Source organism: Erpetoichthys calabaricus, chromosome 3, assembly GCF_900747795.2.
Source record: "Erpetoichthys calabaricus chromosome 3, fErpCal1.3, whole genome shotgun sequence".
Classification (NCBI taxonomy): Eukaryota; Metazoa; Chordata; class Cladistia; order Polypteriformes; family Polypteridae; genus Erpetoichthys; species Erpetoichthys calabaricus.
Window position 1 is genome coordinate 52504526 of NC_041396.2, and position 494855 is coordinate 52999380.

A 494855-nucleotide genomic window follows, 5' to 3' on the forward strand; every position below is an offset into this window, starting at 1 on the left:
AGTCACGTGGACAGAGAGGGCGAAACACTTCTGGGTCAAGGACTATAAAAAGGACTTTGAGAGACCAGAGCGTTGAGCTGAGCTGGGTGGAAGGGTGGCAATGCGTCTGGGAGTGGAGGATTGTTTATTGTATTGATTGATTATTGATTTATTATATAAGTATTGTGGAGTGTAGGTGCTTTGTGCACATTATTAGTGTCCAAATAAATAATAATTGGACTTTTACCTGGTGTCTGGAGTGGTCAGAGGGTTCAAGAGGACGACAGCGACCTCAAACTGTCACACTGGACTGTAACTTATAAAATACATGATGATGAGAGATTTTGTGTAAACCAATGCAGGGCAACATGTAATCTTATACCTCTCACACTTTCTTCCTTCCTTTGTTCCTTCCTTTGATTAGTTCGATGGATCATTACATCAATTCACTTCCACACACTAGACTCAATTTTCTAATGAGCCTTAAACCACCTTCTAGGGTAACTTCCAGCCGACCCCAATCATTACTTTAAGAGACAGGTGCGACTCAGTTTTCACTCCAGAAACAGCAGACTGGATCTCTCCCTAGTGGCCACTGCTATACCCTTACCTTATTTTGATTACAAAAACCTGCTGCTCTTTTCTCTTGACCTCAGCATCTCCCCAAGTTTAGAGTCAGGTGGCCCACGTGTCTGAATTGTCACCTACCCTCTAATGTTCCAGTGGAACCTTAGGTACTTTCACCCAGGCTGCAATTCCTTCTCATTTGTATATTTCTATCTCAGAGGATGGCGTGCACATACAGGATGTGCCTTTCACGTACAAGTGGTACAAGTACCACTCCCAGAGCTTTGGTCTGAGGAACCTTATCAGAATTTGGTGGCTTTCAGGTCTAAGTGTTTGAGATGCTGCTATTTTTAATCTTTATAAATAATTTGGATGGGAATATAAATAACAAGCTGGTTCAGTTTGCACGATACCATGCTAGGTGGATCAGCAGATAATCTGGAATCCATTCAGTCATTACAGAGGGACTTAGACAGCATGCAGGCTTGGGTAGATTTGTGGCAGATTAAATTTAATGTTAATGAATGTGAAGTATTACATATAGGAAGTAAAAATGTTAGGTTTGAATACACAATGGGAGGTCTGAAAATCGAAAATACATATTAAGAGAAGGATTTAGGAGTTGCAGTGGATTCATCACTATCAACTTCCAGACAGTGTTCAGAAGCCTCTTCTGGAGTACTGTGTGCAGTTTTGGTCTCCAGGCTACAAAATGGACATAGCAGCACTTGAAAAGGTCCAGAGAAGAGCAATTTAGCTGATTCCAGGCCTACAGGGGATGAATTATGAGGATAAATTAGACAATCTACAAGTCTCCGACTTAATGTTTAAAGCCGAACAATAACTACATACTTCTGTCATATCACCTATGTCCATTTTCGCTGTTCTGTTATTTCACCAACTAATAATTTCCTTTTGTTAGCGATAACGCAATCTTTATTATCATTTTTTTGAGACTTTCGAATTTTAGTACTTTCATTATTTCTAACCTGCTCTGCATGTGTATCATGCAAACGTTTTTGAACCTCTTTACGAAGTTCTACTTTGTCTTCTACTCTTTGTCTTTTATTTCCGACCCCGCTTGGAGCTGAGAGCGCAGGAACTGCGTCTGACAGTAGCATTCACAGGAATGAGAAGAAAAGACCATGGGTGTGGTTGTAAATGTTTGAGAGGAGGGCGGGACTTGGCAAAATCTCTTGGCCAAGAGAAACCTTGGGACCTGAAATTAACTGTCGTGGGAGTTCTCCGAGAAAGTCTTGTTCCAGGATTTCCTTTTATAATAGAGAGACTTAAGTGGATAGGACTGGTGAGCTTTGTTGGACTGAATGGCCTGTTCTTGTCTAGATTGTTCTGATGTTTGCCTTCCCTTTGCCAATATAGTGGGGTTTCTGCTCCCAACAATCTCACACCATTCATGCACCTTGATTTATACCTTCTTTGTATACATGTCAGCCTTCTCCAAAAAAGTCTGCATATTTGATGTTGTCACTGTTAAGGACACATTGAAGTGTCCAGAAATTATGTTTAGCTCTGAAAAGAGAACAAAAGGTCAGACAAAGCAAGGATTAGAACAAACTAGGACTGTCAAAAACAAAAGGACAAGATGATACTCAAATCTCAGAGACAGAGCAAAGACACAACCAAAAACAAAACCTTAGGGCCTACCTGGGAAATAAGCCAAATAGTGCTAAAGATTACTTGAGGTAGTTTTATTCACTAAGGGATAAAGTGAGTAGAAGATGTCATGGATATAAATAAAAATCAAATTAGAATTCTCTTAAGTCAAAACCCCAGAATACACAGAGTAACAGGTATAAAATTAACAATTACTACAGTCATTGAAGTCAGTTATGTGGGAATGCACCTAATAAAATGGCCATTGAGTGAAAATAAACATCAAATGTATTTTAAGAGGGTGGCACAGGTGCAGAGTGGTTATTACTGCTCTCTCACGCTCCAGGGTTAGATTTCCAATGCTGTTATTACTGAATAAAGCTTGTACAGTATAATTTACTGATGTCCATGACTGTTCTTTGGCTACACAAGGGTCCTCCTGCATCCAAATATGTGGATGTTTTCTTAACTGGCCACTCAAAGCAGCTTGACATGAATAAGTGTGATGTTCTTGGTAAGTATGTGTTCGAAAATGGACTGTTACCCCTTGTAGAGATGGTAAAAGCACCACACCAGATTCTGACATGACAGAACTCTGAACATTGTTACAAATAAAGCTGATTCAGGTAATAGAAGGTGTGACCATGAATACTGCTGCATAATGTTTGATAAAGAAATTCAATGTAACACATTCTTCTTTAAGTAATTTCTGTCAGAGCCTCCTTTTGTATTTATCACAATTAAAATTGCCTTACATTTTATATGTATTTTAAGTCCAAGTAAGTGAGATTGGAAAGATAAATAAAGAGGTTTCCTTTGAAAAATATCAGTCTTTTATCTTATAGCAGGCAAAAGGGGATAGTGAGTTGGGCATTAAAAGACATGGTTACCCTTTTCATTGCAGGATGTTTAGTAACACTCAGCAAGGATCTAAACTTGCCTAAAAACATACACATAAATAACAGTAATTTACTATGTGAATTTCCCCTTGGGATTAATAAAGTATCTATCTATCTATCTACTATAGTTAGGGGTCAGGTCAGGTTTAGAATGGCAGTTAAAAGGGAACGTTACGGAGGTGAGGCAGGGCCCCAAAAATCTCTAATTATATGAACATTAAAATGGCAGCACTACTGACTTTGGCACATAATAAATCCTCCTAAAATAATTATTTCTTGGACTACTGTATGACACAATGGCAAAGGGGTTCAAAGTAATGATTTCTGAAAGGGGAAACAGGGAGGCTTATTACAGTGTATGTGGTTCCCAGTAGGGTATTTTTGCCTTTGGCTGTGCTGGGGTGTAGGAGTGGTGGGACACCTGCAGGGATGAGGTGGGTTCCTAGGTGGATTGTTCCATGTGTTAGAATGCAGTCCATACCCAAGAAGTCATTAGGGGATTTGCCCTGTTTGGTAAAAACACCTTGTGTCCATTGCTACAGTAAATGAGGAAGAAAGACAAGATAGTGAGAGAGAGGATAACTTAGGAGGAGGAAGGTGAAAAGAAGTTTTGTGATAGGCTGCACCATGAGTTTTAATTTTTGTTGGGAAACATATAACAATTTATAGTTTTTCTTTTTTATAAATAGTTACAGTGTACTTATGTGGGTCAAATGTACTGATGCAGAGCAAAGATCCAGGAAGAAATGGCTGTGCAGTGGCACAAGGTTGAGCTTTGGATGAAGGTGCACTCTGGAGGAGGCCTGCAGAACTACAAAGAAAAGCACTGACATTTCAACATTACTCTGTTTGATACAGATAAAGATACCAGAGTAGCTGCAAGGTAGAACAATGCCCATATGCTGTTTTTAAAAGCCGTAAGTAAGTTAAGGGCCCTGGGAAAGTTACCTGAGTGAAAGATTTGTTTGCACGCTTGAGTCTGAACCCTAAGATATAGAGAGTTCCTTCCAGAGTGAAACACGCAGTGAAGTGAGCATGGTGACACATGATCTCATTGGCATTGACGTTTTCTTCCTCTTTTTTATCGTTTCCCATTTCTGTGTGGGGTCGATGTGCTTGATCAACCTTCTTCAAACAGCTCGGCCCTACATCTCATCACCAGTTAAGTCCTTTTCCATTCCCATCACACTTTTGCCCACATATTCATTGTCTCTCCTCATCACATGTCCATACCACTTCAACTTTCTTTGTTATACTTTCTTAAATACCTCTCTCACTTTTGTTGTACCTCTGATTGTCTCATTTCTTATTCTATCCTTTTTTGTAACTCCGCACATCCATCTCAGCATTCTCATTTCTGCCGCATCTAACTTCTTCTCCTGTGCTCCCTTTACTGCCCATGGCACAAATATAAATCCCGCGGTGTATAAAATGGTGTTGCAGACACTAAAGGTTGTCATTTCGTCTATGACTTTTTTTTACCTCCGTCTTGACTTTTAATCCTAATGCACCAAGTTTATTTCTAATAACTTCATTATATCCATTTTTGCCAATCACTAAAATTTCTGTTTTCTCTTTACTTAGTTTGAGAAAATTAGTACTCATCCATTCAGAAACACAAGTGAGACATTGTGTCAGTGAATCAAGAGAGTCGGGGTCATCAGGCGCTATTGATGAATATAGTTGTGTGTCATCAGCATAGCTGTGGTAGCTCACGTTATGCCCTGAGATAATCTGACCTAACGAAAGCATCTAAATCGAAAAGAGCAGCGGACCCAGGATAGAGCCTTGTGGAACACCATATAGAATATCATGATAAAGAATTTAGGGGTAACTATTGACTCTGACCTGAATTTTAAATCACATATTAATCAGATTACTAGGGCAGCATTTTTTCACTTAAGAAATACAGTAATCCCTCACCTATCACGGGGGTTACGTTCCAGAGCCCCCCATGATAGGTGAAAATCCATGAAGTAGCGACCTTATATTTATTTTATTATTTATATATATTTTAAGGCTTTATAAACCCTTAACACACTCTTATAAACCTTACCGCCTTATTATGTCCACTTACAACTTGTTTTGCACCCTGGGTAAAGGACACTACGGCCGTAGATCTTATATTCTTTTCCTCCTTTTTAAATAAAAAGAATCATGGACTCATTGATCCTGTAATGGCATCCTACAGCAGTGTAGCTGTTCCCTTCCTTCAACATATCTAAACCTTTTACCTTTTCGGCAATCGTTAGCATCTTCCGTTGGCACTTGGGCACGGCCCCTAAAGCAGTAGCAAGAGCAGATCGTTTTGGAGCCATAACGAAGGGGTTGACTGTGCACAAAGATAAACACAAAAGAGCACAAAAGTTAACTCTTTACACAGCGAAACACATTGATGCTGAATGAGCGAGACAAGACTTCCTGGTTAACGTAGCGGAATAGAATTCGGCGCACTGTCGCTGAGCCAATCAGCACACAGGAACTTAACTGCGTGCTCTGATTGGGTAGCTTCTCAGCCATCCACCAATAGCGTCCCTTGTATGAAATCAACTGGGCAAACCAACTGAGGAAGCATGTACCAGAAGTAAAAAAGACCCATTGTCCGCAGAAACCCGCAAAGCAGCGAAAAATCCGCGTTATACATTTAGATATGCTTACATATAAAATCCACGATAGAGTGAAGCTGCGAAAGTCAAAGCGTGATATCGTGAGGGATTACTGTACAGCAAAAGTTAGACCCCTTATAACATTGCAAGTTGCTGAGAAATCCACGCTTTTGTTTTCAGTCGACTAGATTACTGTAACGCACTCCTCTCAGGACTACCCAAAAAAGACATCAATCAATTTACAACTAGTGCAGAATGCAGCTGCTAGAATCTTAACTAGGAAAAGAAAATCTGAGCACATTTCTCCAGTTTTGAAGTCACTACATTGGTTACCTGTGTCATTCAGAATTGACTTTAAAATCCTGCTTATGGTCTAGAAAGCCTTAAATAATCTCACTCCATCTTATATTTCGGAATGTCTTACATCTTACACTCCAAATCGTGACCTTAGATCTTCAAATGAGTGTCTGCTTAGAATTCCAAGAGCTAAACTTAGAAGTGGTGAGGCTGCCTTCTGCTGTTATGCACCTAAAATCTGGAATAGCTTGCCAATAGGAATTCGCCAGGCTAATACAGTGGAGCACTTTAAAATACTGCTGAAAACACATTACTTTAACATGACTTTCTCATAGCTTCATTTTAGTTTAATCCTGATGCTCTGTATATTCAATTAATTATCATTATTATTCATGGTGGCTCCAAAATCCGTACTAACCCCTACTCTCTCTTCTCTTCTTTTCTGGTTTTCTGTGGTGGCGATCTGCACCACCACCAGCTAATCAAAGCACCATGATGTCCTTACACTGATGGATCACACGGCCAGAAGTCCACATGACCGTCATCGTCAAGTTCTTCCACGAGAACCCTGAATATAATGAGGACTGATTGTGGTCATTTATGTTAGGTAGAATGCCTAGAGGGGGCTGGGTGGTCTCGTGGCCTGGAAACCTCGGGAATTTTTTTTTTTTTTTCTCCAGCCGTCTGGTGTTTTTTTTGTTTTTTCTGACCTCCCTGGCCATCAGACCTTACTTTTATTCTATGTTAATTAGTGTTCCCTTATTTTAATTTTTATTTACTTTGTCTTTTTTCTCTTTCTTCATCATGTAAAGCACTTTGAGCGACATTGTTTGTAAGAAAATGTGCTATATAAATAAATGTTGTTGTTGTTGTTGTTGTCTATGACTTCTGATAGCTGAGTTGGAGAGAAGGGAGTGAAGAGCATGCAGTTCACACATTCAGTGAAAAGTCTAAAGTGGAGGCAGACTTTGGGGTTGATTGGTAAGATAGCCATTGGCTTATTTCTTTTGTGCTTAGTTTTTTCCTTTTCCTTGAACAATATTTTTAAAACGAAAGAGGACATGGGTTTGGATTTGTTTTTCCATCTCATTTTTCTGCTCTATTTCTTTGTTTCACACTCATTATTTAGATATGTGTCATTGCACACAAACTGTTTTATTTTTGCTATAATTGATTGCATGCCACTGGACTTTGATGGTTGTCACTGACACTTGCTAATAAAGATCATTTGGTTTTACAGCATAATTTCTGCCTGTGTCTCAGTTCTCTCATCCACTGATCCATTCAGTTACAACTCCTGAATCCTAGAGTCTGAGACTGTGCAAGGGTGGCTTTGCACGGGGCATCACTTTGGCAGGCAAGTGAATGAGGAACCTCACCTGCTAAATATGTGTGCAGATCTGTATAGAGAAGGCTGCAAGATGCAGCAGTGTTTGTTTGGTTGTTTTTTTGTCTAATCTGTGCTTTACATTTTCCCATTATTGATTTCTCCATTGTGTTTATTTTTGTATTAAATAAGCCTTTATTTCTTCAGAGTTAAAGTTGTTATTCTGGATTCACAGAAAATCTTGAGGGCATCTTCTAAAGTAACCTGATTTTGCAAGTCACCTTGGGTAAGGATCTGCTAAATATATAAATAAAAATTTACAAAAAGTATCCATTCTTGTGTTATCACTTAAAATAATTAACTATATAACTTCTGGTACTTTATTAAACCTAAAAATATATAGTATGACACACTTTCTACAGATGTCATATTTACCTTTTAGTTTTTAAGCACATAATATATATGACAAAGCTCATAATTTCAAACTAACAACATTAAGCAGTTTCATAATGTGCAGGTAATTGTAATGAGCAGATTCATCTGTTTAAGCTGCTATGAACTGCCAAAGCTAAAATGCTTCACAATGACAGCATGTGACAAGGAAGATTAATGAATGAAATTAACGTGGATTTTCCGGTCTAGTGATGTTGGCATTGCAGTAGTATCAACAACTGTGCAGAAATTCACATTGTCCATTGTAGAATTGCCAAGGAAACAGAAGCACTGATATGCATACAAATGTTTTAGTGAAATGATGCATATTTTAAACCAGCGCGGTGCCCCTGAGATTACTGTAACAGAAGACGTCGGTAAAGTGGTGTATTTGTGCGTTCATGTAAACAGCACACTGAAGAAATCCTTTGAAAGTTTGGTTTCAGGAGTAGAATTTTCATAATAAATCTCTTCTTTATCCAACAGCAATGACAATCTAGTTGCACACATTTATTTTTGAAAGTTACTTTTTCCATTAAGTACGTTTGATACCTGATTTAAAGACTCACTATCAAGTCGACATTATTGAAGTGTAAAACCTAGTGGGTGTAATGATTCACAATGGTGAATTTCTATTGTGCATTTTATCATTTGCAGTCCAGATAATATGAAAGTTGTTCTGATACATACCACACTGTTTAAGCCATAGTTAACTGGGAAAGCTGACAAATTCAACTACTCAGCTTCTGGCACATAACATCACTGGTCTACCTTTCTCTTAAATGCAATATAAGCTTAAAAAGTCATATAACAAATCCATCTAGCTATTTTATCACCCAATTGTCCATTCATTTTCTATAACAGATGATAATCATTCATGTGTTCATAAAGCATTACCAGTATTGCATACTTTTTAATCATTCATACTAACTGTAAAAAAATACCATGCTGTCTGGGGTATTAGATGTCTATGCCTTCCCATGCATTGGAAAATAATGATTGAGATATATTTTATGTGAGTTGCTTCACACATAAAGACATAATTTAATAGATTGAATGGTTTGATATGCTTTTCACATTTCTTTCCATTTTTATTTTTAGTATGTATCATTTCAAAAGCTCTTCAATCTTAATCTGTTCTTTGTATTCCTCCATATTGCCTTGTTCAATCTACCTCTTTCCTTCAAATCATAATTCATATCGCTCAGGTATCCCTTCTGTCTCATGACATGGTCTGCTGAGATGCAATATTACACTTTTTGGCTTCATTTCATTTTCTCATTTCACTGACAGCTTTGGAAATATTCTAAAATTATTCAGTATTTTCAGGTCATTTTTGGATTTTTTTTTTCATATCCACATCTTAAACATTTGTTATTGAATGGTAACAAGAGAGAGTAAAACTAACTGCTCATTTACACAGATTTGCCAGTCTTCACCAGTACCACTCATAATGCTACTTTTTTGTACTCCCATGATATTTCATTCCGTGGCTAAACAGCATAACAGCATTTACAATCATTTCATCACAGGGCCCATTCATACGCACACATACTATACATATGAGGGCCGATTTAGAATCAGACAACCTACATATCCTTTGAGATATGAAGGAGAAATCAGAAATGCCTGAAGAGTATTTAATTTCGTCATATATTTTTTGCCCTAATTACATTACTTCATTAATAATTTCTAAGTGAAACCATTATGTTTTGTAGCTCAGGTAAATAAATTTTGTATGTGGAAGAAAAAAGAACTGTAACATGATTTCAGCACTGTGTTACTTCATACTTTATTGTATCTAACTGGCATTAGAACAGTGGCAAACTAAATGGTTTAGATACGAAACAGAGCACTGTGCCTATATTTATCTTGTGTCTTGGAATTACTTAGAATTACTCCTAGAAAACGCAACACAAGTCTGAAGGACATGAGAAGTATTTATGAAGCATCCTACACCTACTCTTTTGTAGGAGTAAGAGTTCATGTTTGACTATGAATAAAACCGTGATTTTCTAGCAGTTTCAGTTGTAACCTGGCAATAATGAAGGCATTCTGTAGTTTCTTTGGAAAACATGATGACACTTCATAATTGTCTTATGCGTAACGCTTAGATTTCACCACAAAGACAATAATAATAATAATAATAATAATAATCAAAGTACTAGGAGCAGAAGAGAAAGGACGATTTAATAAGCTAGGATATGGTCCTAAGCTGTATGTAATAGTTGCAACTCTGCAGCAACATCTAGAGCAGGGGTCTCCAACACGTCGCTTGTGAGCTATTGATGGCTCGCAAACCCTTTCCAAGCAGTTCGCCAAAGGGTTAATGAATCCTACATAAATTTGAAAACTTGATCAGTCAAATTTGATTAGTCACTCGGTATACCAACTTGCATGTATATCCAATCAAATTCATAGGTGCCACATCCCTTTCTTACATAAAATGATTATTTGCCAATTAGTTGTCAATCAAACAGTTGCACTGCTGTCAAGCTTGAGGAGTTAGTGGTGATGTGAGATGCGCTGGAACCATGGCCGCAGCAGCTACCTATACCAATAAGAGGCTAACAACATACGATTTTCATGAACAGTGGGAAACAGAGTTTCGTTTCATAAATGTAAATGATAAGTGTGTGTGTCTGATGTGCGGTGCAAGCATGTCAATTGCCAGAAGTTGTAAAGTGGAGCGCCATTTCATCAAGGTCCACAGCAACTTTTCACGGGACTTTCCTGCGGGTAGCAGTCTATGAAAAGAGAAGATAAAGGAGCTGAAGACAACACTTCAAAGACAACAGTCTCTGTTCACCAAACCTATGAAGAAGGCCAATGCAGCGACAGAGGCCTTGCTTAAAGTGGCGCACAGCTTAATGAGGCACAAAAAGCCCTTCACCAATGGCAGGATTGTATAAACGTTGTAAAAAAGGTGGCTGAAATGTTACAGTAATCCCTCCTCCATCGCGGGGGTTGCGTTCCAGAGCCACCCGCGAAATAAGAAAATCCGCGAAGTAGAAACCATATGTTTATATGGTTATTTTTATATTGTCATGCTTGGGTCACAGATTTGCGCAGAAGCACAGGTTGTAGAGAGACAGGAACGTTATTCAAACACTGCAAACAAACATTTGTCTCTTTTTCAAAAGTTTAAACTGTGCTCCATGACAAGACAGAGATGACAGTTCTGTCTCACAATTAAAAGAATGCAAACATATGTTCCTCTTCAAAGGAAACAGAGAGGAAAGCAAACAAATCAATAGGGCTGTTTGGCTTTTAAGTATGCGAAGCACCGCCGGTACAAAGCTGTTGAAGGCGGCAGCTCACACCCCCTCCGTCAGGAGCAGGGAGAGAGAGAGAGAGAGAGAGAGAGAAAAACAAACAGTCAAAAAGCAATACATGCCCTTTGAGCTTTTAAGTATGCGAAGCACCGTGCAGTATGTCGCTTCACGAAGCAGCTGCACACAGAAGGTAGCAACGTGAAGATAATCTTTCAGTATTTTTAGACGAGCGTCCGTATCGTCTAGGTGTGCGAACAGCCCCCCTGCTCACACCCCCTACGTCAGGATCAGAGAAAGTCAGCGCAAGAGAGAGAGAGAGAAAGTAAGTTGGGTAGTTTCTCAGCCATCTGCCAATAGCGTCCCTTGTATGAAATCAACTGGGCAAACCAACTGAGGAAGCATGTACCAGAAATTAAAAGACCCATTGTCCTCAGAAATCCGCGAACCAGCAAAAAATCCGCGATATATATTTAAATATGCTTACATATAAAATCCGCGATAGAGTGAAGCCGCGAAAGGCGAAGCGCGATATAGCGAGGGATCACTGTATTCAAGGACTATAAAATTAAGACAGAAATTTTGTCTCCTATTGGCAATGTACAACTTGGTGCAAACACTGTGGCAAGGAGAGTGTCTGCACTGTCTGCGGATGCGGTAAAACAGCTGGAATCGGACATGCAGAGTTGCAAATGGTTTTCAATTTAGTGTGATGAGTTGGTTGACTCCAGTGATACAGCGCAGCTGGCTGTTTTCATTTGGATGGTGTTTGGTGACTTTTCCACCAAAGAAGAGTTTTGACCTTACAGCACTTCCACTGAAAACTACAAGCAGGGGAGTTGATATTTATTTTAGTGTGAGATACACTAGAAAGAAATGCATACAGACATACAAAATGCAATTGCAGGTGAACTAAATATTGTTTATGATGTTTTAATGCTAAATGTGAATTGTGGACACCAACATTTTGTAAATGTTCAGGCAAAACACGCTCATTCAGTTTGTTTGGGTTGAAATAAGCTATGAGAATAAACGTTAGAAAACATGAGTAGCTCTCAGCCATTTTCATTTTGTAAAAGTAGCTCTCAGGGGAAAAAAGGTTGGAGACCCCTGATCTAGAGTAGTACTATACCAAGCATTGAGATGTAAAGACTGAGGCACACACACTGAGTGGGAGTAAAGCCCAATTATAGGCCTATTAATTTAACAATGAATGATCCAGAGTTGTACTTTCAGAAGAATCACGTGCCCTCTGTTATAGCCATGAGAAATGCCCCTTAACTCTTGAGAGGCTCTGTTTATATAGTGTTGGAAGAGTGTGTAATGGAAATATTCCAGGGGTTCATGGAATGCAGAACACTGCGTACCTGAGTGACATTTTGCAGTCGTCACCTATTCAGTCACACATATCTTTAAGGTAAAATGCTGGCATACAAATTTGCATTCATGACCACCTGTGTGTTGACACTGTGGTATCGCTTGCAATTTACATATGTGAGCCCATCTACACTTGGGTCAAATATCTTTATGGGTGTGCTATCAACCACAAAAATAGCTCCAGGAAAACTAGCATTTTGCATGAATGCAGCTTACTTTAATACGACCTCACATGGAGTGATGGGGAAATGTATTAATCTGTGTGTTACCTCATATGTTGTAAGATTGTTCAAAGTTTCTTTCATTCCTTAGAAAAATAAAACAATCAGCCAATGAGGCAGCAGCTGTATTTTTAGCTCAATTTAATCATGACCTAGCTCAAGGCAAAATTCCTGCATGTTTCAATATTACTACAATTGTTGAAGTCCCCCAAAATCTGGACCTTTCGTACTTTTATGTTTATGCATCAGTGGAATGTACCCCTGTAATAATATTACAGCCCCTTGTTTTCATTTATTGTGTTTCACATTATTGTACCTGGGCTCCATACATGCATCCTTCTATTTATAAGTTCTCAGACATCTGAATGCACCATCTAACCTAAACTGCACATCCTTGGGTGGTAGCGGGAAAACTGGAGTATATTGTTATGTTTTAACATATTTATGTGTTTTATTGATGCTTTTGTAATATTATTTTTATATTTTCAATTTATTTCCATCAATGTTACTTATTCTTGGTTTATTGTGTACTGTCTCGTTACTTTTACTTATGTTCCCTGTGGGTGGAACCCCAGGAGGCGAGGCCACCCTGACTTCTCTTTTTCTGTTTAAGTCAGCTAAGAAGCCATAGGAGCAACAGTCATTCATTTTATAGTTCTGTGAGTGTTGATATTTCTATTTGGAATTTTTTTTTCTTGCCTTATTTTATTGGATTATTCTTTTGAATGGTGTATTGAAACTTGTTTGTTGTAGATTTCCTTGCCTTTTTTTTGCTCTATTGAACATTTTGCTGGTATTTGCTATATTTGTATATTTCTAAAGATTCTTTTTTGTCCTTTTTGTTCACAGGCCAGGTGTTAATGGTTATCCTCCTTCTTGTGGGGCTTCTTGATATATTTGTGAACATTCCATGGTGTTTTGCCAGCTATCCATGTTTGTGGCCTGCTCTGGCTGAACAAGCAGGTAGTATTTGGGGTCTTGGCTAAGCTTATGTGAGCTTCTTCTGGGCAGGTTATCAAAGTCCTGGCCTGCTTCTTGCTTTATGTTTGGCAGCATCACACCTATTCTGCCTTTGTGAAGACTTCATTTCATGACATATACAGAGAAAAGTTCAAGTAGACAGATAGAGAATGAGAAAATAAAACAGAGACAAATGCACAACTGATATTCAATTGCAGTCTCATGATGATGTGAGGATGTAATTCTTTCTACTGCACAATCATGCTGCTCTTGAAATAGAACATGCAGATGTGGTTAAGTGACTGTCTGTCAGACTTACTGGCCATGAGTAAGGACTCATTACAAAGGTGTGGTTTGTTCTTGCTCTTTTTTTTTCTTTTCTTAGCAAAACTATGTCGGTAAACACATCTCTAAAATGGTGAAAATTTGTACATGAAAACCTTATTTCAGAAGTGGGTGATGTGCTCATATTGGAGGCAATTGAATTAACTGGTTAGATAGCGTACCCAAAACCAATTTAGAGCTAAAAGTAGTCAAACTAGTATTGAATTTCAGAAGAGACTCCTGTAATCCTGGAAGCCTGCTTATGGATGGTGACACTGTCAGTAGATTGGAATCATTTAAATTCCTGAGCACCACCATTTATCACAGCCTGCACTGGGACAAATACATCACTTCACTTACAAAGAAATCTCAAAAATTAAAGTTTTTTCTATGACAGCTTAAAATGTTTCATATGCCTCAATCAATGTTAATCCAGTTTTATACATCTAATACTGAAAGTATTATTACATCTTCAATAACCAACCAGGGAAAAGAAGGACAGAACAGGGCAAATGTGGAGTATTGCAGAACACTAGAAGAATTAACAAGAATGTCAACAGCATAAATATATAAAAATTCAAAGAAAGAAATAACACAATTGAATAATTAACTGTACATTGTCAAAACTGCAACAGTGAATACACTTCAAGGGCTATGAGATATAAAGGAGATTTTTCTATTCCCTTATTGAAGTGAACACTTCCAAGGCATACGTGATAGTCCCTCATTGGCAAACACGTACAACTTTCCTTTCAACCCGTCACCAAGAACATCAAGAGAACAAGCAAAGAATTTAAAAACTCGGTTTATTTAAACAGCTGTTTTTGTCTGAACACAAAGACTGAGCTAGTGCTTTTATAGTGGGTAGCTTTTAATGCCTTTTTAATTTCAACTGATAATAACATGTGCTTGAAATTTAAAAAGTAAGTCTCATCCAGTGTTCTAAAATCTATATATTTCTAACACTTTGAGAAACTAAGTTACATTTAATACAGTTCAGTCATTTTTATGTTTTTATATCCATTTTTTTCATCCAAAATTACTTTGGATTAGGGTGGAAAGCTACTGGATCCTGATTATTAAATGGAAAAATTTTAGAAAAAAAGCTGGAGAAAAATTATCAGTACTATTGTCATTAATGTATTAGGGAATTCTACGTCAAAACGTATTAACAAAAGCATTTTGGTAGGCTTCCGTACCTGTATTCTCAAAAAAAAAAAGTGAATCTTATAGATAGACCGATTTTGCTCTTAAACACTGACAACAAATCCCATTATCACCGTTAAAAAAAAAAACATTAAAAAACTATTGCCTTGTTCTTTTAGTGTGGGCTTGTCAAATGCAGATGCTAATTTTTATATCTATTTATTTTAACTCATGTTATATCACTGAATGTGCACATAGAAGTATTATAATCTGTTACTCTCTACAAAAAGCTTTTCATAGAATTAAAGTAACTTTCTTCTGCATAACACGGTTTTAGGTTTGAGTAAGAATATGGATTAAATTGTTGTCTTAGAGCCTCCACTCACACAAATTATACAAAGTGACATTTTTTTTTTATTCTAAGATGTCACCAAAATTTTGTGCAACACACTGATAAACCCATAAAGGAAAATAAATAATTAAATTTATGTTTACTAAGGGTACTTCTGTGACTTTCTGAATTACAGGATGTCATTAGCCTTTTTGTAAAAAGCTAATTTTTCTTTCACTTGTTTTCATTATAATATATATATATATATATATATATATATATATATATATATATATATATATACAGTATACACACACACACACACACACACACACACACACACACACACACTTGGTAAAGGCATAAAGGTATATCTAAAATGTAAAATATATAGGAAAACCTACACTAAAGCATGTAGGCTTTTATTTGAAATATTAAATATATGTGGGCAGCCCTAAGTTATACAGCTCCAAATACAGAGCCAGTATACCTTAAGGCTTCCAACCGTGCAGATGCAGTAGATTGCAGTCACTGCTCTGTTGTCCCAAAGGGAGTCTATTTGGACAAATTATATAACAAGCTGGTTTCCTGGAGTATACTTTGTATCTAGTCAATAGATTATATATATTTTTTATATGAATTATCATGGCATTCACAAAATGCTTCACTTCGCTTTCTGTACAGATACACCCTGTACTCCTTGATTAAGCTCATTACAATTCACCCTAGCTAGTCTAAAGTTTGTGTTCCATTTCTAATTTAAAAAGAATTTGTGGCATTTTTATATTTGGATAATATTTCTCTTTCACAAGCTGCAGGGTGTTTTAGGTATGTAGGAGTACCATGTGTAGAAAAAGGATTTGCTTTTAATGTGTACACTATATATATTATCAAATGTGACAATGTCAACAAAATCAAGTAACCCTTACAGTTTTTGTTTAAATATTATTTACAGTTTTCATTCTTCAATTATTAGCTATATTGTTCTATTCATCTATTTTTTTTTTCTCCACTGAGATGTTACTAATATAATAAAGACACAAATTCATGCTTCAAGCATCGGCTCTGAGGATGTGCTTGTACTGTTAATGCAGTGGCATAATGCAGCAGCCTGGCAGTGCTGAGGGAGATGCTGCTGCAAGCTGATTTGCACGCTACAGAACTCACTTCTCCACTACCACAGAAACCATGTAGAGACTTGCTTTGATTAACAGCCGCAATCTGTTTATATACTGGAATTCTACTTTCAACCTTGAACTTGCATTGATTATTTTTATTTATAATTTTAAATATTGCAGTGCATATTAACCACTCCCCTGTTTTAAATAAATTTCCCTGGGGCACCATTACTGTTTGGCAGAAATATATCATAATCTCTTTATAGTCCCAGTTATTTGTAAATGCCCACAATTGATTCATGACAACAAAAGAATGTCATAAATATTCTGGACAAAAAAAAGGCTTACTGCATAAAGGAGCTGTTCATTATTTTTTTTATTTGAAATACACCGTCTTTAATGTATTTACAACGACATACTATGACAAACAGAGGTATTAGAGGTTTTACTATCGAACATAATATATCTTCTTGAAAAAATACTGCAAAACAGTTTTTCTTTAAAACATGGTTTTAAAAAAATGAAGTAATTTATTTATAAATTTGCAAAAGTCCACTTTCTGCTGTAAATACATGTGTAGTGCAGAAATATTGGCCTGTGATGGATTGACATCTTCTCCACAGTTACATCCTGATTTTACACCTTGTACAGATGCTGCTTGTATGATTGCAACAACCCAGAGTCATATAATGGACTAAGCAGGTACAGAAATTGGATGGATGGATGTTTTGTATGGAATACAGTAAAATGTGCAACACTAATTGATTTTGGGGTTCCAAGTTGATCTGTAATGTGCAACGTAGTCACTAAACTGGGGATGTCTCATGGATTCTGTTGTTTTCCTCGGGTGTTATTGGCCTGCTTTGTGGTCGCTTTCATTGTGTCTTGTAAGTAAATACTTAGGGTTAGAAGAAACTTCTGCTGTTTTCTACTACTGTAGCAGATGTGGAATTACAGGTATACCCTTTGCCAGATTGTGGACAACTCTTTATGTTTGCACCGCAATTAATAATGATAATTTAATTTCAGGGAATCTTTCTCTTTGCTTATACTGTACAGTTCAGATCCAATGTTTTAAAAATGTTGATTTTAGTTAAATTTCATAAACATAAACAACTGAGATAAACTTAGAATCCAAACCTGAAGTATTAGTAGTCCCTCTCTGATATTTTCTCTAAAAATTTTGAGCTGTACGTCCGTCTTTCAGGTGACCTTTTGTTTCAGCTCACCTAGTGACTCGTTCCTTCCAGAGTTCATGCCAGCCCAACACATTCTGGGTCCCCAGGTCACAGAAAACCTAAGCAACTCCTACTCCTGCCTTTCAGCAGTCCAGTTGTCTGTTTTGCATTCACCTGGCAGACATTTTTTTCAGATACAGTTGCAGCCGGATGTGGCTCTCATGCATTCTTGCCATCCTTGCTCATAGCTGGGCCTTCTGCTTGCCATTGTTTAGTTTATTTAAAGGTGATTCAAGTTTATTGTCTCATGAGGGATGTTTCAGATGTCAGCAGGTATTTACAGAGACACCAAGGCTGTACATTCAAAGCACATCAAACAAGATCTCAATTATTGAACATAAACTTATTGTACAAATAAACAATAAAGAACATAAGCATTACAGGCAGTTATTTGTCCTTTATATCATCCTTGTTACTTGCTATATTTAAATTCTGTTATTTGGCTTTACTCCGTAAATGAATCATTATTCCAGTTCTTGAGATGCTTGGATATTTCCACATTTTAATCATTTGCTTTGACTTTCATTTTTTTAAATACTTTTTAGTTTAATGGTTTTTGGCTTATTCATGTTTTGATCCTTTGCCTGCTCCCTTTGGCTTTTGATGTTGCCTGCACTGCTGACTGACCATTGTTCATCCAATCATATTTATGTATCCACCAACTGCCTGTCTCAGTAATTGGAATCAACTGTCAGCTCCTCATTAATAAATCTAATCCACCTTGCTGAGCTGACCAATCAACAGGTGGTATCTCACCAGGGAAACAGGCAGGAGATTGTCAACATTACAATTCACCATCCACATGACATGTTTAACAACTTCATTTACAACTTCAGGTTTGCAGCTGAATATTTATGATTTATATGCTCTCATATTTTCTTTCATGACAGGCCAATTTTTTAGATCCAATTGTACTTAAGACCAACAGTTCACCAACCTGTATGAGTTAAATATTTAACTAATGTTTTTCTATAAACTCTTATGATTTATAACATTATTTTTCCACAAATGATCAGCTGCTGTTTGTTTCCCAGTTTTTAATTACCATCTTTTTTCATTTATCTGTCATTTGTTGCACCTAATAAATCAATATGTTTTTTGTAGAAGTGAATCTTGTAAAGTTCGAGATGATTACAAAAAGAAGTAACTAATAATAATAAATATTACTAAATGTTTTGTTCCTATATGCTATTTTCTGGTATTTAATGACTTACATGATAATAATTAAGTTGTATAATTTACACAGTTCTTCTATAGTGTTAGACATTGAATCATTCTGCTTTTTTCTGAGGGAAGCTGGACATTTTATTACTTTTGTATTCTCATCAACTTGTTCCATTTTCTGCCTGCACAGTTAATGGAAATGTTCAGTTTAATATTAGTCAGCTCCTTTTTATATTGACTGTAGCTCTGTTATAAATGGTGTTCTTTTCAGACCAATAAAGACCATCACACTTTCTCAGTAAACATTAAGCAAAAGAACTGCCTCTGTAGAATTGCTTTCCCAACAAGAGCCATTTTACGTTTTTAATCTGTTAATGAATAAGAAGGTTTATGAATCCCTTTTCCATAACCATTTCTTGTTTTAATAGCTTCAAAATTATTTTTGTAAAGTGTAAAACTAATGGTTTTGCTTCGTAGTAATGAAAAATGTATGCTGACTAGTTTGTAGTACTCTGAAGCTGTGCATTTTCTGGCTTAAAACATAAGAATTGTTTTGTTCCTCTCGTTTTCAGACAAATAAAATGTGTGCCGCCCCAGGCAACATGATCGTCTTATGGTGCGTACACAATGATAAACGTGCAGAAAAAATGTATTTAAAGGTGAAAGCAGAGAATGTCAAACTGCATTGCTTGAAATAACTGAAATATAAAGGTAATTTGTCTTCAAGCCTACTGGTCCTAGAGATAATCTGTTACTCCTGATTTATTATACTTTTAAAGATGTTTCGTTCACTGTGTTATCAACTATACATTTTAGCAAAAAGAACTGCATATTGTATCCATCTCTGTGTCTGTCTGTGTGTCTGTCCAGTTGCTATATCTCTGTCATTCCAAAAGATGGAGCACCACAAACATGAACAGTGCTATTATGAATCTGATATCATATGACATATAACACAAATATATGCATTGCATAATGCACTGCAGACATTAAAGCTGAAGTCTACTTTGATTACTTAGATTTCAGCACATCCTAGTCAGGATGCATAGCTAGTACTTTATAAGATATCAATCCATCATTCCTCTTTGTGAACCCACTTTTTCATTAAGTAAGAATGTAAGCCCTTCAAGCCTATTTGTATTGTTTGGCTAGTAAGTTATCTCTTTAAAACCTGTTAGGTTTTCTATTTCAGCTACACAACTCAGTCATTTATTTCAGATCCCACAACCCTTTGAGTGAAGAAATGTTTCCTGCCGTCCATCGTGAATAAACTTTCACATTGTTGTCAAGTGTATTTGATCATGTGTTCTGCTGCCTCACAATTACCTGGACCTTTCAGAATTTTAAAGTCATCAATTATGCCCCAACATAGTTTCCTCATATCAATCATGGAGTTTTAATTTTCTTAGATTCTTACTATTGGGTAAACCCTTTAGTCCAGGGATGATACTACTGTCACTGAACTTGTGAGGAAACATGAATAACTGTAGGAAAAAACAAAGACAATGGAGTCCATTGGATGTTTAAATGTAAAGCAGATCCAAATCAAAATGACAAGGCAACAATAACCAATCATCTGCTTTGCTGTCCTCAATCACCACTTTCTCAATAACTCTGAATTCTATACAGCAAAGACCAGAAAATATTGTTTGCATATTAAATTTAGTGCACTGGAATGTAAAAGGTTTCTATCATGAACTGAAAAAAATGTGCTCTCACTTCTTAATTCCTTGAGGCCAGATATTTTATTACTAGGGATTTGTTTTGGTTAAAAAACGATTGGATTAGTCAAGTGTTTCACTTTATAACACAAGACGAAGGAGTGAGAATACAAACTCACAGGACAGTACTCTTTGTAGCTACTAAGATAATATTAGACTGGTACCATAATTTTGGTCAACGTATATGCAGTGAAATCAGATGATAAAGAATTCATAACCTTTATAAAGTTTGTGAATTCATTCCTACTATGACTTTTTCTCAAGCTTAAATTAGAAGTAAAATTTTATTGTGTATCAAACCCTGTTGTAGGCAACAACATCTGTGATCACATTTGCAACTACTGCAATAATCTTACATTTCATTAAAGATCACAAAGTTTACACCCCATGCAGATTTCCATCTTTCCATCCAATCTTTATTTGAGGTAATTTTTTTTTCTCTATTGTTTCATAACCATTCAATAAATTGGTAAGTCTTTTGGAACTTAAATTACTGTCCTCTATTGTAAAAATTCTTTATAAACAATTAAACCTTTTACTTTTAGGAGATTAAGTCTTTATTAAATTAATTTCTTTTCGTAAAAATCAATGAACTCCAGAAATATCCATGGGAATTCGCTGGGCAAACACTCAAAGCATATTTTAAATGTCAAATTATTATGTTTTTCATAAAAAATATTGGCAAACCTAGAAGGATATCAAAATTCATTACTGAAACCTATAAGACTGATAAAAATATGCACATTTCTTTACTGTTATGCTACACAAAAAACTGCCATTAAAACAAAATTGTATGACAAAATAAATAGAGCAACTAATATTTTAGTTACTTACAAAGAAAAGGCTAGGTTAACCAATACATAAAACTGAAATGTGGAACAGAATTACAGAGATTAACAACATAGCAGGAACTAAACTCAATGAACATAAAGAAAAAATATATTTCTGGAATATTTTAAGTATACACATCAGTATGTAATAAAGGAGAAGCCAACATTAACAATTTCATTGATAAATTAGAACTGCTAAAACTTGTCATACAGCTTAAGAGAAACTGGACAAACCATTGAGGCTTATCGACATTCAAGACAAATTCTGTACAAAGCCATGGGATGCAGATAGTTATCCTGTGGAATTTTATAAAAAGCTATATTTTAAAGTAGACTGATAATGCCAGCTATATTTGAGAAAGCTACAGAGGATAGTATGCTACACACACTTTCCTTAAGGGAGTGTCTTACCAAACAAAAATAAAGACCTTCTGAAATCTTATAGACCAATCTCAATACTAAATAATGATGTAAAGATATTGACAAAGGATATAGTGAATAGAATTGAAAAGGTGTTTTTTCAATAATACCACAAATCAGACTGGACTCATTGAAGGTAGATATCATTCTCAAACCTTTGACAATTATTTGATATACTATACACCCTTAATCATCTGAGTTTCACATCTTGCTGTATCTGGGTGCAGATATACTAGACTTGGAATATCTGTTTGAAAATTAGAATTTGGACTTTGTGTTTGTGCTTGGATTAAGTTACATTACAAAACTCAGAAGTCTTTTTTTGGATAAACAATATAAGTTCTGATTACTTCACATTAGAATGTGAAACCAGACAGGGCCATTGACTGAGCTGTTGACACCAGTTCTTTAAAATTGGTATTGAATTATAAGGGAAGGAATAGAGCAAAAGTATCCTTCTGTGTAGATACTATACTCCTCTTTAATACTGATTCAAAGCAATTGTTGTCAATCTCCATCCATCCATCCATTATCCAACCCGTTATATCCTAACTACAGGGTCACGGGGGTCTGCTGGAGCCAATCCCAGCCAACACAGGGCGCAAGGCAGGAAACAAACCCCGGGCAGGGTACCAGCCCACCACAGTGTTGTCAATCTCACTAAATGATTTTTAAAAGATGTACTGTTTCCAGTTAAATTACCCATCTGCCACACTACATAAGAGCACTTTCCTTTGACTCTGTCATAACAATATAGATATTTGGGAATCACAGTTACAAAGAACTTTAAATATCTTTTAGACTCAGTTTCTGCAACATGCTTGAAAGCATTAAGAAAGATGTTAATAGCCAAATTATCAGCTCTGTCTAACAGGCAGAATTAACATTGGTAAAATGAATATCTTTCAAACACTCTTATTTCTTTTCAGAGTGTATGAATATATATTAACAAATTATTTTTTAAAATGTTTGACCCAATTGTACACTCATTTATATGAAAAGCAAAAACTCCTTATGTTAAATGGATGACACTGCAAACATCAAAAACAGAGAGTGATCTGACATTACTTGATGTTGAAATTACTGGGTAGTAAATATTCACATCTGGGACAATGAAAGAAAAGGTATTTGTATGCTGTTCTGTGCCGGTTACTAAAACAGACTGAAGTGCCACTTATATACTATTAAGGCAATGTAGTTATATGTTTGTCTTTTTATTGAATTATAAATAATTTGTATATTTTCAGTATAAGACATTCTAGAATTGGTTCTTGCCTTATGCTGCAGCAATAGACACAGCCACCCCAAACTTGAAATTCATTTAAACATGAATGAATGAATGAATTTTATTTTTCACGGAAATAACATTTTTTCCATTTGCTTTGAGAACCTGCCTTTTTGTATTACTGGACACAGTGTCTGTTCCTCCTCTAAACAATGTGGAAAAAACTACACACGACATGATGATACATCTGTTGTCACACACACACACTTACACCTTTCAGCTGAATAATTAAATGTAAGTTAGAAGATAACCTACCAGGTATGTACTGGGCATATGGAAAGAAACCAGAGACCATGGAGAAAACCTTCTAAAATGCAGTGTTAAGTTGACACAGCCACCAGGTTGGGATTTGAACCTAGACCTCTGGAGCTGCAGCATGAAGCCGTAATACTGCACACTGCGGCAGAACAACCGAAAAAGGTTTTTAAAAATATATCACTCGGAGCACAACAAGACAGGGCTATTCTTTGTTAGCACTTTAGAATATGAGACATACTGTGGGTTTTTTATTATTATTTTGTTGTTGGAGGTTTCAGCACAAAGGATCTAAATGAGACTTTCAGCAAAGCTTGGATTTGAGCCCAGAAGGTGTTTTTTCCACTTTGAATGCCTATAAAGGACACTGACCAGCTGCTTCTTAGTTGCAAGAAAAAACCCAGGAGACATTCCCAACAAAACGCAGTTAAACATGTTAGGAAAGGAAGAAGGTATTTAATAAAACAGCAGAATTGGCTCAAACACTGCTGGAGGATAAAAAGCTAGAGGACACAGAGAGGGGACAGCATACAGCTGACACAGCAGGCAGTTTTCTATCAAGATGAGCAAGATGCCCTGGCAAACAGAAAAGGTGCCCTACATTATCGTGGTCTCACTATATAACTTACGTTCTGACTTTGAAAAGCGTTTGTTTCCTTTTGTGCCTGCTTCTTTGAAAAAAAATAGAAAAGACACAAGAATTACTTTAGGAAAGGAATAAATTGATACCAGATATATTTTGATAGCTTACTGGAGTTCTCCAGAAATTCTTAACCAGTTAACTTACAAATCATGGCCCAGGGCAGTCAAATTATGGATATATGTAGTAAAAATATTATCAATAAAAATATTGTGACCATATAGGAAAAAAAACAATAACTTCAAAGATTTCAACAGAAACAAAGTGAAGAACTTCTGTTGAATAACTTAAATTCAGAGATAGAATAAAAGTCATTTCATAGCAGTGTTGTGGCCCAACGATGCAACGATTGTTGATGGATGTGCTATTGACAGAACAATATACGGTGATGTCAACATTTACCTCAGAGAAACACTTTAAAGTCAAAATCTGAAAAACAAAGCTATAAAGCTTTAAGGAATTTAACCATAACTATAAATCCTTTGAATAATAATGACTAATTTATGTTAATAATTTAACATCTGTCCATCCATTTTCTTAACCCAGCAAGCATTTGGTACAAGACAAGAACAAACCAACACGGGACCAGCTCACCCCAGGGTGATTTAGCATACTTTAGTTTATCAGTGTTAGTCATTGACCAATTAACTCATTTTAAAAAAGAAAAGAATTAATACATTATTACTAGAACATAAACAAAAATTTTTACAAATAAAACATTTAATTAGCTCTAAATAAAATATTAGATAAACACAAGAAATAACAACAAAAAAACTTTCATAAAGAAAAACATAAAAAAAAAAAGAAAAAAATTTAAGAATTAATGAGAGTCAAAGCCACAGATATAAATTCATGAAAATTGGTTGTAATTATAAACTTTGAACAAGGCTAATTTTAAAAACCTGAATCCAAAATAATCCACACATTTATTTAAAAAGTCAAAGACTGAAAAATTCCAAATCAGGAGGCTAAAAAGCAAGAAATCATGAGGCACCAAGAAAGGTTTAAATTAAATCCAAGATGGCCAATACTTAAGCAGCTCTACTGTTTAAGACTCCCTCTTTAATGCCCACTACCTACAGTCATGTGACTGACGCATAGTCAAAAAGGTGCTGTGGGGGGAAAGGGCAGGGTGAGTGATAAGAAACCAAATGAATCCTAATTAGCTAACAATATGTTTTGCTGGTTTAAGCTTGCTTATGCTGCCAGGTGAGATTTTGCCGCAGCTTTTCTTGCGAGTCTTAGCTCACCCGGCTGAGGCTTCTTTGAAGGTCTGTCCAGTGAGAAATTCAGTCATCCCAGTAACACAGCCCTGAAGCACATAGATGTCAATGTTATACTCACAGAAGCATCGAGGCAGCCTCCTGAGAGTTCCCCTTAACTGCTCCAGAGTTCTGTGATGGCGCTGTGTGTTCAAAATACATGTCAGGCAATCCTACAGAAGTCCAGAATGGAGAAGCCATTTAGGTGTGACTCCTCCTCAGTAGCTGAGCAAATTTGTTGTCCCTGTGTGCTGTTCTCAGCTGCCCTGCCATTACCTCGGCTTTCATCTGGGACAACAGACTTGGTGTAACCTCTACTACAACATATGTGTGCAATTTACCACAAACCAGAACAGGTTAAATAATTTTCAAAGAAATGTAAAGGCTCAGAAATATTTTAGGGCTGTATTCATTATGACATTCAACAACTCACTGGCTTGACCTATTTACCGATTGGGAGTGTAGGGCAATTTGTCACATGTCAGAAGCTCTCTCTCTCTGTAGTACAAGTTCTTTGTCGCAGAGAAACTAAACAAATTTTTTACACAGTTACCTCAGAATATACAGCTATGTTGTATCGTTATTATGTATAGTGAACATAGCCAGTTATATTGTTTTTGTCATTTCTTTGTACTTTTTTTTTTACACCAACAGTAGCATGGTGGTGCAGTGATTAGTGCTGCTGCCTCACAGCTCAAGCATAGTCACTGCTAGTGTGGCATTTGTATGTTCTCTCCTCATGTCTGAAAGTTTTGTTTTCCTCCCACAACAAAAGAACATACAGGCAGTCCCCGGGTTACGTACAAGATAGGGACTGTAGGTTTGTACTTAAGTTGAATTTGTATGTAAGTCGGAACAGGTACATTATTTTAATAGATGCTATTGTTGACCGACTGTAACCAAGTGCTCTGCCAATGAATGATGGAGTTTCACCTCTCTCTGACCTTTTTATTATTTCTACTTTATTTTCAATGGTGATGGTTTTTCTCTTCTTTACTGTGTCACCAGCACTTGCATCAGATTTGTGTTTCAGAGACATTCTTGAAGGGTGAAGACAAAAGGTTAAGATGAGCTCTTCTGCACAGCACTGTACACGTTATCACAGCAGGAAGGCACCTGTCATCAACACGTCTGATATACTGACAAGAGACAACTTCCTGCTATGTGCATAACAGTACAAGCAGGCTTGCTATTGAGAATGAATGGGGTGGCGAGGGGCGGTTCATCACCAGCCCACCTCACAGTCACCTCTGCTACAGTATGCTGCCTGCAGCGTCCACCTACCGATAACAAACATGGTGCGGCCAAAGGCAGGTAGTGAATTGCCCAACCCCAATTCAACAGGCAGCCATCCGAGGCACACTACAATGCTACCCCCGCCACCCTGTTCAGCCACAACCGGGTCACCGCTTGCAGCATTACCAGCCGTGTGTGCTGGGCGGACAGTGAAACACCCCCCTCCGCTCCTTCCAGCCTGCGTTCAGTCAGGAGCAGTAGCTGAGGCGGCATAGTGGGCGGGCAGCAAACCATCGACCTGCACACGAGCGATAGCTGTGGCCCCGGTGACTATGGACCATGGGTCACTGCTTGCTGCCAGGAGCCGCCCGAGGGACACTACACTGCACGAGCAGTGAAATCGCCCCCCTCCAGCCACCGCTTGCATCATCCCCAGGCCGAAGATGACAGACTGGCAGTTACTATGGCGTCACAGCTATGTCCTCGTTCGTAAGTCGTAGGTCGGATGTCCGTAACCTGGGGACTACCTGTACTTGTTAGTTTAACTGGCCCCCTGCATTGGTTCAATGTGGGTGTGTGCCCTACAATGGACTGGCATTTTGAGCTGAGTTGTTTCCCACCATGGCTGCCAACATAGAAACTGAATGATGGGTGTATTATGTCAACATAGACAGCAGTATTTTACTGTTTATTTCTATTTTGACTTTGATATTGTGGCAAATTATTAGCATTACTGTTATTAGTATTCCAAAAATGTAATGACCTTTATCAAGCTGTCGAGCTGTCCTGGTGTAAAGCTACCTCCCCTTTTCATCCCATTCAAAGTTGGTAATAGGAAGTTGTCAAGCATAAGTAAGGTTGACTTATAATCAGTTATTAAATTGGTATAAGCAACCAACTTAAATGCAATTAATGTAGAAGAGTCCTCAAGAAATCACTAAGTAATTGGCGTTACCATATTAAGACAAGCAGAAACCATGAAAGAGTGAAGTTAGTTACTGAACTTCACACTTACTTACTGCACACATTGCGGGTTCATGCATAATAGTAAGAGTCAGGAGCGTTCAGAGGATCGACACCATTGTGACCCCTTGTAATTGAGCATGGGTATTAAAACGGCAGTTTACTGAAAGGTGTGCTGCCACTTTTAGTAAGAGTATTGTCATGTACCTTACAGAGAGTACAATGAAATTTTTACTTGTGTGCCCAACCAACTTGCAACACATCACTACTAGTGGCGCCACAATAATCAAGAATGTATTAGAATACATAACTTAATTTTATTCAATAGAAAATAAAAATCAGCTGATGTGATGTACTCTTAACCCCCTGTTCTCATATAACAATAACTTGAGTGATTAAATACGTTTACCACATTCAGAATAAAAACAGATAGCTTTGCCTTTTTTTTAGCCTAAATTAAGGACAATTTCTATAAAAAGCAGGAGAGGTCAGTATTGGATATTAAATTGATACCTTTAAATATTGAGAAGGCTTGCCTTCCAAGTACTATTAAGTTATAATAACCTCCTAAAGAGTCCTGCAGATACAGTTTTGGTAAATGTAATAAAACTATGCAAAGCAAACAGTACAGCACAGTGCATTGTTATTGTTGATGCAGGGCAGTGAAGGTGACACCCTCATGGTTTTGTTGTCATCTGCTTAAAGTCAAGTTTGTTCTGCCATAAGGCAGAGTTTGACAGGCCACTAGAACCATGGTTAAGATAAGAGCTGAACCAAAATGTATGAAGGGTCAACACTTGTTAACTAAACATTAGCAAGACTGAAACCAATGTTAGGTAGAGTTTATTATCCCAGAGGGAAATTTGTGAATAGAACTTGAAGCTCAAAGCAAACAAACAATAAGTCCAAACTAAAACTCCTTTTTTTTTAAGAAAAGTACTTATAAAAGATTTTAAGAATCATATCAGAAGCTTAGACATTGATTCATACATAGATATGGTTTAAATAATGTTGCCTTCATGACATGATGTGAGTTCCGGTTACAATGCAGGCAAAGTTCAAATTTATTCTGCTTCAAATACGTATTTTCAAATGTGTTTATCATTAAAATTTGATTTTTGAATATCACTGAGTAATTGGCCATAATTATTTTTGCCTTATTAAGCTTCTGGATTTTTTCAATTAGTTATGTTTTACCTTGGCACCTTTATTTTTTGTGAGTAATTGCTAACTTTTCAGCTGACAGATTTCAGGTAAGTGACAGTGGTCTGAAGGACTTATGCTTGACAGAAGTGAAGTGTATTCTGGGAAAGGTGAAAGGCTAAGCACTACCTTAGAATGTTTTGTATACAGTGCAGCTTTTGATTCTGATCGGAATCAACCTTGACCTGCACTGCAATGCTCAGTAATCCGAACACTCTGGGGTCCATCCTGAAAAGGAGCCCCTTTGCCTCACTAAGGAAAGTTGCAATTAGGGCTGGAATAGGATGCAGCATGTCTGAAGAAAAAGAGGAAATTTGAAAGTAGTTACTGTTTTCTTGGCAAAAAAAATATTAGGAGTACTTTAACCTGTGGCTCTTAAAGGGATTGGCCACCTATAAAATAGAGTTCTGGAGACTTGAACCTTTGTTTTGTGTGGATGTGTCTGGGGTCTGGGATCAGAGACGTTCCCTATAGTCTACAATTGGAACACAGACATCCTTGGAATCACTAATGTATTACCTGATATAGCACATATAAAGTGAAAAGCCATTCTAAATTATTTATAGAGTTTTGAGATTTCAGTGCTGACCATTGGCCATCTCATTTTCGATAAGGAATGGCCAATAGTCTGACAGGCGGCAGTGATTAATGAATGCACTAAAGACCATGGTTATACTACTCAAGATGGGGGGCATAAGGTCTTGTTACATAAGATTAAATGCAGATGCATTTTTACAGTACATAAACTAAAGTGTTATTAGTTATTTTTTATTTTAAACGCATTGTAATTTTGGTTTCTTGTTTTTGTTAAGGGCATCGCCGTTTTCAAATATTCTGCCATGGACTCATTTGTGTTGTTTGTAGCAGGGACACCCACTGACAGTCTGATGTCACCAGGGCATGGCATATGACCTCATCAAGAGGTGCCTATTTAAGATGGATCTTTAGACTGAACTGTAAAATAATGTTTTGTTTTGTAATTAATTTAGACCACTTCACATAGATCTCTTTTCACTTTTACACATTAGTGTAATCCACTTTGATTCAACGTTGTATAATAATAAATTGTAAAAACTTCCAAGGGAATAATTATTTTTATAAGCACTGTATAGATGTTGGGCGCAACAATGTCATCAACATATTAAAGCTTGAACCCCATAAGAATTAAAAAAAAAATGCTAAAATGCAGTCAAACGGTAAGATATCAATAAAGTAACTGAAAGAATGTTAAAGTTTACACTGCTCTGCCCACTAATAGCTTTCTACAGCTGTAGCAGTAATCAGTTTGCTCTACAATAGCAGTGGGGGGGGCACCATTTTTTGAGAAACCCTCCTAAGTATGGAGAAGGGGCATTGCCTAGGTTGCTTTTAGATAAAATAAATAGAAGTTGAGTAGGACCTTCAGGCCTACATGATACTTGCTGATCTTGCTGATGTATCCAAATGCTGCTTTTGGGCAGCTGTGTAGAAACCATCTCCTAATAATAGCAGAAACCAAGTCTCAATCATGCTCACCATCAGAGCTCACTCAGAGACACCAGTCGATTTGCCTTCCAATCGTCTGTAGTCTCTTGGGGAAAAATCAGTAAAACATTCAGGAGTGAGTCGTCCAGTGCCAGCAATATATGTCAACCATTACGTTTCTTTTCAGCCATGTCCAAAGTAAAGGAAAGCTGCTTAAACTATGTCAATAAATGATCCAGGATTACTTTTTTTATTTGGAGACTGGAAGGAGCACTTTTGGAAGGATGTTATTGAATCTTAGTGCACTGTTCATCATCTCTGTTGGTCAGTGTTACCAGCCTTGCTTCATAAGACTAATTCCTTTTGTAGTGTCTGCTTCAACATTGCTAAGACATCCATTCTTCTCACCTGACAGTAATCGAACCATGGGAAAAGAAAATCAATGGAAAAAGACACTGAGCAATTCTTTTGATAAATGCCACTCGTCAAGAATCATTAAATAGATATCTCTTTTATAATGGCTCCATGTATGCACAAATGTCCAAGAAGATATTCAATCATGATGCCACCAAGTCAAAGATTTAAAAACAAGAAGACATGCATGCAGTACACAAATTACGTAACTCCTCCACAATTAAAAAACCCACAAATGAAGTGTGCGCGTCAACGTAAAACAGCCTAAAGGTAATGTGTCCTGCTTTTCCAAAAATTCCTTGTGTGAGCAAAAATGTTCCTTTATACAATCTTTATAATAAAAACATCTTTTAAGAAAAGGAAACGAAGATGTTAATTATAACAGAGTGAAATAACAAGATCACATGCAGAAAAGAGAATTTTTATTAAAACACATCCTTTTGACAGCTTCTTTGAAAATGTCTACATTAGGAGATTGCTCAGTAACTTTGCAATATTGAAGGGGCATGCACAATTAGCCAATCAAGATCTTTTATAAGATGGGTGTCAAATTCCGTTCTTGAAAGGTCATGATGGCTCCAGATTTTCATTCCAGCCAGCTGCATTAATTTTTGCTTCAGATTGAACTTTTTTTTACTTTCTTTTATTTCATTAATTTGTTAAATTTCTGGCCGCTTAATTGCTTCTTTTACTCTCCAACAGCTGCATTAAAAGCCCTAAATCACTTCTTTTTTTCTTACACAGCTCCAAATTAATAATGAATTACAAATAACAAGAAAATCAACAGCTTACCAGTTCATTTGGTAGTCTTCGCACTTGTGCATGTTCATGATAAAATAAGAGAGAGAAAAAAACAGAAAACTGAAATATGAGAAAGAATTGGCCACCCTAGTGGATTCATCACTGCACATATGCTGTTAGTGTATAGAGAGGACTAAAATGGCTAATGGTATATTGAGTTACATAAGGCAGATCTGGAATGCAAGTCAACTAAGGTTCAACACGTTTAGTCTCCATATTTCAAAAACAGTTATGAGAGCACTAGAAAAAGCTCACAGAACAACTAGATACTGTATTTATTCCAGTACTATAGGATATGTGTTATGAGAAAACACAGAAGGAGCCGAATCTTTACTAAGATAAAAAACAGATTAAGAGGAGATGTCACAGAAATGCTTAAAAGTTTGGAAGAGAGGAGTGTTATGCACAGTGTGCTAGGTGTTCTTTTAAAATGAAGTTCTTGAACTACAACATGGGTAGAGATGGAAGATAGTTAATGATAAACTTCATACTAGGATCAGAAAGCGTTTTGCAGAGAACCATGGGTACAAAGAATATGTGTTCAATAGTATTGATCAGTGAAATTTGCCAAAGTGCTTTTTGCAGCAAATTGACTGCTTTCACTGGTGACGTTGTTCTCTAAATTTTTCCCTGAAAATTGATATGCAGGCGGCTTAGGCCAACTTTTTTTCCCCAGTGTTCCATGATGCTTTGTAAGGCCAGCATGACATCACAGAGCAGTAGCAGCCAATGTTGGATTGGACAGCCCACAACAGTATATAATGATGATCCCTTGTATCACCAGCTCAGAGTCTGCCAGTGCAAGCCAGTCCTCAATGACAGAATGGAGGACAGAGACTCACATGCAGAGGTTGCCTGTGCGTAGCTCTTCCTCTTCCTGCCCCTCTTGTTAGCGTAGAGCAGTGGTTCTCAAACTTAGTTGGCAGATTATTCCCCAGCCCTCAGGAACACCTAAAAGACCATTGCACCATTATACTTGGCTCAAAACTAGTTACGTTTTTCCTTCTCTATCGACTTTAATGCATTCGGTCAAGTTTGCTGAAGTTCTTGAACTGTTCGATTTTTTCAACAAATTTGATGGGGTTGGTTCATTACTATTACCCAAGCATTGTCAAATCAAAGTTAAGTAATAGATGTGCAATCATCATTAACCTTTACTATTCTCCATTTTGTTTTTGCTTTTTGTTTTTGACCCACTACATTGAATCTTCTAAAACAAAACAAAAAACCAATATGGATTTACTTAAAAGAACATTCATGTTTGGTAGAATTCATAGTAGGGACTGGGTGGTCATTTGGAACCCCTGTTGATTTATTTTCTCTAGCTTTAGAATCTGGAAAAGTAAGATTAGTTGTATTAGTTGCATCTTATTAACATAGTTCTGTTATCATAATGCATCTGACTGCAGCATTAGACTTATCAATATATTCATTAGAAACCTATAAAATAATTTAGCAGTTTAATTCAGTTGTAACAGCTCTAGTCAAGGTCAAGTCAAACTTTATTTATAAAACACATTTTAAAACAGCCTAAACTGAACAAAAGTGCTGTACAAGATAAGCTAAAAGAAACAATAACTATATAATATATATATATATATATATATATATTCTAGGGGAGTGTGCCACTCTGACCAACTTGGCCCAACCACCCCTCAATAGCTTGCTTTGCTCGCAATTGGTCCAAAGGTATATTCCAACACGGTCAAAACTCAGGCCCTGAGATTTATTTATAGTTTTAGCAAATGCTAAAACTATTAGAAATTGTGGTCCATGCAAGATGAACAGTAATCTTGCTGAAGTATTGCCAGTATCTAACTTAATATGCAGAATGAATATGACAACTTCTCCTTTATGATCAGCAGTCTTGATTTTGCCAGTAATTGAATGTTTATGCAGTTTCGCAATTTGTAAGCATGTGCAATTTCATAGGCTTTATTTTGTCGACTGGTAACACACAACTGAACTACTACTGATCTTAGCAGAACAGGTGTATATAATTTATTATGTTCGACATTTGAACGTTAAATTGGTGGTGCTGACATGAGAGTGTCATTGTTAGACTTCTCCTAATGAAGATGGAAAAAAATGATATATAGATGTATACTATATGACGTACGGTTTTGAACAAAAATGAGAGCTGCATTTCATGAAAACATCACAAGAAAATGATTTTGCTACTCTTTTTATATTTCTCTCTCTATATATATAATCCAATGTCTGTCTGTCTGTATGTCTGTCCGCTTTTCACGAGAGAACTACTTAATGGATTTAGATTGGGCTTTTTTCTATAACTTCCTTGAACATTCCAGTTGATTTTGCAACCTCTCTCATCACACTAAGCATCTTAGTTCACTTGCAGTACTGATTTGTTTGCAGGATTCTGAGAGAGATGCAGTGGGCCGAGGGGAGTACGGTGGGGCCCTTCTCACTCAAGCGGCAGCCTCGGGTTGTATCTTACATCCGCTTAGCTAGCGAACAAGAGAACTACTTAACGGATTTAGATCAGGTTTTTTTCTGTAATTTGCTTGAACATTCCGGTTGATTTTAAGACTTCTGTCATCGTGCTAAGAATCACAGTTTGCTTGCAGAAGCGATATATTCGCGCTAATCCAAGACAAAGGCTGCGGGGCGAGGGGAGGGGAAAGCATTACATCAGGAGTGGGGAGTCGGTCTACCTCGTTTTGGAGTGCACCCTGCCTCGCTTACCTAGCAATACCTTTTTGTTTATTGATTTTTAAAGTTTGTCCTGTTTCACTACTATGTGTGTGGTGCCATGGGGAACTGCTAGTATAGAATATATATATATAGATATATATTATATAATATAATAATTAAGCACCTCCTTCTATTTTTGTCATCCAGCTTCTTCCTGATTCTGACTCACTACATGATATGAGAACCTTCTTTTAAGTTGAACCCAAGAGTATTTCCACTGTCATGGCATTGCATACTGCAAACATTGCCATGTCATACGGAAGCTCTCCAGGAGGGCCGTTCTTCATAGTGTCCCCCTGCAGCACCCCAACAGTGTCGCCCTCCATATAACAATTAACAGGCAACCCTGTGCATGGCCAGACTGGACTCCAACTGGGGGAGTACTAACATATCTTGTGCTGGGGGCTGAACTGTTAAAAATATCTATTTATTCCCTCATCCATCCATCCATTATCTGGGCACTAATTGAGGACCATCTTGGCCAAGTTAAACCTCCTTTCCTGTGCTCCATCTTTCCTCAACCCTAGTCAGAATGCCCATCCATTCAGTACGGAACTTAACAAAACTGTACATGAAGGATATACTTAAATTACCCCCACACATGCATACACACTTATAAAAATGAATGTACATGAACCAACATATACTAGCCTAGTATTTAACCTCTTATGGGGCCAAAGGCCAGCAAAAAGGAATGCCTTTAATGATGACCTAAAAGTAGCTAATGCCGGGACAGACCTAATATAATAAGGTAAGCGGATCCAAAGAGAGTGAGTGGCTCCTGCAAAAGCCTGATTCTCCCCTTTGCTTCAAACGCTAATATAATATGGCTAGTAGACTGCAGTCTCATTGGCATGTAAATGTGAAGGAGTTCCAAAAGGAAAGAGGGGGCTATTTCTTTCAAACATTTAAAAACAAGTAACAAGATTTTAAATTAAATTCTGTAGTGGAACAGAAGGCAATGGAGCAAGGACAATAGTGGTAAGATGTGGTCACGCTTGCAAGAGCCTATCAATAGGCAAGCTGTAGTATTCTGGACTAGTTTCAGGCCTCATAATAATGTTGCAGTAGCAGCAGCCATAGCACATGTACTTCAGAACAGGTAATCCACATGAAGGTAAGCATGCTCGGGCCCAGTCAGTATTTGGTACCAACCAGGAAAAGATTGGATTGCTGCTTGAAGAGGTGTTGGTGAGGCCAGCAGGGGGGCATTTACCCTGTGGTCTGAATTTGGATCCCACTGGCCCAGGGCAGTGATGGGGACACTGCTGCAAAAATGGTGTCATCCTTCGGATGAGACGTAAAACCGAGATCCAGACTCTCTGTGGTCATAAAAGATCTCTGGGCATCCTTTGTAAAGAGTAGGGTGTATCCTAATTTCCTGGCTAAATTGCCCCCCACAGCCTAGTCATTCTGGCCACCTAATCATCCCCTGTCTCTAACTGGCTAACTATCTCTTTCACTCCTTCACCACCTAACAACACAACAGAAGGCAAACAGAATGTTATGTTATATAGCACGATGTGTAGAGTACAAATCCAAGGAGGTTATGCTCAAGCTTTATACTGCACTGGTGAAGCTTCTTTTGGAGTACTGTGTGCAGTTTTGGTCTCCAGGCTACAAAAAGGACATAGCAGCCTAGAAAAGGTCCAGAGAAAAGAGACTTGGCTCATTCCAGGGCTAAAGGGGATGAATTATGAAGAAAGATTAAACCTTTTCATTTTAAGCAAAGAAGATTAAGAGGTGACATGACTGAAGTGTTTAAAATTATGAAGGGAATTAGTACAGTGCCCAATTAAGTATTAACTGGATAGGACTAGTGAGCTTTGTTGGGCTGAATGGTCTGTTCTCATCTAGATTGTTCTAATGTTCTAACTAATGTGTAGTGAGTGTACTGATGCAAAAATGGCTGCCATCACATCATCCAAGTGGATGCTACACATTTAAAGTGGCTCCCCACTAACTATGTAAAAAGCTTTGAGTAGTGAGAAAAGCACTAAAAAATGTAATGAATTATTATTATTAAAAATCACTAAAGGAAAGGAAGGCCTTTACCCTAGCTAAAAGTCTCAGCTGAAAAAAACTACATTTAACCACAGAACTCTACTTGATTTTCTGTATTATGTAAGTGCATATTGATTTCTTCTGATTATTTTTTTACTTACAACTATTTGTTCATTTATACACTTAATTCTTTCTAATTTATTATTTTTCTTTTTTAGTTGCAGTTTTTTTCTGTGGCATTTTGCTAAGCACCTTGAGCTACATGTTTTATATAAATATGTACATTACAAATAAATATCGTTGAGTTAAATTGGGCTTTTTCTCATCAAAAATTTTCTTATGTTCTGAAATTATTACGCATTCATCTTCTCAGGTTAGATGATGGTTGAAGCAAAGAAAAATCTACAATGCTAGAAATATCTGAAGTGGTAGAATGAAAGCAATATAAATAAGTGGTTTGTCTGATTAAGAGGTAGAATTAATCAATTAATTAGAGCTAAAACCTACAGCCACTGTGGTTGTCCAGGCACTGAATTTCAAAGCCCCTTTTTACATTATGGTTGTGAAGCTTACTCACTAATTAAGCAGACTCTTCCAATAATAATCAGGCAGTTTTTCTGTGTAAGTATTCACTGCAGAAGACACATACACTAATGTAACTGTTTTCCAATTTGGGAGAGCAAGTCTTGCCAGCATTGTGTATAATATCTGATGGCCATACATAGAATGTTTGCAATTTACACAGTGCCTCTGCTCCTGCATATTATAACATAACATAATCGATAATATGCTTGCATTTAAAGTTGTATGAAGGTTTCCAGAGGATTGCAGGCATAGCTACCATAACAGAGACATGAAAATTCAAAGAGTGTAAGGGCATGAGGTGAGCTGGGAGAGCTGAACTTGTGTGTATGAGTGGATAATTGCATAGTGATGTTCCACTCACAACCAGATGTTTTTTTCTGAATGGCTGTGAACTGAGAGAAAGGAATGAGAGAGAACAGTTCAATTCAATTTTACATCACTAGCTCCAGCTTTTGAGAGTGACTATACTTATCAAGAATTTTTTGTTTCTGCATTTCACAAATACATAATTTAATTTGAGAAAAAAATAATGAAATGTACAACAATTAAAAGCTGTTAAAGTTTACATTTTGTATATAAAGTAAATGACATATCACTACTATTTCAAAATAGTAAATATGTGTATTATTTGTACATGTTACAAGGTCATGGGTAGAAGCACAGCAGTACTGAGCACAAAATGAGAGGAAACCCAGGACTGGAGCGCCAGTTTATCATTGGGCACAGTCAAGCACACCGACGCAATCATTTACTCATTGCCAACATAGAGTTCCCAGTCCACCTAATATGCACATCTTGGACAACCTGTGGAAAAAAAGAGTCTGATATCTTTGACCCAAGTACATGGAGTTGACTTAATGGACAGTTGTCATTATTTGAGTCAGATAGTCCTCCCACAATCCATAGTGTAACCGGGCAGAGCTCTGTCTATTTGAGTCGTCTCCACCTACTTGGAGGTCCACGGTGGAGGCTCCAAGCTGCAGAGATATAAACACGAAACACGTTTTTTGCAGTGAATATGCTGTGTTCACTGGTGACCTTATTCGCTAAATATTTTCCTCGAAACTCGCAATGTGGCTGGCTTAGCTGTACATTTTTTTCCAAGAGCCTCATGATGTTTTATGAAGCAATTGTGACATCACAGTGCTGTTACAACCATGCGCAGAACTTTTACTTATTCTTAACGTAAGATCATTGACAATGTGGCAGTCATTGGATCACAAGCACAAGAGGGGTAAGAAAAATGCTGTTTCAGTGTTCCCTTTTCCATTTAAAAAAATAAACAAAAAACCTGCAGTATTTTCATTTAAGGGGTGCATTAGCTGACCAGAATTAGAATATTACAATTACTGCCTACGGATGTATAACACTGATCCCTGTGCACTGGTACTGCACCACATGGCTAAGTATGCATGGAATTTAGTCATATGCGGAGCCATGATCCCAAAACAAGCCTTAAAAGGGCACACACATCCCCATCAGAAATAAAAGATGTTATGAAAAAATAAAAACAAAATACTACCATTTACAAGGCAATTCGATCTTCTTGATTGAAAAAGGAATTGCAAAACATCTGCACAGTCACATGGGAAACAAGCCATTCCCACTGTGCTCAGAGCTGCAACTTCAAACAGTGGAACAAGCCAGTCCCATGACAGCACTTCGTTGCACGGCCCAGGCATGTCTCAAGAGTGGAACTCTGTGAGTGCAATGATCTATATTTTAATTACTTATTATTAGTTTGTGGCCCTATGTTATAGTTTGTTTGTAGTATTCGTTAAGTCTGCTACTTTTGTTGTTTGAAATATGGTGGCACAGTGGTGAGTGCCACTGCCACTGCCTTACAGCTCAGATCACATTTTTGCCTACAATTACTGGTCCAGTATAGCTGGAATAATTATCCCTAGCTCCAAAGGCACTTAAAAGGCCACTGCACCATTTTAATCTAATAAAAATTAATTCAGTTCCTCCTTCTCCTTTGAAACCAATGCATTTTGAGAAGTTTGTCGAAGTTCACAAACATTTCCATGTTTATGCTTTTCAAAGCAAACCAAAATCTGCAGGGTTCGCTCATCACTAATTACCACTATGCCTCCCATTCTAAACTTGTCAGTTTTAATTATTCCATATTTTATACTGCATGAATAAATTATATCACGAAAATATTAGTGCCCTGTAATAAAATGTGTGAATGTTACCCATCACTTGCCAGCAGCAGGAGTTACTATCAGAGAGAAACATGGTCTATGAAGACATTGAAGCAAATATGCTAAAACAGTGGGGAACGCCTATTCAGTTACTAGGGAATGGTCTCTCATATCAACTTAGGAAATGCAGGTGATTTTTACCGTGCATGTTGACTCCTGCAATGAAGGGAACGCCTTGGGATCCCACAGTACAAGTTGGCAAGGGTGGCTGAAGAAAGGGATGTTTGGGCCTCAAAAACGCAGTGCATGGAATTCATAGTAAAACATGGCATATAGACAAAAATAGAAATGTGTGTACACACAAAAAAATCCAGATGCAGTACACTAACTTCCACGTTCTTCCCCTACGTAAATCCCAGTCAGCATGAAATGTAGCGCACATGCACCTGCCTGCCGCCCCACCCCAACTCCTCCCAGAATTATGCCTCTTTGAATATGCAAACCAATATAAATAGCCCCTTAAGGTTAGTGTTCTATGAAAAGACAACGGCAAAAGCACAGGGAAAAGAGAAGAATTTCAGCGAATACCAATTGGAGGAAAGGAAAAACATAGTATTCGTTGGTTTAAGCAGTGGTATAAACAACAAAAGGAAGTTGATCGAGTAATATAGAGTGGCAGAGAAACTTGAAAGTTGAAGTTCAGAAAGTCACACAGTGCCCGAAATAAAAAAGAAGTTGTCACATATCAAAGATGCCATGAAAAGGAGAGGCGTAGCCCACAGTCTGAGTGTCATATGGAAGCGTATTAGGGTTCTGAGAAAAGAAAAAAAATAGGGACACAGTCAAAAAAAAAAGTCAACTTATTCTCGAAATTTCCACTTTAATCATGTAGTTTATTTTGTCATTAATGTAGAAAATCAAAAAATTAATCTTAAAATCGTTTAATTCACTAGTTACTCAAACCCCATCGTAACTAAAGTAGCACATTAAATGCTTTGTATTCTATGCATTCTTCTATGTACTCTATGTGTGTGAATCACAAAGTGCTTCTTAAATGGCCGTGCCACTTACGCCAACAGGACACAGAATACATTACATTCACAATATTACAGCTCTCTGAACAATTTAAATACTAAGATGTATAATTGATGTCATTTTCATGATGATAGGAATTAAAGCATGTATTAAGCATGGGGGCACAGTGGCGCAGTGGTACAGACGAGCTGGTGCCCCGTCCAGAGATTGTTCCTGCCATCCGCAAGATGCTTGCAGCAGTACTGTCTCCTTCAAACGTACTAGCCCCCAATTCCTGTCCTTCCTTTTCTTTCTCCAAGTAACCAATCGCCACAAAATCAGCTCTATAATAAATGTCAAGCCATCTGTAAGCTTAGAACACCGATTCTTCAAAACTTTTAAGGAGTGTTGAAATATCTTCATAGTACATGTTTAATTATTCCATCCATCTATCAATCTAGGGTCGTCCCAGTCCCAGCAACCATACAGAACGAAGCAGGAACAATCCCTGAACAAGGCGCCAGCTCATCACTACCACTGTGCCACCGTGCCCACACGTTTAATTATTAACAGTATACATTATTTAAATGAAGGTAAAAATGTATCTGTATAATGTAATATACATTCTTGAATGCATTTCATCTTAAAAATGATATCAAAATCTCCAAGAAGATAGCGCTTGGAAATCTAAATCAACTTACAAGTCAGTCATCATCATATGTATATATGTACTTTCTTCTATTGAATTGAATTCCTTTATTGTTATTGTATGATACAATTGAGATTCAATATGCAAATCCTCCATAAACTTATTTTCCTATAAAATGATAAAATAACAATAATAATAATATTACGATAAAAACAATGAAAAACATACAACATGAATCCATTAGTACAATATACATGTACATATATAGTGCACATAGTGCAAATGGTTCATAAAGTGGCTCAGGTTGTGCAATATTACAACTGTACTGCAAGTTTACAGTGAGGTAATAGTACTTATAATACAAACAGTTCTAAGAGGAGCACTTTATGGACTATTGAGTGTGTTTAGAGCTCTTGAATGAAATTGTTTCTGAACCGCGAGATCCCTACAGGAAAGGGTCTGAAGCATTTGCCAAATGGGAGAAGTTCAAATAGACTGCGCATGGTTGAGGCAGCAAGTGGTGCAGTGAGAGTAACAACGCTAAAGCAGCTGTGGTATTTGGAATAGTTTGGCCATTCCGTGGACCATTATATTTTTACAGGATGACTACAATCAGATGCCTTAAATTTATAAACGGTATGCGGTTATTTTCAGTGTATTTGATAAAGCTGCTTCAGGGATGTGAATCTGAAAAATAAAGGGTAAATACACAGGAGCTGCAGCACCTCTTTGGCGCTTGGTGCCACAAGTTTGCAAAACTGAGCTGAAGATTTGCTTGTGCAATGGATTCAGCTGGCGTGAGAATGTGCGTGACTTTACGGCAATTTTAGTTTTTTATATATCACGATGTGAGCGTGGAAACAGGCATACGCAACATTTTTGTGTGTACGCACTGTTTATACATGAGGCTCTGGTCTGGTTAGCAGCAGAGCTTCTACACATCCCCTGGGACCCTGCAACTTATCTCAAGGCCTATCCAGAAGGACTCACTGTCCAGGCCTTAAAAGGAACTTGAAGTTGGAAGGTATGTTAGATGAGAGCTCTTCTGACAAAAGACAGGAGTAGTCAAAGGAGAGTGCATTTGAAAAGGTATTTGAGGGATTGCCTGTTACATATGGAAGGAGGGGAGTGGGGGGGGGGGGGGGGTGGTAAACAAACCAGCCACCCCATGGGTTAAATTGTGTAAATAAACCTGAGGGCTTAGAAGTTTGTTGTTTTTACCATTTTATGGTATCTTTGATTCCTTCGGTTGTAACTGAAATTTTATAGACAAAAGTTTCCTGTTTTGATACTTGTGGCTCCTGTTGAGTATTATTTGGACACAAACACAGCTCCAGATGTTCCCCTATAGTCCATAATTCCCTTAGATAGATAGATAGATAGATAGATAGATAGATAGATAGATAGATAGATAGATAGATAGATAGATAGATAGATACTTTATTAATCCCAATGGGAAATTCACCCTTTGATTCATTATTAAATGTTGCCTATTCTCCCCATTGAAATTACTGTATTTTTGATGAAAGATGGTAAGAAATGCTGTCTTGCAAAGGACTAATGGCCTGCCCAGGGTTGGTTCTTTCCTTTTACCCATTGCTTTCATGTAGGCTATTGGATAAAGCAGATTCAGAGAATGGAAGTAATGATAAATAAAATGTACTGTGCAGCTGATAATTATTTAGGTGTTGTGTCTTTTTAAACTGCTGGTGTTTTTCCAGTGAGGTCATTTCTATCAGAAGGCAAAAGAAGATTAATGAGAAAAGAACAAATCAAAGGAAGAAATCCCTTTTCTGTTGCTTTGAAACACAAGGTTGTTTTTTATTTTCAGCCATGAAATATAATTTTATAAATGTAATGTCAAAATGTTGCACAGAACAAAAATGAATTTCTATATTTATCTATTTATTTATCTATTTACGTGCCAGTCTAAGGGATGCTAAAATCAATACTTTGGCTGATACTAAATGACTGATGACCAGATCAAAGAAGACTCCCAAAGGCAATGTATGCTGGAAATAAGGCATCATGTGGCATGCGCATACACCCCAGAAGCTATTTATTGCCTTTACAGAATGGACAAAAATCTGAGATGAAGATAAATAATTGATAGAGAAGCAGGATTTATATGGGACTCACAATTTTATGGCCATGATGTCTCCTATGCCTTGTCCAAAGTGATTAATATGATGCTTTGATAAAATCACAGGGCAATTTTATGTGGTTATACTCTGGTCATAATGCAAAGACCTCCATAATTTTATACACTAATATTCTGGGCTAACAATATCTGAAGTATGTGCAATATTTATAGAAACAGATACAAGATATATATACTTAAACAAGCAAGGAAAGGAAGACAAGTGTTTAAAAAAAAGTGTTTTTTAAAATATTTTATGGTTGTTGTAGTTAAACAGAAATATATTCAAGTTGTAGCCTCACTATCTCTCAACAATTTTAAAACATCACATAACAGTAAAAAGGAAAATTGGAAAACCCTGCTTTTTTTCAGCTACAATTTTCGAAATGTCAAATTCAAGTCTTTCTCTTGACTGCTGGGAAACCCCATGCTCCAGAAAAGGCCTGATAATGAGTGTTGACCTTTTACTGCCCTGCAGAAATACAACTGGGATTTAAAACACAGTTCTGCTCCAAAGTGCTACTCTTTCCTGACAAAAATTACACTCTCAGTTTTATAGTTCAGTTTCATACAGTTTTTCAATAGGCTAATGAAACAGACAGCATACACCCATCAGTTTCAGGTACTCATCATAGAAATCTGCATCATTCAAAACATAATATTATAGATAGCATATGTAAACACTCTACTTTCGTATTAAAGCTGCATGGCAATGTATTTAAAGCTCCTCTGTCTACCAAGAACAACTGAAAACAAAGTAAGCAGCCGCTTCAGTCAATCTAATAGAAAAACCAATTGCCGTAATGGAAGGCGTAATGGAGAAACTGATATAAAGTCAATCACTGTCAGTCTAGTGCAAGCAGAAAGAATGAATGAACCTTGAAAGGAATCTGTCAGAACTGAAAACAATCTAAATCACTCTTTCCACTCAGTGCTCAAACACAGGCAGTTGCTTGGAGTTCAGGATTACTGATAGCAAATCACACAAAAAAACATGCACACTGCAAAATAAAATTATAAAGTAGTTAGATTAAATAATTCTTGTCCAAATAAAATATTGAATAATTAAAATACCTTCTACTACACCTGCTCATGAAAATGATTTAATATCAAAATACATTAGCATGGAACTTAAACATTGCTGGCTCACATCACTTGGGATCTGCGTTCTAAGTTAGATGTTGATGTCTTTCCTTTGGCCCAAACACCTTCGCCCACTTTTTCTACAGGCCTTTCCAGTTTTATTTCTCTAGCTGCTTAAAGGCATCCTATCAGGTTACAAATGGCATTGAATTGCCTGAGCATGACAGGGTGAGCTCACTTCCTGGGACTAGCATTTAATCATTCTGGGCAGAGCTCTGCCTTACATCCATTACTACTGAGGTTCTTGCTCTTCTATGACTGAGGGCAGCACACTAAAATAAATGGATGAGTATTACCTAAAAGAGACCATTATGGTGTAGGGTTCAGTAGGGACTAAGATTGAAAGCACAAGATAGGACCAGGGCATTACATGCACTGACCATATCTAAGAGATGATATGGGCACCACTGGGAGTACCCCAATAAAGCTACAAGCAGGGACATCAGCATAAAGGAGAGAAGGTCAAGGAGACAAAGATAGGCGATTTCTGTAAGAAATACTGTACATATGGTGTGGGAAGAAGGATTGATTGATTGATGGTAATCAATCAGTTAATTATCAATGATGCCTCTGGCATTGCAGTTAATTAATTAACAATAAAAATAGTAAGATGCTGCCTTAGGGACACCAGATTAATAAAGTGTGTGTGAAGATTTTAATTTTTGCCCACCCAAGGACCTCTGTTTCACCTTCCAACTGGGACACCAGAAATATGAAGAGATCTATACAATTGATTAACAAGGAGCCAAGAAGCAAAGTCTACATTAAATAACACTTTTTTTACACTTTCTCTGTTGTGGTTCAGACATGGTGGCAGACTATTTTTGAACAAATAACCCATGCACACTTGTTGCAATAAATCAAACAATACTGTTTATTCATAACATTAGGGTAATAGAAGATGGATTTACGCATGTATATATACAGTGTCATGAATGGGTGCATTGGGGACAGGGGTGGAATAAGTGTCCTGATGCATTTTCTCTTCCTCTCTCTGCAGACTGGAAGATTGGTGACAGTAACATCACTGATGTCACATTCTGGTGTCCATCTACCTGGACCAGGCTCTTCCTGCCAGAAGGACTTAAAACCAGAAGATCAGCCATTTTGAAACTGTTCTGTTATGAACTCATGTCCGTGAAGACGTCTCCGCAATTGCTGCATGTTTTATTTTGTTTTCCAGCTATTCAATTATGTGGGGTTACCAGGGTGGTTCCCCAGTTCTTCACCATGGACTTGTTTTTCCCTTACAACAGATAATAATAAGGAAAATAACAAACAATACAAAACATAAAATTTCAATAGCTTAGTTGAACTTGTCCTGCGGTGGGTTGGCACCCTGCCCAGGATTGTTTCCTGCCTTGTGCCCTGTGTTGGCTGGGATTGGCTCCAGCAGACCCCCGTGACCCTGTGTTCGGATTCAGCGGGTTGGAAAATGGATGGATGGATGGATAGTTGAACTTGTTCTCTCATATAGAAAAAGGCTCATAACTTATGAATTCTGATCTTTCAAATAATGTGGTCAAGATGGATACATTCTTTAGCTAGTTAATAAGCTTCTAGTGTCTATACCATGGTGTTTGTTTGGTCACAATTCCCCTACACAATTTCTGCTGCTCCTTCTGGTTGCAGGCAGTAGTGCAGTTTTCTCTTTAAGGTTTTTATACACAGTGACCCCTTTGGGCTTTGTTGTTTATTTGTAAGTGACACAACAGCTCCTGTCACAACCCACAGTGCCTGGTGAGGAATGTGTCCCTCCTCTGAGAAGTAAGCTGCGGATGAGAATTTTGCATAGGGTAGGTGGTTTGCAAAAGGAGATTTCTTTTTTTTTTGTAAATTTTTAAATTTTTATTTGACAAAAATAACATTCCATATAATTAAGTGTGACTTATACAAGTGAAGAAGGTAAAATTATATACAATCAAGTTAAACTTAACTAAACAGAATTCTACCTCTAACCAAGAGAAAGAACAAACATTTAAAAACCAGCAAAGGAGGAAGAATGTCCTTTCCCAAAATTTATTCTAAAATATTATTAATTAGATCGTGCCATATTTTTAAAAAGTTTTGAAGATAATATTTTTAATAGAACATGCTTGGTTAAATTGAACTTTCTTGCAAGTAAGGAATGACCTGATTCAGAATGGGACAGTCATGATTCAGTTAAAAAAAGTAATGTTTTCTTCTTTTGTTTTTATTTTTTCGTATTTTTCATCCTTTTTATTTTTTCACTTTTTCTTTATTTGTTTATGACATTAAAGTGCTCAAATTTGGGTTACTATGATGCCATTGTTTGTTGGGAATCTACCTTATGTGTGTATATGCATGTGATGTCCAGATAACTCTTTAAAAGAGTGAGGAACACACTTACCAAATTCTAAAGAAAGGAAGCATTTGCCCCTAATAATAGCAGTTTCTTAGTTAGTTGCATGTTGTCTGCCTATTTAGAGTATAGAACCCTACTACTCCCGATTATTCTTTTCATTCTTCCTTTAAAAGTCTCTGTCACATGCTACCTTAAAATTATAAAAATTCATTTTTTGTTTAAGGAGAAAATTATCCAATCAGTGCCCACATTGTGCCATTATTAGTACAAAAGAAGCAATGTGTCATCAATCATATTTACTGAGAATTAAATATAATTAATAATGAAAAGCACAGTGATGTTTGCTTTAAATGTTTATTCAGTCATACATAAGCTGCACGTTTGCTGTAATAGCTGTGTTACTTTATTTCTCCCGGAAATTTCATAAGACAATAGGCCTCTGTTATAGTGTCATCGGTTAATCAGATGTATCAAAAGTACTGTGTAGTTAAATAAGTGCTTTTCTTATACAATATTTGTAGTTTGTTTTTTTTTCCCAGTGGCTAATATTACTGGCAGACAGTGTGGTTAGTGGTTAAGGCTTTGTTCCTCAAACACCAAGGTTGCTAGTTCAGATCCTGGTAATGGCACCATGTGACCATCACCAAGTCTCTTTACCTGCCTGTGCTCCAATTGGAAAACCAAAAGAAATTTAACAAGTTCTACCTCAGATGTTGTAAAGGCATTTGTTGATTAAAGGCTTCAGTCAAGTAATAATAATAATAGCATAGGTCATTGGAGCTGCTTACTCTTGAACATGTTGTCCATGAGCAAAACATTCCTTCATCAGATTAATTCCTTCTTTTCTTAGTGACGTCTTTTCTTGATGATCATAGCACAATACAATTGTAAAGGAAAGTGTATTTTTTAATTGAAATGGGTAATAAGTAGAATAATTTAACATTTGATTATATTTTGTAATGAACTACCTTACTGGGGGAAAAGGAAATGAACATAGCATAAAGATTTATTGGACGTTGACCCAATGGCCTGTGTATTATAAATCAGAACACTTGAAAAACTGTAATGGGCTGAGAACTATTTACATCAAGTTGTTACTTTCCATTAGGATGAGGAAGGTTATCAGTTAGAAGCTCCAATGTTTTAACCTTGGACCACACTGAACATGATTCTGTCACTTGCTCTGGTGTGCCTGAAATGCCTCTTCTCCACTGTTCTGATCATGGAGCATACCGCAGGCCCTGCACTGCTGACCAGAGTCTTATAATTGCATGGCAGGTTTACCAATTATCATTATTAAATGTTTACAATTTCATTGGTTTACGCTGTTCATTCAAGCACAGTATTTCTTTTCTTGTTTTTCATCAGTTGTACATAGTTCCCTGTAAACTCCACAGATGTGAATGAATATGCAAAGCAGTGCCTGAAGTAGATATACATAAGTGCTGATACCTTATGTGTTACACTGAAGTATTAACATAAAGAGTGAGGTCAGAACATTTCCCAATTGGAAAGTCAAACGCCACTATCTAAGACTAACGTTTCTCCCTTGGAGTTTGCAGCACTGTGATCAAAGAGCAGGGGGATGGAGGGGGGATTGTCAGTTTTCAGCACCGTGACCAGAGGGGCTAGAGGTCAACAGGGTGTAATGGATAATCAAAATGAAAACTTTTAGTCAACAGCAAAATAGCAGCAATTGCTAAAAATTGAGTTTTGCTTCTTCCTTGAGCTTCGCTGAACTTTCTCTTTCCATTTCATAATGTGATCACTTCTCCAGGACACTGTCATCTTCAGTCTTTTGTCCAAACTGTTGGCTAATAGTGGTATTCACATGACCCATCAATAAGTTCTGTTGTGTGCTTTGTTTGCATAAAGCCCGATCTCGGCACAGTGAAAGCATTTGCATAGCATAATATTAATACATAGCAAAAATAAAAAAACATTGATTTTCTTTTTTCTGTAATGTCAACAAATTTTAATCAAGTCCATCAAAGCAAGTATGAGATTATTTAGGATGGAGAGTTTACCCCTAAATATTGATATTTCAAAATGTCCTTTCTTAGCAAATACCTAGTGACCTAGATGTGCCATCCTGCCAAATTTTAGCTTTATAACTAATTGGAAATAGTTCTTTTGTTGATGAGTGAGTAAGTCAGTTAGTCAACTTTGCATTATATAAATCTATAGATTTACAGTATATACAGATGTAGCTATCATTTATATATAGTTATGGAGTATAATACAGTCAGAGATGAGGCTAATGGTTGTTTCAAGTATTAAAGGACAGGAGTCAGGCCATTGAAAGTTACTTGTTTAACAACACTTGTGTAGTGATAAATAAGGAACACTAGTTTCTTCAAGGAGAGACCTTCAGTAAAGTTAGGGGCAACAGGAAAGCCCATTGTCTCATAAGTGGCTTCTGCAGTACATTTAAACATACAAATAAGGGGAAGTGGCAGTTAATTTGGCCCTTCAAAGGAAGCCTGGGGTGCAGGAGAATGCCTGATACCACTATGAGAGTTCTAGGAGAATAATGCCAGGATTTCTAATCCTGGAATCGACCTACTGGATGCCCTTGTAAGTAGTTTTTAATCCAGAGCTTAAAAAAATGCTCAAGTTATAGCTCTGATGAACTTCGAGTTGGTCTCGTCTGTTACGGGAGATGGACGTCTGAAGCAGAGCTCTGTTAGCAGCGGCTTTAGTTTCTCTCTATTTCTTATTATCCCGAGGTATCCTGTATTTACCCAACCCGAGGAGTTTCTACTACAGTATATAAACAGTATATAAACGAGTAACAAGAAAGGGGGTCAGAAAGAAATGGAAAGGAAACATAAAGCTGTACCCAAGTCTAGACAGGCATCAGGCCCAAGTGCAAGGTACGGCCTTTCAGAGACTGACCTGGAAAAGGCAGGCGAAAGCACAGACTTCCCAGGACCCCGTTCCACTGCGTCATTGCTAGTCAAGAGCAAAAATGGGAGCGAAGTTGCAAGTGATGCAGGTCATGATAGCTCGCCAATTCCAGAAGAACACTTGAAACTAGAAATGGCCTTGCAGTCCGTGCTTTCATCTACTCCTCGCGAGCCGGAGGCATTGGCTATAACCGGGGTTGCCACTTCACCCGTGGAGCATGAAAACCGAAGCAATTTGTCCGAACTGAGGGAAATGATCACAACATTGGCCACAGCCATGGCCATAAGTGAGCTTAAGAAAGACATTCAGAAAAATATGAAGAAAGAAATAAATGGCTTGCTCAAGACAAATGAGAAGCTGCAAAACGAGACAAATGTGAAGCTGTGGCTGGAGGTGCGGCAGGATAATAAAGACTTGGAAAAACTTAGATATAATCGTTTTAATGCAACCTTTAAAGGTATGCTGGGAAAAATTGAGGAACACATTCAGGAAAATGCGCCTAAACTGAGAGAACTTGCCGATCAGCTGGAAAATGTTAAGCAGACATTCACGATTCGAATTGAAACAGCGGAACATATGGCATCTACCACCGATGGAAAAGCTACAGCTGAGAATTCCGAATGCAAAAAACTCAAAGACAGACTTGCGGCTTTGGAAGATGGATGCAGAAGGAATAATATTAGATTCAAAGGTCTACCTGAGAATCGTGAAAGTCCAAACCCAGTGAAATTTGTAGCTGAATTATTCTCAAAAATAATTGGAGAGGACTTTAAATCAGATACCGAGATGGCGGCAGGTTATCGCATACGTGGATCAAATACCTCTAAACCTAGGACTTTAATTGCCCGCTTTGAGAGATTGCAATTTAAGCTTAATGTAATGGCACTTCTCAGACAGAAACAAGGGATTATATTTGAAAATACCCACATTCGTATTTTCCCTCATTTCTCGCCCTCAACAGCTGCTAAACATGCAACTTTTTACAACATTAAACAGCGGTTACGGAAAGCCGATATCAGATACAGCCTCTTGTATCCTGCCAAATTGAAAGTGGATATTCAAGACAAATATTACATCTTCTGCAGCACAGAGGAAGCAGAAAAGGAATTAAGAAAGTTGATCCTGACAATTTTTTTTTTAAATACGATAGTGAGTTGCATCCTGTCATGGCATGGCAAGAAGATATTACCTGCTGTCTGATCTGCTTGCAATGATATGGGTACCATAATTATACATTCTTCTCTCTTCTCAGACACTTTTTGTTTATGTTTAAATTTTAATTACAATTATAGGCATATATGCGGAAGAAATCAAAGTGTTTTTTTTTTTTTTTTTTTTTAAAGGAGACTGTTTAACATCATACCCTTGGTTTATTGTTATTGTTATTATTGCATTAGGGTTTACTATGCTTATCCAGGACCACTCTTTAACACCATTCCCCAGGTTTACTGTCTTAATATTTCAAGACTGTTGAAGATTATACTGTATTTTATGCTTATAGTGTTTAGACTTTATCGGCAATAGATATCTCTACTTTTTAATCCTCAAACACCGCTGCTGGGGGGCTTGTTTTGTTTTGGACGTGCTCTTTCTCTAGGTATGTCAGAGGACTGGGACTTTGTGAAGTGGGGTCCAGCCTCATGTGGGGAGGCAAAATGGGGGGGTGGGGGGATAAGGGGGGGAGAAAAAGAGAGCAAGCTATATCTAATCTATCCTTTTAACCCTTATTATTATAACTACCAACGTAACAATAGGCTGCATGGCAATAACGTGGGAAAAATTGGAAATTAAGGTTAAAACTGTCTCACTTCCAGTTAAGACTACAAAATGACATCAAAAATTCAGAATCAATGTCTCCATGATGGGACAGTTAAGTTTGTGAGCTGGAATGTTAAAGGCTTAATCATGAATTAAAGAGAAAGAAAGTATTCTCTCACGTAACAGGTTTAAACGCTAAAATAGTATTTTTACAGGAGACCCACTTACTAAGCAAGGATCAGTTCCAGCTGCAAAAAGACTGGACTGGCCAAATGTTCCACTCCAGCTTTACAAAGAAATCTAGAGGTGTGGGAATTCTCATATATAGAACAATCTCATTTGTAGCATCAGATGTAGTATCTGATCCTGAAGGGAGATATGTGATTGTCATGGGCAATTTATTTAACTATAAAGTGATTTTGAAAAATGTTTATGCACCCAATGTGGATGATAGGGAATTCATGCAAAATGTATTTGCATCCATTCCCAATGTGAACACTCATAAAACTATAATGGCTGGGGACTTCAATTGTGTTTTAAACCCACTCTTAGATAGGTCTCCTTTCACAGGGGGGATGACATCTAACACTGCAAATTACAGTTTACAACTGACCACAACCTATCAGACCCCTGGAGGTTTCTAAACCCAAACTCAAGAACATATTCCTTCTACTCACCAGTGCATCATTGCTACTCAAGAATTGATTATTTCTTTATAGATAATAATTTCTTGCCTATGATTAAATCTTGCAAGTACAATGCTATTGTTATTTCCGACAATGCCCTTCTGATCTTGGAGCTAAAATCATTATGCCACACACACTCATCTTGCAGATGGCGTCTTAACCCACTTCTATTAGTAGACGAGAACTGTACAAAGTATATATCCAAACAAATCTGTTTCTTCTTAGAGACAAATACATCCTCAGAGATCTCTGCAGGAATACTTTGGGAAACTCTAAAGGCCTTCTTAAAAGGACAGATTATTTCATATCTTTCCCACAGAAATAAATTAGAAACCAAGAAGGTATCAGAGCTAACCAGCAAAATTACTAGAATAGATGAAGAACATGCCAGGTGTCCAAGTGAGGCTCTTCATAGGAAAAGGCAGGTTCTGCATTCAGAGCTCAACCTCTTAACAACCAAAGAAACTGAACAACTCATTTTTAAATCAAGACATCATTACTATGAACACGGAGAGAAAGCTAATAGGCTCTTAGCTCAACAAATCCACAAGCAAGAAATTCGCAATGCAATCTCAGCAATCACCAACACGAACAGAGAAAAAATCATTGACCATAAAAATATAATGCACACATTTACAGACTACTATAAATCCTTATATTCTACTGAGTTTAAAGAAGACAACACCCAATCTAATGCATTTCTGGATACATTACAGATACCACAAATATACTGTATACCAATCCAGAAGCTTCAGTTTGTATTAACAACATTTGTTCAGACTACTTTAGACTAGAACGTGGTACCAGACAAGGATGCCGCTTGTCACCACTGCTATTTGCAATCGCCATTAAACCACTGGCAGTTCACTGTTGAAATGCTTACCAGATAAAGGAGATTATCAGAAAAGGACTTGAACAGAAAATTTCTCTACATGCAGATCATATGGTACTGTATATGTCAGACCCACAAAATACCGTGCCTGCAGTCCTAACAGCACTAACAGAATTTCAAAAGATCTCTGGTCTCAGAATTAATTTAAATACAAGTGTGCTCTTTCCAGTGAATTCTCAAGCATACAATATTAGATTGGACATCTTCCCTTTTATCATTGCAGATCAGCTTAAATACCTAGGGGTAAATATCACAAGTAAACGTAAAGCTCTTTATCAACAAAATTTCGCCGTCTGTATGGAAAAAATTAAGCAAGACTTGCATACTGTAGAAGGTCAACCCTTCATCTCACTCTAGCTGGAAGAATTAACATTGTTAAGATGATTATCCTTCCTAAGCTTCTATTTTTATTTCACAATATTCCAATATACATCAATAAATCATTTGTTAAGCAATTAGATCCAAACATAACCTCATTTATTTGGAACTCAAAACATCCACGTATCCAAAGAGCGACCCTACAAAGACCTAAGGCAGAAGGTGGCATGGCTGTACCTTTCGGTTTTATTACTGGGCAGCAAACATACAAGCTTTAAAAACCTGGACACAAATAGATGAACATACACAGGCTTGGTCCGCAATAGAAATAAAATCCTGCAGTACTTCTTTATATTCCCTGCTTTGTGCCCCAATTAATTCAAGTTATTGCCAATATACTAACAATCCAATTGTGCTTTACTCACTCAGAATATGGAACCAATGTAGGAAGTATTTTAAGATGGAGAATCTTTTATCTATGGCACCTCTGCACAAGAACCACCTTTTTCAACCCTCGCAAACATATGCAGTTTTTAATATCTGAAACACTTGGGATTAAATCACTTAGAGATCTTTATATAGACAACATCTTTGCATCCTATGAACAATTACATTCCAAGTTTAACTTTCCAGCAACTCATTTCTTTCACAATCTTCAAATTAGAAACTTTGTTAAACAGAACCTGCCCGATTTTCCTCATCTTGCACCCTCTACTATGCTGGAAAAAATATTGCTCAGTTTCGAGGACTCAGAAAGCATTACTGCAATATAAAAAAAAATATTTATAAAGTTCCTTCCTTTCAAAGATCCAAGAGGATAATGGGAAAAAGATCTCTCACTCAACATATCAGAAAGGGAGTGGAAGGTAACAACAACAACATTTATTTTTATAGCACATTTTCATACAAACAATGTAGCTCAAAGTGCTTTACATGATGAAAAAAGACAAAATAAATAATTAAAATTAGGGAACACTAATTAACATAGAAGAAAAGTACGGTCCGATGGCCAAGAAGGACAGAAAAAACAAAAAAAACAAAAACTCCAGACTGTACATTTCTTAGATGATTAAAGTTTTGTGTCAACATAAATTCCTAAATCCTTTTCAGATGTTGTATAATTGATACTCCTTTTGCTCACGAGTATCTGACACTCTAGATATAAATGAATGAAGGCTACACAGAAAGACTGCAAATCAACAGCCTGTGTATTACGGCATTTACTACTATCATACTCTAAATGATGTTAAATTGCGAGAACATATTTCAGCAAATGATGGGAAAATTGATCACCTGCCAACCATTTGTTTGAGACTGTCATTAATTAGATGAACTGCTTAATGAAATTTAACATGTGAAAGTTCCTCATATTAGTAGCAATGCAGAGAATTCACTCGAGCTCCATATGCGCAAAGTATACAATTATTCAACTCAAAATTATATATCAAGCACATCTGTCTTGCTTAAAACTGTCCAAAATGTTTCCAGGGCAAGATCCAACCTGCGAACACTGCAATCAAGTCCCAGCCTCACTGGGTCACATGTTTTGTGCCTGCACCAAATTAACATAATTCTGGGCAAAAAATTTTAAGTGCCTTTCAGACATCCTTGGTGTCACAATCCCTCCTAATCCATTAACAGCTGTGTTTGGTGTCCTTCCAGATGGGCTTAAAGTGGAGAAGGACAAACAAACTGTGATGGCCTTCACTACACAATTGGCACACAGACTTATTTTGCTAAACAGTAAGAATCCTAACTCTCCTCTTTTAAGTCAGTAGGTAACTGATGTTTTATACTATTTGAAATTGGGGAAAAATCAAATTCTCAGTCAGAGAATCTGTGCAGAACTTTTTCAAAACCTGGCAGGATCTAATCAATAATATTTTAGAATAAGCTCTTAAAGCACTGAGAAAGTAACTCTCTTCCCATTTCTTTTTCTTCTCCATTTATCTTTATCCGCCTATTAAACTCATCAATTTATGTATTTTGACAAGCTTTAAATTTTAATCCGTTGGCCATGCTCCCTTTCTCAGGGGTGGGGGTTGATTTGTTTTCAATCCTATTTTTTGTAAAAATTGATCTATTTGTATGGAATGATTAAAATGAAATCAATAAAATTATAAATAAATAAAAACAAAAAAAAAACTTTTATATATAGATTTAGCTATCATTTATATATAGTTATGGAGTATAATACAGTCGGAGATGAGGCTAAAGATTGTTTCAAGTATTAAAGGACAGGAGTCAGGCCATTGAAAGTTACTTGTTTAACAACACTTACTTGTGTAGTGATAAATAAGGAACACTAGCTTCTTCAACGAGAGACCTTCAGTAAAGTCAGGGGCAACAGGGAAGCCCATTGTCTCATAAGTGGCTTCTGCAGTACATTTAAACTTACAAATAAGGGGAAATGGCAGTTAATTTGGCCCTTCAAATGAAGCCTGGGGTGCAGGAGAATGCCTGATACCACTGAGAGTTCTAGGAGAATAATTTGAGGATTTCTAACCCTGGAATCATTTTACTGGATGCCCTTGTAAGTAGTTTTTAATCCAGAGCTTAAAAAAATGCTCATGTTATAGCTCAGATAAACTTCGATTTAGAAAGAAAGTAGAACAAAGATTCAACTGGCGGCATAAAGAATTGTCAAAATGAGAAAGGCATGGAAGGTGTGTTAGAAATGTAGGGTTGCCGTGTTGGGAAAGCATTGTACATTGTAAAATTGTGGGTAAACAACTAATTCATAGTTGACCAGGCTGTACAAGCCCACTGTAAATTCAACAGCAACAGTTGCTGGCAAAATGCTGTGAAATGAAATCCTACTTTCTACTAATCCTTCTTCTTTGAAATTCAATTTGAAAACAACCACATTCATATTTTCCCAGAATTCTTCCCTGCAACAGCTGCTAAACATGCCACAGTCAACAGCACTAAACAGTGCCTACATAGAGCTGAAATCATATACAGCCTCTTGTACCCTGCCAAACTGAAAGTGGTTATTGAAGACATTTTTAGTTCCCAGACAAAGAAAATAAAGACCTATAAAGACTGATCCTGACATCTTTTTGAAACACATGACCATGAGTCACACTGTGTTCCAGCAAGGAAAAGAAGATTCTAGTTGAAGCTTGCATTTTGGAACGTTTGTAATAGGACATTTTTTGCCGTAACTACATATTTTTTATTTTTGGCCATCCCTTTCCTTTTTTAAGCTGCTATTATTAAATTTATATTTTTTCATTAATTATATGCACATTCTGGCTACTTTTGGCTAATGGCTACATCTTGGCTAATTGGCTACCAAAAAGTAAACAGCTATTGGCAGTATGTTTAAGCTTCGGTTATTATATTGAAATTTCTTTCATTAATTATATGCACACTTTGGCTACCAAAAAGTAACAAGGTATTGAGTTGTTATTAAACTCTAATTATGTAACCAGCTTTTTACAGTGTATTTACAGTGTTATTTGTTAACATTATACCCTTGGATTATTATATTTGGACTGTTTTAAAAGCATATCTTTAGTTTATTGTTTTTGGACTGTATCTTCACAAGATATCTCAGTGTTAACCTTCTCTACACCATTACTGGGGGTTCGATTCACTCTAGACATGCTATGGCGTCTTGGCATGTCAGAAGACCGGAATTTCACGAAGTGTGGTTTGCTTCACCCATAGAGGCACAATGGAGGAAGTGGGGTTGTGGGGGAATAGAAGGAGAGCAAAACTTTTTTTTTTCTTTTACCCCTATATTCACTAGTGCCAACATAACAATATGCTCCATAGCTGTTTCACTTGGCAATAATATGAAATCTATGTCAAAGCTATCATATGTAACAAAGTAAACAAAGTACTACCTTAACCTAAGACTACAAAATGCCAACAAAAGTTCCAAAGCAATATTTCTATGACAAATTAGTGAACTTTGTGAGCTGAAATGTCAAGGGTCTCAATCATGAATTAAATAGAAAAAAATTACTTTTGCACTTAACAAGTCTAAATGCCAAGACAGAATTTTTAAAGGAGACCTACTTACTAAGTAAGGACCAGTTTCGGTTGCAAAGAGAGTGGTCTGGCCAAATTTTACACTCCAGCTATACAAAAAAAAAACAGGGGTGTGGAAATCTTAATACACAGAACAATTCAATTTGTAGTGTCAGATGCTGTATCAGAATCTGAAGGGTGATATGTCATGGTGACATGCAATCTATCCAATACTAAAATGATTTTGATTAATATTTATGCACCTAATGTGGATGACAGAGCTTTCTTCCAAAATGTATTATCATCTATCCCAAATTCAAACACTCATAAAATTATAATGGCCAGAGACTTTGTGTTTTAAATCAGACCTGGATGGATCCTCAGCTATAATGGTGACATCATCTAAAATTGCAGAAATAATTACACAGTTTGTAATTGTCAGTTTTTTGGAAGTTTTTTAAATCCTAACCTAAGAGCACCCTTTTTCTCACCCATACATCATTGTTACTCAAGAATTAATTATTTCTTAGTAGACAATAATTTTTTGCCCACTATCAAATCTTGCAAGTACAATGCTATTATTATCTCTGAGGACAGATTATTCAATATTTTTCTCACAAAAGTAAATTGGAAACCAAGATGGCATCTAAGTTAATCAGCAAAATTACAAGAATAGATCTAGCATAGATCTGGGTCTCCAAATGAGGTACTTTATAGGAAAAGACAGGTTTTGCATTCACAATTTAACCTTTTTAATACTAAAGAAATGGAACAGCTTATCTTTAAATCGTGACATCATTTTTATGAAAACTGAGAGGAGGCTAGCTCTTCACAGGAAAAGGCAGGCCCTGCATACAGAACTTAACATCTTAACAACTAAAGAAACTGAACAACTTATTTATAAGTCTAGACAGCATTACTATGAACACGGAGAAAAAGCTAATAAGCTTTTAGCTCAACAAATTCATAAACAAGAAGTTCACAATGCAATACCAGTAATCACCAACAAGAATGGAGAAGAAATCATCGACCATAATAAAATAATGCACACATTTAGAGATTACTATAAGTCTTTATATTCCACTGAGCCCAAAGAAGACAACACGCAATCTAATGCATTTCTGGATAATTCACAAATACCACAAATAGATGCTTTAAGTGCTGAGGAACTAGATAAACCTCTAACGCTAACAGAATTACTAGACGCTATAAAGTCACTACAAAGCGGGAAATCATCAGGCCCTGATGGTTACCCCATAGAGTTTTATAAGAAATTCTCCACTCAGCTAGCTCCACTCTTATTGGTAACATTTACAGAAGCTAAAGACCACCAAATACTACCTCAAACATTTCGACAAGCATTAATCACCGTCTTTCCTAAACAAAATAAGGACTTGTTACAATGTGCATCATATAGACCAATTTCACTCCTGAATAATGATGTTAAGATACTCTCAAAAATCCTAGCTAGAAGGCTGGAGAAAGTGCTGCCCTCGGTAATATCACAAGATCAAACTGGATTTATTAAAGGCCGACATCTATCTTCAAATCTCCGACGCTTGTTTAATGTTATATATTCACCAGCAAAATCAAACACCCCAGAGATATTACTATCATTAGACGCAGAAAAGGCATTTGACATGATCGAATGGAATTACCTTTTCACTGCATTGGAGAAATTTGGGTTTGGCCCGAATATTTGTGCTTGGATTAAACTACTGTATACCAGTCCAGAAGCTTCAGTTTGTATTAATAAAATTTGCTCAGACTACTTTAAACTAGAACGTGGTACCAGACAAGGATGTCCCTTGTCGCCACTGTTGTTTGCAATCGCTATTGAACCACTGGCGGTTCACTGCCGAAATTCTCATCAGATAAAGGGGATTGTCAGAGAAGGACTGGAACAGAAAATTTCTCTATATGCAGATGATATGGTCTTATATATATCGGACCCAGAAAACACTGTCCCTGCTGTTTTAACAGCACTAACAGAATTTCAAAAGATATCTGGTCTTAGAATTAATCTGAATAAAAGTATACTCTTTCCAGTGAACTCACAAGCATATAATATTAAATTAGACACCCTACCTTTTACCATAGCAGATCAGTTTAAATACCTAGGGGTAAATATCACAAGTAAACATAAAGCTCTTTATCAACAAAATTTTGGCATCTGTATGGAAAAAATTAAGCAAGACTTGCATAGATGGTCAACCCTTCATCTCACTCTAGCCGGAAGAATTAACATTGTTAAGATGAATATCCTTCCTAAACTTCTCTTTTTATTTCAAAACATTTCAATATATATCAATAAATCGTTTTTTAAACAGTTAGATTCAATAATAACCTCATTCATTTGGAACTCAAAACACCCACGTATCCGAAGAGCGACCCTACAAAGACCTCAGGCAGAAGGTGGCATGGCTTTACCTAATTTTCAGTTTTATTACTGGGCAGCAAACATACAAGCCATAAAAACCTGGACACAAATAAATGCACATACACAGGCTTGGTCTGCAATAGAAGTAAAATCCTGTAGTACTTCTTTATATTCCCTGCTCTGCTCTCCAATAAATGAAAGTTATCGCAAATATACTAATAACCCAATTGTGCTTTACTCACTCAGAATATGGAACCAAATTAGGAAGCATTTTAAGATGGAAAATCTTTTATCAGTGGCACCTCTGCAAGGGAACCACCTCTTTCAACCTTCGCAAGTATATCCAGTTTTTAATACCTGGAAAAGTTTTGGGATTAAAATGCTCAGAGATCTTTATATAGACAACATATTTACATCTTTTGAACAATTACGTTCAAAATTTAACCTCCCAGCTACACATTTCTTTTACTATCTTCAAATTAGAAATTTTGTTAAACAGAAATTGCCCGATTTCCCCCACCTTGCACCCTCCACAATGCTGGAAAAAATACTGCTCAATTCCGAGGAAACAAACACTATTTCCGCAATATATAAAATCTTATTAGAGTCCCTACCTTTCAAAGATCCAAGAGGACATTGGGAAGAAGATCTCTTAATCAATATATCAGAAAAGGAGTGGAAGGTAGCAAAGCAGAGAATTCACTCGAGTTCTATATGCGCAAAGCATAGAATTATTCAACTAAAAATTATATATCGAGCTCATCTGTCTCGCTTAAAACTGTCCAAAATGTTTCCAGGCCAGGATCCAACCTGCGAGCGCTGCAACCAAGCTCCTGCCTCACTGGGTCACATGTTCTGGGCCTGCACCAAACTAACATCATTTTGGACAAAAATTTTTAAGTGCCTCTCAGACAGCCTTAGTATCACAATCCCTCCTAACCCACTAACAGCTGTGTTTGGTGTCCTTCCAGATGGACTTGAATTGGAGAAGGACAAACAAATGGTGATTGCATTCACTACACTCTTGGCACGCAGACTTATTTTGTTAAATTGGAAGAATCCTAATTCTCCTCTTATAAGTCAGTGGGAAACTGATGTTTTATATTATTTGAAATTGGAAAAAAATTTTTTTCAAAACTTGGCAGGATTTAATCAATATTATTTTAGAATAAGAGAATTAACTATTATTGCATTTAACTCCCTTCTCCATCTCTTATTTATATAGATATTTACTTCTCCCCTTCTTTTGTCTAATGTTGCCTTATTAAAAAGTTTAAAGAAATTTTCCTTTAGCTAAGCTGTCCTTCTCAGGGGTGGGGTTTGATTTGTTTTCAAATTTGTTGGGTTATAAATTGATCTGTTTGTATGGAATGATTACAATGAAAATTAATAAAATAAAAATATTTAAAAAAAAAAAAAAAAAAAAAAAAAAACTGAGAGGAGGCCAATAAGATCTTAGCCCAACAAATCCACAAGCACAAAGCGTGTAATGCAATAGCAGCTATTAACAGCACAGACAGAGATAAATTTATTGGCCATCAAAATATTCCATTCAGTTTAAAGAAGATAAAACACAATCTAATGAGTTTCTTGATTCATTAAAGATACCACGGCTAGATATTCTTAGTTCTGTGTAACTGGATAAACCTCTGACATTTTCAGAATTACTAGATGCTATAAACTCACTTCAGAGTGGGAAAGCAGCCAGCTGCCCAATGGGATTTTATCAAAAAAATTTCAAATAAGTTAGCTCCACTATTATTAGTAACATTTATAGAAGCTAAAGACAACAAAATTCTACCTCAAACCTTTAGCCAAACATTAACTACCATCAATCCTAAGAAAAATAAGGACTTACTGCAATGTGAATCATGCATAATAATCTCTCTTCTGAATAACAATGTTAATATACTCTCCAAAGTTGCAGCCAGAGGGACTGAGAAAGTGCTTCCTTCTATAATATCACAAGACCAAACTGGGTTTATTAAAGCCAGACAGTTAACTTTTAACCTTCGACATTGGTTTAGTATAATATATTCACCCATTAAGTCTAACACACCAGAGATCTTATTATCTTTAGATGAAGAAAAAGCATTTGATATGGTTGAATGGGACTACTTATTTACCATATTGCACATATTTGGGATCAGCCCAAATATATGTGCATGGATCAAACTACTTTATACTAGTCCAGAAGCGTCAGTTTGTGTTAACAACATTATTTCAGACTATTTCAAACTAGAATGTGGTACTTGACAAGGATGCTTTTCACCACGTTGCTCTTTGTAATTGCCATTGAATCACTGACTGTATACTTTCAAAATCCATCAGAGGTAAAGGGGATTGTCAGAGAAGAACTTGAACAGAAAATATCACTATATGTAGATGATATGGTACTGTATGTATCTGACCCATATACTGTATATATCTGTGCTCTTTCCAGTGAATTTTCTAGCTCACAATGTCGGACTGGACACCTTCCCAATTATGTTAGCAGATCATCTTAAATATTTAGGGGTGAATTTCACAAGTAAATATAAAGCTCTTTATCAACAAAATTCTGCTGCCTGCATGGAAAAAAATTAAACAAAATTTTTATTGATGGTCTTCCCTCCATCTTACATTAGCAGGGAGAATTAACATCCTTCCCAAGGTTTTCTTGCTATTTCAATGATTTGGCTGATCATTTGGTGGGTCAGGATCAGGTTCATCATAGCACATTTCTTCTGGTACATGCATGCACAATGTGACACACTTTGTGTACTATAGAGCAACACATTAATAGAGTGGAAGTGCATTCTATTTACATAAGCAAATTCATTCTCTGAAGGTGCCTTTATAGTGTAGTGGCGGCACCGCACACCACAACGAGATCGATTCTCTGCTTTTTACATGGCTATCTGAGGTGATTCGCTATCTTTAAAAGAACTGCTTGCCTTTTGCTGCACTAGTTGGAAAAAGCACCTGCAACTGTACGGAGCTGCCGTTTTCATAGGTTCTCCAACTATATATGATGTATTGTCAGCTTATTCTTTCAGTGATTCATTCCTGGCTAATGTAACTTGTCCAGTACCATTGCAATAGCAATGTGAATGCTGACCACTCCGATTACATTTGGAAAACTGTACGTTATTGCGAATCGTACTTTAATGTTTCACAGTTCAAACACAGTGCAAGGAAATCTTATGTATCTTGATGACAAACTGATTATACCATCCTATACAGCTGGCATGGCGTGACTCTGTGATGTTTGTGAAATACCCGATTGGTCAGCAAGTTCACATTGAAAAGCTCCTGTGGTTGAAAACCTGAGAGTGGACAGAACTTGCAAAGTAGAAGGTAGAGCACAATTCCTCAAAGTCTGCCCTGCCAGTGTCAGTTCTGCACACAGCTCCAAGAGGATAGCTCTTAGAAATTGAAATCGACTTAGAAGCCAGACGTCATCATCATCTATAAATACGCTCTCTCTTCTAATTCTTACATTTGCAATGTCTTCTAACAACGCTAAAGCAGCTTTGGTAGTTGGAACAGTTTGGCCATTCCATGCACCATTATATTGTTACGGAATGATTACAATCAAGTAAATTAAATTTGTAAATGATATGCAATTAATTGTAGTGTATTTGACAAATCCTGCATTATTGATGTGAATATGAAAAAGAAAGGTACAGTAAATAACACAGAAACAGTAGCACTGATTTGATGCTGGGTGCCATCAGTTTGCAAAACTGACCAGAACCTGTGTAAGCTACCGTGAAAATGTGTGTGGCTTTATGCCAAGTTTAGTTTTTATACATCTCAAAGTGTGCGAGGAAAGAAGCGTACACAACATCACCCATTTATACGTGAGGCCCCTAGACATCGACACAAATCGAATTGTATAGAAATACAATCTTGCAGTACTTCTTTATATTCCCTGATCTGTGCCCCAGTTAATACAAACTACTGTCAAAACACTAATAATCCAATTGCCATTCATTCTCTTAGAATATGGAACCAATGTAGGAAGCACTTTAAGACTATATGACAACTACCTTTTTCCATCCTCTCAAACTTATACACTATTTAATGTCTGGAAAATGTCTGGGATTAAAACACTTAGAGACTTGTACATAGATAATGTCTTTGCATCCTGCAAACAATTACGCTTTGAATTCAACCTCTAATCAGCACAATTCTTCCACTACTTTCAAGCTAAAAACTTTGCTAAACAGAACCTGCCCAATTTTCCTTTCCTCCAATCTTGTTCTATTCCAGAAGAAATATCAATCACTGTCGAACAGTCAGATAACAACTCTAGAATTTATAAAAATATTGAAAGACTCTTCCTTTCAAAGACCTCAGAGTACATTGGGGAAAGGATCTGTCACTTAATATTTCAGAAAAGGAGTGTAAGGCATCCATTCACAGAATACACTCCAGCTCCATATGTGCAAAGCATTCAATCATTCAACTTAAAATCTTTTATTGAGCATATTTATCTAATTTAAAATTGTCCAAATTGTCCCGTGACCCTGTGTTCGGATTCAGCAGGTTGGAAAATGGATGGATGGATGAAATTATCACTTAGAGTTCTGTTCAAAACTTTTTTTTTTAAACATGGCAGGATCTAATCAATACTATTTTAGAATAAGCTTCCACTTTGGGGAAAAGGATACTCTTCCTTTCTTGTTCCTTTTATAGAGTAGCTCTGGATGCTGCCTCTCCTCTCTTTCTCTTGGGGTGGGGTGTTGAATTTTGTTTTTTTTTTGCTATGTTTAGTTTGACTTAATTTTATGAAATGTTATTTGCTTCTAATTAAAATCAATAAAAAAATTCTACTTCTTCAAGTGATTGATCTATTGCTTTATCTGGTAATTCACAGAGGTTGCTGCTTCACTGATAATGGTGGTAAGATTTGACAAAGATGCAGTCAGATGATCCACAAGTTCTTCTATGGTGGTATCCTATGGGCCTCACATATTCTATATCAATATAATTGTTCCTCTGTCACATTTACTTACACAATAAGTGGTATGAGAAACTGAAAAATAAGGATGGAGAAGTGTTCAACTGTTAAAAGCATTTCTCAACATTCTTGGTGCGTAGAAGTGGTAAGGCAAGCATTCCATGGTCTCCAAGATCTTACTCTGTTCACTAATCACCTTTTCACATGGACAGTAAAGCGCAGCCCTCATATGAGAACTCTCACACCTAACGGACGTATACATCTTATTTAATCTTATGTGGCCGTGCAAGCATCTCTTTGTGGATTTTCATAGAACCTTGATAATTGCTAATATGTCCAACTATTTTTGCCACATGATGTACAGTATAGTAAAGAAAAATATGAATATGAGGTTAGTAACATATACAGTGTATATAGTTAGAATGTAGCACTCATTTTTGTATCTTTTTAGCATCGTGCAATGGTGTTGCTTCTCAATGGCAGGGTTAGGCCGACTGATCTGACTGGTCTTTAAAGTCATATTTTTAATCAGTGTTGATTTATTAATTACTTTGGGAACTTCAGAAAGCCCATTTTTTAAAAAATAACTCATTCGGTGCCCAGGTACATATATTATTGTTTTTATTGATTTTTTAATTGTATTTATTAGGGGATGTGTTAACTGAAATAGATACTTTTGCATTCAATTTTTAGTTGGACTTTATCACTGTACTCGTTTTCAGATACTTTACTTATAAGTTACCTGGTTATGAGAACACTTTTCTAACAAAGGAGTCTGCAATGTTTTGCTGTGAATAAATAAGTAGGAGTACCCTACAAAAAAAACCCTGTGGACACTGGGAAATAAGCAGCGACATATCTGGGAAGCAGACCGTGGGCTCTGGGTTCTTAACCTATCAAACTAGGCAAAAGTGTATTCTTCAAGTGCTGCTGGATCATTTCTTATTTAGAGTTCCACTGTTAGGCAGCATATTTCCTAAAGAAACATGTTCATCAAAAACACAAAGCCAGGTTATGAATGTATATCAAAAGTAAAGTATTTCAACAAGCAGAACGAAGTTCACATTCTGAAACAGGCCAAGGTCAAAGCTCCCTGAAGCCCTGGATGCCGTGAGCCATCTGTGCTAACGAGTCGTGTCTCCTCGCAACACGTCTTCAATTAATTGCTGACTCTGAATGGGTGCGAATGAATGAACATGGATGTGTAATTGAGTGCGATGGATTGGATTTCCTTTCATGCTTGGTTCATGCTTTGTGCTTGTTGCTGCCAGTGATAAAACAAGCAGGCTTAGAAAATGGATGGCTGAATGATAAATGTTGAATGTGCATAAAAATGAAAAAATATTCTCATTACTGGCATAATTTAACATGGGTGTCCATATTGGTTACTCTACTCTTCAATCATTCATCAGATGAATTACCCTAAAAATGAATGCAATATCCTTCAGTCTCTATGTTATCATGAAAAGTACTTTTTCTCTGATTAATGTTACCTGTTTTGATCTTAATGAATTAAATGGTATATTTAATTAATATTTACTTAATTTCACAATTCCATGTCTTTCTTTATGTCAAATGAACACAGATTTTGTCAATCCTTATACAGTACAATCTACAGTAATTGGGTGAAGCCCAAAAAACAAAACATTGTTTGGATAAGCATGCGAAAGTGGATCAGTTTTGTTGAGGCGATGGCTTTACTGGTGAGAGAACGCTAAAGGAGAGCGAAACAAAGAGGGCAGTGTTATGGCTGAAGTTTAGGAGTGCAAAGGCACAAAGGCACCCCACCAGCCAAAAAGAATGCAGTCAGGATTTTGTTTCATACTAGTTTATTTTCTGATTGATTATTCTTCATGTTTATTCTCTTCTTTTTGATGCTAATGTTTTAGTAACACGCATTTTTTAACTTCATCCTCCTTAGCACTTATTCTGAGTTCAGAACAGCTAGAGAGTGCCTCTTTGCCATCCGTAACTTGCTAACTATCCTTGAGTAAGTGTTTGATACATGTCACAGTAATCATCTCGACATTTTTTCAATTGCATTTTTCCATTGCAGAGTTGTGGGAATTCAGAAAGTATCTTAATAGCAAAAGGCACATTATAGTCCATCACAGAAGTGAGTTAATCTTGAATGATTAAATAATACCTAACCAACCAGACGTGAACTTCTTTGACTTATGTGAGGAAAGTGGAATGCCAATAGCCACACAGAACATGCACAATTTACACAAACAAAGTCCACCAAGCATCGAACCTACTGTACTAAAAACATTTTGATTTACCTTGTGAATTTAATTGTTTTTTGAACCTACTGTACTAAAAACATTTTGATTTACCTTGTGAATTTAATTGTTTTTTGAAAATATGCATTTATGTCAAGTTTGATGACTGCAAAATGCTCCAGAAATATTGTAACAGTCAATTGTTTACCACTGTGTAACATCTGTGTTTCTTTTAATAACACTTAATAAGCATTTTGGCACTGAAGACACAAGTTGGTTAAGTTTAACAGGTGGAATTTTCCCCATTCATCCTTCATGCAGGTCTTTATCTGTTCAGTTGTACGAGGCCTTTATCGATGTATTTTGCACTTCATATTGTGCCACACATTCTCAATCAAAGACAGGTTAGGCCTGCAGGCAAGCCAGTCTAGTACCCACGCTGTCTGCTAAGGGAGCCATACACTGTAATCTGGGCTAAATGTGGTTTGGCACTGTCCTGCTTCAAAATACAGGGATGTACCTGGAATGCATGGCATCTATATATTTATATGTTGGACCAAAATTTTACCTATCTTTCTGCATTAATAGTGCCATCCCAGATAAGCAAGTTACCAATGCTAAGGCACTGTCACATCCCCATACAATGTCAGATGTTGCCTTTTGGACCTCAAGTTAATAACAGCTTGGATTGCCTTTTTCCTCTTTGCAAACTATTTTGGAAAGTAGAAAACCACAAAACACAATTTCACTGTGCCACTTTCCATCTTAGATGAGACTGAACCTGGAAAAGTCAATGATGCTTCTGCACATCATTGATATATGGCTTATTCTTTTCATAGTAATGTCTTAACTACATCTGTGGATGCAGCAGTGAATGGTGTTGAATAACAAAGGTTTACTGAATTATTCCTGAACCCATGTCATGATATCTATTACAGGAGCATGAAGGTTTTTAAAACAGTGGCATCTGAGGGATCGAAGAACATTCAGAAGTGTTTTCTGGCCTTGCCCTTTAGGTAATAAGGATCTTTTGAATCTTTTAATTACATTGTGGAATGTAGAGGGTAAAATGCCCCAAATCCTACTGATTTCTCAAAGTGCCAGAATAATTGATGATATTGATGGCAAATTGGTGAGTTTTGACCCATCCTTGCTCTTGAAGGAGAAGGTCTTTTTTGGACTCTCCTCAACACAATTGCCTCACCTTTTTCACATCATCTCATTATTTTAACTGCTCACATTGGTAATAGTCCTAAACTACCCCCGTCCCAACTTTTTGGAATGTGTGGCAGGCATCAATTTCATTATTAAAAAATAATGTTCTCATTTTTGGATACGTATCAATGAAAGATATATTTAATAAAACTTTGATTGCAAAAAAATCACAATAAATATACATCTTCAAAAACAAAGCGGGTGATTAGGATAACCATGAAATACCTGGGGCCTCATGTATAACATAGCGTATAATTCACTCTAAAACTTGCCATATGAGAAAAAATTGGAAATGTGCATATGCACAAAAAAATTCAGGTGCACAAAATCGTGCATAAACCAACTTCCACGCACGTCCGCTGCATGAATCCAGGTCAACATGAAATGTAACGCATATGCATGGATCTACCATCCCATAATTACACCTTTTTCAATATGCAAATCAATATAAATAGCCCCTTAAGTTCAGCGTTTTGTAAAAAACACAATAGCAAAAGCACAGAAAAAAAAAACTTCAGTGAATGCAAAGTGGAGGCAAGAAAAAATGTACTATTTGTTGGCTTAAGCAGTGGTATAAGCAACAAAAGGAAAGTGATGGAGTGATACAGCGTGGCAGGAGACCTTGAAAGTTCACGTTCAGAAAGTAGCACAGTGTCCAAAATAATAAAGAAGTAGTCAGATGTCAAAGTGAAAAGGCAAATATAAGCATATTAAAATAAATAAATAATTTATATATAATATAAATTAAACCACAAAATGTTAAGCAATATGTACTGTACATGGTATTGCACATACTGTACATATGCAGTTTTATAAATCATGTTCCAAATGCACACAAATATTGACTAAATTGATAAACAATTCAAAACATTTTAAGTTAAGACGAATTGTAAATAGAGAAGAGAAAAATAAAATTCCAGTCTGCACAGAACCCCTCTGTCCTTGTCTGGCTGGCCATCAGCCTCTTCCTGGACATTCCACCTGCACTGCAGGCTTCTCCAGTGGAGATTCTGTCTTTGCTGATGACTGCGGATTGTTTTCATGTATGCATGTTAAAAAGTCCAAAACACTAGCTTAAAGTACGTTGACCAATGCATTTTAAAATTTTTGTGACATTGTTTATAGAAATATTTAGGACATGTCTCCATTTAGACTGCTATTAATCTGTTCTAAATCACATAAATGATCAAACTAGAAAATTAAATTGTGGCAATTCTGTCCCCTTATTGGCTGAAGTCACAAATCAGCCAGGTGGAAAAAAACAAAAAACATTTTAGTCTTTTAGAACAGGTATTTCATTTTTGTGGTACATAGGAAGCACTTAATTACTTATCAAAATCAGAATCAAACATAGTGCCAGGGCTTTCAGAAATACAGACTATTAACTAGGGGGAGAAACAAAGTTGGTATGCAGAAGAGTTCAAGCGATAGATTCGGGCATCTTAAAGATGGGGAAACAGCTGCCATCTTTAGTGTGTAGGACAGCTGAACAGAAACAAGATGGTTGCCACTAGTCTAAATTTGAAGTAAGGTAGTATTTTCAGAAAGTAAGACAGACGTTTTAAGTTGAGGATGTTTAAATCACTGATCAGTGAGTGGTAAAATGTTGCATGTTGATTAATACATACAAGTAAAAATTTCACAGTACTCTGTTCATGTGATAGTAATGACCATATAAACTTAAGACTAAACATTTCGGACGTGAGCATCAGTAGGTTTTGAGCCAAAGGGAACGAAGTTACACAAACTATTCTGTAACATTTCAGTAATTATTTACCACTCTGATGCTGATGTTTCTGACCATAAAATAGGTCATTATGATAGTAATTGACAAGAAGAATTCATAATTAATTGCAGAATTACGATATTTGAGGGCTCCTCTAAAGTGTCTCTATCTCTTGAATGATTTAGCTGAAAACAAGCTTAAGTTTCGAGTATGGTATTTTTCCATTCAGCTTTTTTAGCTGTAGACCATCCTCAAGAAACTGTGAAACACAGACATACACACAGACAGTCACACACCTATCATCAAGATATCAGTGTTTTCAGTATCAGGGGACCCTAAAACATCGGGATCAGTCAAAAAACGGAGATCAAAATGTTTGATGAATCAGAAGCTTTCCACTTCTCCCCCATAGAAGATAGGTTATGGTGGGGGAGGGGCACAAAGCAGTTAAGCACAGAATAAAAATTTAACATCTGCCACCTAGCTGAGGGTTCCCTGGCATTGCAGAGAGAGCAGAAAGGATAGATACTGCCTTCTACTGTACCAGTGATCCATTACCAGCAAGACTTGCACCACATTAATGGATAAATGACTAGTTAGAGGTGACTACATTAGCAATAACCCAGCCACTGCTTTACTTGACAACTAGTGAGATTGAAAATGGAGCACCAGAGTCTTGCAAGAGGACATATACAGGATGACTACTGACTTGGTGTAATGGATAGCTGCTGCTTAGCATGATAAGGCCAGATGGACAGGAATAGGACCGCCAACCATTCAGCATGCGGTGGCCACCAAGACTTAAAGACCCCGGAATTCTTCTTCCTCTAAAATGAATAAAATGGTGTCATTGCTTTAAAACAAAGACAAGAATATATTTAGGAATTTTTTTCTAAGACTTTTGTTTCTGCTTTCTTGTTTGTTATAATCAGGGACAGTCAAAGCACCAATAACAATGATGCATGTGGTGTAAAGATTCAGAGCAGCTAATCTGTGATTGGCACAATCAGAACAAAGTCCACATCCAAAAGCAGAGAGAGCAATGCAGTGAAAGAGTCCTGCGACATTACAAAAGTGCAAGGCATTGGATTGTAGATTATTGCTAGGAGCTGTAAAGCTGTGCAACTGTGTACTGGTAAATAATAAAAAGCAAATTAGTAAATTTGACTATTAGAATGTTAATTCAATTTGTTTGAAATGACACATGATCATTGTAGAATTGGATTTTTTTTTATTTGTACTACTTCAGCTTATCAATACATACCTTACTTTGGCTCATATCACTCTCTCAAGGTTCTGATAAAATATATGAACTCTGGATGAGAAATTCTTAGCCTCAGCTGCAATATTATTATCTGGACATCCATGGCATTACATGTGTTTTCTATCATATTGGTGGAGCAGGAAATCATCTCTGAAGGTCTGTTTACTTCCCTTTATTTGTATTTTAACATTTCTTCAGACTTCTTATCTTATTGAAGCATATGGGCAGTTTTAAAATTTGCACTCAAGAAAACCTCCTTACAAGTAAACAATATCAGAAGTGCACTGGTTTGACCATTCAGATGGGAGTTTTCCTTTTTATAAAGCATAAGGGGACTTTTTGCTATTGTTGAAATGTTTTTCTCACATTTGTAATATATTCTCTGAGTAAAGCCTACGGCATTTTAAACAGGGAAAGCAGCCACAGAAATGTTCCTTGGTCCAGAATCTCAGTTTGGCGAATTGGCCAGGCTTACAGACAGTTTGCAGCAGCACAGAAATCCAAAGTGCTGAACAAAATGAAGGCAGCAAATATACAGTCTGTGCTGGCAAGATAAGGTTAAGCATGCAGTGACAGAGCCTCTGCCATCTAAAGCCCTTCTCGAAATATCACCAACAGCCCCCCAGTTCTACATTCATTATGATTATTTATTGTGCATGACACTATTATTCATTTTACAATGCATTATTCATATGACCATAAAAAAAGACTATTGCCATTGTGAATTGTAATATGCAGTCATTATATATGTATTATAAATTTATTTGAGGAGTTTCCTAGAAAGTTAAGTATACAAAGGAAATAACAGTTAATAATAGAAATAAACACATTTAACAGCCTAAAACATTTTTTTTCCAGAGATTACTGTCACAATTGAGTTTGGGTGTGCTTCTTATTGTTTCAGAGCGCTTATTATTTTAGATTATCCATGTTTAATAAAGAGCTGAAAAGCAGGGAGAAACATACTGTATGTAAAGAATACAATATGTGTATAGTGTAAAAAGAAAACAGAAGACCAATATTAAGGGTTGGGGATTCCGTCCCCATATACTGTAGTTTTCTCCGGAATTCAAAGTTATGGTCAGTTTTGTAAAACATACAACAGACAGTACAGTAGCGGCTACACGGACAATTTATGCGGTGGGAACAGAAATGGGGAAACAGTGCACTGAGGGTTGTGGGATGGTGATGTCATCACTGGTGGACCAGAGGAAGCAGAGGAACCCGGAAACGACCCGGATGTCTGGCAAAGGTATTGGAGATGAATTCATGGGGCTGTTTTCTCGTCTTTCCTGTCAAAATAAAGAGAGATCGGTTAGTACATCGTTGCAGTCCCCTGTCTTGCGGTTTTGTGTTACTCATCGGGTCTGTAAGCTTCTCCTTAATCACTCGTGTGTGACAATAGTTATTTATGTTTTCATACAATAGTTTTGTCTTTAAAATTGTGAGTGCGTGTGTATATATACCAATCAGCCACAACATTAAAACTTCCTGCCTAATATTGTGTAGGATCCCCTCATGCCACCAAAACAGCCGTGACTCACCAAGGCATGGACTACACAAGACATCTGAAGGAGTCCTGTGGTATCTGGCACCAAGACATTAGCCGCATATCCTTTAAGTGCTATATGTTGTTGTGATAGGTCCTCCATGGATTGGATTTGTTTTTCTAGCACATTCTACAGAAGCTGGATCTGGCGAATTTGGTAAACCAAGTCAATACCTTGAACTCTTTCACATGTTTCTAACACCATTCCTGAACAGTTTTTTCACTATAGTAGGTCGCATTATCCTTCTAAAAGAGGACACTACAATCATGATATATTGTTGACATTGATACACATGTGCACCTTTAGGACAGCTTAATGACTCTGGTGGTGATAATTCCATGCCAATCCACAGGGTGGCATTGTACAAACCAGGTGAATGATAACCGCACCACCTTTGACGTCACTTCCAGTGTCTACCCACCTGAACCTGCCTCTTCCTGCCTGGATGGCATTTAACAAAAAGTGTCACCATTGTGCATAATTTGCTGAAAAGCTGCACTGATTCTTTTGCCTTCAAAATATATGGGGCTGTGGTGTCACCCCAAGTCTTTATCTTTGTCTTGTTCTCTTTAACAGTGCCATAATCAGCAGGATCAACAAAGATTCGCAAGTTGAGCAAATCTCAGGATATTGCGACAACTTTGCATGCCATGGTACCAGAGTTACAGGCACTTTGAGTCCAGGAGGGAGAGCAGCAGAGTCAGCTTGATGAGGCGGAGGTGTGTAACCAGGCAAGTACAGATGGGACCATCCCAGGTATTGTTGCCTTTACGTCCTGATTACAATGTTGACACTTATTTCCTGATATCTGAGCATACTGCTACCTGTCCTCACTGGGAGCTGGCTGAATGGCAAGGGCCATTGTATGCACAAAAAAATTCCACTACATAAATCCAGGTCAGTGTGAAAAATAACACTCATGCACGTACCCGCTGCCCCACTCCGACTCCTCCCAGAATTTTGCATACTTTAATATGCAAATCAATATAAATAGCCCTTTCTGTTCAGTGTTCGGTTAAAAGAAAATGGAAAAAGCATGTGAGAAAAAGGATTTCAGTGAATGCAAATTTGAGGCTATGAAAAATGTACTATTTGTGGGCTTAAGCAGTGGTATAAACAACACAAGGAAATTGATCAAGTGATCCAGAGTGTTGAGAAACTCGAAAGTTCAAATTCAGAAAGTCGAACAGTGCCCGAAATAAAAAAGAATAGTCAGATATCAAAGTTGCCGTAAAAAGGCAAGTTGTTGCCCACCGTCTGAGTGTCATATGGAAGTGTATTAGGCTACAGAGAAAAGAGAAAAAATAGGGACACAGTGAGAAAAGGTCAAATTTCCACTTCAATCTCGTAGTTTATTTTGTCATTAAAGTAGAATGTCATAAACATTATCTTAAAATCAATGTTTTAATTTACTACAGTTTCTCAGATCTCATCGTAACTAAAGTGGCATGTTAAATGCTTCGTATTCTATGTGTTCTTCTATGTGCTCTATGTGTGTGAATCACTATGTGCTTCTTAAATGGGCTTTCTCTTACGCCAACAGGACACAGAATACATTACATTCATGATATTACAGCTGTCTGAACAATTTAAATGCTAAGATATATACTTGATATCATGTTCGTGTGAAATGAAGTAAAGCATGTATTAAACAAGTGGGCACAATGGCACAGTGATAGCGATGAGCTGGTTCCCTATCCAGAGATTGTTCCTGCCTCCCTCAAGATGCTCGCTGCACCATGTGTGACCCTCAATAAAATAATTTATTGCAGCAGTACTGTCTCTTTCAAACGTATTAATTCCCAATTCCTATCCTTCCTTTTCTTTTTCCAAGTAATTAATTGCCATACAATCAGCTCTTTAATAAATGTCAAGCCATCAGTAAGCTTAGAATGCCGATTCTTCAAAACATTTAAGGAAGATTGAAATATCTTTGTGTTTAATTATTCCATCCATCTGTCCATCCAGGGTCGCACCAGTCCCAGCAAGCATACAGCGCAAGGCAGGAACAATCCCTGAATGGGGCTTTTTATAGTTTAGTTTAGTTTTTATACATCGCAATGTGAGCTTGGAATCGGGTGTATGCAACATTTTTGTGCGTACACAACATTTATACATGAGGCCCATGATGTTTGGCAACCTCACCACCTTTGATGTCACTTCCGGTATCTGCCCATCTGGACCCACCTCTTCCTGTTTGGCTGGCATTTAATCATAAGTGTTACAATCTTGGATAGCCTAATTTGAGACTCACATCATTAGGGATGATCTTTTGCTGAAAAGCTGCATGTATTGTTTGCCTTTACAATATATGGGGACATGGTGTTGCCTCAAATATTTATGTTTGTCTTGTCCTCTTTAACACCATGAAGGGGTGTACGTGGTCTGCAACAGTCTTGAAGTAGGTGGTTTGTGTCAAAGTAACTTCCAAGTTAATACCATGACCCACGGTTTCCCAGCAGAACATTACTCAGCGTATCAAACTGCCTCCATCAGCTTGATTTCTTCTCATTGTGCATCCTACTGCCATCTCTTTCCCAGGTGAACGACCCATATGCACCCAACCATCAATGTGATCTAAAAGAAAATATGACTCATCAGACCAGACCACCTTCATGCATTGCACCGACACTGGACAGGGGGCAGCATGGGCACTCTGACAGGTCTGTGGCTACGCACTGTGTGTTCTTACATCTTTCTCTCATGGCCATCATTAAGCTTTTTTACCAATTTGTCCTACTGTAGCTCTTCTGTGAGATTGTACCAGACATGCAGGCCTTCATTCCCAACGCACATCAAAGAGCCTTGAGCTCCCATGACCCTGCTGCAGGTTCACTGATTGTCCTTTCCTGGACCACTGTTGACAAGTACTAACTACTGCATACCAGGAACACCCCACAAGACCTGCCATTTTGGAGATGCTCTGATCCATTCATCTAATCATCACAATCTGGCCATTGTCAAAGTAGCTCAAATCCTTATGCTTGTTCATTTTACTGCTTCCAACATATCACTTTCAAGAACTGACTGTTCACTTGCTGCCTTATATATCCCAACCCTTGACAGGTGCCACTGTAACGAGATAATCAATGTTATTCACTTCACCTGTCAGTGGCTTTAATGTTGTGGCTGATCGGTGTATATTTAAAAGGCCTGGAACCTTACAGTAGCTTGTCTACTATTCACATTTACATTTACTCATTTATCAAACACTGTCCAAAGACATGCAGGTTAGGTGAATTGGCAATGCTAAGCTGGGCTTAGCGTGTGTTTGGTGTGTGTGTTTGTCCTGCAATGGATTGGCATCTTGTCCAGGGTTTGTTCCTGCTTTACACTGTATGCTTTCTGGGATAGGCTCCTGCACCCCCCATGACCCTGGTCTGGATTAAGTGGATTAGAAAATGACACGCTATAAAGCTTATTAGGAAGCAACCAGTTAACCGATTAAAAACATAAGATTAGTTAACATTAGCTTAACTGCAAAAGAATGTTGCAGCAAAAACCTTGCAGCTTAAACACAATGAAGCAGTCAGTGGTTCAGATGAAGGTGAGCCACTCACTCTTGTCAACACGGAGCTACAGGTGAAAGGATTGTGGATTAAAAGTTGATGCTGTTTGAAGGTGTAATCACTAGATGCCATTCATTAGCCAATTTGAGCACATGGGAAGCAGCCTAGGACTTAATGAGCAAGCTCCATGTAAGAAAGTGCTGATCCACTGACAATTCTGTAGGCAAGTATCAATAATATAATATGTAGCTAGGTACCATGTATTTCTGCAGACCCAGCATCCCATAGAAATAGTTTCTCCATTATGCTGGCACAGCGACACATTTTTCCAATGCCTTCTAAGACATTTTAAGAAATATGCTGCAGTCGCACTCCCAAGGGGTCACACCTTCACAATAAGGAAACTCTCCTAAACCATGATAAAAAAATAGCATTTTCTGGCCAAAATAAAACAAAAAATGTCAGCTTTCACACAACAATAGGAGAAGTGGGCAACAAATTGCAGTAGTTCAATTAAAAAACCATATGGAGTGAATGAGTTGCCATGCGTACTAAACAAATACGCCTTGCTGATTATGTAGGGAGTTGAGAGAAGTAAAATACTTCTGAGAGAAGTAAAATAATACAATATTTTACAGATTTCTAAGTTCATATACTTTATGAATTGTAACTATATTAATGAATTATGTACGTGTCTAGTGGTGTATCATTATGACCGTTTACTTAAAGTTAGTTGCCCAAAGCAACTCCTAAGATCAGGATACATTATACTGTACCTGTTGTAACGGGGTGAATGATGAGGCAGAGTGAATTTCTAAAGACTGGAGATTGTTTAATTCCAATATAAAGTCAAAAATGTTCAAACAAAACATGTGCTTGGTGGCACTATATAATCGGGTAATTGGGATGATTCCCCTGTTAAATTAATTAATCTTTAGAGACAGGTGCTCTGTCTCTCTCTCTCTCTCTCTCTCGCTCTAGTGACAAAGGAGCGTCTCCATTTTATACTGAGCAAACCAGAAGGAGCGGGACTTCCTTGGCTTTTTTGCCCTCAAGGGGCAGGTTCTCATGGCTGTGAGGGAAAAAGGAGACAAGACTTTTAGCAGTGCCCCCTCTTGTCCAGGGGTGGTATCACATCTTCAATGAGCTTTTTACAGTTATCTTTACAGTTGGACAGGGCGGCTTAAGAGATGTGGTGAAGGTCACATAGTGAGGCAGAGGCAGGTATTTGACTGATAGCCTTGAGGTGTACAGGCAGGTGCCTTCACCACTACAGCATAACACCTGCCCAGTGACATTTTCACGGTCAAAGAATGAACCTAAGACAAAGATGAAGAAACAATATTGTTAATAAAGAATGACATTATACATGTAATTTTACTTTGACATATTCATGGTAGCAGGATTTCATCGATTAGGTTTGTGTAATTAGTGATGAATGTTTACGTCATTCACCTGGATTCATTTTTTGACATTCCATATTCATCAGGTTGTTTGTCTAGAAGGACACTCGGCACTGTTTAATCAAATGTTGCGTTGCTGCTTTAGGCAATGTCGTGAAATATGCAGGATGTAGGATATGTTTTATATATTTTTGGGCACACACAGCTTAGAATCAATCAATATATGGTTGATTAACTATTATTTTTTATCAGTGTTGGCTAAACTGAAAAGTAAGATGTCCTGCCTTTCTAAATATCCCACCTCTATGTTTCTCATCCATTAACATAAGTTTTGACTTTTTTTTCATCTGGTATTTCTTTATATGGTTGCCTATTGTTTCTGGAACGTTTTCTTGTTCATTTTTTGCCTCCAGATACACTGATGCCTCTGATGATTGAGACACTATATGGTGCATACATGATTCACCATCTCTTATGGCAGTCAGAGAAAACACAATATTTATGCAAAGTAGCCTGCATGCCGTATCAAATATAAATGGAAATTTGCAAAGAATCCTTGCAAGGTCCTCTCACAGGTATAGCACAATATGAAACCCCTTCTCATATCCAAACAGTAAAATGACATATGTACTATAGAATTCTGAGCTATACAACTGAATCTTTAACTACTGAAAATACTTAGACTTATCAACATACACAAACACTGATGTACCTTTATAAATGCTAATGTAGTTCTTGGTTTTATCTTAATATGCTGTAAAACAGCAGCTGTTATGGAGTAGTCCCACATAAGATTTCCTAGAAGTCATCTGCTTGTGATGCCCCAAGTGCCCGCAGCCTTGGCATCTTCCATTTCCTGGGACATCGATAGTCATACCTGAGAGGCACTAGCATAATGAGGACACAAACCACAATGTCTGGTGCAAAGTGCATATTGCATTTATTCACAACATTCAAACGTCAAATGTGTTCAAAAAGTGCAGTGCAAACCTCTTCCAATAAATAATCCTCTATAAAAACTGTGCCTTTGTGAAAGTTAAAAAAACAATAAGTAAATCTAATAGCTGTTCAAATCAAAAATAAAAGCAGAGTCAGAATTGGCCTAATTTTCTTCCCCTTGAGTCCCAGTATGTCTTGGTCTCTACTCTGTTTCCCCTGCTCACTGTCCTGGGGCCTCATGTATAAACGGTGCGTACGCACAGAAATGTTGCGTACGAACCTTTCCACGCTCAAATCGCGATGTATAAAACCTAAACTTGGCGTAAAGCCACGCACATTTCCACGGTAACTCATTCCTTGGCGTACGCAATTTATCCGCCCGGTTTTGCAGACTGGCGGCACCCAGCATCAAAGCAGTGCTACTGTTCCTGTGTGATCACCCTTTCATTCTTAAATCCACATTCCTGGCGCGGCTTTATAAATACACTGAAATTAACTGCATATTGTTTATTAGTGTAATGCATCTGATTGTAATTAACCTGTAGCAATATAATGGTCCAGGGAATAGCCATAGTATTCCAAATACCATAACTGCTTTAGCGTTGTAACTCTCACTGCATGTTCTTTCAGCTGATCCGTTAAGGGTTGCCACAGCAGATCATCTTTTCCCACATTACTCTCACTGCACCACTCGGAGTATTTATATCACTGTATCTGAGTGGGAAATCACAGCAGCAGCTGATTGGAAAGAGAATTATCGGTATACAGAATGAAGCAGACGCTGCCTGAGCCACAGCAAACGCTTTAGTCCCTGTACGGACTTCGCGGTTTAGAAACAGTTTCATCCCAAGAACTCTAAACGCACTAAATCAGTCCATCAAGTGTTCCTTGTAGAAATATTTGGACTTATAAGTACAATTACCCCACTGTAAACTTGCACTACAGTTATAATATTGCACAACCTGCGCCACTTTATAAAGCGCGTATTTACATGTGATGACGGTATTCATTTCTAAGACGAAATGCAGCAAAACATGTTGATTATATTATACAGATAAAACTAACTTCATTTAAATAATCTGTATTGTTAATAATTAAACATGTGAGGACACGGTGCCGCAGCGCTAGCTAGTTCAGTAATTGTTCCTGCCTTGCGCTGTATTCTTGCTGGTGCTGACGCGACACTGGAAAGATAGACGGATATAATAATTAAACACGTACTACTAAGATATTTCAATGTTCCTTAAAAGTTTTGAAGAATCGAAGTTCTAAGCTTACAGATGGCTTCACGTCTATTACAGAGCTGATTGTGTGGCGATTGAGTTTTTGGAGAAAGAAAAGTAAGGACAGGAATTGGAGGTTAGTATGTTTGAAAGAGACAGTACTGCTGTGATAAATTATTTAATTGAAGGTTGCGCATGGCGCAGCAAGCCTCTTGCATGAGACATGAACAAGCACTGCGCCACCGTGTTCCCATGTTTAATAACATGCTTTCATTCCTATCATCATGAAAAAGATATCACGTATACATCTCAGTATTTTAATTATTCAGAGAGCTGTAATATCAAGAATGTAATGGATTATGTGTCCTGTCGGAGAAAGAGAAAGCCCGTTTAAAAAGCAGGTAGTGATTCATACACATAGAGCACATAGAAGATCAAATACAGAACAAAGCATTTAACATGCCACTTTAGTTACAATAGGATTTGAGAAACTAGTAAATTAAACGATTTTAAGATGAAGTTTATGATGTTCTACTTTAATGGCAAAATAAACTACGAGATTAAAGTTGACATTTCGTGCTTTTTTCCCCACTGTGTGCCTTTTTTTTGTCTGTACCCTAATAAGCTTTCATATGACACTCAGACGGTGGGCTACGACTCGCTTTTTCACGGCGACTTTGATATGTGATTTCTTTTTTATTTCGGGCACTGTGCGACTTTGTGAAGTTGAGCCTTCGAGTTTCTCCGACACTCTGTCACTCGATCAGCTTCCTTTTGTTGATTATACCACTGTTTAAACCAACAAATAGTATGTTTTTTCTTTGCCTCCACTTGGTATTCTCTGAAATTCTTATATTTTCCCCCGTGCTTTTCCCATTGTCTTTTCTCAGAAGGCTATTTATATCGATTTGCATATTCAAAGAGGCGTAATTCTGGGAGGAGTTGGGGCGGGACAGAAGGCGCGTGCACGTGCGTTACTTTTCACGCAAATCGGAATTTATGTAGTAGAAGAACGTGAAAGTATGCGTGCGCACAGATTCCTGCATCTGGATTTTTCTGTGCGTACGCACAATCCCGCTTTTGTGCTTACGCCATGTTATAGTGTGAGTTCTACGCACGGCGTTATACATGAGGCCCCTGGTCTTCTCAGCAGCACTAAGATGCTGGTGTGCACGATCAACTATCTTCGGCTCTTATTCCCACCACTATCCTTCAACATATGAAAGACGATCCTGGGAGCAATTGGCTGCTGCAGCTCCTTTTAATGTTCAATAGGAGAGACTCCAACCCTGCAGCAGTATTTGTCTCACTCCCTTATGGGGCATCTCGACTTCCTCAACCCTCCTCCGCACTGGCTGTATCACCTGATTCTGCCATTCTCTGACTCTCTTCGTCGCTCTCTCACTCTCTTGATTTTTACCTCCACTCATTCTCAATCTTTTCTTTCTTTTTTTTTAAAATTTTATTGAATTTATTGTAATCATTCCATACAAATAGATACATTTTTACAGAAAATAGGATAGAAAACAAATCAATCCCCACCCCTGAGAAAGAGAGCATGGCCAACGGAGTAAAACTTAACGCTTGTAAAAATACTATAAATTGATGAGTTTAATAGGCAGATAAAGATAAATGGAGAAGAAAAAGAAATGGGAAGAGAGTTACTTCCTCAGTGCTTTAAGAACTTATTCTAAAATATTATTGATTAGATCCTGCCAGGTTTTGAAAAAGTTCTGCACAGATCCTCTGACGGAGAATTAGATTTTTTCCAATTTAAAATAGTATAAAACATCAGTTACCTACTAACTTAAAAGAGGAGAGTTAGGATTTTTCCAGTTTAGCAAAATAAGTCTGCGTGCCAAAAGTGTAGTGAAGGCCATCACAGTTTGTTTGTCCTTCTCCACTTTAAGCCTATCTGGAAGAACACCAAACACAGCTGTTAATGGATTAGGAGGGATTGTGACACCAAGGCTGTCTGAAAGGCACTTAAAAATTTTTGTCCAGAATGATGTTAGTTTGGCACAGGCCCCAAACATGTGACCCAGTGAGGCTGGGACTTGATTGCAGCGTTTGCAGGTTGGATCTTGCCCTGGAAACATTTTGGACAGTTTTAAGCGAGACAGATGTGCTCGATATATAATTTTGAGTTGAATAGTTGTATACTTTGCGCATATGGAGCTCGAGTGAATTGTCTGCATTGCTTCCTTCCACTCCTTTTCTGATATGTTGAGTGAGAGATCTTTTTCCCATTGTCCTCTTGGATCTTTGAAAAGGAGGGACTGTAAAATAATTTAATATATTGCAGAAATCCTCGAAAAGTCCTCGAAACTGAGCAATATTTTTTCCAGCATAGAGGAAGATGCGAGATGAGTAAAATCGGGCAGGTTCTGTTTAACAAAGTTTATAATTTGAAGATAGTGAAAGAAATGTATCGCTGGAAAGTTAAATTTGGAATGGAATTGTTCATAGGATGCAAAGATGTCTATGTAAAGATCTCTAAGCAATTTAATCCCAAATATTTTCCAGATATTAAAAACTGCATATGTTTGCGAGTGTTGAAGAAGGTGGTTCTCATGCAGAAGTGCCACAGATAAAAGATTCTCCATCTTAAAATGCTTTCTACATTGGTTCCATATTCTGAGTGAGTAAAGCACAATTGGATTGTTAGTATATTGGCGATAACTTGCATTTATTGGGGCACAAAGCAGGGAATATAAAGAAGTACTGCAAGATTTTATTTCTATTGCAAACCAAGCCTGTGTATGTTCATCTATTCGTGTCCACGTTTTTATAGCTTTTATGTTTGCTGCCCAGTAATAAAACTGAAAGTTAGGTAGAGCCATGCCACCTTCTGCCTTAGGTCTTTGTAGGGTTGCTCTTTTGATACGTGGATGTTTTGAGTTCCAAATAAATGAGGTTATGCCAATTTTTTCTTTCTTGATTTTTCTCCCCCTCTCCTCTTCATTCAGACCCTTTTTATCCCTGTGAGTGTCGATGCTTTCCTTAACAACCTACAGAGTGTCAATAAGGAATGGCTGAGCTGATCATTCTCATATGTGAATGAACATTCAGCCAATTTGCCTATTAAACATTCCGGGGTGGTATGGCTTTCCTCCAGCATGCAGCTACACCTATAAAGCCTGACCCTGCTGATATTCTTTAATTTACTTCAGAGCTACAGAGAGCTTGAGCCTGTCCCAGCAGGAATCACCCCAGTGCAGATATCCATCATACAACATGCACATCCATACTCACACAAACACAGTCTCCAGTCAACCCTGCCTGGATTGCATGTTTTAGTACATATGTTTTTCAAACTAAATACAACTGAGTGACAGTAACCCAAAAAAAGCATTATTGTCAAACTGTGAAGAAACACCATTCATCCAAAGAGATGATCGCCATACATCTATTCATCTGTTGAAAGTCATAAAGATCTTGTGACAATCATCTACTCAAAGCTGACTTTTATTTGAAACACAGAAGTATTCAGCAGGAATGGCCACCAACACCTCTACTATCTTGAGAAAATGTTAATGTTAGTATTAAACTTTGGTTTGAAACTGTCAAATCTTAAAAGGAACATACAGTATGTAAATGTGCCCCAACTTTAAAAGGTGTAGAATGTATTTTAAGATTGCAGCAGTCTTTATATTTAATTTTACAGTATCCTATGCATCATGCTCAATATTGCATGATTGGAAGTTAAGTATGTTTGATTTTACTCTGAATTAATGTTTTGTTAGGCTGTCCTTGCACCAAATTGCTTGCTCCTTTATGTTTTTCGAGGGTTTTTCCTTTTGCATTTGAAATTTTTTGTTTCATTTGTCTTTGTTTTAATTATTGTTCTGCTGATTTTAAACCATATCACCATCAAACATGAAAAAGGAAAGAACAACAACAACAACATTTATTCATATAGCACATTTTCATACAAATAATGCAGCTCAAAGTGCTTTACATGATGAAGAAAGAGAAAAAAGACTAAATAAATAAGAATTAAAATAAGGGAACACTAATTAACATAGAATAAAAGCATTGGCCAGGGAGGACAGAAAAAACAAAAAAACTGCAGATGGCTGCAGAAAAAAATAAAATCTGCAGGGGTTCCAGGCCACGAGACCACCCAGCCCCCTCTAGGCATTCTACCTAACATCAATGACCTCAATCAGTCCTCATTGTAGTCAGGGTTCTCATGGAAGAACTTGATGATGACGGTCGTGTGGACTTCTGGCCTTTAATCCGTCAATGTAGGGACATCATGGTGCTTTGATCAGGTGGTGGTGGCGCAGGTTGCCACCCCAGAAAACCGGAAAAAGAACAGAAGAGAAAGTAGGGGTTAGTATGGATTTTGAATATGAATACCATGAATAATAATGATAATTAATTGAATATACAGAGCATCAGGATTAAACTAAAATGAAGCTATGAGAAAGCCATGTTAAAGTAATGTGTTTTTAGCAGTTTTTTAAAGTGCTCCACTGTATTAGCCTGGCACCACTTCTTTTAAGTTTAGCTCTTAGAATTCTAAGTAGACACTCATTTGAAGATCAAAGGTTACGATTTGGAGTGTAAGACATTACGAAATATAAGATGGAGTGAGATTATTTAAGGCTTTGTAAACTATAAGCAGGATTTTAAATTCTAAATGACACAGGTAACCATTGTAATGACATCAGAACTGGAGAGATGTGCTCGGATTTTCTTTTCCTAGTTAAGATTCTAACAGCTGCATTCTGCACTCATTGTAATCGATTGATGTTTTTTTTGGGTAGTCCTGAGAGGAGAGCGTTGCAGTAATCTAGTCGATTGAAAACAAAAGCATGGATTAATTTCTCAGCATCTTGCAATGTTATAGGGGGTCTAACTTTTGCTACATTTCTTAAGTGGAAAAATGTTGTCCAAGTAATCTCATTAATATGTGATTTAAAATTCAGGTCAGAGTCAATAGTTACCCCTAAATTCTTTACCTCCATCTTGACTTTTAATCCTAATGCATCAAGTTTATTTCTAATAACCTCATTATATCCATTATTGCCAATCACTAAAATTTCTGTTTTCTATTTTATTTAGTTTGAGAAAATTACTACTCATCCATTCAGAAACACAAGTAAGACATGTTAGTGAATCAAGAGAGTCAGGATCATCAGGTGCTATTGATAAATACAGTTGTGTGTCATCAGCATAGCTGTGGTAGCTCACGTTATGCCCCGACCTAACGGAAGCATGTAAATCGAAAAGAGCAGCGGACCCAGGATAGAGCCTTGTGGAACACCATATAGAATAACATGTATCTTTAAAGTATAATTACCACAACTAACAAAGAATTTTCTACCTGCCAGTTAGGATTCAAACTAATTTAAGACCCTGCCAGAAAGGCCCACTCATTGAGTAAGGCAATTACTAAGAAAATTTTGCTCAATGGTATCGAATGCGGCACTCAGATCTAAGAGGATTAGAACAGATAAATGGCCTCTGTCTGCATTTACCCACAAGTTATTTACTACTTTAAACGAGTGCAGTTTCTGTACTGTGATTTGTTCTGAAACTCAACTGAAACTTATCAAGAATAGCATGTTTATTGAGGTGATCATTAAGCTGCATAATGACTGCCTTCTCTAGAATTTTACTTAAGAAAGACAGGTTAGAAATAGGTCTAAAATGTTCAAGAGCAGAGGAGTCAAGATTATTTTTCTTCGGCAGGAGTTTAACTACAGCATTCTTAAGACAGTCTGGGAAGACCCCCCGTATCTAATGACGAGTTTACTATGTCAAGAATACTATCAATTAGCACACTGGACACTTCTTTGAAAAAACTTGTTGGTATTGGGTCGAAGACACAGGTGGAGGGTCTCAGTTGAGAAATTATTTTATATAAATCAGGTAAATCTATCCTGGTGAAAGAATTTAATTTGTTTAAAATGGAGTACTGGGGTTTAAGTGGTTCAGTATTGGGGAGATGTACTATATTATTTCTAATATCATTCATTTTTTGATTAAAAAATACAGCAAAAGCCTCACAAGTTTCACTGGAAGTTTTTTGGAGGCATTCCATTGAGTTACCTGGATTTAGCAGACGATCAATCGTAGAGAATAAGACTCTGGGATTACTAACAGACGACTGTAATACTTGTTCGATCTTCTAACGAGAGGTAAGGGACCCGAGATGAAAATTCTTGCAGCTGGTGTCCTCTCCTTTGTGGCTTTAATTAGTGCTGCGAAGTCCGCCTTGAGAATCTCCAACTGTCGGAGTGTTGGAGTGTATCACAATGGATCCCACTGCCCTGTTCTTGTGCCTCTCGAAAGTCTGTCGGCGCACGTCTCATAACATCTTGGATACGAGCACAGGGAAAACAAGAGACAAAAGATTTCTGATTAGGGCATTCAATGTTTAGGTTTCATACAATTGAATCACCAATCACAAATGCATCACCCGGGATTGAAGGCACACTGGGGGCGCGGGGAGGGTCGAACCAGTTCTGGGTGGAGATGCTTGCCTGTGCCGATGGAGGTGTTCTAGCCTTAAACCCCGCCTGCATAGTTGAAACAGGCGAATTTTTCATCGTTGGCGTTGTTGCTCCGACGATGAAGTGTGGGGGTGAAGCTCATTTGGCCTTGAAAGTGAGCAGCACAGCGTGGAGTCGATGTTACCGAACCGTGATTTGCTGTGACGATTTCTGATGTCGGGGAGGATTTTTCCAGCAGATGAGCCTTCAAATCTCTCAGGTGCCTCCATCTGGACAGGAGTTTCTGTATCTGGATGTCGAGAGCCTGGAGTTCTTCGACGACGCGGTTCATCTCCCCGTTGGTCATTGTTTGCTTCCGCTTTGTGCCCTAGGAAAGAATGAAAGAGGGAATGTTAGAGCCAACCGAAGTGGAAATTCGGTTAAAGACAAGGTTTTGGCTTGAGCCTTCATCATGTACCATACAAATTTGACAACCAAAGCATTATGCCTTTAACCCTGTCTCCTTTTCAGGATAGAAATTACTTTTAACCCTCGTTTTCTATGCAGACACACACTGATGCAGCCATTCACTATCTCCATCAAAACAGTCATCACAAAAATGTGACCAATTTTTTAACCTAGATGACAACAAGAGAATGAATTCAAACAATAAAAATAATTGAGAACGGGAAGAAAATCCACTCAAATGGCTGTTGGCCTTTGAAATAGCTCAAACCATAGATTTGTGACCAAATTAAATTAGTTTTTAAATAACTGCAACACACAACTGAAGCATATGTCACCTCAGTAGTATATTGTAGATGGATAACATCAGAATGGCATAATGACTGAGAGTATTAAATAGTATAAGAAGACTCTTGAAAATATGTCTCTCTACGTAATATTCCAGATTAAGAGATAATAAAAGATATAACTGCCAAGCCTTATTAAAGCTGATCTGACACATTAGAAATTGTCAGAGTCAAAACATTGACTCCTAAGAACCATCCTGTTTTTATCAATGTCTAACTATTGTAGCGGTGTTTTTCCTAAATTACCAAAGTTTAGCAGCTCTAGCATAAAAATGAGATTCAACAAAAGCCTGATGCGCTGAAATGATTCCACAGACAAAATATATTCGTTTAAAATATCTTCGTTTTTAAAAGTTTTAGTTAAAAGTCAAGCAAAATTTCACCTTTTATTGGCTAACTAAAAAGATTACAATATGCAAGCTTTCAAGGCAACTCAGGCCCCTTCTACAGGCAAGATGTAATCATCTTGTTTTAGTTTTAGTTAAAATTCAAAGTAAAACAGTTCACACAAAAAAGAAAAAATTAAAATAGCAAAAAAAGAAAAGCTCTTGTTACGAAAAGTTCTGTTCAAAGCTTAAATCTTGTTACATTTCAAATTGTTACAAATCACTTCAAAATGTTTCTGAACCATTTCAAAACGGTCCGAAAACAGTATGCCTATTCCATTTCTATGCTGTAAATGAATCTTACAAGTCGCTGTTTACTGGGACCTGTTCTAAACAACAACTGACACAATTAACACATGGTATCTCAATTATAGCAAGAAAGTTCTATCTCTTACTAACTTATAGGGGGGAAAAGGCTATACCATTGTCTATGATTATGACAGAAATTTTTATTCTATTCAAATTAAGCAAATTCTAATATGAGTTTAACTCAGAGCTTTCACTTTCTAAGATTGGCTCTTACAACTATCAACCAGATTAAAAATTGAGGAATAAGCTTCATCAACTGCTATTTCTGACTCTAAAATGAAGCCATCAACCTGTTTGCTCAGACACACTTCAAGGATTGTTAAAGAAAACTGAATTGCCATGGGTTTCGTTCCATTAATAGTACAGAGACAGTTTTAACTCCTTGTTAATTATAGTCTGATAGTCTAGTATTCAGGAAATATAATTATTATGCTTTTAGATGGATGACCAGCTTATGATTAGCACTCGTATTCTACTGCATATGCTCTACAATTATGGTGGACAGGCTATGTTATTAGCTAGATTATGTCATACAGAATTTATAAATTCTTCTCTAAGCTGAGATATGGTGTTTTAAAACCAATATAATATTCTGTTTACTTTACCATTAGGAAATGTAATTCAGAAATATATTAATTTCCAGTCTTCCACAGATGATTTTGTATGAGGATGTATCCCTTTACTTGAATACAACTCTCCAATGCTATGGTAACCAGAACAGTAATTCCTCCGAACAAAGGTGGATCTACCAATGGGGTATTTTGTGTGTGCACCCAGGAGCTCGTGATGGCATGGGGCCTTTTCACCAATCATCCTCCCTCCCCAGCACGATGAAATGATTGAGTCTCTGTATGCCGAAATGACCAAGGAGGGCAAAACTTGATGAAATGAAAGTCTCCAACGAATGCAAGGGTGGGAAATACCACATAGCAATAAACTCCTGGGTGTCTGCACTGTATTGTTAACAGTAAGATCAACTCTCTGTTAAGGAGCTAAGTCACCCAGCGGCCTGTGAGGGTCTTATTCCGGGCTTGTTCCTGACTACTGCTAGTTGCAGTGACATTAGTTAGGTTTCAGGTTGTTGTTCTACTGCTACTTTCTTGATATTCTTAACAACTGTTTGTGGCCTTTCAACAGTCATATTTGTTTGCTTTTTGACTTTTCAACTTTGGCTTTGTAATTTATTTTGGTCACAGTCAGCACACTGCGACTAACAAATATATATTCTATTTTTTTTAGAAGTGATGTCAGTTAACATTAACAATATGTAATGTGCCTCCAATCAGTCTGACACACACTTAATAGAAATTACAGTGTCATAAACTATTTCTTCTGCCCACAGCCTTGTAGTTTTGAGCAAGTGTCCTTGGGTAACTCAAAACACTGAAGTACCCAGCTGCTTTAATAATTCAGAAAAAGTGAGGAGGATTTTAAAAAATTTCTGTTAGAAAATATCTCTATACATCTGTTTTTATTTATGAAATGTGAAATGTTATAAAGCTAATGTAATGTCATAAATAATTTTATTAACTATTTTCTATTATGACCCATTACATAAATAATGTAATGAAAAATGCATTTCATACTTTATTGCAAGTGTGTTTTTTAAGAAACAGCACTTAAAATATTGACATTTATTTTGGAACATTACCAAAGCACACCAGCAGCCCAGAAGAAAACAACCACAAGCCAGGAAGCTATCTGTCTATCTACTCCAGCAGAATCTTGGGTAGGACACGACTCCATTGCAAGGCACACCAGTGCACACATCATGGTCACACATGCTAGGACTATCTGAAGATGTTAGTTAACTGAACCTGCATGTATTTGGGATGAGGGAGGAAACCAGAGCTCTTAAAAAATTTCATGCCGTCAAAGTGAGAAGATGCAAACTTAGTACCAACATTGAAACTGTTACCGAATCTACCAATGGGACGTAAGATTTCAATAACAACAACATTTATTTATATAGCACGTTTTCATACAAATGATGTAGCTCAAAGTGCAAAGGTTCATTTTCCTAAATGCAGTACTTAGTTAATGCAAGTGGGTCATAATTTTATTTTGTAATATTTTGTTTTGTTTTAGCCCTGGTGACATCAGAGCTTATAATATTTTTGTGAATATACACTGATGACCTTTGAAGTATTATACTCGTATATTATAAATTTTTATCAACAAGACATTTTATCATACAAGTTGTTCTGTGAACAACAGAACAGACCAGTGCCACAGATGACTAGACAAGTGTCTAAGTTAACACACTGCCTACTCACATCACAGGAACATTTACTCTCAGTTAGCAATTGGTGTCTTGTGTTTTAGAAATAGCAATTAAAAAAATTTAAATGCCTGAAATCTACTGTCATATCTGACCAGCAACTCTGTTTATTTAAATATACTGTATATATAGTATATACAGAAATTGTTCATGTGAAGCATATACATTAAGTCATTCTGTGTATTTCTTTCACCATTCTGGGGAGACATAAAAGTAAGAATTTCATTTGTACATGTTGTCACGCATGGTCGTCTGAGGATCATCTTCCAGGCACAGACAAGGTGCAGGTAGTCCCCAGTTTACGGACATCCGACCTACAACATACGAACGGGGCCGCAGCTGCGACGCATGCGCCTCAGTGACTGCCGCTCCGTCATCTTCGGCCTGCGGACGCTGCAAGCGGTGGCTGGACGGAGGCTGGAGGGGGCGGATTTTGCTGCTCGCCCAGTGTAGTGTCCCTCGGGTGGCTCCCGGCGGCAAGTGGCTTCACTGCCCACCCACCACACACGGCTGCCCCATTCGTTCTAGGTGCACGGCTGTTAATGCTGCAAGCTGTGATCCGGTTGTGGCTGAACGGGGTGGCGGGGGGGTAGCATTGTAGTGTGCTTCGGATGGCTGCGTGTTGAATGGGGGCGGTGGTGTTGCGTACTCTACAGACAGCATAATGTAGTGAAGGTGAATGTGAAGTGGGTTGGTGATGAACCTGCCCCCATTCATTCTCAATAGCAAGCCTGCTTGTACTGTTACGCACATAGCAGGAAGTTGTCTCTTGTCAGTACAGGGTGGTCCAGATCTAATTGTGCAGATCCAGATCATCTGGATGACTTTGATTTATGCAGGGACGATTCCAGTTCGGCGCGAAGACGATTCTTCATGTTGTCAGTTTGCACACTTCTCGATGGTCCGGGATTTTTCGGGTGATTTTCTATGTAATAAACTGAATAAGTTATAGCGTAATGAAAATTGCATCTGGACCACCCTATACATCAGATGTGTTGGCAACTGGTGCCTTCCTGCTGTGATAGCTATACAGTGCTGTGCAGAAGAGCTCATCTTAACCTTTTGTCTTCACCCTTCAACAATGTCTCTGAAACACAAATCTGATGCAAGTGCTGGTGATATTGGTCTCGTCCATTATAGGAGATGGACATCTGAAGCAGAGCTCCGCTAGCAGCGGCTTTATTTTCCCACGTATTTCATATTATTTAGAGGTATCCTGTATTTAATCCGACCAAGGAACTTCCACTACAATATACAAGCATGAGTAACAAGAAGAAATGTCAGAAAGAACCGGAAAAGAAACTTAAAGCTGCATCAAAGTCTGGACAGACATCCGGCCCGAGTGCAAGGTATGGCCTCTCAGAGACTGACCTGGAACAGGCAGATGAATGCGTTGATTTCCTGGGACCCGCTCCATTTTATCGTCTCCAGTAGAGAGTGAAAATGGGAGCGAAGATGCAAGTGATACAGGTCGCGATGGATCGCCAATTTCTGAGGATCATTCGAGACTAGAAAAGGCCGTGCAGGATGTGCTCTCATCTACTCATCGCGACCTCGCAGCACCTGCTGTAACAGGAGCTGCATTTCGACTCGCGGAGCACGAAATCCGAAACGAACTGTCCGAACTGAAAACTAAACTGAAAGAGATGATCGCTACACTGGCCTCTGCCATGGCTACGGCCATAAATGAGCTTAAGAAGGATAACAAGAATGAGCTTAAGAAGTCTAACATTCGAGCTTAAGAAGGATAACAAAGACAGAGAAACGAGTCTATTTCAACGTTTTGACGTGAACTTTAAAGGCATGTTGGAGAAATTAGGGGAACACATTGAAGAAAATAGATCCAAACTGAAAATGCTTGCCGACCAGATTAATGACGTTACAGATCAGCTGGATGACGCTAAGCAGGCATTCATGGTTCAAGCTGAAACAGCAGAACAATTGGCATCTAACGCCGATGAAAAAGCTACAGCTGTGAATTCCGAATGCAAAAAACTCGGAGACAGACTTGCAGCCCTGGAAGATGGGTGCAGAAGAAACAATATAAGAATTGAGGGTATACCTGAGAAACGAGAAAGCTCAAACCCAGTGAAATTTGCAGTAGAATTACTCTCTAAAATAATTGGAGATGATTTTAAACTCGACATTGAGATAGCAGCTGCTTATCGCACATACAGATCAAGCACCTTTAAACCTAGGTCTTTTATTGGCCGCTTTGAGCAATTACGATGTAAGCTTGATGTGATGGCACTTGTCAGACACAAGCAAGAGATTATATTTGAAAATAATCTTATTCATATTTTCCCCGACTTCTCACCATTAACAGCTGCAAAATGCGCAACCTACTTTAACATTAAAAAGTTGCTACAGAAAGCTGATATCAAATACAGCCTCTTGTATTCCGCCAAACTGAAAGTGGAAGTTCAAGACCAATATTATGTATTTCCAAGCAAGGAGGAAGCTGAAAAGGAACTAAAGAAGCTGTTTCCGACACTTTTTTGAAAGTTAATAAAGAGCCATATTCTGTCAAGACATGGGAAGGACCTATCATCTGCTGTCGGATCCACTTTTAAAGAGACTGGTATTATAATTATACATCCTTTTCTTTACTTGGACATTATATGTTTATATCTTAATTACAGTTATAGACGTGACTGTGGAAGTGTGGAAGAAATTAAAGTAGGGTTGGGGTTTTTTTTTTTTTTTTTTTTTTTACTACCTTAAAGTAGACTGTTTAACATCATACTCTTGGTTTATTGCCATTTCTACTATTTCTACTATTACATTATACTATTACATTAGGATTTACTATGTTTATCCTAGACTACTTTTTAAAATCATTCCCAGGGTTCTTTCTTTTATTATCTTGATATCTTAAAATTGCTGAAGATTATTTTAAGCTTAAAGACTGTTAATGATTATATTTTCGGCAGATAGTATTTAGAATTCAGCTGCAATCTCTTTGTTTTAATTCTCTAACGCCGCTGCGTGGTGGGGTTTGTTTTGTTTTGGACGTGCTCCGTCTCTTTGTATGTCAGAGGACCGGGACATCGCGAAGTGGGATCAAGCCTGAAGTGGGGAGGCAAAATGGGGGGGTGGGGGGATAAAGGGGGGAGAGAAGGAGAGCAGGCTATATCTAATCTATTCTTCTAATCCTTATAACTATAAATATCAATGCAACAATAGGCTAAAATGCAATAACTCATGGGGAATTTTGAAATTAAGATTAAAACTGCCTCATTACCAGTTAAGACTATAAAATGACGTTAAAAACTCAGAATCAATATCTCCATGATGGGACAGTTAACTTTGTGAGCTGGAATGTTAAAGGCCTGAATCATGAATTAAAGAGAAAGAAAGTATGCTCTCACCTAACAGGCTTAAACGCTAAAATAGTATTTTTACAGGAGACCCACTTACTAAGCAAGGATCAGTTCATACTACAAAAAGACTGGAACTGGCCAAATGTTCCATTCTAGCTTTATAAAGAAAACTAGAGGGGTGGGAATTCTCATACACAGAACAGTTCCATTTGTAGCATCAGATGTAGTACCAGACCCTGAAGGGAGATATGTGATGGTCAGGGGCAACTTATTTAACAGTAAAATGATTTTGATAAATGTTTATGCACCCAATGTCGATGATAAGGAATTCATGCAAAATCTATTTGCATCCATTCCCAATGTGAACACTCATAAAATTATAATGGCTGGGGACTTTAATTGTGTTTTAAATCCACTCTTAGATAGTGACAGGGGGGACGACATCTAACACTGCAAAGACAATTACACAGTTTTTAAATGACCACAACTTATCAGACCCCTGGAGGTTTCTTAACCCAAACTCAAGAACATATTCCTTCTACTCACCAGTGCATTATAGCTACTCAAGAGTTGATTATTTTTTTATAGATAATAATTTCCTGCCTACGATTAAATCGTGCAAATATGACACAATTGTTATCTCTGACCATGCCCCTCTAGTCTTGGAGCTAAAATCATTAAGCCCCTCACACTCACCTCGCAGATGGCGTCTTAACCCTCTTCTATTTGCAGACGAGAACTGCACAGAATTTATATCCAAACAAATCAGCTTCTTCCTAGAGACAAACACGCCCACAGAGGTTTCTGCAGGAACACTCTGGGAAACTCTAAAGGCCTTCTTAAGAGGACAGATTATTTCATATCTTTCCCACAGAAATAAATTAGAAACCAAGAAAGTGTCAGAGCTAAGAAGCGAAATTACTAGAATAGATGAAGAACAAGCCAGGCGTCCAAGTGAAGCTCTTCACAGGAAAAGGCAGGCCCTGCATACAGAACTTAACATCTTACAACTAAAGAAACTGAACAACTTATTTATAAGTTAAGACATCATTACTATGAACACGGAGAAAAAGCTAATAAGCTTTTAGTTCAACAAATTCACAAACAAGAAGTTCACAATGCAATACCAGTAATCACCAACATGAATGGAGAAGAAATCATTGACCATAAAAATATAATGCAGGCATTTAGAGATTATTATAAATCCTTATATTCTACTGAGTTCAAAGAAGACAACACATAATCTAATGCATTTCTGGATACATTACAGACACCACAAATAGATGCTTTAAATTCTGAGGAACTGGATAAACCTCTGACGCTAACAGAATTACTAGATGCTATAAAGTCACTTCAAAGTGGGAAATCAGCAGGCCCTGATGGTTACCCCGTAGAATTTTATAAGAAATTCTCCACTCAGCTAGCTCCCCTCTTATTGGCAACATTTACAGAAGCTAGAGACAACCAAACACTACCTCAAACATTTTGTCAAGCATTAATCACTGTCTTTCCTAAACAAATAAGGACTTGTTACAATGTGCATCATACAGACCAATTTCACTCCTGAATAATGATGTTAAGATACTCTCAAAAATTCTAGCTAGAAGGATGGAGAAAGTGCTGCCCTCTGTAATATCACAGGATCAAACTGGATTTATTAAAGGCCGACACCTATCTTCCAATCTCCGACGCTTGTTTAATGTTATATATTCACCAGCAAAATCAAACACCCCAGAGATATTACTATCATTAGACACAGAAGAAGCATTTGATATGATTGAATGGAACTACCTTTTCACTGCATTGGAGAAATTTGGGTTTGGTCCGAATATTTGTGCATGGATCAAACTACTGTATACCAATCCAGAAGCTTCAGTTTGTATTAACAACATTTGTTCAGACTACTTTAAGCTAGAACGTGGTACCAGACAAGGATGTCCCTTGTCACCACTGCTGTTTGCAATCGCCATTGAACCACTGGTGGTTCACTGTCGAAATTCTTATCAGATAAAGGGGATTATCAGAGAAGGACTGGAACAGAAAATTTCTCTATATGCAGATGATATGGTTTTATATATATCAGACCCAGAAAACACTGTGCCTGCAGTTCTGACAGCACTAACAGAATTTCAAAAGATATCCAGTCTCAGAATTAATCTGAATAAAAGTATACTCTTTCCAGTGAATTCACAAGCATATAATATTAGATTGGACACCCTACCTTTTACCATAGCAGATCAGTTTAAATACCTAGGGGTAAATATCACAAGTAAACATAAAGCTCTTTATCAACAAAATTTTGCTGTCTGTATGGAAAAAATTAAGACTTGCATAGATGGTCAACCCTTCATCTCACTCTAGCCGGAAGAATTAACGTTGTTAAGATGAATATCCTTCCTAAACTTCTTTTTTTATTTCAAAACATTCCAATATATATCAATAAATCATTTTTTAAGCAATTAGATTCAACAATAACCTCATTCATTTGGAACTCAAAACACCCACGTATCCGAAGAGCAACCCTCAGGTAGAAGGTGGCATGGCTTTACCTAATTTTCAGTTTTATTACTGGGCAGCAAACATACAAGCCATAAAAACCTGGACACAAAAAAATGAACATACACAGGCTTGGTCCGCAATAGAAGTAAAATCCTGTAGTACTTCTTTATACTCCCTGCTCTGCGCTCCAATAAATGCAAGTTATCGCAAATATACTAATAACCCAATTGTGCTTTACTCACTTCAGAATATGGAACCACCTTAGAAAGTATTTTAAGATGGTAAATCTTTTATCCGCGGCACCTCTGCAAGAGAACCACCTCTTTCAACCCTCGCAAACATATCCAGTTTTTAATACCTGGAAAAGTTTTGGGATTAAAATGCTCAGAGATCTTTATATAGACAACATATTTGCATCTTTTGAACAATTACATTCCAAATTCAACCTCCCAGCTACACATTTCTTTCCCTATCTTCAAATTAGAAATTTTGTTAAACAGAAACTGCCCGATTTTCCTCACCTCGTACCCTCCACCATGCTGGAAAAAATACTGCTCAATTTCGAGGAATTAAACACCATTTCCGCATTATATAAAATCTTATTAGAGTCCCTACCTTTCAAAGACCCAAGAGGACATTGGGAAGAAGATCTCTTAATCAGTATATCAGAAAAGGAATGGAAGGTAGCAAAGCAGAGAATTCACTCGAGCTCCATATGCGCAAAGCATAGAATTATTCAACTAAAAATTATATATCAAGCTCATCTGTCTCGCTTAAAACTGTCCAAAATGTTTCCAGGGCAAGATACAACCTGTGAACGCTGCAACCAAGCTCCTGCTTCATTGGGTCACATGTTTTGGGCCTGCACCAAGCTAACATCATTTTGGACCAAAATTTTTAAGTGCCTTTCAGACAGCCTTGGTATCACAATTCCTCCTAACCCACTAACAGCTGTGTTCGTTGTTCTTCCAGACGTACTTGAAGTGGAGAAGGACAAGCAAACGGTGATTGCATTCACTACACTTTTGGCACGCAGACTTATTTTGTTAAATTGGAAGAATCCTAACTTTCCTCTGATAAGTCAGTGGGAAACTGATGTTTTATATTATTTGAAATTGGAAAAAATCAAATTCTCAGTTAGAGGATCTGTACAGTATTTTTTCAAAACCTGGCAGGATCTAATCAATATTATTTTAGAATGAGAGAAATAACTATTACTGCATTTATTTTCCTTCTCCATTTTTTATTTACCTATATATATTTCTTCCTTTCTTTTGTTTATTGTTGCCTTATTAAAAAGCCCTAAGCAATTCTCCTTTAGCTAAGGTCTCCTTCTCAGGGGTGGGATCTGCTATGTCTTCATTTTTTTTTTTTTGTTATAAATTGATCTATTTGTATGGAATGATTACAATAAAATTAATAAATAAAATTAAAAAAAAAAAGAAGAGAAAAACCATCACCATTGAAAATAAAGTAGAAATGATAAAAAGGTCATAAAGATGTGAAACTCCATCATTCATTGGCAGAACACATAGGTTACAGTCGGTCAACAATAGCATAGCATTTGTTAAAATAATGTACCTGTTCCGACTTACATACAAATTCAACTTAAGTACAAACCTACAGTCCCTATCTTGTACGTAATCCGGGGACTGCCTGTATACAAAACCCGCCGGGACTAGAGGGGGAGCCAACGATAACCAAACCATCTCTCTCACCTCCTTAGCGTCCAATAAGCCACCCACTCAATTAAGCCAGGCTCCTTCCAGTTGGGATGGTATAAATCGTAGGGTTCCTGGAAGATGGTGTTTCAGATGGAGGAACAACATCCCACATGAGCGGGCTCCCAGACCCAGACCTGCTCAATAGAGCCAAGAATTTAGAGAAGCTCTTGAGGCTTAAGAGGCAGATTTTGCACCTGTTTTCTGTTGCACCACTGCAGGGTCATTTGTGTTTACTTTTCTGAATATTGGCGGTAAACGGGGTGACCCATTTGGCACTCCAAGTTTTCTTTGGTTCTCTGCTTCCTTATTTGCCTTTCACAATGAACACATGACAATAAATTTGAACTTGAATGTTAACTTGGTTAACGTCAAACTAATGTTACGTTCTGTCACTGTGCATCTGTAGCAACCCTGCATGAATTAGTTCACAAGGCCAGGTAGATCTGGGGACAACTCGCTAACAAGTTTGTGGTAAATAACAGCAAAAATCATTGTGTTTTTGTTTCCTTATTTGATAATGATTTTAATTTTTTTCTCATTTAATTTTTATGTGCATTTTGTCTTGGTAGAGTTCTATATACTCTACTTTCCCCTTTTGTATTCTTTAATGTGTAGCCTTTGTCAGAGTGCCTCAAATTTATAACTTCTCCCCACCTTCCCTTCTACATTGATAACCTCAGGCAATTACATTGACTAAAAGGATAAGCAGGAGTCAAGTTCAAGTTGGAGCGCATGCACTGGTACAGTGCGTTGCCGCACCCACTACACGTCGAAACAGCTTGGGATCCCGGTTAGCAACCCCCCAGGCAGACACACGGTCCAGTCCTATCCTTCGGAAATGACCCTCTAACTGCTGCAGCCAGGTGTTACGTGGGCGACCCCTTGGCCTGGTCCAGCCACTTGGGTCCCCAACAATGAGGATCTTATGAGCCGGATCACCCTCGGGGAAACGCGCCACATGGTCGTAGTGCCGTAACAGACGCTCCCTCACAATGCAGGTAATGTGCCTCATTCGGGACTCCATGAGCAACTGCTCATTCGACACAAAGTCAGACCAATGGTACCCAAGGACTTTCCAGACAGACACATAACCAAAGGAGTCCAGTCTTTGTCTCAGGTCACTGGATAGCATCCATGTCTCACAACCATATAGTAAAGTTAAATTACAACTTAAATATTGTATTATTGATAATATTCATAAAATAATAACAAAGCAAAGTACATTTGAATATTGGCAACCATACAACCTAATAAATGCTGATGTGTAGTTTCAGGTGGCACACACACTTGTTAGTTACTTAAAATGTCTCTAGTTAAGGCATCATTTTATGGCTTTCTTCAGGACAGGATGCATGCCTGTCTCAATATGGCTGCCGAGTTGGGCCTCTCAGTGGGATTTTCTTTTCAGTCCATAGTGTGTGAGATGCTCCTTCATCATGATGGTAAGAGAGAGAGAGATGGGGAGATTAAAGCAACCAAATTTATACATGCTTTGTCCATATCCTTATACCAATAGGGCGTTGTCCTACAGAATGGCCTGACTCAAACCAATCCCAAACAGCTATACTTCAGATCAATGGGGCCACACAATACCTTTCACACCTGCCCCGCCAAAACCATTTGTTGAGCTGATGCTTGCTAGCTAGGTAGTCTGGCTTTCCTGTGGGGGTTGACAGAGAGAGTCCTGCAGAGAATCACTTGCCAAACTGGTTTTAGGCACTTCCCCGAACCCTGTCATAAACTTACAAGGACTCAGTCCTAAAAGGGGGCCGGGGGTTCTTAAACATGAAACCATTGCGGTTCTTATCAATGATATTACACTAATATTACATTGCTTTGTCTAAGTTACAAATAAAGACATGCAAAATATTTATCAAATTATTTACAAAATGTCACACCCCAACAATGTGCATCACACCTCCATTGTAGAATCTCTGTTGGCAGATAATGGGTTGCTAAGAGACTTTCAATGGCTACTCTGGATGGCCTTCCAAGAAGCACCAAGATTTGCATCAAAAAGACTTGGTTATATATTCCAGTTGAGCACCAGCAGCCCTTTGTCCAAAATTACGGATTTAATGTGTGAACAAATTTAGTGTAGTGATTGAGGTTCTGCATTCTAGTTTATGATTCATAGCCCAAACTTGATTCTTTGTTCTAGCGCCTTGGCTCTGGTTAGATCATAGTATTTTAGTAAATTATTTCTTACAATCTATGTCTGACTACAATAATGGTTTATCCCTTCAGATTTCTCAGTAAATCACAGTCTATTTGGAAACCTGTTTAGTGCTGAGTTTAATTGACTTGTTTTGTGTTTAGTTTCTGTGATAAAAGACACACACGTCATTTTCTTTTATTAATTACACCTTAGCAGTTGTTCTGTTTCTTTTTTTGTCAGCAGACTATTTGAAGGGGCAACTTGAGATAAAAAGAAGCAGTCCTGCCAAATCATATTGAGTTTTTATGACAGGCATAACAGACACATTCATAAAAGATGAAGATCAGACAGCAAATCTGTATACAAACATCTATTGTGCAAAAAAAGAAATAAGCAAGAGGTTGGAAGCTTGAAGGAAGAAGGAGCGCCATGAAATGAGAACACATGAGAGAATGCCTTGAGTCGTAGCGCACTCCTCTGATTTGCACTCCTCTTTTGCTATAAATCAGACAAAAGATGAAGGGAACAAAGCAGGGATACTTTGACTAGCAATTATAAAGACAGAACATTCCAGCATAACACCAGCAAAACTCCGACATCCCAGACTCAATTTTTGCACAGTCCTAATAATACAATTTGTGTAAGTCTTTGTGCCACATTTTGACTTAAAGTTATGTTTATTACCATTTTCATATAAGAGTCAGTCCCTATGAGAATAAAAATTATGTAATAATCATTTTTTTATTTTGTTGTGCTACACATAAATGTTTCTGTAGCCAATAGAGGCTAATCTTTTTATTGTATTTAGTAAACATTTTGAGCAGAAATATCCTCTTAAAATGGTTGTTATTCACAAAGATTTATTTGTTTATATTATAGCTTTTTGAAACAAATGCACAGTATATTACTTTAAAAGATGATCATTTATGTGTAAATAGAATTAAAATTCATTTTTCACATTTTACCCAGGAAATTCCAACATGTTAATTATGTTCCAGTTAAAGCCTGATGCCTCCAAGCACTTTTTCTCGTCCGGAGTTCAAGCTGACCCAGTGTTCCAGTAGTGAAGCATTCAATAATCCTTGCTGTAATTATGTATCCACTCTTCAATTCAGTCATATAGAAGCATCATATTTCTTTTTATCACAAACCATGACTGGAGAACTGGAGAGAGGTGCAGCAAATGAGCTGATATGGGATTTTCTGCAGAGACTGCAGTTTTGTATGATTACCAAAAAAAAAAAAAAAAGCTGTTTGCACGGCCCTCATAAATTTGATCTTCTGTTTGACATTCATTTCAGCAGAAGCAAAATTTCAGCAAGGTCAGAAAAGCCTGGCACATTTAGTTCTGTCAAAATTATAAAGATGTGCTGTAACACTAGGACTAGAATGGACTTTAGGGGGGAAAAAAAAAGAAAAAGCACTTTTTACCTTAATCAAAATTGTATTTAACAAATGATAAACACTACATTTTTGTTGTGGTTTTCAAATGTATTTCTAATTTTATTTTTGTTTTTCAATATGGAATTAACTTGTTTATTTCCCAGTTGCAGAGTTAATCGAAGACACTGCTACTCTATAAATACAGAGCTACTTAAAAAATGTCACTTGCTATTCAACTAGGAATGCAAACAACGGTTATACATTCAAAAAGGGAATGTTTTTCCAACGGAAAACATATCTGTGTAATAATCGATGCTCCAGCATTGTTTCTGATTGTGGTGTGCATGAAAATCAAAAGGAATGTGAAGGTGAATGCTTTTAGATATTAAATAATAATAAATTAAATGACTGTGTTGTGTTAATGTAGTTTAGTAACTAATGTGGGGTATAGAAATGAAGAACATATCTTTATATATAATATGCTACCATGGCTGTTCGTTTGTCTGTACAGGATTTTAAATCACCTGTAGCTCGCAAACCTTTTGACCTATTGACCTGATATTTGGTACACATATACTACATCACGTCTACTATCGGGGTGATGATTGACCTCCAAGGTTTTTCCTCTTTTTATTTTTATTTCATTGTAGAATCAACTCTCGGCAGCAGCCAGCAGGGCGGCTGTGCGGCGCATGTGTACGGGTGCCGTTCTCACCCCTACCACCTTCACCGTCACTTCCCCTACCTCTTCATATCTTAAATCATTCTTGAGGCAGATTGAACAGTTAAGTGCCAGCTTAAGTGAAAAATTAAAGAAAATGTACTAAGTAATTGCAACACAAACACAGACTTAATCAGTTTCAACTGAAAGAAGGGAAGAGCGGGCCACTAGGTTGGAAAAAAGAAGAGCTGCTCAGAAAGCAGCAACCTCTGAGCAAATGAATGCTAAACGTACAGAGAAAGAGGTAAAGAAGTCAAGTGTTTTCACTGCAGTGCGCCATTACTGGTATAAAGATAAAGCAGATGGGCAACTGAAAAACAACAACAACAACATTTATTTATATAGAACATTTTCATACAAACAATGTAGCTCAAAGTGCTTTACATGATGAAGAAAGAGAAAAAAGACAAAATAAATAAGAATTAAAAATAAGGGAACACTAATTAACATAGAATAAAAGTAAGGTCTGATGGCCAGAGAGGATAGAAAAAACAAAAAAAAAAAAACTCCAAACAGCTGGAGAAAAAAAAAATCTGCAGGGGTTCCGAGGCCACGAGACCACCCAGCTCCCTCTAGACATTCTACCTAACATAAATGACCTCGATCAGTCCTCATTATATTCAGGGTTCTCATGGAAGAACTTGATGATGATGGTCATGTGGACTTCTGGCCGTTTAATCCATCAGTGTAGGGACATCACGGTGCTTTGAATAGGTGGTGGTGGTGCAGATTGTAACCACAGAAAACCAGAAAAAGGCACAATGACAAGGGACAAATATGACGACAGACAGAGGATTTTTAGGTTTTTCAGTATATTGAACAATTAGACCTGTGAGTACCAAATAATTAAATTTCCAGACAGAAAAGAGTTTGTATTTTTCTTTAAATCACTGGGGGGAGTTAGGATGTAAGCCCTGCTAAAACAAATTACCCTATTTAAAATAAACACTAAATTATACAAAATAAAACTAAAATCTCAAAAACAATAACAGCTTTCATGACAATGTGTAGGTCACAACAATTAAAAAGATTCCACTTTCACAAGCAAAATCAAAATTAAAGGCATTCTGTTTTATAAAACAAAACATAGTTGCACTGCTGTGCCCTAGGGCCCTGTTTTAAAATATGGTGAGCCTGATAATGACTGCAGCACTACTCATTGAATTCATCAAGAAGGACTAGAAATATTGAAAGTAAAGACACTGTACAAAAACAAATGTTCTTGTTTTTAAAATAAAAACATAAAAATCAGTTTGACGCAAGAAGATAAAGAAAGCTTGAATATGTCTGTCGGGGTGATATCACACATTATTATTGATGGTTTTATATTTCCACATATTTTCAGAAAAAGGACATAACAGCGCCAGGAAAAGTCCAGAGAAGAACGACAAGGCTGATTCCAGGTCTACAGGGGATGAATTATAAGGAAAAATTGAAAGAGCCGTTCCCATTTAAGATAAACAAGATTAAGAGGTGACATGATTGACGTGTTTAAAATTATGAAGGGAATTAATACAGTGGATCGAGACAGATATTTTAAAATGAGTTCATCAAGAACATTGGTACACAGTTGGAAACTTGTTAATAGTAAATTTCATACACACATTAAGAAGTTTTTCTTTAAAGAGTGTCACAAACTCCACTAAGAGCCATAGCAAGGTTTGGGGCAGCCACCCGTATAATTGGTTTCCTGGCTGCAAATTGACATTTAAATGATAGCACTGCTGTGTGCTAAACCGAGTCCAACACAGAACTGAGGGAAAAGTGAAAAGGTGGAGGCTTTTAAAGGGGAAGACAGGAAGTGAGATCAAAGGGGTCAGGCTCAGGAAGGTCTTCAGCCATAGGCTCGGTCCCGGAAGTGATGTCAAGAGGGCCAGGTGGAATCTCCCGTGAATGGTCTGCAGGCAAGGGAGAAAAAGAGTCAGTGCACTTTGCCACATCCCGGTATGATTCAAAACTGCCCTTACTCGAGCCCTTTAGCTGCCTCCATTGCGCACATGTGTGGCAAGGCCCTCCCCCTTAGCCCAGACCCGTCGGGTCAGGCAACCCTGACCGAGAGGTTGTGAACCCGAGAAAGAGCATCAGCGTTAGCGTGAAGAGTGCCCCGATGATGAACGAGCGAAAACTTGTATGGCTGAAGGTCAAGAAACCACCGGGTGACCCGTGGATTCAACTCCTTGTGCAGGGCCATCCACTGTAAAGGTGCATGGTCCGTGACAAGAGTGAATTACCGGCCCAACAGGTAGTATCTCAGCTGAGTAATCGCCCATTTAATCACCAAAGCCTCTCTCTCCACCGCCGCATACCTGGTCTCCAGTCCAACAGTTTCCAGCTCAGGAACATGATGGGGTGTCCCACACCATTGACACTTTGGCTCAGCATGGTCCCCAGGCCTGTGTCCAAAGCGTTCGTCTGGAGGATGAAAGGTACAGAAAAGTTAGGTACTTTCAAAATAGGTGCGGACATAAGGGCCTGCTTCAAGTCGCTAAATGCAGCGCCTGTCTTTTCAGTCCATACCACAATGTTTGGGGCCCTCTTCTTTGTCAAATCAGTCAAGGGCGCCGCTCTCTTCGAGAACCGGGGCACAAACCGGCGGTAGTACCCCACCAACCCGGACCTGCCGCTTTGTTCACGGGTGGGGCCATTTCAAAATGGCATCTACTTTGGAGCACTGAGGCTTCACAGTACCGCGACCCACCAGGTAGCCTAAATACTTGGCTTTGCTCAATCCAAAGAAAATGTCCACAATACCGCTTTTACCTGCTATAGGTGTTCCATCCATGTGCTGGAATAGATGATCACATCATCCAGGTAAGCAGCACTGTATGAGTTATGAGGCCTGAGCACTTTGTCCACCAGACGCAGGAAGGTTGACGGAGCCCCATGTAACCCAAATGGAAGGACACGATACTGCCAGTGTCCGCTAGGGGTGCTAAACGTGGTCTTAACCTTTGCAGAGTCCGTTAAAGAAAGCTGCCAGTACCCCTTTGTCATGTTCAGTGTGGTCAAATATTGAGCCTGTCCAAGCCTCTTGAGGAGGCTGTCCACTTGTGCATTGGATAAGCATCTAATTGGGAGACTTGATTAAGTCGACAGAAGTCGATGCAAAACTTCCAACTCCCGTCAGGCTTAACAACCAATACAATGGCTCTGGACCAGGAACTATGACTTTCCTCGATTACTCCTAGTTCCAGCATGTGCTTGATCTCAAGCTCCACTTCAGCTCTTTTTGCCTCGGGAAGACGATATGGATGTTCTCGTACTATAACCCCGGGCCCTGTCACAATGTCGTGCTCAATCAGAGAGGTCCTTCTGGGCCTCTATTTCTTTCTATTTATTTTACTAAATCCCTTGTCTGTTTCAAAAAATTATTGTCACTATTTTGTTTAAAAACAGCCAGCCCAAGTGTCGTATTGCAGAAGTTTCCTGATGTTGTGATTCTTTTAGATAGTATGTTCAACATTTTTTAATGTAAAAGCTTGGTATGGATGGTACAGTTTAAAATGTGAAGCTCTCTAAGAAAATACAGTGGTGTCTAGTACTTCGAACAATTCTTACTTCAAACATTCGAGAGTCTGAACGTTACATTCAAGAGCAGTTTGATCCGGAGTTCAAACAATGCTTCTATGAATCAGTAGTGAACCAACTTGAACTCCATTCATACATAATCAGCCTCTGTAAATGAGGGTTGGCACTCTTTACTTAATGGATTACTTTTCAATATATGTAATATGTATTATTGTTTTTCAAGAAGAAAACAATATTAATGCTTACAATTAGTGATATCACTCAGGGTTAGGAAAGCAAGAAACAACACAAATTTAATATTTAATATGATTTCCCTACTTTGAAATTTGCATATATTTGGGTTAATGTTTTAACATAAAATGTATAAATGTCACAAAGTCTACATTAGAATACAAAGATTTGAATTCATTTAGAAGACAATGTATTTTTACTTGAAATATATGGTTATGTTTTTTATTAATGGCACTAAATATTAGTTTCTTAATAGAGCCTTATCTACATTTAGTTATCTGGGCTGTCATTTTACACTAAGTATAAATGTTATTCTATGCAAATCTAGTTTGAGACAAATACAAACTACGGCAAATGCAATTCATTGTAATATTGTCATGCACTGAAGAAGAGTGAGATTTAAAGGAGCACAATTTGCATGCAGTAATAATGATAACAATAATACCAACAGAGGTGTAGAAGGGGTTAGGAAAAGAGGGGGTAGTTGTATTGTGGGATCTAATGAAGGAAAGAATAGCAGAAGATTGGAGAAACAGTGTGATTATACCCATTTAGGTTATGGTTTAGGTTTATGGTTAGGTTTAGGTTTAGGTTTATGTAGGAGGGCAATATTCAGGATTGCAGAAACTATAGAGGGACAAAGCTGATGACACATAAAATGAAAATTTGGGAAAGGGTTATTAAGAGAAGGCTTAGGGAAGAGATCGCCATAGGGGAGGAGCGGTTGGGTTTTTTGCCAGGGAAAGGAACAACTAATCCAGTCTTTGCACTGCTTGACAAGCACCAAGAAAACAGAAAGGATTGAATATGGTTGTTTATTGCTTGGTTGAAGGTTTATGATAGAGTGCTACATCAATAGGTCTATAGATACATGAGAGAGAAAGGAGTATCAGAGAAGTGTATGAGGATTGTCCAGGATATGTATGAGGGAGTGAGGACACAGATTAAAAGCAGTGTTGGGGTAACAGACAAGAACTCAGTATGAATAGGTCTGCATCAAGAATCTTCTTTAAGTCCTTAGCTCTTTGATCTGGTTATGGATGTGTTGAGTCATGAGACAAAAGACCAATCCCCCTGGTGCATGCGTTTTGTTGATGACACTGTGTTGTGTAGCACCAGAAAAGAGGAATTTTGAAGAATGGAGAAGAGCTAGGAGGAGGATTGAAGATAAATAGGAATAAGACAGAATATATAAACCTCAGAATATATGAGGTTTAATGGTGATTAGGATTCAGAAATTAGCCTGTAGTGAAAACAATTGAAAAGAGTGGATACATTTAAATATCAAGGATCAGTGGTAGCCCAAGATGGAAAACTTAATGCAAAGATACAGTGCAGTGTGGATGGAATATTTGGAAGAAATTATCAGGAGTGTTGTGTGTTGTGATCAAAGAATGAAGGCAAAGGTTAAAGGTAAGGTTTTTAAGACAGTGGTCTGACCAGCAATGATGTATGGAGCTGAGATGTGGGCAATAAAGGGAGCACAGGAGAAGAAGTTAGATATGGCAGAAATGAGAATGTTGAGATGGATGTGTGGAGTTACAAAAAGGGACAGAATAAGAAATGAGATAATCTGAGGTACAACAAAAGTGAGAGAGACATCTAAGAAAGTACAGGAAAGTAGGTTGAAGTGGTATGAACATGTGATAAGAAGAGACAACGAATACGTGGGCAAAAGAGTGATGGGAATGGAAGTGCAGGGGAAGAGAAAGTTAGGAAGGCCAAAGCAGAGATGGATGGATAAAGTAAAAGAAGAGCTGAAGGAAAGGAGCTTGACTGGCAAGGAGGTGCAGGCCTGAACTGTTTGGAGAAGGTTGATCAATTACATCAATTCAAATTGAAATGAGGAAAGAAGAAGAAGTAGAAGTTAACAAACTACTAACACTATTGTAGCTTTAATACCATAATGCCAAAGGGATAGCATTAGTGTGCTTAATTTGTAGATTTCGTACATTATATCGCTTTGCTTTTCACTACCCGTTATGTATTTTTTATATTCTGAATGTTATATTCACGTTCACATTGATCTGTAATAAAGAGATGTAAAGCTGGGAATGAATGCATCAGCAGGGATCACAACTTATTAATTAAATGAAAATGCAAACTATTGTAGTAAAATGTTCTATATATCCATCCATCTTAACTCTGATGGAGCTCTCTAATGGTTGACCTTTCAGTGTCAGAAGCCAGTCCCTTCTCTGCCTCAGATCATCAGAATGCTCAGAAAGCTGGTAAGCAGATCTTGGTCAGGCTTCTTGAACTTTTTAACACATTGACTGCCAACGACAAGTTGGTAGAGTTTTCTGTTCCATGTGGCAACTAAAAATTCATTTAAAATTTATCAAAAATGCATTTTTAGTGTGAGTTTTGCTCAATAAAAAAATAAATTTACAGTACAGTAATCCCTCGCTATATCGCGCTTCGCCTTTCGCGGATTTTATATGTAAGCATATTTAAATATATATCGCAGATTTTTCGCTGCTTCGCGGGTTTCTGCGGACAATGGGTCTTTTAATTTCTGGTACATGCTTCCTCAGTTGGTTTGCCCAGTTGATTTCATACAAGGGACGCTATTGGCAGATGGCTGAGAAGCTACCCAGCTTACATTTCTCTTTCTCTTGCGCTGACTTTCTCTGATCCTGACGTAGGGGGATTGAGCAGGGGGGCTGTTCGCACACCTAGACGATATGGACGCTAGTCTAAAAATGCTGAAAGATTATCTTCACGTTGCTATCTTTTGTTCAGCTGCTTCCTGAAACGACATGCTGCACGGTGCTTCGCATACTTAAAAGCTCGAAGGGCACGTATTGATTTTTGACTGAAAAAGAAACTCTGTCTTTCTCTCTCTCTTTCTGTGCTCTTGACAGAGGGGGTGTGAGCTGCCGCCTTCAACAGCTTTGTGCCGCGGTGCTTCGCATACTTAAAAGCCAAACAGCCCTATTGATTTTCCTCTGCCTTTATGACAGTCTCTGCTCCTGACTCCTTTGAAGAGGAAGATATGTTTGCATTCTTTTAATTGTGAGACGGAACTGTCATCTCTGTCTTGTCATGGAGCACAGTTTAAACTTTTGAAAAAGAGACAAATGTTTGTTTGCAGTGTTTGAATAACGTTCCTGTCTCTCTACAACCTCCTGTGTTTCTGCGCAAATCTGTGACCCAAGCATGACAATATTAAAATAACCATATAAACATATTGTTTCTACTTCGCGGATTTTCTTATTTCGCGGGTGGCTCTGGAACGCAACCCCCGCGATGGAGGAGGGATTACTGTAATTAGTATGTTGAAATAACACCCTGACTTTACATTGACATCAGGAACAAAGTTAACTTTTGTCACTGTAGTAGTTGTTTTGTCTTGGTAGAGTAATATATATTGCTCTACTTTCCCCTATTGTATTATTAATTTGTAGCCTTAGAATGCCTAATATCACAGACTTTCCACTGTTTGTAAGGTATTATTGTATATAACTTATCCCCACCTTCCCTTCTATATCTATTACCTTAGGCAATTAGATGTAGTAAAAAGAGAAGCAGAAGTTAAGTTACACATAAAATAATGTATTATTGATAATATTCAGAAATAATAACAAAATGCAAAGTATATTTGAATATTGGCAACCATACAACCTGATTAAATGATGATATGTAGTTCAGGTGGCACACAGTCTTCTAGTTACTTAAATGTCTCTAGTTAAGGCATCATTGGTGCTCAGCTTTCAGCCACATGTCTGTTCAAAATGGCTGCTGAGCTATGCTCTTCATCACAGGATAGCAGGAGAGATGCTTCTTTCAGATGTTGGTTAGTAAGAGAGAGATACTTCTACATCATCACAGGTTAGCAAGAGAGAGATTGTGAGGTTAAACACATACATTTATAGATGTTCTGTCCAACCCCTACAGCCAATAGGGCGTCGTAGTACTTAAAGGCCTCTGAGACAAGCCAATTCCAAACAGCCATACCTCAGACCAATGGGGGAATACAACATCTTAAAACCTGCCACCCCCAAGACCATATGTCTTTAAGTCTTTCTTGCGGGGGTAGAAATGAATTAAGCAAAGAAACACTAACCAAACCGGTTTAAGGCACACATCCCCCAAATCCTGTCGTAAAATTCAAACAGACCCATTCCTAAGGGGGGGGGGGTAAACAGTAAATTACATTGCTTTGCCCAAATTAGAAATAAAGGCATACAAAATATTCATCAAGTTATATGTAAAATCTCACATCACAACAGCAGTCAACGTGTTAAAGTATACCAGCAGGCATACAGAGAAGTGAACCTCACTTACTTCTGAATTTATTACAGATAGTAAAGGAAGGACAAAGACGTTTTATTCTGTCATTAACAACCATGTCCATTCCAATGATAACTCTGCTGCTTGATGGCTCTAGGACTATACATACAATGTCTGCCTTTGTTTATGAATACAATTACTGCTCTATACCGTATACGCAACCTCAGGTGTCCGGCCTTGGCAAAGTCACTAAATTTGGTATGAAGTAGCCATTGCTTTGTAGGTTTCATTCGTTCACCTTAGAAAGAGAATCAATTAGCAATAGAAATCATTTAAATGGATAAAAAGAAAATAGAAGTCGGCTGTATACTTTCAATAATTAAATGATTTTTTCTCAATTGAGAATACAGAGCATTTGGTCACTAATCCACCTGTGCAACATGCTCAGTTACCAATCTCCAGTTTTGGTTTTTTCATCACTCCAAACAGCCATACCTCAGACCAACTCATTCATTAACAAGATGCTTCCTTATCTTTCCTGCTGACAATTTACCTTTTTAAAGAAGTGAATCAAAATACATCTCCAGGTAGCTCTTGTCATGGAGTTTAAATTGTAGGGCAACCCAGCTATCCATCAGTCATCTTCTGACCTCCCTTATGTGCCTGGATGTGCTTGATAAGCACATGAGACTTGCAAGCAGCCTTCACAAGTGAAGCTTGTTACAAACATACATACATTCAACAGAGCTTCTGCTGGCCCCTTAAGAAATGGAGAAAATAAATATTACATGTATCCAGAGATCCTTCATTTGATAAAATTAATTTTTCCCAGAATATGTCTAAATTAATAATAAATGTAAATGGTGCTTCTACCTTTCAGCTTGTTGATACCATGCAGATTAGTAGAATGATGAATAATTGCAAACTGACTGAATTTTTCATGGACCCCACATCTAATTTACTAGTATGCAAGAAATGCTGTAGTAGCTGGAGGTTTGGGGGTCGTTTTAGTGGGTTACTGACTAAAGATATGAAAATTAGGACCCGTCACACACATGCATTTGGGAGTCAACCTCAGGGCTTGTTTAATGGTAACTCCACATCGAGTTGAGGGTTGGCGCTGTTACATAATGCCCACTTCTCTCCTTCTCCTGAACACCCAGTAACCAGCAAGGTAAAGATGGAAGCCGTCACTTCCAGGTTCCAGTCTCCAGAACCTGCCTCTTCCACCCTGCATGTCTCATAACCAGCTTCTCTTCAGTCTAGTCGTAGACTCACATCTGTGAAGATGTTTCCTTAAATACATGTTAAACATTATGTTTGTTATTTTGATTTGATTTTACAGGGTTTTTGCTCCCAAAATGTTATCTTTGTGCTTTCATTTACAGACCATATAATAAAAGCAGCTCTAAATGTCTCTTAGTGTACACAAGATAGCCAAAAAAAGAGAAAAGATGAGGCAGAGAAAGATAGCAACATAGAAATAACAAAGAACATCCATCCAGAACAGTTAGAGAAAAAAAATCAAGTCACTTTTAATGTGCATACTTCATAAATTTAAAGGAAGGAGATTGTAGACAAAAACAATGCATACTGAGAAACAGAAGTTATTAACAAAATGTTTAATTTTTCTATTTCATATTTTTCCTGCAATCCTTTCCTAATTGTTTAATATCTCTAAACCAGGGGTCTTCAGAGTCAGTCCAGGAGGGCTATAATGAATGTTGGTTTTTGATCCAACCTGATCACCTAATTAGAAGCCAGTCCTTGTCAATAACATATTCTGCTTCATTTTATGGCTCATTAGTGCTTCCATGCTTGTTAGCAAAATACACTGTCAAAAATTAAAAGATCTGCTTATAATGAAGATACAGTTAGACTATAATGTTTATATCTTTATAGCATTGGTGTTTATATAGTTACAGTATTAATGATTATAATAGGTATAAGCACGGATTTACACAAATGTTGATAATAAAGTAATACATTGAAGCAAATGGCTAAGGCTTAACACAAGAACAATTTATTCAAATAAATGTGCAAAGATACAATAATCAAACTTCCAATAATGTAAACAAATGTAAACATAGTAAAAGAAAAAATAAAGAAAAACAATAACGAGAATAAAAAAAGAAATGGACATAACCATATATACATTATACATATATACATGAATATAGAGATAGCAACAACAAGGGGTAGAGGGTAGGATTTAATAATTGAATCAATAAATTCATTAATACAAATACATATATAACACATACATATATATAACATAATATGAAAAATAAAATAAAAATAAATAAAAAGTGTGTTCATGTTGCCATGTGAGATCATTGTTAGATTTTTTTCCTTTCCATGGATGTCATCCTGATGATTTGTCTCCTCAAGTGGATGAGTAATTCTTAGTCCTTCGGTTGTGTCTCTTCAGTTTCCTGCCAGATATTTTATTAAACCAGAAAGCTCATGATGAACACACACAGGTATAAATGGAAGCAATTACCGTATATACTCACGTATAAGTCTGGTCTTGAAACCCGAATAATCGATCATAAAATCAGACCCCAACTTATACACCCGTTCAAAAATGCAACACTTACATTTTTTTTTACATCTTCTTACTTCCTCCTGTCTTGCATCAGTTTCTCAGAGGCATTGAATTTTGTTGCAGCAGCACAGTTACCAATTTCTTTTGCTACTTTAATAACGTTTAATTTAAAACCAGCTTCATATTTTCTTCTGATCAAACGCTCCATCGCAGATAAGGGATGCTCTTGCAATAAAGGTGTATGAGAGTGTGAGATACAAAAAACTCAAAACAGTGCAAACATTGCTTTGGAGTAATTTGGGTATTACCATGTTGTCATGTAGGCACAATACATATCATAATCTCCTGGCCCAATAGTGTGAGTTTTCTGCATTCGACTTACAGTATATGACCAACACTATATAATACCAGAAATTATACTGCAAAATCAAGTCCCGATTTATCTGTGGGAGAACTTAAATGCGAGTATATATGGTAAATGGAGAATTTCTGGTTGTTTTGTCATTTGCGTCTTATTGCTAAGAAAACCAATGAACACAGTTCTTTAAAACAAGCAATTAAGTGTGGTAAATCTTAACAAGAGAGACAACTAAAATGATGCTGAAAAATGTTTCTTGAGGTCAGAGCTTCAACAATAATAATTAATCTCATGAAGTAACTTGGTTGTAATAAAAACCACTACAGCCTTCCAGGACAGACTTTGCAGAGCCCTGGTCTAAACAAAATCATTGTGTTAAAAATGCATTTCCCTGTGCTACCAAGTGGGTCAATTTAAATATTAATTTATTCATTAATTCACTCACTCACTCACTCAAGCTGTGGAAAACTGTAGTTCATGCCAGTAGCATTGGGTCTTTTAATGTTTCTGTGCTGCACCATACAATAGCTTGATGAAGTTTTGTAGAGTGGCATTGCTGGCACTATGACCCAGATGTGTACTGAAGCATTGAGGGACAGTAAATAAAAGCCAAATCCACATTAATAAAAGGATAAGTGTCTGTGTATCTGTGTGACTGTCTGGGTGCATGTCACTGTCATTCCAACAGATGGCACAACGCAATCATTGGCAGTAAAAAAAAAAACACACAGCATTTGCCATTCCATCAGATAACGCAACACAAATGTTACCACTGCTTATATGAATCCCATACCAAATAGCATATAACAGAGACATGTGCATTGCATTTTTCATTCTAACAGATGGCACATTACAAACATTGGTAATAATAAAATGCATTGCATTTGTCATTCTGAAAAGTAAAACAACACAAAACATTAACACTGCTTCCATAAATCTCATAACAAATGGTATATAACGTGTTATATTTGTCATTTCAACAGATGGCGCATCACAAATATTTGAGGTAATTTGTTATATTACAACAAGTATTTGTGATGCAACACCTGTTGGAATGAAAAATGCAATGCTTTTTTTTGCTACATGTATTACAAAATACATTTCAATAGATGGTGCACTGCAAATGTTAATGCTGAGGCCTTCATGGATTACTTAGATTTCAATGGGTAGCACTGCTAATGTTTTACATTACAGTTAACACACATATGAACACTCAGAAATGACTCCACTTGACATGTAACACTTTGCTGTACAAAGTTAGCCTTGAGTTTGAGCCTTTACATTTATATGTCCAATGAGTTCATCAATCAGAATTCTGCATTTCCATGCCACACTACAATAACTGTAATTTCAATCTTTCTTGCTTGTTACTATTTTACAATAAAAAGGCATAAAAATGTGATGAAGAAAATTTTCATAGAGGAATATCTGGATCCAGATGCAAGTAAAGAAATTTTATGATGAACCGGATTGACTGAGCTGATCCATGAAACAAGACCAGTGGTGGGAGAGAGCAGTGCAGCCATCATAGTGAGTTGCCGATGACCTGCACTGTGGACAGACACACAGTACTGGAGTGCTGTTAGTGAGGGTCTTGCTGCTGCACAGAGAACTGTGGGGAGGGGGAAGAAGGGTTGCCATGAAGCCTAGGGGGAAGCCTTTTTGTGGTGGCTCAGGGCACCTGCCAAGGGGTGAGAAGTAAAAAACAGTGCATTGATACCAACAAGGAAAAGCACCTTAGAGCAGAGCAAACAAGAGCATGTTAAAAAGACAGGCAAAGAACAGACAAGAGGTAGACAGGTCAATGGCAGACTGGTGCTGTTATTTTGGAGGTGTGACTTACTCAGCCAGGTCACCACCGCATGTTATCTGTATGTGAGTGATCACAAAGTGTGCCACTTGTTATGCAAGACACTTTATAAAACAAAGGCTGGCTCTCATAATTCAGTACTATGCTTTCCTGTTATTGCTCATGTAAATGGCAACTTGTAGTGTTTCAATAAGCCTAAAATCAGTTTGAACAAGATAAAGAACATACAGGAAACAATGGCAGTGTTTCAATCAGACAACATAATAATTTGATTATTCGATTCTGAGATATATCCTCTGGAATTACATGAACCCATCATCAGTGATGCTATGATGATGTGGTCATCGGTATTTAAGGTCTTTCAACATCATACACCCACACTCAAGCAACCCAGCCAGTTGAATGGACCTCAGCTTGTGTGCCAGCAGCACTGGACCTCCAATCACCCTTCCTGATTGATAGACATCTGGAGGCTCTCTCAGCAGTCTCTGCGATGGTCCTGATGGCTTTTCTCTTGCCAGCATGAGTGATGCCAAGTTTGGTGTAGACTCGGCTGGCAAAACCCCTGCAGGACTTCTTGAGGACACTCGAGAAAGGACCACATATGGCATCAGTGAAGTTGTTTCTGAGGCTACAGCTACCTTCCCAGGTCAATTTGGAGCAGCCAGTTTGGCACAGTGTTGAGCAGGCCCGGGGATAATGATGATCCAACTCCGATCCCGGAGGGCTGCAATGACTGCTGGTTTTCCTTTCTGACACTTTCTACCAAAGCAATCTGCTATTAATTAACTTTTATTCCCTTTGTTTTAATTGACATGTTTTTAAAGACTCCGTCCTCCGAAATATGTTTTTTTCCTTAAATAGCAGCCAAACAAAAATGAGATGTTAGGTGGTCATCTGCTGGCTCATTTCACTCCAAAATATTTCTCTCCAACCAGTATCTTAATTAGAAGACAATTCTTGTTGTTAATTAAACCCGTTATTTACCTCCGTGGTGTGTTGCCGCTCCCATTCTGCCATAGCAGACATTTCTAAAACTGTTGATTTTCTTTTTTCTAAGAGAAACATGAAGTCAAGCAAAACAACACCTTTTACTGGCTAACTAAAAAGATTACAATATGCAAGCTTTCCAGGCAACTCAGGCCCCTTCTTCAGGCAACTACATCCATAAAGGCTAACACAGTACAACACCCTATTACTAAGAGAACCATCAAAATGTCTTGTGGACCAGAGAAGATCAACATTACTGAGACCTTCACCTTTTTCTTTTTAGATATTGTATGATGGACAGAGGTTAGCTTGTCATATATTGGCTCACTTTATGTCTCATTATTGCTTGACTTCTAATTAAGGAAAAAAAGAAACAATCAAAGTTTCTGTGTTTAAACAGCAAGTCACTTACAAATAATGTAAAAGTTAATTAGCAGCATAAACTGGTCACTAATTAGGAAAATGCTTAGAATGGAAGCCTGCAGGCACTGTGGCCCTCCAGGATCGGAGCTGGACACCCCTGATCTAGGCTGATGCTGGGGCTGTACCCCAGCTAGGATGAACGAGATGTTCTTCCTCTGGCCACATTGTTGCTGGGTGTACGGCCATTGCGAAGGTCTCGGGCCGCAGTCTTCAGTACCTGGATCGTGGCGACACTGGTAATGCCCTTCTCTCAAATCTTTTTTGAAGCTGCAGAGAAATTGCTTCAAGAATCCTCCTTGTGGGCAGAGAAGTTGTGCCGGTGCATCATTCTTGCCTCAGACATGGTGGTTTGAACAGCTTTGAAAGACCTCGTAGACAGCCTGCAGTTTATTTTGGGTCGGAGTTGATGGCCGTCTGTATAACCATGAAGGACAATTCCATGATTATATTTCAATACATTTTCATTAGAGCAAAACGCATTGTTCTAGTGCACAAATTAGAACTGATTTGCAAAGTATTGCTTTCGTTAGAGTTCAAGGGGCTCCTAAAGAGGAAAAACAGATTCCATGCATACAGTTTTGTGTTGTAGAATTCCTGCTAATAATTCCTCATTTGGTGGTTAGATATTAGGACTGTTTATTATCGCTTCATTTTTCTTCTAATGGGCCATAATTTAACAGTAATTCTTTTTCTCTGCATCACTTATAGGTTATGATGTTCATGTTAGATTTGTTCACTGTTTCAAACACTGATTACGTACCTTCTTCAAAGACTGGATAGAATGGAAGGGGATGAGACAGCAGTTCTGCACCACCACTTAAACCCACTCCTTCATGCCATACATTATGATAATTCACTTCTACATCCCACTCCAAAATGGCTTTTCCCTCTTTATGATGTAATTGACCTTCATTGCAGTTAAAACACTTAAAGCTCTGCCAGTGAGGCAGAAAATTCAGTAGCCGGTTTGAATTGTCTCTGCTGTTGTGAAAGATCATTTTACTAGTGAAGACTGCTGTAGCTGGCTATTTAGTAATACAAGCTTAAAACTAGAAATGGGTACATAATTAAATGGAATCATGCAGCTCTAATAAGTAAAAAATAATGGGTTATTTAACATTCACAATTCTAACAATCCAGTTGGCACAAAGTGTCTAGGAACAAATTTATCTCCAGGCTGGTCTCAGACGGGGTAACAAAAAACACTAAGAGTTGGAGAAAATGGTGTCCTAGAAAGGAACTATAAGGTAGAAGCCCAGGGAGAGATGATATGGGAAGCTGACAAGAAGTCAATAAAACTCCTCAAGGTTAAGGAAGTGGTAATACAAACTAACCTGACCGCTGTGGGTGACGCTGCCTTCTTCTCCCTCACACCCAGAGGTCTAATGAGCTCCCTAAAGTAATGACAGCTGCTGATTCAAATCATTCACTTAAAAAGAAACATAAAGCCTGTCTCTTCAGGAAGGCACTTCACTTCTGTCCTTCTCCAAATGCTAAAGATAGTAAGTGGTATGAAAGATTGTGCTCTTTGTTTATTGTCTTCTAGCATTTTGTATATTATTCTCCTTTATTATCTCTTGTTCTAACCCTGAACTTTGTGTTTCATGTTTTATCGTTTATTTGGTGTTTGAAGGTTTGATACTTTGTTCCTGTCCATTGTTATTTATCGAGCTTTCTTTGTGCATCTATTCGTATCGTATCTTCTTGAATATTTCTGATGTGCTTTGATCACAGTAAAGGTGCTATGTGAATTATTAGGGTTAGGCTTAGGGTTAGGGTTTCCGTAAACATGCTGCATTTAAAATATTTAATAGAGCCATCCTGTTATAATTATTTTAATAATGTCTTATAATATATTTATTACTTCTATTGTCAGGTCCGAATCAATTCTCGGCGATCAAAGCCACACATGAGAAGCTTTTTAATCGAACCCAGCAATCACCAGACAGAACACAGGACACTTTCATTGGCCCACTCTCCTGCCCATCTTATGCTTTTTGTGCCCATTACTTTGTCCTCCATTCCTAGCCTGATGAGCAGATTCTCTGAATGTCCTTGGACAGTTCGCCCCTACTGCTTTATCAAGACCACTGGTAATTCATTTCAAAATTACGCTGATACGCCACCTTAAGGCTCTGCCCTTCATACTCTGTTGCTGTAAAACATGAGTGAGCTTTGTAATAACCACCTGCTCTGGATGAAGTACTTCTTCATTTACTCTGGGAGCAAATTAACAAAATCCACTTGATACACAGCTTGGGTAGATTAGAAAGATTGTCTTAATAACTTTTCTGGCAAGTAAAGTTGGCAGCTCAGCAAAATGTAACTGCCAGCTGTGTTTCATTTCCTGGCCTCTGCATGTGCCTCGCTCATGTCCAACTTCTTGATACACTAATGCTCTGCCCACAACAGGCTCCAAAAATAAAATATAATGATAACCATTAAATCAGGGGAAAGCCTGTGGAAAGGGTGACACTTCACTTTGAGGAGATGCTTGGATTAGTCTGTTTAACGCTAAAATGAAAAGAGGCAACGAGTCAATTAATTATAGCCAGCTATTCTCAGGTACCATTATTACACCAGGTATCCATTTTGCATTTGTTTTTTTATCCTATTTCATTACATCCATTACTAATAGATATTTGCTGTACATTCCAAATTACAAAAAAGCTAAATCATACAGTAGAGCCATCCTAATGAAAATATCCAAAAAATGCACAATAAATAAGATGAAAAACAAACAAAAAAAATGTTAAAAAGATCATTTCACCTCATGGCATGCACCTTACACTGTCTGAAGAACTGGCTGTTAAGTAAAAAGAATGTTTGACCTGCTTTCTCTGCCCTTTTCTGTTTCTCTCTGTCTATCTATCAAAGCTGGCTTGCCCTGGCAAATCGGAATAACGGTCAATTCCTCACACTACAGCCGCCTTAATTGTTCACATACTGACCTTCTCCTGGTCTTAACTGAAGTAACCCTTTGGTTAGTGATAAGAGCGGCTTTAATCCCGGGTCCACCATCACCTGACCCGAGTCTAACACCCAATCTCTCTCTCTGGTCACGTGCCCAACCCAAACGATATCTCAGCCGATCGCGCCTCGTGCGCGCCTACTTTGCCGACGCTCCACAGCATCCCGCATCACTTCTGTCCCGTACACTTTCGGCCGGCGTCCGTCATACGTCAGTTATTTACTTTGCTGCACAATAACTCCCAAACACCATGGGCGCATCAGAAGAACACTGGGACGGGGAGTAAGCAAGCAAGCATCTCCACCCGAAGTCTTTTCAAATGGAAACACGCGCCACCCCCAGTCCACTCTGAGCCCGACAACACGCGGTCGCTCCACGTGTGCACCCGGGAAACAAACCGGTAAGTGAACAGTGCCTTTTTTCTTTTATTAGAAGGACGGTGCCTGCAAAGAACTAAATACAAACGGAGCAAAGTGCTTTTAAATTATCATAGTGTGAAGAGTTTCCTCACAGCATCAATTTATTGTTATTTTCACTTATCCATTGCCAATCATGCAAAGTAATTAGCATTACAGCTCTGAACCTCATTCAGGGGGGAGATGCTGGTGCAAGATAGACACTACCACACTGCTGTTACTGGCGTATAACATCGGAGAACAGAATAGGCTGATTTGACCGATTTATTTTTAGACTCTTATTTTTATTATCATGTTTGATTTTTTAACTGTATTGCATGTTTTGCATTTTTAACATTTTTGTTCCTGACCCTTGCAACTACACTGTCACACAAATACACAGGCATTTGTCCTTTTATTAAGGTGGATAAGCTGATTTACAGTATGTCTGTCCAGCATTTACACTCTGTTTGGCTCATTCAGTGTTACTGTTTGCAGTACACCACCTGTTGGAATGTGTTTGGTAATGCCTCAAGTAATAAAATGTGATGCATTATTCATTCCACTAGATTGCACATGACAAACATTTCCATAGCTTTTACTAATCCCTTACCAAATCGAATATAACAGAGATACAGTATAGCAACCGGACAGACACATAGACACACAAACAGACACTGGTCCATTTAATGCGGTGGACGTGATGGCTCATATGGAGAGCACCATTAACATGATTCTCAATCTCAGTGATGGAAAACCTTGTGTTTGATGTTGCCAATCAGAAGCCACTTTCAACCCATGATGGAACGCTTTCGTAATTCCTGTCTTTATGTTCCTGTTATAAAGGAAACTTTGGCAAAGAAGTGGTCTGGCTCAAATAAGAGAAAAATAGCAGACCAGTGATTTCAGTTGAGAGATATGAATCTCTGAATACTTGCAAGAAAATAAAAACACAAAAAAATCACTTCTGGCTCTTTTATATTCCTAATCTAGCTGTTGATCAAATTATATTTGTTGTAATACAAATCTGCGGCCTCAGAGGTTATTCTAGAAGAGACAACTCCAGCTTCATGAAGTGACCATGCTGTATAAACAACTCAGTCTAAGATAATAAAGGTGTCTAATATAATTCATCATTAATTTATTTAAAGATGCTGTCCATTTAAGGATTTTTCATTTTGAGGACAATGTTAGCAAATCTAACCAATGATTAATTTTCACAGTTTTAAATCAGGTGTGGCATGTTGTTTAGTGGAATGGAGCAGATGATAACTTTGTCGGCTCACCTTGTATGGAGTCCTAGTCTGATCTGAGCCTGACGTGTCCTATGCTCTGAATTTGCTTGTCCTCTCTCTGTTTATTTCTGTGTAATGCATATTTTCTATTTTGATTCATAACATTTTGTAGTGGTTCAGGAAGTATTCAGGCCCTTTCATTTTCTAGTCACATTATTTTAGATTTAATTTTAAATGAACAAATTTGCTGGTTTTACATATCAATCTACACTCACTAACCCATAATGACAAAGTGAAATCATATTTTCTGAGAGGCTTGCAAATTTATTAAAAATCAAAAACTGAAATCTGTCATTCATATAAGAATTCAGTTCCCCTTAACTCAGAACTTTGTACAGTGATTACACCTTCAGGTCTTCTCAGGTAAGATTCTATAAGCTTTGCACACCTGGACTTGGGCATATTATCCCATTCTTCCTAGCAGACCCTCTTAAGCTCCATTATATTGGAGGAGAATTGTCCGTAAACTGCCATCTTCAGGTGTCTCCAAAGATGTTCTATTGGGTTTAAGTCTGGGCTTTGGCTGGACCACTCAAGGATAGTCAGAGACTTGCCCCAAAGCCACTCCAGCATTGTCTTGGCTGTGTGCTTTGGGTCATTATCACGGTGAAAGGTTTTCTGCGAGGGCATTTGTGAATTTGGCTGCATTCACTCTTCCCTCAACTCCAACCAGCCTCCCTGTCCCTGCTGCTGTGGAGCAATCTCATAGCACGATGCTGTCACAACCACCATGCTTCAGCACAGGGATGGAATTAGGCAGCTGATGAGCAGTGACTGGTCTTCGTCAGACGTGCTGCTTGGAGTTCTGCACAAAGAGTTCAGTTTTTGTCGCATCAAAGACAAGACTAATGTCGAATAAATGTTCTAAATATCTGTATCAATGTAATATTTCAGGTTTCTTATTTTTAATAACTTTGCCAAATGTTCTGAAATCACTTTCATTCTGGGGGTATCGAATGTTGCTTGTTTTGGAAAAAAGTGAATTTAAATGATTTATCACAAGGCTACAATATAACATGAAAAAAATGGAAGCAGTCTGAATAATTTATTAAGGTACTGTATGCAGCAGATTTCCCATATCCATTAATTCAGTATCTACAGTTTCAGTTATCCGCAATTTTCAGAAATAAACAATCTTTGGGTTAGGGGGGCGGCCTATGAGTCTTACGTCATTTTTGCCACGTTGACGCATCATCAAGTACAGCCTAAACCAGCCTTTTAGCCTCTAGCTTTGTCGCTGTCCACATTTGTTGTGAAAATACCTTAATAATGGCCCCAAAGCGCCATACTACACGTAGTCATGCTGGCAGCTTTTCAAAACCTAAGCCAAGAAGTGCTTCCCATTAGTGAAAACAACGCAAAATGGACAAGTCAGTGAGTACCAACAATAGGCTAAGATATAAATGTAAAAATGTGTTTTAACTCTGTGTGTGTGTGTGTGTGTGTCTATATGAGATATTTTTCATTGCTCCATCATCCCTTGAAGGTTAAGCTAAAACATCAGAATCCCATTCATGAAAGGGAGAGAACAAGAGAGCATCGGTATAATAATTTACAATGTATTTTGTTATTATTTAACTTTATCATAGGTATGTCTGTAAATGAAAAATGATGATATATAGGGTTCACTAATTTCCTGGGCTTCAGATATCGGTGGTAGGTCTTGGAACCCATGCATGCAGGGGGCTCTACCATATTTGAAACATGTTAAAAATGTAAAAAAATAAAAATGAAAATAATAATTCTTTACATTTATGTAGTACTTTTTTCACCGCACAAAACGCTTTACATAGTGAGTGGGGAGCCACTGCAACCAGCACCAATGTGTAGCATCCACCTACCGCCATTTTGCGCCAGTACGCTCAACACACATTAGCTATTAGGCAGTCAAGGGGTGAAAGAGATGACTGGTAAGAGAGAGGATGACAGAGACAGGATGATTAGGTGGCCAGAATGACCAGACCATAATGGACAATTTAGCCTGGACATTGGGATACACTCTACTCTTTATGAAGTGTGCCCAGGGATCCTTTATGAACACAGAGAAGGTCATCTGAAGGTTGGTGTCATTTTTACAGCACAGTGTCCTTGTCACTGCACTAGGCATTGGGTTCCACACACAGACCACAGGGTAAGTAAGCGTCCCCTCTTGGCCTCTGCAGAACCACTTCTAGCAGCAAGCAAAGCTTTCCTAGATGGTCTCCAATCCAAGTGCGATCTGGGCTTGAACATACTTAGCTTCAGTGAATAAATCTTATATAGACATTACTGTGTAGGCTTCATGCATGCATATGTAAATATGTAAATTATAAATGTACATTTTGTTAAGTAACCACTTATGTTCTAAACTTGTTTTTCTTAACAATAGAATCCCTGAAGCCTACAAAAAAGCTTGTAATCTCGGCCCACCTTAAATTCCTTCACACCTCTACCATCAGTGTCTTCCATCCATCCATTTTCCAACCCGCTGAATCCGAACACAGGGTCACGGTGGTCTGCTGGAGCCAATCCCAGCCAACACAGGGCACAAGGCAGGAATCAATCCCGGGCAGGGTGCCAACCCACCACAGGACACACACAAACACACCCACACACCATGCACACACTAGGGCCAATTTAGAATCACCAATCCACCTAACCTGCATGTCTTTGGACTGTGGGAGGAAACCGGAGCACCCGGAGGAAACCCACGCAGACACGGGGAGAACATGCAAACTCCACGCAGGGAGGACCCGGGAAGCGAACCCAGGTCCCCAGATCTCCCAACTGCGAGGCAGCAGCGCTACCCACTGCGCCACCGTGCCGCCCACCATCAGTGTCTTTTGTTTTGTAAATGTGTCGATCAGCACAAGCAGCAAGCAGCCTGCACGGGTAAAAAGGTCTCCCAGCTCAAACCAAGGCTCCTTATCTGTGTGTGGGTTGCCTGGAGTTGTATAGGGTAAATAATACAGTATATCATTATTTGGAATACAGTCATCCCTCCCCTATCGCGGGGGTTACGTTCCAGAGCCCCCCGCGATAGGTGAAAATCCGCGAAGTAAAAACCATGTTTATATGGTTATTTTTATATTGTCATGTTTTGGTCACAGATTTGCTCAGAAACACAGGAGGTTGTAGAGAGGCAGGAACGTTATTCAAACACTGCAAACAAACATCTGTCTGTTTTTCAAAAGTTCAAACATGCTCCATGACAGAGATGACAGTTCCGTCTCACAATTAAAAGAATGCAAACATATCTTCCTCTTTAAAGGAGTGCGTGTCAGGAGCAGAGAATGTCAGAGAGAGAGAGAAAAGCAAACAATCAAAAACTGATAGGTGCTATTCGAGCTTTTAAGTATGTGAAGCACCGTGCGGGAAGCATATCGCTTGACAAAGCAACAGCAAGTAAGCCCAGCAAGGAAGGGAGCAATGTGTGAAGGTAGTCTTTCAGCATTTTTTAGACAGCGTCCGTATCCTCTAGGGGTGCGAACAGCCCCCCAGCTCACACCCCCTCAGTCAGGAGCAGAGAATGTCAGAGAGAGAGAGAGAAAAGCAAACAATAAAAAATCAATACGTGCTGTTTGGGCTTTTAAGTATGCGAAGCACCATGCGGGAAGCATATCGCGTGACAAAGCAGTCACAATGAAGGGAGCAATGTGAAGGTAGTCTTTCAGCGTTTTTTGAGGAGCGTCCGTATCCTCTAGGGGTGCGAACAGCCCCCCTGCTCACAATATATTTGAGGAGTTTTATTTAATACATAATACGTGCTTTGATTGGGTAGCTTCTCAGCCATCTGCCAATAGCATCCCTTGTATGAAATCAACTGGGCAAACCAACTGAGGAAGCATGTACCAGAAATTAAAAGACCCATTGTCCACTGAAACCCACGAACCAGCGAAAAATCTGTGATATATATTTAAATATGCTTACATATAAAATCTGCGATAGAGTGAAGCCGCGAAAGTCAAAGCGCGATATAGCGAGGGATTACTGTACATGCATTTCATGTGTTCCGTGTCTACAATGATCTGTGTAAATGTAGGATGACAGGAATTGTTGAACACATAACTAAAACAGAAACGTTTTTCATATTTTAGTAATAACTGACAAAATGTAGACATGAAGTGTATAATGTGTGAAGACTGAAGTCCAAATATCAAAGAAACACTTTTGGAAAAGGTACAAATATAAAAAAACAAGTGCGCTTTTATTCAAGAATATAACTGTAGAAAAAGAAATTGGATTAGGGTACGACACTGACACAACCGCTTGGGTGGTGCAGTAGTAAGAACTGCTGATTTGCAATCAAGAGGCTGCCTGCTCGATTCCAAGTGTGACCGTTTCGAGTAGTGAGCTGCTCTTATTGTTACTATTATAAAATAAAAACATATTTGATTTGAGTCTGAAACAGCCGTTTTAAATTTATGGTACTTGTAAAAGTTACCTTTCTTTTTTTTTTTAATTCATTTTTATTCTCTCAGTCACGTTCACGCTCCCCCCGATCTGACACTGCCGGGACCCTGCCCAGGATTGGTTCCTGCCATGTGCCCTGTGTTGGCTGGGATTGGCTCCAGCAGGACCCCCGTGACCCTGTGTTCGGATTCAGCGGGTTGGAAAATGGATGGATGGATGGACAATAAATTCTCTATGCTTTGCAAACAGTAAAATCCAGCTGCCTACTAAAATCAGGTGGGCACTCAGTCTGCAATGCAGTGTGACAGTAGAAGATTCCTTTCCTTGCTGCATCTTTTGTTTTAACTGATATTGTCAAACTTGGAGAACAAATCAAATCAACTCTGATAATGACATACCGAAATCCTGTGACTGACTGATATTTTTAAATGTACAAGCCAAAGAAGAATGTGTTGCAGTAAGACAGCTGTAATTAATTTCTCAGAGAAATGTGATAAGGAATGCCTCTTCAATAACAGTTTTAGTAATTGACCTACTTTAATCTGTAAAGCCTCCCCGATAGTACTACTAATCAAGCTGTAAAGGACACTGAACCAAGCATGAAACGATGGGACTCAGAACAAATTAAACATCAGCCTCTTGTAATGCAAAGGCCGAGTCCAGCAATGGAAATCTTGTGTGATATTAAGTGGTCTTTAATCAGTGAAGTCATTTTGTGAAAAGCACACTAGAGAAATGTACTATATTGAGGAAATTCTGAAAAAAGCTCCACTGATGTTTGGGAACATGTCAGGGATAAAGGGGCAAAAAAGGGCAGAGGACAATATGAGTTGGGCTAAGTAGGCTGACCTTTGGTGACTGCATACTTCAGAATGGTGTCAGCTGTGTGCCCTATAAAGCCTGGTTTATACCTCCCATGTGAAGCCTGCACGCAGATAGTACTGCAAAGCGCATGCAGTGAGCAAATAAAACACATTTATAATTGTTGCTGCCTGTTCGATTGGCGCGTTGATATTCTCCTTGTCAATAAGTGACAGTGATCGGTTAGTGTCACAAACCTAATAATGTCACAGCAGTGGATTTGAGACTCTGCTGAGGGAAGAAGAGTTGTGCCTACAATTGTTGAGTTTAACAGGAAGAAAAGGAGAAGGTGGAGTGTGAGACCCATTGACCAAAAGCGCTGAAGGAAGGGCAAGTATAATATCAACATGAGTGCGGGACCTACGGGCATGATGAGCAGATGCATTTCAAATGTTTTTGTACGTCTTATTTGCATTTTGGTGACCTGTTGCATCATATTCAGCCCTTTGTTCATCATTCTGGCACCCACACAAAAAACCTCTCCTTGAAATTCATCATTTTGCATACCCAAAAATTTCTATGCGCAGCATGGGGTGCAAATACTGTCTGTTGGGGAGTGTCTCTAAGTTCAATGTCATTTTCACAGCGCTGCCTTCACACCAAGCACAGAGCATCAAGTATAAACGAGGCTTAACTTTATTAGGTGCCTCTATAGTAATTCTTAGTAATTCAAGTCCAATGAGTGTTGTGGAAAAAACTTTCCTATATTTTAAAATAAGTCATTCTTGGAGACCAGATGAAAATGCAGAACAATTCTTTATTTGTACACAGGTATGTTCAAATGTCCACGGAGTGAGCAATCAATAAAACAATTTATCTGCTTTTACATTTTTCTGTTACATTACCTCATCTAATTCATCACATCATATGACTCCTAATATGCATAATATGCAGAATTTCATCCAATCAACAAGTGTCACCAGTATTTTCTGACTCCTTTTGATTCTCCCATTAATCTGAACATTGCCTTGTAAATAGCAGTGAGCTGCGGAATCTTCCATTGATTTTAGCACTGCTTCATAGGAGGGGTGTTTGTTACTCATCTACTTCATTTGAACCTTAGCAACTATCTTGGTGGCTCCTCTAATACTAGGGTGTTGTACCGTGTTAGCCATTATGAATGTAGAGAAAAGCCAAGCAAAATGACACCTTTTATTGGCTAACTAAAAAGATTCCAACATGCAAGCTTTCGAGGCAACTCAGGCCCCTTCTTCAGGCAAGATGTAATAAGAAGGGGCCTGAGTTGCCTCGAAAGCTTGCATGTTGGAATCTTTTTAGTTAGCCAATAAAAGGTGTCATTCTGGCTCCTCTAAGATAAGGCAAAAGCCTCACATGCTTAGGCTTAAAACAACATTTTTAGTTAACCCTTTAGTTACATTCAACTCTTTATGTTTAATAATGTGTTGTTATAATTTTATGTAAGTATATACTTGCATTAAAATGTAAAATTATATCATGCATTGATTACAAATTGATTAAAATTATATATGGGTTTGACTGATAATCTGGGGAAACCCAGTGACAGCTGGCAGGAAGGAAAAGAACTCGGCGAGGCTGTCATGGACTAGCTATCCATGATGGCAGGCTTCGTTAGTATGTAAGTGCATAGTAGTCACACCGTATGGATACATAAAATACAAATAGGAAAACACAGTTTCAGCTTGCAGGAGTTGGGGTTGAAGAAGACTCATTAACTGACAACGCAGTAACCAAACTTGGCATGAACACAACAACAAAACACATAACTGGTACGGCATTTATACCATTATCTGCAGGACATGAGCTCTGAATATGTAACTGCGGCTGGTCAAAGGTAACATCCATTAGAGGCCTAAAAATACATCGGGGCAGATGAAGTACTTGGAGGAGAAGCCTGCATCTTCAGAGAAAGGTTGTGACATTCGAGTGAAGCTCAGCAGCAGGATATAACCCACAGTTTACCAAGCATCAATATCCCAGTGGCCAAGCAGAGTAGTGTGAGCACAACATTTGAGCACTCGGAACTCAGCCAAACATAGCTGGCTTTGGAGAAAAACATCCAAGGCCACAAATCACAAGTGATGTGTCCAGAATCCGTCAGCAAAGAAGAATGAATATCATTTGATGCAGATCTGTGCAAGATCCTGAGCAATATCCAAGGAACAGTGGAGAAGAAATGGGGACAAATGGGCAATATGATATATTCTCATGGAACAGAAAGGTTTAGAACAAAAGAGCCAGAAAAGAAGAATAAAAATAATCCCTCCTAAGTCTAGAAGGCAACAAGTAATTGAGTGCTTCTTCAAAGAGAGAAGAGAATTGAGGAAATGATAGAAGAAATCTTTGGTGGAAATGAAAAAGGGCATCAACCTCCTGCAGGCAGAACTGAAAGAATGCCTAGGAAAACTGCGGAGGGCAGAAAACCTCACAACTCGACGCAAGAAGAAGGAGAGTGCAAGAGCATCCTTCTAGTAGGATCCCTTCAGATTCGTGAATGACCTTTTTGCAAGAGAAAAGAGTAGGTCACTTAAGTAACCAAAGAGGGAGCTGGTGGGCCATCTGAAAACAACGCACACAAGACACCCGAAGATTTGAGCAGAATGGGATACCTCCAAATATGCCACCCATTGCCCAGAGGTGAGTAGTAACGAGTTACATTTACTCCGTTACATTTACTTGAGTAACTTTTTTTAAAAAATTGTACTTCTAAGAGTAGTTTTACTGCACCATATACTTTTTACTTTTACTTGAGTACATTTGTGAAGAAGAAACACTACTCTTACTCCGCTATATTGGGCAACACTCGAATCGTTACTTTTTTTCCATTATGTACGCTATATTTTTGCCAGAGAGAAGCCGCCAGTGGATCCACTGCATGACTGTTTCACCAATTAGATGCAGGAACAATAATCACATGACTCCGTTTCACAAATCAGACGTAGCCATGCAGTCACATGACCACACACAAACTGTGGCGGCATAGCAGCACAAACTCCTCACAGACAGTGGGACAGGGAAAAAAAGAATACATGAAAAATGAGAGCCAACTCCTGCTGAAGCTTAACCAGCACTTCACTGAGTGAAGAACAAGCACATTTTAACCAAACATGCACAGACACAGACAGTCAAGGTAAAGTGAGACTTCTTGGGCGTGCACAAGCTGCCTTGTTCTAATGTTATTTTCAATCAGCTGTGCTATTTGGATGGCAAGTGAATATATAGTATTATACTGTTAGTGTACAGTATATCTTGTCACTGTAAGTAGTTTGCACTGTTCAAACATACATGTTACATACTGTAGGTATTGGCTTCAAAAGCTTTGTTGTGAAAAACTGAGATTTGGAACTTTGTGTTATTTGTGCATCTTTATTTTGTAAAGATGTTATTTATTTTTACTAATTTTTTATTTTATTATTTGGAAATAGCGGAATTTGCACATTATTTTATATTTTTGTCTGTCTTATTACAACATTTCTAAAAAATAAATCATTTATTATGATCAAAAAGTTACTCAGTATTTGAGTAGTCTTTTCACCAAATACTTTTTTACTGTTACTTGAGCATTTTTTAGATGACTACTTTTTACGTCTACTTGAGTAATATTATTTTGAAGTAACACTACTCTTACTTGAGTACAATTTTTGGCTACTCTACCCACCTCTGCCCATGCCTCAACCAGAACACCAGTTGGTCAATAGCCCCCAAAGTGGACTGGGGTAGAAAACGTGATGAGGAAGACAAGAGCAGCTTCAGCTCCAGGACCAAGTGGAGTTCCTTACAGACTATGCAAAAATGCACCAAGTGTCCTACGGGTCCTGTGGAGGTTAATGAAGGTGGCATGGAAGAAGTAAACTATCCCAAAACACTTGCAAAGAGCTGGGCAGTAGTAATCTTCAAGGTAAAGGAGGCCTTGAACATTGGCCAATTCCAACAAATCAATCTCTTGAATGTTGAAGGTGAGGTATTCTTTAGCATTGCTGCTTAAAGGATAACAATGTATCTGAAACGGAACAAATTGATCGACACAGTGGTAAAGAAAGCTGGCATACCAGGCTTCTCGGGATGCATACAACACACAAGCATGGCATGGCATCAAAACTAATCTGCAAGAAGGGAAGGAAGAGCACTACATGTTTTATTCCTGGACCTAGCCAATGCTTTTGGATCAGAAATTTAGAAAAAGATCAGAAAAATATGTAATTAATCATGACATAAAATAAAAACCTTGCAAAATCATAACAAGGTGGTACTAGAATGTGGACCAAATAGGAAAGAATTTGTGACGTAAACCTGGAGAGCTTTGGTGCTTGCTACACCCGGATTCTCATTGACGGGCAACAAGACAATGTTATATATCTCAGCCAGTGCTCTTTATCTGGCTGGGGTTTAAAGTCTGGTTTTCTGACATTTATATTTATCTTGGAGTCATTGAGGTGTGTTAATGTTACATTTGTTTATTGATTGCTTTCTTTTTTAAGCCTGTGCCGTACTCCATGAATTTTGCGGGTGGTCCCCCAAGGGGTAGGGCCACCTGCCAATCACCATCAAGACCTGCCCTCCGGCCCTATAAATGCACAATTCCTGATGGTTCATTTCGGATGCCCTAGGAAGTGGTGAGTTGTGGGTTTTTTTTTTAGTTCTTGTGTGCTTATTGTGATTTTGTAGATTTTTTTTACCTTTTTTTGGATTCTGTTTTTTTTGTTTGGGACTTTGTTCATGTTGGTTCACCTTGCTGGCAACTAATTTATACCTTTGTGTTCTTTGGAGTTTGAAAGTGTGACAGAGTACTTTTTTCCAAAAATAAACTTTTTGATTATTTCTTTACTAAGATCCTGCGTTTGCCTTCATTATTAAACAGGGTCCCCTCCTAGTGGGCATTTTTGGAAGTGTGTTTAAGATTTGCGTAATTTGGGAAAGACAAAACCAAGCACAAGCCATCAGGCCCTGGAGAAGACAGAGTTTGGTTTCTGTTTATTGGATTCTTTTCTGTTCTCCCTTTGCTCATTCCCTCCATTGTGTTTTTGCATTATTAAATCATCCTTTTTAAATAAGGTTTTGGATGTTGGCAGTATTTGTTTTGGATTATGGTGAATAACAGATGTACCCCTGTTATTAAATTGCAAATAAGTTCTGTTGACTTTTCCAAAAACTTACATCTTTTTAGTATGTCATTAACTTTGATTAATTTTGATTTGAATAGTTCTTATGATGGAAATTTTATTTACTTCTCTAACATGAGCATGTCCCACAAGAGACTACGTTCAGTGCTGTTACAGAATAAACTCTTCTGCCTGAATGTTATTTCTCAAGCCAGTTGTATCAGACTTACCCACACACAAAGACAAAAAAAGTGACATCATCTCCCGAGTGCTTTAACACAATCGCTGTATGTAGAGTGACGGTAACATGCCTTCCAACAAGCATTTCATAAGACAGAAACATTGTGAGGATATAAAATCTCTGGAAATCCCCAAAAATGAGTGTTTTTGTTGAATGACTCCAGCTAGAAAATCAGCCCCCACCATGCTAATTCTAATTCATCTAATCCAATACTGCGTCCCTGGTGTGTCCGATTTATCACCTCGTGCACATTGTGTCTTCACCAGCAGGCAAACAGGGTGTAGTTAAAGGTGCCTGCCGTCCACCATACCCTTTCAAGCCTCTCCACCATTTTAGCCAATAATAAATAGGCCACGGAAAAGCTTTTCCATTGAATCGGTCAATTTGTGGGGAACTTTGAAAACTGAATGTACCCTCCTTTTACTATAACTGAGTTATAATATATAACTTCTTAACTTCTTGATTTAAATGGCCCATCTACAGCAGAAGCACTGACAATTCATTACAGTTGATAGTGTATCCTTATTTTGCACAAAGTACTTCACTGGATGAAGTTCAACATTTTTGCAAACGGATCTCTGTGGGCATATTATATTGATGTTCATATTTAATTTATTTCTGTTCTGGCAGTTATTCCTGGTTTTCCACCTCTTTATGTGAGGAATCTACATATTATGTTCTTTTTTGGTTTGGTTTTGACCTTCTATAATGTTTTCTTGTTTAATATGTAACTTTTCTCTCTCCATTTTGACTTTGGTTTCCCTCCGACTGCATTTATTCTCTTGCTCCTTTTTCTCATTTTGTGTTTTTTTTTCCACCTTAACACGACAGCAGCCTACTCCATTCAAAGTCCTACTCATTCTGTAGCACCATGACATAGCAACAAACATGAAAAAAATGGGAACAGAATCAGACTGCAAAAAATCAGATAGAAGTAAAAATATGAAAATCACAGCACAAAATTGTTTAAAAATAAGCAAAGCCAGGAAATGCTTTTCAGTGTAACTGTAATGTTAGTTAAAGGATGTATAGACCCTCAGAGATCAGACACCTGACAAGAGTGGTCATCTTTTGGTTATTCTGTTGTTGCCGTTTTGTGTTTTTAGGTTTTTCCAATCACATGTCATGGAAGTCACATGACACAGTAGGGCATCTCTTTCTGCCTATTAAAGAACTTCAGCCATCCAAGTATTGGACTGAAAAGAAATACTAGAAGTAGAACAAAATAGTCCAATTAGCATTAGGATTCTGCTACACGTCTTCAGAAACTGACTTTGGGTTGGCGTATGAGCTGTCAATTAGCTCTCAATTTTTATTTTTATTTTTGACTTAAACTAGATACCTTCCCATGATTCTGTTTTGTTCTTTAAGCTCCTGGACAATATTTTCTCCATTCCATGTCATTTCTGAGCATTAGTTTTCTCCTGGGTGATCATAGCCATATATTGCCATCTGTGCTTTCTTAGGATTGCTTTTCTTTTTCTGATTTATTTTTTAGTTTTCCTGTGTCAATCCCTGTCATCTGACACTTGTTTTGTTTTTATTTTTTTTCCTAGTCACAAAACCATAAAACCTTTTCCAACTTGATCTTTCAATCAGTTATTTAGTTTTCAATTTCCTTTGTATTGTTTTTGGACTATAATTTTTGTCTCTTTATTGTGGTCTTGATGCTCACACTCGTTAATCTCATTACTTTGACTCATTTTTGACTTTTGTGTATCTCCTAGTTCTTTCTCAAACCCTTGTCTGCTTACAGACATAACATGCTAATACTTTCCCTCTGTGGCTGGGACAGGCCTCTGAGCCCGCCTCTGACCTTCTGCTGGCTCCGCCCCTGTCAGTTTCCAGACAATATATCCCAGAAGAAATGTCAACAATGTCGTCAGTTACAGCAAGTGAGTAATGGAGGCACACTACTGTAGCCAAAGCACAAGCACTCATTATTTTTTTCTGTTTTAGATCCTAACACACTTAATAACTGTGCTTTCTATTCTTTTCACAATATATTTATGGAAAATTACTTGCTTAAGAAATTAATTAATCAAATACAAATTAACAGTATAATTTAATAATAAAAAGAAAATATAATCAAGTGCTAATTTCTTAAAGTCTTAACATTGAAGACAAAAAGGTGAGTAAAGCACAAACAGAGAGACTACATGCAGCCTCCGCATAGCCCTTAGTACCCAGCCCAGGATTTATACCCAATACTAAATACTTGACCACCATGACGTGCCTTTATGAGTGTCACTCACATAAAAAATCTCAACTGAGGTAGTTTTATAATACTTAAAAAAATGGAAATAAAATAAAAGGAATGAAATTAAAATTGCTATCACTTGCCTTTTCATTTGTCAATATCATTGATTCCATAGTAAAAAGGAATGTGTCTAGCAGCTGTCAAACTCTTAATCTACGCCTAAACACCACTCTTGGATGGAAACCTAATTAAAACAAAAATCCCAGAGACAGGACAAGCCCATTTACTGCAGCTTATACATCAGATAATTCTTATGTGAGGAAAGAAAACTTATTATCAAAGAGACATGGCTCATTATCTCATTCCAAATGCTAATCACTTGTTTTACCAAAGTGCTTTTGTCCTTTTCTAAACCTGATCATTATCTTCTTTCTTCCAGTGCTTTTATTGTGAGAAAATATTTACGCAATTAACTTTTCATGACCTCCCCAGTCATTCAAAGAAAATGATTTTCAAGCTTGTGCTATTTTAGTTACCCATTTAGTATGACAGAAACCCGTAGCTTTTGCCTGACTGCATTTAAATACAGCACGATTGCTCGATTTCCACTATTTTGGTGACCTTGATCACAGCACCCTTTCAGTCATTAATTTAAAGACAAAGAAGCAATGTTAACATTTTGTTCTCTTTACCCCCACGTTTTTGAATTTGTTAAACCATTACATAAATGCTTTAGATTTAGACAGGCACGGTTCAAGAGTCAGTTTACTACAAAGATCACATTTTCCTTCTTTCTTGAGGCAAACACACCTATGACTTGGATGCGGCGTTCCGATTTGTGCATTCATGACTCCAGTTTGTACAAGCTGACTGAAATCTTTATAGATCTAGTGGGCTTTAGGTAGTACTTCACAATCATGATGTCAGAGTCAGTATTCTATAAGCTTGTCAGAGATTTAAACAAGTTTAATCCAGCAACATTCTTAAATCACTTTTCATTCTAGGAATTAGACATTTATTTGAATATTACTATTTTTTCTTTTTACAGTAATTAATGTTGATTTCCATTTAAGACTTCAGTAATTTAATTAAATACTAATTGATTTTCTACATGCCAAGAAGACTGAATTCTGCTAAATTAATCATACCATACTGTACATGAAAAAACTAAAAGTGGTATCTACTGTATCTGTCAATGAAATGTCTACATCTGTCAAGGAAACAAGCCCTGTGGATGCTGAAGCAGTAATCCTATGGAAAAAATTGGACTAGGTTTCAGCGGGACGCCGGCTCGGGGGAACGACCAGCAGGGGAAGATGGGATTGGCCAGATGCAATGGCCCTCCACTCTTGCCCCTCAGGGCTTGGTAATGCTCCTTTTACAGAATCACCTTGATATGCTTTTTACTTCATCTATAGTCCAGTTTGATTGTCTTTTAGGTGCTCGTCCAGCGGTCCCAAGCGACTGCAGCAGGGCTGATGCAAGGCCCTCACTAAACCATCCAATCTGCAGTAGTGATGGGTGTTGTGTACAAAGGGCAGGGACTTAATCAGTGCAAGCACGGAAGCTCCGATCCCCATTACAAATGGGCTTAAACTCATGGCTCTTAGCACCAGGTAGACAAACACTGATCCATTCAATATCACATATGTGCAGCCCCGGACATCTATGGGCATCGCAGACTTGTTATTGCTCAATGTCAGGTTTCGCTGCTTATATATATATAAAATAGAATGTCTGTCTGTTCCCTACATAAATCTTACACCTTTTGACCTGGGCAAAATTTTACATAGTTACTCTCTAGGACCAGATGGACAAGATAGACTACTTTGTAACCCAGCATTTAGACCCTGGGGTTCCCAGTGGGTTTATTTTTTTTTTGTCTTCTACAGTTTGTACACCAGTGCCATCTGCTGACTCAGAGCAAGTGAAACTTCCCAACAGACTGAAGGCAGACCAGCAGATAAAATGACCAGAGTTAAATTAAGCTGCTTCTGTCTACTGCAATATAAAAAGGAGTATTGTGTGCTTTTGCAGCGGGGTATTGGGTGAGACGGAGTGACTCCGTGAGAACCCTAACTACAAAGAGGACTATTTCATTTATGTTAGGTAGAATGCCCAAAGGGGACTGGGCGGTCTCGTGGCCTGGAACCCCTACAGATTTTATTTTTTTCTCCAGCTTTCTGGAGTTTTTTTTTGTTTTTTCTGTCCACCCTGGCCATCGGACCTTACTCCTTATTATGTTAACTAAGGTTGTCTTATTTTAATTTCTTTTTTGTCTTTTATTCTTTTTTTCTTCATTATGTAAAGCACTTTGAGCTACTTTTTGTATGAAAATGTGCTATATAAATAAATGTTGTTGTTGTTGTTGACTTGATCGAGAGTGAAAATGCAGTGCAACTCAAAGTAGAACCAAAGGGATGTTGTTTAACTCCTACTTTATTGGCTTTTCTGCATAGTTTAAGCACTACAAACTGTCCACCTTGAACTAAGAGGAGAGTCAGACATGACTGTAATCCAATCAAACCGAAAAAGAACAAATTCTCGACTCAAGAGAGCTGAGACATTGAAATACAGGCACTGTGGATGATGGATGGGACAGCTAGCAATAACAACAGAGTCACCATTTTTAAAAACACATAAATCTTTGTTTTCTTTCCTTACCCCATTCTACAAATATACCTGGGCAACAGCGGGTACTTTGGCTAGTATATTTATAGAAATATATAAAAGACAGTATATTAATATGTGGGAAAAAAAATTAAAGTTAAATTTCATTTTGAAAAAAAAAACAAAACAAAAGCAAACAAAAAAATGCTAAGAGCATAACAGCATCTCAAAAGTCAAAACATTGATTTTCTAAGATTCTCTTTATTTTTCACTGTACATATACATTTTAAATTATCTTACATAAAGTTATATGATGGATATAATAATTTTTAGTATAGTATTTCAAGCTGTGAAACCCCTTACTTGGCACAAACATTCCATTTAAAAATATACTCTTTTGATGCTAGTTATTCACTATAAATGATTTACTTTCTGCCACCTTCACTGAATAAGATGGAGTTTAATATGGGTGTAGCAGCTCTCCACTTATCAAGCAGCTTTACATCATTCACTTCTTCGTTTTGTTGACGAATCTTTTCTTTTTCTGAGTATGGTTTGCTTTGAAAACAAAGTACAGAAGTTATATGTTTTAGGATGCACACAAAAATGGTAATAGAAAAAAAACATAATTTTTACCAAAACTAAATGGATGGCGTAGCCACAGGTGTGGTAATTCTACAGCTGACACACCTAATTATGATCAGAATATTAATAAGTTAATTTGGAATAAAGAATGAAATTGCTTTTGGCATAATTATATTAATAATAGCAATTTACCATGATGCATCACACTAAACTGATTAAGCGCAAGGATTTGCAACTGCTGTTATAATTGTATCTTGTATTAAAGCAAATGGTAAGATCTTGGGACTTGCATGGTTTTCAAGATTTTTTTTTCCCCAGAGTTTAGAGATTTTTATTTGTATCCATCTTGTGTTTTGTGTTTTAGTATTCATGGAGTTCACAGTATCACACAATAATTTACAGTCAGATCTGTTATCCACTGTATTTCTACATTATTTTTAAGTGTTTTTGATGTTTATTCCTTTTGTTGTCCTACATGTTTTGTGACTAAATAGACATCCCCTTGTGACGTCATTATGATGATCATTGTGATTACAAGTCAAGTGGCTTTATTGTAATACCTTCTATACACAGCATTGCAGCATACAATGATACAAAATAACATTCCTCAGAACCGTTATGCAAAATATACATAAACACAGGACAAGTGCAAGACATATAAAGAACTATACTGTACTATAATTAAATAGGTAAACAAAAATGTAGTAAATAATACATAAGAGAATATATAGTGATAATTTGAAATAGTAATAAATACATAATAAATAATAGTAAAACTAATAATAAAAAACAACAGTAGTGACATGTGTAACAAATGTACTGCATATACTGTATATGCAGATCTGAGGGCAGGGGGTCAGCATAAAGTTGAGTCCGGACAGCCAAGGGGTAGAAGCTGGTGCAGAACCTGGCAGAGCTGGTTCGGATGCTACAATACCCTCTGCCAGATAGGGGTGAGACAAGGAGACTGTGGGAGGGGTGAGAGTGGTCCTTCACAATGCTGTAAGATAAAATGGTTTACAAAGATGTCTTGAATGGAGGGCGGAGAGGACCCAATGCTTTTTTCTGAAGTGTACCCAAACCATTGGAGGACAGTCGAAGACATTGCAGTTCCCAAAAGTAACATGGTCTTGATGGTGCCTCTGTAGAATGTGGTGGGAATGATGAGAGGTAGTCTTGCCTTCTTCAGCCGCTGAAGGAAGTGGAGACACTGTTACACCTTCTTGGCTATGGAGGTTTTGTTTATTGACCAAGTAAAGTCAGCTGCCAAGTGCACACCAAGGAATTTGGTTCTCTTCTACTGCAGAGCGTTCAATGTGCAATGGGGTGTGGACAGAATGGGATTTCCTGAAGTTAACAATCGTCTCTTTTATCTTGTCCACATTAAAGGACAGATTTTTGCACTGGCACTAGTCCGCCAACCATCATATCTCCATTCTGTAAGCTGACTCATCTCCATTGCCGATGAGCTTTACCACTGCTGTGTCAGCCGTAAACCTAATGATGTTGTTAGAGCTGTACGCAGCCATATAATCATGAGTCAGCAGGGTCAACAGAAGTGGGCTGAGTACACAGCTCTGGGGGGCACCAGTGCTCAGCATGCTGGTATTGGAGATGGTGTTCTCAACACAGACTACCTGGGGTCTCTCTGTCAGGAAGTCTAGCCCAGTCCCCAGTTGCGTAGGGGAGGTGTTGTAGCCTAGCTGACCCAACTATTGTATGAGCTTCTTAGGGATGATGGTGTTGAAAGCTGAACTAAAGTCAATGAATGTTGTATGGCGTGAGCACATGTGTAAGAATGTGACATCACTGTGTTCATTTTCCCCTGTAAAAGGGACTCTGAAACACGCAAATTATCAGTTTGTCTGACCTATTTAGAGATTCAGATGCCCTCATTTTTACTGCTTTACATTTTGCTATTTCTTAGCAATTCTTTTCCTTTGTGCATTTGTTTTGGAAAACCTGACAATTATTTTATGTGCTGTTTTTTAGCACTGTTTTGTTTTTTGTTTGCTCAGTGGGAGATAGTTTGTGTAAGAAGGCACTCACTTTTGAGTAAACAAAGCAAGCCTTTTATGGGTTTTTAAAAATCCCTTTGCATTTAGCTCTGCTTATTTTAGTCAAGTGTTAGATTCTATTAAGGAATGACACCACATGCTTTTTGCTGCTTAGTCTTACTGCCGCTGCTAAAAATCAAGGTTAAGCAACAGCAGTTTTTGGTATTTGGTACTGTTTCTTTCTTTCTTTCTTTGTATATTTTTAATTTGTGTGCCTGATGAGTAATTTCCCAACAATTAATGTAACTGATGTTGTCTAATAAATCTGGGCAGGAAGCCCAGCAAATTTGCTTGTTTTGTTTCTTTTTATTTTCAGGTTTTAGGGACATGTATTCCTGGAGTAAGGAGGGGCTGCATGATCTATCTAGTATAAGATTGTTGTCATCTAAAAGTTGCTTTGTTAGTTTGCTTTTTTGTTTAGGTAGTTGTTTCTCTGAGTTTCTCATTCATCCTATAAATGGAAACTGTCTAGTTTTTCTAGCTCCAAGCATATGCCTGAACAAAGGTGCAGGTGAGCACCTTTCTGACAATTGTTCTTTTTCATTTCCTGTCCTTTTTTATTCTATCTGAGAGACAGGTGATGATATTCAACCACCTCCCTCTTCTTCCTCTCATCTGTGTTATCGGAGTCCTTTCAGGCTATCAACAGCTTCCACATTATGTACGTCTGCACAGCCTGGTAAGCTTCAATCCCTATAGATTTTGTTCTTGACTAACCATTGGACTACAGAAATTTGCACAGCCCAAGCCCCTTTCAATCAGCCGTACAGAAAACAGGCTGATTCTGACTCTGCTCCTCCTGATTAACGTCCTCTTGTCTAACCCAGTCTAGATGGCCTGTCCTCTTCTGCATATGCTTGGGTTTTTAACCAACGCATGTCCCAATTTCTTGTTCTACCTGCAGAAATGTGTTTGTTTGCAAATGTTTTCACAATCTGACTCTCATTGTGTTTTTGTCAATGGTTCTGTCTTGAACTTATGTGTTTAATCTCTTCCACTAGGCCTTTTGTCAATTTTGTTGAGAATTCTTTGGTGTTCCCTGTCAAAAATCTCGAGAAGTGTCTTTTTCATTTCACTGCTGATTTTCTACATGCTATTCTTGCATTTATTCTTCAAATGTATAGTAAGTAGTAAGATTTGTTTCATATTTGGATGATGTTTTCAAAAATTTTATAATGAAAAGAAATAAATTCTTGCAACGAAAATACATATAATCTCTATAAATCAATTATTTACATACCATGGTATTGCAGGCAATGGACACAAAGGAATGAAAGTATCAGCATCTGGAGGGGCCCTGAATGAAAAAAAAAAATTTTTTTAACAATTAAATCTATTAAGTAACTGTTTTGAACAGTCAGCTAATGTATGGTTTACAACTAAGTTAACACCCTAGGCAATGGTGACAGATCTGGGAACACAGCACAGGTCCATAGAGTTGAGAGGTGGATACACTGACCACCATGACACCATAGTTCTCCGTTGCACGCATACGACAAGCACCATCGCTTTAGTATTGGGTGAAAAAAGAAAAGCATGTTTTTTATTAATAACTAGCAAAATACCCACGCTTCACAGCAGCGAAGTACTGCTTTAAAATTTTTATTAAGAAGAAAAGTAAACCTTTTTAAACTGAGGGAAAATATACCAATAATTATTTGTTAAGGATCTCTTTGTATACCACGTTGTCAGTTCTGCCCTCCAGTTGTAATATGACCAGGCTGTGCGCTGAGCTTACTCTTGAGCATGCAACATATAGCTGGCCATGTGAAAAGCAATCTTGCCTCAAATCAATGCCAACCTTTTGTAGGGTCTGTCCCTGAGACTTATTAATTGTCATTGCGAAGCAGAGCCTTACTGGAAATTGGAGGCGTTTGAATTAAAATTGGTTTCATCGATAACTTCACATCCAGCTTTTGAGAGTTTAAACATTCATAAACATCAAAGTGTCCACTACTCAAATCGTCACCTGTGAATCTAAGATGTATAAGAGGCATTGGCGGTTGTCCAAAGGTGTAAAATATTGGGCCATTTCGGTACACTTGAAAGCGACAGCCGAACAATTCAGCGGCAGCCATCAACTCACATGCAGAACCACAGGTGAAGGGCTTAAGCATTTCACTTTTATGGTGCTCCTGCGTAGTATAATTATCTCCTGTACCGTCATCAGTCCACACCTTGAACCTGTCCCAGTCATTCAATACATGAGACACAATGTTCCTCCACATATCAAGAGTGAGCCTGATATGGCCGTGCAATATGTAACACAGAGAATGGAAAAGGCAGGCGCCATCTCCAGGCATGGAAACCACTCGGTAAGTGACAGTTCTTTGATCGATGGTGATCATCTCGATAGACATGTTAATGGGGGTACGGTTGGAACGATAAAGGAAATGGGTACCTGAACAATGTAAACTAAGTCTAAAATACTTACACAAGAACTATAATCATAATAAATGAACAATAAAACAGCGGAGAAGCCGTGGGTTAAATAAAAAGGCTGCAGTTATCAGCAGGGAGACATGAATACCATGGCGAAGCATGGAAGGGAATGAAGAGACTGGAGCGACGGATGGCCTTATATAGGCAGGCAGCCAACTACGTGGGAGGCGTGGGGATGGGGGACCCAACGCTGCCTCACACGGCGACCGAGCTCCAGGCTATGGACGTATATATGTACGTAAGTAGGATTCAGTTAGCGTTGGGTACCTGCGTACCAAATTTCTTGAAGATGGGCCCATAACTAATAAAGACCGTTGAAAAGTTCAATATGGCGGCCACCAGTGGCGTCATACCACCGAAATAAGTACGTACATCGGTTTTGGTTAGCGCAGGGAAGCCGCCTCCCAAATTTCGTGAAGATGGGGCCATAAATAAGAAAGTTTAACATGGCGGACATTGTCGACCGTTATGACCGTTACGCGTAGAATTTTGAAATGAAACCTACTTAACTTTTGTAAGTAAGCTGTAAGGAATGAGCCTGCCAAATTTCAGCCTTCTACCTACACGGGAAGTTGGAGAATTAGTGATGAGTGAGTCAGTGAGTGAGTCATTGAGGGCTTTGCCTTTTATTAGTATAGACTAGCAAAATACCCGCGCTTCGCAGCGGAGGAGTAGTGTGTTAAAGAGGTTATGTAAACATATACTGTATATACATATACATATATATACATATCTACATATACACATATCTACATATACATATATATACAGTAATCCCTCGCTATATCGCGCTTCGCCTTTCGCGGCTTCACTCCATCGCGGATTTTATATGTAAGCATATTTAAATATATATCGCGGATTCTTCGCTGCTTCGCGGGTTTCTGCGGACAATAGGTCTTTTAATTTCTGGTACATGCTTCCTCAGTTGGTTTGCCCAGTTGATTTCATACAAGGGACGCTATTGGCAGATGGCTGAGAAGCTACCCAGCTTACATTTCTCTTTCTCTTGCGCTGACTTTCTCTGATCCTGACGTAGGGGGATTGAGCAGGGGGGCTGTTCCCACACCTAGACGATACGGACGCTAGTCTAAAAATGCTGAAAGATTATCTTCACGTTGCTATCTTTTGTGCAGCTGCTTCCTGAAACGACATGCTGCACCGTGCTTCGCATACTTAAAAGCTCGAAGGGCACGTATTGATTTTTGCTTGCTTGTTTTTCTCTGTCTCTCTCTCTCTTTCTGTGCTCTTGACGGAGGGGGTGTGAGCTGCCGCCTTCAACAGCTTTGTGCCGCGGTGCTTCGCATACTTAAAAGCCAAACAGCCCTATTGATTTTCCTCTGCCTTTATGACAGTCTCTGCTCCTGACTCCTTTGAAGAGGAAGATATGTTTGCATTCTTTTAATTGTGAGACGGAACTGTCATCTCTGTCTTGTCATGGAGCACAGTTTAAACTTTTGAAAAAGAGACAAATGTTTGTTTGCAGTGTTTGAATAACGTTCCTGTCTCTCTACAACCTCCTGTGTTTCTGCGCAAATCTGTGACCCAAGCATGACAATATAAAAATAACCATATAAACATATGGTTTCTACTTCGCGGATTTTCTTATTTCACGGGTGGCTCTGGAACGCAACCCCCACGATGGAGGAGGGATTACTGTACATATACAAATTTACACATCTACATATATATATACATATGTACATATATATACATATAAATATATACATATCTACATATATATACACATATATATACATATGCACATATATATATATATATATATATAAATATAGACATACATATATACATACATACATACATACATTCACATATATATATATATATATATAGCAAAATACCCGCGCTGCGCAGCGGAGAAGTAGTGTGTTAAAGAGGTTATGTAAACATATATATACATATACATATACATATATACATATATACACATATCTACATATACATATATATATATATATATATATATATATATATATATATATACACATCCACATATATATACATATATATATATATACACATATCAACATATATATATACACACATATACACACATACATAAACACACACATATACATCCATCTATCCATCCTCTTCATATATACATATATACATACATACATAGTGCATTGTAACACGGGCTGTGATTGTTACATGGGAGGGAGACGACAAATCACAGCTTCCCGCTTTCTAATCGGGCCTGTGATTGGTGCTTTGACTGATGCCCAGATCCCACAGTATGTCCCCTTAGGAGAGGCGTTAGGCAAGTGTAATTGAATAGCGGTGCTGCAAGTTTAGCTTTACACCTGTTTTTAAGGCTTATTGACTGAAAGGGGCTTTCATGAAAAAACTTAGGGCTTTGTTACAGGATACACCCTCCACAAGTTAAGGAAGTAAAAATAAAGGTATATATTTCTGTTTTATTTAAACCTTTTAAGTTTGTATGCAGGAGGCATGGTGGCGCAGTGAAAGGTGCCAGGTAGGAGACCCGGGTTCGCTTCCCTGCGTGGAGTTTGAATGTTCTCCCCGTGTCTGTCTGGGTTTCCTCCCGGTACTCCGGTTTCCTCCCACAGTCCAAAGACATGCAGGTTAGGTGCATTGGCGATTCTAAATTGTCCCTGGTGTGTGGGTGTGTGCGCCCTGCGGTGGGCTGGCACCGTGCCCGGGGTTAGTTTCCTGCCTTGTGCCCTGTGTTGGCAGGGATTGGCTCCTGTATTTAGGATATAGCGGGTTGGATAATGGATGGATGGACATTTGTATGCATAGCCCCATTTGCCCGTTTTTGTTTTTTTTCTTTCTTCAGTAATATTTCAGCAAACCCGGAGCTTGTCAGTTCAAATCCTGGTACTGACACCACTGTGTGACCCTGAGGAAGTCACTTCACCTGCCTGTGTTGCAAAAAACAAAAGTAATGTAACAAATTGTACCTCAGATGTTGCAAGTTGCTGGAATAAAAGCATAAGTAAAATAGATAAATATGTATTATACACATAGGAACTATTCATTTATTTTCAGTTAAGTCATCTGCAGCAAACCTTTATAAATGAGGGTTTCTCCTTCATTGAGGTTTTCTCTTGGAGAGCTTTTTTCATTTCATTGAAAAGTAAAGCAGCAGCTGCCAAAATATGTAGCTTTCTTATTAATTTTTCAACATTGTGTAAAATAACTTTATAAAGTAACATAAAAGGTTTAAATACTGGTTATCCTTTTACACTAAAATATTACTAAAGAGATACAAAAAAAGTAAAATGCATATGTTCTTTTTCTTAAATATTAAATATTACTGAATATTACTGAAGAAAGAAAAAAAAAACTAAAACAGCCAAATGGGGCTATGCATACGAACTTAAAAGGTTTAAATAAAACAGAAATATATACTTTTATTTTTACTTCCTTAACTTGTGGAGGGTGTATCCTGTAGCAAAGCCCTAACTTTTTTCGTGAAAGCCCGTTTCAGTCAATAAGTCTTAAAAACAGGTGTAAAGATATTGACAATAAGCTACACAAACCCACCAAGACATGGAATCGTTTAACACTAGAATTACCAGAGCCTACGAAAAAACTTGTAGATCCGGCCCACCTTAAATCGCTTCTTAAAACCGTTCTCACCTCTCTGCCAGCGTCTTTTGTCATCTAAATGTACTGATAAAGACATGCTGCCAGCAGCCGGCTATTCCATCCCCCCACCGACTTAGATCGTAAACGAGCTTTTCCCAGCTCATGCCTTGATTGATTATCTGGGAGTGAGTGGAGTTTTAGAATGGAAATAATAAATCACTATTTGGAACACACGCATTTCATGTGTGTTGCGTTTCTGAAGTAATCTGTGTAAACACATTGTTAAAACAGAAATGTTTTTTATATTCTAGTAACAAATGACAAAATGTAGGCATAAACTATATAATGTATGAAGCCTGAAGTCCAAATATCAAAGAAACACTTTACAAAAGGTACAAAAAAAAAAAAGCCGCCGCCAAAAAAAGCTGCCTTAGTGTGGGACATTGACACCTATTTACTATTATTGCCGCCATGGCGCAACAGTATCAGTTGCTGACTGGTAATCAGAAGGTCATGAGTTCGATCCTGCATGACTCCCTTATGAGATGTGAAGTGTTCTTATTTTTACTATTTTAGAATAAAAAGATACATTTGATTTCAGTATGTAACAGCCGGTGTAATTTATGATATTTGCAAAGGTTAGCTTTGTTTTGTTTTTTTTTTAATTCACTTTTCATTGTCTGAGTCGTGTTCAGGATCCTTCCCTACCCCATGTAAAAGTATAATAAAACAAGTGCACTTTTATTCAAGAATATAACCGAAGAAAAAAGAAAGCAAGTTACAGTAGGCGGTTGATATGACAGCTTGCGTGGTGCAATGCTAAGAACTGCTGATTTCCATTCCGTGCTATATAACTGTTAACTGTTAACTGTTAACATTTGAATCTGATGATTGCATATAGCGCTGTCTTATTCAGTGTGCGCAAGAACATGAAGGTTGCCAGTTGCTGCGTGCTACAACGCACATTTTAAAAAAGAAAGAGACAAATATATGTGAAGAAATCATTTATGACGTGAATAGTACCAATCAGAAAACATCGTCGAAGTAATGCAATATTATTTGAAAACGAACAGTGTCAGGTTGGGTGTGAAGTTATACTGGCGCCGTTTGAGTCAGATCAGAAGCTGAATAAGCTGAACAAGCTCCTGTTCTGACTCTAAGTAAAAAGCATGAATTAATTAACAGAAATAACCGCGATCGACATTTTAAACTTAATGATTTACAGTGCATACCAATTTATAAATTTTATGTCCGTTTTCAGTAGTAAGCTGCTCTTTTGGGGGGCGGAGGGGGGGGGGAGTGTTAGAGTGTGTGAGCTTATTCAGTGCTGAAAACGGCAAATATAGGAGTGAGTGAGATCGAACCGGGAAATCTTGATCACACTTGGTTTGCGTCTGTACTTGCGCTGTTTCTTAGAGTCAGATCGGGGGTGGGGATGCTAGAGCACGTGAGCTTATTCAGTTCTGCTGGATCAACGCATATGTTGATCTTTTTTTCTTTCAGTAATAGCGCCAACATAAATCCACACCCGATCTGACGCTGTTCGTTTTCATATAATATTGCATTAGTGCGATGATGTTTTCACATATATTGTCTCTTTCTTTCAGGTGTGGAATAGGAACCACAGCATAGAGAGAAGCGTGTACATTGTAACAGGTACTCACGTTGTAAATGTAGGAAAGACTATCCTTGCGTGTGTGTGAACAGTTAACATTTGAATCTGATTATTGCATATAACGCTGAACTTACTGCTCTGTACTATTCTATCCTCTGCATGTCCTGGAGTATACAAAAAAAAACAGCATACAGCAACATGTGGGGACTGGCAAGATCGGGAAAAAAAATACGCATTCACTGATTACAAAACGCAAGATGTTATGCGAATGAATAAGAATAATATGAATAATGTTGTATCCGTGCCACAAAGTTTTCCGAAATGTACTATACAGGTCATAAAACGAATAATTCCAAATATCATATATACCTACGTCTGTGTTTTTTTGTTGTTTTGACATCATTCACCATAAGGTGCACTCTTAATTCAGCATGAGCAGGAACACTCAATAAAACCGAATAAAAAAATCAAGTGACGGTGAGATACGAAGAAGTCAGATTCGCCAGCGTTTGTGTGTCAGCTTTTATCCCTCCAGATGAGAGAATGTCCAGTTCCATTGTCTCAAAACACCACTCACATCTCCAGTTATTCTGTTTCAAATAAAAAATAACAGTGTCAGATCCCTGGTGGGGGTGGGGTAGTATGTATCGTGATCGTGATTTAGAGAGAATAAAAGTTAAAAAAAACGGTAACTTTTACAAGTCCTATAAATGCACACCGTGTGTTACAGACGCAAACCAAACGTATGTGTGTACTGTATAATATTAACAAAAAGAGGAGCTCACTACTGAAAACGGCAAATATAGGAGTGAGTGGGGATCAAACCGGGGACTCTCAATTACAAGTCAGCAAATCTTACCGCTACGCCACAGAAGATATTGTATCAGTCTTGAACCTTTTGTGGAAGTGTTTTTACTTGATCTTTGGACTTCAGGCTTCATACCTTATACAGTTTATGCCTACATTTTGTCATTTACTACTAAAATATGAAAAACGTTTCTGTTTTAAAAATGTGTTTACACAGATTGCTGTAGAACTGTGTGTGTTTCAAATAGCGATCTATTATTTCCACACTAAAACTCTAGCAGTTCAGTCACTCCCAGATAATCAAACAAGGCAAGAGCTGGGAAAACTTAGTGAACGCTCTGCAACGGTGGGGGATGGAATAGCCGGCTGCTTGCTGGCTCGTCTTAATCGGCACATTTAGAAGACAAAAGAGAGCTGCGAATGGTTTTAAGGTGGGCCGGATCTACGAGTTTTTTCGTAGACTCTGGTAATTCTAGTGTTAAATCAAGTATCATTGCATCTTCCTTTCTTAAAGAGAAGTAAGGCAGTACTTATAAGCTTACATATATATATATATATATATATAGACATACATATATATATCTATATATGTATATCTATATATCTATATCTATCTATATATCTATCTATATATATATATCTATATATATATATATCTATATATATATATATATATATATATATATATATATCTATATATATATATATATATATATCTATATATATCTATATATATATATATATATATATATATATATATATATATATATAGATCTATATCTAAATCCCCGCGAAGTACTGCTTTTAAATTTTTATTAAGAAGAAAACCTTTTTAAATTGAGGGAAAATATACCAATAACAATTTGTTAAGGATCTGTTTTTTTGTGAAGCTGCCTTCACTCGAGTGATCACTTCGAGCTGACTTGCTGGCTAACCATAAGCGTTACCTGGTAGGTAACCACCCATACAATCAGATTGTGAATCAGACTACGAATGCCGTGAATGTGATTACCCCGATCTACATGCTGTCAAATAAACGAACCACACGGCGTGGCGCAATTTTAGGGGCTTCGCCTCTAGCGCTGACATCGGAGGTTCGATTCCCGTAAGGGAGTGAAGTGAGTGGGTGGTTACCTACCAGGTAACGCTTATGGTTGGCCAGCAAGTCAGCTAACATCAGCCACGGTGCCTTTATTTGTGAGAAGCAGATGATAGAATGGTTGAAAATAGTTTACTGTCAAATAATGCAAAGAGTATGCGACACGTGTTTCCCCCTTATTCTTGGCTCATCAGGCGTACACACTCACTGCACTCGCTTACGGTAATCGAACCTTGGACGTCAGCGCTAGAGGGGCTTTGCAGCGGTGAAGTATTGCTTTTAAATTTTAATTAAGAAGAAAAGAAAACCTTTTTAAATTAAGTCTTAAAAAGAGGTGTAAAGATATTGACAATAAGCTACGCAAACCCACCAAGACATGCAATCGTTTAAATCAAGGCGCGAGTCGAAAAACACCATCCCATAATATTAGTTAACGATTAACACATTTCTATATGTATTGTAAGCATACAATACAACTGATAATATGTTGCGCTTATTTATCTGGTGTACCGACATTTTTGCGCGTTTAACGGCTGAAATCTAACGTGGTTTGTGCCCTTCAGAATGAAAACAGTTTGCATTTACCTTTTTAATAAAAGGCAAGCTTTTAAGCCTGAGAAATCATCCCGTAAATGCACACGTTTAATTGCACGTGTTAAAATGTATGCTTACACAGTATTAAAAGACACTCAACAATTAACGTCATTTACCTTCGTTCCTGCGTTTGACTCATGCTGTAAATCTCTTCCTTGTTTTCAGTTCAGTGATTACGTAGGAGGCGTGATGACGTGATACGTGACTCCGCCTCCTCCATTAGAGTATATGGACAAAAAACAGGTTCCAGTTATGACCATTATGCGTAGAATTTCGAAATGAAACCTGCCTAACTTTTGTAAGTAAGCTGTAAGGAATGAGCCCGCCAAATTTTAGCCTTCTACCTACACGGGAAGTTGGAGAATTAGTGATGAGTGAGTGAGTGAGTCAGTCAGTCAGTGAGGGCTTTGCCTTTTATTGTTATAGATAATACTTAATACTACAGTAGTAATAAACAACTTAAAAAGCATTTAATTAATTGAAATTAAAAAAAAAAGCTAAAAGCTGTGAAAAATGAAAATTAAAGTGAAATTAAAACCATATACTTAAAAACTAACTGATATAAAATTAAAATGGGTTAAAACATAAATGTTTTGTTTTTATTTTTCACATGTGGATGCTGTCCCAGACACAGACAGGCGGACACGTTCAAATCACCCAACACACGTTTATTTACAGAGTCCATTATTTATAATAAAGTGCACCTGCTGTGCCGGGCCATCCACAAAATTATTTTTAAACGGGGTTCCCTGCCTTGAAACAGGCGGATCGCCCCATGTTGGGCGCCATTGTGGAAGCTGGCCCGGACACAGACAGGCGGACACGTTCAAATCACCCAACACACGTGCCGTGGGAGCGGTGTGCACACGGCCCCGGGAGAGAGACTTACCCCACGGACCGCCACCGGTCCGCAGAAGGCTTGTTTTCCCCTGGTGCGGGATGACAACGGGTGGTGCAAGAGTGCAGCGGGCTCGTATGAGCGCGCCGTCACTAGAAGCGCCCGGGACGGCATTGCGTCTGGAGAGGCCACAACGAGGATGTTTCCTCGGACAGATGGGACCCGGGAGGTAAGTTCCCGGCTTGTCCGCCCTGGGTGGCCGCGTGTGTTTTGTGTTTTGCAGGCAGGGATTGCCCGGATCCGAGTTGGTGGTAGACGTGTGCTGGTCTGAGGGACTTCGGCAGCGTGGCGGCAGCTGCGAGAGCTGTGAAGAAGGAGCCGCTGCAGCTCGAAAGATCGCACGCACCTTGCCAAACCCAGAAGGGAGCCAAGATGGCCACATACTGGAAGTCCCTCCCCGAGACAGGCTCGGGATTGGAAGGTGTGTCTTGCATGCCTGCTGATGATTGGATGGAGGCGGGACCAAGGAATGTCCATCTCGGGCCGGGGAAGGAACCGATTGGGCTAGAGGAACAGCCTCACAGGAAGCAGTCGGAGGATGTGACTGACAGCCAGGTAAGTCAATCACCGACTGACTTTCTGTGCTTGCCTGTGGCTCTGCGCAAGTTGGAGGAGTGCCTTCAGCCCGCAGAATCATTATTGCAGGTGCTGTGTGCCCTCCGTGCGGAGTTGCAGAAGCTGGAGTGGAAGGCAGTCGCGTCGGTGACGGCAGAACAGCGCAACGTTGGATCCTTCGGCCGGAGCGGTACAGCGGGGATGGTGAGTAGAACCAACCCCATAAAGCATAAGGGAGATCCCACCGTAAAGGCCCGTGATGTGAATGATCGGAACCCAGTAGGGGGTTCTCCAACAGTGGACGCGGCGGTGGGTGCTGTCCGCGCAGTGAGGGGGGAGAGGCCGAGAGGGCAGGCAGGACGCGGGCTGATGTGTGCCCCGGGTCCTAGCACCCTACACCCCGAGCCAGCGGCGGCCTCGCGTCGGTCTGTAGGGATGCAGACGGGACAGGATCTGTGCCTTTGCCGGTTCCTCCGATAACGGCAGACGTGAGGCAGGAAGCTCACGTCCGGAGGATGGTCGCCCTCTGCGGAGGCAGAGGGGAACCCCAAAGTCGGCTGAGGCTACGGGGGTGCGAGCAGCTCCTACCAAAGGGGCATGGAAACCTCGGAGGGGGTGCCGAAGGAGTAGGCCCAAGGTTGCCGGTAGGAGGGGGGAGCGCTGCCTGTGCAAGGTGTCTCTGCCCCTGTTTCTGCTCTTTGTTTTGCAGGACCGGACCCTGGAGCTTCAGGAGTAGGACCCACTTCGGGGGTAAGCTGCCCTTGTGGGACAAGCCTCTCCGCCCAACGGGTCTTCGCTGGAGGAGGGGCAGTATCACAGGTGGCTGGAGGGGCGACCCGGCTGGGACGCCCCAGAGGACCGGAGGAGGGCTTATGTCTCCCCCATACCACATGGGGGCAACCGCCCTGGTGGCTATGGGGACCACAGGTACAGAGCTTTGAAGCTAAACCCTGTAGGGGCCCGTGGTCACCGCCAAGGGGTGCCCCAATGCCTTGGGAGCCCTGGACCTCAGCAATTCCACCACACCCGGAAGTGCTGGGGGGAAGAGGATCGAGGACACCCGGAGTGTTTCCAGGTGCACAGCCGGCACTTCTGCCACACTGGGGACTGCCGGCGGAAGATTGTCGGGAGGCACCTGGAGCACATCCGGGTGACTATAAAAGGGGCCGCCTTCCTCCATTCAGGGGCTGGAGTCGGGAGTGAAGGACGGATGAGGTCTTGGAGGAGGCAAGGAGGCAGCCTGAAGAAGGAAAGGTATTTGTGTAGTTGGCCTGGACTTTGGGGACTATTGGGGTTAGTGTGCACTTGATTGTAAATAACATGTGTTGGGTGATTTGAATGTGTCCACCTGTCTGTGTCCGGGACAGCTTCCACACACATAAACCAGTTGTCAGTATCAAGTTGTCTGTCCTTTCTTTTCACTAACTGGATATGCATTAAATGCACCATTATGTTTTTTAAGCATGGATACACCACAAATAATTTGTTGTAAAAACCAAAAGTACTTTCTGGGAGTATGACACAGGCAGTGTAAGAGTCAATCTTAGAAAGTTAAAGTTTTGAGTTAAACTCATATTAATGTTTGCTTAATTTGAATAGAATATAATTTTTTTTCCATAGTCATAGACAATGGTATAGTCTTTTCCCCCTATAAGTTAGTAAGAGATAGAACTTTCTTGCTACAACTGAGAAACAGTGTGATAATTAAGAGTTCTTGTTTAGAACAGGTCACAGTGCACAGGGACTTGTAAGACCCATTTTCAACTCAGAAATGGGATAGGCATACAGTTTTCTGACCGTTTTGAAATGGTTCAGAAACGTTTATCTGTAACGATTTGAAATGTAACAAGATTTAAGCTTTGAACAGAACTTTTCTTAACAATAACTTTTCCTTTTTTTTTTTGCTATTTCAATTTTTCTTTTTTGTGTGAACTGTTTTACTTTGAATTTTAACTAAAACTTTTAAAAACGAAGATATTTTGTCTGTGGAATCATTTTGGCACATCAGGCTTTTGTTGAATCCCATTTTTTTAAGTTATAGCTGCTGAACTTTGGTAATTTTGGAAAAACACAACTACAGGCAGTAACAACAGTAAGTGCATAATAAACATAAGCAGTTGAGTTTGTGGAACTCATTTAAAGTGAATTTAATACACATAAGGATACACATAAAAAAATAAACTTTCACAGAAGCTGAGGACTGTGACATGCTGTACAAACACAAATCTACCAAAGAAACTAAATTGATAGGCAACATTGGTAACGACAGATTTGTACTTCGAATCTGGAGAAAGCTGCTCTTTGTTCACCTCAGTAGATCAAACTCAACATGAGAGTACACAGATACAGTTTGTAGATGTCACATGGGCTAAACATACATTAAGGCTGGAATGGAAGCAGGAAGCAGACCTGGAAGGAAGAGATGGACGGACAGCCCCTGTGAAAGAAGAGATATCGCTAGGGAGTTTTAATCCCCCCAACACTCTAGATGGCAGCAGTCCCAGATATCCACGCCCAGTGGGAAGCCAGCAGGGCATTCCGGGAAATGTAGTCCCCCAGGACAGCTCTGTTGGGGTCACAGGGTGCCGCAAGAGGGTGTTGCAGGGAAACAAGCTCCCTACTGTGTTAATGCACTTCCGTGTGACCCGGAAGTACTTCGATCAGTTAATCGCCCTGGCACTGGAAGTACTCCTGGGTGTCAGAGCTGGTAGGTAGCAAGGCAACACTTGACTGGAGGAGGGCAGTGCGGTGGTGAGAGAATTATTGTAGAGAGAGAGAGAAACCAGTGTTTTTGTGCTTGTGTAACATTTTGGAGGTATTTATAATAAACACCTTCCTTTATTTGCACCCGGGACTGTGTTTCTGTGTTTGTGTTGGGGTTTGGGCTGCCTGTCACTCTGGTTTCCATCACAAGTTATTTATTAAAAAAGAAATGTCTAGCCATTTAGTACTAAACAGCCTGGTCCTTGAACAGATGGACACTGGCACAAAAAGAACGGAGTCATATTTTGTAAAACATTCAGAAGACAACTCTCTACAGGCTTTCTTTGAATTGTGAACAACTTTTTAATGAAAATTTGTGCATGTGAAGAAAGTCATTTAATACCCTTTCTCATTTTAGAAACCATAATGAAGATAAATTTTTGCCATTTTGAAGCTCGAGTTTGGGGTGCACTGTTGGTACAAGTCATTCCTAGTGTAGTTCCCTGCAGCCTGAAGCGGGGCTGGAGGTTGGTGACGTGTAGTGACAATCACAGCCATTCCTATAGTTGATGCCTTGTTCACATGCTGTGGTGTACTCGGGTCTGGCTCCAGGGGGTCATAGGGCTGGGCTAAGCCCCCCCCCTTCCAAAATATCATGTTGAGCCCCTCCAACCATGCTGTCATCAATACTGTTACTTAGTGAATTTTTGGCAGTTTATCACACCACCCCCTTATTATTTCATATGCCCCCCTTGGTTTGAAGCCAGGTGTAGTCAGTTTATCATGTGTGTTCCTCACATATCTCCACGCATTATTTTGAGCTTCATGACTCCAGAAAAGTTCATGAAAAAAATTGAAGAGCCTGAGATTAACTGAAAGGCAATTCCTTTGAATATAAAGTTTGAAGTGATAAAGTATAAACAGCCTTGCTATACTGTGTTTAAGGAATAAGTTCATTATTTTTAAGTCAAAGTTAATACTTTCCAATCATGGTATTTATTTACAACATAAACTTTAATTCTAAAATAATTTTAAAAATATACCTAGCCTGTTTTTGTGTTTAAAAGATGAGCTCAAGGGGCACAGGTCTAAGCTGTAAACTTTCTGAATATGCCCACTTTGAATTGGCAAATGTTTCAATTTAAGAACATTTAAATCAACACTGAGGCATGTTTGTGACAACAAAAATAAACTGGGAGTAAGACATTTTATCACACACTTTTGGTTCAGTTTTATTGAAGTAAAGATATGTGGAGATAATGTTTTGATTGAGTAAAAACAATTACTAAGTTTCACTGTTTCTTCTTGGTAGACATTAACTCAAACCTACAATATGATGAGACGTTCTGAGTGATTTGTAGAAATTTTAAATCAGCTTTATATTATTTTCAATAATCATTAATGCATTAATGAATGCCGCTGATGATTTGTGAATTTCCCATTGGGATTAATAAAGTATCTATCTATCTATCTATCTATCTATCTATCTATCTATCTATCTATCTATCTATCTATCTATCGATGCTTATTCCATGTTAATATAGAATGGTGCATCAATATCCATGTATCCACAATCACCTCCCTGCTTCAGATGCTTTCCATGGTCTATGACTGAAATATGTGGAGTGCCAACAGTTTTTGAGCTTAGTTTATGATCTTCTTCATCAAACATTGTGAAAGACTGTGAGTTCTGTAGACATCTAGACAGTAATCACAATTACTCAGACAGCAATTCACAGTTGGGCTTCAGCATTTAATAATGTCAATAACAGCGGTTGGAGAATCATTTTCAAGGTAAAATGTAAATGCCTGAGGAAACCACAACCCTTGGAATGAAAGGCTACCACGGAGGAAGACGAGTAGCGAGGTGACGTTGGTCATCTTTTAAAATCGCTAAATCTCACAGAAAACATTTTGCTTTTTTCGTTCCTAAAAACATTAAGATTAGTGTTTTATTTAATTTTTCCCATGTCTCTTTGGGGTTAAACATAAAAGTTTTATGTCATTTCTGGAGTTTTGATACCCAAGAAATTCTACTCCAACGTCTCTTCTGTAGTGTTGTTGTCATGATATAGGGGCCCGTATTTAAGGGGTATGTGTTCTCTGAATAAAAATAAGGGTAATTTGTTTAGTCTGAAATGATTCTATTAAAATAAAACTAAACTGAGAAAGAACTGACAGATGAAAACTATAGAGTAAGTAAACACTAAAATAACCAGGCTACAAAGCAAATAACACCAAAAAGAGCTAAAATAACCTCTAAAGAGAAACAACACTTGTTAATTCTTTTTATATGACTAGACCTGCTTTGAATGTCTATGCCACTGCCCTGACACAATGCAGGCTGGTAGGGTTATTTGGTATTTTGAGAGCGTCGACTCCCTTGAATGGGCAATTTCTACTTTATTTTAAGGTTATGTGTTCAGATTCCCCTCTCACTGTTGTTTTGTGATAAATGACAGCCTTGGCACATTTCTGCATTTGGCACACTCAAGTGCACACCTACATTCACTTACAAAGTCACCAGTGAACCTAAGTTGCTTGTCTTTTGGAATCTGGACTATCCTAAGAAATTCATTTGTACTACTTGAAGGGGCTGATTAACTTCACATAAAGCAAATATGAGTTACTCTGGTTTGCCACTCACATCCCAGAGACATGGCCCAATATGTGTGGTCGTGAGTGTGCACATTACTGTGCCCTACCATGCTTACCCTTACTGCGGCTTCAACCAGCTCTACGAGTGTGACCTTGACTTGGATGTATGGGTTAGAAAGTGAACGACTGGATGGTAATTTCATATGTGATGAAGAACACTGTTAGTGATATGAAATGAAAGATATTATTTTTAATCTAGGAAATTACTTGGTGGAAAAGTCAGATTCTCAACAGTGTTAAATTGTACATGGTTGGCACTGACGTTTGGAGTGATTTATTTCTACTCACCAGTTAACAAATACTGAAATGAGAGAGGATGGACGAGCTCCAAGAATCTGCACAAATCCACGTTGAGAGAGGATTTGATTTTAATTCAATCATACAGATGTGCACATGGAACGTCCAATTAAAATTTCAGTTAAAGACGTGCTGTTTTTATCAAAATGTAATTACATTTTATTAACTGCAATTATTTCACTACACAGAATAAATATGGTATAAATTTATTTAAGGATACTTATTACATTTACTATCAGTTAGACAAACAATACCTTATTGCCTTACCTGTAGTAAGTACAGGCATCCTGACATGAAATTATTATAAAGCTAACAAAATTGTAATAATTATCAAATGGCCAACTCGGGATGATGCTAACTCCCACAATTCACTTTTTGAAATGATTGCTCTCCACATTCATCAAAAGCTTAGGCTCAGATAATCTATATATATATATATATATATATATATATATATATATATATATATATATATATATATATATATATATATATATATATATATATATATATATATATAAAGTCAGTGTGTGTGTGTGTGTGTGTATGTATGTATGAATGTATGTATGTTCCAGCATCACTTCCAAATGGCTGGAAAGATTTTCATGAAACTTGGTACATGTTTCTCATTGGTCAGCTACCCCTTCTGGGTACGGTGGGGGGGTGATCTGGCAGTCTTGTATGCATGTTATCATCCAGTTGACACTCAGAACGACCACCAGAGGGCAAACTGGAGGTGACTGCCAGCATTCTTTATGTTTGAGCACCACATTGAAATTAAATATAGCTGGCCGGTTCTGAGCATCAACTGGATGATAATATACACACAAGACCACAAGACAAGCACATTAGTGAGTCTCTTTGTTTGTTAATTTATTTTTATTTTTAAAGCCACAACACTTTAGTCACATATAAGCACATTTTATGATCCTGTTCTTACAATTCTTTGGGTGTTGATGACCAAAGACAAAGCTACAGACAGGACTGAATAAGAGGCGTCCATTGTGTTGTGATCAGATCTAGGATAGTCATATATTATTTCTTATAACTAAGCCTTACATAACATTATTAATAAACCATTTCCTAATTACTGTAATATTAAAAACATATTCAACTGTTGAAACATTGATATCATACCAATGACAAACACAGCTGATGTAATTATCAAATGATTGGCCTGACTAAACCAAACCACAACCTAAAAGTTTAATATGTAAATGTGTCTTTGTGTAAAATTTCAGTTAAAGCAGCTGTAATATATTTATGTCAGAGACGATTTTTCTATTGATTTTGACATGGCATCCCCATTTCATTACTGCAAATGTAGCAGATCCTTCTTAATAATACGAGCATACTGAATATAACCCAAATAATAAAAATAAAAAACCTTTTCACTTTATTTTATTGACTGTAACTGTGAAAATGTTACTTGTTCTGATCAATCATCACATGCTGCCATCTAGTGGAGCATTCTGGCTGTTATTCATTATTTTCTGCACCGCACATTTAGGTTGTGCTGTCTGTACACTTAAATTATACGGTTGCATAAATACTGCATCCTACATTATTCAGCATATTTTATATTTGGATTATCAGGAAGATACATCCATCCATCCATTTTCCAACCCGCTGAATCCGAACACAGGGTCACGGGGGTCTGCTGGAGCCAATCCCAGCCAACACAGGGCACAAGGCAGGGAACCAATCCTGGGCAGGGTGCCAACCCACCGCAGGACGAAGATACATTTAAACAAAAATATTTACAAACCCAAACTTTGTCAAAGGCAATGTTGATCCAAGTTTATGAAAACTGCCACTGTACTCCGGAGAATGGTAAGGCTTTCCACACAATGAGGATGCACTGTCATATTCAAGTGCTGGAAATTAAGGAAACAATATTTTTCATCAAGAATTTCTACAAACATAATGTAACCTGGTTTACTTTATTAAATAAATCTACTTGGAGGAAACTAGGATGTAGGATAAAAGTCATGCTCAATATTATTCTGACTTTAATTTTTCACCATTTTAGTTAAACTAACAATAAAATATACAGGAAAATCAGTAGGTTGATCTATAGGACTGTACAGTATATGCAAATAATGTAAATTAAAATTTTATTTTGAGTTTCATACAATCTCAACTTGAATTCCTTAAATAAAACTAACATTTCTTATAAAATAATAACAATGAAAGAGGAAGTATAAACCACATACCCTTGCAAAATAATCAATCTGAATTGTCAAAGTGCCCTGTGTCAACAAGAATACAGTAATCCCTCGCTATATCGCGCTTCGCCTTTCGCGGCTTCACTCTATCGCGGATTTTATATGTAAGCATATTTAAATATATATCGCGGATTTTTTGCTGGTTTGCGGATTTCTGCGGACAATGGGTCTTTTAATTTCTGGTACATGCTTCCTCAGTTGGTTTGCCCAGTTGATTTCATACAAGGGACGCTATTGGCAGATGGCTGAGAAGCTAGATTGCTTACTCTTCTCTCTCTCTTGCGCTGACTTTCTCTGATCCTGACGTATGGGGATTGAGCAGGGGGGCTGTTCGCACACCTAGACGATACGGACGCTCGTCTAAAAATGCTGAAAGATTATCTTCACGTTGCTACCTTCTGTGCAGCTGCTTTGTGAAGCGACATGCTGCACGGTGCTTCGCATACTTAAAAGCTCGAAGGGCACGTATTGATTTTTGATTGTTTGTTTTTCTCTGTCTCTCTCTCTCTCTGCTCCTGACGGAGGGGGTGTGAGCTGCTGCCTTCATTGTCACTGCTTTGTGCCGCGGTGCTTCGCATACTTAAAAGCCAAACAGCCCTATTGATTTGTTTGCTTTCCTCTCTCTTTCTGACAGTCTCTGCTCCTGACGCGCACTCCTTTGAAGAGGAAGATATGTTTGCATTCTTTTAATTGTGAGACGGAACTGTCATCTCTGTCTTGTCATGGAGCACAGTTTAAACTTTTGAAAAAGAGACAAATGTTTGTTTGCAGTGTTTGAATAACGTTCCTGTCTCTCTACAACCTCCTGTGTTTCTGCGCAAATCTGTGACCCAAGCATGACAATATAAAAATAACCATATAAACATATGGTTTCTACTTCGTGGATTTTCACCTTTCGCGGGGGGGTCTGGAACGCAACCCCCGCGATGGAGGAGGGATTACTGTAAAGCAGACCTCAAAGCTGTCTGCCAGTTTCCAAAGTCACAAACTCCATGCTTTCATTGACAGCTACTGTACAGAGGTGCCATTTCACCATTGTGCTCAGCCTAAAGCCACTTCTGGAGCCAGGCGCCCCATAATTTTACATCAATATCAAAACCTTATCTTATTACTAAATATACTGTATCTGTGATAAGCATATCATGCAGAAACTCTAAGAACTAGCAAACTAAATGGCTCTGCATCAAATTAAATATCATCATCCCCCTTGCAGATTTTTACCTGGTGTCAGCTCTGAATAAAATCCACATTTTTGGGACCTTCATTTTAAATTGATTTGATGCTTTTGTGTTATATGAATGTTTCTTGTTTTGTCATATGACCTTGATACTTGATGCCTTGCTACTGTATGTTAAAACTTTTAGACGTAAATATCACGCAGCCAAAAATGCTTGAAATGCTATAACATCTCATTTTTCTTTTAGATAGATAGACAGATTGATACATTGCACTTTGTTTGTCCGCAATGGAAAATTTGGATTTTTACTGAAGCTCAATTAAATAACTAAATATTATTATATTATAACAGACAACCAACTCCTCTCAAATACAAAAGTAATAAAATTCCTGACTTGGCTGTCACAGACCCAGTGAGCCATTAAGCAGACGTACTGCTGTTGGTGTTAAGGAGCCCCAGTAGCATCTCTTGACACTAATTTGTTGGCTGAAAGTACTCAGTGTGTCAGGGAGAGGATGTCCAGCATTGTCCATAATGGTCCTCCTTTTTTGTTTTAACCATCTCCTTTGCTACCTCCAGTGGGTCCAGAGTGCATCTCATAACTGAGCCTGCTGTTTTAATTAGCTTGTTGATTCTCTGGGCCTCTATTACCAACCCAGCACACCACAGCGTAGAAAGTCACAGAGTTGTAGAACATGTAAAGAATTCCATTAGTCTAATATGGTTCCTCTGTTTAATGGGACCAGTCCAGCCTGGTATTGATGTGGACCCCTGTATCTGTTGCACTTGCACTTGTAGTTAATCATTTTAATGGGTTTAAAATGGGGATTTCAAAGTGTCTTTTCAAAACTACTTAAAACAGCAAACTGTGGCTCAAAAACAATAATTCAGGTTCATATAGCAACTGAAAAACACATTTTATTCCTTCAGCATAATTAAGTGGGAGTCTGAAGGACAACAACAATGACGCATGTGCCCACCACAAAGAGTTAACTTAAAGATTCACATTCACAGGAGCGGGCTGATTCTCTAATATGGGGATTGTTCCTGCCTTGTGCTAGATGCCTGATGGGACAGTATTTTAACTGGTAACCCTCTTCTGGATGAGCAGGTTTAGAAAATGGATGAGTGGATAGATATACAAGAGAGCACAGCAACAGTGAGATAGTACATTGCAGAAAGTGTAAGAGTTTCTTGAATGGCTGAGATTGTAGGAGAATGCGTGCTGAGTGTAGGTGCCTTGATAAAGCTAAGCACATTTGCCTGTGAACAAATACTGTAACTCATAATGCCCAAGATATGTCAGAGAACGCGATAGAACTGTAAAAGTTGAGCTTGTTCACAACTATAAGCGAGCAGAGTGAAAGTGTCAGGAACCAGGGCTTTGTCACACATTAAGTTGAACTAATGGTTGTTTATTTAAAATACTTGAGAGTTTTACTGAGGGAAACATGTTTGTCACTAACGCAAGACATATCTGATAAACTTTAAGGGAGTAAATAATGTACTTTAACATTTAAACTATTAAAGAGGTAATTGAACACCTGAACAGACAGTCAGAATCATTGTAGGCAACACCAGTCCCTCCACTGGTCCCCACTCTGCGTATTACCAGGCCACCCAGCAAGAGGCTCAGGTGATAACCAATGGAGAACACTTTAACAACAGCCATATTCCTTAGGAACATTTTATGTGCTAAAGTTCACCACATGGGAAAATAAATTATGGTTAGCATTATTTTGTCAGGGGCACACGGACATATTTTGCTCAATTGCAAGAATCCCAATCTACATTCTGTATTAACTCAAACTGAAAAAAAATCAAATTCTCTCTTAGAGGATTTGTCCAAAACTTTTTTTAAAACATAGCAAGAATTCCATAATATACAGTAAACATGCTGGACCTGTGATTGACTCCTTTTCTATTAGTTGTTCTATTATATTTAAAACTTTATTTATTTATTTTTTGGCCTGTGTCTCTCTTCTTTTTCTGTTGAATCGTGCTTTACTTTTATTCCTTTGTATTCCTATTTTTCTCTGTATTGATTTTGAAGTAAATGGCTGTATCTATTATGCTATTATTTTTCATTTGAGTGAGTAGTATGCCACTGTAATGTTCTGCTTTTCAAAAATAAACATGTATATACAAAAAGGCAGAGAATTCTACATTTACAGTCATTAATAAGTACAATAATAATAATAATAATAATACATTTTATTTATATAGCACCTTTCCCATGCTCAAGGCACTTACAGAATATAATAAAGAACGGCAGTGTATACAGTATATAGCATATACTGTATATAATACAGTGCCCATCCATGTTTGAGCCCAGTTCATTCAATCTAAAGTCACAGGAGCCAAACGAGGACTAATTGTTACATTATATAACTAGTATGAAAAAGTGCTAAAATATAAAGTGCAATATAAATAAAATTTATTATTATTATTATTAAGTGTGGTTTTAATGTAAAATGCATTGCTATTTAATGAACTTCAAGAATAAAAATGTAAATTGTGTCACAATTCAGATGGCACTGTACATAATTGTACAGCCTGGCCCAGTAAGCTTTATAGTCAGCAGTAATACTACTACTGCTACTGCTACTATATACTGTAATCAGGAGCTCCCCTAATTCCTTCTAAAATGGGCTCAATTTAAGATACGCTGTACATGCCAGCAGGGGTCACTGTTGGTTCTTAACAACGCAAGTTGTTACTGGATTAGGGGAAAAAACACGAGATTGTGAGTTTGACTTTGACAGAAGGGTACAATCACCGACTGATGAGTTTTCCAGCAAGTTGCGTGAAAATTACTTATTAGTTATGTAATCAGGACTGATAAGTCAGTGGGAAACCGATGTTTTATATTATTTGAAATTGGAAAAAATCAAATTCTCAGTTAGAGGATCTGTACAGAATTTTTTCAAAACCTAGCAGGATCTAATCAATATTATTTTAGAATAAGAGATATAACTATTACCGCATTTATTTTCCTTCTCCATTTTTTATTTACCTATATATATTTCTTCCTTTCTTTTGTTTATTGTTGCCTTATTAAAAAGCCCTAAGCAATTCTCCTTTGGCTAAGCTCTCCTTCTCAGGGGTGGGGTTTGATTTGTCTTCAATTTTTTTTTTTTCGTTATAAATTGATCTTTTTGTACGGAATGATTACAATAAAATTAATAAATAAAATTAAAAAAAAAAAAAAAGGACTGAAAGCAGAGTGAAGAGCTGAAAATTGTATTCTGATCATTTAAATTCTGCATTTATTGGATGTTTCTTTTTACTTACATTCATTTGACATATGCAGCTGGCATTTGTAGTACCTATTACTGCATGGTCCATCCCTGTACTTTGGGGTTTTGCTGTAAAAATAACACATATGCATGCATGTACATGTGTTCTGAGGTGAAAATGTAGCACGTAAGATTCTAGACTGACTTTTGATTGAGACCTGAGCCTATACGTGTTAAAGTGCTTTGCATACAAGAGCACAGATAAAAGAGGCATTGAGACCAAAGCAAACAGCAGAAATGCCTCATACGATTAAAAAGTAAATGCAAAATCCAGTGTGAGTGTGACAATGGCCAACTCACAGCTATACACGACTGGTCGCTGTCTGAGTGGAGTTTGCACTTCCTCCCTATGTCTGCATGGCTTTGTCTCAAAGACATGAGTGTTCGATTGGTTGGTGACACCATACCAGTAAAGGTGAGTGTATTTGTATATGTGTTCCACAATGGTGTCCCAACCAGGGGTGGTTTCTGCATTACACCTAAAGCTGCTAGGATAGGCTGTGGACCTTCAGTCACTGCCCTGGAGGAAGTACGTTTGATAATGAAAACAAAGATTTAATTTGGGTACTACAAGCTACAGAATGCACACTTAAAGTATCACCATTCTGTTTTGTATTACAGAAGTATTACTGGAACTTATTTATATATCTGAAAGAAATACTCACCTTTCTTTTTCCTTCCGAATAATTTTGATAACATTTGCTCTGAAGTGCTGGTGGCATTTTTAGGACCGGCTCCATCAATTTTACATCTTTTACCAGAATGGTAAGTGAATGGCAGACCAAAGTTAGGGTAAGAGGTCCATTCTGCTTCTGACTTAGCATTAGATTCTTGAAGGCAAAAATGCAGATGAACAAACAAATGTGAGCAGCAGATCTTTTTAATTGACTGTTATTTTGCACCAGTGATAACTCCAATTGTATTAAAATAGAGGAAGACTTGTTACATTTGAATTATTACACAATAACAACAATAATAATCATAATAATAGGATTGAATTACTCCAGCAAGTATCATATATTACATTAGGTTTGGAGTTTATATAACTTTAAACTTCCCAGTCTGTTTTTATTGAATGATATTATTATCTTGTTTTGTAATAAAAAGTAAAACTTATAAAGGAGAGCATCATTAATACTGAGCACCTTTGATACCTCACGTTACAGAACAAAAATATACAAAGAAGCAATTCATTTGGTTACGCTTAGGCTTCACGTTCACTATTGGGTACTGAAGTAGCATTTTATCTTAAACTGAGAAGTAAGTCGCTTACGTGGAAATGGTCTGAGCAATCTGGTTTCACTAGGAAATTTAATCAATTTAATGTCGGGAAATGGGGCATCACCATAAACTGGTTCAGGCAACCAGCGCAGCCTTGACGTCCAGTCGAGGTCAGAACTGCAAACAATACAAATTGAAGCCAATCAGATAACATAAACAAGATATACTTATTAAGATGTGTTTTATGGGCATTACTGACTAGATGTAAAATGAAGACACAACAACACATTACATTAAGACTTAATTAATTTAAAGTTTGTACTAAAGTATGTACTGCTTTATTCCAAATTCAATAAAAATCAATCATCAACCATCATCATCAACACAGATTTAACAGCCTTTTTCTGGGATTACACAGTTGCCCCCAAATCTTCTTTCTCCACTCTCCATGGGCCTCAGCCTCTTTTCATTTCACCTGACACCACCTCCACATCTTCTTTGGCCTCATCCCTTGCACTTCCATCTTGGTGCACCTCTTCATCCAATCATCCTCTGCCTTTCTCTCTGCCTGCCCTAACCTGAGCAGTCTGTTTCTCCTCAGCACAACTTCTAACGTCTCCACATCCACCCTTTTTCTTAACCTGGCCTTTGTCTTCCTCTTACCCAGTGACACTCCACACATTCACCTGATAATTGTCCTCTCCATTGTTTCCAGCTTTGCTTCATGTTTGGCCTTCATCTTCCTCATATCACTTCCATATGGCATACTACTCATCACATCTTTTCCTTTTTAGTGCCAGGGAGGCTCTTTTAAAATTAAGAATGAGCAATGGCTCCTGGAACCTCCTCCATGTACATCTCACCTTGGCTATCACTGCTGTGCACAGCATGTCACCCAAGTAGCAGAACTGCCTTACTTTCTCAAACAATTCCATTGCAGATTTGTGGATTTCCCCTAACAGCAATAGCAGCATTCTACACTTTTGTCGTACATCTTCTAAAATCAAAGGGGTCACACTTGCTGTGCCAATACATACTGTACATCTTTTACTCACTCACTTCCAACAACACAGGGATGGAAGTGATTTTCTTGATGATATAATAATATAATAAAAATAGGACACACATTACAGTGAATCATCCTTCCCTTTATGCACTGAAATAAGCACACTTCTCCTCTGATCTTCTTTTTCAAGACACAGACAATCACGTTGCACATGTCCACCATTGGCGCATCTCCATGACTTTCTGCTACCTCCAATATTTTTGACATTATCCAGTTGGACCCACTGTTTTACCCATCTTGATCTTTTCCAGGGCTTTTACAACCTTGTCTTTCGAAAACCTACAGCTTGGTCTATTTCTCACTAACAGCAAAAATAATAAACATCGTTATCCCATTTGTCTCCTTATACTTCTTCCTGGTATCCTTAATGCCATTACAATCAATCATCATGTTCCCTTCAGCATTTTTCAAGCAATTCACACCTCCTACATCCTGTGTTTCGTTTGCCATCTGCTTTGAGATCCGGAACACATTTCCCTTTCCTTCCTCATTCTGCAGCTCAAATGCAAACTCCTACCACTGCTTTGCTGAACTTTTGCTTTTCCTCTTTATAAATGGCCCTGTCACTTTCGAATGTTGCTTTCTGTCGCTCCTTTTAACTTCTACTATCTATTTTTATTGCCATCTCTATCTCCGCATCCCAACACCGTGTTTCCCTTTGTTCAACTGCAGACTTTTGTTGTTGTCAACCAGACATTCTTGATCGCTTCCCATTGCTATTTAAACACAATGCTTCTGAAACATATTCTATTCCTTCAATTTCTAGTATTTTAGCCTCTATACATACTTCATCTTATATTTCTTCATGCCTCTTGACTAACTGTTCTCCTACAGCCAAGTGATGTGATACACAGCCATTTGCTGGGATCTCCTTCACTATTTTTCACCTACAGTATGTCCTCACCAACTGCTTATGCTACAACAGTCATCTACAGTATCACCCGTTTGTTTTCCTCCTTCTTAAACATTCTGCTGCGCACAACAATTTCAATTACCAAACTGCAGTATCCTCTCTCCCTCAACATTCCTGCTACCAAAGCTAAAGTCCCGATGGACTCCCTCATAACCATCACCACTGGCTTGAAAAGGCCTGTTAATAGGCCACCCATTACTGTCACCTTCACTGAGAAACCCCAGATGTCACCTTCATGAATTTGTCCCAAACTTCATCTCTCTCTTAATTTCTTCTACCAACCATTGGGTATATGCTGAGAGTATATTCATCAATGACCTGTCTACCAGAAATCACTTTTAACAAGTACAATAAGCTCACTTAACGTCTCCATCTCACCACTCTGTCTGCACGTTTTTCTGACGTATCAACACCAAACCCGGGCATTGCCATCACTTACCTGTTCCACTACGCCCACTAAGCATTGCTGTACCTTCCCCATGCCTCTTGTATGCAGTCCTAATCTACTCTCCCTCTGTTCAGCATTTCCACCTCTTTGCCTGATTTTCTTATCATATTCCCAATAATCCAAGTCACACAACTTGTACTCTCTTGAGACTTTCCACCTCTTACTCACTGCCTCTCTCTTCACCTCCCTCGCCACTAAACTGGGATCAGGTCTAAGGCCATCATTTACAGGTTTACCCTGGTGGGAGCAATCACAGAATCATGTATGCTGTCATTTGTAAACACATGTAACAATTTTTTTTTAAAAATACACACATTGTGAGATAAATGTTAAAATGGCAATTCAAAGAAAATTGAGTTGGATACATACTGCGTATACTGAGGCTCTATATGCTGCACATGTGGTCTGTAAACCTTCTCTGATCCATAGCCATGTGGGTAGTACCGTCGTCCACAAGGTTTGTGTTGTTGAAGCATGTTCCTGCTGGAAATTGAGGAGCTTGACAAGTGTTGCTCATCTGCTTTTGAAAATATAATGTGTCATTTTCCAGCCTACTTAATCCAGACCAGAGTTGTGGGGGGTGTTGGAGCCTAACCCAGCTAGCATAGGGCATAAATCCTGGACAGGGCACCAATCCATCGCAGGGCAAACACATACACCCCCAATCACACATTAGGGCCAATTTAGGTTCACCAGTTCACCTAACCTGCATGTCTTTGGAATGTGGGAGGAAACCCACGCAGACATAAGGAGAACACGCAAACTCCTCACAGGGAGAACCTGGGACATGAACCCTGGTCTCCTTAGTGCAAGACAGCAGTACTACTACAGCACCATCTTGCCACCCTGAAAGTAAATATTTTTTTTAATTAATACTAACTAAAACAGTAGCTTTTGTATCATCAACTACTGCTTGTTGTTGTTACTGATGTTGTCTTGTACGCAAAACTTAAGGCAGCTGAGGCTCTTCTCAGTTTACGAGGTCCAAAACAGTCACGTTTCTTATTCGTCATAGGTGCATTGCGTGTGATGTGCTTCTGGCTGAGTGCTCATTTATTCCCAACTCCTGCACACCCAGGGCCCACCCCTAAACGTCACTGGGTATGTCACACTACACAACTGGTGGTCATGCAAGTGGACTGTGACAACCTCCAACTTGCTAAGATTCTGAAAATGAATCACTGAAAAAATCCTGAAATGCGACATGACCTTAATAAGACTCGTTGCTCTGATTATGGTGAGCTTATCTGAGCACTGCTGAAGAGAAGAGAAAGAATACAGAAACAATAAACATTCGAAAACAAAAGAACTGGGTTTTTTTTTCCGTACGTCGCTTAAATCATCCGAGATCAGACGCCTTATCTTGGATGAGTTAATGCCAGTGAAACTCATCCGGGATAAGTCGGTTTTTCAAACGCAGCCGTATAGTAGATTAGTTTAGCTGGATCTAATCATCCGAGATGAATGCATGCGCCCGTGCTGAGTGAAAAGCCCATATATATATTGAGTCTAGAAAACATGATCAGCAAGTCTTTGATAGGCTGTAACAAAATGACGAAAGAACGGCCGCATTTTTTTTTCACACAACCACAGTAAGACGTTTCATTCGAAGGACATGAAGAATTTCAAGATTTAATATGCACAAGGGGTAACACTGCAAAAGCAGCCCAAACCAGAAAAGACGGCTGGCAAAAAGTGGCCAACAAATTAAATGCGTGTGCATTATACTTAGTGAATGCAGCGTTTCATTTCCTATGTGTCAGATTAATTATTATTTAATATGTCATAATTCCAGATCAAACGTGAGCACAAGGAGAACATGGGAACAGGTTAAAGTGAAGTACAAGAATATACTTCAAACTGGTAAATATTGGTATATAACTATTTAAAGAATTGTTGACATAAAGAATCATATATAATATAAAAAACATTAATTTTAAAGCTAATAAGGAGGCAGACAAGCAAAAAACAGGTGGAGGTTCACGCGGTCCAGACCTAACCCCTGCAGAAGAGTTGGCTCTTCAGCAAAATGCCCATCGCCCTGTTTCTGAGGGCATTCCAGGGGGAGGCTCCTCCTCAGAACCAGTGGCAGGATGCCGTGGTCACTTCAGTTCAGGTAAAGGATGGTCATTGCATATATTTGTCCTCCATGTGTGCCATAGGTATGTTCCATATAGCACTCTTTTTTTGTTTGGTCAGTTGCAGGGAATGTCATATCCCTAGAACCTGTGTCTGACCAACAAGATATTGACAAAGGACAAATATTTGATGAAGACACTGTGTCTGATTATTCATCAGGAGGAGAGGTACATTTTCCAAATAATGTTTGATCAAACTCCACTGTGATCAGTCCCATGTGCCCCAATCACATTTGGAAATCCTGGTAATGAGAATGTTAGGCTGATTGTGAGATTCTTTATGGAACTGTGGGTGTTTTAACCTGTGTATTACCTACCTGCAATGGCATGAAACACCTCTTTATTGTCTGCACATACAGGTGTCCAGGAAACACTATGAAAATCCGAAGGAAATATTATTATTATTATTAAACAGACTTTACGAATTGCCTGGCAAAGTGCAATTTTAGTTAGATTTTCTGCATCGCCTACAGTATATATAAAAGTGCCGCTTGCAAAAAACCTCAAAGCAATGCTTACTGTCTGTGTGGTGGTGAGAGCCTGACTTTGCCGAATTTGACTTCGAATATAAGGTCCTAATAAATTTTTGAGGTACAATATTCCCCCTCGGCTAAAGCGGTATGTTTCAAAAAGAATTTCCTCCGGGAGCAATAAAGGATCTTGCCGATCGCACAAAACCCTCTCTATATGAAATTCTCTTCTTATAATTTGCGTACCGATATCAATTGGTCGCTCATTCATGAACGGTGAAGCCATGACTGAATGAATTCCACGTACGGACACTAATTAAGTGTGTGAGCTAATCCTTGTTTACATCGAACAAACCTGCTCAGAGCAGGTTTGAGGATTAGGATGTGTTGCTATGACAACACATCCAGCAAGAGTTTCGAAAAACCGACAGATCCAGGATCAGGCCAAATCGTCAACAATTACATCCGGCTAAAGGAGTAATCGACGTACGAAAAATACCCCCCAGGTGTCACCTACTTATCAAGGATTAGAGGACTTCATACACATCACATGAGGCTTAGGAGTGCGTCCACTCTGTAAGGTCACAAACATATTGTGTGGTTTCTCACAGACATAATATACGTGTGTGTGTCCTACCACCGTAAACCCGGTTCATATCTTTCTATTATAAAAGGAAATCCTGAGACGAAACTTTTTCAGAGAGATAATTTCAAGTTCCGCGAGACAAGACTTTTTGCCAAGAGATTTTGACAAGTCCCACTTTCCTCTCAACCATTTACAACCTCGCCCACGATCTACACACCTTTCATTCGTGTGAATGCTATTGTAATTTTTACATTTTCCTCATTTTAATACAAGACATACAATCTATTTGTTTCCTTCGATGTACTCCTTTTCTGGAGAATAATTCTATAAGTTCTAGATGAAACATCAACGACTAAGCGAAGAAGAAAGGGTAGCATGTCGAAAAGAGGCCCAAAAGCATTGTAGAAAAAAGAATTAAAAAAAGAACAATAATAATCTAAGTGCAAAGTCAGAAAATAAGGAAAGTAATAATCAGCCCGTACCAAGTGGAATTGAAAACCTAGCAGGTCCAAGTGGGGTCGGAAATAAAAGACAAAGAGTAGAAGACAAAGTAGAATGTCGTAAAAAGGTTCAAAAACATTGGTGCGATACACATGCAGAGCAGGTTAGAGATTATGAAAATACTAAAATTCTAAAGTCTCAAAAAACTAATAGTAAAGACTGCATTAGTGCTAACAAACGAAAATTATTACAACTATTAATGGATAATTGTGTGTATGTATGTGTGTTTATATATTTTAGGAGGCTGAAATTGACATATTTCTATCTACTGGATTATAGGAGCAGTTAGTTTGAATTTATCAATCACTTTAGCAAAAGTCTTGAAATTAATACAACAATACAACAGAAATACACTCAGCAGCCATTCTATTAGGCATACCATGCAACAGACTTTGGTGTGCCTTTTGCCATTATAACAGCTTGAATTATTTAAAGAATTAATTCAATAAGATACCGGAGACATCTTCAGGGATTTTGCTCTGTTGTGACTCAAGCTGCATGTCAATGCCCCCTGCCATCTCATCCAGAGGTGCTCTATTAGATTGAAATCTGGGGACCGAGGAGGCCGTTAGAGTAAAGTGTAGTCACTGCCGTGTTCATGCAGCTCTACAGAGACGATGAATTCTTTGTGACATTGTGTTAGTATCATACCGCAGATAACAAAAGTTAGACTGTGGCGCCAAAATATCATCAGCAACTATGTTAAGGTACACCACAGAATTCAGCTGAAGCTTAACTGGTATTAGGAGGCCCAAGATGTTCCAAGTCGCTTTGAATAAAAGTGTCCGCTAAGGAAAAAAATGTAAAGGTAAATGTAAGAAAACATTTTCATATCATTACACTGCTACTGCAACCTTGTAAAACTTTGCGGTATTCCTAATTCTGACTCCACTAATTGAATGAAAAACAGAAAGAGAGATTCAACACACCAGGTGATGTTTTTCCAGTCTTCAGCTGATCTCAAATTTGTTGATCAAGTACTCACTGGAGGCTCATCTTCAAGTTCTTAGGTGACAGCAGGGGAATGAGCATGTTCTTCCACTGCAATAGCTCCTCCATTTCAAGTCTGATGAATTGGGCATCAGACATTACCCTTCTTCACATCATAGCTGTTAAGAACTGAGTATTTGTGGGCTCTCTCTATTAGTGTGAAACTACTCTTCTCTGACCTCTCTCATTGTGGTGTTTTCAGCCCCAGAACAGCAAGGTGTTTATCACATCATACTCTGTAAGCCCTGGCGATTTAAGCATAAGAAAATCCCTGGACTGGAGATATTTCTGAGATGCTGCTGCTACCAATACGTCTGACACCAACAAAGTGGTCAACACCACTTCACTACTCATCTTGGCCATTGTAATGTTAGATCAAACAGCAAATAGACCTGTTGATCATATGCTGTACATACTACAACACAGCTGGCTGATTGGGTATTGTAACTTTCCAAACGTGTTTTCCTTTACAAGGTTTGTGAAATGTTACAGCTTCTTCAACACTCAAGGTCCCAGTGTAGCAACTTGCTTTTCTAGGTAGTTGTCACACTATTATGGTGGCGCACTGGCATGCCCAAACCCACCACAATCATACGCTCTACCAGTTTAGAGTCAGTAGTCAACTATCCTGAGTGGCTTTCAACTTCGGAAAAGAAACGTAGGAAATTCGTGCAAAAAAAAGGAATACTGTAAAAGGAAGATTAGACAACACTGGGTTCAAATGCTGAGGAGCGGCACAATGCCATCCAATAGCAATGACGGGATTTCTAGATTTATAAAAAAAAACAGAAGGTGAGACGTTAGCACATTAGCGAGTAGGCCTACTGAGGAGCTAAGAGCAGCATGCACAATGCGGTGCTTAACACACGTTATGATAAACAGTAGGTTTAAGGATTCGTTTAAAAATGGGTTTGTATTCTCACGCGGTCCCTGTCCCAAATGGCGCTTTAGCAGATTATTTTTCGGCAGATGGTTTAATCGATTGTTGCGACTGGCCAAAGATCGGAAGCAAAAGAACCTTTCGGCGGCGAAACTAATTTCCTCCTCTACAGCAGCTGCGGGACTCTTAAAGTTTTTTTCAGTTTCTTCCTATGCGCTGAAGACATCTCACCTGTCTGAAACTGTGCAGATAAATCCTTCTCCACTGAAGTCATTTTGCTTCCCTGTGTAACGAGGAGTAGGTGATTAATAATTTATAATAATTTAGGAACTCATTATTTGAATCGTGCGAGGATCAAGGGGAACTGCCGGCAGCCGCTTTTCTTGGTGCTGGGAGTACATTATATCTTAACACTGCATGCCGGCCGCGGCGTCTTCCAGTCGCCCTGGAAACGGCCGGCGCGAAGCCTGTGGCTGGAAAGCCGTGGTCACGTGATGTGGGAGTCCTCGGGGTTACCATTTGGATGGCGCGCGCCTTCGTCCCATTCAACTGAACGTCCGCCCGACTGTCTCGAACAAACTCGAGATCGGTGTTGGCGTTAAAGTTAAAGGGTGTTTGTTTTCGTGGATGCAAAAAAAAAACAAAAAACAATGCTCTAAATACAGGTTAACTTCAAAAATTGTTTCGTTTTAATTTAGTTTGTATTATTATTATTAAAAGAAGTGTGGGGTCAGCGTTACCACTGGATTAACTGTAGCTTGGGTTGCACGGATTGTCTCATTAGGGTGCTGGGGTCTGATCTAGAAAGCATTAATGTGAAATCTGGATAAAGTAAATCAGGATTCACAAAAAGTCAATTCCAGAAAACCTGAATTTAGCCAAGCCTGTGTTTCTAGACCTGGGTTCGATTCCCGGGTCCTCCCTGTGTGGAGTTTGCATGTTCTCCCCGTGTCTGCGTGGGTTTCCTCCGGGCGCTCCGGTTTCCTCCCACAGTCCAAAGACATGCAGGTTAGGTGGATTGGTGATTCTAAATTGGCCCTAGTGTGTGCTTGGTGTGTGGGTGTGTTTGTGTGTGTCCTGCGGTGGGTTGGCACCCTGCCCAGGATTGTTTCCTGCCTTGTGCCCTGTGTTGGCTGGGATTGGCTCCAGCAGACCCCCGTGACCCTGTGTTCGGATTCAGCGGGTTGGAAAATGGATGGATGGATGGATGTGTTTCTAGAACAGATTAAACCAGAATTACATGATCTGGTAAGAAAGACGTGAAGGCTGAAGTTAGGTACTCATTCGGCCGTCATCTTATTCGCTCCCTGGCTACATGTTTGCTTGCAACTTGTGACTGTACTTTTTCACACAGCTTTTGCAAACCAGTTACTTATTGTAAAGGCAAAATATTGTACATTTACGATTGACGCCTTTATCCAACATACAACTTTTAGATACTACTGGTTATATTTCTTCTGCCCAGCACCTCAGCACCGGGCTGCCCAGACGGGAAGTGACTTTTGGCCACACAGTGTCAGTCTCAGGATTTGAACCCACAAACACAGGGTTGAAAGTGCAATAAAGGTTAGAAAATAATCAAAAGAAGCAGAATCTCAACAGCATGTTATAGCAGTCAACGAGTACAAGAGTAAGAAGGTAATATTATACTACTTTTTAACTACTGTTTGCCCATAATTCTTTATTGACACTTTTTACTATATTTGACATAATATTAAATACTAAACACTAGCCCCGCAATTGGTCTGAGTGAGTTTCATGTTCAATTTCAAGTTCAATTTTACATTTACATTTGCATACCCATCTCCACTTATGACAAGATGCACTGCAACAGATTCATAGCTTTAATGCAATCACATCATTTCTGTGCATACAAATACAAATTAGGTGAAATACACCACAAAAAAAGAGCAAATCCGGTTAACTTAATAATCACAACAGTACAAGTCCATTTACAATATAATTGTGAAATCGTCAGTTGTCGGCTGAAGATATAAAAAATACATTTCAGATCATTACATCCCTGGAGAACTTAAAACTCTGGGGGGTCCACAGTCGGTTATGACAGGTAAATTGTATTCCACAACCCCAGTATTACTTAGAGCATTTTGTTGTTACTACACACTAACGAATGCCGAAGACGTCCTTTTTGAATTTTTCTTACTTAAAACACCACTGGGAGGAGCAGTTTACTAATACATAGAGAACATGTTAGCCTTAACTTAAAAAGCCATATTTAGAGAATTTGGTACAGTATGTTGACTAATCATGGTGTTTGCTCCGTAAGCTTTCATAAAGGCTAGTGAAGGCAAAAACAGTCTACAGAGATTTGATACAGTTGTGATTTTTGTTTACCAGTTGGAGTGCAATAGGAATACTGATTACCATTATTGACATGAAACCGTGGTTGCTGGGTGTCACGAGCCTCATGGTCATCGTAGAGAGTTGAGATTTTGCTATTTCAGTGACATTAATGTTACGAGTTTAACAACACATTACTGTGTTTGTGAGAAAGTCTTGTATTGGCAGACAGCAGCGTTTAACAGGCTTTGTGGGCATTAACAGACTAGGCCAGGATAAACAGTGGAGTGGCAGAAGTTTGATGTGGACATCAGAGAATGTAACTCATACATCACGACGACTGACGAATCAGAAAGCCGCCCAGAAAAATAACATCCATCTTTGACGTTGCTAATTTTCAAAAACTATAGACATTCAGTTTTTGCTATCTACTAAAATTTTCTGTTGTACTTTCTTCTATTGGTATTATACTTTAATAAATTCCATGTTGCATTTAAATTTCTATATCTTTATATCTAGAGTGATTAAAGTACGTTGTAGTAAAGTACATTTTTAATGCATCCGCTCTGACCTGCAGGGTTATCAGGCTGAAGAGGCACCCCAATAGGGGGAACAGTGCGGCAGAAGTAAGAGTCATTGGTTGGTAAGTGCCATATAACCGACAGGTGTATGGATGAGCCTTTGTGTGTATGTTGTTTGTGCTGAAGACAGTGAGTCCCTATGTTAGGGTACCAGAGAGTGGCTGGCACTGCATGCATCACTTATATGGTACTCATGTGGATGGAATACTGCAGAGTGACTGGCACTTCGACATCAATCACATGCAGGATCTGTGCGTGTGGTAAGGTTCAGGTGCGAGAGTAGGCCAATCGAGTAACAAACGTGGTGAGGCTCACTCATCTCACAATAATACACTCATCTCCAGGATAGTCAAAGCAAACAGGATGCACCTGACCACCGTTTGGAGTGCCATAGCAAGGGGTCTGAATATTTCCATGAAGGAGAGCTTTCAGGCTTTGATTTTGAATAAATTTGCAAACCTTTCTAAAAACGTAGTTTCACTTTGTCATTATGGGTTATTGAGTGTAGCTCAGTGTTTCCCAGCCTTGGTCCAGTGGCCCCTCTGTGGCTGCAGGTTTTTGTTCCAACCATCTTCTGTTTTTAATTGGACTCCTGGGCTAATTAAGTGATGCGTTATTTACCAAGTTCTGTGTTTTGGGAACAATACAGAAATTAGAAAACTAAGTTTGGTAAAAAATATATATATATATATATTAAAATTTACCAAGCAGTTATATGGGAATAATGTATTTTTTTCTTTTTAACAATATTTTTATCTTGATTTTCAATCTACTTTTCTAGGTGTCCTAATTGTTTAATTAATCCATTATTTACTAATTAGTGGGTCTGATGCTAAAGTAGTTGCAGCCTTTGATTATTCAGTGTTGTTTGCCAGCGTGTCTGCTCTGCTCATTTTTAATTGTCATTAATAAGCCACAGGGGATGCACAGACCAGTGTGTTTCTTTGTGCCAGTCCCAAGCCCGCATAAATGGGGAGGGTTCCGTCAGGAAGGGCATCCGGTGTAAAATTTTGCCAAATCAATATTCGGACAACAATACAAATTTCCATACCAGATTGTTCGAGCCCGGGTTAACAACGACCACCACCAGTACTGTTAGTCAACAGGGTGCTGGCGGAAATTGGGCTACTGTTGGCTGAAGAAGGAGAAGAAGATGGGGGAGATGTGTCCGGAGGCAGGAGGAGAGGAGGAAAGTAAAGAGAGTGGAACTGAGGGTATGAACTTTGAATGTTGGCAGTATGACTGGTAAGGGGAGAGAGTTAGCAGATATGATGGAGAGAAGGAAGGTTGATATATTGTGCATGCAAGAGACTAAATGGAAGGGGAGTAAGGCCAGGTGGATCGGAGGTGGATTCAAATTGTTCTATCATGGTATGGATGGGAGGAGAAATGGGGTAGGAGTTATTCTGAAGGAACAGTATGTCAAGAGTGTTTTGGAGGTGAAAAGAGTGTCAGGCAGAGTAATGATTATGAAGCTGGAAATACGAGGTGTGATGATGAATGTTGTTAGTGCATATGCACCGCAAGTTGGGTGTGCAATGGGTGAGAAAGAAGATTTTTGGAGTGAGTTGGATGAAGTGGTGAACAGTGTACCTAAGGGACAGAAAGTGGTGATTGGATCAGATTTCAATGTACATGTTGGTGAAAGGAACAGAGGAGACGAGGAGGTGATGAGTAGGTATGGTGTCAAGGAGAGGAATGAAGAAGGTCAGAGGATAGTGGATTTTGCCAAAAGGATGGACATGGCTGTGGTGAATACGTATTTTATGAAGTGGGAGGAACATAGGGTCACGTACAAGAGTGGAGGAAGATGCACACAGGTAGATTACATCCTATGCAGAAGAGTTGATCTGAAGGAGATTGAAGACTGCAAAGTGGTGGCAGGGGAAAGTGTAGTTAAGCAGCATAGGATGGTGGTCTGTAGGATGATGTTGGAGATCAAGAAGAGGAAGAGAGTAGGGGCAGAGCCAAGGATCAAATGGTGGAAGTTGAAAAAGGAAGACTGCAAGGTTGAGTTTAGGGAGGAGGTGAGACAGGCCCTAGGTGGCAGTGAAGAGTTACCAGACAGCTGGGAAACTACAGCAGATGTAGTAAGGGTGACAGCAAGAAGGGTGCTTGGCAAGAGGAAGGAGGAAAAGGAAACCTTGTGGTGGAATGAGGAAATACAGGAGAGTATAGAGAGGAAGAGGATGGCAAAGAAGAAGTGGAATAGTCAGAGAGATGCAGAAAGTAGACAAAAGTACAAGGAGATAAGGCGCAAGGTGAAGATAGAGGTGGTAAAGGCAAAAAAAGATGAGTTGTATGAGAGGTACCGATTGGCTAGACAGAGGGACTGAGTTGGGAAAGATGTGCAGCAGGTTAGGGTGATAAAGGATAAAGATGGAAACGTACTCATAAGCGATGAGAGTGTGTCGAGCAGATAGAAAGAGTACTTTGAGAGGCTGATGAATGAAGAGAACGAGAGAGAGAAGAGGAAGCTAGGTTAAGAAGTGAGGTGATGATTAGTGAGCAGCAGTATGGTTTCATGCCAAGAAAGAGCACCACAGATGCAATGTTTGCTCTGATGATATTGATGGAGAAGTTTAGAGAAGGCCAGAAGGAGTTCCATTGTGTCTTTGTGGACCTGGAGAAAGCATATGACAGGGTGCCTTGAGAGGAGCTGTGGTATTGTATGATGAAGTCGGGAGAGGCAGAGAAGTACGTAAAAGTTGTACAGGATATGTACGAGGGAAGTGTGACAGTGGTGAGGTCTGCGGTAGGAGTGACGGATGCATTCAAGTTGGAGGTGGGATTACATCAGGGATCAGCTCTGAGCCCTTTCCTATTTGCAATGGTGATGGACAGGTTGACAGATGAGATTAGACAGGAGTCTCCGTGGACTATGATGTTTCCTGATGACATTGTGATCTGTAGCGATAATAGGGAGCAGGTTGAGGAGACCCTGGAGAGGTGGAGATATGCTCTATAGAGGAGAGGAATGAAGGTCAGTAGGAACAAGACAGAATATATGTGTGTAAATGAGAGGGAGGTCAGTGGAATGGTGAGGATGAAAGGAGTAAAGTTAGTGAAGGTGGATAAGTTTAAATACTTGGGATCAACAGTACAGAGTAATGGGGATTGTGGAAGAGAGGTGAAAAAGAGAGTGTAGACAAGGTGGAATGGGTGGAGAAGAGTGTCAGGAGTGATTTGTGACAGATGGGTATCAGCAAGAGTGAAAGGGAAGGTCTACAGGACGGTAGTGAGACCAGCTATGTTATATGGGTTGGAGACAGTGGCACTGACCAGAAAACAGGAGACAGAGCTGGAGGTAGCAGAGTTAAAGATGCTAAGATTTGCACTGGGTGTGACGAGGATGGATAGGATTAGAAATGAGTACATTAGAGGGTTGGCTCAAGTTGGACGGTTGGGAGACAAAGTCAGAGAGGCGAGATTGCGTTGGTTTGGACATGTGCAGAGGAGAGATGCTGTGTATATTGGGAGAAGGATGTTAAGGATAGAGCTGCCAGGGAAGAGAAAAAGAGGAAGGCCTAAGCGAAGGTTTATGGATGTGGTGCGAGAGGACATGCAGGTGATGGGTGTAACAGAGCAAGATGCAGAGGACAGAAAGATATGGAAGAAGATGATCCGCTGTGGCAACCCCTAACGGGAGCAGCCGAAAGAAGAAGAAGATTAATAAGATACAATGAAGGGGAAAAACTGCACAGAGAAAGGGCAAAATATAATGAAATCAACAAACGAGAGTTAAGCATTTAAATCTATAGCAAAAGCAGAAATATTTCTAAATGTCTCATAAATGTAAAAATCATGTTGCTGTGATTTTCTGAATGTAGAATAAAAGAAAAATAATACCAGCTAATTAAATGAGATCAGTGCTATCAGGTGTTGTCACTGATTAGGAATCTGGTTGGAACAAAAACCTGCAGTCACAGGGGGGCCACAGGACCGAGAGTTGGGAAACACTGGTGTAGATTGATGGGCAAAAATATCAAATTTATCAGTTTAAAACACAACTAGGGGCTTACCCCCTGCTCACTTCGCTTGCCAACTCTCATTGCCTGCGCTACACGCCAGCCACTTCGCGTCTCTGCCACTCATGTTGTGAAGAGGGAGGCTGAATGCAACCCAAGGAGATGCAGTTGCTCCTCTGAAACTCCCTCTTAAATACAATAGGAAACACATAGTTTTTTTTTTACCTCCTCTTTGCTCGATCAGCTGCTGACTTGCCACATGATCTGCATCTCGCGCGGCACTTCGAATATTTAAAAGCTTGTACAGCAGCTGTCCTACTCTGTGGTTGTGGTGTGGTTAAATCTCTTGGCACAAAGTCTTGTCTTGTCTCGCGGGACGTCTTGATATTTTTTAGTTTACAATTTAAAAATGGAATAAGAATCTGAAAATCTAACAACATCACATTAAAGTTCAATAAATTCTGAAAAGAATGATACCAAACATATATATGTAGGTTTCAAAATAAGCCCGATTTAAAGCGTGTCAAAAATGTCACATAAAATCGTTGTACTTTTAGGCTTAGGATTTTATATATAGAGAGTAGATTAAGCATGCTGAAAGTGAAGGGGTCTAAATACTTTTGAAATCCACTGTATAGTATATGTGCTTATGAGGAAATAGACAATTTAACTACCAGATTCATTTGAGACAGGATACACTAGTGAAGAGCATATTATTACTGCTATATATTTGGCAAATGTTACACATTTTTTAAATAATTGGGGCACTGGCCTCTTAAGTGACTTGTTCAGTGTCACACGGTGAGTCATAGGTTGGGATTTCACAAGCAACAATTTGATATAAAGTCCAAACCCCCAGTCGCTATGCTACACTGCCTGAGCTGAAGCCTAAGAAATACAATAACGACATCGATGTCAACTCTGTAACTCAAAAGGTATTTGCCTGAAGCCACCAAATGCAGCAAAGACATGCCTCAGACAACACCGTCTTGGTGATTATGTTTCTAAAACAGACAACAAAGCCAAAAGGAAGACTAAACAAAGCGCTAAACAAAAATCGAAAAAGAAAAAAAGGGCCATGCAGATGAGTTAAAAGTATGTAAAGTACATTTTATTTGGAGTCGGTTAGAAAACAAAGTGACCACACACAGCTGCTCTTACTTCCATAGCTCAACTCCCAAAAATACAGCCATTGTTTCTGTCACTACAAGAGAGGTGAAGCAAAAGGGACTGCGCTGAAGTTTTAATGTTCATCCTACAGAGAGTGCTCATCATGCACTTCACTGTTTTGTTCATAGCACTTCCATGTTGTGGTAAGTCATTGGCCGCTGTAGACTCTTAGCTTGGTATCAATAGGATCCAGTGGTGTAGACATTTGGCCCAGGCCTCATCCTAATGGGGCGGCCCAGAAACATGAAAAAAGTCTATGAAACAATATTCTGGTGCATCCTAATATAAAGCCTCCTATATGTATAATTTATATCATAGAATGCAGTTTTGAAGTTTAAAAAGGGAACACACTGATGATTACGTAAACACATCACGTCACACAAGACGCTGCTGGCAAATGAGTAAGCACATATCAGGCAAGTTTGGAGCACACAAAACTGTGAGAAAGAGCTCTTTTTACTTCATCTTTGATTCCACTTTCACTTGCTTGCTCATCACCAATTAATAACTAACTAGTGACAGTCCAGGTCAGCTCCATTCCCCAATGTTGCTTCCGGGAGCCATTTGAACCCGGAACCGCCAATAATGTACCTGAGGATGAGCTGCGACGAGTGAAGACACACCCTGTCAGCAAGGGGTTGGTGCAAAGTGCTTAAGTGCTTTTATTTACAGAAAAAGCAAAATGTCCAAAAGTGCATCGCTCCAGTAATAATACAGTATAAAACCAGGTGCTGAAAAATATCCCAAACATGACAAATAAATAATCCATTAAAATGAGGTTAAAATCCCATGCAGAATCTGTCCCTTAAAAACAATCTCGCGCCACAGTACTTCCTTTCTAAAAACTGACGTCTCCTCTGCTTACCCCAGACGAGATCTGTGCAACCAGAGGAGACATCCACCAACAATGACATGGCTCAGAACCCCTTTGCCAGTCCTCGACATTCAGTGGGGTGCCACACCAAGCCAAGCGCTGTCTCCCATCTGCCACCACAGCACGTCCTTAGTGCAGGAGCCCACGCAGAGCGCTGGGTCACCCCAACTCCCAGATTGCTCAGTAGGAGCGACCCGTGAACTCAAGTACCAGACGTGCACCACTATCGGGCTGTCTTCCTGACCGCCTGCTTCCATTGCATTTGCAGGGGCTCCTCCTCAGTCCTGCCTCTTTCTTTCCATAACCTCTTTTCCTTCTTCCTTTTCTCTTCTTCGGCCATGTAGGCTCCCTTTGTAGGCCCGAGTAGGTGCAGTTGCTGTCCTCCACCTGCTCTCAGGTATGAATGAAGCACTTGAATGGCCTGCTGACATTTGAACGTGAATGCACGATCCGCCAAGCACCTCCAATCAACCTTAGAGTGGCGCGAGCGCACTCAACGTGTGCACCTGCCAGGAGCCTGCACGCTGTGGGACTCTCGATTAGTTAGTAAAATCGCACGTCACCATGGATCTCTTACTGCACAAGTTCACCTGGTCAAATCTGCAATGACAAAGTGCATGAAGGAGCGTAAAGTTACAAAGTAGAGAGAGACGGATAAGAAACCGCATAAATAACATAGGAAACAGTGTGACAGATGCACAAGAAAACTACGTATAATAAAAAGAGCGAGACAAATGTGCAGCAAGTGAGGTATCAGTGGATCATCACACTTTACCAGTGCTCACTTGGCACCCTGGTGGGCACTTCACTTTAGATACCCCACTGATCTGCCCTGGTTCTAAAATCACACACACACCTCTGGTGTCATAACAGCTCTTATTGATCCGATACTAAACTCCTGGTTAATTTGTGTGTTAAAATGGTGGAAAGGCAGGCCCAATAACAAGTCGGCCTCCCCAGTTTAAAAGCCTTTCTGTGCCACTTGTAAGGGGATCTGTGGGGGTGGAAAGCCATCAAGGCAGGTCCTTCTCGCCAAGTCACCCATATTTTATGCATGATGATGTATGCTCTGTGAAAGACACAACCAAGCATGGATTATCAAAACAAAATCATAATTTAGCATCTCACTATCATTTTGACATGCTGATTTCTAACTGCCCTCAAAGCAAAATGGTAAAATTCAAAGTTTTTATTACAGAACAAAGCATTTAAAAAAAAATGGCAAACAAGTATGTGTGCAAGCATTTGATTTTTTCAAGTCAAAATATTCCTTAACCACAGATGAGTTACAGACCCGGCATACAACTCTTTGATTGTTCAGGACGCTCTCTTTAAATTAATCGCAGTAAGTGTAATGTGACTCGCTGTTACTATTTTGCCTTTTCTTATTCTTCTTCTTGTCTGTGATGGCACACAGACTGCCCAACAGTGGACGTGTCCTCACAAATGATGGGCCTGTTTTAAAATGTTTTGTACTGCTGCCTTACTGCATTTGTAGTTAGTGTACGGCGAGCTGGGCTGTTAAGTGGTACAGGACATCGTATTGAATTGCTTATTATCTGTTGCATCAACTACTGTGATAGTCGACACGTCTTTCTATTAATTTATATTCTGAACTGGCTGATCTGGACCGGGGGTCATAGGGCATTAGGTTGGTATTAAAGAATTTGTCATACATGGTGTAGCAGAAGCATTGGTTACATCCTTATATGACCTTCTGAATGTTTCAGTCCACCAACTCTGAATGTACTGAAGATAATAAAATATCATTCTCTTTGTTATTTAATGACTAAATTCCTTCCTCGCTATAGGGGGTCTTTTTGAATGAGTCAAATTTTCTTTCAGTTTCAGACCAATACAGTAACTCAAATTGGTACTTTAATTACTTTGTAGCTAAATGTCTGCTGCATGTGGCAGTTTACACAACAATAAAAGTTAATGCCAGCTAATGACTGAGAATGACAAGGGAGGTGAACCCAGTAGATGGGCACTCGATTCCATTGGCATAGTTCACATAGTTATTTACAACATTTATTGTGCTTTGTATTATTAAAGAATATTTCAGATGCATTCCCAGTTTAGTTTAGAGGTGTCAATACAGTATGCAGTAATTATTTTAATTTTCTACAAATAGACCAACCTGTGTCCAGTTAGAGTGAGCCCCTCTCACAAATGTTTGCTCCTGGCCTTTTAGGACCTGAGCATCCATTATTAAACCTGCTTAATCCTGCGTAGGGTCCTGCTTTGGGCTGAGTCTATGCAGTTATAATTATTACAGGAAACAACTTAGTTTATAGATGGTTTTACACTATTGTTTAACTGGACAATACCTCATGTAACAGAGCCTTAAAAGTAAAAATGTGATCAAATAACATAAAAGGTTTGAAAGGGAAAACAGTCTGCTCCCATGACAAAGGCCACATTGTCCCCCTTGGGCCTAGTAAAAGGGGGCATAGTAAACATTCCTTTTGGTTCTGCAAATCCCATAACCCTACTGGCTTTTTGTGTGTGTGGTGGTATGGCATCTGACTCCCGCTGTGAAATCAAGTTCAAAGCTGCTTGGGGCCCCCTTCAAGGACTCAGAAACACGTCAAGGTTTGCTGAATTAGGACCTTGTACCCAGGTTCACAGCAACACTACTACTATAAAGGCCCCTGGAATTCCCACAGGCAGTCCATTTTTAAAGTGAAGACAACTGAGTGAGCCAGGATTACAGGAAACACCCTCTTCAAGTGAGAGCAGCACTGAATTTAAGCAGACTGGGAAGAAAGAAAAAAAACAAAAAGCGAAGAATGCACTCAACTGGCGAGCCGCTGGCCTCTAATACGTATGTGTCAAGGCTATGAATCCTGATGCACTGAAACAGTAAAATATAAGAGATGCACCCAAATCTCTTCTTGTCATACCTGTCTTGACTGCATATTTCAACTAATCTGCTGTAGAAGTGACAGCCAGAAGGCGAGTAGCCAATCACCTGCAGCCCCAGCTACCGACTTAACACTGAGGATCTAAAGAGGACGTAAAACTCATCCTAGAAATCTAAAACTCTCAAAAACGACAAATAAAACGTACACCAGACTATACAGTCTGATGAGTAGGTATTGTTGTGTACATGTGTGTGCCAAATAAATAAAAACTGTAAATAAAAAGATGTTAAAAACTTTAGGTAGGCCCACACTATTTATTACAACACACTTTTTACTTCCAAGTTTGATGATGGGGTCACAAACTCTTTATCAAGTGGAGTACAGATTATGATTCTATGTTGTGTCTGTATGTGTGTGTCTTTCATCAGAAAACTATTCCTTTTTGCATCGTGTTATATCCTAGCAAAGATAAAAAAAATTTAGAACAAGTAGTTTCTGACATACTGTATATGCTGTAATTACAGAGACTTACGTCCAACGATAACGAAAAAATGGACCTATCTTTTTCTATCTAGTCGCAATGTGTTTGCCTTGTTAAAGGTTCCTGGCCTGTTGTTTTTGGTCTTGTACTTCTCTCCATATGTTTCAAAAAAAGTGTGACCTAAGTCCAGCAAAACCCGCCGTAGAAACTGATTAATTTAACTGGGACTTTTGCAGACTCCTCCGTTTAGTTATAGGATCAAGCCTACTGATTGAAAAATTTTCACACAAGTAGTTTTTGAGATACATAATTTATTTAAATATACATGGATGCACATATGAAGTGACACGCAGACGTGTGTACTGATGTGCTTCCTCAACAAAAGTTACAAGCTGATAACTTGTATGCTCTACCAGAACATATGAGTGATAATGAAGAGAAGGAAAGGAACAACAAGCACGCACACACACCACAACAAAGCTGTAAAAGGTCGATTTGCACAGAGTCATCAAGCCACCCCTGTACCAATCTGTCTGCCTATGCAGCTCGTTTACATCATTTGACACACGCCGACTTAGACGAAAGATCATGGATGCTGATGTTTTTCTTGGCCAAATGGTGTGGATGATTTTGTTTTGTGAACGAAGGTTGTGGAGGAAACTGTCAGTGTTTGTCCCGTCTGCATTTTGTGTCCCTCAGTTGATACGTGTCAAATGTGCCTTACCGTGATGGAGTCTTATCATTTTGTTATGCACTGGGAGTTGTTTGTGGACGTGCCACTGTGACTTTCCTGGCACTGTCTATGGGGTTCGGTCTGTGTCACAAATGGCATGTGTACATTGTGTGCCCGCGCCTCCATTCTGTTTGCACGCAGCCAAGCATTTCCTGGCAGGGGATTTGCACTCCCGTATCTTCAGTCGCCTTGAGAAGGACTCAAAAGCCAAATTTAGTGGCTGACATGAGCCAGACGTCAAAATCATGTGTTATTGTTTCGTGTGTCATGGCAAAAACTGTGGATTAAAACCAAGATCAAGCTTCAAGTTTTGGCGTGACAGACAGACAGCCTTTACGCCTTTCTAAATGTAGATTTAAGTTGTTTGCTTGCTTCGATTTCCTGTTCGTTATATAATGTGAATTTCCCATTGGGATTAATAAAGTATCTATCTATCTATCTATCTATCTATCTATCTATCTATCTATCTATCTATCTATCTATCTATCTATCTATCTATCTATCTATCTATCTATCTAATAAACTAGGGGGCTTTGCCCCCTGCTCGCTTCGCTCGTCAACCCCCGGGTCTGCACTTCGCGCTAGCCTCTTTGCAGTTCTGCTGCTCGCGTATGGGGATGCAGATGTACAATTTAAACAGATTGTTATTTTCATGGGAGTTGTTACATATGCCTAATAGAACTATTTTACATTACAGCGAGTAATTAACCATAGTAAAAATAGTAAATCATAATAAATTGAAAGTAAATTATGTTTCATGTTGCGTTAGAGGTATTCATTGCGTAATATGATTTTGTTGTGGTTGGCTTTGAAATTAACATGCAAATACTTTTTAAACTTACACTTTTACTGTAAAACGTCAGTAAAAACAATTTTTGGAATTAAATGTTCATCAATATCGCATTGAATTTTGATTCTGTGTTTGGACTTTCATCGTGAGGACGCAACCTGTGATTGAATTTAGTTTCTTTCTCTCTAATAAATAAAATGACTTTTTTGGATGTTTGTCTCTGAGATTTGTTAATTGTCTTTGCAAAAGCTATTCTAACGGGAAACTGTAAACGTTTTAATACGAATGGCATATCAAGATCTCCTTTGTTGTCAAATATTATCCGCAGAAGATGTACTACATTACCTTTCTGGGATACATCCTTTTCTACAGTAATTCGTGCAGTGGAAGACTGGACGGTGTTAATAGTTGTAGATATTCTTCGGGATATTGTAAGTTGATGTTTTCATCTTCCACACGATCACCACCAGCTGTTTCAGCATAGTCTATTGATACGCATTTAACCAATCTGCTGTGTAATCGATCGTCAATTTTGCCATTAATTCGTTTGACTTCATCATTTGTCGGTGCTAGGATTGCCAGTGTACTCGTTTCTTCTGTTGATAACCCTTTGTGATGAAATTCTTCAATGAGACTTGGACATAATACTTCTTCTTTAATTGGGAACTTAAAGTGAGGAAAACGTTTAAATTTATAAGAGCTGAGAGAGCAGGAAGTGTATCTGCCAAAAGCATTCACACGAATGAGAGGCGAGAGGACCGTGTCCGTGGCTGAATATGGTTGAGAGGAGGGCTTGACTTGAAAAAAATCTCATGGCCAGTCTCGTCTCGCAGGACTTGAAAAAAATCTCTTGAAAAAAGTCTTGTCTCGTCTCAGGATTTTTTTATATAATAGAGAGATATGTTAATGTGCTTGGCTGTAGGTTATTATACAGTTACTGAGTGATTTCCTGTGGTATCACTAAAGTGATACTTAACAGGGAAGTAACGTATGGACCATTCCATACAATCTTTACATTCACCTCTCATCTGGAGAGCCATCCTTGGATGGCAGATTTTGATCATTTCCTATTTTTATCCATGCTGTGAATGAAGGACTTTTCATGTGTTGAGTTACTGAGAATCTTAAAATGGCATTGGTAAGAGCATCTTAAAGATGTCAGTACTGTGGAAAAAGCAGACTTCATCATTGGTTTGTTTTCTTGTCCAAAGTATCTGAAATGGTTTAGAGATGTTTTATGCAGAGCAAAGAGGAGGAAATCACAAGAAAGATGAAGGAAGAGTGGACTAAAACAAAAGCATAGAATTGGGTGGAATGAGAAACTGGGCCAAAAGACAGCAAAAGTGGTGAAGGACTGGCAAGGCTATGGTGGAGAGGAGGGACAACCGTGGTCTACACAGGAGTAAAGTAGAGCTACCAAATCAGAAAGAATAATTTACATTTGCTTATATTATTACAGGCAGATACATCTGAACATTTCCATTAAAGTCAGCCTAGCGTTCGTCATTGTCTTTTGCCGTCTTCCTCTCTAACAGTTTTCCTTTCTTTGGCCTAACATTTCTGCTCACGTCTTGATTTTTAGATGTGCTGCAGCAAAGCAAAGCTCAGTTAGCAGATATTTCAGCAAGAAGTCCCTATTCAAACAATCTAGGAACGGCCTGAATAATGCGGAGGCCCAGAGGAGCCCACCATTTTGGGATGCAGGGTTTCGCTCCCAACTTTGTCACTGTTTATGTGGAGATTGTATGTTCTCCATGTCCTGGTAGTCCAGTTTTATCGCACATCTCAGGGATAAGGGTGCTCTCATGAAGATGGGGGCTCTTCTGTTACGTCCAAAGCTGCTAATGTAGGCCTCGGCTCTCCCACAACCCTCTAATGGAATATGTTGATTTGACAAATTAATGAACGAAAAGACATAAATGACTAATTCTGATCTTTTCTAGCAGTGAATGGAGTAGCTTTGCATGTGACGGAGGGTATTCTGTAAGTTTTCTGCGGTCATCACAAACAGTCTTGCAGTCTTTGTTTCTTGTATTTCTTTCCTAACAGTTGCACACATCATAAAATTCTGCATCGTTGCCTTTGAAGCATCTGACTTCCGTGTCTCTGTTCTTTACTGCTGTGCCAGCAGGCTGACATTTGCTGTACCTAATGACTGCCTCACTGTATTTTTCTCCCCATGTTTAACTAATTTTACAGGCTTTTGTCATCTTATTTTTTAATACTAAAGTTCCAGAGCAATACTGAGAGAAGATCATTTTTCTCCAGATTCCCCACATGCTTGTGTTTTCAGCTACCAAAGCCTCCTGACTAAGTGGTACCAAAAGCAGCTTCAGATCGCTCCGTCTTGCTTCCTCATGTTCTCGTGTTCATCATATCTGTTGTCAGGAAACAATTCACTTAGGAAAAAAGAAGTTTGGTACCTACTGACGTCATGGTGAACTATCACCGGAGTAAGAAAACAGACATTTGGTCACCTGTGGGCAGATGAGAGAAGTAAAATCATCAAGTGGCTCCAGTCAACCCCACATCTGACTGGCTCTGAGGGTGAGGATGAATGAAGACTTTGAGCCGGACAACTGAGAAGGGGGAGAAATGTAACCAAGTGTATCTCAAATGTGGTAAGTCGTGTTGGATAAAAGCTTCAGCCAAATAAATAAATGTATATTTAAATGTTGTGGTATATCAGCCCCAATACACACAGACTCGCAAGTCCCAAAGCACACGCTTTATTTTCTTCTTTTCAGCACACAGTGCACAAATCAATATTAAGCTCAGTCCCGTCTTTGCTTTCTCTCTTCTCTTTCTCTGCCGCCTTCACTCCTCCATTCACAAGCTGTGTCCTCCACCTCTCGACTCCGGCTCCCCGAATGAAGTGAGACGGCTCCTTTTATGTCACACCCAGATGCGTTCCAGGTGCTCCCTGACAATCTTCCTGCAGTACTTCCTGGTGTGGTGGAAGCGATGCAGTCCAGGGCTCTGGAATCTTCCAGGCGCCCCCTGGTGGTGGCCACGGACCCCAACCAGGTTGAGCTTCCCAGCTCCAATCCCATGGCCCCGATGCAAACCAGGGGGGCTGCCCTCTCGTGTCCTGGGGGAGGTACTGTCTCTCTTCCAGTTCTTCTATCCTCCAGGCATCCCCCCTAGCCGTCGGCCACAATGTAGTAACACTTGACAGCCAAGTGGACCTGGTATTTGATCAAACTGTGCAGAGAGACAGCCAGAAAATGCAATGCCATCGTTTGATCCACCAAAATGGTCATCTTGCTGAACACATGGTAGTCTGACCAGGGACTTCCCTCCTAGACTATCGACAAGTGTTGTGAGTGGAGCAAACATGCAACAAAAGCTGAGATAAAATAGCTTAAAGAGATAAGACAAATCTCAAAGTCACGCAGTAAACTTAAAACATCAGTGTGCATTAACATCACTCATCGCTGTCAGTGGCCATGTTGATTTGCACGCTCTTCGTCCTTCTCTTTTTATTTGGATTCTCCTGTCATCTCTTTCCTCGGCCTGAGTCAGTCATCAATCTCACTTACATGATTTGTTATTATGAACTGACTCTGGAGACTTTAGTTATTGAGTGTTCAATGAATAGTCCCTTCATCGTGTTTAGGATCTTTAACATATCTAATAATAATAATAAATGATCCATCCACCTCTTCATAGTGCTATGGTGCTATCAGTAGCACTGCTGCATCACAGCTTCAGGGGACTGGCTCTGAATCCTGGCCTAGTCACTGTCATATTCACAGAATTTGCATGCACCCCCCATGTCTGCATGGGCCTTCTTCTCACTTCCCAAAAATGTACATGTTAGTTAGTGACCATTGGTGACGCTAAAGTGTGGGCATAAGAATGAGTGGGCCTTGTGAGCCATACAGTGCTGATCACAGGTGGGAAATGTCCTGACCCTCAGTGTCCCTTAAATGGACAAATTAGGCTATCCATTGTAAAAATAAAGCACAGAGACAAGATGAAGGGTTGGGGCTTCCGGCCCCGTATACTGTACAGTACGCAAAACAAAAAACAGCCGTAATGATACAGTCCAGTACAGATCGACATTCGACACTGACAGGGAGAAAATGGGGAACATTTATAGTGGTGGACCGGAAGCCAATCAGAGGAATGCTGGGTAAGGAGACGAACGGTCTTCTGGGAAAATGATGTCATCAGAGGGAAGGAGAATGAGGAAGTGGTGTTATTGTGGGAGAATCAAAGTGTCGGCGTTTCCTTCTTTCTGGGAAAATAAAGAGAGAAAAGTTAGATGCCCGCCATTCCCTTTTGGCACTGGGTTTCGCTCTCTCTATTGAGTCCTTCCGCGGCTCCCTAAGCGCTCGGGCATGACACTATCTATCTATCTATCTATCTATCTATCTATCTATCTATCTATCTATCTATCTATCTATCTATCTATCTATCTATCTTCAGAATGTACATTTTTCATTACCAGGTTGCATGAAACTGGAGTGTGCCAGCACATCAGGTGTGAGGCAGGAACCAAACTTGAAGGGGATGCCATGTCAGCACCACAGAACACATGCATGTTGCTTTGAGACACTTAAGCCTCTTGGAGTCACTGTGAACAGAAAGCCTAACCGGCACATGAAAACGTACAAAATAAATGGACCAACAGGGATGTGTGACCAAAGCCAAAGGACAAAGTAAAAATCTAAAGTTGAGGTTCATAAAGGGAGATAAAGCTAACTATCGCTGGACACTCAAACTGTATTTCAAAAACGGGTAGTCTACAGTTTTGAATCCTTACTTTTTATTAAAATACTTTTTAGATAAGAGGTGCAGTGGCACAGTGCTTGGTTTCTGACTTCCACTCAGTGCTGCCAAGCTTCAGCTACCAAGGCTCAAAGCTGTTTAAAAATAATTGGACAAATAGGTTTGCATCCTGTGAGCATCTGGAATCTTACTTAATTTTACTTCATTTTTATTAAAATATATTTTTTAAATGGGCAACCCAGAAGTACAGTGGCTGGCACTGCTGCCCAACAGCTTGAGGAGACTGGGTTTGAATCCCGGCCTGGTTACTGTCTGTGTGTGGAGATTGCAAGTTCTCCAAGTTGGCATGGGCTTTTTATGCAAGGGGGGAGTCTGAGATTGGAGTGGGAGTGTACCCTGGGATGAACTGGCTAATGCTGCTGGGACAGAGTCACACACCCTGCACTGAAATAACTGGATATACAGTGCATCCGGAAAGTATTCACAGCGCATCACTTTTTCCACATTTTGTTATGTTACAGTCTTATTCCAAAATGGATTAAATTCATTTTTTTTCTCAGAATTCTACACACAACACCCCATAATGACAACATGAAAAAAGTTTACCTGAGATTTTTGCAAATTAATTAAAAATAAAAACACTGACAAATCCCATGTACATAAGTATTCATAGCCTTTGCTCAATACTTTGTCAATGCACCTTTGGCAGCAATTACAGCCTCAAGTCTTGTTGAATATGATGCCACAAGCTAACCTATCCTTGGCCAGTTTCGCCCATTCCTCTTTGCAGCACCTCTCAAGTTCCATCAGGTTGGATGGGAAGTGTCGGTGCACAGCCATTTTAAGATCTCTCCAGAGATGTTCAATCGGATTCAAGTCTGGGCCACTCAAGGACATTCACAGAGTTGTCCTGAAATCACTCCTTTGATATCTTGGCTGTGTGCTTAGGGTCGTTGTCCTGCTGAAAGATGAACCGTCGCCCCAGTCTGAGGTCAAGAGCGCTCCGGAGCAGGTTTTCATCCAGGATGTCTCTGTACATTGCTGCAGTCATCTTTCCCTTTATCCTGACTAGTCTCCCAGTTTCTGCCGCTGAAAAACATCCCCACAGCATGATGCTGCCACCACCATGCTTCACTGTAGGGATGGTGCCAGGTTTCCTCCAAACGTGACGCCTGGCATTCACACCAAAGAGTTCAATCTTTGTCTCATCAGACCAGAGAATTTTCTTTCTCATGGTCTGAGAGTCCTTCAGGTGCCTTTTGGCAAACTCCAGGCGGGCTGCCATGTGCCTTTTACTAAGGAGTGGCTTCCGTCTGGCTACTCTACCAGACAGGCCTGATTGGTGGATTGCTGCAGAGATGGTTGTCCTTCTGGAAGGTTCTCCTCTCTCCACAGAGGAACTCTGGAGCTCTGACAGAGTGACCGTTGGGTTCTTGGTCACCTCCCTGACTAAGGCCCTTCTCCCCCGATCGCTCAGTTTAGATGGCCGGCCAGCTCTAGGAAGAGTCCTGGTGGTTTCGAACTTCTTCCACTTACGGATGATGGAGGCCACTGTGCTCATTGGGATCTTCAAAGCAGCAGAAATTTTTCTGTAACCTTCCCAAGATTTGTACCTCGAGACAATCCTGTCTTGGAGGTCTACAGACAATTCCTTTGACTTCATGCTTGGTTTGTGCTCTAACATGAACTGTTAGCTGTGGGACCTTATATAGACAGGTGTGTGCCTTTCCAAATCATGTCCAGTCAACTGAATTTACCACAGGTGGACTCCAATTAATCTGCAGAAACATCTCAAGGATGATCAGGGGAAACAGGATGCACCTGAGCTCAATTTCGAGCTTCATGACAAAGGCTGTGAATACTTACTTACATGTGCTTTCTCAATTATTTTATTTTTAATAAATTAGCAAAAACCTCAAGTAAACTTTTTTCATGTTGTCATAATGGGGTGTTGTGTGTGGAATTCTGAGGAAAAAAATGAATTTAATCCATTTCGGAATAAGGCTGTAACATAACAAAATGTGGAAAAAGTGATGCGCTGTGAATACTTTCCGGATGCACTGTATATGTTACATTTTATTTTGATTTTATTAAAATGCAGAGTTTTAATTTACATGTTTACTTTTTATTTTAAAATGATTTTTTGCATCTTTTTAATTACTAAAGATCCTAAAATGCCCATTGGCTTGGGTGCTGCCACCTTGTTACTACTGAAACACCTACGAGTGGCGAGATCAGCTTGAGCCAGCGGCCTCCTCTCTCCTGTGTAGTAGCAATTCTCTTTGTCCAGCTGCAAATGCAGGAACAGAAGATTTGATTTTTTTTTTATATAGTGTTGCTACACATAAAGGAACTTTGCTTCTTCATAATGCAATTTTGTGTTTAGTTTATAAAATGCTGGGTGTAAAACTTTTATTGTTGTTTTAAAATGTGTGAAACTGCAGAACATGTGCCAGCTTTAATGTGCTGTAATGCAGTCTGAAGGCTGTGGAACACTTGGCCCGCTTTTTCCACTTTCTTTTTGAGTCGTAGTAGTCAAGTGGTAGTACTGGCACACGTCACCACTTACGGGCACTATGATAAGCAGTGTATTAAGTGCAATTATTAAAACAGCATATGAACTACTACACATTTGAATTTAAAAAAATATATCTATTATAAAAAAAAAATCTTGCGATGAGACGTGATCTGGAAGAGAGACAGTGAGACACTTCAGAGAGGCAGAGACACTTTCACTTCCTGCAACACAGTCAAGTCACGTCATACTGACATCCATTGGAAGCATGTTTCCGTGAGACGGTGACCTAGGCAAGGAAAGTAATAATCAGCCCGGAACAAGTGGAATTGAAAATCTTACAGGTCCAAACGGGCTCAGAAATAAAAGACAAATGCACATCCAAACATACACATGCAGAGCAGGCTGCAGATGACAGCAGTGGAATTCGAAAGACTCAAAACAAACCTTGGTGCGATACACACGCAGAGCAAGTTAAAAAATATAACAGTGAATCCGAAAGATCACAGTCGCATTTATAATAAACCCACATGTGAGGAAATGTCAGCGATAATACTTTCGAAAAATGGAGATATTAAAGACAGAGTAGATATATCCAAAGGCAAAGCATGATTCGTCATGTATGTCAAATACATCGCCACATGCCGACTCTTTACTCTTTCCTTTGCTTTTGCCAGATGGTGAAACAGGATGGTCATACAATATGAAACAAAATAATTCAGAAAAATGAATAACACCCACACAGTATTTCGGTTAAAAGTCGCACCTAATCGTCTCTTCTTTATTAAATCGAATCACGCTAAACTTACAACGGAACATATGCAAGGTCTCATTGATCACGTTTACAATTAAAAAATCAATAGGTCAGGCAAATTCAAAATAGGTAAAGCAGTCATATTATCATCATCATATTAAGGTAGTCCATGAGCATTGCAACCACAACTATTGGTCAGCCAGATTTCTTTATTACAATGATGTGCAATCCACAATGGACAGAAATCCGCAGCTTCTTGAGAACAATGCCATCAGCTACATTGGCTCTGAATATTTCTGGATATATTGTTTTATCAGAAAGTCTTATTTTTATTGAATGGACTTAAAATGGGAATATGCCATTCGTATTAAAACATTTACAGTTTCCCGTGAGAATAGCTTTTGCAATGACAATTAACAAATGATAGGGACAAACATTTGAAAAAGTCGGTTTATTTATAAGAGACAAAGAAACGATACTCACTCACGACCAGTTATACGTTGCATTATCACACTGTAAGACCAAACAAGGAATATATATCACACACAGTATATCTACTATACAATAAAACACTAGGGTCTGTGTGTCCAGTCCCTCAGAGCAATCTGATTGGTCAATTTAACTTTATGTGATTGGTCAGTTTAGCTTTGGTGATATCTATATATATAGTTTCACACATAAGTTGGGTGAGTCTCTTACAGGGACAGTTTTAAGAATACATCGAGGCACTATTAGTGGGTCAGAATTTATTCGCCCAGTTTCTGTTTCCCTCTGTTTAATGGAAGAACTCAAAGAGGAAGAAGCCTGGCATTACAGCTGGATCTGCCCCTTCTTACCATGAAGGATAAATTCTCACGTAACAAACAAGATATCATCATTTGAGCACTAGATGAAGAAACGAGAAGACAGCACTTCTGCTACTTGTTGTTTACTACTGTGTGACACTAGAAGGCACCACCATACTTGAAAGTAGTTACTTGCTTTGCCCCAAACACTAACAATTAAATGTTGTCTACCGAATTGAGTCACAAGTCTTTTTACACGTCTGTTTGTTTCATATATATCTATATATATATATATATATATATATGTTAAAAAAATCCATTGTCTGTCTGTCTGGTTTTCACTACGTAGCAAGACGTAGTGGACCGAGGGGAGGGGGGACCTCCTTAATCACGTGCCAGCCTCAAGGCGTATCTTATATCCACTTGGCTAGCAAACAAGAGAACTACTTAACAGATTTAGATCAGGCTTTTTTCTAGAATTTGCCCGAACATTCCGGTTTGCTTGCAAGAGCGACATATTCTTGCAAATCTTAGACACAGGCTGCGGGCCGAGGGGAGGGGGAAGTGTGACGTCAGGAGTAGGGAGCTGGGAAGGGCCTTCCTCGCTGTCCTGTTTCACTTCTAGGTGGGCGAAGCTACGGGGGATGGGTAGTACAGTATATATGTGTTTATTAATTAGGGCAAAACACGTGTGGTGTACTTTTTGTATTATTTGACAGATATTGTATAGCATGTCTATGATCTTCTTCTCGCAACAGAGGGGGCGTTGCGGATGTTTGCTGACTGGCCGACCAACCACAAGCATTACCTGGTAGGTAGCCATCCAAATAAAAATCCACAATTCTGAGCATATAATACTAATGTCATTCAAAGAAATTAACCTACAGTTCCAAGTACCCATAAAAATAACACCCTTACGTTAGAATTCCTCCCAGTTCTGCTTCCCCGTCATGATCTGCTTATCGCTACTTGAGACAGCGAGCTGTAAATCTCACTGGCTGGAGATCTGAAGGCTTGTCCTGCGCAGCATATGTTTTTGTGGGTATGGCAGGAAGTGGCATTAAAACATGAATATCATGTCATGGGACAAATCAGGCCAATTAGATTGTCAGCTTTATTGCTCCTTACAGTCTGGAGCTTGAACATACAATGAGTCAGATTCCTTTCTTATGGAAGTAACACGCTGATATAATGAAGTCCCAGCTCAAATGATTATTTTCATAGGGTTGTTAATAAATTCCATTCGCCTGTCACTCTGTTTTAAAGGCACACAAACAAAAAAGCCTCAGAACTCATAAAACTCCGACTCCCTTGATGTGGTAGGGTGATATTTTTCAGAACACAGCAGAATTATATTTTTAGCCACGCTTTGAAATGTGACTTTGTTATAAGTCTGTTTAAATTTTTTGTAGCTATAACTAAATTCAACAATATGGTATTTCATACATATAGATTTAATGGCATTTGTTAAGAGTTTAGCTGGGATTCCTGGTTTTCCTCCAAAATCAATTTTTATGGGTACTGGAAAAGAATTTTTAAGACTACATGCCCTTCTGGTCACCAGACTCCTTTACTCTAAAACCCACTGACCAATAAATAAAAACTACGAACAGCAAAAACATGAGTGGAGTTTGCATGTTCCCTTCATGGGGCTTTATCTGCAGGTTCTACAGTTTCATCTCTATCTATCTATCTATCTATCTATCTATCTATCTATCTATCTATCTATCTATCTATCTATCTATCTATCTATCTATCTATCTATCTATCTATCTATCTATCTATCTATCTAATGGTGCATTTTGGTATTCCTTCATGTGCAAAATATGCAGCATGTCACATTTTTTAAGAAACATACTGTAGCCCTCTGCCGTGATGGCACGAGAGGCGTGAATAGAACTGATTTGACCAGTGTGCTTCACATTACACCACTGCTGAAAAGAACAAAGGGAAACATGGTAGTGTGAATGAAGGTTTAGGAAACCGTTTTTCTTCTTTTCTACCCTATCTATCTATCTATCTATCTATCTATCTATCTATCTATCTATCTATCTATCTATCTATCTGTCTGTCTGTCTGTCTGTCTGTCTGTCTGTCTGTCTGTCTGTCTGTCTGTCTGTCTGTCTGTCTGTCTGTCTGTTATAGAGTGATAACACAGTAATTACATTTATCCATGTAGATAAACATTTCTATAAGTTGTTCACTCAGTGTGTTGGATTTGAAAAATATTTGACGGACGGACGGACAGACAGACAGATCAAGTTTTTGTGGACATGGTTTTCAAAACTCCATTACTTTAATTGTGATCGTTTCCATATTTAAATCAAAATTGAAGACACTGTTTGATAGCCTGCAGTTTCTCCGAGGTCATGAGACGTGTGAAGTGCTCACTCGTAGTAATGTCCGTATGTTTAAATAACAGGATGAGTGTTCCACTGATGATACCACAGGCAGCTTTTTAAACAGATGACAATGTTCAGTTGGGAGTTTTGCCAGACAAAGATTTCATGAACTATGAGGCAGAGGTTCGAGTTCAGCTGGCTGAAAGTTAGCAAGCAATAGCCGGATTCGTTCCCTTTTCCTTGTACACTTCAAAGGTGATCTTTGACCTTTCCCTGACTGGGTGGACTCTCGGCGAGTCTGATAACAATACAGACTCTGTATGTTTTAGAACAGCTAACAGAGTTTTGCAAGGCTGATGGAAATTAAAACAAGTTGGGCACAATCGGACAAAGGCAGGGGGTTTATTGCGTGTTTCCATGTTTGTGTAAGCTGCTCTCTAATGTGACTTTATTTCAGTCTTCCAGATGTCTCTCCTTTTTGTCATTGAGTCAGATCAAGTTCATGTGTACAGTTAAGGCTCTTTTGAAATCACTGATTACATGCAAGAACAAATAAGCATACAATGCAAAAATGAACCTCTACTTATGGGTGGCATGGTGGCACAGTGGTAGCGCAGCTGCCTCACAGTAAGGAGACCAGGGTTCATGTCCTGGGTCCTCTCTGTGTGGAGTCTGCATGTTCTCCTGTTGGTTCCCTCTGGGGGCTCCAGTTTCCTCACACCATCTAAAGACATGTGGTACTGGTGATACTAAATTGACCATAGTGTATGACTGGGGTGAGTGTTCACCCTGTGATGGACTGGCGCTCTATAGTAGCTGGGATTGGCTCCTGTCTTCATTCAACTGTAAAAGATTTCTGCAGACCCTGCACTGATACTGAATGGAAATCCAACACATTATTACTGAAAGTTCAATTTCTTGAAGAAAGTAAAGGAGAGTATTGTATTTCATCAATATCATATTTTTTATTTTTTTCAAAAACCTCTCTAACTGAACTGTACCTCAGAGCTTGGCTGATTTGAGTGGACACGGTCTCGGTGGAGTTTCTACATTACTTTCGCCAGGCACACTGTTTTCTTATTTGATATTACAAAAATATTAGGCTGATTTGAAACACTAAACTGTCCCAGTAAAAGTTAAGAGCAAGTGTGTTCATTGATGGACTGGTCTCCCATCCACAACTGGTTTCTCCTGCTGGGATAGGCCCAGCTCCCCAGAATCCAATGGCAGGTTCAGGAAATGAACGGATGTTTTCTAAATAGGGTAGGATGGTGTCGTAGTTTTTAGTGATGCTGATTTATGGCCCCAGGAACCCAAGTTTGATTTCTAGTCTCTGTCTGTGTGGAGTTTGCACTTCCGCCTTGGGTTTTCCTCAGGTACTCTGCTTTCTTGCCATATCCTAAAGACATGTGTGTGTGACTGTGTTCTGCCCATCCTGGCTTGTGTTAAAAAAAAGCCGATTCAGAAAGTACAGTGGATTAATAAAATATTTAAACCTCTTCACACATTATTCTGTTGTACATTTAATTTTAAATGGATAAATTTGCCATTTTTGCCCATCAATCTACAATTAATAACCCATAATGACAAAGTGAAAACATTTTCAGAAAGGTTTGCAAATATACTAAAAAGCAAACAACTGAAATCTCACATTCATGCACGGATGCAGACACTTAATTCAGCGCTACAGCTTCAGTTTGGACAGTTTACTTCAGTTTTGTTGGCAGATCCCTTCAAGATCCATTAGATTAGATGGGACGTGTCAGTAAGCTGCCATCTTCAGGTCTCTCCACAGATGTTCTGTGAGGTTTAAGCCTGGGCCTCGACTGGGCCACTCAAAGAAAATCAACAGGAGAATTTTTAGGCTGAATTATGAGAGACAGAAAGAGAGGCTAAAAATAAGAGAAGACAGGTTTTTGTTTTTTTTGAAGTAATGATGGGCGGCTGTTGACGGTACCATAAAGGCCCTGCTTCAGAAAGAAGACAAATTCAGAGGAAAGCTGTTGAACAACAACGTTCACCCAGTGGTTAGAAGATATTTCACAACACAGAGAGCTATTGATACAAGCAACAAGTTGTGAAACTGAATGGAACACTTTGCTAAAGTACAAAACGGGACATTCTTGGGGGCAATTGTACTGTTTTCTGATCAGATCTTTTCTTGTGAAGGATGCTCAAAATGAATTAACTGTAGCATACATGCTAACTATACAGCCTTTGGCATTCGGTTGAAATGTTTAGCCAAACAACTGAACAGATTTTTATTGTGGTAATCACAAATATTGAAAGTTTAAAAGATTAACATGCAGTGAGAGATGGTACTGGCTGGCACACTATTGACCCACACAGTGTAGTATAAGTTCTGTACAAGAAAGCCAACCTGAGTGCCAATACAATGTGTTCGCCCCTTGGAAGTTTTCCCTTTTTACTGTTATACAATGTTGAATTACAGTAGACTTCATTTGGCTTTTTTGACAGTGATCAAGAGAAATTCAAAGTGAAAACTGGCCTCTGCAAAGTGATCTAAATTAATTACAAATATAAAACACACAATAATTGATTGCGTAAGTATTCAAGTCACTATTTAGTAAATGCATCTGGTGAGAAATTCTTCTTAATTTGTTAACTTCTTTTTTTATTACTAGAATGCAGTTTCTAAGAGGATACCAGTTACCCAAAACGTAGAGACTTTCTTAGATGAGTGTAAGATCACTGAGGACGTAGCAAATGTGATTAAACTGAAAAGAGGGACGCAGACGTACGCTGGCACAAAGGCTGTGTACAAACAACAATTAGTAAACTGATTATTGTAAATGTGTCAAAGTCCACTTTGCCAGCTTAGATTATGATTACCCAATTGGACTTCATATTAATGGTAAACCTGCAAACAACCGTTTCCTAATGGCTTTATCATTAGATCAGTGAAGACTGACCAGAGCTGGCATAAGTCATGGATGAAATGAAATAACACAGGCCATTACAGAACAACACTCCAATGAAAACATTAATATAATAAAATGGACATTTAAATACTCACCTTAACAGACTGCAAAAGACAAAAAGAGTACATTTAGGAAACAAAAAAGGACATGATGACAATTATATGGAAACGACTTTAGCCAACGTTCAAGAAAACGTCTGTAGTCACAGCTGATTCATTTCCAGCTGGCAGAGGGGATCTGCTGCTCAGGGATTCCCACGTGTCTTCTCTGAAGAAGTTCTTTGTTTTTTCTTTTCTGCTTTCTCATGGGTGTAGAGCCACCACCAGCTGAACAAGACTGAACACGGACACTACTACAGCACATTCGGATGGCCTTGTTTCACTGAAGTATTCTTGTTTTTATGTACTCTTTTCTCAACCGTCACCCGAATTACGCAAGTCACACTTTCTGCTTGACTCTGCCTTGCATGTTTGCATAATTAAAACATCGAGTGTATTCTAATGTATATAACAACCCCCCATCGCACACAGAGATTAACTTTTTTATGCTAAGACAAGTAAAAATTTAACAAAGATGAGGACCAATTGGTACATTAAAAAATCATTAAGAATCATTTACATTTTTTTCAGAATCACAACAATATATTTCACCTTAAAGTTGTTAAATAGTTAAAACTGGTAATAACGACAGTCAAAATATTACGAAACTCACTTGTATGGTTCTGCTCACTTATTCATATCACTTTCAAGCTCACAAATATGCAGTCAGTTCTCTCACCCTTTAGTGTAATCCAGGGGTCCCCAACTCCGGTCCTGGGGGGCTGCAGTGGCTGCAGGTTTTCATTCTAACCCTTTTCTTAATTAGTGACCAGTTTTTTGCTGCTAATTAACTTCTTTTGAATTCATTTTATTTGACTTGCTCTTGAAGGGTCAGACTCCTTAATGTTTTTTTTCCTGAATTAGCAGCCAAATAATAATCCATCCATCCATCCATTATCCAACCCACTATATCCTAACTACAGGGTCATGGGGGTCTGCTGGAGGCAATCCCAGCCAGCACAGGACGCAAGGCAGGAAACAAACCCCAGGCAGGGTGCCAGCCCACCGCAGGGCACACACACACACACACCAAGCACACACTAGGGACAATTTAGGATCGCCAATGCACCTAACCTGCATGTCTTTGGACTGTGGGAGGAAACCCATGCAGACACGGGGAGAACATACAAACTCCACGCAGGGAGGACCTGGGAAGTGAACCCAGGTCTCCTAACTGCAAGGCAGCAGCGCTACCACTGCGCCACCTTGCCGCCCGCCAAACAATAATGAGATACAAAATGAAAGAAAACAAGACCAGCAAACTATGTTGATCATACAATATCTGAAAATAAAGAAATGTGAAGGTCTCAGGAATGTTGGTCTGCTCAGGTCCACAAAACATTTTAACAGAGCTCTTAGAAAGGAGAAAATCAACAGTTTCTGAAATGTCTGCTTATTGCACAATGAGATCAGCAACAAGGAATGGAATTAAAGAGCGGGTTTAATTAACGACAAGGCTCTGCGCCTTAATAAGTAACTGCTTGGAGTGACATTGGTTGGAGTTTCAGGCCCTGACTTAGCTGGTCTTCTGTTGGCTCACTCACTTCATACTTCATTTCTGTTTGGGTGCCACTTAAGGAATGAAATGAAGAAATTCAGGGGAACAAACCTTAAAAAACAAGTCAATAAATTCTTTTGAATTAATTTTAAATTAGCAGTAAAAATGGTGCACTAATTAAGAAAAGGGTTAGAATGAAAACCTGCAGCCACTGGGGCCCTCCAGGACCGGAGTTTGAGACCCCTGCTGTGATCTCTTCTAGTTTATAAGGATAAAAAACTTGGACTGCTTTCAGTGGGCCTAGACTTTCCACATCAAAGGAGAAATAGTATGACAACATCAATGTAGGGGATTATGGTTGACTGGACAACTTGGTATAATTCAAGGTTGAGAGGGTTGGTGCAAATCCCAGCGAGACAGATAGACAGATGCTAGACATAGATGGGGCACCATTTTGGTGAATGACACTTTAATACAGAGGTGGACACTCACTGCTATCAGTTGTTTAGATCCTTGTGTGAAGTTCACGTCAAAGTTACGCCTTATAACACACTGGTGAAGCCTCACCTGGAGTACTGCGGACAGTTTGGGTTTCTGGGTTACAAACAAAAACACACACAGCTCTAGAGAGGAATGATTATGCTGAATTCAGGACTGTGAGGTATGGAATATGACAAAAGACTGAATAAGGTAAACCACAGACTCGTGGAATAATTTAAAAAGAAGTGTGCCACAGAGTAGGATTTAATGGAACTGCTTAACGTGACTAATTCTGGAGAAATTAGGTAGCTGGCATTGAAAGCTTTGTTGGCTTGAATGGCTCATTCACATACAAAATCTGTTCACCAATCGACTCAATGTGTGCTGGAATATGGAAGGACACTAAAGTAAGCTGAGAAAGCTGATGAAAATTGGTGGGAATGTGCAAATTTAGCCAACTTTATTAAGGCTGACAACATGTTATTTAAGTACAGTAGGTCAAGGTGACAGTCAAAAGTCATCGTTTTCTTTTATTTATCGACAGAAGGCAGTGACTCTTAAAGCCTGCCTACACCACAGGCAGCCATTCTGATACTGTATGTTCAGAACACCTTCTGTCAAATCCAAAGCGATGTGGTCACAATTGTCTGTGCTTACAATGTTAATTCACCTGGTAGATAGATAGATAGATAGATAGATAGATAGATGATAGATAGATAGATAGATAGATAGATAGATAGATAGATAGATAGATAGATAGATAGATAGATAGATAGATAGATAGATATAATCCAGGACTCATTTAAAGTTTTCTAATTCAACTTATGAGATAAATCAATCTCCACCAACCTGTCTTCCATTTAAAAATATCACTCTAATGGAAGATCGTATAAAGTCGCCTCAATGTATTCAGTCAGTCAGTCATTCTCCAACCTGCTATATCCTAACACAGGGTCACAGGGGTCTGCTGGAGCCAATCCCAGCCAGCACAGTGCACAAGGCAGGAAACAAACCCCGGGCAGGGCGCCAGCCCACCGCAGGGCACACACACACACCAAGGACAATTTAGGATCGCCAATGCACCTACCCTGTGTGTCTTTGTACTGTGGGAGGAAACCCACGCAGACACGGGGAGAACATGCAAACTCCACGCAGGGAGGACCCGGGAAGCGAACCCAGGTCTCCTTACTGTGAGGCAGCAGCGCTACCCACTGCACCACTGTGCTGCCCTTGTTGGAATAAGTTCTTTTGTAATTGCGGCATGTTACATAACCTGAAACTATATAGATATAGTGAAATGATATAAAAAGGCGATACCCCTCCCTTAGTGATACCGCAGTAACAAATCACATAGGAGAAATAACTGAGCTTTCTTTAATGACGGTTTACGTGGCATAACAGATGAGGAAGCCATGACAAGTCCTTGTGTAGAGTCTGTCATTTTCACCACTGCGTTGGAAGGATTTTCCAGATCATTATTTTTCAAAATCTAAATTTATTTTTTCTGTTATACTGTATATGTAACCTCATGCATGTTTGACTTTGTCATATCATCAGTCGCCTTGATGGCTCATCTACAATGATGTTTACAAAATTAAATGTACCATAAACTTGACCAAAGTGGATGCGACTCCACAGGACAAGTGATTTTTCTTGTATTTGTATATATTATCAGACTGAAAAAGTGTACCTTCTATATAAGCTGAAAACTAGCTGAAGTGTTCAAACGATGATAAATCAGTCCCCATGAAGTCATGTTGGCTCCACCTAGGCCACTGTGCTAAGGCGGGTGAGCGGCTTCACGTCACACCGACTTGACAGCACTCTTTCTCTTGCTGACACCAGCTGGTTGTTATTCAGATGGGGACGCATTTTCTTGACTTTATTGCACTGGAATTCCCAGCTAAATGATGAAGGTGGTCCAAACTCTTTAAACCTGCAAAGACACTCAAACTTTAGTTCATTTTTTATGATTTTAAAAAACATTTCATATTCAAAACTGAGTCATTTTATTTAAAGAAAGGGAACTGCAGTAATTAGTTTAGATGTTTTATTAAAAAACAGTATCTTAACACTCGTGTTGGCTGCTTTAAAACAATCTGAAAGTCAGAAGGAAGAGAAAGGTAACTCGTTGTATAAATATCTGTGTATTTATTACATAGCACTTTGATACCTTTGTATACCAAAAGTGGATTCCACTGTGTTTTGATTTAAGGAGAAGAAAGAACTGCAGCTCAGAGTTCACGTTTTTGACAAAAACCAAGACAGTCACATGTGTCATCATATTTCTTAAGGATCTGTTCAACGGTACACCACCTGTAACTGATTCTGTTTAACTCCTAGTCCAAGCTGTTTAGCCCCATCAGTGTTCCAAGCAGATTTCTAATATCCATGTTTCATAATTCACGCAGAATAATAAAGGCACATCATTGTGTGTGATTTTTAGAAATACTCCAACAATTGACCTCTTTGAGGTTTTAAGTACTTTTTTTTTTTAAATGCTGACACATCTCAAGCACCGTATTATCACCTTCATTAAAAAAAGAAAAAAATTATAACAATAAAATATTTGGATTTCATCCCTGAGGTGCTAGTCAAAGCTTTACCGCTGTGGAGCATGGTTTACAAAAATAACAAAACTTGAAATAAAAAAATAGGCTTTGTCTGTAGGCTGCTGTGACTTTGTGTACAAACTGTCTAGATCTGTAAAAGCATGGCTTCGGCTTTTCTGTTCCTGTTATTTGATACTTCTGATATTTAACCATGCCTAAGTACAAGATTATGTTTATTCCATAATGAATTTTGAAACAACTTTGTTTACTTACCAATTTTACTCACACACTGCACTCTATTTCTTACTTTTCTAGAATAAGAGACAAAAATATTCTAGGGTGAAAGTAAAATTGGTTGGCATGAGTGAGATGCGGCTTGTGTGCAGCCAAGAGGCATCTCTCAACTGGGACAACCACAAATTCTGAACTCTTTGACTTACTCTCTGTATTCTAGATGAACATTTAAAACTATGCAATTCGAAATATAGTATTGTGCACTGATAAAGTAAAATAATTTACTTTCGACTTCCATTAGTGTTCTTCATGTAGTGCAGAAGCTTCATTGGTTAAAAAGTACTTCAACAGGGTCGGTAATATGTCAGCAGTTTGACTATACTCGGGAAAATGAGCACTAAGTTTTGCTTTCATATTTCAATTTCCCAACAAAACGACTCCCAATATATGTTTGTCATGAAAGGCCTTTATGTGGTGAATCTCTTTAAACAGACTTATTAAACTCTCCAAAGGTCCACAGGCACTCCGTTTGGATGAACCCTTCAGTGTCAGACGACAGTCATGTGATGGGAGGCACAAATCATACAAACAGAAGCGTCTGACTGAGGCTCTTCATTCAGGCAGAGTGCACTAACAAAGAAGACGATTCTACACTCGGGCCTGGTCTGGTCTTTGGCTTTGCTCTTGCCTTGTGCCTTTTCAGACACCTTTGCATGTTCCTGTATGCCAGCAGTAACGGGCAGTGCTGTGCAATTTGCTGTACCTCTGTTTGACATTGGCAGTGAATGACAGTGTGGCACGCTGCCCTGTAAAGGACACCTTGGTAGACGTACAAATCTAGATGAGCCATCTTCTAAAGTGGGATGGAGAAAACAGCAAAGCAATCAGCATTTATTTAAGTCTGCAATTCAAAGTGAAACCCGGAAATAGTCATTACCATATAGGCAAATAGGAACAGGTATCCAAAAAGGTACAAGACAAAAGTCAATTCAAAAAGATTAAAAGAAGAATCCTCAAGATGCGCAGGTCTGCGTGCAGCATGCTAGAGAGAACAGTCTCAGTCAGGCGCCTTGTTGTATACGACTGCCACCCGATTACATCCTGACTGCCATGAGGGGCTGGGAGCTAACTGGACACAAAATGAGCAGCTGGAGGAGGAGTGCAGGCCAAGCCCTAACAACCTGTAAAGACCTTTTTTGTGTTTTTATTATGAAATGCTACCTATGAAAGGGGCAATAGTAAATCAATACTGAATTATAAATTAGCACTAAAAGTGGATGACTTTATAGTAATGTAAACTAAACTGCTAATATAATGGGAATTACAATATGCTTTAACCGTTTAATGAAGTTCTGATTGATTTACATATTTTCATTAAATTTAAGACATACAGAAAACTAAGATATACTAACTTATATATCTGGAAATAGCTAGCAGAACGTAATATGGTAATGGGTACTTTTTTCTGTATTTTTTTAAACGTTAAGGAGCACCATTCGAGGACGTGCGTGACATATATGCGTATTTTCGTTACCATAGACTCACACAGACGTAAGCCTCTAGGTATACAGGAGGGGTGTGACAGTGTGAGAGTCCCACACGTGCGCAGACATACGGCATACAGAGGCTTTATGACTTGTGCTCTTTGTGCTGATCTACAACGTCTGAAAATCAGAAGCCCAAGGTTTGCTATTTGACATGTCGCTGTCCTTTTCACATATAAACAACCGACAGCTTGAAACAGGAACAGCAATCCATAACTGTGATACCTGTACAAGATCTTACACTGAGGAAAGGGCCCGTGTAAAATGTTTAACTATGACCAAATACATCCACACTTAGTCAGATGACATAAATTAATACCATATTTGCCCATGTTCTAAAAATCCAATTGCTGGCTGTCATATTTGACCATATAATTTATCATTTGTTTAATGGTTGCATGGGAATTCATAAGATCCTCATACTTTGTTAATAAACAATGGCAAACCAGTCAGTGCAGTGAGTAGCAGCTGTTTCTCATTTCAAATGTGTCGTATAAACAGTGCTTCAATTGTGTGAGCCTGGCTCTAAGTTACATACAATCTTCAGCTTCCACTGAAAAGCTTATACTCACTGATTGAAGCTTACAAATTATTGCCCTCTTTTAATGCCCTGCAAAGTCAGTAAGGCTCTGGCAAATTGCTATATGTCCAAAGTGAAAAGCAAAAGGTCCATTGGAAACAAAAAAAGTTTTTTGGAATCTTGCCATGTCAGTAATAACGGTTCAAACTCCGGGTCCCTGGAATATCTGGTTGCCCATTCATCCAGATTTCTCTAATTATTCGCTCTCGCTCCTCAAGTCTCTGTGCTCTCTCCAGCTCCTCGGCAGATGTGAAAACGTTCATGTTCAAAGTCCTCTCAAAGCGCCGATGGCGGCGTGCTGACAGATCTGAAGTAGTGTCCCAGTTGCTGTCACTGTCGCTGCTGTCACTGTCACTGTCTATGTGCTTCTGCTGCTTCCTGACAGGGACAGTTCTACAATCTGTTCTGCAGGAGATCTGCACAACCAGCGCACAAAGAGTGAGGATGAGGCCAATGCACACTCCAGATACAAAGTATAAGGCGGCTCGCTCAGGATTCTCTGTAAACAAAACAGGAAATAATTACAAATGGGTGAGCAGAACATCCAAAGAGTAATGCTAAATGTCATTATGGGGCAAACACTCCTTCGACTAGAACTTGGCATTTTAGCGACGGAGATTCCAAAAAGAAAGAGACATGCCTTACAAATTCTCAGAAATCTAGATAGAAGAATTACACAGATACGTCACTTCCAACACGAACCAGATGTCAATAAAGAGTAGTCGCTCTGCTAAGGGTGAGTGAAACCCACTGAACTTGCTATCGTTGGGAACTTTTGGTGAAATGCATTGATGTCAATGGGGAACTAGTTCTGAGTAGATTACAATGGTGCAATGGCCTTTTAAGTGTACCCGAGGGCTAGGAAAGCTTCTGTCATTATGATTGTGGCCAAAAATCTAACCTGAGCTGTGAGGCAGCAGTGCTAACCACTGCACCATCATGCCTCCAAATTCTTATCTCTTTCTAAGTCTCCAGAGCTCCTATCACTGGACTAACTAACACCCACTGAGCCTGTTCAAGGGGTCGGCATTATATGCCAACATTGTTCTGCACTACACAGACATCCAGCAGTGAAGATACAACATACAATAAATCTATGCAGAACAAGAATGTATTTTCATAATATTCTTATTATTGTCAGATAATCAAATGAAAATACTGCATGTTTTGTTTTTTTTTTTTCAAACGTGCAAATCCGTCTGCTAGTACTGATTGGGTAGTGACATCATGCCTGTGTGTATACCCCGTAAATTATTTATGCATGTGTGAAGCAGATCAGGCAGTGGTGTTGTGAAGTGTGAAGTACTATTGCGTCATGCATGTGTGAAAGTTCGCGCATGCACAATGTAAATCGGACAGTTAGCACACATTGTGTAGTAACATCCCCATCCAACATGGCTCCTAAGATCTGCTGATGTCACATTGGCCTTGCAAAGCATCAGTGGGCAAAGGAAAAAAAATGTCTAAGCTTGACTGCATGGCTGATGTTTAGGGAAAACAAGGTCCCAGGTGGACCCAGCAATTTCACTGTGAAAGACGCTTTAGCGAATATCGCTGATCAGCACTATTAAGGGTCAGGCTGCTCTGCCAAGAAATCTGGGAGATTAGACTGAGAGATTAGGAGTAAAATATCTGGAAAAAGGGCAAGATACCTGGAATGTGTAAGGATGTGTGTGTGCTTGTGAGTGTGTGTAATTTTGCCCAGCGATTTACTGAAACCACATCTAGACTTTGCTCTTGTTTTGCACTCAGTGCTACTAGAAAGAGGGTCCAGTACCCCACAATACAGAAATGATTTAAGCAGGTTTAAAAATCAATGAATGGATGGCTCATTGGCCTCTACACTGTAGTGATTAGTGGGGTTTGAAGGTTAGCATACACAATGTAAAAACTACAAGGGTGTCTCCCTGTTTGGGCTTTCAATAAGCATGAAAAGGTAGATCTTTCAAAAAGGTTTGACATAAGAAGACTTTCTATATAGTGTATGTGTTCTGATGTTCTCACAGAAAAGACCATGGAGACCAGCAAGGAGAGCATCCTCACTAATTGGTGTCATAATGTGATGGGGTTTGCAAAGTAGCCAAGATGATTCAGGTCAAGGAATGTGAGCCCACCTGGTGGTGCCGTAATGGCCAACCACACACACTATTTCTTCAGCATACTGTATGTTCTAAATGTTCCAGTACAATACTTTAAATTAGTAATGACACTGCTGTGCTAGGAATTTATCTGATGACACCTGACAACAAAAGATCACATGCCTAGTGCTGACATATTTTTCCTTAATACTTCCCAGATGAAAGAAGTCTGTGGTGAAACTTTTTCCATGGGGAATACATGGCAGCATTCTGATTGCTACTAAGTAAACTGCTAAATTTAACATTAATTGGTCCCTAGCTGAGAGCAGATGGCATGGCTAGCGGTATGATACAACCATGTAGGTTCAGGAATGTGAAGGTTTGATTGCGGTAAAGTGTTAAGCTCCATGGGCTGGACAGAAGATTTGTGGTACAGAATCATGAAAAAAACAATCACAAATGAAGTGAATGAAGTGAAACAGGAACAAATGTAACACCGAGAATTAGGCTGCTGGAAATGACTCCAATTGTCACAATGATCTGGACTTTGTTTTTTTTTTTTTTTTATTCATTTATTTTCTTCACAGCCATTTCCTTGGCCTCTAAAGATAATGGAGGTAGTGTTTCCAAGGTTTTAGAGTAAAAAAAAATAATAGTCTGCTCTGTTTTTTGATTTTGGTCGCCTTTGAAGACATTAATTTTAAAATATGTCTTCCAGAGGCAACATTTTCCTTTTTAGCACTGGTGGCACCATTGTTAGCTGCTGGTAATGCTGGGTTGGCAGCCTGCTGCAAGGGTATGTGACATGTGATATGCTTACTGCGTTGGTGTATATATATATATATATATATATATATATATATATATATATATGGAAGCGAAGGTTTGTGATATGGTTTGCATATTTGCAGTTGGAGATCCACAAAGGGAGAGAATGAATCACGTACAAAAAGTGCCAGGGAGCTGGCTGAATCTTGGCTATCAAACGAAATTGCCATTAACAGACATTTAGATAGATAGATAGATAGATAGATAGATAGATAGATAGATAGATAGATAGATAGATAGATAGATAGATAGATAGATAGATAGATAGATAGATAGATAGATAGATAGATAGATAGATAGATAGATACTTTATTAATCCCAAGGGGAAATTCACATACTCCAGCAGCAGCATACTGATTCAAAAAACAATATTAAATTAAAGAGTAATAAAAATGTAGGTAAAAACATACAATAACTTTGAATAATGTTAAGGTTTACCCCCCTGGGTGGAATTGAAGAGTCACATAGTTTGGGGGAGGAACAATCTCCTCAGTCTGTCACTGAAGCTGCTCTTCTGTCTGGAGATGACACTGTTTAGTGGATGCAGTGGATTCTCCATGATTGACAGGAGCCTGCTGAGCGCCCGTCGCTCTGCCACAGATGTCAAACTGCCATGAACATGAACCCAGCATATATTGCCTTTGATTCTTGTATGTCTAATCATTATCCTCTGATGACGGCTCCTGGCAGGAGCTGAAAGCTCAGGAATAAAAACTACTTTATGATACGTGATTCATTCTCTCCCTTTGTGGATCTCCAACTACAAATATATACACACACATATATATATATATATATATATATATATATATATATATATATATATATATATATATATATATATATATACATACATGTACTAGGGGGCTTTGCCCCCTGCTCGTTTCGCTTGCCAACCCCCCCACTTGTGCTACACGCCATTGTGAAGAGGGGGGCTGAACGCACCCCAAGGAGACGCGTCGATCCTCCAAAACCACCTCTTAAATGGTGATACAATGGGAAATAAATAGTTTTTTTTTTTTACCTCCTCTTTGCTCGATCAGCTGCTAGCTTGTTGCTGCTATCGTGCTGCGTGATCTGCATCTCGTGCGGCGCTTCGAATGTTTAAAAGCCTGTACAGCAGTTGTCCTGTTGTCTCACTGCCTTGTCTCTCTTCTCCTCCAGATATCCTCAAACACTATGCGAACTCTTTTCGCTGTTCCGAGTCTTTTGAATTTTCCTACTTCCATTATCTCTAAGCTGTTCTGCATGTGTATCGCGCCAACATTTTTGAATTCTTTGCGATGTTCTGCTTTGTCATCTACTTTTGTCTTTTTCTGGCCCCCCAGTGTGGTTAAATCTCTTGGCACAAAGTCTCGTCTCGCGGGACATTAAAGTATCCCTCTGAGAAAGTCACGTCTCGTCTCGTCCCAAGTGTTTTTTATATAATATATATATATATATATATACTGTATATATCAGTGTCATACACTCCTTTACTGTCCAAGTGTGTGACTAAATTTAAAACTTAAAGCTTTAGCTCAATTGTTGTTCAAGATCTCTCTGGCTATGAATTGTTTTCTGTTCTTTGTCTTACATCTTGGCTTTGGCTATGCGAAACATTCTGGTGTTTGACTCTGTTGCTACCTCTCAAGAATTATGAGTTTTTCTCACACGCTGACCATTGTTTATTTGAATTTCATCCTCCCAATTTCGACCTTGGCTTGTCATTACTATTAACATTCCATCTCCTGATTCCATCCTTCTTAAAACTGCTGCTTCCCTGCGTATTCACTACAAAAATAAGGCAAAATGTTCTTTAAGGAAAGGAGTTAAAACAACAGTCAAAAAGTCATACATGCTGCTACGAGGCTGAAAACAAATTATAGGACAACAAATTAATAATTATTACACTCAGTTAATTACTTGTAATACAGGTAACACCAAGTCTTTGTTTTCTTTACTTAATAATGTTACACAACCTCCAGACTCTTTACCATCTCACCTTTACTCAACTGCCTTCTGTAATTCTCTTATGTCTTTTTTCAATGAGAAAATCCAAAAGATACATCAGCACCTTGGACCAGATCCTCTCTGTATTCCTTCTGAACTACACTCGCCTATTCACTCTTTCTCTTCTTTCCAGCTTCCCACTTCCTCTGAAATCTCAGATCTCATCTGCAAATCCAAGTCATCTGCTTGTCAGCTGGACCCCCTGCCTACAGTTCTGGTTAAAGCCTGCCTTCCCTCTCTAGTCCCTCTCATTTCTGCCATCATTCACTCTTCTCTTACTACTGGTATTATTCCCTCATCTTTTAAAACTGCTGCTATAACCCCAATACTAAAAAAACCTGGTGCTGATCCTGCTAATTTCAGTAATTTTCGCTCCATTTCTAACTTGCCCTTTATCTCCAAAATTCTTGAAAAAAATAGTAGCTATCCAACTCCACACCCACTTATCTCACAATAATCTATATGAAAAGTTCCAGTCTGGTTTTCGCCCTCTTCATAGTACAGAAACGGCACTTGTTAAAATTACCAATGACCTCCTTATGGCTGCTGACTCTGGTCTAATCACTATTCTCATCCTCCTTGATCTGAGTGCGGCCTTTGATACTATTTGTCTTACCACTCTCCTTAATAGACTATCTTTGATTGGCATTACTCACACTCCACTTGATTGGTTTAGATCCTACCTCTCAGGCCGCACTCAGTTCATACAGCTTAAAACTTTCACATCCCAACCCACCGCTGTTACTTCTGGTGTGCCCCAGGGCTCTGTCCTGGGGCCTCTTCTTTTTATTATTTACCTTCTTCCCCTTGGCAATATTTTTCGCAAATATAACATTAATTTTCACTGTTATGCTGATGACACCCAGCTCTACCTTGCTGGTAAACCCACTTCCTCTTTTCCACCACCCTCGCTTATTGACTGCATCTCTGAAATTAAATCCTGGTTTTCTTCGAATTTTCTTAAATTAAACAGTGACAAAACTGAGGTTCTCCTCATTGGTTCAAAATCATCATTATCCAAAACCAATAATCTTTCTCTTATTATTGATAACTCTGTTGTTTCCCCATCATCTTAGGTCAAGAGTCTGGGTGTCATCCTCGACAGTACTCTATCTTTCCAATGTCACATTAATAACATCACCCGGTCTGCTTACTTCCACCTACGTAATATTAATCGCATTCGCCCCTCCATCACTCCTCATACCACTGCCATTCTTGTTCACTGTCTTGTCACTTCTCGACTGGACTACTGCAATTCACTCCTCTTTGGTCTCCCTAATAAATCTCTTCATAAGCTTCAGTTAGTCCAGAATTCTGCAGCACGTATCATCACTCGAACCCCATCTATTCACCATATTACTCTGGTCTTGCAGCAGCTTCATTGGCTCCCAATCAAGTTTCGTACTGATTTTAAGATTCTGCTATTAACATTCAAGGCCATCCATAACCTCGCCCCTCCATATCTGTCTCACCTTCTTCATGTTGCCATTCCATCCCGTAACCTTAGATCCTCTTCCTCCACCCATCTGACCGTCCTTCCCGCCCAGCTAACCACCATGTGGAGCAGAGCTTTCAGCTGTTCTGCTCCCAAGCTCTGGAATTCATTACCTGCGGAGCTCCAAAATATCAAATCATATTCATCCTTCAAATGTAAACTTAAAACACATCTGTTCAAAATGGCTTTTTCTTTTTCCTTTTGATTGTAGTGGTTTTGTTTGGTTTTAATTTTTAGATTTTCTGATGTTTTAAGTTGTTTATAATTGTGTCTTTTATTTATTTATTTACTTATTGTTTGTTCGGTGTCCTTGAGTTCTCTGAAAGGTGCCTTGTATAAATAAAATGTATTATTATTATTATTATTATTAAATACAGTATGTCTTCTGAGTTTTGAAAGACTGGAACAGATAATCTGTTGATTCCATTTAAATAAAACTTCAAATGTGTGTGGAGACCTGTGTGATGCTGCCAAGCTCATTTAAAAGAAATCTACCAGCAGAAATGGTAAAAAAATATCATAAATAATTAGAGGAATTAACTAATGTGTACTCATTTATAAACTAAAAAGCAATTTGGAGACAGTGACACTTAAATCATTCACAAAAGTATTCTTACTATGAATACTGTTCACTGTATCATTTCCTAAACACCTGAATCAAGGTATTCCCACAAGTGAGAACAGTAGGATGGCTGTCATATCGCAACAACTAAGTCTAAGGGCCACAGTAAAGTGTTAAAAGGATAGCCATCTGAAGAAACAGAAATCTCTCATTTTGTATAAGTGCGTGTGGAAAGCAGAGTGCCCGAGGGGTCAAGTGGTTAAACAGTAAAGCACAAGGTCACAGGTTCAACCCAAGCAATCAACTTATTTTGTAAAACTGAGTGACTGTTTACTGTTAGTTCCTGTTTAGCACCTAGTGTGGCCAACATTGGCCCCAACTCCCAGCAACCCTAAGCTGCATACTCAAGGTAGAAAGTGTATGTAGTGTACACCATCTTTGATGCTTTTCTAAAAATATATATGTTTTTATTTAAAATGTAAGAACATTCCTCCTTTCTTTCCTCACTGAAATCTTTTTTGTGAAAATCTAACACTGCTACAGTTTTTGAACAGTGAACATCGAACCAAGAAAAAAAAATATAGCCGGTAGCAAAAAAAAGTATTTTGTACTTTAAGTAACCTTCAAAATCCCAGAATCACACATGTGGCAAGTCACTTAAGAAAACGTATAACTTTCTAAATGGAGTAAATAATTTAATAAATCTTTGCCATTTCCTGTAACATCAATGAATGAGATATTTCCTTTTTCCTTTGTGAGTTCTGCAAATCTCAGTTTTTGTGGCTAGCTGCCCAACGCTTAAAAAATGTAAAAGAAAAAAAAAACACTGAGTAATTCTTTTTGAGTGGGAAGAAAAACATTGAGATAATTTTCCATCTTGGCAACAGAGTTTGACTTTTTTTTTCATACTTATTCGTTTAAAAATAGTCCCTGCATGAGAAAAAAGTGCATACATCATCTGCATTATTATGCAAGGTCATGATAAGCAGGGGTGCCTCTCATGCTGTGTACCAAATCCTATTGGTTTAATAAACCAAATGAGACAACAGGAAATAAAAATGAACTAAAAAGCTATACCATGGCAGAATGTATTTTCTAAATAAATACTTGAATACTTGTGTACCATTAGGTATAAGCCCATTCAGTCTCACCCAAACAGATTGTGAAATCTGACATTAAACACATCATTTAGTGTCTGGTCTCTTATGCCATTTTGGTGGGCACTGGCAATGGTCGGTTTACATCAGTGCCTCTTTAACATTGTGAGATCAATCCGCATTAGTTAATGCTTCTGATTTTTTTTGTTGGTTATTACTCTTGGAAACACTAAATCTTGGCAAAGATTTAAAAGAATGAAAATTCACCTTCATGAAAATGCTTCGAAAGTGTGCCTACTTTATTCAACTGACAAGATCTTTATCACCCTACTTGCACCTTCTGATATTTTACCTTAGAGACATCTTAAGGCATACGGTATACATAATTACATCAATAATGGCATTGAGTCCGTCTTTTTTAAGTTTGATTATACTAAATTAGATAAACCACAAAGGAGTGTCTGCACCATACGCTGGCTGAAGTCCATTGATCAATGTGGAAATCATAAATGAGCAGTACCTAGTGGTGTTAATATCCCCAGAAACATTTATATACAGTAAATTAAACATGGAGAAATCTTCTTCAAGACCTATTAAGAAGGCATGCAGTACAGATATTTTACTGCCCTTAGCCGGTGTCAAATGATGCATGCAGCTGATTATGAATCATTGAACTCTTTCTCTTAAACTGACTTAAGCTGCCTCGATTTCTGATGTTGCTACAACAGCATCTGCTCACTAAAGTAAGGCATGATGTACATTGCTATTGGCATTCTGCCCTCCCTTGTCACCAAAGTGCTTAAAACCAAAAGAGTAATTCTGAATTCTGTTTTTCAGAGCAGTCTACCATGTAACAGCCTGCGTTTATTTTGCTTGTCAGAGAAAGAAAGAAAAACCTGTAACTGCATACACCTTGCAGACATCCACTACTGTTGTAAAGAACTGACGTTCTCTTCTTTCCTTTGTTCTGTTCCTTAAAGTTTTGCACTCAACGAAGAGACTTTACTTTGGCGCATGATACATACAGTAGTTATTTTAATTCCCAGTCACAGTTTTGGTGTCATGTTTGCATTAAATGATTTTGACGTTTACTAGTCAGTTTTGATCAAGTCACAGCCCTCAGAGAAAAGGCAGTCCAGTTACTATAAAACTGGAAGTGTGCACCAGTATATCTGTAGCAAAGACAAAAACCTGCAGCTACTGCGGCATTCCAGGACTAACTATGCCCACCCCTGGACTAGATCATATATAGACACAGTGCTACTTTTTTTCATACTCTGATCATGCTTAATCTTTCAGGAATATAAATTGTTTTGGTCTTTCATTCAATACTTGTATTAGCAGACATGAGATAGCATTGCAATGGTACGATTCTTTGCAGAAAATGTGAACAAAGGTAGGACATCATTTTTGAAGGTGACAAGGAAAAATACATTGTGTTATTTTGAATGTGAATGATTACAAGTCTGTTCACTTATTAATACGGCATCCACTATTTTGTCAGTCATACAATTGTCTGTTAAATTTGTGCTAGTTTGTATTTACGTCCTACTTTTGTACAATAGTAACTACCTAGGAAAGAGAAAATGAGTGTAATGGCTAGTCCTCAATATATCAAAATGCTGCCTGTTGAATCTGCTATATTGGTCATAGGGATCAAAAGTAATTTAATAAAAATATCTTCATATAAACTGTTATATATCTAGTGGGGAAAACAATCAGGTAACAGTGTTGGTGTTTCTTTAGAAAATATTCACTCTTTCAGAAAAAAAAACAGAATCCTATCTCAGCAAGTCAAGTTTGTCATCTAAAAAAGACTACATTATATTCTGTAATCTTAATTTTAATTGTGTTTAATTAATCATATGTTTGACTGATTGTACAATATATATCAAAATTAAGTTTTTAAAAATTATTTTCTATAGCCTCTTCTCTTTAAAGCAAAGTTTGGAAAACAGAATTGTGAAGTAATTCAAAAAACCCAGATATCACACAAGGTAAATCAGCTTGAGCAAAGCAAGCCCATTGTTATAATACTTTTTTATTATATTTCATTTCCCAAATTTAATATGTTAAGTTCCTATTTCTTATAAATTGCAGTTTAATAATGCTGTGCTATGAAAGGGAATGATTTAAAAAGTGTAACAACTTCTATTGGTTCAAGCCACATCATCTAATTTTTCATCAGATTGTCTTGTAATTTAAATAGATAGATAGATAGATAGATAGATAGATAGATAGATAGATAGATAGATAGATAGATAGATAGATAGATAGATAGATAGATAGATAGATAGATAGATAGATAGATAGATATTTTATTAATCAATTCATCCATCCCCTAAATCCATTTATCCATAGCAAGGTCATGTGAGCCTATTTCAGCCAGCATTGGAACAGTCAGTGCCGAGGCCTGCCAGGCAGTCACAGGATGAACACACTTGCACACAAACAAACGCACACCAAAACCCAGTTTAGCACTGCCAGTCCACCTAAACTGTATGTTCATTTTTGCATTACTAAATTGATTATACCCTATATACCTTTAACTGTTATGTTTTCCTGTATAAAACTAGAAGTAATAATAAATACACAATCCTCTGCATTCTTCCCAGTGGGTTCTAGTGTTCGTCAGGGTGTGTTCTTGCTCCTACCCTGTTCAATGCTTGCATGGACTGGGTGTTGGGCAGGGTCATGGGGTCCAGTGGCTGAGTGTCTGGGCTTGCGAGTGTCCTGGATATAAACCAAGATCCAGGCCTTTAATGACCTCTTGGGCACAGCCATCTGCAGTGTGTCTGTCTGCAGAGAGAGTGTCGACCACATAGAGAGGTTTACTTACCTTGGCCGCGTCATTCGTGTCTGTTTTAACTACTCCTATGAAGTCAGTAGATGGATTGGGAGAGCATGGGGGGTAATGAGGTTGCTGGAAAGGGGTGTGTGGCGCTCCCAATATCTTTGCAAAAGGACAAAGGTCCAAGTCTTTAGAGTCCTATGCTTCCTTGTCTTGCTATATGGTTGTAAGACATGGATGCTATCCAGTGACCTGAGACTGGACTCCATCCCTACTGTGTCTCTTTGGAGAATCCTTGGGTACTGCTGGTTTGACTTTGTGTTGAACGACTGGTTGCTCATGGAGTCCCGAATGACGCACATTACCTGCACTGTGAGGGAGCTTCAGTTATGGTACTATGGCTATGTGGCACGATTCCCCGAGGTTGATCTGCAGCAGATAGAGGGTCATTTCCGGAGGGTGGAACTGGACCGCGTGTCTGCCTGGGGGTTGCTAACTGGAATCCCAAGCTGTTTAGTCACGTGGTGGGTGCGGCAACACACTGTACCAGTGCATGCTCCCCAACCTGACCTGACCTGTTCAATAATCTGCATGTGTCTAATCAGATTCATATTTTCAGCAGATGAAAAAAATGTTACAGTTCTTATTTAGCATATTTCTCATACATGAAATACACATGCAAGTGAATTCACTTACTTTTAAAAAGACAACAGAAATTAAAGAAAAACTTTAGAGCAAGATATAATACAAAAAAAAAGCTTAAAAGAAGAGGCAAGTATTGGAATGTATAAACAGGGCAAGTATACTCACTGTACATTAAATGAATGAGCATAAAATCTTATTAAATCTGCACATTTCCTTTTAACAGAGCTCTTTCACCATATTCCAGCACTGAGAGAGCTCATCATTTTATAGTATTGAGGATTTCTAATTAACTAAGAAATAACTAAGAACTAGATAAATCCAAAGTTTTTTTTTAATTTGCTTTCAATTAACTTTTTATTTTTTAATGAAAAGCTGCTGTATGTGTCAAAAATAATTTTATTTCACGCTGTATAAAGTACTGCATGATAGAAAAAGCAGACTTACCCAGAATGAAAGAATAGGCAGCAAGTATGTTGCTTAACAGTGCCATTTCTGTACCAATGGGCTTGGACTCCATGCTGTTATTTAACATTCTCCTTCTAGTCTCATCCAAAGGGGGCAGTAAAGGCTTCTCTTCCATTGAATAGACCCCAGCTTTTTTCCGTGCTTTTTTCTCTTCTGCAAAATAAACGGTGACATTTACTGTTTGAAATGGTAGAACGCATACACTAGCAAGTGTCAGATGACACCCTCAGTTTCACAAATATTTGTGAAACAGATAATACCTTCACTCTTCACTGACAATCCTTGCAGTTAAATTAACAGCAACTAAATACGTGTTTCTACCATTGTCATTCTCTTATTTGAAAAATATTTAGTCTTTGTCATCACTTCTTTTCTGTTGAAAAAACAGGCCACCTAGTCTGTATTTCCCAATCACATTGCTAAGCTAAAGATAGCTTGTTATTAAGTACATTGCAAAAAATGAAACCTAAGAAAGTGAAAATGATTTATATCATGACATTAAATTTGTTTTTCCTTATTGTAAGAATGATTGACTTATCAAAAAATTTGTATTTACCATTATTGAACTTACTTTAAGAATTCTTGTCAAGTAAAACTTGCTTACCCTGTTGGCTGATTTGTTTTGCTAAATAAAATTAAAACAACTCCCATTTAAAGTCTGTCTAGTTTTTGCATATGTTAACAAACTCTTACAAGACAATACTTCCTTCTTAACCATACGTCTCAGTTAGGTTGGTTTCCTGATTATGTAGCATTATCTTCAAGATCTTTCAACTGCACTAACATATAAGGGTCAATAAATAAATACTTGACACTTATTTAAACCGTTGTCACAGTTAAGATCCACTATCCAATTCAAACACTTTGACAAACTACTTTCAGTAAATTCGTTTACTTTGCCAAGCCACCTGGGCCTACTATAGCATAAATACATTTGCAGTGTTTGTAAATAATCCCAGACCCAGAAAATATTCACATAATAGGATGTATACAGTTGCTTTCAGTTAAGTGTTCTGGGAGTTGGAAGATGGAAGACAGGTAGGAAAGCAACACTTTAGTGGATCCAGACGAATACTTGAAAAAAACAAACATAGCAGAATATGGGAGAACTTAAAAATAAGCAGCAGAAATCCAGTGACTGAAAATCAATACATAGCAAATGATCAAATCCATCAAGTACAATAAAGCATATGGAAATATATTTTAGGAGGCCATGCTGCAGTCACCCAGATTGGTCTGGTGAAGGTTGTAGGTGGTCATGAATAGGAAGGGAAGGTGCAGACAACCTGTTGGTTTTGTAGAGCTTTTAAGAGGCTGTGCACCAACAATGCCGCATTTGTTTTGTCTTGTTTTACTTTTATTTGAATTCTTCTGTTGTCTTGCAACCATCTCAGTGTGAAAAATGATTAATGTCTGACATTTACTAAAAAAAAAGAAACATGCATTCGGTGATCTAATTTTTAAAATATATTATTGCACTTGCCAAGCATTGTTTGTTGGTGGTTGCATGGAATTTCCGTATAGGCAGGTCCTGTTACTTGTTTATAAAGGCTGATGTATCAATTTAAAACATTTACATTTTTATCATTAATAAATAATATTTCTTTATTTTCATGCTAGCTGCCAGTTGGCAAACAAAAAAGGTTTGCTGTTGCGCATTATTTGTTTATAGGGGGCAGCCAGATAGCATGCACTGTCACCGCAGCAATCCCTGACCCACAAGGGAAAAAACTAATGGGTACCCAATGAAGAGCGTTCACAGTGCTAGAGCCAGCCCTCACACTAAATTGCTCAAAGAAGCAGATAACCATCACATACAAAAGATCAGGACACAAAATGGAAGGACAAAAGAAGCGTATAATACAAGATAAACGCAAAAGATAAGTAGCAGTAACAAATATGATAAATAGTACCCTTCTGGAAAAGCACAGCAATTAACATCACAAAGATGCCACTGAGCAGTTCTAAGAAAAGATCACAAAACTGACAACTCACCTGTCACAGACCTGCCCCTTTTAGAACACTGACGATGGTAACATCACACACCTAAGAAACATGCAAAGGACTGCTGAGCGCTGTGCTCAAGCAGCACACAATCAAGTCACACAATAGGGGCAATACCACCTGCCACCATCGTAATCCATCCACCCATTTCCTAAACCCACTTGTGCAAGCACCAGTTTCAAGACAGGAACAATCCCTGGTCAGGGTGCCAGTCCATCATAGGTTGAAAAGTACACCATACGGCCGATTTAGCATTGATGCTACAGAAAATATAGAAAGGAAACAGACAAGTGCTGGCAGTGTCACATAAGTAATAAACATAAAACAAAGAAGTAAACCTGAAGGCAAATGCTGCCCGCTTTGAAACTTCTCAATGGATGCACTTTTCTAGAAAAAGTGGTGAAGTCGATGGTGCAGCAATGTCAGAGTTGCATTATTGAAAGTAAGACAAAGAGAAAGCAGCACATGGATCTTTATAAAGATCTGAAATATAAATATCTGGATATTCAAACATTCTGCCAGATAAAGTGAGTAAAGAAAATGGATACGTACGTAGTTAAACTTAAATACAGCTAATTTGTGTATTTTGCCTTATTGTCAGGAAACTGAGGGTGAGGGTTTGTTTTATGGATGGGCCTTTTAACTGGATACTCTGATCTGTTACTGGGCTGGGTCAGCAGTTCCTTCCAGGCTGTATCTTAACTCTCTGGCAAAGTCGACAAAATGGTCTTGTGACATTCTCATTGCTTCAGCTTTGTTTTGGTTTAAAATTGTTTATTAGAAGCAGTCATTTAATAACAAACACACAACATCAATATCCCTGCTATTTAGAAAGTTGACATCCACCTTATTTGTGACTTTCTGCTTAAAAGAAAGAAGAAATAAAGAATTTTAAATTCTTGACAAGTGAATTTAAAGAAACGTGCAGTAAACATCACGGTAAGTTCTTTCTAAATTTCTGACAAAAGTAACTGTCACATATTTATTAACTTTGGACAGCACACAGATAGCTGTCATATTAAATAAAAGTTTAATAACAAAAAGACTGGCATTAAATTAATGAAGAGTTTGCAACAAGAGTTGAAGATTGCCTACCATATGCTTTTACTTACATGTACTTCTAAATACAGTATCATACAGTTTTCTTACATATCAGACTTAATCTACGGTATGTGAGATGATTCTTCTTGTTTTCTGAAGCTGCATTGCTGGTGCTTTTTGAAGATGCTTGCAGTTTTCTACTTTAACATAATTTTATGGATTTTCTTTGAGTTGATTAATATTATTTTATATCTCAGCCAGCATACCCTGATGGTTACATTTAATATATCATATTATATTAGATTAGATTCAATTCGATTATATATAAATGTATTAGTATATAATTTAGTGTATTAGGAGAATTAATATATGTGAATAGCTAGTGTCAGTAGTTTTAGAAGTATTATTAGAAATGTGTGTATATGTTGTGCAATATTCCATACTTTTTTAAATGTTCAGCATACTATTTTAACATACACATATTTCTAATAATACTTCTAAAACTACTGACACTAGCTATTCACATATATTAATTCTTCTATGATTTATTGCTGCACTTCTCATAACATAAAAAGGTCATCAGATATAGAACAGGCCTGAAACACAATCAACACTTGCAAGAAAGATTTTGTGCTTATATGAATAATGCTCAAATATAAATAAAATTAATCTGGCTTTCAAAAGCATAATCAGTCAAAATGCAAGCTAGCCATTTCTGCTAGACCTCACATTAAGCAAAGTACATGACGCCAAAAAATATATTTGTATTTTTTTTATGTGACACAGTATTAAAGGATCGCGTTGGCACTTGGCATTTGATGGTGGATTTAAAGTGGTAACCAATGTATAATATAATGGGCATGGAAATCTTTCTAATCCAATTAAAAAGTAAATAAGCTTACTGACAGAATAACCACATCAAAACTCAGTATTACAATAAAATATTTAACTATATTTAACAATAAAACACGGGCTATTGACTAACAGAACATCTTTAGTGTTTAAATGTGTTTTAAAGTATACAGTTCATTTGCTGTTTAATAAGATTTTAAAAGACAAAAAAGGCACAAAAATCACCTCACTGCTATAACATTCTCAATCCATTTAATCAGGTTCAGGTTGTGGCACTGCTAGAGCTTATGTTTAGGCATGACGGGGAACCAGTTCATAATTAATTCTATATTTCACAATTTATATGTGAAAGAAACAAAGAATGAAAGGAAAATTACCTGGCAGCCTCTCTGAAGTTATACGAGTAGGCACATCTGACAGCACCCCGTCTCCTATAATGTTTGGATTAAAGGATCTGGGGTGCTGAGGAAGGTTCAGGCTCTGGTAGTTTGTCGGTCTTGGTTGCACTTCCTCCAGAAGCTTCTTTGGTACTAAAAGAACACAAAGGAAAAACAAAATTAAAGTTTGCTTTAATTGAATCTCAGAGCAACTAAAAAGAACAGGAGATAATTATTAATAGACTATCTGTTATGTAATACTTTGCTCTCTGCATAGTTTGCAAAATGATTATGTTACTTATTTTGTTAAATCACATATAATGTCTTCTCAGAACTTCATAACAGTATGCAGTTATGCAGCAGAAGTAAAGTACTACAGTTCTCGTGCTCTACTTTAACTTTTGTTCCCTATTGCATATTAAGGTTTTACTTTGAAATCGATCACAATATGTGTATCATAGTTGCTTTTGTAAGTCATCCTTTATAAAGGCATCCAATTAAGACAGACAGACAGACAGACAGACAGACAGACAGACAGACAGACAGACAGACAGACAGACAGACAGACAGACAGACAGACAGACAGACAGACAGACAGATAGATAGATAGATAGATAGATAGATAGATAGATAGATAGATAGATAGATAGATCTATACCTAAAAATATGACCTCTCCAACTTTACTTCCTTCTTTATGATAAATGATTAAAACAAAATCTGATCCTGTTGGCAGTCGCTGCACAAATTAGTCACTTAAGAAACGTAGAATATTAGCATTGTCCCACTGTCATCTTGAATAATTGAAAATTCCGTGAACTCAGCTGTTGTGAAAAGCACCTTAAATTTCCAAAGCAGGTCAAAACAATCTGATTGGTGGAGGCCACAAATACACTGCGAAGAGAAATGATGACTTCTGCTAACAATATTGTTCCTGTTTTTTAACAAAACCCCAGTTCTCATTTTTATACTTCTGATTAGAATGTCACTCTTTCAGAAGCATCAGATTTATCAAACTATTTGATGTATAAAAGCAACATTAAAATGTTTCCAAAACTACCTTAATTAAAGGATGTGTCTACAATATGTGTTACCTGTCCGATTGCTATGTCTCTGTCATTCCCATAGATGACACATCAGAAACATTAACACTACTTTTATGAATCTTATACCAAACGACAGGTAACAGAGACGTGTTAATTGCATGGTGCACTGCAAATGTAACCGCAGAGGACTGCTATATAAATGTAATGAATTATTATTATTATTATTATTATTACTTTAATTACTTAGATTTCAACCCATCTTACAAAGATAGCACAGCTAGTATATAAACATAACCATAAATATAAAATAATGCTGTTCTGTAATTAACCCCTGCTGTGTTTAGTTATCACTTTATTTGGGATGATTTAGCCAGTGAGCTATTACTTTTTCATACAGTTTTAATTGGTGTTATATAACTTTGTTCATTCAATAAATGACAATATTACATTTTGGCTGATGACATGAAAACATTCAGTGCCAAAAGTGTGCAACAACAGAGTAAATCAAGCAAGTGGGTATTTTTTCTGACACAGCAAGTTCTGATATATGTAAATTCACGGGCTTATATATACAGTGGTGTGAAAAACTATTTGCCCCCTTCCTGATTTCTTATTCTTTTGCATGTTTGTCACACAAAATGTTTCTGATCATCAAACACATTTAACCATTAGTCAAATATAACACAAGTAAACACAAAATGCAGTTTGTAAATGGTGGTTTTTATTATTTAGGGAGAAAAAAAAATCCAAACCTACATGGCCCTGTGTGAAAAAGTAATTGCCCCCTGAACCTAATAACTGGTTGGGCCACCCTTAGCAGCAATAACTGCAATCAAGCGTTTGCGATAACTTGCAATGAGTCTTTTACAGCGCTCTGGAGGAATTTTGGCCCACTCATCTTTGCAAAATTGTTGTAATTCAGCTTTATTTGAGGGTTTTCTAGCATGAACCGCCTTTTTAAGGTCATGCCATAGCATCTCAATTGGATTCAGGTCAGGACTTTGACTAGGCCACTCCAAAGTCTTCATTTTGTTTTTCTTCAGCCATTCAGAGGTGGATTTGCTGGTGTGTTTTGGGTCATTGTCCTGTTGCAGCACCCAAGATCGCTTCAGCTTGAGTTGACGAACAGATGGCCGGACATTCTCCTTCAGGATTTTTTGGTAGACAGTAGAATTCATGGTTCCATCTATCACAGCAAGCCTTCCAGGTCCTGAAGCAGCAAAACAACCCCAGACCATCACACTACCACCACCATATTTTACTGTTGGTATGATGTTCTTTTTCTGAAATGCTGTGTTCCTTTTACGCCAGATGTAACGGGACATTTGACTTCCAAAAAGTTCAACTTTTGTCTCATCAGTCCACAAGGTATTTTCCCAAAAGTCTTGGCAATCATTGAGATGTTTCTTAGCAAAATTGAGACGAGCCCTAATGTTCTTTTTGCTTAACAGTGGTTTGCGTCTTGGAAATCTGCCATGCAGGCCGTTTTTGCCCAGTCTCTTTCTTATGGTGGAGTCGTGAACACTGACCTTAATTGAGGCAAGTGAGGCCTGCAGTTCTTTAGACGTTGTCCTGGGGTCTTTTGTGACCTCTCGGATGAGTCGTCTCTGCGCTCTTGGGGTAATTTTGGTCGGCCGGCCACTCCTGGGAAGGTTCACCACTGTTCCATGTTTTTGCCATTTGTGGATAATGGCTCTCACTGTGGTTCGCTGGAGTCCCAAAGCTTTAGAAATGGCTTTATAACCTTTACCAGACTGATAGATCTCAATTACTTCTGTTCTCATTTGTTCCTGAATTTCTTTGGATCTTGGCATGATGTCTAGCTTTTGAGGTGCTTTTGGTCTACTTCTCTGTGTCAGGCAGCTCCTATTTAAGTGATTTCTTGATTGAAACAGGTGTGACAGTAATCAGGCCTGGGGGTGGCTACGGAAATTGAACTCAGGTGTGATACACCACAGTTAGGTTATTTTTTAACAAGGGGGCAATTACTTTTTCACACAGGGCCATGTAGGTTTGGGTTTTTTTTCTCCCTAAATAATAAAAACCATCATTTTAAAACTGCATTTTGTGTTTACTTGTGTTATATTTGACTAATGGTTAAATGTGTTTGATGATCAGAAACATTTTGTGTGACAAACATGCAAAAGAATAAGAAATCAGGAAGGGGGCAAATAGTTTTTCACACCACTGTATATATATATATATATATATATATATACAGTGGTGTGAAAAACTATTTGCCCCCTTCCTGATTTCTTATTCTTTTGCATGTTTGTCACACAAAATGTTTCTGATCATCAAACACATTTAACCATTAGTCAAATATAACACAAGTAAACACAAAATGCAGTTTGTAAATGGTGGTTTTTATTATTTAGGGAGAAAAAAAAATCCAAACCTACATGGCCCTGTGTGAAAAAGTAATTGCCCCCTGAACCTAATAACTGGTTGGGCCACCCTTAGCAGCAATAACTGCAATCAAGCGTTTGCGATAACTTGCAATGAGTCTTTTACAGCGCTCTGGAGGAATTTTGGCCCACTCATCTTTGCAAAATTGTTGTAATTCAGCTTTATTTGAGGGTTTTCTAGCATGAACCGCCTTTTTAAGGCCATGCCATAGCATCTCAATTGGATTCAGGTCAGGACTTTGACTAGGCCACTCCAAAGTCTTCATTTTGTTTTTCTTCAGCCATTCAGAGGTGGATTTGCTGGTGTGTTTTGGGTCATTGTCCTGTTGCAGCACCCAAGATCGCTTCAGCTTGAGTTGACGAACAGATGGCCGGACATTCTCCTTCAGGATTTTTTGGTAGACAGTAGAATTCATGGTTCCATCTATCACAGCAAGCCTTCCAGGTCCTGAAACAGCAAAACAACCCCAGACCATCACACTACCACCACCATATTTTACTGTTGGTATGATGTTCTTTTTCTGAAATGCTGTGTTCCTTTTACGCCAGATGTAACGGGACATTTGCCTTCCAAAAAGTTCAACTTTTGACTCATCAGTCCACAAGGTATTTTCCCAAAAGTCTTGGCAATCATTGAGATGTTTCTTAGCAAAATTGAGACGAGCCCTAATGTTCTTTTTGCTTAACAGTGGTTTGCGTCTTGGACATCTGCCATGCAGGCCGTTTTTGCCCAGTCTCTTTCTTATGGTGGAGTCGTGAACACTGACCTTAATTGAGGCAAGTGAGGCCTGCAGTTCTTTAGACGTTGTCCTGGGGTCTTTTGTGACCTCTCGGAGGAGTCGTCTCTGCGCTCTTGGGGTAATTTTGGTCAGCCGGCCACTCCTGGGATGGTTCACCACTGTTCCATGTTTTTGCCATTTGTGGACAATGGCTCTCACTGTGGTTCGCTGGAGTCCCAAAGCTTTAGAAATGGCTTTATAACCTTTACCAGACTGATAGATCTCAATTACTTCTGTTCTCATTTGTTCCTGAATTTCTTTGGATCTTGGCATGATGTCTAGCTTTTGAGGTGCTTTTGGTCTACTTCTCTGTGTCAGGCAGCTCCTATTTAAGTGATTTCTTGATTGAAACAGGTGTGGCAGTAATCAGGCCTGGGGGTGGCTATGGAAATTGAACTCAGGTGTGATACACCACAGTTAGGTTATTTTTTAACAAGGGGGCAATTACTTTTTCACACAGGGCCATGTAGGTTTGGATTTTTTTTCTCCCTAAATAATAAAAACCATCATTTAAAAACTGCATTTTGTGTTTACTTGTGTTATATTTGACTAATGGTTAAATGTGTTTGATGATCAGAAACATTTTGTGTGACAAACATGCAAAAGAATAAGAAATCGGGAAGGGGGCAAATAGTTTTTCACACCACTGTATATATATATATATATATATATATATATATATATATATATATATATATACTGTATATACACATACAGTATATTTATACACACATATAGACAAATTTACATAGTGCAAAAGTGTTAGCCAGCTAGTTATCCTGGCAGTAAGGTTTATCAGTGCGGTCTGCACTCATTGAAGAGCCCATGACAAAAATAAACTGAATTGATTATTTGCTCCTGCAAATGCAATTTAACACTACAATAAACACCAATTAAAATTCACACCATAAAAAAAAGAATTTCCTGTGTTTCCCAAAAATGGCATTAAAGTGAAGGCTAGAACAACACAGACTTGCTTCACAAACCTTTCCTTAAAGCAAAAAAAGTCATTCCAAATGTTTGTCAATTTCCACCAAGAGCACACTTTTCTAATGATGTTGTGATCCAATGAAGCAGATGTGCTAGTGGTGCAACTTAACAAATGGGTGTATTAGATAGTTACCACAATTACTGAGATGACCTAAGGAAAGATTTGGAAATGGCTAAGCTGACATATTTTATATCCACAAGGCTAAAGTCAACAAGCAATAGGAAACCAAACCTGATTTTAAAGATGTGGCGTTCACACTATCATTGTTAAATTTGAAGATAGTGGCCAATATAAGAATAGAAAATGTAGTGAAAGACAGTGAGATGCCTAAAAAATTGTCTACCTTTGATGAACAATATTAAAAGTCACTTCCTTAGAGGACAGAAATAAACCTGTCTGATCAGGATTTAGCACCAAAGTATACACTTTAGCCACATGAAGTAGAATACTAAAAGAAATGTATTGTAGGGCATGTTGTAGCCAATAAACAATTCTTGCAGAAATGCAACAAGTAAAAGAGATTGCAGTAAACGAAATATAATAATGGACTCTGAGTGACTACCAGTGGAAGAAGGTTTTATGAAGCAATGAGTTGAATTCTGAAATTCTGAAAAACTGGTGTGAAGTACATTGATGCCTGTCTGCAGTCATCTGGGGCAGCTCAGTTAAGGTCTCAGGGTGCGTTTCATCCAAAATGGTCAAAATGTATGAAAAGAATGAGAACCAGAAAAATAAGCATTTTAATTCATCATGCTCCACCTTTAGGAAAACAACAGTTTGGAAAAGAAATGTTTTAGCACAATACCAACTCCAAAACACACTGTAAACACAATTAAGTCTTACTTGGAATGGACATCTGCAGATGGAACACACAACATTAGAATGACCACCACAACATAACTGAAAGTGTGTGAAATCACTTGGACAATGAAAAGTACAAAAAGCAACCATGGTCAAAAGAACATTTATGATAAGTCATGCAAGAACCTACGAGGAAAATATTATACGACAGTGTACCAAAGTGAACTGCTTTAATTTGGCATTCTTAAGGAGGGCACACAAAGTACTGGTTTGTTTCAAAAAAGTCATTCTTGGCGCTTGTTTATTCTGCACAAGTGTTTTATTCTGATATTTTACAGTGTCTCCACAAGTAAATAAACATGTACATTACTGCCCAAGTAGCTAGCTTTCAAAATAATTATATTGGGTTACCTAAAGCTTTGCACAGTATTTTACTGTATAAATCTTAAAAATTAAAAAATATTTGAATTTATTTAGTTGTAAATACCACATCTACTTACAGGCTCATGGTAGCTCTGCTGTTATGCTAACTGTGAGACCTATGCAACACTTCAAAGAGCAGGTTACCATAACACATATCACCCAGAACTCATGTATGTCTTGCCAGAGTAGATCCTGTCCAACTTAAGGATTAACAATAGATGTTCTGAGAGTTAATGGCGTATTTGCAATGTCAAATGGTGCTGCCAAAGGCCTGATGGCAATTAGCAGCTCTACGTCAAGGGGGCTTCTCAAATATCACTGAGCTGGTGCCTAACAATGAAGAGGATACATTTTCTTTGTATATTCTTCCTGGCAAAAATAGAAAACAAACTCAGTTTGGTATATTTTAAAATGTGTCACTTTCTACATAAATAATCAGATATTTTGAAGTATTTATAATATTTTCTTAAATGACTATCTTACACAACATATATGTGTATATATGAAGTATTATATCAAAGGTATTCATTTTGGTATAGACTAGTTCTAAAACAGTGATATTAGGTCACAGGCAATGTTAACAAATCACACATTCCAATGTGCAAACATTGCATGTTTCTCTGAAAAATATACTGTATAGTCAACGAAAAGGTGCCATGTAAAATAATGACTTACTGTTATTTAATATGACTGAAAGAAAGCCTCGAGTTTTGGAATGTAAACAAAAAGGCTGAGGTGAGTAGCAGCCGGTGTAATATTGGAAACAGGAGCTACAAGTTTTGACTTTTGTGGTCGACTGCTGTAGCATTTGTATGTTAGTCTTGTTCGTCCGTGGGTATCCCTGGGAAAATGGTTTCCTCCCACTGATGTGTAATTTAGCCTCAGTAAATTGCCTTAAGGTTGATTATATATTTTCTGACTGACCAACCTCCTACTTAGGCTGTAGCTCTGCCAAGAGTCAAATGTCTGCCAAGAAAGGCTCCACTGAACTGCAACTTTCTGAATGACAAGCTGGTTACAGTTAATGAATTAAATTAATATACAGCACCTTTTAGAATGTTTTAGATGTTCTTGCATAACCAAAAATCTAACAAAAACTAAGCAATATGTTATATGCAACATCCTTATAACAGAACCGTTTTAGTTGGACTCCAAATGCCTTGTAAGGCTACAAATCAGGTGTAATCGAACTAAATGAAGCAGTCTTTTAAAATCTGGGTTAAATATTGGCTTTCTTGAATGAGGTCTCCTGTTTCAAGTAAGTGAAAGGAATGCTTGACTTCACTCCATTCATTCCATGAGGATTTAAAAGATTTAATTAAATCATTTAGCTAACATACCCATAGACGACAGCTATATTTCTGCATTTGTTGCTTTTGCGTAACACACTGCTCAAAAAATTTTAGGAGGAGCTTCTTTAGGTTAAACATAAAACCAGATGGCCTGCTGCACATTTCTGTTCTCACTACTGTTAATGATAAAAAAAACAACTGAACATTTTACAACTTATTGATACATACTGTTTTTTAATCTAATAATACAGAATGAATGAAAACATTCTGTACTATATGTACTAGTACCTGTCCTTTTGAAACAAATTCTCAAAAGCCAAAAGAAAGGTTCATATTGTGTGTTGTGCACATCTCCATAACTGCTTGTAGTTACCCTTAATGAGGAATACCAGGCCTGCATTACAAAGGACTCTGAAAACCCACTGATGACATGTTCCCAAGGGAGCCTTGTATCAGTTTAGTTCCTCCTTTATGCTGTCAACCTTTAATCATTAAAACATGTTTAATGATTTTCCTTTTTATTCAGTTAAATTGGGGACACATATAATTCAAGTTCTGCCCACACTTGACACTACATGATCTTTGTTGGCAGATGATGCTGCAAGATAAATGGTAACCCTTTCATGAGGCTTGACTTGAACCATGTTTATGGCTCATGAATCAGCAAGACAACTAATAGAGTCTGACGTCTATATAACCTGTGACATCCAGAACTCAGTGTTCTAAATTGAGTAAAAAGAATTACTCCCTATCCAAAGGCACTAAGACGACCTGTGGAGTATCAATCAACAGTTGACAAAAGATACCAGAAAAATCACAGCCTTAAAAAAAAATAATTTTTAAGAAGAGTTCACTGAGCATTTTTGCTTTCAATTGGGTTGTTCCCAAAAACAGTCAGGCATTGTCCAACCCACTACATCCTAACACAGGGGTCTGCTGGAGCCAATCCCAGCCAGCACAGGGCGCAAGGCAGGAACAAACCCCGGGCAGGGTGCCAGGGCAGGGCACACACACTAGGGACAATTTAGGATCACCAAAGCACCTAACCGGCATGTCTTTGGACTGTGGGAGGAAACCGAAGCAGAGACACGGGGAGAACATACAAACTCCAAACAGGGAGGACCCGGGAAGCGAACCCAGGTCTCCTTACTGTGAGGACCACCTTACTGCGCCACCCAAAACAGTGTATATAAATATTCTGAAATAAATTGTTAAACATAAATAAAAAAAAATAATCTTTCTATCTTGGTATTTCCTGCTTCAGTAATGGTCACAGGCGATCAGCTGCTGTTGTAACGTAAGATAACATTGTAAAACTCCATTGTACTCACATACGCACACACAGAGCCATACTGGTTATCTTAAGTTTGGAACATGCAACAAAAACTGGAGTACTCAGACAAAAACCCTATACTGATGTGGGCAGACCTTGCAGACTCCACACAAATAATAATCAAGTACAGGAACTGGAGCCTGCACATGTCTGGCTCCTCATGATCCTGAACAGGAGCTAATGTTTTCTCAAAATAAATTCTTGAATCTCTACTCTGAATGGCCTTGTGGTGAAATACACTTGGTTGAAAGCAATGGATAAATGGCCTTATCAAGGAATCCAACATGTGTTATAAAAACACACTTAATACTGTAATTTTTGCCTCCTCAGACTTATTGATGACTCTGAGCAGGTTGGATCTGTGGCAGACTTTGCCATAGTTCGGTTCTCCTATCTTCATCAAAGCCAATACTAATAAACACTCAGCATTAGATGCTTTCTGTGGCAAGGTGTACACAATCATGATAAGCAAAATATTGAGTAATTGGGGAAAAAATCAATTAAAAGTTAAACATTATATGATATAGTTAAGTTGTGAGGTGACAGAATAAAGTGCACAATCCACATCCTGAGTAGTTCTTGTTGAGAATATGGTGGAGAGAAAGAACAGTAATAAAGTTATATCTATCTACCTATGTTTGAGTGAGTAAAAGTAATCTGTTATTTTTATTTCTTCTTCTTGTCAGTAGACATTCATCCAGATTCAAAACATTATGAGGTAATTCTAGTTTGCACTTATGCCAATATAGAGCTGTGATTTTAAATTTTAAATGCAGTTTGAATCATCTTTATGGCATTACAAGTCACAGGTTTCCAGAGTTGTCACATGTAGTAGGCAGGTCTGCAGTATTCTCTGAATACAGCAGGCTTAAAATTTTTTTTATCACCGCTTATGCAACATTTTCCCAGCCTTACTGTAACATATGTCAAGAAAGAATGAAGCCAAGAATGATACCAAGAATATTTTAATAAACTGTAATAATTTTGAGTTCATGAGCATCTATCTGCCACCTACAGGCCTTTCTAAATATTAATGGCACTAAGAATAAAAGAGCTCGTAAGTACGTTGCTCTTCAGTCTTGAACTGATGGTAACTTTTGGAACTCTGAACTGACAGAACAGCTTACTAAACTGTTACAAAATGTAATGAGATAGGAAAACTTCTGGCTAATTTTTTATTTCCATTTTGAATAATGTTGCTTGTACAGAGTATTACTGTAATACACATTTGTTAGTTTATGTTAAACTGATAAATGTTAAAATGTTTCCCTATATATTAGTCCATAGTCCATGTAAGGTTCTATTATAACCCCTACAAACTCAATTGTAAATGGAGTATTCTATTTCTTCTCATTCTGACTAGAAACTAGTTCAGTCCATGATCTGCCTTGGGCATGGAGGACAAACCATTTCACACTGTACTGAACTGAACGTACTGAACATATTGAAGTGAAGCCTTTGTAAGTTTGCCATAGAAAAGCAACACAACTTTTAAGTGTAGAAAGTAACTGAAGTTTAACATGAGAAAGCTAAGATTGCAATGAAAGAAAGAAGAAACCTTTTTCCCTTTTATTCTGCGTATGTAATAACTTTTAATTTTTGTGATTTGTTCTTTTTAAATTTTCATAAATTTTTTTGTAAATGAACTTAATTAGACCAAGGAATTTCTTTTGTTAATAGTTTGACTCATGCTGGATCCTACATTACCAACTCAGTAGCTGCTCGATTTTGGGAACCTGGAAAAGATGCCGCTACATTTGGTTTATACTATACAAGGAGGCTTCGCCCCCTGCTCGCTTCGCTCGCCTACCCCCGGCGTTTTGAACCCGTGCCTGCTGGGCAGCCGGAATTTCAGACGCGCATTGTAGGAGCTTGCGTTGTTTTGAACCCGTGCTTGCCCTGCTTCTGCGGTTTGAGACGCGCGTTGTAGGCGTATATCCGTCAGTCGAGTTCGTGCGGTTTGAACCCGTGCCTGCTTTGCCTCCGCAGTTTCAGACAGTGGGTCGCGTTCGGCGTTTTGTATGATCCCAAGCAGCACATTATTCCTAACTTCACTCCGCAGTAGTGCCACGCACAATATGGCGGTGACGCCTGCGCCTTCACTACGCAGTAGTGCCACTCACAATATGGTGGGAACGCCTGCGCCTTCCGTATTATGTTGGGTTTTACCATGCTGTGTAGGCGCCTTTGCCTTTCGTACTTTCCCGCGCCTTCCGACGTGCGATGTAGGCGCCTGCACCTTCCGGGTCTGCCTCCGCTGTGTGGTGTGGACGTTTAACTGTCGTTTTTTCTGCCTTTATATTCTGTATCTCGGTGTGCATGTGTTTCGTGCCTAGGTTTTTTTGAAGCTGTTTTATTCTAGTTTTCATCATCTGTAACCTGCTCTCCATGTGTTTGGCCCCGTTCTTTAACCTCTTTATGACGTTTTACTTTGTTTCCTACTCTGTCTTTTATTTCTGACCTCGCTTTATCCTGCTTGCGGCATGTCAGACGGTTCGTAGTCTCTCCCGTTTCACTCTGGGGCGGGGGGGCTTTGTGTGGCGCCTGCGCACGTTCGTAGTCTCTCCCGTTTCACTCTGGGGCGGGGGGGCTTTGTGTGGCGCCTGCGCACTATGTCTCCTGCGTCCACGGGCAGGTCCCTGCATCCATATCCGGTTTACCATTCTCGGTTAGTAATATGGATGGCATATTAAGAACTCTCTACCTCTTTCACAAACTTGTGTAAACAAAACTCAGAATGATGAGTGTCTTCATTGATTGATGATAGCCCTCTCATATTGCGGGTATGGCCCTCAATTGAGCCAGGAGTAGACATTGTTACATCAACTCTAAGAGGCTGGGGAGCTGTTGTAAGTGCGATCGCTTCATTATCGGCAATCAGACTGCCCGCACATGCCGGCAAGGCAACGCACGGATGGTTGACCGCCTCACACCAACCCAGAGACAGGGTGTCTTCCTGGCACATCACTTGCCCCTGCTCTACTCCCCAGCACAAGCGTATTCATTATTTACTTAATAAAATGGCCACTCTTTTTGAGATGCAGATCCGCTATACCACAGACTTCGAAAACACTTTCCAAAGAAAAACAGAGGAAGATAACTTACTTCTCCAGGTCTTAATGACTGAATAACTTTTTAGTCTCTCCCTTCACCTTCACTAATGATAGCTTTTTCACACCTACTCTCACATTTTCACCTTTGTCTGCCCTGGCTTTATTCCCTTCTTGCATCCATATATGTTACCTGGTCTTTCATTTTCAGTTGCATGTCTGTTGAAGGCTAAAACATTGCCAAAACCTTGTGTCTTTTGTTCCATTCAGGGTGGAAATAACCTTTTACTTTTGTATTCCTTTGCAGATACATAATGGTGTAGCCCTGCAATAACTCTATAATAACAAATGTAACAATACTGTACACTGAATTAAAAAAAATAATCATTTGTAAGACACTTGTGATAGCTAGCCTGGTGGGCAAGGGAATTGTAGCATGTTGTCATGCCACTACAGAAAGAATGCTGTTACCCTGTGGGTGCACTGCACTGCCTGGAAGTGCAAGAGGGCAGCGCATCCAGGAGGAGTGTAACATGAGAAAAAATGAAAAATGCTCCTCTAGGGCACCAAAGGGCAGATATCCAACCAGGTGTGGAGAGGCCAGGTTACACAAAGAGAAAAATATGGAAGACAAATTCAAGATTACTGTGCTACGATGGCAAGGAAGTGGACAGGCTTTCCCATGTGACAAACCAGGGTTCAAACCATGCGAAGTTCAAAGTTTAGAGAGGTCTGAAGTTTTATCTTCCTTTATTTTTATTTGCCACTGTGTTCTCTGCCTTCGTTCTTGTTTTTCATTGAAAACTAGGTGCACCTGGCTAGCTGGTCAATTTCTCTTTGACTTTTAAAGTTAAAATGATTTTGAATGAAACAAAATTCACCTACTCAAGCTGCCATAAAAGGAGAAATGACTACTTCCAAATTTAAACAGTGCACTATGAGCACCAGTGATGATATAAACACATAAAATAAAGGATTATCAACATACTGTCATTCAGTACAACCACCAAAGGACAGTACAGTAGAATCTCTGGTCACGAACGTTTCCGAACACGTACAAATTGGATTACGATCAAAAAGTTTGCCAAGACTTTGCATCTGTTCACAACCACATGCTCTGGTGGCGAACAAAAACACAGGCGACTAGTTTCCCTTCCGGTTTGTACGCGCCAATGATTTCCCATTCTCCGTTTCCCATTTTCTTTTGTTTGTGTATACAGGGCCTAACAAAGCAGCTGATGTTGCAAAAGCAGTTACAATGTTAACCAGGCAGAGGCCTCAAGTGCTGGAAGATGTGGAAAAACTGTTGCTAGTGTGGTTAAACGAGAAGCAACTTGCAGGGGATAGCGTAAGCGAGCTGATCATATGCGAGAAAGCCAGGAAGATTCATGGCGATTTGCTGAAAAAAAATCCTTCTTCAAATGGCGAAGGTGAGGAATTTAAAGACAGTAGAGGATGGTGTGAAAAGTTTTGCAAGAGAAGTGGCATTTCATTTTTTCTCCCTGTGCTTAAAACTTTTAAAAAAGTGTTTGCAGCAAGCGGTTCGCAAGGGTCTAGCGTGAACTCTTACAATGTTAGTTTTCTCTGTTCAAGGTTTTCTCAGTGTTATTCAGTGTTTTTACATTTAGTTTACTATTACACTGTGCATTCTATGGTATAATTAACTATTTTTGTGCTTAAAAAAATTTAAAAAAATATGTACAGTGATCCCTCGCTATATCGCGCTTCGCGGCTTCACTCTATCGCGGATTTTATATGTAAGCATATTTAAATATATATCGCGGATTTTTTGCTGGTTCGCGGATTTCTGCGGACAATGGGTCTTTTAATTTCTGGTACATGCTTCCTCAGTTGGTTTGCCCAGTTGATTTCATACAAGGGACGCTATTGGCAGATGGCTGAGAAGAAACCCAACTTACTTTTCTCTCTCTCTTGCGCTGACTTTCTCTGATCCTGACGTAGGGGGATTGAGCAGGGGGGCTGTTTGCACACCTAGACAATACGGACGCTCGTCTAAAAATGCTGAAAGATTATCTTCACGTTGCTACCTTCTGTGCAGCTGCTTCCTGAAGCGACATGCTGCACGGTGCTTCGCATACTTAAAAGCTCGAAGGGCACGTATTGATTTTTGCTTGTTTGTTTTTATCTCTCTCTCTCTTTGTCTACTCCTGACGGAGGGGGTGTGAGCTGCCGACTTCAACAGCTTTGTGCCGCGGTGCTTCGCATACTTAAAAGCCAAACAGCCCTATTGATTTATTTGCTTTCCTCTGTCTTTCTGACATTCTGTGCTCCTGACGCGCACTCCTTTGAAGAGGAAGATATGTTTGCATTCTTTTAATTGTGAGACGGAACTGTCATCTCTGTCTTGTCATGGAGCACAGTTTAAACTTTTGAAAAAGAGACAAATGTTTGTTTGCAGTGTTTGAATAACGTTCCTGTCTCTCTACAACCTCCTGTGTTTCTGCGCAAATCTGTGACCCAAGCATGACAATATAAAAATAACCAATATAAACATATGTTTTCTACTTCGCGGATTTTCTTATTTCGCGGGTGGCTCTGGAACGCAACCCCCGCGATGGAGGAGGGATTACTGTATTTAGATAGATAGATAGATAGATAGATAGATAGATAGATAGATAGATAGATAGATAGATAGATAGATAGATAGATAGATAGATAGATAGATAGATAGATAGATAGATAGATAGATAGATAGATAGATAGATAGATACTTTATTAATCCCAAGGGGAAATTCACATACTCCAGCAGCACCTTACTGATACAAAAAACAATATTAAATTAAAGATTGATAATAATGCAGGTAAAAAAACAGACAATAACTTTATATAATGTTAACGTTTACCCCCCCGGGTGGAATTGAAGAATCGCATAGTTTGGGGGAGGAACGATTTTCTCAGTCTGTCAGTGCAGCAGGACAGTGACAGCAGTCTGTTGCTGAAGCTGCTCCTCTATCTGGAGATGACACTGTTTAGTGGATGCAGTGGATTCTCCATTATTGACAGGAGCCTGCTGAGCACCCGTCGCTCTGCCACAGATGTCAAACTGTCTAGCTCCATGCCAACAATAGAGCCTGCCTTCCTCACCAGTTTGTCCAGGCGTGCAGTGTCTTTCTTCTTAATGCTGCCTCCCCAACACACCACCGCGTAGAAGAGGGCGCTCACCACAACCGTCTGATAGAACATCTGTAGCATCTTATTGCAGATGTTGAAGGACGCCAGCCTTCTAAGGAAGTATATCCGGCTCTGTCCTTTCTTATACAGAGCATACAATTTGTACGGTCTGGAATTGGTTAATTGTATTTACATACAATCTTATGGGGAAATTACGTTCAGGTCGCGTACAGAGTTTTGGAATGAATTATGGTTGTGACCAGAGGTACCACTGTATTACAAAATATCTCAGTATGAAATACACAACACCAAAAGCAGGAGTACAAATGAATATTTAATTTATGTTCAACTGGCAAAGTACTAAGTCATACCATACATAAGTAATCAATGTTATTCATGATAATGATGATGACTGCTGGCAATCTGCTGGGGGATGGGGGCTAGTGCCAAACCTGCCTTTAATGAAGGGATGCCACTCTTCATTAGTATTGAAAGCCTTCATACTCAAGCGAAAGAATACCAATTGGTTACGTCTTGTCAAAATGGTGCTTTTCATGTTAAACTTCAAGTTGAACTTTATTGTCTTGTGTGTTGAGTACAATGAGAACCTAACTTGCACTTGCATGTCTCTATTAGACTAATGTCAGTTGTAAAATACCAACAACAGACACTGAATGCCAATCTTTATATTAAATACAACATCAGATGTTTGTCAGTAGAAGTGGGTGTTGAGTAATCTTATAACTTGTAGATAGAAAGCTGTCCCTGAATCTACATGTGTGATTGCTGATGGTTATGTTACTCTTCCCAGAATGTAAGAGAGTGAAAAAATGTATGGGATGGCTGAGGTCGTTGATAATATGGTTTGCCTTTGTAAGGCGGCATATTGTATATACGACAGGAACAAAAGCAGACCTCTCCATCAATATTCTAAAGGACCAGTTCTTGATACCCTCCAATTTACAGCTCTGTGCTATCCCTGAACTTTTAATTAACTAACAAGCCGTTCATTTTTCTGAAACCACTTATTCCAAAACTGGGTTGCAAGATGCCAGAACATTTTCTCAGCACAAGGTAGGAACCAAAAATAAGCTAGAGGAACTGACAATAAGCTAGATGCCATTCATTGTATAACACACTCATACAGTACACACCCACCATCACTTATTTAACTTTGTCAAGTTGTTGTTACCTATTAACCTAAACAACTGCATCTTTGGGATGTACTAGGAAATTGGAATAATCAGACATCAAAACAAAGTCAGAGTAAGCAAACTGACTGAAGTACCTGAATGCTTTGTTTATTGAATGATGATACTGATTAAATGGAAATTACTGGAGTTCAGGCTTTAAGACATACCCTTTATAGGTCAGCATAGTCAGCAGTGGACATGAGCCAAGCAAATGCTGAGAAAAAGAAGTTGGGAAGCTCCATCCTGGGTATACCCTGAACTACCACAACAAAACCTGAATGTATAAACTACCAGCTGAAGAAAGAAACAAGATGTGCTTGACATTGCTCTGAATGGAACTCTTGTCAGGTGTATTGGGGTAGGATGTTGTGTTGGGAAGAAATAGGAAGAACCCCCATCTGCGCACTAAAAATGCTGAGCTCAATAAGTATTTTTTTTTCTGGAATGTTTGAAATACATTTGCTGCAATGCTAGAAGAACCGATTAGTGAACTGTCAAACTGGGTTCTTCAGAAACTAAATCTAGCAGTTAAAGAAATTTTTTAAGTCCCTAAATTTTCTAAATTACACTGTTTAACAGACAACTTCCAAACCATTCTACTCTAAACCTGGTGTATGTATGTTTTTAAAGTATATATATTTTTTTCTAGATGGATAATAAAAAAAAATCCTACAGAAGGACAAGAAGAAAAATAACACACTGAAAAAACAAAGCAATTGCCATTCATCCCACACAACTCTAATTAAAGTCGCCTGTTTAACTTGTGGGAAAAGATCTGATTTCTAATTTCATGATTTGGATCACCCTCACTGCGGTTCTGTAAACAAGCTGTTGGCAACAGCAGGCATGTTTGTTTTACATTATAAAAAGGAAACAGTAAGATGTAAGCATCAAAGTCCTTTTTTGGGCGGTCCCAAAAGCCACACATTTCTTAATGTCTCTACTGTTGGATCTGAACTCAAGAACAAATTCCAAAAAATATTCTCTTTCTAATCTGGATGACTTTTTTTATTTTGCTCTCCTTTATAAAAAGTGTCCCTTAATAGACTCCTTGCAGACAATAAGGTCAAGCACAGTCAGAAGAAGAAGACCTCTGGCCTCCTGCTGAACTCTACCCAATTAATCAGTGCCTGCTTGATTTGTGCTTTGCATGGACTGTATTGATGAGCCATATCTCCAAACAGGAAAAAAGAGATTAAAGTCATATGAGCTGGGTTTAATCAGCGTGAAATGCTGCAAGAATCAGCATTGGGAAAGTTGCTCTACATAATGGAGGGACAAAAATTAAATTAAAGCTAGTCAATGTTGTTACTTAGATAGCCACATGTATACATTAGGTAAGTTATTCAGCCAAAGCTCCTTGCTTTGAAATTTCACTTTTCCATCCGAGTATAGTCTTAACTCATCATATAGGCGAGGTAGTTCTGGGGTTGGGGCTTAGTAGAAAAATGGCTGTGGATAATAACTAAGAGGTTTTGTTTTCAAAATATTTTAATGTGAGTTTCCGGGTTTGAGGGTATCTTTAACCTGCTGGCACTGCGATTGCTGACTTTGCACACCACAAGCCAGCCACTAGTTAAATAATCCTGGACAAAATGATGACAAAATGTATTATCTTCAAACACTGCAACTTTCAAGAATGCAAAGTAACCAAAATGTAAACTCACAAAGCACTGACATATATGCATGATCAGCTATTGACTGTATGACTTCAATTGTAAAAGCCCAAAGGTAAAAATGACCACTATGAGAACATCTATTGCAGCATCAACTGCAGTAACAGAAAACAAAAATGCTATCTGTTCTAAATATAAATCAGTTCAATTTCAAATATATTGTCAACATTTCTGTAAAAACAGCTTTGTTAAAGTTATTTTTGTTATGCGCTGACACTCTGAAATAATTTCTTTCTTTGTTAAATATAACTGATCACATGTAAAGACTAGCACATTGAAATAAGCACCTATAGCATATCATGTTATGTCTTGCTGATTGTGATGTTAGTTGGTTTTCTTAAATGTTCTACTCCACTGAGAAGCCATCCACAACCAGTGACATTCTTATGTGAACAGCATGGTGAAACAGAAAAAGTAATACATCCTCATAACCCCGGATCCAAATCTCAGCCCAGATCATAGCAGGATAGACTGTGGTCCTTCCACACAATCTTGAACTTGATAGGTTTACAGCAGAGGTTGCCAACTTCGGTCCCAAAGTGTTACTGTGGCTTCAGACTTTCATTCTAACCCCTTCTTTAATTAGCGAGCAGTTTTTGCTGCTAATTAACTAATTCACCTTAATTTAATTTACTTGTTTTTTAAGGCTCAGTCCTCTGAATTGCTTCATTTTCTCCTTAAATGGCACCCAAACTGAATTTTGTTGTGAAGTGAGCCAACAGATGACCAGCTAAGTCAGGGTGTCAAACTCCAACCAATTTCACTCCAACCAGTTTCTTAATTAGAAGCCACAACCAGAGATGGAGACCCAGGTTTATAGGGTCACAGATTACAGTGAAATTCTTTCATTCGTGTAACAATCAAAATGCAGCACATTGCCACTCTCCGTTGTCACATTGTGTATATCTGTTGTCGAAGTTCACATATGAATGTACTGTATATGAGAATGGCAAAATGTTTTACACAGCTCTGCACTGTTAGACTACTTCATTGAAGACAGCTTTATGGAAGAGAATGAGAGAGAGAGAAGGTTGGATGATGTGGAGATAGTGAAAAAGGAAGTGCAATGGATTAGCATGGAGGAAGACAAGATAGCTATAAAAAGGATGAAGAATGGGAAGGCTGGTTGTCCAGATGACATACATGTGGAAGCATGGTGGTGTTTAGGAGAGATGGCAGTATAGTTTTTAACCAGATCGTTTAACGCAATCTTGGAAAGTGACAGGATGCATGAAAAGCTTAGAGGAAGTATACTGATACTACTTTTTAAGAATAAGGGGAATGTGCAGAGCTGTAGTAACTACAGACAGATAAAATTGATGAGCCACAGTATGAAGTTAAGGGAAAGAGCAATGGAAGCTAGATTAAGAAGGGAGGTGATGATTAGTGAGCAGCAGTATGGGTTCATGCCAGAGAAAAGAGCACCACAGATGTGATGTTTGCTCTGAGGGAGTTGATGGAGAAGTTTAGAGAAGGACTGAAGAATTTGCATTGTGTCTTTGTGGACCTGGAGAAAGCATATGACAGAGTGCCTAGAGGGGAGTTGCAGTACTGTATGAGGAAGTCAGAAATGGCAGAGAAGTATGAAAGAGTGGTACATGATATGTACAAGGAAAGTGTGACAGTGGTGAGGTCTGCATAGGAGTGATGAATGTGTTCAAGGTGGAGGTGGATTACATCAAGGATCGGCTCTGAGCCCCTTCTTATTTGCAATGGTGATGGACAGGTTAACAGACGAGATTAGACAGGAGTCCCCAGAGACTATTATGTTTGTAGACGACATTGTGATTTTTTAGTAAGAGTGGGGAGCAGGTCAAGGAGGTCCTGGAGAGGTGGAGATATGCTCTAGAGAGGATAGGAATGAAGGTCAGTAGGAACAAGACAGAATCCATGTGTGTAAATGAGAGGAAGGTCAGAGGAATGGTGAAGATACAAAGAAGAGTTGGCAAAGAAGGATGAGTTTAAATATCTGGGTTCAACAGTAATGGGGAGTGTGAAAGAGAGGTGAAGAAGAGAGTGCAGGCAGGGTGAAATGGGAGGAGAAGAGTGTCAGTAGTGATTTTGACAGACAGGTACCAGCAACAGTGAAAGAGAAGGTCTACAAGACGGTAGTGAGACCAGCTATGTTATATGGGTTGGAGACGGTGGCGCTGACCAGAAAAAAAGGAGACAGAGCTGGAGGTGGCAGAGTTAAAGATGTTAAGATTTGTGTTGGATGTGATGAGGATGGACAGGATTAGGAGTACATTAGAGGGTCAGCTCAGGTTGGACGGTTGTGAGACAAAGTCAGAGAGGCGAGATTGGGAGAAGGTGTTAAGGATGGAGCTGCCAGGTAAGAGGAAAAGAAAAAGGCCTAAGAGAAGGTTTATGGATGTGGTGGGAGAGGACATGCAGGTGGTGGGTGTAACAGAGCAAGATGTAGAGGACGGAAAGATATGGAAAAAGATGATCCGCTGTAGTGACCCCTCATGGAAGCAGGTGAAAGAAGAAGACAATGAAGACCCCATTAAGCTGCATCACCCACCACTCCTAGCATGTTTCTCCTGCCAGTTTAGGGGTTTACTTTTTACAACATTCTCTGCCATTGTTGAGGGATTTGAAAATGACCATTGACATAGTACTCAATGTCTACTCTGCCTGGATTACCAACTTTGTGTGTGTATTTTGCTCATACTTTTAAATGAATGAAAGCTTATAAAAATACACTTTGACACAGCTTGTAGTAGTGTTTTCGGGGGGAAAAGGGTTATGGCAAAGATTTATTTAATCAACACAGTGATTGACTATTTTCAGGTTTCTATTTATTTTCTTACACATTTATATTATTGATTTTGGAGCAGTAAAACAGAATCATAGTCAGGCTGAGATAAGTCTACACATCCTTCAAGAGAGTTGTGTTCAGTAATAAAATTAGAGGTTTAATACACATGATTTTTGAATTTATGTATCACACTACCACTTATAGTTTCATATTCAACTTTAAACCAAGCCAAGTTTAAATGTAGAATGTCCTCTTATATAAGCAATGCAATTCTTCACCTAGATGCCTCATGCAACGCAGGTTAAGTCCAAGTCACATAAAACAACTTTTCCAGCAATTTTCACTTGTAGCCTTCATTTGCTTAATCTTAGTCAGTGGAAGGGAAACGGCAGAGTGCTCCCATGAAGTTGGTCACCTAATGTGCCATACCCAATGAATGTCACCAAGCAGTCAGTAACTCACTCTGATAAAATTTGACAGGTTTAATTTTATATTTAGTCATAGGCAGGCTGTGTGAGTAGGAGAGCTGACAGACAATTAATGCTAATCCTGAAGTACAAAGCACAGAATGTACTGATGATGAATGAGTGTTTTGGACTTTGCAAATCGAACAGAAACTTGTCTGTCTCATGTCTCATATTTTACATACTAATACGGAATAGATAAAAAGAAAAAAGGTCAGAGAATGTGGCTGGACCAGTCAGCCTGTTAACCCATTGTGCAGCACTCTGTCTGGGAGCATGGGGGCTTTTGACCTCACAAACAGAACAGAGACTCTTCTGTCTGACATCTCATGTTTTATATACCATGACAAAATGGAAAAAAATAAAAAGGACAGAGATTGCATATCTAACCTGTTGCAGCTGTCAAACCTTTGCACAGCATTAGTACAGTTCTGACTCCGTCAGGCAACACACAATTTGATGTCAGAAAAAGGTAAAAGCACAACTGTGCTGGACATTTGGCACATAATTAGTAAATGTAACATGGGCATCGATTTTCAGTCATTAATCTGACATTGTCCAGTGACACAATCAGCAACTGTGATCTGCAAATCTGACATACCCAAATGTATAAGTCACAAAATGTGACACCAGCTTTACCTGGCAACCAAATGAGAACCAGACTGAAAACATTACCAAGTAAAACCGAGGCACACTGCATTTAATGATAGTACGGCCTCTCATGTGGGCATACCAGAAGCCATACGACATGCTCTACAGAATAGGTAATCCACCTGAAGCTAACCTAGTTTAAGCCTGGCCAGTACTTGGATAAGAGAACAACCAGGAAAGCTTGGGTTGCTACTGGAAGAGGTGTTGGTGAGGCCAGCAGTGAGGGCTTACCCTGTGGTCTGGGTGTTGATTCCAATGCCCCAGTACAGTGATGGGGACACTGCACTGCAAAAATGGTGGCATCCCTTTGGATGAGACGTAAAACTGACATCCTGACTCTCTGTGGCTAAAGTTGCCCATCAAGGCCTGGTCATTCTAGATGCCTAATGTGGTGTTGACTGAATTGGTGCATAAATGGCTGAAATGTAATTGATTATTATTACTATTATCACATGGAAAATGCATAAGGTAACCCACATTAGTATGCCCCGGCATGTAATTTTGGTGAATTAGTTTCCTAAATGTACTCTGCTTTGTATTTGCTTGCTTTTATAAACCTATACCTGTCCATGTAGTTATGAGATATTGGAGTCTATCATTCAGGTACAACTCAAGAGGCAATAAGACCATGCCAATGAAGTGATCTGCCGAGGATGGAAAGCTGACTGGGCAGTGAGTACTTGGGTCCTGACTACACACATTATAGTACACAATAATGCTGTAACTTCTCCACTAAGACACACTTTCAGACATACACCTCCTCTTGGATATCTGCAGTGCGTCATGAGTGGCACAGACATAGTGTGTGAAATTTGCACATTCTCCTCATGTATGTGTTTGTGTTTTTCTGGGGATTCTAATTTTCCTCCCACTTCCCTGATGTGCATGTTAGGGTAACTGGTAGCCATAAGCTGGCAACAGGTTAGTGAATGTCACCACGTGCCCGAGTGTGCCAGGTAATAGACTTGAATTCTGTTCATGATTGGCTCCCATTTTGCACCTATGCTTCTATGAGAGATTCTGGCTACGCACAATCCTTAACTGGAAAAGCAGCTTAAACGATAGATGGTTGGAGAAAACAATATATATTACTGTAAGGCAAGGAAGAAAAATCACATGGAAATGTGCTTCATAACTAACTGGAACTGATAAAAACTTCTGGGAAAAGATGCTGAAAAACTAGTTCAAGACTAAGTGGGGGGGGGGGGGGTGAAAAATAATGGGGGACTGAGATGTGCAAAGAAAATTTCTTGGAAGTAGAACAAAGAAAGTGACTAAACTTTTCGGGAAGAATGGGTCAGAGATGAGAATGAGTCACATAGTTTTGGTTTACAGTCATTTCTATACCCCCAGTGACAGTGGGCTGGTGGGTTTGCCAACAATCCAATAGTAACTTATTTGATCAATCACATATTCCTTTAGCCCCACAGGCACCTTTAGCTTCCAGTCACTGTTAACAGAGAACGAGAAGCATATACTTGGTAATTTATTACACCAACTGAAACAGCCTTTTTTGTTTTATTTATAATGCACAATCTTTTTAAACCTGTCAAAAGACAAGATAACTTTTAAATATGTCTAATACATATCTGGTTGTAACAATAGGCAAAAAGACCCACAAGACTCTTGATACCTAATTTATACCAATTTTTGATCCTGCTTTAGCCAGATAATCGGCAACATCTCACTACATTTGCCCGATACCATTTGCCTTGCACTATATGTTGCTGGGAATGGTTGTACCTCTTTCCATGTCTCCTAATAATTATGAGTAGGGAAAAACAGAACAGGAACAGTACATAGAATGATTAGGTGGAAGGAACTTCAGAAAGTATACGCTCTATTCTAATCAGTAATTAAATCAGTACACTGACTGAGACATAAAGGGGTGTAGAATTATATAAATATTAACAGAAAGTAAGCAAAATTAATCACAGAATTACTCTTTATATGCTTTTGAACAATATACCAAAACAAATGTAAAGATATGAATTGTGTTAAGTCCAAAAATGTGTAGATGTATGGATGGCGACCTTTCCTTTCATTGATTTTAAATGACTCATTACCTTGAGTGAATATTCTTATTTACATGTGGATGTGCATTTGAAGTTGGGTTATTTTAGCCTCAAATGGCATAACATACCATTAGAATGATGTAAAATATTAAAGATTTAGATATTTGGAAACATGCATGTACAACAGGTGCTACAGGTACATTTACCTACTAATTGTAACTGAATGCTGATTGAATTCCTGGCTGGCATAGCCGCCATGTGGAGTCTCTGTGTTCTTCTATGTTCTCTTACGGTGCTATGATAACTTGGCGGATGCTCAAGTGTGAGTGAGTGCTGGTGCATGTATGAGTATGTCCTTGTGATTGATAGCTTCCATAGACTATACCTGCCTCGAAATCTATAACTGATAAAGGAGATTCAGAAAATGTTTTCATGCTCAGAATTACTAAATTCTAAGAGGATGTGAAGTACATGATGATAATATAAGGCTTCTATTTTTATATGATAAGCGGAAATATATCAAGCAATGGATAGCATGGTAGCACGGTGGAAATGCTGTTGCCCGCAACAAAGAGACTGAGTTTCATGTCTAGGGTGATCCATATGTGGAGTTTGCCTGTTCTCCCCATATCTGTACATGTTTGCTCCAGTTTCCTCCCACAGTCCAAAGACATGGTTTGGTGAATTGGGGATGCTTAATTGGCCCATGTGTGTGTGTTAACCCTGTGATGGACTGTTACCCTGACCAGAGGTTGTTCCTGCCTTTTGCCCAATGCTGGCTGGGATAGGCTACTATGGACCTTCTCAGAATAAGAGGGTCTGAAGATGAATGGATGCATATCAAGCAACAAGGTTCATTGTCCTCATGCTTCCATAACATCTGACAAATTAAAGCTTTAGGCCTTGCATATCAAAGATTTAATATACTATATGACAAAATCTGCTTAAAGCTTTCTGCTAGACTGTAGCTAAATTGTCTCATATGCAACGATGACTTAGAGCAAAAACAACTGCTGTAAAATTTCAGAAACCATCAGCAAAACGATAACTTAAGGTCACTAGAATTGACCGTTCTGATCAATGTGACTGGAAAAGTGATTCAGGGTTAAGAACAAATACAGATGGGGAAAATCTCTATAAACAATAATTTAAAAATGAGGTCTCTGAAAAAACACTCACAAAATAAGACTACCCATCTTTATAAATGAACTCCAAAAAGAAGGAAATATTTTAATGGAGTACTTGTTTGAAATGAATAGGCTTCCATTAATGAGAGCTGCTTTGACCACAACTTGAGATAGTTTACAATCAATCTTTCAATCCCATTTAGTCCAGTTTATTGTTACAGGGGTGAACACTCAAAACCAGCAGCATTTTGTGCAATGCTTAAGTGAAAGCTATGTGGGGTGTCACTCTACAACAGGGCAGACATGCACTTACATGTTACCATGCTGCACTAATTTAGAATAACTCTTCAATTCACATTTTCTGGGTGTAGGAGGAAAACTGACGTATCGAGAGTAACAAACAGAAGGAGAACATGTAAAGTTACTGGGGTAGAATCTGAACCGAGGACTCTGGAGTTGCTGGACAGCAGTAACAGACAACATTTGAAATATTCCTGATTTTGTTAAAGGGAATGAGTATTCACTGTTCAATTATTCAAACACTTAATATGGCAAGTACTAAAATATATTTTTGAATTTAAAAAGTTAAAAATACCCTAAAGCTTCTTCTAAACTGACATTTGTAATTCAGAAAACTCCTTTGATTTATTTATAATTACAATAATTCCATTGAGAAATAATATTTATTACTGCAATCCTTACATTTTCTTCAACTTTGAACCTGTATTCAAAAAGGATGAATGTGCTTAGTGCTGCTGAGGAAGACAGAATGGCAAAGCCCCTTTCATAATGTTTTATGATAGCCTAGAGCTTAATCTCTGACAAGTGAGCCATAAAATTCCCTAAACAGCAGGGCTGTTCAGTGGAATTTTCAGGATGACAGAAATTTTAGAGCATGGTGTGAAGGAAAGGGATTAAAAGTTTACTGATTTGTTCATGAAGAGTAAAACTGTTGGGTAAAGACATGAAGATGATGTTTTTAATAATTAATCTTTTTACTTTTTCATTTTTGTATTATATGCCACACTTCTGTATCTGTAGGAAATCAAAAAACTTTTATTTTGATTTTTTTTTCTAAACACAATATCATTCTCAGAGAAGCACTAATGGGTAGTATGTCTATTTGAACCTGTGTGAAGTGGAATTGAAAAACTCATCTGTGTTGACTGCTGGTCACTTATGAATTAACAGTCAAGTTGTGCACCAGAGATCACCAGACATACAAAGCAGTCAATTTTCATAAAGCATATTTACAGTTATATGAAAAAGTTTGGGAACCTCTCTCAGCCTGCATAATAATTCACTCTACTTTCAACAAAAAATATAACAGTGGTATGTCTTTCATTTCCTAGGAACATCTGAGTACTGGGGTGTTTTCCGAACAAAGATTTTTAGTGAAGCAGTATACAGTTGTATGAAATTAAATCAAATGTGAAAAACTGGCTGTGCAAAAATGTGGGTCCCTTTGTAATTTTGCTGATTTGAATGCATGTAACTGCTCAATACTGATTACTTGCAACACCAAATTGATTGGATTAGCTGGTTAAGCCTTGAACTTCATAGACAGTTGTGTCCAATCATGAGAAAAGGTATTTAAGGTGGTCAATTGCAAGTTGTGCTTCCCTTTGACTCTCCTCTGAAGAGTGACAGTATGGGATCCTCAAAGCAACTCTCAAATGATCTGAAAACAAAGATTGTTCAGTATCATGGTTTAGGGGAAGGCTACAAAAAGCTATCTCAGAGGTTTAAACTGTCAGTTTCAACTGTAAGGAATGTAATCAGGAAAAGGAAGGCCACAGGCACAGTTGCTGTTAAACCCAGCAGGTCTGGCAGGCCAAGAAAAAGACAGGAGCGGCATATGCGCAGGATTGTGAGAATGGTTACAGACAACCCACAGATCACCTCCAAAGACCTGCAAGAACATCTTGCTGCAGATGGTGTATCTGTACATCGTTCTACAATTCAGCGCAATTTGCACAAAGAACATCTGTTTGGCAGGGCGATGAGAAAGAAGCCCTTTCTGTACTCATGCCACAAACATAGTCGCTTGTTGTATGCAAATGCTCATTTAGACAAGCCAGATTCATTCTGGAACAAAGTGCTTTGGACTGATGAGACAAAAATTGAGTTATTTGGTCATAACAAACCTACTTAACCTACGCTCAAATTTGGTGGAGGTTCCATCATGCTGTGGGGCTGTGTGGCTAGTTCAGGGACTAGGGTCCTTGTTAAAGTCGAGGGTCAAATGAATTCAACCCAATATCAACAAATTCTTCAGGATAATGTTCAAGCATCAGTCACAAAGTTGAAGTTACGCAGGGGCTGGATATTCCAACAAGACAATGACCCAAAACACAGTTCGAAATCTACAAAGGCATTCATGCAGAGGCAGAAGTACAATGTTCTGGAAAGTCCCCTGACTTGAATATCATTGAAAATCTATGGGATGATTTGAAGCAGGCTGGCCATGCTCGGCAGCCATCAGATTTAACTGAACTGGAGAGATTTTGTATGGAAGAATGGTCAAAAATATCTCCATCCAGACACTCATCAAAGGCTATAGGAGGCGTCTAGAGGCTGTTATATTTACAAAAGGAGGCTCAACTAAGTATTGATGTAATATCTCTGTTGGAGTGCCCAAATTTATGCACCTGTCTAATTTTGTAATGATGCATATTGCATATTTTCTGTTAATCCAACAAACTTAATGTCACTGCTGAAATACTACTGTTTCAATAAGGCATGTCATATATTAAAAGGAAGGTGCTACTTTGAAAGCTCAGCCAATGAGAAACAAAAATCCAAAGAATTAAGAGGGGTTCCCAAACTTTTTCATTTAACTGTATAATAAGCAAGGAGCAACATTACATCTGCAAGTCACCTGCAAAAGATGGAAGAGCTCATATTCCACACACTGTACAGCATGTGTCTCACTTTCTAGAATTAACTTTTACTTTTTAAAATTATTACTTAAGCATCTGTGCATTTAGATGTTTCTACTTTTGAAAAGGCTAAGTATTCTGCACCACACACCATAATGTTTGGGACAATTTGCTTCACAAGTGTTTGTGATTACTCAGGTATGTTTAATTGCTTCATTAGTGCATAGGACACCTAGGTTTGCTTCTACCTACAGACTACCTTGGGACTCCCCATGTGTAAGTGTTGGGGACTACTATCTGCAGAAGACTTCATGAACAGAAATACAGACGCCACACTGCAAGATGCGAACCAAAAAACTGGATGGCCAGATTAAAGTTTGCTAAAATGTACTTTGAAATCCTTTAGAATTTTGGAAAAGATTCTTGTGGATAGACAAGACAAAGAACTGCCCAAGATCCAAAGAAAACCACATAATCTGTTATACATGGAGGTGGGGGTGTTATGGCTTGGGCATGTATGGCTGCCAAAGGTACTGGCACACTTTTCTTCATTGATGATGTAACTGCTGATGGCAGTATTACAATGAATTCTGAGGTGTGTAGAAATATCTTATCTGCTCAATTTCCAGTAAATGCCTCCAACCTCATTGGACCGCACTATATCCTGCAACAAGAAAATGATCCCAAACATACTGCTAAGGTAATATAGGAGTTTTTCCAAGGCAAAAAATAGAATATTTTGGAATGGACAAGCCAGTCATCCAAAGTAAATCCAACTGAGTAGGCCTGAAAAGAAAACATAAGGGGACAAGCCTTCGAAACAAGCAGAAGCTGAAGATGACTGCATTAGAGGCTTGGCAGAGCATGACCAAAGAAGATACTCAACACCTGGTGATGTCTATGAATGGCAGAATTGAAGCATCATTGCATATATTGGACTTGCAACAAAATACTAAATATGACTACTTTAATCCGTCTATCATTGCTATGTCCCACACATTATGGTGCCCTGAAATGTGGAGACCAGACATAAAAAGTGTTGTAATGTCTACATGGTGTGACCTAAATGTATGCAAATACCTTTACATTAAAGTCTGCGACGTGCACTTTAATCACATCTGAATTTTTTGATTTATAATTTTAAACTGTGAAGCAGAGGGGTAAATCAAGGAAAATTGTGTCTTTATCCCAAACATTGTAGAGGGCACTGTATCCCTCTTAAAACCACAATGCTTATTCACGCCACACAATTCCACACAACCCCCACTGGAGCTGCAAAAGTGTAGGATGTAGTAACACTGGTGGGAAGGTGCTAAGCCTTTTCACATATCCAGACAAACCTACCATAACTTGGAGCAAAACCATTTTGCACTCTTTCAGTTACTGAAACAATTTCACTCTGCAGTGGTTTTACACTATCCAAATACCAGATGTTTTCATAGATTGCACATTTTAAGGACAAGGTCAATAGCCAACAAATGTAATATGTGTTCAAAATAATAAGCTGGGACATGCATAAATATGTACAAATACTTTAAAAATGTGTAAAACACTGTAAACTGTGCTGATCTGCTGTTTTATGTAACCATAGTAAAATTCTGTCACTCAGCCAATGCATAAAACAATAAAAGTAGTCTATTTTCATGTATTGAATTGCACCCATGAGGCCAAAGAAAATGACTCTGTGATGATGACACATTATCAAAGCATCAGGCTGGTAAGCCAGGCAACACACAGCATACTGCTTAATGTAAAACATACAGAGCTGTACTGACACACACTAAACTGCTGCTGCTAAGATCAGGTAAGGCACCGATAGTACAGCTTGTCAGTCGCTCTTATTACCTGAGGCATGCTCTGTCATTCTCTAGAAATAAAGATTGTTATCTGAAATTCCCTCAACTGAAAGATGATGCAGGACTACAGATTTGGCAGAAGAAGCACACACTTCTTTGTGCTGTTCTGCAGGGAGGAACTTTGCTTTCAGGTGCACAGGGGGGTCTGTCAGCAGTGGCTCTCCTCCTTCTCAGGAGAGTATCTTTTGATGCCAAATTCTATTCAGTCAATTCCAATTTCTGATGCATCATATACAGTTAAGCAAGCATGTCTTCCAAGACAGCAGATGTTATAACACTTGACTGCCATCTTTTGCAGCTGCTTAATCACGCCCTTAAATTTTCATCTAGTATTTTTTTTAGAGCAGTGAAAAATATTAGCAAAGTTGGCGTTGCATTTTTTTAATGTTGACCACTAGAATCAAATTAACTTTCATTGTTATCCCCACTACAATGCTGTATACTGATAATCAGTTTTTATTTGTAAACAGACAGACAGACAGTCAGACACACAGACTAGATAGATAGATAGATAGATAGATAGATAGATAGATAGATAGATAGATAGATAGATAGATAGATAGATAGATAGATAGATAGATATACAAGGTACTATAAGATAGATAGATAGATAGATACAGTGGTGTAAAAAACTATTTGCCCCCTTCCTGATTTCTTATTCTTTTGCATGTTTGTCACATAAAATGTTTCTGATCATCAAACACATTTAACCATTAGTCAAATATAACACAAGTAAACACAAAATGCAGTTTTTAAATGATGGTCTTTATTATTTAGGGAGAAAAAAAATCCAAACCTACATGGCCCTGTGTGAAAAAGTAATTGCCCCCTTGTTAAAAAATAACCTAACTGTGGTGTATCACACCTGAGTTCAATTTCCGTAGCCACCCCCAGGCCTGATTACTGCCACACCTGTTTCAATCAAGAAATCACTTAAATAGGAGCTGCCTGACACAGAGAAGTAGACCAAAAGCACCTCAAAAGCTAGACATCATGCCAAGATCCAAAGAAATTCAGGAACAAATGAGAACAGAAGTAATTGAGATCTATCAGTCTGGTAAAGGTTATAAAGCCATTTCTAAAGCTTTGGGACTCCAGCGAACCACAGTGAGAGCCATTATCCACAAATGGCAAAAACATGGAACAGTGGTGAACCTTCCCAGGAGTGGCCGGCCAACCAAAATTACCCCAAGAGCGCAGAGACGACTCATCCGAGAGGTCACAAAAGACCCCAGGACAACGTCTAAAGAACTGCAGGCCTCACTTGCCTCAATTAAGGTCAGTGTTCACGACTCCACCATAAGAAAGAGACTGGGCAAAAACGGCCTGCATGGCAGATTTCCAAGACGCAAACCACTTTTAAGCAAAAAGAACATTAGGGCTCGTCTCAATTTTGCTAAGAAACATCTCAATGATTGCCAAGACTTTTGGGAAAATACCTTGTGGACTGATGAGACAAAAGTTGAACTTTTTGGAAGGCAAATGTCCCGTTACATCTGGCGTAAAAGGAACACAGCATTTCAGAAAAAGAACATCATACCAACAGTAAAATATGGTGGTGGTAGTGTGATGGTCTGGGGTTGTTTTGCTGCTTCAGGACCTGGAAGGCTTGCTGTGATAGATGGAACCATGAATTCTACTGTCTACCAAAAAATCCTGAAGAAGAATGTCCGGCCATCTGTTCGTCAACTCAAGCTGAAGCGATCTTGGGTGCTGCAACAGGACAATGACCCAAAACACACCAGCAAATCCACCTCTGAATGGCTGAAGAAAAACAAAATGAAGACTTTGGAGTGGCCTAGTCAAAGTCCTGACCTGAATCCAATTGAGATGCTATGGCATGACCTTAAAAAGGCGGTTCATGCTAGAAAACCCTCAAATAAAGCTGAATTACAACAATTTTGCAAAGATGAGTGGGCCAAAATTCCTCCAGAGCGCTGTAAAAGACTCATTGCAAGTTATCGCAAACGCTTGATTGCAGTTATTGCTGCTAAGGGTGGCCCAACCAGTTATTAGGTTCAGGGGGCAATTACTTTTTCACACAGGGCCATGTAGGTTTGGATTTTTTTTTCTCCCTAAATAATAAAAACCACCATTTACAAACTGCATTTTGTGTTTACTTGTGTTATATTTGACTAATGGTTAAATGTGTTTGATGATCAGAAACATTTTGTGTGACAAACATGCAAAAGAATAAGAAATCAGGAAGGGGGCAAATAGTTTTTCACACCACTGTAGATAGATAGATAGATAGATAGATAGATAGATAGATAGATAGATAGATAGATAGATAGATAGATAGATAGATTTTTTTGTTCCAAATAGATGCAAAAAAAGAACTACCACATGGATGACAACAAAAACATAATTTTCTCACCCAATACTGTATGAGAGAAACACCATAGTAAATCTGACAGGACTTTTTACCCAATTCATTTTTTGTAAACTGTTACAATTTACATTTAGACATCACAACTTAATATGCTCTACATGTGTTTATGAACAAAGCATACATTCAGAAAGTAGTACTTATGTCAGAGTAGACCTGCTAAATCATATTAGTAAGATTAATTACATCAATCAATGAAGATTATTAAAAATCACAAAACAATGAAAGAAACTGTTTTTATACTGTCAGCAGAAAACATTCTTCAATAAAATATGTTACACTAAGAATTATTTATATTATGACACAATTGAAGATTAACAAACAACTTCCTCGTAAAAGAATTAAAATGCTACCTTCTACATTGACACTCTCAGTTAGAATGGAACTGCAAATGAAGCATCTATGTTTTTAAGAAATGGATTTAATTAAAGCTATTAAACATCAAGAAAATTCAGCTGTAATTCTTTATACTTTCAGGTATAGTATCAATAAAAAAAGGAAAAGTCACAATTGTGCCAAAATACATGCAAATTACTTTCTTTTTCACCCCAGTTCACTTCAAATTAGGGTAAGAGGGAGCTTGTGCCAGTCTCGGTGTAAGACAGGAAACAACACTGAATGAGACACTTGTTAATTTCTTGTAAATTCCTACATGAAAACACATTACAATACAGTGCCTCTCCATGTTTTAAAAGTCTCTATAAATTATCATGATGTCTAGACCACCAGCACACGTGTCTGCTGTAAGGTGGATTTTCTGCAACTGCGCAATCTGAATGAAATGTGAATGAAACCTGATGGGACTGTCATTAACAGTGACTATCACGATTTTTGATGCCAAGGCATTGTTCTCTTGACTGTGTCAAAGTAAGCAGCACAGAAAGTACTTCCAACACTGTCCCTTAGATCAAAGTGGAAAATTCATTATGGGTATTACTTTTTGGTCACTATCACTCATGTCTGCCTCTACTGTATACTGTGAGGTGAATAGTGCAAACATGGGAGTACTGTAATAATAAGAGTGCATGTGGTCCTACCTGACATATTTAAACCACAGGACACATGCAAGGTGCTGGTAAAAATTACAAGATATGTTGTATGTGCTAAACTAATCCAACAGGGATGTTTTAACATATAATATAAAGTTGAGTTGGAAAAAAAATATTAACTTATTTACTTATTTATTTCAATTTATAGTATATTTGTGGACTTCACAGTGTTGAAAAAAGTTTTAGCTGGGTTGTTTCCTGGGTGATTATTTTGTGATATATTTATATTATTAATCATAAGAATATTGTAAAATAACAAACAGTATGTATATAAATATATACCTGTATATACAAATACAGTATGCTGTATTTGTATTGTATTTTGTCAACTATTCTGAGGAGATATGCAAGTATGAATTTCATTGTATTAAGTACACATGACAATAAACATGAATTGATATTTACCTAAATTTCCCTCATAGTACAAAGATATTAGTGTTAGATGGATGGGGAAAAACTGGTTATCAAAGAAATGCAAAATAGTAGTACTCAGCATAATAGCATCAATACACATACAATCATAATTATTTTGAAAATTGTTTTATTGGCTCACATAAGTTTACAAATCGTATATGTAATCGCTAATTTAATTCAGCATCACTTGTCCATACTTTAAAATGTTCCAGTGTGAAAGTGTGTGCACTTTAGTTCAATGTCACCGCTTATTCGGTTTGGACAAGACTTAGTTACAAACCTGTAGCCTTTGGTTGCCAGCGTTCTTGCCATCCCAATGCCAAGCTGTACCACTCTTGGTGACTGCTTGTTTACCTCTGTGGTGTCTATGCTTGGGAACTCCATGCCCCAAGTACTTTTAGTGAGACTTAACTGGTCATAACCTTAAAATTTCTTTTGAAAGCTCAGTTGTCCTCACTGCCATTCAGATTACCGACCTTTATTCTGACTTACTAGGTCACAGCATTCACAGTCTATTCCTGGCTTATTTTCTGCTGCACTATTTTGTAAAGTGTTATTTGAAAGTGCTCAAAGTAAAAGATATAAAAAAATTGATTGAAAGAAAGACACTGAGAAAAATTCCTCAAACTGGATGTATTATAGCTATAATACAAATTAAATAAACCCAATTAGACAGTATGAAAAGTTGTTTTAAAATTACAGTATAATGAATTCATATTCTCAAAATTACAAATTTAAATGACCCAGAGGGATTTCCATTCTAAGTATTTAATTTATGTTCCATATGAGTATTCAGAAACATCCTTCATTGAAAGCAAATATAATGGGGTAAGAAATCATTAACAAAACAAATCATGAGAGGAAAGAGGACATTTTTATTAATCAAAGAGGAGACATAGAAAAAGAATTCAACAGACTAGGGCCAAAACATAGGTACTGGAGGGCAGCACATTATGAACAATATAAAGGAAATAAATAAAACTGAACTTGGGGGAAAAAAAGACTGCCAGAATGTCTTCAACGGTTGCTGCCTAACTGGTTCAAATCCTGGATTCAGCATAAAAGTATACCTTTTGAGAAGCACCACTGGAACTTTGCAATAATTAATGAATATTTTATCTGTCCATCCCACTTAATCCAGTATGAGTCTGTAGGTGTAAATTGAGAACCCAGCATGGTCAGGGCAGCAACCACAATCATTCACAATGCAGCCAATTTAGAGCTGACATTACTTCTACCTCCTGTGCCTTTGAGATTTGGAAACAAATCCAAAGGCTCAGGAGAAAAACCCTTGTGAAGACAGTGAGAATGTGCAAAATTCACATATTTACTGTGTTGGCTGGGATACACACCCAGCATCCAACGCTAACTACTGTGCCACTATGCATCCCTGGGAAAATCAATATTAGTAATAGTAGTAGTATAGTTTAATGTTCAATCATAACAGCAGATGCCTACATTCTTTTAACCACAGAGAATTAAGAAATAAAGCATTAAGGTAAGATTCAAGAAAATGAAAAAGTTTTCGAAAAGATTGTTTCACAGGGCAGAAGTTAGTTACATTTCACTGTACATCAGGCATTTTTAATACACATTATCATACTCTGACAAGCCAAGTGCAATATAAAACCTACTCTGTATGTATAAGCATATCATCTTTCTTGTTAACGCTACTATACAAGCTATTACAAAAAAATAAGCAAAGATTTGTAAAAAAGCTATATGTGCTACTTAAGTAAAATGTGAATTGAGTTAATGTACAAATTATTGCATTATTTCACAAAAAATAGATCAAATTTGCAAAAGTACTATTTCACAAAAGTATGGCATTTTACAAGAAAATTATATTATTTCTCATTTTGGTAAAGGGAGTGATTAATGGCAAATTCCTGGTATTCATTTTTAAAACAAGTAATCCTATACACACTCATTCATACCAATCACTCCACACACACACATAGGGAAAATGTGCAAACTTCATACAGTCCCTGACCGGGCTGGCAATCATGCCTGAGATCCTCACCTTGTGAGGCAGGAATCCCTACACCACTGCTCCACCTACGTTAAAACACCTACATTAAATAACTTCATTAAAACTACTGCAAATTTCTTCTGCCAGCATAAAAAAAAGCAGCAGAATTAAAGTGTTACAGTAAGAGTATGGTATTCTTTGTAAAAACAAAGATGCAAAAACTGGCATTGCCCATGAACAGGTCTAGAAATACAAAGAGTGACACATAAAAAAAATAATGAGAAAATATATTAACAAGCTGAAACAAAACTTCAACATAAAAATATGTCCAGCACAAAATTAAACTGAACAAAATGTATGCATATGACGTCAGTTCTGTTCCTGTTTGTTGATTACATGTTCAGTAGGTGTTGAATCTCTCTTTACTTGTCACCAGAAGACAAAAGCACACACGTGTGATGCCATCAGCAGGAAGCAAGCAATATCTTTGCAAAATATCCCTAAACCTTTACAAAACAACCCAGTCTTAATTGTGAAGTCAGAGAATACTTTTACAAAATAATGTTATTTTATGCCATTTAAACGATTTAAGAGAATAAGCTTTTATAGAACAATCTTTCACGGTAAAAATGTATTTGAGGCTGGGTGAACATTATCCTATGTCAAAAATAGAAAGAAAAAACAGACACTTTCACTTCAGGTTACCTCATTTTAATGTAACCAGCTGTTAAGAATCATTTAAAACAGTTTTTTTTTCAAAATTTCAGCACTAAGTACCATGCTGAGTAAAAGATGTTTACTCTTCATATGCAAGCATTAAAATCTCAAAACCTGATGACACATTAAGTAACATCATGATAGGATATGTAATTATAACATACATGTTGGTACACCTCAGATGGTTTTAGTGTTACCTAAGAATTTAGACTGCTGGATCATAATTATTCACCCCATGCTTTCAAAATCATGTTAAAATTATTTAACCCATGACTTACTTCAAAAATGAAGACATTAAGTAGGACCAGTTTTATCTTTAAGGTGGTGTTTATATGAAAGAAAAGCTAAATGTGTACTGTATGTTTTACATATCTAGCAGTATACAGCATTCATTTGATTTTCTTTTCAGAGCGTAAACATCTGGAGCCTCGCTGAACATTGTAAATCAACTAAATCTCATTACATTCACAGGATAAAGTATCTAAAGAAGTTACAGCCCTTTAGAGACAATTACATGACTGTCTCAGCCATTTAGAAATTTTGGCAATCAGCCACTTCTAGCTGATCATAAGGAAAGGCTGGCTGACACTGGCCTATATACTATACACTCAAATACACCGCTATGACTCCACAATTTTATAACAGGGCAATTTTGATTATAAAATAATTTGTAAACATATTATTATACTGTATATTAAACAAATGTATAGGCAGCAATGTCTTCATTGTTGCTGTCTCAAGGCTCCAGCAAACTGGTTCAAATCCTAGCCTAATAATTGTGCCTAATATATGTGTCCATGTGGGCCTTCCCATGGTACTCTAGTCTTGCTTGTGCATTTTAGGTTGACTGCAACTATAGGATAGCCTCTCATGAACAAGTGTGTGTGTGTGCTAATTTGTGCCCAGTGATGGACTGGTGTCAATTCAAGAAATGATTTCTGCATTGTGCCTGATGCTGCTGAGTTATTATAGACTCTGGCTCTCTATGATCTTGTAATGCAAACAGAAGGATCCACATTACTAACCGAGAATGCTAAACCGGATGGACGCAGGGACATCCGGCCATGGGCCGTAGCCGCAAAAAGACGTACTGCGCAGGCGCCGCAAGAAATGTGGCGCCGCGAGAGGCGGCCTCGACCACAGAAAAAAGGAGTGAGCACAGAAAAAAGGAGTCAAAGAAATGAGGCGCCGCGACCACAGAAAAAAGGAGTCAGCACAGAAAAAAGGAGTCAAACGCAGGCGACGCACACAGCGCCGCACGAAAGCCATTGCACACGAAACTAGCACACAAAAAAAAGAAGCCGCTCGCGCCCCACAAATCCCACACCCACCTCCAAGCACCCCCCCCCCCCCCAAAGCAGCCGACGGGACACACACAAAGAGGACGATTCAACAAGCCCCTGGCACACAAAAAGAAAGAAGACGCTCGCGCCCCACCAATCCCACCACCCCCTCCAAGCAACATCCCCCCCAGACGCCGGCAAAGCACACAGCGCCGCACGAATCCCATTGCACACGAAACAGGACGCACACAAAGAGGAGGATTCAACAAGCTCCTACCACACCAAAAAAAAGAAGCCGTGACCGCCACACCAAGCCCATTAGAGACGAAACGGGACAGACTACGGACATGGCACACGAAACGTTCACAACAACGACGATTCAGACCCACAAACACACTAACATCAATAAGAAGTGACACCCAAAGCCCGACCCACAAACACACTAACATCAATAAGAAGTGACACCCAAAGCCCCATTTCTAAAGGAACCTTCCGCAGACACCTGCTAAACGATTGCGCCACTTAGCTGACAACGCGTTCAATAATGAGTCCACTATTGAGGAAAATTCATTGGGATTAATGAATGTCATTTGCAATCATTGTCATTCTCTTAACTTCCCTGAAGAAACAACTGGCAATACAAGTAATGAATTTACACGTTGTTGTCAAAAGGGTCAGATTAGACTGCCTCCTTTACATTCATATCCTGAATATCTACAGAAGCTTCTAACTAACGATGTACCTGAAAGTAAAAACTTTATGAACTGCATTAGATCCTACAATAGTTCATTTGCTTTTGCATCTACCGCAGTAAATATCAGGCCACCAAAAGGCAATGGCCCATACTGCTTTCGCATATGTGGACAAATATTGCATCGCATTGGAACGGTGCACCCTGAAACAAATCAACAACGCAAATATGCACAAATCTACACACAAACCCCATTTCTAAATGAACCGTCCGTATTAAACATACGTCATCTCAACACGTTCACACTATGCAGCATAGGTGGATCTCATTACAATAAGGCACTATTAACCGTTCAACCGCAGAAAAAGCTCCATATTAACAGTGAGTGCGATCCTCCTTATTACTTATCCATATTTATCACGCTCAAGAACAAACAAGTCATAAATTCACGATCACGGGTACAAAACGATACGGCTCGGATAACGGGACCAAACACAATTCACACTATGCAGCATAGGTGGATCTCATTACAATGAGGCACTATTAACCGTTCAACCGCAGAAAAGGCTCCATATTAACAGTGAGTGCCCGTCCGTATTAAACATACGTCATCTCAACACCTTCACACTATGCAGCATAGGTGGATCTCCTTACACTGAAGCACTATTAACCGTTCAACTGCAGAAAAGGCTCCATATTAACAGTGAGTGCGATCCTCCTTATTACTTATCCATATTTCTCACGCTGAAGAACAAACAAGTCATAAATACACGATCACAGGTACAAAACGATACGGCTCGGATAACGGGACTAAACACACGAACCCGCATGAAAAAACAAAATACACGGCGGTGCTTACAACGCACTTCTGAACCTCCGGAAGAAAAAATGTCTCGGCTCCAAAAACACAAAGCTCAACTAACACATTATCAGAAACGAGCGCATATGGACAGACACACTGAACGTAGACACATACAGCGCGCGTCTCAAAGTGCTGCATCGAAACAGGCACGGATTCAAAACGAAACACCTCCTGCCTCAGATATACAGAAACGGCAGCGAAGGGACAAAATAAATAAAGGTGGCTGACAACGCATTCAATAATGAGCCCACTACTCAGGAAAATTCATTGGGATTAATGAATGTCATTTGCAATCATTGTCATTCACTTCACTTCCCTGAAGAAACAACTGGCAATACAAGTAATGAATTTACACGTTGTTATCAAAACGGTCAAATTAGACTGCCTCCTTTACATTCATATCCTCAATATCTACAGAAGCTTCTAACTAACGATGTACCTGAAAGTGAAATCTTTATGAACTGCATTAGATCCTACAAATCGATATCCACTATGAACATTAACAGTGGCACTGCACATGACATCCGTCTTGCAAAACTGTTAATTATTGATGAATGTACAATGGCATCCACTCACTTACTCAACACCATTCATAAACTTCTACAAACGTTTATGAATAATAATCTTCCCTTTGGAGGAAAGGTACTTTTATTACGAGGAGATTTTAGACAGTGCTTAGCTATTGTTCCACATTCCATGCGCTCAGCTATTCTTCAGTGCACCTTAAAATACGCAGACAATTGGCATTGCTTTCAAAAGATACAGTTAGTACAAAACATGCGATGTCCACATCCAGATCATAACAATTGGTTATTACAACTGGGAGATGGTACACTCACCAATACAGATAGACTTCTCCCAGATATTATTACAATTCCTCAAGCCTTTATCTGTGCCAACTTAGTTACAGACAGATTTGGAACAGCAATCTCATTAGACCAAATGCCCCTTTTAACACAACGCACTATATTATGTCCAAAAAATATTAATGTGGAAAACATAAATACCCAAGTCATTGCATTACTTCCTGGAGAGACACAACTCTTTCTAAGCTCTGACAAACTTGACTCTGATCACGACAATAACCATCTTCATTGACCTTACAAGTTCTGACCTGGAATTACCTTTTACACTTAAACGGCGTGTGCAAAGAAATTTTCCAATAAACCTTTGCACTGTGCCACACACTTTATTGTTTGCTTTCTATTTGCATCATCTACACCTTCACACTATTCTATATCTCATTCATACATCACGCTCTTTCTCATTCCCAACACCAGGGGTTGGCGAGCGAAGCGAGCAGGGGGCGGAGCCCCCTAGTTATATATATTTAATTGAACACTTTTTCTTAATTTAATTTAGGTTGGTAAGAATGTGCATAATGAAAACTAACTTTTGGCATCCATTTTCTTCACCAGCCTTTTATGGCTGAATCAGACACAAGACAGCAACCAAACTTGGTATAGTTCAGAGTGTAAATACCTTGAAAAATGAAAAAAGGTGCAGCACATTGCCATGAACAACAGTGCACAGTTTATGTTGTTATATTTTGCAATGTACAGTGTCCACAATTGCACCATACCTGCATTTGACTGTTCTTTTGACCAGTAAGTGCTTAAACAAACAAACATTTTACCTCATATATATGAAATGATACTATGTATATTTATGTCTCATTTTGAGAAGTTGCATGGTAGTACTGTTTAATATAACACCGGCAACCTTTTTCAAACCTGCTAGAAAGGAAACAAAAAGTCTGCCTCATTACCTTCAAAAGACTAAAAGGTGCTTGTTTCCTGTAGTTGTTTTGTGGCAAAAAAGACATTTTCTTTTTAGTTGCATGTAACTTTATCCAATTATCCATTAATTAAGGCTAATAATTTAAATTAACATTCCCTGTTTGGCTTCCATGCAATGCTTCTGGATTTTTTAACTCTTCACAAGCCTCATTCAGATCAATAATGCAATGAATCTCAAGTAAATGAACACTGTAAACCTCAAAAACCTGACAAAAGTATGAACTAAGCAGCTAGTATTTCCTTGACTTGTAATAATAATAATTCTTTGCATTTATATAGTGCTTTTCTCAGTACTCAAAGCACTCAGCAATTGCAGGTTAAGGGCCTTGCTTAAGGGCCCAACAGAGCAGAGTCCCTGTTAGCATTTATGGGATTTGAACCGGCAACCTTCTGATTGCCAGTGCAGGTCCCCAGCCTCAGAGCCATCACTCCACCACTTGTTCCTCATCTACACAACTAGTTCACCTTCTGTATCCATTGGGGTTTTAGGCACCAACACGTCTCTTTTTCTTATCCCACCTGTCCAAAGTCTCTGCCTTGTGCCTCCTTGCAACACTAAACTGGATTAGGTATGAAAGCAGAAGAATGGATATGTGAATGAAATTTCTGTCTTAGACTTTGCTTTTTTTTGTTTTATGCATAACTATGCTATTGAAAATTGGCTGCTTTGTGAATTTTAGACTATCTAGCCACTTGTTTACATCACATTATCGATGTTGGATTTTCCTCTAAGGAATCGCATTTTTTCACACTTGTGGCCCAGTGTGGGTGACCATGGCTGTATGTGATAGTGTGTCCCTCTGTGGCCATGAGCCACATGTACAGTCGGTTCACAGGATAGTTTTTGGCTTTCTTAGAAATTGTACAGGACTAATATAGTTCAGGAAACAAATGAATGAAAAGAATACAATTTTAAAAGTATAGTATATTTACTGAAGAGCAGGATTGTAATGTTATCTGTGTCCTGTATTAGCTGAACTTATAAAATATAGTAAATGAAACCAACCCAACCACTCTGCACAGATGACCGAAAACAATGAAACAACAATTTGCATTCTATGTAAGTCACAACCGTCATTGTGTTACAGTATATAATACACACAATTGTTGTTTTTAGCCAGAATTTAGACAGTTTTTTTTCTTGTACCAATAGCTAGCTTCATATTGAAAATATAGAAATAACCTACTATAATAATTTGAGGGCGGCACGGTGGCGCAGTGGGTAGCGCTGCTGCCTCGCAGTTGGGAGATCTGGGGACCTGGGTTCGATTCCCAGGTCCTCCCTGCGTGGAGTTTGCATGTTCTCCCCGTGTCTGCGTGGGTTTCCTCCCACAGTCCAAAGACATGCAGGTTAGGTGGATTGGCGATTCTAAATTGGCCCTAGGGTGTGCTTGGTGTGTGGGTGTGTTTGTGTGTGTCCTGTGGTGGGTTGGCACCCTGCCTGGGATTGGTTCCTGCCTTGTGCCCTGTGTTGGCTGGGATTGGCTCCAGCAGACCCCCGTGACCCTGTGTTTGGATTCAGCGGGTTGGAGGATGGATAATAATTTGATGTATATGCTTATGTATGTTTTATTGCATTTTCTTTTTGTGCTGACTGGTGAGAAATGATGATTGCTGCAGTCCTAATGTTGCATGTTTGCATTATGTTTTATTTGTATTAGCTTTACAAAATCAAATTTCTTGCAAGCAACGTTGCTATGGTAATAAAGTAATTTACTTTATTAACTACAAATCAATAGTAAAGAATGGCCAATATTATTAAGCCTACATTAGCTTCATGATAATGCAGTAATTAATTTATATTTATATAATTCCCTGCATTTAATGATTTGTGCACATGTTTCAAAATGAATAATTTAATTACTTTTTCCATTGCTGTATCTGACTATATTGGGCATATCAATGTGATTTGTTGTATGACTTTCAGAAAAGGTTCGCAATATTAAATAAATATGCAACTTTGTGTGGAATTAACCATTTTAGAAAAGAACAGATTTTACATGTTTTGTCTTGCTGATTACATATTTCAATGCAGTCAGTTTACCTTTAAACACCTCATTTGAGTTTTATGTTGAAGTCAAACAACTGGCATTAAAAAAAGAACTAACATAAATAAGAACTACAATACTGTAATACGCTTTGATGCAGCATTTTAGTTAAGTAAGATGACAATAAAAACACACACACACTACTGAATAAAACATACCTTTTGTGCAGGAATAACAATGTGTCCTTTATCATCATAATGTAGAGAATTAAGGAAGAAGAACTGAAGATTTAAATAATCAGGAAGCCGTGAAGTAGGATAAATACCTGACAGAGGACCCATTTCTTTTGTGTCAATAGACCCTGATGCAATAAACTGCTCCCAAGAGACACGGCACAAGCATTAGCCAAATAGGCATCTGTACATCAGAAGCTCAGGATGTGCACTATGTAAACAACAGGGAGACATTACACCCCGAGGGCACAAGCAACAGTCTGGGGAGGAACTACTAATCAACAGAGCTAAAGGTCTTGCATACTGTACATATTTGTAGGCAGTAGTGAGATCACACATTAGCTCCAATATTTATACTACAATTAACAAGATATACTCTATATTGCACATATCACTGCACATATATTAAGCATTATTGTGTCAATGTATTAAACATTATACAAAACCCCATTTCCAAAAAAGTTGTAACACTCCCTAAAAATGCAATAAAAACTAAAATCTGTAGTTATTCATTTGAACCTTTATTTAACAGGCAAAAGGACAATGAAAGGATTTTCGGTGTTTCCGCTGACAAACTTAATTCTATTTGTTAAACATAATAATAATAATAATAATAACATAAACAAATTTAGAAATTGATGCCTGCAACACAGTCCGCTGCAGTTTTGTTTCCAGTAGTATTCTTAACACTAGAATTCCTGAAGCTTACAAAAAAACTCGTAATCCCGGCCCACCTTAAATCCCTTCTCACTTCTCTATCAGCGTCTTTTGTTTTGTAAATGCGTTGTTCAGCACAAGCAGCAAGCAGCCTGCTGTCCCATGATTTAACGTATAGTTGAAACAAGTCTGCTGGATCTACTTTTTGAACGACTTTGAGAATGTTGAACACCTGGATTAGCTCCCCACACAGTCTCCTCTGCTACAGACTAAACAGGTTTAATTCTCTAAATGTGGCACAGTCTGGCATGTCCTTAAGTTCTGGGATGCACCTGGTTGCTCTCCTTGACACAGCTTCAAGTGCTGCTATGTCTTTCTTATAGCCTGGTGACCAGAGTTACACACAATACTCCAGATGTAGTCTCATTAATGCATTATACAATCTCAACATACAGTCCATTGATTTATATTCAGCAGTTTTTACAATATAATATGAAATTTTATTTGAAATTTTAACAGCTTTGGTGCATTGCTTAGATGATTAAAATGGTGTGTCAACATACACCCCTAGATCAGAGGTTGATTCCTTTAGGACAGTGTCTCCCATCTTTTATTTATAATTGCCTTTCCTTTTGCTCATGTCTGGCATGTTGCACTTTTCCACAAAAGCCCGAATTTTCCAAGTGTTTGACCAGTTCTGAAGCTTGTCCAAGTTTTTTTGAATTGTTCTTCCTGCCTCCTTAGTATCTGCCATTCCACCAACTTTAGTGTCATCTATGAATTTCACATGTTTAGTAATTATATCGAAATTCACGTTATTAATATAAATCATAAAAAGTAACATACTCAGGACAAACTCAGGACAGACCCCTAAGAGACTCCTCTTATCTGTACTCTTTATGCCCATTAACCAACTTGAAATCCAGTTTTGTTGATTACCTCTGATGCCATCAGCTTCCAGTTTCAGAATTAATCTTTGGTGTGGGTCTGAGTCAAAAGCTGTTTTGAAGTCTAAGTAAAACATGTATGCGTTGTCTTTGTCAACTACTGCATTAGCCTGCTCCAATAAAATCTAAGATTGGCCTGGTCTTCTGCTAATAAATCCATGCTGGCTGTTATTTAATATACCTTTTTCATATACTGTAGGTACTTTTATAATTTATTTTTTATATATAGTTTCCAAAATTTTTATGGTATGGAAGTAAAGACTTATTGGTCTGTGATTACCAGGATCCATTTTGTCTCCCTTCTTGAAGATCACATTTGCAACTTTCCAGTCCTCCAGTACTTCTTTCTCAGATAACTGCTCACATATGCCTAAGGGTAAGGCTTTATTGATGAAATCTCCCATTTGCTTAAGTAAAAGAGAGTGAGAGTGTGAACTGCTAAGTCTCTCTGGGAGAATAAGGTAAAGGCATCACCTTTTTGCTTACTTCGTATCAGATTTTAATTTTCAAGAAATATGTAAACCTTTCGGGTTGCGCAGTGGTAGTGCTGCTGCCTCGCAATAAGGAGACCAGGGTTCACTTCCCGGGTCCTCCCTGTGTGGAGTTTGCATGTTCTCCCCGTGTCTGCGTGGGTTTCCTCCGGGTGCTCCGATTTCCTCCCCCAGTACAAAGACATGCAGGTTAGGTGCATTGCCGATCCTAAACTGTCCCTAGTGTGTGTGTGCCCTGCAGTGGGCTGGCACCCTGCCCAGGGTTTGTTCCTGCCTTGTGCCCTGGGATTGGCTCCAGCAGACCCCTGTATTAGGATATAGTTAGATGGATGTAAACATGTTTTCACTTTGTCATCATGGAGTATTGAGTGTGTAACTGATGGGCAAAAAATTCAAATTTATCCATTAAATATTAAATAAACAACACAATAAAGTGCAGTAAGTGAAGGGGTCTGAATAGTATGTATGTGTAGGCACTGTATAATATAATGTGCAGGGAAGATGGTTTCATTGTTTAAGTGCTAACGTCTATGACCAAACTTGTTTTTGCTGAAAAATAAATTAGCCCTCTGACACAACCAAATTAGAATTGTCAACTAACCTAAAAGTCCCAATGGACTAGGGACTGAGGTGAAGTTAAAATGGCTGCTCACTACTTGGACTCATTTATACTAGCTAGGAATGTACTCTGTGAATGCTCATTTGCCATGAGACAGTATGGCAAGAATTACTGAAAACAACTTGGGGGGTGAAATGATTGTTAAAAAGAGTGAAATATGAGTAGAGCTAAGCTCAGTGGGGCGACTAGGGTTGTGTTTACCTTTGCATTTATCTGAAACTTTGTTGTCTCCCTTTATTTATCTTTCCTTCTTGTATTGTGATTAATATACCTATTATTGAGATTTATTCTGGCTTTTCTACAGTAGTTTTCTTTTGAATTTAAGTGCCCAGTAGAAGGTACTGCACCTGTATAACTGCTACAGTATATAGTGAAAGAATCATCTGTCTTCTATAAAATAGTCATAACTCATAAACACAGATTAAATACTTCTGCTATGTTAACCTAAAACATTTTCCCTATTGTTACCAGTATACAGTATTTCTTAACATATAACTGCATTTGCTGTTTTTTTAATTTTCTTCTATTTATTTTGTGTATAATTCTTATTCTTTCAAATGTATTTAGGATTTCACTATATGAGGTATTTCAACTTTTTTTTAAATAAAATTACTAGGATTAGGAAATACATTTTAAATTTCATCAACTGACTTAAATTTGCAGGAAAAGCAGTTTAAAAAAAAAACAATTTCCCCAGCCCATGCAGGTTTAAAGTTTCTGACTCCAGGCTCACATTAATCCTTGATTGTTCCTCCTTCAGCCAAGGTTTCCTTCTTCAACTAAATATGAGGTGTAGTTTTAGATTTCATTGAAAGTTAAACAGTTCTTTATTACGCCCTAACTGATGTAACACATTTTGCACATTTCATGGAGGAGTTCCATTCAAATCAGATAACTCTGGGCTTTAAAACGTGACCATGTTTGTCAGTCTGTGTCTGAAGAACAACCAAACTCCTATGTAAGTCCATCATTACAACATCAATACAATATGCAAAGCAATGACTAATAGAAACTTCAAGAATGTAGATATTACTGTATTAACAATTGTTTATTTTATATAGCACTTCTCTAAAGTGTGGTACTCCATCCTGAGTTCCTTGCTCTCAATGCTACTAAGATTGGCCCCATCTCTATCACTCTGAATTGGATTAAGTATTTTGAGAGATGGACATGATAGACCTTTCTGTAATGAACACCATTCCTAAGTATTTTACAAAATCAAAGCTACATTTCACCTATTTAAATATGTTTTTGCAGTTGTAATACATGTGAATTAAATGATTCACTCAGGTTGGCACATTTAGTTACAAGCAGGGACAGAACTAGTAGACTTGTGGATGAAAGCAGAATGTCTTATCCAATAGTCCATATAGCCAGCCCTTATAGTGTAAAATACCCTCCCTAGCCTGTAAGAATGCAGCAAAAAAGCTGAATATATATACATTTTAGAAATGCATATAAAAATATGTAATATCATACAATAAAAATTACACATCCTGCATTTTTTCTTTTTGTTTCATGTTTGAAAAATGCTTCCTTAGCTTGTGCCATATGTGTGCATATTTTTGCTTGCAAGGCTACCAACCCTTTCCTTTCCTTTGAAATACATCTGCTTCTTCTCAGGTTTATAGATGTCAAAACTGTCAAGGGTAACTAAAAACATTTGTGATGAGCAATAGTAAATGACAAAAAAATAATGACACCATGGAATTCTAAATGCCCAGTGCAACTAGAAAATAAACAGCAACACATTTCAGCTCTTAGCTCTGCTGCCTCATGAATTCAGTGTCCTGGGTTCAAATCCTATGTATGTGGTTGTTGCCTGTGTAGAGTCTCTATTCATGTGTGAGTGGATTTTTCTCCCACCTCCCAAAGACTTGTATGTTAAGCTCACTGGTGACTCTATACTGTCCCTCCATGAGTGTGGGTGTGAGTATATACGCATTGTATGCACTGAGGTGGGCCCTGTGGTAGACTGACATCCCATCTTGTGTTGGTTGCTGCTGGGATAAATTCCACTCCCCTGCAAGTGCTAAATGAATTTGGGAATATTTTGTTAGTGTGTGTGTGTGTTTGTGTGCATTTAAGCTTCTGAGTTCCACTAGTATTTTAATTTTTTATAACTGTAATTTTATTGTTTTCTAAGAAAATGTAAAATAATTAAATAGGAACTAAGTTGCAGTCAATAAAACCTGTCTTCCCAAAACTCATGCAGGGTGCTGAACTTGTCCTACGCGGTATAAATTTAGACTTGTTCTAAAATCAACAATGTAAAGGCCACCTCAGGAATTTGCTGATCAGAAAATATCTAGTTGTGACTCATTGAACTCCCCCAACTCAAGCCCTTCTACCTTACGGTGATCCGTGTCTGATCTTTCATTGCTTGTTTCGTCTTTCCTACAAAAGTAACCATTCCTCAGAAATCCTTATAGTAAGATGTTACTTCCTAAAGCGGTTTTGCTTCTTGTTATCAATTTCAATTTATTTTTTGCTATTTAAGTGCCAGTTACATGTAAACATTGTGTTAATATGATTCTTGAGATAAATCTGTCTTCATGGCAGCATGGACCCAGGCTTCTGCCATATGGTCTGCTTGAAAACCTCAAACATCTGCTTGTCATCCACCATATGTGTAAATCACTAAGACAGGCCAAGCACATATATTTATTTAATTGTATGCACATTTCATTCATATAAAGCAAAGTGCAGTGATTTACATGAACACAAGAAGGAGATATCTCAAATAATGTTTTAACTAATTGGAGTAAAACATTTAAAGCTCATCATTCACACAGAAGTTAAATAAGCAGTTTTGTTAATATATAAAAACAAAGTACACAGAACAGCAGGAGTCTTCAGGGAATTATCAAATCTAGATTAATATAAAAGGGACTAGAAGCAAGTCCTTGTGTCATACTGTAAATATAAAACACTGTTAAAAGACAAAGGGCTTCAAATGAGAAACTGGCATCTCATCAGAAAGAAGAAACGTGTGCTGCATATTTCATTGCTAAAAGTGAAATCTCTTTATTTAGTTATGTTTAAGCACCCCCAATGTTCAGTATAATTATAACTGTGCTAGTTAAAAGGTTAATGCCTATATTGATAGTATTGTTGATGTTTTTCTGTAAACTGTAAGTATTCAATCAATCAGCCTGTATTAAATACGCACAAGGTTACAATGCATCAGACAACATAATGAAATAAAAACATAAACAATGTCAATTCACTTCAAGACAGGAAGATCTGATACTACTGATGCCTTAGCTTATCTGAACTTATGATGGTATGACATGGATATGCTTACACAATCAGTGCAGAAATCTGCAATGACTATCTCTATAGTTTCATGTAGCGATAATTAGAAAAGTGTTTTAAATGACACCCTGATTTGTGAGAAAGCTGTGTCTTGTCCACAAATGGAAGATACTATAATGAACTATGTACTTATTATGCTGCTTTAATTTCACCTCTGTGTAAATGTATGTGAATAAGCCAGCACAATTTTATATCTCTTCTACATCCTTTGAAATGTTACTCAGGTGGGCACTGTGTCAGGCTATCAAAGGTGCTAGGCCCACTATCTGGCACACAACTTAAAAATTTCTAAATTGACCCTAAGGGAGTGCAGTACAGTAATGAGAGAACTGCCAGGTCTCAAATATCATCTGGGCTGTTCAACAAGCAGACTGAAGATAAACATAAGAAACAACAAAGAAGGGTTTACAGGAGGCTGCGGGCGAAAGTCTTGTCAAAAGAAACTGAAACAGGGAGACACAAGACTGACATAAGCCCTTTGCTATGACTAAGCAACGGTTTTTGTCTACAGGATGAACAAAGCGATTAGATCCCCAAAAAACATCAAATACAGTTCAATGTGCATATTAACTATAAAAGCTAAGATGGACTGTCACCATTGTATTGTTTTGAGTTCAGTGATGCCTGAATTGGCTCTAGCACCCTCAATTGGATCAAGCACGTTTGAAAAAGGTACAGTGTTTTAAATAGGTAAATGCAGAAGTTTACAGAGATGTTGCTCACCTATAAAAACACACAAAACACTTTTACCCAGTATTTTCCATGCTTTACTAAATTCAACAAACTGATAGTAGTTTACAACAATAAATACTTTAATAATGAAGACAATATTTAGTTTCAGTAAGAGTGATGAAGGCCAAAATGTTTGTAGCTTAAGTTCATTAAAACAATGATGCCATATTTTTAGAGAAACTCACTAGGGTCTTAGGTAAACAGTATGTCAAACAGTGCCTGACACTACTGTTAATAGTTTTGGTCATTACATGTAATCCACGTTTCTTATAATAGCTTGTCTTTACTCAGTTTTTGAAACTGCATTCTCCTGCACTATTGAATTGACGCCCCAGTGTTGAAATTAGCAAAGCTACCTGCTATTTTGGTGGATCAACTTTAAATTCTCATTACAAGTCAGATATACAATATATATGGTAAAAGGATAATATGTTGATTTTGTATTCCTTCCAACCAAGGCTTATGTAACTTCCAACTTTCAGTCAGTTAGAGGCAACACTAGGGCTTCAGTTTTATGAGGCTTTTATTTATTTCTAGAATTTTACTAATGCAATACTTTACAGCTTAAATAAACTACATTACATCTCACATCCATAGCTAGCTAGCTAGCTAGCTAGATAGATAGATAGATAGATAGATAGATAGATAGATAGATAGATAGATAGATAGATAGATAGATAGATAGATAGATAGATAGATAGATAGATAGATAGATAGATAGATAGATAGATAGATAGATAGATAGATAGATAGATAGATAGATAGATCATAAAAAAGGTAATTCTTTAATAGGCTTACTTGAATGAATACTAGTTTTTCGCAATATTTTCTGTTCACAGTGAAGTAAAAAACAGCATAATGCACTGAGCATTGTCTTTATCACTTTTCAAAACTGGTTGAACAGAAACTTACATTTTTCTACATTCCTCTGGATCTTGATTATGCTGCAAAAGACAATCTAAATCCCTGAAACTGATTTCTGTAGAGCACTACATTTTGCAGATACCATCTCATGTTGCAATAGACTGATTTTCATCACTGTTGGGGCCCTTTAAAGTTGGGCGATAACTATGGGCCTGACTTCTTTACCTGTGATATCAGTTTTCCTTGCTGTCCTTCCCACTGAAAGAAGAAAGAATTTTAATCTTGCAATGCTAGCCTTTTTGCAAATTAGTCTAGTTGGTGATTGACATAAATGAAAAAATGATGGAAAGTACACTATGCTGGTAGACAGAAATGCCTCAAAACTCTTGTTAGTACATATAGGTGTGCTTATCAAGAAAATGAGAAGCGAAACAAGTAACAAACATTCATAGGTTGGGAGCATGCACTGATATAGTGTGTAGATGTACCCACCACACGACAAACCACCCTGATTGTGACCTGAGTGCAATAGTTCAAATAAGAGATGCACTGCCATTCTGGACACAGATACCTAGTCTATCAAATAAAATATAAATTATGAACTGGACAACATAACATAACATTCTTAAAACCAACTAAACCAATTCACATGTCTAGAGCTCATTACAGCTGAATTCAGAACAAGACTGCAACTAAGCAGTCCATCATAGGGGTCCATTCACACAATTCTAGTCAGCCAGATAAGGACTTCTAATTAACCTAACAAACATATGTTTGGGATGTGGGAGGAAAACTGGAGTAATCAGAAAAGAAAAAAAAACACAGATAATGAACCACATGAAAACACCACACTGGCAGCAACAGGACTGGCATCCAAACCCACCTCAAACTGAACAATGTAAAAAACAAAAACTGAACTGAATAATACAACAGACAAATTAACACGTATGTTTCAGTGATGTTTCATTTTTCTTTGTCTATTAGGTTAGTCAAAAAGCATGCCAATGTAAGATGGATTAGCTGAAAGAAACAACAAGAAACCTTCAAAATAAAATAAAATAAGTCATATATGAAACATACTTCAGGATGGAAAAAAATAAAACAGAGGAAATTCTTTTTCAATTTAATCCATTATTATTTATATGTTCATACTGAATTTCTCATCATGAATCTATCTATCTATCTATCTATCTATCTATCTATCTATCTATCTATCTATCTATCTATCTATCTATCTATCTATCTATCTATCTATCTATCTATCTATCTATCTATCTATCTATCTATCTATCTATCTATCTATCTATCTATCTATCATTAAACTTGTATATGCTTAACTACTCAGAACTACTGCCCCCAAAGTGGCTTTCCATAGTGCTTTACTTAACTTAAATCAGTTTGTCTGTTGCAGACATTTTCTGAATTTAAAATTTAGAATAAAGTCATACCCCCTCAACCGCAATTTATTTGTGCTCTGATTCCTTCAGGGCTTCACACTGAGATTAGAAACACTGGCAATGGACAAATAAAAAATCAAAGCAACAATAATAAAAATCCACTGCCAAAAAATGTAAAAAAGGTAAAAACAAGACTTCCTATTTATAATGAAAAGAATGGCTGCTTAGTTGGTGTTTTGTATAAACCCAGTAGACAGGAGGGCTGCATACTGCCAATAATAACACAAGAGTATAAGCTACAATATGTTTGGCAAGCATTATGGTCTAGCAGTAAGGAGCTCAAGACAAATCCAACAAGCTGCAGCTTCAAACACTAACCTTACCCCTGAACACGTCACTTACCCTGCCAGTAGTGTATGCAGAATTCTGAAGGCCAGGAAATAATGTAATATTACGTCACTGTTCATAAATAAAGCTACTATATAAAATATAATACCAATTGATTGCCTTTCCCTTAAATTGATTTTTATATAACACATGTTGGCTCAGAATGTCACATATATATTTAAGATACAAATACTGTATAAAAAAAGATACAAGATGTATGTTTTGAACAGAAAGTGAATATGGCATAGGGTAGAAGGCAAGGAAAAGTAAGAAAAAATCCTAACTAATGAAAATGTGGAGAAAACAGACATGTGTGGGGCCAAGGCCAGGTAGCTACTCAGTCTCTCACTTGGCCTTTCATGTAACATGACAATTTCCAGCTGGCAATGCTATGGGGGCAGCATATGATGATGGCCTGGAGAAGTCACTTGGCTGAAGGCATATATGCTGCCAAGATGTCAATGAGGTAATGATATAACCAGGGACAAAATAAAGCATTACCCAAATTTAGGAATAAATGAAAGAAATGAAATAACCAAGAACCGCTGCCATATGCATGTTAACCAGGGATGTCCTAGAACTCAAGAACAGGGTGAAGTGATGTGTTAATTTGTAGAGTAATGGTCTTAAAGTTATGTTCCATCTGCTGGATACTGAATACCAACTATACAGGTCTCAAAAGAGATACAAAAATGCTGTGAATAGCAAAACCTCTTTATAACCAGTGTGCCAAGTACAAGCACACTAAAACCTCACAGCACTGGTTATATACTGTATGTCCATGGAGCACATCTTGAGTCAAGCAGCTTGGTGTTCAATATGACCTTTGATAATGTGAAGGTTACAAAATCTACAATGATATTAAAAGTAGGGGATTCACATCATCAGTGTCTATGGTATAAGATAAACAACACAAGATACATTTATTCATGGCATTCAATGCTGCAGGAAGGAAGCATACAATAAAGTAAATCATTATAAAATAAATAATTTCCAACAGTTACAGTGTACGTAAAAATAAGCATTGACAACTTTTTAAAAAAAGTTGTTTTCAGCCTTAATGTTCATTAAAACATGAACATTTTGGTATCCCCCAAAAAAAACACTAACCGAAAGACTGGGGGTTCTTGGTAGTATCAACAGATAAGTTTGTGACCCTGATGCCATTGCTGAAGCTTAAGGATTCAATCACACAAAAAGAGAGTAAAACCCATAGTAATAAAATCACATTAGTGCAAGTATAAAATGACCAAAAAAATCTATTACTATTAATCGACACCATTATTGCAGCTTTAATGCACATATACAGAGTCAACATACTGTACAAGTAGTTCAAATGTTTTATCGAAAAACAAAAAAATAAGCATTCGGAGTGCTGTCAGAAGCTAGTGAAATGTACCTACATCAACAAAATATTATACTCATAAATAGAATATTTTAAACATATTTACTGCAAAGGTGGTTATGAGTTGTTTAGTTTGATACTTTGATCTGCAGGCCTAAAAGAAATACCCATTATACACCTCCAGCAACTATTTTTAGTATACTTCTGCCATTTTATAATGGCCAGCACTACCTCTTCACATTTAGGAAGAAAATTCTGGGCACTTTTGTGTAGAACTGTTATTGTATGTTGTTCACACATTCACATGATTTTCCTTTAGTTACTCCATTCTCCTTCAAACTGCAAATCACACTAATTGCCAACTTTAAACTGTCCAATTGAATTAGTCCTATAATTGACACCTATGACTACCACCTGCCAATGTTTCTTGAATATGTTCTAGCATCACTAGATCTAGTAATGGAAAAATTAGGTCAAGAAAATGAATGGAGAGACCTTTTATTAAACAACACACTTTGAAAGTATAAAATAACAATACTCTTTTAATTTATGTTGGACATTTGGAACATGTTGTGATTGAACTACTTGATCGAGGTCACACAAGGTAAAGTGTGCACTAGAAACACTGTGGTTTAAAGTCCAATACCACAGTTCTGTAGTCATGTTGCCAACCTATATTAAGTTGCATTTATATATTTGATCTGCAAAGATGTGTGTGTTCAGTTAAGTGGTAATTCTAAAGGTGACTGATTGTACCTGTACCTGTGTCAGCTATAGATTGGTGCTCTGTCCATGGAAGGCTCCCACCTTGAGCCCATTATTGCTGGGATAAATCCTACCTATTGATGACCCTGAATTTGATAAACCATTTAGAAAATGGATGTGCAGACAAATGGAAGGAATTTCATTTTAATATTTTGGTAGTTTTGGTCTGGTGTAGTATGGTGATGCTGTGGTTACTACTGATGCTTCATATCTCCATGGGCCTGATTTACATTCTCAGTTTAGTCACTGTGTGGGTTGTCTCAGTGTACTCTGAGTGCTCCCACATCCCAAAGTCAAGATTGATTAGAGACTTTTAATGGTTTCTTATTAGTGAGTGAAACTGTGCTTGTGAGCTTGTGCCCTGCAGTGGTCTGCTGTCCCATCCAGGTTTTTTTACAACCTCTTGCCTGCCACTTTTAGGACAGGTGTCAGTTCCTTAAAATTAATAGGATTAGGAAACATATTTTGTTTTCCTCCTAATAATATGCTATATGTGTGTTAGGTTAAACAGGGGGCTCCACACTAGGTTAGCATGAAAGGATGTGTATATGAGAAGACTTATGATGGACTGGTATCGGGAGGCTGTTTTTTGATACTACAACCCTATGACGGAAAGTGCAGCAATAGAAAATGGATAGATAGATGGGTACATACTGCATTCAAATATTGTATTTATGTAATAACTATTTAAAACCATTCAAGGTTGGGTCCTGCATTCTTGTTGAGATAAGATCTGGTCCATAGATAAAGATAATGGTTGGAAGGATAGATTACTCGCTTATTTATCAGACACCTTATCCAAAGTCACTTAAAACAAGTAACATCACTGCAAACTCAATCATTAGCATCAAATCAACTCTGCTGGATTTACATTAAAATGTTTCTATAGTGGGCATCACGGTGGTGCAGTTCTCCCCGTGTCTGCGTGGGTTTCCTCTGGGTGCTCTGGTTTCCTCCCACAGTCCAAAGACATGCAGGTTAGGTGGATTGGCGATCCTGAATTGTCCCTAGTGTGTGCTTGGTGTGTGTGTGTGTGTGGGTGTGTGCCCTGTGGTGGGGTGGGGCCCTGCCCAGGGTTTGTTTCCTGCCTTGCGCCCTGTGTTGACTGGGATTGGCTCCAGCAGACCCCCATGACCATGTAGTTAGGATATAGCAGGATGGATAATGGATGGATGTTTCTATAGTTGAAAGGTATCACATTTCATTTCAGAAGAGTTGATCAGATATTGGCAATATTAAGGTGAAATAAACTTGTGAAAGCCTACCAATATGTATCTGTCTTTGGTGTGAACGCTAAACCATCTAAAGTGATAGACTGAGTCTCTCACTTACAACACCCTTGCCTTCTTTGTATATGAGCCTTTCATTCACAATGGAGAAAACACACATATACTTGCATGCTGGTGAAGCTTGCTGTTCAAATTGTATTTGAGTTCATATGAAATCTGTCTCAGGAAACTGGTGTGTAAGCATGCTTTTAAAATAAAACATAAGCTCCCCTAAGCACATCACTTCAGAGTCACTCAAAACTCAAAAAACATCTGTTTGATTGGCTTCCATTTTTTTCTGCTAGCACACTCCTAATGCAACATGCAACAAATCCAGTACTATAATCTGCTTCAATTGCACTCATCCATGGATTCAGCATATCAACACTCATTACCTTGTTCCCCACAAATGAGAAGGCTCACATCTATATTTTTAAACTGTGGTTTTTTGAAACCCCAGAGAAAGAAAAAAAAACAACTTACCCCTTGATTGATAGATTCAATAAGGAATGATAAGCCAACTCCAAATGCAGTCTGTTTGTGCCCGTCAGTCTAGAGTAAAAGTGACCCAATGAGTACCCAACAGTATATCCAATTCACTGCCATCGCTGGCTAATGATAGCGTAGACCGAAGTAAAGTGAAGAGCTGACACAAAGCAGCTGCTTGTTACCAAGAGAATGCCAGGAAGTTCCCAAACATCTGCTTTCTCAATTTTAAAAAAGCACAAGAGCATCTGTGTTAGACCGGCAGGCAGTAGTTGTCCTGGGAAGTACTGGGAAGTAAGAATAAAAGAGTATATGGAAGGAGGGGGAAAATAATAAAAGAACAGTACAGAGCCAGTAGTTACCAAACCTGAAAGATCCCCAGAGTAGACAGGAAAAAAGAAGAAATGCTCACATGTATAAATCCCCTACCCGTCTGGCTTGCTCGCTCACTCACTCGCTCGCTCACTCACTCACTCTTCCTCCCTCCCTCTTTCAGTCACAGACAGCGTTTAGATTCCAGGAGGGCTGGCTTTACTAACTGGAACCATTTGGTGGAGTAGGTAGTTGAATCGGTAAATGTGGGGGATGGGAGTGCTAGTCGTGAATAGGAAAAAAAAAGTCTTATTTCCTCTGCGGGTGCTGACAGAACTGGAAAATGAATGCAGCACAACAGTTGACTAGAGATTCTCCATGATAGTACTTTTACAATAAAGCACTGATATACCTGAGGTTTGTCAGACAACTAACCCCTGGGCCATTTATCATTCCTTTATTTGGGTTTATTCCAACTGGACAGGATCATGAGACGTTGCGCTAACAGTAAATCATTTGCAAATACAAAATTATTTTTACATGGTTACAGAGTCAAATAGAGAGCATGTCTGTGCACTTTTTAAATGTTTGTTACAAATTGTCAACTTTTTTCAGATTTAAAAACACTTTAACACTCTGAATACTCTTACTGACATTAATTGCTTAACAACTCTTTGTTTGCTACAACTATTTTGATTTTATAAGTAGTCTCTGTTCTAGAATCCTTTGAAAACAATAAAACGACAACAACAATGAAAAGCTTCCAGTACTTGCCAAATTCTGTTTTGTTCAGGCAGCTGATGTTTCAAATGGGGTCAGTAAGTGGTTTTCCTAATGCAGTGTCAGGGATCATACATGGGCAGTTCCGGAAAAGAGTCAAAATTCATATAAAAAATTGTAACTACATTCATTTTTTAAAATTAGATAAAATTATTCAGCAAGGTTCATGTTCACTAAAACTTGTCAGGTTTATTGTCCAGTAAAATAAACAGCTCAATGCAGTACCATTCTGTGGCTTTTTAATACATCGTTCATTCATTTAATGGTGGAGCTTAGGTTTTGCTGGAAGCACAACACTGGTGCAGTGAATAGTGCTGGCACCGCACAAATCTACTGTCCTGGGTTCAAATCCCACACCTGAATCTTGTTTATGTGAAGCTTACATGTTCTCCTTGTGTCTGATTTCCTCATATATCTCCAGAGATGTGCAGTTTACTGTAATTGGTGACTCCAAATAAGCCTCTGGGTGTGTGAATTAGCTGTGATGGACTGGTGCTTTGTCCAGGGCTGTTTCATGCTTTATGTTCAGTGCTTCCAGCACAGGCAAAGGCCCCCAAGCAACCTGAGCTGAACTGACTGGGTTATGTTCTACTACTGATAAATGCTACAAATTAAAACATAGTGAAGTAAAATTTATATTGCCCAATATCACATTTTTGCAGAGGACTTCAGTGATGTAATGGTTAATATTTAAATTCAAATCTACATTCATTTGCTTAGCAGACACTTTTATCCAAAGTGATTTACAAATAAGGTCAACCTAATTGAATGTTACTGCCTCAATGCTTATTGAGATCTGAATTATTGCTTTTTGAGATATTAGTATGCCAATTTAGAGTCACCCATCAACCTAACATATAAATCTTTGAGGCATAGGTGGAAATACCGGAGTACCCAGAGAAAGTACCGGGAGAATATACAGACAGTTCACAAGCCAGCACACTCGAGTGACCTGTGGCTTCATAACATATTTCAAAGTGTGGATGCATATCATTTTCAGTTTTGTAGGTCTGGTGTCCCATCCAGTGGTGGTACCTACCTTATGCCTGTTGATTCCAGGACATGCTTCTGCATAAGATGATCCTGCTAATGGATGGAAGGAAGTTTATATAGTTCTCTGTGGGAGTCTTATTGCAAAAATTATTCTGATACATCTGAACAGTGTCTACTTACAATAGTTACTATCTTGTGCAAATATGAAAGAGAAAGTTAAATGCTGCATGAAGTCTGAAGTAATTAAAAATTTTATCATACGAAAATCACTTTTTGATCTCACCTTCAACCACCAAACCTGTGCAGAATGTAAAAGGACAGCAGCCTTGTGGTATTTTTCCTAACTTATAATAATGCTAAAGAATGCCTTGATATCAGCTACTATCAGACTGATTTTAGGTTCACAAAGTGAAAGATATAAGCAAAGGATCTTAGGTTTTGTTATTTGGATTACATCTTGGATTTATTTGCCCAGGATTGCCTTTTTAAGAATATCCTTTAGGCTTTTATTTTTGTGTTTTGCCATTTTTAATTTTTACTTCCAGTAAATTCTTTATTTATAAACATTCTTGTATGAACTTGTCTTTTCAAGCCAGAGGCTTGAAGAGTTCTCTCCTTTGAAAGAGATTTTTACATATTTTTGGGACATTTAAAGTATATTTTGAACTTTAAAAGCCAGTGCCCTATTTAAGGCCTATGCTGCCTGAAACCTGTCTGGGTTGGTTAGGGGCTGGCAGTCTAAGGTGAGGCCATATCTGGGCAGGCTAGTGGGGACTTTTAGCAAGCTTCATATCCTTTTTGTCTTGTTTTTGACACCTCTTCACAACACTACCAGGTTCTGTGAACAGCACCTAGGAAAAGGCAGGTATTTTAGGGAAATCTTGGGAGCCTAAAAAATAACCAGGGGATAGACAGATGTACAGAAGCTAATAGAATCATAGCCAAGAGAGCTACCTAAGTCAAATAAGCCAAATAAGACATCTGAACTGTTCACCTCAGCAAAAATGCTACACCAAAGACAAAGTCAAATAAATGTTGCAAATGTCCTTACACTTGGTGACAAAAGTCCCTCACTAACACTATGAAATAAGATTAGTTTTAAGAAAGATCAAATACTAGAATGTCTGAAGCTGTGTGCCACCATCTATAATAGACAAAAATGTCACACGACCTCCCTGTCATGTGACCCAGAACAGGTATAGTAGCCACAAACAATATGGCAATGGTTAGGTAAAGTGGTCACAACATGGCAGCAGTCGTACCAAAACAAAATACAAAATGCCACACCATCATAAATTTAAAAAAATAAACAAGTAATGCATATATAAAAATTCTAAAAATAAAACTAAATGACTATGGGATTCATGATACGTTCCAAGAATCCCTTTTTGATTAGACAGTTGGGTATCCTTGTCATAAACCTGATTTATGCATTGCCAGTTTCCATTTTGGGTACCTCTCACTTTCACTGGTACCTTTGTTCTCTTCATTTCCAGGGCACCATGCATCAAAGGTTCTTCTGTTTCAAAGGTACTTCTGTCTACTTTGGCAGATTGTGTCCTTGTACACTGGCATAAGAAGCTACCAAAAAAGCAACACCACCACCCAAATTGTAGCTTTCTTTGTCTCTCTTGCTTGTGAAGGATATCTGAAGTACTTTATTTCCTACTAGACAAGCATCCTGTACAATAACAGCAGTACCAAATATGGTGTTTCTAGTGACACCATATTCTATTTGCTTGACTTTTCATTAGAAAGCCCAGCTCAAAATTATGCATGTTATTTTAACTAACAAATATAAACAGGCCCAGTGTGAAATAGTGTGGATGTGTGCATATGTATATACTGCAATGGCCTGGTGTTTTGTTTAGTTTTGGTTCCCAGCTTGTGCCAAGTGCTCCTGGGACAGGCACTAGCCATCCATGAACAAGATCAGTGTTGTATGGATTGATAAATATACTGTATGCTGTGAATTAGTTTAGACCACAAGGTACCATATATTAAGGACTATACTGTAAATGTAACTGTTATAAACTGTGGCACAGATGAGCAATTGTTCAGGAATACTGCACATTTGGTTTCCACCAACCCAATTAGACCATCAGATTTTAATCAGATTTTATGCATCAGAGCAGTAAAAACAGCCATTCAAATTTCCCCATCGCCTGCCCCATGACTCATATGTGTACGTGGGCAGCTTTTACAGGAATAACACACTGCAGTAAAGGCTGATAAAATAAAACTTTGGTGAGCAGACAGTAAACGCTACCGCAAATTGAGACCACTGAAGTAAGATTCTAACTGGGGACAGACACACATTAATCAAAGTTTTATAAACAATCACAAAGAAAACTAAAGAATGTCTTTCCTGAATGTATTCATCAACACAACCTGGTCATCCTAGGCAAGAAGCCAGGACCCAGCAGATATTCGTGCAAAACAAGGACCATGCCAATCACTTGGCAGCATAAAGGGATTTACAGTACAGTGTACTGTACAGCACAGTGGATTACTGCTCAAAGGTGAGCAGCTAAAGTTCACTGGTGTCTTTAAATTGTTCCATTATGAGTGATTTTAAGAGTGTGCCACCAGATGAACTGCTACCCTGTATAGGGATGGTTCCTGCCCTTATGCTTACTGTGATCAGGATGGGCTAAATCAAACATTAGATGGGCTGATGGATGTTTTGTTTCATTAGTTGTTTTCAGCATTGTGAAGAGCAAGTAAAGTCATCTAATAATAATAATAATAATTCATTACATTTATATAGTACTTTTCTCAGTACTCATCTACAACCATCACAAGGATAAAAAGGTAATAAGAATGGATGGATAGAGGTATACATCACTTTACTGGTTAGTTCCTCACAACTCCAGAAGACTGAAGGCAAATAAACCAACCTTGTCACTGTCTTTGTAGATCTTGTCCATTCTCCCAGTCTACATGTTTATCCTGGGTGCTTGGCCTCGTGCCACAGTTGGGTAGTGTACAGTGGCCCAAAAATGGTCATTCAGCCTCCTCAGTTTTAGACAAAAGATTGTTGAACACTTAACTTGTGCTCTACAAAATTTTTGCACTTTGTCATTGGTTAGATAACTACATTAACCACTTATTTACAGCAAAGGTGTCATTTTAGTGCTTCATAAGTGCTCATCCATCCAGTTCACACCAACTCCAATGCATCTTGAAACATCTTTGTATTTCCGAACAGTCTACTGCACTAATTTAGTTTGTATATAGTTATAGGGTAAAAGGCATTACTGCTGAATTTTGAGTCTCAGTTGTTTGTGTAGTTAAGATAATTAAGCTTCCTAATCACAACAATGGATATTTCACATATACCATGTTTATCCTGCATTAACATTAATAAATCATTATTCTGAGGTTCTATTAATTGATTTAGGTTGGCATATATTACAGAAAGTCAAAGATAAAACCATACTTCTTTTTTGAGAAGAGGTTTTTAATAGAATAATGAAGTATGAATTAATGAAACAAAAATCTGACTGATTTTTTATTACCAGATTTTAGTAATGTGTAATTGTTGCCACTTCAATGTTTATTAGCACTGAAAGTGAAAGTAAAGCTTCACTTGGGTAGTTTTGACTGATTTATCACTACCCCCTCAGAATATCTGACATCCCCTACAGGTTTTTCCCTGGCACTAGCTTGGGTGATAGTGCAGTTCCTCTTCCAATATCACAAAGACATGCAGGTTAGATTAACTGGCAACTGTAAATCAGCCCACCATGAGTATGCCCTCTTATGAATAGTGTTTTGGCTAGAGCTGGTTAAGTGCTTCAGGGGCAAGATTCAGACCCTAGAAATTAAAGTGGCATTGAAAAATGGATGGTTCAGTATTGAGAAACCACCACATACAGGATGTGTGCTCAAAAGTCTCACACCTCTGCAGAAGTGGTGTTGGAAGCTGATGATGGAAGCCAAGAAGAAATGCACTCTACCTCATAGTCCTTCATAGTCATAGGTCAGAGCTAGGCAGCTGAAAATCTGGAATGTGACAGCAGAGGGCAAGGCAGGGGGAGACTATTTACACCTCGGCAACTGAGCCAAAAAAAAACAAAAAAAACCCAAATGTCAGCATGAAGCTATAAAGAGCAGAAGAGCTCAGTGTAAGAACAGGCAACACCAGGAAATGGCACACAAACTTCTTAATACTGCAATTTAAACTTGACAGGAGGTCATCCCTCCCTTTCTTCTTTGAACTGAAGTAGAAAAAAACGTTGACAGACAGGAATGTCAGGAAATGGTGGAGTGCATTTTAAAGAGACAGTAAGTCATCTTTTTTCAAATAATAGTCAAAAAATGGAACAATTCAGCAAATATTTCAACAGAGAAACAGTGAAAAAATGTTGAGCAACTTGCAGGAAAAAAATCTTGTTTTAGTTATCCTAAATAACTTAAGTCACTTTTTTTATTAAAGCAGTTGACAAATTATATTCTCAACCTTTTCCCTACACATGCACCAACATTTCTAAAATTGGATTTGACATTTCCTTATGAAAGCCTTTGAAGTTTCAAAATTACACAAGTGTGTAAACTCTAAAAAGACATGCATTCTTTGGCATGAAATGGCTGTGGAGATAATTTTGTCTTTGTGTTTACAGTGCAATTCTATCTGTAAAAGATTATGTCACAGCATGCTTAACTGGCACTAACAGCATCATAAAAGCTCCTCCACCAATTTATAACAACAGTCCCAGTTTCCTTTCATTTAAATTAGGGGTCCGCTGTAATCACCATAATGACTCAATCAGTGTCATACCAATTGCTTTACCATCTGAGGTAAGGGGAGTCATATAATTACACACACTCAGCCTAGAAGCAAACTGGGTGGGCTTCTTTGTTTTGGGGAGTTCAGTCAGGCGTGACGATGAATACTGCACCCACAACTTCACAAACAGATAGCTACAAAAAGAACTTGAAGTTTTTAGAACTTTGTTAAATGTTCATAAAAAAAAACCAAAATAAATTGTATGCTGCAAATTCAATGGACCAAAACATTCTGATTAGTAAAAAAGAAAATACATTTTGATATTTGTTTCAAATTTGTGAAAAGTGGTGTTCAAGGTATATTGTTTAGTATTTATATACTTTATCCTACATACATGAACTGGATTAATTGGAGTTACAAATATTATGGTATGCTGTCTTAGAGAGTGTGCATGAGCGTGTCTTGGGATGGACTGATGCCTTTTTCAGGATTAGTTCCTGACTTAGTTCCTCTGTGACAATGAATAGAATTATGTGAGTCTGACAACAGTCCAATGTAATTTTCATTCAGCATTATAGAAATCAGTTCTAACTATTAAATCCAAAATCTGTTCATAACATATTTGTCTCTTAAATATATTGCTCCCCCTTTACAGACATACTGTATATCCTTATGAGGGTTATGGAGGCAACACGCGTAAGTGAAAAGCCCAGGCCAGCCAATCTCCCTCAACACGTCCCATATGCTCCCAGGTTAGCAGAGCCACATAATCTCTCCAGCATGTCCTAGGTCTGCCCCAGGTGTGTGCGAGGGACAATGGAGTCATCCTTAATTCATGCCCTAACATTCAAAAGAAATGTGTGTTTTAAAGTATTTCTTCCTTTACAAGTTATGCAATTAGCTATTTTTGCCTGAAAAGCTCTCACCCATAGCACTGGTAATTTAAAAATGAATTAATTGTCCCAAAATCTTCAAAAAATTAAGTAAACCCTATCATATTTTATCTCTTTTTCCTCTATTAATTTATTTTCTCTCTCAATCATTCATTTTCAAATCTACTTTCAGTTCTTAGGGTTACAGGGAAGTCCATGCTAGCAGCAGTGCTCACATGGCTAGAATCATTCACACACTCACAATCATTCATTCTGGGCCAGTTTTGAATCACTAACTAACCTAACCTGCATGTCTTTGGATGAGGAAACAAAACCAGAGTACCTGCAGAAACATACACAAAGAGAGAACATGCAATCATTCATTTTCTGAAAACATTTACTTCACAGACACTTATAGGAGCCTATGATGGTAATATTGGGAAGAAAGCAGATATCAATATTATGTGGGATGTCAGTCCAGATTAAATTTTTTGTCAATCATCCTAACCTGCACCTGATCCACAGGCATGCGGAAAAGGTGCAAACTCAGCGGAGGCAGTGCCCAAATGGAAATTTAAACCTAGGACTATGGTGATAAGAGGAAGCAATGCTTATGAATGCTTCACCACACCATCCCACTCCTATCATCAGACATGAGCCTATGCTGATTTCATTACATTTTATTATGTTACAGGACAATAACATAGGAAACTGACAGCCATTTATAAAAAAAGGTACTTCAGATATGATAAACATATGAGCACATACTGCTGACTGTGGTTGCAGGTCTTTTGATGGACAGCACCTTTCAACCTTTTTGATTTCAAGCTGAAATATCTTTGCGGGGAAGGTTTTCTACAGGCCAAGATAAAATCTAGGATGTCAATTGTTGGGTTAGCAGTTTTGACCTTTCCTCCACCATGCTATCTGTCTGGGGTATGCACAGCTGTGGTGTGGAGTTAATCCTTTGTCCTGTGGGGCCTATCTTGCTCAAAGAAATCATAATGTCCTGAGGTATGCCAGTCTTCCACTGGACTGAATTAGGTTGAATTAGGGGGCTATCCAGGGTCTCAAGAATTCCATCTGATGTGCACCAAATTTTTGGAATTTTGCTACCAATATGCCGAGTTTAGTACCCCTTTGGTGGCATTGTGATTTTCTTAAACATATATGCTAGTCTGCATTGTTTATGTTACGTACAACACCATTGCACATGATATATGTTTTATGAATGTTGTCCATTTATGCCGGGTAAATACATCCACAGTTTAGTGGTTTAATACCATTACGTTCCTATGTTGTTCACCTGAGCTGTGTTTACTGCTGACATCTTGGCAAAACAAAGTAGCATTCTTTATTCTGAAAGTAGCTCCATGTAGTTTATTTACCTTTAGGTCATCATTGACTCCTAGATCTATTTTAACATAAACTCTGAAATATATGTGCTACATGTATGGTTCCACCATGCCAAACATTTCCCTGTGTATGCAGTGCACCAGCTTGTATCTGCTATTTCCTGACACATCTGTATTTATGTATCCATTTGAAGACATTATTGCAAATAGCTTCTGTGCCAAAGCATTTGTGGAAGCCATGCATCTCACCAGACACTGGACTGCCCATGTCAGTAATTAAACAATGTGTTTTAATTATTTTATGACTCTACATTTTTCATTGTTCCCTTTTCATTTTGTAGTGACAGAGACTATTTTCGAATTCTCATATTAGGGAACAAGTTTAGATACCTCTCAGCTTACAATCAGTCCTAGAGAATGAACTGTTTTGCCACCATTTTCCCTTATTTTGTGCTTATTGTTGTGACAGTACCTGCAGCATTTAATTGTCTAAATTGGAATCCATGTAGCCCCCTATACTTATTAACATTAGAGTACTGCTTTCCCTCGATCACAAAACTGAAGAACTATTCAGTTCCTTGACTTACTTGGCGTAGGAAGAGTGTTAGGTTGAGGTATTCATGTTTTTTCACATATTCAAGGTAAAATATTGAAATGTGGGATATTGATAAAAGTTTGCCCTAATTTTCTCTGATTTTATTTTTTGGTAACACAGAGTACTTAGTGGCTATGTCTTCTTTTTGTGAGTGTGCTAACACAGTTCTCTGGTGTGAATCTTCAACAAATTATCCACATCATTTACTCACACTACATTCTGTGGCAGATTTAAAATTATCTCTGTCTGCAGCAGGCAAAGTTAGGAATTTGTGAGGTGAAACAAATGCAGCCAACATCTAACAGGATTTCATTTTCCCATATCTAAAGGAGTATTAATCTCCATTCTGTGTATTTGCTGCTGTCTTCCCTTCACTGGCACTTGTAGATTGGGAGTGACAGGGAGTTTCTTTTCACAGGACTTGGCGGATACACCAGAAAGGGCAGGGTAGGAGGATTTGAGTTTTACCAGGAGTATTCACTCTGTGTGGACATATGTGCATGTAAAATGTAGAAGAAGCACCTGTAGTGCTGTTCTTAAACAGTCTTGCATTATTAAAGAAGGATTTCCCATCAGAGAAAAGCTGCATAAGCCTTCAATTAAAGCTATGTGAAATGTTGGATCCCAAAAGAAATGTGAAGTATCCGCCAATACTAAGTATGCAATGGCACTTAAACAGGTCTTTAATCCATCATTTGTCTTTTTCATTTAACTGTATAAATAAAAAAACTACTGTTTGCTGGTGTAGATAAAATGTTTGCAAGTCCACCCTGGGCTGGGAGGTTGCCACTATGTTTGTAGATTTAAAAAATTCATAGATGAACTTTTCTTGTGGTGCAACATTCATAGTCATAGACCTCTCAATCCTAGACAGAAGCCATTTCCTTGTGAGGAATGGGTTTTTGGCCTGTGCTTGTTGCATTTGTTATCTTTAAATGGCCTTTTTGGCCATTGCCTCAAAAGACAGTTGACCTGTCAAGAAAAAATGACAGGAAGGGAATTTTGACATGAAAACAATTTAGTACATAACAAAGCAGCAAACGTTATACACCAAACAGCAGCAACAATCAATCTGTGACTAGCTACTGCGTGTTATTCAATATACTGTACCATTTGCAATAGAAAATATTTTCAGTAACATTCACAGGTTTACAAATAAAAATTAATATGACTGTTTTCATCAATCACTCCTGCAAAACTTGAATATATACAGTATGTCCTTAAATATATATGATTGTATTTTCTAGGGCTGTTCCGATCAGTTTTTTTAAGGCCAATATCAATCACCTATTTCACGTTACTGAATTGTCCAATTCCAATTTTTTTTTCCTTTATACCTTTAAAAAACTTTTTGCACTAAGCTCCTGCATATACAGACACAAAGAAACTTTATGTCCTATATTAAAGTGTATTTTTATAATCAAATTATAGACCACAGGTGTTACCTGTTCATTTTTGATTAAAAAAACATTCTGAAATAAAAAATGTCCTTAAAATACATACTAATAAAATATGTACAAAAATATTTGTCCATAATATATATAGCATACAAGAAAAGAAAACGCTTCCAATAATTAGATTTTTCCTGTAATGTACCTATCTGAAACAAAGCTTATTAAAAAAGTAGTTTTCACAATTTCTCTAACAAAAAAACTATGTTTTAAATGTATATACAGTATATATATTTTTATATACACTGTATATATACAGTATATATATATTGGTATTAGCAATTAAACACAGCTTAAATGTAAATATACCTGCACTTTAATCATTTTTAATCATTAATTACACTACAGCTTTTTTACTGTTAAAGTATACATTTACTATACAGTATTTATATAGGTGTGTTTTTTCTTCAGTATATCAACTAGACATTCATAATTTTTGAGGTGTAATTACAAATATGGATTATCATTTTAATAACGCAGTATTAAAACTTACACTGTATGACACACAACAAAAAATAATAAACACAGTACAAATCTTTAAAGAAGCTACAAATGTATCAAATTCATTATCAAGACGAAACAAAACTAACATGCTTAAAAAGTATATAAGACACATTTTTCTGTTAAGTAAATAAGCCTATTGTTTACTAAGCAGCAATTTCTAATTCATTTTTATCTTTTCTATTTCCAGTTAAAAATATACGCTGCTGCAGTTAAAACAAGCTCGTTGTCCAAACACAGAACAATGTCAGTTTTAATTTAAAGGTCAAAATAAAAAGGTCTGAATTCATTAAAGTAGCTTTCTTGCCGTTTGTCTAATTGCACATGACTTCTCCGATTCCTTTTTTTAAGTTTATCACACCACTTTCTTTAATGTAAAGGCTAATATTGCAATCGTCTCTCGGTCTGTTGTAAAACAAGCCTTGACTTGCATTGTCTGCACTACAGGAAGTTTGCTGCAAAAAAAAAAAGACACATGCTGGCTCAATTACCATAATACCTTGCCTAAAGAATCAACTAAATCACTGTAAAGCCTAGAAAAGCAGGGGCTGAAATGATCGGTTTTTGTGATTGGCTAATTTACCAATCTCAGATCAAGTCTTTTTTTAGTAAAAATCAGCTGAGTTAGATCAACAGCCAATCGATTGAAGCACTTCTAGTATTTTAATAATAATAATAAATTTTATTTATATAGCGCCTTTCCCATGCTCAAGGCACTTACAGAATGTAATAAAGAACGGCAGTGTATACAGTATATAGCATTGTACAAACCAGATAAATAAATAAAGAAGATTAAGACAGTGAATTCTGAAGAAAAAAAAAAAAGAAACAGACAACATAATTGATGGTCTAGCACACACATACAGGTTACATTAGCATCTTGACAGAGAAGTAAACTGAGAGAAGGGTAATAAAGTCAAGTAGAGCTAAAAGCCTTCCTGAACAGATGAGTTTTGAGTTGTTTTTTAAAAGAATTCATGGAGTCAGCTGACCTGATTAATTTCGGTAGGTCATTCCAGAGTCTGGGCGCTATACAGCTGAAGGCCCTGTCACCCATGGAGTGTAGATTAGTGAGGGGCACAACAAGATTGCCAGAATCAGAGGACCTTAGTGGGCGGGCAGGCACATAGTGATGGAGAAGGTCACTGATGTAGTTTGGCGCGAGGTTATTTAAGGCTTTGTAAGTTATTAGTAGGATTTTATATTCGATTCTGTAAGACACAGGGAGCCAGTGGAGATGGAGCAGGATGGGTGTGATGTGCTCACTGCTGCTGGTTCGAGTAAGGACTCTTGCAGCTGAGTTTTGAATAAGCTGGAGCTGTGATATAAGATTAGAAGGGGCACCTGCCAGTAGGGAATTACAATAATCGATGCGGGATGTGATAAAAGTATGGACAAGTTTCTCAGCGTTAGAAAAGGAGAGGAAGGAGCGAACACGGGATATGTTACGGAGGTGAAAGTAAGAAAGTTTCTTAATGTGATTTATGTGGGCGGAATAAGAGAGGGAGGAATCAAAAATGACACCAAGATTTTTTACAGTGGAGGCAGGTCTGATGAGATCACCGCCAAGATAGACTGGGAAGGAGCTCATTTTATTAAGTTGCATTTTAGTCCCAATTTGCAGGAGTTCAGCTTTATTGCAATTTAATTTTAAAGAGTTCTGCTCCATCCAGGTTTTAATTTCACTGAGGCAGGTTGTGAGCTGAGAAAGCTCTGATGAAGTTCCACTTTTAACATTGAAATAGAGTTGAGTATCATCTGCATAAAAATGATAACCCAGTCCATAGCTACGGATAATATGGCCAAGGGGAAGCATGTAAATACAGAAAAGCAGAGGACCGAGGACAGAGCCTTGAGGGACTCCTTGTGTGACTGGCGCTGAGCTGGATCTGCTCTTGCCAAGACTAACAAACTCTTGCCTATCAGTCAGATAGGACTTGAACCACTGGAGGGCAGTGCCAGAGATACCCAGCATGTTCTCCATTCTGGACAGTAGGATGTCATGTCTGACAGTGTCAAATGCTGCACTGAGGTCTAACAGAAGTAATATGCTGGTTTGTCCAGAGTCTGCTGCCATAAGCAAATCATTGGTTACCCGTAGCAGAGCAGTTTCACAGCTGTGCCGCGCCCTGAAACCAGACTGAAAGGGTTCCATCAAATTATTAGAGGTTAGGTAATTGGTGAGTTGGGAAGCTACAACACGCTCAAGAACTTTTGACAGGAAAGGTAAGTGGGAAATAGGCCGGAAATTGTTAAGATTGTCAGTATCAAGACCAGACTTTTTTAACATTGGGGTTACAGAAGCAATTTTAAAAGTGAGCGGCACAGAGCCAGTGTCAAGGGATGAGTTTATTATTGTTGTAACAGTCGGGATTATGGCATGAATGCAGGATTTAAGTAGTGTGGTGGGGAAGGGGTCCAGTACACAAGTAGTCGGCCTCATCTTACAAAGCAGGTTATTAACAGACGCAGATGTGACTGGTGAGAACTTAGAGAAGGAGCTGGATGGAGTGGGAAAACAGGGAGAGATATAAACAGATGACATATTTATGTTAGTTGAATTATTTAGATCATTAATTTTGTTACAGAAAAAGTGGAGGAATTCCTCACAGACTTCAGTAGAAGAGGTAGTTGGGCCAGATGCGGGTTCGAGTAATTTATTAACTACAGAGAACAGAACCCTTGGGTTATCGTGGCCACTTTCTATTATTCTGTCTTAATGGGTGTTCTTGGCAGAAGTTAGTGCTTCTCTGTAAGCTCTTTGGTGGTCAGAGAAAGCCTGGATGTGCACGGTGAGGCCAGTCTTACGTGACATTCTCTCAAGGCGTCGGCCAGCTGCTTTCATAGATCGCAACTCTGAGTTATACCAAGGAGCTGAACGTTTAAAGGAAACCTCCTTATGTTTTAAAGGAGCTGTTTTATCTAATGCTGAATGAAGGGCTGAGTTATAGTGGTCAACAAGACTATCTAGTGTTGGTGGAATAGGTGAAGACAGTAAAAGATCAGAAATGGATCCAGAAAGGATAGAGGGACAGATATTTTTAAGGTTTCTGTAAGAAATTTGTCGTTTACAGGTAAGAGGAGGGAAAGGCAGTGAAACAGTGAAAAATACTGCTTTATGGTCAGAGAGTCCCAAATCAGTGCTGTAAATGTTGGCAACAGATAGTCCAGAAGTGCAGATCAGGTCCAATATATGACCGCCAGAGTGGGTTGGAAAATCAACATGTTGTGTCAAGTCAAAGCAGTCCAGTAAGGATAGGAATTCATTCCTCAGTTTAGATGTGGGGATGTCAATGTGGATGTTGAAATCACCAAGAAGGATAATTCTCTGAGAGTAAGAGCTTAGGTGGGTCAAAAGTTCAATCAGATCGGATAAGAAAGATGCATTGTATTTTGGGGGACGATAAAGAACAATGAGTGAGACAGGACCTGATTTCATTATTAGTTTAAGAGCCAGGCACTCAAAAGACAATGGACAGTCAATTGGGATTCGTTTAATGTTTAAGTCAGCTCTGACAATTACGGCAAGCCCACCGCCTTGTCTTGAGCTGCGAGGCTCTGTGTGGAAAGTGAAACCAATTGGAGTCGCCTCTGTGAGAGACGCAAATTTGTTTGGTTTTTGCCAAGTCTCCATTAAACACAGAATATCAAGTTTGGTGTCAGTGATGAGTTCTGACAGCACCAATGCTTTGCCATTAAGAGACCTCGAGTTAAATAGTGCAATGTTAGTTAATGAGGCTTCTTTTTGCACAGAGCCGCGATAAGGGTTTATTTCCACATAATGTAAATTTGGCACACTGACACTTCTATTTCCAGGGTCATGAGAAAGACGGCGTATTCCTGAGCAAATGCTGCCGGTGGTCTTTTCATTCGGAGCCCGGCAGTGGCGGCGACCTGACCTGCGATGTATATATTTCGGGCGTTGCGAAATACCGGCGTCTTTTAGGATGTTCCAGTCCGACCATTTGCTCTGGACAAACTGTTTAATAAGAAGGAGTTTGTCATGAGAGTATTTTAGCATGATACTGGGCAATACTTATTTGAATAGCACTGGGGAAGCAGCACAGCACAGCGGAACCGGTAGGACAGGCGGGTGTGGTAGCGTAGGTGAGCGGCGATAGCAAAGCAGCAGAAAGCATAGCAGGAGGAGGTAGCAGGATTTGGAGGTTCCAATACACAGCCACAAGGAGTAATGCTTGGTAATTTCAGGCGTGATTGCCCCGGAGCCAAAAGCCAGGTTAATATGAAAATCAGATCAGTTTCCAGTCGTAGAGTACTGTAAGATGAAACGGGAGCAGATCAGCATAGCGAATTTAATATAATCACGGAGACAGATCATCCCGAGGTCCTAGATTGCCAGGTACAAAGAAATGTTCGTAGGTTCTCATCCCGTGATCCACAGATTCAGCTGTTCCCTGTCAAAGTAGAGTCCATAAAATCTGTAAATATTAAGCCAGATCCATACAATTCGAGTCAGCTGTATCCACGAACTATACGTACAATAAAAGAAATAAAACAAGCATAAGAAAGTGTAGAATTAAGGTGAATTTTGTGAAAAGTGTTGTTAACAGGGAGGAGCGGCAACAACATCAGTGCGCCAGCGTCCCCTCACCTGTAGATGAAAATTTTCTGCTTCTGTTCCTGGATGCTTGACTGTTTATAATTTTAATGTGTTTTTAATATTCTTACACAGTGGTGAAGAAGGCTCATTTCTATATACTTGACTCAAAAGTGGTATCTGATACATTTTGAACATGGTAACCTTTTTTAAATAAAACATCTCTTGATGTTGTATTTTAAGGGAGAAGTGGTCAAACAATTGCGCAGTTTCTAGGTTTCTGTGCCAAACTGTCTAGAGGAATGAGTAAAACAATGTAAGAAATACAACATCAGGATGTTACCAAACCCTATACACTTGGCACAAGGTGGGAGAACACCCTGGATATGGCACAAATCTATTGCCTACACTCATGCAGCACCAACCTAACATACACTTCTTTGAGGATATGGCAAGAAAAATGGAATACCCAGAGGGAAGCCCAACCTGACATGAGGAGAACATATAAACCAAACCCAATGCTAATAACTTTAAAATGAACAGACACACAGTTCAATACCTTCCTTCTCTTCTCAACCGTTCAATGGTGAAACTATTTTAATTGCTGTCTTTTGATGTTGCTGCAACAACTGTGAGTCAGGGCAAGGAAGGGTTTTGTATTACTTGCACCAAGAAAAAAATTCAGCATTGAGTAAAATGTCTGTGTATCATCCACTGGTTCAGCGTTTTCTGCAAAGATTCATGAAAAGTATAGTCAAATTTATTTTCTTTTTACCAAAAACTGGATTTTCCCATTGTCCAATGAAGTTGAGCTGATGCCTATACTACAGCCTATACTACAGAGATCTGTACATTATATATATACTTTATAGACTGTAATCTGAGATAGTTTAGCCATTGTGACCACCATTATATTCGAAATGGGATACTTTCTCTGTGGTTTGTACTGTCAGGTAACAAACTATTGAGATTAAACAAACAAGAAAGAGAGACAGAGGGAGATAACATGATGTGAGTAGTCCACGCTACATTGCCAGTGCACCTCTCCTATCACATGATTCTTCTAATTCTTGGATTGCTAACACCGCTATAACTTTAGGAACTAACCAAATCAAGCCCGGAAGCCAGGCTGCAAACTTGAAAGTTAATTTAAATCACTCAAACAAGGAGCAATATTGTAATTTAGCAGTAATTTAGCAGGTTCCAACTATAGAAAAGGTCATCTTGGCATCCCGTTTAGTATTTCATCATTTTGTATGTAATTCAGAAATAAAAGCAAATTCTACTTTTTTCATTCACAAACACAATCATCTCAAATAATATTAGGATTTATATAAGGGGTATGTTTCTTAAAAGAAAGAATATAATATTAACAGAATAATGCTAAACTATAATAATACAATGTTAAACAAAGCTTAAAATTAAGAGTTCTTCCATAAAGGAAAAGAAAAAAAATCTATCTTTCATGACCTAGAGACCACCCACTCACAAAGGAACCACTGTTAATATAAAATAACTCATTCACTGAGCCTATGGTTACTAAAGTTAAAGATAAAAAAAATAGTCAAGTTCAACTTTAAATGGAAGACATAAAAAGAGTATTCAAAATTTAGCTTTTTTGTCCTTTCATTAAACAGCAGAAATGTATTTTATAACCAGAACATTACATTTACAAGGGTGAATATAGCAATGCAGCAACTGCAGCATTCCAAAAAAAGTTATTGGAGAATGTACATTAGATAAACTGTGGTTGCAGTGGGCTGCCCTTTAAACTTGTGAAACCAAAGTCAGGCATTTAATAAGAGCGCAGAACCACTGACAGTCTCAGCGGGTGTAATGCTTCATTGCAAATTTTAGTTCAGCTGCTTTATCAAGGCCGGCATATAGCCTACATGGAAGGAATTATAAGGTTTGTTGGTACTGCATATTAAAGGTATCATACATGTCAAATTAATTTCCCATTTCTAACTTTTTTCTTTTTTACCTTCATACGCTGTAATGTCAATACTCATTTAAAGGTAGCTAATAGGGGTAGTGTGAGTACTCAAGTCAAGTCTGTCTACAGCTGTACAGAAATGATTAAAAGCAAAAAGCCATAGATAAACTTGCCATTTGTGACCAGAGTGGGCATGTAGGTCTTCAAAGTGAGTCACACTACTGTTCAATTTAAAGAAGAAAAAAAAAACATTAACCACAGAATTCCTTTCTGCTATCAGCAAACTTTTTGTCATGTAACAAAACAGTACTTTTTAAAAGAGGAAATAGATTTGCTTTATCTCCTGCATACATCACTGTAGTGGCTTTTTAAGCAATTTCTGTAAATAAATTGAGATAAAATATGGGGTTGATCTAATTGGCTGTCACTTTAAATTGTAAATTTTCTTAAATAACAGTTAGCATGTGATCATTCACAATTACTTTCAAGAGTAAAATCTATGATTAAACTGGAAGACTATTATTTACTTTAAGACCCACTCACCGGAAATGTAAATGACAGCCGTCTGCATAGGACACACCCCATTCTTTTCATGTTGCAAAATGTTATTTGACAGAAGAATGTAAAACATAAAGGTCTGAGAAATGCTGCAGCCAACAAAGGTGACGACCTACTGAGCAGAATAACCAGAATACACAATATTCAAGACACAAGATCCTAAAAAAGCAATAGCTTTGAGTCACTGCTCAAGCAGCTAGAACACTAGGACAAAAAGTATAACAATAAGATGTGTAGGTTAGGTTACTTGGTGACTTGGCTAGACCTGTGTGAGTGTGGGTGTGGGCCCTACGATGGCCTGGCTATGATTACTTCAAGACACTTTGCTAGACCTGTTTGAGTGAGACCACTGTAATGGTCAGATCCTATTCTTGCCATGATCACGGTGCAGCCAGGATAGGCTTTGCCTCCCCATAGCCCAGAATTAGAATTAGTGGACTTAATGTTATGTTTTGATCTTTCTCTCCTGCTTTCTTCTGGCAAGTCAATCTTTGACAACACACTACTTTCCTCTTGTCTTCATACATGCCCAGGTTTTAGTCTTCTCTCCATCATTGTCCACCATATCCAATTCAACATTAAGCTTCCCCTAATAAACCTTATACCTATTATGTATTTTACTCATTTTGTTAAACCAGGACACCCATGGTAACATTTACATCCCATGAATTTCCATTGTGCACTATATAACATTGCTGATGTCACTACATTCATAAATACTTTCCCTTTTAGTGTATTTCAGTACACGTTCTCCAGTTTTTCCATCCTGCTCCAATTCTCTTCCTAATTTTCACCTCTTGCCCCCAGTGTCTTTCAATTATTGATCCTATGTACTGAAAAGACTTCACTGATACTAACTCATCTGTTCACAGCTTCACTTTTCCATTGTTAACCTTGTGACTATACTTATAGAATGTATATTGAGTTTTGGATCTTGTTACCCCTTCATCCTATGCCCCTCTTCACCTCCTGTTAAATTCCCCCTTGTACCTTTGCACAACTCGAGATCACCTATAAAGTACAAGCAGCATTGACCAAACAGCCTCTTTCTTCACTTCTTTACTGATGTCATCTAATATTATTATAAACAATAAAGGGCTCAATACCAACACCTGATGTAATCCTCCTCTCAGTTCAAACTCTTCTCCTATTTCTGATTCAGACATAACTGCCATCCTTACTTCACTATGCATATTTTGGTTGAGTTTTATGTACTGTCCAGGATCTCTTTTCTCTCTCAAGCTTCACCAGATATTTTCTCTTGGCACTTTAAAATGGGTTTACACAACCCATCACTGTGTTAAGTGATGTTATAAAATGCCACATTCCTACTTTTCATACTCATATATTTCTCATTAACAATAAAGATAAGTGTAAAATTCATTTTTAAATTGTGGGGGTTTGGAAGACTATAATATACACTGCAATTTAAAGCTACTATACCATGAAATAAACAAAATGCCTAGATGTCTTATGAAATATCTTCAGTGTTCCATTATGACACTGGTATTAGTAAAGGCATACCCTAGTGCAGAGATGCTGCAATTAGATTTTATTACTGTACCCGATTTCCAGAGTGGAAATGGAAGATTAAAAGTATAGAATCAATATTGTCACTTGTACAGATCATACAGTAAAATGCAGTTCTAACTCACCTGTGAAGAACAAACAGAAGATATAAATCAGATAGGCTAACTGTAAAACCGTAAATTTAAAATCTAAAGGCTGATTTGAAATTACTGTATATACTATACTATTCTCATTCATGTATTTTAGTTACTGTATATACTACCTGGTTACTATGCAGCAAAAAATATTTCCAAAAAATACAGTACATATAGCAACACTCTCATAATGAAGCTAATTTAAAACATTTGGAAAACAAGGTTTGCAAAGACTCATATTTCATAATCAAACATACTGTGTTTGCTATTGCAAACTTTTGTTCAGTGACATCTGGAAAAGTTTTAAATGCAAATACCTCATTTACAAGCATGTAACGATCATGTGTATGAGTTACTATAAAAAATATTTACTCTTAAACCAAAAAAAAAACACTTATTTAAAACTGCTGTACATAAATTTCTATTTTTACTTCATTATCATAATACTGCACTTTAAAAGGCATGATTTTAAGAGTGTTCTTTCCTGAAATTAAAGAAAAAAAAAGCATACAAGCTTTTGTCAGCAGTTTTGTTTGCTCTAGGTAAAAAAAAACATTAATGTCATTAGTTCCAAAACAGCTTCCTTACATTTGTTTGATAATGTCTTTTTTTTTGCCAATTGCTGTTTTCAGGGTTAAGTTGTTGTTTTGCACCTTATGATAAAAGGCAGTATATCAAGTTGCACTAATGCACAGTTTTATAATTTGAATTTAAATGATCATTTGTAGCACAGTTCTCATCAAACTAAAAGAAACTGTTGCAGAAAGGCTTTGCAATCTTTTAAGCAAATTGTATGCTTGCGCTTTCAACAATTTTGAATAAATTTGTATAAAACCATGTTACATAGTTTTCAGTACTTTCACACATAAAAGAACATTTTATAGTAAAGCTTATCATTTCATAGTGTTATTATTTTTATAAAAGAATACATGTATTTTATGACATAACATTTTTTAAAAACTTTACCTAACCCCCTGTAGCTCTTTAAACCTAAAATTGTACAACAGACCATTAATGCTGCTTTTCCTTTAAATCTAGCAACTAGGGCAGGGCCAAAGGCCTATTTCCAGGACTTTTCCCATTAAAAGCAAGACCTCTGATGGAGGGATTATTTAGATTGTTTACATCAAATGCAAGTAATGAATATTTATATATTAAAACTAGAAAGAAGATATGGAGACAAACACTGTGATGCTAAAGGTTGTATCTTACATTGTTTTACTGTTGTTGTACTGCATTTCTGAAACCTCTAGTTCTCATTTTTGCAATTTTTGAAGTACATGAATTTTGTTTTTATACTTTTTAAATGATTATTTCATCATTTTGGCAATTCTTTTTTGTATTTTGTCTGTCCCCTGCCTGTTTTCTGCATTATCACAAATGTATTGCTTATGTTTTATACATTTATCATGTGAAATATTGTGTTATCACATCATGCCTACATACTTTAACATGGCAGCACACAGTTTGTCATGAAGCATAAAATGAGTAAGCTAAACAAAAGATCCTATGACCCGTGAAATCAGTGCACTGTTGAAGGCAACTGATTTTTCACTTGAATATGAGTACAGCTGTCACAGGGTGACCTGCCAAAAGTGTATGTGTGAAACCCTAAAGGACAGTGTCCAGTATGCAAAAAGAGAACAAGAGATAGAGAAATCATGAAATGGATTGAGAGTTCCTTGATACAAGATGTGCCTACTTTGGTTTGATGTTCTTCATGGTCAATGAAGGAAAATCCCCAGTATCTGATGTAAAGATGTTACCACATGGGATCATGCTTTGTGTTTGGTACTGTGGATACAAGGTCCAATCGGGATGTGCTGGTAGCTTTCAGTGAGGCTCAAAATGTTTAAGTAGTCGTTGGAACTGTACTGCTTGATGTAAAGGATAGGCAACATGGCTTTTAATAGAATGTGAAACCAGAGGCCTTCAGAGAGTTCTGAAGCCCCAACCCCAGAGGGTTTAAAATGACTGTATCCTGCCAGAGATAAACTCACAGATGGGAAAAAGACCAAGACAGCTATCTGGCTTACAGGAAGGTTGGTCAGACAGTGGAAGCAAAAGGATATAGTATGTGGGCAAAGCACCTGATAGGTAATAGTACTGGGAGAAAAAGAAGGCAAGCAGAAAGTGCTAAAAATTTAACTGAAAATCTTTTAAGACAAGTTAAATGTGATCTTGTAAGTTTTATATACTGTATATACTGTATACTTTTGTAAAATGTTACAAAAATAGTTAATTCTTTGGGAGACTCTCAAATTATATTTGCATCATTGATTTAAAATGTTTCAGTTGCTATGTGATGCAATGTCAAAAAAACATTTTTGTGACCAAACCAGTGCTGAGTTCTTGAACAGAGTAACAGTCTCCTAATCTGAAACAGTCTTGTCTTTGTGGAAATATATATCTAAAAATTCACTGCCATCTTTCAATTCAAGCATGTGTTAAGTAAGGAAATTAATCCTTGTGCATCCTGACCCTGATGTTAACATTCATCAAAGCATCTGCTAAAGTCTTTTAAAATTTGGGTACTGAACTTTTGGGTATTATTTACAATCTGTTCTTCACAATCTAAGCACATGGGTTGTGTGGCAAAGGCGGTTTATTGGCGCCGACCCGACACAGACTGACACCAGAGGCACGGGTAAAATAAACAAACTATTTATTTTTTCTTTAGCCGTGGGGCACGTCTTCCCTGTGTCCCACAGGCCCTACACAGTCCCCCAAAACACACAAAGAAAAATCACCCCAAATCACACTCTTTTTCTTCCTCCACTACTCCTCCCAGGCAGCTTCGTCCTTCTCCTCCTGACTCTGGTGCCCTGAGTAGTGGCTGCTGGCTCCTCTTATAGCCCACCCGGAAGTGCTGCAGGTGCTCGTTGACCTACTTCTGGCTGCAGTTCTGGGTGTGGCTACCCTCCTGCCCAGGTGGGCATGTTAAGACCTGCAGCTCTATGCAGCTCCCCCGGCAGAGGTCACGGAGCCCAACCAGGATGAGCTCCGGTGTTCCACAAAAGTGGCCCTGACGCAACCCAGGGGGGCTGCCAACAAAGGTTCCAAGGGATGTAGCGTGGGGCTCCCATGGCTGCTCCCCCGGGTCCAGTGACAAAGGGGCGTCCCAGCCGGGCATGTGTCCCGACCATCCGCCACAGTTGTTTGTAGCAAGGCTGCAATAACAAAGTACTAATGCTGATTGAGGAAATGAATTCTTCAAGCCCATGTTTTCCAGGTGTTGGCAGTAAGGCCATTTGTTTCTCAAAAACAGAGCGATCAGAATTTCTTTCTTTCCAGATTACAATGCAAAAAGTATCTCAAAACTTTTTTTTTAAATAAACAAAGTTAACTTCATGATGGTAGAACTATTGTTTTATTATAGGGTTATACTTCAGTACCTTTGTACTTCTGCAAAATACATTGATTTGATTTCTTCATCAAGAAATGCCAGTAACTCTTTGATTTTTAAATAAAGATAATAGCATGTGAAATATTTAAAGTTGTTTATACTACAAAAGCTGAGGTGCTTAGTAATGATTTTAAAGTAAATGAAAATATACAGTAGGAACTAACACAAAAATTACAGACAAAGAAAACAACTTTCTCTTTATGGTATAAAACAGTAAATCATGAAAAACCCAACAGTTTACAGCACTTCATTTGCTTTCAGGAGGTCAAAACAACTATAGGATGGCAAACTGGCACAGGGGTAGGTACTGCTGTATCACTCATCCAGACTACTTGGCTAGAACCTCACAGCCGATTCCTGTCTGTGTGGGGTTATCATGATATTCTGGTGTCTACAGAAACAACAGACCCAGTTCTTCTCTGGTATTAATTTGACAAACATACTAGAAGTTACGTTAGAGACCTGGCCTATTCACGTCCATACAGGAGCAATACAGGCCCTTATTAGGAGCCTTTTCCTAAGGCTCCACAGCTGTGAGGCCCTCCTGCTGTCTCAAAGGCTACTCTCTACTCAAAGCCCAGTCAGGACCAGATTCGAGACAGGACTCACTAGTAAAAGGAACTGCTGATTTTCCAGGAATCAGCAATAGGGAAAGGAACCTTTTTTGTTGTAATTAGAAGGAAGGAAAGTGATCATCAGGCCATCCCATCAGACAAGCAAGATTCCTTTTTTTTCTCAAGGTACTTTTATCGCATTTCCTAAGGACATGCATTTATAGGTTGACTGGTGACTTTAAATTGTCTCTTTGTAAGTGAGAGTATGCATGAATGGGCTCCTGCTTTACACCCAATACTGCCATAGCAGGTTCCATTATCTTGTTCTTCTGAATTAACTTATTTAGAGGAATCATCACTTAACCCAATCTACAGGTCTTTGGGATATAAGAGGAAAACTGGAATATCTATACATTCTGGGGAGAATATACTAACTCTACACATGGTGTGGCAAAGCCTGGATTCCAACTCACCTTGCTAGAAAAGTGAGGCAGCAGCATTAACAACTGCACCATCCTGAGATCCATCCATCCATCCATTATCCAACCCACTGAATCCGAACACAGGGTCACGGGGGTCTGCTGGAGCCAATCCCAGCCAACACAGGGCACAAGACAGGAACCAATCCCGGGCAGGGTGCCAACCCACCGCAGCATCCTGAGATCATGTATAGTATATTAAAACTACAAACGCATTGCACATTACATTTGTAAACATATGTAATTCTTCATTAAATAAGATGATGTCTGACAGCCATTGTGCTTTATTTCCAAAACTCACTTTATTTGCGAAAGAATGCAAAAGTAAGTTTATACTGTAGCCAAGTAATCATGGAACACAGCTTCATAATTTTATATACTTAAGAATCGGAACTGTGATATTACCATTCTCCCTTCTGAGCCTCTCAAAGAGTAAAAGCATATGGCAACCAGACACAAGGCACGGCTGAAAAGAAGAGTGCAACTGGAACCGAGTACCAAAGGCATTTTTAATATATTCCCCAAATACTTCATAGTGCCCTCCCTATTTAGATTTTGCATTACTTCCACCTACTTCTGAGACCATGTAGGCAAAAAGGACTTGAGGCATAATTTTCTGGGTCAAGGTTCAGACACTCAGAGTATGAAGCCTACATCTGGATCTGGCAGGCTCCTTCAGCTAAGCAGCTTTACACAGTATACTAACATCACACTAAAACTGCAAACTCCATTCAGTCTATAAAATGTGATATTTGAATATTATAAGACACTGGAAAGCAACATTATTCCAAAAAGAACATAAAAAGTTTTAGAAATATAGACAGAGCAGACCAAGAATAAAGAAAAATAAAAGGATCATTATACAGTGCATCTGGAAAGTATTCACAGCGCATCACTTTTTCCACATTTTGTTATGTTACAGCCTTATTCCAAAATGGATTAAATTCATTTTTTTCCTCAGAATTCCACACACAACACCCCATAATGACAACGTGAAAAAAGTTTACTTGAGGTTTTTGCAAATTTATTAAAAATAAAAAAATTGAGAAAGCACATGTACATCAGTGTTCACAGCCTTTGCCATGAAGCTCGAAATTGAGCTGAGGTGCATCCTGTTTCCCCTGATCATCCTTGAGATGTTTCTGCAGCTTAATTGGAGTCCACCTGTGGTAAGTTCAGTTGGTTGGACATGATTTGGAAAGGCACACACCTGTCTATATAAGGTCCCACAGTTCACAGTTCATGTCAGAGCACAAACCAAGCATGAAGTCAAAGGAATTGTCTGTAGAACTCTGAGACAGGATTGTCTCGAGGCACAAATCTGGGGAAGGTTACAGAAAAATTTCTGCTGCTTTGAAGGTCCCAATGAGCACAGTGGCCTCCATCATCCGTAAGTGGAAGAAGTTCGAAACCACCAGGACTCTTCCTAGAGCTGGCCGGCCATCTAAACTGAGCGATCAGGGGAGAAGGGCCTTAGTCAGGGAGGTGACCAAGAACCCGATGGTCACTCTGTCAGAGCTCCAGAGGTCCTCTGTGGAGAGAGGAGAACCTTCCAGAAGGACAACCATCTCTGCAGCAATCCACCAATCAGGCCTGTATGGTAGAGTGGCCAGACGGAAGCCACTCCTTAGTAAAAGGCGCATGGCAGCCCGCCTGGAGTTTGCCAAAAGGCACCTGAAGGACTCTCAGACCATGAGAAAGAAAATTCTCTGGTCTGATGAGACAAAGATTGAACTCTTTGGTGTGAATGCCAGGCGTCACGTTTGGAGGAAACCTGGCACCATCCCTACAGTGAAGCATGGTGGTGGCAGCATCATGCTGTGGGGATGTTTTTCAGCGGCAGGAACTGGGAGACTAGTCAGGATAAAGGGAAACATGACTGCAGCGATGTACAGAGACATCCTGGATGAAAACCTGCTTCAGAGCGCTCTTGACCTCAGACTGGGGGACGGTTCATCTTTCAGCAGGACAACGACCCTAAGCACACAGCCAAGATATCAAAGGAGTGGCTTCAGGACAACTTTGTGAATGTCCTTGAGTGGCCCAGCCAGAGCCAAGACTTGAATTCGATTGAACATCTCTGGAGAGATCTTAAAATGGCTGTGCACCGACGCTTCCTATCCAACCTGATGGAGCTTGAGAGGTGCTGCAAAGAGGAATGGGCGAAACTGGCCAAGGATAGGTGTGCCAAGCTTGTGGCATCATATTCAAAAAGACTTGAAGCTGTAATTGCTGCCAAAGGTGCATCAACAAAGTATTGAGCAAAGGCTGTGAATACTTATGTACATGTGATTTCTCAGTTTTTTTATTTTTTAATAAATTTGCAAAAACCTCAAGTAAACTTTTTCACGTTGTCATTATGGGGTGTTGTGTGTAGAATTCTGAGGAAAAAAATGAATTTAATCCATTTTGGAATAAGGCTGTACCATAACAAAATGTGGAAAAAGTGATGCGCTGTGAATACTTTCCAGATGCACTGTAATTCTACTTCACTTGTTTTTAGTTCATGTTCTTGTTTAGAAGTACAACTTCCTTTACTGGTTTCCATACCTGAATAAAGGATGAACCACACCTTCTCTGAGACATCTTTTAAATTCTAAGGTCAATGAAATCTGAAATAATTTGTTCACGCATTTTTCACAATCGATTGCCCTCAAGATAGCGCCAGCAGTGTTATCAGACCCCAACTTTTGGGACCAATTTTTTTAGAAAAACTTACTAGATTAAACAAAACAGTGTACTATATCTTGCTTGCTTTACAAAGCATTTCTAGATGGTGTGGAATAAACTTTAAAATAAATAATGTAGATGTCACGACAAATATTAAAATATATTAAAATATATAGGCGGAGTGGTGGCTCTGAGGCTAGTGATCTGCACTGGCAATCGGAAGGTTGCCGGTTCGAATCCCGTAAATGCCAATAGAGACTCTGCTCTGTTGGGCCCTTAAGCAAGGCCCTTAACCTGCAATTGCTGAGCGCTTTGAGTAGTGAGAAAAGCGCTATATAAATGCAAAGAATTGTTAAAAAGAATTATTATTATTATTATATTTTAGAGTAGACTAAAGACAAAGATTAAATCAGACATAGATGGTAAAGACAACACTGGCTGGGCACATTTATTCATATCAGTTTGGCTGCATTTGCGGAAGGAAACTAGAGTCTCCATGAATATTTAGAGAAAATGTAGAGTTCACAATGAAATCATCTCAGATTGAGGGAAAACTAGGACTCCACTGTGGCACTATGCTGCATGTTCTATTTATAAATGTTAGTACTATGTACTATATGGGTTGGCTTTTTGAAATTCTCTTATTTTTATTAAATTTGTATGTAGATAATTAATATTTGATAATGAATAGCCATTACCAGAAAAAGCTGGTTTCAATATGCAGTATGATATAGTAACAGGCTACAGAAATAGGGCAAAGTTATCAACCTTCAGATAGCCACCCAGTCACTATGTGAAACCAGTTATTCCAATCTGAGGAATCAATTTGGGATGGTAGGGGATGGGGACACTGTCTCCAGAAGCATCAGTCAAAGGTATGAACCAAGCCTTGACAGCGCACCAGTCCACATCATGACAAAATCAGAAACAAACTCATACCACATTATTTTACAGTCACCAAGTAACCACATATGACAGACAATGACTGGGTCATGATTTAGCTCAACTTTCTGAGTAGCAAGGCAGCACTAATAACCGCTTACCCATTACTGGAATACTCAAACAGATGCTTCAAATGTTTAAATTATTACTAAACCATAAAACATATGGACAGAAAGAAAAAATCTATCTATCTATCTATCTATCTATCTATCTATCTATCTATCTATCTATCTATCTATCTATCTATCTATCTATCTATCTATCTATCTATCTATCTATCTATCTATCTATCTATCTATCTATCTATCTATCTATCTATCTATCTATCTATCTATCTATCTATCTATCTATCTACAGGGTGAGCCTAAATGAAGTACCACATTTCTCAAGGTCATTGTATGAGGTAGAGGCAGCCGAGTGGGGGTCCTTTGATAGATGATCCCTTGTACTTTTCAGTCAGCAACATGCGTTCTTCAAAAACAATGAATCCATCATGACTACACAACGTGCCTTCCAAACTCAGTTTAGTATTCCTCCTAACAGTGACGTCCCAAATCGGAAAATAATCCTTCAATGGGTGGCTACATTTACACAGACAGGTACAACATTGAACAGATATTCTCCAGACCGCCCTCGGACTGTACAAGTGCCTGAAAACAACCAAGCTGTAAGGACATCAATTTGGCAGTCTCTTAGACATTGAGCGCAAACATGCTTCTGCCCTGAGGCATTTCCAGCATGTCTTTGTGGAGGATTTTGCATGAGGACCTTAATTTCTATCCATACAAAATGATGACTGAGACTGGGAGAGCCATAGAGAATTGTGTGCGAACATTCTGCAAACTGTTCATCGAGATGCCACCATCATGTGCAGTGATGAGGCACATTTCCATTTGAATGGTTGCTTAAATAAGCAAAACTTTTGCTACTGGGCTGAAACCAACCCTCGTGAACTTCATCAGAACATTCTGCATAGTGAGCGTGTTACAGTTTGGTGTGCATTTGGCATTGTAAGCCCTTACTTTTTTGAGGAGGGGGGAGCAACGGTCACCATCACTTCAGAACATTACATTGAAATGCTAGAGAACTGGAAGAAATGGATGTTGTGGATGCCTGGTTTCAACAGGATGGAACAACAGCTCATACAGCGTGGAGATCCATGCAAGTTTTGCTGGAGATGTTTCTGGGGATGCTGATCTCCCTGCGGGGCAATGTTGGGTGGCCCTCACGTTTGCCTGATCTCACCCCATGTGATTTCGTCTTGTGGGGCGAAGGTCGAAGTCGAAGGTATACACACACCAACCTCAAAACCTTGAAGCCTTCAAGGACACTATTCGCCAAATGAGTCATGCGAGCGTTCAACACAGTGAAAAAAAATCTATTTTGTATACCCTTTCTTGTGTTGTAATAAAATGTATTTTATCTTGTAGCGTTCTTGTAAAATAAACATTTGAAATGTGGTGCTTCTTTTTGGCTCACCCTGTATCTATCTATCTATCTGTGGACAGACAGAGAGATAGATGTGATGTAGTTTATTTAAGCCATGATGCACTGTATCAGTTAAAAGTGTAGAAAGAAGAGAAAGCCTCCCAAGACTGAAGCACCTCTTGTTGTCTTGGTTGAAACCAATGCAAAATCAGCATCTTCTCCATTTACCAGTTACATGATAGCTTCTTGTGAAGCTAACAGAGTATCCCATTTGCACATGAACATTATATTACTGGTCTGCAAGATAGAAAAGTAGCTCTGGTTGAAAGTCACACCAGTCTCAAAGTGTACACTTGAATCCTGTAGTCTGGAAGAGTTAACAAACATGTGAGCAAACCATGTGCATATCAGTCTATAAGCTGAGCAAACACTAGGAAATTTTTTTCAAGAAATATTCATCATCTGGTGTTCAAATATTGTCATTTCCAAAAAATTTCAGTACAAGTGTATATGTTGTGGAGGACGGCCAGGGTCCATGCCCGGCCAGGACGACCCTTCTACTTATATTCCGGGGGAGCAGCCATGGACTCCTCCACATGGATTACATCTTGCCTGAAGAAGGGGCCTGAGTTGCCTCGAAAGCTTGCATATTGTAATCTTTTTAGTTAGCCGATAAAAGGTGTCATTTTGCTTGGCTTTTCTCTACATTCATAATGGCTAACACACTACAACACCCTAGTACATGTAAAGGTATGTTATAAAGTGTACTTTTTGATGTCTCATTCTGTTCTCCACATAAATCTAAGCAGATTATACTGTAGATTATACTATTGATTTTCCTCAATTTTAAATTTTTGATTTATAGAAAACAACTTCACTTCAACCAAATAATAATACTATGAAATAATAAAAATATTATGAAACAAGAAAATCATCCCCAGTTACTCACTTACAGTTAAACTAGCAGATACAGAGCACTGTAACACATAGTATATTTTTCATTTTATTTAATTTCCCTACTGCCTAGACTAGAAGAATTCTACTGCTAGAACTGCATTTAACTTCATTTCATATTACATTATGCATCAAGAAAAGAGAAAAAATTAGAGAAAGCTTACAAAGATATGTTTTACTACTGTATTTATGATTCCTGTGATGGACTGATGCCTTATGCAGAATTCTTTTCTGCCTTGTGTGCAGTGGTTCTAGGATAGCCTTCATTCCTTTGTGATGCAGAATTGGATTAGGCAGGTTTGAGCAATCATTTCTAAATTTTGCTCTAATGCATAATCTCTACACAAAACTCTGCTTGAACAACTATGACAAAATATTCTTGAAAGAAAAAACAAATTTAATGGCATGGTGGCAACCAGTGGTTGACAAGGACCTCCAAGCACCAAGGCTCATTCCCTGCCTGGCTGCTATTCTTCAGACACTCTGTTTTTTTTGCCACATCCCACAGTTGTGGGAGAGAAACCCAAATGGAGGTGAGAGTGGGTATACCCTGTGATGGGCTCCTATGTGATTTAATGTTTGGGCTCCTGTCTCAAAGACAGTGCTGCTGGGATGAACACAGGCTCCTCCCGACTCTGAAAGTGGGTTCAAGGAAGGGTTGTATGAATGGAAAGATGGATAGATGTTTTCAATTGATTGTGTATGTCACTTTATACTAAATAATGCATGAAACAGGGATCAAGGGATGTCCAGGATTCAGGACAAATTATAAAATACAAAATGTATCAAAAATGGCAACAAACATCCTGTTAACATCCATTTATGTCAGCTTCTCTTAGCATTATTAAAAATTACTATGAGAAGAATCAAGGGAAAAAGAACCTCAGAGTTAGTCCAGTTATGAACTTGAATGCCCACAAAGAAGAACGTCAGTAAAACGTGCCTGATTACTTGAAGAGACAAGAAGAAATGAAAAGAGTAGAATAAAATTCTAATGTATAAACTCAATGAAGCCGGAATGCTATAATAACTTCCACAATGAGAAAAATGCTATGCAAATTAAGTCTAAACACGGTTGGAAGAAGCAACAGATGCCTCAGGCTTTGTATGATGTTCAGGTCAGAAAACACTTACTTTAATGGTGAAATTCTACCTTCCTAATTCTTTAGGGTATTGGAGATGAGCAACAGATGGTGTGCTGGAAAATATAGCACAGCAAAGAAGAAAACAAATGTTTTGATATTGTAACATTTTACATTGAACCACAATTAAAACAAAGACAATTTGATTTATGTCTAATCTTCAAAGAGACAGGAACATGAAGACATTTTGTAGTAGAAGTAGAAACAGAGGATTTGAACAGACCTTCAGTAATTCTGATGAAAACTTATTAAATAATAAAACAGTACCCAATAAAATACATTCTGCTGTAGCATGATTATTTCATTCATTGGATATCAAAAAATATACATGCAATGTCTATAAAATAATAAAAGAAATTTTAACAGACATATTGGTTAAATCTACTGCTTCACAGATCCATCATTCAGGGCATAATTTCTAACCTCATGCATGGTCTTTGTAGCGTTTGTATGTTTTTTCCATTTCTGCTTGGTTTTTCCACTGTGATGGATGGCCGGCAGCTCATTCCAGCTGACACATCCAAGCCGCTAGATGGAGACTTCCCTGCAGCTTAGAGGTGCCCCAGATTCCCGCAGGGCACCATGGGAGATGGAGTTCGGTTTCACAGCCCTGCTGGGTGCCGTGGGTGCCGCCGTGTGACGCTGCAGGGAGACAGGGGGATTTTTATTTTCCCTATAGCCCGGAAGTACTACCAAGTCACGGGAACAGAAGAACAGAAGTACTTCCGGGCTGAAGAAAAAATATATGAATCATATGGACAGAAGGACAGGTGCACTTCCGGGTCAAGGACTATTTAAAGGACTATGGGAAACCCATCAGGCTGAGCCGGAGTTGGGAGGGAGAGTGACACAGCTGGTGGGAGAGGAGGATTGATTATTGTATTATTATTATTAATTATTGTTATTGGTGGATTGTGGCGTGTGTGGTGCTTTTGTGCACTTTAGTTAAGAAATTAAAATTCTTCTTAGTGCTTTTACAAGTGTGTCCTGAACGTCTGTCTGTTGGGTTTTACTTGGCAACAGCAACCCCTAGCGTCCACTCATAGACACCACCCATATTCCAAAGGACAGCATTTTCAGATTGGACATTCAAACTTGGTTCTTCTCTTGCACTCAGTTCTTACCAGTTTACTGTGGTAAAACTGTTCAGAATAAACATGTACCAAAATACATGTTAAGTAGGTAACTTGTTCTTTAAAATCTAATAGTAGATTTTCAAAGTCATTATTTTAAAAGAAGAAGCAGTGTTAGGACAACATGTTAAAAATGATGTGGGGAGGCAAAACATATTCCTTTCTAATCAAGAATATTTTGAAGGAGAGACTGAGTAACATCACTCAATGTACATAAGAAACTTCCCAGATGAATGAAAAAGTGTATGGACAGCTGATCTGAAGAAACTCTAAGCCAAAATTAAATGTTTGACTTATTTACCGGCAGTAAGTCGAACCCGTTTTCAGTGAGAGTTGGACTCCGCCAGGGCTGCCCTTTGTCACCGATTCTGTTCATAACTTTTATGGACAGAATTGCTAGGCGCAGCCAGGGCGTTGAGGGGGTCCGGTTTGGTGGACTCAGGATTGGGTCACTGCTTTTTGCAGATGATGTTGTCCTGTTTGCTTCATCAGGCCGTGATCTTCAGCTCTCTCTGGATCGGTTCGCAGCCGAGTGTGAAGCGGCTGGGATGAGAATCAGCACCTCCAAATCCGAGACCATGGTCCTCAGCCGGAAAAGGGTGGAGTGCCCTCTCAGGGTTGGTAGCGAGATCCTGCCCCAAGTGGAGGAGTTCAAGTATCTCGGGGTCTTGTTCACGAGTGAGGGAAGAATGGAGCGTGAGATCGACAGGCGGATCGGTGCGGCATCCGCAGTAATGCGGGCGCTGCATCGGTCTGTCGTGGTGAAAAAGGAGCTGAGCCGCAAGGCGAAGCTCTCAATTTACCAGTCGATCTATGTTCCTACCCTCACCTATGGTCATGAGCTATGGGTAGTGACCGAAAGAACGAGATCGCGAATACAAGCGGCTGAAATGAGTTTCCTCCACAGGGTGTCTGGGCTTTCCCTTAAAGATAGGGTGAGAAGCTCAGTCATCCGGGAGGGGCTCAGAGTAGAGCCACTGCTCCTCCGCATCGAGAGGAGTCAGATGAGGTGGCTCGGGCATCTGATCTGGATGCCTCCTGGACGCCTCCCTGGTGAGGTGTTCCGGGCACGTCTAACCGGGAGGAGGCCCCGGGGAAGACCCAGGACACGCTGGAGGGACTATGTCTTTCGACTGGCCTGGGAACGCCTTGGGATTCTCCCGGAAGAGCTAGAAGAAGTGACCGGGGAGAGGGAAGTCTGGGCATCTCTGCTCAAGCTGCTGCCCCCGCGACCCGACCTCGGATAAGCGGGAGACAATGGATGGATGGATGGATGGATGGACTTATTTACACAGACTTTGTAAGATGTAATTTGTAAGGCTCTCCAGTTTATCATCAAAATCAGTTTCTACCTGTCTGCCCTGTCATGGAAGCATGTGTTATAAGAAAAAAAAACATATGCTGATGTTGTAGTTAATGAAATGAAGCTTATTTAATAGGTCAAGGTTATACCCAATTGAGAGAGTGAAAACTTACATTTTAAGAAGAGGAGGGAGTCAAATTAAATGTTACAGTCATAAATTAAAGGAATGTCTTTGGTATGACCTTTACAAGTTAATGATTCTTGGGAGCTTGGCCTCAATCACTCTTAATTATAAAGCCTAGTACACAATACAACAAGTTTATTGTACTTAGAACCTTTCTATAACAAACATCATCTCAAGACACTTTATAAGCACATATACACACTTGAACAGTTTATATGGATGTTTTTAAAGATGGAGTACTAACCAATTTTCATTCAGTCTAAAATTAAAGCAAACTGTACACATCTATAAATTACAACTATCTAACAAATAAATGCTGAAAACTAGCATGCAGTCAAATGACAATAAAGTTGTGCATTAAAAATATAATTTATAATATGCTAATTTGATGTACCAGATCCTGTATTAAAGTCCCTTTATGGTTCTTTCATATTTATATTAAATAACAGCATTGATATAGATTATAACATTATAACATATACTTGCCAAATTAGGTTATAAAATATACTTTGATTCTCTAAGCTATTAATTGTGTCTTGTTGTGCAATATGAGTGGAACAGTGATTAGTTAAGCTGCATCACAGCCCAAGAGTCTGGATTTGCTTTCTTGCCTGTTTTCTGGATAATAGGTCCATAAATGTTCTTCCTGCGATTGTATGTTCTTTTCAGAGGTACTTTAAAGTATCGAAAGGTTGATATGTAAATCATTTTCCTGAAGAAATTTTTCTGAATTCAGAGTCAAAAGAGAAGTAGCATACCTGTATACAAGAACCTACCCCTTCCAAGACTGCAGTCCATCACAGGGTAGTCTTACACACACACATTCACACTCACACACACTGTTGCAGCCCTGCAGCCCTGCAGCCATGGCCACATCCAGTACCACCACGCACATACACACAGCTACTCACACCAATTAAAATAAGAGTCTCCGTTTAAACTTTCATGGTTTGCGGATGAGGAAGAAAAACTAGAGTACTATTAGAAAAAATCTCATACAAATGAACAGAGGAAAATGCACACAGAGATTAGCTAGGGAACTGTAAAGGAGTCACAATCATCCCTGTGCCAATGCCACTTAAAAATAATGTACAGTATGTCAAATTTATTTAATTAACATTGTTTGGCTGCAGGGCGGCACGGTGGCACAGTGGGTAGCGCTGCTGCCTCGCAGTTGGGAGACCTGGGGACCTGGGTTCGCTTCCCGGGTCCTCCCTGCATGGAGTTTGCATGTTCTCCCCGTGTCTGCGTGGGTTTCCTCCGGGCGCTCCAGTTTCCTCCCACAGTCCAAAGACATGCAGGTTAGGTGGATTGGTGATTCTAAATTGGCCCTAGTGTGTGCTTGGTGTGTGGGTGTGTTTGTGTGTGTCCTGCGGTAGGTTGGCACCCTGTCCGGGATTGGTTCCTGCCTTGTGCCCTGTGTTGGCTGGGATTGGCTCCAGCAGATCCCCGTGACCCTGTGTTCGGATTCAGTGGGTTGGAAAATGGATGGATGGATGGATGTTTGGCTGCAATCTTCAGCTCAGTTCATGTTCATGGGTGCTTTCTCTAATCAGATGATGTTCCCAAAAAATACAGAGTGATGAACGTGAAATATCCTTATGGGTTTTTTTTGTGTATCTACTGTAAATGTAAGAAAATATGATTTATATTTCATCAGAAAGCAACAACTATCAAAAAGGAAAACGTTAATGATAATTATTCCAGCCAGGATTGAATCATGGTCAATATTTTGTCTTTGGCACAGGAGGAGTTTAAAAAAATGGAGGATTTTTTTAGGTTCTGTGGAATTTCATTGTGGGTTTTATAAAGAATCATATAATCATTATGGACTACATACTTTATATGCATATACTAAATGTATTCACTGCCATTTCCTGCTTGGTAATTGAATAAATATAAAGGTTGTTAAGAATGCATTCATTAACATCACTGCATTTACAAAAGAAAAACTCCTAGAAAAGATATTTTTGTTACTTCAGGTTTTCTACCAAATCACATTGTTAGATTTATGAAATTTGCTGTTCTAAGATTTGTGTTTACTTAGTAATACTTACTGAAAAGAATCACTTAATGGGCAAGTCAAACAAAGTAACATTTCAGTTTTCAAAAGTTACTGATGCTTCACCTTTCAAATTCTCTTCTTCCTTTTTTACAAGTTTTTTTATATTAAGGCTGAATTTGTGAAACTTCTTAACTGAAGATACATCTATATATAACATTTCTCTTGAAAACAGTCCCTGTTATGTACAGTAATTTTGATGGTTACTCAAAGAAGCAATCAGATGTTTGTGACAGTTAAACTCTGTGGGCTCGTTCCAAATTAGCCAAGACTGCACTTGTGTCAGAGGAATACATCTCAGCCAATCCCCACCACTTAAAAAACATAACAAAAATCATGCTTTTATTGTCTACTAATTAATTTGTTGCACAGAACTGTGTTGTTTTAGCAGCCCTGCTAACTCTGTGCTGCAGTTAACAAAATATATGTTGTATCATTAGTACAGTCTGTCTCATTCTTTCAAGCAGCATTAACTGAGCTTCATGCCTCAATGACCAATGCAGAATTTCTGAATAGCATACTGAACAGCTTATTTTACCACTGTTGTGGACTAGGTGCAGGTACAAAGACAGCCACTTGAATTAAAATATGTCTCAATATATGCTTGCTATTACTGAAGCTTGTACAGCCAGTCAAGAGTTTTCATGTTCTTTGTGGAAGTTCTCCCATGATAAAGACATACAAGTTAGATTAACTAACAACTCTAATCTGTCTCCATGCAGCATAAGTAAGTGTGGTATACAGTATGTGTGATAGTGCCCTGCGATGGATCTGTATCTCATTCAAGATTGGTTCTCCTGTTGCACCAAGTGTTGCCATGATTGGCACTCTCAAGGCCATGTGTATGTTGTGTCCTCAAAGAAACACCTGAGCTTAACCCTCACCACCTGACATTTAAATGTGGTTTAAATCAGGCATGTCAAACACGCGGCCCCCGGGCCGCATGCTGCGCCCGCATGACAGATCCTAGTTAGCTCTGAACTTGTACAAAGTGATTACTGTCGTTTGTGATTGAATCATTCTGCATCTTCGGTGTTACTTATTGACTTTTCTTACTTCTGCCTTCTGACAAAAGCGTGTTTTCCCCTGGCATTACGGTACCAGAAACGTCATCTGCTAGTATAGCCTCGAGCCTTGACCAAAGTTAATGAGCCGCAGCGTCACAACTGAAGTGCTAGGCTGCAGCAGCAGGCAGCAGGGGCAGCCTTAGGCATGTGCAAACTGTACATCTGCACAGTGCCGCCAAATCCCAGGGGCTGCCATGCCAATATATATTGAATATAAAACAGAAAGAGAAAATAACGACACAGCTGACGGCAATGTGACCGAAAAACATTGTTTCTTGTTAATTAGTACGCTGTATTTACAAATGTCGCTAGAGTCAGAGCAGTAAGTTATATGTAGTATTATAACGTTCTGCCGTAATGAAAATATCATGGGCCGCCACTTGGTTTTCAAGTTACGGACACGCATATATAGAAGCGTGTCATGAGCATGAGGCGGCTATGCAGTGTCCGCAACGGATGTGGCCATCCGCCGTGCATAAGATACAGTATTGACATTGCCAGGCGAAGGAGCCACCGATTCTTTCTCTGCCCAGGCCGCCACGAGCCACCCCTGTTAAGGCTACACTACTGACTGGGCTGCTGAGACTGGCCACTGGGCAGAACTGACCATCACGAGTAGTAATAGCCCGCATATTTTCACGTTTTTTTGCTCTAGTTTCATGTAATTTTGTGCTAGTATTGTAACGAACAGTTAGTGCAGACTACAGCTGAAGATCTGAAGTGGACGCGAGAAGTTGGTCAGTTGTTTATTAACATATTTTTGTGATTTTGAGTTTGTAAAATTATTGTAGGTCAGGAGGCTTTTTGCATATTGGCTTATTTTACAATGTAAACTTTGAAGTAAACTTAGTAAAGTAAAATTTGATTTTTGAAGGATTTGTTTTCCAACTTGAATTACTGAGCAATGAATTCAGTGAGCATTTTCGTGATTTCAGTTCACACAAACAGAGCATTGCGCTGTTCTCTTACAACGTTGAGAATGCGCCTGAGAATATCTAAATGGAATTGATTGAACTGCAGTCAGATTCTATTCTGAAGACAAAATACAACGAAGTTGGTGTGCCAGGCTTGTATGCTTACCTGCCACCCTCGCATGTGCAGATCCGTAAGTTGGCATCGAGAGTACTGTCAATGTTCGGAAGCACTTACCTTTGTGAGCAATTGTTTTCGTTTATGAAAGCTACCAAAACCCTACATCGCTCAAGACTTACCGTCGAGCACCTTTTATCCCTCATAAAAGTTGCAGCTGCACAAGATTTCAAGCCTGATATTGACGAACTGGTTACTAACAAGAGATGCCAAGTATCGGGACAAAAGAAATAAATCTCACACTGTAAGGCTCCTATATAAGCAATGAATATAATATAATAAGGACCTAGCTAAGAGGCTAAGACTCTAATTCTACACTGTTGTATGGAGACTGTATGGAAATAAATTGCTTTTCTTTAAACTTTAAACTTTAAGTGTTACATTTTTTAAAGTTTTCAGTATTGGAAAGAAAGCTACAGTAACTTTGTATAATAGTACAAATGTAATATAATATAATAGTAATAGATGCCCTCTACAGCGCATCTTCAACCTGAGCCTGGAACAGGGGAAAGTCCCGAGGCTTTGGAAAACATCTTGTATCACCCCAATCCCAAAGGTATCACGTCCTAGTGAGCTGAATGACTTTCGGCCTGTTGCTCTGACATCACATGTGATGAAGACCATGGAGAGGCTGCTGCTTCACCACCTTAGGCCACAGGTTCAACACGCCCTTGACCCTCTGCAGTTTGCATATCAGGAGAAGGTGGGAGCAGAGGATGCCATCATCTATATGCTACACCGATCCCTCTCTCACTTGGACAGAGGTAGTGGTGCTGTAAGAATTATGTTTCTAGACTTCTCTAGCGCCTTCAACACAATCCAACCTCTGCTCCTTATGGACAAGCTGACAGAGATGGGATTAGATTCATACCTAGTGGCATGGATCGTGGACTATCTTAACGACAGACCTCAGTATGTGCGTCTTGGGAACTGCACGTCTGACATTGTGGTCAGCAACACAGGAGCGCCACAGGGGACTGTACTTTCTCCAGTCCTGTTCAGCCTATATACATCGGACTTCCAATACAACTCGGAGTCCTGCCATGTGCAAAAGTTCGCTGATGACACTGCTATCGTGGGCTGCATCAGGAATGGGCTGGAGGAGGAGTATAGGGACCTAATCAATGACTTTGTTAAATGGTGCGACTCAAACCACCTACACCTGAACACCAGCAAAACCAAAGAGCTGGTGGTGGATTTTAGGAGGCCCAGACCCCTCATAGACCCAGTGATCATCAAAGGTGACTGTGTGCAGATGGTGCAGACCTATAAATATCTGGGAGTGCAGCTGGATGATAAATTAGACTGGACTGCCAATACTGATGCGCTGTGCAAGAAAGGACAGAGCCGGTTTATACTACCTTAGAAGGCTGGCGTCCTTCAACATCTGCAATAAGATGCTGCAGATGTTCTATCAGACAGTTGTGGCGAGCGCCCTCTTCTACGCAGTGGTGTGCTGGGGAGGCAGCATTAAGAGGAAAGACGCCTCACGTCTGGACAAACTGGTGAGGAAGGCAAGCTCTATTGTTGGCATGGAGCTGGACAGTTTAACATCTGTGGCAGAGCGAAGGGCGCTCAGCAGGCTCCTATCAATTATGGAGAATCCACTGCATCCACTTAATAGTATCATCTCCAGACAGATGAGCAGCTTCAGCGACAGACTGCTGTCACTGTCCTGCTCCACTGACAGATTGAGGAGATTGTTTCTCCCCCAAACTATGCGACTCTTTAATTCCACCTGGGGGGGTAAACGTTAACATTCAACATTATACATAGTTATTGTCTGTTTTTCACCTGCATTGTTATCATTCTTTAATTTAATATTATTTATTGTATCAGTATGCTGCTGCTGAAGAATGTGAATTTCCCATTGGGATTAATAAAGTATCTATCTATCTATCTATCTATCTATCTATCTATCTATCTATCTATCTATCTATCTATCTATCTATCTATCTATCTATCTATCTATCTATCTATCTATCTATCTATCTATCTATCTATCTATCTATCTAGTATAATAGTTATTTGTTACAGTGCGGCCCACTGACGCACGTATGGCAGTCGAAGCAGCCCACCAATGGTAGTGAGTTTGACATGCCTGGTTTAAATGATATGTGCTTTCTGTGTCCTCTGAAATGCCATGGCTTTATCGCTTTCCAAAACAAGATAGTATCTATCCACTCTCTGCCCACCTTGCCTATTACTGCTATAAAATGGTGATGTGATGCTTGAATGGCCATGAATAAATTTCCCTGTAAGACCTGATCTTTCTTTTATCTATCTACTTTTGGTGGAAAGTGTTAATGATTCTGTTTCTAAAAACTTGTACTGAACTCTTCCCTAATGTGTATTGTGAACCATGTAATCCCTTGTCACTATTAATAAAGAATCTATATTTAATCAACTCTGCTGTATAAGGATAATCTGAGATTAATGATCCCAATGCTATACTGTATATCTTGGCTCTTACCTTTATAATGAGTCCAATACACCACATTCAGGAAATTAACGCGTTAGTTTGGCATTAAGTAAAGCAAGCCTGAGTGGAGTCTATTTTTCCTCAGAAGCATTTTATTTTTTAATTATATCTTGCAAGTTGGCTTTCTTAGATGAAAGGCCTTAACTTTATGTGTAGTCTTACTAAGCATAATCAGCGATTCTAGAAGGAGCTGATGGTTTCTGTCTGAAGATACTGTAACTTCTAAAGGTACCTAATTCCTTTAGCCTATTTCCTAAAGTTGCCTCAGGCTAAAAAGTCAATCATCTGTTTTCTATAAACAGAGAGTACCTATCAAAAATTTTCCCTTCTTTATATTGTAAGCCATTCACTAGTAATGCACTTTCTTTCACTTTTGAAATTTTTCCATGAACACAGCATAAAGTAACTGCATATAAAATGTGTCCCTTGGCTACATGGGTGGGCAAGGAAATTTATCTTTATTAGTAATGTGTCAAAAAAATCTTTGCTTCTCTCTTGAGAAGAGATTCTTAAAACTGGATATATGTCCTGTTTTTATAGATGGAATAATGTATTCATTAACTATACACATACTCCCAGTACACTCCTCCAGAAATGAAGAAAATGAATGTGTGTTTCTTCATAATAAGGTAACTCCTCCTCTTTTACCCCTTCATTCAAGTGAGAAACCAGACACTTCAATACTCTGCAGTCACAGCAGGTTTGGTGCTCAACAGCAGCCATAAAGCTATGTCCAAAGTAAACACCACTTGGCATGGTGACAGATGTTTGCAGAGCAAGCAGAAGGATCTGGACAGGAACCACTGCCCCAGGGCAGCTCTCACCACGGAACAACTGCAAGGCCATAAATTATTTGGCACAAATCCCTGTCACCTAGAGAAATCACATAAGCCCTCCAACGATGTCAATAAAAAACTAGAGGTGAATACTAAAAAAGAAATGCCCAAAATGATTAATTGCATTTGAGGTTTTTAAGTGGAAGTAATTTCTTCTTCCATTGACATTACTTAAATATTAAGTAATATTTCTTTCTAATAAGTCTGACTACACCTGCACAATTAGAATTGTACGGTGGCAATCAAATACAACAGTTCTGAAAGATGCAATAGAGAATAAACAGCTATACGACTATAAAGAGTTTTTTTTATGACTTCTGGTCTATAAACACACTTACTTCAGACTAAATACAAACTGGCATGCAACAAAAAAAAACACATCTAGATTGCATCATAACCCAATGTCTAAGATCAAGCCATAATGATGCATGCTTAGGCTTGGCCAAAATCTATATGATCAAAATCTCGTTGAGCTGATCTACTTGTGAACACAGATGACACAGATGAGAGTTAGAACTGCAATAAACATTATTAAAGGACTGGCTGATATTAATGAATCTAAAAGCCTGTGAATGAGAAGTTAAAAAATAAAAAAGAATGAGTAGTTCCATCCATCCATTTTCCAACCCGCTAAATCCCGAACACAGGGTCACGGGGGTCTGCTGGAGCTAATCCCAGCCAACACAGGGCGCAAGGCAGGAACAAATCCCAGGCAAGGCACCAACCCACCGCAGGACACACACACACACACCCACACACCAAACACACACTAGGGCCAATTTAGAATCGCCAGTCCACCTAACCTGCATGTCTGTGGACTGTGGAAGGAAACCGGAACACCCGGAGGAAACCCACACTGACACGGGGGGAATACGCAAACTCCACGCTGGGAGGACCTGGGAAGCGAACCCAGGCCTCCTTACTGCGAGGCAGCAGCGCTACCATTGCGCCACTGTACCGCCCCAGGACGAGTAGTTAATCAATATAAATAAACTTGCAAAAATTGGGCATCCAATTTAAAGTCTACTTAATCTATTTCAGGATTCTGGGGGTTACAGCCTAAGCCAGCAACACTGGGCACAAGGCAGGAGCAAACCACAGATGGAGTACCAGTTTACTACAGAAGACAACCACACACATCTACACTAACTGACACCAGGCCCATTTAGAGTTTTTAGTTAATATAAAATGTACATGTGTTTGGCATGTGGAAGCAAAACCAGAAATGTGAAGTAAAAATCAATGCAGTCACAGGAAAAATATGCATACTCCACCATGACAGTGAGCGGCTGTGATTTTAACTCAGTTTAAAAACAGCATCAAGATCAAAATCCAAAAATTCTAAACCCAAATTCATTAGAAATAGAAGACTTAGAAACAACGAATTAAAAAAAATATGCAGAGTAGTAAAGATACTGACTCCAAGATTTCAATTTAAATTTGCAGAGCCTATTTAAGTACACCATAAAAGTAATCTTCAGGGGCCTCATGTATAAACGGTGCGTACGCACAGAAATGTTGCGTAAGATCGTTTCCACATTCAAATCGCGATGTATAAAACCTAAACTTGGCGTAAAGCCACGCGCATTTCCACGGTAGCTCATACCCTGTCGTACGCAATTTTTCTGCTTGGTTTTGCAGACTGGCGGCACCCAGCGTCAAAGCAGTGCTACTGTTCCTGTGTGATTACCCTTTCTTTTTTAGATCCACATCCCTGATGCACTTTATAAATACACTGAAATTAACTGCATATTGTTTATAAGTTTAATGCATCTGATTGTAATTAACCTGTAACAATATAATGGTCCACAGAATGGTTGTCAAACTATTCTAAATACCATAACTGCTTTAGCGTTGTTACTCTCACTGCACCTTCTTCTTCTTCTGTCAGCAGCTCCCGTTAGGGGTTGCCACAGCGTATCATCTTTTTCCATATTACTCTCACTGCACCACTCAGAGTATTTATATCACTGTATCTGAGTGTGAATCACAGATCTATAGCGATTGGAAAGAGAATTATCGGTATACAGCATCAAGCACTCACTGCCTCAGCCATTTGCTATTTGAACTGCTCTCATCTGACCAACGCTTCAGAGCCTTTCCTGTTCGGACCTGGCGGTTCACAAACAGTTTCATCCCAAGAACTATACATGCACTCAGTCATTCCATCAAGCGCTCCTTATAGAACTGTTTGTACTTGCAAGTTACCGTGAGGTAATTGTACTTGTGATACAGTTATAATATTGCACAACTTGAGCCACTTTATAAAGTGCGTATTTACATATGATGACGATATCATTTTTAAGATGAAATGCAGCAAAATATGTTTATTATATTATACAGATAAAACTTTAACTTTAACTACACGGTGCCGCAGCGCTAGCGAGCTTGAGCTTCGTTCACGGTTTGTTCCTGTCTCGCACTGTATTCATGCTGTGGCTGGTGCAACACTGGAAGGACAGATGGATAGAATAATTAAACATTACGAAGATATTTCGATGTTCCTTAAAAGTTTGGAAGAATCGGCGTTCTAAGCTTACAGATGGCTTAATGTCTATTACAGAGCTGATTGTGTGGCGATTGGGTATTTGGAGAAAGAAAAGTAAGGACAGGAATTGGAGGTTAGTACATTTGAAAAAGACAGTACTTCTGTAATAAAGCATTTCATCGAAGGTCGCGCATGGCGCAGCAAGCATTTTGCGTGAGACATGAACAATCACTGCACCACAGTGTTCCCATGTTTAATAACATGCTTTAACTCATATCATTATGAAAATAATATCACGTATACTTCTCAGTATTTTAATTATTTAGAGAGCTGTAATATTATGAATGTAATGGATTCTGTGTCCTGTCGGAGGAAGAGCACGCAGTGATTCAGGCACATACTGTAGAGCACATATAAGATCAAATACACAACAAAGCATTTAAAGTGCTACTTTAATTACGATGGAATTTGAGAAACTAGTAAATTAAACGATTTTAAGATGAAGTTTATGATATTCTACTTTAATGACAAAATATGTGATTAAAGTGGAAATTTCGAGATTAAAGTTGACATTTCGTGCTTTTTTCACACTGTGTGCCTTTTTTTCACTGTACCCTAATAAGCTTTCATATGACACTCAGACAGTATCTATCTATCTATCTATCTTTGATATGTGACAACTTCTTTTTTATTTCGGGCACTGTGCGACTTTGTGAACTTGAGCTTTTGAGTTTCTCCGACACGCTATGTCACTCGATCAACTTCCTTTTGTTACTTATATAACTGTTTAAACCAACAACTAGCATGTTTTTCTTTGCCTCAATTTGGTATTCGCTGAAATTCTTCTATTTTTCCCCGTACTTTTGCCATTGCCTTTTCACAGAACGCTGAGCTTAAGGGCTATTTATATTGCTTATTCAAAGAGGCGTAATTCTGGGAGGAGTTGGGGCGGGACAGCAGGCGCGTACACAAGCGTTACTTTTCACGCTGATCGAGATTTATGTAGCGGAAGAACGTGGAAGTTTGCGTATGCACAGATTCCTGCATCTAGATTTTTCTGTGCATAAGCACATTTCGGCTGTTGTGCTTACATCATGTTATACTGCAAATTCTACGCACGGCGTTATGCATGAGGCCCCAGGTGACTGTCATACTAATGAAATTTTGATGATGGGCCACAGGCAAACTACAAATGAGAGACATAACTAGAGTCAAAATCCAGAAATGGGCATAAAGAGTAGCATGCCAATGAACAAGTCTAAGGGTACTACATGACAGATATGGTGTCTCAGCACAATCAAATTCAATTGCTCATTCACACTGAGATGAATAGGAGAGACAAACTCTTCAATTTCAAGTTTAACAATTCTCATATGCTAGGATTTTCTTTTCTTGTCAAACTGTAAATATGTGTTTATGCTGCATATGCTTTTAAATACTTTTAAGTCGGGCAATCCACAAAATGTTGCCTATACAAATATACAGTAATCCCTCCTCGATCGCAGGGGTTGCGTTCCAGAACCCCCCGCGAAAGGTGAAAATCTGCGAAGTAGAAACCATATGTTTATATGGTTATTTTTATATTGTCATGCTTGGGTCACAGATTTGCACAGAAACACAGGAAGTTGTAGAGAGACAGGAACTTTATTCAACACTGCAAACAAACATTTGTCTCTTTTTCAAAAGTTTAAACTGTGCTCCATGACAAGACAGAGATGACAGTTCTGTCTCACAATTAAAAGATGCAGAGAATGTCAGAGAGAGAGAGAAAAGCAAACAAATCAATAGGGCTGTTTGGCTTTTAAGTATGCGAAGCACTGCGGCACAAAGCAGTTGAAGGCAGCAGCTCACACCCACTCCGTCAGGAGCAGAGAAAGAGAGAGAGACAGATAAAAACAAACAATCAAAAATCAATACGTGCCCTTCGAGCTTTTAAGTATGCGAAGCACCGTGCAGCATGTCGCTTCACGAAGCAGCTGCACAGAAGGGAGCAATGTGAAAGCATTTTTAGACGAGCATCCGTATCGTCTAGGTGTGCGAACAGCCCCCCTGCTCACACCCCCTCCGTCAGGAGCAGAGAATGTCAGAGCAAGAGAGAGAGAGAGAAAAGTAAGTTGGGTAGCTTCTCAGCCATCTGCCAATAACGTCCCTTGTATGAAATCAACTGGGCAAACCAACTGAGGAAGCATGTACCAGAAATTAAAAGACCCATTGTCCGCAGAAATCCGCGAACCAGCAAAAAATCTGCGATATATATTTTAAAATCCGCGATAGAGTGAAGCCGCGAAAGGCGAAGCGCAATATAGCGAGGGATTACTGTATTATTATGCTGTCAATCTATAGTTCACACGAAAAACCTACTGTGTCATCTTAGCCAAAAATAAAAAAGACTTTTCCAGGTAGATAGCATGTCATTACATGGATAAACAAGCACTCCTTTTGAACAAAATTTATAAACTGAACAGAATACAGTAAATGTTTTTTAAACAAGTACAGTATAAAACAATAAGAACAAAAAGACAAAAATGGCCAAATATTTTGTATGAGATCCATTACTGTATATGTTTTGATTATACTTGTTAGGCATCTCTAAACAGATAAAAATCAGTACTTCATATTCTATATATATTATTATGAAGTTGCTGCAGCATTTTAAATTTGCTAGTGTTTTTTCTTCTGACATTAACAATGAGAGCTCCATATCTCCCCAGCTCCAAGCAGGAGCCTAACTACACACTTGGAAAGGTCTCTCAAATGTGCATGAGGAAGACAACAGACCACATATGTCTCCTTACTGCTAGAGCAAATCTGTGAGTATATTCCTATATTAATTGAGTGTCTAGTCATCATTACTTCCCTTTTGCACCCTATTGCACCATTACCGTACGCTTCAAATTCAGATACCGTATTTGTAATCATCAGCCAAGTCTGTGTTTTCTTACATTAAAATCAAATCAAATCTAATCAAATTTTAATTGTCACATACAATTATACACATAGTGTGAATAACAGCGAAATGCCTAGTTACAGAATTTCAGAAGAAATCTAAGTATTATATAAAATAAAAACACATATAAAACTGTCTATTACAGGCTTGTAGATGGCAGTTAAGATGTGCTCAGTTGTACTACAGGTTTTTATTTAATGGCACTGACACTGAAATAACCTGGATCATTATGCTGCTGCTAGAGTATGTGAATTTCCCCTTGGGATTAATAAGTATCTATCTATCTATCTATCTATCTATCTATCTATCTATCTATCTATCTATCTATCTATCTATCTATCTATCTATCTATCTATCTATCTATCTATCTATCTATCTATCTATCTATCTGAAGAAAGATGCCTCACGCCTGGACAAACTGGTGAGGAAGGCAGGCTCTATTGTTGGCATGGAGCTGGACAGTTTGACATCTGTGGCAGAGCGACGAGCGCTCAGCAGGCTCCTATCAATTATGGAAAATCCACCGCATCCACTAAACAGTGTCATCTCCAGACAGAAGAGCAGCTTCAGCAACAGACTGCTGTCACTGTCCTGCTCCACTGATAGACTGAGAAGATCGTTCCTCCCCCAAACTATGCGACTCTTCAATTCCACCCAGGGGGGTAAACGTTAACATTATACAAAGATATTGTCTGTTTTTTACCTGCATTATTATCAATCTCTGCGGTGGGTTGGCACCCTGCCCAGGATTGGTTCCTGCCTTGTGCCCTGTGTTGGCTGGGATTGGCTCCAGCAGACCCCCGTGACCCTGTGTTCGGATTCAGCGGGTTGGAAAATGGATGGATGGATGGATATTATCAATCTTTAATTTAATATTGTTTTTTGTATCAGTAAGGTTCTGCTGGAGTATGTGAATTTCCCCTTGGGATTAATAAAGTATCTATCTATCTATCTATCTATCTATCTATCTATCTATCTATCTATCTATCTATCTATCTATCTATCTATCTATCTATCTATCTATCAAGCAGGCCCGGCTTGTTGTGCCTACAAATGGAACATGATAATTAAAAGTTTGTTTGTTTTTGATATATCCCTAGTTAATTCTCTACCCTTCTTGGATCAGAATGATTCATTCATTTTACTCATACATTCTCAAGCTTGCCTAATAGGAGCCTATCCTGGCAGCACTGGGTGTAAGGCAGGAAATAGTGCATCAGAATTGTAAAAACATTAAAATGTTAAAATTTAATGAAGCCATCAGACAGAAAAAAAAGTGATTTGAGAAAGTAATACAGAAGAATTTTTAGCTTTAATAACAGTTTTGCGAAAACAGGAAATCCAAGCACAGGACTTGGAATTGCACAAATGTAGCACCACAAAGCCTTATTCTTTATACCATATCTTCAGAGTGAACTTTTATAAGTTCTTTTAGATAAATCTGAAATGAAGTCTTACATTTCAATATAAAAAAAATCCCACTACTTTTTTGTGCCCATTAATCCCACAGCACATAGTCAACTATTGGCTCACTGTCGCCATCATTTTTTACATTAAATGTATATTTGTCACTTGAGCTATACTTTTTCAGGATAACTATAGCTGCTAAGCTGGACTAGTTAAACAATAATCTATCAAAAAAACATAAACATTCACATACCCAGGCCAGGAAAAATCTGTCTTGTTTCCTTTTGGAGATGCTGACACAGCTCTAGTCAAATGCATTTCTCCCTGCTTTTCACATGTGTTCAATGGGTCTTTTAACATTCCACAGAAAATAATAATGTAAGCTGTATTGAATGGACATACAGGAGCTGTTAAGTATGCAATTTGTTGCACGATGGAAACCAAAATACACTAAACAATAAGATGCTGATCACATAAGTCCCAATTCTCTTTTGTTCTGCTTTGTTCCTTGTTCACTTGCTCACCAATACTTTGTTGCCAGTCAGGTCTCTATAGATACTACAACAGTTACTTATGTATGATGTATAACCTCACTTTTCTACCACACCAGTAGTTTGCTGCCAGTTAAGCACCTCATTTCCTTTCCACTTTTCAGTATGCTTTAATTGATGCAGTACTGGAAAATTCAATCCCAAGAGAAATACACCTTGATTAGCAAATATCTGATTTATTTGCATTTGAAGATTTATGCCCATACAGCGTTACACCAATATGTTTTTCTATTCCTTTCTTCCTTCTTTTCCTTTTATTTTCCATCTTTCCAATGACTACTACCATTGAATATCAGAACGTGAATTGCAGAAAAGTAGTTTGTCAAGCGGCGGCACGGTGGCGCAGTGGGTAGCGCTGCTGCCTCGCAGTTGGGAGACCTGGGGACCCGGGTTCACTTCCCGGGTCCTCCCTGCGTGGAGTTTGCATGTTCTCCCCGTGTCTGTATGGGTTTCCTCCGGGCGCTCCGGTTTCCTCCCGCAGTCCAAAGACATGCAGGTTAGGTGGATTGCCGATTCTAAATTGGCCCTAGGGTGTGCTTGGTGTGTGGGTGTGGGTGTGTTTGTGTGTGTCCTGCGGTGGGTTGGCACCCTGCCCAGGATTGGTTCCTGCCTTGTGCCCTGTGTTGGCTGGGATTGGCTCCAGCAGACCCCCGTGACCCTGTGTTCGGATTCAGCGGGTTGGAACATGGATGGATGGATGGATAGTTTGTCAAGCTTGAAGGAAATACACAGGACACCTTACGAGCAAAATACTCATGATGCACTCATCACTGCACTAATCAAGACAGTATACAGATGCTATTAAGAAGGTTCAGAGGATGTCAGGTTATACAGCATGCGGAGGAAAGCACAAATCAAATGAATATTCTTAAGCTGTGGAATGTACTACCACTGCCTCATCTGCAACGTTATAAGCAGTTGTATTTCCCATATTACAAAAAATATACAGCAGGGCTAAAGACAAGTCTAGTGACGAGCACCTAGATTGGTTCTAAGACTAGAGGTTAGGAAATGTGACCAGGAGGTTATATTTAATGGGAAAAGCAAGTGAATTGTGAAACGGATGCAAGTGTCAACCAGAAAGAGCTAAAATGGCTAATGTCTTAAATAAAAAGGGCAATAAATTGGTCAAAAGTCAAGGATAAAAGTAGGTCCATGCCAAAGAAACCTGAAACTAACTAGATATTTATCTTGCAGTGCTGACTACTGCTGGAGGGTTTTTTAACTGAGATTGAGTCACTATAAATCACTACCATCTTTATACCAAAATGTAAGTGGTGTTAAAAGCCTTAACGATCATTATCATGTGACTAACACAGAGCAGTGTAATGAAATTAAAGCAAACACAAAACAAACCCAATATACAAATCCAAAGATTGGAACCCCCATATATTCAAAAATGTAAAAAAAAATTATACAGTCATAGAAAAAATCTATTAAGCTCAAAAAATACCAATGCAGATTCATAGTGGAGGAGGGTATGAACTATAAGAAAATATTGAGTTTAAATTTTTTAGTGTAAAAAGAAAGTGATCAAGGACAGACATAAGTGTTCAAAAGTATGAAGGGAACCAGTATGGTGAACCCCAGCTGTTACTCTAAAGTAAGTTCTTCAATTACAACACAAGAACATAGATAAAAGCTTATTAAGGGTAAACTTTGCACAATTTTTATTTAACATAGAGTCAATCTTTTTACATTGAGCATCAAGGATATGTTGAATAAAGTTAGATGCATGGTAGTGCTCTGGGAACCTACACAACTATGAGAGACTAAAGTGCTTTGCATTGTCATCTACACACTGTAAGATGATACAATTAAATACACAAACACCTGACTTTGCATGTTTTAACAAAACACCCTGTACAAGAATAAATTAATTTAATATGTAAAAACTGAATTTTGGCCTTTGTAGCAAGCTGATGTACTGCGCCAGTTTGTTGCAAACACAGCTGTCAGCCATCTCTCACTGCTTTCTGCATTTTCTTATGACATTTGTCTGACAGTTAGTAGATGTGCTATATGTGACAGAAACATTCAGTTCAATCCAATTAATCCTAGTACAGCACCCTCCATGGAGTATAAGCTCAGAACGCTTATACATTTTCTTTTTCTTTCAGCTGTATGTGCTATCTCACCATATCCAAAAACCTTCTCTTAGGCCTTCCTCTTTTACTCTTACCTGGTAGCTCTATCTTTAACATCCTTTTCCCAATATATCTTGCCTCTCTGACTTTGTCTCCCAAATGTCCAACCTGAGCTGACCATCTAATGTACTTATTTATAATCCTGTCCATCCTCGTCACACCCAATGCAAATCTTAGCATCTTTAACTCTGCGATAAAAAAGATATAAATAGCAATGTGTTCAAACTAACTATAAATTCTATCCAAAATATAAAGTATGGATTTAAATTTCAATGCATATTCTAATGATAAACAAAAATTGTCTGTTATAATTTAACACGGGTAAAAGTTATACACTGGGAAAAGATGATATTTCTGATCAGAGTTTAGGTATGTACTTCATTTATTCTGAAGCTGTATATAAATGCTATATAAACTGGTAAATGCAAAATGTAAATCTTATCTAAGAAAGCACTGTGCTAACATTTTAACTGAACACAATGTTTTTATATTTAGGATGTCCGATTTAGGCTACCTGCCACTGACCATGTTGATTTATGATCTATGTTTCCTGTTAAAAAGTGGAAAGCCCACCCTCATAATCTGTATTCCAGACTAAGCGTCAGCCATAGCTCCTCACGTTAATGATTTCCAAACATATATACCCCTGTCTGACATAAACAGTATGTTTCCTGTTATTTGATTGTATGTTTCAAGCACTTTTGGTTTCTACCTGTATATCTGAAAGAGCCTTTTAAACTCTCTTTCTAGTAATTCTCATATTGTAGACCCTTTAAAATTCTAGAGCTATTTTTGAAGTCAAACAACAGTGAATCAAATCAAAATAAGTGGGAAATGTGTTTCTCTAATCCATTTATTTTTCTAAAAGAAAGAACTAACTTGCAATGTAAAATAGTAAAGTCTCAACAACAAAACCTAAATATCTGTAATTACTTCTTATGAGAGTTCATATACTGTACTTCATATAATCTGCATACTGCTGAAGAATAAAGACAAAAGTGAGTGCTGCTACAAAGAGAACCACTTAAAAAGAATTATAAAACCTCAGAAAACATTATCAAAAATATTAAACTTGATAATATATTAAGAATAATACAAGACTAATTGAAATAAAACATACAAATATTTAATTACTTTACACTTAATATAGAAATTAAATGCTTGAAATAGTATTTCAATACTGGATAAAAAGTTGGAAAACCAGCTTGAAAAACTTCATTTCATTCAGTTAATTTCAATAAAATGAAGCCTATATGGGCTTAAGGTTTTTATTACTTTACCTCCCACCCAAGTTCTTTCACAAATTACAGAAAAAAAATGAAATTTGTGTGAAATTCAATGCTAGATGAATAGCACAAGGTGCTATCTTGTAAAAGCAATGGGAATGACAAGGCTGTAGCTTCTACCCTAACCAATGGCACATACCTGGAAGCTGTTTCTTCTAATAGCATGACCTTAACAGAGAAAAAGCTCTAGGTCTTTGGAAGGTCACAAGCTCTGATAAGTGGGTTATGCACAAAAAGTCTAACGTTGACCAACATCATTGGTGTGTCGAATAAAAGCAAGCATTGTAATGAAACTGTCAGATACGATACAATTAAAATATTGAGATTGGTTTACAAAATTTTTAGACAGTGGAGGATAGTACTTTTAAAGGGCAAATTTGAATACGGTGTTAAGCAGGCATAGGTCAAAACACTAAAACTATAGAGAAGCAAGTTAACTGAAGTGCAAAATAAATTGTTTCTTTTTCTCTCCTGACTGATCATTTTTGCACCATGCTCGAAAACCACTTAATACGCTGTCCTGGTCTAAAAGTGGATGTTATAATGTGATAATTTGAGCAAAATGTGGCTTATGTGCATAGCAATGTGTAATGGCAAACCAAAAAAATGAAGGTTTCCAAAAAAAGGAAGAAACACAAATGAAAAAACAAAAACAAGCAAGAAAATAAATCTGACAGAATCTTTACTATGGTGCTTACGCCAAAAATCTTCAGTCCAGACAACACAGTAAAGAAGTAGAACATAACACTGCTAATTGCTCATAGCTTCCCTGTATCATATCTCCATTACTTCTGGAGTTCCAATACAGTAAGTGGTGTATACAGTCTGCTGGCAGCAAACAAGATGACTTAATTTATAGTAAACGGAAGTATGAATTGTACTTTTAGCCAGTTTACAATTCCTTTGAGCAACAAGCTAAAAAGTATAATAATAAGTATCAGCTGTAAATCTCTAGGCTAATTGACAAAATGTTATTTAGTAATACAGTATCTACTGAAAAAGGTCAAGCTATGCCTTTACTGGTGTACCCTGGGTGGTGTAGTAGGTAGTTATTTGACTGAAGTATTTCCAGAATTTCAACAGGTGCTGTAAAGACAGTCAAGATGTCAGCATGTTGAGTAAGTATTTTTCTTTCACATAAAAATAAAGAAATATGGCATTACATGCATAAAATAGAAGTTGTTCTTTGCAACTCTACCAAGGCAATATGCTTAGAGGAATACTGATACGGCAGCAAACATTAAAATCATTCAGCATTCTGTCATTCAGTTTCCGTGCCAAGTATATGTTACTGTTTTGAAGAAGAAATTCAGGAACAGTAAAAAGCCTTGGAAATGTGTAGTATTGGACTGAAATGTGATGTTAATTAAAGGTGAAAGGACAAAGAATGAATGTGTTAGAAAAATATTTCAGCCAACTGGCCATGATTGCTGTTCAGCTTGTCTTTAGTCTTTCATTCTGAATAAAAGCAGGAAATGTTACAGATAACATAGGTAATACAGATAATATAACACCCCGTGACCCTGTGTTCGGATTCAGCGGGTTGGAAAATGGATGGATGGATGGATAATATAACAGAGGAAAATCTTGTTGAATAAGCCATGAAATGTCACCTTGGTGCAGGACATGCTACAAAACAGTTGCAAGATTGTTTGTAAGGGTTGGAAACCATTTAAAAATCAAGAGGTGCTGAAAAAAACATGAAAAAATTAACAACCGTTTTTATCTTACCCTTCATGTCCCTTAAGACTGCTAGCCAAAAATAGGAACCTAATCCATAACCTACTGAAAAACTTGCAAGAGCTTGTTTCACATAAGCAAGCCTACCACTGGTGTACTTAGGCAACTGCCTGAGAAAGAAAAAAAAAAAGAAAAAACTTTACCACCACAGATCTGAAGCAGTGGCAGACCTACATTTTTGGGGCCATGAACCTTGAACTGTTACGAGGATCCCTTTGCAACTAGCAAACAAGGCCTGGGTAACCACTGTTCAAAAAACAATAGGTCTAGGCTAATCTAACACTATTTCACCTGTATTTATTACCTTACTTTTTTAAATAGCATTCATTTTTGAATAGGGGTAATTAAAATATTGTATGAACACTTTACTGAAAAGAATTCTTGCCCAGATCACTATCTCGAGTGCAATCATGTTGAAAAGGTAATTTGTCTTTTCAACGGCTCACCTTTTTCTGCTACTGTTTGTATCTACCATAGATGTTATTATTACCTTTTAATTTTTACTGTATTTTAATTGTACATAAGTAAACCTGTATTATTTATTGTAATAATGTTATATGATTAGTATATTTTAAAATTTTGGAAGACTATTCATGTAAATAAAATGTTAGTGAAATGTTTTTTACAATCACTGCAAGCAACGAAATATTCTTTTATTTTTTCAATTACAGTTAGCTTATGAGAAAAAATGTATTTCTGTCATAAATGTTAATAATGTTTTATTTACATTAAATGTATCTGGAATGAAACTTCCTTAACTAAAATGTTTTTTTGTTCACGGCTAGTCTATATAGTACTTTAATAACCTTTTAATTTTTAACTATTATTTTGTATTGAAATTACACTATAGTATTAATATTATTACTGTATTTAGAAAAAGCTACAGTAGACACACACAACTTTTAAGCAATATGGACTAAAGTCACTTCTAAGGCCACTCCAGGATTAGGGGCCCTGAAACTTAAGCTTCATTAGTTTAAATGTAGATTCGCCCATGAACTGAAGACAATAATATGACAAATGCTGAAGCCCAAATACAATGCACTAAACCAGAATACTCTGTTAAAACATCTCTAGCAGCACTGAGGTCTTTCTGTCCTTAATTACAGAAGTCTTGACAGGTTGTTTTATGATCAGTCAATATTAATATTGATATATATTTAAATTGCAAAATTGGTTGTTTAATTTCTGTTGGTGACTCACTGTATTACCACAAACATGTCAAAAAACCTGTACCTGTATATACTCCAGGTGTAAAAAAAAAAAGTAATACTGTATTGCATATAAACAATTATATTCTACCCTGATCTTATAAGTTGCTTTGAAAAAAAGATATCAGTCAAACTTACAATAATTATTATATTTTACGTTAAAAAGAAGAGCTATCTCTTTGTGTGCTCTGAAATATATAACAGTTTGTTGTGAGACATTTTGAGGTTCTACTATTCTGAACACACAATCATTAGTAATAGCTTCATTACAATCGATGCATGTTCATAAACTATAATATAAGAGGTTATGATAGTTGAGTAGGACAGGTAATATATAAAATAAAGCTGCTTGTTTGCAGCTTTCCTTTAAAAATTACACAGTTACCATAATTGTTGAAAAACACTCGACAGATTATCTGTTTTGTTTGTAATATACTGAAAATTGAAATATTCTCCATTGTAGAATTTCATGTTTACCTGACAAGGTCGTAATAACATGAAGTTTTAATAAGGTGGCTTCTTTCTAATTTTACAATCAATCGTGTACTTTTGATCATAGCTAAACAAGTGATTCAGTTTATTGGGTCAACTTGCAACTAAAAAACATAAAACAGCTACAGTGCATATGGATTTAATTTCTCCATGTCTAGTAATGAGACATTCTTAAATGTTACTGTAGACAGATGGGTTTTAAGAAACAGTATCTGAAAACCTGTTTTTAATAATATTTGATTTATCTTATGAAGAAAACTTTTTTTGGGCCTTTTGATTAAAATTTATACTTTGTTCTATTTTAGGTTTAACTTAAATTGTTTTAATGGAACCTATTTTTAAAAAGCTGTAACTGAAAAAAAAATCTTGATTAAGCACACATTAAAATGCTCTTCAACTTTCTCAGTTAATTTACAAATAAGAGGACTAACAGTTGCATGCACGTGGTTTTTATATTGAGATTTACTGGAAATGCTACAAGAGCAGCTCCTAACCTTCGAAATTCAGGAATTCAGGAAATACCACAATAGTCGTTCATGTTCAAAGATTACTTTACTGTTCAGTTAATATTAAACAGTCCCCACAAAGCTTAGTCTTTCAAATTTTGAATCCATCATCCACTAATTTTTATAATTAGCAGGAACAATTAGGTTGAAAATGAAGAAATAAAAAAATAGCATAAAATAAAAAAAAAAAAGTGGGGTGATGCACTAAGCACAATCACTTCCAGAGAAACAATAAAAAAGTAAATTCCATTTCGCTTACCGCTTAATGCTACTGCTGACTATCTACACACATCATTTAACTTGCAACAGTTTTCACTGGTTTAATTACAATTTTAATTAAACAATTTTCCTTGTGTATTATTATTATTATTATGATTACTACTATTTGGCTGACACCTACATCTGAGACAATTTATAAGTATTCTTTACATTTAATACTATTTGGCTGACACCTATTTCTAAGACAATTTGCAAGTATTCTTTACAACTGTTTACATAATAATAAAAATAATAAGAATAATAATACATTTTATTTATATAGCACATTTCCAACTGCACAGTCAGCTTAAGTAAATTGCTTAGAGTCACATATTGGCCCACAGGCTGAAACTAAACTGCCTCAGCAACTACATCAAGACTAGCTCTGAGCCATTTCAGAATAAGTGGTGATATTGACACGTTCAGAACGAATTGGTTTTGCTTGGTTTTATTCACTAACTAGACAATATTCTTCTTTATCATTTCCACATTTTACTGTTTTGTATGTATGAAAGTTAAGTTAGTTTCCCTTTATTTAATAAAGTCTGTAAAGAGGGGTGGTAAAAATTTTAATTAATCTTTTAATTTTAATTATGTGTAATCAAGGAAATTAGGTAATTGTAATGCAGTACCCCTTATTTTGTTTTTGTTTTTACAGTAGTTCTAAACCATCTTTTAAATACATTTAGGAATTATCTAATTTCTATTTAATTCAAGTAATCAAATGAACTGATCAGTAAGAATAACGAATTAGTCAGGAAGATAGTATGACTTTATGTTACCTAACCCATAATATTGTCTTGTTTGACCTGTTATAAGAATTATAGAAATAAGCAGATAAGCACATTTTTCATTATTTCCTTTAATTATTTTAATGTATAAAATACAGTAGCTATCTGAAATCAAAAAGGGGTTATCTTTTTAAAACCATTCTTGAATACTTTCTGTCACAATACCAAGGTCACTGTCCATCTTACCCATTACTTTCTTCAGTTTATTATTGAACAATAGATTTGGTTTTGGAATGCTCATGAGAGCCTGTTCTGTTATGATTCTGGATTTTATGATTCTGGTTTCTTTAACTACTTTCTAGTGCAAATGTGAAAGTATGTGTAGCCCTTGTAATGCCATATTATATTCTATTTTACTTCATTTTAATATTATTAAAACTGTCTATGTATACTTTATGCAACTTCATCATGAATTACATTTATGGTTCTCATGTCTACATTGTCAAAACAAAATGGCTGACCACGTTTCACACCTTCAGGTTGCTTATATCTTCTTTGTTTCCATTCCTTGTTGACAAAGGCGTCTCAGGAAGTCACTCAGGGCAAAATTCCCTTTCAGCCACTTCTCCTCCCTGAGACAGCAGCAGTGGAACCTTCCCAAACCACAGCTTATGTTCAACCCTTCAACCTATCCTTGGCAACATATTCTATCTGGACAGCAATAAGTGCAGGGATAGAATGAGCCCTAGATGAAATGATAGAAAGCCAGTCCACCACAGTCACATTAACATACATGCACTGCAATTTCATGAAGTGCATGTGGGCCATAACTACTTACTATGGTACTTAAACTTATCAAAATATTCTGTTTATCATGTAGTCTTATTTAATACAGCTTATTTTTATACTTACCACAAAGCACAATATATAACAAAATATCAGGAATTTTTCATTATGTTGAAGCTTTAACCAAAACTAACAACATATTAGCAACTTGCCTTGACTCTGTCAGCTGTCCATGCAGTTCACTGAACATTGTACTGCAGAAATGCAAAATTAAGTAGTTGCAAGTACATGAAGAGAAAAAGAACTGTGTTGCCTTGTTTACTGCCTGTTTGTGCTAAACAGAATGTACTGGACGTTTAAAAAAATGTTGTTTCAATGCTTTTAAACTACACCCTACCACTGTGTTGTCATCAATCATGCTCTCCAACATAATGTGGGTCATATATGCCATTTTCTACTACAATTGCCCATTGACTGGCTGTTTTGAGCATTTTCTCTCTCCGTTGTCATATTGTACAATGTGTCTGCGGCCCACTAGCAGGCCGTGGCCGTCTGACAGTCAGGCCGCGAGAGAACTGCCAGCAACGGAGACTCACTCAGTGAAGGGCTACAGCAAAATGGCTGCCCCCTTCAGTGAAGGGCTACAGCAAAATGGCTGCCCCCTTCACTGAGGACACTTTTCAGAACGCTAGGCGAACGGGGCTTTGCAGTGGCGCAGAGAAAGGAGAGAGACTGAGCTGAGGAGAGATATGAGCACATACTACAGGTGAAATTCTGTTACAACGAATATCTTTACAACAAAATTTTCATTACAACGGAGTATTTTTATGGTCCCGACAGTTTCCACATATGACACAAGTCTATACAAATCTCGTTACTACGAAGTACATTCAGCAGATACTTTCATTACAATGAAGTGACCTTGAAATGCTTGAATGAATCATCCACAGAGCAGTTAGTTCTGTGGTCACAGCTCAGTTGTGCATATTTGCAGAATGATCCCCAAACAGAACATTGTAAAAACAAATTTCTTTCTTCAAACTTTCCTCGTACTGTTTTTTTTTGCTGTTTTTGTTTTCGGTGGTTTTCAGTGATACCTTTTGCTTATTGCTCGTCAACATTTGAAAAACATCCATTGGAATTTAACTCATTGTCACCCTCCTATAGAAATGGCAGACATGAAAAAAACGATAACAGTTCATATTAGAAAAAAAACTTTACATTTTTGCAGCTCTCGATTGCGGCAAAAAGAAAAAAGACATTGATTGCCAGTGAATTCGGAATTTTGCAATCGACACTGTCAACTTTCTTGAAAGACTGAGTAAAAAAAGAAGAAAAATCTCAGGTTGCAAATGTATGTGAACTGCTGCATTTGAAGATGCCAAAAAAGCAGTTTTTATGTGGCTCAGTGATGGTCGTTCAAGAAACATTCCTATTAATGCGGCACTCATTCAAGAAAATGTGAGGTTTCTAAACTCTCTTGGAACCTCCCCCAACTGGACAACATGCTGAAGAGCGTCCCAAAGTGCAATCACTGCTTCTGTGGAAGACTGTTTATCCATTGCCGGGGCAACAGCAGGCTCACAGCTCTGCTGCGGCTCTTCACCGAAGCAAACAGAAAAGATCTCAATGGGTGATGCAAGGAACATTGTAAATGCAGGGAACAGTATTACACTAACTTGGTCACAATCCTGTCTGACTGCTGTGTCTGTTTATAGGAGAGTGGCAGATCTCGCTACAAAAAATAACCGTGCTGTTCCTATTTCAAGCTGAATAAAGCTGGTTTTGCTAAAGTACTGAGACTCAGCCTCATGCTTTGGGGTGTGAGACAGGGACTTATAGCGCGGCCACGATCTTTTAGGATTTGTTTCTGTGGCCCTTCACTGCAGCGCTGTGAGCCTGCTGTTGCCCCACCCTGGCAACGGACAAACAATCTTACACAGACGCGACAATCGTGCTTCGGGACGCACTTCAGAGTGATGTTCCCATTGGGTGGGAGGATCCTAAAAGAGTTCATAAACCTCACAATATGAAGAAGAAGAAAAGGATGATTCGGCTTCTGATTGATAACTGTGCTGCCCACAACATGCTTCCACATTTACAACCCCAAATCAGAAAAGTTAGGACAGTGTGGAAAATGTGAATAAAAAAAGAAAAAAGCAAGTTATAAATTCTCCTCAAATTTTATTTCATTGCAGACAGTATGAACACAAAATAATTCATGATTTTTTTTGTCAACATCATTTGATTTGTAAATAAATATCCATTCTTGCCATTCAGGCTTGCAACACATTTCAAAAAAAGTTGGGATGGGGGCAATTAAGGGGTAGTAATGAGGTATAATAACTAAATAATGATGTGATTTGAAACTGGTGATGTTAACAGGTGATTGCAATCATGATTCGGTACAAAAGCAGCATCGAGGAAAGGCCTACTCCTTTAGGAGCAAAGATGGGCAGAGGATCGCCAGTTTGCCACCAAGTGCGGGCAAAAATCTTTGAAATGATGAAGAAAAACGTTTCTCAAAGACAGATAGGAAGAGAGTTGGGCATTTCTCCCTCTACAGTGCATAACATAGTGAAAAGAATCAGGGAATCTGGAGAAATTACCGTGCGCAAAGGCCAAGGGCGCAAGCCTAAACTGAATGGCCGTGATCTCCGAGCCCTCAGACGGCACTGCATTAAAAACCGTCATTCATCAATAAATGATATAACTGCGTGGGCTCAGGACTAAAGGCATGGCTGCATAAGAAGAGGGTGTGGATGCTTGACTGGCCTGCCTGCAGCCCTGATTTGTCTCCTATAGAGAATATTTGGCGCATTTTGAAACGAAAAATGCATCAATGAAGACCCCGTACTGTTGTGCACCTAAAACGTTGTTTGCAGGAAGAATGGGACAAACTAACACCTGCAACACTTAGTCACTTGATTTCTTCAATGCCTAAACGTCTTTTAAGTGTTGTTAAAAGACAGGGGAACTTTACAAAGTGGTAAATACTGTACTGTCCCAACTTTTTTTGAAATGTGTTGCAAGCCTGAATGGCAAGAATGGATATTTATTTACAAATCAAATGATGTTGACAAAAAAAAAACATGAATTATTCTGTGTTCATACTGTCTGCAATGAAATAAAATTTGAGGAGAATTTATAACTTGCTTTTTTCTTTTTTTATTCACATTTTCCACACTGTCCCAACTTTTTCTGATTTGGGGTTGTAGATAATGTTCGTGTTGAATTCCTCCCACCCAATTGCACAGCAGTGCTTCAGCCATTGGGTATGGGCATCATTCGCACCCTGAAAGTGTATTATCACAAGGAAATGCTGAGAAAAATTCTTGTCAGCATAACTTGTAGACAGGAGAAGATTAAAATTAACGCGAAAGAAGCTTTTGAAATGATTGTTAATGCCTGGACACAAGTTAAAAGCACTATAGCAACAAATAGAGACTCTCATTACAACTAAATATTTTTTAGGTCCCTGGCAGTTCGTTGTAACGGAATTTTACCTGTATTTTCACTACAGGCATACAGGCACTATTGGGCACCCCACATTTACCCACTCTTTAGACTCAGTATCTAACCAAGCTGGAGGAGCCTGAGGAGGAAAATCTGAGGCGCCGGTGGAACAGCAGCAAGTGGGGCAGAGGCAGAAGATACCCGTTGTTCAAGTTGGCAGATAAAGTGGCTGCATTCAAAGCCAAACTTGATTTATGGGGCAGTCAAGTGAACATTGGGATTTTTGATATGTTTCAAACGTTAGCAGAGGTTGTTAATGATACTAAGCCAGGGCCTTCTTTCTCCCAGCTGGTGTATGATCACCTATCTCAACTTTCAATAGAGTTTGAGCATTATTTCCCAACCACCAAAGACCCCCAAATGGGAAGGAATGGATCCGTGACCCATTTGTGAATAAACCAGATGTATCAACTTTGTCTGTGCTTGAAGAGGATCAACTGCTTGAGGTTGCAAATGATGGTGGCCTTAAAAGTATGTTTGAGACAACTTCAAATCTCGATACATTTTGGATTAAAGTCAAGGCGGAATATCTTGAGGTTGACACAAAAGCACTGAAAAGTCTGCTTCCATTTCCAACATCCTATCTTTGTGAGGCAGTGTTTTCGGCAGTGACAGCAACCAAAACAAGATTACTGAGTAGACTGAACATAAGCAACACACTTCACGTGTCACTGTTTTCCATCATTGCAGGAAAACAAGCTCAGAGCTCCCACTGTATATCTATACTAATAAAAGGCAAAGCCCTCACTGACTGACTGACTGACTGACTCATCACTAATTCTCCAACTTCCCGTGTAGGTGGAAGGCTGAAATTTGGCAGGCTCATTCCTTACAGCTTACTTACAAAAGTTAGGCAGGTTTCATTTCGAAATTCAAAGCGTAACGGTCATAACTAGAACCTCTTTTTTGTCCATATACTGTAATGGACTGCAGCTCGCTGGCCGTGGGAGGCGGACTTGCATATCACGTCATCACGCCACCCACGTAATCACCTGAACTGACTGTGAACAAAGTACGTACAAAACAAGGAAGAGCCCCAAAGAGCGCTGAAGAAAACATTCATTACACAATTGAGAAGGCAGCGAAACAATAAGAAGCGAGCGAGTGACGCATACAAGCATATTCATAAGTGCAGCTACTGAGGAAACAAAGCACGGTGTAAACCGTAAGTTTAAATTAAGTTTATAGAAACGCTCCCGCTACCGTTTGCAATACCATATTCGCGACATACAAGTTTAATGAGAAGACACGAGGTATAAACGAGACTTTGGATCACTTTGTAATGGAGTTAAAATTGCTGTAGCGAGAAACTTTTAAGTGCCGGGTCTTAGCTAACGTTAAATTAAGCCGTGGACATCGCAACATCACACAAGAGAACGGCTCACGTGAACTGACTGAGCTTTGAGGCAAGATTACTTTTCTCCTGTACAACTATACGTTGCATTCTCAACAGTAAGCTTGCACGGCTTGGTCATATTACAACCGGAGTGCTGAACTAACAACGTGGTATACAAACAGAACTATAACAATCGTAATAAACGAACAAAAAAACAGCGGAGAACCCGTGGATTTGAGTGACTGACGCATGCAGACATATTCATGAGTGCAGGTACTTCGGAAACAAAGCACCGTGTAAACCTAAAGTTTAAATTAAGTTCGTAGACCTACAAAAGGTTGCCATTGATTTGAGGCAAGATTGCTTTTCTCCTGTACAACTATACGTTGCATTCTTAACAGTAAGCTTGCACGGTTTGGTCATATTACAACCAGAGTGCTGAACTGACAACGTGGTATACAAACAGAACTATAACAATCATAAAAAAAGAAAAAAAAACAGCGGAGAACCCGTGGATTAAATAAATAGGCGGCTTCCTTGGCGAAGCAAGGAAAAAGGAAGACCTTATATGGCGTTCGTTTATAAAACAGCGGAAAAGCTGTGTTAAGGCTGCTTCACAAAAAAAACAGCAGAGCGCATTATATGAGCAGGCAGTCAGCTAAAGAAGGGAATCAATAAATAACTATAATCTTAATAAACGAACAAAAAATAGCGTAGAATCCGCGGACTACATAATGGAAATGGGTACCTGAACAGAACAGTGAGTCTCAAATAGCTACACAATAACTATAACAATCGTTATAAACAAACAATAAAAGAATACAAAACTGCTAAGCTAGGAGAAAGGACGGCCTTATATGGCGTTCGTTTATAAAACAGCGGAGAGGCTGTGTAAAGGCAGCTTAACAAAAAAACAGATCCTTAACAAATTGTTATTGGTATATTTTCCCTCAATTTAAAAAGGTTTTCTTTTCTTCTTAATAAAAATTTAAAAGCAGTACTTCTCCGCTGCGAAGCGTGGGGATTTGGATATATATATATATATAGATACAGGGTATGTATGTATATATATATATATATGTGAATGTATGTATGTATGTATGTGTGTATATGTATGTGTATATATATGTTGATATGTGTATATATATATATGTATATATATGTGGATGTGTATATGTATATATATATATGTATATATGTAGATATGTGTATATGTAGATATGTATATATATGTATATGTATATATATGTTTACATAACCTCTTTAACACACTACTTCTCCGCTGCGAAGCGCGGGTATTTTGCTAGTTGTGTATAAAACTGCCCTATGAACCCAAAAATTAAACTAATGAACTGTGTGGTTATGATAATATCTCTCTTCATATAGTTACTGTACATACATATTTTGTTTTACTTGTATTTCTAATGTAGAATTTAATAAAAGGGCTACTGTTTACTGATAAGTCTTGTCAATTATATTATTAACCAAATCCTTAGTGTCTTAAGATGTTGATAATAAGATACAGCAAATTTCTGTTGATTAAACAACAAGGGTCAGTTTCAGCAGAAAGACAATGTCATCCTTTGTAATATACATGCAGATAAGTTTCTGATATAGTAAATGCATAATAGTTGTGCAGTCCATGTGGTCATGTGTGAGAAAAATGCATTGAATAAAATGTTTCCAATAAAATTCAACTGGTGGTCTTTCATGATGAATTGCTAACCTTCAAAGTGCAGCTGCCTGTCATTAGGTTAAATGGATTCCATTCTTTTTACTCTCATAATCTGAGCCTGAAAACTTGACCCATCAATCTGTGCTGATCTACAGTATGTATAATAAAAAAATTCTTCAGAATATCATGTCAACTGCTCGATTTAATGGCGTAATTAACTTGTATGTTTTTTTGAATTAGTGGGCAAGCAGTGCACACAGTTTCTTAACTACAGTAGTAAAAGAGTTGACACCAGTGTAAATGATTTATCACTTCTTACTGGGTGTATGTGTGTTCTTTCAAGGGTGGCTCTGATTTTCTGCTATGGTGCAAAAACATTGCCTGGCTATTTTAAACTGTCTTAATGCAAGTATGTGGCTCTATTTTCAGTGCAACCAACAAAAGACTGACTACCTTTGACCTTAAACTGGACAAACCATTTAAGAAAGTAAATGGACAGATCCTACTATGACAGAGTTGAGGTTCTTTCAGAATGTAACAGCATATAGTACTTGACCTAACAAGGCACAGAAAATAATATCACAGTGCCAATAAAGCATGAGAGTCCATCAGCAGAAAATTGCATAAAAAATAGATTGATAACAACTTTTATACTCAATGCAAAAATGTCATATATGCCAAAACAGAAAGCATTAACTAGCTACCTTTGATACTAAGCCATTTAACACAGAAATGGAGCAGGTTTAGTAAGAAATACTGTACATGCCGAGGCTTTTAAGGGTAATCACATCTTGATAGCCATCAAATCAAGGGGCTTGTTAACTCAGGTAACTAAACAGTATGTGATAAATTTGTGTGCCTTTTCACCCAAAAATCTAAAAAGAAAAATGTCAGTACATGACAATTTGTAATAGGAATGCAGCTGTATCAGATTTATAACTAACACACACTATATAGTACACAGCACAAAACTGAAATAGAAATGAGAAATTTACAATTTGTTTTATACTTAAATTCCACACATGTATATATTAAAAAACAAACACTTTACATATTGGTATCCTTTAAATTTTCACAAATGCAAACCATGCTTACAAGTTCAACTCCAAAAAGCCTCAGAAATAACTCGGCTGTCACAAGATGTGAATGTATAACAAAATACCTGCCAATGTTTAAATATTACGATTATAAAAAAAAAACATAAAGAGGTGAAAAACCTACTAAAAAAAGAAAAAACTTTTTATATTGCATTTAATTCTTCGTAAATTTACAAAGCTAAAAATACTAACACACAGCAAAATCACATTAGAAAATTAGTTTAGTTAACTTGCTGATACAAATACAAGGTCCCATCATAATCAGCAGTATTTACCACAGGAAAAATGCCATGTGCTGTGATGAATGGTTTTCTGTATTTGAACAAGGAATTTGTTCCTTTTTACTGTCACTAAAAACACTGCATTTTTTTGTCATTCACATGTCTCTGTGCAAAATTAATGAGACACTATTTCAATAAAATTGCTTACTAGCTGAAGCTCAAAAACAGAAACCTAGAAATATACACCAATTTAATGGATATAAAAGTTGCAATTGAGGAAAATGAAAAGTTTGGTCCATTTGCAACAATATGAATATACTGTGTGTATTATATTCCATTTCCATAAATTTCGTAGGTGTAGAGTGGTAATAGTTTTACTGACAAAATCAATATATGGCAAAACTTTTGAAAAGTTACTTAGAATTGATCTCTACCTTTGCTGTGGATTAAACAGAAATTTAAGAAATGACTGGTTAACCACAACGTAAACAACTGCAGAAAAAATACAGAAATATGTAAAATCCCATTACCTTGGTCGCATGGTTACCATTGCTGCCTCATGAAGTCAGGGTCAAAATCCCAGGGATTGAATTCTAAGGCTGGTCATCATTATTGCACAGTCTGCATGTCTGTGTGAAGTTTTCTTGGTACTCCAAGTTTCCTTCAATGTTCCCACAGATGTTAGAATTAAATAAAATTTTGATTTCAGATTGACTCTAGACTAAGATGACAACCAATGGATTGGCTCCAAATCAATTTATTTGTGACTTTGTTTTTGTGGGTTTGAAAATATTATGATATGTAAAACTGAAATCAAGTACAGGGAGATTATTTATAAATGAAGATCCTGTGGCCTGGAGCATTCACAAGGCTTCCTCAAACCCAAATAATACCAGGAAGGCCAAAGAAATACTAAAAATGTCTGCTTATTAGTAAAATAAAGAACACAAGGGATTGTAAAACACAAGGAGTAGCAGAGAGTACAAAATAAAGAAATACAAATAAACTAAACAGGATCTGTACCCCTGTTGAACCATTTATGCACTTTGATAAGCAATCCTTTTTAGCAATCTGTAACAATACCTCTAGCTTTTCTTCCATTATCAATTCTTCTAACTCCAAATCCATTCAAGTAATAACTCCTGAAATCCCAGGGCTGTTCTCTTGGAACTCCCCTTACCAGTCCTAGATATCCCTGAAATCCAGAGCCATAGTACACATTTAAAGAATTAAGTAACCCACATTCAGTCTGGTCAACGTAATGTATAGCATGGGGCCTTAAATACTGTAACAGGCCTCCCCTTTACCAGCTGCTTAACTGGGAAGATTCTGTTAATTTATTAATTTTTCGCTATTGCCCTGTTCCCACTGCTGTGCTTCTAGAGTTACTACATCCAGGGCACGCCCTATTAACATATAATTTACCACCCCTGGTTGCTTGTAATGCTGTTTGCGAGGTGGGATTCCTTTATACATGCTAAAGTAATCTAACAAAACAGAAATAAACACCTGAAGTGTCCATAGATTAAAAACACATGGTCAGATTAGACTTAAACAGTGATGTTAACATACTTTTACAAAAGGGAATTCCCAATGTCAGAATAACATATACGGTTACCAACAATTAGGAGAAAATGTTTCTTTGACTAAGGCTGGGGCTTAATTTTGTCCACAGTGATATCATTTATCTAATGTTTAATTTATTTTGAAAATATTATCTTGTCTTTTCCAGTCGCCAAAGGAAACGTTTTCAAGTAATGTTTGGCTCTCGTACAACCCTTACAAAAATGTCTTTCAAGGGGAGAAACTCCCTGCAGGGAAATTACAGTTGGAAGCACACCAACTGCTGAACTAATGAAATCAATCCAGAAAAACATCATCATCTGAAGTTTCCAGAATATGTTACAATACAATATTTTCATTAACTCTTCTTATTTACAGGAGAAACGTGATTTTGGAATTTTCATACTCAAAGAACAACACTAATGTTAAAATACCTTGTTTGTTTTGTGGAGGTACAGAATGTTGTGATAAGGTTCTGGGCTCAAAAATGGACCACAAAAGTCTGGAGGGTCCCTTAAATTTAATGGAATCTTCTAGTAAACCCCTTAGTTACACTTAAAGACACTGTCACTTAAAACAGAAAAGCGGTAATGACGATGTAAACAAAATAACTGTAAAGAGGTGAAAATATTGAAAAACATTTTAAAAATACAAAGATGAGCAAAGAAGAAAGAGAGAACAATACATGCAAAATTTAAACAGATGAAATCAAAAATGTTGCTGGATTTCTTTGTCTCAAAATACAGAATTTGAATCCCCATCACCGCGGTGGGGTAACACACACAGTGTAAAGAACTGCACAAAAACAACCTTATTTTTCTTCTTCCTACCAGTAAGCTCTTGACCTAACTCACCTGATGATTCTAGAATGAAAAAAACTCTAGCATAAGAGAGCTTTGAACTCACTCACCCAAGACTAGAATTACTTCAGAAGGTCAGTTGGAGCCTTCAGATAATCATGTCTTTTCAGGGGTTACCGAGATCTCCCCTAAAAAGACTGATATAATAGGAAGTCAAGGCTATCTTAATTAAAAGAGACATGCGGTCCCTTTACTATGTTCAGGAAGTGTGTGTTACCTCACACTGCAGAGAAACAACTGACTTTAGGGTAACCCTCCTAGAAATCACATTTAGAAGGGCCACATTAGTCCCACTTCTATGCCATGATCATGCACTGACAGAGCTGTTTTGTCTCCCTGCACACTTTTTGTGGCGGTCCCCTGTCATTACTGGAAGGGTGAAGCATTCCATCCATCCTTTCCATCCTTTAGTATCATAAAAGAATGTTATTTGTCCCCCTACATTAGTTCTCACCACCCTCCCTCCTCTGTCTGTTTCATTCTCTTTCTCTTTCTCTCCTCCTCTCCCCTGAGCTTGTGCCCTTTTGGGTCCTGACCCCATTCTGCACCATCATTGCCTACCTGACAACTCCTTGCACACTAGCCAGTACATCACAAGATTTTTTCCTAGTCATCTACTCCAACATCATACTGCAACACTAAAACAAACTAAGCACTATTAAACAATGTCAAACATTAGTAACAACTGTTAACTTTGCAGCAAGTAATTAGATGGTGTAAACTACTGAATGTATCCTTTTCTAAGATTTCTTGCATAAGGTGTCCATCCATCCATCCATTTCCCAACCCGCTGAATCCGAACACAGGGTCACGGGGGTCTGCTGGAGCCAATCCCAGCCAACACAGGGCACAAGGCAGGAACCAATCCTGGGCAGGGTGCCAGCCCACCGCAGGACACACACAAACACACCCACACACCAAGCACACACTAGGGCCAATGTAGAATCGCCAATCCACCTAACCAGCATGTCTTTGGACTGTGGGAGGAAACCGGAGCGCCCGGAGGAAACCCACGCAGACACGGGGAGAACATGCAAACTCCACGCAGGGAGGGCCCGGGAAGCGAACCCAGGTCCCCAGATCTCCCAACTGCGAGGCAGCAGCGCTACCCACTGCGCCACCGTGCCGCCCTGCATAAGGTGTCTGTCTGCTAAATGAATAATAATTATAAAGCTGCAAACAATTTAACTGGAACCAATAGTTTGATATAATGAGGAGAATATAATTCTACAAAGTAGTTGGCCTTTTCATTTAATGATAATTTAAAATATTTGTACAAGCTTTTGTTAACTGGAAAGTTTGCATCTAGAGTGTAATAAACTGTCTTACTGACATGAATATTCATATAGTCACCAGTGAGGTGATCAGCTTATTAATACATAATACTCTACACATTCGCATTTCAATCCCAGAACACAGAATGTAATCTTTCAGACCGATGTGGTCCCAAATGTTTAATATCCAGTTTTTGCCTAATGGCAAAGTGTTAAATTGTATCATACTTAAATAATAACCAAAATGGTTCAACATAATGTTGATGACAACTGTGCCAATGCAGTGAGATGAACAAGTTCATGCAGCCTTTAAAGAGCGTCAGACAATGGTTACTTGAGAGAGCCTATCCTTCAAGCCCCAAGGCGAAATTGAAAAGTTCAGGCTGCACACATAGAAGTGAACAATGGTATGCCAAAACACTGTGGGGTCAAAGGGAATTTCCAAGCAAATTGGAGACTGGATAGCAGCACTAGACAAATTTTCAAGCCCTAAAAAGAAGTATTTTTTTCTAGATAAGAAATTCCATTAAGTATCATGGAAACTGCAAAAGGTTATTATGAAGACTAAGTTTGCCAATAAACAATTAAACAATACTTTAAATTACTGAGAACAGTTTACTACTTATTTAATTATTGCAAAAAAGCAATATCTGCTGAGAATGGAGGGGGGCATTATCCTGCTTGCCCCCTAACGTAGGGAGACCACAACCTTTTCTAATATAATAGAGAGGGTTTCAAGTATCATGCTTAAAGAATACATCAGTTACAGTTTTTAGTAATGTTGAAGAAATATATATTGGAAAATTAAGTTTATATTTAATTCTGTATATTTAATGTATTTTGCAGATGTCAATCTAAAGGAGAATAAGCAAATTAAACAATTCAATGCATTACCACAAGTTCCTAAAAAGTCTACAACCACAGCAAATACAGCAGTAAACCACAGTAGGAAAATAATTACCTAGAAAGCTTCTTCAGGACAAAAAAAAAATAGAAAAGCAAGTTTATGGGTGGCTACCTACATCTCTTCTGTGTTATTCTCAGATAACATTATGCTTATTTTTACTCTATATAAAGTATAAAATAGAGGAACTTTCTTGTATTTGAGAACTTTTGGATCTTGGGTGCCTTGTCAGAAATTACTCAATTCTATAGTACACTGTTTTTTGTATGCAACATGATGGCATGTAGATGAAGAAGTTGGTCCTGACCTTCAGTGGTATCTTCGCTCAGACAAGGCAGCTTAGTATTTTTGCATACTACACAAAAAGAGACTATACTCAAAAATACTTGCAACAGAATTGAAAGCCATAATCTAAAAAAGACTGCTTAATAAAAAAATATTATTATAATAATAATAATTATTATTATTATTTCCATAGTAGACTCGTACAAAAAACAAGCATTATTGTGAACAGCAAAATAAAGAGATCGGAGCATGCTTATTCTTACAGCTAGACTCATAGTTTGCTGTAAAACAGAACTCAAACAAAATGAAGCTGTTTAACGGCTATAAGAGTGGAGCAAGTCCCTAATTTCATGACCAGTCAATTGTGATGATAGACATTCAGCCACATCTTTCTGAGTGCATTGCTAGCAATCTGAAGATGACTGAAACACATGCTGGGATTTGTAGTCCAGTGGGGGCAGCCCTTTTCGGTTTCATGGGAGCAGCCAGAGGGAGCTGCTGGGATTCACATTCCCTACTCTCCGGGACTTCCACTTGATCCAGAAGTGTTTCCAATGGTCTATGCCCTCGCACCAGAAGTACTCCTGGGTCTTAGATAAAAGAGGCCGCACAATCTCAGCCAGGTAATTCAAAGTCAGGTGGAAGAGGACAAAGTTTGTTTAGAGGAGTAGAAGGTGAAGGAAATGTTCATTGTAAGAATTGAGAAGGTACCCTTTCAAGTATATTGGGACTTGGGTCTGTGCAATTGTGTCTGTGCAATAGTGTCTGTATAACAAATTCATACACACCAAGCAAGGTTTGTTTATTTCTCAGATATATGGGGAATAAATCAAATACATTAAAATAAAAAGTTTTTTAATGACAACCCGATGAACAATACAAACTAATTACAGTATGTAAAAATGGTACTGATGATGCCTCCACACCAGCCGGATATACAACTTATGCTCTAAGATCAGGAATTTTTTACATTTCCAACCTCCCTTCCTTTTTCCTCATTTTTATTGGGATGTGCCTGATCTAACAGCAATGCTGTGCAACATTGCACACATGACTATCACAGCCACCACGGCTGAGGTGAAAATGTGAAATTTGTTTGTTTGTTTGCAGTTTTGGTGAACCATAATATGATTACTTAAAGACTGAATGAGTATGAAGCTATATGAACACCAAACTGACAGGTTTATGCTTTTTACTAGCACTTCAGCACAGATCATCACCAAAGTAAATAACAGCAGTACATTTAAAATATGACTGAATCCACAGAATAAGCTCTGTACCATGTGCCAAAAAAACAAATGGCAACAACAAAAATAAAAAACAGAAAAAATAAAAACCCAGATCAAAAACTCTTGATTAAAAAAATTACAGTTAAAAAAAAGAAACTAATGAACTTTGCAGAAAATAAACTGGAACTCACCGCAAGTGTAAATAACATTGAGATATTTACGAATGCCAGGATAACAAGGGTCTCCAAATTCACGGGAATTGGCCAGTATATTACAGCTTCTCTTTCCATGGCAGCGACTGGTCATTATTTGAAGAGCAGTGCCCGAGAGACAATCTGAAACAAAGAAACAGACTGTTTTTTTTTTTAAAGTACTGAGAAACCTAACGCATTACTTATTTTATTGAATTAAAAATCCCTACGTTATTATTATTATGGAAGCGCTGGATATAAAGTAAGAGGTAAATGTACTGGTGTGCCACTTCTTTGCACAGCTCAATTGCACAGCTAAGCAGAAAAGACTGTCATGCTTATTTTGTGACAGCAAGCCTATCTTTGTGTTTTCTAGCCCTGGGAATATAAGCCTGTTTTTGAAACTGAAGCCTTCTTTTAAGTTCAAAATACCCTGAATTCACAACAAAAGAAAAACACCATGAAAAAATGTTACATCCTACTTGTGGGGAAAGGACAGAATTTAAAAAATATCAAGGGGGGGGCAGTAAACTGAAAGAATGCCCCCAGTTTGTTAGGTGTTGGCATTGTGTCCAAGGACACTATTAAGGTGCAGCCTTTCAACCCCACCTCAGAGTTACTTCAGGGACAATTCCCAAAGCTACATTATTGGTGTGAAACACTTTCTGGAATTCCTGGAGTTTTCTCCCCAGGATGTCCTCAAGTGTCTCTAGGGTTGCCTTAATCTCTAAGTCGAGTCGTAGCTCCTGTTTAAAAGGTTAGGCATATTTGGTTGCCCAAAAGTGATTTGTAATATACCCAACAAATGTCTAAATATACACGTGTCGCGTACTCTTTGCATTATTTGACAGTAAACTATTTCAACCATATATATATATATATATGTGTGTGTGTGTGTGTTTGTGCGTGTATACTGTATATGTATATATATATATATATATATATATATATATATATATATATATATATATATATATATATATATATATACACACACACACACATATATACACAAACACATAGTATAAATGCAGTATAGTATTAATAACATCAAGCATGTCTGCACCACAAAGAACATTAATAATTGGGTTAAGATCAAGTGAGCAGTGTTTTCCAGTCTAAGGTACTTTTCTGACAACAGCAGTGATATTTAATCCAGCATAGACATTACTGTAATATCTAAAGAAGGAAAGGAGCCGCAAACACACCAAGTTATAAGAGCCCAAATATGCCACTGTGGCAGCATACTGTCTGGATGAAGATGAAGTGATATTGACAAAAAGCAGACCATGTGCAAGCCACCACAGTGTAAAAATAGCAGTACCATATGTAATACTGACAGGTGTTCATATTATTCCTTCACTTTGTCTGTCACTTAGCAATAAAACACATACACATACAGCTCACAGGCAAATGTTGTGGCTCCTAAAACTGGCTGCATGGCTACAGTAAAAAATAAAGTTGTTGAAAGCTGAGGAGGCATAAAGTGGCACCGAACATACAGGGAAGAGACAGAAAGAGAAAATAAATTCAGTCTAGTCCACTGAATGGACCAGAGTACTATGATATCCCACAAGCCAATTTTATCTATGCAGAATCAGAAATTTTTTAATAAGTGGTACATCTGCTTTGCATTTAAAATACAAAACATATTTTTAGCATTACCATGTTAAAGAAAATCCAGCACAAACACAATACTGCACTGCTGTAGAAGAGTAAATCAGCCAACTGTTGTTATGTATTCTTTCTAAATCCACTCCCTCCCTGTGGAGCAACCCCTCCAAACAGTAGCCACACATGCAATTGTTAACAGGATGTAAAAAGAGAAAATAAAATAAATATGAACAGGAGGTCAAAGTAGTTTATGAGAAGTGAGACCAGCTGTGCAAAGTAATACAAATGTAACCTTACAGACATGTGAATCTTCCATGAATTATGCTAATGAAAGTGTGATAGATTAGCCAATGGGCCAAGAACCATCCGGGACAGAAAATAATAACTTGACATGTAGCAGGAGAAAGACCCACCAGGGACCAGGCTGTACAAAAGCAGAACCCACAGTAATGACTGGAAAAACCTTCTAAAAGCCCCAACAGGCTATGACGAAACAGATATCAAGAGTTGCCAATAGCGATACTTAAATGCCTGAGTGGCAACACTCTTAGGTCTCATGGCAAAGTACTGTAGAAAGATGCCACAAACTATTTTTCAAATGCTACAGACAGCCCCAGTGGAGTTCTGGGTCTTGACTGTAAATGCTGAACAAGAATATGAAAAATATCCCTAGTTTTTCAGTGACAATGGTTCTCCTAGAACTTAACCCCAGAATGGGGTTCTCCACACTCAGTATGTGTTCTGACTTGAATCAGGTTATACCCACTTCTGGCTAAGAAAGTAAGGTGAGAGTTAAGGTGAGAGAGATCAAGGGGGCTGAATGAGAATGTTACTGTGGTATGTTTTAAGCTACTTTGCCAGGCACAGAGTATCCAATATATTAACACAGTACTAGTCAGGGCCAATTGAGTATCAGGAATTCACTTTCTTTTTTTAAATCTGGTACCTTCTTTTTCCATCTTGTGCATTGTTCAGTAAACCTTATTTTTTGGTGGATCAGAACATTTTGCTTACACTCCACTCATTATTCTCTTTAGGTTTTTTAACTGTTATCCCTACATTTGTAAGTTTCAGCAGTCCTTTGAAAATGTTTCTGTGACTGTAGTAAGTAGTAACTCTACCACATTGTGCAAAAATCCAGACTACTCACTTTTAAAAGCTCTGCTCTGAATTTACCAATTCATCCAATATGTCAGCTTTGCCTCCATCTCACCACTGCAATTGGGCCTTCCTCTTTGTAGATTTATGTTGTAAGGGTTTATTTGTAAAGCACGTTGTGGCACTTCAAGTTAAATTAGATTTCCATGGTTATTCAGCTGTCCATCTGTGTTCCATTTTTGTTATAAACTGTATTTAGTCTCTTTCTTTATTTACTAAACATTTTATATGTTGAATAGAAAAATTATCTTGTTCAGGCTTTAACTTAAAACAGCATTTTTATCAACATGCTATAACCACTTTGGCACTCAGGGTGCTTTGTATAATACAAAGTTTTAGAAATTCTGTTAATACTTGGTAATAGCATTCCATTTTACATCAGTTATGATACCCTGAAAAATAAGAATGGTTATAGTAAGTTATATGAGCATATACACTATAGGTTTATTTTGGACACGTTAGGCAAATCAGGAAGGAAAATGTTTTAGTGAATAGTTACATAATATCTACTATACAGTATGTGTTAGCGTAGTGATTACAATTTTACTAAAAACTGTGTGGGTTATTCTTTCTTTTAGGTAGTCCATGCTACATATTGAAAACTGCTTTGCCCTTGTTTATGAAAAATCACCCTTTGTTTTAGTAGCATTCAGGGTGGAGGGGATGTACGTTTGAGCTATGATTCCAATAATCAAGAAATGTGTGCATTCTTCTTGAATACAAGTCAAAGGACCAGGGTTTTGTGCAGTGATCATTGTCAAGGTCAGAGTTAAGCTAAACTTTATTATTACAAAATAAAAAATGTACTTGCCCATATGCATATCAAGGAAGTATCACACATATAAGACAGTAAAAAACTAAACACTAAGTCACAGAGGAAATTAAAAAAACATATTAAGACCAGATCGACAAGGGATCACCCCAAGCTCACAGCACACTGCAACAGAACCTACGTGTTCTGCAGTATATTATTAGCTAAACTGTCATCTATTTAGCCAGTTCCATTGGGCTGCAAAGAGTTGGGGAAAACATTATTTTAACCTCTGCTAGTATTATGCTAATTAACATTAGCTTGCTATTGTTATGACCTTGTCTGTCACTAAAAGTTAGTTTTGTGTTCCTAATGATTCAGGAAGAACATTGAATATTGGAGTTAGTAATATTAACTAGACTGGTAGTCTTGATTGTAATGGCATTTGGCATTTGTGCCAAAATGAAAAAATAAATAAATAAAGGTAATTATGAAGGATAATCGCTGATCCTTTACAAAGTGTACTGACTAGTACACTCTCTACTGAACAATGAAAAAGCTTCTAAAATGGGTGTTGTTATGTTTGTGCTTGTAAAGTTTTACAAGTGATTTAATTTGGCCATGGCTCCACTCTAATTGTGCCAGAAGTCAACTTTTTATAGAAGGGTAGGCTTTTTATTTTTACAAATGTTCTTTTCAGTATGTGGAAAATGTCAATGAAGTCTGCCTATTCTATACTTATGATAAAATGTACTCTGTTTCAGCAAAACACAGAGTGTAGGTAGCAAATGTCTGAGAAGCAGTGATACTAGTGATTTTAGTTGGCTTCTGGAATGTATAGCCTACTGTATTCTGTCCTTGACAAAATGAGCTTTACTCTACCATTATATTATCTGTTAACCGCCATTAGCATGTGATACACTAAGCAAATGCATGCAACAATGTGAAATGTTTTGAACGTTTTCCAACACATCCTTGCCTCTTATCTAATTGTTTATAAATTTGCTTGTTCTACCACAGCTTGCTATAGCATAATCCAACAGCCATTTTCCTCTAGATTGTGAGCCTTTTCAGTCTGGCTTTCACACACAGCACAGCACTGAGACAGCTCTTCTCCATGTAGTTAATGATGTTCTCCAGTCTGCAGAATTGTGGTTCATTTAATATTCTCCTCCTTCTTGACCTAAGTGCAGCATTTGACACTGTTAATCATGAAATCCTCCTGTCATGTCTCTCTAATCTAGGGATCTCTGGGTTAGCCCTTCAATGGTTCACATCATATCTTTCTAATAGGCAACAGTTTGTCACACTCGGTCGCTATGAATCCATCACCTCACTTGTGTTGCGTGGTGTCCCTCAGGTTTCAGTCCTTGGGCCATTATTCTTTCTACTTTATACCCTTCCTTTGGGTCATATTATTCACAGACATGGCCTTAACTTCCACTGTTATTCAGACGATATACAGTTATATCTTAGTACTCACTCCCCTACAGACCTGCCTCCCAGCACACTCACTGACTGCACCACTGATATTAAGTTATGGATGGAAAATAACTTTCTCAAACTTAATGCCAATAAAATTGAAATATTACTGGTAGGCCCAAATTCCCAACTTTCTAAGGCATCCAATTTCTCTGTTTCTGTTGATGGTACACTTGTCAAACCTGCTCCTGTTGTCAGAAATCTTGGTGTTTTGTTTGATTCATCACTTAACATTGAGCTATATTCAAAACTCCGCAGCCAGAGTCCTCACCCACACAAAGCGTTTTGCTCACATCTCCCCTGTTCTCTTCCATCTGCACTGGTTACTGGTTCCATCAAGGATTAAATTCAAGATTGTGCTTCTCACCTTGAAAGCCCTACATAACCTTGCACCCCTCTACAGCACTCAGCTCCTAGCTCCTTACACTCTTTGTCACTCTCTCAGGACCTCAAGCAGTAATCTCTTTACTGTCCCATGCACCAGACTCTCCACCATTCCTCAGTCTCTCCAAGACTGCCTCTCTTTCTCCACCTTTATATCTCAACTCAAAACTTTCCTCTTCTATGAACTTTTGTCTTCTGTGTAATTTTTTTTTTACTTTGTATGTAAAGTGACATTGGGCTTGTGAAAGGTGCTTTATAAATGCAACTTATTATTATTATTAGATGTTCTCGCAATTTGAAGATGACTGCACTTCTCAATAATTGGTTTCTTTGGCCAAATGGTGCTATCCCAATTTTCAGCATCACATCCATGACTAAAGTAAATATGAATGTGTATAATATCAAGACATGCTACAAAAATATTTCAGTATATTGTGGAATTGCTGAGTCGTTTGCTGCAACATTTCAGTTGTACTTAAACGTTTTATTTTTTTTTCAATAAAATGTATTGGTTTCAAAGTAGAAATACAAATTCCAAAGTATCTAGTCAGCCACAGCTATACTGTGTACTCCATTCAACAATCAAATTCCAAAACCACTTCACTATCAAATGAGAGACAACATAACAAGAGTATCCTAGGTGGTAATTCTTTTCTGAGTGGGATTTTATCCAAAATACTCTGGTAGATTGGTGATTCTAATTTGGACAAGTCTGAGTATGGGTGCATGTATGAGAGATCCCAGTGATGGGATGCCATCCAAAGCTACTGTGATTGGCTTGGCGCCCCCACAACCCAAAATTGGTTTAAGAGGATTACAGAATGTTATGCATGTAGTGTATTTACAAAATATCTTTTTTAATCAGTTATTGATGCTCAGATTAAAAGACACAGAGAAAGAAAGAAAGAAAGAAAGAAAGAAAGAAAGAAAGAAAGAAAGAAAGAAAGAAAGAAAGAAAGAAAGAAAGAAAGAAAGAAAGAAAGAAAGAAAGAAAGAAATTACCGTCAAGCATATTTTACTTGTTAAGTATGGTTGTCATTGTATGATGTATAGTGCTATAGATTGTGCTGCTGCATCACATACCCAGCATACTAAGTTTCATGTGGTCTGTATAGGGCTTCAAATTTCTCACAATTTTCCATAGGATAGTCCTGGTTGCCTTGTACATTCCCAAAGGCATGCAGGTTAGTTTTATTGAGGATTACAAATTGGACCCTCTGCGTGTATTAGTAGGATCTGTGAAGGACTGGCAACCTGTCCAGAAATGTTTCCTACCTTGGGCACAGTGCTGCCAGCCCCAGCCACTCAATCCTAAATTGACCTAAACAGGTTTAACAGTTTGATGCTTTCGCTGTTATTCAAAAATGCATGAATTAAACTTCAACAAATGGATCTGAAGGTTGTAGAACATAATTACTGCACCTATAATATCATGTCAAAAAGTTACATAAATAAAAAATTGGAAAAAGTACAAAGTAAATTTATAAGACTCACCTGAATTTCAGTTGAAAGGGCAGAAGCCTTCATTTGAGCCTATTAATACTATACTGACATCTACTGGTTGAAATATAAACTGCTTTCACAAGAGGCACGTTTCATTTATAGTAGTACTTTAATAGTATATTATTCACAACTTTCTAATAGTTCCACCTGACATTTTTAATGTAATTTAGTTTTGGGGTACTTTTTTTTTACAAAAAACAAAACATTTTAATTTTTGGTAAATAAACAAAGGGATGGAAGGTTTAAGCTTAATAAATAATGTATTTCAATACATTTTTGGTTATCAAGATGCTGAAGCACATTGGTTGGACATGCAATTAAGAAGTTCATTGTGCTCTGTACATATGACAACACTACTGCTACTAATGCTGCAACACTAGGATAATGCTGGAAGCAGTACAACTCATGGATAGCTTAATTAAGACCAAGCAACAGGTTATACTGTTTAATTTTACAAATATTGTTTGCAATCCTTTATAATGAATAAGTGAAAAAACATTATAAAATACAAAGACCATGGTAAAGTCTAATTAAAATTGAGGTTTCTTACTTTTCCCACTGTATGAAAAATACCTTATTTGGTCCCTTTATTTATTTATAATGATCAACCTAATGGTCAATAATTTGAGGAAGATCTGTATGGAAATATGTAGAAATATGCATACAGCACATTTGAGAATGTTATGCTCTGATGATCTGATGCATTAATTCAACAAATAACATAACCTAATGTAGAACACATTTAAAGATTTTATTAGGCTTATGTAAATGTCTCCTTAAAACATTTGGTGCCAAATTAGAATCCTTTTATTTTTGCTTTGGTCAGCCCCTAGATCAGGCATGTCAAACACGCGGCCCGCAACAGAAATCTGTGCGGCCTGCATGACAGATCCTAGTTAGCACTAAACTTGTACAAAATGATTACTATCATTTGTGATTGAATCATTCTGCATCTTCGGTGTAACTTATTGACTTTTCTTACTTCTGCCTTCTGACAAAAGCGCGTTTTCCCATGTCATTATAGTACGGAAACGTCATCTGCTAGTATAGCAACGAGCCTTGTCCAAAGTTAATGAGCCGCGACATCACAACTGAAGTGCTAGGCTGCAGCAGCCTGGCAGCAGGGGTAGCCTTAGGCATGAGCAAACTGTGCGCCTGCACAGGGCCGCCACGCCAATATATATTGAATATAAAACAGAAAGAGAAAATAACGACATAGCTGACGGCAATGTGGCCGAAAAACATTGTGTTTGTTAATGAGTACGCTGTATTTACTAATATTGCTCAAGTCAGAGCAGTAAGCTATATGTAGTATTATAACGTTCTGCTGTAATGAGAATATCATGGGCCGCCACTTGGTTTTCAAGTTACGGACACACGCATATAGAAGCGTGTCATGAGCACAAGGCGGCTATGCAGTGTCCGCAACGGACGGGCAAAGGTCCACTGATTCTTTCTCTGCCCAGGGCTGCCACGAGCCTAGAGCCGCTACTGGCTGGGCTGCTGAGACTGGCCACTGGGCAGAACTGACCATCACATGTAGTAATAGCTTGCATATTTTCTTGTTTTTTTGCTCTAGTTTTAAGTAACTTTGTGCTAGTATTGTAACGAACAGTTAGTGCAGACTACAGCTGAAGATCTGAAGTGGACGCGAGAAGTTGGTGATTTGTTTATTAACAAATTTTTGTGATTTTGAGTTTGTAAAATTAGTGTAGGTCAGGGGGCTTTTTCCATATCGGCTTATTTTACAATATAAACTTTGAAGTAAACTTAGTAAAGTAAAATTAGATTTTTGGAGGATTTGCTTTCCAACTTGAATTACTGAGCAATGAATTCAGTGAGCGTTTTCGTGATTTCAGTTCACATGAACAGGACTTTCCGCTGTTTACGTCACCATACTCTTACAACGTTGAGAATGCGCCTGAGAATATCCAAATGAATTGATTGAACTGCAGTCAGATTCTATTCTGAAGGCAAAATACAACAAAGTTGGTGTGCCAGGCTTGTATGCTTACCTGCCATCCATGCATGTGTAGATCCTTAAGTTGGCATTGAGAGTATTGCCTATGTGTGGAAGCACTTACCTTTATGAGCAATTGTTTTCGTTAATGAAAGCTACCAAAACCCCACATCGCTCAAGACTTACCGTCGAGCACCTTTCATCCCTCATAAAAGTTGCACAAGATTTCAAGCCTTATATTGACAAACTGGTTACTAACAAGAGATGCCAAGTGTCGGGACAAAAGAAATAGATCTCACACTGTAAGACTCCTATATAAGCAATGCATATAATATAGTAATATAAGGACCTAGCTAAGAGACTAAGACTCTAATTTACGCTGTTGTACGGAGATTGTATGGAAATAAACTGCTTTTCTTTAAACTTTTCAGTATCGGAAAGAAAGCTACAGTAACTTTGTATAATAGTATTTGTTACAGTGCGGCCCGCTGACTCACATATGGCAGTTGAAACAGCCCACCAATGGTAGTGAGTTTGACATGCCTGCCCTAGATCACCTCTGTCTCTAATACAATTAGTTTCTTCAGTATTCTTTAACAAATAAAGACTGTAATTTCTTGAAGAAAAAAAATACTGGCAGAACTGTTTTTTTGTAAATTAAACATATATATTTATTGAGAAAATATTAGATTGATTATGTGAAATTACCTCATGGCAACATATATGTATTTAGCCCCATAAATTTTAAATATAACTGGTATAACTTGATGTATTGAAAAATATAACACAAACTTGTAAATATCAGGACAATATTGTATCATGGGGTCACTGTCAATTTGTACCCCCAGTATTTAATAACCTTAGTATTGTTGAAGCAAATAAAATTAAAATGGCTCGTTAAAAAAATTATGAACCTCAATATCATGCAGAATACCTTTCGGTCCTACATAACCTGAAAATCCTGTGTTAAGACTACTAGTTTAGCACCACCATTATGCCACACTAAATTTGGCATTTCTTTACTCAATAATGGTACTGTGTGATCTGAATGGTACCCAAGGTGAAGCAGAACATATTCCCTCACAATCCTAAATTGGATTAAACTGATTTGAGAATTTTATTTTATTTTTTTAACTTTCATCAAATGCATGTCATGAATTGTGAGAAAAAAGTGATCATAAACAAAAAAAAATGTTTTGATCATATTTTCTGCTATATACACAAAAAGATACCAGTATATTTCACTTTGTCACAACTATATTATAAAAAAATAAAGTACAAATCTTCTGCTTTGGGCCAATTAAAGCACTAACCAAAACAGAAAGGTAGAATATTTTCTAGCTTATAGGAGTGAATAATACAGAAAGTTCTTTCACACAGCAGACACCTATTGCAGAGGATACTTCCTCCAGTCTTATAATGGTGTGTATACAGTTTTTTGTTTTTTTTGGTAGTGCAAGTCAGGTGGCAAGTCAGACTGGTTTAATGAAAAGTTTATCTATCATTCTGTCTGTTTTCTAACTGTGGAATGATAAGATAGGGGTCAGTGGCAGTGTGCTACTCTTTCATCCAGCCCAGGTCTGCAGGGTGCCACTGGCTATCTGGGCAGTACTGGATGCACAGCAGAACTGAACCCTGAATGGGTTAGTTATGCATGATTGTGTGCAATCATTCATATATCCCAGCACATTTTATGAGGACAATTCTTTCAGATTTCGGAGGAAAAGACAAAGTACCCAGAAGAGAACTAATCCAGACACTAGGAAAATGAGTACATTTTGCACATTCTGTGCATGGGCTGGGATTCAAACCCAGCTGTTACAGTACATCCAGGATTTGATCTCTCGCTCAAGTCTGTTTTAGTTTAATTTTTTAACACTTTTATTGTTTTTTGAAATACTGTTATAGGTTATGATTTTATTTCCCACGTACAAGGAAACAAAGGCTGGGAGGCCCTGATGATGGGGCAAGGAGGCTGTTGAGGCATTAGCTGCAACTTCTGTTGTATTATTTTCTTCTGAATTTTAGATTGTATATATTATTTTTGATTCTTTGGTTATGGACTTTGGTTTAGCTTAAAGGTTTAAGAATTTTGGAATTCTAGACTAGTTTTGCTTGCTTTGGTTTGACTTTAAGACATGACTTTTTTGCTTTTGTGTGCTGCTCTTGAATGTATTAATAGGTGTTTAAAATGCAAAGTATAAAGTAGCAATGTTTTTTGTTAGTAGACTGTATTGGAGTTTAGTATTCTATGTCTGGGGGTATCCTGCACCTTTTGCATAGAAAAAGTTAAGCTGATCATATCACCAGGACTCTAATCTTGTGAGGTTTTAGGACTAAGCAATGTGCAAGAATGCCTCAATGAGAAGTAACTTTTATTTTATCATCTACTGCTTCTCAGCTACTACTAAATAAACTTAAAATATGGCTAATACCAGAATATGCAGGAGTTACAGGTTAGGTTAGGGGTACAGTTAATGCTAGTATCAATAGGCTACTACTAGTTAGAATTAATTATTCATTCAAAGGCAAACATATGTATGATAGTTAACAGAAAGGAGAATAATATTTTGAACTAGACAATCATGTTAGGTACAAAAAACATTTTTTTCCTTCTTTTGTAGTGCTTCTAGATTGGAAAGCCCAAAAGTCAAAGTGTAGAAAATCTGGTTTATATGTCCATTACTGCCATCTGTACAGCACTGCAATGAAATTCTTACTTGCAAGTGCTAATTAAAATGTAAAACTTCACCACTCTATAATACCATGATTAGTGAGTGCAACAATATTACTTCAAAACTTACTTGAAAAATCTCAGAACAGTTTACAACACCATCTAGTAAGAGGAGAAATATTGTTTAATTCAAACTCTGATGACAATAAATTGTATTTCATTATAATCAAAGAGTAAGTCTACATACAACATGAGCATATCTAATTTGTTGGTTGCTAAAGACATTTACTTCATTAACTTTCCTCTGAAATGTTCTTCAGAATATAAAGTAAAAATATGTGTGTTAATTGTCAGTTCAATAGGTATCAACTGTACTCCACATACATGCAAAATTCAATTTTAGTTTATTGATTTCTAGTTCATCATACACTTATCACAGTTTTTGAAACTTTTTTTGGTATTGGTGAATACAAGTAATAATTCTGGTTGCTATTAATTAATGTACTATATCCTGCAACTTACTCAAAGCAGGCTGACATTGACACTTACTATTGGATCCATTAGAAGGCAAGGATGAGCTGATATTTGGAAAGTGAACAATGAATAAAGTACAAAATCAGACAACTTTGGCAACAAATAACCAGACTAAGTGTAAAAATATAGCAGTGCACAAAAAGTCTGAGTCCACAAAAAATCCACAAAAAAGTAAAAGATGCAGACTGCTAGCCACAGTTTAACAATAATAATTCTCTCCCCTTTCCATCGTATCATTGAATACAGAACACATATTGTTAAATTTCATTCTCAAGAACAGCTGCACTACCCACCTGTGCTCATGCATCACCTTAACAGTATCTAAATTCTTCCTCTTCTTCTGAAATTCTGAGATAGCATTTCAGTGCAACTACACCCATGTAAAACTTTGACAAAAAACAGCAAAAGTACACTTTCTGGCTGGCCTCTATTGATGCTTTTTTCTGCTTCTCTTGTAAAAAAAAACATTACAATTAGCACAGCTAATGTGTTTTTTTCATTATATGTAACTGTTTATGTGTAGTATAATAGTTATTTTTTTAAATACATTAACCTCCATAATGTAATGTAAGGCCATTTGTAAACAAAACATAGTCATATTATAAAGACAATGTCTCCCAGCAATTCCATAAAATGTTCCTACTTTTACTTTGCAAAAGAATAAAACTTGAGGTCCATTATTTTGAAATTTGAAACAATTACAAATAAACTGACAACGAATCTGTTTCTTAACAAAAACAGAATGAACATTTTAAGTTCTAATCAGTCACTTGTTAGTGGCTCTGTAGTTATTTGCAGGTCCAGTTAGCTTTTTTAACAAAGATTTCTTAGTTGATAAAAATGCTTACTGTATAAACATTAAGCGCAAGTGTACATCGTCTGAAAATTAAAAACCACACTAAAATACTGATTATTGCTTTTAGAATAATAATCAGTAGGTATATACATGCTCTGAATAAATGTGCATTAACTGACTTTACGCATTAACACAACCAACAACTAAGGACTCTTTGATTAATTTCAGAATTAAAAAAAATCAATTACAATTTTCTCATCCAACTCTTTTGATCTAAGTAACAAAGGTAATGCTTTGGAAAGGTTGATATCCCTGTGTGCATTCCCCTTGAGCCATTAACCTTGGTGAATCAATGGCCATATGTAAGTACTCCTACACCACTACCCCTACAGTCAGAACCACAACTAACTGAAAGTGCCCATTGATGAAAAGAACTTTACTCAGAAAATGAGGGCCTACCCCTTCTTGCCAAATGTACAGTAACATCTTAGTTCCAGTACTCCTGCTCTTTCACATGACCTTAATGCACAGGAAGATGAGGTTTTAAAAACGTCTCTGTTGTTGTATTGCCTCCTATGTGCAGTAAGTAAAATTAAATGGTCACATCTGGAGTAAAATGATTAAAACAAAAACTTGTTAATGGCTGCAATTATAATTTATTTGAATGTGAATCACTGACACAGGAAAAAAAAATTATAGCCCCTCACTTTAATTCAGGGTTGTAGGGAGCCAAAGCCTGTCGTAGCAGCAAATGGTGCCACCCAGGAACCAGATCTGGATAGGGCAGCACTCCATTGTAGAACCCACTCACACACACCCACCCCAAACTGGCCAACACTAAGAGAAGGGTCATTTCCTGGTCTGATTACTGTGTTTGTGGAGTTTATACAATAATCCCTCCTCCATCGCGGGGGTTGCGTTCCAGAGCCACCCGCGAAATAAGAAAATCCGAGAAGTAGAAACCATATGTTTATATGGTTATTTTTATATTGTCATGCTTTGGTCACAGATTTGCGCAGAAACACAGGAGGTTGTAGAGAGACAGGAACGTTATTCAAACACTGCAAACAAACATTTGTCTCTTTTTCAAAAGTTTAAACTGTGCTCCATGACAAGACAGAGATGACAGTTCTGTCTCACAATTAAAAGAATGCAAACATATCTTCCTCTTCAAAGGAGCAAACAATTCAATAGGGCTGTTTGACTTGTAAGTATGCGAAGCACCACGGCACAACGCTGTTGAAGGCGGCAGCTCACACCCCCTCCGTCAGGAGCAGAGAGAGAGAGAGAGAGAGAGAGAGAGATAGAGAGAGAGAGACAGATAAAAAAAATCAATACGTGCCCTTTGAGCTTTTAAGTATGTGAAGCACCGTGCAGCATACTTAAAAGCTGCACACAGAAGGTAGCAACGTGAAGATAATCTTTCAGCATTTTTAGACGAGCGTCCGTATCGTCTAGGTGTGCGAACAGCCCCCCTGCTCACACCCCCTACGTCAGGATCACAGATAGTCAGCGCAAGAGAGAGAGAAAGAAAAGTAAGCTGGGTAGCTTCTCAGCCATCTGCCAATAGCGTCCCTTGTATGAAATCAACTGGGCAAACCAACTGAGGAAGCATGCACCAGAAATTAAAAGACCCATTGTCCGCAGAAACCCGCGAAGCAGCGAAAAATCCGCGATATATATTTAAATATGCTTACATATAAAATCCGCGATGGAGTGAAGCCGCGAAAGGCGAAGCGCGATATAGCGAGGGATTACTGTACATTGAATTGAGCCCGCATGGGTCTTCTACAGCTACTCTGATATTTTCCACAAAAAATAGTCCAGTGTGGGTTGTCATAGTTTGTTTAGTTCGTCTTGACAGAACAACTTAGAGCACAAGGAAAACCATTGAGAAGGGGTTTAAGAGCTTTGAATCCCTTAGGAAAGAAGCAGAGTGTATGACACACATTCTTAGGTACTGGCACCCATTTTAAATATTTATGATGTAAAAAATAAATCCAACATACAGTAAGTGACATAACCATAATTGTGGAATAGACCACTGAAAATCAACATGCATTTAATTTTACTAATTCTCAAGACAGGACAAAAGCAATGATTTAATGCTTCTCTGCAATTATTTTCTCCTTCATATTACATTGCCTTTCTTATTAAACTCCTCAGCACTCAAATATTTTTCCTTAATATTACATTGCATTTCTTTTTAAATTCCTCTGCTCTCAAATAATTTTCTCCTTCATATTATGTTGCACTTCTTTTTAAATTCTTATGTTTTTATATTTTTATACTGCATGAATATAATGGCAGTTACTCTATACTGTTTTAGAATATTTACAGTATAATCTAAACTGAACAGAAAGATTTCCAATTTAAAAAAAACTTACATGCCTCTGAATTTTTTCTGTGGCAGAGCGAGGAACTCAAGTGGTAAGTTATAATGCAAAAATGCAAGCTAAATGCAAAGACATCAGTGCAATGAAAGCCTGTAACAAGAAGAGATCCCTACAATTTTCAGATTCAGAAGCTACCAGGTGTTCAGTCTAGCTTTAAGCTTGGAATGAAAAGGAAGTTTTCAAAAACAGACCAAAAGCAAAAGGTTGTAGCTGTCAAGTGGAAAAATGTATCTTATTCAGGTCCGTGAAATGTACTTCTGCATAAAAAAGCCTAATGTATCAGGAGTACGGTAATTGTTAATAGTTATTACAGAAAAGAGAAAACAGAACACATGCAACACTTGTCCTACTTCTTCTGAAAAACAACAGGTGAATTTTGAATATAATGTACTGTGACTGGTTAACACTGTGGACACATGCACTATATCTCTGTCATATTGACCTTTAAAAAAAAAATACTATAGAATCTTTTGCACTTTCCATTACAATATCCACAGTACCCCGTAGGAAGTTTGACAATTAAGTGGAGACCATTTAGCTTGTCAGACTCATGTGGGTAGCGAACAGCTACATATTCTAAAATATCTTATCCAGATGAGTTGTCAAGGTAAACAAATTTCAACAAAGTTGTCAAGGCAAATTTTTATACACTTGCTTTAATACCATGTTGTATCCAGTTATGTTTTTAATACCATTTTACAGAATCATGTTGCTGAAATTGTCTTCATAGATCACCCAATGAAGATTTAAAATCTGTGCTTAAGTCTCTAAAATTGTTGGCTGCCTCAAAACATGTACACATTTAGCCACTTGTAGCGTAAAGTTTCAACAAGCCATTTTTCATATATTTCTAAGTTGCTTTTATTTTTTACTTTTACAGACATGAACATCATGTCATTTACCCTCTTTGATTTCAAGCAGCAGGAGAAGTGAGTAACTGTTATTGAGTTTCGGACAAGATGCTGCACAGCTGCAGAGATGGGTGTGGGATGGGGCAGAGCCAGACTGTGAGCATATTACGAGACTTCCAACTATATTCTAGTACAGTAAGTGATGGTACTTAACTTGCACAGTGATGAATAAATAAACTATCATTACTACCATATTGAATTAATAAAAAATATAATTATTAGTGAATTCAATAAATAAATACACATCTAACATCATAACATCATACCTTTTCACATTATATGCAAATGCACCTTAAAAGGGCAGGACCACATCCTCTGGTCACACTCCCAAATGGAGCTATAAAAGGAGATAAGCACTATTTATTTATTTATTTAATTAATTAATTAATTTATTTATTTACTTACTGGATGGGTCAAAAACAGGAACTCTGCAGATGGTGGCATCATTTACAGTTATGTGGATGCATCCATTTACACACAAGTTACAAAATATAAAAAACATGATTTTGACATATAAAATATATTGTTCTTAAATCTGTTTAATTCATTTCAGTGTCATTTGGGCTGGACCCTATCCCCGCTGCAAGAGACACACAGACATTGCAGAGCCAAAAATAAAATAATAATATATATAAAATAATGCTCAGGTACCCTAAGTTCTTGTCTATAAGCCGGACTCATGTATTAGCCGGAGACCAAAAATCATACGAATTTTTAAAATAAAATTGTATCATAGATAAGCCGGACTCATGGATAAGCCGAACGTACTATAACCTATAACTAATAGAAGGGAGGGAGGTCAGTGGTCTCACTCGCACCCATTTAATTTCTTTAAGGGGGGAGAGAGTGTGAGATATTGCCGTCTCTCTCACTCCCCGCATGGCGCGGTTGGAGCGGCCGGAGCGCGTTCTTTCTGCTCTGGGCGTCGCCGAGTCAACACGAGCGCGTAGCGGTCATTTAAATTGTGATTTTATATGTAAGCATATTTAAATATATATCGCGGATTTCTGCGGACAATGGGTCTTTTAATTTCTGGTACATGCTTCCTCAGTTGGTTTGCCCAGTTGATTTCATACAAGGGACGCTATTGGCAGATGGCTGAGAAGCTAGATTGCTTACTTTTCTGTCTCTCTTGCGCTGACTATCTGTGATCCTGACGTATGGGGATTGAGCAGGGGGGCTGTTTGCACACCTAGACGATACAGACGCTCGTCTAAAAATGCTGAAAGATTATCTTCACGTTGCTATCTTTTGTAAAGCTGATTCCTGAAAAGACATGCTGCACAGTGCTTCGCATACTTAAAAGCTCGAAGGGCACGTATTGATTTTTGACTGAAAAACAAACTCTCCCTCTCTCTCTCTTTGTCTGCTCCTGACGGAGGGGGTGTGAGCTGCCGCCTTCAACAGCTTTGTGCCGCGGTGCTTCGCATACTTAAAAGCCAAACAGACATATTGATTTGTTTGCTTCACTCCTTTGAAGAGGAAGATATGTTTGCATTCTTTTAATTGTGAGACGGAACTGTCATCTCTGTCTTGTCATGGAGCACAGTTTAAACTTTTGAAAAAGAGACAAATGTTTGTTTGCAGTGTTTGAATAACGTTCCTGTCTCTCTACAACCTCCTGTGTTTCTGCGCAAATCTGTGACCCAAGCATGACAATATAAAAATAACCATATAAACATATGGTTTCTACTTCGCGGATATTCTTATTTCGCGGGTGGCTCTGGAACGCAACCCCCACGATGGATGTATAAGCCGGACTTATGTATAAGCCGATATTCTATTTTTTCATTTTCACAACTTTTTTCCTTAGATAAGCCGCGGCTTATTGACAAGAACTTAGGGTACTAACATGAGGGTTTTATTTGACTTACGTTACAAGTGTTGCCTTAATAAGTAAGCATAACATGTGGGTAACTGCAATGCCATTCAAGGATATAAACAAAAAGTCTCATTTGGAAAAGGCTCTGAAGATTCCAATAAAGATATGCTAGGGTGTGCCTGACAGGCAAAGAGTTAAGTAAAATATCAGAACCACACACACATATTGCATATGTGCTACATGAAAAATGCAATTCTTCTTTAAGTCGCTCTCTTTGTACTTGCTGTTAACAATATTACTGTGCAAATAATAGTTCAGGGACTGCTCATAGATACTGATTTAAGAATACATGGCACTATCATTTCATGTTGTAATCTGTTTCTGAAAAATACTATAAATGTACTTGCCTGTTTTGAATACTGTTTAAATGCAAGTATATGTTTATTTCACTGACTTAAAGCATGTTTGATTTTTACAGGGTCCAAAGTGTTATTACAAATACTGTATTAAACTCTCAAAGAGACAATATGATGCATCACTGTAGACGCAGGACAAATAGTGAAACCATTTTTACTGTATCCGTAATAGCCCTGCATTGTCTCTTACTTTCCTGTTGCTGCTGATGTTAAGCCATTCATTCCATCTAATATGTACATACAGAATATCTGGACCGACTATGTATGCTCAGTGCTGTCATTACCTATGAAGTGTGTATCTTTTAAAGTGTTGTCTTGCAAGTTTATGTGCATTGTATATATTGTTTATTGCACAGTTCTGTTCTATTTTTTTTTTTGCTGCTATGACCTTTTAAAATGCTTTTTATTTAATTTGTTACATTAAATAGGAGAAGAAGAAACCACAGGCAAAGAGCAGAAATTGAAAATAAATCAGAAATAAAAAAAAAAACTGCATAATGTGGCTGGAGCAATTGTATTTTTGAAATCTAGAAAGCGAGTCTTTTATTTCTCATATCCTTAGTGGATGTTTTTGGCCATTCAGAAGTATTTACTTTATTCTCATGTTTACATGTTTCTACATGAAGTAAACAACACAAATACAATAAGTAAACACAGTAAAGATACAAATGCATTTATGAGTACACAATACATCAAAAGTGGTGCTTAGTAAGTATGTACTTGATACTACCAAACTTTCATTTACATTGAACTCTTACTTAAATGTAACAATTACATTTTTATTATCAATACGAATTTCACTTTCTCTGTTTCTGGGTTGTAAAGGACTTGTTCAATGACTCTGCACATTTACAAATGTCAGTCTAATCTACTCATTCAAAGGGAAGGTCTACAAATGCCACACAAGTATGGAAACTCAAAGCTTTCTGACTTCTAGTAGTGATTACATAAAGAAAAACAGACAAAGGATGTGCCTGTTTGAGGATTACACTGTTCATCTGTGTTATTTCCCATATTTGTAGTTGTGGCAGGTTGAAGTTCAATTCCCTGTTTCTCCTTTATTCCAGTTCAGTGACTATAAGACAATCTGAACATGGACTAGATAAATGTTAAAACCATTACAAAAAAATTACTAAATGAACAGATTATAATGTCCTGAAATCAATTATTAAATTTATAACATCAGTTGGCTTGTAACAGACTGCAAATTAATGCTTACCAACTGGTGGAACTCCATAGTTATGATAAGGACACTCCAGGCTTCCTTCTTGAGATCTTCCAAAAATAGCTGAATAAATTGCAATTACCATGCTTCGTTTACAGCTTAGTCTTAACCGGTCATCCTCACAGGCAACTTTACTCTTGTATTCATCTGAAAAAAAGGAATTTACATTACAAATTACCACTCCTGACACAAAACGTAAATCTTTAAATAATTTATGAGGCCAGATCCAAAGCACAAGTCACAATACAGACTTGATATTATTTTCATTATAACATCACAAGAGAAAGCTTAGACAAGACAGACTCATTCACATGCTCATAAATTATTTATGGTAAATAAATACAAAATGATCAGTTAACCTAATCTGTATATCTTTGGGATGAACGATGAACACAGGGTCACAGGGAGACACAAAATCTATTCAGTGATTGGTTATCAAACCCTGTTGCCTAAAGTTGTGAGGCAATGGCTCTAAGTACTGTGCCAATTTAGAAAACACAATTAACTATGTTCATGGACTGTAAAAATGACTATTTGTGGTAAAACATCAAACAGCTTTACAGTGAAATATTTTGACAATGCAGCTCAATGAAGAAGAAATATAGCAAAGAAAACCCAACAAGAAAAAAATATATAAATCACAAAGACAAAAAGACATCTAAGAAAACCTTATGCTCTTTTCATTTCCTTTATGCTTCAGCAACACTCCAAGAAACATTATTTGTCACTCTCACCCTAAGGTTAAATCCAGACTGCAGCTAATAATGTCAAGTAGTGAGGTTTCTAAATAGTACTTTAATTTGATGGCAAAGCAGTAAGATAAGGTCTCGAATGGAATATATCTTCTGGTATTTACTGTCTCTTCAATAAGGCTTTAACATACAAACATGCTTAAAATCAAGACAAAGACAGAATTCATCAAGAAGTCATCAAATTAATTTTGGCCTTGTTTATTTTGTGTTCTTTACTTGGAGTTAAAACTGAAGGCTAGAAAGAGTGGCTCTCATTCAAGGTTTTACTGCAGAGCAGGAGTTGTAATTAAAAACTGTTGATTGAAGTAACAGGAAGACTGAACAGTGCCCCTTTTCTTTTTGATTACTTGAAAAAGGCATTACAGATTTCTCCATATCTAGTGACAGTAAGTTTCACAAGAGAATTAAACTTGAAATCTAAAACTAGCAGAATGCATTAGCATTTGGCAAACTATCTATAATATGGACTATTAAAAGTTAACAATGTGAGGTCTACCTTTCTAAATTTCTAAATATAAATATTAAAAATGTTTACATATTAGATATCTTTTTGTCTTTGTGATTTATTTGTTTCTTTCAGTTAGCTTTTTGTTGTTACATTCCTTTTTTAATTAATTACTAGGGGGTGCTGCCCCCTGCTCGCTTCGCTCGCCAACCCCCATTTTTGGTTTACCGGATATACAATACAATACAATTTATTTTTTGTATAGCCCAAAATCATACAAGAAGTGCTGCAATGGGCTCTAACAGGCCCTGCCTCTTGACATCCCCCCAGCCTTGACCCTCTAAGAAGACCAGAAAAAACTCCCAAAAAAAAACCCTTGTAGGGAAAAAATGGAAGAAACCTTGGGAAAGGCAGTTCAAAGAGAGACCCCTTTCCAGGTAGATTGGGCGTGCAGTGGGTGTCAAAAAGAAGGGGGTCAATACAATACAGTACAATACATAGAACAGAATAAATCCTCAATACAGTATAAAAATAAAAATTCTAGAAGTACGGAGTAGAATTTCACATTAGATGATATCACATAATATGATTTGGATTTGTTTTAAGTCCTGGAAACCTCATTCATCAAGCTGCCTCCCCATTTTACCATTCCACATCTAAAATAGCGCTAATCCGATGAAAGGACCCCTCATTCCCACGTACCCATTCATCAGGGATGACTTTACCTTAGGCAGGCAATCTACAATTTAAATAGATTGTTATTTTCTTGGGAATTGTTACATATGCATTATTTTCACTTTTACTTTAAAACCTTTTGTAAAAGCAATACTTGTTTCTTTATTTCCTGCCCCGTGCGTGGTTACATCTCTTTCTTGCCAGACGTATAATACTGCTTGTGTTGTGAAGGGTATTGTGGCTGAACGTACGCTAAGGATATGCCTTTGGATCATTTGCTGTCTTTTTGCTACTTGCTAGCTGTCTCTTCTGCCTGTCGCATGTCATTGTTTTAAGAGCTGGGAGCACATGATGCTTGCCTGCCAAAAGCAATCCAACAACCGCTAGCTTAGAGGCCTGTTGACTTGTTTTAAATGATGGCTCACTGCCTGGTCTCACGTGACACTGTAAAAGCAATACCTGTCTTTTAATATTGGCCCCAGACGTGGTTGAATTCTTTCTTGCAGGATATATAACGCTGCTTGCGTTCGGGGTGGGGTAGCTGCTGTCGCGCTGCCCTTCGATCTTTTTAAAGCCTGTACAGCCGCTGTCCTTTTTGCTACGGCCCTGGGACAATCTCTTGGCACCAAGTCTCATGTTTACGGTCCCCGCAAGACACACCGTGGCAAGTCTCCTTGGTCTCGCAGGTCTTTAAAATGTCTTCCAAGATGATCACGTATAGATAGATAGATAGATAGATAGATAGATAGATAGATAGATAGATAGATAGATAGATAGATAGATAGATAGATAGATAGATAGATAGATAGATAGATAGATAGATAGATAGATAGATAGATAGATAGATAGATAGATAGATAGATAGATAGATAGATAGATAGATACTTTATTAGTAGCCTTGAATTTGCTTTCCAGGACAGGATTTCTTTTTATAATAGAGAGATGTACCTGGCTATGGGTGGATTTTTACAGACAGGTATAAGATTTTAAAAAAGAAGTCTATAAGCATATCTAACTTAATCAAGAATATACATGTAAAATGGATCCATTGACCCTGGATTGAATACAGTAAATGGTTTGGAAAATTGATTAACTGACATCCATTTTGCATTAGTAAGAGAAAAAATAAAACACTCTCTAATTAGCAACATGGCAAAGCAGTAAAGAGATTTACCGGGAAACATTTTTTCCATTTGCACAATATGACTTTTCAGTTTACAGATATGATCAGGTTCTTCTAACTGAATCCATATTTATTCGGGTTTTAAGACTGTGTTTGACATATTCAAATCTAAATTCAAGACACAACCAAAGGTACACTGCTCGTTATTTCTGACTCTGTTTTAGTTATTACAATTATGAAGTCACATTCTTGTACAAGGAGCTGAAGTCTAACCAGAAATACTGAGTAAAGAGTAGTAACAAAACCTGGACCTATCACTCATCACATTCTTAAACACATCCACACCCACTCATCCCAAACAAATTAAACACATTTAAACTAAAACATACAGAATTGGGTACATGGTGAGAAATAACCTTGGAAGAGATACCAGTCCACAACAGGCCCCATTCTCCCATACATGTACACGCTTTAAGACACGTACCTTACATGCAAATTCCATGAATAAGCAGGAACAAACTGGAGTACATATTGTTTTATCAAAAACAACAGAAACTGAACCATACCTGTAGATCATGGAACTATTAGGCATTAATGTTAACCATTATAACAACCTATCACGTTCATGTTTATGTTAAAATAAATGACATTGTGATGCAAACAAAACAGCAGAACTCAAAGGACAGGAGCAGGAATTACACAAAGTCATGAGAAAACATAAGGCAAAAGCACTTACTTGGTCGGCATTTGTACCACACAATGAGGTATTTGCTTGTGCCAGGGCATGGGTCCACTCCAAAGAGTCTGCTGTTGACAAGAAGCTGGCAACTCCTTCTGTCTTGACACTCATCCAACATCTTCTAGAAGGGTAACAAAAAAGATACAATGGTGTAGAGTATATCCTGTTCTTCAGTAGTATAAGAAATAATACTATTAATGTATTAATAACCCTGGCTAAATACATTTTTTCTTAACTATACTGTAGTTGCCCGTCGTGTCCAACACAAAAACCTAGCAACTGGTTAGAGGTAGCGTATTACTGAAATTTAAATGCTAGTTTAATTAAAGAATATTAATGGTTGAATCTTCACATCTGATATTTATATAACGGTTTGTTTCACATTTTGTATTAAGTGGTACACACCCATCCAAAACAGTTCATTTCTTTCATAGCAGATAAAGTGTATCCAAATCATGCAATAATGACTTGATTACTTTTTAAATGGTTCACAAATTCTCCATGTACAGTCAGGTCAAGTCAGGTTAGGGAGCATGTACTGGTACAGCATGCTGCCACACCCACCACACGACAAAACACACAACAGGATCCTGGTTGGCATCCATCAGGCAGACACGCAGTCCAGTCCCATCCTCCAGAAATGACCATCTATCTGCCGCAGCCAGGTGTTACGTGGGCATCCCCTTGGCCTGATCCAGCTGCTTGGGTCTTCAACAAAGAGGATCCTGCGAGCTGGATCACTGTCACCCGTAACTGACTCTCCCTCACAATGCAGGTAATATGCCTCATTCGGGACTCCGTGAGCAACCACTCATTCAACACAGAGTCAAACCAGCAGTACCCAAGGATTCTCCAAAGAGACACAGTACCGAAGGCGTCCAGTCTTCATCTCAGGTCACTGGATAGCGTCCATGACTCGCAATCATATAGCAAGATAGGAAGCACCAAGACTCTACAGACTTGGACCTATGTCTTTTTGCATACATATCTGGAGCACTACACACCCTTTTCCAGTGACCTCATGAACCCCCATGCTATCCCACTCCATCTACCAGATTTTAATCATTAAAAAAATCAGATATTAGCCATAAATCTGAATTGAGTAACTTTTAGCTGCAGCGTGAACATAGCCAGAACTACCTACTGTTGCAGCCTAACTTGCTGACCTTCTTCCACTCTCAAAAACTGCTGACTGTCAAAAAAGCCCCAGTGCAAAACAGAAAAGTCAATTGTCTACTTCAGTTTTAACATTGCCTAAATGTCAATTAAACAGTAATTCCTGCCTGTGCATAAATGCACCTTAGAATGTTAAAACACATTGGGTCATTTCTGATTATTTTTTTACTTTAACAACAACATTTATTTATATAGTACATTTTCATACAGCAATGTAGAGCAAAGTGCTTTACATGATGACAAAAAGAAAGTTACAAGAAGAAAAAACACTTAAAAATATGCAATAATATTAAAGAATAAATAACAACAAAACAAGGTAACGTCAGAGTGCCAGGAGGACAGAAAAAAAAACATCACTTAGGCTGGAGAAAAAAAAATCTGCAGGGGTTCCATGGCCAATAATCCACCCAACCTCCACTGGGCATTCTACCTAACATAACTATTCCTAAATCAAACCTCATAGGTTTCATTGTGCTCATTTATCTGGTCTTAACTTGGCAAATTGCAAATACAGTATTCCATGTTATGTGACCCCAGCTCTTTCATATACATTCTTGTTCTCCAATACAAACATGTTAGGGTAATTTATAACAATTATTTGACCCATATCATTGACTGGAAGTGTATGTGACGATGCCCTGCCCTGCCCTGCACTGGACTGGCACTTTATCAAGGTTTGTTGCCTGCCTTGTGCTGGATCATACCTGGATTGAAAAATGAAAAATTAATGAAAAATATATTTTTCCTCTCATTAACCTACTGTAAAGCAGTTTAATACATGCTGCAAAGTAAAAAAGGGCAAATAAAAATAAGATTGTTCTTTAAAAAATGAATTAAGCACCCATTTTGTTTATTCCATATTTTCCTTTCTGATTGCCTATTCTCAAATAATTGTGGTCAAACCTCAAATATATGCTTCACTTTATAATTATAAAATTCACAGTGGAAAATGTTTTCAGCAGGTTAAAAATGTACTACAGTATATAAGCAAGAAGTCTACCATACTTTTATTCATTTTGAGACAGTTCTCTACTAACAGCATTTATAAAATACTGTAGAATACTTTAAAAACAGCTTGATTTACGGTATATACTTGGAAAGCAGTGAACTGCAAAAATTGATTTGCCTTGCAGGAGTGAATTCTAATACTGCATATTTGAAAGCTATTATATAGTAAATGAGTGGCAAACGCTTTAGCTAATCAAATTCTCCAATTGTTTGCTGCAAATTCCAACAGGCTGGGGTTTACTTGTTGGACAATCAAGGAGGACTAGAACACAGTTGTAATCTGAAAAGTTATTAAAAAGAAAATATTACAATAGATAACAAGAAACATTAGAGAAGGTGGGTATCCATATTACTAAACGAGAATGGTAAACCGGATGGACGCAGGGACATGGGCCGTGGACGCAAAAGACGTAGTGCGCAGGCGCCACACAAAGCCCCCCTCCAAGCACCGTAAAATGAGAAATGATGCGCCACGCCCATAGCAACAGACCCATGCAACAAAGCGCCACACGAAGGCCATACCACACGAAACAGGACACACACAAAAAAGAGGATTCAGACCCACGACACACAAAGCACCCCTCCACTAACAGAAATAAGAAATGAGGCAACGCGCCCCTAGCACACCAAAAACAAAGGAGTCAGACGCAAGCGCCACATAGCACACGAAACGGTACGCACACAAAAATGAGGATTCACACCCACGACACACAAAGCCCCCCTCCACTAACAGAAATAAAAAATGAGGCAACGCGCCCCTCAAAGAAAACGCACGCCAACAAACGACATCATACATAGACAACAAGAGACCGGACTACAATACATATACAGGCGCGACACCTGATGGGTAATAATACGAAGAAACCCTCCAAGCACCGGAAAATGAGAAATGATGCTCCGCGCCCATAGCAACAGACCCATGCAACAAAGCGCCAGACGAAGCCCATACTACACGAAACAGGACACACACAAAAAAGAGGATTCAGACCCACGACACACAAAGCCCCCTCCACTAACAGAAATAAAAAATGAGGCAACGCGCCCCTCAAAAAAAAACGCACTCCGACAAACGACGTAACAGTGAGTGCGATCCTCCTTACTACTTATCCATATTACTAACGATAAAAAACAAACAAGTCATGAGTTCACGATCAGAAAAGGCTCCATATTAACAGTCAGTGCGATCCTCCTTATTACTTATCCATTTTACTAACGATACTGAACAAACAAGTCATGAATTCACGATCACGGTTACAAAACGATACGGCTCGAGTAACGGGACCACAAACACGAACCCGCATGAAAAAAAAACAATACACGTCAGCGCCTACAACGCGCTTCTGAAACCACGGAAGAAAAAATGTCTCAGCTCCAAAAACACATGTCACTTCTTATTCAAAATATCGGTCCCAATCACAGAAACATCGGTATCCACTATGAAAATGAACAGTAACAATGCACGTGACATCCGTCTTGCAAAACTATTAATTATAGATGAATATACAATGGCATCCAGTCACTTACTGAACACCATTGATAAACTTCTACAAACGTTGATGAATAATAATATTCCCTTTGGAGGAAAGGTACTTTTATTAGGAGGAGATTTTAGACAGTGCTTACCTATTGCTCCACATGCAATGAGCTCAGCTATTGTTCAGTCCACCTTAAAATACGCGGACAATTGGCATTGCGTTGATGAATAATAATATTCCCTTTGGAGGAAAGGTACTTTTATTAGGAGGAGATTTTAGACAGTGCTTAGCTATTGCTCCACATGCCATGCACTCAGCTATTGTTCAGTCCACCTTAAAATACGCGGACGACGTCATACATAAACAACAAGAGACCGGACTACAATACATATACAGGCGCGACACCTGATTGGTAATAATGCGAAGAAACGAACAGTCCGCATATTAACAGTGAGTGCGATCCTCCTTATTACTTATCCATATTACTAACGATAAAGAACACACAAGTCAACGGGACCACAAACACGAACCCGCATCAAAAAAAACAATAAACGTCGGCGCCTACAACGCGCTTTTAAAACCGCGGAAGAAAAAATGTTACGCGGCCAATTGGCATTGCTTTCAAAAGATACAGTTGGTACAAAACATGCGATTTCCAGATCTAGAATATAACAATTGGTTATTACAACTGGGAGATGGTACATTCACCAATACAAATGGACTTCACCCAGATATTATTACAATTCCTCAAGCCTTTATCTGCGACGACTTAGTTACTGAGATATTTGGAACAGCAATCTCATTAGACCAAATACCCCTTTTAACACAACGGACTATATTATGTCCAAAAAATATTAATGTTGATCACATAAATAACCAAGTCATTGCATTACTTCCTGTAGAGGCACAGCTCTTTCTAAGCTCTGACAAAGTTGACTCTGGTAACAACAATGACCATCTTAATTTCCCCTTACAATATTTGAACACTATTAACCCAGCCGGATTACCACAACACAATCTTAACCTTTCAATCGGAACAATAATCATGCTATTAAGAAACCTTAACACTAAACAAGGTTTATGCAATGGTACACGTTTAGTCGTCAACACCATGACACACAATATTATTGAAGCAAAACTTCTTACAGGATCACATGCTAACAATACTGTTCTGATTCCTACAATTGACCTTACAAGTTCTGACCTAGAATTACCTTTTACACTTAAACGGCGACAGTTCCACATTAAACCTGCATTTACCATTACCATCAACAAATGACAACGCCAAACCATGAACAAGGTTGGCATCTACCTCTCTGACACCGTTTTTGGACATGGACAACTTTATGTGGCCTTCTCACGAGTTCGACGTTCATCTGACGTTAAAGTTAAGGTTATAAATGATCCATGCCAAGAGAAACTCATTCAAGAACAAGACACCATCTTTACTACTAATGTTGTGTACAAAGAAATTTTCCGATAAATCTTTACACTGTGCCTTGCAATTTATTTTTGGCTTCCTATATGCGTCATCTACACCTTCACACTATGCTATATCTCATACATACATCACGCTATTTATAATTACCCAACACCAGGGGTTGGCGAGCGAAGCGAGCAGGGGGCGGAGCCCCCTAGTACCTTCATAAATTGCAACCGAATCAAGGCCATGGCAGGTGGTGAGCTATACAAATACCTTAGGTTCACAAACAAACAAATTACTGTACAGTTACACAAAAATATACATAATGTCTTTTACAAATACTCAAAACACACCTACACGCACGCCACACAATTAAAGTCATCAATACATATGTCATACCACTTCTCACATTTTCCTTCAGAGTTATAGATTCAGCAGGTTTCACTCCTTCTGCCCCAAGAAATCTCACCACAGATCTTTGTTTAAAATTGGTAAAATCCCACAGCAGAGCATCCATATTCATTTAACCTTGGCTTCAAGCAGATTAACAGCAGAGCGCTCCACTGTGCATGTTCAAACTACCCATAAGCAATCATGAATGTGTTGTACTGCATTAGCTTATATCCATTGCAGTTACCACATAATTTTCAGATTGCCTTTACATTTTGATTTACCCTCGTATAAAAGTATCCATCCATACACTTTCAAAACCTGATTAATCTATCAAGTTCAAAGATTGCTGGAGTCTATCCAGGCTGCACTGGGTGTAAAGCAGAGACTAAGTCCTTCAACGGGCATCCTTATGCAAGAACTCATCAGACCAATGTTGGAGCTATCACATCATTTATGCACATCTTATGTGAGGTGGCCAAGAGAACAAAGGAAAAAAAAACTACAAAGAGGTGGGAAGAATAGACAAACTCCATACAGATAATGATAAATGCATTCATTGTGAAAGTAATTTATTTTACTTATCTTTGATATGTGTTATCATGTCATCAAAAACATGCATAAAATCTAATCATAATAAATCAATATACACATCAACTTAGCATTTTTATCATTAAGATCCGTTGTGATATTTTAGAATAACAATACTCCAAACTGGATAGTTATGTGAGGATCATGAATAGAACGTTTTCATATTTTCTATAACTATATAGTTGCAAGTGTGGTATTTTAAGCAGTAGAACAGTGTGGCAGATGAATGAGAAGAGGAGATGCCAACAGACTTAGTTAATCGGGTTCTATTCTGAAAGCTAACCTGCACCCTTTGAAGTTAGCAGAAGTAAGAGGGACGTTACCTAAGTTATGAGCAATGCCTCACACTCGCTGCATGACATTCAGGTCACAGCACCTTCATTCAACCAAACTCTAAGGAATGCTATCTGTTGTCTCATTTACCAGCTGCCATCAGATGCCATCATACCTAGACTATGTTTTTTCTGCAATTTTATTATCCACTGCAGGACCCATTCATGTGCACACACACTCACACTTGCATGTCGCCACTTTACAATCACCAATTACCCCATCATGTGCATCTTTGGGGATGGGGGAGGAAAACCCATTGGAAGAATATGAAAACCTTATAGAAACAATTAACAGTATCCATCCATCCATCCATCCATTTTCCAACCCGCTGAATCCGAACACAGGGTCACGGGGGTCTGCTGGAGCCAATCCCAGCCAACACAGGGCAAAAGGCAGGAACCAATCCCAGGCAGGGTGCCAACCCACCGAAGGACACACACAAACACACCCACACACCAAGCACACACTAGGGCCAATTTAGAATCGCCAATCCACCTAACCTGCATGTCTTTGGACTGTGAGAGGAAACCGGAACGCCCGGAGGAAACCCACGCAGACACGGGGAGAACATGCAAACTCCACGCAGGGAGGACCCAGGAAGCAAACCCAGGACCCCAGGTCTCCAAACTGCGAGGCAGCAGCGCTACCCACTGTGCCACCATGCCGCCCCAATTAACAGTATACAGATTCAAAATGTTAATTTTCATTTGATTATGGATATATTCATTTATTTATGCATTTATAATACTGTTCCAACATAATGTGAATTCTGTGTAATTTGTATGCATCAGCTACTATAGCACTACAGTTTCCCTTTGGGAGCGTTCAATGTACCAGTATTATTTTCGTAGTTAACCTAATAACCTTTAGCCTCATAAAAAAGAAGTAAGATTTGGTTAGGAATACTGGGAATTTATTTTCATGTATTTTTCATGGTATAATCTTTTTTTGTTAATATGAAAATCATTTTTCATTTCTTTAATGATATTGAAACACCATCTTGTGTTTTGTTTTGGGTAATGGTCACAACCATTTAGTGATTCACCCTTGTGGCCACTGCTGTTTTGCTGTAGCCTCAACATTACCATCCCACTCCTCATAGCGTGCAACAACATGTGACGACTAGGCGACTATTTAAGAGCAGCAATAGGTATCACTCCTAGTCCAAGATTTTGGAACGACTTAACTAAATCTTTCGAGTCTTCTAGTTATGCAGGGAGGAGAAGGCAGATAGGAATCTTTTGGCTGTATTTTTTGACCTTCAACATTTTTATGCATAATGTGATTTGACATTTGTTACCCTTAATTTCTGGGTTAAGAATTTTGCCTGTTTACCTGGCCACTCTTTTGCCTGGTCCTTTTTACTACCTCCTTTTCCTGATCCAATCTATGAATCTTTGTCCTTCAGGATGAGATTACTTGAATCACAAGAGACACTAATAAAATGTGGCTGGAACAACCAAGTACATAGAAATTGTTTTGATGTTCAAAATTTAGAAATAATACACAGTGATGCAAGTTACTGAAAGCATTTCTGTAGTTCCAAGAAACTTTGGGGCCTGCCCTATGTCTTATTAGAAAGATCACGCACGGCTCATGTCTTTGTGCTGAACATCAAATATCACATGTCTGCAGTAAATTCATTTTATGAACAGGAAAAAAATCTAACACACACCAACACATTAAATAGGATTCCATTTATCAGACAGACTAGACAAACCACAACCAGAGCATAGGCACTGATACTAAGGGCAGATTACAGGGTTTCTGCACTCCAACAAAAACCTCAAATTACAACAATCACAGTTCAGGATATGAATCATCACTTTTCACAACTTGAAACCCTTAAACATAACATAATTTTGTTTTCACAGGAAAATGACATGATGTCTGAAAGTTGCTTGATTTAAATGCACTAATACAACTAATCCTCTACTGGAAATGAAAAAAATACATCAAGAAAGACTAGCATGTTCGGACAGGGGATTGTGACACCCTGTGTAGTGGAAAGGTTGGCACCAGACTACACACTGGGCGTTCTGCAGTTTGGGACCAACCAAGATCAGAATCGAGAGATGGCCGTCATGGAGACACAGACACAAAAATGTGATATTTCCAAGTGGCATAGGTGCCTGACTTTTAAAAGAACCTATGAACTCAAGCCAGAAGAGGATGTTTTAAGGACTTTGAACTTTTAAATGGACATTTATTTATTGCTGATCTTGTCATTTTAAAGTTGTGTTTCTTTTAATAGTTTTACAAGGGGAGCTTAGGTTTGTTTTACAAAAGGGTTGATTTTAGTGCTTTTATTGTTTTTAGTGCAGTGCAGGGCCACGCAACTGACCTGGGCCACAAGTTGCACTGGGTTGGTTGAGGCAAGGAGCCTTCCCATGCAACTGGAGACTTAAGGGTGGGGTATGTGGTATATAGCAGGTCTGCAGGTCAGAAAAAGGTGGATGATTTTTAAATAAATAACTGCACCCTGAATGTGGAGGCTTCAGTCAGGCATGAGTTGAACCGCAAACGTGCATCGCTCCAAGAACGGTGCAATGTACCTGGCTGATTGTGAAGCCATGCGTGAGTACGTGTGTCAAAGTTCATGTACAATGCTAATCCTTATTCAGAAAAAGATCCCAGTTGTCCCATGGGAGAAAGACTTTCCGAGACTAAGGTCATAAAGCTTATGAAACCGTTTCTGGACAAAGGCAGAATCGTAACAACAATTGCTTAAAGTGCGACAGGAGCTTCCACCTGCAGCTAAAGTCATTCGCGTCCTGAAGTATTGCACATGTACTTTGTCAGTATGCTCGTGTCGATCAAACATATGAAGCTCTGCATTGTACATTTGACTTTACACTGTAGGAAGATAAGTAAATAAATCAAGGTAAATCAGTAAATAACATTCAATCTGGCTTTTATATAAGTAACATATAAATGTTTTTTATATAAAGACCATCAAGAAACATAATCGCAAACGGAACTTTGCACGATACCTTGGCAAGCTCTGTAAGACCTGCTATTTCATTGAAGGACATGCATGTGACAGATTCACTGGCAGGATGACGCCCAACCTCTTGTTATTTCCATATGGTACCATCTTTCTTGTGGGGAGGGTTTCTGTTCTCATTCTTCAATGTAGAACCCTCATCCTCATCTGATTAACCTCTGTTACAGCACGTCTTTATTTGAAAACTAGCAGTGTCAGACTGGAGGGAGTGTGAGCGTGACTGAGAGATTAAAACTGAATAATAAAAAAAAAATGCGAACTTTTACAAGTACCATAAATTTACACTGACTGTTACAAACTCAAATAAATCAAATAAGAGCAGCTAACTACTCAAAATGGTAAATCTAGGAAGGGCCCCAGAATCAAACCCACAACCTATTGATTATGAGTCAGCAGTTCTTACCATAGCATCACCCAAGCAGTCGTGTCAGCTTCATACCCTAACCCAATTTCTTTTTTTTCTTTTATAATCTTGAATAAAAGTGCACTTGTTTTGTTATACAGTACTCTTACCTTTTGTGAAAGTGTTTATTTGATATTTGGACTTCAGTCTTCACATATTATATACTTCATGTCTACATTTGGTCAATTATTACTAAAACATGAAAAACGTTTCTGTTTTAGTTATATGTTCAACAATTCCTGCCTCGCATTTCCTGTCATCCTACATTCACATAGATCATTGTAGACACAGTACACGCATGAAACGTATGTTATCCAGATGACAATATATTATTTACCCTCTACAATTCCAGGCACCTCACACCCAGATAAACAGACTTGAGCTCTGAGAATCTTCTGTGCGACTAGAGCTGTGTCAGTGGGGGGATGGGATAGCAGGCTGTTTGCTGCCCATGCTACTTGACACATACGAAAAACAAAAGTGCTGATGACGCGGTGTGAAGGAATTTAAGGTAGCCCGGGATTACAAGTTTTTTTGTAGGCTTCAGGGATTCGAGTGTTAATTCCTCAGAGTGGGCAGCACTTTCACACCTGTGTGCTCTATTAGAAGTGTGAGAATAAAAGGAGAATGAAGACACTTCAAGTGTTGAGAAGAAATTATGACCCAAATATTGATGTGTCACATTCTGCAAAGACCAAATGAAAATGAAGAGGAGTGCAGGACTGCAACATATTTTAATTGGTTCTGCCAACTCAAGTACTTATAAAAGAGCAAAACCTTTAACATGTCAAATTAAATGGTGACTCTATAAATTGGCCTCCACGGACTGATATCCAATCCAGAGCTAGTTTCTGTCTTGTGCCAGATGCTTATGGGGCAGTCTTTATAACCCAAACTGGACTAAGCAAATTTGAAAATATTATGTATGTTACGGTTCATTATGTTATCTTTTAACATCACTTACTTGAAGCGAGGTAGAAGCAGAACAAGATGTATCTTCTTTGAATTTTTCTGCATTTGAGAATGGGTGGCGGGATGGGCACATCTGGTGGCTTGGCATTTGTCTGCCATAAAATGATGACTGGATGCTGATTGTAGTTCTGTGAGGGCAGCGTACAGAGATGTATTCTCCATCACAAGAGTGTTCCGTATAATTTCTTAATACCTTGGACAAATAACCTGTCAAGATCATAAAAGACGGATAGTCAGTACTTTATTTTAGTTCTTCTGAGCAACTGCAGCCCACAATATCATATACTTTGCCAGTTCTAATTGTTGGCTGGACTAAATTGAAGGAAATGAATATACTGAATAAACAATGTCAATGGAAAAACTGCTATTAACAGTAGCAGAGGAACTGGAAATAAAATATTTCATTCAGTAGTATTACCTACGCCAGTGCATGGTATTGTTATATTTTGTTTATTTTATAATATAGCATGCCAACTCTCCATTTGAATAAAGTAATATGAAAAGAAGACATGAATATTCCAAATAAAACACTGTATAATCAAGACTATGGTTTAAAAGTTCCAATATGGTCAACATTCATTTTTTAATTTAAAATCAGCTGCTCATGTTAATAAAACAACTTCTATCCTTCATCTGCCCTGGTCCTTAACTCTCCAGATGAAAATCATGTCATTTTCAATAAATTCATCCCATAGTCCCTAAGTTGCCAGTGTTATCTATAGCCAGCAGCAGAAAGGGAAAAGAAAGACAAATCTCAGAACTTTTTAGTCCTTTTAGTGTCAGGATTCACATTTATGTTTCTGTGACATTAATTATTGATTAATTTAATAAACACATAACATTTAACATCTTAGTTGTTGCATCTTAAATCTATGTATCAGTGGCAGATATTGAAAATTAACACTTTATAATGTAATCCTAGTGATTCTGCATAAAATTAAGTGATTCTGCATAAAATTAAATTTTCTTTAATCAATATATTAAGGTTGTTAGGGGTTGGTGTCAATCCCAACAGCATGAGACTCAAGATAATAGCCAAGCCTGGAGAGGAAAACACTCCATTGCCGGGCTCATTCATGCCCAGTCACATTTTTACTAAGGCCAACAGGATCAATTTAAAACATGTAGGTAATGAGACTGAAATCTTTAAGGTATGGGAGAAAAAGCTGAGCAACCTGAGAAAAACCTAAGCAAGTAAAGAGAGAATGTGAAAACACTACAGTCAATGACTAGAGCTCAGCATTCAAACTAAGGACAATGCATCTGTCAGGCAGCAGAACTAACCACTAAGCCACAGTAGTGCCACACTGAACCTGTAGCCTACAGGGAAGTATATTTTTATATTTGACTATGAATACCATTTTTACATATTTTATACCATGCTTATTTTTTGGAATTAAACTGAATTTATGGGAGGCACAGTGCTGGTTGTGCTGCCTTGCAGAAATGAGACCCATATTCGCATCCCAGGTCTTTCCTGTCTGAAGTTTGCATGTTCTTCCTGTGTCTGCGTGGGTTTCCTCTGGGTAATTTGGTTTCCTCCCAGTGTCCAAAGGCATGCGGGGTAGGTGAACTGCCAATGCCAAATTGGCACTAGTGTGTACTTGGTGTATGGGTGTGTTTGCCATGCAATGGACTGGCATCCTGTCAAAGGTTTGTTCTTGCTTTGTTCCCTTTGCTAGCTGTGACAGGCTCCAACCCCTAGCAAAACCTTAATGAAATGAAATGAACAAAACATATATAACTCAATAAAATCATTAGTTTTGACATAATGAAAACTTAATTTAAAATAATTGTAAAGTATTTTCAACCATGGTTAGTGCTACTGCCTTATAGCTTTGGTATTCTGGGCTTAAAAACAGGCTCAATTATAGTCTGTACAAAGTCTATATGTTCTCCAGATGTCTGTGAGGATTTTTCTTCAAGTACTTCAGTTTTCCTCTAGCTTCCTAAAGACATGCATGATAACCGTCATTTCTAAACAAACTTAATGTGGGGTTGCTAATATGAGTATGCCAGTAGGATACCCGTCTCTGCTGTGCTAAAACATTTTAAAATAAAGATGTTTTTAAACAGATGGATTAATAGAAAAACAGTTGGTCATCAAGGATACTTTCATTAAGCAACCTCATTTTGCTATATCTTACTGTATACTAATAATTATGATCACATTTCTTTATAATTTCAAAACTTTGTAAACATCATGTAGTATGCTTATTGTCTAAAAGTAATCATGTACTGTCATGCAGTGTATGTACAGTGTATCAGTTAAATTAAAACTGTAACAAGTGTTAACTATCATATATCTCTGCATATGACATTAGCTACTCCAGTATTTGTTTAAGATATGATTGGGATTCAAGTGCACCTTGTGACTTAAAGCAAATGGACTCTGGTTTGATGCCTGCCTGAGCTGCCTTCTATGTGGAGATTACATGTTTTCCCATGAGTTAGTTTGTGGTTTACCTGATGTCTTCAGTTTCCTCCCACAATCCAAAATTATGCTGTTTGACCGTAATTTCTAAATTGGGTAAGTGTGACTGAGTGATACAAGTGTGGCTGAGTCCTATGTGATGGACTAATGATCTATAAATTGTATGCTCCACATCCACAGTTCTCTTAATTAAAAGGTTAGTAATACTTTTACGGTTTTCATACAAAACAACTACAAAAATAACCAGTGGGCATTTAAATACTAAATAGTGGATTTTCAGATTTAGTCCCTTTAATGAAAACGCATCTACAGCTACATTGCATGATAAGCTGAGCTAGTAGGGTACACAACTGGATAAACTACTTTGATCATATTAGTTAATAAATGTTCCATGGAACGCATTTCTGTATGAGCTTTGATTTTCTAGTCTATTACAAAGCAATCACATTCAGATCTTATAATTCTAATTCTTTGAGATGCCTCCTTACCGATAAATGTTATCATTAAACAGAAAAGTAAAGAGAAGATAATTTCTAGTTCCTACAGCCTAAGGTTATTCAAAGCTGACACAAGTTAACTTTAGTTATTTACACTTCACTTTAATAAGCAGGTACATATAAATATGATTTTTAAGAAGTGTTTCGTCTCTTGATTAATAGCAGTGTCAGGGGTCAAATGCACTTCAAAAGCAAAAGGGTTTATTATGAAAAACAAGATTGCTTCATGACCGATGGGAGGAAGTGCACAAAAGAAGTTTCCAATTTGTTAAGGCTTGTCGGGCTGACAAGCCCCAACCATTAACCTATAAAGCATTTACTGGTTTTTACATTTAATACCAACCATTCAGATTGTAGTTTTTAAGAAAAGTAAATAACTCAGGCAACATTCTGTCTGATTAACTAAAAAAATATAGCTGGAAAAATGAGCTCAATGATTTGAAAATCTTTTGGATTACATGTAATTTCTCTCTAACATCTCTATTCAATATTTTTGGAACCAATAAGCCACATTAGAAAATACATTCAAGGCATAACATGCAGGTGTGTACAGGGACTTAGTTGACTGTTTTGAAAGTTGGAGCATTTTTAATTTTTGTTTATTTACCTCATCAAAGAGACACATTTTTGATTTATTAAATACATGAGTCACATGCAAACATAAGTGATAATAAAATGTAATTAAATGCATCAGTAGAATATACAGCATTTTTGTTTAATAGTATTTTACACCATGTTGTAGAAAAAAAACGGTACCCAAATAAACTGACAGTGTCATTTACTCATGTGTAGGCTTGTGGTAGCTGAAACAGTTTTCAATGACACCAGGCTCCAACTTGAGCGATGTTTAAACTGCATTTTTTGTACTGTTGTTAATTGTGGAGGGCATATAATTGTTCAAAAGTCTTAAAAATAACATTTTTGAAAGAAGTACCCAGTCTATATTTTAGTTTTAAGCTAAAAGTGGATGATGCAATGGACCAAGGTGGATAGCAGGTCTTTGTGGTGCTTTGCTGATAAATTACAATGTATGAAAACTACTGAATCATTATAATCTATACATGATACAGCTGGGAGGTTGCTTTTAGTGTAACGTAAATACCAAGTACAATACATGTTTATTCACTGTATGCCTGATGGCTGCTTTCCTCTTTTATTCATCTCTAGTTCAGTTAAGTGATGTTTTTGCTTTACCTGCTTGAATATTTCTGCTTTAACAGTTAAAAGATCATTTAAATAACCTGCACCAGAAGTGAGTTGGAGTTGCAGAGGTTTGTGTTAGCTGCTAATGTGACAACTAATTCCCAGCAACACATAACTCTGTTGACATTTCAAGAACTTGTAATGGTGATCTATTTTGCATTAGGAGAGGCTTTTACATAAGTAAAAGAGGAAAATACATAAAATATACAATTTGAAATAATCTCTCTTAAGGTAAATCGGAAGCAGTAAAGTATTCAGTAATTTAAGGCCCAGAATGTTTCTCTGTTTTAAGATGCGTGATTTAGAAAATCTGCTAATGCTTTTAAATTAGAGTTTTTAACATTTCAAAACTGCGTAAAGCATGCTCTATTGGAGAGTGAAATTCACCAAATTTCACTGAAGAATAAGTATATCAAATGTTAACAGAACTGGCCTGATAGGAATCAAGTTGTGTCACGTAGACAAACAGTCACGACAACAACTATAAGTTATTTATTACATGGGTCTGTGACGATGCCGGTCCCCTACAGACTCCCTCTTCCAACACAGGAGTCTGTGGAACCAACACCGTCGATAGTTATGACCGAGATGAGCTGACATGAGGACAATTCACTGATGATGCCAGAGGATGGTGGAAAAAGTGCTCAAGTGCTTTTCATTAAAAATAAATCTCAAATAAGTCAGTGTCCAAAACGAAAGTGCAGTGATTCAAAATTCATAAATAAATCCAGTAAAAAGTGGGAATAAAGATAATAAAAAAATCCATTAAAAATCAGAGGTTAAAAATGTAGTCAACTCCTCCTGATCTCAGTCCACCTCCTTCTCATTCTCCCCGGCTCACTCATTGCTCACGTAGCTGGCAGAGACTCAGCAGCCATGAGCTCCTTTTGGCTGACCTCCATCTAGGCTGCCTCCAGGCATCATGGCCAGACCGTCCAAGGTCGGCTGCCCTACCTTATTCCTTCGTGCTCATGTGGTCGCACCTCGGAAGCCTAGAGAGGGCAGCTGCCTTGCTCGCCACACTCCACCCGAATGTTCAGTGGGGCGAAAAAGCCCCTAGAGCGCCACAGCTAACACTCCTTCACGGGGCCCCAGCTCGCACTGCTTCCTCCTTTCAGGTGGCCTTTGATTTCTCCCCATTCCTTGTGCCAACCCGTATATATACACCCACGTCTCCGTGGGCGCAGCACCTTAATCACACGCCGCAGGAAGCCAATAAAGCAATTGAGAAAGATTGCACCCGCACGTGCAGGTGCAACTCACTCCATCTACCTCATTAACTCCCTGCGGTCGTGCAATTGCACCCATGAAGAGTGACATGGCTCTATGGATTTAAAAATGGCCCCTTTTTTTTTTTGAAGCCGCAAACCCGCTATACCACAGTGTCCACAACTAAACAAAGGCTAATGTTTTCAGGAAATTCAAGGGGGCAAAAGAATCCTCTACTTTGGCTGCAAATGTATCACAGCACATACAGTAAAAACACTAAATCAAAACCGACCACCAGTCTGCACTTTTTCATTAAACAACTATGTATTTCATTGACTGTAGCAAAACTTGCTGTGTGTTCAAACAGTAGTATAAAAAGTTTAACATAATCCATGATAACACTTGATTAATGACTAGTTTCACAGTCTGTCCTCCCATGAAGCATCTATTTTTTGGGTCTTCCCACCAATTACATCCCTTAAATATTGTCATAGCAACACAAAAAATGGATCGCTTCCATTATTTCTGGCCCCACATCTCCAAAACAGAGTCCCGAACATCTCTCCTTCGATGATGAAATACTGTACAATATCACCAAGACTCAACTCTGCTCACAAATGTAACCTATTTTAAACATATAGAAGGCAAAATGTAGTGAATGACAACCAAATGTTGGAGGGAACACTGCACACCAGTACACCCACTGTAATGCACATGCAAATGGGGGACAGATTAAGGGCTCAGATGATGTATATAACCCACCGAACCAGGGGTTGCCACTGTGGTATAATGCCTTCTCTCTAACTAACTCTGCAGAACGGAAGCCTAATTGCCACGCCAGTGCGGATGTCATTTATGTTGTCTGTCCTCCTAGACCTATATAACAAAGAGGGCCACTACTCCACTCTAGTTCTATTTTGAACTCATGTCTGTAAAGACGTCTCCACATTAATTTGTGTGCTGACAACTATTATATGTGGTTCACCCTGAGTGGTGCTCCCCAAAACTTTTACTTTGTCGTGTCTCCTCTTTTATACCATCTATTTATAGCACCATCTGTCTACTGTCAAACAGTGTGTGTTTTGCACTTTTTTAGATTGCAGGAAAGGTTTTAAAAATTGCCTTTTCGATTCTGTTGCAATTTTAGAAAACACACATTTGTTATGCCGTTAGTTTGTTCTATTTAAGCTTAAATAAATCACGAAAGTATACCGCTTCTTCTGCTTTGGTAATAGAAAAATCTAATTTGCTAACAAAGCTAATGACCAAATACTCACTTAGGACAATAATAACCATAATCCTGGTATCTATGCAGGATTGTCCTCAAATTTATACATATTACTCCAGAATTGCTGAACTTACAGGAGCTACAGGCTGCAGACTACACTCAAGTTCTATCTCAAGCTGGTTCCTACCAAAACAGGTTCATGACCTTGAAATACAAAAGCAGATTTTAAAAAACTTAATGAACTTTCTTCTTTCTGATTCAAGAGATAAATATTTTAAGAAATACTTTTAAGTATTGAGATTGAAAATACAGGGTTCATTCTGGGCTCGCTTGTACACAATGTATTGTAATTCTGCCTGTGGACTTAACTCATGTTTCGAATGACATATCTTTAGAAATTATAACAAGCAAACTTTATTGTCAGAATTCTAATAATTTTTATTTGATACTCATCCATCAATTCATCTTAAGTCTTAACATACTTATTGAATTTAAGATTTGTGAGCTGTCAAAGCCTGTCTGTTTCAGCAGCCACTCATGTATATACAAAAATATGGGCAAATTTGGAATCAACACTTAAACTAACAAGCACATCTGTATTGATGTGGGGAAAAGAGCACCTAGAGAAAAAAAACCATGCAGAAATGGAAGGAACGTGCAAATTTGACAATGATAACATCCGCTTACCATCATGCTGCCCCTCCTAGAAACAGAAATTTTCAAATAAGAAACATTCTGATAGTAAATTACTTCAAACAAGTGCAATGTATATACTATACTTCCCGAATTCTTAATTCTTCTGTCCACATTTTACTCATTTGCTAAACCGACTAGGACTGGTTCTCAGATACTCTGTTAGTTTCCCACTCACACATTGCTGTTACATCAAGTTTGATAAAAAGGCCCCATTGTGGAAACAAAATTGCATTTTTGCCAAAGAGTTCAAATGATTTCACACTTTTCAGTTCACATCTTCCATTTCTGTTGTTGTACAACGGGTTTCATGATTATTAGCAGTTCCAACTCTTATATTTATTTTATTCAAAAGTAACTATTTTACAGAGCAGGGGGGAAAAGCTAGGTATAAAAATACAACTTGCATAGAACTCTTTAACATCATATACAAATTACTTTTCTGCATACAATCATAGGGGCTAAATGATATTCTTATCAACTTGGGTTTTGTTTGGTAGCTGTGATATGATTTAATCTGATATGAAATGAAATGTAAAATGAGATATTTAAATGCAGGAAGAGACAGCATTATATACAAAGGTGACGTGATGTTTTTTCCTTTTAGTTATGCTTTTGTTCATTCTGTAGGACAGGATGCACATGTCAGCATATTATTTTCCTTCGGATGCAAAGAGTTCGACAATTAACCTTTTACTGTTCCACAAGGACTTATTTAGTAGCATATAATTTTTAAAGATTAATAAGATGCTTACTTACACAGTGAAAAATATTTTGAGCAGTAACCTGGAGTTGATAGTACAGCTTTGTAAAATGTTTTATTTTCTTTTACAAAACTCAGAAGAACTCATAAAGCTACATACAGAGTTTCTGATATGTAGAAAAGTTCTATCTCTCTGTTGCTTAAAACAAGAGCTGGAGGTTAACCTCATAAAAATCAATCCATTGACTAATACATTAATTTATGTATCCATTATCAAGCTTCTTAAAAGTATTTTTTGTATGTTAAACAATACATGTATTAGGCGAGGACTGCATAGTATTCTACTTCACAGTGCTTAATTCCTTGCTGGTTTTCATCTTTTTGCTAGGTTTATGTGAGTTTTATCCCACGGCTCAAAGCACATTCTTTGGGCTAACTGGCAACTCTGTGTTGGGCCAGTAATAGGGATGAGTGTGAGTGTGTGCATAAGTGTGCCCTGTAACAAACAAACTCTTGCACTTCACTTGTTTCTGTCATCCCTGGCTTCAGCTCACCATAAACCTTATGAAGAAAACAGGAAACACAGAAAATGCACGAATTGATAGATTATAAAATTGTGAAAAACTATCATGTTTATGTAAGTGAGAAAATTAAATAGGTTATGAAAAAGTGAGAAAAATCTAAAGTACTGACAAATAAATATCCTTCTACAATGAAGCAATTACATAAAAACCTACACTGAAGATGGTACTGAACCTTTAACATTTGAACGTTTTACTTTAAAATATTTGTAAATGTATATAGCTCTAAAGGTTTCTTAATGGAAGTGCACTATATGAGAATAAAGTGAACTGAATTTTTTTGTATTGTATTGAATCTAAGAATAATTATTAATTTAAAGAAAGGCAATATCATCAATCATATCATAGCATTCTTAAAGTTGCTTAATCTGGTGAATGGTTAAGGTGGAACACAGTCTGCCTATTAGCATTGGATGCAAAGCAGGAACTAGCCTTGGACAAGATTTCAGTCCATCATAGTACCCACTATTACACACACACCCTTACTTGTACTCACACTAGAACCAATGTAGAATTTTCTTTGGATATGTGGAAAGAAAATCCCACACAAGGGAACAATATGCACAACTCACACAAACAACAATCAGCATACAGGATTTGTAAAGCGGAAGCACTAACCACATACATTACACCATAACAGCATACTTTAACAAAGCAAGAAAACATTTGAAAGTAACTAAATGTATAAATACAAGACAAAATGATAAGAAACAAGCTAAGGTGTACTTGGAAAGATGTGTAGGTGGGAGTAGATTAACAGTACAAGATAAAAGAGTATAATCAGGATCATTGGAATTGTAATGAAGATTCAATTTAGGCTAATAAACTTGTGGGTAGAGTTAATTAAATTGCTGGAGCTAGAGGTGACTTTTAATTGTGAATTCAACTATTCAACTAAAAGAGTTTAACGAACAGACCTAGACAGGGAATTCCATAGAGTTGGAGCCACAAAGCTAAATCACCCTTCCAACGAGAATTATGAAACAAGAAAAGTCTAATTATCTGACATTCATTATCATGAACTTTTCTAGCCTGGAAGTCTTGTGCTATTCCCACTATTCCCATATCTCCAAAGTGTTGTATGAGCTGTTTCTTTCAATTAAATGAGAAAACCCTTCTTTAGCTAAACAGCCAATCAAAGTGCAGTCTTTAATTACACAATAACTGAAAAAGGACCACTTTGTGCATCTTCTCTTAAAAAGACTGATGTATCCATTTTCTTAACCTACTTTTCTTATACAGGGTTACAGAAAGTCATACTCCTATTCAGAGCATATCCATGCTTATGCCCACACTCACACAAGTACTGTATAATTAAAAATCACCATATCACAAAGAGAGCTACTTACAACAAACACATACTGAAATGAGAAGATGCCTGCAAATTGTAACAAGCAAAATACACTGAGTGTGTAAGCACGTCCGTTAACAAACAGGGTCACATTCAGAGTTTTAGGCTTGATGCCGACAGGGTATGCGCTGTATTGCAGAGCTTACCCTGTCATGACAAAAGAAGTTTAAAAAGACAGGCATCAATATTTTACAGTTTTACAAATGATACTTTTTCCCTACAACTCTGAGCAGAATATGCTGGGTAGAAGATGGATGGATAAATGAATAAAGCAACATTCAGCAAAAAGTCCACCAATTCTGAACAGAGAGCAAAAAAATGGAGGCATCAAAGAATACTCTCCAGGAAATAAAATTTTTAACCATTTTATATATGTTCATCATCAACAGGAGTTAACAGAGGAATGGATGTTTATTAAGATAAAGAATCTGGGTGTTCAGTGTCCATACTGGTGAGCCTCTTCAGCTATTTTAAAGGCTATACTTGAAGGTGCAAAACGGATTTTTTCTGAATCACATTTAAGAAATTCTGTCTTTAAACTTTTTAAAGGAAAGAAACCTAAAATACATACTGTAGACTGGCTGGATTCACAAGAGACCTTGGCAGCAAATCCAAAACCTGCAATTTCTCAAAGTCATCAGACTGCTTCTGGTTCACATCTAACTGTGTAATTCAGTGATCGCCTTGGCTTTAATGTTCATGCCAGACAGAATAATTCATTACCTGCAAAGGAACTGGCATGAAAGACTCAATATAAAATATTTAACTATATTAATGGAAGGTGGCCCTGCATTTTGATCTTGAATAAATGTGTCTGATCTAATGGACTTAAACTGTGTTTTCAGTCAATCAGCAAGCTATGGTGGATCTGAGTGATCTTTTATTAATTTAAGAAGCATTTGGAAGGTTTACAAAAAAAAGCAGTTAAAAATTAATCCAAATTAGAGGGACTGAACATTCAGTTAAAATATGTATTGATGCCCCACAGGGGTTCAGTTATAAGCCAGACACAACCTATGTGGAGTCTCCTTGTTCTCTAAGTGTATTGCATAGGTCTTTGCCATTTTCCTAACACAATCCTGAAGATGTTTTTTTTTTGACTAGAGCCTCTAAATTGCGCCTGTAAGATAGTATTGCTGCGGTGGGTTGGCACCCTGCCCGGGATTGGTTCCTGCCTTGTGCCCTGTGTTGGCTGGGATTGGCTCCAGCAGACCCCCGTGACCCTGTGTTCGGATTCAGCGGGTTGGAAAATGGATGGATGGAAGATAGTATTGCTTGCAACAGACTCACATACTGGCACATGCTGTCTTGGATTTTATACTGTCAGGACAGACTCTGGCTCCTCACTGTAAACTGGAATAAACAGATTTTCACAAAACAAAGAAGTCATACTAACAAAAGATGATACTGGACAAAGTCAACATGTTATATGTTTATTAGCACATGCAAGTAAGAATTTCATTGTACTATACAGACAATGAAATATACTATATGACAATAATGACCCTATAAACCTAAAGAATAATGACAGAGGTAACTGCATGGAAATACAGTACTTTGTTTTCATTCACCATGTGGATAAAATCCACTTTCTCCAGCACATGACTTTTCCCTATGTTAAGATGTTATTATAGCAATAAAATATTGCAGGCCAATATGCAAAAAAAGACAATATAATTATATCTATAGATAGATATATATATTTAGCTGAAGCCACAAGATTTTTAAAATTTTACAATACTAGCAACTATGCCAAGTTTAACTTGCATTAAGTGGTTCATTTTTGAGTTGTTGTACATCCTAAAGTACACACATACACAAACTGACACAAATGTATCACTCCAAAAATGATCCAATCATGTTCTAGGTTTCCTAAAACATTTAAACCATTTAAAAACGCAATACAGAAATTTTGACTCTGTGTTAAAGGTCCCATTTTGTAATACTGTCTTTTAGCAACATGACAGATGGATGATAGCACAATTTTGGGACCTATTGCGCATTCAGCGAGGGTAATGCTGATACCATGGTACCGTATGTCAGGAGGTTTGATACTTTATGCAGTCAATACAGTGAGTAAGATCATGTAATGCTTCAACTTTTAACTAAATGTCACAAGGCACTGGTGTTGTGTGCCTCATGCTTGCACATGGCACTTTATCTATTAACCAAAACATGAGACTATTAACAGTCACTAAAACTCATCTTACTTCACTCAGTCACTGAATCTATTAATCACTTTTCTGCGCTATAAGTAAATGCACCATAAAAGGCCTAATACTTGTTCAAAAATTCAGAATATACATTTAAGAAAATGCAGCTGCCTTTTGGGTTAACTACATCCATTCAGCTGTGCTGCTATCCATACCTGTTATGAAAATGTTTGTGAAAGGAAGTTTCACATTGCTGTACTCTGCAGATAGCACCATGGTTTGGCACCACATACTATGGCATTATAAAACTATAATGTCAAATGTCAGTTTTGAATTACACGAGCTTTGTTAGTTATGTTATACCATGTAAGTTATTAAAATGATGTTGAAAGAATGTTGATCACATGATTTACTCCCCTTGCTGAAATCTACAGAGCCTACTGGAATCTTCACAACAAGAAAAGCTGGCAACAGTACAAAGTACAGTAATTTATGCCTCACAAAGCCACTGTGAAGGATCAAGCTAATCATCCATACTGCAGTTTATGCCGTTCTTGGCTAACAAATCTCTGTCAAATGGAGATTTTCTAAAGTGCTTTCATCTTGTCATCTTGATGGCATCCTTACAAACATCAACCTCTGATAAACTGGGCACAACACCACAATATATACAATATTAAAATATGAGGTAATCATAATGTGTAGTGCCTCATGTGCCACATGTTCATACAGTAGCCAGTTCAATGTGAGAAGGTGGAATGCAAAGCATTACAAAATCAACAAGCTGTGACTGAATTTCTTCAAAAGGAGAAAATCTCTGTGGCTGACATTCATGCACAACTTCACCATACATAAGGAGTAGGCATGAAGAATTTTAAAAATGGGAAAACGTACACTGCCATTCAGTCCCATCAGGGTTACCCACAAACTGACTCAATTAACAGCAGCAAAGAACAAAACTTACAAGCACTTCAGGGAGAATCAATGACTGATAGAGAAACTGTAGCGAAATGTGAAATTAAGTCACCATGAGATCAAATAGTTGTGGACAGTTTGGGATACTAGAAACTTTCTGCATAGCTATTGCCATACCTTGAGAAAGAAGAGAATAAAATTTGTCCAAAAAATTTCCTCTCAGTCAAATGCCTTTTCTTCATAGTTCTGTGATGTTTGACTGAAGATGGCTTTATCTCCTTGATGCAGAAAGCAAGGGGTGAGAAGGGAGTTTTCCCTTAAGGCAGGGGTGTCCAACTCCAGTCCTGGAGGGCCACAGTGGCTGCAGGTTTTCCTTCTAACCCTTTTCTTAATTAGTGACCTGTTTAACTAATTTTATTTGATTAAAGACTCAGATCCCTCGATTGTTTCTTTTTCCTTAATTAGCAGCCAAACAATAATGAGATACAAAATTATCCAAAACAGGAGCAGCAAACTGTGACCATCATACAATATCTGAAAATAAAGAAAGATGAAGGTCTCAGGAATGTTGATCTGCTCTTAGAAAAGAGAAAATCCATAATTTCGGAAATGTCTGCTATTGCACAATGAGAGCAACAACAAGCCATGGAATTAAAAATGTTTAATTAACGACAAGACTCAGCGCCTCATTAAGCAACTGGCTGGAGTGAAATTGGTTGGAGTTTGAGGCCCTGACTTAGCTGGTCTTCTGTTGGCTCCGCACTTCACATTTCACTTCTGTTTCGGTGCCATTTAAGGAAAGAAATTAATCAATTCAGAGGAACAATGAAGAAATTCAGGGAAACATTTCGTAAAAACCAAGTCAATTCAAATTAATTCAAAAAATGTAATTAGCAGCAAAAACAAATCACTAATTAAAAAAGGGTTAGAATGAAAACCTGCAGCCACTGCGGCCCTCCAGGACTGGAGTTGGGTACCCCTGCCTTAAGGGAACCTCCAGTATTAAACTGTTTCACATTTCTACAATAGTAGCAAAAATATAATGACTTGGATGGGAATTTTGTAGAGAAGGAAACAATAGTACATACAATAGATATGAATGACTTTCCTGTTATTGACTCCATTGAAACATAAAACAAATGTACTAATACTGCTTGGGTTTCATGGTACAGTGGGTAGTACTGCTGTCTTCTGGATCTAATGTCCTTTGGTTAAGTATCTCACCCTTTTGTTGGTTGTGTGGAGTTATGGTTATTCTCCCCATGTCTGAATAGATTTTTCTCCCACAGTATCAGAGACTTGGTGATTAGGTTAATTGGTGACTCCTAATTAGTTGTGAAAGTGTGTGTATTGAATGGGCTCTGCTCTGGTGCCCCCCACAATACTTAATTAGATTAAATGTGACTGGCAATGTTATTGCTCTCTTATTGATCTCTTTTAATAAAGGTCTTTGCATAACATGATCTTCAAACTAAACACCTCTTGTATTCATACATGTATGCTGACACCACGTATACAGTTTTACAATTTAATTTTGTATAGCCCAAAATCACACAAGGAGTGCCACAATGGGCTTTAACAGGCCCTACCTTTTGACAGCCCCCCATATGAAATGAAAACATATGAAAAAAGCCCTGTAGTCCATTCCTTTTGATGTTCTTAATTTCAGTTATTACAGCAAGACAGTCATTTTCAAAGGAAAATTTAAAGTCTGCAGATGAGGTTGTGGATATACTTTGACAAATACTCAGTGACAAGGACGTCTGACCTATGTGCACGATTGATCTTTCTGTTGTTTGCTTGCTAACAATGATGCAATGCAACATGTAAAGCTTCAGGTACACACATTGACAGTATACTTCTAAAGGATATTATGCACTTTATTTTTCATAAATACACCAACATACACTTGGTAAATAAATGTCTGCCTACCTTTATCCTATGCATATTATCGCTGCCTTTGCTACTCAGTATACCAAGTTGGGTTTACTTTACACAATTACTTTTTGCATTGTGAACCTGAATATTCACAGCAGTTTGAGAAGAATTTATGCTTCTTATCTTTACTTTTCTTTGAGATTGTCTAAATCTGTAATATCTTGATACAGTGCATCCGGAAAGTATTCACAGCGCAACAATTTTTCCACATTTTGTTATGTTACAGCCTTATTCCAAAATGGATTCAATTCATTTTTTTCCTCAGAATTCTACACACAACACCCCATAATGACAATGTGAAAAAACTTTACTTGAGGTTTTTGCAAATTTATTAAAAATAAAAAAACTGAGAAATCACATGTACATAAGTATTCACAGCCTTTGCTCAATACTTTGTCGATGCACCTTTAGCAGCAATTACAGCCTCAAGTCTTTTTGAATACGATGCCACAAGCTTGGCACACCTATCCTTGGCCAGTTTCGCCCATTCCTCTTTGCAGCACCTCTCAAGCTCCATCAGGTTGGATGGGAAGCGTCGGTGTACAGCCATTTTAAGATCTCTCCAGAGATGTTTAATTGGATTCAAGTCTGGGCGCTGGCTGGGCCACTCAAGGGCATTCACAGAGTTGTCCTGAAGCCACTCCTTTGATATCTTGGCTGTGTGCTTAGGGCCGTTGTCCTGCTGAAAGATGAACCGTCGCCCCAATCTGAGGTCAAGAGCACTCTGGAGCAGGTTTTCATCCAGGATGTCTCTGTATATTGCTGCAATCATCTTTCCCTTTATCCTGACTAGTGTCCCAGTCCCTGCCACTGAAAAACATCCCCACAGCATGATGCTGCCACCACCATGCTTCACAGTAGGGATGGTATTGGCCTGGTGATGAGCGGTGCCTGGTTTCCTCCAAACGTGACGCCTGGCATTCACACCAAAGAGTTCAATCTTTGTCTCATCAGACCAGAGAATTTTCTTTCTCATGGTCTGAGAGTCCTTCAGGGGCCCTTCGGCAAACTCCAGGCGGGCTGCTATGTGCCTTTTACTAAGGAGTGGCTTCCATCTGGCCAATCTACCATACAGGCCTGATTGGTGGATTGCTGCAGAGATGGTTGTCCTTCTGGAAGGTTCTCTTCTCTCCACAGAGGACCTCTGGAGCTCTGACAGAGTGACCATTGGGTTCTTGGTCACCTCCCTGACTAAGGCCCTTCTCCCCTGATCGCTCAGTTTAGATGGCCGGCCAGCTCTAGGAAGAGTCCTGGTGGTTTCGAACTTCCTCTACTTATGGATGATGAAGGCCACTGTGCTCATTGGGACCTTCAAAGCAGCAGAAAATTTTCTGTAACCTTCCCCAGATTTGTGCCTCGAGACAATCCTGTCTCGGAGGTCTACAGACAATTCCTTTGACTTCATGCTTGGTTTGTTCTCTGACATGAACTGTCAACTGTGGGACCTTATATAGACAGGTGTGAGCCTTTCCAAATCATGTCCAGTCAACTGAATTTACCACAGGTGGACTCCAATTAAGCTGCAGAAACATCTCAAGGATGATCAGGGGAAACAGGATGCACCTGAGCTCAATTTTGAACTTTATGGCAAAGGCTGTGAATACTTATGTACATGTGCTTTCTCATTTTTTTTATTTTTAATAAATTTGCAAAAATCTCAAGTAAACTTTTTTCATGTTGTCATTATAGGGTGTTGTGTATAGAATTTTGAGGAAAAAAATGAATTTAATCCATTTTGGAATAAGGCTGTAACATAATAAAATGTGGAAAAAGGGATGTGCTGTGAATACTTTCCGTATGCACTGTATTTCTACTTCACTTGTTTTTAGTTCATGTTCTTGTTTAGAAGTACAACTTCCTTTACTGGTTTCCATACCTGAATAAAGGATGAACCACACCTTCTCTGAGACATCTTTTAAATTCTAAAAATGAGCACACTGGTCTATTGTTTTGACTTTACTGTTTATTTTAATAGCTTCCTGCTGTTTGTCTTTTTAAGATTCATCACAATGTTTGGCTCTCTAGACTGTCTTTGGACTGAATTTCCAAGGGAACAGTCCTGCTCAGTGAGTAAATAGTCAAAAGAAGTTTTACCTTTTGGAATACTGTCAAGGTGAACATCCTTTTTTGATTCTTCTGATGGATAGTACTTTCCTTGTAAGCATGCTCCCATGGTTTAACAATTTACATGTTGATGGGGTTCTTTTTCATTGCTGTGTATGTTTTTACCTGCCAATGTTCTCACATAATTACATTTCTTAAGTTTGTTATTAATATTTTTAGCTATTTACTTTATACTGGCTTTTATTTTTTGTAATCTGTTAATGGTATTACCACTTGGCCTCAACTTTAAAAAAATAAAATCCAAAAAATTGTCATATTTCAGTAAGCAGTTCAAAAAAAGAGGCATAAAACAGATTGTGTAAAAATTTAACAGGGACTTTTTTATTCATCTATTGTTGAACCCACTTAACCCATTTACAGGGCCAAGAGGAGCAGACACCAATCCATGCAGCACTGTGTGTAAGTCAGCAACAAATTCTGGGTGGGGCACCATTCCTAGCAGGGCTCACTGATACACACACACATTAAAAATCACCAATTAACCAATTAACATAACATTTTTGTCTTTCAGATGTAATGTGAAAACAGTCTAGGCACCCATAAAAATGATGCTGCCACTCAGCGTGACTCTCTTATAATGCATAAAATACGATGTACCAACTAGTGAAAAATAACCAATACAGTTTTAGCTAGAACTCTGTGGATTGTTCCAGTTTGAAATATTAGGAAAAAGGCTTACAGTAATGATACTTGGGAGAGATGAAATAGAAAATAATACTTAGTATATGCTTAATTGGATTAATTTTATGAAACACACCTACCACATTCAGGATTCTTGCTTTGGTCTAGCACACCTTGCTATCCAACGAATCAGCCAGGTACCACCTATTTGGACATTTTGTCCTATACCAAGCCACCTAGGCAATAGTTGTACACTGGAAAGGAGAGTAGGGATTTTTATTTTAGATGATGATGTTTATCCTGTTTCTGCAGCTGCTTATATCCGTTGATTCACATTTGTATTAAAAATAAAGCTAAAGGCAATTTTTCTCTCCAATCCAATTATTGTTCTGCTGTCAATGGCTTGGGTATTGGTAGAGGAGTGTGGTTATTAGCTCAAGTAAAATAATTTCTTAATGAGAATATGCACCCTGTACAACACACAGAGGCAGAACATTCTAACTCCAGACAAACATCTGGACTGTGCAGCATTAGCATTGCTCACTCTTATTCACAAAATACAATTATAAACCACACCAAATAGTTCAACATCACTGATAAAATAATCAGATTTGAGGCAAGGCGTCATACCTGTTTACAGGTAATAAAGGACAAAATGCTCACAGAAGTTATAAAATGTAAGAGGATCTTTTGGCCATAACAACCATCAGACAAGTCAATAGATAGTGTTCTTGCTTTGAAAAATGATACCTGAAGCAATAAGTGGCTGTAAAAGGAATCTGCAAAAAAGCAAAAACAAACTTAAGAAAAAGAGCTTAAAATTCCTCAGGTAAAAATGAGGTGTACTTCAGCTCTCAGGCGGCTGCAGAATGTGCTCCACTTGACTGCAAGGCAATCCTTCATGAATGGGTTAGAACAACCATTGTAGAAAATGGTCATTTACATTCTTGTGTTAAAAACTATTAGTCTTATAAATGGCTACAAAAAAATGAAAATAAAAATTTAATATCTTTAGCGTGGTATATAATTTAGCAAATGGAACCCTGACAACATGTATAATCATATAAAAACATCTATTTTGTCAGTTGTGTTAAACAGAAAACATTCTTCCTATCAGTAGCCTAATAAAGTATGGACATCCAAAGTACGTGACCACCCACTGATTTATACCTAGATGTCCAGTTTGTTTAGTTATGCACAAGAAAGAAACAAGAAGATCATAAGGGAAAAACTTTAAAAAGAAGGTTAGCTTCCAAATGGATGAAAAGTATTAGACTACAGAATCTCTCAATATACCCTTTCAATTTTCAAAAACAATTTCTTCTCTAAATGCTACATCTGCATCTAAGTGCTCAAGCCACAATTCCAGTAGCAGCAGTGATGCTTTAGCTAACACACTCCCATTATTACTTTAGAATGTTTACATTTAGACACATCAGAGTGTACATGGGGCAAACTGTGACTGGCATTTGTGGAAAGACCTTTTTTTAATTTTAGAAATCAGCTTCCTTCTTTCAACAAACAGAATCACACTTTTTTAAAAAATAAAAACAAAAATCAGCACTATTTTTCTAATTTGACTTTACTTGCTAAAAAAAAAGATCAACTCTGGAATGCTGAGAGCGCTTTTAAAGTCACTTAATTCCCTATATGATTCAGTATTAAAATTATGCTTGTTATACTGGTATAGCATTTTATTTAATGCAATTCAGGTGTATTTTAATTTTCAGGTGTAAGTTTTACTTAATAAAATGCACGTTTATTTTAAAATTTGTAAAACAGACTTAACATCTGTTTAGTATACAGCTCCTTTAAAGGTAAAGTTCGGTATTTTTCAAGTTGAAGTTCTGTCTTCACAATTACAATATATATTAATTTTTCACATGAACTTGCATACTAAAGTGAAGCATGATTGATGAATTTTAAAAATAACTAGCTCACTCTTGTATTTTACAATGAGGCTTATTGATACATGGGTCCCATTGTGAAAAAATGTCTTAAAACTTAACCAATATGTCCACTCTGAATTCAGAAGCAAAGGTTTCTATCTAGGATAGCGTGCCTTCCACTGTTCTGAGGTGTGCTGGAGACAGCAAAAGTACACTGGAAATAATACATTTTAGTACAGATTAATAGTACCATTTTCTCAAGGTAAAGATACACTTCTTGCACTCTTCTGTGCTTGCAGTGAGTGCCATGGATGGAGTTACTACAATCCACCCTTCGCCAAGTTATATACTGCTTACTGTCCTACTTTTGCTTCTGCGCTTCTGATTCTTCAGCAGTTATGTGCTACCATAGTTTGTAATAACGCGTGCTTAAAACATGACTATTTTTTTCCTAAGCAGCACCTACTTTTTCTATTCTGTGTTGTTATTTTACATAACCTAGTGAGTGAGATTCAAGACGAGTAATAGCATCATGGTGAATGGCCCATGTAACAGTTTCATTGTACTGTTCTTTGTACATATAACAATAGATGACCTGACTTGAACTGATTACACTACATTGTATTTTTAATAAAAGCCTTAGATTTGTTTTAAAGAGCCAAGCCCCATGCATGTTGCACATTTCGAGGTGTTTTGTGCGCACACATGACAAAAAAAAATACTACAAAGGTAGAGTATAAAACAGACTAGATTAAGCTACCACAAACCAATTTCTTAATTTTTTAATGCATAATGAGTCGCTCTTGCTAAGGAAACAAGGATATAGTAATCAAAGAACTGAGGACTTATTTGAGTGAGCTTCACTTACTGAAGCCAATCAATTTGTATATATACAGTAAGACTGTACAAGCAGACCCTAGGCCAAATTTGACACTGGCATGCCTATTTAACAAAATAATAAAGCATATACAAAATATTGGTATCTCATAAGTATTACTGTATCCTGATGGACTGATGATTTCTTTCAATGAAGAAAAACATTTTGTTTTTTACAGAAAGGCACATTCCTGCATACAATACAGACAGCTACTGCCACATGACTGTATTTCACTCGTCAGAGTAATTTATAATTAGTATGAGTTTTCTGTTTAGAAGTTTAGGTTTGCATTTTCATTTGGTTTACTTTATTTATCAGTTTACTTTATTTCTATTTTAAACTGTAGGTATTCTGTGTGCATCCTGTGATCCAAATGTACTGCATTGTGACTTACAGTAACATTCACCAAAAACTCAATAAACACATAGTGCTTTGTGTACTCTTAAACTGCAAGTTGTCCCTCAGTATGATGGTATAAAGCCAGTACATAATTTTACTGTACCTTTTCAATATTGATCATCTTTAAATATGCACATATCATGAATTTTAGAAGTTCTAATAGAATTAAAATCACACATAAATTTCAATAATACTGCTAAAGCAAAGTGAAGTTCATTCAAGCAAAAATAAGCAAAACTCATACAGCTGTTGATAAATTATAAGATAAATTATAAATAAGTATGTATACTGCTGCTCTCATAAATATAAGCAACAGACAGAATGACTGATTAATTTAAACTAATGAAAGTTACTTTTTTACAAAGTTCTCCTGCTTATTTTGCCTCAGATGAACATGATTAACGTGATCACTAAAACATCCATCCATCCATCCATTTTCCAACCCGCTGAATCCGAACCCAGGGTCACGGGGGTCTGCTGGAGCCAATCCCAGCCAACACAAGGCACAAGGCAGGAACCAATCCCGGGCAGGGTGCCAACCCACCGCAGGACACACACAAGCACACCCACACACCAAGCACACACTAGGGCCAATTTAGAATCACCAATCCACCTAACCTGCATGTCTTTGGACTGTGGGAGGAAACCCACGCAGACACAGGGAGAACATGCAAACTCCACACAGGGAGGACCCGGGAAGCGAACCCAGGTCCCCAGGTCTCCCAACTGCGAGGCAGCAGCACTACCCACTGCGCCACCGTGCCACCCTTCACTAAAACATACATTTTCTAAATTTGCTTCTGTAAATTCAGATTTCTTTAGCTACAAAAGTAATTAAGTCAAAAATATATAATTTTTTAAGTAATAACATCTGATTGTTTTCTATGTATTCTCAAGATAACTGAAAACACTATTTCATACATACTGTAGATAGATAGATAGATAGATAGATAGATAGATAGATAGATAGATAGATAGATAGATAGATAGATAGAAATTGAGCCTGTTATAATGATCATGAATGTTGTAGGCTGCTTGGAATGCTTTCCTTTTCAGTTAACCCTATCTGAGCAAATCTTCATTCTGCAAATAAATTCTTGATTAAAATCACAATTCTAACAATCCTCACCATTTCCAGATAGAAAGTACCATATGCTCTAAACAAGAAGGGGCAGAAAGAAGTCAAAAAAGCTGTTTCAGCCTAAGAAACAGAAGGAAATCAAATTAAAAAGATTGATAGATACCTGTCTCAAATTTAATGAAAGCTAAAGATTCACTTGGAAAAGTGATCCTGAGAACACAAAGCTGAAAGTACTAACTGCTGACTGATGAGTAGCACATGCGTTTCGAAATCTGTGTATGTACTAGCATCGTGATCTATAGCTTGAAAAGTAAACTCCCCCAAATCTCTGCGCTAAATATAAGAATATAAATTGTCATGCAAGTTATAAGAATATAAACTGTCCTGCCCATGAAATGGAGACAAAATGTAGAAATGCATACTGTTATTGAAGAAATCCTCAGCCATGACAAACATGTGGTAATACATGCAATGCTGACACCTGATATATATAAATGAAGAATACAAGATTTTTTAACAGGCACACTAAAGTCAAAAATCACTTCTACCAGACAATTTTGAATAGATTATGTAATATGGATTATTCACGTATAATACAGCTTTTAAGTTTAGGTGTTACTGATATCAGTTCACTTAAGAGAGCACAATGAGAGTACGGAATCAGTTCCTGATCTGTGCTCGGTGTGAATGAATTTATTTTAAAAATGTAATGTGGTCAAATACAGATTAAAATATACCTTGGGGTCCAGATGCAATGCAAACCTACCATAATCACTAAACTGACTAATTATGTTTTTCTTTTTACCTAAATGTCATTAATTCTGAATGTCATAAATAGTCATAAACAATAGCAGAAAAAAGAATTCTACAGAATAAAAAATTTTAAGCAAATGACATAACCTGTTTGCTTGGTCTAGAAGATTTTTGATTGAGAAGAGAGCATCACAATATAGCACGTTCCGCACTTGTTTCAGAAAACTGGAACCCAAGATAAGAGAATGAACAAAAAACATTCAAACCCAGCAATGCTTGTCACTTAATATTCATATAACATTTGTAAAATATTAGAAGGGTAAGAGAAAATAATCTTAGTTCAACAAAATATAAAAAAAATAAGCACTGAAATTCACACCATAACTAAAACAAATCTAAAACATGTACACCCTAAGGTTAAATGGTTAGCAGGAGGTAATGAACTGCACAGTGGACCACTGTTAACATAAATTTGTCTTGACTGACTTGTTCCCAACATAGAAGATATCACATACTCTAAATAAGGAGCAGAAGGAAGTCAAAGAAAACAGCAGTATTCCCAGCACTGAAATAATACGAAAAAAGATAATAAAATTCAGTTTAAACCCAATTTCTGTATTTGTGACGGATGGCCGGGGCCCATGCCTGGCCAGGACGCCCCTTCACCACATCTGCCAGGGGGACAAGGGTGGGAAGCCCAGTATCTCCCCCTGGACGCTAGATGGCAGCCTCCCTTGGTTGCAGCAGTGCCTCGAACTCCAATCCCCATGAAGCTCTATCTATCTATCTATCTATCTATCTATCTATCTATCTATCTATCTATCTATCTATCTATCTATCTATCTATCTATCTAATGTTTTGGAGATGGGTGTTTCTGTGTTCGATCAAAATACTATAAACCACCATGTGCATCTGTACTGGTTAGAAAAGCCTGTTTTACAGAGAATGCAAAACTGCTGTGCCAACACCTGTGACTTAATTGTATCAAGCTCCTGTTTTAACAAAAACAGTGACCACTCAAAAATGAAGTTTGAATTGGCGTTCATGGTACTGAGATGTTGTAGTATCATTTCTTATTTCAACTTTTAAAATGATCTATTGTGAAGGAGTCTCTATTGGCAGGAAACCCTTTAAATCTGATACCTAACATTGAAATGGTTCAAAGTTGTGCTAGAAGAATCTTAATTCAGAACTACAAAATAGTAAAAAATACTGTTGCTAATTTTAAAATTTAAAAAGATTATCCCACACTACATCAGTAAAGAATTATTATTATTATTATTATTATTATTAAACTTCTGAATTATTACACTGAATATCTTTAATCGTGGAATGTGTTAGAAACTCAGCAATGTACTCCTACAGCTCATACCATGGCTTCTCATTTCTTTCATGTTTCTTTTAATTCTCAATATCTAGAGAAAAAACAGAGTCACAGACAGGATGTGCATACTCCAGACAGAGCATGCCAGGTTCAGGATTTGAAGTCAAACCTCTGGAACTTTGAGGCATCAGATCCATCTAATGAGTCACTATGATTTCATCACTCATTTTCTAAGATTGCTTATTCTAGATATCTCACTAGATATTATTAAAGTGAAAATTAATTATGTCCATCCAATAACAAGTAAGTAAAATTATACAGTTTAGGGAGTTAGTTCCCTAAATTACATACAAGAAAGACGGCTCTAGCTACACAATGGTGAAAACTGGTATCAAAGGCAAGACGATCAGCCGGAGATTAACTTTACAAAATAACTGTGCAAACTTTTTAATTCTGCTTAGTTTAATGATGTAATTGCCTGTCTATAAAATTACTCCTCTCACGTTTTCTTGACTGAAACCTTCGAACAATGCAAAACACATCACTGATTTATTATCATGTAAAAAGTAACTACCACAAACCAGATAACATTAAATCACTAAGAAGAAATCCTATCCCTGTTGGGATCTGTGTTGAATAAAAGAGTAGCACAGAATCAGAGGTTCTATTCACATTTAATGGCAAAGCTCACAATAGTGTGTTTGTGTAGTTTAATCGAAAGTAAAAGACCTGGCTGTTCTTGTAAAACAGTATAAATTGCTGTCATTTATGGCTTTTTGTGTCCTTCAAAGCAATCCACTCCTTTGCAAAATCGAATCTCTTCTATAACAGCTTTGAGAAGATTGTTTGCTATAATAGGTTTAATCTTTAATTGTCATATATCCTTCAGTCAAATAAGAAAGTGTTCAATGTTGGCAATATAAATATACAAAGAATCACTTCTGGTGTGACTCAAAAAAGTTTGATTCATTCACACGAATTGAGAAGGCAAAAGCCAAGGTGAGCACTGAACATATAGTAAACTGACGTATGTTTCCATCTTGGCAATACTTAATATAGCATTATTAACCTGTATTTGTTACCTGACCATGTATCTTAAAAGTATTTAGTATGTCAGAGAGAGGACATACAGTATTATTCATAATGGCATTCTGTTTTGTTTTAGTTGTCTCCTTTGCTACTACATCCTGGAGTTCCAGTTTGTTGCCCATAAGTGAGCCTGCGCTTTTAATTAGCTTCTTAATTTGGTGGGCCTCTTTTGAACTGCTGTTACCAGCCCAGCACACCACAGCAAAGAAAATTGCACTGGACGTCACAGAATTGTAGAGGATGTGAAGATTATTACTACCCACATTAAAGGAATGCTAACTCCTAAGGAAGAACAGTCTGCTCTGCCCTTTCTTATATAGTTCCTCCATGTTCCGAGACCAACCCAACCTATCATTGATGCGGACCCCCAAGTACATGTAGAAGTGTACCACCTTCTACATCCACTCGCTAAATAGTGACCAGACATAGATGATCTTTGGTGTTGAAAGTCTATAGCCAGTTCCTTGATTTTGTACATGCTAAGATGTAGACAATTCTCTTTGCACCAAGAAACAAAGCTCATGGTCTACCAAAAGAGAAGCCTGCATCACTAATTTCTACACTGCTCTGATTAATACTGTTGTGTGTCAAATCCACCTAATCGGGTAATTTTAACATACACCATATACCAATGCCAGCAAGGATATCCTAAACTGTTTTTATATTTACAGTGTATTGTTCCTGCAAAATATGCTTTAACAAAATTAAGTTTCTACCATTATTTCTTAGAAATTCAAGAAAATACTAACTACTAATAGTTTTGTTTGAAAAAAAAAAAACCTCATGTGTTATCTGCCGTAGAGAACTAGAATGTTTCTAAACCAGGGGTCAGTAAGCATACTTTTGAAGCCCATTATAACTGGACATTATATTATTGGTCATTCAAAATTTTAAAATACATAGGATCATATGTGAAAAGAATGTTTTGTCAAATTTGAATTTTCAACACATTTATTAAAAATTGCATTACAAATTATAAATTACAATTTTTTTCAATACATAGTTTTAATAAGAAAAAATTATCAAGAATTCTAATATGATTAATCATTCTTTATTATTAATCAGAGCTATTAATCCATTAATGCTAGGCAATTGTATAACTGCATTCGGTGGCTTTAATTTTGGTTCCAATTATTTGACTATAGCTTCACTTTTCTCATCAGAGTTTTTAAACGAGGACTGATGTTTAGTTTGATAATGTATTTGTACACTTGACGTACAACACACAACACTTTCACAGCATTACGCACACACAGCACGATCCTTTTGTTGTACAAATCCATATTCATTCGTCCAAGAGTCTTGAAAAGAGTGAACATCAAGTTTTTGTCTTTTATGAGTCATTTTAGGGCAGTATTACTTAATAATAACAAGATGTTTTAATGTACCACAGCCTGCACTGAACACGTGGTTTCCCTTTACATTTGAATCGCATGCTCAAAAAATAGATGGGGATGTGGAGCGCAAATGCATGCACTGTGATTAAAATATAATAACGAGATTTGTTTTAACGTAGCATGGCCCGCACTGAACACATGGTTTCCATTTACATGTGAAACGCATTCACAAAAGTAGGTGACGGCACGAACATGCACGCTTTAATTAAAATCTAAGTTTTTTATTGTATTCCGATTCAATCAGAGTGTCATTGAAAATCGTTCCGTGTGCCACGCTTGGCATGCGTGCCATAGGTTGCCGACCCATATGCTTCTCAGTGTTAAATGGATAAACAAGATTTCTCAAGGATCCTAACAGATGTTAAGCAGTTAAATTTAACCAATCAATATTAATATTTAGCTTATTTCATTATGACTCTCTTCTGCATAGTATTTAAAATAGTTAAGTGTTAATATATTTGAGTGTTTCATACTGTATATGAATGTGCTGCTGGATCAGTACATTTTACATTTTTTGTTCAAGAACTGGAGAAATCACCAGAAACAAGATTTAGTTTCAGGGACCAGAAGTGTATCACAAGTGACCACCCCAGAAGTGAGATGGGTCATGCTGGGGAACCACCCCAGCCCAGGAAAAACACAGATGAGGCGAAAGAACTAAATAAATAAAAGCAGCCAGCATGTTTGGTTTTACAACTGTAATCCATGCTCTTGAAACAGAATAAAAGAAAGGGTCCTGTAGTTATCTAATTCCATCCATTTCTAGTCCATGTATCTACTTCTCAGTCATAAGCAGCAGGTTTCTTTGCCAGGCAGCACTGCGTGGAAGATGGGAACCAACCCTGGACAGTAAGCCAGTCCCTAACAGGGTACACTCAAGCACGCACTCGTGTACACATGGGTAAATTTGCAGTTATCAGTTAATGTCATATGCATGTCATGTGGTTAAGGGAGGAAAACTAGTACTCAAACCAACACACACACAGGACACAAACAGTAGCCAGGCTAGGATTCAAATCAAGGTCTCTGGAGCTGTAAGGCAGCATCAATAAGCACTGTGCTACCATGCTATTCGGTTACCTAACAACACTATTTTATTACTTCTTCTAAAATGGATAAAATTTTACTCTGGGCAAAATACTAAAAGGAAATACAATACATAAAATTTAATCATGAATATAATAAACATTTTGAAGATAATAAATAAAACATAATTACTATAAAAGATAATACATTTCAAAATTACATACAATTTTCAAGGTGCTTAAACTGTTAATTGTTTTGAGAAACTTGTTAGAGACACATTCACAATCACTTATATGTTACTAAATATAACACATGTCACATCTACACTAGTCAAGTGTGATGAGTTGACAACAAACTAAAAATACTTTCTGATGTAAATGTCAAAACAGCTGCCACTTTAAAGCACTGGTGTTAGAAGAAAAAAATAAAGAAACTCACAACTGTATACAACTGCACAAGACAGTGCCACACCCTGTCTTGACAGAAAAACAAAATTAATTCATCCAAAGTTATTTTTTAAAGATTATGCAAAATGTATGTAATTTAAGTGAACAAAAAACTAAAAGCAACTCTTTCTGTTTGTGTTGCATCTTCTTTCACACAAGTCCAAAACTAAGGTGCATATTTTATCAAATCACATTGAAAAGTTCTGTTGACTTTGCAGTACACATTATGTTGCACTCTATTTTAAAAACATGGATTCCTTTTAAGGCAGCTGCTCCAGGGAATTGGGTTTGATTGCTGGCTTCAACATTCTATGCATACACTACCTTTTTCTCTGCAAGCATATTTTTCAGGTACTGTTTCTTCCAGAAACCCAAAAATGTGCAAATAAGGCTAAGTGGTAATTCTAAATTAGGTTGACATGAGTGACTGTAGGGGTTAGGGGTGTTTGTGAGTTTGATCATCAATAGACTGGCATTCTGGCTTGGCTAGATTCCTACCTTACTGTGGTAATAGGTTCTGACTCACTACAACCCTATAATGTAAGAAGTCAGTTCATAAAATCGATAGATGAGTGGTTGTTATGTAATGGATTCTGTAACCATGCTGTTACCTGTATCTAATCCATGATCAATCAATCAACAGTTACTATCAAAATAAAGGTTTACAGTAAGAAATAAATAGAACATACTGGTTAGCTTTTTAAACAACAATGTCCACAGAATTTCAGATAAACTTTCCTTCATAGAGTTTGGTTTAAAAATAATGTGTCACCAAGCCCACAGACCACAGTGTGTTTATGGACAAGTAAATGTCTTGTCTATGTATGATACCAATAAATACCATCAGTCACTTTATATCAAGCAGAAACTTCTGGCCTTTTGCAGATCATGGGGTTACAATGGCTCCAGGGAGTTAATGAAACCTTTTCACCAGAGAAATGTAAAGTTCACAGCTGTTCTTGTATTATTTGTTACAGTGAGTAGTATGTGTTGCAGTTAGTAACAGAATCAGTTATGGAGGTCACTTTGAAAGTTCTTAAAAAAAGGAAAGAATAACTGATTGAAAAAAAAGACTGAATGTTAGTTAGTTTGCCACTCTAAACTGGCCAGTGTGAGGGTGTATGCATGAATGACGGGCAGATGATAATTGAGTTCACTTGCTGGGAGAAGGGCTACTGCCACTGGCGCCTCAGACAAATGGAGGAAAGCAGAGAAATTTGAAAGCATAAAGAAACAAGAAGTTAAGCAAATCTCAAGTAGTAATGTAGGCGTGTAATGTTTTTGTATCGAGTATGCCATCTGTCATGTTAATATGGACAATGTTTTTATTTTTTAGGACCACTGAATTACCATTGTTCAGCCTCCTGTGTGTTGCCTATAGATGGCACCAAGCTATTATAAATTGTAAAATTATTTAGGAAGCTGTGACAAAATCCTTGAACATACTGTATTTCATTTAGAAAATGAGGTGCACATTCGTTATACAGTGACCATTTAATTTGATGAATAAAAATGCAGAAAAATATTTTATGCGAAGTGATTTTCAATGATTTATTGTGAAAGAAAGAAAGAAAGAAAGAAAGAAAGAAAGAAAGAAAGAAAGAAAGAAAGAAAGAAAGAAAGAAAGAAAGAAAGAAAGAAAGAATCATTACACATTGTTCATAATGAAAGACAAGGAAGCCTGTCTTGACAAATGAAAATCACACTGTATGTCAATTTTAGATCTTATGTAATGTAAAAATTTATAGACATCTCTAACTAATCTCTAAGATCAACTAAGTGCATACTCGAACCACCTAGGTTTATATGTTATACATTTTTTGGTCTGGATTCAAATGTGCAATGACCCTCTTATGACAACTAACATTTTCACTTTAAATTGATTTTTCAAACCTCAAATCCTGAGATGCCATAACATCAAGCTGATACTTTAATTTAATAAAGTATGATAAATCCAGGAATGAAGTTACTAAAAAAAAATGTACATTCTGTCTAAATTCTCAGCACAGAAATTTAACATTTAAAATATCAACTAAGACTTCCAAAATTACAATGGTGTTGTAACTTCAGTGTTTATACTTGTATGCAATCTATTGAAAATCAATACATAAATGCAATTTGACAGATATTCTAGACATACATTGCATTATTAAAAATTCTGAAAATTATAGATGTTAATTACATTATGATTTGAATGTGATACTAAGTAATCTTTGCATTATATGGTATTCTTTTAAAAGTCTTCACTTACATAAATGTATGGGATTCATGAAAAACCAAAGCACAGTATTTTTCTGCTTTGACTCAAAAAAATTGTATTCTACACACCATCAATATGGATCGAAAGTTTATCTTTAACCTCAGACAATGAAAGATAAATGGGATCCTCTGCATGTGAAAGTCTATCTGAAGCCATGAAATACTGGTTGGCAGACCCTTGACAAGTAATTCACCAAGCTTACTTATCTTGTTGATAATAGCTAGGACAGTGATCAAAATAAGGCCCTTTTCTCTTGCAGCCCTATAAGACGCAGTTTGGAAAACAGTCAGATCTGCAACACAGTTCAAGTGCAACACAAAGAAACCTTTACGGGGATTAACCCACGGATATGTGATTAGTCTGCCTTTCTGGGAGTATCACATGGCTGCAAGATTAGAGAGTGGCCACTGACTCTTTAATGAGACCCCCTAGAGTAAAATCTAGCAGACACCATGAATTCAGTGCTATGAATGTCAACTTCAGAAGCACTCTGGTGACTGGAACTGCTAAACGGACATCTGGATTTTAAATATTATCACGCTGCCCAGGCCTTTGTTTTGCTGACAAAAATTGAGCTTTCTAGTGCTTTACTATTACTTGTGAAACTGAAAAAAAAATCAAAATATATCTTTCTAATGAAAAATATATTATAATGCAGCCAACAAAGTATCAATATTATGAAAATGTATAGACAAAAAACACAGAACATGTAGGAATAAACTGAACATGATTCAGGAATTAACTGAAACAGATAAACACATTAGATTTTTATCTAAAGTAGTTTAAATACAAAATCTGAGTTAATATTATTATTAATAATAATAATAAATTTATTTTTGTAGTGTATTTCATTCATTGAATGAGGACTAAATTGTGTTTTGCTCACAGGAAGCTTTCATGCACTGAAATTAAATCATTCTTATCTTTTTAAGCTGTTTCATTTGGTTACAACACAAACAATAACAGAACATATCTACTCTTAAAATATTAGAACAAGTTGCTTGTTTAGAATAATTTGACTAGGTACTCTGTGATACTATATAAAGAATTGAAATCTAGTTTTCTGAAATGATGTATTTTAAAGATTTGTAATTTCCTTGTTTATCAAAACAGAAAGCAATTGTTGAGATTTTTGTAATTAAGCTAGATTATACATGGTTGGTAGGTAGGTAGGTAGACAGACAGACAGACTTTATTAGAGGAAAAATTGTTTGCAGCAGGATAATACATAAACATAAGACATTGTTACACGGACACAAGAAAAGTAAAGCAGAGACACAACAAATGACAACTAGTGTTATAATAAGTACCATACTCAAGACTAGTACAAAGATTACTAATTACATTTAACACCTCACAAACTTGACCTTATACTGCACTCCTATCTAGATGATACCCAGCTCTTTATGAACATCATTCCCAGATGTGTAATTCTCACAGAAATGTAGTCTGCCTCAGTGATCTCAGTGCCAGGATGACTGCAACTTCCCTCCAACTTAACATAAAGAAATCTAAATGAATTTTAGCCTATCACCTGTACAAATCAAGAAATCTGACTACCTAAACCTTGTCTCTTATAAAATGATCTCATCATCCGTTGCATTAAGTCTTAAAGAGTTTTAACTGACAGAACCCTGGCCTTTAATTTCTGCATCTCTGCTGCTGTAGATAGTTAATGCTATCTACAAAATAATGATGAGTTTACTGATCAATGTCAGATGCTGAAACATTGTGCCATGTATCTATTCTTGAACAGTTTTCTCCGCAAAATATCAACAATTTGTCACAGATTAAAATGTAGCTATAAGAGTACAGACCTGAGCAAAACAGGGTAGCCATAGTACCCTGGTACTACACTGACGTCCTCTTAGATATTTAATTCTCTTCAGAAATCTTCTAATGCTTTATAAATGTTTGTCACAACAATACTGAATATCTGTCTAATTTGTCTGCTTATATTTGATAATTATCTGTATAAACCTTTCAGACATTAGAGATCATCTGAATGTAGCCTATTTAATGTACAAAACTTATAAAAACCAAGGCTCAAGTCCCAGCTGTTCCATCTGAATTTTTAATTGGTGTCTCTTCATTTGTATGTGTTAACAGCTCTTGCTATTCAATGTCACTGTACTCTCTTTACCACGCTGGCCATAATTACAATGACCAGACATCCCACATATCCCAGGTCATCCCATATATCAGTCATCAAAGTGTAAAGACATTGAAATCCACACATTTTATATTGTGCCTTGCTACCTGCACATTAGTGCACTTTGTTTATTAAACAGCAGTCTCATAAGCTCTGTTCAAAACAAGCATTATCTTCCCAATTAGATGTTGTTTCTAACACTACTTTACAGCTGTACACTGTAGCTGTGTTAGATTTACAGAGCTTCTTTTGATACATGTAATTTAGCATTTTTCAGGTATAATTGTGTGCTCTTTTTATCTGTCAGTCATTTTCTGTTTGTGCATGATTCCATTGTTGCATTCATTCTGCATTATTAATACTGTGCTATCACCTTATTTGCTGCATAAAACACCTTATGATGGTTGCTTCACTGAATGTTAAAAGTCTCTGTTCAAGGAAATAAATAAATCTCATACTATATCTTCTCTGATGAATTATTTATAAAAGGACAATATACAGTGCCCAAATTGTACTTTAAATTAAAAATATGCTCATTTGCAGATTTGATTTATAGTATAAATGGGACTGTATGTCATAATCAAACTCAATGTCATGTCTTAAATTTGCCAATGTTCACCTCAAGTGGTGAAAAGCAGTACTGCAACTAACCCCCTATCTGATTTCCCAACAAACAAAATGCATCAATGAATATGCAAACAGCATCAGTTTTCAGGATTCAAAATTGAAAGTAACATACTTACAGCAACACAAAGAAAAAATCTCAGAAAAAAAGAATATTTGTCTAGTCATCCATCCATTTTCTAACTCATTTATCCAGATGAAGTTGTCCAACGGGTCAACAGTTCATTTCATGTCACACAACACATAGCTTGGATGTATTGTTTAACTGAAGGCAATTTTAAATTGTATATGGCATAAGGTTTCCATTTACCACTGCTATTGTATATGCAGTACACCATGCTTTAAATACTGTGGTATTTTCAAGACCTGATTTTTCATTTGCATATGATTTCAGCAGTTTGCTCCATATCATTCCTTCTGTTACATATTTTGGTGATCAAATTTACTAAATCCAACTAAGAAATTACAATCTGTTTTAAATCTAATAAATAAAAGGCACCCCTCTGTCCTCCTCAGTTCTGTTTACTTTATTCAGTTTATTCTTCTTCATCCATCTATCTACCCATTTTCTGAGCCCATTTTTTTCCATTATAAAGTCACAGTATGCCTATGTCAATCATTGTTGCATTAGACATGCTATAAGGCAGGAACTCAATCTGGATAATATGCCAGCCCACCACAGAGCCTAACTGTACAGTTACACAAATTTGCTTAATCCAGACCAATTAAAGTCACCATCTAACCTTGTTCATCTGATCTGGAAAACCAGAAACTGTAATACACCAGGCTTGGACAAAAAGTACAGATGAATTTATTTATTTTTCTCTTACTATTTAGATTTTGCTTTAAACTGTAAACCTAAAATCAAGTAAATATGTAACATAACATATTACTCTTCAAACTGCTTATCCCAGGGTCATGGGCTACCAGAACCCATTCAAGCAACATTTGGTACAAGACAAGAACCATAACAGGAGCCATGTGCACATTTAACACAACTAGAACTGCTAATTAACCTAACACACTCTGAGAAAGAAGGAGGAAACATAGAGTGCCTGGAGGAAAACCAAAACAAATATGAAGGCATCATGCATAAACCACATAGTCAGTAACCAGTCAAAAGATTTTAAAGTAGGACACTGAATCCAGGAGGCAGTTGTGCTAACTATGCCACCCCAATTAAACATATGCCATTAAACATATTTTTATGCACCCTTGATTGAAATACATTTTTTTATAATTTATCAGATCCTCATGGCTAGCAGCTTCTTACCGCAGTGACAAGTTTACTACAGGTATTCTGCTTTTGTTCTGTGCATCGAAGACTGATTGGCTATACTAAATATGAATATAAAAACAGTTTTGACAAAAACTGTCCATTTAGTGCAGTACAGGTTGCCTTTTCATATTTACCTAATTTTATCAAAATTTTGCCCTCAGCAACCTACTCAGTAACATGCCTCTGTTGTGTGAGCCTGATGTGACTAAATGCATCTGTATGTAGACATCTATATGTCTATGCATCTACCTATTTTCTGAAGCCCCTTGATCTAATTCAGGACAGCAGGATGAACAAATTTGTCAGGATTTATATATTATATATTAGAGAAATTAGTGTTTGGAGATTATAAGATATCTTGGTTCTTTTATTTTATCTCAAATTCTATAATGATAGTTATGAGATACTTAGGCCTGGTTATCAAATAATGACCCAGATTACCTCATTTAATTTCCAACTAACTAAATCTGCTTCATACATTCATAGATAAGTTGCAGTGGCAATTGTGAACACATTGTACCAAAACAGCAATCTTCCCTGAACAAAATAGCAGTCCATCATAAGGTACTCTCCAAACCAATTCTGATTTAAAATATAATTTGACCCTTTGCGGTGTGTGTGTTTTTTTTATTTTTATTAGAATTCATGATTTCAACACAGTAAAGCTTTACCCAAGAAATACTTTTTAAGGAGATTCTTCACTCATAAATATTCCCAGTATTGACTAGCATCTGCCAAAGAACTACTACCAAACAGTTTTAAAAGGGCTAAAATACAGCATCTAAGAAGCAAAACCCACTTAAACAGAATCATTTGGGTGGTCATGAAATAGAAAAACAAGTAGAAAGAAATAAGGCAAAACCTGTCTGAATGGAAACCTAATCTATAGACTTGCTACAAAGTTACAGAGAGACCCAAGCCACTTTTGTTACATCCCTGTGTGGGCTATTACAAAAGGTTTTTACTTGCTGGGGGAGGTTACATTAATCTCTGTTAACAAAGGTAGTTTGCCTACCCTGAGCATCCTCTCTTTGTTCTTTGTGGTCACAGCAATAGTTTGTCTTCAAATGTGAAGGAAGGCTTCTCTAAGCCTTTGGTTCTTAACTTATGAACTTTAAGGGTGAGGCAGGTGTGCTGTAGAGACTGGCCTCTGTTCACTAACTGTGTCATTTAGAAGAGGATTGTTAATACAAAAATAGTGACAGATGACTTAGTCATGTAGTGGAATAAAGCTACATAAATATAGGGACAGAGAAGAAGAAAAAAGGTCCAAATGTTTGAGAAAATCTGCCCTGAGATTCAATGTGCAACTCTTCCACAAAAAATAATCTTCCCATAAAATGACAAAAGTAGCACATTTAAACAATACAAATGTAATTACTCAATTCATAAAACACAGCTTTGCATTTGTCATATTAATACTTTTAAAAAGTAGCAGTGCTTATCTGACACCAGTTTGCTGTACTTGCTGCAAACCAATTTCTCAAATTACTCCCTAACACTTCTCTTTAAAAATCTCTCTTAAACTGAGCCTAACAAAAGACTCAAAGAAAATGAGTGGAGCATTCACAAGAGAAAGACAATGGATAACAATGGACTAAAACCCAGAAAACCAGTGATTAAGACAACCAGCAAAACATGTCAGAATCACGAGCAGTTAACAGAGGGGATTTATTTGTGTATCAGTAATTAGGAATGTGAACAGACGGAGTCTGAGCAAGTAATGTCTACTCAGTAGTGAGACTAAGCAAGCCACAGACCTATTCTAATGTTACTTTTAAGAGTGAAGACAATTTTAGACTATGTAAATAATTTTAGAAGAAGCTAAAAAGCATCTATAACAATGTATGTTAATTAAGTTATAGGAACTTTCACGTTTAAAAAATACTAATATTCAGCTCTATACAGTATAAATTTCCAGATCTGCCTGTCAGCAAGTTCTAAAAACTACCTTTGGTGTTTGCTCTAATGACAGTAGAGTGGTGCAGGGGCTAGCAGATCCAGTTTCCTGTGCTAGACTCTCTCTTCTCTACCTGTATGAAGTGTCTTCCCATGTCTGTGCAGGATTTCTTCCAAATACTCTAGATTTTCCTCCCATATTCCAAAGATCTGTGTTTTTCTGTTAACTGGTGATTCTAAATTGGCCCAGAGTCATTGCACCCTGTGCTACTATGATAAGCTCTAGACTTTAGTGATCCTTAATGGTTATATAATGAAAGCTGCAGCTTTTGCTGCAATGAGAAAAAAGGTTTAGTTTTTGAAAATTAATTATCATTAATAATTGTTTATTATTTCCCATCCATCCATTCTATAGCCCAGTGTTTACCAACCTCGGTCCTGGAGGCACAAAGTGACTGCAGGTTTTTGTTCCAATCAGCTTCTGTTTTTAATTGGACTCCTTGGCTAATTAAGTGGCGCATTATTTCCCAAGTTCTGTGTTTTGGGAACAATATAGAAATTAGAAAACTAAGTTTGGTAAAAAAAAAATATTTATATATTAAAATGTACCAAGCAGTTATATGGAAATAATGTATTTTTTTCTTCTTAACAATATTTTCATCTTGATTTTCATTCTACTTTTCTAGGTGTTCTAATTGTTTAATTAATCCATTATTTACTAATTGGTGGGTCTGACGCTAAAGTAGTTGCAGCTTTTGAATATTCAGTGGTGTTTACCAGCGTGTCTGCTCTGCTCATTTTTAATTGTCATTAATAAAATACAATGAAGGGGGAAAACTGCACAGAGAAAGGGCAAAATATAATAAAATCAACAAAACAGAGTTAAGCATTTAAATCTATAGCAAAAGCAGAAATATTTCTAAATGTCTTATAAATGTAAAAATCATGCTTCTATGCTTTATGAATGTGGAATAAAAGAAAAATAATACCAGCTAAATAAATGAGATCAGTGCTATCAGGTGTTGTCACTAATTAGGAATCTGGTGGGAACAAAAACCTGCAGTCACAGTGTGCCCCCAGGACCGAGGCTGGGAAACACTGCTCTAACCTCCTTATCAATCGATAGATAGATAGATAGATAGATAGATAGATAGATAGATAGATAGATAGATAGATAGATAGATAGATAGATAGATAGACAGACTACAGTCTGAACACACATCAGAATGACTTAAAAGGAAAAAAATGAAAAAGAAAGAAAAATTTCTGACTTGGCCGTCATTATAATATTTTATTTATACTCATTTTAATTATTTTAGGTCAGTTTATTAATAATAATAAATGTGAATATAAAAGGAGTAGAAATAAAAATAGCAAATTATTTATCCAGCCATCATGAAAAAACTTATGCAGATATGGAGACTTTTTGAAAACTCCTTTCAGACAGTATCTGAGTCAGGATCTGAATCTTGCACTTTGCAGCAGATAAACAACAGTGCTCAAGACTGAGACACTAAGCCAGCCTCAAAAATGTGCAAACAGCACCACTGTTCATTTTGATTTCCCAACTTCAGGTTAGATGGCCTGACTCGGCAGCAGATAAGGTGTAGACTCAACACAGATTAACCCTCCAGGGAGAAGTAATGAAGGTGCCTTGACATTAACTAAAAAGAAAAAAAAACAAGACACAACCATCACAATGTGGGTCTACACAGCAACTGAGATGGCAGTTTAAATGAGGCATAAGTGGGAATAAGTAGAAGGGCAAAAACTGGAAGACTGTATTACAAAAACATAACAAAATTATCATTTCAAAAACAAAATGTCCTTGTAATTAATCAACAGATGTTATGCTAACATATAACAAATATAAAATTAATTTCATCACCATTAAAAACCCTCCTGTTCAACTTGTATACCAATCAAAATCATTAATATGCTGTGGGGGATTTTGGGGCAGTAATAAGCACAAGACAGTAGGTCACCTTGATTAAGATATCTATTCTGAACAAAACATACATGAAGAGATCTGCAATAGCTGTCATGGTCTGCACAGGAAATTTACAGTCTACCTGACAGCCAGCAATTGAAAGGAGTAATTATATCAAAGTACCTTGAGAAATCCCACTTGGATAGGTCAGTTCTACATAAAATTAATCTTTTCCAAATCTGAACCTAGGAGCCACATAGAGGGCAGCAGATGAGAATTAAACAGGATTAGCCCCTTTCCATTTAATCAAGAAATGCAACACTTAATTAAAAATTCAAAATATTTGGTTTCAAACTAGGGAATAATAATAATAAATAATCAAGCCCTCAAGAGATCTGGGTTCTAAACCCGGTCTGGTTATTCTCTGTGTGGCTTTTATGTATTCTCCCCATGTCTCTGTGTGTTTTCTTCGGGTACTCTGATTTTCCTCCCACATACAAAAGAGATGTAAGTTAGGTTAACTGACAAATTTAAACCGACCCCATTTTAACAGAGTGTGAAAGCATTCAAGATTGGGCCCAACAATGGACAGGCACCTCATCCACAGTTTTGTTCACTGCATTGAGCTTGACTTTTCCAGGATAGGATTCATCCCCAGAATGAATTCAGGAAATTCAATAATGGACAGACAGATGAATAATCAACAATTACAAAAGAGTTAACTCAATTATTCACAATCACACTTCTCTAACTGGTTTCTGAGGCCTGGATATCTAAATGTCAGGCTCTTTGTGGGAGGAAAAAATGAAAACAACAATGTATACTTTAACTAAACTATCTACTGTTTTTTTATTTTCATTGTTTACTAGCTTCCCGTTCCACACAAAGCAGATAATCTAAGTCTCAAAAAAGCAAGACAAAGAAACGGAAACAATAGCATGTGATGAAAAGAGTAAAAAAATGAGGGAAGGATGGAATGAATTACTCAAGACACACATACAATAACACGGGTCACTGAGTATGTTGTTGCCATTATCAAACACAGAAGATGGAAACGACTATTAGGATGAGGGTGGTCTGTGATTTGATGCCAGATGATGCAAGTCACTGAAATTGTACAGGAGGGGATGTACCTTTAAGAATCCTCCTTGTGTTTTCAATGCACACCTTTTTGTTTTTATTGTGAGGCACTGCCCAGGTGGTGAGGAGTTACTATGTGCACGGTTGCCACCAAAGCTGAACAGGGTAAAGAAAAATCCCAATGGATATGCCCTCAATAGAGAGAGAGAGAGAGAAAGACAGAATAAACTCAAGGTACAGCTGTTTTAGAAAATGAAAGAATGCTTTCATTTACTTCACACTATATGTTTTAGATTACTCTTATCAAAAATATCATGTTAGTATTTCATCTTAGTGTCAATGATTCTAAAACTTCATAGATCTTACTTTATTTTAATTTTACTTCTGAATTATTGGCCATATTTTCTCACTATTGTTTTTACTAGTTCTTACATTAGGAAAAATAAACAACAAATAAACTGTGCTAAAATAATGTATATGAAAACAGTTTAAGTGTATATTATAATCAAATTACTGTGAACAGTTCTGAATTTAAATGCAATATTTTACTGTTAACTTACAGCACAATATGCCATGCAAGAGGTGGTGCTAGGATAGAACTAGAGGTGAAGTACAGGGAAACTTGCTTTTGTTTTTCAGCCCCCCACTATAATTTGTACAACACAATTTTCATTTTGGATTTTTTGGCCTCCTTGGTATTATTTGAGTTTCTGAGCTGGCTTGGGAGTCCCCATTATCTTGCACAGCAGATGTCCCTGGAATAAGGTAAATAAACTTGTAAATAAATGTAATAAAAAATGATGCCCTGGCATAAAGATGAATCAAAATATATAATTAGTCCGTGTGTATGCTTTTGAGGGTGGTGCAACTATTAACATGTTTGCTTCATATTTCCAAAGCCCTGGGTATGAATCCCAGTCTAGACACTGTCTGTGTGGGGTCTTATGCCTCTGATATATTTTTCCTATGGGTACTCTGATTTCCCTCCCACATTTCAAAGCATGTGTGTTAGAAATCTGTAACTGTAAATTGCTCCTGTATGAATAAGCATGGTTTCATCAAAGGTAAATTCATACATCATAAAGAAGCTAGGATACCTTTCAACTTCCATGATTCTAATTTGGACAAGGTTTGAAAACAGGTGAGTGGAAGGGTAGAATGAAAAAATTAGTAACATGTATATGAAGTAACTGTCATGTACAGCATATAGCAAAGAATTGCATTTTACACAATGCACTATTCACAGAATGTTGAGCTTTGTAGAGAAAAACAGGAAGCTTCACTTAATAGCAAAGGCTGCTGACTTTGGAATTTTCTAGATCAGTCACCAAGACAGACTCACTGCATAACCTTAGCAAGCACTTAACTTGCCACTGCTTCATCTGTAAAAAGTTTACAAATAATTCTGCCTAATAAGCATGCAGAACTTTTTGTGATGGCATTCACTATAGAAAGACTCTGTAAAAAAGTACAAGATTGCTTACATGTTGCATTTAAGAGCAGCACAAGAAATTCTGCTTACTGAGAAATAAACTGATAACAAAATATTAATTACAAAGTGATTATAGCATCCATGATAAATGTCAGCAAGTTTTCATGGGGCAAGTTCAGTTTCTTCCACTGAAGCATTTAAATGATATTGTAACCAAGGTTGTAATGAAGCTGTGTATGTGCAGCACCATATTTTGTATGCGCTGCCATTATAGGTTTCCGTGCACATAAACCAAAGCAAGAATTCTGCATATAAATTTGGAAAACCACAAATCTACACATTAAATTCTTATATGTAAGTGTACATTTCTGTATTGAAATAATTAGTGTAAAGACAAAGGTTTACAAATTAGTTTTACAGTGGCTAAAAGAATCAGGAATTGGAAGATGGCAGTGAAAACTTGCTACCATTTTCTAATAAATGTCACACTGATGTGGAGCCAATCTCTGTAGCAACAAGCATAAACCCAGTTCATTAACAATATATCAGTTCATTAAGTACATTAAAAATAAAATTAGAATTTCTTAACTTATTGTTTGAAACCCATTTGGTCCATAAACACTTGGCCCAGAATAGTTTTCAAGATGAAGGAAGTGTATACTAGAAACAGACATACAATACTAATAATAATAATGGTATTCTCCATTGTGGAATGGTAATAAAAAGAAAGACTGTGCATCTAAAACAGCATCCATCTATCCATCCATTATCCAACCCGCTATATCCTAACTACAGGGTCACGGGGGTCTGCTGGAGCCAATCCCAGCCAACACAGGGCGCAAGGCAGGAAACAAACCCCGGGCAGGGCGCCAGCCCACCGCAGAAAACAGCATACATTACTTATAAATTGTGTCATATGTTTGTTGGAAGTCATGTGAAAAGGAACAAATAAATTATACTGTCAATAATGTGCAAGTGAACACGCCAAAGTGAGCAGCAAACCAAATAATAATAACAGTTACTACACTGAATTCCTATAGTCATGTTTTGGACCTGGTTCTCAAAAGTATGTGTGTTCATTTGCTTTACCTCACCAGACATAACTCCACTATCATTAAAGCAGAAGCCATGAAAATAGAGCAGCACTAAGATAGTAGAAGCAAAGTTAAATTAGCAACAAAAAAGTGAAAGTGCAAATAAGTGGAAGCTCCAGTTCATCAAAAAACCAGCCCAGAGTCTCCAAGTCAGAAGCCAGGACAGGAACCAAAATTTTAGTTAGTGCTGCCCAGTGCCCACACAGTGAAAGACCTGTCCAATATGCATTATACAACCAAGAAGTATTTTCATGAAATTTTCCAAGGGAACTATGGGCTCTGAAATTAAGGAATTTGTGTTTTGCAAGTACCTTATGATCATCCTAGATGACCTCCCAACTTTAAACACAGATTTATCTGAAACGCCACCCAAACCTAGTTTTGGCTGAATCGATGCTGGCTCTGTTTACACCATTTGGTCATTTTTAATTTGTTTCCAATCTTTTCAGATTCCCCTTTAATCAGTAAATAAACTGTAACAGCTATAGCAGTTCTGATTTTTATGTCATAGTCACAGTCAGATAGGGGCCTTAAAAGCTGCATATAGTGTAACTGTACTAATAGATTTTTCTTTGTGCTTTGTTTTTAATCCCTGTGAAACAAATAACCACAGATTGTCTCTTATAAAGGCTTTAGATAAAGTATCTCCTCTCAAACAAAGTCAGTTAAAATGGAACTGCTAATTTATTTACAACATATGATAATATTATATGATAATCCTCAAAATTTATGACCAGAAATAGGGCACCAATACAAAAAAATTACCAGTTTCCATGGACCTAGGGAATTAACCAGAATAAGAATGGCCTTAACTCAGACCACTCTGCACAATATTCAGGCTTAAGAGGTAAAAACAGAAACAGCCCTTGCATCTCACTGAAGACAATATCTAAAGTGAAAAATAAAAAAATCTGAATTGAAAGGTAAAATAAGTCCTAGAGTTAGAACCAATAGTTGCATGAATATCTTTAATAATTGAGTAGATATCATAAGATTATAAACTACATGGTTAGTGAATAACTCCAGTAAGTCCAAATTAATGACAAAACAGAAAATTATGTTAATTCTACAATTCAAATACAGTATACATTGAAAATAAATAAAATCCCTTAGACATGGTACTAAGTAGATGCTGATTGTAACACTTCTAAAGCCAAGCATAATAAAAGTTATTCAAAATCGAAATTGTTAAAAAAAATTTACCTCAATGTTCTTAAAAACTGTAAACCAATTTTAAAATATCCTCTACTCTCTCAATTCTTATAAAAGGCTATAGCTACACTACTCATCTAAAGTGACAGGCAAAAACAAAATAAAATGCTAATTTCTTGTTTTTTTAATTGATAAAACCACTTTTATCACATGGATGGTTGTGCCGCAGAAAGGACTTTGGATGTGTGACTGACATAAAATGATCATTAGACATAACTTTGGCATGAAGCTTCTTTTGCTTGTGCTACAGCATCTTCTTCCAGCATCTGACAGAACCAAGAGGACTGGCAAAGTTCCCTTATTTTTTATTTTGAAAATGATGCTCTTCTTTCATTAGTGTTTCACTTGTTCTTATTTAGCTGGTGCATTACTCAAATTATCTGAGCTTTGAAATTATATGATGATTCTTTCTTTTTCAGTATCAGCAACACCTTTTTCTTGAAATACTCATTCATAAAGGATGGGAACACAAAGACCAGTGTTAACAAGGACAGACAGACATGACAAATCAAACTGTTGTTTGAATCCTAATTGAAATTAAAGTGGTAATACAATAATTCCTGCCAACATACAGTAAATGTAAATTTTGATGGCCTGTTTAACTGCAATTTGGTATTACTCAAGTTATCCTTGCTTGTTACAAACAAAAAAGCTCATAAATGTGCACTTCTTTTCAGTTTGTTCATCTTGTCTGTTTGTGTACAAGAATAAATTAAACTCACAGATCCATTGTCATTGCTTACTTAACTAGTGTAGATGTTCATGAAGTAGGACTCCATGACCAGTCACATACAAATACTGGTTCACATACTTGTAAGCAGAATAATTTAGAAACTCTGTCAAATTGGCATTGTCATTTTGGACGGTGGAAGGGAAATGGAATCTCTAAGAAAACCCCACTTGGACAGCAATTTAACCAGAAATGGGATCCAAAGCACTACACTGCTATATTTTTATTTTCACTGCTCAGTAGCATAAATAAGTAATTTTCATTTTTATATTGTTATAAACATGCTATTGCTAATAGTGATTAAAAAGCAGAGAGGTTAAAGGACAAGAAAAATCAATAGAACTGATCACTAAAACCAAAGCAAATCCAAAAGTTCCCTAAGAATCAGTCTATTTTTTTAAGGTGTATCTAACATTTTAGACAAACTATAATGCACTCGGCTACCTTGTATAATGACATGATTAAACCACACCTCACAATGCTCTGATATGTTCTACTTTTAAGTCCAGGAATTTCACTTGTAGAAATTTTGTATTTCTAAAAAAACTTCAATTTTCACTTGCTACGACCTATGACCTCAAGGCTATGACATTGAGCATGTCATACTTCATTGGTAGGCAATCACTTTGACCTTCAATATTGGAAAGTCAAGTTATCAATTGAGAATTAGCAGAGCTTTTTACTTTTTCATTCTTTGAATTTAACTCGTTTTTAATGGCTGAGCATAAAAATTGTTAGGCTTTGAAATTTTTTGTCCTTTTTTTAGCACTATTTGCCTTTTATATACAGTACTTGGGGATGTTTCATGTTATTTGACCTTACTTTACAATACCTGCATGTCAATAGAATTTTCAGTATAATAACCTACGCACTTACGTTCATATAAACATTTAGATCTGCAATGTGAAAAAAAAAAAAAAAGGTCATAGACTGTATATGAAAAACAACAGTCATTCCACCTGCTTAAATACTGTAAACAAGAAACTGGTTCAACAAGTAACATACTATGAATATTTGGGAATCAAATTGACTGTACTCTAACCAATAATAATTTCCATGCTACTGGAATTTCCATGCTACATAGAACTGTATTCAGTTCTATGCTCTGATCTTTGTTTCAGGAGACATACATGCATTCTCACCATAACGTAAAACTGCAAGAAATGATTAAGGCAGTAAACAAGGTTATTAGTTTTGAACAACTGTGGAATATTTATACCCAAAACCTGTCTTAAAAACGCTTCATCAAATACTAATGGTTATGGTCATGTATTCCACTATACATTCCTCATTGTCAGTCTGACACTTTGAAAGAATTCTGCAGTTAAATACAATATATTATATGCTAAGTAAAAAATTCAAAGAATTTCATACAGTATATTTTGTATGTGCCACTTGCAATGTGCATGAACAGAATTTTCTTTGTTAATTTATGTATTTTTGTACAGTATGTATGGTTGGAAAAGTTATGTGTTAGCTGATTTGCTAATAGAGATAAAGCAGTATGGCCTAGTTAACTTCTCACAAAATATATGTTTAGATTATGGTGTCGTTTTAACATTTAAATGGCCAAACAATTTTAAAATAGGATGTATTTAATGAGCACCATCACTTGAAAGCAAACGACACACTGATCATGTAGGGCTGCTGTGATTAATTGATGTAATTAACTAACCAACTAAAAAGTTTCGTTGAATTGTATTTTTTAGTTGACTCGTTGTTACTGCCCCTTTCCCACATTGCATGCTGGCACGCTACAACACTCTTTACTGTTTTTCAGCAGGCTAATTATGGTAGCAGATGCACCACATTCAATGAAAGTAGATTCCTTCAGCTATCAGACAAAACTACCCTCTGTCTGGGAGTATTTCACTAAAAGATCTGAGAAAATGGTTGTTTAATCATCATTTGTATACCACAACAGCACTAGCTCAATGCTTGATCATCTAAAGATGAAGAACACTAACACGGTAAATAACCCATTCACTCTTATAGTTCTTTTAGTGGTGTGAAGCTGGTTATCTTGAGAAATTCACATACTTACTAGAAGAACTGTGGTCGAAAGTTACAGCTACAGTATTTCTTCAGACAGAACAGATAAACTGTCTAATGAGTGTGCCTAAGTAAAATAACATTTCAGTACAGTATATAGGCCAGCTAAATACAACAGACTAGTCTGCTAAATGTACTCGCTTACTTTATTTTGGACACAGTTGAATTTTCAGCCTTTGCTCATCTTTTGCCAACAACTTTTACTGTCACTCTGAAACAAAACTACTCATCTGTGGCTGTCAAAACTGTGCAACAATAATATCCTGTATAAACAATGGTTAGGTTTATAGTTATTAGTTATTTTTGGGTGTATTTTCTCTAAATATTAAAATTGTGAATAAATCATATTCAATTTGTGATCAGGCTGATTCATTAAGATGTATTTTTTTTTATTTAGCGCAGTTGATCCAAACAGAAATGTTATATGGCACAGCAACACACACTGTCCACACACAGAGGTGCTATTGTTGGTAAGTTGTTTTTTTTAAAAAGAAACACAATTTTTACTGCAGTGTAGAATGCAGTTGCACAGACAATATAAAAATGCTGGTTCTAATATTAAAAAGGTGTGAATATAAGCATGTCTTAACTAAATTGATTCTAGGCTCTTTCCACATTCCTGAAGCCGGTGTGGACAGACTGATAAGCATCCAGCCACCTTCACATCCCTGAAAAGAAGCTTCTCTGAAGAGCATGTGCAAGTTATTCTGAATGGTTTTTACCATCTATTCTATTTGCCTCATATGTCTGAAACACAGTATTTTTGTAGTAGAACATGTTCCAAGTGAAGTCATTTGCATGTTGCACAGACCGTTTTACACTAGACTTTTGAGTGATTATTAATGCACACTTACACAGCAATCTACTGATTAAGTAGAAGTAAGTTGTTTTTGAAAAACTAAAAATTACAAACAAGCAGAATAATAAAAATAAATAATAATATAATAATAATACATTTTATTAATATAGCACCTTTCCCATGCACAAAGTGCTTAAAATAAAGAACTTCAAATGAACAAACAGATTTATGTGCATATTTTCATCCATGCTCATCACCATTTTTATAAATAATAAATGTTGTAAATGTAATGAATATAATAACAAACAACGTAATTTAAAAAAAAAAATGCTTGTTGTGAAGTCATTGTTTCTTTAGAACAAAGCACTTTTTTGAGGGATTGTGGTGGAGTATTCCATGACCTGCAATATTTGGGTTACATCTGCTGAGAAATGTTGTGTGATAATGAAATTGAGACTTATACAACCCTTCATGGTGAATATTGTCACAGTATGTACTTTGCTGAATAAGCCACATACTTGTACAATCAAAGGACGAGTTGACCAAAATCTTAGTGTGTGTCACACAGTAAGCCAATAGAATTTAAATTGTGATAATAATAATAATAATAAATTACATTTCTATCTAGTGGTTGCAATTTTATTTTAGACATGGACTACCTAGATGATAGTATTATCAATAGGAAATACTCTGCTTCATTGCTTGTTTGCATTGTTACAAAGTAATCCTAGGTTTAAATTAATTTAATTTAATAACAAATAAAAAGCATTGCTTATTAAAGGCAGATTAGCTGCACAGTCAAATAAAATGTATAGAGCTGCTAAATCTCTTTTAGCCTTTCAGTGTTAGTTTCATACCCAGGCTAATATCATCTGAACAAAAAACTGTTTGCATAGTTCATACCTTGTACTTCTAAAAGACACAGAAAAACCCACAATGAGCAAGCAAGTAAGAATGAATAAAAAGAAAAAAAAGAGGTTCACATTCCAGGTCAGAATGGAATAAAGAACAAGGTGTAGATATTAATTATAGAGAATGGATAATTACTTCCTTAGTAGCTAATCCTTTCACCTACCCACCCTGAGATCAACTAACGCAACCTTTCATGCAATCGTTAAGCAGCAAAGCCATAACTCTGATGGCTGAAATCCAGCATGCCGTAGGCTACATTTAAATTAACTGATGATTACCTACATGTTAAACAACTGTAGCCATATCACACTCTTAAACCACAATGTAAAAAATTAGTGACAAACTATTTTGGTATAGCTAACTATTTAAACTATTTAAAAGGAATGCTTTCTTGCAGGTTTACCAGAATTAGCAACTCTGCCTATGTCTCCTCTAAAAACTGTCTTGTATTCCAATCAAAGTCATCAACCAGCAAAATGGCTGGACTTCATAATGGTCATGATGGCTTTTCTTTAAGAAGTAGGCCTGACACAAGCATTAATGATTCATTTTGTTTATAATGCTCACATATGCATATTAACAAAAGAAGAATCACCACCATACGAAGCAAGATGAGCACACAGAATACTTTTTTATCCTACAAGTTGAGAAGGTGGGGTTACTTAAAGGTCACATGAGAGGGTTATAGGTCAACTGATTTATTAACCATGAAGACGTATTCCAATTATCAAAATTCTTTATTTTTTTAGAATAAAGAGAGTGTACATAGCCATACAACCACTCCCCTTCCACCTCCTCTTTCTAACCTACTTGTGACATTACAACAGCACTCCATGAGTTTATCAACTACAATTAAATGACATGAAAGGGTCAGATCAGACCTGGAGGTCAAAATGTTATGTTACTCTGACCGTGCACTGGATTGGTAGATTCAGAAAATAGATTAATGTGTTATATAAAATAATTTATTAATATTTATTACATTATTATTAAATTATTGTTTATTAATAATTTATTATTTTACTTTTTATGGTAATGTAAAGTAAACATTAAAGTGCTCTGTAAAATTGTTCAGCAATTAATAGTTCAATTAATTATTTAATGGACAGATATTGCTCCATTAATGTTGATCAGTTTCAAACAGCTCAGTTTTGCTGTTTGTTTAAACAAATCTGTGTCTTTATGTGTACTCATTACATAATTAGTAATTTGTAAAGTTTGTATTTGCTTGTTAACTGAGAATTTGTCACAGCACTCTGCACAGAGTAAAGAGCACTATACAAAAATAAACTGAACTGAACTGAATTGGAATAAATTATGGTTTACTGCATGAAGACTTTAAGTAAGAAACTGTCAGATGAAATATTCAGGCACTTAATTCACCTGCCATTTCTGTGCTAACGTTTACTTCCCATAATGTCTTGGTATAAAATGTTGGGCCAGCTGTTCACTGTAGGTGAAAAATATTTTCAACACATCATATTAACTGTTAAAAACATAGGAGAATAAGCTAGTAATAAACTTAAATGATTTTAGTTAAGTATTAAAGTGGCAGTACACAAATATTGGCTGAACCCTCAAATTAATGTAGCAAAGGGACAGAAAATGTCCACAAGAAAGAAAACAAAAATAAATACACAAGTGCACAAGTAATCGCTTTACATGCCCCATATGAAAAGTTGGTTTCCAAATGGTTTTCATTTTTTTGAATAAACAGAAATCTTTGCAAAGGTTAAAAATTAATAATCAAGATCTGTTCCAATAATATAATGCACATAAATGTCCCATATTTGTACAACACTCAGAGCAGGTTTCAGCCCTCTCTGTGCTCCTTACCCAAATCTCTGCTGCTACACACAAAACTAGCAAGTCATACAAGCTGTCAAATCTTCAGCCATTCTCGCCAGTAAGGTACATCATTTTTGTGTCTGTTAAGCAAAGATAAATTAAAGAGAAAGATATAGCCAAACCTGAACAACTATTAGTAATCTAGGTAGACAGAAAACAAAACAGACCTGGGGAGGATACAGTCAGATATGGCCAAATGCAGTCAGAAATTCAAAATCTTGAATCAGAATAATTCAAAACATATAGGGCAAAATATAAGACTAAAGTCATAAATGAGACGAACATTTAATTCGGACAATATGAATGCCAACGGTGTAAAAAAATTACAGATGTAGCAGCCTAGAAGTATGCCTTAACATCTGCTAGAAATTTGTTAAGGTGTACTGAAGTCTAAGTCAAGTGAATAACTAGCTACATCAAAATTCTAAGGTGCTCAAATTTATACTAAAAACGGTGCAACATCTGACTGCTACTCGTATATCAAAGTTCCAAAAAGCATAGTCCAAAGTTTAGGGAATTGCTACTCTATCTTGTTCATGCACCTGTCTCAAAATCCTATATTCTCATTTAAAAGACTAAATAAATAAAACATTTGGAAAGAAGAAAGCATTCTAGAATGTTTGAGCGCAATTTAATACTCAAGTTATAATTTCAGAGTGTAAAGTAAAATATGGGTAAATCAGCATCTTTTCAAGAAGAATTATTGCATGCATACATACATAAGTACTAAAACCTTCTTCACTCAATTCATAGTAGCATGGAGCTGGATCTGTTTCAAACAGCTGGGCAGGTCACAACCTAGACAAAGCACCCACCCATCACAGGACACACATGTGCACACCCACACTCTCACTTTGAGAGAACTATATTTTCAACCAGAAATATTACCATGGTTTGCTTTTAAATAATCAAAATAGCATATATTTCAAATGAACAACATCAACATCTTATATTAATATTGTTTTTGTAACTATACTTTGTTGATTGGCAAATATAGAAAGACTTAACTAAAACACATAAAAATGAAGGTCTTATATTAGTGATAGCTTTGAATTACTGTATTGCCAAACTGATGACATATCTATGTCCACTTCATTTTTTAAACACAACACAGCAAAGCTGCCTCCTCAGTTGACCTACTCACTGCCACTGTGATTAGACAAAGGACCATCCCCCTACACACCAAACTTCCAAATATAAATTTATCAGGCAGAAAAAACATTTAATTTTGAAGCAAGACCGTGAAACCTGAAAAACAAATTCTTATTTTCTATTTCATCCTAATGTAATATGTGTGACGTTCTCTCATACGTTAAAGATGACTACCAACTACAATGAATTAAGGAATACTCAAGTAAGATTGTGCTGCATTGCCCTTTTATTATTTATTTTTTATGTCAATATTGTACTGCTGTATCTTAATGAAATTTGGATTTCTTACATTTGTTCTGAGCTACCATACATTTCTCTTTTCTACACCTTAAAAACATACTTGGTTGCATATTTGTTCTATTTATCAGTCACTGGCTTTTGTGTAATTTTTTTTCACTCAGTACAGGATGATATCGTGTATCAGTAGGACAGGGAAAGGAGCAGAATGTAAGTGTGCTGTTTAGTTTTCAAAAATAACCTCTGGCTCTTGTGTTCTATTTCAATGGCTCCCTGGGATTTTATTTTTTTCTGAATAGAGCTTTGCAAGGTGTGCCTTCTAACAGCCGTGCTATTTTGTATTATGTACTAGGACTGCTCAGAACTGCTCAGTATTTTTTTTTTTGAAATACATGGGAGAATAGGTCACATTTTTACCCAGTGCTTGGCAAGTAGTTCTTACAAACAGTTTTGGATTTGAGACAGAGAGGCTATACCGACAAAACTGACATTGATCTGACGCCATTCTTTATGTCCGTTCTTTCCTACATCATCTTTTTAAGTTTATTTTTAAATAAGTGGGACATTACAATCAAACTGTTTGTCATCATTGTTTTAAACATGACATCAAAAGCTCAGTGTTATTTTATATTGAGAAATGGTGACAAAGAACAAATGTATTTGTGTGAGCAAACAAGGCAACTTTAACTGCAAATCAACCTAACTGCTTATGGCAATGGGAAGAAGCTGGGTTTCGTGGAGGAAGTCCATATGAACCAGTAAGAACCTGTAAACTCCACAAAACATCCCAGTCAAGAGCAGTGAGGCAGAAACACTACAACAACAACACCATGCTATCCCTTACATTATCCAAAAGATTCTGCATCAGTGTTTACACTCTACATCAGCTAAGCATCAAGTTATATATTACAGAAAAATAAATGTTTTCCACTAAACAGAAAATAAATTAAACTATATTATGCACAAATAAAACATGATGATTTTCATGGTATTAACAGCCATTTTTGTAGATAAAAGTCTTTGAAGAACCTTTGCCCTTTTGAGTAATACACTTTGCCTGCTGTACAGCACATTATGGAAACAATGATGAAAGTAATTCAGATAAATAACATTTTAAGTTCATGTACTGTAAAGTACCAACTATTTTGATTCTAGTGACTTCAAGTGCATGGCGATTGAACCTGGCTTTGATCTCACTGAACCACAAAATATCAAAGTGTTCTGTTATGAGAATAAAATTAGTGAGAGAAAGCCTTTAGAATACAAACAGTAAATAGAAGTTCAATGCATTCCAAATACCATTACAAGTTCACAAACTCTGGAGTGTTTAAATGTCAATAATACAAGGAAAGTACTTTAAACAGAGATCAAACAAGATTAAGGGAATGCTTATAAAGAACTGTACATAGTAAACCTTGAATGTCTATTTAGCTGTCTGATTGTCTGAAAAAAATGCAAAGTCAAAATTTGCAAGAATTACATCACACTGGATATCACTGCTTAAATCCTTGTCTAGTCACAGCTTGCATGAAAAATGCATAATTCCCACTCTGTGCTTTATTTTTTTCTGAACAATTGAATATCCCAGAAACATAACTATTAGGTGGACTGGTGACACTAAATTAGGCCAGCATTAGCGAGTGTCCTGAAGCAATATAATGATCTGTCTGCTGCTTATGTATGCCCATGTGATCTAACCTTTTAAGGATAATAATTCATTACTTTAGTTTAGGATACTCTAATTAGCTGTTTATATTGCAGCTCTGTTTGTTAGTGATTTGCTTGGAAAGAGCACAAACTGTTACTGACTCTGCTACATCGACAAGCTACTATTACTGCCTTTCGGTTTCATCTATATTCTTCTGTTTTAAATTATTCAAATATGATACTGTATAGAATGTTCAAGGGGGGAATGGGTGCCATTTGGTCTAAGTCATCAAAAGTTTGACTTTAATTATAACTGACTATGAACCACTCAGAGATTTATTTTCTTGAGGAATACTGTTGGCTGGAGTTTTTGTTTTGCCTCCTCTGTTGTTAAATGGTCACCATTATATTGTAACTGTAATTTATATTTCATGATTTTATTAACTCAATTATTGAGTAGGGCTTATTTCAGCTCTACTGTGTATTTAATGTAACTTGTGTGTTTATATATATATATATACATTTTAAAAGCACTATTTTATTTAAGCACTATTAGTATGGTAAACATGTGCAATTGCTTTGAGTTTGTACTCTGTGAAGAATGCTATACAAAAACAAATTGAACTGAACTGAACTGAAATAAAGTATATTTATTTTAGACAAAAGGTTTTATTATTACTAGTCACATCACTCCATAATTAATTTTACAGCTAAAGTGCAAAAGTAAATAGCAGCTAAGTGGTTTAACAATGCCCACATAAAGCTATTTAACTTTGTGCTTAATTAAAGCAGCCTTTGACTAATCTGCTTAGGATGACTAAGCACTTTACATGTCTTTAATATTAGAATAAGAGTAAAATGATGAAGAAGAGAAACTGTTATGTTAATATTTTATTTTGGGTCAGAGACAAAACGTTGTAAAGCATAATTGTACCTGATAGAGATGTTCCGATCAACTGCCCATCACTCACTGAAAAAGACTCAATCTGTGATCTCTAAATTGGCTGATCACAAAAAAAGCTCTTTTCAGCCCCTGCTTTTCTAGACTTTACGGTAATTTACTCCTTTATGAGAGGTACTGGAATATTAACCTTTACATTAAAGAATGTGGAGTAATACATTCAGAAAAAGGAATTGGAAAAGTTGTACTATACAGTTAAACAAGAAACAAGAAAAGCTATTTTAATGAATTAAGATCTTTTTACTTTATCTGTATGTGTGTGTGCTAGACCATCAATTATGTTGTCTGTTTTTTTTTTCAGAATTCACTGTCTTAATCTTCTTTATTTATTTATCTGGTTTGTACAATGCTATATACTGTATACAGTGCCGTTCTTTATTATATTCTGTAAGTGCCGTGAGCATGGGAAAGGCGCTATATAAATAAAATGTATTATTATTATTATTATTACTTTATTATCCTTTAATTAAAACGAATACTGTTGGACTTTGGACTGCAAGCTTGTTTTAAGTGCAGCAGCTTATGTTTTCAATTGGAAAAAGAAAAGATGAAGACAAATTTGAACTTGCTGCTTAGTTAAAAATAGTCTTGTTAGCTGAACAGCAAAATGCGTCTTTTACTTATAAACCTATTAAGCATGTTAATGTTGTCTTCTTGATATACAACATATGAACATTTGATACATTTGTGGCTATTTTAAAAATTGTTACTGTGTTTATTATTTGTTGCTGAGTGGCATACATGGTAAGTTTTGATAAGAAACATTATTAAAATGGTAATCCATATTTATAATTACACCTCAAGAGTTATGAATGTCTAGTTGATACACTGAAAAAAAAACACATCTGTATAAAACTCTTATTAAGCCTTGTTTCAGATAAGGTACATTACAGAAAAAAACTAAACAATATGACAGCTTGTAATTATAAGAAGCATTTTCTTTTCTTTTATGTCATATGAATTATGGATAAATATTTTTGAACATATTTTATTAGCATGTATTTTAAGGACAATTTGTTTATTTTAGTATTTTTATGGTCACTGAACAATAAGTGTACAGAATTTCATGTTGTTAATAAAAAGAATGAATAGTTAACACCATGCTGTCTATAGTTTAATTATAAAAATACACTTTAATATACGACATAAGGTTTTTATGTGTTTGGTTATGCGTGAGCTTATTGCACAAAGTTTTTTAAAGAGACAAAAGGAAAAAAAATCGAAATCGGCTGATCAAGTAACATGAAATCAGTAATTGATATCAGCCTTAAAAACTTGATTGGAGAATCCCTACTAACTGAGCTTAAGCACACCTTTACTAATTGACAGCTGACTATAGACTGTATTTTAAATTATCAGAGAGCTAAGGAACTTTATCTTCATTATATACTAAACTTTTAACAAATGGAACCAACACAAAACGAATCATTCTTTCTGATTTGAAAGAGTAGAAAAAAACCAAGAGGTGAAACTTCTTATGTTATTAAAAACAAGGGGGCTCCGCCCCCTGCTCGCTTCGCTCGCCTACCCCCGGCGTTGGGTATCCTGAAATACATTGTTTGTATATCCGTCAGTCGAGCTCGTTCGTTTTGAACCCATGCCTGCTTTGCTTCCGCAGTTTCAGATGCGCGTTTACCTCACTCCGCAGTGGTGCCACTCACAATATGGCGGCGACGCCTGTGCCTTCACTCCGCAGTAGTGCCACTCACAATATGGCGGTGCAGCCTGCGCCATCCGTACATTATGGACCCGTGGGGCCTCCATAGCCTCTTCCATTTGAATCTGGGCTGCAGCGCAGAGCCCTCTTATTTGTGTGGCTGTGTCAGTAGTCGTTAGCCATGGGCACGTTGTTGCTTCATTACTCATTCACGTCAGTTGAGCTCTTTCGTTTTTGGGCCGTGACTCCTTTGTGCGCGGTGGATAAGACTTCGCGTGCGGTTTATGAGACGCGCACTGTACGCGCCTGCGCAGTACGTCTCATGGTCCCATCGCCGTGTCCCTGCGTCCATGCCATCCAGTTTACCATTCTCGGTTAGTAATATGGATTGGTAAGGTGTACGCCACTGCAAAACAAAATTTATGCCATGTTATGACATGACATGTCCAGGTATCCAGCTGCTCACTGCCTAAACTGAAAAAAAGTTAAGAATTCAACACATTCATCCCAATTCTGTGACTTTTTGTTTTAAATTGCACTATTAAGACCTAGCTCTGTGAATATTTTTCCAGGCTGCCATCAAGACTACAGAAAGCTGCACATCCTATTTTTTACCATCTTTTAAATGATGGTAAATAGCCATTCAGAGGCCATAAATCCTATGGGAACTAATTCTTTTAGCCATTAACCAAGAAGGGTGGATGATTGAAATACCATTTGAACAGTGTCTGAAGAAGACTGAAAGCTACTTACTACAAAGCAAACTTTGAAATAAACCTCAACGGAAATATGAATCTACTTGCATACATTTCTAAAAGGATTGTAGCAAGATCTATGTTTCACATTTAAATAAGGTGCTGTGTTGAAATGTTTGAAAGAAATCTGAAGCCCAAAGTCTTCTGGTAAGACACAATAGACCAACTTCTTTATTAAAGTCAAAATGGGATGTGCTGGTGATGTAAAGAGTGCACAGTGAATTTTCTGAAATGATGTAGAAATCTGTTATTTTAGCCTTTATTGCACTTACACAGACAGAAACATATTTCATGCTACAGAAAATGAAAATGCTGTCAGAGCTAAAACTTTACCAAGTGAGGTTTTGATCAGTCATATGAACAAATTGCAGTTAGTCGAAGAACACCCCAAGTACAAAATTGTAAGACTCAGAGAACAATACAGAATCACAAACTAGAAGAAGTAAGCTATTATGGGTCAATATGCATCTCTTATTTTTATTCAAGCCCAACTGTTTACAGTAGGCAGGTCTTTGAATTTCCTTCTATCTCCAATATGCTAAACTCCAGGTCCAGGTTAAGCAAAAATTTATTACCTATGATTGTTTACCAAACAATATGGAAGAAAAGTGAAAAAATATGTAAATGCATGCTGCAGAGTACACACTAGCAAGTCCTTAACCAATACATATGTCATTCCTCTTCCAGTGTGGACATAACCCACAAATCCAGACTCTAAAAAAAAAACTTTGTCCACTTTTTATGACCAAAATCAAAACTTAAATGCAATAATTGCTTATATGTTTATTTAAATCGTGTACTAACACTGACAAACATACTATAATTTTATTTATCCGCTCAAATTCTGTTTTGGAGCTGAACTTCTATCAATTTTTGTATCTACTAGACCATTCGAGGTTTTCTGGGAGCCAAAATCAAAGAAGAAACTAAATCTAGATGTGTCATGAACTTCAAGTCCTAAAGCACATACTCCCCAAAATATTTCCAAAAATGCCCACTATTGGGGGGATATCACCTTCAAACCTTGGCTAGTAATAAAGCAAACACAGGCTCTTTATAAGGTAAAAAATGTATTCTTCACAAAACACTGTTCCAATAGCAATGAAGCTCCATGGAGCAAAACGGCAAAATGGAACTGCCTATAATAAGAAAGGCAATCCTGGGCAAACAAGTCCCAAAACAAAACTTCAAAGAAAGAGTTAAAATATCCATCCCAAGCACAGAACTCACAAACCTTCCAAAGCACATTCACATTGTACCGCCAGGATCTATAGGATACACCCTGGAATAGTAGGGTGGAGGGCAGTACTTTGGGGTGATGGGCAGGTGGCTCCACCTTTTGTGGGACCACCCACAAAACACATGGAACATCACCAAGGCATAGTACGCAAAGCACTCAACACATGAAAGTTACATTAACATAAAACAAAGAACACACAACACAAGAATATGAATCCCAGCAAGGGGAGGAACCATGGCTAAAATATAACAAAATATAATGCCAGTTTATCATTGAGCATATTTATTGCAACACTCACTGTCAGCAAACCCATTTAGTGACAACAATTTGCCTGACATCCATGTTTATGGGATGTGAAAGCAGATCAGAGAGAGCACACACTGGACATATAAATTCTGGACAGACAGTAACTTAACAGGAAATGGAACCCAGGTGTGTAAAGCTTCAAGGCAGCTCAAAGTGTTGTACTGCTGTGCTGCCTTGGACCAGGGCCGCTGCTGGCCAAATGGATGCCCTAAGCAGAAATTTACTTTTGTGCCCCCTCCCCCAAATATTACGGAAGTAAAAATAAAATAATAAAAAAAACACCTACTATAGGGGCCAAAATAGAACTTTATTCAAATAAGGTGTGCTTAGCCTACTCTGCGTTCACCGTAAAATGCAATATATACGTTTATATTTTTGTTTATTTGTATATGTATATTATTAATATTAATTTATTATTATAATATATAAAAACAATTTTTTTGAGCAGCTGGGATGGTGCCCCCCTGGGAGTTGGTGCCCTACGCAGACTGCGTACTCTGCGTATAGGGAGCGGCGGTACTGCCTTGGACATTAACATTCTAAGAATGTAGAGGAAAATGGCAGATCAAGCAAAAAAGATGACTGAAATTATCAATGTAAGGTATATAGTATTAATAAAAACATGACAGGTGTTGGTGATTTTTGTATCAGAGTAAAGAAAACTCCCAAAGCTTTTATCCTTAATCTTTAAAACAAAACCCTGCGACATGGATCGTTTATGAGCAACATTACTTATTCATTATTCACTTTCATGCCCAACCCTCACTTAGATATCACCTGTTCAGACCCATTCATGAGTTTTATCTTATGATAAAGAAAGACTGTGATGGATTAGCACACTCTCATTGCTTAGTTCATGCCTAATATCCAATACTACCAAAACAGACTCAGGACTACTTTGATACTGAATTGGCCTGAATGGTTTTGAATATGTTATTCGGTTTAATGAGAACTGAGAAAGATATAATATAGTGACACTATATATGACACTTAAATAAGCCCTAATCTATTTTTCAGCTCAACCTGTGGTTTTGCTTTTCATTTGTAACTGCATCCATTTTCTAAATTTACCTTTTCATTAGAGATTTATAGGGAAGCACAGACAATGCCAGAGTGGGATGTCATGCTTCCACACCAAGGCAACTGTAAGACACTAAATGAATTAACATGCATAACTTTTAGATGTAGGAAGAAACTCACAAGGGCACAAGAAAAATGTACATACTCCAAAGTGACAGTGACCAGACCTGTAATTAACCTAGGTTTCTGCATTTAAGACGAACCAGAACTAAACATTACACCAGTTTCTAAAAGTTTTCTAAAAGCACCAAATGATCGGCTAAAGAAAATGCCCTAAAACTCAGCTGGACCTTGAGCATTCCCAGCCACAGTCTTTGCAGCAGAACTCAAGAGTTTCCCTTGGAAGTCTTCTACACATAATGTGCATGAGTTGAGAAAATTATTTTATTTTATTTCAGTTCATCTTGCCTGTTCAATATATTAAAGAAACATAAATTAAAGCCACTCAAATCTGACGATTTTTCTTGAAATACCTGAGCAAGAGCACTTGAGAAAGGCGGAGAAAGACACACTGCGAAACACCACAGATTAAGCCTCAGGCTACAAATCTTTGTCAATGCACTCAGCCACAGATACATTTCAGAACTCAGCTTCCAGCTGTGCTGTTCACTTTACTTTCACTTGACATGCTGCATTTGAAACACTGTCTTTTGACATCTGTTTAACTTCCCAATTTTGTGACATGCTTTTACTATGTGTTTTAGAAACATACATTAATTTTCAGAATTCAGTTTTGTCAGAAGTTTGCCAAGACCTACCTGCCATCATTAGGCAAAGTCACAAACCAAGCATAGATAGGGCACTGCTGCAAGGCAAAGTTTCACTTACTCACACTGGGCCAATTACATGTATAATGTTCATAAGTGGAAAGTTGTGAAAAAACAGTGTACCCAATGAAAAGTTACACAGACACAGGGAGATAATGCAAATTCCACATGACAGCAGTAAGGCTGATACTTGGTCTTTAGACTTGGAAGCTGAGACACAGTGGAACTAAACAAATCACCATACTGCCAATTGTGAAAAAATAATTATATTGTTGTAATGTAACACTAATCTATCAAATTAAAATAAGAATAAATCTTAAATATCACTTTAACTAAATTAATTTCAGAGGTACAAGACATACAAGACATACTGTACCTAGAAATGATTATTTTTAGTCAACAAAGCATGGAGTAAACTAAGAACAGATATTAGTAATTATATGACAAAGAGACAAGTTGGATTAGCTTATGCAAGTAAGAATTTCACTGTATTCTGTACATGTCACAATACTGACCCTATAAACCTATAATACCAACCTGTAAACAGCTACAATTCAAAATTTCCAACTCATTTTCAACTTATTGCCCTTTAATCAAAAGGCTTTTTAAAACCAATAATATAATCTGTGATAAAATCTTAATATTTATCTTGTTTACCATTGTAAATAACATGAATATTTCCCTTTAAATCTGTGTATCTAAGCTGATGAGTATGTAAGGTTTAATCTTTTAAAGCAGGTTATAAATAACTGGCAAATGAAAGATTTTCATGCACAATATGCACTCTTAATGCAAGTGGCATTCTGCTATTGTGGCACTTTAAATTTCTCTGTCTGCATGCTTGAGTTTTGACTTGTCTAATTGAATGATGAAAGTCAGAAACAATTTTTCTTCCAAGACTTTGGTTGATAGCCTATAGCAACAACACGTTGGAGTCTTTCTCCTGCCCGCATTGTAAAACCACACAGGTAGCAGCTTGCACAGGATCTTCTCACATGCTTAGTATAAAAACAAAGGAGAAAAAACACTGAACATCAGAAGACTGTAAAGGATACCCTTATATGGGTGTTAAGATCAAAAACAAATCGCAAAAGCTCGTGGAAGGCTCAATCAGTTTTCTTCAGTTCATTAATATTTAAATAAGTATACTGTACAGTATAGTGTCGTACTTTTAGTCCAGCAGTTATTTCAGAATGTTATTTTAGAAATATGCACATTAGTAAACTTAAAGAGATTAACAAGGTTAAGAATTGTCTAAATTGCTTTTGTGGTGTTTACACAATTACATTCAGTCCAACAGCCTTGCTCGGGATTTCTAACAAATGTAATAAATAAGATGGGATCTTTACATCTTTTATTACAAAAATACAATTACTTCATAATCAATAGCCAACTCTAAAAAAAATTGTGGTTTACACTGCTATTTATTGTTCAGCTAAGTTAAACTGACTCTTCTCTAAATAAGTAGGTTTCGAGGCTTCATGTTTGTATTGCAATGACTTAAATTTCTTGGTTGTCATATTAAGAAGTATAATTTATAACATTAGTGGATTTTATTGTTTTATATACCTGTACCATTCCTGTATCATTACCCTTTCATTGGTTTTACTCAAATTGAATGTGTTTTAAAAATTTTAAAAACATGTTTTTGAAGAAATTTTAAACATTTAAACAAAGCAAATGGCATGCACAGTGTTGCCAAGTCCACACGTTCCGCCAAATTGGTGATTTTTAGACATTTTCTATTGGGAGGAAGGGAGATGGGGAGAGTGCTACTTTATGGGATATTTGTTAGAATTTTTGTACAATCTTTCAGTTAACTGCCTTGACAAAAATGCCTTACTAACATACCTTTAGCTGATTTGCTTTAAGAGACTACTGTATTTGTAATGATATCTCTTATATATATTTCTCTTCTGGTTTGTCCTGCTTCCACTTCAAAACCAGTCCCGCCCACACGCAGCCAACATGGCATTTCTCGATTCCTATTCGTTGTCTTCCATGTCATGCACTATACTGGCCTGCTGAGCGTAATACATCCAACAAATACTCGAGGTGCTGCCACAACAGTAAAGTAGCTTTACCACCTTTGCAGGAGCCACCTGTGTCTTTACAACAGCTTCTTACACAGCAAACATCAGAAGCTAAAAATTATCATGAACACATTTGAGAATACAACTCTTCTCTAGCGTTTGCTTCCATGGGTGCACAGATAGCTCAACCTCCTGGCCACGGACCATATTGTTTTAAAATACACGGGCAAATTTATCAGTAAATCTCTCCACTATACGCTAACACTTCTACCTCGCCAGGATATGGACAGTTGTATGTTTTTAACACAGCGCAAGGTACTGAAGTACGCTTACAAAATAAAGCAAACTCTGCATGCAGCGAAAATGTACTTCTCCAGCTAGATTCCATGCTCGGAACCATCAACCCCTTCGCTAAATCATACAAACACATGCATGAAATCGCTCAGTCCAGTCCAACAGCATCTGTACGAATAGTTTTCCAGGAAAACCCTGGGCAGGATTTACGACGATACAATGCCCCGACATTACAGCGATTTTCATCGGAGAAGATGGAGAAACGCCTGCTGAAAGGGACATTTGCATCTATCCCATAGGCAACTCCTGTAAATAGATTTCCACGCTCAATATGAATTGCGATCCTATGGTTTACCCACTTTTATTCTCTTATGAAGACATTGGCTGGCACAAAGATTTACAACATGTTCCCGATAAAAGAACCACCAAGCGAATAAGGCTTACTCAATGCCAATTTTACGCATACAGATTAGCAATGAGGTATACATTTAGTATTTTGCACTCCAGCGGCAAACTATTCCAACAGTACGTCGTAGATGCGTATGTTAAAACAGAGGGCGCGCGTCTCAACTATCTCAGATTACATCAACAAGATCTGCGCGTGTAACAATACAATGTTTGAATACAGACGCACTGTAAGCAAACGCTGAAAATAACACCATACGTGTAGGCAAAATGATCATATTACCATCCACATTTCCAAGAAGTCCAAGATACATGCAACAAAACTATCAGGATGCCATGGCCATAGTACGTAAATTCGGAAAGCCTGATTTTGTTTATCACTTTCACATGTAATCCTACTTGGCCGGAAATTCTACATGCACACTGCGTTTTTCATGAAGTATTTATTTCTACTTGATTTCTGAATTCCTTTTCTCACCGTTTTCCGTTCCTATTCTTACACCGCCGTATGCTACTGCGGGCGTCGGCTAGATTTACAGTAATGGTAATCTATTTAACACACTTACACAGTTTCAGAGAAAGACAAAGCCAGCATAAAACAATATTTTTGGTGCTACAGAATTTTGTGTTTATCAATATGGTTTATGCATAGTTTAACTCAGAAAATCTGGCAAATCTTTTGCATACCCTACCTCATGCTTCTCCTCTAAGTGTGATGATGGGAGGACATGTGATATTCTAATTATATTATCTGGGGTAACTGGGTACTTATTTAATAATCAGGTGAACAGGTAGTTGGTCTCCAAACGTTCAAATGTTTTGCCATCTGAACTAAACAATAGAAATAAAGTTTCTAAAGACACAAGTCTGAACTTTTTAGGTTTACATAAATGATATGAAGTTAATGTGACACTATGCAAATAAACAGTTATTGGGTTTAACAGAACTATTTGTTAAACTGTTATCATATGAATTAAAATATGTGTTTGGTAACTCAGATAAGTTACATTATTCTAACTTATTCTTCTACAGTTACAGTAACTTCTTTTTTTTTCGGCTGCTCCCGTTAGGGGTTGCCACAGTGGATCATCTTCTTCCATATCTTTCTGTCCTCTGCATCTTGTTCTGTTACACCCATCACCTGCATGTCCTCTCTCACCACATCCATAAAACGTTTCTTAGGCCTTCCTATTTTTCTCTTGCCTGGCACTTCTATCCTTAGCATCCTTCTTCCAATATACCCAGCATCACTCCTCTGCACATGTCCAAACCAATGCAATCTCGCCTCTCTGACTTTGTCTCCCAACCATCCAACTTGAGCTGATCCTCTAATGTACTCATTTCTAATCCTATCCATCCTCATCACACCCAGTGCAAATCTTAGCATCTTTAACTCTGCTACCTCCAGCTCTGTCTCGTGCTTTCTGGTCAGTGCCACCGTCTCCAACCCATATAACATAGCTGGTCTCACTACCGTCCTGTAGACTTTCCCTTTCACTCTTGCTGATACCTGTCTGTCACAAATCACTCCTGACACTCTTCTCCACCCATTCCACCCTGCCTGCACTCTCTTTTTCACCTCTTTTCCATAATCCTCATTACTCTGTACTGTTGATCTCAAGTATTTAAACTCATCCACCTTGCCAACTCTACTCCCTGCATCCTCACCATTCCACTGAACTCCCTCTCATTTACATGCATGTATTCTGTCTTGTTCCTACTGACCTTCATTCCTCTCCTCTCTAGAGCATATCTCCACCTCTCCAGGGTCTCCTCAACCTGATCCCTACTATCGCTATAGATCACAATGTCATCAGCAAACATCATAGTCCACGGGGACTCCTGTCTAATCTCGTCTGTCAACCTGTCCAACACCATTTCAAATAAGAAAGGGCTCAGAGCCAATCCCTGATGTAATCCCACCTCCAACTTGAATGCATCCGTCACTCCTACCACAGACCTCACCACTGTCACACTTCCCTCGTACATATCCTGTACAACTCTTACATACTTCTCTGCCACTCCCGACTTCCTCATATAATATCACAGCTCCTCTCGAGGCACTCTGTCATATGCTTTCTCCAGGTCCACAAAGACGCAATGCAACTCCTTCTGGCCTTCTCTAAACTTCTCCATCAACATCCTCAGAGCAAACATTGCATCTGTGGTGCGCTTTCTTTGCATGAAACCAAACTGCTGCTCACTAATCATCACCTCACTTCTTAACCTAGCTTCCACTACTCTTTCCCATAACTTCATGCTGTGGCTCATCAATTTTATTCCCCTGTACTGTAGTTACTACAGTCCTGCACATCCCCCTTATTCTTAAATATCGGCACCAGTACACTTCTTCTCCACTCCTCAGGCATCCTCTCACTTTCCAAGATTCCATTAAACAATCTGGTTAAAAACTCCATTGACATCTCTCCTAAACACCTCTATGCTTCCATAGGTATGTCATCTGGACCAACGGCCTTTCCATTTTTCATCCTCTTCATAGCTGTCCTTACTTCCTCCTTGCTAATCCTTTGCAATTCCTGATTCACTATCTCCACATCATTCAACCTCTTCTCTCTCTCGTTCTCTTTCCATCTGCTCAACACACTCTCCTTGCTTGTGAGTACGTTTCCATCTTTATCCTTTATCACCCTAACCTGCTGCACATCTTTCCCAGCTCGGTCCCTCTGTCTAGCCAATCGGTACAGGTCCTTTTCTCCCTCCTTAGTGTCGAACATCTCATGCACCAATCATGCAACTCATCATACACCTTTTTTTCAGCCTTCGTCACCTCTCTCTTCACCTTGCACCTTATCTCCTTGTACCCTTGTCTACTTTCTGCATCTCTCTGACTATCCCACTTCTTCTTTGCCATCCTCTTCCTCTGTATACTCTCCTGTATTTCCTCATTCCACCACCAGGTTTCTTTTTCCTCCTTCCTGTTTCCAGATGTCACGCCAAGCACCCTTCTTGCTGTCACCCTTACTACATCTGCTGTAGTTTCCCAGCTGTCTGGTAACTCTTCCCTGCCACCTAGTGCTTGTCTCACCTCCTCCCTAAACTCAACCTTGCAGTCTTCCTTTTTCAACTTCCACCATTTGATCCTTGGCTCTGCCCTCACTCTCTTCCTCTTCTTGATCTCCAACATCATCATACAGACCACCATCCTATGCTGCCTAACTACACTTTCCCCTGCCACCACTTTGCAATTTTCAATCTCCTTCAGATCAACTCTTCTGCATAGGACGTAATCTACCTGTGTGCATCTTCCTATTGTACGTAACCCTATGTTCTTCCCTCTTCTTAAAATACGTATTCACCACAGCCATGTCCATCCTTTTGGCAAAATCCACTATCCTCTGATCTTCTTCATTCCTCTACTTGACACCATACCTACCCATCACCTCCTCGTCTCCACTGTTCCCTTCACCAACATGTCCATTGAAATCCACTCCAATTACCACTTTCTGTCCTGTGGGTACACTGTTCATCACTTCATCCAACTCACTCCAAAAATCTTCTTTCTCACCCATTGCACATCCAACTTGCGGTGCATATGCACTAACAACATTCATCATCACACCTCCAATTTCCAGCTTCATAATCATTACTCTGCCTGACACTCTTTTCACCTCCAAAACACTCTTAACATACTGTTCCTTCAGAATAACTCCTACCCCATTTCTCCTCCCATCCATACCATGATAGAACAATTTGAATCCACCTCCAATCCACCTGGCCTTACTCCCCTTCCATTTAGTCTCTTGCACACACAGTATATCAACCTTCCTTCTCTCCATCATATCTGCTAACTCTCTCCCCTTACCAGTCATACTGCGAACATTCAAAGTTCCTACCCTCAGTTCCACTCTCTTTATTTTCCTCCTCTCCTCCTGCCTCCGGACACGCCCCCCTCCCCTCCCCTCTTCTTCTCCTTCTTCCTCAGCCAACAGTAGCCCATTTTCCGCCAGCACCCTGTTGGCTAACAGTACAGGTGAAGTCGTTGTTAACCCGGGGCTCGACTGATCCGGTATGGAAATTTGTATTGTTGTCCGCATTTATTTTGGCAAAATTTTTACACCGGATGCCCTTCCTGATGTAACCCTCCCCATATATCCGGGCATGGGACCGGCACGAAAAAACACACTGGTTTGTGCATCCCCTGTGGCTGGGTTTTATACAGTTACAGCAACTAATTTGGTTAATGTTGGATGAAACGCAATGATTTGAGTTTGAATTAGTTGATTAATTGATGTGAAATTTGTACACTTAATTGAATTGGGTTAGTTCAACCAATCATTTTTATGTGCAGTGTTGACCTGTTTGCTTGAATAAAATTCAGGAGAACACTTATGTAAAAGATAGTTGCAATAAAACAACAAATTGTAGAATACACTACTCTAATTTTTCTGATACCATTAAAATCTTCCAATTTGCTAAATACAATTCATGATGTGAAGGTGCATTGGGCATAAGACAGGAACCAACCCTGCACAAGGTGTCAGTTTGTCAAAGGGCACATAAATGCACATATCCTTATACAGGCTTAAAGAAAATGTCCATTGAACACCAATGCCTGCTCAGTGGTAGTGTAATGGTATTTATCATTTCCCTTCTTTTCTCCCTTCCTTTCTCTTTATTTTACTTCTTCGCAAAGTTTTCTCTATTAGTTACAATAAGATAAAGAGAGACAGAAGCAGTACAGTATATCAAGCTTAGAGAACAACTGATATAGTTGTTGAACCAACAAAAATGTCAAGTTATGTTTTATAATATGGATATGGCAAGTATTTGATTAGGTTAAAACAATTCTGTATTGCTTAAAGTTAACATAGCACTATCAAACTGGCCAAATCCAATTCAGAATCTCGAAGCTACAGCCTGTCCCAATAGTGAATCACAGTCATTAACTCATCGAAGGATCCACTAATATGCACACTTACACTTAATTAGGGCTAATCTAGAATACAAAAATAACAACACATTTTTAAATGCAAAAGAACAAACAGAAAATTAAATTTATTCTATGAGGAAGCATTAAAAAAATTAGTTCATAGTATTGCAGCACTCTCTCAAAAATAAATAAAAGTAATTGATGACTATTCTTAATTGCTACAGGTGCTCTAAACATTCCATTTATTGACTCACTTTTTTCATGATATAATTTTTTTAGTTTGACTTGCTACTTTTTATTTTGGATCGATTTAATGTCATATCCTGTCATTCTTAAACATGCTTAATCACACAAGGCAGGTAACTGACCAATGGTGGGCATCAGCTCATTGAAGGATCTGCACAATTAAATATAAGTATATAATACTTTTTGCTAAGAAAGTGGAATATCAAAGAGAATTTTGAAAAGAATAGCATATTTGTAATTGCAAAATGTTTACAATATTAACATTGTACTGATCCTTTGAAATAAATAAAATAAAATGCAAATTAAAAAAAGTAATTTAAATAATAGAAGTCATAAAGTAAAAGAAAAACATTCATAATTAATTCAACACTTATCCTTGATGTTAATTCTATGAATAAACAAACTGACAAACATTAATGTCATTCTGGATTTAGAAAAACTGAACTAAATTTGACTTAAACAATTTAATAGTATGCAAATATGTACACCAGGCAAATTATACTTTGAATCCAGAAATGACTCAATCAACAGAGAACACTCGAATTCAGGCTTCACTTTTCTGTGGATGCTCAAGTGAGACCTATGTTTAACTTTTACACAATTTTCTCACAGAATGTAACTCATTTTTCTACACCTCATTAGAGAGGTTCTGACCTAACAGACACAAATCCTGACCTTTGCAACACTCAACAAACAGCAGGATTCAATCATCTGCAACCCTTCTTTTTGTATTCCTTCCAGCTGGGGGTCTCTCCCGAAATCAACAGGGTGCCGCCCCCCTCTCATGTGATCAATCACTCTGTGAGAAGCACTGACAACTACATTTTTTTTAACCACCAAGCAAAGTTTGAAGCAACAAGAAGAAAATGGGGCAGTAACCTTTTTTGGTGAAAGGGTCCCAAGATAACAGGGCAAAGAGGTTCTGTTAAAGTTTACATAAACATTAGCAATTTAACAAAATAAATGGGCCGCAGTAAAGTGTGTTTACTCAAAAGCCTAATAAATCCAACTGAAGTAGCAGTGACAGGCGGGAATAAACTCATCAAGCGTCACCAAGAAATAAAACATGGCTAATTTTGTCTCAAGCATTTACCTTTTTTATACATAATGTTAGTCCATTTTTAAATTTGCATAAAACAATCATTTTTCTTTTAACAAAAAATACCACTGATGCAAGCTTAAATTATGATATTAATTACCATGGTATTTTTTGTCACGTGTACAGAACATATTGTAAAACATTAAGCTGGAAAGAAAACAATTAAGATTGTTAAATTAAAGCAAAAATGTCTCTTAAAAAGTGTTCAAGTATCAAGTCTTTGCCTTTTTCACTATGGCACTCCAAACTGAGTTTGTTGTGAAGCAACTCTGCAGCCATACCACATGCACTTCAGAACAGGTAATCCAGCCAAAGCTGAACATGATTGGGACTCGCTAGTACTTGGACACCAACCAGGAAAGGTTGGGTTATTGCTGCAAGATGTGTTGGTGAGGCCAGCATGGAGCATTTACCCTGTGGTCTGTTTGCAATTATGGGGACACCATGCTGAAAAAAATGGTGCAATCCATTAGATGATATGTAAAACTGAGGTCCTGACTCTCCGTAGTCATAAAAGATCCCTAGGGATCTTTTGATCTTTTAAAAAAGAGTAGGGTGTACACAGACATCCTGGCTAAACTGCCCTTCACATCTTTGGCTAGGATTTGGTACCCTAATCATCTCCTTTCTCTAATTGGCTATGCCTCTCAACAACTTCACTAGCTAATGTGTAGTAAGCATACTGGCGCAATAATGGCTGCCAATCACATCATTCAGGTGGATGCTGCACATTGATGGTGGTTGAAGCAACTCCCCACAAATCACTTTTAGTAGCTAGAACAGCACTATATAATGTAATTATTATTATTAACTCTAAAACTCCAAAAGACCATACTTGCAGTCACTCTGAATGACTGATATAACATGTTACATGTTGACATGTAAGAAAAAAGACACCTGTCTTTACAAGGTCCCCATGCTGGCAGTGAATGTCATATGAGAAAGTACTATGAAGATCCAACAGCTGTATGTTCAATTCCGTACATTACTTTATGAGAAGAAAAAGTTATAAATGAATGTTGAAAAGTAATACTCCAAGGTGCTGAAAGTTACGAAGATCACAGTCATACACACTATGTGGGAATGTAAATGATACATTCTCCCTATATATACACATCCACTCAAAATGAACAACCAGTGGAAGCCTCAAAAAGATCACAGAAGAACAAGGCAGGAGTTTTCTATGCTATAGTATGATGAAGAAAAAAAAAGCCAAACTCTTTGTCCACAATAAGAAAGCCGGGTACAACCCAAACACAGCTTATCACATGTTTTACATCAAATATATAATGAAGTATGGTGATGACTGAGGCACTTGTCAGGAAACAAGCAACAATCAAAGGAGCAAAAACAGGAAATCCTTAAGAAGAACTTGCATCAACCTGTAAAATACATTAGACAGGGCTGAAGATTCATGTTTGAACATGTTTGCAACCAAAGCAATACCTGAATTCATTGGACTAGGAAAAGTACAGGCACAATATGTATTATAAAATGTTTTTCAGATTTAATTATAAATCATAAAAAGTGTATATACTGTATTTACTTCTATTACAATTAAATCAGAGAAAACAGTAAAGTGAGTAAGCAATTTTATTTCGCAGTTACTAATATGACTTTCAGTTTAATAAAACAGTGTATCAGTGTATGTACGATGGGTGATAAAAACATTTTCAGTCTGAATCTTGTTTAGTGTTTCTTTATAAATGCAATATAGATGATGTAAACTAAAAATGTAATATTTTGCTATTACTGAATTTCTAATGCTAGAGAACCAAACAGAGATACATTCTCACCTGGTCAACGTGTGCCAGGACCAGACATCTTTATTCTGTCATAGCAATAATTATCCTGAAAAGGTCTCAAGGTCAGGCTAGCCTTTGACAAGTGATGCAGATCATAATGAGAAATTGAACAGTGATGATTCATGAGATAGCAGACATTACTATGAGTTATGAGGGATGAAGGATGAGTTCTGAAACAATTTTCATGAACATGCCAAAGTATTGGCTGTGCATATTGAATGTCCAAAGCATTGACTCCTTAAATTAGACTGAGAGAAATCTAAGAAGTGTTTCAAAACATTAGGATGAAATTTGGATATGTCACATACAATGATCCAAACAATGAATGCATGACTAATCTCCAGCACCAAAGAAATTAATCTCCAGCCACTGCCAGCAAGATTATGTGCAGAATTGCCTATGGTGTTGAACATATTCTCCAAATTAATCATATAATTCAAAATACCCACACAACAAGTCAATACTTCTCTGATTTGCTTTGTCATTTGTGGCAGTCAGTCAGTCACAGAAATGAGGGAAGAAAATATGTCTACCATCCCCTTTCTGCTTCTAGACAAATTTAATGGATGCCCAAGAATTTTACTTTTGAGCTTGGAGCACCGTTACATTGCACAGGTTGTAAACTGTGAAATTGTGGATTAAAAAAGACACCTCGCTTAGTTATTTATACAAAGCAGGCCCAGTGTCACTAAAATCCATTCCCCAATCTGAACAGCAACATCAATGGGACTTGCTATGCCAATGATGAAGATACTAACTCAGCTTCTAAAGAGAGGATGAACAAGCCAGACTAAAAAAAAATAGTTGAGCAGCATTACAAAAGCTTTGTGAATGTTATAAAAAGTGTACCGCAAGTGCATTTTTCTGTTAGTATGTCATTTATTACATTTTGCCTCTTGGTTGCATATCATTTTATGTTATTTTAGAACAGTGATGTACTGGTAACTAATGTTTAATGGGTTGGACTTTTAAGTGGAACAACACTTTATAGCAACCCCCTTCCCCATCTCAAAAATATGATTCCTTATGTTTATAATTTTCATAATTTCCATTCATTCTTCTACTCATGGATTACATGAGTCTATTAGAGGCAGACTAAAGTCACTAATGAATAGGATGTTTGAAATATTCTTATTACCTGGACAAAGTTAATAGATGCCCAGGAATTTTAGATTTAACTATACTATGTGAATTTCCATCACTTTCATACCAGCCCATACATTTTTAACTGGAGATACATATTAATAAATAACACTTCATCATAGTGATATCTGTGCACATATTAAAACATTTCCCAGATTTGTATTAAAACTATATTTCTCCAATTTGTCCAAACATGTTAGTGACTTTTATAATGAATATTTTTTCTAGAATCTCTTTATAAAAGTAAATGAGAAAAAAAAAACTCATTGAGAAAGCTCTCTGTCCGAACAGAATAATCTGTTTAATTTGATGGGTTTATTGCCCAGTTTTACAACAGGCAAATAACATGAAAGCACACAAAAAGATAACGGAGCCTGAGATAATCCTGCTAATTAGTGATTTAAAGCACTGAAATTGGTGTTTGCTCTAAATTATAACTTTCTTTACTATAAACTGACACTACCTGTAAAACACTTTTAATTTCTTCTCAAATTTTCTAAATACAGTAAAACTGATGAAACAAAGACATCAGCAGGTTTACCATATACAGTGAAAACCAATGCTGCATGTTCAGCTATGCTGTTCAAATAAATTAAATAACAAAGCTAATGCTATGTTTCCTTCTTATGAGAACACAGACAAAAAGTAGGAATTAAAGTTCGTTCTGTTTGGCTATTCTAATAAAAGTGATACCATAACGCAGGGAGACACTGACAAGACTACAAGCATATGTGTATAGAAGGATTCAAAGATTTATTTTGAGAAGCTCCCTCTGGCCTCCTCTAAAATAAGCAATTTTAGAACATATGACACTATCTCCATTGAACCCTTTGTATAACCTTTCTAAAAGGATTAAAGTGACACTGTGACTCCTGCCCAGCATCAAAGGGAGTAGTCAAATGTCATCTAAATTCTGAATGAAAATAATAAAAAAACAAAATTCAGTATAATTTTATCTGGTGACGTACAGTAAGTGAAATAAAATACACATTTGCTCTTTTAAAAGTGTAAGACTACTTCAGATAGCATATGAAAATATAGACACATTCATTCTAATAAAATGACCACAAATGTGATGATAACTTATCTGCATGGTGACTTATCATAGGTTCTAAGAACAATATTATTAGAAAAAGTCCTGACAGCAACAGAAATCTTCCAGCAGCCTGTTGAGACAGTACCCTCATTATCTTGGCTCCAGAAGTGGGTGTCCATTGATTTTAGGAAGTATTCCAAGGGTCTCAACACTCAGAAAATACTGTATACACTTGGATCTTACTTGTGATAAAACTGATTTCACCTTACGAATGGACTATCATACGATCAGAAGAATTTCTGTCTTGTCAGAAATTTCAGTTGGCTGTCATGCAGTGTGAGCAGGCTCAAAACCCGATTTTCTGATGAGGCCAACACATTTCATTTTGCATCCTTCGCAGTATACTGTACATTGGGTAGTCCTGTTATGCTCATTTTCACATTTTTGATTTAAAAAATGTAAATATTATAAAGCAAGGATCAGACAGCATGGGGACTGCTGAATTCCATGCAGAGAGATTGAGGCTTGTACATATACTGCACACAAGTTTCTCGATCCATGATTTTTTTCTATCCTGTTTACACAGTTGTGGGGCACAAAATAGGAAAATCTTCATGTACAGCAATTACTTTATTTAGTCTGTTAGGTATTAATTGAAATGCAATGAATTTTCAGCAAATGACATTTGAAATGATGATTAAAAAGAAATTCCAATGAGATCAGCTCAGCTACAGGGGCTGCCATATCTGTATGTTTTCACTGCACTGAATTCTAAATGGGAAGCTTAACCACAAATTAAACTGGGCTTCTTCCTTAATTAGGCGTCTTTTCGCTCTTTTTTCTGCCCTGTCTCTATGGAATCAGAAATACTCTTCAAGGGAGTGTTTTGCACTTCAAAGAAATTTAGCAAAGATGTGCCTAAAGTTTTTTCTTCTTCTTCTTTTTTTTGAGAGTGCAAGCAAACAAGGTTGTAATTAGCCTATTCTGTTAATGTGATTACAGGTTGCCGCCTTGATTCTGACTAAATGGCTGTTATCAGCATATTCAGGTGCAAATGACAATCTGTTATTTAGAATGCATTGTCATTTGTGCCAGCAATTGTTCACTGGAAACTGGTTGCTATTTCATGATTCTTTTAGACAGAAGAAGGGTGCTGCCTCTTAACAATGAAGCAAAATGCAGGCTTCCTTATAACCCCTCAGATAAATTACTGTATGAGTACAACTATTAGCTACGCAGATCTTAAACTTTCCCTAGATATGTTGGCAATTGAGAAGGACACTGTCTGAGCTAAATAACCAGTATTTTAGCATATATGCTTTTTCCAGAGCTGGTGGTGTAGCTGTTCACTCAACATATTGTCTCTTACAGTTTATGTTTCTATAGATCCTTTATGTACATTTCTGGCGCTAGAAAGCCACAGTGGTTATAGGTTTCGCTGCAATAAATAAATAATCATTATGAGTAAGATGGCCCTGTGGTGTTACCTTACAGCTCTAGGAGACTGGGTTTGAACCTCAGTTTTGTTACTGTCCATGTGGAGTTTGCACATTTTTTCAGTGTTTACTCAAGATTTTCTCTAGTGACTCTGATTTTCAGCCATATTTCAATGCTATGCATGTTTCATTACTCGGCATCGCTAAATTATTCTTGTAATTGAGCATGGGTTTGTGTGAGCATACTAGGACTGTCAGAAAGAATGTCACTATTCAAATTCTTATTGGAAGGCATAATTTTGGCATTGTGTTACTCAAGGCATGCTATTCGGCAATACTTTTGTATTACGCATCACTTCCACAATTAACATATTTAGAATTTTACATTTTTAGCTTATATTGCTCATTTATAAAACAGATTTTTCTACCGCACTGGTCTGCTTTTAGGTTAACAAATGTACCAACAACAGGTTTTAAATGCTTGCTTACTGTATCGTTTTGCTCCTGATACTGTTTTCACTCTTGAACCTAAGACCACTGAATTGCTGTGGTTTTATATTAAAACTGTCAAGTATTCATCATAGCAAACAAAAGTTGATGTCCTTTTTCATTAAACATGATGGGAAATAACTGCTGTATTTCTTATTTTCATTTTATAATTATATAAAATAATTGACATTTCAAAGAGCATTTTCAGTGTCAGGAAAGCTACCTCAACTAACACATTTCTTTGGAGGTTGCTAGCTTGACACATAATGCAACTGTGTGTTTCACTGTTACATTATGGTAAATATGTTATATTTCTTTTTATTCATCATAATCAAGTTAATATAGACCACATATTCACAGATTTTGTTTGATTTATTGAACCATGGAACATACACACACTATATAGCATGCTTTCTAACGCAACCTACAATTCCCAATTGTGTAAAACAAAAAAAAAACAACATAAGAAATACATTTTACTGCATTAATGACTGATAAAGTATTTCACTGTCCCAGTACCTTTGACAACTCAGTGGGAAGAATTAAGTCTTTGATGAGCTTCAACTAGTGCACTGAAGTCAGGTGTAATTCCTGATGTTGGTATTTGCAGTACAGCAGACAGATGATCATAACTGAGAAAAGACCTGTACCTGGATTTGTTGAATTTACTTACTGAGAATGTCTGCTCTCATATATATTTCATCCAAAGAGGACAGGGAATTCCCTGAGCTAGTCTTCTCAGGTGTGGGAAATTCTCCTTTCTGAAAGAGTTATAGAATGTCAGTAATGACAGTGACCTGAAGTATTTTACCAACATTGCATTAGACTGCAAGTCTATAAGTTGAAGTTGTACCTTACTGGGGGCACTGTCCACATGTAAAAGAAGAGGAGATGGTGAATATTTAAGTTTCCATTGCTTTGAAGTCTTCAAATTGCCTGGAAAAATCGCCATGCAGTGCCCAAAACATGGCTGCATATCTGTTAAGCTGATCAACAGATAGATTCCTCCCTCTCTGTGTGGGAAGGCATGTCAGTGTGTTTCTCTCTACTTGTTGACAGAGCAACAGCTTCCTCATGAAGGCCTTGACTAGACTGTGCATATCATGTGAAAAAGACCTTTGCCTTGCAATTTTGTACTCAGCTCATTTATAAATGCAGTCACATCAACAGCAAATGCTAAATCTGACAGCCCCTCAGTTCTGCTTAGCTCAGGGATGGGATTTCCTTTCATTTGAAGTACCAGGGTGTTGTACCGAAAACTCCTGAATCTCTGATTTCAGATCCCAGACAAGTTTGAGCACTTTGCCCAAGCTTAGCCCCATGACAACTGTGTGGTAGCCTAGATCAGTGTGATCAGTCTTATGCTTCTCTAACAGTGTAACAAACTGCATGACTTAATGCCCTTGCCCTGATGACATTTACAGTATTTCTTATAACATCGACCTCATGATTAATTTTTAGTACTGATTTACACAGCAGTTCTTAGTGAATAATACAATGTAAAAATACAAGTTTTTGGGCTGGGTTAATCTTGGCCACTTTTTCTTGCATCCTTTTTAAAAGTCCAACAATTTTACCTGTGAAATTAGGAGAACCATCAGTTTTCACACCAACTAACTTTTCCAACTGTAGTCCTAACTTTTGCATGCATGTACTCACTTCAGTAAACAAATCCTTCCCAGTTGTTGTCCCTTTCACTAACTGCATAGAAGCCTGATGTTCCTCTATCATTTCAAAGTCTTTTGTTAATCCTTTCACAAAAATCAGCAGTTGCGCTGTGTCACAAACCTCACAGCTCTCATCCAATGTCAAGCAGAAGAAGCTGATATTTTCCAGCATGCATTTCAGCTATAGCACCAGATTCTCTGCAATTTCCTCAATCCTTGTTGTAACCGTTCACCGTGAGAGGGACAGATGTTCAAACGTATCCTTCTCTGGGCAGAGGATTGCCACCGACTCCAATAAGCTCTCTTTAACAAATTCTCCTTCAGAGAATGGTTTGTTTCTTTTGCCAAATTTGTAAGCCAATATATAGCTGGTTTTTTACTGTTCCTTCCTTTGCTGTATGAAGCTTATTAAAAAGACTTTGCTGTTTTTTTAGTTTAGCTAACAATCTTCTCCTCCTCAGATAAATTTCTGTATTTTTCAGGGTGTTTGGTCTCGAAGTGATGGCTCAAGTTGTAGTTTTAAATGCAGTGATGTGTTCTTTTCATACCAAACAGATTGCTTTACCACTCACTTCCGTGAAAAAATACTTAGGTGTCCAGGCTTTGCTGAATGATCTGTTTTCTGCATCAAATTTTCATCTTTTACTGCTCAATTTTGTTTAGTCTGCACAAAATGCAAAAGTTACTTTGTAAACAAAAATAAGTGCAGGCCAAATTTACTGACACCTGATAACTAAGAATACAAGAATGGACATAAAAATACCTCACAACACGAAAGTTGCACACAACTTTCTGCTTAAATGATGGAAAACTGTTAACGATGTCAGAATCTGATAACTAAATAAGAGTGTCATGTTAAGTGTTTGATTTCATGCTTAGATTTACACAAGTTCATTACAAAGTGGTGGAAGAGGGCAGAAGAAATGTGTTAATTAGGGGAAGGGGAAGCATGTAGGTTTGACATTTAAAATTTTCATCAAGCTTAAACAAAATGAAAACAAAACAGTTATTAGTTTTGCAGCTTGTTTTCTGGCTTTTTGAAATTGACTGGAGGATGTTTACTTTACTTTAAGAAAACAGTATGAAATGAAAATGCACAATCTCCAGAAGTACATTACTGAAAAAATAACACCTTTACCTTATCATAGTATGGGTTGTCTTATTGACATCTGCAATGTAGTTTTTGTTGTGCTGATCAGCTTGTATTTTTAGCAGTGGACTGTGACTTTGTTTTTTTATTTCAAGCCTCACAATGATACATGTATTATTGTTTAATCTACAAGACATTTCCAAGGTTTGTAAGTGACTGGAAACTGGTTCGGTGCATGTGACTATGCTATGTGATTGACTGAACCTCCAGTAGGATCAGTTCATATTTTGCATTTGATGCTTTCAGAATGAGCACTGATACGCCTCAATCCTTACTGTAATGACCTGTGGAATTATTTTTTATTTCTTTCATTGCATTTGGTAATCTATTAATAGAGCTGAGATGAAGCTTGAATGAGAAAAGAAATAGGCCCATTTAGAAGTACTTATGGGTAGGGTTAGGCTGGGTTTATACTTGCATGCTACACCAGCATTTTACTGTTTATACTTGCATGCGTACTTTACATAAATCTGGAAAAATCCACCAGGTGGCAGTGCGAGATATTATCATGGTGAGAACAGGTTCGGCTTCGCTGTGTTGTGAATTTCCTGGAACACCCATTAAATTCCGATGACACCTTGCCGCAATATCTATGAAAAGGATGTTTAATGATTAAATCTATCAATCCAGGGTTATGCCCATTTTTGCTAGCATTGGGCACGAGGCAGAAACAATCCCTAGACAGGGCATCAGCTCATCGCAAGATGAATACAAGCACTCACATACACTAGCATTATTTTAGTGTCACCAAATCTGCATATCTTTGGAAGGAAACCGGAGCACACTGTCGAAACCCAGAAGGAAAACATGTAAACTCCAGGCAGGGAACACCAGAGACGCAACTCCCTGCAAGACAGCAGTGCTACCGCTCCGCCACCATGTCACCCCCATGTGTGTAATTATTAACAGTATTCATTATTTAAACGAAATTAACGATTTATCTGTAAAATGTAACATACATATTTTAATGCATTTCATCATGAAAGTGATATCAAGTATACATCTAAGGATTCTAAATGTGCAGAGAGTTGGAATATCATACATTTAATGTGTTCTGTGTGGTGATTTATTGCTGCTTGCCTCTGCTGTAAGGTCAGGAGGAAGTCCCAGAAGCTCGTAGCGATTAAAAACTGGGATGATGTTTACAACGGTCTGCTTTAATGATAAAATAAACTACGAGGTTAAAGTGGACATTTTGAAATTAAAGCCGAAATTTCCACTTTAATCACAAAATACACCTTTTCACCATGTCCTTATTTTTTTTTTCTGTGGCTATACATTATGTTGCTGTTGTGAAGTTGCAAAAAAGAAGACGGCACAAAAGATGGTGTATGAGATTTTTGAAATGTATCGTGTCATTGAGAATGGGAATATGCGATGCTTAAATATAAAAGCACCACGAATGCATCTACATGTCAGCATTTTGCTTCACTACATCGAACCATTCATCAAACATCAAAGCAGGCACATCGATCCCGTAGGATCCGCATAGCGACTTTCTGTCACATGTAGATAGTAAACATAGACTCTGACGTCACATTCCAACTATTATCACACTGCGTCCCCCGACTTTTTGCTGGTAATGCAACTCGCGCATGGGTTGTGTTAATTTCTGAAAACCTGCTCAGAGGATGTGTCAAATGAACGTTGGAAACACGTGGCAGCCATGAAGCATATGCATTCTGAGCATGAAGTATAAATGAGACCTTTAATGCTCTTCCTCAACATTCCTACACACCATCTACAAACCCACCACTTTGCAACAGGAGTCATATTATTTTTTGCCATTTCTCATATCTCACAAAATGCTATTAGTAACGGATGCAAAAAGTGTCTATCAGCTTTTAAGTAAAATGGATGTATACAAATAGACCAGCTTGTGTATAAAAATTTGAGACTTCAGCAAGGTTTTCTTCAGAATTGTTTTAGTATGTAAGGGAAGACAGGATATAATATTTAAGTACAGTGATTTAAACAGATTGTTGACTTCAAGTTAGTGAAGAAAACAGCATTTCTAGAGTTCTAAACACAGATCCATTTAAATAAAAATATAGTGATATATACTTCACTAACGTTCACCCAACCAGATCATAAATGTTTTCTAGGACATACAGAAAGATGAATAAAATAAAGTAACTGTAAAATGGTATGTCCAAAAGCAATTTTTAAATGTATTAGCCCATACACTAAATTCCTCTGGACTTATTTAGAATCCATTCATCCCTCCATCTGCCGAATATGTTAAATCCAATTTTAAGAACATAAGGAGACAGGTCCTTTCCAGACAGCATCGGGCACAACAAAATAAAAATGTATGAAGTTTCACCAAGAGAAGAGACCATTCTGTTATTCAGGGTTGCTTGTTTACCTAATGGTTGGGTTGTCCCAATATATTGCCTATATAGCCTCCCTATCATTTTTTCTCAAAAAAACATGTAAAAAGCATTGCATGTTTTGGCTTGAAAAATTACATTTTTATTAAATCTCATTGTTCTATAGTAAAACCTGCAAAGCACTAAAAGTACCAAGTCAGAAGGTGTAGAAAGTATAAAATTAAATAATAATAATGAATAATAATAATATTAATATAAACAGCACATACAACATGTGCAAGTGATGAGAGTATCACTTTCAGATTCCCAGAATCAGTTTCAGTTTCACAGACCATTTCGATTTCACTGCCTGAAGACGGGTTCACTTCGTCATCACTGCTGATGAAAGGCGCTTCTTACGAGACTCCATTCTGAGGCTAGGAGAAGACACGTCTAAACCATTGCCTGGGAAACGCTCAGTATTAACGCTTTTGGCACTTTTACAGTCTGAGTAAACCTTAGGTCTTACGCGAGACCTCTATACATCTATACCATTGCCCGAGTGACACTCAGGACTAACACTTTTAGCACTATTTTTACAGCCCAAGTGACACTCTGGTCTAATGTTAAAGAGTTTAATAGCTGTTAAGGTTTCAACCTTAATCCAAATTCACTTGATTCGTTATGGTCCCAGGGTCACATGTTTTTAGGACATGGGAGGAAAATAAGACTACCTGTAGAGTTGCTGGAGAAAATCCCTGTAAATAAAGGGAGAAAGAGCAAAATGTTCATAGACAGTGACTTTGCTGGGATTTAAACTCATTCTCTTGGGTGCCCATGTGATGTTTTGTCTGAGAAGGTAACTTAGTGACTAAGTTCTGAGCTCTGACTGCCCCACACTTTTAAACCCATCCTATTTTATACTCCTCAAATTTAACTATTTTGTTTTAATTACCCTTACACTCTTCTCACCTTGCCACACAACAAGATGTCTCAGTTAATTAAAATAATTTGTTCAAAAGTTACTGAATCATCAAAGAAGTCCTCAAAACCTACAGTAAACACTGGTAAATCCAACCTAATTATTGGAAGATAAGGAAGCATCTCTTTACGGGACAAATGAATGCCCTAAACACCAAAATGCAAAATCATTTTAGTGGAAATTACCAGTGTCAACCTGGGGCAATTACAGATTAAAAGATGATACAATTCTGTTATTTCCCTATGACTTCTTCTTACTGACTTGGTCTTTGCTTTAGAAATAAATTTGGAATGGCAAAAGTCCTTGGTTGAAACACCATTTGTTCTATAACAGATATGATGCAGAATTGGAAATCTATCTGGGGGTCTATGCTTTGCATCGATTCTAGAACTGGTAAGATCTTTGGTCTCACCAGTCTTGAATCTTATCGACTCTGCAATTGTCCTGCAATAAAGCTCAGCACTAAGATCATACAAGTTCTCATTCCCATCTCTTCTGTCTAGCCATTTACTTACCTACTTTGCAAAATCCTTCTCCTTCTTAGGTAGGCAGCCTCTAATCTTCACTCTTAACTATGTAATTCCAAGTATGAACACTTTTACATCATTTCAGTGGATGCAGGTTTACATTTTATCCTCAACTCTTTGTTAGAACACCATATTTGATACTATTCAAAGAACCCTACCCCTCAATTTACATAAACTTAAATGTGTTTTACCTGACCTGAAGTAGACTACAGTTAATAGGCCTTTGTTCAGATACTTTCTTCCAAAACTGTACATCGATGTTGCTGACATGTTTATGTGCTTATAGTGGTTTTGTCCTTTCTAGTGTATAATTTGTCCTTTTTGATGTTGTCAGCTACTATTCCCCCAATACCACAAATTCTAATACTCCTAAACCTCTCAGGAATGCTGTTCTTAGTACTAATGTATACGTACAGTATCTGCCTCAGCACAGTGCAAGCTAAAATTTCTCCTTAATTTCCATAATGTTTTATGTGCAGTAAACCATACTAGAAAGATATGTACAGGAGGAGTCCTACTGAACAAAGTGTTGCCTACTGAAATGATTCTTGACTAGAGTGCATACAGATGTTAACACCTCATCATCAGTTTGTTGATATGCAGAGAGGAGCAAAAGACATATAAAAGGTATAACCTGTACAGAAATAAACACAATTTATCCTTTTTTATGCTGTTCTGTTTCAAATTAACCAAGTAACTATTAATGGCAGCATTACAGCAAAGACCTTGTGAAAGAGTTTTAGATAACAATCATGAATGTCTGAAACTTCACTGCCAATTTACGTATGACCCAGATTCTATACACACACTATCACACACTACACACACAGTATCTGGAGATCCTGCTGAGTGTTCTTACAGCTTACCTTAACAGAAGCAACAAGTCTGTCTAAAGTCTAGCCTGTAATGATCACCCTCTTGGATTTTTACTTGAGCTGAAAAAAGTGGATTACAAGTTTTACAGTTAGGTTTGAGTGCTGGACTGTGGGATTATAGAAAAGATTGTTTATTAAGTAAACTAAATATACAGTATGAAACTAGCTGTGTAACACTTTATTGATATTGTACTGTTTCTTGGAAAATACTTTTGAACTCAAACCACCCCAAGTCAAAAAAGAATACATTAAACCAAAACCACAACTCAAAACATCACAATGGACAACATCCCGTAAATAATAATTTAATAATGTAATAATGTACCCTCTGCACAAAATATTCTTAATAACTAAAACTGAAAATTACCTATTAGTCATTCAATATGCACATTTCCAAAAAACCTAAATACAGACAAGTTCTGCCATAACTTCCCAGGCAATATTTAAAATGGCAGTTATCTTCTCAGTGTGTCTTGCAATCTTGTTTCTAAAAACAATTCAAAATGTTAATTACATACTTGACAGTCACAACTCTTTCATTAGTACCAACTCCAACTGTATATAGTAACAACTTATACCAAAATACCTATTTAACTTCATAAATTGATACTTAGTTGTGTACTTAAATAGGTTAGTGTGTATATTAAAACATGAAACAGCATTCAGAGATAAAAACACATTGCAATTACATGATTCGTTTTCCTTCGGTGTCTGTTTAACTTGTTAAGTCTTAATCATCACTAATTCTATGCTCTTTGTATTATTTTCAAAACTTTGAAAAATCTAATCCCTTTGTTTTAAGCAACACTTAATTAAACTTTTCTGCCCAGAGCACAAATAGGGTTTTGATGATTAAGAAGGTTACTGTCATAGTTCTTTAAAGTACAACACACACAGAGCCAGAAATTAGGTAGAAAACCTTCACCACTGACCTCTGTTACACAACTACTTCATTAGACATTGATCTTGTGAAGGTATGGTCTTTAAAAATCACTATACAGTATACAATAACCTCAGATACTGGACCTCTAGGTACTAGTCTGTCTCACAAGTCCTGTCCTGTCTTGAGAAGTCCTGTCTCACAATTCACTTAAACTTTAGGGTTCACTCTTCTGAGACATATTTAAAAGAAAGTCACATGTTTTTCTTCCATCTGTTTCCATCTTAGCCTTGCCATTCTTCCATCTGGCCAAAACAAAAAACTCATTACTGAATTGTTATTAGAGCTGTTTAGTCAATTGGCAGTAACCACAACTAACTGTGAGCGCTCTGCAGCACCGTGAATGAACATCTATGCATATGCCTTTCTTCTACTTGACAAAATGGTAATAAAAAGGAAAATTACTTACTAAAATAGATGTAAACAGTTCTTGCTCCTGTCATGCTAAATTACTTCCGTTTTTTTTAATAAAGCTGACCTTAGCAGCAAAGAATATTTTCTGTAGGATATTATGCACGTCCAACTTTTACATCTTGAAATCACCAAATATTAATTTCACCTCTGTGTTCTCCTAGATGCCCAAATATTACCATTCTGATAAAAGTTATATTATATACTGTATATGTAATGGGATGCATCATATTCTCTATTACTTGCCTTTTGCCTAGAAAAAAATAGGCACCTTCTAAGTGAAACTGGTACAGTCTTTTTCTTCTCACATTTCAAAACTGGTCCAATGCACCTGTAGCCTTATTGTTGTGCACCCTGAGATGTGTGTGGCACATTTCCAAGTTCTGTTTTCTACCTTGTGCCAACTTCCACCAAATTAGGCACTGATTTCCCACAATGGTGAATTGAGTAGATCAGAAAATCCTAAACGGTAAACAGCAAATACTGTGGCATGTCAGCAGCAGGGTTTCTAAATCTTAGACTACAATGTTACTGTGGTAACACCAAAGACCAGGCTCGGTACACCCTTAATGCAAACTGTATGTTTAAGAGCATAGATGATTAGCACACAGGATTTTCAAAATATCTGGTAATGAATTATCCAGTAATCAAAGCTGTAATGGCCTTGTTAAACACAAGTAAACAGGAACATTAATACCTTCACAATAACTTTTGGGCCAATTGTCCTTACAATCCTCATTGTTTAACTGAGCTCTGTTGTCCCTAGATTTACTCACATTTAGTACCATTACTTTTAACCATTACATTTCGCTTTTAGTATAATTTCGTCCATCCATTTTCAAACCAGCTGTATCCCATCAGGCACCTCAGGGTCTATAAGAGCCTATCTAAGAACTACCAGGTGCAAGGCGAGGTGTCATCTTGCTGTTGAGTCAATTGGCAGCATTAAAAATCCCCATTGTGTAACCTTTGACAGTCATGTATCCAATTCAGAGTCTTAGGATGTCTTGCTAGTGTTGCTGCAGGGATCAGCTCATGCCTCTGTCTGGGATTTAGTGAGCTTGGCAAATCAATGAATGAATGAATATCCATAGCAGCCATATTGACTGTTTTGGCACTCATACTGTTTTGGCTCTTGTTACACGGCTGCTTGATGTCAAAGTTTCATTTACAAAATTACTGTTATACCCAGACCACCCTTCTCACAATTTTAGTGTTCTTTTATTTGTATCAGTGATACAGCAAAGCTCACCGTGATGGTGTTCATTGGTAACTGCTGATATTCTTTGCCCTTAATGAAAATCTGTGAACCAGTACTGCCATTCTACTAATGTTAAATTTTATTTAATCAAAGTTAGTTAAAAAATTTCTAAAAAAAAAAAAATCAGTTATATCTACAAATGTTTTTCATTATTCAAAAGAACTGTTCTATTGGGTAAGTTTGAGAAAGGGGAACAGGATGACAGTTCCCCAACATATTTGTAAAGGAAAATGAATATATTTTAAATGTGGTTTAGCTTAAAGTCATTTATGTTCAACATCGCCTGCGAAGAAATTATCTGAGAACCAATTCTGTCTTTCAGGGCTAAGGATCTGCCAACACCATTGTGTATAAATTTACAACAAAGTGTTCAAATGAAGACCTAGCTTTTATGTAAGCAACATATAAATATTAATGTTTTGGGGACATGCACTGTCCTTTGTATGTAAGAGCCAGATCAAATGTTATTTACTTATTTACCTTTATTTATTTACTTACTTCCTACAGCGTAAAGTCACGAGTGCAGAGCTTCCCATGTACATATACAAAGTACAGCGATGGCAAAAGTGCATTCTTGATCCGATGTAGAATCGTCATCATGATTTGAGGTTACCTCTGTTGTAGCGCGTCTATGTGAAAACAGCAGTGTCAAATGCGGGGGGGGAGGGGAGTTGGGATCGTGAACGCGGCTGAGAGAATAAAACTGAATAAAAAAAAACAAACCTAACCTTTATAAGTATCATAAATTACACCGGCTGTTACAGACTGGAGTCAAATGTATGTTTTTATTCTAAAATAGTAAGAATACGAGCAGCTCAGTTCTCAAAACTGACTCGTCTGGGATCGAACCCATGAAGCTTTGATTACCAGTCAACAGTTGATGCTGTTGCACCACCAAAGCTGTCGTAGCAAATGTGTGTCAATGTCGCACCCTAACGCGGGTTGTTTTTCTGCAGTTACGAATATTTTTGAATAAAAGGGTATTTGTTCTGTTATATTTGTACCTTTTGTGAAAGTGTTTCTTTGATATTTGGTATTCAGGCTTCACCCATTATATACTTCATGTCTACATTTTGTCAATTATTACCAAAACATGAAAAACATTTCTGTTTTAACAATGTGTTTACATAGATCATTGTAGACACAAAACATACATGAAATGCAAGTGTTCCAAATAACGATATAGTATTTATAAAAGGTGTCATTTTGCTTGACTTCTCACTTTATACAACTCTAAGCAACTGACACGCAGGTAAACAGACTTGAGCTGAGACAACTGTGTGGGGTGGAGGGATTTGATAGTAGGCTGCTTGCTGTTTGCTGCTTATCCACACATTTAGAGGACAAAAGACGCTGACGGAGAGGTGCAAAGTGTTTTAAGGTGGAACGGATCTATGAGTTTTTTCGCAGGCTCTGGTAATTCTAGTGTTAAAAAGGTTTGTGTGACCATTTATTTAAATGGTTTAGAAACTCAAAATTTTGACACCAAAGCTAAGTTTTTTTATAATGAAGAGGAATAAATAAAATGATAAATGGTGCTATATAAATTTCAAACATTTCTGTTTTATCATTCATAATTCTTAAAACCCAAGCTAAGACAATGATCATTCTGACAGCACATGATTAGCAATGCAGATAAATAAAAACATGCAAAACTGGCAGGAGATCCCTTATCTCTTAAAACATAAAGTGTTGCCAATGCATTTCTCTAACTGACATAAACAACCTCTGTCCCTACAAGAGGTAAAGCCAGAGCTACCCATCCACCAGTGCTGAATCTGTTAATACTATTCAATGGTTGCAGGGTAGCAGCATTGGACACAAAGCAACAACTAGTCCTGCAGGGGACTTTAACCTATTGGCAGAATAAGCTTACAAATACATACATACTAACTCATACTGCTAAAATCACCACTTAACGTTAAATCTAGGGAATGTGTGGAAAAAAATAAATCTTCATGGATATAATCATACTGCTAAAGTCACCAGTTAATGTTAAATCTTGGGAATGTGTGAAACAAAGAAATCCTCATGGAAATAATGCACATATGCAAAGTGCACAGAAAAAGTGCTTGGCTCTGGATTCAAGCCTGGTCTCCTAGAGCTAGGAGAGCAGTTCTAACCAACTTGTCCCAAAAAATAACTATGTTTTATTGAATCTCACATCGGTAGCATTTCCCAAATTACTTGTAATTTCATATATCCTCAAATGGTAATATTAATTAATTTGTATAAGATAATACACTGTAAGTGGGTTCAGCAAATGGATGAACGGCTAGACAGTATACTGTCAAGTGCATAAAGTTTGTTGCTTTACAGTACTTGGATATGAGATGCAGATGTAAGAGGTTTCTTTTTGAGATTTTCTCTCACACATTAGTGACATGAAAGCAAGTTAACTTGTGTGTCTAAACTCCCCCAAAATGAGCACATGAGAGTCTATGATTGACTTTACAATCCAGTGAATCAGGATTCCACCCGGTTTGGTTTCTGTTCAGTTTATGCTGAAGTAGGCTGCCCAATTTTAAAGTCCATCCATCCATCCATTTTCTAACCCGCTGAATCCGAACACAGGGTCACGGGGGTCTGCTGGAGCCAACCCCAGCCAACACAGGGCACAAGACAGGAAACAATCCCGGGCAGGGTGCCAACCCACCGCAGGACATAAAGTCTTTTTTGAAATAATGCAATAAGGCAGTTTACTGTGCAGAACTGCATGCACTGCTTTACATGGTATGAAACACACTTCCTTCAATTATGAATGCACCCTGATTTTGACTTCTATTCTACTCTGCTGTAGCCAGTACCTTCCTGAAATTTCTTTGCAGCAGTCTTTCCTTTTCTTGTGAAATGATTGCATGAATAACGACAAATTATAAATGTTCCATGTAACTGTCTCAGTTTTGACCGGCACAGAATAATATTTAGTTTAGGAGAACAAATAAGTTGCAGAATATTACTTCATTCAGCCGTAGACAATGATAAGAGGATTTACATGGGAATCTAAAACGACTGCACACTTACTAGCCTGAAGTCTTATAGTATATGTTAATCTACACTCACATGCAACATGTTCCCTGATTCATAGTACCACCAGTCCCTTTGACTAACACATAAAGGGCTATGAATTGCATCTAGAAGAAAACTGAAGGAAATTAGGTTTTCTTTTGTTAGGACATTGTTATTTTAAATAACACAATTCTAGAAAAGGGCAGGAGCCAAAACACAGAGGTAATGTGCATGAAATATTAAAATAAAAAGACAAATGTTTTAGCATTTTTCACTATCCACTTTGAACACCTGTAACGCAATGCATAATTCTATCTGTTTACCAAATCTGTTTAATAAATTTCAGTGCTGCAAAAGCCATTAAATTAGGCAAAAAACAGAAATCAAATCTTGACAGGGTGTCTGTCCATTACAGGGCACAGTTCTGAACACACATACATACACACACACACACAATTTAAAGATGTCAATTTAACTAACCCATGTTTTTAGATACAGAAGAAAATTCAGAATACACCCTGGGAAAAAAATTCATGCAGGCAGAGTGAGAAGGGGCAAATTTCGAAATATACTAATATTTTGTAACAGATAAATTGTACTTTATTAAAACTATTTACTAAATTAATACTTTATAGAAGCTCAACAAAACCAGAACTATTATAACAAACAACAACCCCACTAAACATACACAAGAATTTCTGGTTTATTTAATGATAACAGTGTTGTAAATCTAATAACAAGTAGGTGGGAGTACAACGGATCAGAATTTCATATTGTAGTCAGATTTGTTCAGTTGTGCAACAGTTTTAAATAAAGCAGGTACAAGATGTTGTTTCACAAATGGAGAATAACATATACTGATTGAGATTTTCCATTGTTCTTTCCAAAGTCACATAGTTGAAGTCACTACATATTATAACTACAAGGTTGGAATTTTTTAAATCATAAACCTAAAATTCTTCAGTGGAGAAGAGAAAGGTTTGTAAGAATATGAAATTAAAAAATATAAAACATAACATTGTCTAACCAACTTAATTCAATTCAGGATCATGATGAAACCAGAGTATATCCCAGCCCTGAACAAGTAAACCAGCCAATATTTACATACAGCAACTTCACAACAGAGAGTCCACCTAAAGCTAAGTGTTTTTGGGCCCAGCCAATACTTAAATGGGAGACTATCTATGAAAAAGCTTGGGTGCTGCTGTAAGAGGTGTTAATGAGGCCATTAGTGCATGCTCATCCTGTGATCTGTGTGGATCCCAATGCCCCAGCACAGTGACGGGGACTTGTACTGTAAATACAGGCACTGCCTTTCAAGAAGACACATAAAACTGAAGTCCCGACTCTCTGTGGTCATAAAAGATCTCTGAACATCTTTTAAAAAGAGAAGGGACGTTTCCAATGTCCTAGCTAAATTACTCGCCACCACATAGTCATTCTAGTTCCCTAATCCTTACCTATCCCTTACAGGCTACATATCTTTCTCACTACTTTACTACCTAATATCTCATATTTATTGAGTGTACTGGCACAAGAATGGCTACTGTCAAATTGTCAAAGTGGATGTTATAAATTAGTGGTGGTTGAAGTGGTTCCGCGCTGTCTATGTAAACTGTACTGAGTGGGTTAGAGAAACACTAGATAAATTTAATTCATTCATTCATTCATAAATTATTTGGGCCTACACCTGCATATGGTCAGCAGGCCAACTTGGAGTGGCTATTTAAGCTAACACACATATCTTTGAGATGTGGGAAGAAAACCAGAACACTACAGAAAAATACATGCAGACATGAGAGAACATGCAAACTCCACACTGACAGTAACCAAGTTTGCCAAATTTCCCCCTGGGGACAAATAAAGTTCAATCTATCTATTAATCTTCTATCTATTATATGATTCACCCTCAAGATGCTGGATTTGTGAGGTAGAAACACAAAACACAAATCACTTTACCACTATTAATCCCAAAAAACAGACAGACAGACAGACAGACAGACAGACAGACAGACAGACAGACAGACAGACAGACAGACAGATAGATAGATAGATAGATAGATAGATAGATAGATAGATAGATAGATAGATAGATAGGGCTGATTGATTGATTGATTTTGCATCTTCTTCTTCTTTCGGCTGCTCCCATTAGGGGTTGCCACAGCGGATCTTCTTCTTCCATATCTTTCTGTCCTCTGCATCTTGCTCTGTTACACCCATCACCTGCATGTCCTCTCTCACCACATCCATAAACCTTCGCTTAGGCCTTCCTCTTTTCCTCTTCCCTGGCAGCTCTATCCTTAGCATCCTTCTCCCAATATATTCATCATCTCTCCTCTGCACATGTCCAAACCAACGCAATCTCACCTCTCTGACTTTGTCTCCCAACCGTCCAACTTGAGCAGACCCTCTAATGTACTCATTTCTAATCCTATCCATCCTCGTCACAACCAGTGCAAATCTTAGCATCTTTAACTCTGCCACCTCCAGCTCTGTCTCCTGCTTTCTGGTCAGAGCCACCGTCTCCAACCCATATAACATAGCTGGTCTCACTACCATCCTGTAAACCTTCCCTTTCAATCTTGCTGATACCCGTCTGTCATAAATTACTCCTGACACTCTTCTCCATCCATTCCACCCTGCCTGCACTCTCTTTTTCACCTCTCTTCCACAATCCCCATTACTCTGTACTGTTAATCCCAAATATTTAAATTCATCCACCTTCGCCAACTCTACTCCCTGCATCCTCATCATTCCTCCCTCTCATTTACACACTCTGTCTTGTTCCTACTGACCTTCATTCCTCTCCTCTCTAGAGCATATCTCCACTTCTCCAGAGTCTCCTCAACCTGTTCCCTACTATCGCTACAGACCACAATGTCATCAGCAAACATCATAGTCCACGGGGACTCCTGTCTAATCTCGTCTGTCAACCTGTCCATCACCATTGCAAATAAGAAAGGGCTCAAAGCTGATCCCTGATGTAATTCCACCTCCAACTTGAATGCATCCATCACTCATACCGCAGACCTCACCACTGTCACACTTCCCTCGTACATATCCTGTACAACTCTTACATACTTCTCTGCCACTCACAACTTCCTCATACAATACCACAGCTCCTCTTGAGGCACCCTGTCATATGCTTTCTCCAGGTCCACAAAGACGCAATGCAACTCCTTCTAGCCTTCTCTAAACTTCTCCATCAACATCCTCAGAGCAAACATTGCATCTGTGGTGCGCTTTCTTGGCATGAAACCATACTGCTGCTCACTAATCATCACCTCACTTCTTAACCTAGCTTCCACTACTCTTTCCCATAACTTCATGCTGTGGCTCATCAATTTTATTCCCCTGTACTGTAGTTACTGCAGCCCTGCACATCCCCATTATTCTTAAATATCGGCACCAGTACACTTCTTCTCCACTCCTCAGGCATCCTCTCACTTTCCAAGATTCCATTAAACGGACAGAGACGCAAGTACCTGTGGGAAGCACAAAGGAGGAGGACTCGCTCTCTATGTTAATACACGGTGGTGTAACTCTGGACATGTTAACATCAAAATCTCCACTTGCTGCAGGGATATCGAACTGTTGGCCATAAGTTTACGTCCCTACTACTTGCCCAGAGAGTTTGGACATGTCATTGTTGTCATCGTGTACATACCTCCTCGGGCGGACGAGGAGTCAGCAAGTGACATCATCCATTCTGCTGTTGCTAAGTTACAAACGCAGCACCCTGAGGCGCTTGTGCTAATCGCTGGAGACTTTAACCATGTGACGCTGGACAAAACATTACCTGCATTCTCCCAGTATGTGGACTGTAACACCCGGGGAAATAAGACTATTGATTTACTGTATGCAAACGTTAAAGACGCATACAGCACCACCCCGCTGCCTGCGCTTGGGAAAGCAGATCATAACCTGGTTCTGCTTCAGCCTCACTATAAACCAAAAGTTAGAGTCCTACCTGTAATCACACGATCATTCAGGAAGTGGACCCCGGAGGCTGAGAATACTCTGAGAGAATGTTTTGGAACTACAGACTGGGATATCCTGCAGGGATCTCATAGTGAGAACATTGAGGAAGTTGTTGACTGCACTACTGACTACATCAACTTCTGTATGGACATTGTAGTTCCAGTAAGAACAGTACGCTGCTATGCTAACAACAAGGCATGGATTACAAGTGACATCAAGGGCCTTTTGAACCAGAAGAAAAGGGCTTTTAAAGACGGTGATCAGCATGAGCTCAAGCGCGTGCAGAAGGAACTCTGAGTCCAGCTCAGGGCGGCGAAGGAGCAGTACAGGAGAAAGCTGGAGCAGGTTGCAGAATAACAGAATGAAGGAAGTGTGGGATGGGATGAAGATCATCACTGGCTGCAGCTCGAAGCGGGGTACCACCATCGAGAGAGACGTGAAGAGAGCAAACCAAATGAACAACTTCTTTAACAGGTTTGACCACCCTAACCCACTCTCACACTCACCTCGGAGTATTGCACCCTCCACACATCCTTCTGCTGATACCAGCATAGGAAAGACATCCCCACCCATAATTACAACAGCGCAAGTGAGCAGAGAGCTGAGGAGACTTCGTGCCAGCAAAGCAGCGGGTCCAGATGGAGTATCGCCACGACTGCTGAAGGTCTGTGCATCAGAGTTGGGGGGTCCTCTACAGCGCATCTTCAACCTGAGCCTGGAACAGGGGAGAGTCCCGAGGCTTTGGAAAACATCTTGTATCACCCCAGTCCCAAAGGTATCACGTCCTAGTGAGCTGAATGACTTTCGGCCTGTTGCTCTGACATCACATGTGATGAAGACCATGGAGAGGCTGCTGCTTCACCACCTTAGGCCACAGGTTCAACACGCCCTTGACCCTCTGCAGTTTGCATATCAGGAGAAGGTGGGAGCAGAGGATGCCATCATCTATATGCTACACCAATCCCTCTCTCACTTGGACAGAGGCAGTGGTGCTGTAAGAATTATGTTTCTAGACTTCTCTAGCGCCTTCAACACAATCCAACCTCTGCTCCTTAGGGACAAGCTGACAGAGATGGGATTAGATTCATACCTAGTGGCATGGATCGTGGACTGTCTTAAAGACAGACCTCAGTATGTGCGTCTTGGAACTGCACGTCTGACATTGTGGTCAGCAACACAGGAGCGCCACAGGGGACTGTACTTTCTCCGGTCCTGTTCAGCCTATATACATCGGACTTCCAATACAACTCGGAGTCCTGCCATGTGCAAAAGTTCGCTGATGACACTGCTATCGTGGGCTGCATCAGGAATGGGCTGGAGGAGGAGTATAGGGACCTAATCAATGACTTTGTTAAATGGTGCGACTCAAACCACCTACACCTGAACACCAGCAAAACCAAAGAGCTGGTGGTGGATTTTAGGAGGCCCAGACCCCTCATAGACCCAGTGATCATCAAAGGTGACTGTGTGCAGATGGTGCAGACCTATAAATATCTGGGAGTGCAGCTGGATGATAAATTAGACTGGACTGCCAATACTGATGCGCTGTGCAAGAAAGGACAGAGCCGGTTATACTACCTTAGAAGGCTGGCGTCCTTCAACATCTGCAATAAGATGCTGCAGATGTTCTATCAAACAGTTGTGGCGAGCGCCCTCTTCTACGCAGTGGTGTGCTGGGGAGGCAGCATTAAGAGGAAAGACGCCTCACGTCTGGACAAACTGGTGAGGAAGGCAAGCTCTATTGTTGGCATGGAGCTGGACAGTTTAACATCTGTGGCAGAGCGAAGGGCGCTCAGCAGGCTCCTATCAATTATGGAGAATCCACTGCATCCACTTAATAGTATCATCTCCAGACAGAAGAGCAGCTTCCTGCTCCACTGACAGATTGAGGAGATCGTTCCTCCCCCAAACTATGCGACTGTTTAATTCCATCCGGGGGGGGTAAACGTTAACATTTAACATTATACATAGTTATTGTCTGTTTTTCACCTGCATTATTATCATTCTTTAATATTATTTATTGTATCAGTATGCTGCTGCTGAAGAATGTGAATTTCCCATTGGGATTAATAAAGTATCTATCTATCTATCTATCTATCTATCTATCTATCTATCTATCTATCTATCTATCTATCTATCTATCTATCTATCTAAACAATCTGGTTAAAAACTCCACTGCCATCTCTCCTAAACACCTCCATGCTTCTTTCAATGGTGTGAAATTATTCTCTTTAACCTTCACTTTGAGAAAACTTTACTGCTGTTATGTTTAGAAAGTGGGTCTCTACCTAGGCAGATGAGTTTAACAGAGCAGGTTCTTAAGCAGATTCCAGTCTGGTTGCTGATAAGCTGCCGTAACATAAGAAAGCCAATCAAGTCCTTTTTGTTATGCTTGTCTTTCTCCTTCCCTTTAATCTTTCATTCTTCACCTCACTGGCCAGGCAGATAGCACAGAAACGATGCCCAATCACCCCCCACCCAAAATGTTCAGGATGGTGTAGAATGCAATGGTTTCATATTTCACGACAGAAACCCAAAATTCCCAGCCCCCGCCTTGTTTCGCTTCACTAATTCTCTTAGCCACCTAATTAATCCTTCCTACTACCTTTCATCCTCACAACATCATTTCAAGAGCCTTTCATTCAGTCTGAACACATTTTTTCAGCCAGCCAGTTCTGGGCCTTTGCTAAAACTACAGAGATGAACACCTAAAAACCACATTCATACTGAGTAAACATTAAAGAGCATTGTGCCTTTTCTAACAATACTTCCCATCGAGTTTCACTGCTTGAAAAAAAATGAATGTAAGAAACTAACATCTACAAAGGTGTTAAACAAAGATTCTCAGCCATGGCATTTCTAAATGAAACACGTACAGTAAGACAAAGCCCAACATGAATCATTGCAGTAAAAACCCTAGGTAAAATAGTCTAATCAATATTCTCAAAGGTTTCAGTGCATTAGTTAAGTAACAGCAAAATCCAAACACTAAAAATATCCAAAGTTGCTATAAAACTGCATTATATAAGTTATTTATGTAGCACTTGCATTTTACATGTTTATTTTCTTAGAAAAAGATGATTTTTGTGATTTTCTGAATCTTCTGAAGGAAAAATATACAGTACAAAATATCTACTACGCACCATATCTATAACACATAATCAAGACAGAGGTAATAGTGTGTGGTGCCTTAGTGATAAGGTTTACTGCTTCATGGCTTAAGGTTTCTGAACTTGAGTTCCGGCCTGGTCAACGCCTGTGTCAGGTTTTCACATTAATCCACGAGAGCCATCTCCAGTCTCTTTCAACATTCACAAAAATGTACGTATTGGGTGAAATCGTCCCTCTAAACTTGCTCATGATGGATGAATGTGGGAATATGTGTGAGTGCATCCTGCCATGGACTGCATTCACTCCAGGTTTGGTTTCCATTTTGGATCAAATTTTCTCTTAATTAGTTAAGTAAAAAAGTGGACAGATGGACAGACTGTTAATACATGGTTAACACTGATGTCTTACATCTCCAGGGACTTGTTTTAGATTCCTAGCATTGACGCAGCAAAGGTGGAGATTACAGATTAATGTAAGTCAATATGAGTTTTCTCCAGGCACATCGTAAACCAACTGCTGACTCTAAACTGGCCTACTGTCAGTGTGTGTATGATGTTGCCCAGTGACAGACTGGAATTACTTTTAACCCTTGGTCCTGATTTATACTCAGTATCCCACAACCCAGTAAAAGAAAAAGAAGATTGATAAATTAAAAAGATTTAAACTTTAAGATTAAAAAAAAAACAATGCACTCACCAACTAAAGCACAAAGTTGTAGATTCACACCCTGTCAATGGCTCACCATGAGAACTTATAAAAATAACCGCACCTTCCAGTGTCCATTTAAATAAAATAAAAAATATGCATATAAAATGATACCATAAAAAACACATGTTGCTTTTTTGTTTTTAATTATTCAGGGACTGCACTATAACATCTTTATGCAAGGACAATACATAGAGAAAAGTTTAGTTTTAGGTATTTGGAGAACTCTACTAACAGAATAGCAGGCGGTTCCTACTTTATGGGCCTGTGAAAGAGCCTCAATTTCATATACGTATGTAATGCTCACTTTCAAGCAGTTTTCAACATATTACGTAGTAATTATACAATACATGTAATTTCAGCCTAAGATCCTACCAAATTCTTCGCACCACAGCCAAATATTTGACTTTGACTGCTGGTAAACAAAGAAGCAACAAGTAAAAGCATAAAGAATGACTTCATTGTGTGAAATCCCATCATCTGCTGTAGCATTAGTGAAATGGAAACAATGCTCTCCACACTACTGTTCAGCATTTTTCTTCAACAGTGTTACTGACAAACCAGCTTCTGCCTCCTTCTTAAAAAGTAAAACACAAAGAAACAAAATCTAGTCAGAATAAAGTTTGTTTTAAAAGGATAAAATTGTATTTTTCAGAATCCAATAAGTGTGAATGTGCTACTGCACTCTCACTAAGCAGACCTGTGGCCCCTCTTTGTTTCCCCATCTCTGATATCAGTGTTGCATTTAATTGCCATTCAGAGGCAGTTAGCATACAGATTGCAAAGATGATACCCTGAACAAGTCAAGCAAAATGTTCTTAGAAGCCCTGACAAAAATGCATTACCAGATAAGGGCATGTGCTCCCCACAGTCCTTCGGTCAATCCACATATCAAAACCATCAGCTGGAATACACATTCTGGGGGCAATTAAAGGGAAGGTGACAATGGGAGGTTTGCACTTTAAACCAGCCATTATTAAACAAATGCCCTCCCCACACCTTATAGGGAAATTAGCAACAGCATGTCGAACATGTAGAAAAACAAGTGAGAGAGTGGCTTGGGCTTGCTTTGATTTCAATGCTTTATTTATTCAACATAGCTGTTCATTTTTACCAAGCCCTGGGCTAGAAAATGCACGTTATACTGAACAAAAACCTCCAACCTTCAAATGATAAAATATAACATTTTTAGAAAAGAATAAAACCGCACAGAAACCTTTTTCTAAATGCTCCATTCATGACAGATTATTTTTTCCTACTTGGCTTCCCATTCTTGTTTGTGCAAGCACTGAGGTCTCATGGTGAAGGAATCCTACTCCCTGTGTGGCCTTAAGCAAATGTTTTAACCTGCCACTACTCCAAACTGCTAAAGAACACATTCACCTCAAACTGTTGATAAATTATTGCGTAGAACACTTTGGGACGAAATATCCCATAAAAGATGCTTTATATAAATGAACATTATAACAAAGTGGTGTTGGGCTTATTGTAGGAGTAGCAAGCACATTACAAACTTTAAATGTGAAGGTAATAGGAAACAGTGTTTACAGGTCAATAAATTGCAACTTTAATTTATACAGCACCTTTCACAAGTGTTTAATGTTGCACACAACCATATATGCTTGCATTTATTTTGACAGTACTGAACGGTAAGGCACATAATTCCATCTAGCACTCCAAGTCAGTCAAGTGTCTTGCGTTTTGGCTAAAGAGTGGCAGTTCATCATTATGACTCTGACTTACTCCATCATCCTGAACAAGTCACTTAACCTGTCTATACATCATGTGTAAGATATATACTGTATGTAATGTATATGTATATACATATACAGTGGAACCTCGGTCCATGACCATAATTCGTTCCAAAACTCTGGCCGTAACCCGATTTGGTCGTGAAACGAAGTAATTTCCCCCATAGGATTGTATGTAAATACAATTAATCCGTTCCAGACCGTACGAACTGTATGTAAATATATATTTTTTATGTTTTTAAGCACAAATAGAGTTAATTATACCATAGAATGCACAATGTAATAGTAAACTAAATGTAAAAACTTTGAATAACACTGAGAAAACCTTGAACAACAGAGAAAACTAACACTACAATAGTTCACGCTATAGCGCTACGAACCGCTCCCTAAAAACACTTTTTTTTAATGAGTTTTAAGCACAGGGGGAAAAATGAACATTTGAAAAATCCGTAATTTAATAAACCACCAAGAAAAGTAACACTGCAACAATACACGCTACGAACCGATCGCTGTAAACAAAAGTGAAAACAAAAACAAGCCCGGTGCATTCTTTAACTGCCTTCTCTGCCTTATGAGTCCAGCCCTCTCTCTCGCTCTCTCTCTCTAGTGTGTGTCTCTCTCACACGCCTGTGTGTGTGTCTCCCTCTCGCACGCCTGTGTGTGTGTTTGTGTGTGTATCTCTCTCTCACGCACCTGTGTGTGTGTGTGTGTATCTCTCTTTCACGCGCATGTGTGTGTGTGTGTGTGTCTCTCTCTCGCTCGCCTGTGTGTGTGTCTCTCTCACGTGCCTGTGTGTGTGTGTGTGTCTCTGTCTCTCGCACGCCTGTGTGTGTGTGTCTCTCTCTTGCGCACCTGTGTGTGTGTCTCTCTCTCGCGCACCTGTGTGTGTGTGTGTGTGTGTCTCTCTCTCTCGCGCGCGCCTGTGTGTGTGTCTCTCTCTCGTGTGTGTCTCGCTCTCTATCTCTTGCTCGCTTGCTAGCTGCACAGGAAATACACAGGGAGAGAATGAACATGTACAAACTGAAAGGGAAACTGGCTTGTTCGTATACTGAGTGTGTGGTCGTGAACAGATGCAAAGGTTTGGCGAACTTTTTGGTCGTAAACCAATTTGTACATGTTCTGAGACGTTCGTGAACCAAAGTTCCACCTTATAGTATATACTATATATAGCATATCTTGTATAAGCAGACAGTGTACATACCAACCAGACACAATATTAAAACCACCTGCCTGATATTGTGTAGATCCCCATCATACACCAAACCAGTTCTGACCTCTCTAGGCATAGATTCCACAAAACTCTGAAGGTGTCCTTTGGTATCTGGCACTAAGACATTAGAAGCAGATCTTTCAAGACCTATAAGTTACGAGGTGGGACCTCCATGGTTCGGATTTGTTTTTCCAGCACATCCCACAGATGCTCGATTGGATTGAGATCTGAGGAATTTGGAGGCCAGCTCACCGCTTGAATTCTTTGTCATGTTCCTTAAACCATTCCTGAAAAATTTTTGCAGTGTAGCAGGGCATTTTATCCTGCTGAAACAGGCCACTGCCAGCAGGGAATATCATTGCCATGAATGTGTGTACAAGGTCTACAGCAACCTTGAGGTAAGTGGTATGTGTCAAAGTTACATCCACATGAATGTCAGAACCCAAGGTTTCCCAGTAGAACATTGTCCAAAGCATCACACTGCCTCCACCGGTTGCCTTCTTCACACAGTGCAGAACTTCTGCAGTCTTTTACCCAGGTAAATGACGCACATGCACCTGGCTGTCCACATGATCCAAAAGAAAATGTGATTCATCAGACCAGGCCACCTTCTTTCATTGCTCCCTTGTTCAGTTCTGACCATCACATACCCATTTTAGGTGCTTTCAGCGGTAGACAAGTGTCAGCATGATCACTCTGACAGGTCTGCGACTACGCAGCCCCATATGTAACAAGCTATGATGCACTGTGTTTTCTTGCACCTTTCTCTCATGGGCAGCTTTACGTTTTTCAGCAGTTTGTGCTACAGTAGCTCTTCTGTGGGACTGGACCAGACAAGGTAAGCCTTTGCTCCCATGCACATCAATGAGCCTTGGGCACTTGTCAATTCATCAGTTGTTCTTCCTTGGACCACTTTTGGTAGGTAGTAACCACTGCATACTGGGGACACCCACCAAGACCTGCCATTTTGGAGATGCTCTGACCCAGTCATCTTCCCATCACAATTTAGTCTATGTCAAAGTCGCTCAGATCTTTACCCTTGCCCATTTTTGCTGCTTTCAACACATCACCTTAAGAAACGGACTATTTACTTGCTGCCTGATATATCCCACAACTTGACAGGTGCCACTGTAACAACATAATTAGTGCTATTCACTTCACCTGTCAGTAGCTTCAATGTTGTGGCAGATCAGTGTATAGTATATAGCATATACGTAAACAGGTGTATTATGGATCTGTATTTGTTAACTGTTTTGAGCATTAGATAGGTGCTCTGTTCAAAAATATATTATTAACAGAACATTCGCAAACCTGCTTAATGCAATTCATGGTCATGACTGGTCACACTATATCCCAGTAGCGTCAAGTGCAACACAGAAACCAGCTCTGGGCAGAACACAACTGGTTACACACATAAACACAAACTGGGTCAATTTAAAATCATCAGTCAACCTAACACATGTTAAGCTTTTTTCAGTATCTGGAAAATTTCTAACAGATGCTGAGAGCATCAGATTGGACAGCCCAGCACAGACTACAGAATGCCCAGGAGAGGGTGGACGGCTAGGTGGCCGCGATCTTCAGGATTGAAACTGTGTCTGCCTTTCTCCTTGACTTTCTCTCTTACTACTGACCATGGACTATCTTGCAGTTTATTTACCCCTGGGATGCTGCAGAGTTGAGTTTTGTTTTCATCTCCTCCACTGTCAACTTGTCATATCTTAACTACCAATTAAAGGACAAATAGTTGTTTTCCATGTATGTTAATAAGTTTCTACTTTATCTTCTGTGTGTTTTAATAAATCTGTGTCTTTATGTGTACTAATTCTGTATTTAGTAATTTGTGAAATTGATAGTTGCAGTTATATTTAGATTTTACCTGAGAACTTGGGACAGTTCTCTGTGCCTGCACTCAGTGAAAAACGCTATATAAAAATGAATCGAATTATGCGCCCTTCATTTTAAATACCACTGAAACATCAATTACAGCTAATGTCCAACACAACCAAGCAGGATACCTTTTCTTACAGTTAGAGCACAAGCTGCTTAAATGGCAAGGTCACAAAATGAAGCCATGCTGTGATGTGAGCCTAACCTCTGGAGATTTGAGCTCAGCTCTCTAGCTATTGAATTATTCTTCAATGTTTTTCATTTCCTTTTTAAGGTCTACCTAAAGCATGGTAAAACCACCAAGTTAAATCCAACTATTAGCAGCGTTATTAACCACAGAATGTTAAAGGTGTTTTGTAAAATACGGTGCACCTCCCTGTTGATTTAAAACTATTTCCATATCTTGTACAAACCATTTAAAGCAAGTATCTGTCTTTGCAAATAAAGTGTTGTGGCAACTGTCTTGTAAATCACGCTGCTCTCAATGAAAAGTGTTATAAATTACATACTGAGAAATTTGAGAATCAAGATGTTCTGACACTTTGTACGAGCTTTAACAAACCCATCTATCATAACAGTGATGTGACTGCTTTATTGAGATGCTACATAAATAAAGATCAGCTTATGGTTGAAAGCCAACACATGTCCATCTACATGCATATTTTTGACAAACAGGATTTACTTCACAAACATTCTAGTTTGACAGGAGCTACATAAAATAAAGATTGACTTACAATTTAAATGACAAAATACGTTCACATTTCCTAGATTCTCAATAGAGATGTCCATCTATCATGCTGGTGTCCAATATAATTATTTTAATCAAGTAATTATTAAAGGTGCTATGTGAAATAAAAATCATCGGAATCCGGACGTTTAAGCATTTCCTAAGTTGGTAGACCAACACAACCGTTTTGGACGATTTATTCATGCTGGATATGTTTCGTTCCCGCTTTGAGAATAGTTATACTGTATATAGACTATCTTATGATTTATAACATCTTAAAGTTTTTAACATTTCGAGGCTATAAATTATTGTGGACAAAGGATGATCATCATTCCTTTTTCAACAGTTTGCTGTCTGTGAAAGGCGCTATACGAAATAATTCTGATCTAGCTAAACGGACTGAAATTCCTCCCACCTGCTACTAAAAAGATCAGATTTCCGTGGTACACAAGTAAGGAAACCTCTCGATCTGTTGGCAGCATGGGGTGTATCTCCACTGTAGGGAGCAGGTGTCACGCTGTAGCCCATCAAGAAGCGTGTTGGGGACCCCCTACGTACTGAGACACTGTAAGGCGTAACTTTTTTTTTCTTTTTTAAGGATGCACTGATCCCCGTGGCCGTAGTAGTAACTGCCCGAGTGGTCGCGCGCCGAAGGTTCTACGCGAGAGAAGCTCGGACACGTGCGCACTGACAGATGCGCGTGACTACCCGCAACACGCAAAACAAGAGGCGCGAGAGATCACAGCGCTTTAGCTCTACATTAATTGGTTTACTTGTTTACTTTTCAGCTGTTTGTTACTTAAAAGTGCGCCCTCTGAACAAGGTGCTTTACGATTAAAATGCTACCCAGACAGAAAGCCCAGTAAGTCGTTTCCCCCTCCAAGCCCTTTGCGAGTCAAGTTTTAGTGTGGTTACATCTCACCTGAAAAGTCTGAAGAACTTGTAGCCAAGTTGCTGAAGCCTGACAAGCACATAATTCCCAAAAAGAGAGTGTAATTTAAAGCCAAAGAGCAACATTCTGGGACAAACATCCTTGAACTCATCTGGAAGGTTCGCTTCGGGTTCTTGATCGAGTCGCGCGGGTTTACACGACCTCTGCGACGTGGGGCCCGCGCGCCAGGCAGCGGATTTCCAGTTCCATCGCTAAAGAAAGCTGGCAGCTCAGCGTCCAACCGCGAGTTACCCCGCTTCTCAGGAGATGAAACAACAGGCGAGTTCTGAGGGATCAAGCTCTGTCTTGGGAACTCTTGCTTACCTACCTGGGGCTGCTTGACGGGGGGGGGGGGGGGGGGGGGGGGGGGGGGTATGAGGAGGCGGCCGTGCCCGCGCGGTCTTACTGCCTGACGTTTTTGTGTCTCTGCTTCTTTTACTGTAGCGATGATATTTAATCGTTTGAAACTGAAAGCAATAAACAAAAAAGCGTAGCGAAAAGCAAACTTTAGGTTAGTGAAAGTTGCTTCAGGAAATGTTGTTAATCAAATATGTTAAAGTTTCTTTTTAAAAGCTGTTTCTTCTTATTCAAAAGATTGATGTGTCTGAACTATTTATAGTAAGAACCTTTAATTAAATGGTAATATGAAAAGGAAGCTTAAAATATAAAAGTGAGTGCAGGTATTAAATAGTCCCAGCAATACAGAGAAAGGAACAACCTAAGTAACCTCAATGGTTAAAAGTGAGTACATGCTCCCACTGTTTTCTTTAACTTGTGTACCATCTTCCTGTTTAACATCTGATGCTTATCTCTGGATTTCTTTTGTTTTCTTTTGCTTTGCCCATTTTAAAATGGAGCATCTTTCCATTGTTTCTCGGGGTTTGCCGATTAACACTTAGTGCCTCACAGTCTACTACCAAGTCAGCTGCTCTTTTTCATTTACTTGTCATTTTCCTTATTTCTAGGTTTCATTCCACAATTCCATCTTTTCATTCATTAGTCAAGACTTTTCTCAGCCCATTTCAAGCTCATCTCTTCACGCTCTTTAATCATATGGTGTTACAGTTCACATTAAAGTAATGCTCTACCCGAGAATTATATTTTTTATATGTTACCTCTGGTAGTTGGTAGTGACGGCAGAGAAAAAAATTGAATCACATTTTCATGGAGAACGAACATAATATTGTTTCTGACATATAAACCTAAAATGATTCAGCTTTCAGCCGTGTATCTTCTGACAATATGAAAAGATGCGTTCAAGCATAATCACAGTTTTACTCCATTTGAATTGACTTCCATTTAATTGAGTTTAAAACACAAATATGAAAGGGATTTATCATGCAGTGTCCTTTTTCTTCACAACCCTGCTAAGGATTAAGAGAGTACAGAAAATGGTATGGTATGGTGAGTTATGGGACTTACAGTATCTATTTTGAAAAAGCATTATATGCCAAACAGAGCTCTTCATTCTTATGATACACATCTTCTTGTGGCTTCAAAATACAGGTATAAAATCTTTGGAGCTCAAGCCTTCAGCAGTTATTAGGCAGCTGCAGTGTTTAGATGTTTGCAAATCACTGCATAAGGCTTTTTTACTTGAGCAAGTTTTTAATTCCTTTTAGGTATTTATATTTTGTTCTCAATTATGTAATTTTATTTTATGCTTATTTTATGTTTGCATTTAGTATGTTTTGTATTTCTTGTGCTTTTATGATGTAAAATGTCTTTGACACTTGCTGTATCAACGGGCTCAAAAATAAAATCCTTGAATCCTTGGGAATGGAACCTAATGGTGACCAAAGCTGGACAACAGTAAACACTATAAAAAACATCCTTAAAAAAAAATCTCATGTTAGAAAAATACATGTATTTTGCACGTTGTGAGCTAATTTATGTGGCCAGAGTATTTAATTCTTGGCTTATCTTAATAAAATGCACTTGTACAGCAGTGACTGTCAGAATTGGCTGATTTAATCATGGATTTAGACAGATGCTATCAACCCTGAAACAGATTTATGCAAAACACAGCTGAGCTTGTACACTGAGGTTAATCTGTTGTTCACTAAACACACTAAACAATTAAGCTACAAATCTCACTGTATAATATATGAATATGGAGATATGGCAAGAAAAATTTTACCTTCCCAGTTGCAGTAGTCTGTTGCTGACAATATGATCACAGAGATTAGGACACAGTCTGGATTTACTACTTTAGAACAGTAGAAAATAAATTATAAATTTAATTCATTTTACTGCTCTCTTGCACTTCAAAGCTTTTTTCAGAACCATTCCTTATTATTGAGTTTTTTAATGGTTTAGGCATTCCTTCAATAAGACTTGATTTTAAAACTGATGTAAAGAAACTTTGTTTCCTGATGAAATAAAGAAAGCCGTGCTTTTAATGCAAACTACCTAGTATCCAGGACTTGATGAAATCCCTATAGATTTTTTTTTTGATTTAGCATTTTTTATTTAAGTTGAGCCTCCAACTTTAAATCAAGCAACTATTTCATTGATATTGAGCGCAAACGAAAAAAGTTAAAAACCTTTTTAGAATGTACTTCATACAGACCAGTTTCTCTTTTAAACAAAGACAAAAATACATGCCAAAACTTCAACTTTGAGATAATGGTGTTTTCTACAATCTCAATTGACCAAACAAGATTTTTAAAATTTTAAATGTGTACCCTGACTCCTCTCCTCTTCGATCTATTTTTGGAGTTTATTATGCCACAGAGGTAAACTGGCAGGCCAGTAGTCCAACAATAGAGAAAGGACTAGGAGATTAAATATTTAAGACAAGCAAGGTTCAGAATGCAAAAATTATACTGTAGTGTAACAAAGCCCAATATGCAAATTAAAATAAAAGTCTTAAAGAACTTAAAAAAGAATCAGTTATACTAGAAAGAATACAAGAAAAAAGTGGCTGCAAAAGGTTTTAGATTTTCATCAGAAGTTAGAAGAACTGATAACATGCAACAGCAGTTTAAATAGCATCAAATGGTAAAATGTATGTGTAGGCTTGGCCTAGCAACAGTGACCTGCATCTTAACAGCTTGGGGTCAATGGTTTTCCCTACCATTTTAAAAAGAAATTTAAATTTGCTGCAATAAAAATATCAGCAGTACAAACTTTCACTCAATGGGTTAAAGAAGTGATGCATTTTGTTTATCTTGAAAAATTCCACATTTTACTCTATGGTCACGATTTACCTTGCACTGTGGATATATTAAAATTTCTTTCAGTACTTACAGATTGATCCAGACAATTGAGGGCGTAGCAGGTGAGTGGCCTTTTTTCTAAACTCTTTTGTTCTTTAACTGTCTTCTTCTGCTCTCTTATCTACTTTCCTCACATACTAGTTAAGTATGCCTTTTTCTTTCTCCCTTTTCTCTTTTTTGTTGTACAAAAAAATTGTACAGTATATCTAAAACACTGTCACAATACTTAACCAAGCTTATCTTATGATGTTTGTATTTGCTCAAATTATTGTATATGTTATTAAGGAGTTACTGTGCTTCTTACTTTAAAAAGATATTAAACAAACTTAAAAGTACAAATTTTCCTTTAACCTTAAGAAAGTGAGTCAAATTGAGGCAACCTCTGAGTGCACCTAGAAAAGTGAGGCTGGAAACTATGAAAAACCTGTTCAAAATGGTAAACAAAAGGTTGTTAGCAACCATGGCAAATTCATCAAAAAGGGCATATTCAGATCGTAGGTGTGGAACAAGTATGGTCAGGATATCCCTTCAAAACCCAGTATAAAAAAAAGAACTACTATTCAAAACGAACAAAACAATTGGAAATGCCTCAAACTGAGTTTGAAAAATAAAGACCAAAATACCTACTGGTGATGATAAACTTCCTTTTATCTTGACAGTGACATGAGAAACATGGTGTTAGCTGATGTCACAGGAGAGACAGAAACCATAACCAAATAATTGCAGACTTGATGACACGGCATAACAAATACTCATACTATCTCCTTTAAAATACAGGATCAAAGTTAGCCACCTGTTATTTAAAGGAGGAAGGCATAACTGTTCAATGCATGAGACAGTTAAAATATATTATACTAGCTGTCCCCTGTGGCTCCTCCCACGTAGTAGTGAAAGAGGACAAACTTTAAAAATCAATAAAAAAAATTAAAAAAATGTAATTCTGGCCAAGTGGAAGGTACGCTCCAACATCAAATGTTGGCACTGTATCTGATTGTGTTCAGCTCTGATGGGAGAGCATCCCCCACGTGGGGAGAAAAGCACGTGGCCGTGAAATCTCTGGCAATCAGCAGCTACTCTCTTAAACACACGTAGCTCAGATGTCTCTCTGAAAAACATCAAACGTTACTCCTTAACAATCTGTAGATGATAATGTCTGTTGAACAAACAGGTATTGCTAGCTAAGCAGAGGCAAAGTATGCTCCAATACATGGCGAGAGGTAGACCAACTCGAAGAGAGGCTGGCACATGAGTGAGGAGGGCACTACCCCCCTCCCCTCGGCCCACAGCCACTCTCTTGGATTTGAGCAAGTAAATCGGTACCACAAGCGAACTATGATACTTAGAACGATGAGAGAAGTTGCAAAATCAACCGGAATGTTCAAGCAAATTATAGAAAAAAACCTGATCTAAATCCATCCAAGTAGTTCTCTCGTGAAAAGCGGACAGACATACAAACAGACGTTGGATTTTATATATATATATATTGTGATGGACGACCGGCTATGGACTCCGGTCGCCACCCCCAGGCCACTAGGAGGAGCCCTCCGGACAGCATATTCGTGCCCCGAGTTCCAGCAGGACCTCATGGACTTTGTAGTGTTGTGACACAGCCCTGCTGGATACCTTGGGGGCCGCCAGGAGTCGCTGTAGGGGGGCTAGTGGGCTCTTGCATGCCCTATAACCCGGGAATGCGTCACAGTCACGTGACTGGAGGAAGTGATGTGCTCCCGGGATGAAAAGGACTGTTTACCCTGACCCGGAAGGGATAAGGACTTGGGGGTTTGGCCAGGAACCACTTCCGGGTCAGGGGCTATAAAAGGACTCTGGGTAAGCCCAGACATTTGAGCTGAGCTGGGAGGTAGGAGGGCGAAGTGTCTGGGAGTGGAGGATTGTATTGGTTTTGAGAGTTTATTGTATATGAGTAGTGTGGTGGAAAGGGTGCTTTGTGCACTGTACAATAGAAAAATAAATATTAGTTATACTTTCACCTGGTCTCAAGAGTGGTACCTGAGGGTTCGAGAGGTGGACAAACGCTATATCTGCTACAATATATATATATATATATATATATATATATATATATATATATATATAGATATGTGAACATCGGGAAAGCTAACTCTAGGGTAGTGAAATGGGGGGAATGAAGCAGAAGTGCTGCTTCTTTGCATTTAGAGCAGGCATTTAAGGTGATTTGAACATTTAGTTAGGGGGGCCCTTGGGACCTTCAATAGCAGATGAAGCACACATGGCTTAGTGCCTGAAAAACCAGAGGCAGGCCCAGAACACACAGGGGTGATTAGATTGTATGGGAATTGTGAAGGAGGAACTAGAAAAAGTTGCTACCAATAGATAGATAGATAGATAGATAGATAGATAGATAGATAGATAGATAGATAGATAGATAGATAGATAGATAGATAGATAGATAGATAGATAGATAGATAGATAGATAGATAGATACTGTATTAATCCCAATGGGAAATTCACATTCTTCAGCAGCAGCATACTGATACAATAAATAATATTAAATTAAAGAATGATAATAATGCAGGTGAAAAACAGACAATAACTATGTATAATGTTAAATGTTAACGTTTACCCCCCCGGATGGAATTAAAGAGTCGCATAGTTTGGGGGAGGAATGATCTCCTCAATCTGTCAGTGGAGCAGGACAGTGACAGCAGTCTGTCACTGAAGCTGCTCTTCTGTCTGGAGATGATACTATTAAGTGGATGCAGTGGATTCTCCATAATTGATAGGAGCCTGCTGAGCGCCCTTCGCTCTGCCACAGATGTTAAACTGTCCAGCTCCATGCCAACAATAGAGCTTGCCTTCCTCACCAGTTTGTCCAGACGTGAGGCGTCTTTCCTCTTAATGCTGCCTCCCCAGCACACCACTGCGTAGAAGAGAGCGCTCGCCACAACTGTCTGATAGAACATCTGCAGCATCTTATTGCAGATGTTGAAGGACGCCAGCCTTCTAAGGTAGTATAACCGGCTTAGTCCTTTCTTGCACAGTGCATCAGTATTGGCAGTCCAGTCTAATTTATCATCCAGCTGCACTCCCAGATATTTATAGGTCTGCACCATCTGCACACAGTCACCTTTGATGATCACTGGGTCTATGAGGGGTCTCGGCCTCCTAAAATCCACCACCAGCTCTTTGGTTTTGCTGGTGTTCAGGTGTAGGTGGTTTGAGTCGCACCATTTAACAAAGTCATTGATTAGGTTCCTATACTCCTCCTCCAGCCCATTCCTGATGCAGCCCACGATAGCAGTGTCATCAGTGAACTTTTGCACATGGCAGGACTCCGAGTTGTATTGGAAGTCTGATGTATATAGGCTGAACAGGACCGGAGAAAGTACAGTCCCCTGTGGCGCTCCTGTGTTGCTGACCACAATGTCAGACGTGCAGTTCCCAAGACGCACATACTGAGGTCTGTCTTTAAGACAGTCCACGATCCATGCCACTAGGTATGAATCTAATCCCATCTCTGTCAGCTTGTCCCTAAGGAGCAGAGGTTGGATTGTGTTGAAGGCGCTAGAGAAGTCTAGAAACATAATTCTTACAGCACCACTGCCTCTGTCCAAGTGAGAGAGGGATCGGTGTAGCATATAGATGATGGCATCCTCCGCTCCCACCTTCTCCTGATATGCAAACTGCAGAGGGTCAAGGGCGTGTTGAACCTGTGGCCTAAAGTGGTGAAGCAGCAGCCTCTCCATGGTCTTCATCACATGAATAGGTTAGCTTTCTCTGTCCAGCCTGGCAACTTTCCACTTGGGCTAGGCAATGTGGACTTTTCAATTCAATATTTCTTGATATACTCTCAAAACACCTTAAAGATTGGAGATCAACTCCATATAGACATGTATATATACTGTATATTTTCCATACAGATACCATTACCTGGTATATACCTGGTATATTTTCTCACAATAATATTATGAAATAGTAGAGAAGGAAATAAGACAATTTCATGAATAGAATTGGCTCAAAGAAACAGCTCAAAAATGTTTTTTTAATTTTTTTATTTATATCGCCTCTACTTATTGTGTCATTTTTATTGAACATATTGCATTCACCTTATTTATTATGCTGGTATCTGCATTTGCCGGTCACTCATTTTATAATAATAATAATAATGCATTTTATTTATAGGGCACTTTACATTAGCAGTAAATCTCAAAGTGCTACATAAAAAGTTTAAACAAAGGCAAAGCAAGATAAAAACAGAGATAAAACAACCTTAATTATAGCATTCTTGTTAATAAGCTTTCCTAAATGGAAAAGTCTTTAGCCTTTTTTTAAAACAGCCCACAATCTGCTATGTTCTAAGGGTCTCTGGTAGGGCATTCCAGAGCCGTGGAGCAGCAGCTGTAAAGGCTCGGTCACCCATTGTATGAAGTTTGGTCACACGGGGCAAAGGCAGTAGGTATTTGGAAAACGGAAGTTTCTTGCAGTGGATTGTAATATAAGGAGTTCCTTGAGATATTGTGGAGCATTTCCATGGATACATTGGTGAGTAAAAATAAAAGTTTGTATTCAAGAGATGGGTAGGGAGCCAATGAAGTGACCGAAGGACTGGTGAAATGTGTTCATATTTCCTCACCCTCATCAGGATTCTTGCAGCATTATTTTGAATTTGTTGTAGCCAGCTTTTCAGCATTGTAGAGGTTGAGGGAGGGACGGAGTTTGGCTATGTTTTGGAGATGAAGGAATGCAATTTTACAAAGGTGATGGACATGTGTATCAAATGACAGATGGGAGT

General features: G+C 37.8%; 2 protein-coding genes across 3 annotated transcripts; both read right to left on the bottom strand.

Moving 5' to 3' along the window:
- Positions 1 to 135467: 135467 nt before the first annotated feature.
- LOC114649652 (spermatogenesis-associated serine-rich protein 1) lies at positions 135468 to 171463 on the bottom strand. 2 transcript variants are annotated; one of them, XM_028799113.2, is made up of 7 exons: positions 171260 to 171463; positions 165833 to 165980; positions 163089 to 163213; positions 162481 to 162645; positions 156880 to 156988; positions 139108 to 139164; positions 135468 to 135783 (listed from the first exon to the last, which is right to left on the bottom strand). In XM_028799113.2, the coding sequence occupies exons 1-7, from the start codon at positions 171300 to 171302 to the stop codon at positions 135651 to 135653; spliced, it is 780 nt and encodes a 259-aa protein (XP_028654946.1). In that variant the 5' UTR covers positions 171303 to 171463; the 3' UTR covers positions 135468 to 135650. The 2 variants fall into 2 exon arrangements, with proteins under 2 accessions (XP_028654946.1, XP_051781542.1); XM_051925582.1 differs by having other exon boundaries at positions 165833 to 165983.
- A 31517-nt stretch (positions 171464 to 202980) lies between these two features.
- Positions 202981 to 487196, bottom strand: LOC114648032 (protein eva-1 homolog C). Its single transcript, XM_051925580.1, has 8 exons — positions 486855 to 487196; positions 385502 to 385716; positions 374729 to 374852; positions 370992 to 371144; positions 351372 to 351515; positions 222082 to 222234; positions 217787 to 217960; positions 202981 to 206353 (listed from the first exon to the last, which is right to left on the bottom strand). The coding sequence occupies exons 1-8, from the start codon at positions 486973 to 486975 to the stop codon at positions 205983 to 205985; spliced, it is 1455 nt and encodes a 484-aa protein (XP_051781540.1). The 5' UTR covers positions 486976 to 487196; the 3' UTR covers positions 202981 to 205982.
- Between the last annotated feature and the right edge of the window lie 7659 nt (positions 487197 to 494855).

Excerpts from the sequence above, each read along its gene's own strand:
- LOC114649652 (XM_051925582.1), bottom strand. The coding sequence starts at position 171,302 with ATGACTTCAGTGGAGAAGGATTTATCTGCACAGTTTCAGACAG. Across the intron at positions 165,984-171,259 it reads ATCTGCACAGTTTCAGACAG|CAGATGAGCAACACTTGTCA; the intron begins GTGAGATGTCTT and ends TATTTTCAAAAG. Across the intron at positions 139,165-156,879 it reads TTGCCTTTGACAAAGTTTGG|GGCCCCTCCAGATGCTGATA; the intron begins GTTTGTAAATAT and ends TTTTTCATTCAG.
- LOC114648032 (XM_051925580.1), bottom strand. The coding sequence starts at position 486,975 with ATGAGTTCAAGGATGTTTGTCCCAGAATGTTGCTCTTTGGCTTTAAAT. Across the intron at positions 217,961-222,081 it reads AACTTCAGAGAGGCTGCCAG|AAGAGAAAAAAGCACGGAAA; the intron begins GTAATTTTCCTT and ends TTTATTTTGCAG. Across the intron at positions 206,354-217,786 it reads TGCCTATTCTTTCATTCTGG|AGAATCCTGAGCGAGCCGCC; the intron begins GTAAGTCTGCTT and ends TTTTGTTTACAG.